General features: G+C 35.4%; 5 protein-coding genes across 10 annotated transcripts; 2 read left to right on the top strand and 3 right to left on the bottom strand.

Moving 5' to 3' along the window:
• Nucleotides 1–2223: 2223 nt before the first annotated feature.
• On the bottom strand, nucleotides 2224–4434 carry LOC145679019 (zinc finger MYM-type protein 1-like). Its single transcript, XM_081749620.1, has one exon. The coding sequence runs from the start codon at nucleotides 4432–4434 to the stop codon at nucleotides 2224–2226; it is 2211 nt and encodes a 736-aa protein (XP_081605746.1).
• A 46218-nt stretch (nucleotides 4435–50652) lies between these two features.
• On the bottom strand, nucleotides 50653–53114 carry LOC145679682 (uncharacterized). Its single transcript, XM_081750256.1, has 2 exons — nucleotides 50966–53114; nucleotides 50653–50866 (listed from the first exon to the last, which is right to left on the bottom strand). The coding sequence occupies exon 1, from the start codon at nucleotides 52883–52885 to the stop codon at nucleotides 51260–51262; it is 1626 nt and encodes a 541-aa protein (XP_081606382.1). The 5' UTR covers nucleotides 52886–53114; the 3' UTR covers nucleotides 50653–50866; nucleotides 50966–51259.
• Nucleotides 53115–104160: 51046 nt separating this feature from the next.
• LOC145672463 (fatty acid synthase-like) lies at nucleotides 104161–447155 on the bottom strand. Of its 6 annotated transcripts, none has more exons than XM_081741622.1 (34): nucleotides 447096–447155; nucleotides 374920–375070; nucleotides 372109–372167; nucleotides 280937–281053; nucleotides 256809–256999; nucleotides 253734–253886; nucleotides 245912–246085; nucleotides 242050–242250; nucleotides 239513–239751; nucleotides 235341–235571; nucleotides 231984–232175; nucleotides 226388–226516; nucleotides 221344–221574; nucleotides 220647–220836; nucleotides 218812–219041; nucleotides 218377–218681; nucleotides 217218–217362; nucleotides 213947–214060; nucleotides 208639–208747; nucleotides 207159–207413; nucleotides 202789–202965; nucleotides 195608–195924; nucleotides 191557–191850; nucleotides 188384–188580; nucleotides 183849–184079; nucleotides 174639–174762; nucleotides 174159–174335; nucleotides 171625–171804; nucleotides 145105–145303; nucleotides 144164–144344; nucleotides 140103–140248; nucleotides 115938–116185; nucleotides 108246–108726; nucleotides 104161–105817 (listed from the first exon to the last, which is right to left on the bottom strand). In XM_081741622.1, exons 5-34 carry the CDS (start codon nucleotides 256936–256938, stop codon nucleotides 105624–105626), a joined length of 6174 nt encoding a protein of 2057 aa, XP_081597748.1. In that variant the 5' UTR covers nucleotides 256939–256999; nucleotides 280937–281053; nucleotides 372109–372167; nucleotides 374920–375070; nucleotides 447096–447155; the 3' UTR covers nucleotides 104161–105623. The 6 variants fall into 6 exon arrangements, with proteins under 6 accessions (XP_081597748.1, XP_081597758.1, XP_081597761.1 ...); XM_081741632.1 differs by having other exon boundaries at nucleotides 213947–214057; XM_081741635.1 differs by lacking the exon at nucleotides 242050–242250.
• On the top strand, nucleotides 298444–298953 carry LOC145679018 (uncharacterized). Its single transcript, XM_081749619.1, has one exon. It carries the CDS (start codon nucleotides 298444–298446, stop codon nucleotides 298951–298953), a length of 510 nt encoding a protein of 169 aa, XP_081605745.1.
• On the top strand, nucleotides 357957–363845 carry LOC145679017 (uncharacterized). Its single transcript, XM_081749618.1, has 4 exons — nucleotides 357957–358094; nucleotides 359388–359498; nucleotides 361529–362106; nucleotides 363119–363845. The coding sequence occupies exons 1-4, from the start codon at nucleotides 357957–357959 to the stop codon at nucleotides 363843–363845; spliced, it is 1554 nt and encodes a 517-aa protein (XP_081605744.1).
• Nucleotides 447156–495407: the final 48252 nt, after the last annotated feature.

Below are 495407 nucleotides of genomic sequence, written 5' to 3'. Positions count from 1 at the left end.
CTCATGATATTTCTTTCACTCTTGAAAACAGCGTTAGAACTCCAATTTTGGAACTGGTCAAACTTTTTTTTCTGTTGTATTTTTAATCATATCCTCTCTGAATAAAATCGGGTTTCTTTCAGGGAATGTTCAACTTGAAGAAAAGCCATGCATCACATGAAGTCATGCCTCGGAAGTCGAAAGCCTGGCGAAGCACAGGTGTGCTATGTTTGGCCAGGAAAATCTGTATCAAATGTGAATGCTATACTATTCCTTTACCTGTGTGATGCTGGTGCTCACAGCTTCCACCACAAAGCCCTGTCGAAAGAAGCTGATTGTTTCCATTTAAGAATCTTCAATTTTCATACAAAAATTTATCAAGTATCAATTTTGCAAGTTTTTCAGTCATTTTGCCGAAAACAAAATTCCGATGCTGCTCACATAAATTCTTTTACTGATCGGCAATCCGCTGGCGACTAACAGCTTCTAAAGACTGAAAGGAAACAAGAATGCTGAATATGATCATTTATGTGTATGCATCAAATCTTCCTTCTCTATTTCGTTATCCCACAAACTTATTTTACAACAAACCTCACAAAATAATGACACTTATCTGTTAGAGTAAATAATATCCTTGAACCAATGAAGGAAAACAATATTGAGAAATTAGTGTATATTTTAAACTATCAAGAAAGCCATGTAACAATTTATAAGTATAAGAATGTTGATCAATATCAGCTATTGATGCATTTATAACGTAAATATAAATCGTTTATATCATTAACTGGGAAATAACTTTATTTATCCTTCAAATGTATGAATCTAATTACAACACGTAATACTGCATTTAGTAGTTTTTAAAATATATTTAAAGGTTAATATATTAAACGTTTCGAAATATATTTAAAGGTTAAAGAAATATTTTTAATGAATGTACTAATTATATTAACAACGATGAAATCGTTTTGTGTATGTTTGTGATACTTTACACTATATCCTATAGTTTAACCCTGTAGTAGTTATATAGGTACTTCGACTATTTTAAGAATTTATTTAGGTATTTATGGGACTTATAAACGTTATCATATAAATTATTTGTATTCTTAGGTATAAAGGATATTAATTTCCTAATTTACATTAATATTTGATTTTAGTCTTAGTAATAATTAATCATTAACAATACATTTTTCTTGAAATTATTAATCTGTTTTGCTTTTATAGCTATTTCATTTGTATCAGGGGAATAGTTTGGTTGTAATATAGTTGCTTAAAATAAAAGCTTCAAAAAAACTTAATTAATGGTATTTCATTAATAACCAAAATTTTCCATTCAATTATTTTTAGCGTAGATTCAGTCTCAGAGTCTCTGCGCATTTTCGGACACAAACTTAACCTTTTGGTTAAAGTTTCTCCAGTTTGTAAGTCGTGATTTTTCTGCACTGATGACCAAAGGCGCAAATGTGTCTTCAACATTGGGGGGGACGAGTAAGACCGTTCCCGTATTTTTTTTTTTTTTTTTAATGATGTTCAAAATATTTATGAAGTTGAAAAACAATGCTGTGGAGGATCAGCGGAGCAGAGTTATCTTCAACATTGGTAGGCGGGCAGATTTGAGGCTTATTCTGGAATGGAGGGGGAGATGAGACGCTTATTACGGTAGGTGAATCTGATTTCTGAGGTGAACATGTATATTATATATCAGGCGATGTAAGTGAAGTAGTGGTACATATCAATAATACAATCAGTGCCTTGAACACATTCTGAAATCTGAATACATGCATATTTATAATTGGTATGTTTCTACTTAAGCATCCACAATGATCCACATAAAAATTTTTGGACACTGGTTTTATAATAATATAAATAATGACTTCCTCAAATCTATGAAGAAAGAAAATCAATTATGTATGACGCAACAATACCCCTATCTGAGCAAAATGATTGTGATCTCGACAGCATTACAGTAAATGTTACAGGAATTAAACAAATAGTTGAAAATAGACTAACAATCATTAATGGCAAATTTAATGAAATTAAGTTTCAAACCTTTACATCATTAAAGAGAATACTTAACAGAAACTATGAAGCCTTAGACATAGATGCAGTCCTAAACTTAAAATGAAGTTTACTACAAATAAAGCAAAGAATAATATCACTACACAGTACAGTACTATTCATTCAAACAATAGAATTAGGTATATATATGTACCAAGGTATTAAGCTCATACAAAAGGAAAACTCCTATTAAATTATGCCAAAAGTATTTTTCCTTGTTTGGTTTTTTGTTATAAATGCTCTCATTACGTCTTTCAAGTTCAGTGCATCCAGGAGTGTTCTATGCACATTACACACTGCCAGGTTGTTCAGTCTCTTTTGTGTCATTGAAGACCGTAGATAGGTTTTCAATCTTCGAAAAGCACTGAAACTTCTTTCTGCTTCGCACGAAGACCCCGGTACAATTAACAGTAAACGTACAAGCATTTCAACCTGTGAGAACATTGCGCGAACTTCAGGAGGTATTGTCCTGAGCGTTTCAACAACTGCATTAACACTTTTGCAATTGTAAGTCTTTCTGAACATTTGTAACTCTATCTGTAGGTCATTTGAGCATCGTTCTGGGTACTTCTTAATTATGTCATTTATTTTAGTGCAATGCATAAGACAATCTTCCAATTTCCCTACTTCGTTCATTCCATCCTGATCAAACCGCAATGACAGCGCTGTAACTGCAGTATCAACTACTCTATAGAACTCTTGTCGATAATATTCCTCTGCTGTGGTACTAGTGTGTACAAAACCACCACCTAGGCGAGCAGGAATCTGTCTCCTTCTAGGTAACTGGAGAGGTGTCAGCCCATTCTGAGTAATTTCCTTCTCACAGTCTTTCCACAAGTCCTGAAATGCTTCTTCAGACCTGAGAGTCTGTAACTCACTTGTAACTATTGTAACAGCTTCTTTCATACCACTTATACTCTGCTGCCTACCTTGCAATGCCTGGTTTAATCTCTCCAGAATTTCAATTACCTTTTCAGCTATTAGCAGTCCAAGGAACACTTCTCCCTGCTCCAATTTTACAAGAAGCCCACATGCAGAATCACTGTTGAAGTCATTTGACTGGGTAACATTTTCTAATGTTTCCAAAATCTGTCCGTATTGTACAATAACAGCGTGAATTTGACGGCCACGCACAGTCCATCTAGTTGGACACAGGGGTCTTAACTTTCTTATGTTATTTTCTTCCATCTCTTGGTTGCAACACACATTCTGGAATTCTCTTTTCAGTTTAAGTGATTCTGAAAACATGACACCTACTTCATGGGCTGTTAATATTGCACTCTTCACCACAATACTGGATTCACATGCTTCTTTACTTACAAGATTTACACAGTGAGCCCCGCAGTGAACAAATGTAGCTAGAGGTTGGTTTTCCCTAATTATTGATTGAACACCTTTCACTTTACCACTCATATTGCTTGCACCATCATATGCTTGACCTCTAAGTAATGACAATGGTAAGTCCAGTCTTTTCAAAACATCCAACAGCAGAGATGATATTGCCTGTCCTGTTGTAGTATCTGTCTCATAAAATCCAATAAAGGCTTCCACAGGATGAAGATCTTGATCGACATAGCGTATGCATATACTTTCCTGCTCATTTCCAGATATATCTCTTGTACCATCACACACTAGTCCGAAGATTCCATTTCGTGACGTCTTAATTTTGTTAATGATTTCCCTTACAATGAAATTTGACAAAATTGTCAATATTTCATTCTGCGTGTCGAAATTCGTCCATGTTGTTGAATTATTGAACCATTCACGAACTTCCGGAATATCATTTCCCCTCAGTTTCAGCAACTCTTGAAAATTACCTTCATTATTCTTGTGTCCTCTTAATGGCATACCCTGTCTAGCTAGATAAACAATAGTGCTTATTATTACACTGAGACATTTCCTGGCCTTCTCCTGGAATGCTTTACACTGAGCAGAAAGCTGAATTTCAATGGGATTTTTCATCTGATGGAAGCTCATTACTGCCTGCTGATGAGAGTGTGATTTGCTGTGTGTTGAAAATTTCTCTCCTGCTTTTTTCCAGTTGAAAAAGCCGGTTTTTGAGAATGCATCTTCACACTTGGACATCATTTTCTTCTCAGCACAAGTGTCCACATACTTTGTGCAATAAAAGCACAGAACACCATCACTTTTACGTTCGTCTTGGTGAAGCCATGGGAAGTTCTTATACCACTGTATTTGAAACTGTAAAGTTCTTGATTGAAGGTGCTGTTTAGGATAGCTCATGGGACCTGGTTGGTTTGGTTCGTGATAATCCATATTAGACGCTGTTCCCTCACTGGATGAGCTGCTGACAGATCCAAAACATTCATCATCAACATGACTTCCAGTTGCCATATCCACGCTGGATGTACTAGGGTGTGATGTTCCTTGTGGTTCCATCTTGCTGGTTTCTTGACGAGCTTCTGGTGAATCCTGTAGGTGAGGGGGAAAACTCTTATTAAAATTTGAGCAACAGGAAATATGTATCACATTGACATTCTTCTTTCATCAGTTATGAAAATCAAGCACTGGAATCGTGATGTTTATAAATTTTTATGTCAGAAAATTACAAGAGTACAACAAGCACACGCCCAGAAATTTTTGTTTGGGAGGAGGTCTAAAGTCAAAAATGTCTTCCTCTCTTTGTTTAAGTTTCAAAACATTCACATACTTCCAATCAAGGGCGGATCCAGGAGGGGCAATCGGGGCAATTGCCCCACTCCAGAATAGGATACTTTTAAAAATAAAATAAAACAACCTAAAGTTGAAAATCTTGATTTCTTCAACTTTGTATTATAAATGTAAAATGAAACATGAAATAGGTACGCCTTACTTTTTTACGTTGCAGAAGGAAATTGAAGCAATACATCTCAAAAAATTACTTTCCTTGGCGTTCTTGATAAGAAAATGTCCACCTTTGAAAATTCGGGTGGTAATTTATGTTCATTCTTTTAAAGATACGATATTTTGCGCTCTCCCTCCACTCTTAAAACCAAATACTCCTTCTTGTTAACAATTAACATACAATAAGCTATAAATCGTATTTATCCGCAAGTGTTTGTCAATATTCCGATTTTAGAAATACCAGTTTGATAGGTACAGGAAGCAAATGGTTTTATTTGGGAGTTGTCGAATAGTGTTAAGGATCGAGATTGGACAAGTGAGGCATACAATTGAAAATAGCAAGGAAATGAACGAAATAATAAAATGTATCGTATGAATACGAATTAAAAGTTCTTTTTTCAAAAGGATTTCGCATTTTTATTATTCTTTTACATATTATTATTATTATTATTATTATTATTATTATTATTATTATTTTCCTCTACTCCTCTGTTGGAACAGGCGACATAGTAATATAAAGGTAATATCCAAATATATTACTGTTTCTCTGCGGTTTTTTTTTATTATTATTCTGGGGCTTGCAGGAAGTTTCTTGCAATTCTGCATGTGTCCAGTATTACGCTTTTCCGTATCTTCTTTATGTATTTTCTTCAATTCCAGTGGTTTCAAGTGTCTTTTTTAACGTCTTGTGAACCACCCCGGTACCTGATATAACTATTGGTATTATTATTATTATTATTATTATTATTATTATTATTATTATTATTATTATTATTATTATTATTATTATTATTATTTGTAACCTATCATTATCAATTTTTAAATAAATCAATTCTACAAAGGAGCAGAGTTTCGTTTTCTAAAGGAAATATATATATTTGCAATACACTCTTATCTTGTTTTCAGCTCTAACGACCGCCCCTCCCAAATATTCAGCCTAAATCCGCCCCTGATTTCAATACTTTCACATCAGTATCACACACACAACTTATTCATTACACTACTTAAAGTAAGATTAAAAAATGTATCTAACATGTGGATACACTACATACCCATATATGCATATAAGACAATATATCCTGATAGGTTATAAATCTTTTGCTTATTAAAACATTTTACTGTTGTGAACAAAATTATATATAAATATTTATATTGAGAGAACTTTTTCTTTTAGTATGAATTTCAGCAAAAATTGTAACATATTCGAATTTATAGAACAGACCCTAAGCGTCAAAACTAACGCATAGCACAGCAAAGCATTAAGGAAAATAATGTTCTTGGCTATTCAACTTTTTTTTTGTTTAACTTTTAGAAATTTTAACACAAGTTTCCTTAACAGAAATCGAGTGTATCAAGAATTGTCCTCAAGTAGGGCTATACAAAGCTCGGATTTGACTGGTAGCCGTTTTGGAGCAGAGATGATTTGCTGGACACTACTTGCATATAGCAATGAACTTGTGAACTTCCGTAAATGCACCCCTGGTGTAGACAACAAAAATATATTATTTAAAGAAGTTACAAAGTTCTGGTAAGGGGGGTCCGGTCCCGGTGAACCTGCGTGGGTGCGCCTCTGGAGTACAATATTATAATAGCCAAAAGAGAAACAAAAAATACTGTTAAACATGTGTACTCATTTCCATGTGACAGACATAGTTCTTGAAGTTCTACTTCATTTTTAAGACTATTGAGAACAATTGGACAAATACAATTTATAAGGCACTTGACCCTCGCAATTGTTATAGAAACATTTTGGGGGTAAATTTACGACATGAGGATTTCATAGTGTATTGATTGAAACCACCTGCGTGGCCTGGTCTGGGCACCATCTTTGCTCACACTCGCGGTGATGTGACTTCTCGCACGGCATCACAGATCACTGGTCTATCACTAATCACTAGTCCACTACGTATATAAAATTGTGTACTTGATCTCATCATGCCGCGACAATTATTTTCTGCTTGTGATTTGAATAAATCACTTTCTCTACAGTAGAGACTGTATTGTAAGATTGTAAATTGTATCATTTATCAATTACAAATATTTCTGATCATGAGTGAAACGATCCTGTATATCGATTAATTAGGGCTGTTTTACATCTGCATGAAGGTGGATGAAATGGCAGCCTAAATAATTTAAATATAATCAGACTATATAGGGCTATATTTCCGAGGCTAATAGTTATACTTAGTTTCAGCAAGCGTAATGCACGCGCGAACGTACACACACAATCACACAGAGACATTTCTCTGTTTTTCTCTATTTCCATAGTTATTGACATGTTTGCAGCCAATAATTAATGATATTCTCTTTAGTGTAATGGTAGACTATATAATACACGTTTGCACTTAAATAGATTTGAAGTTTTGAACAACAGAATACCGAAAACATTAGTTAAATTAAACTCACCTCTCTTGTTTTGTGCTCTTGGTCCAAAATGTTATCAGGAGATTTCTCAATCCTCCAGGAATCAAACGAAAATCTTGCTTTCTTCATTTTCACAATATAAAATGCTAGTGCGATCGGTTTAACCTTCACCACAAGAATGAGCTGTCACCCACACAAAATCACGTGATATCCCTATGTCTATTAGAGTTCCCCTCTTATCTCTGCCGATAATCAACAATGACAGATCAGCCATTTATTGCGTAATTCAGTTTTGCAATGAATGGTGACTATTTCTGTTGTGTTTGAGTTGCAACAAAAGTATATTAAAACGTCTATAAGTTTATGAAGTTTAATTATTAAAATGATATAATACACCTGATGAGACATGTTTCGCAATGAATTCAGTAGCGGATCTAGGCCAGGGTCGGGGAGCCTAGCCCCCCCCCCCCCAGTTTTTTGAGTGACAAAAATAATTGAAGCTATAATTTATATATTTTTGAAAGTTTATAGTAAACTCATGATATACCTATCATAGTCCGGATTCTGGATGCCCCCCCCCCCCAGTTTTTACCTTCTAGATCCCCCACTGAATGAATTATCCATTATGGATACCTGCATATTAGGTTGTTATGTATGGGAAAAGGCTAGAAATTTGAGAGCTTGGAATAGTCTTCTAACGTAGGCCTATATATAGCCAAGAGAAATCAATTTCATCCCACTTTCCTTTGTGGCAGTCGGACACAAGTCACCACACTTATCCCCTAAAAGCACTTCTCAAATCGGACTATTTGGTTAGTCCCCCAATTCCAATATTGGAGGGACATGTTCCTCCATTTTCCCGGGATTTGTGCCCGTATCTACAGCTGAGTCAATTTTCCAGCATGAGGAGAGGGACATATCCTGCTCTGCCACTTATTGCAATTTGTGTCCAAGTAGAGGGAGCGGAATTCATAAACATTGATGTGACCAAAATGCGCCAGGACACGAAGTTCAGTTTGAAATATTAAAGAATATGATTCATTTTAAAAACGAAACAAGCAAAGGGATATCAATTTCATCTCACTTTCCTTTGTGGCAGTCGGACAGAAATCATCATATTTCTCCCCCAAAAAATACATTTCAAATCGGATTATTGGGTGGGACAGTCCCCCCCAGTTCCAAGATTGGGGGGACATGTGCCCCTCGTCCCCCCGGGATTTGCGCCAGTGCTGATGACAATAGTTCGTAGATCATCATAAATGCATTTAGTTATATGAATACAATGGCTAAAAGGCAGTAATATCATATCTACACTAAGTGAAAAAAGAATGGTTTGTATGTTGTGACATTTTCTCAATTTATATTTAAGCCGGAAGCGGCAATACATTTCTACTACTTCCGGTTTTAGAAAAGAGATTAGAGTAGAGATGTAATATATTCTTCGGACGCTTAATTGATTGTGGAAACAATCCTCGCTATCTACTGCTGATTTTATTCTATGGTAATAAATGTTTAAACCGAAAGTGTTTCATTTTGGTAATTCGGTTTTAGCAGATGGTTAAGATAGAAGAAGGTAGATGTTATAGTGGATGACATAAGTGGTAATAATACATATTTTTCCCTTCTGGATTTAGTAGGAATTTAAAGATGACTATCAAATGTATTCTTGGAGCACCTAACCTATTAAAAGGAACTGCTCCTCACTATTTACAACCGATCTTTTCTTTAGTGTTCAACATTAAAACCCGAAATGGCTTATTAGCACCACTTACAGTTTGAATATCAATTCCAGAAAGGAACTGGATTTGTAACTTTTAACTATCTAAATCCTGACCAAATTTGTTAGTGATTCATCAAGTAGTTCCTGATTTTTTTATCTTCAAGATGGATAGATTAACACACGGACAGAATAAATATCTAAAGAAGTTTTAGTAAACGAAACTGTTTTAAAAATCAGCATATACATAGTGATTTTTTTTCTCTTTAAATGAATAAAACAAGTTTTGCCTGTGTACGTATGACCTACAGAAGTACAGCAAGCACAAGGTTGGGAGTGTTTTCATATAAGATGTTATTTTACTTCTTCCTCTTTAAATTGAATCTTTTTCCTGTCATCCAAACTTTTTATATCGAATACTGTGTATTCGAAGATAAGGAGTCGAGATGGCGTGATTATATTATACCCTATATTTTGTATAACACTTTGTGATTGTGATTATGCAATGAAAAATGCGAGTTTGGATATGATCTTACTTCGAACCAAACAAAGCTAATTCGTAAAATGCTCGGGAGATATCTACAAAGCGTTATTATTTGCTTAGAACAAAACTACCTAGATGTTTTGTGCATGACTTTATTGTTCCGCAATTATGTATTTTAGGATGAAAGTGACTCATGAATAATGATGTTTTATATAAATTCTATGAAATACACATTTACAAATTAGAGAGATGAAGAAAGTGGAGGAATACGGGAGAACTCGATAGGATGTATCGTTCTATATACTTGAAATCTATATACCAAACAAAATCTTATGCTTCTAGATGTAATAATCAGTGTTTCAAACTAAGGACGATACAATATCACAAATATCGCTAGACATCCCAATTTTGGAAGCTTCTACATCAATAAAAATACAAGTGAGGCGAAAATGTCAATGAGCATTCAAAGTGCTATAATATTAAATACTATGACCATAAAATAGCATGTAACTAGAAAGTACGAAGAAAGTTAAAGAGATTGGAAAATTCATTTTCTTCGGAAAAATATTTATTTCGAAAAAGTGAAGGACGACTATCACACCATAATGCCATTTAAAGTAATTTGATGGTTTAATCCTCATTTCTGTCTTGTTAGATGAAATCTTACAAACTTGTTTGCTTCCCGTAAAAGTTGTACAGAAATTAATGCCACTATCTGTTTCTATAATATTACAGTAACAATATTAAGTACTTGTAATTACAAAGAACTTCTGGCAATCACATAACTTTTCGCAGTGTTGCAAACCTTACAAATGTATATTTTATCTCGGGAACTGGTGTGGTATCAAATTGTAATAAATGACATTATAATCTTAATGTTTATTGTAAACCGTCTACGAAGTTTTTTGGGGCACATTTTGCCTAAGAACTTGTTTAAAATAAATTCTTTCGAAGAAATTCAAAATTTCAATTCCTTGTACCTCGGTTGCTACTTGTTAGAAATACAACGTTTAGCATGTATCTCTAGGAAATACAACGTGGTCATAGCCTGAATACTAAAGTATTTCGATACAGATTGACCTTTCATCTCACATATATTATTACTATTATCGATGCCTCTAAAATTTGTATATTTATAAGTGTCTGTGGGTTTGTAGCACTCGTAAGAAATGTTATAGAGTAAGTGTTCAGTTAACATGTAAATTTGAAATATGTAATAATTTAGCGCTATTTAAAAGAAATACAACTTTATGTCGAGTTCGAAATTATGGTAATCTGGTGGTACGATGGGATATGCTAAATAATGTTCCCTGTCCATATTTGCATGTGAGAGATTGCTATTGATTTTATCGATGAGTTTAACCTTTTTACTACCTTCGGGACACATGTGTCCCATGCGAATAATTCAAACATCGTTGTGAATTTGTTTTCATAAAACTAAAAAAATGCATGCTGTTCTCCCATCGGATGAGATGTGACCAGCAGACTGTGTTTAGTTTCCAACTGTGTACGGATGTCAGGAATATCCTACGTTAAAGGAGTCGTACATATAAAAGAATATTCCCATTAAACAAAATTGGTAGTCAAAGGGTTAAAAGGTACAAGGTTGTTTCAAGATACTTGTTACGTTATTTAAGTACGGATAAGCAGATTCAGCAATTGAGCAGTGTTTTACAAACTAGAGCACCTCCAGATCAACCTCAACTTTACAGCTAAGGAAATTATCCCGGAGTTACTGCATGTTGTAGTCGTTCCCGAGTCTTATCAGGCAGTTCCCAGGTATGGATATGAAGACGGAACTTGATCCGAAATTACAGCAAGGGAAGATACCAGTTCAGATCTCGAAGGTGAAAAGGAAGATGAAAAACCAAAATGGAATTGTTATAACGTAAAACCTAGAACAATAAAATCTGTAAAATCTAGCAAAACTAAAACTTTAAATATACAAGTAAAGTTTAGTGATAGCAAATCTTTAAGTAAATTTAAGGATCATGTAAACGACATTTCTTCAGGTACTTACATAGAGAAATTTGAGGATGTATGCAAACTGATAGGCATCAATAAGTCTAGTTTTCTTAAAATAGTTACCTCATGTTTTTATTGCCATTATGTTTTGTAGGGTTTAAAGCCATCAAAGGTGGTTTACGTAGTTCTGAGAACGTATTTTGCTTGATAACTTTCAAAATGACTTTATACTGGCAAATAGGGATGCACAAGTCAGAAAAATGAGATAGATCCTAAAGTAGATAAAAGTATTATGAATTATCTTATTACTACATACAAGGATCTAAAATTCTTGAACCCCTATAAACCAAATTAAAGGATTATTGCTTCAACTATATAAGTATTGACATGTCGAATGCAGATTTTTTAACAGTAGACGCTACTGGTTATCCTAGTTTAGATTGAAACTCAAGTTTTGGTCATAATAGCATGGAACTTACTCCTCCATTAGCAAATAGTTTTAATGTAAGATCGTTTTGTGCTTCTGTAAGTAATAATATAGTTAATCAATCATTGATGAACTCTCTTGATCTAGATAGAGCCAGTCGAATGGCTAATCCATCAAGTAGTCATATTGAGAGAAATGATCCTAGAGTGACTTTTTCGGAACCGCTTTTATGTAGGAACATTCCGAATACTTCTTCGGGTAGCAACTCAGGAGAACGAGTTGGTATTCAAAATAGATACCTTAACTTAGATAACTATTACAAGAGAGTTTCAAATGTTATAAGTTCGACTCCGAAGGTGGGTTTAAATAATCCTAGTCTTGGAATTCATAATCGAAATTCAATTATAGGAATCAGAAAATTTCTGAAGGTGATAGAGTTTACAACTTTCCTGTAAATAGACAAGATCATGTGTATTCAGATGTTAATTTAGAACACAAGCTGATGATTAAATATACCCATCAGAAATCTTTAACATATTTAGAGAATAAACTGACAGATTTTAGAAACATTAGTGGAAATAATAGCATTCAAACTTTTGATATGTTATTTAAAATAGAAGAAATATTAATGGATACTAGCTATTCATTTAATATGGTTCTTTCAGTACTTCTTTCTAAATGTGATGGTATAATATTAAAGGAAGTTACATCAGCCTTGAATAATAACTTTGACTGGGTTTATTTTAGGAATAATATTATGTCTAGATATATTACACCTACGGTTTTGCATTCACTAGTAAGTAATAAAGTCTATAGAAAACAGGAGTTGACAGAATTAATTAACGACTATGTTAAATCCGTAATGATATCTATGAATATTTTACAACTCGGTTTAAATGAAAGTCAACTAGTAGGTATATTAAATGGTATGAATCCGAATCAGCGATTTCGGATGTTAAATTATTATAGTTCAGCTAATAGACAGGAATTGCTAGATATATCCGAACAATATGTTTCGCATAACAGGGAACAATTTGAGTACTTTAAATTGTTGAGAAGTAATAAAAGCAAGGAAAAAATGTCTTGTTCGGATATAGGTTCCTCAATAGAAAAGAAAGAAAATTGTAATAGTAATCCGAATTCTAATTTAACTAATGTACAATCGAATCACATGAAGAATAGTTTTAGGGTTTCTGATGCTTCAGGATTTTCTGGGAAAAATAATAGGAATCGATTTGTTCCTCCGGTTAAAAGAGTAATAGCATCCCATCGGAAATGGACGGATTTGTGGCAACATTCGTAGTTGGTAAAATAAATTATGTATTAACAAATATTTGTGTCGATGGGGGCTCTAGCTTCAACTTAGTTAACAGAGACTTAGTGAAAAGATGGAAAGTGGAAGAACATGTTCGTAAGGTGGAAGAAAGAACTATCAATGCGCCTTCTGGTCTTAACTTTGTTACGGATGAAGAGGTGACGTTAGTGATAAACTTATCCGGATTTTTCCAATCTGTGATATTTAGAATAACTGATAAACTTCCTTGCGACTGTTTATTAGGAAGGCCATATCTGCGTTCAACGTCGGCGTTAGTTGATTACGATAAAAATCTTATGGTTCTCTGCAATGGAAAGAAACGTGTGCGACTGAATTATCGCAGGTATTTTGTAGAATCACTTCGAAAAGGATTTAGATCTGGTGAACAGGATAGTCAACTAGGATGGACTGGTGGAAAGTTCCGAAGAAAGAACTTAGCATCTAAATCAACTGAAATATCTTCTATGTTTATTAGGGCAGATTCGTATTCAATCCGACAAAAAAGGTGTACAATGTGATCTCGATCTTCAACATCAAGAAAAACATTTATTGTCTATAAATGCTCCTGATGCTTCGCAGCTTCTTGGGTTATGAAATTTAATCGAGGGAGAGTTGTCGAGAGATAGTAGTAGTGTGGACCAGCAAATTAGGAGGTTGGATACTGATCAAGTTTGTCCACAAACCTCTTGCATTACCCATAAGTCAGTGGATAGTGATCAAGATAGTTTCCATCGTAGATCTTCCGTTATCTCAGCGATGATTTCGACAAATGTGGGTGAAATAAAAGATAGGAACATTGCCAAGGATGATTTGAAGTGCGACACTAGTTATCACACTGTTCCAGATTTAAACCATACAGAGGTGGATCCCAATGTTAAAAAACAGAAAACTTAGAAGAAGAAGCCAAAGAAAAAAGACAAAGAAGAACATCATAGATGGTTATCAAAAAGATAGTCGTAAACCTGGTTCGTTTGCTGAGATAAAAATCCGAAGTGGTAGTATTTCTTTGCATGAAAATATTAGCTTCGATATTTAAATATCATTAATCTCACCTTTTTAATAAAAATGACAACGTCTATAAACGGTGCTAAACTGGTTTATTATTTGATATAACTTATAATATCCTTTTCTTAAAACTGTTAAGTACACAAACTCACTGACTAGGTAACCATAAAACATGTCCATAGCAACAACTATCCCATAATAATCACTTACATATATTAAAAACATTCTTCTTTTGTTAATATGAAATTAGCATTCTACTAAGTATAGTGCACATGTATGAGTACTTTCTGCCCAAGGTACAGGTAAATATTACACAAACCAAAGTATTTTGTTATATAAAAATGTCGCTCGACAAAGGGACTGAATATAAAAGTCATGAGTTGGCTTGTCTTTTATCTTCAAGAACCACTGGTCCGTTTACATTAGTGTTCATACATTACATATGTCCATCATATTTTGATCGCACCTTATATATCTATTCATTACATTTCACATATACATTAAACAAATCTTACATTTCATCAATATTTATCTTTAATTACATTAATTATATTTAATTCATGATTATCCATTATATTATTATTACATTTTCTTATTAAAAATATCGTCGCTCATTTAATTAGTCGTCGACGGGTGCGATTTCAAAAATCATAAAGGACAAACGTGGGTTACAAATAGTTCGAGCGCATTATATAATAAATAAGATGTTGCATTTAAAGGTATACATCGTAGCACTAAGATGTTATAATAAAGAAGAATCTCATTCAAGGTAGTCGTTGAATAATTAGTTTTATAGAATAGATCTTCTACTTAACATAATCTTTGACAATTAAGTTTTCAACATAAATCAATCTAATATAAATAATCTTTGCTTTTAATCATTTATGAATCGAATTATGATTCTTCACATTAACAAGAAAGAATAAAAATCATTTGAAAATCAATTTTCCAGTCTACTTAAAACTCTATTTAAGCATTTCAAGTATTTTTAAGAATCGTTTTCATTATTGATATTAACACATAAACTTTAAAATGAAAATTCACAAGAATCTATAACTAATATGGGTTTAACCTAATTTCATTGACGGTAATCATGTTACATTCGTACTTGCATATGAATCTAATAAAGTGCATTGTACCGCACAATCATGATTAGGTTTTACATTATGTTGTACATGTCTTTCATCGTGATTTTGATTTTGATATGAAGTGCCATCTCTTGATCTCCAATTACGTCTATCCACATAGTTCGCTGTATTCCTGGAATTTCGCCATACATTACGTCTATTTTTAAACCTATTTTGACTATATGGTCTAACATATGAATTGCTACGATTAATTAGGTTAGGCGAATTCCCTACATAACCTTGTCTATTTTGCTCATTTTGATTGCTAGAGTATACTCGGCTTAGGTTAGGTTTCATATCATTCACACTTCGGATATCTAAATTCCGAACTGGCACCAAATGATCTGAATTATTCTTATTTTTACCCATTCCTGATTGTGGATTCATGGCATGGTATTGAGTTTCGTAGCATTGGACAAGCATCAATAAATGGCTGAAACTCATACACTGTGTGGAAAATAAGATCTGTTGCAATTTAAATGGAAGCAAATTTCGAATCGATGCTATTATTCTCGATTCCGATTGTAATGGATTAACAACTTTTAATTCGTTGTAGACATTTACAACAAACTCTACAACAGATTTGTGCAATCGAGGATTGAAGTGTTGATTTCTAAGGGTGGCATCTCTATTTGCCAGCAAAAAGTCATTTTCATAATTTGCGATCAATGCCGCTTTGAATTCCTCATATGTACTAATGTGATCACGTATTGCTTTAAACCATAAGGAACAAGGTGGGAGTAATACATGGGGTATTAATTTCATATATTGTGATCGATCGATACACATTATATTGCATTCGTCTTGGAATTTCTCTAAGAAAGAAGTAGCATTCTCATTACACTTACCACTGAATTTGCTCATAGCTCGAATTTCACTCATTTTAACACTTAATTTTACCTTCTTTTTCTCATTCCTTGTTCTTGTTAAGTGATGGTTCCTATCCATGACGTGCTGTGTCGTCGCACCATCTACGTTTCGCTCATCAGTACTCTTCGGACAACTTTCTTCTAGTATAATATCCTCATCAGACCCCGGCGAAGGCGAGTTCATCTCTGGTGAGTGGGGCAACTCAAAGCGATCACTACCCAAGTTATTACGGTAAATGTTGTCTTTAGCCTGTAACGTTCTAATCTCTTCCTGAATAGTAGCTAACAACTGTGTATTTACACGTATGTTATTAGAATTGTTGCTGACCTGGATCTTTTGCTGTTTAATGGAAGATTCTATTACTTCTAAATCTTTTTTTACAGCACTAATTTCTTGGTTTTGGTGATTGTGCTTTTCTTGACAATCTTCGGATATCCTTTTTAACTTTTCCTCGAACTGTGAGGATATGTCGTTCACCACCTGGACAATCGTTTGTTTCGTTTCATCTGATTTCTGTTCTATCCGTTCTATCCGTCTACTTAATTCTTCATATTGCTTGTTAGCTTCGTCAAACTTCAGTTCTATCTTCTGTTCCATGGTCTTGTTAGATTCGTTGAACTTCTGTTCCATGGTCTTGTTAGCTTCGTCAAACTTCTGTTCCATTCGTCTACTTAATTCTTCATTTTGTTTGTTAGCTTCGTTGAACTTCTGTTCCATGGTCGTGTTAGATTCGTTGAACTTCTGTTCCATGGTCTGCTTTATCTCGGTAGACATCTGCATCATTTGTCGCTGTAAAGCTAACAAGATTCGATCCTCCGATGTCAATCCTGGTGTTACACTAGTTTCACCTTTGTCACTAGTATTTGATTCCTGCTGCATTGTTTCGTTGTCCATTTTTCTTATGATTACTTTACCACTTCGCAATATGGTTAAGTTCGTATTCATTAACTGTAGTATAAAAGTAAATTCAACCTTACTCTTCTTCGGGAATTGAATTTACAAAGTCCCGGGTTTCGGCACCAAAATTTTTATAACGACTTATCAAAAAGATAGTCGTAAACCTGGTTCGTTTGCTGAGATAAAAATCCGAAGTGGTAGTATTTCTTTGCATGAAAATATTAGCTTCGATATTTAAATATCATTAATCTCACCTTTTTAATAAAAATGACAACGTCTATAAACGGTGCTAAACTGGTTTATTATTTGATATAACTTATAATATCCTTTTCTTAAAACTGTTAAGTACACAAACTCACTGACTAGGTAACCATAAAACATGTCCATAGCAACAACTATCCCATAATAATCACTTACATATATTAAAAACATTCTTCTTTTGTTAATATGAAATTAGCATTCTACTAAGTATAGTGCACATGTATGAGTACTTTCTGCCCAAGGTACAGGTAAATATTACACAAACCAAAGTATTTTGTTATAAAATGAAAAACAGAATAAGAGTGATCATAGTGTTGTGATTGAAAAGCAAAGAATTACGTTGTTTCAGTTCCTTCAGCGACTTCTAAAGTTAAGAACAGTGATCCATCGAGTTCTTCGGAAGCTTCTGACGTGGACGTCGAGCAGTCAGAGAAATTCCACGCATTGATTAAGAAAAATAAGAAATATATTGGGGAGGAGATTAATCGAGATTCGGTTAACAAATATAATCGTTTCCCACAGGTGAAAAACCCAGAATACATACAGGTGAAAAACTCTAATCGAGATTCATTGAGTTTTCGGAATCCTGAAATAGATTCTTTCATAGGTTCGATTAAAGATCAATACTCAGATGTAATAACCAATAGAATCGTATGTATTAAGGGTTGTGTAGGCAGACTTTATTTAGCTGAAAACAAACCTTTTAAGCAAAATCCATTCACTGTTCCTAAGAATAAAGAGAAAGAATTTGATTATCAAATTTCAGAATTCGTTAGGCAGGGTATTCTAATTGAAGTTGACCATTCGAACTATGCCAGTAGTTGCTTCTTAGTGAAGAATAAAGATAATAGTTATCGAATTGTAGGGAACTTTGTAAAAGCTAACGAATTGATTGTAAATGATCCCTTTCCGTCTCCGAACATTGAAGAATGTTTAGCTGGCTTGTCTGGTAAGCAATTCTATACGAAAATAGATCTAAGGAAAGCATATTTCCAAATTCTTTTGGATCCTAGCTCATGTGACATCACAACAATTGTTACTCCAAAGGGTCTTTTTCAGTTTACGAGAGTCCCAGTAGGTATTAAAACTGGTAGTAACATTCTTCACCGTGTGATGCACAAAATACTCGGAGATTTGGAAGGGGAAGGAGTAAGATCATATTTTGACGATGTTCTTATATTTTCCGATACTATAGAACAGCATAAAGATACTATAATAAAGGTACTAAAAACATTCCGAGAATTTAATGTTACCATATCTTCGGATAAATGTTTATTTTTCAATCAAAGATTAATTATCTAGGTTATATTATTTCCGGAGATCAGATGGAAATCGACCCGGTTAGAGTTTCAGCAATTAAAAACATACCACCTCCATGGAATAGGAGAGGTCTCATGAAGATCTTGGGGCTTTTCAGCTACTACGCGAAATTTGCTCCTGAGTTCCAGGAACTAATGGGACCTCTTAGTGAATTGAAATCTCCTAATAATAAATTTGTCTGGAGTCGGTAACACCAATGGATTCTAGACAAATTAAAAGAAATATTAGTTGAAAACATTGTATTAAAGACCCCAGATCTAAATAAACGCTTTATCTTACATGTAGACGGATCAAGAAAAAGCATAGCTGCTTGTTTGTCTCAAGAGAATAGTAACGGGGAGATTCAACCTGTTTGCTTCTTTAGTAAGAAATTATCAGAAGCAGACAAACATAGAAGCATATATAAAATATAGTTTATAAGCCTAGTAAAAGCTATGTCCCGATTTAAGCACTATTTGGTTAGAGAATTTGATGTCCTGACCGATAATAAGGCCCTTACTTGGATTTTAAGCAACTCAAAGTATGGTCCTCTTGTTGAGACTTTGTGTCAGTTTTCGTTCAAGATTAAACACGTTAGATCAGCAGATAACGTTATAGCTAACACTCTCAGAAGAGTTTACTACCCTTTTGAGTTTAGCTTAGTAGACGGTCCTTTGGGATTAGCGGTCTTTGATAGCAACTTGAGATTAGCTCATAGATGGAAGTTGCCTCTCTGATACAGGAACCCATCGAAGATATTCAAAGATAAGACCCTGAATTGAAAGCAATAATAGATAGAATAGAAAATGGCGACAACATTCCAGGTTTTGTTTTGAATAAAAAGATCCTCATGAAAAGAACTAATTCAGTCCATAATCCTTTCAAGATCTTAATCCCTAAGGCTTTAAGAGGATAAGCTCGTAGGAGGTCATGCTGGTACATATCGGAATCTAAAGAAATTAATGAAACGCTTTACGTGGGGAAATATGAAAGAGGAAGTGACTGAATTTGTAAGACGTTGCCATAGGTGTCAGCTAAGAAAGAAAATAAAAGGAAAATGGTTTTACTGATATCAGAGTATAGTAAGAGAATCGGATCACACTGGTATTTTGATGTTATCGGTGTATTGCCTAATTCAAAAGGGTATAAGTACATCTTAATCGGGGTTGATAACGCTAACCGCTTTGTCGTGCTAGAGAAGTTAAGATCGTTATCTTCAGCCTCGAAAGTGGACAAAATGTCAGACATCTTCAGTCGACTAGGATATCCAGAAGCTATTTCTACCGATAACGCTTGTGTGTTTATATCAGAATTTTTAAGAAATTCTTGTTCGGACTGGGGATAAAGCACATTACTTTAAGTCCATACCACCCTGAAGCGAACGCTGCGAAGCGTTTTATCAAAACGCTAAAATCCTCCATTCGAGCTTACTTTTCAGACAAGCAACATCTTTGGTCGTCTCTGATACCGGACCTTCAATATACGCTCAATATTAGCGAGCATTCCAGCCTTAAGATGTGCCCAATCGAAGTATTCTTAGGACGTCCTTCTTACACCCCTCTGGAAAATCAATGGGACATTTCACATTCAGATATTGCCGGTATGTCAACAAAAACTTTGTGGTCGGAAGCCATGAAGAATATGGAGAAGAGCTGGGTCAGAAGAAAACGATTAATGTTAAAGAAAAGAAGAGAAGTAGTGTTCAAAGTAGGCGATAAAGTATTGATTCGATCGCATGTGAAATCTTCTTTGAGAGATAATGTTGCTAAATCACTCAGTGATAAATGGCAAGGCCCATTTATAGTCAGGAGGTTCTTGACACCAAATCTTTCTTAATATCGAACGAAAACGATACTCCTGAGTCCTACAAGCGGCGTCACGTCCCCGAGATAAAGATTTATCAGGTCCAAAGGAATTGAACTTCAAATGAAATGCTGGAAGTGAAAATGGAAAAAATGGTAAAAGAAAAATTGTATATATTAAAAGTTGTATATAATAAACGATTATAGAATAAGTGCTACTACTTAATTGTAAATATTTTTTAAATGTTAATCACGGCCGTGATTATCAAAAAACTTATAAATTGAGTATTTTAAATAAAATTAATTTTATCTTTTGTATATAATGTAGTTTAATGGTTTAATTTATATTCTTGTATATTCATGAAAATATTTAAATAATATATTTTTGTACACTAATGATATTTTTCATTATTTATAGATTTACATTAAAAAATTCTGGAGCAGATTTTTTGTAAAAAGGCTGGAGGATGTAACATGTCCTCTTCGTGCGGAATGATGCCGACGAATATGGACGCGTCACAAGAGTAATAAAACCAAAAAAGGAAGAAATCACTGTAAAAAATATTGATAAAATTCTAATAAGTTGTAAGAGTCACTATCCAATATGGTAAAATCATTGGTTTGGTTAGATATGTTCTTCTTTTAAAAAAAGAAAAAGTTAAAAAAGTAGGAAGAAAAAATTTTAATGTATGTGGAATATTGAGGTAATAGAAGTTGGAAAGACTGCTGGAGGAAATGATAGCAGTCGCGATAGGGGGCGTGGTTAACGGTCAACCGACAAAGCAAGCAAAAGAAGTTTCGTGGCTTCCTTACTTGTTGTTCGTATTGCTCAGTCGGGAGATTACTTAGCCGGGAGGATTTGCCTTTCGTTTCTGCAGGGCTTCTCTATTTTAGAGAATGGTTCACCGTTGTACTTTGTGTTAGTGTGGTGTGTGTGTTATGGACGAGTATCAATAAAGTCATATTGGTGAAATGTCAGTTATATATTATAAAGTGATCAGTAAGAAAAGGAATGTTTTATTCCTTGATTTTGTAATTCTCACAACCTAACCTAGTGGCAAGTCAAACAGGCTCTTTTTCTGTCCTCTTTTTGTGGCTACTAAGTTATGATAGTGAAACAGAGTGTGAAAGCTTTCTTTGAAAGTGTGTTAATTAGTTGTGAATTTCTGGCACAGATAGTGGTTTGCGTGATAACGTTATGTTCTCACTTTCTTTCAATTCTTTGCAGAGAAATAGTGCCATTAAAGGGCAGTTCAGTGAAGGGTCTTTTGTCCCAAGTGAAAGCCCGATTAGATCACGTGAAAAGTAATTCCTATTTGGCATTAGCTGGTTTGGTTTGCGTAAAAAAAATATCAGTCTTTCGTACTCAATTATTTTTTTAGGAAACTAGGGCACGGAAAGATTTTTGTGTGGAATTTCGTTATATAAGAATACTGACGTTTTTCTACCAATTTGATTTTATTCGAATACCAGAATAGCTCAGACTGAATCCATATTACCAATGGAGAGAGAGATTAACACAATTGAAGGTAAATTACGTATTTGAAACAAGTAAAGGTGAGTGAAATTTCCAACTTATTTTCAAGTAGTCATTGTGACTTGTCAAATTTACGTTTTGTCCGGTTGTCAAGCTCGTTATCCACTCCAGGTAGAATTGCTAATGCAATTTCAATGTTTTTTACCCTTGCGTTAATTACCAGAAATTTCTTCTTTTTGATATTTCGCGGAGTGCTAAGTAGTCAGGGGGACAATTAACGCCTTTTTGATAAAATCACTAAATTTCAAATATTTCCAGATTAAATTGTTTTTTCTTTGTTTATAGTTAATGTTAGTTATAGGTTGAGTTTTCAGAATGTTTTTATCATAAGAAGTCTAGGTTACAAATTGTTTTCCTCCAGCATTCTTATTCCATATTTACCAAAAGTTTATGAATGCAAAATAGTATATTATTGATTGAGAGTTGAAAGAAAAGTGATTATGATAAATTTAATTGATGATTTAAATATCCAACATTATCATTCTACTGTTCTGGATTAGAGACTGAGAGTTATAAACAAAAGTAATATTATTTATTACAGATTAAGAGATTTGACATATTATTATTTTCCTGAATCTTGAATTGAATCTTGAGAATCGTCTCATTAACTTGAATATTGTTTGTGTCTTCGTAAAGTGAAGTTGTAAAAAATTAGAAGAGCGCTAATAAATTTAAATGTTTTCTTTACTTTATGAAGTCAGATTTAAAGCAACGTTAATAGAAGTATTATATTGAGAATAATATTTGAAATTAGGAGGAAATTAAATTAAATTCTTCAAGTAATATTTGTTCAAGAAATAGAATCGCTTTTTGAGGAATAATATTTACCTTACATTTTGCATAGAATTCAAGAGAATTAAAGAGAATTTATTGCATATCAAAAGCATTCAGATTTTTTCATTAGTATTTTTTGTGTAAATACATATTTTCTTGTTATATTGTTTCGTTAGTTTATCTACATTATTCTAAAGTAATAGTGTAAATACACAACCTTAGTTTTGTTTAATAAAATTGTTATATAAAATTGAATTTCTGTTGGTGTTATTTATTTAATATATTATATTTATTTCCTGTATATGATTGATTTTTGTATTGCATTTGGAAATATTGGAAAACTATTTAAATGTTACACTGACGAATCGAACGATGGGGAATTGAATCTTCTGGTACAAGTTCCATCGACTAGGTGTCATCGGATTGCATCCGGATTAACAATTATTGTTATTCTTGTCATGATTATTATTATTATTATTATTATTATTATTATTATTATTATTATTATTATTATTATTATTATTACTTTGAATAATAGTGGTTCTCAAGCTGGAGGCTTTCTGTAGATACTAGGTGGAAGGGGCATTACAATAAGTAAATTTCACCGAAAAAGTATTGTTTTTACATGTTAAGTATGATGACGTGTTTATTCACAGTATACAGTATATAACGAGTCAGATTTCTCAAACGGCTAAATCATGGTGACTTAAGCATATTTTTTCGGAACTCGTTTATGAGGGTTTTTTTCTTTTGATTATTTGTACAAAATATATTTAACTGTTATATTGTGAGAAATAATAGTTGTATCTTTCAGAGAGTTTCTTGAATTTGTTGTTCTACCCCTATCATTTTGTTAATTTTCTCGTTATTATTAATCGCTTGCATTTATCGTCAATTGTAAATTCAATTCGGCTGTAGTATAGCTAAGATCCGCAAAGAAATTAACACCAATTTCCTTCTTAAAGTATTTTTTAATGAAGCTAATATTGCCTCTGTCTCATTACACCCTTTCCGGATCCCGGCTTTTTGGAATATTTTTAGACTTTCAGTCAAGCAGCTACTGCATCGTCACTATTTATCCTAGGATCATGGTTCATACCTCATTCTCTTCAGAATAGAGCTGGCTTTCAAATGGTATCACTTGCATTCTCATACCATATACCAAAGGCGGGAAAATGATGTCAAAGTGAAAATTTTGGAGGGAAAAAATTCTTTCTCGAACTTTGGCCCCCCTTCCCCCCGGTGTGAACGTAGTCATCAAAACAATCTGATAAATAGCACTTTGTATACTGAATGTGTGTGCCAAATTTCAAGTTTCTATCTTGAATAGTAAGGGCGAGAGAAATTTCATCAGGAATTTCCACCATGCCCTAAATTACCATAAAACACTATGATCTCAGGGAAAAAATTTCCTGAGACATCCCTAATTACCCTAGGGTCATGTGTTGGCCATATTCTCTTCCGAATAGAACTGCCTTTGAGGCGGTACCATCCATATGTCTCCATCATGTATCAAAGGCCGGAAATTCCAGAAAAAAGGATTTTTTGGTCTAAATTTCCCTTTTTTCAACTTTTAGCCCCTCTGGACCCCCCTGTTTTAACGCAGAAATGTAAAAAAAATCTGTTAAATACTACTCGGTGGACTGAATGTTTGTGCACAATTTCAGTCTTCTAGGTGCAAAACTAAGCCCTCCAAAAAATAAAATTCATGAAATGCCCTATGTTACCCTATACAGAAGTATATTTTGAAAAAATTGCACTGAGACGTCTCTAGTTACCCTAGAATAATGATTCGACCGTCATTCTCTTCAGAATGGAACTGCCTTTCAAACGGTATGACTCACGTGTCTCCGTCATGTATGTGAGGCGGGAAAATGACGAAAAACGGGATTTTTTGGTCTAAAAATCCCGTTTTTCAATTTTTTCCCCTCTGGACCCCCCTGTTTTAATGCAGAGATCTGAAAAAATCTGTTAAATACTACTCGGTGGGCTGAATGTTTGTGCACAATTTCAGTCTTCTAGGTGCAAAAGTAAGCCCGCCAAAAACAATATACCGACTATGTCCCATTTTCCCCTATATAGAAGTATATTTTTCAAAAAATCCCTGAGACGTCCCTAGTTACCCTAGGATAATGATTCGACCGTCATTCTCTTCAGAATGGAACTGCCGTTCAGATGGTATGACTGACCTGTCCCCATCATGTATGTGAGGCGGGAAAATGACGAAAAACGGGATTTTGGGAGTTAAAATATCCCTTTTCACCCATTTGCTCCTCTGGTTCCCCTGTGTTTTAGCACTGACATCGGAATAAAAAATTTTGTAAATACTACTCGATGGACTGAATGTTTGTGCAAAATTTCAATCTTCTACGTGGAAAAATAAGCCCGCCAAAAAATATTGAACATAGATTTAGTAAATGAGAAAATAAATTTTTGACTTATGACGTCATCACCTCCTATGTTTGGAAGCAGGAAGGTCTGAAACCATACGTAATGTCTTCTACAAGGCCTCTGGACTTGGAAAGCAAAAAAAAACGGACGAAAAAGCTCAAATAGAAGAGAAATAATGCAATGTACCATGAAAAATGCGTATGGTACAAATTGTACCATAGGATCCTCAAAGGGTTAGTATCTAAAAAATACCAAAAGGGAGATAATACCATTTCTATTACTTGTCACGTGTTTTTGTGAAGGTTATTAACTGAGATACAGCTTCTTGAATGATGGACGTATCTCAGAAATAACGAAACTGTCTCGCAAGAAAGAGGTATCTGGAGATACGCCTTTATGTCGCTTCATCTCACATTGGTAGTTCTTGAGATACGCAGAAGAGGACCAATTTGTTGGAATTAATGTTTTCCAAAGAACAATATCAGATGTTCTTCATGAACAAATTCTGGCAAGAATGTTTCTCAAAATCTATAAATAAAAATAATGAACTTTAAGATTCATGAAAAATTGTTTACTCTTCGTTTATTTATTTATTTATTTTTTATTGTTTATTTTTGTAAATAGAACTATATTTAGTTATATGTTTTGATGGTGTTTCTATTTCAACAAGAATAACGCTACAGAAAGCCGAACATGTTCAGTGACGTAAATAAGAAGTTACCAGAATGAGGGCTTCATTCTCGTCATGAAAAGAGGACCATGTCCAGTTTAGAAAATATTCAGCTATTATTATTATTATTATTATTATTATTATTATTATTATTATTATTATTATTATTATTATTATTATTATTATTAATTTTTGAGTTTGAGCTTTTCAGATTTGCATTCTTATCCAACACCGCGATCATTAAGATCCTCTAAATCAAGACCAAATCTTCAATCCAGTGCACTTGGCGGATGCACAAACCATCAGACAAGACCAACTCTTTCAGTATACGTTGTTTCCGACCACATTACATCGCCACCAAGAGAACTGAATTACAGGGCCACCATCGGCCCAGGTATTATTATCATTAAGTATTCTGCCTGTTGGCATGTCCTGGAACTAATGAGTTTATTTTTTTATTTAAGGTTTTTAGGCTCACCTTTTTTTAATCTTCAGCTTCCTCTTTTAACTGCCAATATTTTGTTTTATTTTACAAATCATCGATCAGTTGTCTATTGTTCTTCCTATTCCTCGCTTTCCTTCCATTTTTCCTTCTATAACATTATGAAGAAGACAATTTCTTCGTAAGGTTTATCCAATCCAATTGACCTTCCTAGGAAGGATGCTGCCTAAATGCGTTCTCTTCTCTCTTATCTGTTTTAAAACATCTTCGTTCTTACTCTTTCTGTCCATTTTATCTTCTCTATCTTCTTCCAACACCACATTTGGAAGTTCTCTAAATATTTCTTCTCTTAACTTCCGTAGTGTTCAAGTCTCTGAACCACACAATCCAATACTCTAGTCTATATATAGGGTTATTCAAAAAGAAAGAACAGATTTCAAACATATATTTCTTCCAAACTACAAAAAAGATAGAAACATAATTCGAACGTTACTTGATTAAGAAAACTTTACAATTTAAACAGCCCGCATAGAAGTTCCAATCACGGCCGCATTGACGCTGTTGTTTGTTATTGTTTGTCTGTAGTGAAATGGCGGCGTCACCACAGGAGAAGTCTTTTTGTGTGCTACAATTGGCAAAACTTGAGTCCATTGTTGCAGTTCAGCGAGCATTTCGCCGTCAATTTAATAAACAACCGCTGCATCATAAGCAAATTTACGAGTAGCATCGAAAATTCGTAGAAGATGGTTGCATCTGCAAAGGGAAAAGCACGGGACCTCCACGTACATCGACCGAGAATGTCGAGCGTATTCGTATACGTTACGAAAGGAGCCCAAAGAAATTCACATCACAAGCAAGCAAAGAATTTAACATTCCTCAACCAACGGTATGGCGAGTTCTAAAACTCTTGAAGATCTACGACATCCAATTGTTGAAGCTGTGAATTCGATAACTAGAGACCAGCAGATTCGTGTGTGGCAAGAAATGAGCCACCGTTTTGACATTTGTCGTATAACACACGGTGCTCATATTGAATGCACACCATAATTACTAACAATAAATTGTAAAATTTTCTTAATCAAGTAACTTTCGAATCATGTTTCTATTTATTATAGTTTGGAAGAAATAAATGTTTGAAATCTGAAATAATAATAATAATAATAATAATAATAATAATAATAATAATAATAATAATAATAATAATAATCATAATCATAAGCGAATGCGAAGATGGTAAGTAGTTAAGCCACTATCTCTTTCTTTTACTTTTCCCTGCGTTTGATCTTATATTCACAATATGGCCGTCCTTTGAATTTAATACATTAAGTAATATTTTACATAAAATATCCAGATACTGAAGCTAACGGGTGTGGAAGTCGATAGATTATCTCCTCAAATTCAGTTGTTTAGCACGTTATTACCAGAAGAATTATATCATGGAAAATTTCATCACGAAAATGGATGTTATTGTGAATTCAGTTATTATCAAGGAAACATGTTTTCGACAATCTCAGTTCCGTATGTTGCTGTTCAGCTAATTCGTTGCATTTGATGTATTTGGCGTTATTTATTTTTGATATATTTGATTTTAATGTTCTAATTTATTTACTTTGTGTGAGTTTTATTATTCCTGATACATGAGAGTACTCTGAAGGAATAAATCTCAGTTTATTAACAAAGGAACTTCTCTGCACCATTTTCACGAAATCTGTCTGTCACTCAACGAGAGTTGTTTCAAGTTTGCTTGGGGCAGAAGGGTGCAATGATTGTACTCCAATATAGGTAGGCCTAGTTTTTTTTCAATTGATGTATTAACACATTGATTAAACACTTAAACTGGGGAAAATTATTCTCCGCTAGTTGTTGTCAGCGATAAGATTTTGCATCAAGCAAAAATGTTCATCATCAAGCGATTAGATTTAGAAAACTACGTTTGATTGTTTGAAGGATGTTCCATTAGATCTTTCCAACACCATTAAGAGGTACAAGTCTCCCAGTCTATCTCAAACCTTTTTCAAGTGGGGACTTCTATTACTCGGAATGTTGTCGGAATGAATCTACTTTCGTCTTCTTATACTCAAAGTTCACAATTTTTTGTAACATTGAGGGCGCGGGGAGTAGGCGGTCAGTGGCAGAGTGTTCCCCTCTGGTGCACGAGTCTCTGGTTCGATCCCAGCTCGCGCTAAGTGGGCTTTGTTTTTGACAAACACCGTGTGCGTTCTCTGGGTTTTCCCGTTTCCTCTCACTTTATTCATTCCACCACTTCATTAATTTTTCATCATTACTATTTCCTTTATCCTAGTCGGCATAAATCGTGGGACGTAAAACTCAAAGGTTTCATTTCATTTCATTTTTTGTAACATTTTGAGCATGTACCAGTATACCTATATTTAAAGAAATAAGAATACCTATCATCGGTATTAACAGGATAAAATGTACAGATACTCATCAATTTAATGGAAACGCCTGAAAGAAAGTACACCAGCTTAAAATAACGTTTAACTACTTTTCGTTCTCACACGGGAGGGTCCCACAAGTTGTCGCTAAAATCTGATATACCACATGGCACATCTGATAGACCATCATGAGAAATGAAAATGAGCAAAATTTAAGGTGCTATGGACCAGAAAGATAGGGGCTACGGGGCTACAAAATTTGAATATCCAAAATTTATATAATGGAATTTTGTACGTTTAAAGAAATTATTTTTAAAACCGTTAAAGCAATCAAAACAAAAGTTGCACAATATAATGAGAACACAATACCCTATCGAAAACCATAAACAGTGTTGCCAATTCATCATAAAAATGTTTTGTTTGAAATATCAGTATATACAAGTGTGCACAGATTTGAAATGCACTATTATCACTAAACAAATCAGCGACGTGTAGTGGTACAGTGTTGCATACAATTTGAGCTACATGTGCTGAAAATGTACAATAGAGAAGTATCATATGTGGCAACAGATGGTAATAGAGGAATCTGGGTCTCATACTACGAATTTGGTTCAAATTTATAACACAGATAGTATAACATAGCAAAATGTCAGCAGTGTCACAAAATATTGATGCATTTGAAAAACCAAATTGAGTGATGCCATTTTTACATCCTGTGTCAGCTCCGAAGCTATGTAGGAGTGTAAAGTTGGATCCAAATCACTATGAAAGAGAAAGATTACAATGAAATGTAAGGTGAAAAGTACAACAAAAAATGTCCGAAGCGGAATTGGAACCAGCGATGACTAATATGTTGGTTGTCTCGCCTTCTAGACCACACGGCTATTCTGGCCGACTAGAAACGAAATGATGTAGTAATAAAATAATTATATTTCCAATGTGAATATGGTAATATTACAGTGTACGAACATAATCATATGGTATGTAGGAGAGGAAGTGAAAGAATATGTCACTTATCACGAAAGACAGACACCGAGAAAGTACTCTTCCAAATATTGATAAGATAATCGAGAATCAGTTTACAGAATTAGAAAACAAGTATTTCTTTCGTCGCGTGTATCATTTTGTTTTCGTGAGTTGTCTGCTTATTCATCGGGGATTTTGCAGAAGTATAATGCAAAATCCTCACTTGTTTCTAGTGCACTTCTTTATTACCCTCTGTTCCCACATATGGGACTTCTCTATTGTACATTTTCAGCATATGTAGCTCCGATAGTGTGCAACAATGTACCACTACATTTCACGGTTATGTTTGGTGATAATAGTGCATTTCAAATATGTGCACACTTGTATATGGTGCTATTTCAAACAAAATATTTTTATGCTGAGCTGGCAACACTGCTTCACCTATGGCAACACTGTTTGCGGTTTTCGATATGACATTGTGTTCTCATCATTTTGTGCATCTTTTGTATTGATTGCTTTAACGGTTTTCAAGATATTTACTTTAAACGTAAATAATTCCATGATATAAGTTTTTGGATATTCAAAATTTGAAGCCCCGTAGCTCCTATCCTTCTGGTCCATAGCACCTTAAATTTTGCTCATTTTCATTTCTCGTGATGGTCTGTCAGATGTGCAATATGACGATCAGATTTTAGAGACAACTTCGTGGGGCCCTCCTGTGTCAGTTCATCTTTAGTTCGACATGAGCAAGTGGAATATTTCATCATTTCCAGTGCAGTGTATAACTCGGTTCCGTGTGAAAAAAGATTAACATGAGAAGTTGCGCCACATTTGTGTCTCCAAAGTGAACCACAAATGTTCAATGGTCTGGAGATTGGGTAGGCCAGTGGGGATTGGGTAAGCCAGAGAAAGTGTTTAAGTTCAGCCCGAAGTTCTTCAAACTAAGCCGCCACAACTGCAGCTATGTGAATGGGCATTAGCATTCTGGAATATGGAGCCACTGGCCAGAAACAAAATCTGGACAATGGGATTAACATGGTCCCCTTAAATGTAGATGCAATTATGCATAATGACGCGACCGGTAAGTCAATACATAATCCACTGAAAACCATGATATTGCGGGCTACAGAATCACAGAGATACCACCATATTTCACAGTTGAGACACTGCGGATCATACTTCTTTGGATTTTCCCCACACTAACACGGCTAGTAATTTGAAATAAATTACCCATACGTTCATACTCCATACAACACGCTTTCAGTCATGGACAGTCCATGTTGCATGTTCGCGACATCATTGACGTAGTGCTAAAGCGTTACGGACCTATATCAGCAATTTTGTTCGAGCAACATGATCCCTATGTCCATGTCATATAGCTCGCGGCGGACTGTGATTGGCAACATATTCTGTGCGAGTTGCTGCTTGAGTTCCTCCGTCACTAGAACAACAGTCGCACGTCAGTTCTCAGTAACAATTTGCTTTAACGCTCGGCGGGACCTTTCACTGAGTGTTTCTTCCGATCACCGTTCCTCTTCGCCGATGTAGTTCTGTCGTGACTGCTGTAGATCGTCTTTACCTTGGACTGTATCTCGCGACATACTCTACACACTTACCAATTGCATCACGCTTACACCATATAATCGAGAGCCAACAATTAGCCCTCTTTGGGAATTAGAGTGATTGCTCATTTTAATTACCACTGTCTACTCAGTTCACAGCACACTGCTCTTCTACTGCTCGTAACGTAGTACGGAGTTTGATCTAACATATTACGACTAACAGTCCTGTGCCACAGTCGCCACCTAACCGTTGCTAACCCAGGCATGTGTTTCCAACTCCAGATGCTTCCATTACGTTTATAAGTATGTTAGTAGAGTTCGTCTTTTTTTAATAGCTGAAATTTACAGAATATTTTATAATAATATAGTACTTCTATTTAAACTATTAGATTTTTTTTATAATTTTTACTTTACTTCAGAGCTCTTGCAAGGCCACATCTTCAGTCTGGGAGACCTTGATTCGATTCCTCGTGAGAGTTGTCGTCCTAGTTAAGTTGCAGATACACATCTTATATACCGATGGCGCTAAGTGGAACACTAATCTTCCAATCAACCATCCATTTTCCTTATTAACTAATTGTACAGTATAACCTTTGTACGAACTACATCTTTTGATATTCACAATATTAATGTGTTATACTCAATTATGTTGATTTTTCTATCTTTTGGAATAATGTTTAATCTAAGAGCATGGGAAGTTAAGAAAATTAAATAGAGGGGGAGCTCAAGAATTTCTTGTGATCCACGCACTACAGTTTGAGGAGAAAAAAGAGCTAATTGGCTCGGAATAAATGAATTATTTTTAATTAAATTGATGCCCGGTTGCACCAACCGAGGATTAAGATCGGATAAGATAATCCGTTGATTATTTTTTATCGTTGGATAAGAATATTACATAGTTGCACCAACAGTTTATGAGAAAGGATTAACTTATCCACGAATAATCAATCGGAAGCTGTATAAAACTATGACGTTTATGACATGACGTCATGCAATATCATGCATGTGATTGGCTAAAACAGTACAGTAACAACTGAAAACTGATTCGCGTAGCATGTGGTAACTTTTCGTACTAGATGTGGGAAGAAAGCGGTCCAAGTTGACTCCTCGGAAAGGAAAAATATGTTTTAATGCTGGTGGACAAACATATCCTCTAACCAAAATAATAATAATAATAATAATAATAATAATAATAAAAATAAAATTCTGGAAAGGAAGTTCTTTCTGATAGGAGCGCATATTTTATTTTATTTTTTTTTTAATAAGCGGGATGACGTGGGAGATCCGCCGTTCAGATCTTACGTTAAGCTGTAGGACCGCGTCTCATATAGCTTCGCTGCTGAAAGGGATGCTAAACTCCAAATGAAATCAAATATGGATATCTTAGGTCCAAATATTAAAAGCAAATAATAAATAAATAAATAAATATAAATAAATAAAGAATAGCTTTGTTCTAACAGATCAGGCTCCTTTATCCGCCTGTTAAGCGACATTTTCAAGTAAGGGTGGGTAATCGTGTTTTCTTAAATACTGTCTGATTACAAATTACGGTAAGCTTCACACAAATACCGTCTTGTCTCAAATCCAACGTTCAATTTCTGAATTCAAATATAGGGTAAGATAGGCAAGAGTAGAGAATATTGCGGTCGTACGGTAGCGTAGCGTAGAGTATTGTAGGTAGTGCTCTCAAACGGGTCGGGTCGGGTCAGGTCAACTCGGGTCGGGTTGTCGGGTCGGGTCAGTCGGGTCAGCTCGGGTCGGTTTGTCGGGTCGGGTCAATCGGGTCAGCTCGGGTCGGGTTATCGGGTCGGGTTGTCGGGTCGGTTGTCGGGTCGGGTCAGTCGGGTCAGTTCACTTTGGTCAACTGAGTTTAGGTTGAGCTTAAACTCGGCTGGAGTCGAAAGCTGCTGTTTTTCACTAGCTGCCTAATTAAAAATAGCAATTTTCAATTGATTTTATAGAAGCCATAAATCTATTTTTAACACTTGCAGCTAGTGTTTTTATGGTAAATGTTTATTTTTGTACTTGTGTGTACTTTAATTTGTAAATGTGGAAGATTGATTTTACCAATCGACTGTAATATTAATATCTACACCAATATGGAGTCTGGATTTAGAACAAAACTAGAAGTTGTTTAAGCAAGGCTAAAAGAAAGATTGGATATGGACGACCAGGCCCAAGCAGGGACGCGGTGGCTCAGTGGTAGAGAATTCATTTCTGGTGCATAGTGTCCATGGTTCGATCCCAGCTTGTGCTAAGTAGGCTTTGTGGTGGAGAAACGCCGTGTAGAGGGTTTTCGCGGAGTTCTGTTTCCTCCCACTTTCTTCATTCCATCATTTCATTCATTTCTCATGGTCACCGTATCCCTTAGCCTCGGTGCAGAATCGAGGGACCTTAAACTGAATATTTCATTTTATTTCACCAAGCCCGAGGACATCGATACAAGAACAAGATAAAGATTTGATATGCAAGACGAATTGCATAGTAATCTTGCTCTTGGCCTTGCTTTGGTGATCACCAAGTAGCAATGAGCACATTTTCTTGCTTTCTGTATAGTATGAAAGACCATAATCAAAATCACACTTAGTCTTCATTTGTACCGATGAGGCGAGCATTCTTGGCTCTTGCATAGCATGAAAGACCACCAAAACTACGAAATGCAGGACCAAGACTTAACTGCAAGACAAAGAATAAGACGCAGTATTGATGACCAAGACCCAGGGAGCGAATTGTTTGAATTTCATTTGTTGGGTTGAAAGTGATGAAATAAAATTAGTACTTTGTAATTAAATATCATACTGTATTTTTAAATTTTAAATCACAAAATTCATATTATGTATCTTCTTACGTGCAACTATATATACTATAAAATACGTTTTAATTACCGAGAAAGAAAAATCAAAGTGGCACGGGTCCCGGAATCATAAGAACCTATTTTGGAATGAAAGTTGAAGGGTTGGAAAAAATCACAGGTGTTCTCCCGTTTCCTCAACCCTTATCATTGTAGTTAAACGATTTCCTTTTGTCTCCGCCAAGAGATTCTTGCTATTGCCTTCCGAGAAGACCCCGTGCCGTCCAAGCAGGTGAGAACACTGACCTGGAATAAAAATTTCGTCACATAAAACTAAAGCAAGAAAAAAAATAAACTTCTCCCACGTCGGACATTGGTATCAGTTATAAAAAGAAATAACCAAATCTCAAAAGTGTCATATATTCATTAAGATGCATATACAAATCCCCCGCTTGATCTAGCTAGTGGTTAACGTGTAAGACTTCGGTACACGTGGTCCGGGTTTAATTCCCAATGGGAGTGCATTTTGGCGTTCACCCAGTGTCGTGACCATAGTGCTCTCAAATGGATCGGGTTGACCCGACCCGACCCGACTCGGATCGGGTCAGCTCGGGTCGGGTTACGGGTCGGGTCGGGTCGGGTCAACTCGGGTCGGGTTGTTGGGTCAGGCTACTCGGGTCGGGTTGTCGGGTCGGGTCAGTCGGGTCAGCTCGGGTCGGGCTGTCGGGTCAGGTCAATGAGGTAGGATCACGGTTCGGGTCAGTCGTGTCGGGTCGGGTCAGTCAATTCGGGGCACGGGTCGGGTCGGGTCGGTCTTCAACCCGACCCGACCCGACCCGTTGAGAGCACTAATTGTAGGTTAAGTTAGATTGCGTTAGCTCAATGCTTTGTCATTATTTTCAAATGTAAGGAGAATAGCATAGGTTAGGTTACATTTAGCGCATTGTTTATCCATTATTTTCAAATATAGGGTAGAAAAACGAAATGAAATCTTTAAGTTTAACGTGCCACAATCATGTCCTTTAGGCTAAGGGAGACGATGATTGAAGTAAGTGAATGATGATGGAAGAATTGGTGGAATGATAATGTGGAAGGAAACGGCAGTACCCTGAGAAAAACCACGGACAAGATGTTGTCCAAAACAAATTTTCTCGACCGGCAACCGAAGCATGGACCCCACGCCCTAAGGGTAAATGCTTCAAATATAGGGTAAAGTAAATTATGTTACGTTACGTTAGGTTTCCTTACATTCAATATTTAACAATTATATTGAAATATAGGATAGACTAAGAAAAGGTTAGGTTAGGTTAGGTCACCGTATTGCCACGTCTCACCATGACACTTTATTTAACAGTTGTGTCAGCAAAAAATCCTTCCTCACGATCCTGTTCGGACAAGATTTTTAAAACTCAAATTTTGGCATAGATTTACATTTACATCGTCGCACCAATTAGACTCAAAAAAAAGCAAAGATTTAAGTTTACATTTGCGTCGGATGGTTGGATATGCTTCATTCCAGAAACTAGCACTGATGTACGTAAATAGGATCCTCTTAATTAAGCAAAGCAAAGTAATTCACTGTCGAGTTTACAGAATGTAACCAATTGGCGGTACGGACCTATACATTTTCTTCCTGAGATTTACAGTTTTCTTTTTTTTTTTTTTTTTCGAAAGTATTGACGTTACTATTAGATAAATTTAATCCTTACCCTGGCAAGAAAACAGGCTGCGCTTAGAAATGTTACAGCACAATAGATAATATTTAGGTGATGAGGAAACTGATAGAATGGACAAACAAGTGTGTGTGAATTATCCTTACGTGCTACGTTTACAAACTATAAAGAGAAGCTTTTGATTCCGTAAAATCCTCGCTGGTTATTCACACTTTTAAGGTAAGTGGTGTCGAAGAAGCTTATATAAAAGTTTTAGATTATATCTATCAACAACCTACAGCAGATATCCACTTTTTAGCTGTAGAAAGACTATAAATGAAAATATTAAATATACCGGTACGTCAGGATGATACTATTTCTTCCACGCTTTTAAATATTATCATGAAAATAAAGGCATTGAGGTGGCAATGGACTGAGCATATTCCATATGATTGTTGGAGGAAAGCAGTTCTTGGATAAACTAGGATAAATTATAAAGAATAAAGGATAAATGAGGAAACTTTTTCGTATAAAGTGGTATGACGAAATCAAAAAAAAAAAAAAACACCGGAAAGTAACATGAAAAAGTATTGTTCAAAATAAATGGTTCTGAAAAATGAGTTGGAAGATCTTCATCCAGCAATGGATTGACAATGGCTCTGTATGAATAAATGAGCATAAATGTGGTTCGAAAATGTTTCCTCTGATCTGGAGCCAGTATTCTGTACTAGCACCATAATAACACAAATTCAATCTAATACATAGACCAGAACATTTTGCCTTAAATTACCTCCGCGCCACAATCGTCATGATGATCTGGCGTTAGGACTTTTAAACCCTATACATATATAATATGTAATTTATTCTGCTTTAGATGTAAAATTTGTTTTCCTCACCTCAAGCCTATGTTCATCGTCCTGGTGATTCGACCCCCCCCCCCCAACGAACGTTCTGATTTCCTGTGTCTCTTACATGCTGTTTATGACTTCACTACAGCCATAATTTTTAATGTGCATGTTACATCGTCTCACATTATTTTATGTGAATTTGACATATGTTTCATCTAATTAAATACGAGTAAAACATATCAAAATGCTATTTTCTATATTATCTCCTATTTTAGTGCTGTCGAACGGTTTCAGAATAGGAGCAATAAGGGCTGAATTGGGGACTTCTTTTTTATAGTGTTCATGTAGTTTGTTGTCACCAATATGGGTACCCGAAGAAATTCGAGACACGTATTGCATCATTTTAACCCTTTCAAAACTGATTTTAATCTTTTTTTTAAAAAAATCGACATTTTAGGCAGTTAAAAGGAATGTAGATAACACAAAAATCAAGTTACCTTACTGACAGCACCATCTTGTGTTTATCTAGGGTGCCAGGTGTACTCAAATAATTACGAAACGTAACACGGTAAACTACACGTTCATTCAAAGGGACATCGATAAAGACTAAAAGCGTTAAGAGAAATTTTGACTAAGTGGATACCACCAGTGGCGGCACCAGTGGGTTGCGCTAGGGAATTCAAATATTATTATTATTATTGGCAGCGGTGGTCGAGAAATATTTCATTTGAAGGCTTAAGACAAGTTTCGAATCGCTGTGTGGAACTCATCAATAGAAGTCAAAGCTAGGATACTGTCACCCCTATAGGGGTAACTTGTAGTTATAGAAATTACGTAGACATTGGTGTAAAAAGATTTCCTTAGGGGGAATGATCTTTTATTTCTGAGAATTGAAACTATGTTTCAGAAGATCTTGTCATAATAAGGTTTATTCGCGATTTTAGGCATTTACATTCTGAATAGTGTTGTCCACAAGACGAGATTTAAAACTGTCTCGTCCCGAAAAACGTAACTATTTCTAATGAAAGAGGTGTGTCTCGTATGTGTCTTGTCACGAAAAATATGTCTCGTCTCGTCTCATGACCAGCACTAATTCCAATTGCCCTTGCACTTTGAAAGACGCAACTTGAAGGTCCACGTCCAACTGTCACAATATAGTAGCAACTTCATGACATTCAGGGTTCAAAGCCGTATACAGAAAACAAAATGGGCGGACTGTGGATCTCAGTAGAGTGAGCATTAAATATATAAAATGCAAAGGCAAATATAATCGCTGCAAAATTTAACATATTATTGTCATCTAATAAAACTTTTCGGTGTTTTAGGTGCTAACCTTCCTTTTCCCATCTAGTTACACAAATATGTACGAAAACTATGAGGCAGTCCTCAATTAGTTTTGACGACATTTCAAACAACGTTTCTTACGACTGGCCTTACACTGAGGGAGCAAACGGGCAGCAAGTAACAAGTGTTACAACTCAGTTTAGTCCGGAACAATTTACCTCTTTGTTCCCTCAACGTACGCAGTAGCTTCACATTCATGGTCCATTTTGAAGCAAATAAAGTAGAATATCGTCAGACGAGTTTGAGTGTTCATAATAAGTGTAGTTTTAAATATGACCGCCGAAGAAGCAGGCACGTAAAAGCAGGCAGTATTTCGTAAAGTGACATGAAATACTGTTGTTATCACACCAGGAGCTCGATCATTCTAAACAATTTTACTCGCAACAATAAAATGAGGATATATTAGTAAGTATTTTAATAACAAACTATGAAGAAATCTCGAGTAAAAGAATATTAAAAAATAAATATTGGAAAGGATTTTACAATATTACGTTCCGTCCTCTGTTCATTCAAAATTTTCCTTTCATTATGACCTCAACTATTATAAAGAGTATGTATCCACTATTATAAAAAGTACATATTCAATAATGTCTTGTAAAATATTTTATAATATCTGAGTTCCTTTCTTTGTTAAATCAAATCTTAAGAACTTCCTTTCCACATGACTTTTTTTGATATCGTTGTTCCGTCAACTATTTCAAATGACAGGTTAAAGGAGCAGTAGAAAACTGTTTCTCAAACAACATGTTTGATACTGCGGAAAAGCGATAACGAAACATTATGATAAAAAAACGTCCACACTGTTACAGAATGGCACTATGCTTTGGAAACCTTAAAATTTCCCTGAGTAGTACTAGAAAATCTGAGAATTTCGTAACTTTTCTAGAGATTTCAAATTCCCTAACTTTTCCAGGATATCCTGCTCATTCGCCACTATGTACTGCAAGTAATACAAATCTCCTCATAAGAAAGAATAACCAAAAGCTAGCTATAGCTTTTTATTTTTAAAGCTTATTCTTCTTTTTCTCGTTTCTTTTTGTTTCATTCTTTCTTATTTTTTCATTTCTGCTTTCGAAGGGGGATCCTGACTCCCCCTTGGCTATGTATCACGGAAGAAGTAAATGCAGCCGTATGTTTTTATCCTTTCAAGCATTTCAGAGATAGTTTCAATAAGAATTGAGTTTATCTACATCTACCAGTTCACCTGTGACACCTGTTAAACTTTCACTATTTACTGTGTCAAATTCTTCAGGCGTTTCCACAATTATATACGTATTGATGATTGTTTAATCTTTTCAGAACATCAATGGTAGACTCTTAGTAACAAGAAATTAAAGACAGGCTATAACTGTTGCAATACAGACACAACAGCGGTCTTGAGATTGCACAATTTTTAAAAGTTACCAGGTCATTTGTGCATAAAGTTCAGAAGGAGCTGCAAGCTTCCGGTGGGGAGGGAGATCTCATTCTAGCAAATTGTACACAGCGTGTGTACAGTATGAGAGCATTACAGTTCATATAGCATGTACAGAACATTATTGATGGAAGCCCCGAAGAATTCATGAGGGACATTGCAGCGATCTGAAGGTCCTCCAAGCACAATCCGTACTTTGGCGCATCGTTTGCCATGAGTTGTAACGATATTTGGAAGAAAGAACAAGAGAGAAAGATTATAAAAAAAGAACAGAACTCGAGACTTATGATAATATTTCAGTTTCGCAGCGCCGTGGTGCCAGAAAATAGAACTACGCTGTCTGCCGGTTGCTGTTTCGGATACGGGTTAATATAGCTACTTAAAGTATCAGGTGGAACACATCGAATTTTGGAAACCTTGTGCTGTTAGATAGAAGACGTAAAGGCATGGCTCGGAGGGACATTATCGTAATATGGGTTAACACCGTGAAAAGAAACCCTAGTATTGAGTGTGAAGTATATAATAATCTACATTAAATTATTATTGTGCTATGTTCATTCTACAAGGTTTCGTCATTAGACAATTTGTGAAGTGAAGTTGTATTCCGTATTGCTGAAATGGTTCTTTTCGAGTGATGTGATTCGTGGTTGGCCAGTTTGCCTTATGTATCTGGTCGTTAAATTGAAATTCTCGCAAGAGCATTCCGTTAAATTGAAAGACTTTTCTCTCTATTTCTCGCAAGAGCATTTTGTTCTATGAAAAAGTGTGAAAATATATTATATAGGGAGGATTATTGAAGCACCTATATAAGTTGTAAAGGGGACAAGCAGTTTTACTCATTGGTAAGTGACTCAATTATATGCTTTGATAATATATATAAAATAGCAATATATTAAATTATGTTGTAAGAATAGAGATTGTAATATATATATATATATATATATATATATATATATATATATATATATATATATATATATATATATTCAAGTTTGTCATATAAATATTTTCGATAATATACAGCTTTCTCTTTGCTATAAAACCAAAATCAATATATTCATCTGACTTATGAACCCGATAGGTAATGAGTTATTTCGATTCGTAGCTTGTTTTACCTTATTAAATCATGAAATTATTACTCTAATAATTTGAACTTGATTATAGTGAGTATTCTAGGGCAGTTTTAGTTGTCTCGGCTCACTTGCACCCAACGTCACTTCTATTCCATACTCTATGGGACGGGTTACGTTGCAGAGTAAAGGGAAGTTTGTTCCATTACGTACTAAAGAATACCTGGCTTCTTCTAGCAAAGGTCAAACATCGTGAAAAATTTGCATGATCTATTTTTGTTCCTTCGATGAAAAAAGTCGATCAAGATCAAAAGGTGAACAGGAGAAATGACGGATGCAAATCCTTTTGATGTTCCCCTATTATGCAAGTCATGTTTTCTGCGGTTATAATGATTTAAGCAGTAGTGAACAGCGAGGGACACATCATGAAACCACGGTTCTTTCCTTGGGGTCTTCGGGTGCATACTGATGGCTACAATGAAGTTTTGGGAAAAGTTGTCAAGCCCTGGATAAGCATCGTACGTATTTCATCACTACTCTGCACCTGTGCATAAAGCTGTGATGACCCAGGATTGGATAACAGTCAATCTGCATGGTACACCAAACTTGTGTCCACCTCACTTACCAAAGTTAAATTTTCTTCTAAATTATTACATGTAGGTTGTTGCTGAACAGACTCAAACAATATGACATTCTTTAAAAAACATTACCCAAATAATGTCCAACATCAATAAGGACCATCTGATTCAGTGTATAACCGCTTCCAATCTCGACTTGAAATCGTTATTGTGAATAAAACATTACTGCATCATTGTGTCAAATTTTGTATGAATACATTTAGTTATTCATTGTGGTTGTCTTTCTTAGTGTCAGCAATACGTCCTAACAATTATCTTACGAACCCTGTATATATAGGGTCACTCGGGGGAGAAATGTCCAGTCGGAGGATATGCCCACCCCTATGGATCTCCCCCACGATGTAAGACCTAGCAACGATGAAGGCGCCAAGTAAAGCGCCTTCAGTGTGAGAGTCGAAGTATATTGAGGCAGTGGTTACTACGAGTAACAGAAGGCAATGTTTGTGGATTATTTGAAATGAATTGAAAAATATTTTTTGAATGAAACTTTTTAGTAGTTTCAACATATTGCAAAATGACAAATTCTCGATAGGACTAAGAATATACAATAATTTTATCAACAATGACAGAAGCCCAGAGAATGTATTTCTGCATGTGCATTTCCCCAATGTGCACATAGTTGGAAGCTTAATTTTTTTCACTTCATAGGCAAGTTATGGGTAATGGGTATGAGTTTTGTGAGGCGGTGTTATATGCCCATGGCTAATTTCACCCCAAGATGTTTCCTCAAGACATCTCTTTTCTTCTGCATAAGTATTCATATTGATGTCCGTATCGATTTGTTATGTATCTTACTGGGACTGGGACTTTCCTTTGTAGTGAAAAACATTGTTTTTTGAGAATGCCTTTAAAATATGTATAGTGTTTTGTTTAAATCTTATTGAAACTTGAACTATTAATTAGGGGTGATTTTTTTAAAAGGGAGCATTTCCGTCAGTTTTTATATTCGGTAGATACTGTTGACACGAACTACACATTAATTTACATCTCCATTACAGTAATTTTCATGTATATTACTTATTTCTAGCATCTGTCAAATTGGATTCTCTATGTGCCAATTCAGAAGGAAAGTTTCTTCCTCCAGTGTCTATTTTTAAAGGCAAGAACAAAAAGACCAAATTTGGAGATCACATGCCTCCTGGTAGTGTAGTGTATATGTCCCTTAAATCAGCATATGTTATCAGTGAATTATATTTTATATGGCTCCGGGAACATTTTACTCCACGAAAGGAACAGGGTAATGTACTGCTAATCTTGGACACTCCGCTCATTTTAATAGCATTGAAATGCTTTATTATGCATCAGAAAACGACATTATTTTATTGTGTTTACCAAACCATACCACACATGTTTTGTAGCCCTTGGATCGCAGTTTTTCAAGACTTTAAAACCATACTTTTACACTGCCGCAGATAAGTGAATAAAATCTCACCTAAGCCGGAAACTAACACCTCTCCAGTTTGGTGAATTGTTGAATAAAGCTTGGTGTCAAGCAGCGACAGTGGGGGGTGAAGTTGCCGGGTTTCGGGAATTTGTCCCTTAAACGCAAATTGCATTGCATTTCCATCGATTAATTAATACGCAGCAGAAGGAAAGGGAGATAGTCCTACATAAGGAGATAGTACTCCTTCAACATCAAGTGCTAGTACACATAGTAGTATTGAGTTTTCCAAATCAGAAGTTAGTCTGAAACCTTTAACTAGTAAAAATCACATACAAGATAATTACAGCATCAGTGAGAATCAATCTTTGGCAGGATTTTGTCAGTACAGCGCGTACTGTTTCCACATTTTTCTTCCAAGCGGAAACAGCAGGCGCAGTTACTGACAGACGCAACATTTTTTTCAAGGAAAAGAAAACACAATGAAGCAGCAAAGAGCCAGAACAAATCTGAAAACACTGAGAAACATAATGACATCTGAGAATTGAGAACTACAAGATCAACAAAAAAAAAATCACTAGAAACTGCAACTAGTTCAGCAAAAACTGTCATAGGTGACTTGGTCTCTGATGTGTCGTCTGATACGAATGAAAACAATTACTGTGCAATTTGTAGTGGATAATTCTATGATCAGAAAGGTCCCAAATGTGACTAGATACAATGTGTTCGTTGTAAGACGTGGTTACATGAATATATATAGCTAAAATTAACTCAGCCGGAATTTCATCTACACCCGTAGATTTGAGTTTCTTTAATTTCTTTATAGCGGTTTCTACATCTATTCGATTGGGTTCTGGAATATACGGTTCTGCGGTGTGTATCTCCTTTTCTCCACGCACACTAGTTTTTGGCTGCGTGTTAAGCAAATCGTCAAAGAAATCTTTACATCTATTTAAGATGCTATGCGTATCAGTAAGAACTGTACCGTCAGATTTCTTTAATATATAAGCACGAGGTTGATAGAATTTCTTAAATTCATGATTCCCTTATACATGTCCCGGATGTTTTTATTTTTACTATTATCTTCAAGTTCCTTGATTTTAGCTTTCAGATAATCGCGTTTCTTTGTTCTAAAAGTTTTAGAAGTTTCCCGCCTGATATCTGCGAAATGTTGTGTAGTTATTTCATTTGGATTTTGTAGCCAGCGTAATTTTGCCTGTTTTCTCTTCTCTGCTAGTTTTATGCATTCCTGGTCGAACCATGGTTTGTTCCAACGTATTTCCGCGTGTCCCAATTTTTCTTTTGCTGAAATTTTAATGCTATCTCTAATTTCAATCCAGGTATCCTGAACACTAGTGCACTCCGAATCTTCTAAAGCCGAGAATCTATTCGAAACTTCAATCTGGTATTTCTCTCTTACCTGGCTCCCTTCTAATTTCTTTAAATTGAATCTCTCCGTTTTCGGACAATGAATATTACCTTTATTCAACGATAACCTCTCTCGTATTGTCGCTGCTACCAGGTAGTGATCAGTGTCACAATCAGCCCCTCTAAACGACCGGACATCAATTATGCTAGATTGCCTTCTTCTATCTACTAAAACGTGATCAATTTGATTATGTGTTTTTCCGTCTGGTGATGTCCAAGTGTATTTATGAACGTCGCGATGTGGGAATTTTGTACTCTTCACGATTAGGTTTTTGGATGTTGCAAAGTTCACGAGTCTAACACCGTTGTTATTACTTTCCTTATGCAGACTTTCGTTCCCTATAATCGGTTTGAAACTATCCTCTCGTCCTACCTTGGCATTGAAATTCCCTGATAGAAGTTTCATATGGTATCGCAGGAGTTGGTCAAATATCCGTTCCACTTCTTCGTTAAACGAAAACTATTTTTTTTAAATTCTGTTTTTCACATTAGACAGCTAGGGCGATTGCCTTGATTGGTCTCTTCGTTAATGGAGTCAATCGTTTAGCATTTCCACGGGTAGCTAACTTATTCTATGCCCTATGGAACCCAGAGGTTCGTGCCGTGTTCTCAAAAGCTCTCCATTGACCTCTGTCTTTAGCCAAGTTGAACCAATTTCTGCGAGATCCATCTTAATATTCTCCTCTCATTTGCGCCTTTTGGTCTTCCTAATAGTTTTTCCGATTGAATTTACAGTTAAAACGTTGGCATCATTCCTACTTCATTCCACCCTGGCTACATGATCTGCCCACCTGAGCCTCCTAGACTTGATGACTGTAATAATATTTGGTACACGATATAAATTATGCAGTTCCTCTTTATGAAGTTTTCGGTATTCCCCATTTCCGTTCCTCTTTTGTCTAAATAATTGTCTCAGTACTTTATTCTGAAATGCTTTCAGTCTGTGTTCTCTCACAGTAAGCATCCATGTTGCGCAACCATACCTAACAACGGACATGATTATCGTTTTATATATTTTAAGTTTCAAATTCCTCGGCAGATTTCGCGACGACAAAATATTTTACATTGAATAATAACATAAATTTCCTGCTTTCAGTCATTTAATTTCTTCGTGGATATGGTTCCGGTCTATTAACATTGATCCCACATATTTGAAAGTATCTACTTTTCGAAAATATTATTTGGTATTTTGACGCATCCATAATTTGCAGTATTATGATCCCAAAACACTTTCGTCTATTTGGTTTTCTCTGCATTTACTTGTAAACCCATTTCCCTGCAACCATCTAATAAAACCTCTGCATTTCTTTCTATTGTTCTCCCATCATGCCCTATTAGATATACATTACCAGTATACGCCATAACCTGGTGAATACCATTCAGCTCTAGGCCCTGCTTGCTGTCTTTGCTTTTCCTTATAGCGTACTCCAGGACAAAGTTGAGTATTAATGCGGACAATGTATCTCCTTATTTCAGGCCATTCACGATCTGAAAGCTTGTGGACAAGAATTTTTCTACTAGTGATGAGCGCAAGAGTCTTGGTCTTGCAATTTTTGCATGAGTCTAGCATGTAAGACCAAGACCAAGACCATACCTGCAAGATCAACTACTACTACTTGATTTTTTATATAGAATGTGGAAAGAAAGGGGAAAAATCACTATATCTTTGTAATGCCCCGGTATTCTCAATCTTTACCGTACATTACATATATTGTAATTCGTGCTTTTATAATTGTATTTTGTTTATTTTCATTTATGAAAACTTCAGTTAAGAATTTTATTTTTTTAATTTTTTATTTTTTTATATTTATTACCATTTTATGCAAATTTGGTAGAAAATCATAGTTTCTATAACATTAAATAAATGAAATGTACAACAATTAACAATTAAAATATCTCAAATGGATAATTTAACAATCTTCACGTACGGTAGATCATTCATGCCGTAATTTTTCATATAAACTTATGGACTGTGAGCTGTCTCTCCATACTCCTTGTTCGGTTGCTACATAAATTGATGCACCAATGATGTCTGTTTTTACTCCTAACCTCCCTTCTCCGCAATTACAGAAGAAAGACTTCTTTTAGCTCTTTACTAGTGGGTAACGTTCCCATTATAGCCAACACGTTCCCCCGTTGAATGGCTATGCTTATGCGTTGAATCAGGAAACTTTTTGCTAGATTATCTCCTGATTTCATTGATAGACGGTCGGCACTTTCTTTTATAAATTTTTTTATAAATTTTGTGTTTAGTGTTATATATTTAGAAGATGCGGGCGATGAGTTTTGTGGCCTGTAGCACCCGGATATTAAAACAGAGATTAATAGAAGAAGAAAAATGTATTAAAATTATTATCTGTCTTTTAAAAAAACTGAATAAATAGTTGAACGTGAAAAAGAAAATTGATACGCAAGTTAAGGAAGTTTTGAAGAATTTTGTTTATTTCCTTATAGATTTGTAAACATCATGAGCCATATTCATTTCAGCGAGGGAAAATTGCAACAAGTAACATTACAACTACTATAGAATTGATTTATTGTTTGTTATAAAGTGGAAAACATAATGACCATGGCTGCGAGCTGAAAGATATTTGCTGGGGAAGCTAATCTTCCCAAAAGTTCCTGTTCGGTAATTGTATACAACAGTTCCTCATCGTGTTCCGTACTCGAGGATAGTTCTTACTCTTGCACCACGTACAGAAATGGTGGTATGTCATGTACAAATGGTAATAGAACACAGAAGAAACCCAGATCATGTTGTACTCACACTGGAATATGCAGTATGAGTACAGCGTGATCTGCGTTTCTTGTGTGTGCTATTACAACTTCTACATGAAATATCATCACGTTTGTACGTAATGGAACAGTAAGAACTATCCACGAGCACGAGACATGCAATATGCGTTCAAGTCCTTCCCCCTTCCCCCCCCCCACACACATAGTGAAATATAAAGTACAAGGGCACTACAGAAGCGCACATAAAGTAACGGGTACGTACAGGTCTTCACGAAAGCCTGTACGGAATGACCCCCAAACCTTTCTTTCTGTCTGCAAACACCGCTAAGCAATCACGCCTGACCTGGTACTACTCCGTACACCTCAGACATTTGAACATCAGCAGTCGTGAAGAAAAACAACACGTAAGAACAACAATAAAGATGAATACAGGTTCGTTCTTTTTTATTTTTGTATCAGTCGATAAGTAAATGAAAGTCACTTTGTTACCCCATTTTCAAGTTCCTAGATCCTCAATGAATAATCCGTAAAAGACTGAACTTCGTGAGTCCTCGGGAAATGATGAGGAACTGTTGTAGGCCTATACTATATCCATGAAAACAATTCAAAATTGCTGGTTTTATTCAGTAAAACATTTAAACTGATTTTACATAAACTACTCTGATAACTAATTATGATAGTAGTAAATTCATATAATGAAGTTGATGTGTTTGTAAAAGCATTAATCGTTTGGTTATATATTCTCATCGGTTCTAGCACTTCAGATATTACTATATTTATCTGGTACGGTATTTATGTAGAGCTATGCAGCAACATCTTCAGTCACATATAAACGACAATTAATTTGGGCAGATAATTAAAGGTACGTAATTGACGATTTCGAATCCCTGTAAAGAGAATAATGTACGAGAAAATAAAATTGTGTTCTATTACCACTTCTACATAAAATACCATAAATTTTCTACGTCGTGCAATAGTAAGAAGTACCCATGTGCACAAGACATGCGATATGCGTTAAATCCCCCCCCCCCACACACATAGTCATAGATAAAGTACAAGGGCACTACACATGCAGATATAAAGTACAGGTACGTTCTTTTTTATTTTCGTATCAGTCGATAAGTAGATAAAAGTCGATTTGTTACCCCCTATGTAAGTTCGTACATACTCAATGAATAATCCCTAAAAGTATGAGCGTCCTGCTCCTTTGGGAACTGATGCAGCTTCATGTATACTATATCCTATGAAAATAAGATAATATAAAATTAGTACACTAATGAGGAGAATAGATAAAATAGGGTCTATATAATAATGAAGTGATGTAAGCCTATATATATAAAATAAATAATCGACGTTAATTAAATGTTCTTTGGATATGGAGAACGAGAATTAACATAATACCGTGATTGTTCTGTCCATGTTGATGTTTTCTGCGCCTTCTGATACATTAGATTGATTATTACATAAGACTAATAAATAAAAGGCTAGCTTTACTACGTACCTGATAAAAGACAAACAAAAATAAGTAGTACTTGGTGGAATATCGGACCAAAAAGGGGTGGAGGAGACAATGGGTAGAGAGTATAGTTGTATAGAAATACACTATCGTTTAAATGACATATGATGACAGGTAATGGTTGGTGTACTATTGTATGTATAGTAGTGACACAAAAGAGAATAATAAAAGAGAAACATTGGAAAATCATTGAACAATGGTAAATTGTTATAAAGAAATAATAGAACTATAGAATACTTTGCAGCTGCATGTTTTAAAATAATAAAAGAGAAACCTTGGAAACTTGTTGAACAAGGGTAGTTTGTTATAAAGAAATAATAGAACTATAGAATACTTTGTAGCTGTATGAAAAGAATAATAAAAGAAACCTTGCAGCTGTATGCGTTAAAGAATAATAATTTAGGTGATGAACAATAGCGGATTGTTATAAAGAAAAATAAAAGACTTTTAACCCGGCGGCGGAAACGCGGACCGGCGCGGGATGGCGTGGGGGCGCGAACGGAAAATACCCGCGTGCGCGGGCGCGAACGCGTGACGTCATTTGAAATTTTTATTTAAATATTGGTTTTAAAAAATAGGCATGTATAGTTTTGTTAGCGATTGAGAACCAACAGTTTGTAGAAGACGTTGATGTGAAGCATAAGTTAGACGCTGAGAATGAATATCCAGATTCTCCAGATTGTACAATTAATGAAAATGAATTAGAAAAATATGAAAACGACAATATAAAAGTTTATACAAGCGATATTGAAGAGGGAATAGATAATGAAGTGTATGAATTTTCGCAAGATAACTCAGATTTTGAGGAGGAATCAAATGACGAAGTGGTATCAAATGTGGATACGCCGCCATGTTCACCTGCTTTATCAGAATTAAGTTGGAACTGTGAATGTGGTGTTAACTATGTGGATGTGAACTGTGTTAGAGAATGCATTGTGAAATGGAAACCAAATGATTATTTGATATGTTATGCATGTTATTGCCATGATACATGTGAATGGTCTCATGAATATTTTTATTGTAATAGTAGTAGTGGTCGACGTATATTGAGCCGAGTCAGCAAAAATTTTCTCGATTCTGATTGGCTGAGAGAGGTCACGTGACGTTAGGCCCCGCCCACGCGGGAAATTCAAATTTTCAGGTCACGTGGTATGACGTCATGAGTCACCCTGCGGGGAAATCCCTCACTAATTTGTTCCCTTTTACGGGTAAAATGTGTGTTTCTGATTGGTTGATAGCTGTCACGTGATTTTAGACCCTGCGATATTTGAAATTCGTTCCCTTTTACGGGTAAGATGAGTGTTTATGATTGGCTGATAGAGGTCACGTGATCTTAGGCTCAGGGATTTTTTAAAATTCGTTGCCTTTTATGGGTAAGATGAGTGGTTTGGTACCTTGAATTTGATTGGTTGATAGCGGTCACATGATCTTAGACCCAGGGATATTTGAAAATTCGTTCCCTTTTACGGGTAAGATGAGTGTTTATGATTGGCTGATAGAGGTTACATGATCTTAGACCCGCTACACGGTGAACAGGTCACATGGTATGACGTCATGTTTTATCCTTGCGGGGAAATCCATCACTAATTCATTTCCTTTTACGGGTAAGATGAGTGCTTTGGTACCTTGATTCTGATTGGATGATAGAGATCACGTGATTTTAGGTCCTAGGATTTTTGAAATTAGGGTGTCCTTTCTGATGTATACTTTGGTATCTCGATTCTGATTGGTTGATAGAGGTCACATGATTTTAGACTCACCACACGGTGAACAGATTACATGGGAATACCCCTCACTCATTTGTTTCCTTTTACAGGTAAGATGAATGTTTTGGTACATCAATTTTGATTGGTTGATAGAAGTCACATGATCTTAGCACCCTCACAGCCCATGAGTGAAATATAGAGCGATATGTCGGTGATCCTGTATTTTAGAATTTTGTTCCCTTTTATGGTTATCCTTAAAGTTCCCATGGAGGGTTCAACCTCCTCCTTAAATAACCCTTTTTTGGTATCATGATATTGTACTGAAGTTTACATTAAATATTATCGTTCTCTTTGACAGATAAGATGATTCTTACCTTGATGGAGATCTTGTCCTTGAATTAGTAGCCTATGTCTCTGGAAGTAACAATGGTGAAAGAGGGGTGTCGCTTGTAGATTTCTTATAACACATTGTTGTGAGTTTAAGCGATTTATTGCTCAGTAAACGCTTCATTAATGGAAACAGTGTTGCCAGATTTTTCTTACCTAAACTGCTCCGATTCTTTTCGAAACGGTTCCGCAGAGTACAAGAAATTTTAAACTAAAAAATTTTTCGAACTAAAAAATTTCAAACAAAAATTTTCAAACAAAAAATTTTCGAACTAAAAAATTTTGAAACAAAAATTACAAAATATTTTCGAACTAAAAATTTAAATAATTTTTTTAACAAAAAATTTTAAACTAAAAACTTTCGAACTAAATTTTCAGATCAAAAATTTTCGAACAAAAAATTTTCGAACCAAAACAAATTTCAAAAAATTTCGAACCAATTTTTAAAAACAAGTTTCGAACTAAAGTTGTAAACCACATCTAAAAATTTTCAAATCCAATTTTTTTTCGAACTAAATTAAAAACCAAATTTTGGACACTAAAAATTCTTTAATTATTTTTTCGAACAAAATCATGTAAACCAAATCTTGGATATATTTTCCACCTTAAATTTTCAAGATTACCATTTATTTGAAAACAAGTGTTCAGGGTTTCAAGAAATAATAAAACATATTTTTTTTCAACTTGTTGTATTTTAACGAAAGGTATGTGCTCTTCTCATACAAGTTTATTAACATAATAAATACAGGATCTAGTTTAATGAATATGTTGGACGTGTCATCATCTTCGAATGTTGTAGACGTATCCTGTAAAGAAAAAGAAGAAACGACGGATTACTTTAAGAATTTCTTTTTTCTGAAACAATAAAAATGAGTCAATATTGATAAGAGAGAAATAAAACTTACTCGTAAATGATGGATCTGTTTAGGCTCATCTTCCTCCTCGGGTACGAGATAACACCATTTCATCCACTGATGGATGTTTACGAACTTTTTCTGGGTACTGCATTTTTTCTTGGTGTTGCTGCTTTATGGTTAAGGTTCCTCCTTCGGTACGAGATGACTACATTTCTTCCACTGATGGTGTTGGTGGTGGTTTATGAACTCTTGTGGGTACTTCATTTTCTTCTTCTTGGTGTTGCTGCTTTGTGGTTAAGGAAGGGAAAGAAGAAAAGGAAAAGGAAAAAAGAAATGGCGGTCTTATTGGGTGTTTACAGTTTTTTCTTCTTCATCTTCTTTTTCCAGTTCCATCTTCTGTTTTTTAACGTACCCGTACGGAACCGTATCATAAGAATTGAATTCTTTAAATCGACGTTTTGTGTACTGGATACTGTACATTTTTTCTTCTTTGCGTGTGACGATGGTATGGTCTTTGGTCCTGCATATCTTATGGGGGATAGTGATGGTGACTTGTCCACGGCATTGATTTGTAATCATTTCTTTTAGCGTATTGAAATTTAATTGTTGTCCTGCATTGTAATTTAATGTAAATCCTCTAATTTTGCATATGTAACTGGTGACGTTGGTATCCGGATTGTATATTTCTAGGCTGTAATTTTTTGGTCCTCCACTGACAAATGTTTTGATGTATGCTCGTGGTCCGTAAGACTCCATCTCATTCGATAAGCATCCCAAGTACGTTGAAGGTTCAATGGTTGGCTCCCCGGGCTTTTCTGTAAATATTACAGAATCCGTGTCGAAATATAAAACACGTTCCTGCAACATTTCCAGGTACTTGTACAGTTCCAGGCGTGCCTGACATGTTGTAAATGCACCTAACACGACATTGGTGTTTCGGTTTTGAACAGGCACATGTTCATTGTACTCCCAGAACGCATACAACATCGTATCATTGATGGGTACAATTTGATGGAGTTTAATGTCGGGGGAAGTGAGTTTTTCATAAAATTCTTCCGGCCGGTCAATAATTGTGGTCTGGCTAAAGTTTGATCTTTGGCAAAGCTTTCCCCATAATGAGTTAACACAAAGCTTAGATAAACTTCTTCGTGCAGGATTATTTTCAATTTTGGACGGATCCAATGCAATACCTTCACGCTCCAGGACGGTTTGTATGAATTTTGATTTGTCTTCTTCGGTCACACAGGAACTAGGCCAGCCAGACGCTTCCATTTTTGATTTTAAAAATGTATTGATATATTCCGTGAACAAGCCACCTGTTTTCGTGATGGGATCATATTGTTCAATGTCATAATCCCAAATTTCAAAAATTTCCACTGGTTGATATCCTAATTCTACTGCTTTCTGGATTTCATATGATACCCATGTTCCAGTGAGGCATCGCTCCTGATCGTTGTGTGTACACGTTGCTGTAGGGTCTGGGTTCATTTCTTCGGCACACGCAGCACACAGTGGAAAGAGTAGTTTCTTGTTGCATCGGTAAGGCAGGAGACCATGATAAAGATGGCGACTTGGTAATATCGTCATTTTGATTAGACCATTGACTTTATTTATTGGTGGTATATTTTCATCACCCTGTAGATAAATTCGTGGATGGCCTACAGGGTATTTAGCACACTTATTGATGTAAGGATAAAGCGAGACAATATCGAAATATTTTATTACTTCCCCCGCTTTTTCTTCGACTTGGTGGTACAATTTCACGCAATTGGTCCTTCCTCCAAAAAAACTATCTCTTGGATTTAATGGTCTGCGGTTCATGTACGGGTGATTCTTCAGATACGTCGCCATTGCAGGATTTTGTTTTAAGAACTGATTAAATTCGCACTCCCACATTTCATGTACAATGTACCCCAATTCACGCAGTCTTGCATTTTTGCGTTGCGTTCGTTCATAACGGAATTCCATGGTGTCTTCTGGATTGCTGTAGATGGGCTGATTACGGCCTGTAGTAAAACATACTTAACACACGTGATAAAAGCAGCCGGCATGCTCGTAGACGTGCTTCTCTAACGTCTCAGGATCTTGGTAGTAGCCATCAACATGGAATCCCGCAATAAACACTTCTTTTGGTCGGGCCGCATGTAAGATTTGTTTTCCTTCGCTTTTTTCAATGTAGGCCAGCCATTGCATTGCAGCGATCGATTGGGTACTTCTCCATCGATAGCCATGTGCCGGTAGAATTCCTATGGTATTGGGTTTAAGGAAATTCCGGCGAAATACTAAATTGGAAGCACTTGCAATCGTGATCGTCTCCAAGAAGGGATTCACTTTGGTTTCTGTTTCAAATGACGTCATAAACGAAACGCATGCTTGTCGCAGTACATTGACATCTTGAATACAATACTTGAGAATTTCTTTCTGGAAATCAAACGTGTCATTACGATGATCGTTGTACCACTGCATGAACTTGTTCCTGTCTTCGACGGCCATTTCATCTGCACCATAATACTTTGTTTCTGGAAGTGGTCCAATATATGATTGATTCTCCTTGGTGTTGAAGAAATGCGGGAAGTAGCCTTTGGTTGCGGGTAAATTGAACGCTTTTGACAATTTACTTAATGCCATAGGTAGGAAGTTCAACGAGTCAATGAACGTCAGATTATTCAACGTTAAACTCAGTATCTTGGTCCCATTTAATATGACGTCAGGTCTCCATTGGCATTGTTCTACCATGGTCTTTAGGATGAAATGTCCATCGTATCCCTTAGCGTTGTGCGCGACACAGAAAATCCTATTTATATTGGGACGACGTTCCCGCAAGTACTGGAGAAAATTATAAACTGGATCCTCTCCTTGGAAAATATGCTGGCGCTGACCACACGTACTGCAAGACTGCTGGATATTATCGTTTTCAACACATGCGTAACATACTTGTTGTGCAACCAATAAATTTGGAATGTGTACATATGTATTATCGCCAATATTCGTGTCCTGCATAGATTCTATATCATAGAATATCAACAAGGCTTTCTTTGCGTGCATGAGTGAAGGAACACCAGGTTTCAAGCATTGGCGATCAGGAAGCATAAAACATTGATGGGATCCTGGAACAATCTTCTTACAAACATTGCAAAAGATCTCATTGCAATCATGAAGTCGTTGTCCTGTATGCACAAAAGAATATACTCTGTAACATCTAGTACATTGCTTCACCATTTTGCATATAGGTTCCCCTTGATGATATACAATATTACGATGATTGTTAAAACATTCTTCGCCGTAAAATTGCCGATTGCAGTCGTTGCATAATATTGGCGTTTGATTCTTGTCGCATAGAGGTCTCTGTAAACATTTGGAGCATGTTACAGGACAATTTTTCACATGTCTGTTACGTTCACTGTATTTTTTATGGCACGCTTCACAGTAGAAATTGGTTGCAAAACAAGCAGTTAAAGATTGAATGATGTCAAAATGTCCAGCTAAACAAATCAAATTTATGGGAGTGCGATTTTCGTCGTTGGGCCCCTCGTACATGATGTCATGACCTGTGAAACTAGTATACACTGTAATTTTATATTCTTTGAGGTATGCCTGGAATTGTCGAATTTCATTTACACTGGCACCATGATCCAAATTCACTCCTGCATTTGCACATAATGCATTCACTTCATCGTCCACAACACATTTTGATTGATCTTGATATTGTCTATGTCGTTTCACATCTACATTGTTGTATTTTTTCAGGCCAATAGCAATAACAAGGGCGTACGCCAGGCACCTTGAATCTTGATTTTGTACACGTACAATCCCTCGCTTGATTCGTAATAATTCTTCATTTTGAAGTACTCCTTGCCGCAAACCACCATAGCCACGTGGAATATCCACACGATGAAAATGCACGGTGAATGGCTCGTGCAGGAGAAATGCATTGTTACTTTGTAACACTCTTTCGAACGAGGCCCACATCGTTTCCAGTGTCAAGTTTCGTGCTTGGCGAAAACTCACCCAAAATGGTTTATTGGTATTGCGTGGTGATATTACTGATAAACCAACCATCGCCTCATCGTCGACATTGGCTAACAAATGGTCCAGCATTGATTGGAAACTGTTATGTACATACTGTATGATATCGGTTCCTACGGGTGGTGCGTTGAATTGAATTTCGAGCATTCTGCCCTCAATGTTAAATCGTCTATAATGACGAGTGATTTCATTGCGAACAGTAAAACCCGATTCGGCCATGGTTAAAAACAGGAGAAAACAAACAGGTACGGTAAAACAAATGTGTAATGGAAAAAGGAATTGTGCAGCGTGAATTTACTACAAAAGAAAAGAAGAAAGAAAAATCTTAATCACCTGATAAACAGGAAATCATAACGTTTATGATAAATTCTTAACTAAACAATTCATGTAAAGGTCCTGAGTTTGATTCCCTGGCGGTGACGTTCAGAATCTCATTATGAAAGCACACGTACTAGAAATCAGTTTTTTTTTAAAAAATAATTATGTTACTGAAATGAGTGTTTTATTGCTGTCAAACTCGAGAGCACTACATCAGCATTTAACTGACCTATCATTCTATAGTGATAAAAAGAATGCATGAAATGAATGAATGTTTCATCAGTACTGAGATGTTAGAAAGTACGCGTAAGCATTTTTTCTACTCACAACGACCTTTAAATGATGCGCTTGCAAGTTGAAGAGATTCATCAAGCATTAACGATACACATACGTAATTGTCGAAACAAAATCTGTATAGCGTATTTTTTTTATTATTGTGACTAAGCGGTTAGCGTACATGGTTCGGACGTGGAAGGTCCTGGTTCAAGCCTCGGTGGGTTTGCTTTCCACGTCGGGGCATGTCAAGCCTTTTCTGAAATTTAATATTCTCACACGTTATCATACATTCTTTTCAAAACTAAGCTAAATAGTTGACGTGCACACCTCATAATACATAAACGTACATAAATCGTCTATAATGTCGAGTGATTTCATTACGAACAGTAAAACCCGATTCGGCCATGATTAAAAAATGAAAACAACAAACAGGTATGGTAAAACAAATATGTAATGGGAAAAAAGGAATTGAGCAGCGTGAATTTGAGTTGATTTTTTGATTTTTTAGTTTAGCGTCCCTTTCAGCAGTGAGGCTATATGAGACGTGGACCTACTGATTAACGTGGAATCCGAACCACATGAGCTCCCGCCGGGAATCGAACCCTGGTCTCCCACGCCAAAGGTACGTATGCTAACCGCTTAGTCCGGGAAATCATAACATTCATGATAAATTCTTAACTAAGCAATTCATGTAAAGGTCCTGAGTTTGATTCCTGGCGGTGACGTTCAGAATCTCATTATGAAAGCATATGTACTAGAAATCAAAGTTTTTTAAAAAAATAATTATGTTACTGAAATGAGTGTTTTATTGCTGTCAAACTCGAGAGCATTACATCAGCATGTAACTGACCTACCATTCTATAGTGATAAAAAGAATGCATGAAATGAATGAATGTTTCATCAGTACTGAGATGTGACAAAGTACGCGTAAGCATTTTTTTTCCCCACTCACAACGACCTTTAAATGATGCGTTTGCAAGTTGAAGAGACTCATCAAACATTAACGATACACATACGTAATTGTCGAAACAAAATCTGTATAGCGTATTTTTTTTATTATTATTGTGACTAAGCGGTTAGCGTACATGGTTCGGACGTGGAAGGCCCTGGTTCAAGCCTCGGTGGGTTTGCTTTCCACGTCGGGGCATGTCAAGCCTTTTCTGTAATTTAATATTCTCACGCGTTATCATACATTCTTTTCAAAACTAAGCTAAATGATTGACGTACACGCCTCTGGCCTTGGTTCAATCCCAGGTGATTGCTCGAATATCACGTTAAGCTGAAGGGGGGACGCTAATACTTTCAAAGGGTATCGAACCATATTATTCTCAGACATAGTTTCTGAAATTTTGTAATGTATTCTTTTCAAAACTAAGCGCACACATCTTTGGCCATGGCTCAATTCCCGACGGGTGCTCGCTGAAGGGGCGCTAAACCATATCATTTATCGTGCTTACTTCTAATGTGTGGGGGTTCCTGATTCGTACTCCCACTTTCCCATTCCACTAATTCCTTCATAGTCTAAATATTTCGTACTAAAAGTAAAACAGTGTATGAGTGATCCGCCCACAAATATAAAATAAAATGATTTTCGAATCTTGTGTGAAAAATAAAATCTCACTGAACTTACCTCAAATTCAATGAACAAAAAGTCGGTGCAGTAAAGCTTAAATGAAGACACTTCTAAAAAAGCAGATCTTCTTCACTTCACAGTTGAGAGCGATATAGGATTTGAAAAATGAAATTTAGATTTTTATTTAGGTCGTTGTGAAAACGACGTCACCGTCAGCCAATCAGAAACGAGGAAATTTATAAAATGACATCACAACGAACCAATCAAAACGCTCGCTGCTTTTGTCATGAATCACGAACGAAAACGATGTGTAACAATCGATCGTGACGTCATTCAAGTTTCTCAATAGTTACAACATCTAGTATCACAGTTCTGATCCCAAATGCTTTCTGCCAGGATCATGTCACTACTTGTCGTAACTGTGACGACATTTCATTTTCATCATATTCCATACGTGAATGTCAATGTTTGCTTTTTTCATGAATCATGCTGACACGTTCGTAGTAAAACAAAAGTAATGCGATCCGCTGACGTTTGCATTTTTTCAATCATATGTGCTTCTATGTCGTCACACAAAGAAGTCTATCAGCATTTTATTTTAATCCAAGTTACACTGTCAGATTTATTTTCTTAAAGTATATGCGTATCCTTTTCAAGGACCATGGTTCGAAACCCACCAAGCATAATTAAATCCGAATTCATTCATAGCTAAGCGGTTAGGATACACATCTTTAGTTTGAAAGACCTGAGTTCGATTCCTGGAGAAACATTTCTTAGGATTTTTCTAAACTTGGTTTAAATTTCTAGTTCGAAAATTTTAAAAGTTTAGTTCGATAAAAAGTTTGATTTGAGAAGCGTTACACTGTCAGATTTATTTTCTTAAAGTATATGTGTATCCTTTTCAAGGACCATGGTTCGAAACCCACCAAGATCGATTAAAACCGAATTCATTTAAGCGGTTAGCATACACATCTTTGGTTTGAAAGACCTGAGTTCGATTCCTGAAAAAACATTTCTTAGGATTTTTTCTTAAACTTGGTTTAAATTTCTAGTTCGAAAATTTTAAAAGTTTAGTTCGATAAAAAGTTTGATTTGAAAATTTTTAGATGTGATTTACATCTTTAGTTCGAAACTTTTGTTTTTAAAAATGTTTTAGTTCGACAAAATTTTGTTTCAATTTTTTTAGTTCGAAATTTTTTTTGGGTTCGAAAATTTTTTGTTTGAAACTTTTTTGTTTCAAAATTTTTTAGTTTGAAAATTTTTGTTTAAAATTTTTTAGTTTTGAAATTTTTTAGTTCGAAAAATTTTTAGTTTAAAATTTCTTGCACTCTGCGGAACCGTTTCGAAAAGAATCGGAGCAGTTTAAGTAAGAAAAATCTGGCAACACTGTTTCCATTAATGAAGCGTTTACTGAGCAATAAATCGCTTAAACTCACAACAATGTGTTATAAGAAATCTACAAGCGACACCCCTCTTTCACCATTGTTACTTCCAGAGACATAGGCTACTAATTCAAGGACAAGATCTCCATCAAGGTAAGAATCATCTTATCTGTCAAAGAGAACGATAATATTTAATGTAAACTTCAGTACAATATCATGATACCAAAAAAGGGTTATTTAAGGAGGAGGTTGAACCCTCCATGGGAACTTTAAGGATAACCATAAAAGGGAACAAAATTCTAAAATACAGGATCACCGACATATCGCTCTATATTTCACTCATGGGCTGTGAGGGTGCTAAGATCATGTGACTTCTATCAACCAATCAAAATTGATGTACCAAAACATTCATCTTACCTGTAAAAGGAAACAAATGAGTGAGGGGTATTCCCATGTAATCTGTTCACCGTGTGGTGAGTCTAAAATCATGTGACCTCTATCAACCAATCAGAATCGAGATACCAAAGTATACATCAGAAAGGACACCCTAATTTCAAAAATCCTAGGACCTAAAATCACGTGATCTCTATCATCCAATCAGAATCAAGGTACCAAAGCACTCATCTTACCCGTAAAAGGAAATGAATTAGTGATGGATTTCCCCGCAAGGATAAAACATGACGTCATACCATGTGACCTGTTCACCGTGTAGCGGGTCTAAGATCATGTAACCTCTATCAGCCAATCATAAACACTCATCTTACCCGTAAAAGGGAACGAATTTTCAAATATCCCTGGGTCTAAGATCATGTGACCGCTATCAACCAATCAAATTCAAGGTACCAAACCACTCATCTTACCCATAAAAGGCAACGAATTTTAAAAAATCCCTGAGCCTAAGATCACGTGACCTCTATCAGCCAATCATAAACACTCATCTTACCCGTAAAAGGGAACGAATTTCAAATATCGCAGGGTCTAAAATCACGTGACAGCTATCAACCAATCAGAAACACACATTTTACCCGTAAAAGGGAACAAATTAGTGAGGGATTTCCCCGCAGGGTGACTCATGACGTCATACCACGTGACCTGAAAATTTGAATTTCCCGCGTGGGCGGGGCCTAACGTCACGTGACCTCTCTCAGCCAATCAGAATCGAGAAAATTTTTGCTGACTCGGCTCAATATACGTCGACCACTACTACTGTAATGAAGACATTTTAGACATTCGTGTTTGGTCTGTGTTGGTGAACCCTCGTGTACACGAGGAATTGTTTGAGATTTATGCAGAAGCACATACAGTTATTATACCATTAACAAGAGATTATTTTAATATTACATTTGGTGAACTATCAGTGGATGTGAATGTACGAAAAGAACTTTTAAGTATTTTTCGTGAAAAAGACAGATTGAACGAGTATAGTGAGGTGTGTTAAGAAAACGTACTGTACATAATGTATTGCTAAAATAATTTTTGTGTATCATGTAGTGAAGAACATATTAGTGAAGTTTGTGTTTTAAAAACTATAAATGCATACTTACGCTTTAATAATATTTATTGTGAACAATGTTTGCTGCATCTTGAACATCAATGTTTATTTCTTCATGATATTGGAACTTTTGCTGTAGAACATTTATCCGACATAACTCTTATTGATTTATTTGAAGTGTTTGAAGAACATCATAGTGAAATTTCAAGTATAAACTTTATACGCAAAACGCGTAATTGTTTAAAGAACACTGAATTTGTTGGACAAATTATACCGTTTTTCTTAGAACGTAAACATAAAATTTCACCATGTGTTAATGAATACATTATTGACATACAAGCTTTTTAAGGTTTCAAATCATGAATTTATTATACGTGAATTTTGTTTAACTGCGTGTGATGATACAGTAAATTTGCATTGTTTAATAAAATCACCAGTAGAATACAATGTACTTCCGTTAGGTTGTCAAAAACAAATTGAATGGTTAACATTAAACTTACACGGATTAACTTGAAATGATAAATGCGGTTATACTGTATCACACATACGTAACCTTATATATCAACTTTGTAAACAAGATGCAACCTTTTATTGTAAAGGCGCAGAAAAACACTTTGTATTAAAAATATTTTGGCACTAGCTCATGTTATTGATTTGGAAAGTAAACAATGTCCACCATTAAACACATTGCATGCAAACGTATTTAATGATTATTGTACTTTTCATGAACAAAATATTAAACTTGACAAAAAATCAGGATGTGCATTTTGTAATGCACAACAATTATGTTATTGGTGGAAGTTTCAACGTACTATAACATTAACTAATGCATTTGCAAAGTTCTAAAAAGGTTATAATATATTCTTGTAAATAAAAATACAAGATTTTAAATTGTAAATAAAAAATTTTATTAAACTAATCTACTTTTTTTCATTATATTGGTTATATGATTGAATACAATTTTATTATTTTGTTTAAGATTATTTTTTGAATAAATTTAAACATTCTTGAAAGCTTTTCTTTCGTACTATATGATGCAAAAAGTACAACACAAATTGTCCACACAAGATTGAATTATCATCTTGATATGCGGAACTATTTGTAAAATATATTTTACAATTTTACAAATACAATTTTACAAATACAAATACAATTTTACAAAAGCTATCGAAATAGTACCCTCTTTGATTTTCATCAATGAATACACACACCCAATGTGTGCCACCTAAAGATGAATTGCTTAAATTTATAATAAGTCCAGCCGGTGGTTGTACAGTTTTTGGTATTCTATCAATAGGATAAATGCCATGCACATTTGCACCAGTAAGTATATCACGAAGTAACACTTTTATTAAATCATCCGTGTACATAACTTTTGTTTTTTTAAATTCACATCACTTCACTTCACTTTACATCACTTTATACGCGTATATGTTGGAAGACCTAGTGGAGTATATGGGATATTCTCATAAAACGAAATAACATGTTTAAAATATTAATGACAGATTTTTTATAACATTTCCAATAACGATGAATGGTGCTAACGCATAAAAAATACTTTTGACAAACTTCATAGTATGATATCTTGCAACTCTTTAAATAACCAAGTAAAAAATATTATAATATACAATGCTTAACACAGTTTGTTCCAGTAGGGCACATGTAATTGATATGCTTAGAAGTGAACAGTTATACTTCTTTTATTAAAATGATACTTTTAAAAAGTATTATCAGTATATATATTTCTATCTTTATGAATTTGAATTAAAGAATCAAACTGGGCGTATACATGTTATAGGTTCAGTTAAATTTTCAGAAAAGGAAACTTTAACATTTACAGGTGCATCACGCACAAGATCCCACGTACAATCATCTAATGTTGCTGTAGGTGATAGAATAAATGCATAAAGAGTATAGCCGTGTGGTTATTCTTCAGGAGTAATAGTATGTGCATCATCTTTATAATATAAACCAGTACCGGAAAACAGAGAATGGTAAATTAGAAGGTACAAATTATTTTTAAAATCGGGGGTGAGGGGACTGGGAGGAAAAGATTTTGATCCAACTTGTAGCTGCAGTTTGTTAATGTTAAAGTGTTGAAAATGAAATGGATTTAGTTCAGATTTTCCATTAAATGCCGAATTGGAAACAAATCCGATAACAACACCTTTAGATACGTTACCCAGGAAAATATTATCAAGATTGTATGAATTAACGTTTGCAGGAATAGTATACGATCTTGTTTGTACTCTTGTAAGTGGATATTTTATTGTTTCATGATTCATATTAGTATTGATTTCCATTGCCAAATGAGGTGCAACATCGATGCGACGTATATGCAGAGTAACATCTTCAAGTTTTACTTTATAAGAAGTATTTGCAGGAGATAATAAAAAGCATCTTTACTACGATGTAATTTTATACGAAGACCTACTTTATTTACAAGTGCTCTTGGTAATCCAGCAATATCTGTATACAGACGCCCATACATTTCAAACGATTTACTATTTTTAGTATAATTAGCACATTATTGAAAACCTACATTAGCATTACCAATGGTATCAAATTGTTTAGCAGTATCTTCATACCACATACCTAATTTCAAATGTGTATCAGAAGTATCACGGGAATAATTTAATAATGTTTCAAGGTACGCACGATAAGGATAATATCCTGATGAAGAAGTAATTAATTTATCATTTAATGAAATGTCATTTTGACTAAATAATGAATGTAGGAAATTATTTGTGGTGCTACAACATCAGTGTCAGCTAAAGGTGTGTCATCAGGTTTGTAATTTTACAACGTACGTAAAGATAAAGATATGCAGTATGAATAAATTTTCCTGTTTCACCGGGAATAAAAAAATCAATAGATCCATCAGAACTTAATGTTGAAATTTTACGGAATTCAGCATTAAAGCAAGATTCAATTGCAGTTTGTGTCATTGGAGTAGTAAATAAATCGAAATCGTTGGTACAGCATTCCACACTGCTTGAATTAAGTAGTGCCATAATGAAAATATATCTGTAAGACGACTTATTTTTCTTTTTACTTTTCTTTTGCTTTTGCTTTTGTTTGTACGCTTACGTTTAGTTGGAGGTCCAAAACGAACAATTGTCGGAGCTTTACGCTTGCGTGGCCGTCTCTTACCACTTCCAGTTAATAACTGACCAACTTTGTTAACAGCTTTTGTCTTTAATGTTTCACCAGCTTCTTTTACACGTGCACGAACAGATTTTTTAAATGGTTTATCTTCTAATACATCACCCGCTACTTGTATTCCCGTTTGTAATGCCTGTCGACCTAAAGTTTTTGCACCCTGTTTAAGAAATGGTAATGCAAAACGAAATAATCCCTGGAAGAAACTACCTATACCATGTCCCCGTTGATATACAGGTCCTGAAAAGTATGGGATACCATGTCCGTAATGTCGTTTAAATTTCATTTTTAAAATATAATTAATTAATTAATTTTTATTAGGAGAGCGCTTAAAATGAAGTGTAACACTTAGTGTCCCAGAACGAAATGGCAAATTTCGTCCTGCATGGTCTTTTAATAGTATTTCAATACTGTTAAATGAAAACTGTGCAAGTGGAAGATAATGAATATCTTGAAATGTTAATGTTTGCACTTTACCGTATTTTACATTGGATATTGTCGCAATACGTAATAAAGGTGCTTTTGTATCTCCTAAAAACTGATATTGTATGATATCAGTATAAATAAAAATTTGATGAGGATATCCAATATCAACATATAGCTGTTTAAATCCGCGTTTATACAAAACAAGATCTTTATGTTGACGAACTCCTAATTGCATTGCTAATGTTGGTGATAATAAGGCAGATTCAACACGATCACTACAATCTACTTGTACAACATTTGATACAGAAAATTTTATGTCTTTTGATATTTTATTTAATTCATCAATGATATGATGTGCGGAGTGATAATATCCACTTACAATTTTACCTTTTCGTGCTTCTTCATTTTTTATTTTATACCACATAACACTTTCTCCATCGTTAACATTATAAAATGTTAAAGGAACATGTAATTCACTTAATCCTACATGCCAATCGGTTTCTGATAATTGAATATTATTTTTTAGTTGATTAATAAAATGTGTTGGACTATTTGTAGGATATACATCAGTACTTGCGTTTGATACAAGAGTAATGTAAAAACTATCATCAATACTTTCAGAAATCATTTTCGTTTAAAGTGAAGTGTTAAGTTTGAAGTTCCAAATTAAAATGGCAATTTTAAACCGTGCTCATCTTTTAAGTTTACTTCAATCGTGTTAAAATAAGATTTTACAACTTTAACATATTGTGGTGTGTGAAATAGAAAACATTTTACATTTCCGTGCTCAATATTATATGCACTAACTTTACGAAGTAGTGGTCCAATATTTTCTTGTTGTTTTTCAATATCAACACAAACATTAAAAACGTTTGGTATCTTATATTCTAAATTGCATGAAAATTTAGTACGTGTTACGGTTGGAACATCTTCATTAACTGATTTTACAAAGACAGCATCTGTAAACTCTGTTGTATTTTCATTTATAAATCCAAGTAAATGTTGTAATCCGCGTGTCATTGCAATAACGCAAAAATCTTTCAATTTTATAGAATGTTTAATTCCAACTTGATTTTTATTTTTATAATATTTTAACATGCGTAATTCTTCAGGAATCTTTTCTAAAATGGATGGAATAGAAGTATAGTATCCTGGTGAAATATCAACATGTGCAATTTCAAGTTCATCATTAACGATGGTTTCAATTACAATTTTTTCATTTTTACCCACATTATAAAAACTAAAAGGAACATTAAGTTGTGTGAAGGCAACATACCATTCTCCTTCACATAAATGAATAAGTTGTGCTAACTTTACTATAAATGAAGAAGTTGTATTATTAGTAAAAATTTCACTACTAGCATTTGAAGGAAGAGTAACATAGAAATCATGTTCTATCATTAAACTCATTTTGCAGACTGAACAGAATTTGTTTTAATCCATGAATTCATACTTGATGGATATCCCAACCACTTTACATACATCATATCTTTTTTCGTTTTAGTACTTTTTCAATTAAAAATGTTTTGTTTGAATTTACATTTACTTTTTGTAATTCGTCTGTGTAAAACATTCCTTTAATTTCCTCATCATTCCAATCTTTTAATTTATATGTAATAGGATTAGTCGGAATACATTTATCAACAATAAAAATTTCTTGTGACCATTTTGGTAAATATATCTTTTCTAATTTATGTTTATATTTACTAACACGCACATATTCACCAGGATGAAATTTACATGTTAATTTCTTTTTATTCGTTTTATCACCATACAACGTATTCCAAACTTGATCAACATTAGAATGATTTACATCTACCGGTGACATTTTAATACAACTATGATACGCATGATTATTTTTTACAAATGGATCTAACACATCTATATAAAGATATGTATTTTTAGCAGTAAAATAACGATACAATTTTTCTTTTAATGTTCTTATAAACCGTTCAGCTAATACACATTTAATTTCTGAATGTACACTGTAATGATTAATTTCGTATTCTTTAAATAAACGTTTTACATAGCGATAATAAAATTCTGTACCTAAATCCGTTTCTACATTAAACACAGGAAGTTTAAATTTTTTAAAAATATTTTTGATTGCTTTTGTCATTCCAGGACCTGTTTTTGTTTTCAAGGGAACACAATATGCATACCGTGAAAAATATCGGTACAACATAATATATAGGTATAATTTTTGTTATACTTGGCAATATTTTGCATATCTGCTAAATCCATTTATAATGTTTCATTTGGTGCGCTAACATAATATTGTTTACGTTCAAGCACTTTACGTGCTGGTGCATGTAATGTATATGCATCTTGAGATGCTAACCAATTTTTAATTTTCTTTTTTGATAATTTTGTTTTTGCTTGTAATGTTTTAATACTTGATAAAGAAGCAGGATTCGTATAATCATAATATAATTTTGACAATTTTCCCATTTTATTTACATTTTATATTCTTTCCAATTTTTAAAAATATTTGTTACTAGTGTTGGACTTTGTGATTTTTTTAGCTTTGCTATGTGATTTCACCATAGGAGTAGAAATAAATTCACGTGGTACATTAAGATCATCCAATAAATTTTTAAATTCGTGAATGCCTATAGGCTACCTTGAATATTATCGTGTACGAACAACATCATTTATTAAATCAATAATATTAGAACCTGGCATTATTTTTCCTTGAATACGTACTGTTCCTGATTGATCCCAATCAATTTTATCAGAACTTGTTAACTGTTTTAATAATAGATCTGTTTTCTTTCGTTGCGTTTTTGGCACTGATTGTAAAATGTCCGACACAAAGGGTAAAATGGAATTATTTTTTTCTTCTTCAGATGATGATGATGATATTTCGCGAACATCTTTTTCAATAATAGGTAATGTAATTGGATTTTGTGAAACTGATGAAGTATAATTTAAATATTGTTGTAATGCTTGCTGATACAATTTCCATTTTTCATCAATACTAAGATTACGACGTTGTAAAATACTATTCATTTCTTCATCTAAACGCGATTGATGTGAATCTATTGATTTTATATTTGCATGCATTTGTTGCATTGCATTTTCAGGAACTAATATCATTTTAGGAGATTCCGACATACTTATCTTCCAAACAAACTACTTGCTTGTGCACCAAGTAATGGTCCTAAGATTAATGGTAAAAATGCACCACCTTTCTGCAATAAAATTTTCCTTTTCTTATTAAGTGCTGTACGTTGTGCAGCTAAAGCACGCAAGATCTTTTATGTCTACGTAAACGTTGCTTCTGACGCGAATTCAACGGAATGTTTCATTTTATTGTGTTTTTAGCAACTTGTGAAATAGTACGTATTAAATCACCAGATGCATGTTGTATAATTTGTTTTCGCTTTGCGCTTTTGCATTTGCACAAAGCACGGAGAGTATCAAAGTGTTGTTTCACCTTCAACATCTTGAACTAAACTAAACGTAAACGACTGAATTACTGTCTTTTACATTAGCATATACATGCAGTGTTTCATTAAGAAAAATATTTGTACGTAATCGTAATGCATCATTTGTTTTTGAGTTAAGTCAAATAACAATTAAGTGTGAGGTTCACGTGTTACATCTTCGAACACATTCACAACTTGTTTACTATATCGTGGCATAATTTGTCTTGTTAAATATTGTATTTCTAATTTATCTCGAGGGTTTTTAAATACTATAATAAAATGTACATTTAAACTTATATCACGAGCATGTTTTCCTTTTGGAAATAAATTTTGAATAATAAATATTACTGTTAATTTTTTATGATGTGCATATTTTGTAAATATGTTTGCAACATCACCATTGGTTTCAGACATTAAATCGTCTAATATTAATAATGAATTTTCGTGTATTTCAAAATTATTCATATCTGGAATTCCTTCTATAAAACGAATTTCTGAACTTGCATCTAAATTTGGTATGACTGAACCATAACACCAAATAATTTCGTTAAATTTCATAGTAAACATTTAATCACGTTCATTTAATAATCGATTTGCCTGCACGTGAAGGACCAGCAATTAAAATAGTTTAACATCTTGTATTAAACTGAATGCATACAATAGATACTTTATATACAATCATTCACACACTCACTCATACAATTAACAAAATAAATAAAAAATAAATTAAAAATAAATTAAGAATAAGTTAAAAAATAAATATTAAAACTTCAAATGACTAGAATCACAGCATAGCTGTTGTTGAGTATGCTTTAATCTACAATTTATGAATTTGCACAGCAAACGATGGAATAAATAAATAAATAAAATAGTGATACTCTACTAATGGTCTGTTAAAAATAAATAAATAAATAAAACCAATCACTTATAAGCCAAGCTAAAATTATTATTGTACATATCCATGAGGTAAACTTTTTGTCTTTGGTACTGGTTCGTCACTTTGTATATCGTCAATACGTTTACGTTTTTTGTTTACCTCTTGGTGTGTTTTTGTCTCCTTACGTGAAAAGATAGTGAAGCCCTGTTTCCGCACAATGCTATTTGGATTTTCTATAGTTGTACAATTAATATTTCCTGTCACTAATCCATAGAAACTCTCAAAGTTTATTCTTTGAGAGGTCCTATCATTTAGTGTAATTCCCCGAATTTTGAAAATATTCCGAAATTCCCCTGCGGCATTTTTAAGCCGCACACTATAATTTTTTGGCCCTAAGCCTATAAACGTTACAAACTCCCACCCTTCTTCAATTTCATCAGTGAGATCACCCAAATAGTTTCCAAGCTTCAACGGAGGTTCCCTATATTTTTTACACGTAAACATAATACTGTCCGTGTCACAATAAATTACGTCTTTCGGTCCTACAGTCACAAGTAAATCATATAATTGTAGCCTGGCCCATGAAGTAATAAAACCAGCAAGAACGACATTGGAAAATTGCAGACTTACATTTTCAGTTTCCAAGTCTTTATATGTGAGGATAAGATGTTCCTCACCAACTGGAATAACACTATGAACCTCATATCTCGGTGTAGCAAGGTACCTATGGAACTCTGCCCTACTATCAATAATTACACACTGGGTCATATCTGTACGTTGACCCCATTTTCCGTATAAGGAATTGAGGTACAACTTTGCTCATTGTCTAAGTCCAGGGTTCGACCTAATATTATCTTTATTTAATTTTATGCCTTCGTGAGCATAGTAATCGTCAATATATTTATCTTTGTCTTCTTCAGTTTTACACCAATCAGGATAGCCTAAAGCTTCCTGCTTCATCTGAAGAAACGTATTCACATAGTTCCGGAATAAACTAGGTGAATTCCGATCTTCAGAACCCATGAGTTCAAATTCCCATATTTCATAAATTTTGACGATCTTATAACCGTTTTCAAGAGCACGGTGAAGCTCTGGTGTACAAAAAGTTCCAGTTAATGCACGTTCAGTATCACTATGTGTGCACTTATCAATAGTTTCTCCTTTCATACATAGCCTACAAAGTCCAAATATTAATCGGCTTTGCGCTACATACGGCAAGATGGGAAAAAAGAGTTGTTTAGGAGCCAATACAGTACATTTTACAATTCCATGAATTTTTTCAACATCTGGGAAAACCGGCCCCTTATGCACCTTAGGTGCCCCCACCGGAAGAGGTTTCCTTGCCATTACGTAGGGGTATAACGATGTAAAATCATAATAAAGAATGGATTCATCGTCCGCACAATTCACATATGAAAGAAACACTTCAGTACGGCCTCCGTTGTAGCAACTCTTAGGAATAGGAAAGTCGGCAGTAGTATCACAATGTTCTTTAAGGAACTTTTGCAAATCTACATCTGTGCGTACTTTATTATCCCAAGAGCACTCCCATATATCATACAAATTCATTTCTCGAATTTCTGTGAAATATTTTCGTCGGATTTCCGTATGTTCGTACCTTTTTTCAAATGTGTTGTCCGAACCATGTGCATTATCTATTATGGCATCACGGTTATTCTGAAAACACGTTTTACAGGGGTCAACATTCTACCTTCAAAAGATTGTTCTCCGTTTCGTCCAGCATGCTGGATTTCTATACCCATTTGGTGTTGCATATATTTTAGCCATTTCATTGCTTTTTCACAAGTTTTAGTTTTATAATGGTACCCCAAAGGTGGTATAAAAGAAATACTCTCTTCTGGAAGATATGATGTACGATATGTTGGCAAGGCTAAACTTGCAATTAGACGAAATTAGAAAACATTGTAAACCACCCATTTTCTCTTCTATAATATTACTAAATTTAATAACAGCTTCTGTGAGAATTCTCACATCATTTTCACAATACTCCAGCATTTCCTTTTGCAAATTAAATTGCTCTCCCAATTGCACAAGTTTTTGGTGCCATCCCTCCAACCGCTTTCTTCAGCACATCGCGATTCAGGATCATAGTATTCTATTCCCGGATATGGTCCTACATAATTTTGGTGGTCTACTGTATTAAACAAATATGGGAAATCTCCCTTTTTTAAATTTTCTGAAAGGCCTAACGTTTTAGGTAATTTTGATAATTTTACACCAAGAAACAAATAACTATCTCTAAAAATGATTTTATTATGAATAGAAATACTAAAAATCTTTTGACCCTGAATTAAAGTTTTTGGAATGATATGCTGGGACTCAATGAGAGATCTCAAACAGAAACTGTTATCAAATCGGCTACCATTGTGACTTATGACACATACTAAACTAATTATAGGTCTATGTAATAAAATATGTGTAATAAATTCATCAATGGTTTTAAAAGAAAACGAGCGGTTACCGTTTCCATCACCACATGTACTGCAGGCTTCATCAATGCCTTTGTTCATACACTTATGGCATACATGTCTAATGCACACCAAGCAAACTACGTGTTCCCGCTCCCCACGCTCATTTTCCGGTTTGAGCATGGTTTCTACGTCATAGACAATATAAAGGAACCTCTAGATATGAGTAGGTTTTACTTTCTTCACATAACATGAGTGACCTTCCTGTACATGTTCACGACACGTACTGCAAAAGTATTCACCACATGTATGATCGGATTTTCGTGTTCTTAAATCATAGAGTGCATTACAGTTGATGCAAACTTTGACATATTCACACACATTCTTGCCAATTTTATTACCTTTTAAGTAATTGTCAAAACATTCACCCCTAGTAAGATATCTATTGCATGCATTGCATTTCATTTTATGCATCGTAACATATACTTTGTGCATATGTTCGCAAGATGAACACATTAACTCACACTTATGTAAACGATTGAGACCTTTAAAACCCTTTAAACAATGTAAGCAGTACTTTTTCTTTCTTAAAAACGATGTTATATTTCGAATAGGCCGGAAATGCCCAATACTTCCCCTTTGATCATAATAAATATAAATGGGTTTTGCATCCTGTAACTCTGGTCTTTGTACTTCTGTTTCCGGGTAACGAACTCTAAATTCACGTTTGCTTTCGGGGAATTTTTCATAAATAATAATTTGGTAATTTGAACTTAAATGTTTCTGAAGTAAATCCACGTCATTAAAATCGCAACCATTTTTTCCTTTAACGCTAACACCTGCATGAGTGCAAAGCTCAGTAGCTCTACCTTTTAATGTATTTCTAGTTGGATCTGTTAAATGACTCAAATTTCGTGTTGATTCAGTATGCTTTGCTATACCCCAAACAATACTTTTAGGCAAAGTTTCTCATTATCCTTTCCCGGAAGCTCAACCAAATGTTGTACTAAAATTCATTTAACGGTAAATATTTGTTTAGTGTGGAATTATTATCACGTGTTCTTCCAGCACCAAACATTGAATTTACTATATGAAATCGAAAGAGGACGTTATTATCTAAGAGGAAGTCTTCATTACTATTTAACACTCTAGTAATAGAAGCTAAAACCGACTTAGCAGAAATATCTTAGCGGCGTCTCCATGGAACATACACTGCTTTCTTATCCTTACTATTGGAGGAATCAATGTACATTCCAACAAAATCATTAGGTCTCGCATTGTTTAGTACATTATCCAATGCAAAGTTCATGAGGTTTTCAATATAAGCCGCAGGATTTTTAATTTCTTCATTTCCCATTGGCCTTACCGCAATTTCATGTCCCACCAAGTTAAACTTAGTGAAACTTTTTCTGCTTTCATGTACTACTTCGAAATTACCTTCCCCTGTATTTTGAACATCTGTATGTCCGCTACGTTCACTTGGAGGAACGTAACCGGAGGTACTAGGTTGTGGAGACCCCATTCCGTAACCACGAGTATCACGTGAACATTGTACACTTGATAGCTGTTCTTCATTATTTACAACATCCACACGATATTGTCCATTTTCACATAACTCGTTTAATAAAGCCTCCACATAATCAGATGTTCCAAACTCATCGGGATTTACTAAAACTGCGGAATTTTGAATTGTTTGTGTACTATCTGTTGGTTCATTTTCTAGTTGTTCATTAATAATTTCATCAATTAAATTAAAATCTTCTTCATGAAGTATATTTTCCAAGGGTTGACTTTCTTGGTGGGCCGAGGTTACGGAATTTTCAACAGATGGCAACACATTATTATCAACCAAAATAAAACGCGCTCCATAATTACAAAATTCGGCTACCTCTGCCGCATTTATCCTATCACCTTGTGCACAATTAAAATAATTATAATGTACGAATTTATCATGCGCCCACTGGTACATGACTTGTTCACGGAAAAATCCGTGTGTGAACAACTCAACAATGTCAGCACTAGACATTGTGTATTGCAATATAAGTGCTTGATTATCATGGTAAAATTAAAAAGAGATAATAGCAAGGTATCATACCTTTCACTGCCACGCAATCCTTGCCTCTGCTTATCCATAATTCACCACCAGGTCTCCAACACGCGTTCCTTCGTATTCAGTCCTTCAATTATTGCACCCAAGTAAATTTAATCGATTTAATTGAAATCTTCAACCATAGATGCACCAAAAAATTCCATCTGTAAGTATAAAAACAAAAATTAGTTTACATTAAAATAAATACAACAATATATAAAATATAGTGTTATTCAGTTAACAATATTATTTAGTTTACTTCTACGAAGCGCTACTTATTTTTCTGTTAATAGAACACTCACAGTGTGATCGTATTTAAATTCTGCAAGAACTTCATTGTTAAAATACACTGTGATTGTATTTAAATTCTGCAACAACTTTGTTGTTAAAATAAAGTATAATTCTATTAAGAAACACGTTTTGTGCATTGGTAAAACAAATTTTGTTTGTTTTAAAATGGATATTATTGTAAATATTTATCAATTTACAATTTAAAAAATAATACTTTATATACGTATATTTAATCAAAGTATAAAAACATTTCCATTCAAATATGTATAATATATAAATATACTTACGATGATCTTCTAAGTAAATCTGTTATGTATCGTAAGTTTGGTTAAAATCAGAATTCCTTCCTTCCTTCCTTCTTTTGTTTTCTTCTTATGTTGTTTTTCAATTTCAACAACTGTAACAATACAGTTAATATTAGTACTCTTCTCTAAATATAATACTTTACTATTTCTTTTAATATGTTTGTATAAATTTTTTCACTAAGTAAATATCGTGTTGAAGGCACGGTTACCAACAATCATATGATAATATTTCCTCAGCAATGGGGGTATATATACACAATCCGTAACAAAAAAACTAGTTTAAACCAGTTTAAACACCTGCAGCAAGGCAAACAAAAGAAATTCCTAACATTACTAAGGAAGGAATTTTTTAAAATCAGTAACACAAGTTCACAGCAATTATTAATATTTTGAAAATTAATTTTAACAAGGAGTTTGCACGGCAAACGAATCAATAAAAATAATACTATAATTACAAATTGTTGGAGTAAATTATAATACATTATGTAATATTAATGTTATTAATTTAAAAATATGCTAAAACACCTGCGTACAAGACTACAAACTAAATGCATTTGAGTACGAGATTACAAAACTAAATGCGTTTGGGTACGAGATTAAATTTCACGCAACAAACTGCGTCACAGCCTATACAACTAGTAGTGTTATACTTAGTGTTGATAATATAATTAATTTCGTTATATAATTACAATTATTGCAAAGTACACGTATACCTTTATTATTGTTTAAAGTTATATGTTACATTTACCAAACGTGTACAGGAACTGTTTATACATTCTTATGTTTATGTTCGGCAATTTTTGTAAAACTTCGTGAAAGTTCGCTTAAGTTCGGCAATTTTCGGAACCATTCGTGTGGTACATTAACCAACGTGTACAAAAATTCTGGATAAACTTTTATGTTCATCTTTGGTTAGGTTCGGCAATGTTGGGAAAACTTCGGGAAAGTTCGGTAAAGTTCGTGTGGAGTTTTTGAAATTTCCAATTATTGGTTGTTTATAATAATATAATGCAATATTTTAAAAATAACGTTTACTAGGTTAATTGTAAATATTTCAAAGTTATACATTCCAATTAATATTATGTCATATACTAATATTATAAATTTTATTACATATACTATATATCATTAATGCAAAGAAAACACATTAAAATTCATTATAATAACCGCCATGTTTGTTTCTTTAAACAATGCCACCTGTACACACAACATTAACATTAGTGTGTATAAGACTATGCGTGTGTGTACATGTACCATAGCAAGTTACCGAGTGTTCGTTTTTATAACCGGCAATACCCCGCGCAGTTTCCGTGCGGCAATATTTTACGCGTCCCGCATCGCGAAAACCTTTTTCCGGGCGCAAATATCTCGCGGCGCGCGCCGGTAGCGGTAAAAAACGCGAAAAAATGGTGTTTATTTTAGTAATATTCATTTTATCTATTCATATAAAAATATATCCTTTAATAAGCATATTTCCAAAGTTTCAAAAAAATCGACGTCATATTGTTTATGCAAATTCATCAAATTTTTATTTTAAAGTTACAATGTTCTAACCTATATAGTAGTGTTCGTTAGGTCGTAAGCTTCAAGAAAATATCTTTCTTTACTTTCTACGTCCATGTTGCCCCCGAAAAAATTGTTTAATTTTATCGTGTAAGGGGTCTTTCCATATAGTTTTTAACCTGACAAATCGATTTCTGTAGTCCATTTTGTTCTATGATCATTTAAAGTTATTATACGGAAAAATCTTACTTTTTTATCAGCGCCATCTATATAGTCATGATTATCAGTACTATACAGGCTTTTCTGCATTTAACATCAAAAGTTACCGGTCTAGTTTTATTTGTAGAAACGGCAATGCCTCATACGTTTACCGACAAAAATATTTTGTCGCTTCCCGTGTTTTTCCCGCCATATTTTAGTTGTTCCTATACAGTTTCCGTACATGCTTTAAGCATGCAAGAGGACATTTTATCTTAGGTAAGTAACAACGTTTTAAAATTTGTATAATTTACATATGCTTTGCAGTAGTAGCCATAACAGTATAATGTAGCATTACATAGGCGTATATTATACTCAAAACCTAATTTTTTCCCCTTTCAAATGGCTAAAAAATATCTATAAAGTAACGCTAAATAGCTAAAAAATATAATCGCTCAAAAGCATTTACATATTCACTTACAATTTCAATTTACTCTTAATAAGCCGCCCACATAATCATATTCTGCATACGCCACTGTTCTCAACAAACAAATTATTCCTTTTCGTTAATTCAACTCAATCATTTGCTATTCGTTTTTTAATATATATATATATGTATATATATATATATATATATATATATATATATATATATATATATATATATATATATATATATCTTAAAGTTTTCTCTTAGTTTACAAAACTTGTGCAGTTTTGGTCTCCAAAACAAGTTTTCTTCCTTCCTTTGGAATGCCTTAAATTCAATCCCATTCAGCAACCATTAAAGACCTCTTCAAGCGTGGGTAGCAACTCCCAGCCATTTACACCAACTTTCACTTCCCCCCAACTCTCTCACACACACCAACGCATTTATGCGTGCTTCGGTCATTCACACACACACACACCAACGCGTTTATGCATCCGTGCGGACATTCTCACACACACCAATACAAAAAAATACATTATCTTTCCCCCCGCCTCTCTCTCTCTTTCGCTCCCGCTTTTTCCTTCAAACTAGCAACAGAAATATGCCCTCCCCGCCCTTCTGTTCCGCGCCTATTCTAAGCTTCAGGCAAATCAAACTTTTTTCTTTTTTTCTTCCCTCTCTCTCGTTCTCTCGCTTTCGCTCTGTTAACTTCCATAGTTGTTTGCAAAGGTACGTTAGCTTATTTCTTTCTCGGTGTTTCAAATTGTAACTAAACCATTTGTTTTCCAACCCTCATAGCTTTCATTCATGCATTTTAAACGGCATCTCTTACACCTACCAAACAAGTGTTGCTATATATATATATATATATATATATATATATATATATATATATATATATATATATATATATATATATATATATATGTATATATATATATATATATATATATATATATATATTTGGAGCGCTTTTTCTCTGGTAACTCACACACAAGCGCTATAAAACTCTTCAGGAAATACACAGCATTTCCGCTTTGCGTATTTCAATCTTAAATTTGCCGTAAGGAAATCTCAATGTCTTTTTCGCTCATAACAACGTTTATATCATACATTTGTCCAATAAATAAAAGCAAAAACAATTCATTTTAATTCATGTAAATACATTTAAAATCACAGTTCAATATTTTTTATCATATTTGTTTATATAAATGTTAAATTTTAACTCACCTTTACTTCCAGTAATTCCAAATTTATTCTCCAAACAACACACTCACACAAAAATATACAAGCCAAGTTTCCACAACGCCAAAAGCACACTATTTAATTTAATCTCATTTCAAACTTACGTATATATATAGCTTAAGCTCTGTGCTTTCATGCACACACAAACACATCTGTTTTTCGCCCTTCCTTTTTCACAAAACAAATACAATAGCTATTCTTAAAAGTTAACAAGGATCTTTTCCACAAAAAGGGTTTTCTCTTTCTTTCTTTTTCCTAGTATCAGGGTAGGTAGCATGCTAAACGGAATATTTATCTGTCTAACAAGTCAAAAGATCTTTTTTTTCTAAAAAGGGTTACATGCATGTTAAAAATACAGGTGGACGGAACTAACATAACGTTCTTTCCACCCCCTACCAACAAATTCACATACGTTTTCTCATTTTATCTCTTCGCTATGTGGGTTTCGCTTTCCATTGCAATAACTTTCACAAACTCACATCTGCTTGCTAAATGTCACATTTATCTGTCTAACAAGTCAACAGATCTTTTTTTCAACTATTTCAATTCTTTCTTTTCTAAAAAAAAGGGGTCACAAATACAGGTGCTCGCAACTAACATAACGTTCTCTCCACCCCCTACCAACAAATATTTCGCTTTCCATTGCAGTAATTTTCACAAAGTGACATGTAACATTTCCAAGGTATTTCTAAAAATCTCTGTCCTTCACAATAATGAGTGCAATATCTTTTTTCCACATCTTTTCATTCTCCATAGGGTACAAGTCACAGCCCCAATTAAAAGAAGTTCTTTACTCAAAAGAGGATATTACACTTCACCTCTCCGACAACCTAAACCACCCAAAATACTAACAGCTGCCTATATTCCTTACTTTATTTGCCGTCAAAGGATTCTCTTACATTTCTTTAGTCTCTTAGCTATCATTCTCTATCTTTTAACGATTGTTCTTTATTTACATTTGTGCTGTTTCTAAATACATGTAACTAAGTTATGTGACATGTTCAAAATACTCTTTTCTGCCCCCTACAACTACAGCATTCACCAAAACCTATATGTCACTTTCAAGTGTCAGTATCTTCTATTGTAATAATCCTAGAAAGCTCCAATTTATGTGACAGTTACAAGAAGCTTCTCTGTTTCGAATACTAACGTTTTTTGTCTCTACCACCCCCTTTTTGGTCCGATATTCCACCAAGTACTACTAGAATAGCTAGAGCGAATACTCAAACAATTAAATACACAAATGTTTTCCAAGATATCTATATTTACTTATCTGGATCCATACGAAAGTTAACTTTTGGAAATGAACCTTATTTACCTGGAATCCATCTGGAACTACAATTACCTTCTGTTTATACCTACCGTTATAAACTGTAACGTAACCTAACAAAACAAAACTACTACTACTACGTTTTCAAGCCACACGGGTGTCATCATGCACAATGTGAACCTTTTTGGTGGGCAAACACCGTACGAGTGGATTTTTCCCCTCCTACGTTTTTCATATCACCATTTCAGTTATTTCTCATCATCACCGTCTCTCTTAGCATTGGTGCAAAACCGTGAGATGTTAAACTAGATATTTCATTTCATTTTAAAGCATTTAGTGGTGTCCTTCTTCCAAAACTAAAGAGAAATGTAGTATTGAACACCGGTAATTCCGTACACCATAGATGCTAACAGCATGGGTATGGCCTTGGCTCCGAGGCTGAAGCGTCTGTTGGAAATTTTTAATGTGTACTCATAAAATAAAAGTCGAAAGAACATTTTCATGACTTTGACAAAAATTTAGTGCATGTGATCACAAGCTTGATTTCATGGCGGATGCTTATACGTTGAATAATCGTTTATCAATATAACATTTAGCCTCCTTAGGTATACGGCACATCGAGGATTGAGCGATATAACATTATACAACAATAAATAATCCATATTCACAAGTGAGAGTGATTTTGTATAGTTATTTCAAATAACATGGAGTTTGACACCGTTATTCTGTATTTCTACTATAGGTCGAAAGTATTTATATAAATTGAGTTCACACAAAAGACATGGACGATTCAGTCGTTTTCAGTTTTCACTCAAATTATTCTAAAATCTTACGAGGTTTAATTATAATAATTATTATTTTAATTTCTCTCTCTCTCTCTTTCTCTGTCTCTCTCTTTGGCCAACATTGCGAAACATATCATCGTCATCATATTTATTCTGCCATTATTGGCAGATCATTTGCTGCAACTGAGAAGCTTCGATGTACGGTAGTTCTTAGCTAGTCTCTTCGTCTTGACGTAGCAATTTTCAGTTTCAATACCTCCCTTCAACTAGTCTCCTTCTTTCCCTTCCTCTCTTTCCTTCCACCACACTCTCTAGCACATTCCTCATAATGCAGTTACTTTTCAACCAACATCTTAACCAGTGCTTCTTCCTGCTATTAATAATATCTAAAATTCTCTTTTTCCTACTGCTACTATTCGTAACACCTTCTAATTCGTTTTCTGTTTAACCCAAAGAAGTTCATTCAATACAAAGATTAGCTAATCGTGGTAGAAAAGGAAAAGCAACCTGACGCCTTTAGGGTGTAAAAATAATTTTGTAATTCATGGCATTTCAATAATCTGTGCCGTCTGAATTTCCTTTCATGCGTCTAAGGGGTAACCTCCCTAGTTTGGGAACAAGTGGAGTGTTGGATCTGTTAAAAAATATAAGAAGATTACGATACTTTGTAATTTATCTTAGAAGTAGTAAAGCGTGGACACCATTTTTTTTTAAATAAAGGTCACCGCCTATGTTGTACACTATCATCATACTTACACGAAGGTATATTATATTACATGTAGAAACATACATTGTATTTCCGTTACTATTTGCGCATTGTAGAATTTATTATCTCTTATATCCAGAGTAAAATTTACCTATGAAAAGCAATACTCTTGCAAGCAAGACCAAGACCAAGACCAAGGGTTCCAGTGCAAGACCAATATCAAGACTGGAAGTGCAAGAGCAAGACCAAGACCACCTGGGTCTTGGTGTTGGTCTTGCTTTTGCTCATCACTATTTTGTACTCGAACTTTACTTTGGGATTCACTTAGACACAAACAAGTAATTTAACTAGCTTTTCCGCGGGTAGCAGTAACTTAAAGTATTGCTATCCATACCCTATTCATTCATAAAAATGTGCGTTTCACTTAACGCAAATAGACAAAAATGAAAACATATAAGAGTTAAGGTTGCATAAACACATAGGCGAAAATACCTAGGTATTCTTAACCTTTATTATAACAGGAAGGTCATTCATTCATAAATGTACTTAAGCGTGATCATCTTCACCATTTCTAACATACTTTATTAAAATGTATCATTATGTATGGTTTCCCTTAACACTAGTTCCTCTCACTCTACCTAGGTAATAGTCGAGGAAGCACACTTCTGGAAAAGTTTCCCTATTGAAAGATCCATCCCAACATCAGGAGAACTTTTAAGCTTACTAAACTGTTCTAATTTTAGTACCCCTTGGGAGGAATTATGGCGTTAACTAACTTGTAAGCTGTTTCTCGTGCATAATTATCGCACATTGCACAGCCTCATTACTTATAGAAAATATATTAAATGCTGTAGCGCGTGAGTAAGCAAATCTAGTGTATTTTGACAAGTATTTCGAAGAACCAAATCCTTTTCGAAAACCCAGAGGCCAATTGCCTCCTCTTAACCTCCATGTTTTGTACCAAATGAGTTTATCAAAACGTTAGAGAATTGCCCAGTGTTGCACTATTCAAACATTTGCTATGTATTATGTACTACAATGTATTTTTTTCTATGTGTATATGTACCAAGTTCAATATCAATAAATGATACACACTTGTCTCATTACTTCTAAAACATCGTATATCAGATCAAAACTTGTAATCAATTTTTCATCCAGAAATATGTATTTAGGATTTAGGTTTCTGGGCTTTCGACATCTAAAGCCTTTTAGCCCTTCACGATTTGAGAGATGACGTACATTGGCGAGCACGCAATCCGGGAAAAGGGTAGGTAGGAAGAAAGGATTGGGGAAGGAAGGAAGCGGCCTGGCCCCTATAATTTAGGTACCATCCGGGCATTTGCCTTTCTCCCCTCTCGTTTCCTTTCGGACACTAACCCCTCGAATTATCTCTTATCCTTTCTTTTTCTTTTCCTATCAACTTCTGTATTTTATTTACATCGGAATAGGACGTAATATTGAGGTCTTAAATTTTCAGTAATAATAATAATAATAATAATAATAATAATAATAATAATAATAATAATAATAATAATAATGTGGTGTCTGGTTCGGTGTTAATGATTTATGATCGTAATTAATCATTCGATGCTGACATTACCGTAATTCGGTCAATCTGGGTTCGATGATAGCGAACCAGACAACCAGCTAAATAAACACACTTAACATACAGTATATCATTAAATAATTTATTCTTGAATAATTAGACAACAATAACAATAACAATAACAATTAAATTAAAAGACGGCTTAGGGCTTTGCATGGGCAGTGTGGCTACTATCTATTTTCCTATTTCATTCGTAAAGTGTTGGGTTTATAGTTTAAGCTTAAGTTAATTTAATTGACTTTAGTTGAAGCTAACGATCGTTCGGTTTTGTTATTAATTGCTTAATTTAGACATCTCAAGAAAACTACTAACCTGATTGCCTTTGATGTACTTCGGTCTTGGTACGGAAGTGTCCAGATTATAATCACTAAGAATATACAAACTTGGATGTCAAATCGCGGGATCTTTCCGAAACGGGAGTTTAGTCGAGACTGTCCTCCTCGAGCTCTATCTGCAGGTCGAAAACTACCTTCCGTATTTCTTGCAATATTCTGAATTCCTATCGATGCAATTACCTCGTAGGTGACTTCCTTGTAGCAAGACTTCCTTATATCTGACTCTGAAGTTTTACCATATTTCCTGGTTGCGACGTCTATAGAGCAATGTGCGTATACACGGAAGTCTGGTTTTTAAGCAACTCAAGAGATTCTTAAGTCGATGCCCTTAACCACTTATACTATCTAACCTGCCAATTATTAATGTATCCACCACACTGCCTGCCCTTTAGAAAATAAATCGGATGGTAATCCGGTTTATTTACAAAACATAGAACTACAATTATGGATCACCCTGTAACAGAAATAGTTAATCACAACATAATAAAATATACAAAACAATACAAATGCAACGTGTATACGAAAACATAATAGTAAAGTTGATTATTGATCATGAATAGTTTTCAGTTCTTTATTAAAGTGTATCTAGTTTTATGTCTTTTTTTTTTTTTTTTTTTTTTTAATATATGGAAAAGTTACCATTGAAATCATAATGATGTAGGTAAGCCATGAAGACTACCTAAAATGTGTGTCAGTAAGAGCACAGAAAAAAAATCTACACAAAGCAGTATTACTTTTTTTTTTTTTTTTTTTTTTTTAACAGATGTCGGTCGCAACTGTAAACTTCTTACGTTTGCATATTTAGTAAGTACTGGGAACTCGTGTAGCGAGTAGATAACGATATATATGTATCGACTTTATTAAAACACAAAATGAAATTTATGCACCTCATCAGATTCACTCTTCACTGCTTACGTAACGATAACACGATGTAGAGAATCACTAAGGATGCACACATCCGTAATTGAACACTTTGAGAAAAAAAAACACACTGAATCAGCACTAACACAAACTAGCAGTCGTAACACTGAAAGATTTCTTCTCACAGTTTGATGAAGGATGGCTTCCGGGCGTCGTATCGAAAAGAATAATGAGGGGCGGTACTCCCTTGTTGAGCCCCCCTTGAATGCAATCACAAAAGAATGGATACAGTTTGTTTTATATATAGTTAAGTTCCATAACGTGATCGTGAAATAATTGATAAAACTCTGGGTAGATAGTCTAAATCCTATTGCCGTGTTGAAGTGTTCAAAAGGATGGTTAGGCGATTTTGAGTGATTAATGGATGGGCATCACAATAACAAATTGGCTTCTTCTTCTGGAAGGATATAATAGGTCTGTGCCATTGACGTAAAAACAATTATCCAAGATTAAGATGGTAAGTTTATATTATCGGGTAATAAATGTCACTATTATTATTTTATTATTTCTAGAAAGTCACTGGTTCGATAATTTTTAAATGTATTCACTAGGCATAGATTGCGTATTTACATTGTTCTTTAAAGTTGCACATTTGCATTGTTCAAAGTATTTCTGCAACTATGATTTTCGTCCGTATGGCACTGGCAACACAGGATCGAGAGTTGCTTGGACGTGAACAGTGATGGTGAATCATTGTGATTCGTGTTATTTGTGTGTTTTTGTTCTTGCAATGGTGTAGTGTTATTTAAAATTCATAGTGTTCAAAACGAAAAATAAAACGGTAATGTAGATAATTACTATTACTGTAGAGCCCAGACGACGATCACTGGTTAAAACTCTGCGTAGATATGCCAAGATGGCGTTGAATTCCGTATATGCAACTTGGTTCATTAATCACTGTAGAATACGCACTTCAAATACACTTATTTGATTTAGTTTCTTAGTATGTTTAATAATAAATATGATAGTAGTTCATTTGTAGAAATAAAACTAGTTCAAAATAATTGACACAAACACAGAACATCCACACACACTAACGGTTAGTATTAGTAGTCTATCTTGAAATGTCATAGACAAAACCATGATAATTAGCTTCAACTTTTAATAATTTAAAATACCATAGGAAAATAACAATAGTAAACTCAGTAAATTCAGTAATAACAATCAGTAAGTTTATTAAATATACGCTCTAAATCTATTAAATATATGAATAATATCGTACAAATCTAAAGTATAAAATACGCCGTGCATTATAAAATTTACCCTTGCACCCTTGTACTAAAAGTTAAATGTCGATTATAGTATATTTACTGAAGACGTTAATCTGATTTAATTAACATTACTAGTCGTACAATAAATACTAAAAGTTACTTTCTTTTTCATAAAAATGTTTTTAAATGACTCTTTACGACCTATTTTCATTTAGACTATACGTAAATCGAGACATATTTGTTCGCATGTATTGGTATCGTCGAGAAAATGCTTAGTATTATTCGTGCGAGCTTCAAATGAATGTTTTTCTCGCATGACGGATTTTGATACGCACTCGCGTTTGTTCCTTGCACTATCTTGGTGTATGCTAATGATGTTCGCATTCTTTACTGAGGAACTTGTCACTTGTGTATTTGAATTAATTTTGGAAACAGTCTGTGTACTTTTGTGAACTTTTTGGCCATTATTTGATATCGTTATTGCAGACAGTTCATATTCAGGTGTTTCGGCTGTAACTCGCTGATTATTACTGAGCTTGTTTTCCTCACTTTTCTTGCATGCCTTGTAAATAATATAAATAGACGTAATAAGAAGAATAAAAAGTAACGTAGTTATACAACTAATCACTGCTGTTTCGAAGTTGTTCATGATATCTGAAAAATAAATAAATCGCGTCTTAATATCTTCGCTTTGTACGTAAATATGTAAATAAATTTACAAAGCCATAAAAATGTCTTAGCAACTATTTTATTATAATCTCGTATAAAATTCAAGTGTATCCTGAATATTACAAGCTCTGCTCATAAATGATCAAGATGCATATAAGAATTCTTAAACACTTATGGTAGTCTTTGACTGCCGTGCGTAAAGTTTCAATGTTTTATATGGATCGTAATTCCATCAGAAAAACCGGCTTCCAACAGGTAAGTCTGCAATGGAATGACCCCATTAATAAATATGTACTTGGGATTTAATATGACATCTGTAATATAGGTCGCACCTATATCAGGTTGTCTATTGAATTCTAAATATATATTTTATTAAGGCTGGTTCCAAGGCCAAACTGAGATTTGAAGGAAAAAAAAATTGTTTACAACTTTTTCACTTTTAATCTCAGAATGCAGAGGACATTGCATTTTCTTCTAATTATTCATCTTCTATCTCTATTTGTTTCTTGTCTATGAAGTAAATAATTCATTGTTGTTTACATTTTTTTTTTTTTCACAATACTTAGTTCTTTAAACAAGGCATTAGAAGTATCATATACATATATATAAATATAAATTCTTTGAAATAGCTTAATGTATAAAGCTTATTTACTAACAGTTTCTGTCTTTCTATACTAACATAAGCCATTTATTAAGCCACAAAAGTACTAATAAAATGTATTCTTTTTCTTTTTCTCTTCTAGGTAAGTAACGTGATTGATCAAGTGACGTCTGTTTATGCTGTAAGATTTGTAGCACTGGGTAATATTGAGGCGTGTTAAGTATGTGTACGTTGTACTGTAAGTAACCAGTTTCTCGTTTAATTATAGACTTATTCCGATTATGTCGATTCCGTTCCTAGCTAAATTAGTATGAAATATAGTCAAGTAACCCAATGTTAGTTCTGCATTTACCTAAGGCATACTTTTGAAAAAAAATAGATCGGGTTTTAAGTCGACCTGTTTTAATACTGTTATATTATACAGCCGCAGTAAACTCGGCTGTTCAAAGTCTGCCTTATGTAAATACCCCTTCACCAATAGATATATCATTGTGGAAGGCCTCTCTAACCGTAGTCGAATAATAAATAATTTCAATAATTAAGTTATATAGTTACAAGGTTGTTAGTATAGGGCGTACATATATGAGCTTTAATAGGCATAGTAATTATATACTAAAGCCATGCTTTTTTTTTTTTTTTCAACTATCTTGTACGTCAGACGCTTGTGTAGTTTGTATCAGAGCAATTTGCTTAGAAAGTTTACGTATTTGATACCATGCGAATATCACTAAAAGTGTTAATATCAGTAGTATAGACACTAGTATCACTATTGCAATAACTGATGGTTTATGGGAAGAAATCATATGGTATACGTTGCTATCCTTAAGCTTCAAAACATCTAGTTGAGATACGTATTTATCCAATTCCTGGGTAAAATTATCTGGCATTGATTCTTTTAATATCGTAAAGTTAACGGTGAGTAACTTATAATTAATATTAAGGGTCTTTCTTGATTGTAATAGAACTGAATCCGTAATGATAGTCGTAAAGTCTTGATAAGCAATGAAATGTGAACGATTCATAGCGGGAGTAATCTTAGTTTTGCGTAATTTATTTTTCTCACCCTTTGATAAGATAGTTCCTGTTTGGAGTGAACTATATAATAAACCTGACTCAGTATATTCATAAATAAATTCATTTTTCGTTAAAGATATCAACATTTCGCAGCTATTAGTAGTTTTGTTAGATATTATGTCTGATAAACATCGGGATAATTTATAATCATTTTGCTTAGTATTATCACATAGAAATAGCATTGACTTCCATTGACATTTGGAATCCACTAGTTCGTAAATTTTGTCATTAAACCTAAACACTTGTTGTGGAATAGTATATTTAAGAATTTTGTTATTTGAAAGAAATCCTAAATTTGAAATAAAATATAACTTGTGCAAATTTTCAACAGAAAGAATTGGAATTTTCAAAATTACAGCCAATAAATCAAACTTAGCATTATATTGAATTATATGCGCTTCAGTAGTTGTAAATAGTAACCCAAGATCGTGTTTAAATGCTGATTCTTTTAGCTGATCAGTTTCTTGAATTAATTTCTCGGCATCTCCTATTGATAAAATGTGATTATTGATTTCGTTTCTAAATAGTGCGTGTAGCAATTCTCGTACTTGTAAGTTATGAACACTATGTACTATATCCATTGACATTGATATTAGTTCAGCTTTCATTTTACACATGTCTAGCGTTAATTTGTTCTTAAGTGTATGTAAAGCCGAAGAAACTTTCATAACAATACCCTTTGTTATTTGAATTTGTTGATTGAATTTTAAAACCATTTCGTGCGATAAATTAATTAAATGTCTCTGATTACTGGCTAAGTGATCAAGTACACCATTAATTTTATGAATTTCATAAGAATTATAAGCTGACCACGCAATTCCTCCTAGTGAAAATATAGCTGAAAGTATATTTCTCTTTGTTCGTGCCGGACAATGATTATTCTCTGCATTTATTATTAAATGGCAGGGAATTGACGCTTCTATTTCCGTTCTTAGTTGTCTATCCTGTTCGTACAGTCCTGAAGTTGCGTAATGGTCCGCATGGACTTCACATGCATTTGAATGAAGACTAGAATGAAAGTAATCAATATGTATTACCATTGGTTGGTACAAATATTCATTAGCCATAGCCACTAGTCCACGTTCCGACATCGAAATTCCTAGTTCTTCAAATATAAGATGAGGAACTTGTATGTCATCCTCGGCGTGTATTGCTGAGATCGAAATTAGTGTAATAATGTGGATCAATCGTGCCATAGTCTGAAACGAAATATAGGTCTATATCAGTGTACGAAGCTCGTATTCGTACGTTAATTTGCTAATCTTATCTATTGTAGTATACTATCTTATCTATTTAGTAATACTTAAATATCTGATAATTAATCCAGTTATGAGTTTTTTTTTTTTTTTTTCATGTTGAAATTTTACGTACTTTCGTACGGTCGCCAGCAATTATTTCACATCCATTGCCATAAGCAGCCTACATTTGGTTGGCGAAATCCAAGTCCACAGCCTCAAACAGCGGATAGAAATAATTGTAAAATTTCAAGCTTTTTTTTTTTTTTTTTTTTAAATTAATTAATTAGCATTGGGCATTACTTTGATTCGTCGAACGTCGATGCAGTCGGTTTTCCCTTTCTTTTGACCATCCAAAAATTCAACTTCAACAACGTTGGGATTCTTAAATGACAAGACTCTCGCCTTCTGATTGTACTTATGCGCAAAAACGTCGGGTTGATTGAACTTTCTATGAACGTCGAGTATTCTTACTATACTCCCAACTTTAATATGGTCATGTTGATCTTTCCCATGTTTAGCTTTACGTTTTTCAAAATCTCTCAATAATTGTCCCTTCACAAGATCTCTGATTATTTTCATATGCTCAATACGGCTTTCGTTTTCAAAATATTCAATTCGAGTGTGAAATTCGATATCCTGTGCTTGTTTAGGTTGGTATCCATGAAGAAGTTCAAAAGCTGAATACTTCGTTCGTGAATGTTTCGAACAATTTATAGCCATGGCAATGGTTGGAAGGATTTTAGTCCAATTAGAGCCTTCATCGTCCAAATAACATCGCATTATATCCTGAGCAGTTTTTGAAAATTTTTCTGCTAAACTTTGACTTTCGTGGTATGCTGTGGGGCCAAATACCAATTTGAACCCTAAACGATTTGACAATTCTTCTAGAATCTTGCTTGTATGGCCACGAAGGCGGTCTAGGTTAATCGTATCTGATATGCCGTATCTTAAAATTACATGCTGGTAAAGTGCTTCAGCAATTTCGTTACCCGTAATATTTTTAATAGGTATAAGAATAAGGAACCTCGTTGCAACATCTACTACAACTAACACATGGCGAAATTTATGGTCGGTCTTTAGTGGTCCGAACTCGTCTAGATGTATATGACTAAAAGGATTTGTAGATACTCTAACGCCTGGAATTAACTTAGGTTTTCTATGTACCTTCTTATTTAATGCACATTCCTCACAGTTTCCAATCATTTTAGCTAATATTTTCCGCATCTTGGGAAAATATATTTTTGCAACAACTCTTGGATAGATCTTGGTTAACGAGAAGTGCGCGCCAGATTCAGGGTTTACATGGTAGTATTGAAAAACTTTTGGATATAGTTTCTCTGGTATACATGTTAACAATTTCGTGATATTTGCATACTTCATTTGCCTATACAAAATTCCATTTTCAAGTTTATATGCTAAGCACTCCCTCGTAATTTCAACTTCTTCCGGATTGTCTTGATGGTCCTTAAGCTTCTTATATATGGGTCCACACCACGGATCTTCCTTTTGCAATGTTGCCAAATCTAATTCCGGTTCCAGTGAAAATAAACACATGTCATAATCGTCATCTTTCCCTACATTAAAATCTCCCTTGTGGGGTTTTGTTCTTGTTTCCCTGGATAGGTAATCACTTTCATTCTGATGACTTTTTACAAGAATAGGAGTAAACTCATATTCTGAAATATACATATTCCACCTGGCTAGTTTCGCTGTTAAATTTTTCGCTTGTTTAATGAAAAATAGCGCCCTGCTATCCAATTTTACATAAAAATGTCTACCCAAAAGATGATAACGAAAAGCTTTTAGACAAGAGATGAGACTAAGCGCTTCAATTTCCAAAATGGTAAGATTACGTTCGGCTTTTGTTAATGTTCTTGAAAAATATGACAATACACTAAGCTCCTTCAATGTCTCATCTTCTGCAATATAGAGAATTCCTCCTATTCCGGACATTGAACCGTCAGTCACTAATAACAATGGCTTTTCAGGGTTGTATGGTGCTAGTGTTGGTGAATTCGCTATTGCCCTTTTCAGGGTCTCAAAAGCCTGTTGTCTCTCATCATTCCAATAAAATTTCGCTCCTCTCTTAAGCAATGGCTGGAAAGGTTGCACAATTTTCGCGTAGTCTTTTACATATTTTCTACAATAGCTAGTCAATCCTAACCATGAGCGTAACTTTTTAATGGTGTTTGGAGGTGCACATTCTTCCACTGATTTCTTAATCCTGTCACAAATAGCGTAACCATGCTGGTCAATTTTATAGCCTAACGCTACTATGCTTCTTTGCAAGAAAGCACACTTGTCTAAAGATAACCTAATTCTCATGCGCTGTAAACGCTGGAAAATTTCACGTAGAACTTCCACCATTCTTTGTTGATCGTCAGTGTAAGCCAATATATCGTCCATATAATGAGTCATTACATCTTCTGACATACCCTGGAAGGTTATAAACATCAATCTAGCATATATTTGAGGACTGAGTCGATAGCCCTGTGGTATCTTGCAATACTGAAATGATCCTAAGTGTGGAATGTGGAATGCTGTACATGGCCTAGACTCTTTAGCAAGAGACACGTGGAAATAAGCAGATTTTACGTCACACTGTGAATAGAATTTATGACCGGATGCTTTTGCTACTATTTGAGGAATAGGTTGCAAATTTATAGATGAAAAAATAACGCGTTCATTCAATCGACGAAGATCCGTGACTAGTCGCCATTGATTACTGTCCTTCTTCTTCAAAAATAACGTTGGAGAGTTGTATAAACTCTGGGAAGGTTCCAGCACTCCCTGTCTTAATAATTGTTCAATCTGTTCAGTTACTTGTTGTTTCGCAGCCTCCGGAATAGCGTATTGACGTATACAAAAAGGTTCGTCTGACTGCAATGGTATTTTGTGTTCATAGTTCGGTATGGTCCCAATTCTGTCTGGATTCCAATTAAAAACATTGGCATATTCATAACAAAGATCCAAAATTTGTTTTCTAATCTCCTTTTTGGCTACACTTCCAATTTTAATTCTTTTTGGGTCAAATAATTTCCTGTCTTCTTCCAAATACTCCTTCGAGGGGTCTTCTTCTTCTTCTTCTTCTTTCTTCTCCTGTAGTAGGTGAATGGATTGCACAGCTCCAATCTTGAAATTTTTCTTTAATTTTACACTCTCAGGGGTTGGATTCACAATTTCCACACATGGATGCTTCCTAGACACTAAACACACTGGTATCTCTATACCCTTCTCTTTCAAAACATCATCTTCGGGTTCCAACAAGAGATCTTGATTTTCCCTGGTGTACATTGGTTTCAGTGGAATTAAAATCTTCGACCTTGGTGGGATCCAAATTCTTCTAGGTGTTAGTAGCTGTGGCTCCAACTTCATATTTAAATGTTCTCCTACCGTCGTAGATACTAAATGTAACGTTCGTTCTTGTTGTTGTGCCAATTTGATGGACCTCCTGGGTTGTACCATTAAGTGTACTATTTTATCTTGAAAATTTATATTCGCATTTGCCGCCATTAGAAAATCTACACCCAACAACATGTCAAAACCGACTCCTTCAACTACTCGAAAACAGTGATAAAACTCATTTGAACCAATTTTAAATTTTAAATTCACAGCATTAGATAGGTTAAGAACTGTATCTCCAATTCCTTTAATTTGAGTTTCCAAAGGCCTTAATACCACATTCTTCGGCAAAATTTTCTTATCAACTAAAGATAATGTTGACGCACTGTCTAAAATACTATTAGTATTTAAGGTATCAATCTGAACTTGTAATCTAACTATATTGCCTGTGATATATATAGGTACTTGAATTTGTTTTCGTTTGTTTAATTTATATCTATTTGTCGCCATTCTATTTTTATCTTTATTTTGTTGGACTAATCCTATCTTATTTACTTGGTTGTGTGCTTCTGGTATTGTCTCTGAACATGTAGGAACCTGTGTTCGTTTCCCATTAGTATGGCGGTTAACATATTGTCCACCTGGAAGATCACCGCCACGACATCCAGTATTATTCAGTTTAAATTTGGCTGTAAACAGTTCTCCGCCAAATGATTAGGCATAAAACATTTTGAACATACTTGCCCTACATTCGGAACAAAGTTAGGAGCATTGGGGTTAAGTAACGCCTGTTGTTGTTGTTGAGGGTAAAAGTTTGGTATGCGCTGCGTCTGTTGTTGTAATTGTCCTGTACCATATGCTTGCCTACCATTAAAATTATTCGGTCTTCTGTTCCAATTAGACGGTTGTCTTCCATTCCAGTTGCCATTGTAATTTCCTCTTCCGTTAAAATTTCTCATAGCGTTATTGCGTCCACCGAAATTTCCTCTTCCTCTCGGGGTCGAGTTCTGAAATTGTTGTTGACCATCAAATTTACTAGCATTACCACCACGACCTCTGAAATTTCCACCTCTTCCTCGAAAGGTAGATTTTTGCTGCTGTCCCCTCGCACTGAATGCTGGTTGGTTACCTTGATGAACTTGACGGGAAGTGTCCACTTTCGGCACCTGAGTATCATGTGACATACTCAACGTAAGTTGTTCTAGCTTCTTAGATAGGTCACGAAGTTCATCCCTCTTGTTCCTTTTCTTAGGGGTGTCCTCTTTCCCTGGCTTCATCGTTGTTCTGGTCATGGACTTTTCTCTTCCTGTCTGTTTCTTCTGTTTCTTCATTTTAAGTTTCCACCTCCTTTCAATTTCAGATGTCTCCGACTCAGAATCCGTAGTGGAACTGAATGTAGATTCGTTTCTATCAGTACTATCATCATCCTCAGAGCTGTCCTCTGACGAACTTGATGTTGAAGAATCCCTCATTATCTTCTTTCTATTGTTTTTCTTGCTATTCTTCACGGTTGACCTCTTCTTCTCCATTTTTCTCGCCATCTTCACCTTTACAAGCGCGTTCTCTATGTCTGTAACCGCATCAATAAGTTGTTCTGGGGACCTAAACTTCTTATTCCCTAACTTTTCTACTATTTTGGCCCTTAAGCCACATGCTAACATTGACACTGCCGTTTGGGGAGATATATGCCTAGCATATTTATCTATTAACGCTAATTTGTCATATAAGTAAAACTTCGCACTTTCGTGTTTCCCCTGTGTCCTATTAGTAATTTTGATAATAGGATCCGCACTCGTCTTAGGATCAAGAAAAAACTTTATAATTTCTCTCTTAAAGTTCTTATACGGTAGTGCATTTAAATTATTGCGCTTAATTAAATTCTTTACCCAACCTTGCGCTTTACCTACAAAACAGGCAGGTAACATGTGTTTAGCCTTGCGTTCCGAATAATCGTTTTCCCGTATAAAATCCTCGAATGTTACGAAAAACTTTTCAATACAATCGTGTTTTATGTCAAATTTAGGTGTATTATTGGTGTGTACATGAATTACCGTCGTCCTATTCTCCCTCCTTGGACTATGATCTCTTCCACGCTGCTGATTTTCTCCTGTTCCATCATTTTCGCCATCATTTTGTGCTCCTTGGTCCTGTCGTCTGTTTTCATTCTGCGGGTCATCCTGTCGTCTGTTCTCATTCTGCGGGTCATCCTGTCGTCTGTTCTCATTCTGCGGGTCATCCTGTCGTCTGTTTTCATTCTGTGGGTCACGTTGTCGCCTACTGCGCCGCCGCTCAAAATCTCTCTCTGGGCTGTCTTGGTCGGATGACGAACGTCCCTGATCGCTGCTAACGGACGGGTGGCGTCTACATCTCATCTGATCGTCGGTATCGTCTGTACTAAGAAAACTCATCTCTCCTCGTTGCGCTCTGGATCTTAGATTATAGGGGCTTCTATCAGAAGTTTGTGACCTCACGTGTTGTTGTTGACGCTGCTGTCGAACTAGAACCGGTGTTGCACGTCGCCCAATTTCGTCCAATAAATTACCCAATTCGTCCCCTAATTGCCTTAAATTCAGGCTGCTCATAGATTATAACTAATATATATATATATATTTTTGCTTTTTTTTTTTTTTTTTTTTTTAACGTACTGTGTAAATAATTTTGGCCTGGCTATACTTTAAGTCTTAATTACGCAAACATTTCTAAAATTCACACAACGTTATTCTTTTTTCTCCATTTTTTTCTTTTTTTTTTTTTCAAATAAGAGTAATGTCACAAACGGACGTTAACATTATGCAGCATTCGAACTGCAAGGTCATTTCATTTCCTGTTAACAAGCTGAACTACGCCAAAATGCTGACTTATAAATATGTCGCACAGACTAACCTGAGTAAAACATTGCGCTTTCATGTAAAATAATAATGATCAATGTCGCGTACCTTAACATTATGGTTATATTCTTTCCGTCAATAAAATTGCTTATAATTAAAAGAAAATAGAAAGTAGCTTTTGCCCAAATTAAATTGTATCTAGTTTTAACTTGTGTAATTACTTTCTTTTTTTTTTTTTCGTACTACAAAAATCCTTTAAAATTTATACTGGCCATTATATTATGTATCTCTGACAGAGAATCGAGCCCCGTTCTCTCACTTAACAAGCAGGGTTACTACCCACTATACTGTAATTAAACACATTCTGCCACCTTCAAAGAAAAGAACCTTACTGGCCATCATGTGGTCCTAAACCCGTTTAACAAAAACACTCACTGGCCACCATGTGGCTAAATCCGTTTAAAAAAAACACTCACTGGCCACCATGTGGTGTCTGGTTCGGTGTTAATGATTTATGATCGTAATTAATCATTCGATGCTGACATTACCGTAATTCGGTCAATCTGGGTTCGATGATAGCGAACCAGACAACCAGCTAAATAAACACACTTAACATACAGTATATCATTAAATAATTTATTCTTGAATAATTAGACAACAATAACAATAACAATAACAATTAAATTAAAAGACGGCTTAGGGCTTTGCATGGGCAGTGTGGCTACTATCTATTTTCCTATTTCATTCGTAAAGTGTTGGGTTTATAGTTTAAGCTTAAGTTAATTTAATTGACTTTAGTTGAAGCTAACGATCGTTCGGTTTTGTTATTAATTGCTTAATTTAGACATCTCAAGAAAACTACTAACCTGATTGCCTTTGATGTACTTCGGTCTTGGTACGGAAGTGTCCAGATTATAATCACTAAGAATATACAAACTTGGATGTCAAATCGCGGGATCTTTCCGAAACGGGAGTTTAGTCGAGACTGTCCTCCTCGAGCTCTATCTGCAGGTCGAAAACTACCTTCCGTATTTCTTGCAATATTCTGAATTCCTATCGATGCAATTACCTCGTAGGTGACTTCCTTGTAGCAAGACTTCCTTATATCTGACTCTGAAGTTTTACCATATTTCCTGGTTGCGACGTCTATAGAGCAATGTGCGTATACACGGAAGTCTGGTTTTTAAGCAACTCAAGAGATTCTTAAGTCGATGCCCTTAACCACTTATACTATCTAACCTGCCAATTATTAATGTATCCACCACATGTAATAATAATAAAAATAATGGTATTAAAATTTTGAAAGCTGTCCTAAATTTAGGCAAAACTTACAGATAAGTCGGATTTCGGGTTGTTGTCTGGACCTCCAGGACACTCCTTTGCAACTACCAAAATTTTAAACGAAAGCCTTCCACTTATGTTTAATGTACGTAGAAAGTATTCTACTGTACATTTTGAGGAAAATAACTGTAATAAAAATAACTGAATATCACTGAACAGTAAGGCATATAATAAACTAACTTTTAGGATATGCAGAAGTAATTATAAAAGCTTTGCTATAAAAATACCTACACAGACTATAAAAAAAATCTATAAGCTCCGAAATACAAAGTAACAAAATAGAGTATAAGATTCAGTCCACAAAGCAATTGTTACTTAAAGAATGGCCATTCACTATTTCGAGAATCGAGATAAAACGAGAAATGTTTACGATACTATTCGTCTAGTCTCGATTTCCATGTCCAACGCGAGAAGATAATTTGAGTGAGCCTTGTCCCTTTTGAATGTAAAATGTTAACTCTCGTCTCATTTTTGTTTGTTTTGTTTCAGAAACGAGATGTGAAATTCCACTTCTCGTGAACAACACTAAACAAAACCGAAATATTATTGCCAAATGTTACATTTCTGGTTGTAATGTTATGCCCTGAGTTTATTATTATTATTATTATTATTATTATTATTATTATTATTATTATTATTATTATTATTCCTGAAGGTTTGGTAGTCCAAGTATTGAAACATCCCAGTATTCAAATATCTGAAGATAATAAAACGTGTGTCATCGTCGATCAATCGCCACCAAAGATTCTAAAGTAAAAAAAAAAAAAAAAAAAAAAGTACTGGTCGTTCATGGATTCGATTCGATTCGACAACCTTCAGATCACTGGTCAGTAGTTAACGTTGTAGTTTTATAATCCGGCAATCATTGTTCGATTCTCACCTCCGCCGTTTACACTTTTTAAAATGTTTCATTTACAAGGCTAAGCTCCAGTTGGATGCTGCTAAATGAAAAATAATCTCCAGTGGAGAAATTCAGTAATGATGCAATCCTGAAAATAAAGGAAGAAAAATGAATGGAGAAAACGAGTTACAAGGTTAATTCTTTCAATGGTTTTATTTTTGATATTTAGGCCCTACGTTATTATTATTATTATTATTATTATTATTATTATTATTATTATTATTTTGTATTTTTAAATTGATGTTTATTGACACTATATTCTCCTGTTTTCTCCTTGTGTCTCAATGTGTAAATTTGAACAAATATTAAACAAATCACGAACCCTTAGTTACATTTGCAACTTAAGGGGAAATATGCTTGGTACGGATAAGTTCTCCAACTCGTTTATGTGTTATCGAATTTTGCCTTTTTAATATTTACAAATAAATTGCTGTACTGCTGTAAACCATATTTAGCATTTTCAAGAGTCATTTAACCAATCAAGTTTTTCAAATCAGACAAGTTTTTCTTTTTAAGTAACATTACGCATCAATCAGTTGCGCCGGAACCTGCGAGCTCAGGCCCTGTTAGACTCCAAAATTTTCATTAGGGGCTAGGTTCTTCCCCTGAATGATCAATCCATATTATAACTGATTTGCAGGTAGGACTACTGTTAATAGTTTTAAAACTCAGCGCAAGGCCTTGTGTTTACTTTAAAAAATAAACTAATACATATACCGCATGATTTATCCGTATATTATTTGATACGCATATATGTATAGTCATTTGAAGTAAGTTAACTTGTTTATATAATCCCTCATTTCAGTTAATTATAGGATTATTTAAGTCTCATCGGCGCCTCTTGTGTCCCTATATTTTTCCTGGTACTGTGCTGTGTACTGTGAGTACCAGTATGCAAAGACTCCCTTTTGTCATTTTGTCAACCAGCGTTTCACCTCACTCCTGCACAAAAACACTCTTTACGATTTGTTCTTTAACATGTGGATGCAACTTCATGCTGCTGTTCTAGGTGCTCTAACAGGTGCAATTAATCTTGGAGCGGGCGTCAGTTGGGTTGCCTAACTTACGGACTTTGTACCTGAAGAATTTCTGTGGCCCACTGTACATTGCGTTGGTATGCATTGGGCTGAAATATTCTATTCTAACCGCTGAAATTTTTAGCTATTTTATTGACCGAAGCCAGTTTCACTGCTACACAGATTAGAACCAATCCAAGGAAGCTTGTCCTTGGTCATGTGTTCCAGCTTCGTGGCCCCTTTGCGTATGTGACGCTCTAATCTTAGAGATTTTTATCTTAGTGTCTGGCGTCAACCGTCTGCAGATTCCGTCTGCGAACATATAGAGGCACGAAACGGCACGAAACATTCACTAGTCGATGCGAAAGAAAGGACCTCGAAATTCGGTAGTGGCGGAACTCTTGGTCATTTTCGGCCCATCTTGGAAGCCCATTTTGATCCACTTTCGGTGACGCACAAAACGTGAAAATATGCGCTCGAAACGGCAAGAAACTGGAACTAAACGATTGAAAAGAAGCGACCTCGAAATTCGTTGGTGGCGGAACAGTGGATCATTTTCGTTCCACCTTGGGTATTCATTTTAACTCACTTCCTATGACGCACAAAATGTGAAAATAGATGCACAAAACGATGTGACAAAAAACGACCTCGAAATTCATTCGTGGCGGAACAACAACTTGTTCCGCCATATTTGTAGGCCCATATTGAACCACTTCCGGTGACGCACAAAATGTGGGAATAGGCGCACTAAGCGGCACAAAAGATGCAAAACAAAGTACCTTGAAATTCGTTGGTGGCAGAACAAGTTAATGTTGCCGTGAGCACAAATATACGTACATACTGTAGTTTTTACCATCAAGGCTGAGAACTGCACGGTCCAATTTTTTTAGCCAAAGCAGAAGACCAACCGGGATAGCGATGTCAACAGGCTCGGCTCGGTTCAACTGAGTGAACAGCTTGAGCTGGCTAGGTTGGGATGAAGCATCGACTGGGCTCAATTGAGACGATGGCTTGAGCCGGCTCGGTAGGGACGAGTCATCGACTCTGGTTATTGGAGCCAATGGTTCGAACTAGCTCCGTTGAAACGAGTCTATAGGCTGGGTTCGAGTTAGCTCAACTGAGCCGTTGGCTCGAACCGGCTCGATTGGGGTAAGCAATCAGCTCGGTTCGGTTCGGCTCGTGTAGCCATCGGCTTTACCTGACTCGGTTGGATGAGCTGTTGGCTCGGCTCACTTCTCGGTTCGGCTCGATAAGTGAATGAGCTGTGAGCGAGCAGCTTGAGTCGTTGACAACCCTAAACCAGGGTCAAGCAGTATTGAACATGTTTGGGAGGAGTCCTATAACTTTTAACAATTTAACCCGAATACTTGCTCCTCCTGAACTCCAACCTAGAACCTATTGACCGATGTTCTTGCCTCCTGAAGATTTCTTGACGACCGAGATCGACAGTCAACTAAATTTTAGTATTCAGATAGAAACCGCCTATATAACATGCTTATACATTGTGTTATAATAATAATTAATTATAGTAGTAGTAGTAGTAGTAGTAGTATCATTGATAATTATATTGTCTATGTAGGATATTTGAAGAGAGTAGTACTTGGAACTACACAAAGAATTTAGCTCGAATTTGCTCGTTTTGGCACGACTCAACTCGAAACTCGATCCGAATTCGAGTCGAGTTGGTGAAAATTTTTCGAACTGAGTTCTCGAGTCGAGCTCAAAGATGTCTGCTTCGAGTCGACTCGAGTTTTAAAAAAAACTCGCTCGAACTCACTCGTGCTCATCCCTATTGTATGCATGAGGGCATATAGAGTTCTTTCGAGGGGGATAGAACCATAAACATAACACTGTATACTTTAAAAAATACTGAGTTTCACGGCTTTTTTCCCAGAGGGCGAAGGGATGGTAGTTATCCAGCATTTCTTATAAGTACCTTATTTGAAATATGTAAAACAGTAACAACTGGACAACACAATATACACACATCTTATCTTCAGTTTTAATTGCTGATTTCAGTTGCAATTAACAATTACAAGTTTCAATTGTCAATTGCAATTAACAATTAAATGTTTCAATTGCACCCTTTGGGATTGACAATTAACAATTAAATGTTTCAATTGCATGGTGACCAATTAACAATTAACAATTGACGAAAATTTAATTGCAAATTTTATGAGTGAATTCAGTTGCAATTGAAATTAATTGTCAATTACAAATTAAAATCAATTGCAATTGATTTCAATTGATTTTAACCAACACTGATATATATACATATACATATACTATATATATACATACTACTATATACTATATATACTATATACTATACTATATATACTATATACTATGTACTATATATAGTATATATATATATATACTACATGTACCAAATTTCACATAAGTAAATCCCCACGCTAAGCGGGTTTGCATATCCAGGCTCCTAACTATGAAAATATTTACGATCACTCCAACCCCAATCATTTCACAGATTCAACCTGTTGTATATAAGTTATTAGGACATAAAATTGAATGTAATTTATACGAAAAACCCTTTTATGCATTGCAAGACCTGTAACGTCCAAATATTCACCACAAACTTATAGTTGTATCGACATAAACAAACAAACAAAATAAAAAAAAGGGTGGAGCAGGAAACCACTTTACACAAAAGTCAAAAGAGGTCATTGAAGGCATACGAACTGGTCGAGCGGTTTGGGTGACTAGTCTGTCAATCAGAAGTTTGTGTGTTCAAACCCTGTAGAAAATATTCGTTTTGTTTTTTTTTTTCTTAAAAGTGTGTTCCTATTTTCATCAGAGGACTGAGAACATTTCTTTGAATAAATCTTTGGAAACTACTTTTCTCTCAAATTCGATTAGAAGCGAACATTATATGAATTGCAAATCTAACATCCACAGCTGAGAACAAAATATTAAGTATGTTCAATATGTCATTATTATCCTTTGATTTGTAGTGAAAAACTAATTATAAGCATTGACAATTTCAGAAGATTCTCCCCCGGTAATGGTCAAGATATGAATGAGAAAAAACTGATAAAACATTATTAGTCCATTTGAGCATGATCGAAGATAACTTATAGCCACGAAGGGGAAATTTATGTCGACAGGATCTCAAATTCTCCGACAGGTCATGCCCTGAAATCTTCACTGTTTGAAAGGTATCCTTAACAAATAGAATATTATATTTATTTCTCCTTCTACGTTTTGAAATGGAAAAATCATAATTTTAAATAGAATTATAATACGATAAGCATAAAGATTTATACAACTAATGAAGTAAATATCCTTGTGTAAGTTATCGATTTCTATTCGGATTAAAACTCGAATATTCGTTTGCATCACATTTTAAAGTAAATCCTCTCTACATATAGTTCCTACTGGAAAGCATGTTTAACTCCAATTACTTAATCAATATTTTTAATAATATATTTTTATTGTAATACTCTTACTATTCAATGTTGTATGCACTTAATTTCCCAAAGCAAAACCTCACAAATGTATAATTGACTAGTAAATATTATCAAATAAATTATCATTTAGTTTACGTAAACATTGCATCGCCTGATTTGAAACTTCGTATTTTAAATAATAATAATAATAATAATAATAATAATAATAGTAGTAGTAGTAGTAGTAGTAATAAAATCATAGCTATATCTTTATCAGAATTTCAGGCTTAGTCAATAAATGAATTCAACATAGTCTCTATTCGAAGCTCTATTTAATCGAATCAGATAGAAATACGAAGAGGAACTTCGAGAACAGATAAAAGAAAAATGTTACTTTTGTGGGTTTGGATGTAACTTTTAAGAGTTAGTTTTTTTTTTTTTTTTTTTTTTTTTTTTTGCAAATTACAGACAAATGCCTTGGACACTTTTTTCTTTTCTTTAAGTTAACTGATTCACCGAACGTATCTCACATATGAGTAACTTGTCTCTATATTCTACTCGGTTATACACGTTTTACAATCTTTTCCATTAACCTTGAACGACAATAACACGAACAGAAAAACATCCACATAGGTATGACAGTTAAAATTTCTAACTTCCCCCACGGGGAATCGAACCCGGGACCACATACACCTGAGGCACACGTGCTAGCCACTAGACCAGCGGGAAGAGCAAATAAAATGTATTTTGTAGTGTCTGAAGTTTATAGCTATTTCACCCTGTTGTAGTATGTTTATTGATTTTTTAATGTTTACCGTATTCGTTACTTTGAGGAATGATATATATTATTGATATAGGTTTTATTACATATTCGGCCATAAATATTATATAAATTATCAGAATTATTCATGATCTTCCATGGAAATTCACTGGTGCATGCGCAGTAGAAACAGAAGAACACAATTTTCTGATGTTGGTCAGAACGCAAATTTCTAACAGGCTGTCTGAATTCCTTGGTGGAAAGCAGTAGTTCCCAACCTAGGGATCTGCAGCTTCCTCCTGAGTAAGCATGAAGAGCGAGTAAGGTGGCGAAAGCTACTGGCATAAAAGAATTGTGCAATAAGTAAATAAAGCACTACTTATTATGACTTTCAAATTCAGCTTGACAATTTTATAATTGCCGTTTTACAAAAACATCATATTGCACTAGGAGGGTATGCAAAAGTTTTGCTGGAAATAAATATAAATTCCTGGGATGATGATGATGATGATTATTATTATTATTATTATTATTATTATTATTATTATTATTATTATTATTATTATTATTATTATTATTATTATTATTATTATTATTGGTCTCCTACTTCTTGGCCAAGATGTGAAATATTCACTACCTTCTTCATACCGCTAAATCAATTTCTTCACTGTTTTCTCGTCACAGCTCATACCCCTAGCTATCTGAATGGCAATTTGTCTAATTGTTGTTCGACCTATGATTTTCCCTCGCATAGTAACAGATAGTTTTCTACAGCTTTTAGAGCGAGGTATTTTGACAACCTGTAGAAATTTGCATTGTGATTCGTATTAGCAATGACAGTAAAGTGGATATTTCTGTTCCTACTGTGCATCATCAGTATCATTATATCAGAAGTATTCCGCCATTACCAGCGGGTCACTTACCGCAGCTGAGAAGCTGCCATGCTCCACGATCTTCTGTTAACCTCTCCATCTTCACATACGATTTTTCTGTTTTGATATCGCCAATAGCCTAATTCTGTTTCTATATAGTCTAATTCGTCCTCTCCCTCTCTTCCCTGCCACCATACCCTCTAGCACATCCCTCATGATACAGTTCCTTCTTAAGAGTTTCTACAGTTTCGTCCATGTTTATGTCCTATAAATACAGTAAAATACAGTAAACGAAGCATTTTATGAGTATTTTTCTTTACAACTCTATTCGTGGTCCCCTCAAAATACTATTTCCTCCATCCTAAAGGCTCTTTTCGCCATTTCTATCCTTGCTTTTATTTCACGTTCGCATGTCAAATCATCACTAGTAATAGTACTCAGATATCGAAAACTAATCACTTGTTGTTTTTTCCCGCTCCTACTTCTATATTTCACACCGATCGCTTCGTTTCAATCACCATGGATTTTGTCTTTCTAACATTTATTTTCATCCCATATTCTTCACAAGCCTTTCTCAAGTTTTCTACATCTTATTAATTTTCTTTTTAGATTCTACAACAACCATATCAACCCCAAACCGTATACACCTCACCATTCTATCTTCTACGGAAATTCCATCTTCATTATGTAGACTCGTTTTCGTTATCTCTTCTAAATAGTTATTAAATAAAATATAATCGGCGGAATATAGCCCTATAATCTCTGTTGAACTCATCTTCCAATTACACTGTCTGTCTACTGCGCATGCACCAGTGAATTTCCATGGAAGATCATGAATAATTCTGATAATTTATATAATATTTATGGCCGAATATGTAATAAAACCTATATCAATAATATATATCATTCCTCAAAGTAACGAATACGGTAAACATTAAAAAATCAATAAACATACTACAACAGGGTGAAATAGCTATAAACTTCAGACACTACAAAATACATTTTATTTGCTCTTCCCGCTGGTCTAGTGGCTAGCACGTGTGCCTCAGGTGTATGTGGTCCCGGGTTCGATTCCCCGTGGGGGAAGTTAGAAATTTTAACTGTCATACCTATGTGGATGTTTTTCTGTTCGTGTTATTGTCGTTCAAGGTTAATGGAAAAGATTGTAAAACGTGTATAACCGAGTAGAATATAGAGACAAGTTACTCATATGTGAGATACGTTCGGTGAATCAGTTAACTTAAAGGAAAGAAAAAAGTGTCCAAGGCATTTGTCTGTAATTTGCAAAAAAAAAAAAAAAAAAAAAACTAACTCTTAAAAGTTACATCCAAACCCACAAAAGTAACATTTTTCTTTTATCTGTTCTCGAAGTTCCTCTTCGTATTTCTATCTGATTCGATTAAATAGAGCTTCGAATAGAGACTATGTTGAATTCATTTATTGACTAAGCCTGAAATTCTGATAAAGATATAGCTATGATTTTATTACTACTACTACTACTACTATTATTATTATTATTATTATTATTATTATTTAAAATACGAAGTTTCAAATCAGGCGATGCAATGTTTACGTAAACTAAATGATAATTTATTTGATAATATTTACTAGTCAATTATACATTTGTGAGGTTTTGCTTTGGGAAATTAAGTGCATACAACATTGAATAGTAAGAGTATTACAATAAAAATATATTATTAAAAATATTGATTAAGTAATTGGAGTTAAACATGCTTTCCAGTAGGAACTATATATAGAGAGGATTTACTTTAAAATGTGATGCAAACGAATATTCGAGTTTTAATCCGAATAGAAATCGATAACTTACACAAGGATATTTACTTCATTAGTTGTATAAATCTTTATGCTTATCGTATTATAATTCTATTTAAAATTATGATTTTTCCATTTCAAAACGTAGAAGGAGAAATAAATATAATATTCTATTTGTTAAGGAAACCTTTCAAACAATGATAATTTCAGGTCATGACCCGTCGGAGAATTTGAGACCCTGTCGACATAAATTTCCCCTTCGTGGCTATAAGTTATTTTCGATCATGCTCAAAGTAGACTAATAATGTTTTATCAGTTTTTTCTCATTCATATCTTGACCATTACCGGGGAGAATCTTCTGAAATCGTCAATGCTTATAATTACTTTTTAATTACAAATCAAATGATAATAATGACATATTGAACATACTTAATATTTTGTTCTCAGCTGTGGATTTTAGATTAGCAATTCATATAATGTTCGCTTCTAATCGAATTTGAGAGAAAAGTAGTTTCCAAAGATTTATTCAAAGAAATGTTCTCAGTCCTCTGATGAAAATAGGAACACACTTTTAAGAAAAAAACAAAACGAATATTTTCTACAGGGTTTGAACACATAAACTTCTGATTGACAGACTAGTCACCCAAACCGCTCGACCAGTTCGTATGTCTTCAGTGACCTCTTTTGACTTTTGTGTTGTAAAGTGGTTTCCTGCTCCACACTCTTTTGTTTTGTTTATGTCGATACAACTATAAGTTTGTGGTGAATATTTGGACGTTACAGATCTTGCAATGCATAAAAGGGTTTTTCGTATAAATTACATTCAATTTTATGTCCTAATAACTTTTATACAACAGGTTGAATCTGTGAAATGATTGGGGTTGGAGTGATCGTAAATATTTTCATAGTTAGGAGCCTGGATATGCAAACCCGCTCAGCGTGGGGATTTACTTCTGTGAAATTTGGTACTATATATATATATATATATATATATATATATACTACATGTACTATATATATATATATATATATACATAATATATATTTCTTTCATTTTTGTAATTGTTGATTCTTAGGACTAAGTTGAAATAAATGTAAATACCAAAGAAAGAAGAAACATGTTTTTAAATTTGGAATTTTATTTTTTCATAAACTTTCGTTTAAATTACATCGTTTTTAGATATCTGAACAAAATAACAATTTTTGATGAGTCCATAGTAAATTAAAGAACGTAAGTACTCACCAATTACGCTTTAATTCTTTCCTTGGACACCAATTTCAATAATACTGCTGTGGCCTTCTGCAAGGTCTTTTGAGATGAGAACTAGTGTCCTGTTCCTTCTACTTATTTTTGAAAGCACCTAAGTTGTTTATTATATATATAATTTGTGTTCAATACAATAGATTCCAGTTTAATCATATTATTAGGCACAGATGAGGATTCCGGATAAGCTAAAATTATGATATACAGTATGTGCTATTTGTTCAAAAAGTATACAACCTGAATTTGTTTGGAGTAAATAAACATAATTTGATATACGTTGTAGATGATCATTATCCACAATCTGGGCTCTTTTCCAGTCTACAGAAGTGGTTGGGGGTAGACCACTGATGAGTGAGGAGGTGTAAGTTAACGGCGTCGAAATTTCGTTTTTGATAAAGTGATTGAAAACTTGAATAACGCTATTGCATTAAATTTTGTGTGATACTTGGAGAATTTCAGGTGGAAACGATCCGCAAAAGTCTATAGGCTATTGGGGACGAAGCAATAATCAGCACCAAAATGAGTATGATCGCTCATTGGTCACATTTGCTAGCCAGATAGCACACATATGCTTCGCCAGGGTCTATGCTGTCCCGGTATGGGTCCATGTGGTTCAGTCCAGAGAAAACAACATGCAAAATGTGACGAACCAGCTATTCGCAACCCTAAATGAATGCATATATTGGCACGCGTGCACACGAACATTATTTACAGAAGAGAATCCACCATATTTTATAATGTGTTCCTGAACGTCAATGTTACCAAATCTTATCTCTTTACTCATTGTAAATTTCTAGTTAGCATTTTTTTTAGTGATATCCATTGTATTCTTCAATTCAGGGGAAATAGAAAGAGCTTTCAGATCACTTTCAGTAGGCTATTTATAGATAAAATTATTAATTATTTGATTCCGTTATTTGTCTAAATTTAACGCTGGATCCGTCGTCGTAATGGTAATATTTTACACAGAAATATTCTGTAGTAGAAAGATATGACTATAAATTGTATTAGATTCTCACTAATCTAGCTTAATATTTCGTGTTAAATTAGTTCATTCGAAATCTTCATTTGTTTATAGCAACTTCTTTTAAACAGAAGAGCAATGCACCGAATACAAGATTGTAATATATAGCAAATAAGTATATCTACAGTAGTTCGCATCTAATAAGAATAAGGCTACAACAATGTGGTTGAAATTACTGTCCAATGAAAGTATGAAAGTACAGTTGGTGAACATTTAAATTATTTCATTGATTATGTGTTGAGCAAGAAATATACGATAAGCCTTTAAATTATTGTATGCCTCAGTAAATTATTCTTTCTCTTTTTCTCACAAAGAAAGAGATGGTGTAGCATTTTGCAGTTCAGCTAATTTAGAGAACGTAAGTGTTTTCATTTCTTCAGGTGTCAACAGTATTTCAAAGTCTCTTTCCAGTAACTGTTTTATCTCTACGCTAAGCAAAGAATCCATTCCAAGCTCTGGGAGTGGCACTTCAGGACTAACTTTCTTTACATCTTTTATTCCTGTAATGGAAAGAAGTAACATTAATAAGTTGAAAATAACAAGTATCATATTTTGAGCAGAAACAAGATTAAATATTGTATTAACACTTTGTTCCTGTGTAGAAATTGAGCATGATCTCTGTACATAATTCTGGCGTCAAGTGTACGTTATATACTATTTCTTTTTTAAAATTCTAGATAATAATCTGCTCCAAAATATAAATGCACTTTGTAACAAATACGATGTTCTGCGATTTCACAGATCTTTCAATTTAACTCGTCATATCTTTACTGTTTCTGAAAAAGTTCGAATTAAGAGTTTAACTATTACTTGACTTTTTGCTTTGAAAAGACTTTCATTTGACAAAGAAAAGCTGTGTTATTACTAATAGAAATTATTATATTAAAAACATTATATGAGGTTTTCGGTAATACAGGGTGGTCCAAAAATAGGTATACAGTCCAGTACTGATCAGCTAATGGCATTTTATGACATTTACTTATTATTATTCATACAGGTATTGACTTAGTTTCCTTGTTATTTGTTTCTAATATATTTTCACTTATACGTTAAACTCGGAACAGACTGAAACAACTAAATTCATTATTTAAATAAAGTAAAATTACGTACTTGAACAACACATGGCTGTATACCTACTTTTGGGACACTGTATATCGCAAATGAAACAAAATTAATTACTCCACCGATTACTAGTTAACACAAGGAATTGTTATGAGTCTTACATCTCCACAACCCAAAAAGCAAGTGCGTGTATATGCCATGATCGCCGTAAGTACAAGCTCAACTGTACCAAGAGGTAATGTGGCTATCGTACTTCTTAACACGGAGTCCACCATTCCATCAGTCTTTAGTCAGTTATTAGTCAGTGGCAGTGACGGTGAATGATCAACAACGTCTGATACCTGAACTGTTACTGTATGAGTTCAGCTCGAACATAATGCTGCGGCAGCAACCCAAAACATTTGTCATGTGGAAGGGGGAAGATGCAATGAACCACAACACAGAAACTCGTCGATTCCAGAAATTTCATGCGGGTTACAAGAATGTCGAAGTTCAAACAAGATCTGGCCGCCGTAACAGATTCTGAGGTCATACGACACGCCATTAAGGGAAATTCATCCACCAGCATACGACGATTTTCAAACCAACTCGACATGCCTCAGTCCGCAGTACTGCGTCAAATTCATGAATTCGGAAAAACCACCAGCAGCTGCTGCATTGTGCCACATGAGTTGACCCCAGATCAAACCAAAGGATGGTGGATATGCCGTAAACTACTACAAACTCAGCATGGTGTGCATTTCCTGAAAAGGGTTGTCACATGCAACGAAAAGTGGATGTTTTCCGAAATCTGAATGTGCAAAAACACTGGTTCAGTTTCCAAAACCAGTCATCAAACAGGACAGTTTCTAGCATAAATTCATACTCTGTGCTTAGTAGAACTATGATAAAGTAATATCCATTGGAGTTTGTTCCTAATTGTCTTACCATCAATGCCGATCTTTGTTCCGAACAGTTGGATCAGATGTATGCTGCACTATACGAAAAGTATCCTGCATTGGTGAACCTGAAAGCGCGATCTGATGTAAGAGGATACCGCAAAACCAAACTTGGCTCGAAAAATGCAGTAAAAATGCAAAAACTTGATGGCATCGGACTGATGTAACATAGTGCTAACCATTCCCCTTCGGACTAGTACCTGTTTCGGTTCATGGTGCACTTCCTGAAGTTACGATGTTTCACCAACCAGAAGGCGGTAGAAACGGAAACGATTTCCTTCTTTTCTTGTAAAAATAATACGTGGTATCGACGTGGAATGAGGATCAGGCAGAAAGGTCAAGGCAGTCCAACATGAAGACAGTACTGTAGACAGTCCAACATGAAGGTATTTACTTTGAATGTTAACCATCATTCATTACTGTAGTAAATACAGGTGTGTTGTGTATCAGAATATTTGTAAGACTTATGGCTCTTCCTTATACCTGACAATATATGTTTATTCTTTTTTTTTCTTTTTTGCTCACTTACGCATCATAAAAGAATGGGGTACTTAGTAGTACTATATTATGAATATACTATAAAACTAAATATATCAAAATATATAAATTTTGCTATTAAATTGATACGAAAATTAAATGTACAACATCTATTAATACCAACGTTCAGTAGAATTTGTGGTGGACAACATCGTGTACATGGGTTTTCTAGGGGTACCCCCGTTTTCTTCCACTTTCTCATTTCACCAATTCTTTCACCATCATTTATTTGCCTAAATTATCCGTCTCCTTTGGCCTAACAGGCATAACTGTGGGACGTTAAACTGATTGATTTTTTTCCATTTCCAGTAGAATTTACATTTGTTTATCCATTTTTATCTTCATACGTTTCAAGAACGATAAATTAAACTAAGAATCTAAAACAACTTACCTATAGTGGATGATACAGCATAAATTACACTATTATCTATTGTCTTAGTAGATGCAACTTTCTCTGAAACGATCATACTAGAAACAACCGGATAGGGCAGTTTAAGAAACCTGTCGAGAACTTGAAGGCACGAGGAGATACGTTGAGGTAAAGTTCCTCCGATTGCAATTTCCCTTTCTCCCTGCATCTCAGCGACCAACCCTACATCTCCTACAGCGCCCCACTGAATGGCAAGACCTGGAAATCCTTCCTGTCGACGCTGTTCACAGATTCTTTCTATCACAGAGTTTGCCATTCCATAGTTACTTTGACCAGCGTTTCCACGACCACAACTGACGCTAGAGAACACAACGAAATTTTCTAGTTTCGAACAAAGTTTCCTTGAAACCACATCGAGATTATTTGTAGCTGTAGCCTTTGGGAGGAATGTCGTTCTAAATTTCTCCTCAGTTTGGTTTTCCAGTATCAAATCATTTAGAACCTAAGTAGAAAAGTAGAAAGAACGGTGTATGAAATTTTACAATAAATAAAATTACCATTATAAAAAATGTAATTTGATTTATATTGTGTTGCATTTCTCTGCTATGTAAATATAGATTAAAAATATAGAATGCTAAATTGTAGGCTTCATTTTATTTATTTCCGGTCATCCTTTCTTGTAAATATAAACTCGTTTTGTGAACTAAAGCATTCCTTGAGAAACAGCTAGATCTCCATTACGACCAAAGAAACTGAAATAAAAGTTACTCAGAAATGATTAACAAAACTGTAAATAACATATATATTTCACTTTTAAAACGCCATTTCTAAAATATACTGATTATTTGGTAATTATTATTATATATGACAGAAACAGGGCCGACCCTAGGCAACTTGCCGCCAGTGCAATGACATCATTTGCCACCTCCTTCTTTTTCTAGAAATAACAAATCTTAAAAGCCACGATTTTAAGTATGCTACCCTCAAGAATATCAAAGGAGAGGAAAAGTGCATTCAAACTCATAAAGGTCTAAATACTACATCTCGTTGTGTCTGTTTTGCAGAAGAAAGATGGTAACCATTTTTTATAGAATTCAATAGAGCTTCAATCTTAATAACTTACCTGTATATCAGTTTGCAATTCCTGTGCTCTTATATCTTTATTTCTTGATTTTCCTTCTATATCTGTTATTTAAAAATACTCTTGTTTCCACTTCAATCAATAAGGAACTTGTATATGACAAAGACAAGACTAGTGTCCATATCAAAACTGTGATAACTTAATGGAACGGGTATTCGATACTGTTCGAGAATTGATTTCCTGTACTTGACAACAATCCAGCAATTCATGCTGCGATTTGTTTGTCGATTTGCATTAGCACTGTCCATGTGACCTTAAACTAATGTGACTTAAACAGGATTTATAAATATAGTATTCAAACAGAAGGTCACCTTAACAATTTAACTACCATAATCATGAAGTCTATTTCCAACAAAAAAATATTTATTTTAGATAATATAGTTATGACAGATTTTGCCACCCCGTGGCATATATGGTAGAACACATATATTGGGTAGAATATGGGATGAAAATAAATGTTAGAAAAACAAAGGGCATGGTGATTGGAACGAAGCGGTCGGTGTCAAATACAGAAGTAGGAGGGGAGAAAATAGAACAGGTGACTAGTTTTCGATACCTGGGTAGTATTGTTAGTGATATGAAATGTGAATGTGAAATAAAACAAGGATACGAATGACGAAAGAAGCCTCTAGAAGGAAGAAAATACTATTTTATGGGAATTTGAATTAAGAGTTGAGAGAAAGACCCATAAAATGCTTCGTGTGGAGTATTGTTCCGTATGCGTCAGTAACATGGACATTACGCAAAACTGATGAAAAAACTTTCGAAATGTGGGTGTGGAGAAGAATGGAGAGAATTATCTGAGTCGAGCTGAAGACGAATGGAAGGTTCTTAGAAATGATGGGGTGAAAAGAACAACTTTAGACATTATTAAGAAGATGAAGAGAAACTTGTTGGGACATTGGTTAAGAAGGAACTGTATCTTGAGGAATGTGTTAGAGGGTATGGTGGCAGGAAAAAGAGTGAGGGGGCGAATGATACTACAATTAATGGACGATATAAAAACAGAAAATCGTACATAAAAATGAAGAGGTTAGCAGAAGACATTGAATCATGGAAGCTTCTCAGTTGCGGCAAGTGACCTGTCAATACTGGCAGAAATACCTATGATGATGATGATGATACTTATATAAAATAATGTGTGTGTGTGTCGGTCTGTCATCAGATTTTTGCACAGAAAGAAATAATCTAAAGCCACTAAATTTTGTAGATAGATAGATTTCCCCTAATCTAATCGTGTAAGACTTTTTTTTTTTTATTTTCAACTCGAGAGTGGATTGGAAGAAGAGTCTCTCGTTCTAGATGTTAAAAAAAGTTTGTAGTATCTCAGACTCTTTATGTTAGGCAACCCAAACTATTCTACTATGTTTCATGTTGCATAATTTTCCATGTGCGAAGATCGTACACTCATTAAGTTCAATTTATCCCCCATAGACACGGGGCGCTGAAGGTAGGAGGTGTGACAAGTAAAATTTGCAAACGACTGATATTACTAGACAATTGATAGTTTTCGGGGTTGCTGAGATGAATAGTGACACACTAGATATCGTTTAAGTTCAAATCGGTCCCTCATCGAAATCATCTACGGAAGGTTGTGACGTAAAAATGATCTACGACGACTGATAGTAGTGTCCTATCTATAGTTTTTGGGGTCGCTGATATGAATGGGTGACACAATGCGGTGTAAATCCAAATTCAGTCTCATCGGCATGGGGGTGAGAAGCAGGGTTCCCAAATGTCCCGGAATTTAAAGAACAGTCCCTTATTTTACGATTTTGTCTTGCGTCCCGGGGAGCTTCGATATGGGACGGCAAAAGTCCCGTATTTTGCCCAAATGACAAATTTACCTCACATAGCGACTTCAAAGCCCGCAATTTTTGCTGAGTCTTCTGCTCGCCTGGCGCCCTGCCCAAGTCGCGTCCTTCTTCCTAATCACCCCACCGTCAAATTCATTTGTGGAAAGAATTTTCTCACATATAAATTTGAAATGGACTGACACAAGAAACATGTGTTCTGCCCAGTTGATGAAAGCTCAACTTACAATAGTAATCAACTCTTCGAATTGAAGCTGCAGTGAGTTTTTCCGACGGCCTCTAAAATATCAAACTTGAAAAAGATTATAAATGCAGTTAAGTCAAGCGTGAAGTAAGATTTTTGAAGAAAGTTAAATAACCTAAATCCAAGGTTTAGAAGTAAGATTTACATAATATTTCTTTTAATAATTCTTTGTATTATTCATACCAGTTTAAAATGATTACTCTTTTTATTTGATGCCTGTCTCATTTTTTAACACTAGATCATGTTTATCAAAACTCTTCCCATAATACTTATTGAAACTCGTCAACTCGTCCCTTATTTTGACTATTTTTATTTGGCAATCCTGGACTGAGAAGGAGTAAGGGACGAGGATTGGAACGGAAGACATTACGATTTCTTATTACACCTTCATTGAAAAGTTATCCAAAGGGAGGAAGGGGTTAAATTACTTTCAAAACCTTTTCTTCCGGTGCAAAGAATGGGTACTTCAGCTAGTATTCTCATAAAAAGAGAGAGAGAGAAAGAGAGAATTAGTTTTTACTTGTTGTGAGACATAGGAACTGACTATCATTCTATTACCAGCATGGCTACAAATGTTTTAAGGCTTTATAAGACTGTAAAGCTGAAGTGAAATGAAATATTTAGTTTAGAATTCACGCTTATAGATAAAAGGTTAAAGAAAGAACTCTTTCCAAATACGCATCCTCGCTTTTGAGGTCCATAAAATCTAGCGTACGCGTAGATGTATTTGACCGGTACATACGAGGGGGGAAGGAAGAGCTGAAAAGTTCCTTTGCTTTGTTACCTTTAAATTGAAGTAGACAAATAAAATTGTTGGCACATGAGTGCCTCGTAACTATTATTACCACAGTACTAAATATGCCCAAGCTTTCAGTGAAATGGGTGCCGAAACTTTTGAGTACGGATCAAAGGAAGAAACGTGGCAAAGCATCCAAAGTCATCTTGGTCTATTTTGAAAAGACGAAGGATTTTTTTTTTTACTAGACTAGTAACAGAGTATGAAACTTGGCTCCATATTTATGATCTGAAACCAAGGAACAATCAAACGAATAGCTCTATAATGGTCCCCCTGCCCTTAAAAGTTTCGCACCCAGAAATCGGTCCAAAACGTCATGGCGTCCGTTTTCTGGGACAAAGATGGCATTATAATGGTGGACTACCTGCAAATGGCGCCTCTATCACCAAAGAGTATTATGTCAATCTTCTAGAGCAGGTGAAAGAAACAATTAAGAGGAAACGCCGTTAAGAGCTCACGAAAGGGATCATGATATTGCACGATGAAGTCCAACATTGTTGCTGCCAACTTGGGATTCAAATTGGTCCACCACACATATTACATCCCAGACCTAGCGTCTTTTGACTATTTTATATTTCCTAACCTGAAAAAGACCTTGAAGGGTCATCGTTTTGTGGACATTTCTGATGTTACACAGGCTGCTTTAAAAAAAAAATGGGCTAGAAAAGCTTCAACAACCCTGTCAAAAGTACATTGATCTCAATGGGGAATACGTTGAATTAATATGTAATCTCGGACCTCTGACACTTGTTTTCTTGGCAAAGCCAGGAGCTTTTCAGTACTCCCTCATATGCGCTTTTTTTTCTGTTCGCTTTCCAGAAGGAAGACTCTTGCGTCCCGTAGATGATATGACTCTGGAAACATAATTACCTCAAGTGCATGCAGATACCATTTACATATACGAGACCGGTTCTACAGTATGTGCAACACGTGCATTTACACGGAACGAAAATACTAACTTAAAGTATGCAAAATTGAAAAATTTTAAAAGTATATTATTAAAAATATTTCTCATTGCGACCTGACTTCATGATAATGTTAACTAAATATACTAATTTGACCAGCTTATCTGTACATTATAATGCATTACTGATGTTGGTGTTTGTAACACTTGCAGGCGGCGAACATAGTTTTTTGTTCTACAATGACTGAAGGATTTGCCATGATTTCGTTCGAACATGATATCGGATTTTAAAAATCAATTTGTTACATCGGTGAGAACTTGAATCGGTACTTTGACATGGCAATATATTTATAACTTACGTAATTTCTGACAACACACAGTAACTTTATATGTTCTGTCGTATTCTGGCACCTTTACCTACTTTTTTGCGTATCATTTTTCTTTCATTTTGTTCTTTTTTCTTTTTCTTTCTTCACTTTCTCAGTGTTCTGTACATTATGTATAAATAGGTGAACTAATGTCAATACCTTTCATGACACATGCATCAGAGAATGTAATAAACTCATTAACTGATAAGGAAATGTCGCATCATTTCGGCGAGCAACAAACGGATTATTGAGAAGCAATGATACTAGATGTATGTATGACCAAGGGTATTGACCGATGCATGTGAAGACAGTGTGAAGTATTCAGAGATAAGAGGTGCAATGTTCTTAAATTTCATTGTTAAAAGTTATTGTAGAAAGATGGTAATGACATATATCATACACAGTAAAAAATAGTTGTGTTAATTCAACTCAAATTTAACACAGGGCACTGGTTCCAGCGTGACTACCACTATGCCGTGTTAATTCAACACAGACCCCTCGGTGTTAGCGTTTAACACAGGCGGTGTGTTACGTTTTATATGTTCTGTCGTATTTACATCAACACACAACTGGTGTTGAGCGGTGTTAAATTCGGATCTGTGTTAGTATTTTCGGTGTTGATTCGACACCATGTCAGAGTTGGTAGTGTGGGGAAAAGTGTTGAGTTACTTGTGGCGGTATTGCACCAACAAGAAGAAAGTAACACAGTGTGTAGTGTGTTAATTATTTTGTGTTAATATTACACCATATCAAGTATTAATATAACACAGTTCCTATGTTATTTCAGCATCATTTTCTTATTATTTCAACACACAATGTGTGTCATAATTCAAGGTGAAAGCCGTATAAGTAACACTATTTTGGCGTTAGTTCAACCCTCCCTATGTTAAAATTCAAGGTTAAACAACCAGATTAACACCATTTTGGTGTTAGTTCGACTCCAGTTCTGTGTTACTACGACACCTATTTAGGTGTTGAAATAACTCGGTGTATGGTGTTGATGAAACCATTTTTTTGTGTTGGAAAAGCTTGTGGTGTGCATGCTTACGATTACCGAAAATTTTAGTTGTAAAATAAGAATAGTAAACTACAGAATACTTCATTTAGAAAATCTTCATAAACTTTTTTGTCGTCCTCCCCAACACTTATTGTGAAGTATTTTTTGATGGTTCGAAACACAACCTTTACCAACAACTTGTTTAAGAATGATAGGAAACTCTTACCTATACCCTTACAGTATGTTTACCTCTTAATCGTGTCTCTACTGGTTTTCCACCATTTTTGAAACACAGTCCCCGATGTTTACTGGTGAGATCTAGTGTAGTGTAGAAGTGACACAGTAGTATGGTGTCGTTTCTCGCTGTTGACATATTTCTTCAGAAACATTATGCAAAACAATTGAGAACACATCGCGCGGTTTGCACGTTGAAATTTTGCGAATACCTGGATTTATTTAAGTATTTCTTTCTACTGTGTTTGACTGTACTTTCAATACATAAGGCTTTATAATTAGTTGGCCAGCATATTTGGCAATCACGCAGAAAACAACACCGAAGATTCTATACTTGTGTTAATTTAACACACAGGCTGTGAGTCATTTCAACTACCAGCATTTGACACACAACTCCAAATGGAGAGTGAGTTGTTGTAACTACGTGTTTGTGTTATATTTTAACACAATTGTCTTAACACATATTCAAGTCGTTGAAATAACACAACGATTTTTTTACAGTGTAATCATGTGATGTACGAACACCAGACCCTCACATGAGGCTTACGTCAATGATATCCAAAGTGGGAGAGTATAATACCCCCAGAAGGAACCACCTTCGTCATTCTCTTCACCCAGGTTCTCGGCACGTCAACTTCGCATTTTCACTCCTTAAGAAGTGGTCCGGTATGTCACCTGAAGTTGTGTCAAGTTGGACTTGTCTGTCAAACGTGATTATCATTCAACGTACAAACACCTCTCAGTGAGAATCTGCGTTCATTCAGCCTGTGTACTTTTCTGTGAATCTTTACTATCTGAACTGTACATCTTCTTCAACCAATAAATTCCGACTTCTATCAAGTTTATATCTACATTTCATTACTTTCGAACAATGCTGTAGTCCATCCCGGAGTCGAACTAAAGATCACCAGCGGACGTCAGAAGGTGAGAGGTTACAGTCATACTAAACGCCTGACTAGTGCAGGAAATATATATAAGTCGGACTCTTTAGTATTGCACTAATAACGCGTCAGAACGACTCTGCATAAGGCCCATAGCCTTTAAGATGTGTTCTTTCTATGGAATAAGGGGTGTTAAATGATGCTACTACACGGGGGATAAATTGCCTAGGGTCGGCTCTGTACATACAAATAAGATAACTTTTTCTTCTGAATATAGGATGCCGGGCTTCCTAGTATTTCCTAAGCCTATACAACTATTGAAAAGATTGCTTACCGCTGCCAAGTTAAATATAGATCCAACAGTTCCATGTCGATTACTTTCTGTTATCAACGTTGTTGCTCCTTCCAAAGTTGTAACATCATCTGTGGATATGACAACATTGACACCATCTTTACGCAGTCGTTGAATAGCATATGCTTGGTAGCCATTCCTTACACCTGTTCTAGAAGTCAGAACTATGTTTTTGGCGTTTCTTGTCGTCAGCCAGTCTGCTAATTCTAGACCAAAACCTCCCAAGCCACCTGACAAAATACATTTGCAGTTAGATCAGATTGCAAGATTGCTACTAATTGCAACTATGTTAGTATTGGAGTATTCTGTGCAGAAGAAATACAAATATTTGTATTTTCACGTATATATTCATTTAAAAAGTTATGTCATGTGCATGCAATTTTCATTCCTCTTAGGCATAAAGTTTATGAATTAAAAGAGAGAGTGTTGTTAAGGATTTGTAATTTAGAACTTTTTTTGTGGTATATACAGGAAGCCCCATAAAAATGTACCCAGACTTTAAATGGCTATTACACACACACACATTTAACTCTGATTAAGGTATTCATTGAAATATTTACAGATCTAATACCTAGGTAGAATACATTAACAAAATACAATGGGAGTATGGAGTAGATTAGCTTTTTCCGCAAATCGTTTACTCATTTTGTAAGGAAACAAAATGTATATGAGTGATAGATCGATAAAGACTGAGCACATTTTTTATGGGACACACTGTATATACAAATACAAAGTGAGCTTTTAACTTGAGTCAACTGTGTAACTTCTTGATCAATACACGTAAAGCGTTGAAATTTTGTACAAACCAAATGTTAACAAAGGGAAAACGCATGCCATAACACTCCAAAACCAAATGATAAATTTAACATAAAGCTTTTTTTCAAACGGCAATAAATCAGTTTATTCCATATTTCAAATCTACATATTATGAAAGAAAACTTACAATACCACATTTAGTATTCAACGTGGCCAACTAAGGACATTACAGTATCACAAACTTCCAAATTTTGGAAACCTCTATCGCACCAGCAGTACAACAGACGGACAGAGCAACGCACGTCCAAAGGACATTAATATTGGATACTATGAAAATTTGAATTTTGAATTGAAAATTTGAAATTTTTAAAAAAATTCTGTTTCGAAAAAAGTACTTAGATAAGTATCATGTATATATATATATATATATATATATATATATATATATATATATATATGGGATACAAATAACCACTCGGCCGGGCGAGTTTTTAAATCTGTCATTTATTTCAAACTAAAGACTGGGGTGTGGGCTACATATACGCGATATATATATATATATATATATATATATATATATATATATATATATATATATATATATATATATATATATATATATATATAGCGAGAGAGAGAGAGGGACAGACAGACAGACAGAGTGTGATTCAAAATGATGTGAACGATAAGGAAACGTTTTATAAGTAATAATACTCTATCAACAATGAAATCTCGATGAAAATACAGTAGAGCATCGATTATCCGAAGTAATTGGGGGACATGGGTGTTCGGAAAACTGGTTTGTTCGGATAATCGAACTATACATGTTTATTTGCCAAAAAGAAGTACTGTACAGTAAATTTATTCATAAAAAGAAGTGTGCTGATTGTTGAAACACAGCGACTGGCGGCTTGGCCGGTCAGCAGAGCCTTATGAAGGCCCCATTAGAAGCAATGTTCCGCCAGCGGTGGCTCAGTGCGGCGACTACTGTGGAAAACTTGGTTTGGGAGTGAGGGGGATGATGGACGGTAGGGTGGGAGAGTAACAGGTGCGAGCGAGTACACACTTCGGTTAAGCGGTCAGTAGAATGGGGGCACCTGACCCCTGGTAGCTGAAAAACGCCCTTTTTTCCAGGGTCTCCTGAGAGCAAGGACTCAATTTTCCACTGTCTCACGATACGCTATGACCCACGCACCGTCAACCCACGATCTTTTAAAACCCAATAACTCGAAAATGGATCCACATATTGAGGTGGTGTTTCAACATTTAGTAATTGGTCATCAGATACCACAAGTTACAAAATAATGACTATCGAGGTCAAAGGTCAAAATACTTAAAACATAATAACTCGAAAATGGATCCACATAAAGAGGTGGTGTTTCCACATTTAGTAATTGGTCATCAACTACTACAAGTTCCATAATAATGACCATCGAGGTCAAAGGTCAAAATACTTAAAACCTAATAACTCGAAAATGGATCCGCATAAAGAGGTGGTGTTTCCACATTTAGTAATTGGTCATCAGATACCACAAGTTCCAAAATAATGACTATCGAGGTCAAAGGTCAAAATACTTAAAACATAATAACTCGAAAATGGATCCACATAAAGAGGTGGTGTTTCCACATTTAGTAATTGGTCATCAACTACTACAAGTTCCATAATAATGACCATCGAGGTCAAAGGTCAAAATACTTAAAACCTAATAACTCGAAAATGGATCCACATAAAGAGGTGGTGTTTCCACATTTAGTAATTGGTCATCAGATACCACAAGTTCCAAAATAATGACTATCGAGGTCAAAGGTCAAAATACTTAAAACATAATAACTCGAAAATGGATCCACATAAAGAGGTGGTGTTTCCACATTTAGTAATTGGTCATCAACTACTACAAGTTCCAGAAACAATGACCATCGAGGTCAAAGGTCAACATACTTAAAACCTAATAACTCGAAAACGGATCCACATACTGAGATGGTGTTTCCAAATTTAGTAATAGTTCATCAACCACTGCAAGTTCCAAAATAATGACCATCGAGGTCAAAGGTCAAAATACTTAAAACCTAATAACTCGAAAACGGAGCCAAATATTGAGGTGGTGTTTCCACATTTAGTAATTGGTCATCAACTACTACAAGTTCCAAAATGATGACCATCGTGGTCAAAGGTCAAAATACTTGAAACCTAATGACTCGAAAATGGACTCACATATTGAGTTGCGGTTTCCAAATCTAGTAATAGGTCATCAGGTACTACGAGTTCCATAATAATGACCATCGAGGTCAAAGGTCAAAATACTTAAAACCTAATATCTCGAAAATGGATCCACATATTGAGGTGGTGTTTCCACATTTAGAAATTGGTCATCAGGTACCACATGTCCCAAAATAATGACCATCGAGGTCAAAGGTCAACATACTTAAAACCCAATAACTCGAAAATTGATCCACATATTGAGATGGTGTTTCCACATTTAGTAATTGGTCATCAACTACTACAAGTTCCAAAATAATGACCATCGAGGTCAAAGGTCAAAATACTTAAAACCCAATCACTCGAAAATGGATCCACATATTGAGATGGTGTTTCCACATTTAGTGATTGGTCACCAACTACTACAAGTTCCAAAATAATGACCATCGAGGTAAAAGGTCAAAATACTTAAAACCTAATAACTCGAAAACGGAGCCAAATATTGAGGTGGTGTTTCCACATTTAGTAATTGGTCATCAACTACTACAAGTTCCAAAATGATGACCATCGTGGTCAAAGGTCAAAATACTTGAAACCTAATGACTCGAAAATGGATTCACATATTGAGTTGCGGTTTCCAAATCTAGTAATAGGTCATCAACTAATACATGTTAAAAAAAGTACTGACTTTCGAGGTCAAAGGTCAAATATTTAAACCTTAATAACTCGTAAACGGAGCCAGCAAGAGATTTCTGTGACCTATTCAATTTTTTGTTCCAAGCAGAAAAAGTGAAGAATGAATAAATTTTAGTGACTTATTTGCTATTGTACTAACGAGAAAAAAGTCAAAACAACGCCAGTTTTAACTAGATCAGAATTTCTGTACATTTTTGGGTTATTCAAAATAAACGAAAAAAATAATTTGGGTGGACTAACGAAAAAGAAAGCAAAGATATTCCATTCTAGCTAGCTGAGAATTTAAAGAAACAAAGGGAACCTACTCAATTTTCTATCAACGAGAAATGCCATTTCAACTACCTCAGAATTTATGTGCCTTTTTGTGCTAAGGTCTGTTTTAACTCTTCTTGACTAATTAAATAAACGAAGGAATATTGTACCAATGGGAAATGCCATTTTTTCTAGACCATGTTCTAATATTTAAACAAACGAAGGGGTGAATTTGAGTGACCTATTCAATTTTGCACCAATGAGAAATAACTGCGTATTTTAAATCGTTTTGTACTATTTAAATAAACAAACAATCGCATAAATTTAACCGGCTCAGAAGTGTACTATTTAAACAAACGAAGGTCTCTTGAGTGAGATTTCCACTTTTGTAGCAAGAAGGACTATTTTCTAACTAACTTAGAATTTCATTTCATTTTGTAATACTCAAATTTGGTTGGAGTGTTTAGTTTTGTTCGAACCAGAAAAATTTGATTGGATTATTTCCTTATGTACCAACTGGAAAAAGTGAAGGGCCAATTATCAAATAAATGAAGGAATAAATTTGCGTAGAATATTTAGTTTTGTACCTAGCAAAATAAGAAAAAGAAGTGAAGAACGAATAAAATTTGGATGGACTATTTTCTTATGTAGCAACAAAAAATGGAGCACCAGCGACAAAAAAGAAACCGAAGGAGGAATAAATTTGGGTGACCTATTCAGTTTGTACTAAGCAGAAAAAAATGAAGAAGGATCAGCATTCTATACTTTTTTCTGCCATTTATTCGGGGTGTCCTATTTCTTTTTGTGCCAACGAGACCATTTTTAACCGACTTAGAATTTGTACCAAACAGAAAAGAGCTACACAAATAAACAAAGCAATCGATTTTTAACTAGCTCAGAACTTCTAGACCATGTTGTACTATTTAAACAAACGAAGAGATAAATGTGTGTGACCTATTCACTGTTGTACCAAGCAAAATAAGAAAAAGAAGTGAAGAACGAATAAAATTTGGATGGACTATTTTTTCATGTACCAACAAAAAATGAAGCACCAACGACAAAAAGGAAACCGAAGGAGAAATAAATTTGGGTGACCTAATCAGTTTTGAACTAAGCAGAAAAAAAGCAAAGAAGGTGCATAGCTCAGTATTTATGTACATTTTTGTACTACTAAAATAAACGAAGGAATAAATTTGGGTGTTCTACAGAAGAAAACGGGGAAGGGCCATTTTATTTACTTTTGTAGTACTCAAAATATACAAAGATATAAATTTGTGTGACCCATTCAGTTTTGTATTAAGCAGAAAATTTTTTGGCTTTTTAAGAAAGACCATTTTATCTTTTGTATTCAGATTTTCCGGCTACTTTTTGTGCTCTACAAATAAACGGAGGAAAAGCAAAGAGAGACCATTTTTAACTAGCTTAGAATTTATGTGCCTTTTGTACCAAAGAAACAATCCTGCTGCGAGTAGATCAATTAGTACATAGTAAAAAGAAATAAAACAATATGGCATTATTGCGACTTTCATTTTCGAATACATACGGATTAAGCCACTATGGCAAAAAAAATACTACTCTCTCCTTATGCTTATTTGGAGCAGACTTAAGAGGACCAAGCATTAGAAACCCGCTAGTAGGGCGTCGATTCAGTATACTCGTTGTGGTTTAGAAAACAAAATCCATATTGGAGTATACCTTTTATACAACAAATAAGCTTCTTAGCTCCACTTCAGAAATTAGAAAACAAATTCTTTCTTCTACGGTCTTCGGCATGCATTTTAGACCAAGGGCAGCAAGATTAATATTAAATAACACTTCTGCTGGATAGAAATTCGATTCTCTCGATCTTCTGCTTTATCCTGCAACTCCAATAAGCATCTGTAAATATTCTTTGATATGTAAAATTAGTTCTAAACAGTCTTGTATTGGATCCCCTCATCAGTATAGTAGTTAAACATAATTGCTTCCCATCTCGTAATACCCTGTAAACGCTTGTCTGAACAATGAAGAAAATCAATTAGATAGTTGTAAATTTTATTGGAAGAATTACCTGTTTTCTATCTAAGACAATCTACACCCACGGAATCATCGTTATTACAAATAGTGTTAATAGGCTTGTTTTTCCACCCCAAAATTAAAATAGAAGTTCTGAAATTTTTCTATTGGCACATCCTAGTACTTCTTAATCTTGCTGCCCTTGGTCTAAAATGCATGCCGAAAACCGTAGAAGAAAGAATTTGTTTTCTAATTTCTGGAGTGGGGCTAAGAAGCTTGTTTGTTGTATAAAAGGTATACTCCAATATGGATTTTGTTTTCTAAACCATAACGAGTTTACTGAATCGACGCCCTACTAGCGGGTTTCTAATGCTTGGTCCTCTTAAGTCTGCTCCAAATAAGTATAAAGAGAGAGTAGTATTTTTTGCCATAGTGGCTTAATCCGTATGTATTCGAAAATGAAAGTCGCAATAATGCGATATTGTTTTATTTCTTTTTATTATGTACTAATTGATCTACTCGCAGCAGGATTGTTTCTTCGGTACAAAAGGCACATAAATTCTAAGCTAGTTAAAAATGGTCTCTCTTTGCTTTTCCTCCGTTTATTTGTAGAGCACAAAAAGTAGCCGGAAAATCTGAATACAAAAGATAAAATGGTCTTTCTTAAAAAGCCAACAAATTTTCTGCTTAGTACAAAACTGAATGGGTCACACAAATTTATATCTTTGTATATTTTGAGTACTGCAAAATTAAATAAAATGGCCCTTCCCCGTTTTCTTCTGTAGAACACCCAAATTTATTCCTTCGTTTATTTTAGTAGTACAAAAATGTACATAAATACTGAGCTATGCACCTTCTTTGCTTTTTTTTCTGCTTAGTACAAAACTGATTAGGTCACCCAAATTTATTCCTCCTTCGGTTTCCTTTTTGTCGTTGGTGCTCCATTTTTTTGTTGGTACATGAAAAAATAGTCCATCCAAATTTTATTCGTTCTTCACTTCTTTTTCTTATTTTGCTTGGTACAACAGTGAATAGGTCACACACATTTATCTCTTCGTTTGTTTAAATAGTACAACATTGTCTAGAAATTCTGAGCTAGTTAAAAATTGATTGCTTTGTTTATTTGTGTAGCTCTTTTCTGTTTGGTACAAATTCTAAGTCGGTTAAAAATGGTCTCGTTGGCACAAAAAGAAATAGGACACCCCGAATAAATGGCAGAAAAAAGTATACAATGCTGATCCTTCTTCATTTTTTTCTGCTTAGTACAAACTGAATAGGTCACCCAAATTTATTCCTCCTTCGGTTTCTTTTTTGTCGCTGGTGCTCCATTTTTTTGTTGCTAAATAAGAAAATAGTCCATCTAAATTTTATTCGTTCTTCACTTCTTTTTCTTATTTTGCTTGGTACAACAGTGAATAGGTCACACACATTTATCTCTTCGTTTGTTTAAATATTAGAACATGGTCTAGAAAAAATGGCATTTCCCATTGGTACAACATTCCTTCGTTTATTTAATTAGTAGGTACAAAACTAAATATTCTACCCAAATTTATTCCTTCATTTATTTGATTAATGGCCCTTCACTTTTTCCAGTTGGTACATAAGGAAATAATCCAATCAAATTTTTCTGGTTCGAACAAAACTAAACACTCCAATCAAATTTGAGTATTACAAAATGAAATGAAATTCTGAGTTAGTTAGAAAATAGTCCTTCTTGCTACAAAAGTGGAAATCTCACTCAAGAGACCTTCGTTTGTTTAAATAGTACACTTCTGAGCCGGTTAAATTTATGCGATTGTTTGTTTATTTAAATAGTACAAAACGATTTAAAATACGCAGTTATTTCTCATTGGTGCAAAATTGAATAGGTCACTCAAATTCACCCCTTCGTTTGTTTAAATATTAGAACATGGTCTAGAAAAAATGGCATTTCCCATTGGTACAATATTCCTTCGTTTATTTAATTAGTCAAGAAGAGTTAAAACAGACCTTAGCACAAAAAGGCACATAAATTCTGAGGTAGTTGAAATGGCATTTCTCGTTGATAGAAAATTGAGTAGGTTCCCTTTGTTTCTTTAAATTCTCAGCTAGCTAGAATGGAATATCTTTGCTTTCTTTTTCGTTAGTCCACCCAAATTATTTTTTCGTTTATTTTGAATAACCCAAAAATGTACAGAAATTCTGATCTAGTTAAAACTGGCGTTGTTTTGACTTTTTTCTCGTTAGTACAATAGCAAATAAGTCACTAAAATTTATTCATTCTTCACTTTTTCTGCTTGGAACAAAAAATTGAATAGATCACAGAAATCTCTTGCTGGCTCCGTTTACGAGTTATTAAAGTTTAAATATTTGACCTTTTACCTCGAAAGTCAGTACTTTTTTTAACATGTACTAGTTGATGACCTATTACTAGATTTGGAAACCGCAACTCAATATGTGAATCCATTTTCGAGTCATTAAGTTTCAAGTATTTTGGGCTTTGACCACGATGGTCATCATTTTGGAACTTGTAGTAGTTGATGACCAATTACTAAATGTGGAAACACCACCTCAATATTTGGCTCCGTTTTCGAGTTATTAGGTTTTAAGTATTTTGACCTTTGACCACGATGGTCATTATTTTTGGAATTTGTAGTAGTTGATGACCAATTACTAAATGTGGAAAGAGCACCTGAGTATGTGGATCCATTTTCGAGTTATTAGGTTTTAAGTATTTTGACCTTTGACCTCGATGGCCATTATTTTGGAACTTGTGGTACCTGATGACCAATTTCTAAATGTGGAAACACCACCTCAATATGTGGATCCATTTTCGAGTTATTAGGTTTTAAGTATTTTGACCTTTGACGTCGATGGTCATTATTATGGAACTCGTAGTACCTGATGACCAATTACTAAATGTGGAAACACCACCTCAATATGTGGCACCGTTTTCGAGTTATTAGGTTTTAAGTATTTTGACCTTTGACCTCGATGGTTATTATTTTGAAACTTGCAGTGGTTGATGAATTTTTACTAAATTTGGAAACACCACCTCTTTATGTGGATCCATTTTCGAGTTATTAGATTTTAATTATGTTGACCTTTGACCTCGATGGTCATCGTTTCTGGAACTTGTAGTAGTTGATGACCAATTACTAAATGTGGAAACACCACCTCTTTATGTGGATCCATTTTCGAGTTATTAGGTTTTAAGTATTTTGATCTTTGACCTCGATAGTCATTATTTTGGAACTTGTGGTATCTGATGACCAATTACTAAATGTGGAAATTCCACCTGAGTATGTGGATCCGTTTTCGATTTATTAGGTTTTAAGTATTTTGACCTTTGACCTCGGTGGTCATTATTTTGGGACATATGGTACCTGATGACCAATTACTAAATTTGGAAACACCACTTCAATATGTGGCTCCGTTTTCAAGTTATTAGGTTTTACGTATGTTGACCTTTGACCTCGATGGTCATTATTTTGGAACTTGTGGTATCTGATGACCAATTACTAAATGTGGAAATTCCACCTGAGTATGTGGATCCGTTTTCGATTTATTAGGTTTTAAGTATTTTGACCTTTGACCTCGGTGGTCATTATTTTGGGACATATGGTACCTGATGACCAATTACTAAATTTGGAAACACCACCTCAATATGTGGCTCCGTTTTCAAGTTATTAGGTTTTACGTATGTTGACCTTTGACCTCGATGGTCATTATTTTGGAACTTGTAGTAGTTGATGACCAATTACTAAATGTGGAAACACCATCTCAATATGTGGATCAATTTTCGAGTTATTGGGTTTTAAGTATGTTGACCTTTGACCTCGATGGTCATTATTTTGGGACATGTGGTACCTGATGACCAATTACTAAATGTGGAAACACCACCTCAATATGTGGCTCCGTTTTCGAGTTATTAGGTTTTAAGTATTTTGACCTTTGACCTCGATAGTCATTATTTTGGAACTTGTGGTATCTGATGACCAATTACTAAATGTGGAAACACCACCTCTTTATGTGGATCCGTTTTCGAGTTATTAGGTTTTAAGTATTTTGACCTTTGACCTCGATGGTCATTATTATGGAACTTGTAGTACCTGATGACCAATTACTAAATGTTGAAACACCACCTCAATATGTGGATCCGTTTCCGAGTTATTAGGTTTTAAGTATTTTCACCTTTGACCTCGATGGTCATTATTTTTGGAACTTCTAGTAGTTGATGACCAATTGCTAAATATGGAAATACCACCTCAATATGTTGCTTCGTTTACGAGTGATTGGGTTTTAAGTGTCATACAAAGGACGTATCCCACATGAACTATAAGACCCAGGTAAAAATAGAAATGGTATTCGTAATCAGCATGTCCGAAAACTTCCATATACCTAGTTCTATCCAAATCGGTTCAAAGGGGCGTATCGAATCGGATTTGTAAATGTTTCTGCTTTGTGTTCGTAGTTTCTGCTATGTTAAAATAGGGGTTGGAAAATAAGCCATACTCTTTTACTAGTTCTGCTATGTTTAAATAGGGGTGGAATGAATACAGCCCTACTATGTGTGTTCGTAGTCTCATGTACACCCCCTTTGCTATGTTACATAAGTTTTCATTGTCTGCTAAAATAGGGGTTGAAAAAAAACGAATCTCATGTAATTTCTGCTATGGTAAAATAGGGGTTGGAAAAGTGATCATAAAAGAGAACGAGTACACCCCTTAAAAAGTGCTCATAAAAGGGAATGAATCTTATGTATTCTCTGCTGTGCTGTGTGTTCGTAATTTCTGCTATGGTAAAATAAGGGGTGGAAAGGAACGAATACACCCTTGCTATGTTACGTACTCTTATGTGTTATCTGCTCTTCTATGTGTTCGTAATCTTATGTATTATCTGCTATGCTATGTGTTCGTAATCTTATGTGTTATTTGCTATGTTCAAATAGGGGTTGGAAAATGTGCTCATAAAAGGGTACGAGTACACCCTTGCTATGTGTTCGTAATCTTATGTGTTACCTGCTATGTTAAAATAGTGCTATGTGTTATCTGCTCTTATATGTGCTCGTAATATTTTCTGCTATGTTAAAATAGGGTTGAAAAATATGCTCATAAAAGGGAACGAGTCTTATGTATTATCTGTTCTGCTGTGTGTTCATAGTCTCAGTGTAATTTCTGCTATGTTAAAATAGGGGTTGGAAAATATGCTCATAAAAGAGAACGAGTTCACCCCTTAAATTGTGCTCATAAAAGAGAACGAGTACACCCCCTAAAATGTGCTCATAAAAGAGAATGAATACACCCCTAACATGGAGGTCGTAGAAGATCGTGGGTTGACGGTGCGTGGGTCATAGCGTATCGTGAGACAGTGGAAAATTGAGTCCTTGCTCTCAGGAGACCCTGGAAAAAAGGGCGTTTTTCAGCTACCGGGGGTCAGGTGCCCCCACTCTACTGCGGTCGTTCGGTTGACCGACGTTCGGATAATCGACCCTCTACTGTACTTTCAATATTATCCTCAAGTTTTGTTTGGAACGAGCGTAGTAGTTTGAAACTTATCCGGTAGATGGCAGAGCGATTAGTTCCAAGATGGCTGCCTATGATGCAGAGAGAGCATTTTGCGTTTTACAGTTTCACGTTGTCGGTCTGTTGTTAGTGTTTAACGCGAGTTCCGCACAAAATTTCATAAAGATCCACCATTAAACAACTCCACACGTTAGTGGTAAGACAAATTCAACAGAACGGGATGCATTTGTAAAGAAAAATCGCCCGGTAGGCCGTCCACTTCTAAGGCAGATGTCAAAGGGTTCGAACCAGTTTTCAACGCAGCCCACAAAAGTCAACAAGGAGAGGTAGCAAAGAGCTTCAAATGCCTCAAACAACTCTTTGGCGTGTAGTGCGTAAACATTTATAGATGTATCTGTATCGAGTGCAGTTGTTACAACACTTAACACCTAATGATCACACGCGTCTCAAGACTTTTTGTGAGTCATTTCAAGAGTTGTGCAGTATTGATGATGTTCTTTTGGGGGCAAACTTTGTTTCAGTGATGAGGCTACGTTCCATGTGACAGGAAGAGTGAATAAACAAAATGTTCACATTTGGGGAACTGAGAAGCCCCACCAAATCTGTGAAATTGTACGTGATTCACCGAAGACGAAGGTGTTTTGTGCAATTTCATCTTCAAATGTTTACGGTCCGTACTTCTTTGATGAAGGAACTGTGACTGGACAAACATTTCTACAAATGCTTACTACGTGGCTTATGCCACAGCTCGAACATGACAGTGCAAACTTCATCTATCAATTGGATAGAGCTCGATGTCACTTTCATCACAATGTCAGAAATGTCCTCAACAACAAACTGCCACACCGCTAAAATTGGGCGGTCAGGTAAAAATGATCATCAGCTTCTACGTTGGTCATCAAGATCACTGCACTTAACCCCCTGCGATTTTTTTCTGTGGGGACATCTAAAAGACATTGTCTACAAACCCCCTCTACCCCAAGATGTGAATGAACTGAAAGAGCGCATCACTGCTGCAGTGCAAACTGTTGATGCAAACATGTTGAAACAGCTCTGGGCGGAATTGAAATACCGAATAGATGTATGCAGGGTAACAAAGGGGCCCACATAGAACATTTGTGATGTACTATTTTCATTATTTTATCACAAAAACTTGGAGAGTTTTAGCATTTCACTGTAAGATTTGAAGCTATTTGGATGATTAATAAAAAAGTTATAAGAAGGTGTAATCGTTCACATCATTTTGAATCACGTTGTGTATATATATATGTGTGGTATTCAATGGATGAACAAATCACTTTGCTTTTTTCAGCAATTTGATATCTCAAACCATTCCAGAAACGTGATAAGCACTGACAAAGTTTGCAACACTGTTTAAAATTGAGTAATTGCGAGAACTTATAATTACAACTACAAAAAGTACTGCTATGATGCTATAAAGTAAAGGGAAAAGACAAATATTTTAAACTTTATCCATCCAAGAACGCAATTTTAACAAGTGTTAGTAACTTTACCAGAGGACGGTTTTAGATATCAAATGGTAAAATGACTTGTTCATTTATTTTTATACTTTTCTAAGCACTTTTTTCGAAATAAAATATTTCGAAAAAGTCAAATTTTCAATCCCTTGTACCTTCATTTCCATTTATTCGAAATACGTTATATCATGACCACATATCCAACACTAAGGTGCTTTGAATGTTGTATTGCCCCTCTGTGTGAGTTATGCTATTGATGTGATAGAGGTTTCTAACATTTGGAAGTTTGTGGTATTGTAGCGTCCTTAGTTGGCAACACCCTTGTGGCTAAGCGGTTAGCATATTATGCCTTTGCTGTGCAGGAACCGGTTCGATTCCCGGCACGAGCTCATGAGGTTAGGATCATGGGTTGCTAAACTCAAATTTAGGTGAAAATCAGTTGGCAACACTGCATAATAATAGATGTGGTGGTGTCAGTTTTTATTTAATAGCTATATAGATTCGAAATACCAGTATGTAATAAACTGACTTCGTGCCGTTTGGGCTGGCAACACTGTTTATCAAAGCATGTCATCCTAATTTCTCTTGTCAGTACTTGCTTTGTGCTATATTTTATGGGTTAGTTTAGAAGTTACACAGTTGTCTCAAGTTAGAAAAAAACTCTCTCTCTCTACTTCACACACACACACACACACACACACACAATATGTCCTCCCTACAGTGTATATCCTGCAGTTAGGATTGCCATATGTCGGTATTTTGTATGGACTGTTTGTATTTTTGGGTCCATGTCCGTGTCCGTATCGTACAAAGCATGAAATAGGAAAATGTCCGTATTTGACAGTTTTTGGAGCTCCCTGAAAATTTACAAGTCAGGAATCGCTAAAATCTCGGGCGAAAAATTTGTGTTTTCATCATCTCACTTATATTTTAGTTACTATTAATAAAATTAGTTATGTTTTTAAAAATGTCTTATTTTTTCATTCCAGGGTTCTTTTGGTTGTAATTTAATGGCATGATTTATTATATTTGTGTTAATGAAAAAAAATATAAAACATGTTAGTTTCCAATAGCGTTTTAAGTATTACAGTAAACAATTGTATGGTAACTAAAAAAGGTGATTTTTCGGTAAGAAATTTCAAAATATTTGTTCTGTGTTTGGGCACCGTATCTTTGATAGGTCGTCATTTTAAAGCTTCTCCGTATTTTTGATCAAAAAATTATGGAAACACTACCTACAGTGTCATCCCATCTCGCCTAACAGCTTATCAGCCAGTGTTTCCTCAAGTGAAAAAAGTGACACTTTAAGCGAGATGAGAATTCCTATCTCGCCTAAAATTGTGACTAGGGAATTTCTGAACTAAAGAGGGAATTTCTGTACCAGATTATTAACCATTCTATACCTTTTTCTTTTGTTGCTGGTGTTGCAGTATTGCATACAGACCATGAGTAAATACTCCAAACAAAAAGCGTAATCATTTAGGGAGCTAGCCTTCGTGCTAGCAATAATTAAAAGCAAGTAAATGCGATGATATTTAGAACCCACATGATGCAACATTTGGATATCACCAGAAGAAACATTCTTCAGATCACAGTTAAAGATCAGTTACAATTGCAGGAACTAATTAGAGTCTGATAGATTAATAAAATTTCTTTAACTGAATAATAACAGCTTACGCTATGAAGACCTTATTGACTGGGATTGAAATCGGTCAAAGATAAACGGGTACAAAGGGATAAGTTCCTCCAAAATTTAAAGTTTCCTTATTTTAATAATATAAGAAAATGATTTTCCTCTGTAACTTTCACCGAAATTATTTTATTTTAATGCAATATGTTGTAAATTTTCTCTGTAGCTTATCAATAACCCTTACTACTTCGGGTACCCCTACCCTTACAAGAATGACAGAGTAAATATATATATATCTTGCTCTCCGCTATTTAACAATATCATGCATCATGCATTTTCGTGTAAAAAAAAATAATAATTGATTTAGGAACAATATTTCCTTCAGGGCTTCTCAATGATCTCCACTGCATGAAGTTAAAATTAATGGAAAATAATAAAAGGTGGATTCATTCTCCCTCCAATTACAGAATATGTTCCACTATAACTTTCGTCAATGAAATATTCGATTTAAAAAAAAAAAAATATGGCGTATATTTTTCTGAGGCTCCCCAATCTTCCTTGGTTTTAAAATCGGTCGAGAGGGAGAGAGTAAACTTACTTCTTGCCCGCCTCTCCCCCCCCCCCTCCGCCGCCACAAACACGATCTACGAAATATTTCCTCGATAGCTTTCGAAAAAATATTGGATTTCGACAGAATATGGTGTATATGTTTTATGGCGCTTTCCTGCTGTTTGATGTTAAATTCAGTCAATAATCGGGGAGTGAATTTACCCTCTTTCATATATGTTGACACATATCTATACGAACATCATTTATTGAAGAGAATTCGCTATATTTTATATTGTGTTCCTAAACGTCAATGTTACCTAAATCTTATCTCCATTGTAGGGAGCCGAGTGCCCTCAGCTCTCCATCTGTATATCAAAATGCAGATGAGTGCACATTTGCATATCAAAATTTAAATTTTGTCTGATGTAATTAATTTATGTTGATCAATACTTAATTTCATAATTAGGTATCACAGAGCAAAATGCGACAGTATTCATAGAACAAAATGTAGATTGTATATTTTGGTATTGAAGAAGTGAAATTAAATTACTAATAGCATTTCATGAGACATCTCTACTTAGAAGCATAGTTATTAACATATCAATTACAGTGGTAATACTGGGAGTTATCTGCATGAAAAAAAACTTATATTTCTGTATTCAATATCATGCAAAACTTGGATAAGCAGAAGAGAATGAACGGAGAGTGCTTTTTTCTAAATTTGAATCCCACACCTCTACCTCCTTTACTATTAGCTTCCAGATCTAATAACTAGAGTTGTTCTTCTCAGAATAAGTGGATAAACCCTGAGATTAGCATAGGTATTCTATGCTACAACATTGTGGTACAGTGGTAATGGCGATTCCAGAGGGAAGACTGGTGCAAGACTTCTAAATCAGTATAAATAAATTCTTTGTATATTAATTGTAGATTATCATCTCTAGGTGACCCAACCACTTTTATCATATCATCACACCACTCGCACCACACACCATGCCCATTGTATATTTCTGGTTAGTTTTTGTCAGTGATATACATTGTATACAAGGTCTAACCGGAAAACTTGTAAAAAATACAAGACTTCGACTAATTTTTTGCTTCTTTGTTATTTTGTGGTGGTGTCCTAGTACCCTTATCAGATGGGCCTGGCACGCCTACCTCGCGAACGAGATTATGGGAATCAGTGAAACAAGATTGCGGCACCTTTGCAGGTTTGCACCAACGTGAAGGAGGGGAGTGTCATAAGATTTGTGTTAGCTGAAGAATTGAAACCAATCGAAAATCACCGTCAGATGTCAGTGAAATATGCTGAAAGTTGTTTAAGTCGAACGCAAGTATACGAGTAGCAAAGAAGTTCTAACGGAGTGCTACAAGTGTTGAAAATTCGCCACACACAGGGCGCTCTGTTTGTGATATCATGGAGAACAATTGCGAGATTTGATGAGTTGATACGGTGAGCGATATCGCGGCAAATATTAACATTAGTGTCGGACCAACCCACCATATTGTTCATGACGTACCAGCGTTGAAGAAAGTGTGTGCGAGGTGGGTGAAAAGCTCTTACTGGCTCAAGATTCACTGATGATGTGGAAGTCCAGACAGCAGTGCGTACACAGAGAAAAATCCGTTCTCCGGACAGCGGTATATTGTATAAATATATGGTATCCTCTTGCTTACTATAGAAATCAGTACGGAGCATACATTATCCGTATGCTACATAGGCACTGCCCTTAGATGTTACATCATGCCGTTGCGGGATGTCTGACTTATAACACTTTTCCGTATACCACATGCATATACTTGTGTTACCTTCGTCAGCTATATGTTATATACGTTCATTTGTATGTGAGATTCTGACCGCCTACATTGTTTCATACGGAAAGTACGTATAGATGGCGTACTTATACAGAAAGTATTATAACACGCGTTTTCAGTTATATGTCTGCTGTACGTTAAGTCCAAAAACTACAGGAATTACGCGTGTAATCTATTTTTTTAAGTACGTCACCTACAATTTTTTTCCTCAGTGTAACTGGTTGCGCAAAAGCCTCCTAGAATTATTTTCACGTGGAATTGAGAAGCTTTTCCAGCACTGGCATAAGTCAATAGAACTTGAGGCTGATTACGTTGAAAAATGAATGTGTTGTATTCCATTCTCGTAATAGCTTCTTTAAAATAATGGCTCTTTTATTGAATGAACCTTGTATATTCCTCTACATTTCAATATACCGTATTCTCGCGTGTATAAGCCGCACATTTTTTCACGAAAAAGCAAACGAAAATGTAGGGTGCGGCTTATAAACGCGTATGATTTAAAATGACAAAGATAATTACGGTATTAATTTTTTACGTTTGTTGTACGGTATTTACCGTACATCATAAGAAACACGTATAGAAAACAAACCCACAAGGCCACAATCAGACGAAACTACAATTCAACACAGGAACAAACAAGTTAACTCAAACACCGCTATTGTTGATTAAAATGAACAATTACCGGTAAACGAACAAAAGATTCCTCTGCGATAACAATCGGGCACTCAAGAGTTTTTCTACGAGAAGGCAGTCTGTCTCGTGCGCTGCACCTATACGTTACGAAGAGCGTGCCTTGTGGATTTCTTCTAAAGAAAATGTCCAAACGACTGCACATTTTAAATTGCAAGTTATCCGATTCTCTGAGGAAAACGGGAACCGAGCTGCTGCACATCATTTTCACGTGGATGAATCCAATGTGCGACGTTGGAAAAAGCAGAAGAATGAACTTCAAGCAACAAGGGGCAAGAGGAATGCGTTTCGTGGAAAAGCAGCTAAGTATCCACAATTGGAAGAAAATGTTTTATCTTACGTTAATGAGAAAAGAAGTTCAGGTTATGCTGTTACAGTTGATATGATTCAACCTCTTGTAGAGGGTCGTCGGTTGGGAGTAAGCCACGATTTTCGAGTAAGTGCTGGATGGTGTGCACGTTTTATGCGTCGGAATGGCTTGTCACTGCGTCGTAGGACAACAGTTGCTCAAGGTTTTCCAGCAGACTTGGACGATGAAATTTTGAAGTTTGAGAGATTCATTATCCGTAAGCGACAAGCCAATGGGTATGCGCTCTCCCAAATCGGTAATGCTGATCAAACACTCATTTACTGGGACATGCCTATGTCTACTACAATTGCGCCAAGAAGCTCGCGCACAGTAAGAATAAAGACTACAGGTGGTGAGAAGCAGCGATGTACCGTTATGATGGCTGTTCTGGCAGATGGAGAAAAACTACCACCCTACGTTGTCTTGAAGCGAAAGACTGTACCAACAGACATACCGCCGGGTATTTTTGTGTGTGCTCAGGAAAAAGGATGGATGGAAGAGAATCTGGTGTTGGACTGGCTACGAATGGTGTGGAACAGAAGACCTGGTGGTTTGCTGAAACCTCAAAGCTTGTTAGTTTGGGATAGTTTCCGAGCTCACGTGACTCCTTGTGTGAAGCAAACATTAAATGAGTGTAAAACTGACATAGCTGTTGTTCCTGGGGGCCTTACTTCCATGCTTCAGCCCCTTGATATTACTGTTAATCGCTCCTTTAAAAGTTCATTCAGGAGACTTTACAATGATTGGATGATTGCAGGAAACAATGACCGTACACCCAAAGGTAAGATCAAACGTCCGACTGTGCGGCTTGTGTGTGAATGGGTTCTGGCAGTCTGGGAAAGTATTAAACCTGAAACGATCGTCAAAGGATTTTTGAAGTGTGGAATATCGAATGCTCTGGACGGCTCCCAGGATGATGTGCTATGGGATATCAGCGATAGTGATCTGATGCCAGTGATGCCTCTAATGCAGGTACTGATAGTGCAAGCAACCTCTCTACTGGTAGTGACAGTGAATAAAATTACAACTGTACATTTTGAGCAACCTCTCTAGTGGTAATGACAGTGTGATTTTATTTTAGAATAAAAAAGTCTTAGTGTATGATAAGTACGTACACATGACTTTATTTTAACTGTAGCTTGATAGACATTCTACCCGCGGTTTATCCTTCAGATTTTTTAAAACGGATGTAAAGATAAATTTTAAGTGTGCGGCTTATACACGCGAGAATACGGTATATGTTCCGCGAGATATTTGTAAGTAATATTTGATTTTTATGAAACAGTGAAATCAATAAAGAGTATTACGATGGATAATAATAATAATAATAATAATAATAATAATAATAATAATAATAATAATAATAATAATAATAATAATAATAATAATAATAATAAAACCATCGCTTGCTTCTATAACACGTTGCATCACTAATGGTGAAACGAACATCAAAATTTCACAAAATATAAGAAAATGACTACAGAGTTGGTCAGTCCCAAAAGGCAGAAAAAATTGCCTTGAACGGTTTGTCAGTTGTCTCTGTTATGAGTTGCAATCATAAAGTTTTACGTTCCACGTAGTGATGAGCAAATGCAAGACCAAGACCAAGACCCGGGTGGTCTTCATCTTGCGCACCTGGTCTCGGTCTTGGTCTTGTACTGGAACCCTTGGTCTTGGTCTTGGTCCTGGTCTTGCACACCAGGTTTTGGTCTTGGTCTTGCCTACAAGAGCCTTGCAAGTCTTGCTTTTAAGAAATAATATGCTTTCCATAAGTAAATTTTACTCAGGATATAGGGGATTATAAATTCTTCTATGCGCCAATACTAACGTAAACACAATGTATGCTTCTAAATGTAATAGTTTATCTTCGTGTATGATGATAGTGTACAACATAGGTGAGGACCTTTATTATTTTTTTTCAATGGATGGACACGCTTCACTACTTATAAATCACAACGTTTCGTAATCTTTTTTATATTTTTTAACAGATTTAATACTCCACTGGTTCACAAACTGGTTCACAAACAAACTACCCCTGAGACGCATGAAAGTAAATCAAGACGGCACAGATTACTGAAATATCATGAATTTCAAAATTACTTTTACACTCTAAAGGTGTCGGATTTTTTCTTCAACCACGACTACCTAATCTTTGTATTGAACAAACTTCCAATTATATATTGAGATTTTGCTTTACAGATTCGAATGCGTTCTCTACGGGACAGAAACATGGACGTTACGCAAAACGGTGAAAAAATGGAGGCTTTGGAAACGTGGCCATGGAGATAAAAGAAGAGAATTAGCTCGGTTGAACGGAAAACGAATGAGAAATTATTAGAAATAGTAGCAGTATGGGAGAAAACAAGAATTTTAGGTGTAATTAAGAGGAGGAAGAGGAACTTGTTAGGATATTGGCTGAGGAGGAACTATATTATGAGGGACGTGCTAGAGAGTATGGTGGAAGAAAAGAGAGGGAGGGGGTGAAGGAGACTGTAGTTGAAGGAAGATATTAAAACAGAAAATTGCTATATCAAGACGAAGAGACTAGCTGAGGACAAGTGTACATCGAAGCTTCTTAGTTGCAGCAAGTCAACTGCCGATAATGGCAGAATAGCTATGATGATGATGATATGTTCAGCAATACTTGTCAAAAAAAAAAAAAAAAGAGAGAGATAAAATAAAAATAATAATGATTAAAATCAAACCTCTTAATATTTTAGAATAATTTGAATGAAAATTGAAAATGACTCGCTTGTCTATGTATTTTGTTTAAACTCAATTTATATAAATAATTACTTTTGGCCTATATTATAGAAATACAAAATAATGCCAACAAACTGCAAGATATTGAAAATAGCTGTACAAAATCACTCTCGTTTGTGAATATGGCTTATTTATTGTTGTATAATGTTATATCGCTCAATCCTCGATGTGCCGTATACCTAAGGAGGCTAAAAGTTAAATTAATAAACAATTTTTCAACGGATAAGCATCTACCCATGAAATCAAACTTGCGGTTACATGTATTAAGTTTTTGTCAATGTCAAGAAAATGTTATTTCGATATTAATTTTATGAGCACACATTAAAAATCTCCAACGGATGCTTGAGCCTCGGAGCCAAGGCCATTCCAATGAAATCAACATTTATGGTGTACGGAATTACGGATGTTCAGTACTATATTTCTCTATAGTTTTGGAAGAACACGACTAATATGTTTTCAAATGAAATAAAATATCTAGTTTAACGTCCCACGATTATGCACCGCAGCTAAGGGAGACAGTGATGATGAGAAATCAATGAAATGGTAGAATACAGAAAGTAGGATGTTATGGGAAAATCCCGAAAAAACTCACGCACACGGTGTTTGTACAACAAAAGCTCACACATGGCGCAAGCAGGGATCGAACCAGGAACCAAATGCACTAAAGGTGAACGCTCTACCACTCAGCCACCACGCATGAAGCAACTGTAGGGTGAAAAACAAATCCCTCTTTTGCTATATTTATCGCTGGACGAGAAGACAAACTTTACCAGCTCGAAGGTCAAAGGTTTAAATTTACTCCAGATAACACACATCTGTAGAATAATGTCTGATTTTCTGAAAAGTAATCTTTATTGTTTACAAATACACGAATTCATTGTAACCCAGCACGGATGACACATTTCTCTGTATGCAACAAGATTTGATTAGAAATGAAAATGAAATGAAATTTTTGAGTTTTACGTCCCACGGTTATGCCGTTTAGGCTAAAGGAGACGGTGATGATGAGAGATGAATGAAATGGTGGAATTAAGAAAGTGGGAGGAAACGGGAGAACCCCGAGAAAACCCACGCACACGGTGTTTGCCCACCACAAAGTTCACTTGGCGGGAGCAGGATTTCAACCCGAGACCCCTAGCACCAGAGGTGAACGCTCTACCACTGAGCCACCGCGGCCCCAAGATTTGATTAGAATGATACCTGCGTGTCTTGAAAACGAGTATTATCATAACTACAGAAAACGCAAATAACCGATTCAGAAAGCGACATACTGTAGTTATATGCTACAAGGGCATATAGAGTCATACGATTTCTATAAAATATTAGGAACATATTCACTCCAGCGATATTTTTACTGAAGCCAAGAAATTCAAATGAAAGATGTAATGATTTTTCCGCTTTTTACATTCTATAAACAATCAAGTAATACCTGTACTTGTGCAAGACTCTTGCGCAAGAATCTTGGTCTTGGTCTTGCATCGGGATTCCTGGTCTTGGTCTTGGTCTTGCATGCAAGACTCTTGCACAACTGCAAGACCAAGACTCTTGCGCTCATCACTAGACGTTATGCTGACTAGACTAAAGGAGACGGCGATGATGGGAAATGAAGGAAATGGCGGAATGAAGAAACTGTTAGGAAACGGGAAAACCTCTAGAAAATCAACGCACACGGTGTTTGTCCACCAAAAAAGCTCATTTGGCCCGAGCTGGAATCGAACCAAGGACACCATGCACCAATGTTGAACTATCTAGGACTGAACTGTTATGACTTGCAAGATCTATTAGATTCAATCAACTCATTACAAATTTACCACTTGTTTCTTCTAAGCGGAACTAGGAAAGATGACAACGGACAAAATCGAATTCGGTGTTTCAACCGATTTTCATGTTCGTTTCTTAAAAATGTTATTTCTGATGTATATCTATCTGTTCGTCAGTCATCTACTTTTCCGTTCATTCATTGGTATGTAAACATGCCTAGGTAAGTGCCAAATTCGAAGATCTTGATGAGACTCTACGGTGTTTTTTTTTTTTTTTTTTTTTTTTTTTTTTTTTTTTTTACTTCCAGCTCTTTCTCTAAGAATAACGATAATATATGTGAAGTGCAAACCAAAATACGATATTCTCGAAAACAACTGCAAACAATTTTATTTATGTTTTAGAACTCAGTCTTTCATATTGATAGTGTAGCTGATAGAAAGCACCAATGTTGCAATTACGTTATTGATTTTCATTAGGGATGGACAAAACCAGTTTTTATAAAACCGGAATCCGGTTTCTTAAAAACCGAAACACGGACATTTCGGTTTTCACCGAAACTGGTTTCGGTGAAACTTTTGGAAAACACATAAAACTATTTCTGTGGAAACGGATTCGGTTTCTGGAGAACAACGAAACACTATTCTGGTCAGAAATAGAACAAATTTGGGAAAAAACGGAACCGGTTTTGAAGAAAACCAAAACCTGTTTTTTGAAAATTTTCAAACGCCGGTTTCGGTTTTTCTAAAAACCGAAAACCGAAAAACCGGTTTTTGTGCCAACCACTAATTTTTTTATGTACAATCTTCAATTCAGATTACTAAATCTAGCGTAATCTTGTTTTGCAAATGTGTGTATGATTTCATAGTTTCACAGTGTTTCGTTGCTTTAAAATTAGTATCGTTTGTTGCTTAAATAAATACATTAAGTAGATTGTACTCCTGGTATGAAATGACGAAACAAGGAAAGTTACGTTTTTGATTGACCTTTACTGAGAATATCTACAGTTAAGTTTTATCCCTAGTATAGAGATATTTTTGTGATTTTGAAGCATCTTTAATCTAGCTAGTATAAAGAAATGATTAAAGATTATACATTCTGGATAGATATTAGTATTTATATAAACAATACAAGATTAACCTAAAGCTTATGGAGCTAAAATTAATTAAGATATATGAGACTGTCTACAGAAGAGCTCCGCTAACATGACCAATGTTTATTTTGAAGGCAGCTTACATAGTTTTCAATTTACGTTTTCACCTGTATGTCTTCCTGCTTTCATTTTCTATATTTTTTTAAGGAAGTGAGTTTGATTATTTTTTTTAGAAACTAATAATTTCTTTTGCTAAAATATCACAAATTTATAAAATTTAACATACATAATTTTAGGCAAGATGCTATTACGAGAGATGGGAATTCTCATCTTGCCTAAAATGGTGGAAATTCTTATCTTGGAGAAATTAGCATCTGGTAAACCGTTAGGCAAAATGGGCTTGAATTACGCCTACAATCTATCAAACTATTTCGTTTCTTTATTTTTAAAATTCATTTATTTTCTTCTCTGTAGTGTAAGATACCTATGGTTATGTGTTACAAGTTATCTAAATTTGGAGCACTAGATTTGAAGATTAGTAAGTCATATTCAGTAAGTTAGGTTTTTAAATTTAAAATGTATATCTACCTAGATATATTGAAATTTAATTAGAGAAACCTACCAATAATAATGTGCGTTTGAGCAGGATCACAGAAGAATTTGGGCACTGCTTTGACAGTTGTAGGAATTGCAGGGCAAATCTTAATTGGTTCATCTTCTCGTATCTTCAGTATTACTTTTCCAATATGCTTTCCTGAAGCCATGAATCTAATAAAGAAAAATAATAACAATAGCTTAGTTATTACACCAGCATTGGTTAGCTTTAAATATTTCCAAAGTAGTTTGCAAATAGCATTTAAAATGCATTTCATCTATATCAGCTCACAGAAGAACACAAATAGGCCCCTGCTTGGCCTACTGGCTAGCACGCTTGCCTTTGGTGTGCGTGGTCCCGAGTTCGATTCCCGGTGGGGATACATTTGATCGAAAAAGTGGTTCGCATTCCACTATAATCAGCAGGTCCACTATAATCGTGAGATGTTAACCTCAAACCAAAGTAAGAACATATATGTTCGACAGCATTATATCTACAATGCTTCATGCAATTGTTTTGACCCTTTCTTGACTATATTCTGATTTGAAAGGTAGTCTTGAATTTTAATTAAATCACAGATCTCGGTCTGGGAGATACTGTCAACAGTATTTTCCTTGCAATTTAATGACGTCCTACGTGTTAATGCAATTTAATGGTGAAAGAACTCAAACACATTTCTATGTACTGATATTATGACTACTATTTGTAATTAAAATGATATCGGGTAATATTATAGAATATATCATGTAGTTATTCTACTTTCTGTTAGTCTCCATATTAGATTATCGGTCAATAATTAGAACATGACATAGATTACATGAAGAAGGATAAAACATCCGAGAAGAACGAGTGAAGACAATAAGAACAACATATATATGAAGGTAAGAAAATAACTAGAGGATAACAGATTTAGTGAAGGCAGAGAATACGCTTTTTTAAAAACATCTTTACGTATACCATCGTACATTACTTTGTATTTGTATTTAATTTAACTATTTATTCTCAATGTGAACTTTCGACGATTCATCATTTTATTACAATAATAATATTTTTTGTCATCATTATTTACATAAATAGACAATTGTTCATCTTATTCAGCATAGCAAACTTCAAATCAATCTTATCTTCGTTCTTTGATATGCTTTAGCATCAATTATGAATGACAGCCCTCTTCAAATGCTTGTAAAGAACTGTCTCTCTATTGTTCTAATAAACGTGAAATACAATTTGTACACTGATGTGCATCATTATAGAAGGAAAGCATTGTTTATCCTCCATAGGAAATACTACATTTTATAGGGATTACCTTGAGAAAATGAGCACAACATATTAACGTACGTACATCAGCACAGGCACGCAGCTAGGATTTCGTAAAGGGAGGGTTCCGTGACATGAAATACTGCGGTCATTACACCAGGGGCTCGATCATTCTAAACTATTTTACTGGCAACATATATTGGTTCATTTAGCCAGGATTTCGTAATGGGAAGGGGGGCGTGAGATCACTTATCTCACTGTGGTTATTACACCAGGAGCTCGATCAATCTAAACTATTTTACTGGCAACATATATTGGTTTGTTAGGACAATAAAATGAGGATATGTTAGTAAGTATTTAAATAACAAAGTATGAAGAAATCTCGAGTAAAGAAATATACAAAGTATTGAAAAAGATTTTACAATATTTACGTTTCTCCCTTTGTTCATTCAAATATAACAATTTTCCCTTCATTATGACCTCAACTATTACAAAAAGTACATACTACATATCCAACCTTGTAAAATATTTTACAATATCTGTGTTCCTTTCTTTGTTGAATCAAATGTTAAAGAGAACTTTCTTTCCACATACCGGTAGTTTTTATTTTCATTATTCCGTCAACTACTGTCTGTTCAATGACAGGTTAAAGGAACAGTAAAAAACTCTTTCTCAAATAACATGTTTGATATTGCGGAGAAACAATGACGAAAAATATTATAAAAAATATCCACACTGTTCCAGAACGGCATTATGCTTTTGAAAGCTTGAAATTTCCCTCACTAGTAGCAGAAATTCTGAGAATTCCGTAACTTTTCTAGAAATTTCAAATTCCCTGACTTTTCCAGGATATCCCGCTTATTCGCCACAATGTATTGCAAGTAATACAAATCTCCTCATAAGAAAGAGTAACAAAAGGCTTGCTGTGGCTTTTTATTTTTAACGTTGATTTTTCTTTTTCTCATTTCTTTTTGTTTAACCTTTCCTTAATTTTTCATTTCTGGTTTCGAAGGGAGAAAGGTCCGGACCCTCCTTAGCTACGTGCCTGATTAGCACACTCAGAAACCAAGAATTAATAGAATTCAAATATTAAAAATACAAACTATTGGTATCAAGATTGTATCTTTTAATTTTCACCTGATTTTTTGCACAATTTTAATGATGCTTCTAATTTTTAAAATATGATGCTATTATATTTCTTGTCTTGATCTAACCTGATTTTAGTTGAGCATATGCTGAAACTATTACCAACACAATTATAATTTATAACGAACTTACTGATGTAGAATTGGCCTAAGTTTCTGCTTCAATGCAATTAGGCCTATAACGCAGCGTTTTCCACCCTTTTTTAACTTGTGGCACACTTCAGGTGTAACTAGAATTTTCGCGGCACATTCATAGATATTATTTAACATTGCATTTAATAAAACAACAAGAAGAGCTGCTTGTGCGGTAGACAAAAGTGTGAAAATTGTTATTATAATTGTTATATTTTATTCAATCATTCTATTCAAATATGTGCATAAATCAACACTGTAGACCAGTGGCGTAAGCAGTGGTGCCCACCCCCCTTATGAACATGACGCACCCCCCAATTGTCTATCCGTAGGTGTTCTTCCATGAAAAAATCATCTTTTCGATTAATTTTTACACCCCCTCAAACATATTTATATAGATTTTTAACCCCCCAAATATTTCAATGACGCACTTTGCGTCATAGCCCCCCTCGGTGGGCACCCCTGGCGTAAGCAAGAGGCTGATGTGCTCCAAACTCACTTTCTTAGTATAGTGATATTAAAACTTCATGTCATGTTAGTGTATTCCATTTGTGATCCCTGATAATATTTTTCTTATAATTTATTACAAGTATTGTACAGTCACTTTAAGAAACTTATTTTCCAGAAGCTCCCTTTAATCCTACATAAGATTTCAACAAATTGGTTATGTGCTGTATTCTTCATCTTTTGAGGAGAAAATACAGCACGTAAACAATTTGTTGAAATCTTATATATTATTAAAGGGAGCTTCTGGAAAGTAAGTTTCTTAAAGTGACTGTACAATACTTGTGATAAATTATAAGAAAAGTATTATAATCTTTTGGAGGGAGGGGCTCTTTCTCATCAGTGTATGCATCTCAATTTACTGTTTGCGGGTGCGAATACAGAGCATTCATTAAAAATAGAAACAAGATGTTAAAGTTTATTTTAAAATTTTATTGAGTTTCTGTTTAGTCGAATTGTTAGCGCGCGCGACTTAATCGTAATGCGTGGTTCCTGGTTCTACTCCCAATTGGATCATTGATGTTTTTCGGTGTTGAGCTATTAACTTGAAGGGCTCCAGTAATGCACTGACCACACATCACCCAGTGGAGTTGAAGCTAGCCCAGGCCTTACTAGCATTACCCAAAACGAACATTTCAGCCGGTAGCACATGGTCAGTGCATTAGCTTTATATATATATATATATATATATACGTACGTACTCATATACGTACTCATATATATATATATATACGTACTCAGCTCAAAACGACTTAAAGTACATGCACGACTGCTTTCATTTGACGTGAATTACTTCAGCTTATCCTTTTTTTAAAAAAAAAATGCATATGAAAGAAATCCCAAGTAAAATTAGTACCACTGGCAAGCCTACCATGTACTTGACGTCATTTATAAAGAAGAAAATTAGTTCGCAACTTCGACGCCTGCACAGATTAACCAAACGAATTAAAACACTAAACAAAAATAGAACTATCATTAATATAAATTCAGAAAATGTGGAATTACTAAAAGGGTAAACTTTTAACATTGCAAGATAGCTAATTATGTTACCTGAAAGCGTCTTCTGCTTGTTCGGCAGGGAAGACTGTTGTATTCAGAGGTTTGACACCACCAGATTTAATTCCCTCTAAAACCAGGGAATGTACTTGCTTCTTCGTTGATGTTGTTTCTGTCATTATAACGTCCAACATAATACCATGGAATGAGCAGTCCCTTCCAAAGAAATTCATTCCTAACATACACAAAAAGTAACATAATTAAAAGGAACATTCACTAATGGAATATCAGCACCATAAATCTCACGTCAATTACACAACAAACATAGTATTATTTACTGAATTTCCACACACAATTTTAGGATAGAACCCAATAAACAGGAGAGAACAGAAGTCAAAATATTGAAATTATAAAATTGATTACTTACGCTTTAAAGTTCGTTTTTACTACTACCATTTACATTCTTGAGACGGTTGCATTTATATTTGTTTGAATTTATTTCATCAAGGATTTGGGAAACAAACATGCTATGTTTAACAGTTTTACATCTCTTTTAAAATAAATATACATTAACGCCTGCACTTCAATTTCCAGCAATAATACGTTTTTATTCCGATGATTTGACATACAAACATAAGAATCATTTCTTGCTAAGCATAATTGCAAGAGAAAAATTAAAGATTTATCAGTGTGCTTAACCTAAAAATGAAAAAAAAATATTAATTATCGTGTTTTCCCTCGAACCCTTTATGTAATAATAATAACAAACTAAAATGGAAAATAGATAAAAATAGTAAGTTATTTTTATATTTATAATCTACATTGAGTTATCCGATGACACGAATATAAGCGTATATGATAATACAAATTTAATATAATAGTATTAATGTTATAGGTTTTAAAGTACAGAAGCACAACTCTCTCTCTTTATTTCAGAAAGTCGATATTACTATTTCGTATTTAGAGAGGAAGTATAAGAGTTAGATTGTACTTACCTAGCGCATTATTGTTTAATATATCGAATTTTCCAATTTCCAAGAATCGTCCATGTTTTGCCAGGCATCTTACTGATGCTTGAAGCTTTTCCTCAGCCAAAGAATTTAAAACCAAATTTATACCTTGGTAGTTTGTGGCTGCTAATACTTGGTATTCAAAATTAGTGTCTCTTGAATTTAAAATGTTGGTGTCTGTTAACTAAACAGATGCAAAAAAAAAAAAAAAAAGTCTGTTTGTAGAGCACAGAAAAATTTTCACATATTGCATTTATTGCATACATACTACAGATAAGTTAATGATTGTAAGACTCGGATTTTTTTTCCACCACGCTTTACATGATTTCAAATCCACTCTGATTATTATTCGAATAAACTATACCTGTTTTCGTCATCGTAGTTGTTTTAATTATTAAAAGTATAAAAAAAAGTTGCGATTACTGACAAGAATAAAGTTTTAAAATCGAAATATTTCATTTTAGTGTCCCCCTTTAGGCTAAGGGGGATGGATGACTAAAGCAAGTGAATGATTATGGAAGAAGTAATAAAATGAGAATGTGGGGAAAAACAGGAGTTTCCCAAGAAAACTCACAATTGGCTGTTGGAGGACCATCTGCTGCTTGTACAGAAAATATTGTTTTATTTACCATAGACGCTGATTGATAATAAGTGAATCGAGCTGTGTTGAAATTTTTATTTAAACTGCACTAAATTACAAGTATCTTCACTACTTCTACAAATACATATAAGACACTTCTGCCTTTGAAAGAGTCACACAATAAATATACCACAACACTGGCGTATTAGCATGAATATTATAGTTTGATGTATCTTGAAATGTGTATTAAACACTACTGTTTAATGAGTAAAAAAAGCACACGGAAGGAACTACATCAGGTAGTTCATGTTCGACATGGCCAACAACACTGCCATCTATCTGACAAACATAAATTCTGACGTAAGCAAAAAACAAAAGAAGATAATAATGCAACAAAAATGTAATATACAAACATTAAATGATTATCAAACATACTCCCCCCTCCGTTGGAATACAAAGTATCCAACCAAACATGAATTATAAAAGAAAATTAACTGTTTACAGTGTCTTCATTCGGAAGAGGAACTAACTTTGATAATGACCTCTTATAAGTCCCAGTCTTTGTACGAACTGATACTACACGCACTAATCCATCCTTGCCTGGAAATACTTCTTCAACAATTCCTAACTTCCAAGAAAGTGGAGGTAAGTTGTCTTCTTTCAACAGGACGAGCGTTCCAGGTTTAATATTGGGTTGAACTGATGTCCATTTTTGACGCTGCTGTAAACTATGAAGATAATCTTGTGACCATTTCTTCCAAATATGCTGTTGGTACCTCTGGATTTGTTGCCAATGACTCAAGCGATTTTCAACAGTACTAGTTAAATCTGGTTCAGGAAAAGATGTAATAGGGCCACCAACTAAAAAATGGCCTGGAGTAAGATAACTGAAAGTCTCGTACGAATCTGGTAAAGCTATGAGAGGGCGAGAATTAAGACAAGCTTCTATCTGACAGAGAAGCGTTTAGAATTCTTCGTATGTTAAAACGGCATTGCCAGCTACTCTTCGAAGATGGTACTTCATAGACTTGACAGCACTCTCCCATACTCCACCAAATGAAGGACTGCACGGAGGTGAAAACTTCCATTCGAAATTTTCCTCTGCTGCAAAAGCCTGAATCCTGTCGCTGAATTCCTTTCCTTGGAATAGAAGATATAATTCTTTGAGCTCATTTTTCGCTCCCTGAAATGTAGTGGCATTATCACTGGTGATTGTCACGCATTTTCCTCTTCTGGATGTGAATCGACGAAGAGCTGCTATGAAAGCCTCTGATGTGAGATCAGTAACTAATTCCAAGTGAATGGCTCTTGTAGACAAACATGTGAAAACTGCGACGTAGCATTTTCTTGTGTTCTTGTTTCTTGAACAGCCCAATTTAATGTGGAAAGGTCCGGCATAGTCAACGCCAATATGAGTAAATGCCTTACTTGGACGCACTCTTGTGGATGGTAATTGTCCCATTAATTGTTGTGCTACTGAGACCTTAAAACGGTAGCATGTATTGCAATGATGTATTACATGCTTTATAGTTTGTCGGATTTTAGGTATCCAATATCTTTCTCGAATTGAAGACATAAGCAATTGAGGACCGGCGTGCATTAATCTTCTGTGCTCGTGTTCAATTAAAAGACGAGTGAAATGGCTTTTCGGATGTAAAATTATTTGATGCTTATTATTAAATTCAAGATCACTATTTTCTAATCTACCACTTACTCGAACAATATTTTCCTTATCTAAAAAAGGATGCAATGTTCGCAACGAACTCTGCTTAGAAACTTGCTTCTCACGTTGAAGATCCTTGATATCTTGTGAAAAGTATGACTGCTGTGTCATCCTAACACAGGTCTGTGTAGCATCTTGAATATCAGACGCTAAGAGTGATCCACAGTGTTTGTTTTTGGGATTTCTTGCGTTGGGAATAAATCTTTTACATAATGCTATGACTCTCAACAGTCGAGTGAGTTTTGAAAATCTTAAGAGAATTTCTTCAGTTTTAACTTGAGAGAGTAATGTATTAGTAAATGATTTTTGACATTCTTCTGGAATATCTTCAAAATCCTGAGTGTCGTCTGGCAACGAAGAAGGCCAATAAGTAGCTTCTTGCTGCAACCAAACTGGTCCATGCCACCAAAGTTGATTCTGCTGAATGACTTTAGAGTCAATTCCTCTTGAAATGAGATCTGCGGGATTATCTCGCGATAGAACATGTTTCCAATCGCTTACATGTGTTAATTCCTGAATCTGTGATACACGGTTTGCTACAAACGGTTTCCAACGATGGGCTGGCGATGCTAACCAAGCTAAAACTATTTGAGAATCTGTCCACAGATGAATGCTAGATACTGTTAGTCTCAATGTTGCTAAAGTTTTGTTTATAAGTTTCGCAAGAAGAACTGCAGCACATAGCTCTAATCTTGGCAAAGTAGTCCTTTTAATAGGTGCAACCTTTGACTTTGAACATAACAAATGACTGACAGTGGATCCGTTGGTATTAGTAGATCTAACATACACACAACAACCATAAGCCTTTTCTGAGGAATCTGCAAAACCATGGATTTGAATTTCTTTAACGTTTCCTGGCACTAATACAAATCTTAGAATTTGCACATCACTGAGCAATGGCAGTTGCAAATAAAGTTTGTTCCACTGATAAGTTAATTCCATGGGAAGAAGGTCGTCCCATGCTATGTTTACTAACCATAACTGCTGAAGAAATAATTTATACTTAATAACTACTGGAGACAACCATCCAGCAGGGTCAAATATTTTTGCAATGATACTGGCAACGCTGCGTTTCGTAGTTTGATGGGATGAAGGATTCTCACTCGTGTTAACTAAGCTAACATTAATGAAAAATGTGTCAAAGGTGGGATTCCATGAAATTCCTAACGTCTTGATACCTTCCGTGTGAAAGTGAATAAGTCTCTGAGTTTCTTTTAACATTTCAGGAATGGAGTTTAACACTGTGACGTCATTGGAACACCATTTCCTCAAAACGAATCCTCCCCTTTGTAGTAACCTTGTCAAGTCACTATACATCTGAAGTGCACCTTGAACACTATCAGATCCCCCTACATAATCGTCAATATAGAAATCACGTTCTAGTGCTTCACAAGCACTGGGAAAGTTAACTGCTTCATCTTGTGCTAACTGCCGCAAGCACCTTGTAGCAAGAAACGAACTTGAAGATAATCCATACGTTACTGTATCAAGACTGTAAACGAATATGGGATCATGATTAGATTTCCTCCATAAAATGGATTGAAGAGGTTGATCATTTGGATGCATAGCTACAGCCCGATACATTTTAGCAATATCAGCAACAAGAGCCACTTGATGAGTACGAAATCAAAGTACAATTGAAACCAAATCTTCTTGTACTGTAGGACCTACCATTTGTATGCTATTCAGTGATTCTCTACTTGTAGAGGGGCAAGATCCATCAAATACAACACGTAATTTGGTTGTGCTTGAATCCTTAAATACACAATGATGAGGTATGAAGTATCTAACTACACTGTCCTTAGCCACTTCACTTAACGTACCAATAGGATGCATATGGCCTAATTGTTCATACTCATCCATAAAGGCTATGTAGTCTTGTTTCAGTTGAGGTTCACGATTCAATTTGCGTTCAAGTTGAAACCGTGTGAGAGCTATCTGTAATGAATCACCAAGCGTGGCCTTGTCCTTCTTTAACGGGAGACGAACCACATAACGTCCGCCTGAGTCACGAGTAGTGTTATTCTTAAAATGCTGTTCACAAGCTACTTCTTCAGGGGACAATAACTTCGCATGGAATTCCTCCAATTCCCAAAAACGCTGAAGTTGTTGGCTGAGATTGTCTTCGGATCTGATGAAGAACGTTAACGCTGAGTTACTGGCTTGTGTACTGGGAATTTTCCCTGCTATCACCCATCCTAGTTCAGTGTTTTGAAGTACTGGATAAGAGCCAGGTCTAGTCCTTCTTTCTGGTTTTAGAATGGTAAAAAATACATCACACCCTAACAAAATATCTATTTTTGAAGGTGTATTAAAACTTGGGTCTGCTAGATTGATGTCTGCAGGGATGCCCCATGTCTTGCAATCAATCTTCTCCGTTGGCATCAAATTAGTTATGTTTGGAAGAACCGAACACGTAACTTGAATGCTGAAGTCATTTATTGTTGACTTCATTTGAATGTTAACACAAAAGTTTGCTGCTGATGTTGAGTTATTTACTCCTTGAATTGGCACGTGATGTTTGATTTTCTTCAAACGATGACGCTGAACAAAATCTTCAGTAATAAAACTCGTTTGGGAAGCTGCATCTAAAAGTGCCCGACAGTTGACCCAATTTCCCTCACTGTCCTTGACTTTCACAATTGCCGTAGCAAGTAAAGTCTGTGACGAACTCTGTTGCTTGACCGAACAATACGATGCTTGAGGTGTACCGTTACTGTTGCTAGGGGATGAAATTCCGGTATCTGGAGACACCATACCACTGCTGGTACTATTTGAATGCTGAGTATGTACTGACGCTTCGTCACCCTTCGATACAGTTCTGTCTGTATGAAGCAAAGTATTATGTTTAGCATTGCAATGTCTACATGTTCCAGACTTGCACTGAGATGAATTATGATTTTCACTACGCAAACAGTTAAAACAAATGTTTTCTTTACGCAAGTATTTATACTTCTGATTAATTGGAGCACCTTTGAATAACCCACAAGTAAACAGAGGATGTTTTCCAGCTTTACAAAATTTACAATCAGTCTTAACGGTGGCTAAATAAGATTTGAATACAGGTGAATGCTTGTCACTATGCTTTTTAACACTAACAGATAATTTGGTCTGTTTATTACTTTCACTTGTATAACGAAATACTTTAGTTTGTATAATATTTACCTGTACCGTGGGCAAAAAGTGCTCATAAATATGTAATATACTTAGTAGAATGTTCATTTTAAATTAACAGAAAAGAAGAATTTTTTTAATATATGTAAGAGATTATTATGGGATAGTTGTGGCTATGTACATGTTATGTGTTGACCTAGTCAAGTAAATTTATGTATTTTACGGTCTTAAAAGGAATATTTAAGACATATCAAGCAATAAAGGTGAGACTAATGATCTTTGAATATCTGAGTTGATTCTTGCATAAAGAAAAGTTATTATCGCTTCGTAACTTATATTTTACCAGACGGACCAGGTTGACGACGCTTTTCTATAGAGTCGTTATAAAAATTTGGTTTACCAAACCCGGGACTTTTAAAAATTCAGTTCCCGAAGAAGGAAAGTAGGGCTGAATTTACTTGGATATTACCATTTATGAATACGAATTTAACCGTATTACGAAGCGGTAAGGTCATCAAAAGAAAAATGGATAGTGAAATTGTGCAACAGGAATCAAATACCAGTAATCAAGGTGAAAGTAGTGCAACACCAAGTTTGTCTTCTGAGGATCGACTTTTGTTAGCTGTGCAGCGACAACTTATGCAAATGACGACCGAGATAAAACAAACCATAGAACAGAAGTTCAACGAATATAACCAGACCATGGAACGGAAGTTCTATGAAGCTAACCAGGCCATGAAACAAAAGATAGAATTGAAATTCAATGAAGCTAACAAGACCATGGAACAGACGTTAAACGAATCTAACCAGACCATGGAACAGAAGTTAAACGAATCTAACCAGACCATGGAAAAGAAGATAGAACTGAAATTTAACGAAGTTAGCCAGACTATGGAACAGAACGAAGCTAGCAAGCAGTATGAGGAATTTAAAGCGGCATTGATCGCGAATTACGAAAATGACTTTTTGCTGGCAAACAGAGATGCCACTCTTAGAAATCAACATTTCAATCCTCGATTGCACAAATCTATTGTAGAGTTTGTTGTAAATGTCTATAACGAATTAAAAGTTGTTAATCCCTTGCAATCGGAATCAAGAATAATTGCATCGATTCGCAATTTGCTTCCATTTAAATTACAGCAGATCTTATTTTCCACCCAGTGTATGAGTTTCAGTCATTTATTAATGCTTGTGCAATGCTACGAAACTCAATATCATGCTATGAATCTAACACAACCAGGAATGGGTAAAAATAAAAATACTTCAGATCATTTGGTCCCTGTTCGGAATTTGGATATCCGAAGTGTGAATAATAATGAACCGAACCTAAGACGAGTATACTCTAGCAATCAAAATGAACAAAATAGACAAGGTTATGTAGGGAATCCGCCTAACCTAATTAATCGTAATAATTCCTATGTTAGACCATATAGTCAAAATAGGTTTAAAAATAGACGAAATGTATGGAGAAATTCCACCAACGCAGCGAACTACGTGGATAGAAGTAATGGAAGGATAAGAGATGGCACTTCACATCAAGATCCAGGTATTGAAGTAATTTCTGTACAAAACAATAATACAGGACATAATCATGATTGTGCTGTACAGTGTACCCTATTGGAACCCTACTCGAGTATGAATTTAAACTAATTGCGGCTGATATGGTAGGGGTTAAACCCATGTCAGCTGTAGGTTCTCATGAGCATTTGTCTAAAAATTTAAGCGATAATTTCTATGAACATTTATCTTCCAATTTACCGGTTCATGCTAATTATGAAAATGATCTTTCCTATGACGTTTCTGTGAATAACTATTCGGAAATAGCAATTAACAGGTGTCAATATCAATTTATACCTGTTGTAAATCGTTGTTGGTTTGAAGATGATACTGTCAATGATGGTTTTAATATCGAAGAAAATTTTGTATTTTTAAAATCATATAGTACTGCTAAAATACCTATTAAAGTCAATGGATTAAGTACCGAAGCTTTACTCGATACGGGAGCAAACGCCTCTCTATTATCGTATTCATGGTGGAAAGTAATCACTAGTAATTATTCGAATCCTAAGCTACAAAAGGCTGAGAACCTTATTATAGTTGATTTTACCGGTAAACATAAAAAGAGAGTAGCAGGAATTACCCGTGTGTCAATATCTATTCAAGATTTCGAAATATCAATCCCTATTCTGGTTATAAAAGATCTTAACGAGAACTTAATTATGGGCTTAGATTTACTATCCCAATTACGAGTCATGCTTGATTTTAAAAACCAAACTTTGATGATACCGGGTATACCTCAGAAAATTGTTCAGAAACTGCTTCCAAAATTAGATAATAGTGCTTGCCAATATAATGATCTGTCTCCTATAGTGAATAATGTTGCTATTAGTGAAAAAGGTGATAAATTAAATGATCAACGATTGGAAAAGACACAAAATTTGATGTATGTAAAGCATGATGTAGTATTTTCTGAACATGTTAAATCTCTCGAAAGCAGCCTTGATTTTGCTGATAATACCGTAATAGCAGACTTTAAGAACATTTTATATAAACATAGAAAGGTCTTTTCAGAACGTCCTGGATGCTGCAAGGATTTTGTTTATTCTTTTAAAGTTAAAACTGATAAACCTATAGTAACCAAGCCCTATATAATTCCATATAGATACAGAGAGAATGTACGTCAACAAATAGCAGATATGTTAAGAGATGGGATCATTAGGCCTTCAAGGAGCGTCCACCTTAATCCATTACATGTTGTTCCAAAGAAAAATGGTTCTCTACGTGTGGTATTAGATTTGAGGCGAACTAACGGTCACATTGATCTGGAACAAGTGAGGTATCCTCCAGTAGAAGAAATACTAGCTTCTTTACAAGGGAACACCGTATTCGGAAATTTAGATCTAGTAATGGCGTATAATCAGGTCGAGTTACACGAAGATTCAAAACCAATTACAGCATTTAGTTTTGAAGGTCACTTGTATGAATACAATCGTGTAGTCTTTGGGCTTATCAATGGTAGTGCAGCATTAGCATCCTGCTTGAACAAAGTTCTAGGTCAAGACTTGCGTAGCAACGTGATAACGTATGCTGATGATATCTTAATCATGGGGAAAAATCCACATGAATACCTGAAGTATTTAGATATAGTTTTAGACAGATTGGAAAGTTCAGGCCTTACTATCAATTTACAGAAATCCAAGTTTTTGCAGAATTCTATAGAATTTCTTGGGTACCAAATTGATGCCTCTGGTTTGCAATTCAGTCAATCTAAAGTTCAAGCCATAGAAGATCTGCCTGCTCCAGTAAATGTGAAACAGACACGACAAATATTAGGACTCTTCAATTGGTTTCGCAAAGCCATCCCGCGATTTGCTGAGATAGCCCAGCCTTTATTTATGATCATCAAGAAGGGTATACCATGGCAATGGGGTCCGATCCAGGAACACAGTTTTAATAAATTGAAGGAGTGCGTAAAACGAAATATCCATTTGAATCACCCCAGATACGACGTTCCTTTTTACGTACAATGTGATGGTTCCCAACTTGGAATCTCTGCAGTACTCTGGCAGCCTAACCCAACTATGCAGGAACCAGCTGTTATACATTGCGCTAGCCGTACTTTAAAGAAAGCTGAAAAGGGATACACTACAACAGAAATTGAACTTTTGGCTGTACGTTTTGCTATACAAAAATTCGCTCCCTATCTGAGCGGATGTCATTTCATAGTACTTACCGACCATAATTCATTGCGATATCTTAATAGCGTACAGGGGTATAATAACAGATTACTTCGCTGGTCGTTAGATCTGCAAGCTTATGATTTCGAAGTGCAACACATTAAAGGAGTAGATAATGGACCCGTAGATACTTTATCACGCCTGTTTCCTGGAGAAGAGCAACATATTTTGTCTATTAATGAATTTAAGATCTTACAAGATGAAATAGCTACCATTTCAATAGAAGATTTAAGAGAACATCAAATGAAGTATCATGAATACCAACAAATCATGGAACATTTATCTTCATGTGGCGATGGATGTAGTTGTCCCAAGCACTGGAATTCCAGATTTAAATTAAATAACGGAATCTTACTCATTAAGGATTTTAAGTTCAAATCTAGGAACAAAATTTGTATTCCACCTACGTTAACAGCACGCATCTTAAAGGCCTACCATGACGATTTTGGACATTTTGGGTATGTAAAGGTATGTGCCTTGATTAATAAATCTTTTTATTGGAAAGGAATGCGAGCTCAGGTCAAAAATTATATCAATGACTGTATCGAGTGTATGCAAATTAAGCATAATTATCAGGCTATACAAAAACCAATGCTTTCAATAACACCGGAGAGACCACATTCATTTCTATCGATTGATTTATATGGACCGTTACCCAAAGCAGCTACTGGAGAAGTTTATTTGTTAACAACAATGGATATCTTTTCACGATATGTGGTAGCTTACCCCTTGCGCAAAGCAACCTCCGCTGCTATAGTGAATAAAATTCTAAATGTATACATTCCACACTGTGGCCCTATCGAGCATATATTATGCGATAACGGCTCACAATTCAAAAGTGATGTGTTTCTCAAAGCCATGAATAAGGCCAACATTAAAATTCATTTTGTGACTCCGTACCACCCAAGTAGCTCCGTAGTAGAAAATGTACATCGCAATTTCGGTATGTTGTTTCGGCACTTTTGTAAGGATAAACATGCTGAATGGATTAAGCATGTCAACCAAATTACGTACCTTTTGAACCATTCTATATCAGACACTTTAGGTGTGTCTCCTGCTAAGGTGCATAATGGCTCTGATGTAATTTTCCCTGTGGAACAACATTTTGATGTCAAATTAGAAGATTCGACAATTATAGACTCATCCAATTTAGTGAACATGGTTAAGATCCGAAGACACAACAAGTTTTTGAAACGTAATTCGCAAGTAGAGTCTTTACAAGAAGGGAAATATCGGATCAAGGTCAACGATTTAGTTTTCGTTAAACAACATCCGCAGAGTAATATGTTGTTAAAGAAAATCTATAAATTTTGTGACATTTTTTCAGGCCCTTATTTATGTTTTAAGGAGATAAATCCTAAAGTCTTCGAACTGTTAAACGCTAAAACGGGGAGGTCAATTGGACTTCGCAACATAGATGAGTTAAAGGTTTGGAAGCCTACTCCGTATACAAAGGAAAAATGGATGCATCTAGTTAAAGAGTTAGTAGCACCCAACATTCTTGATCAAATAAATAAGAATGAAAAATAACCATAGTAATGAAAAATGTGTTTATTTAATAACAAAAAAGGTGTCTTTTGTTTCTGTAAAATAAATTTATTTACTTCCATTTGATTATTCAAACGTAGGTTATGTTTAATTTTTATTCTTTCTTATTAATGTGAAGAATCATAATTCAATTTATAATTAGTTAAAGGCAAAAAATTACTTTATATCAGATTGATTTGTGTTTAATTGTCAAAGATTATGTTAAGAATAAGATCCATTCTATAAAATCCATTATTCAATAACTACCTTGAATGAAATTCTTCTTTATTTATGACATCTTAGTGCTACTATGTATACATTACAATTGCAACATCTAACTTATTTGTTATACAATGCGCCCGAAAAGAATAAATATTATTTGTCACATCATCGTTTGTAATAATGATCGAAACTAGTAATCTTGATAATTTGTGTTTCACTCTCGTTAATTATATTTCTAAGCGACGATGTTTTTAATGATAAAGAATAAATAATAATGTAATAAAAGAGAAATATTAATGAAATCAAAGATTTATTGTAAATGTATTTATGTGAATGATAATAACTAATATTTTATATATATATGAGGGTTAACAAAAAAGTAATGAAGATATATACGAGGTGTGATCAAAATAAAAAGAACATATGTAATGTACGAACATTAATCTAATCAGACCAGTGGTTCTTGAATATAAAAGCCAAGCCTACTCATGACTTTTATATTCAGTCCCTTTGGCGGGCGACATTTTCTATAACGAAATACTTTAGTTTGTATAATATTTACCTGTACCGTGGGCAAAAAGTGCTCATAAATATGTAATATACTTAGTAGAATGTTCATTTTAAATTAACAGAAAAGAAGAATTTTTTTAATATATGTAAGAGATTATTATGGGATAGTTGTGGCTATGTACATGTTATGTGTTGACCTAGTCAAGTAAATTTATGTATTTTACGGTCTTAAAAGGAATATTTAAGACATATCAAGCAATAAAGGTGAGACTAATGATCTTTGAATATCTGAGTTGATTCTTGCATAAAGAAAAGTTATTATCGCTTCGTAACTTATATTTTACCAGACGGACCAGGTTGACGACGCTTTTCTATAGAGTCGTTATACTTGGTAACGGTTTAGCTTTCTCGAGCGCTTGAAGCCTATGTTCTAGAAAATTAAATAACTCACTAACAGTACTAAAATCTGAACCCTTGCACTGTAACTCAAATGCTCTCCTAGTTTCCTGATCAAGATTACCTAAGAAATGTTGTACTAATATTACGTCACTCAGATTAACATTTTCAACAAGTGCATTAAGCGCTGACACTGACGTCATAGCTGTATTCAAGAAATTACGCAACTCGTGAGCATTTTCTTTCGTTACTGAACGAATGTGAAGAATTTCATTAACATGAGATGCAGCTAATAACCTTTTATTATCATACCTTTCATTTAATTGTTCCCAAGCTATAGAGTAATTAGCTTCAGTAATTGGTAAGCTTTGGATAAGGTTTAATGCTTCATTACGAAGTGAAGCACGTAAGTATTGATATTTTTGAATAGCTGATATATCAGAATTATTGTGAATCAATGAAAGAAAGGTGTCCCTAAATGATATCCACTTTGTATAATCACCGTGAAATACTGGTAAATCAATAGTCGGTAACTTTACACTGGATGTGATACGTGAATTACATTTTGGATCTTTGGGTTCGGTAGTATTATGTGCATTAATGATAGCTTGCATGCGAGATTTTACATCGAAATAAGTTTCTTCAATAGCTGCACGCGCATCTTCCTGTTCACTATCACCTGATAGTAACTCAATGTCATTTAAAATAATTTCTAATTTAGACCATACAGTTTGCAGCTGTTCTAGACAAGTGTTAATTGTTTCAATACTATGTTTCTGACTGTCAAATTGATTGACAAACGAACATATTCGTGTTAATTGACCTTTGTAAACTGCTCTTTGTTTTACAAGCTGAGATAATTCAGCCATGATGCCAACTACTTACAACTAAAATAAACAAAATAATAGAAGCAAATGAAACCAAATAAAGTTACACACACAGTAAATTTTAACTTGGTGTTGGCAACCCTGTTACTTTGCTATGACGAATGCAAGCATGACATTCATGCATTGATATCAAAGTATAAATTTTGAGCTTCTTGCTAGGCCCAAATGCATTAACTTCAACACGTCGTCCAGCTGGACTTGAAACGCATAAACATTGTACAGCGGTGGACACTTCTAAATGGTACACCTTAGCCGTAAATCTCCAAATGGCTGTACCATTTAGAAGTGTCCACCGCTGTACATTGCACCCAAAGCACTTTAAAAAAGAAAAAAAATACGTATAAAACAAATCAGCTGATGCACGTACTGCTGAGTGGCACGATTGTTGAAATGAGGAGCAGGAGGGTGAACAATAGCTGCTTTCTAACTCACACAACACAACTGCTGCACAGGTCGAATGAAGGGGGAGGGGAAAATGTTCCTGGTTCCCTTGCTTGCCTCACTTACACAATAGGAATGTTTGTAGCTACTGCCTATTTCTGCGTAAATGTAGTAAGAATAACCTTTTTTCTTTCTTTTTAGAATGCTGTGCAAGAAAATAACATTTTAACGAGTGTTTTACTTTGAAACCTTGATCGGGTCACAATACACTTCCACTACTAAGTTGCACTATGGGTAAGAGCTGACACCAACATGTCTGACTTGAGACTTAAATTGAGCCTATAACACAGTTTTTCTTTCACTAAATTATCCCGGCCTGGTGGACCAATATGTTGGAGGACCATCTGCTGCTTGTACAGAAAATATTGTTTTATTTACCATAGACGCTGATTGATAATAAGTGAATCGAGCTGTGTTGAAATTTGTATTTAAACTGCACTAAATTACAAGTATCTTCACTACTTCTACAAATACACATAAGACACTTCTGCCTTTGAAAGAGTCACACAATAAATATACCACAACACTGGCGTATTAGCATGAATATTATAGTTTGATGTATCTTGAAATGTGTATTAAACACTACTGTTTAATGAGTAAAAAAAGCACACGGAAGGAACTACATCAGGTAGTTCATGTTCGACATGGCCAACAACACTGCCATCTATCTGACAAACATAAATTCTGACGTAAGCAAAAAACAAAAGAAGATAATAATGCAACAAAAATGAAATATACAAACATTAAATGATTATCAAACATGGCTTAGGATCAAAGTAGGGATCCCATGCTCCAGAATTAACCACTTGAACACGGTTTTAAAAAGCTGTTAAATTCAAATACATAATGTTTCTAGATCATCAGAAAAAAATCTATCCTAAATGCTACTTAATTTCAACCGTTCTACTTCGTTCATTGCTTTAACACTCAAACAATAAATGAAGAAGAATAAAAAATTAAGGAACATCAAGAATAGGATTAGCGTAGATAGTTGAAACATCACCAGGATGGTTTGCAATTTTCAGTGCTTGATTGTAATCCAGAATGTTTGATATGTTTATTTTATAGCAATTTCTAGTGCATTTTGTTTTACATTTTTTTTTACTTTGTTACCCACTTAATTATTGAAACAAGAAGAAACACTAAAACAAATAATAGAAAACACAATCGTGTGAGATAAGTATTTTTGAAAGCGCAGTGTGGAACTTTACTATCATTACAATAATTAAAATAATATTACGCAGTACATTTTAAACGAATTACACATTAGAACTAATTCAGATTTATAACTGCAAGATAACTTATGCATCTAAAATACAATTGTACATAGGGGTGTTCGATAAGGCTGAAGACCTATCGAACTTCGGGAGTGAAAATTTATCGAGTTGTCATCGGTTACTCGAAACCGTTCGAGTATTTGACATTATCGAAGTTTCGGGTATTATCGAAGTTTCGGGTATTATCGAAATTTCGAGTATTATCGAAGTTTCGGGTATTATCGAAGTTTCGGGTATTATCAACATTTCGAGTATTATCGAAGTTTCGGATATTATCAACATTTCGAGTATTATCGAAGTTTCGGGTATTATCGACATTTCGAGTATTATCGAAGTTTCGGGTATTATTGACATTTCGAGTATGTCACCGTCGCATTTACGCTCGAGCAAATGTGAGGGTGCATATTCCTTAGTTGCGCAGATGGCGCGTGGAGTGGTGAGGTGGTATCCAATATTATTTTTAAATAAGAATCAGAGTTTAAATATTTCCTATATATTTTATAAAAATATTTATGAGTATCGGATACAGACTGTGCAGGTATAATAAGGTAGATAGGATACTTATAATGACACCCAGCTGTCCATTTCACTTCACAAAAAAGAACTGAGTCTATAATTCTCGTTGCACACGTGTTTCACTCCATGCATTTCATCTTCGCAGAGCCTGATCTCCGGTGCCCCTCGGTACGGGTTCCGACCCTTCCGCTGCTGCCACTGTTGATGTTCTCCTCTCGGGTCCCACGTGAAGAAGAACGCTCTCCTCCTCTCTCTGATGTATAAAGCCCTCTTGGCCGGATCCTGCGCTGCCACCTGCCGGGAAATCTAGGAACCATCCAAAGACGTTTCAGAAAGCATGGGACGATGTGGTGGCGTTGACTACCACAAGATTGTGCTTGTTCGAGTGCGGTTCAATTTTTTCTGTCGTGCTAGTGCTACGAGTGCTGAACTTTTGACTTTGTGTATTATATACCTTGGTGTATTTTGTAACTGTGCCTTGTGTTCCCTTGTCAGTTTTTTGTGTAGTGTTCTTATCTATTCTTTATATCCTTGTTTTCCGCCTTGATGGCGGCAACATCCGACGGTTCTGAGCCTAACTAGGACACTTTGACGACGACAACTTCTACTTCTTTTAATGCTATGGTGATCGATTCTACAGAAACTCATTCAACCTCTGCACCTACTGTTTCTAATAATGTTTATGCTGCTCATCATTTGGGCCCTTATATTGTTCATGTTACGGATTCCGGCAGTATTGGTAGACAGCATCCTATGAAATTGGGTCGCTTATTACATACACATGGTGTTGCAGATGTCTTGGATTTAAAACAAGTAGGTCGTAGCTTACTTAAAGTTTATTTTCGTACTGGTTCTGCAGCGAACCAATTCCTTACCAATCCGTTATTACAGGCAAACAACTGGAAAGCCTATGTGCCTAACTATCAAGTTTCCCGCAAGGGAGTTATCCGCAATGTGGACCCGTCTCTTAGTGAAGCCGATCTTCTGTCCCATATCAAAAGTTCCGCTACAATCACGCATGTGAGGCGTATATTTCGTACCACTTCTTCTGTTCCGAGTTCTCACCCTCCCTCTACAGCGGTCGAGGACGCTCCATCCCCCACGCTTCCTCCCCGTCCCCCGTCAACACACCCTTCTTCCTCTCCGAAAACGCCTACTGGTACAGTTGTTTTAACCTTCAATACCAATATTCTGCCCGACTCTTGTACTCTTTTTTACATGCGTCTTCCCGTGGCCACTTATATACCCCAACTGAAACAATGTTACAAATGCTTCTATTTTGCTCATTATTCACAAAATTGTAAAGGGCGCCCCCATTGCGCCAATTGTGGCTTAGAAGGGCATGCCTCATCTGTCTGCAAGGCACAACCTCACTGTCTCCATTGTTCTGGTGCGCATGTTGCCACATCCCGTACCTGTCCCGAACGGACCTTCCAAACCCAAATCAATCAGTTAATGGCCCTGGAAAACCTCTCTTTTCACGAAACCAAACGTCGCGTGCATACTACCTCACCCTCTTCTGTTCCTTCGCCTCAACCCCCTACACATTCCTCAACTTCTCCTCCCCCTCCTTCTCGCCGCCCGTTATCCTTTGCAGATACTGCCAAACTACCTCCTCCCGTATTTACTGTTGGATCTACTTCTCCTGATACACCCCGAAAGAAACGCTCTTTTGCTCATGTCCCTTCTAATCCTTCTAAGGATCGGGTCCAACCTGTTTCACGGCCTTCGTCGCCCGCGCACACTTCTTTTAAATCAGATGTTACTCTACATTCACCTTTTCGAGTCTCCTCTTTTTCTTCTTCTTTTTCTACCAAATTGAGTGGTATTCAAATCCATTTCTCTAGTGCTCTTAAGACTATCCTTCAAGTTCTGGAAACACGTCCGACACAGTTTACTTCCCATGAATTGAATACCTGTTTACAAGTCCTAAAATCCCTACCTTCACTTTCATTATGCAACCCTTAACTGTATCCTTTCCCTCCCTACTCCAATGGAACTTGCGTAGTTGTACTCACAAGATTTATGCTCTCCAAAAACTCTGTTCCTACTTTCACCCTGATATTATATTCCTACAGGAAACATGGCTCAAAACTCCTTCTCCCCGTCTCCTTTCTAATTATCATTGGCTTCATGAAATTCGTGCTGATGGCTACGGCGGTAGTTCCATCGGAATCCGTAAATCGCTTCCGTATTTTCTTCTTCCCTCTCCCTTTAAACACTCCGAGATACATTGTCAGGCCATTCGAGTTGGCTCTGTCACCATTAATATGTATGTACCTCCTCATCTTCACATGTTAGCTTCTGATTGGACCTCTCTTTTTCAATCTTTACCCTCTCCGTGGTACCTTGGTGGAGACCTTAATTGTAATCATCCCCTCTGGGGGGCTACATTCGCTAATACGGCTGGTAATGAATTTTATGATGCTTACTTTCATTCCTCTTGTTATCTTCTAAATGATGGCACCCCTAATCGTATTCCCCGTCCTACTGAATCTCCTTCTGCTCCTGATTTGTCTGTTTGCTCTCCTTCTCTCAGTCGACTCCTCCGTTGGGAAGTCTTCGCTGACGCTTTCGGCAGTGATCATTTCCCACTTTTTATCCATGCCTCCTCCCCCCACCCTCCTTCTTCGTTTTTGTCATCGGCTTTCCCTCCCTCTCCTCCCTCTTTTACTCGCCTATCTACCTCTTTAGACTGGTCCTACTATCAATCCATCCTCCAACATTTACCATCTACACCGCCTTCTACTTCTTCCCACGATCAAGCAATCCATTTTCGCCATAAAATTGCTATAAGCACCCGTACATCATGTCTACACCCTTCTGTTACTCCTTCTCCTACTCGCCGTTCCGCTCCCCCGTGGTGGACCCCTGAATGTCAAAAATGGATAAATCACCGTTTCCATGCTCAGCAAACCTATCTCCGCACCCGTTCCACAGCTAATTTTCTTCTTTACCAACGTGCCCAAGCTCTTGCGAAACGTCATCTCCGCCTCTCTCGTCGATTAGCCTGGGGACGCTTCTGTTCTAGTCTTACTTCAGGTACTAAACCCTCTAAACTTTGGTCCTTTTACCGTTCCCTTAATCGTCCGATTCGTTCTCTTACATCTGGGATACATATTTCTTCCTCATGGGTTTTCCAATTTCATGCCCAATTAGCCCCGGCTACGACTATGTTACCTCCCATTTGGTTTTCTCCTTTCTTTCAAGATCCTACTGTTACGCCACTGAATTCGCCCTTTTCTCTACGTGAATTAACCATAGCCCTTTTAAAACCTAAATCTACCGCTCCCGGTAAAGATGGCGTCACGTTTAGTCACTTTCAACATCTGCCTCCTCCCCTTCTATCCGAGCTTTTACATCTATATTATACCGTCTGGACCACTGAACATATTCCTCCCCACTGGAAGGAATATGTCGTTCTTCCCATCTTAAAGCCAAATAAAACCCCTGGGATAGCTAATCATTACCGTCCTATAGCTCTTTCTTCCTGTTTTTTAAAAGTTTTTGAGCATCTCAAAAATCGACTGCAATGGTTTGTGGAACATCATAATCTACTGTCCCAATATCAGTTTGGATTTCGTGTGGGGCTCTGTACTTACGACTGTCTCACTACTTTGGTTTCTGATATCTGGTTGGCTTTCACTCAACGTAAATCCCTATTCGCAGTGTTTTTAGATCTTGAACGTGCCTACGATACTGTTTCCTTTTATTCTCTTTTAGACGAACTCTGACAACTAGGTCTTCCTCCTAAATTTATACGTGTCATACATAATTTACTCATCAATCGTACTATTTACATCGCATTGGTCATCAGTTTATTTCCTCCAGACTTACTTCCCAAGGCCTTCCTCAAGGTTCTGTTTTAGCCCCCCTTTTATTCAATTTATATATCGCTTGGAACGGTTTTGAAATTTTATCGAATTGTTATCGATTACTCGATTATCGGAACATCCCTAATTGTACAGCGTAGCTCAGAAGACGCTTGACGCTTAACAATTAATTGCTTTTGAGTTAACTAATCAACAGTATAGTTGATAAATAATTAATTTCAAATGCATGTTTATCAAGTGCCTATATTGTATATTTAAAAAATCAATTATTCTGAAATACACTTGAGAACTTATAATCAATACCATTGCCTCATACGAGGCGCATGTAAAAAAAGAAAAAGTCGATAATTCCTTTTCGTGGGTTGGCACCAATGATGAAGTTGAGCATGCGCGGAGCATGTCTTAATATTTTGTGCTTGCAACAGAGATAGAATGTTCCTTTAGAGTTGTGTACATGCGACTAGTAATAAGATGAAATTATTGCCGTAATACGAACTCCTGCCAAATGTGAAGTGAGATCTGTTATAGATTTCTGAACGCTAAAGAACAGGATGCAGCTTACATCTATTGAGAAGTGTGTGTCATTTACGGACTGACAGTAATAAGTGAAGGGATGATCAGGCAATGATGCAGAGAATTTTGGGAAAGGCGCTCATTTGTTCATGATGATGAGCGTAGCGGAAGGTCTAGTGTTTAGACCAACGAATGCGTTGACGAGAAAGTGTGATTCAGTGGCGTAGGGAAGGGAGGGGCCCTGGGCACCTCCCTAAAGAGGTCCGACAATGTACTTTGATGTTTGTATTTTTTTAAATATATTTTTATGTTTATATATTTTTTGTTTGTAATTTCTCTATATGTACGTATAACAGCACTTGCCCCCCCCCCAAACACATCCTGGCTACGCTACTGGTGTGATTCAATCACCGATAATAACTAAACTCGCCAAAGAGTTTCTAGAAGTGTCTGATAAAATAGTGTGTCCAATTGTGACTGATATGGTTGAGTTATTACGAACTGTGTGCATGGTGGATGCCAAAAATAATGACAGACGCCAAGAATGACAGCTGCACGTGATAGTTTGACCCTCTTTTTCCTATTTTTTTTAAATATATCGCCTCGTTTTTTTTGTTTTTTTTTTGTTTTTTTTTTTTTTTTACATGCGCCTCGTAACTTTATACTAATACAGGGTGTCCAATATACAACGCAACCCGGAGTTTAGAATAGTACAACTTTTGAACCTGAAATGATACACAAATAATGGTTATACCAAAATGAAGCCTTGTTCATGTATATATTTTTAAACTAGGAAGCAGCGATTGAAGTTTACTAGGAACCACACAGTGTTGCCAGATGTAACCGAAGGTGTAAATCAATTTTTCAAAACACGTAAATTGACTCATAACTCATACGTATGGATATTCTCTCGTTAATATTCAGTTTGTTTAGTTGGAGGAGCTTGTAAACTATGGAGCAGAAAAAAGAATTTTTCATTTCCACCGATAACTAATCGGATGAGGCCTCTGTAAGAGGGAACTAGGAGAATCGTGGTTTTCATAAATTAACACTCTGAATTGACAACATTGCTGATGTTTCAGTGCATCAAAGGGTGTGTTAAAGACCTGTCTACATTATGCAATTCCTGAAAAGAACGAAAACAAACTTCGAAATTATCATGATAAAACTTTTACTTACGTGCACCCGGCAACGCTGCAATTATCACGAAATGAGTTATCAGCTCTGTAAGATGCTTTGAGTGCCCCCTGTTTTGATTCAAACACTGGTTCACACGTTTCATCATGTTGGTAGCAACTTTACGAAGAGCAGAAGTGTTAATGTTGTCAATGGCACTGTGAATGTTTGTTTCCAGGTCTTGTGTAGTTCGAGGATTGTTCTTGTTTACTTCTTGCTTTAAGTAGCCCCATTGAAATGAAAAGCAGTGTTGCCGGGTGCATGTAAGTAAAAGTTTCATCATGGTAATTTCAAAGTTTCTTTCTTGTTGTTTTCAGGAATTGCATAATGTAGACATATTCTTAACACACCTTTTGATGCACTGAAATATCAGCAATGTTGCCAATTCAGAGGGTTAATTTATGAAAACCACGATTTCCTCAGTTCCTCCTATAGAGAGGCCTCATCCGATTAGTTATCGGTGGAAATGAAAAATTATTTTTTTCTGATTCATAGTTTCCAAGCTACTCCAACTAAGCAAACTGAAAATTACGACAGAACATCCATATATCCATACATCCATACATCCATACATCCATACATCCATACATCCATCCATCAAATTATATATAATCATTTAGTCAATGAACAATAATATACAGGGTGTTTCAAAACAACACCGACAATGTTTGGGAGGTGATTCCTGGTACCAAGATAAAACAAAAAATATAGACCTACGTGGGTGCACAAATGCTTCCTTTTTGAGTTATAGACTGCCGAAAACATTAAAAAAATTAAATGTAAAGGTCCATAGCTTCAAAACTAGGGACCTATTGTAACCGGGTCAAGACTTCACTTAGGAACTAGCATGTGCCCTATCCGAAAATACATGTTTCAGAATCCTAAGTTAGTCACGCAACAATTTTTATAGAGGGAGTTTGGCTACGGGCATATAAGTTGAAGTACTCACCAACTACCTCTATAATAATTGTTGCGGAAGTACCGCAGGATTCTGAAATATGAATATTTGGAAAGGGCACATACTAGTTCCTAAAGTGAAGTGTTGACCCGACTACGGTAGGTTCCATAGTTTTGGAACTATGTAACTTTACATTTCATTTTTTTTTTATATATGTTTTCGGAGTCTATAACTCCGAAAGGAAGCATTTGTACACCCGGGTTGGTCTATATTTTCTTGTTTCATCTTGATGTCAGGAATCATCTTAGACAAAGTGTCGGTGTTGTTTTGAAACACGCTGTATAATGACAATCCCTGAAATTTGAATATGTTAGACAAAGGGATAGTAATTCTTTTAATTATTAAATATATGCAATGATTTTATTAGTACAATAACAAAGAATAGGTGAAACATAAAAATCTAGCTTTATAATGAACCTCAGATCAGGATCACTGAATTCAGATAGTGATTCTTGATTAAGATAGAATATCTTATAACATGTAAAGGTTATAACGTCTTTCTTAAAATTATTGAGCTGTAATTACTTTAATTAAATTTAAGTGTTATGACAACGAAAACATTCACTATTAAAACTTAAGAGTACTGAATTTAAAATCAAACAAAACACGGTTGAAACACCAAATATCATCACATTGTTTTACAAGTTTATCTATCTTGACAACTTTGCGAAATATATAAATTAATGGCTATTTGTTTAAAATAGTATTAAAAATATAATTTATTCATATTGTGGATTCTCAGTGTTGCAAGCCAGTAACATTATATACAGAATGCACAATTTAATATGCAGTTTAATATCACAATAAGAAAAAAATATACTGAAACAAATCTAAAGTGACAGAGGAGAAATTACAATGAAGTAACGCCAAACAATAAAACTTTTGTTATAACAAAACATTGACACATAATCAGGCCCGCATATATATTGTGCGCTTCTACGCTTTAAATAATTTCCCGTCCCTCCCTCCACGAACTTACGCTATGTGATCAAAAGTATCCGGACACCTGGCTGAAAATTACTTACAAGTTCGTGGCGCCCTTCATCGGTACTGGTGGAATTCAATATGATGTTGGCCCACACTTAGCCTTGATGACAGTTTCCACTCTTGCAGGCATACTTTCAATCAGGTGCTGGAAGGTTTCTTGTGGAATGGCAGCCCATTCTTCACGGAGTGCTGAACTGAGGAGAGGTATCGATGTAGGTCGGTGAGGCCTAACACTAAGTCGGCGTTCCAAAACATCCCAAAGGTGTTCTATAGGATATCAAGTCAGGACTCTGTGCAGGCTAGTCCATTACAGGGATGTTATGGTCGTGTAACCACTCCACCACAGGCCATGCAGTACGAATAGGTGCTCGATCGTGTTGAAAGATGCATATTGCCATCCCCGAATTGCTCTTCAACAGTGGGAAGCAAGAAGGTGCTTAAAACATCAATGTAGGCCTGCGTTGTGAGAGTGCCACGCAACCCCAATCGTCCAATGTTTACGCTCCTTACACCAAGCGAGGCGTCGTTTGACATTTACCTGCGTGATGTGTGGCTTATGAGCAGCCGCTCGACCATGAAATCCAAGTTTTCTCACCTCATGCCTAACTGTCATAGTACTTGGAGTGGATTCTGATGCAGTTTGGAATTCCTGTGTGATGGTCTGGATAGACGTCTGCCTATTATACTTTACGACCCTCTTCAACTGTCGGCGGTCTCTGTCAGTCAAAAGACGACGTTGGCCTGTACGCTTTTGTGTTGTACGTGTCCCTTCATGTTTCCACTTCACTATCACACCAGATACAGTGGACCTAGGGATATTTAGGAGAGTGAAAATCTCGCGTGCAGACTTCTGACACAAGTGACACCCAATCACCTGACCACGTTCGAAGTCCGTGAGTTCCGCGGAGTGTCTCATTCTGCTTTCTCACGATGTCTAATGACTACTGAGGTCGCTGATAATGAGTACCTGACAGTAGGTGGCAGCACAATGCACCTAATATGAAAAACGTGTTTTGGGGAGTGTCCGGATACTTTTGATCACATACTGTATGTCTCAAACAAGGAAACAAGCTGTAAGTTTGTAAACATACTAGCTCTTGTTGAGTAGGTATTACAAGTTACAACGTAATTTAATCCCGGCGGGAGCTCATGTGGTTCGGATTCCACGTTAATCAGTAGGTCCACGTCTCATATAGCCTCGCTGCTGAAAAGGAACGTTAAACCCAAAATCAACTCAACTCAACGTAATTTTAAATGGCCTAATTCTTTCAATGATGATTATTATATGGTATTAGATAAATGCACCACAATAGATATAAATATAAAATTTTAATGTTTTAAAGCTCTCAGAGAAATGATCCAAATGACTTGTTCCAGGTCAATAGGTCACACCTGAGCTGAGTTATGGGAGTGCAAAGTCTCCATAAGAAAAACATGGGGGCATTTTAAAAATAATCGAAAACGACCAATATTAGAGTTGAATTCATAGTTTTTGGGGTGGCTGAGATGAATAGTGACAGTTTTAATCTAATTCAACTTCAAGGTCATACTCCACTCCCCAGGGAGGGGGCGAAATTTTAAAAGTATTCGAAAACGACAAATATGAATGTTGAATTCATAGTTTTCGAAGTCGTAGAGTTTAACGGTATCAGTTTTCATGATGTTCAAGTTCATCCTCCCCCCTTGGGGTGGAAGTGGGAGAGAATGACTTTTTAAAAATAATCAGGTAAGTTAGCTAATTAGTAACTACTGTAATTAGAGCGAATTAAACACATAACATATTTTCTCGCGTTTGCGCGGAACTCTGCGAATTGCTACTTTTAAATATTGCTTTACTGTGAGTCTTTTAAAAAATCCAAAATTTTGCAGCCCCCTAAATTATGCCGCCCTGTGCTCGAGTACAGAATAACACTTACCTAAATACGGGCCTCAGATCTACCAACTCTCCCACATTTCGACATTCACTCCCGCTCTCCCACAACGAAGTAGCAAACTCCCGCATAGACGAAATGGGGAATGGGGGGAGTAATTTTCTTAAAAAAAAAAATACCGTTGAAATTTCACCTAATTTATTTTTTGGCTGAAATAAAGTATACATTAAACTACAATAATAGTGGGTACCTGTTTCCCAGCCATAGGCACCTGTTCCCCATCATTAGACAATTTTGTGTTGGTCACTCACAGTAAAAACAAACGGATCGAATTTAGGGCGGAGCTGTGTTTACACGTGTGCGTGTGGATGTATATATATATATATATATATATATATATATATATATATATATATATCAGTGGCGGCTAATGTTAGCGTTGCAGCGTTGCGCAACGACCAAAGTATTTCAAGAAAAAAAATATTATTATCAATAGTAGTAAAGAACAGAAAAATACTTTTTAATACTCGCATATATACACTTTAAATAACATATTTTTTACTTATGTAGTTTTAAAAAGCGAAAAATAATCCGTCACAGAGTCTCTAATATATATTGTGTTGCAGCGAGCATACAACGACCAGATTCCTTCAGCGCGGCAATTGGAGCACATGTTAAGTCTCCTTTCCCCTATCTCAGAAGTTAAAGGGACTGGTCGTTGCAGTGCTCCTGCAACACAGCACGGCTTGCAGTGAACGAGTAGGTTTTTCACGCTAAATAAGATTTTTGAATTTTTTAAAACTAGCGATTAACAAATGGGATTTGTTTTTATGCATTCATATTTTTAAATTACATTGCCATACTGAAGCAAATCAATATAATGACAATCAAAAAAAGTGATTGCAGAATTACAAAATAAGAAAGAAAATATCTAGTAGAGGAGAAAACAAATGAAAGTAGACCCTTATTTACAAGTTAATTCTTAGCTTATATTGATAATGAAGGCTTCTTCTACAGTAATTTGTGAATCAAATATTAATAAGTCAGTATGTAGAATTGCCCCCCCCCCCCCCTCTGTGGATAGTATTTTAGTATAAACATATTTCTTTTATAAAATAAATATATTTTATACTCTTGATAATTTCCACATAAAACTGTATGATGGGGAACGCCACATTGAATTTGGGACTAGTTAGCAATGCTCAGGGGCGTATCCACGAGGGGGTCAACCGGGTCCGGACCTCCCAAAAATTTCGAAACTTGACTAACATTTGTAGACTTTCTTAACGAACTATACTTGTTTAACAGAGAAACGATTAGTGTAGGCTAAATATTTCATTTTACGCCTCATTATGTACTATTTCTTTTCTTCTAGAAATAATCGTTCTATCATTTTTTTTTCTAAAAATATAGGTGACAGTAAGTAAGAATTACTTATCGTCTTTTCGGGTGCAGAATAAGACAGGTTCCATATTATGTAGACGTATTGGACCTCCCTCAAATACTTTGGACCCCTCCCAGTTAACATTTCTGGGTGTAGAACTGCTGTTTGTTTTGATGTTCTTTGATTTTTGGCTTCTATTACATGCTGATCCTTCATCTGGCGAGTTTCGAGGTTTCCTTTCCAGACCATATCACATTGATAAGCGTTGTTTCGCCTCATGTATGTATTAGGCAGATTTGCTTCAATCAAAGAGAGGAGAATGAACTTACTAATTAATTAAGGTGATTAATCGGATAAAATGTTCTGCATTTTTTATTTTTTTAAAAACAGAATTTTATTTAATTTAACATGTCATATAGCATTTGCATCTAAAGTTATGCTGATTAGTCATTGAGTCCACTTTATATGTTCTATCTCTTATCGTTCGTACTGCAACACCCGAAAACACAATCCACCGGCCGCCACTGATATATATATATATATATATATATATGTGTGTGTGTGTGTGTGTGTGTGTGTGTGTGTGTGTGTGTGTGTGTGAGAGAGAGAGAGAGAGAGAGACAGACAGACAGACAGATAGTCTATCCATTCTCTGACTGCTGCTACTATTATAGTTTATATTTCGAGGAAGTCTCCCGCCTAAAATTCCTCCCAGGTTGGCAGGTCTGGGGCCTGCACATAATACATCATGATAGCAAGCAGTCTATAATGAAAATCTCAAATAAAATATAGAAATAATATCATCCACAGCTCGATTAGTAATTAACAATTTTATTATTCATGTATGTCTTACCTGTGGAAACGTCCTCTTCAAAAACTCTCGTTTTTCGTGAGTTCCTACTGTAGTGAAAACTGTGCAGCCCATGTGTAGAGCAACAGATATAGCAGCTTGTCCAACTCCCCCACTGCCAGCATGAATTAGAATAGATTCACCTGATTGCATGTTGCCTCTCATTATAAGGGCGAAGTATACCTTTAACAAGAAACATGGTTAAATTTTTAGATAGTTCGCACTTTGTAAGCTATTTTGAAGCTAACTCCCATTTTTAAAACAAAGTTAAATTAGTTAGGAGTATTAATAACCATAGATCTTCTGATCATATCTTGCAGAATTAAAAGAGTGTGAAGAAAAGACTCTCAGGTGGAAAGCATTTTAACAAACATATTTAGGAAATAGCAAAGCAGTTATTCTCTGTAACTGGGTAATAACAAGCCAAGTTTGGGAACATACAGGGATAAGAAATCCATAATTGGAAGTTTTCAGAGGGTACAAGATCACTTAGTGCCAATATCGACTATAGTACTCTAAAAACTAAATACATACGTACTTCTTTTACTAAGTTTCAAAGACAAGCTTTAATTACACCTTCAAAGCACAAAAGTGACTAAACATTGAAATATACAATAAAAACTATTGACACGATCTCATTGAAACTCTTAAGAATAACCAAAAGACATAGCTACTTGCTTTCTTCAAAAGAATTATGTTATTTCTTATTTCTTAGTATTTAGGTTTAAATAAAAGCGTTAGACCTTTTCTACAGACAGTTCCAAAAAAGTTCAATTAACGTTTAATGGCAGGGAAAAGTTGAAAAATTTGGTTTTGTAGAAAAACTTAAGGAATCATTTCAAATGAATATTTTTACCTATTTCCTTTGGCATTCAGATTTACATGAAACCATACATCTATATAACTTATGCGTGCATTGTAGAAACTAGCGCTTTTTCAAAGTTGTAGATTTTGCATATCTTACCCTTAGAAACTTTCGCCATCAACAAATAAGAATAGTTCTTAAGCTTTCAAAGATGCTCATATTAATTTCATGAAGTCTTGTTTTGTTTTTAAAGAAAGTTCACGTGAGAAGTTAACGTTAACATGAGTTAGTCCACCCTTTAAAGTTCGAGGTGGACTAAACCTTGCCACTGACTGACATCAACCCGAGCAATATATCATATTTGGAAGCATCAAAGAAATAACATGCTAAGTTCCATATAAATGTGATGAGTTCTACAAAAGATATTTGATAAACATGTTTCCATTATCTGGTTCATCTCGTAATTGCGAAATTATGAAAGAAATTTTAGTGACAAAAACAAATTTAGTGGCTGGAACACCACCTATTAAATATTTTTTTCTAATTTTCTATCTATTTAAAGGACACAGTCGCTTAGTGATAGAGTAATCACCTCTATTGTGAGATGTCACTGATTCAATCCCAGAGAAGGATTATGGGTTCACTAGTTTCTTTCTACATCTCATTTTAAGTCATTCCTAATTATTCACTTTCATAATCGTACGCCTTCTTTTCTTACCACGGTCGAGGGGACGCATTCCCCCCAGATTTTAGTCAAAAATATTTAAAGAACCTCTCTACTACTACTCTAGAGTAAAGAACCTCTTTACTACTTTGTATATGTAACTTTTGTCGGAAAGAGGATTTTGATTTTGATTCATCTGACCCCTAGATTTAAAAGGCTAACGACGCCAGTGTTTCTTACAGAATATAATCGTGAAACGTAAAACTAGAGATTTCATTTTATTTAACCACTCCGGCAGCCTAAACCTTTGGTACAGTCATTGTCGAGTTTGAACGAGTTGTGACATGTTAGTTGCCTTCCAAAGGCAGAAGAGTGAGGACGTGTTAAAGAGTGTCTGTCGCGCTCCAACATTAAGTTTTGTTTTAAGCTACAAAAAAAAGTGCCAAAGAAGCTCACGAAATGTCAAAATTAGTTTACGGTGATGAATCAGTGCCATTGAAGACTGTTTACAAGTGGTATAAGCGATTCAAAAGCGGCGGAGTCACTTAAAAACGAGCTAGATCGAGACGTCCTTCAACAACAAAAGAAACGTGCAAAAAGTGTCACAAATGATTTGTTCAAACAGGCGAATGAATATTCGAGAGGTTTCCGAAGAACTACACATCTCGTATTGGTCCGTGAAAAGCATTTTAACAGCCGGTTAAATGAGCAAATGGCTTTCTATTTCGCCACGAAAACGCACTGTGGCAACCTTGCTTTCGATCCGCGAGTTTTTGGCCGAAAAATATCCCTGTCTGTCCACATTCGCTGTACTTTCCAGATATAGCACCATGAGACTTCTGGTTCTTCACAAAAATTAAAATTGTGCTTAAAATATAACATTTTGACACTATTCCTGACATTGAGAGGGCTTCGACACAGCAGTTGAACGCTCTTCCAAAGAAGCCTTCCAGAAATACTTCTAATAAAATTATTCACCGTATTTTTGATCACACCTCGTATAAACTAATACCGGAATATTCCAAAAGCAACTAAGTATAAGATACAGCTGCCAAAGGAGTTACTTACTGTTGCATAAACACATGGTACTGACGCAGCATCTTCCATTGTCCAAGAGTCAGGAATATTCCATAAGAAGTCTTGATCTGCAATCACTTTGGTCGCAAGACCACGGGAAGGTACAAGTCCCATTACACGCTCACCTTTCGCATTTCTTCCTGAAAACTCCATTCCTAGTACACACTCCTATAAAGTTAAAAGGAGAAAGGATTACAAGCGTATGTTTCTATCAGTTGGTTATTACTGAAAGAACACTTTCACAACTAAATTTAAAGAATAGAAAGAAAACCATGTAGACATGTTGTACCGTTATTATAATGTCATTAGTACACAAATTAGCATTTAGCTATGAAAAAGAACTTTTGAAAATATCTTAGAAACTATAAAGACCACAAGTATAAATACATTTTTATTCTAGCTATATAAACAATAATACTAAAAACATATTGAGATAAACAAAACACAATAAATAAAAAGTCATCTTCCTACCTGTTCCATCCTATCCTTAACGATATCTTCTGCAGCCAATCTTCCAGTCGCAAACATTATATCTCTGAAGTTAAGAGATGCGAAGTAAACGTCACAGATTTCTTTACTGGCACTAGTTGAAACACTGAAATGAAAATAAGATATTTCAGTGGCGTTATGCAGCTTTTTGTTGTCCGAAGGACCGGTATATAAGTCATTCTCCAGAAATGAGGCATTTTGTAATACGAATCAAATATAGTTTTTTTTGAATGATTCCTTTTTTCTTTTCTTTTTTTATTGAACTTCATGAAATTAGAAAGATCATCGGTGGAAGGTATTTGGACAATACAATTTAGAATCTAAATATTATGATCATCATCATCATGGGTATTCTACCATTATTAGCAGGTCATTGCTGCAACTGAGAAGCTCCCATGCTCCACGGTCTTCAACTACCTTCTTTGTCTTCACGTACGATTTTTCTGTTTTGATATCATCCATCAATTATAGAATGCTTATTCCCTTCCTTCTCTTTCCCACCATCATATCTTATAGCACTTTCCTCTATGGGATGTAACTGACAACATTTGCAAATGCATTGGTACAGTATATAGTGTTTTAATATTACTGATTTTGAATGTTATATATACCTAGGTATACATATATAATCATATTCTACATACTGTGAGAAATAGTTAAATAGAATTTAATATGTATACGATTATAAAGTATATAAATTATTACAAAACAGTTACTTAAAAATCTTTTTTTTAATCAATCAGGAGGAGACTTGGCTTCTGCTCTTTATGGCTCACCCTTTCAGAGATTTTTACATATAATATGGCAGGAAAATTCTTAATACAGCGTGTTTCAAAACAGAGATATTTGCTGAGTACTTCAAATTGTATTCCTGTAGCCAAATTACCTCTATAAAAACTGTTGCGTGAGTACCGCAGGATTCTGAAACATGTATTTTTGGATAGCACGCATACAAGTTCCCAAGTGAAGTCTTGACCCGACTACGGCAGATCCCATAGTTATAGAGCTATGGGGTCTTTGAAGTTCATTTTTTCATGTTTTCGATAGCCTATAACTCCGAAAGGAAGCATTTGTGCACTTAGGTTGGTCTATCTTTTGTCTTATCTTGATGTCAGGAATCACCTCTTAAATGTTGTCGGTGTGATTTTGCAACACCCTGTATATACAGGGAGGCCAAAAAGTAGTTATACGCCAATGCATTGATCAAGTATAGCTTTCTAGCTTATGGGTTTATTTGCTTCGGCTATTCCAGGCTTAAGGTATAAGTAAAAACTCATTAACTCCTTCAGTGTGGGTGGCGAGGTAACTCGTATCTTCAAAACGTACCTGCTGTGCGGATGGCGTATATATACGCTTTCATTTTGCTTTGGCTATTTTGTATTGCGTATGGCGAATATACTTGCCCATAGTAATGTTATCCCGACAATATTTAGCGAGTTTGCGCTCAGCTGGTTTCAATTGTTGCTTAATTAAAAGAAGAAAAGGAAAAAGAAAGATATTAAAATAGAGTTTGGGCTTCGTCAAATACAGTTTTTATTCTTTGTTTTGTTTGAGAGCAGAGAGCACAGTAATGGGTTCACAAAACGATATTTCAACGATGCTGACATCGAGGAAAAGTTATTAATTAGTGATTCTGATGTAAGTGATTAGTGATTTTGAAACAGATTTAGAATCAATATCCAAAGTTCTAAAAAAAAAAAAAAAAAAAAAAAAAAAAAAAAACTACACTTTTTACAGCGGTTCGCATCTGAAAATTACGCACTAAAGGGGTTAAGAATAAGTAATAAAGAAGCTAGGTGTATCTGTTTCATAACAATAAGAAATTATATGAGAAACAGTGAGCAAATACGGGTCTGTATACTTACTTTTGGGCCACCCTGTATATATAGCTAACACAAAATTATATAAGGTTATAACTACTTAATAAGTTAATAATAATAATGACGTACTATGGAGGTTTCTCAATTTTCAAATACTTTTTCAGCTGATTTTCAAATTTTCTAAGAAAGCTTATAGTTCTCTGACACTCAGTGGTAGGGCTTTTCAGAGCTTGATACCATAGAAACCTATTAATTTTGATACAACAATTTAATTGTGGTTTTGATTGTTGAAGTTTCTTGTTGGTCTTTGCACGTATACTACCCGTGCCTTACTTTAACAAATTGTGATAATAGTCGTGAGGCAGAATCTGGAAAAGTCTTCAAAATAAGAAGTTGGATCAACCAGAGAGAGTAAAAGCAACTGGTTGTCCTAAATCATCAAGTCCAATATCCTGATCATTTCTAGACCGCCGGTCGCTTGATACGAGCGGAAGATGCCCCCGTACACCCCCTACCCCCTCTACTGAAGCTAAAAAAGGAGCGTTTCAAATAAAAGGCCATATCTCCGAAACTAATCAAGATATTAATGAATTTCTTTTTCCGATTTTATCTCTAAGATGTGCGTTATGCTTTTGTCTATTCATACTTTGGATAGACCCCACTTGTTTTCGGAAAATTTAACTTAAACATTAAAAACTGACATATTTTGTCCTTAAGATTTTCTTCTTTGCTCTGTATCTCCCCAATGAGTTGAGATATGAAAAAAAAACATCCCTAATTAAGTTTGTAGAGCATTAAATTATCTCTGCAACGGTATCAATATTGCTAGGTTTATTTCCAAAAATAACCGTACAGCGAGGTAAGTTTGAAGGAAAGTGCACTTTGATTCGAATGCTGATGCGCCGAATGGCACCACTGAATTTTAGCTCACGTCAGTCAATAAAGATTTTGTTTCCGAGATAAAAGCTGATTTTTCCCCAATATTTGAAGAACAGTTCTCACCCTTCTCCCTTGAGCTCTCCTGCACTGTCATGATCATTTCTAGATCTCTGGTCACTTGATACGACCGTGCGTTAAGGATTACAAAATGTTGAGATAAGTAGAGATCAGAGATGGAGTGGGTCAGTGGGTCAAGTTTTCTGAGTGGGTCACTGGGTCGTGGGTCAACAGCATGTGACCCACTGTGACCCCACCACCCACCATGATCCACTGCGACCCACCGACTCAGTATGATATACCGACGCACTCTGCTCACTGCATTGTAGACAGTATCTTCTGAAGACTGGTAAATTTGTCTTCGTTTTACTTTCAAGACCTTCATTTCCTTTCCTTTTCCGTTTGTTTCTGTCTACTCACCTGAGGTGAGTATATCTAACCAAGTGAAAAAAAAAGAACTTTTGGATATTGATATTTGTAATTGTAATAATAGCAATAGGACTTATACTACTACTTCGCTTATGAGACCTGCGAGTTTTTGGAGGAGCTAACTACTGGAAACATTACATTTTTGAATCACTGTAATATATAAATTATTATATAAAAAAATCAATGTAACTATGTGTGCCTGATCATCACGGTCGAATTGCAAAGTCAAATGAAATTACTTTTGGTATATAGTTAGGCCTTAATCCAAACTGGGATGTTATATTGCTTTCATTATAATGTATAATATCCTAAGGAGGTAGTGAGGATCCGAATTTTTGCGAGAAAAAAAAATAGTATCTCGCACGCCGTTAAACTTACGGAGCTGAAATTCAGTGTATTAACTCTTTATTGAAAATAAATAGAATGTGTCCTAGCATTTTTAAAAAATTCTCCTATATGGGGGGAGGGCCACTTTCTATATATGGAAAATTGTAGTGAGTTGGTTTGTAAAAATGATCGAAAACGATCGATGTTATTTAAGAAAAAAATCAAAAACAAAAAATACAGTGCTTGGTGTCATATACCCATTGCTTTCTACTATAATAATTGCTGAAGCTTATGTTTATTATATGGAGCGCTTACAGCATAGGGCAATCAACCCATAAACTTGTGAGAAAAATAGGCATAAAATTTGTACTATAAGCTTAATTACACGGAAATTTTAAGTTTGGATTGTACGCATAATTATATGGAAAATTTTACACTTTTTTCCCTTTACGTTGGTCTACTTACCTTAATTTGGAACTTTCAATTTCATCCTTTTTTTTCCACTGAAAAGTATTGATAATTCAACAAGGAAATAATTATACTATGATAATTTAATTGAAATTCGTCGTAATTTGGCACATGGCAAACATCAGTGTGGTAATTGAAGGGGAAAGAGGGAAATTCCCATTCACCTCTGAACACTTTCCAGAAACCTCGTTCCCTTTCGATTTCTAGACGGGAGAGGGAACTTGGTAATGGCATCAAACCTTCATGTGTAATTACAAAAATTAAATTTATAAGCAAATTAGAAATCATCAGTTTATCAGGCTTTAATTGATAATTTATTCATAAGATTCCCTACCGAAGGCGTGGTAGATGAAGTTTCTGTTCTCCATGAGTCGAGATTGCCAACTTACATGGTCGATATGGAAAAGATGTTGTATGGTGATAGAGAGATAATACTTCTTGCTGAGTATTTCAAAACTGACCAAAAAGAATCGTTATCAGACTTAAGTCTAACAAGCAGATTGTCGATGAGGAGTTGCAGAAATCGGGTAAAAGTATTATCAATTTCCACGACAGAGTGCGAACGGGGATTTCCTCTTATAAATTTACAGATGACTGAAATTAGAAATAGACTAAGTGCTCAAACATTGTCTAACTTGTTGTTTATCAATGTTAATGGCCTACCGCTAGATAAGCTCAAAGTACACGAGCTACTTATTTCTTGGCTGAAGGATGGACATCATTCCGTTGCGGATGATTTACCACGAAAAAGTTACCAACAGGAAATAAACCCGATTTCAGATTTGTTTTAAGGTGGAAAATTACGAGTTATGGAAAATGTATACTTGTATTACTAATGGCTTATTTGTGTTATGCAACTTTATACCTAATTTTTAGTAAGTTTCTTCTTTGCTTTAGGTAAACTACTTTGAATAAATATTCATAATAATTGCAATTATGCATATTTGTAACTTAAATTTAACGTGGTGTTTTAGTGATTACACAAATTACAATTATGAGCATACTTTATGGAAATGCTCCCACATAGGGTACCCGAGCACCTTTATACACTATGAACAACTGATTTTTCAAGTCTTTTGTGAGAAAAATACTGTGAACTGATAAACCATAACCTTTTCCATATTGTACAGGGATATTTTGCTGCGAATAGAAGTTTATTTTGGAATGCGTTCAGAAATTAACATTTGCAAGAATACTCTCTTAGTACAAGTATATTTTAGGCACACACTAATTTTCCCCCACCTCGGACTGTTTCAATTTCCTCACTGACAAACACTTTATCATATTATATCGTCAAGGCCAGATCAACCGTTATTGTAACAAAGTGGTGCTTGAGCAATTGACTAGAAATTCAAACTCCGATTAGTGACAATTTCACAGTCTTGTTTTATTACAAGTGTAAACTCTTTAGTCAGTACAGAAGAGGCCGTGGATCATGTTCAAAGTTGATGACGGTGGATTTTGGTGAGTCAGAGTAGTTCATAGTGGATGATAGTGGTTCATGGTGGGTAGTGGGTCACGGTGGGTCATGGTGGGTCGTGGGTCACGGTGGGTGGTGGGTCAGTGGGTCGTGGGTCAAATTTTCATTGACCCACGCCAACTCTGGTAGAGATATATTTTATAGTGTTAAAATCCATTTTCAGTTCATATTCAGGTTGATTCAAATTTTCCAACTCTATTTGTGTGCATTATTTTCACCGGTCGTTGAAAATAATCCCTTATTTCTTTAACAAAATTGTTTATCTTACCATAATGAAAAAGTAGAAAATATAAATAAGGTAAGAACATACTGACACACAATCATAGTCATGGTCTTGCGAATAAAATCAGAAAAATAAACACACTGCTGAACAAGATTGCACTTATTTAATATAAAAAAACACATTTACACGTGACGTTTCGACCTTCTAGCCAAGATCCTCATCAGACGTACACTCAGAGAAAATATAGACTATTCTTGATTTTAGAAATACCCTTTAGGTGTACAACAATGTTATCAATCACCATATATATCAGCTGTAAATGATGTTTGCCCTCACTTAAGAAATCTTTACATACAGTATGTTCTTATCCTATTTATATTTTCTGCTTTTTCATTATGGTAAGATAAACAATTTTGGTAAAGAAATAAGGAATTATTTTCAACGACCGGTGGAAATACTGCACACAAATAGAGTAGAAAAATCTGAATTAACCTGAATATGAACTGAAAATGGATTTTAACACTATAAAAGATATCTCTACTTATCCCAAAATTTTGTGATCCTTAACGCACGGTCGTATCAAGTGACCGGAGATCGAAGAAATGATCATGACAGTGCAGGAGAGCTCAAGGGAGAAGGGTGAGAACTGTTCTTCAAATATTGGGGGAAAAATCAGCTTTTATCTCGGAAACAAAACCTTTATTGACTGACGTGAGCTGAAATTCAGTGGTGTCATTCGGAGCATCAGCATTCGAATCAAAGTGCACTTTCCTTCAAACTTACCTCGCTGTACGGTTATTTTTGGTAATAAACCTAACAATATTGATACCGTTACAGAGATAATTTAATGCTCTACAAACTTAATTAGGGATTTTTTTTATATATCAACTCATTGGGGAGATACAGAGCAAAAAAGAAAATATTAAGGACAAAATATGTCAGTTTTTAATGTTTATGTTAAATTTTCCGAAAACCCGTGGAGTCTATCCAAAGTATGAATAGACAAAAGCATAAAGTACACCTTAGAGATAAAACCGGAAAAAGAAATTCATTAATATCTTGATTAGTTTTGGAGATATGGTCCCTTTATTTGAAACGCTCCCTTTTTAGCTTCAGTAGAGGGAACAGGGGGTGTACAGGGGCACCTTCCGGTCGCATCAAGCGACCGGCGGTCTAGAAATGATCAGGATAGTGGACTTGATGATTTAGGACAACCGGTTGCTTTTACTCTCTCGGGTTGAACGAAACTTAATAATCACGTGTTCTGCGTCCCGATTATGTAAATATAATTGCATTTTTCTTGAATATTTTGCACATTAGACAATTTATCCTGTAAAAATAAAGTTTATATAATTTTAATTATTGCAGTTCATGAAATAGTGATTGTTTGTGCACAAGAAAATGTTCATTTTTTATTACTATTATTATAACTTTATTTCGAAGAACGAGGAGCTTATGTTTAAGCTGTGCACTTACGTTTTCATACCAGCTTCGATTCCGTATAAAAGATATGGGTGAATGAAGGCATAGTAATACGTTCTTGTTATCGATTTCTGAACTTAAAATAACATTTCTGATATTTTAAACATTAACCTAGTGTGTAATTACACTTCTTTTTCTGATTTCAGAGCAGTGTTCCTCCTATGAGAAATGTTAATCAAACACTACACCTAGGTATTTTATGTTTTTGATAACTGTTATTTTTTGAGGGCTTATAATAATAGAATATTTATTAATGTTTTGCATTTTATGTCTGTTTCCAAAGAATACGCACTTAGTTTTATCAACGTTTCAGGTTAATTTATTAATTCGAAACCACTGTGATAATCTGTCTAATTCAAAATTAATTGATTTCTATATTGTTTTAAACTCTTATCCTTTCATGAATATAACTATATCGTCCACCAACAAACAACACTGGGAATCTTTCAATTCACATGGCAGATCGTTAATATATAAATGGAATAGTAATGCCTCTAAAATGGAACCTTGAGGAATTCCACAGTTTTTGGGTGATGTGATTGGTGTATGCCTATTCGCACTAGTGTATTACATCCGATTTTTTAAAAGTATCTACACTATCCTGTCTTTCAAAAAAGATTTTAATTTTAGGATAAATTTACTGTAAATTCTTGTAGCTAGCTTTAATGTTAGCTCCATTGGAAAAAATAAAAGTAAGGTATATCTTACTACTTTAACTGAATACTTTAATTTAATTTAATTAAAACTTTTAAAATGAAAAATGAAAACTAATTAAATAATATATATTTGATAAATACAGTATTATTACACACTCTGGGGCTACAAGACAAATTTATATACTACGTAGGAATGTTCCTGTAATATATATACTACGTAGGAATGTTCCTGTAATATATATTACTTTATCATGGTATACTATATGTTTCTTACCATTACTAGTTTACAAAAAGAAAAAAAGGCTATTTTTCTTACAAATTGTAATGAATAAATATGAAAATGCACTCTACATTTCCTAACTCATGGTCATACTAGGAAATAAATAATAATTTATGTATTGATACTGTGTACTCGCTCAATACGATAAATTCTTTCCTTCATGCCTGTTCGGAAAGCATTTTTTAAGTGTATTAAATATACATTATTTAAATACTTCTTCAAAAATGTTAAATTGTTAATAAAAATACCATTTCTATAAAACTACATGTAAAAAGTTGTTATAAATTATATATAGTTGTTTTATATACGATATATATATAAAACAGATCAAAATATATCAAGCAGTTTTATAGAAATAGTATATTTTTCTTTAAGTGTATATTTTCACAGGAAATATGCGTTTTCTGAACGTTTTCTAAACTATTTTAATGACGGGAAAATGAATAAATTGAAAATTGTTCGATTAATTTGCATTTTGTTTTATTATGTAGTTTATAATTATTACTTTAACAATTGCCACCTAGTATATTGCAACAAGAACATCTCCTATAGTAAAATGTGTTTTCTTAATTTTTGGTTTCTGTGTGTCTTTCTAACCTGTAAGTAATAACTTATTTATTTGAGATAATTCTGTATGATTCTTGTGGTGACACGTTAGTCTTACGTGGCCCCAGATAGACCATAGTCCAGCGTAGGCTTAGTAACCACGTGAGACCAACATATCACCACACAAATTTTAGCCGATGGTGCCCAGACGTTGGACTCACAATTCCACAGGTAAGCCTGTTTCTTGTACTACCAGGTCGACTACTATACACTTCCATAGCTTTTAATGTAAAAAGTGAGATCAGTGGGTCAGCACAGAACATCAGCTAACAAGAAGGTGTGTGAGACCAACCCGGCACCACGTGGCCGTAAGGAAGTATTTTGTGTGAGACCAATGTGGTCTCAGGCGGCACTTAACGTGTTACAGATATTATTAATATGATTTTGTTTATCTGTTAAGGTATTTAAAAAAGAAAGGAAAAAGAATAAAGTGCGATGCTCGAAGAAGGAAGAAACAATGCTTTATATTTTTTAGTCTTTCTTACCTTAAGGGAGACTCAATCCATTGAAGACTTGATAGGTCGCCTCTCCTCAGAGTATTCAAGTAGGCATACTCTGTCTGAATGGTAGATGTTTCATTCAATAGTAAGTGACGGAAACTACCCCATGTGCCTTGTTCATAGACGTTCATTACAAGATCTTTGTTTAATTGATCGTTGTAGAAAGAGTCTGAAGGTGAGAATTTCGGTGCTTTAGGGTCACGAATAAATACGCATCTGAAAAAGAATATTTTATTGGTGTTATATTTCTAAACAATTATTTATAAGATATAGTAGTTTATTAAATCTTAAACATAAACTATTTTAATATGAAGCAATTTTGAAATTGGAAACTATTTGAAATTTGAAGCAAATATTTCTTTTATCATATTTAAATGGACGATATAGGATACAAATCACGTAAGACCTTCCGCTTGGCTTAGGCCTACCGCTCACTGGCGACAAAACAGTTGCGCAACTATCTCGTCGCTGTCGCCTGCAGTCAGCAACTTCACGGCGACGAAACAGTTTTGTTGCCATACCCTCGCTCACTGGCGACGGCAACAGAAAAGTTGCCGAGCATTTGATATCACAATTTACATAATCGGCAACCGGAACAGTTCACATAATCGCTGGTTTCGGACATGAAAAAAACTACCGCCCATTCCAATGGTTAAATAAATAAATTTAAATAAACTTGCGAAGGTAGCGTCAACAGGGGCGTTATTTCAGACTTCACTTGAGGAGGGCAAGAGCACCACCAACATAAGACTTTCACGTTTTGTACTAGTATATTAGTAGACAATTGATTAAAGTACATGTATTCCTCAAGCTCTTGGGGAGCAATTGCACCTCCTGCCCCCCTAAATGACGTCCCTGAACGTCAATAAGTGACAAAAATAACAGCATTGTGTAAGCTAATACGAACAGGAATAATTATTCGAATCAAAAGATAACAGGAATAACGAAAATATAAAACGACTGGAAATAACTAACAGAACGAAACTAACAAAAGCGGCAATCCGACAACACTGTATAGTAACTGTACTCTCAATGTTCTACGTATAGCCATAAAATAAAAATTTGCTTTCTTCGTTCTTCCCGCGTATTCTTCACGTTTTAAAATCGGCCATTTTTATACACTACAGTTTTTTTCTTCTTTATAGCTATTTGAAATGGAAAGAAACTTGAAAATGATAATTTTATCTGTATTTTTTTCTAGTTGTGGGAAATTAATGAAAGTAGTAGTGTGTAGTATGACAGCGATATGTCATTATCGAAAAATGCACCTGCCTATGTTGTTTTTTTCTTAGCTGGAAAGCTCATTCTAGTTTCTTATAACAGCGAAACACACTTCCTTCCATAATTTCTTCTTTATACATATTTCTTCTTTAACGCTGAGCGTTTCTCTATATCCTCAATTAATTTTTCATATTCTTTATCACTAAAGACATGCTAGTCACTAATCAAAGAATGTGTTAGTTTCCATTGCGAACACTTCTTTTCACGCGCTACACACGGAACGAACTGTCACGTGAAAAAACTTGTAGAAAACATTTATTTTTTACCTTTCTATTTGGAGGTACCTCGGCAACTTTTTTGTCGCCGTCGCCTCAGTGAGCGGACTCCCATAAGACTCAATGCATTTTTAGATGTTGCGCAACTGTTCCGTCGCCGAGCTGTTGCCCTGCTGTCGCCCTGCTTGGCGACACCTCGGCAACTTTTCTGTTGCTGTCGCCTCAGTGAGCGGACTCCCATAAGACTCAATGCATTTAGCCAGAGCAACAAGATAGTTGCCCGACAAAATGTTGCCAGTGAGCGGTAGGCCTTAGTGGCTAACACGCTTGGCATTGGTGTGGGTGGTCCCGGGTTCCATTCCCGGTAAGGTTACAGTTGAACAAAAAAAAGTGGTTCGAATTCCACTATAATCAGTAGGTCCACATCTCCTTTAGCCACCCAGGCATAATAGTGCGACGTTAAACTCAAACAAACCAAACCAACAAAAGAAAAAAAGGAAAACAAATCACATAAATAAAGGACAGGTAGGATTATCACCTATTTAATAGATATGTATCCCATAGGTCTATTAGTAAATATTCGGATTCATTGCAAGCCAAAGCAATTCTGCTTAAGTTCGAAACGTTTAAAAGTTCGATTCGTTTAAAATCAAAGGATATATAATTTATTGAAAATTTGTAAGAATTTTGTCAGGGGATAAAGAAATGGGTTTATAATTTATTTATCTATTTATAATTTTTCTTTTATATCAGATAGAACAGTTTTTTGTATAACTTATTCCAAAAAGAAGAGCGCAATCATTATGGATATTTTGAGGTAAAAATATTTTTAAGTCCAACTTCAAGTATCTTCGGAAACAATAAACCAAAGATACCAGGTTCGAGCTCCAAGTCAACCTTCGCAATCAGGAAAAATTGTGCAGATGTGTTTTTCTCCTTTTAAGTATAATAAGACATGTTGAAATTTTGTTAAAGTTAGGATATACATGTCATCACATGCTGATTTTGTCGCCTACATTTCCATACGTAAAAGAACAGTTCCAATGAAAGGAAAGAGAGTGAACATAGTTCTTACATCTACAATAGTAGCCTGAGACGAATATTCCGACCCAAGGGGAATGGGAATGGGGAATGGCGGAAACTTCATAACTAGGAACTACATAATTTATACGGTTTACTAAACATTGTTAGGGTCATCAAATGTAGGAGGCTCAGGTGGGCAAGTCGGGTAGCCAGGATGGAAGACGCTTTCAACGTCTTAACTGGAAGACCAATCGGAAAACGGCCATTAGAAAGACCTAGACGCAGAGGGGAGGACAATATTAAGATGGATTACGCAGAAATGGGAATACAAAGTAGAAACTGGATCCAGTTGGCTAAGGATAGAAGTCAGTGGAGAGCTTTTGTGAATACGACATTGAACATTTGGGTTCTATAAAGTTTTTTTTTTCTTTTTTTGGTTTTATAGTAGAACGAAAAAGACAAAGAAGAAAGAGACAATAACATTTGCAATGGTTTTCAATGTCATTGTCTTTCAAATTTAGTTATATTCTTCAAAAGGACCTCCGCAGGAGTGTTCATATTAGCTCAGTGAAACCCGGTGGCTATACCCCAGTGGTCTCGGGCCTTCGTCTTTGGATCATGAGGCACAATCCACTGGGGGTTCGAGTTCCTCTGAAGAGCATGGTCGGGATTTTTCACTGTTCTCCATATTTCTGTGTTCATGTCCCTTGTTGTGTTTGTATTTGCAGCTGATTGGAACATTCAGGTGAGTGTAAAAGCTCACCTATCACTAATAGATCGCAGCATATTATTTCTACCTTCGCAGTGTATTTTGTATGGAGTTATATCATTTAAAATCATTCAATTAAATTAAAGAGATTAATACTCAAACTTTTCCGCAGAACAAATTGAGTCGTTAATCATAAGATAATTCATGCACTTTTTTCTATTATTATTACTGTTCATTGAAGAGTACACTTGATTTTCTTTTTTCCGTCGTCCCGTTTAAAGGGTTGTGCCCTTTCTTCGGGTAAGTGCTGTTATTTTGATTTATTGAGTTGACAAAAATGTAGGTGTTCTAAGAGCTTTCCATATTTATTATTTATTTATTCACTATATTAATATTGAATATAGATTAATTGAAATGATTCCAGGAAAATAAAATCATAATCAGTAATATTTTAATTGCTGTAAGTGAACACAAACACTATTACAAACAATATTGCCAGGTGTTACATGAACACAAACACTAGAAAGGAAGGTAAACCTGTATAAAATAAAGGATCAAATGTAGTTAAAGTACTGAATAAATGAAATGCAGTTTTCTGGACTTCACATCACAAGGTTATGTTAGTTCAGACGAATGAAGTTATCTTCTGTTCCTTGGGAGATTCAGGAACTGATGAAGACAGAGAAGATCCTTGTTAATATGTATTTACGGTGCATATGGTGGATAGATATGAGATGAAAAGTCATACGGTCGATGATTGTAAAGATTTCAGGGTCCAATATATCGTTAGTTAACTGTAAATGATATGTCGTGAAATACTGAAGGGGAGTATCAATGTAATTTGGCGGTGCGTCGTTATCACGGTCATAGCGGAGGATTTTAAGCATCAGCGGTTTTAGGATGGTGCTCAGTGAATCGTTTGCAAATTTGATTTTAATCATAAGAAACATACTCCCAATAATGATGCATTCTCAACAAGGAAAATAAACAAAATATTAGAAAAGTGCATAGGTTATTCTCTGATTAATGATTCAATTTGTTTTTGGCCAAATGATTCAGTTTTGCTGTTGGACAAAGATTGAACATGTATCTCTTGTATTGATTAAATTATTTTTTAATATTGTAACTTCATACAAAATACATTTGGAAAATAGGAAACAGTGCTGCCATCTATTGTTATTAGTCCTCATTTAAACTCTCCTTCAAGAAAGGTTTTCAATAAGGAAGTTTGAATGGATGAGAGAGTTTATAACTTTTGAGCATGAATTTACATTTATTTTTGAAGCACTTGCCTTATATTTTTCCCATTAGGCTCTTTTCTGATGCAGTTAACCAAGCCCAATATTCCATTCAGGGATTCTTGTTCTGCTACAACAAGAATTTTCTTATTATTCTCCTCACTTTCCTTCATTGCACGTTTTAGGCCATCCAACCAATCAAATGTCTTCTCTGTGATTTTTACTATCATTGGCTCTGGCGATGGAGTTACCTAAAAGAAATCATACTGATGGTTCAGAGATTTTATTTCAAGTTTTATCGCTTCTTCATCTAAGTTTTAGTCTATATGCTAAACAACGGACATAATATACTTGAAACTTATATTCCCAAAATATCTGAAACGATTATTAACTCTGATTACTTTCACATGTAAGCTCTAACTGTACAGGATAACATTAATATAATACGATGAGTAGTTCACTTTTTCTTTGAACGAACAAGTATCTTCATACTTCTATAACAATTTCTATTTTATAAATCCCTTTTCTTCTTTTACGTTTTACGATAAATAAGTTTAAATGCTAGTTCTTTGCAGGGAGAGATTTGGTTTATCGAAAATATTACAATCCCATTTCCCTTTAGCTTACGCTATTTCAGTAAAAGTGTAATAATAAAATGATTCATAAAAGTCCTTTCACATACGTTTTGAAACACCTTAGAATAAGCTCTTTAATCAAAGTAGCATGATAAAAGCGCAACTTGATGTGAGCACTTTATTCCAAAAGTCATTAGAAACTGGTCAACCGTTTTCCCATGACTCGGCAGTAGCCTCAATATTTTTTCTCCACGTCTCTTCCAATCCCGATATGGGCTAAACTTGGACTTAAACGATATCGAGAAAAGCATCATTGTTCATATCTGTGATCCCGAAAACTGTGGTTTCGACACTAATATCGATCATTTTAGATTATTTTTACATGTCACTTCCTTTCCACCTCCAGCCTTAGGGATGCTAGAGGTGTCTTACCACTCATTGTGAGCTTATCTTGAAATCGGGATTGAAACGGTATCTGAATTGTCACTATTCACCTAGCGAACCCGAAAACTATTAATTCGACTCTATTATTTGTCGTTTTCAATTATTTTTACACGTCAACCCTTCCCGGGCCCCTACGGGGGTTAGAGATGTCTTACCCTTTAGGTAGTTTCCAGCTTGTTGGTCATACACAGAAAATGCTCCTTTCTTAAAACGGATATTTTAAAAAATGCTGGAACACATGTTCCCTTATTTTTAATGAGTTCATACACCAAATTTCGTATTTATATAACTTGACGAACTCGTTTGATACTCAATTATACTATGACCCCCCTTCGTCTAATAAGATAATCAAAATTGGTGCAGTGATCTAGGAAAAGTTCAAGGACAAATTCGTTACATTTATATAGATAGATAGATAGATAGATAATTTCCACCCTCAACATTCATAATTGGAAATATTTTTGAAATGATAATATATTTAAATCACCTGTATGTGCTCAGTGTAAAGTCATGAAGCACAACGACTACAGCATGAAAAGAACTAAGCAGAAAATTGAAATATATTTAACAATCAGTGTACATTTGAGCTATGATAACGAGGATGACACCAGTTTTCAAGCATAAGAGACTGGCTCTGACACATGACCGGACCTTTCTTTCTATCTGTAGTGTTCTTTTCTTTCCCCTTAATTGATTCTGTCAACGAGCGAATTGAGTATCGAAAGCTAGATACCCATATTTAGTGAGTGCAATGTATTTGATTTCCTATGACGTACCAGTAGTTTATGCGTGCTTTGACTATTTTTATATCAAATTAAGCAAGAGAAAATCTTATTTATGGAGCCACTAAAGCTTATGAAGAAAAATTTTCAAATTAGAAATTTTATTAAGTAAAAACTTTTAAAGAAACAATATCAGAAAATATAATATTCCTGTTCATATCAATCTCAAACTGAAAGATGTATTTATGTGTGTAAGTGTGTGTATGGGTAAGTAAGACCTCATATTAAGAGATACATATAAGTGACATAAGCCTGTATTAACGAAAATAATATCAGCAACAAGTTCTTTAACAATTATCAGCATAGCTTCTATGTACTTACTTTATTTTATTTTGTTTATTGAAAAAATTCCCAGATACAGCACAACTTGCCATTTTACACAGAGAAATGTTAAGAAACAGGAGAAAAACAGTGTCAACAAAGAGTGCTAAAATAATATTATTTGGCCAAAACACGTTTAATTGCTCTGTCAAACACCAGGTAATATTCAAAGTGCGGTAATACGAAAGTGTACTATAGCAGTAAAAATAATTGAGAATAGAATCGAGTCTAGAAAGATATGTGGGTATTGCCATGGCCAATATGGGAGAGTAGTATTCGATCTTGGGCGCTATTAGAGTTTTATAGGATGTTGCTAACTATGCCACAGTGCGTAGTTCAGTAAATCGATAAAGAAGCCAGAGCATACGCATTGAATTCTTAAATATTAAGAAGATGTGATCAGATAATGTGAGTTTCGAATCAAAGATGACACCAAGATCATTATGACTAGCAAAATGTGTAATATGAGAATTGGTGGTATAGTATGTGGAGAGAACAGAAGACTTTTTCAGAGTAATGCTAATACTGTCACATTCCTTGCTGTTAAATTTCAAATGCCACATTTCACACCAACCTATAAGGTAATTTATGTCTTTCTGTATTGCAATCGTGTCATAGAGACCCGACGTGGTGGATGTATGGATAATTTTTGAATTATGTATTGAGATTTTTACTCTATCATACACAGAAAAAAATAAATAACTCCTCATCTTCTTATAGCAGTCGATTTGTTTAATTTCAATGATCTTCATTCCTTCACGTTTTAAATTAGTAACACAGAACTTTTCCAAAACGTTAAAATCTTGCTTCAACATTTGATGGGTATGCAATAAATAATATATTGCTCTCTAAATTTCAGATCAAGAATTTATAGTCGACTGACCATACTTTTGTCTTATTCTTATTCGTAATATTATGGTTAAAGTATAGGCGGCTACGTGAATCGTGTCAAAACTATATCAAAAAGATGAAATTTTTCAAAAACTTACTTTACTTATACGTTCCAGAAAGAAAATACCTTGTTGATAAAAGATCAAGTACATTTATAAATTGTACTCTATAAATTCGTATTAAATTTAAATGACTTACAATATATGATACTTACTTTTCGAAGAAGATACACTGTTCTATTTTGCATTTTTTGCTGAACAATAATCTCTAATCTAAATCCATTTACTTTTCTACTAATGACATGACCTTGATTATCTGGGATGAGAAGAAAGCTTCCTTCTTTCATGATTTTCAAAGAAGTTTCAAATGTATTTGAATATTCTGTAATAATAGTAAGATCAGCATCCAGTGTTGTTTCAGGCAGTTTCTTGGTAATTCTGACGTTCTCTCTTGGCAAATTTGTCTTCAAATCATTTTCTGATGAAGCTGTGAAGATGCTTATGTCAGTCTGGAAAATTAATAATAACTTTTCGCTTTTGATAATAATCTGATGCTAAGTTAAACAGAATTTAAAGCATTTAATGAAATTTAGAAATAACAAACAATATATCAATTCAGTAAATTTTAATTTTCACTTTATGTATTATCTTTTCTTCAAATAATATTAGGATTTGACAAAAGACTATATTGAATTAATTCTAATTTTATATAAAATAACTAGGCTTTGTCTAGCTGGGGCCTCTGCCGCCCGACCCCCAATTTTGTTCAGCCTACGGTCGCACATCTTTTACGTATTAGCGTTTGAATCAAGAGTAAATTTCGTGCATTTGCTCTTAATATTTCCTAAATTTGGCTAGCTGGAGGCTATGCTCTCAGACCTCTGCTTTTGCTCGGCCTTCGGCCTTGCACCTCTTAAACCCAAGATTCTACCAAATTTCAAGTTTCTTTTCGTATTTCAACCATCTAAAAGATAAGATTTTGTATCCCTAGAAAACACCCATTTAAATAATATGGGATTTTCTATCTCTCCTTTAGACCCCTTAGAAACTAAAATATTCACTTTTGGCAATTTTCCTGTGGGTCAGTCCCGGAAGACTACATACAATCATGTCAAGTTTCCTGTTCTAATCCTGCCCGAAATGCCTAAACATTTTGGGGTGTAAAAGATGTCCCACATAAATAAAATGGGAAAGATTTTTCAGTTCTCCATAAAACCATTCTACAGTTGGAAAGTTTTATTTTTGGAGGTTCACTGAGGTAATGCTAACGAAAACGTACAAGTATGTCGAATTTCAAGTTTTTACTCCAATTCCAAGTATCTAAAATATGAGATTATAAGTCAAACAAAAAAATCCATTTAAATAACATGGAACATTTCTTCATCCCCTTATTATACCCCCTAAAAATTGAAAAACATTCACTTTGGCAATTTTCCTGTAGGTTAGTCCCGGAAGGCTACAATCATGTCAAGTTTCATGTTCTAATCCTGCCCGAAGTGCCTAAACATTTTGTAGTGTAAAAGATGTTCCACATAAATAAAATGGGAAAAATTTTTCAGTTCTCCATAAAACCACTCTACAGTTGGAAAGTTTCATTTTTGGCAATTCATTTAGGTAACACTAATGAAAACATACAAGGATGTCGAATCTCAAGTTTTTATTCCCATTCCAAGTTCCTACAATATGAGATTATAAGTCCCCCCCAAAAAAGAGGCCCATTTAAATAACGTGGAAAATTTCTCCATCTCCTCATTAAACCCCCTAAAAGTTTAAAAATATTCATTTTTGGCAATTTTCATGTCGGTTAGTCCCGGAAAGCTACAATCATACCAAATTTTGGCTTTCCACGTCAATCGGAAGTACCCCTTTACTTTATGTTAGTTCATGTAGTTCTATATACCCTGTATGTATAATTAGGTTTAGGATTAGGATGATGATATATTGTATAAACTAATCTAAGAACACTAGTATACCAAGAAAATAAAGTACATTAAGTTAATGAAACAATCATAAAATAATATTTTGCTTTAACTCGTTCGCTGCCACTTGACGCTATATGGCGTCATTCATACCTATTGCTGTGTGGTATTTGACGCCATTTGACTTCAAGAGGTAGTTCTCATTGTAGACATTCTCTGTAGAGTAGCACGCAGGTATAGAGCTTTTATACTCTGGTGGCACACAGTCTTGACCTGGTCACTTTCCGTAGTGCGCATTTTTGAACAAGTACTGTGAAATTCAGTTGAACTATAGAAACAACAATTAAGATACTGGTGTTGCATATGCTCACTTTCTGATGTTAGTTTTCCAGCGTAGCATATACGTAGGCGAGTCAAAAATTATCTACACTTTTGTCATAACTTTTCTTACATTGCGCACTTTGTCTTCTGTTCTCGCATATTTTATTGTTACACAGTTGTGGTAATGCTGTGAAAGTGTGATCTTAATTCCTCCATTTTTCTTCCTTCTGTTGCAGATATATCATGGCTGCTCCATTAGAAGTTTGCACCAAAGAGGAACAACGAGCAGGGGTCCGATTCCTCTGGTCGCAGGGTGTCAAAGGGTCAGAAATTCATCGCAGATTATCATCGCAATATGGTAGAAGTGTACTATCACGTAAAACTGTGTTTTTGTGGCTCGAGAAATTTAAAAGTGGTCAAACAAGTGTAACGCATGAAGAGGGAGCAGGACGACCATCAACCTCCACTACAGATAACAACATTCAGTAAGCTCGAGAGATGGTTCTGGCGAATAGGCGAATCACTATCGATTATGTAGCAGCTGCTTTAAACATCAGTCATGGCTCTATCATTCACGATGAGCTCGGTTTTCATAAAGTCTGTGCACGGTGGGTACCAAGAAAGCTTACTGCAGAACACAAACTCACTCGTGTTAGGGTCTGTCAACGCTTACTCACTCGCTTCAACAACGAAGGTGATGCATTTTTAAGCAGAATAGTCACCGTCGATAAAATATGGGTTCATCACTATCAGCCAGAATCAAAGCGCCAGAGTATGCAATGGAAACAGCCTGTATCTCCGACGAAGAAAAAATTCAAGACTGAGCCAACCACAGGAGAGGTTATGTTAACTGTGTTTTGGGAGTCACAGGGACTCATAATTGCAAAGTTCATGGAAAAGTGAAAGACGATCAACAGTGCGAGTTATAGTGAAATGTTGGAAAAGAACCTGAAGCCGGTAATTCGCAACAAACGCCGAGGTTTGTTGTCGAAGAAATTTTTGTTGTTGCATGACAATGCACGACCACACACAGCTCATCACACTATCTGAAATTTGAGTTATTAGAACACCCTCCCTACAGCCCAGACCTAGCTCCATCTGACTTTCACTTGTTTGGACCACTCAAGGATGCTTTGTGTGGTCGCCGATTTGTCTCAGATTTAGACGTGTAAAATGCGGTTCAAAAGTGGCTTCACAACAAACCGAAAACCTTTTATTTGGAAGGAATAAAAGGTTTGACCGTTGGGCTAAGTGCACTAATAAGAAGGGAGATTACGTAGAAAAAATTATGTGCATAGTATAATCCTAGCTTCATAAACTGTAGAATGAGAAGTGTAGATAATTTTTGACTTGCCCTCGTAGTATACTAGTAGGTTAGCGCATTATCAGATTAAATTTGCACAGCCAGATTAGGTTAGTTTACTATATTCTAAATAAAGGAAGTTAACAATTGCTTCTCAACATGAAGAGAAAAGGGAACATGGGCACGAGGTGGACACATGCTACTTCGACATCCGCAAAGGTAAAATAGAGCGCTGACTCTCCTCTATTAGGTTAGGTTGGGTTAGGTTAGGAGCAGAGTGAAAGCACAGTGATTAGAAAGTCACAACCTATCACGTCGCGATATCAGTGTTAAATAAATAAATAAATAAATAAATAAATGAAATACATAAAATATATAAGAAATAAATATAAAAGTACTAGTAAACAATACGTGCTCATGTCACAATTTGGCGTCAAGTAGCATATCATACTCCAAAGACTGTGTCGTGTGCAACTGGCGCCAAATGGCGTCATTTCCCGCCATTTTTTCATTTGGCAAAGCAGCCTTTAAAATGCACATCATATTATTAGGGGTAATAAAAAAAAAGGATGAATGCTTCAAAAGTGTAGGTGGCACATTGGGTTGGGTACTGAAATCAAGATGGCAGCGAACGAGTTAATATTACTATAATAATATATTATTATTTTTATAAATCTTAAATAGACCTCGTATTTACATTTCAAGCAAGAAAAAGTTTACTACCTGTACCAATGGTAATTCTTTTACAATATCTAAAACGATAGTGGACAATATTTCTGTTTCTCCATCATAAACTTCGGCTATTTTTAGATTGTTTGATGTTATATTTTCCAAGACAATATGTGTGCAAACTTGGACGATATCCACGAGGTTCATGTGGTTTTCTGTAAAAGGAGCCACGTATGGAAGGAACTGAAACTTTTCCAGTACAGGATTGATTTGTTCAGTTTTTCTTGTTATAAAGTTTAACTTCAATCCTCGCATTTCAACGCCTCCACATTTGATGAGATTCAGTCCTTTATTCATGTGTATTCGAATGCCTGAAAAAAAATTTAGTAAATTAAATTTGAAGTGCAAATACATTTGACTAAAGACTAAATATATTAAAAACACTTGTGTGACGAATTTAGTAGTGTTTACTGCCCTCATCAGACACAAGAGATAAGACGTCTGTTGAAGGCGATGATGCACTTCCAAAAGTGTTACAGAAATATTTAGTGCTTTGATCAGGGTCTGTTTTGTTAACACAAGCAAAATATATCCTGAACTATAATGAACAATGTACAAATTGTGATTGCTTTTTTCCATTTAAAATTTGCCCAAGTTCTGAGTCATACATTAAACGAGGTGTGTTTAAAAAGTATTGAATCTTTTTTTTTTTTCTGTGTAAACCAAAGAAGCGCGGGAGATTTTCTTCAGTGTAGATGTAGAGGGGACACTCATGCGCAGTCGTGAATTTTTTCCCATCAGCAGAAAGTATCAGTCGCTGGCAGTCGGCCAACGAGTGAACACGGGTAGTGAGAGGTTGTCAGATTACAGTTGTTAATAAAATGACAGAAAAACTTGAGCAGCAATATTGATCAAATTTTGCCAAAAGGTTGGCGATACCCAATCGGATAGGTTCATTTAACTTTGAACGAGAATTTGGGTATGAGGACAGAGTCCGCGAAATTTGATCCAAGATTTCATCGCCTAACACAACATTCCTGTATGTCGTCAGGCTCCTAACTCATCCGACATGGCTCCGTGTCATTTTTGGTTATTGCCCGAGCTGAAAATGTCACTAAAAGAGATCCGATTTCAGTCAAGAGAAGATATCATGCGGAACGCGATGGCACGCTTGCTCATCAGACTGCGTTTCAGAAGAGTTTCCAACAATGGCGGGAGCGCTGGGAGAAGTGTGTGCATCACCAAGAAGATTACTTTGAAGGAGATTAGTATTTCGGATTTTCAAATCAATAAATGTATTTTTGCCAACCAAAGGTTCGATACTTTTTGAACACACCTCGTATATGTTGAAATATAAGCTTCAAGCATTTTAAAAGCATTGAAACTTCAAATTCAAAGTACTTGATGCTTATATTTTGACGAATATAATGTATGACTCACAACTTGCGCAAGTTTTAATTGAAAGAAAGCAATAACAATTTGTACATTGTTGATTATAGTTTAAGATTTATATATTTTGCATGTACCGGTGTTAATAAAACAGGCATTGATTAAACCAGTAAACATTTAAAATACTTGTGTAGCAGCTTTGGTAGTGTATCATTGCTTTCAACAGACACGTTATCTCTTGTTTCTTATGAGGGCAGTAAACACTGTCAAAACCGTTACACAAGTATTTTTAACATATTTAGTATTTTGGTCAGTGATATTTTATTAATACATGCAATAACAATCATAGGAAATTCTTATTTTCATACAACAAATATACAAAATTAAAGACGAGATATTAGGAGACGCTGCAAGTAATTAAGATATTTCTTGCAACAAAAATATTTTAACGAGAAAAACATTAATGTTATCCTTCTTGATTTCTTCTATAAAGGTAACCAAGAAATTTCTGTTGCTTTTTGTAGAGGTCTGTGTTCAACTTCCTCACACCATGAGCTCAATGCGAATGGAAATAAGGCGAAGGTCAGTTGTTGGTGTGGATATATCCAACATACTACTAGTTCTGGAAGTTCAGTTACACCGTACACTTACGTAAGGACAGAGTGAACATGGAACCTCCACAGAGCGTTATAAGGGCATGTATGCTGTACGAGTTCAACTGAGGTCAAACACCACTGAAGCGGGGCGGAAGATATGCTAGGCCTTTGGTGAGGGTGTCGTGACTACGCGGACAGTGCAGCGGTGGTTTAACAAGTTTAAGGACGATGATGAAACACTCGAAGATGCACCACGTGCCGGAAAACAAACACATGTACAAAATGAAGATCTTCAGGCAGAAATTCAGGCGAACAGTGGCTAGGCATGTGAGGAACTGGACCACAATTCAGTATGAGTGGAGAAACCATGAGATGGCAGCACTCCATCAACTTGGGAAGGTACTACAAGGTGGGTCGATGGTCTCACATGATTTGGCTCCGGGCCAGAGGGCGAACAGACCCTGCATTTCTTTGCTGTTTTGTCTGAGGAAAAAGCCATTTCTCAACAGAGTGTTGACATGTGATGAGAAGTGGGTCCTGTACGAAACTCCACGTCGTCGTCATTGGTTAACATCCCACGAACCTGTTCCAAAACAGCCGAAACCGGCACTGCACCAGAAGAAGGTCCTCCTGTGTGTTTGGTGGACTGCTCGAGGCATCGTGCATCGGGAACTACCATCAGCTGATCAGAGCATCAATGGATCTGTGTACTGTCAGAAGTTGAGTCATGTTCAAGAAAAACTCAAAACTCTGGAGACAGCACCTTGAATCTCAAAGGGGTGCTTCTGTTATAGGACAACACTAAGCCCCATGTGGTTAGGATGACCCAGGACACTATTGGGATGGAAAACACTATTGCATCCGCCATACTAATCGGACATTGCACCGTCCGATTATCACCTGTTCTATTAACACTGGTCAACAAATTTTCACTTTTTATTTTTTACAGAAACGAAAGTAGCCAATCTTTATAGATTCCGAGACGTTGAACACGAATATCACACTTAAAATTAGCTGGTAGCTCAGGGTCAAGGGCGTTATTTAGGAAGGAGCAGGGAGGGGCATTTGCCCTCTCCTGAGTTTGACATTTATATAGATTTTATCAATAGAATAGTAGTAAGTCAGTGAAAAACGCGAAATTTTACTTATATCAAGGGGTCTTGCCCCCCCCAAGTCAAATCTGAAATGACGCTACTGCTCAGGGTTGCCAGTAAATGTGGAATTTACCTTAAAAATTCATGTTTTTCACATTTATTTTGTTAGGTTTTACTCAGGAACGTATAATTACGTCCTTATTTATCGTTGCGGAATGTGTTATACTTCTTTCTATTCGTCGATGACCGTACTTTCTGAAAATTTAACAATCGTTCCGGTAACCGGTACCGTTGTGAAATTATATACCCATATATTTGAAAATATCCTCTTTTTTATAGGAAAATCCGATTTTTTATTTTCTTACTGGCAATCATGCAATAGTAAAATTATAATTTATATTTGAAAAGTAACATGTCAATATTGGGAATGTTTTCTGCAAATGTCGTCATGATCGAAGCGAGCCGAACTGTGAAAAAAATATTATCCCTTCTACCGAAATGCCGAAATTTTACATACCTTTACAACATGTACATTAAAAATGTAATATTGACTTCTGTATGCCGAACAGAACTATAGGACAATACATTCAGACAATGTAACTATCATTTCAGTAGTCTGTACTGGGGTGGGGGATTTTATGTACTGAAATATTGCACGAAAAATTCCCTTTCTGCAAAATTCCGACTTTTTTCTGCCTATAGCTGGCAATCCTGCAATAAATAACTGCACTGGCAATCCTCGGATAAATATAATCATAAAATATACGTTGACACCAACAATTTATATTCTATTCACATTCACACAAAAGAATGTTTTTCCCATTGGATGACCGTATTGTCAAGAAATTTCGAAGGGGTAAATGTCACACGTACTTAGGGAACAAATGAATTGCGTTGTTGTTATTATAGCAATATACAAAGAAGTGTAACAACGGTTTTGCTGCCGTCGTTAAGGAAGTTGTATGTGCCCACGATCCAATCACCTGATCATTCGACAGGCTGAAACTTGTTGGCGGCGTGCGTATGTGTGTCCGCGCTCTCTTTTACTGTACTGCAATGTGTCCTGGTTGAGAGGTGGTTGGTGGTGAATGTATATACAGTAAAGTATTTGAATTAAACTGTGAGTGTTTGTGTTATTTGAACGAGTGTCGGTTTTCATGAAAATGCCCCGCACCTGCAAGAACAATCCTGATAACTTTTGTTATATTTGTGCAGACGTTATTTGTGGTAATAGAAGGCGACCACTTACTGATTCAGTAAGGAAAGCCTATTCATTGTATTTCGGTTGTTGAGTGGGAGACCAAGACAAATCTTGAGCTCCACACGTGTGTTGTACGTCGTGTTCTTCCGTATAAATGCTTGGATGCATGGGAAAAACGTCTCCATGAAGTTTGGCGTGCCTGCTATTTGGCGTGAACCCACAAATCATGTGTCTGATTGCTATTTTTGTATGACATCGCCCTTGAAGAAAGGAATCAATACCAAAAGGAAGAGAAATATCAAATACCCTGACATCCCATCTGTAATTCGCCCTGTGCCTCATGGACAAGGACTGCCAGTTCCTGTTCCCCCAAACGCAACAACATCAAGCAGTGATAGCGAGAATGCTGATCCTACACATCCAGCCGAAGAAGTGCATCCATCCACCAGTGTTGTTGATCCTTCATTTACGCCATCCTTATCCAGCGAAACACACAAAATCACACAACGCGAACTCAGTGATCTGATTAGGGATTTAGACCTCCCGAAGTGTAAAGCTGAAGTGTTAGCCTCACGACTGCAGCAGTGGAACCTTCTAGCTGAAACAGTGCGAGTGTCAGTTTTTCGAGATCGTCAGAAAGAACTTGAGAACCATTTCAGTACTGAAGGTGACATTACATTCTGCAGTGATGTTGAAGGTTTGCTTCATGACCTACATATTTCATACAAACCGGACGAGTGGTGACTATTCATAGATGGTTCCAAAACAAGCCTGAAGGGTGTACTGTTACATAATAATAACGAAAGACCGTCCATCCCTGTCGCATATGCTGCTTTAGCGAAAGAAACGTACACTACGTTGAAATCTGTTCTACGCGTCATTAGTTACAATCAGCATGAATGGCTAGTATGTGGAGATTTCAAAGTAATTTCGATTTTGTTGGGTTTGCAAGGAGGTTATACTAAGTATTGTTGTTATATATGTGAGTGGGACAGTCGCGCAAGAGATAAACACTATACACAAAAGGAGTGGCCTTTAAGAACAGCTCTGATTCCTGGCTCAAAAAAAAAATTGACAATTAACCTCTAGTGAACCCTCAGAAAATTGTTCTCCCACCACTGTATATTAAGCTGGGACTTATGACAGCGTTTGTAAAGGCAGTGAACACGAATGAAGCAGCATTCGGATATTTGTGCATGAAGTTTCCACGATTAAGTACAGAGAAGATCAAACAGGGAATATTCATTGGTCCACAGATACGCCAGCTCCTAAATAACCCTGACTTTGAGACCACTCTAACCCCTGATCAGCTGCATGCGTGGCGTTGTTTCCGTAATTTGACCACGTTGTTCTTGGGAAACAAGAGAGCCGACAATTACAAGGACCTTGTGGATGAATTAATTCATGCTTATCAAAACATTGGCTGCAACATGACACTGAAAATGCACTTTTTTCACTCACACCTCGATGTCTTCCCAGAGAACTGTGGTGCTTTCAGTGATGAACACGGCGAGAGATTTCACAGGGATATTTCTCTCATGGAACATCGATACACGGGTCGGTGGACAGCTGCAATGTTGGCTGACTTCTGCTGGACGTTACAGAGGGATGCTCCAGACACAACCTACAAGAGGAAGGCAAAGAAACGGCGCATTCATTGAAGGTGAGTTCATTCATTTATCCTAGGCAATAAATTTGTGTACAATTTACTGTTGTGCAGTAATAACGAAGATCCGAGGACCAATTTATTTTTTTGGCCAAAAATGTGGTAGACAGGAGAAATTTGCAGTATTTCAGTTCAAAGGATAATATTTATTCTCAGTTCGGTCTTCTTGATGGCACATAATGTTACCAGTCTTAGAATAACTTTTCCAGCATTCTTTCCAGTTATTTATTGCAGGATTGCCAGCTGTAGGCAGAAAAAATCGGAATTTTGCAGAAAGGGAATTTTTCGTGCAATATTTCAGTACATAAAATCCCCCACCCCAGTACAGACTACTGAAATGATAGTTACATTGTCTGAATGTATTGTCCTATAGTTCTGTTCGGCATACAGAAGTCAATATTACATTTTTAATGTACATGTTGTAAAGGTATGTAAAATTTCGGCATTTTGGTAGAAAGGATAATATTTTTTTTCACAGCTCGGCTCGCTTCGATCATGACGACATTTGCAGAAAACATTCCCAATATTGACATGTTACTTTTCAAATATAAATTATAATTTTATATTGCATGGTTGCCAGTAAAAAAATTAAAAAATCGGATTTTCCTCTTTAAAAAAGGATATTTTCGAATATATGGGTATATAATTTCCCAACGGTACCGGTTACCGGAACGATTGTTAAGTTTTCAGAAAGTACGATCATCGACGAATAGGAGGAGGTATAACACATTCCGTAACGATAAATAGGGACGTAATTATACGTTCCTGAGTAAAACCTAACAAAATAAATGTGAAAAACATGAATTTTTTAAGGTAAATTCCACATTTACTAGCAACTCTGAGCTACCAGCTAATTTTAAGTGTGATATTCGTGTTCAGTGCCTCGAAATCTATAAAGATTGGCTACTTTCGTTTCTGTAAAAAAATCCACTGTAGACCAGTGTAATTGGACAATCACCTTAGAGGACGCCAGTTCAAATCCCTAGTAGAGGTGCGAAGTGCACTCGATACCTTCTTCGCTCACGATCTACCAAGTTCTACCGCGATGGAATCCATGGTCTTCTAGAACGTTGGCAATGCTGATGAGGATTATCTTTGATCTTCCAGGTACGTCTTAGGTGACATATGAATGTTCGAAGTTGGTGGGTGAGAAAGCGACAGAACTTTTTTGTTACCTTTATATAAATGAAAGAAATTACATTCTTACTACTTTGCAAAGTTTTAAAGAAGAAGACAATAATAATTTTTAAGAGTAACTGAGTACAAATTATTCTCTAAACCCTGCATACCTTCGTTTTCCTTCAAGTTCTCAACAATTTGCAGATGCTCTTTTGGATTAATAACAAGATGATCAACTGTTGTTGGAACAAGAAGTGCTCGATGATGTTCTTGTATTAGACTGAATTGAATCATTGTATCTAAAAATGTCACCCAATTATCCTCCCATCTTAAAAATCCACAACATCCTGTAAGAAAATTATCTTCAATTACTTAATTAAATTTATTATTTTGTTACATCAATTTACCATGAACTATTTATAAGGCAAATTAAATGTTATCTCTTTTCACGGTTCCAGTTCTAAAATTTATATGAAAGATGTTTTCAAAATTCTTGGAATTTCTAAATAAGCCAGTTGATTCAAAGGTGTGTTTCTCAGGTGTTGGAATTGCCTCTATAGAAGGTACTGTACAATTTCGATTATTCATAATTTTCCTTTTGTGGGAATAGAGCGTAAAAACATCAGAACACTTATCTGCGTCTTTTGAAATCCCTGAAGAACAAAAAAGTAGAGTGAACCACTGAGTCAATCGTTTTACAGCTGGTAGATCGAGTATAGAAGGTAAGTTACGCAGCGGACGATCTAATATTGCAATAAATGACACGAACATTATTGCTGTAGACACTCTTGATGAACAACAAACGAGTAATCATTCGTGAGATTAGTGCAAGTGTAGACATTGGCACATGGAAAGTGTATGGGATTTTGTGCAATCATTTAGGTATGATCAAGATTTCTTTTTCTTGGGAACTTCAATTATTCAGGCCAGAACAAAAACTGAACAAAGAGAAAATTTGTTGTCAACTTCGAGATTTTCTTGCAATTTTATAGCGAGCAATTTCGGCATGATAAAAACAGATGATATCTGGAACACATACTTCAACCCACGAACACACACATACAAATTTCTCTTAAAACCTCGTGCAATTTCCTCTTCGAGCAAAGTAATGGTTACTATTTTCTAGGATTGTGACGGGATAATCTTAGTGGATTGATTTGGTATACTACTCGAAGTTTTGTCAAGCCCATTCTGACACGTAGCCAGAATTTCGTAAAGGGGAGGGGGGTTCCGTGACATGAAATACTGTGGTCATCACAGCAGGGGCTCGATCATTCTAAGATATTTTACTGGCAACATATATTTGTTTGTTAGAACAATAAAATGAGGATATGTTAGTAAGTATTCTAACAACAATCTATGAAGAAATCTCGAGTAAAATAACATTAAAAAAAAGTGTTGAAAAAGATTTTACAACATTTACATTCCTTTTTCTGTTCATCCAAATATAACAATTTTCCCATCATTATGACCTCAACTATTATAAAAAGTACATATTCACCATTATAAAAAGTACATATCCAATAATGTCTTGTAAAATATTTTACAATATCTGCATTCCTTTCTCTGTTGAATCAAATGTTAACAGAACCTTCTTTACACATAACTTTTTTGTTTTCATTGTTCCGTCAACTACTGTCTGTTCCAAAGGACAGGCTAAAGGAGCTGTAGAAAACTGCTTCAGAAATAACATGTTTGATATTGCAGAGAAGAAGAACGTGTTTGATACTGCATGACGAAATATTATGATAAAAAATGTCATACTGTTATAGAACGGCACTATGCTTTAGAAAGCTTGAATTTTTTCTGACTAGTAACAGAAATTCTGAGAATTCCCTAACTTTTCTAGAAATTTCAAATTCCTTGACTTTTCCAAGATATCCCTCTCATTCATCACCATGTGTTGCAAGTAATTCAATAATACCGTTACAATAATAACCCCGTTACAATAATATCCCTTTTTAACTTGATCCCCGTTTCCTCTACGCAAAGCTCCTTATAAGAAACAGTAACAAAATGCTTGCTGTAGCTTTTTACTTTTAACGCTGATTCTTCTTTTCTCATTTCTTTTTGTTTCATCCTTCCTTAATTTTTCTCATTTCTGGTTTCGAAGGGGGGTCCGGACCCCTCGGACAACCCTGGCTACGTGCCTGGCCCATTACAATGAGCACTTATAAAAAATTGTTCTGCAAAGCTGGAAGTCCGATCATTACTGCAACAAGAGTTTACACAGCCGGCCAAACAAAGAATGTTTTAAATGATTTGCATTAGGTATAACTTTCATATCGTCTCTACTTGCCTGATTTGGTACTAGTAATTACTGTTTCTCGAGTTAAAGAAACTTAACGTGGTGCATTTCTAGAATTTAAATAATGTAAAACTTTGGAAACAAGAGCATAAAAGACGCTTCGAAAGTTTTTTTTTCTTTTGAAGAAGGCTTTAAGAAGCTAATTTTATGGTGAGAAAAGTATATACATTATAATTAAATAGACATTATATTGAAAAACTAAAATGTAGTATAGATAAAAACTAGTGTATAATAATAAAATAAGTAAATAAGTAAATAAATCAAAATCCCTAGAACTTTAGAAATATTTCTCATATATACCTAATCCTGTTGAAGGTGGAATATGACTGTCTCAAAATTTTGTTTCATGTTGATCAGAACTAGTTAAATTAACACTAGCAAAAGTTTAAACACGTTCTTATTATACGACATAACTTACTGTTGCTAGAAAGTACATATCTTTACACGATGATGATTACGTTTATCCGACATTCACTATAAGGCAATTTGGGTGAACTGTGTTGCTTTTCAACAACATTACCTCAACAAATCTGTATATACATCTATCTATCTATCTATCTATCTATATATATATATATATAAAACTAACTAACTAACTCTATGGCCTATGGAACCCGGAGGTTCAATGCCGCGTTCACAAAAGCTCTCCACTGACTTCTATCCTTAGCTAACTGCATCCAGTTTCTACTTTGTATTCCAATCTCTGCGAGATCCATCTTAATATTGTCCTCCCATCTGCGCCTAGGTCTTCCTAATGGTCGTTTTCCGATTGGTCTTCCTGTCAAGACTTTGAAAGCGTTTCTACTTTCTTCCATTCTAGGTACATGACCCGCCTACCTAAGCCTCCTAGACTTGACGACCCTAACAATGTTGGGTAAACCATATAAATTATGTAGTTCCTCGTTATGAAGTTTCCGCCATTCCCCATTCCCGTTCCTCTTGGGTCCGAATATTCGTCTCAGGATCTTGTTCTCAAATACTTTCAGTCTATGTTCTTCCCTCAGAGTAAGTGACCATGTTTCGCAGCCATACAAAACAACAGGCATGATTACCGTTTTGTATATTTTAAGCTTCAAATTTCTCGACAGAATTCGCGACGATAAGAGATTTTGAACCGAATAGTAACACGAATTCCCTGCTTTTAGTCGACATTTAATTTCTCCGTGAATATGATTTTCCTCTGTTAATATTGATCCTAGGTATTTGAAAGTATCCACTTTATCAAAAGTATTATTTAATATTTTAACGCATCCATAATTTGCTGTATTCCGGTCCCGACGCACTTCCATGTATTTAGTTTTCTCTGCATTTACTTCTAAACCCATGTCTCTGCAAGCGTTTAATAAGATCTCTGCATTTCTTTCTATTGTTCTCCTATCATCACCTATTAAATTTACGTCATCAGCATATGCCATAACCTGGTGAATACTGTTCAATTCTAGACCCTGGTTGCTATCTTTGACTTTCCTTATAGCGTATTCCAGAACGAAGTTAAATAATAATGGCGACAACGCATCTCCTTGTTTCAGGCCATTTTCGACGTGAAAGCTCGTGGACAAAAATTTTCCTACCCGGACTTTACTTTGGGATTCATTTAAACATATCTTAATTAATCTAATTAGCTTTCTCGGTATTCCAAGTTCTGTAAGAACGTTGTATAACGTTTCTCTCCTAACCGAGTCGTACGCCTTTCTAAAATCAATAAATAGTGTGTATATATATAATGAATATATTCAATGAGGAAGCAGGGAAGTCATTCACAATTATTTCTATAGAAACGACTTCCTCAGCAACAAAAGTTAAAAGTGATAATAACTGAAAACACAAGTAAAAAGTCCAAGTGTGTGTGTGTGTGTGGCATATATCAGCAAAACTTGACACCTATTTATACTGTATATGCAAAGCCGCGTACACTATTTTGCTCAACAGTGTACTTAGATTGTGTGGGTTATATTATTATAATTAAGTATTCTGCCTCTTGGCAGGTCCTGGGACTAATGAAGGTTTTTGTTTTCAATTTTTGATTTAGGTCTGGAAATGTTTCTTTCATGTTTAATGACCTTCAGGTTCTTCTAGCTTACTCAGAAGGGATATCGAAGCACTTTTGAGTTGTGTTAAGAATCGACTTAATTACAATAATGCTGTTTTCTAATAACGTAACTAACCAGAGCTACCTGTTATTATACAATACAGAAATTAGTATGTAATGTTTATATCGGATAAGTGGATTACCTGACAAATCAGATCTCAAGACACCCTTAAACTTTCCGCTATATTTATAGCCTCGAACGCGAGTTTCTTTGTAAAAATCGTCCATGTGCATTGTAGTTTCAGCTTCTTCCATTGAATGCTGTGGTGGTAAATCTCTCATCTCCTTCTCGACATTGGCTGGAGAATAGATTCTTCCTGTTACTACAGTTGAACCACTTTCAGTAATTTCAAATTGTCCAGTACCACGCATTAAAGTAACAGTAAATTTCACTGGACCTATACGAAAAGGAAAAATCAAAGGTCTTATAAAAAAAAGATGTGAAAAACATTTATAAAAATATGTTCTGATGTTTGCAGTAGAATATTATATGCAATCACTGGGAAGAGAATAGTCTATTCCGTACAATGAAAATAAGTAATCATAACGGAAGTTCAAATTAATGCACATTTCCCAATCTCTTATTTACTCTATGAAACGTAATATTTCAGGGTTGGTTTCAATATATTTTATATTATATTTATAAAACTCTTAAGTTTTCAATAATCTTATTCTAGCGCAAGAATGTATTGATTAGATTGGACTAAATCACACACCAAAATCCTTCGGTAATATAGGCTGGGTTATCATGTAGAATTAAGTTTCACTGACTTAACGGTACATATATTGGCTCAGTATACATGACTTGATAACTAAACGGTGATTGTGTCATCTGGCCACACATTTATGCAGGGTGTTTCAAAACAATACCGACAACGTTTGAAATATGATCTCTGCCACCAAGATAAGACAAAAAAAATATAGACCAACCTGGGTGCAGAAATCCGTCATTTCGGAGTTATATGCTGCCGGAAACATGAAAAAAAAAAAGAACTTTAAAGGTCCATAATTCCGAAACTGTGGGACCTGGTGTAGTCGGGTCAAGACTTCACTTGGGAACCAGTATGTGTCCTATCCAAATATCCATGCTTCAGAATCCTGTGATACTTCCGCAACAATTTTTATAGAGGTAGATGGTAAATACTTCAGGTTATATGCCCGTAGCCAAACTCCCTCCAAAAAAATTGTTGTGTAAGTACCACAAGATTCTAAAACATGTAATTTTGGATAGCACACTATTAGTTCCTCAGTAAAGTCTTGACCCGACTACGGTAGGTCTCATAGTATTGGAGCTATGGACCTTTGAAGTTCATTTTTTCATGTTCTCGGCAGCCTATAACTCCAAAATGAAGGATTCCTGCACCGAGGTTGGTTTATACTTTCTGTCTTATCTTAGTGTGAAGAATCACTTCCCAACCGTCGTTGGTATTGTTTCGAAACACCCTGTATATGGTGCGAAACAGGGAAAGAGAGAGAGTGAAAAGGAAGTTAAATACATATACAGTTTATCCTCATATACCATCTAAAGGAACGATAGACGAATATTGATTGGGATAGATTTCTCTTTATGGAAATTACTACTGTATTACGTAAATACTTTCATTACAGCTTTAGATGTCTTACCTTCAGGAGGAAGAATAGTTGCACGCAGAAATCTTACGTTCTGAAAGACCACTGGCAGTTCACTTCTTGGTTTCGCAAGGACTCTGGCAAATGTATCCCATGCAAGTTTCTACAATAAGATAAATAAATAAATAAATAAAAATAAATTTATAATACTTATCAATTGAGGATAGTCCTCTGCAAAAGTAATGCTTAACAATATTAAAGATATGTGCTCAGACCTGGGCATGCACCCTGTTCCTAAATGTTACTTCAATATTTTGAAAATAGGGGTAAAATAAAATGCCTTTTTCTCCATTTTCTTATTTACTGATTTTTTTTTATATAAAAAAGGATCAAATATTCTTCCTGTGTGGTGTGTCTTGTTCACTATTATTACTATAACATTCAGTTACAATTCATTTTCGAACATGGTGAACAATTACTGCTTAACTTATAAGAGATCTTTAAGTTCTACGTCCCACGATTATATCGACTAGGCTAAAGGAGACGGTGATTATGTGAAATGAAGGAAATGGTGGAATGAAGAAAGTGGGAGGAAACTGGAGAACCCGAAGAAACCTACATACACTGTATTTCTTCGCCAGAAAGCTCACTTGGTGCGAGCTGGAATCGAATCAAGGACCCCATGCACCAGTGGCGAATGCTCTACCACTGAGCCACCGCAGTCCTTTCTCAATGTAAGTTTAAAAGTTAATTCTATACAAAACTTCTAGATCGATCTTGTTCAACAGTAGCTACATGAAATTTAGTATTTACTGAACACGAAATATAATTTAATAATTACGTTAGCATGTTATTTTCGAAATTAGAAGTGTATTCTTCAGACCCATTCGCAATAAAATAAGACAATGCACAGTACTTTACTTTGTACAGCTAAGTTAAAAACAAGTTCTCGGACAATTTTACATAACACTCCCTCTATTCTCGTGTAAATAATTCGAATTCAAGCATATGTGCTACTATTGCTTGCGTATTTTTCATTTCATGAAGCGCGTGTGTTATTCTTTTTTTTTTTTTCTAAGTTGCTTAAACACAAATGTTTCGCCATCTCTTGCCTATAAGAAATACTTGAGTTCAGTTCGTGAATTCGTAACTATTATGAAAGTAGACTGATGGTTGTCAACAATACGAAAACATGGAAGCAATGTAGCTATAAAAGTAATCTTTTCTATTTTAAGAAATAAAATTTTCCTATCATGCGTTCATTATTAGTGGATACAGTTGCAGCACTCACGCAGTCATAAAATGAGAATTAATTTTGACTTACCTTGAAAACCATTTTTCTTTTCCCCTCAAACTAATTCTTGAAAAATATTCTTTTTAGGTTAAAAGTACATGGTTGCATAATCATGTGACCTTAAGTAGCAACCATTTCTGTAACTTACTACGTGTAATAAAAATGACAAATTACTAACTGTTTAAACAAGAATATTGTTTCAAGAAGCCCTTAATCTCAGAAAAATTATACATAATCACTATCATATCTTTGTTTTTCATCCCTTACTATTACATCTAATATCCTTCCCAAAATTTACTTTGTATTTTGTACACAAATTTGTTTTCCTGGTCATGGTATTACAGAATTCCTAGTTTTACACACATAAAGAAATCTAAATGTCTGTAGAAATTTAACTAACTAATTAACTCTATGGCCCATGGAACCCGGAGGTTCAATGCCGCGTTCACAAACGCTCTCCACTAACTTCTATCCTTAACTAATTGGATCCAGTTTCTACTTTGTATTCCTATCTCTAAAAGATCCATCTTAATATTGTCCTCCCATCTGCGCCTAGATCTTCCTAATGGTCGTTTTCCGATGGGTCTTCCAGTCAAGACTTGGAAAGCGTTTCTACTTTCTTCCATTCTAGCTACATGACCTGCCTACCTAAGCCTCCTAGACTTGACGACCCTAACAATGTTGGGTAAACCGTATAAATCATGTAGTTCCTCGTTATGAAGTTTCCGCCATTCCCCATTTCCGTTCCTCTTGGGTCCGAATATTCTTCTCAGGATCTTGTTCTCAAATACTTTCAGTCTATGTTCTTCCCTCAGAGTAAGCGACCATGTTTCGCAACCATACAGAACAACAGGCATGATTATCGTTTTATATATTTTAAGCTTCAAATTCTTCGACAGAATTCGCGACGACAAGATATTTTGAACCAAATAGTAACACGAATTCCCTGCTTTTAGTCGACATTTAATTTCTTCGTCAATATGATTTTCGTCTGTTAATATCGATCCTAAATATTTGAAAGTATCCACTTTATCAAAAGTATTATTTAATATTTTAACGCATCCACAATTTGTGGTATTCCGGTCCCGACGCACTTCCATGTATTTAGTTTTCTCTGCATTTACTTCTAAACCCATGCCCCTGCAAGCGTTTAATAAGATCTCTGTATTTCTTTCTATTATTCTCCTATCATCCCCTATTAAATTTACATCATCAGCATATGCCATAACCTGGTGAATACCGTTCAACTCTAGGCCCTGGTTGCTATCTTTGATTTTCCTTATGACGTATTCCAGCACAAAGTTAAATAATAATGGCGACAACGTATCTCCTTGTTTCAGGCCATTTTCGACGTGAAAGCTCGTGGACAAAAATTTTCCTACCCGGACTTTACTTTGGGATTCATTTAAACATATCTTAATTAATCTAATTAGCTTTCTCGGTATTCCCAATTCTGTAAGAACGTTGTATAATGTTTCTCTCCTAACCGAGTCGTACGCTTTTCTAAAATCAATAAATAGTTGATGTACCGGGGCATTGTATTCCCACTTTTTTTCGAGTATTTGGCGAATGGTAAATATTTGGTCGATAGTTGATCGATTTCGTATAAATCCTCACTGATAATCTCCAATAATTCATCTGTGTATGAGGTCAATCTTGCTAATAGAATGTTTGAAATGATTTTATAGGATGTTGACAGAAGAGAAATGCCTCGATAATTCTGTAGAAGTTTAGTTTAACAATATCCAATATTTCGGATACTTTATCGAGTATCTATTATCAAGGACCGTAGAGACGTAAAACATATTCAGCACAAGGATCTGTAATGCTTAAAACGTCAACTTTAGCAGAAATATTTCATTTTTTTAAGATAACGTATAGTGACTAACTTGCGTGCTTTTAAAGCACGTAAGTATACTTTGCACAAACAGAATTTTACGTCATCGTTTCAGTGACTCTATTCCTATTATGTATTCAAGGGGTAACCCTAAACTAGATACCTGCAACATATTGTGGTTTGTATACTGCGAGTTTTGTTAGTAGTTTTAATATTTAAATGACTTTTACATTTTAAACATGAACGATGGGAAAAGGAATCAAATCAAGTTTGCTACTAATATGAAACTTTGCAATACAAATAACAGAGTAATTTAGATATTCAGTAATATGTAATATGAGCTTCAAACAGTGATTGCGGGGCATGCACAGCTCCCTTCCTCCGGGAGCGAAGGGGCGTTGCACCGCTTGCGTCGCCGATTGTTTTTATTAAACATTCGGTTAAAAATATGCTCTGAACATATTTTTAGTACCGCCTAATACTTACTTCTGATTATTCAGAATGAACAGAAGGAAACACAAAGTGGGTAGATATTTCTTCTTTCAGCACGTTATTACTACTGGGAATCGAACGCAGGTCCGTGCATACCGAAGGACACAAGATTATTAGTTATTCATTTGCTGTATATTTTATGTAATGCAAATATGTTTACGCATAACATGTACAAAAACCATTAATACATTAGAAGACAGTAAAACGGCCATTAAAATTTTGAGAGGTTATTCGTGTTTACTGCGTTTTGCTAAATAAAGAAAAACAATCCACACACTAATTATATATTGAACAGCCTTCGTTCTGCTGGTACCTAATTGACTTATCATTAGAGTTTTCAGGTAAAGTGACAGACTTCTATTATATTCCTAGATAAATTTTCAATGAATGTTCTAAAACTCGCGCCCGTGTTCAAACCTAGAAGTAAAAAGAAGACGAAAATATGATATATTTAACCACCGAGACCTTGTTTCGGCTGTATATTCCAGTAAAAATATATGACGATGTGGCAATATCGCACGACAGATAGACAAAACAAATGTGTAACAGCAAGGGATTGCCATTGCTTGGTGCGAAGTGGGAGTAAATATGTGACTATCAGGCAATCCATATTCAAACCAGATTTCTGAACACAGTTTTGTTTTCATATTCTGACAATTTTTCGTACAAGTACAATATCACGTGTCGTGATGTACAGGCTGTTTGGCATCTGCAGTTACTATATTATAATTTACCGAACTCAGGACGGAGGTGAGCTTCCTAACCGTTTTTTATGCTAGGAAAGCGTATACCGTGCATATGTATGCAACTTGTTTGTGTGGTGTAGAACATTACTACCGTATTAACAAAAAATTGGCTACTTACCAATGAATCCTTCCTTGAAAATTTTTTTAAAGATTTTTGACGTTTCGGAACTCTCACCTGGTTCCTTCCTCAGTGGCAAGGTAAAAAGGATTAAAACGAAAAGGAGATAAAAGGAGTAAAGCCAGGAATACATACCACTATATAAAGTAACGTACAAAAAAGATCCTGAGATGAACAGAGCAGAGTGAAAAAAAAAAAAAAAGAATGAACTGAATAAAAAAGAACGCAGTGTTTATGTTAGGCCACTAGCCCACTTTGTAGCACAAAATAAACACATGCAGACATGCGAACGTGCTATTTCTGCTTCTGTACATTATTCCCATTTCGTTTCATTGTTTTCGTTCATATTCACCTTAAATAGAGTTTGCACAGTGAAGAAAGAGAACCACAAATTGGATTTTGATTTCTGAAACCGAAACCATAAATCGACTTGGGAAACTGAAAATCGATTTTGAAAATTAAAAACCAAAAATCGATTTTGAGAACCGATACTGAAAATCAGTTTTAAAAACCGAGAGCCAAAAATCGGTTTTGAAAATCGATAACGAACTTCAGTTTGGAAACTGAAAATTGAAAATTGACTTGTTGAAATTTCATTTTTTTCAAACCTCGACTTTACGTTCTCCAAAAATCGACTTGAACAGCATTAGGACGTACTTAACTATTTTAATACAGTGTTATGAAAATGTATATAACCTCTTGACCTCGTCAGAGAATTTATACATACATAAAAAAGAGAGAATTTTGAGTATTGAGTATTATTAGCCTTCTTGTTATATAATTATAATTATAAATGATTGAAAGATGTACTACTGTGCTGTATTCTACATTAAGAAATTTTAACATTTCATTCTACTATAAGAAAAACTTATTACCAAATATCCTGTAGCGGGGAATAGAGTTCGACCGTCAATTACATGTCCCTCGTAGAATTTTTGATCCTTATTTCTTAGATTAATTTCATAGTCACATCCAGCACTTGATGTCTGCTAATGGGAGGAAAACAAACATATTAGTAGATTACAGCAGGTACTATATTTAAATTATGACACATATACAAACAAACAAATACATACACACACACACACATATGCACAGTTTAATTCAAATGACATTCGTATTACAGAACGTACAAGGCATCCTTAAAGATCCAAACACACTGGCCATCACAGTAGGGGCAAGTTGACGTTTCTAAAGGGCATGCTACTAATAGTTTGAAGATCTTTCGGACAACTAAGAGTGTAGTTATCTGGAATGGAAGGAGACGCCAACAGGAATGAAGCATAATGAAAATCGCAAACAAAATCCATTGTTTACAATCTAGAAGTGACAATGAACTAGTTTTAATTGTAAAATTAAATGAGTTCAGGTTCGTCCTATAGATGGGTTGCGTCACGCCAAGTCATTGTTTCGCAGAATTGTCCGTCACGTTGATCATGACGTATCAGAGATTTATCAGTAGTATGTATATACAATAGGAGACAAGGTTCTCACAAAGATATACCCCAGCAGTGCACCATAAACTCCTGTACCGAAGAATTATTCAGGCTACCATAACCGACAGCACAGTGAACGTTAGTACAAGCAGAGTAACCGTGTTCCTTACAAGAACACTTAACAATTATTGTTGGAGGTAGGTTTAAGTTGCCAAGTTCCTCTTGCATTGCTTCCCCAGATCGCTGAGAATGTCTTCGACAGACAGGACGATGGTATTCAGTTTTAATATAACATTACAGAGGTCAAAGTTACGATGGATGGAGTTTATTAGGGACTCCAAGAGGGGATCAAAAGACTTGAGCCAGATGCCAACTATGTACATTGTGCCACCCATAATCTCAATTTACTTCTGAGAGACTACAAGTAACATACTTTAACAACTGGCTTGGAAAACTACAATTCTTTTTCAGTTTCACTATTAAAAGACGGCAAATTCTAGATAAAACGAATAGTTACAATGAAATTCTAAATTGAAAACTATATCGAACAAGATAGTTTTCAACATACAATGTTTCATTATCTAATCGTTTCTGTTGATATTTTAAGGGCTTTAAAGAATATAATACTATTCTCTGAAGATTACGCTTAACATAACGAAGCAACTTTCTTAACAAAGAATGGAAAATCATGATTTCGTAATTTCAACTGGTAGAACAACATACGTTACGAACTAGTAATTTATAGCATTGAAAAAATGTGGTCATATAATAGAGTCAGATATAGATGTCACAAAATTGTACTGAGTGATACTGACTTCACATCAAGAACTTAGATAGTCTTTTAGATAAGAGCAAGAAAAAAAAGAGAGAAAAAAGAAGAGACGAAAGTAAAAATGTATGGGGAATCAAATGTTGTAACGCAAGAAAATGTATAATTAAAACTTCTTAAATTATATATTTGAGAATGAAAGACTAAGTGATTCCGAGTAATATTTCAAAAGAACAGCTTAGTTCTATTTATAGTTATTTGGTTATGCATTACCTCAACTAAGAATCAAGTTTTAGAACATAATAAAAATCACCAAAAGAATCCATTGTTTACAAATCTATAAGTGATATTTAATTCCTTTCAATTGTATAGAAGCTGGTAGTAACCTACGGGAATATTTCGACAAAATTCTCTTATCAATTAGTCATCGTCACTAATAATAATAATAATAATAATAATAATAATAATAATAATAATAATAATAATAATAATAATAATAATAATAATAATAATAATAATAATAATAAACTTTATTTTTTTGAGAACAACTGAAATGCAGCACTTTGTCAAATTCTACAATATTATTTTAACATTATAATATAGTAAAAAAGTTAAAAAATGATTAACTTTTTAACATGAATTGATAATAAAATAAAATCTGATAGTGTAGTTTATATCAATTTCTAAAACACTGAGACTTCAAAAATTAAAAGTAAATGTAAAAAGAACTACTAAGTTATATTAAAAATTCTAGAATAAAATTACATTTTAAATATATGCATCTATTATAGTTTGTTAAAAGTCTAAATATTAAAACATGTTTCCTATCATGCGGTTGCAATAACATTTTTACCCTTGCACCTTTTAGAATTTTAAAATTCAAATTTTTTAAAATATAGTCCGAGTTACATCGGTTCTCAAGTATCTTTTCTACAAATACAGACTGAATTAAATTTCTCCTGTCAGCTAGTAGTTCCAATGTAAAATACATTTTTCAATATTCTTACGTGCTAGAGTAATAATCCAGCCCTAACTTAAAACAAAGTATTGTAAGAAAACACTTTTGCACCATTTCAAGTTTGTTCATGAGAGTATTCGTTATGCTGTTCCAAATCAGCAATGCACATTCTAGTTTTGGTCTTACCAGTAATTTATATAAGAATACGTAAGTACCTGGCTGTCAAACGGCAGGCCATTGATTAAACAGATAACCAATTATTTTTCTTACTTCATTATATATGTTCTGCATATGATCACTAAAGCGTAGTAATCTGTGAAATGTTACACCTAAATCCTTCATTGTATCAATTTTCTGTATTATAGTAGCAGTACCTTATATTTGGTATTGCAATTTGTTACTGTAGGTCATACACTTAGTTTCTAAATAATTGATACTCATATTCATAGTAATTTTACATTAAGATTAATATCATTATTATTATTAATAATAATAATAATAATAATAATAATAATAATAAATCAGAAAAGATTTAGCTGACTTAACCTTAATAATATATATACATAATTATTTCGTATCTATGTCGTTTTATGAATTTAAGACTTTTCTCAAAACCAAAGTTGAGAACGAAGTTGAAAATTGAGATCAATGATGCAAGAGTGTTTGTCGTTTCATCATATAAATATTACTGAAACAGGAAGACCACACTAACTTTTATTGAATAGTAGAAAACTTCGCTCGCAAGAATGTTAAAGAAAAACGTGATTGAACATTCAAGATTAATATTAACTGTGAGTTACAAATCTGTTTAATAATATGGGTTATTTCTACTGTTATTATTGTCATTAATATTGAGTACAAATACCTCTTCTCTTGATTTACGGAAAGATTTGCTGAAATCTGTTAAATTAGAACTTATCCTTAATGAGAATGCAGTTACTTACGGACAACAGCATAACCAATCAACGAAAAAGAAAATTTACCTTAAAGTCTACGCTTGGAACGTAATAATTTTGAACATGATCCCATTCAATAATGGGAGCTATCATAGGTGTTCCTCTACCTACTGGGAACGTCACATGATTATATAATTTTGAAGTTTGAGGCTGAAGACCTGCAATGTACAGCCTGAATGGGTAAATAAGAGAGAAAACTAATGTTAAATATTGAAGATACAGAAATACCTACTTTCCGTTAATGTCTTGATTTTCTATTTTACAAGAAAATACCAAAATTTCGCTTCTAATCTAGTTTAAACTAACTACTGCTCTGTTAACATTTCTAGTGATATCTTTATCATTTTTAGCTTCACAAATCGTCGATCCAATGTCAAAACCGCGAATGTGCTAACTTTGACTTTGAGTTACAAGGATTTTAATATTCAAGTTACCCCGAAAAATCAGTACATACACTTAGGTACATGTTTTGGGAATTGATGATAACTTCTAATATACTCATATTTCACAAATTGGACTTTGGTGTTGAAATTTGTGTGCCCTAAATTACATGAAACTGCACTTAGGTGAAAATAGCAAAATTTGCACATTCGCGATATTGGCATTGGACCGACCAAATTAAGACAAATGAATCTTCCAAATTCTACCTGACATCTCATTTCTTGATCTATTATATTAAATTCACCAACGTACGAATCTCATTTAAAAGAAACATTCTTAAGCATTCTGATACTTTTATATGTAAAATTAAAATATTTTTCCCACTTTTGCCACTTTTCAAAATCATTTTTTTCCTTTGATATTTTGTAAAAATATTTTTGTATTACTATACTATATTTTATAATTTAGTTACACTATCTCTAAATTTACACATATATATTTCTGTACATCTGGAATTTGCAATGTACTATTGTAAGTTGTACTTTGTTTATCGTGCTTTATTTCTTTTCTCTTTCAATAAAACTTTCAATTTCAATAAAAGATTATATTTAGTAGTACTAGTAATTAATATTTGAAATCAAAATCTCAGCACAAATTCTCATGAGTAAATAACACAGTACATATATATATATATATATTTAATCGAATAAATCTCTAAAATAGAACATGAATTTGAATTTCATTCTATATTATAAACAAAAATTATATAATCTAAATACTAATTATCAAGTACTATAATACTTACTTTCCAACGCTTGACAGAAAGTATTCTACATTATTTGGATGTTGACGCACACAGAGGCTTATTTTTAAACAATCTTGTGAAAGTGATCTTTTGAGAATAGCTTGCATGAGGCCATGTGGGGCTACTTCAATTGTAATAGCGTTAGGAGGAATATACTTTGTAGCCTCGTAGAAGAGCACAGGAGAGCGTGCATTATTGGCAAAGTAATCAGCGGAGCACAGCTGTGCATGTGGGGAATCCCATTGACCTTCAGGTACCGAAGAACTTATCCATTTAGACGATCTTTGTCGAGGTGTCTTTATTACCTATTATAGAGATAACGAGAAAAATCATGTGAAATGAAAATACCAAATGAATATGTTAATAATCAGATTGATATAAAATAAAGATTTTTAAAGATGTTTTTGAAGATATCAGTTACGGACTTGTTCTTACCTCATTTAAAAATGATCTCCATAGTTCTGTTGAATGTGCTATGTAACGACTATGATGTGCCATTTGATTTGAATTCACTATCCTGGCAAAAATTCCTTGTTCACGCAGATTGTTAACAAAGGTATCAATACTATTTTCTGGGCCTGAGATTGTACAGTTATCAGGCCCATTGTGACAAGCTATATCAAGATCCGGAGGACATAGATCCTTCAATTCCTCAAAAGACAAACCTAAAAACCAATAGACGATTAATTTTATTGCATTAAGTTTTAGGACATTAATTGATGTGTATGATAAAAATGAAATCATGGTTTTTGATTACAGTACGTTTGAAAAAATGAAATGACTGTCCAGCCTAATATGCTGAAGGGCAGGCTGGATAACAAAAATAAGCCGGTTTTTATCCAGAAGTTCTATAACTATTTACTTCCTACTCCACCTATACCATTAAGAACACGTTTCTTATACCAAGACCCATTGTTATTCATATTTTATGACGCCAGTGCTTTATAAATGTACTGTATCACATGTTTAAGGAATTAATCAAAGTAAAAGGAAGTACAAGAATAAAAGTGTTCTTTAGCAGAAAACATAAAATGATATACACTGTACAGGTACAGTATGGATACGTTAAATTTTAAAATAAACAAAACACTAACGTAAAATATAGGCCTGTTAATGAAAACAAAATATTTAAAATTATTTTACAGTGCACTAATGGATGATTATACAAGTGTGAAAGATTAAGCCTAAGTGAGAAAAAAAACTTAGCTTTTAGGGCTTTGAAGATGTCCTTGATAGATGAACGTTTTTCCATTGCAAAGTCACAGTATTATGAAGTCATTAGAAATCAAACAGATTGTCCAAAAATTTTCTTAATTTTATTATGGAGTTACATTTAAACTAGACTATAGTACAGAGGCGGATAGTCGAGAACCTATTTTATATTAAAAATCAAACATAAAAACATATTTTTATAAAACATTCTATTTCTTTAGAAATCAAACAAACAAACCTGCATTCGATTGCATAAATACCTCCTTAGATGATGGACCGAACTTTTCCACAGTCATTGAGGGAGGTCCATAATTCGTCTATTGTCACAACAAATTCCAAGCTGTGACTAGCTAGGTGGTGCTCGTTCTGCGATATGCCGTGGTGTTAACGCCTGCACACAGGCCTTACGGACAATCTTTAGCCTCAATTTGTGATGGATTGCACGATTCACCATTGATTGCGCCACATGTAATTGTTGGCCGTAACATGCTGCGGGTAAATATTCTCACAAGCCGCTATATCTCGGATCTTCTTTAGCACAGGACCACTCTTTGGATGCGATTTCGTTGGTGATGTGGGGGTATGGAAGAAGCTATTGTGCATATACATAACGTCCAATTATAACAAAACAGTGGTCTGAACTACTACAAAGACCTACTTCCGTTATTGTTCTACTATGAGCGAAATGCTAAAGTTTGGATTTGATAAAGTCATGACGTACTCTTAATGTAAGCGATCTTTTTGGCGGCATTTTGATTATACAACTGCTGAGAGACTGATACACTATGCATATTGTTTTGTAGGTTTATCAAACCTAGTTTGATAAATACAGTATTACTGTTTACCAATTATTCATATGGAAATGAAAGCCTCTATTAAAATGAAATTTTGATCAGAAAATCTGTAGTAATTTTGGTTAAAAGTTTCAGTTCTTAAGATTTAATCAATATCAACCGAAAAATTATAATTCACCAGACTGAAAGAAGATATAAATTTTCTAACACAATAATTTATATCTTTGGCAAGCACCATTAGTAAGGAAGATGTTTATAACTTACCTACAGATGCCATTGCACCTTTGAAAGAGTTGACACCTAAGCCAACGCAACCCCTGTGGTATGCTGCTAACATTAGTTCCTCAATAGTAAGGCACCCATCAGCGTATGCACATCCAAGTTCTCCAGCGGAATGACCTATCATACCATCTGGCTGAATTCCAAGGTATCTCAGTAGATCTATTAATCCTGCCTACAAATCACGAATAGAAATATCACATGAAGATATATATATGTACAATATATAGTGTAGTTTCAAGAGACCAGTATAAAAAAGAAACAAAAAAATCTTCTAATAAATATGGATCAAAGAAAGCATCGTTTTAGAGCTTTAAGTTGCCAGAGATGCGTAAATAAAGCTTTTTGAAGCATACAGATAGAAAACTATAAATTTTTGCTCAAATAGTTAACAAACACTAATAGATACGTCTCTAATGTACTTGTATCAGTATTTTGCGCTTCTGAACAAGAAAGTTTCGGAGATAAGTTTGGGTATTGGCAGGATATCCAGTGCTATCTCAATTTACTTCTACAAAATTAGCTACGTAAGTATCGTAAAGTTTACTATATTATAATCCCACTTTATGGACGAGATTCCATTATTTTCGAACTGATTTATACAATATTTATAAACGGTGTCAGAACATAAAAACATTGCATAATATTTAAAACAATGAAATAAGTGGGAAAATACTCTTACTTCAACTGCAAGAATTCCTATAAAGACGTTCATAAAATTGTCGTATATCGATTCATCCTTGGTTGATAAGATGTGATAAATATCCAAACCTTTGGACTTCAATACTTCGTCACATTTCTTTATTGTATTCGCAAACGCTTCAAACTTCAAGAGATCACTTCCCATTCCAGGCCATTGGCTTCCTATTCCAGAGAAAATAAACCAAACTGGTCTTGATTTTCCTGAAAAATACTGAAGAAAATGTATATTTCAGAATTACATAAAAACATACATTGTCTTAGTAAATTTCGTTATGATTGACAATTGTACCATACAACGACTTATCAAAATGATAGTCGTAAACCTGGTTCGTTTGCTAAAATAAAAATTCGAAGTGGTAGTATCTCTTCTTCATGTAAAAATTAGCTTCGATATGTAAACACCATTAATCTCACCTTTTTAATAAATATGACAACGTCCATAAACGATGTTAAACTGGTTTATTATTTGATATAACTTATAATATCCTTCTCTTAAAACTGTTAAGTACACAAACTCACTGACTAGGTAACCATAAAACATGTCCATATCAACAACTATCCCATAATAATAATCTTACATATATTAAAAACATTCTTCTTTTGTTAATATGAAATGAACATTCTACTAAGTATAGTGCATATGTATGAGTACTTTCTGCCCAAGGTACAGGTAAATATTACACAAACCAAAGTATTTTGTTATATAAAATGTCGCTCGACAAAGGGACTGAATATAAAAGTCATGAGTAGGCTTGGCTTTTATCTTCAAGAACCACTGGTCCGTTTACATTAGTGTTGTTTACATTACATATGTCCATCATATTTTGATCGCACCTTATATATCTATTTATTACATTTCACATATACATATATATATATAAATACATTCATAACAATTCTTTCATTTCATCAATATTTATCTTTAATTACATTAATTATATTTATTTCATTATTATCCACTATATTATTAATATATCTTCTTATTAAAATATCGTCGCTTATTTAATTCGTCGCCGAAGAGTGCGATTTCAAAAAATGTAAAGGACAAACGTGGGTTACAAATAATATTAATCTTTACGGGCGCATTAAATAACAAATAAATCAGATGTTGCATTTAAAGGTATACATAGTAGCACTAAGATGTTATAATAAAGAAGAATTTCCTTCAAGGTAGTCGTTGGATAATTGATGTTATAGAATAGATCTTCTTTTTAACATAATCTTTGACAATTAAGTTTTCAACACAAATCAATCTAATATAAATAATCTTTGCTTTTAATTAATTATAAATCGAATTATAATTCCTCATATATTAAAAACATTTGAAAATTATCATTGATTAATGAGAATTAAAGAGAATTAAATTGAATAAAAATCATTTGAAAATCAATTTTCCAGTCTACTTAAAACTCTATTTAAGCATTTCAAGTATTTTTAAGAATCGTTTTCATTATTGACATTAACACATAAACTTAAAAATGAAAATTTACAAGAATCTACAACTAACATGAATTTAACCTAATTTCAGTAACGGTAATCAGGTTACGTTCGTACTTGCATACGGTTCTAATAGAGTACACTGTACTGCGCTATCATGATTAGGTTCTATATGATGTTGTACATGTCCTTCATCGTGATTTTGATGTTGATATGAAGTCCCATCTCTTGATCTCCAATTACGTCTATCCACGTAGTTCGCTGTATTTCTGGAATTTCGCTCATTACTTCGATTATTTTTATGTCTACTGCTGTTGAGTGATCTGACATCATAATTACCATGATTAGTTAGGTTAGGCGAATTCCCTACATAACCTTGTCTATTTTGTTCATTTTGATTGCTAGAGTATACTCGGGTTAGGTTAGGTTTCGTATTATTCACACTCCGAATATTTAAATTCCGAATAGGCACCAAATGATCTGAATTATTCTTATTTTTACCCATTCCTGATTGTGGATTCATGGCATGGTATTGAGTTTCGTAGCATTGGACAAGCATCAATAAATGGCTGAAACTCATACACTGTGTGGAAAATAAGATCTGTTGCAATTTAAATGGAAGCAAATTTCGAATCGATGCTATTATTCTCGATTCCGATTGCAAAGGATTAACGACCTTTAATTCGTTGTAGACATTTACAACAAATTCTACAACAGATTTGTGCAATCGAGGATTGAAGTGTTGATTTCTAAGGGTGGCATCTCTATTTGCCAGCAAAAAGTCATTTTCATAATTTGCGATCAATGCCGCTTTGAATTCCTCATATGAACTAATGTGATCACGTATTGCTTTAAACCATAAGGAACAAGGTGGGAGTAATACATGGGGTATTAATTTCATATATTGTGATCGATCGATACACATTATATTGCATTCGTCTTGGAATTTCTCTAAGAAAGAAGTAGCATTCTCATTACACTTACCACTGAATTTGCTCATAGCTCGAATTTCACTCATTTTAACACTTAATTTTACCTTCCCTTTCTCATTCCTTGTTCTTGTTGAGTGATAGTTCCTATCCGTGACGTGCTGTGTCGTGACACCATCTATGTTTCGCTCATCAGTACTCTTCGGACAACTTTCTTCTAGTATAATATCTTCATCAGACCCCGGCGAAGGCGAGTTCATCTCTGGGGAGTGGGGCAACTCAAAGCGATCACTACCCAAGTTATTACGGTAAATGTTGTCTTTAGCCTGTAACGTTCTAATCTCTTCCTGAATAGTAGCTAACAACTGTGTATTTACACGTATGTTATTAGAGTTGTTGCTGACCTGGATCTTTTGCTGTTTAATGGAAGATTCTATTACTTCTAAATCTTTTTTTACAGCACAGATTTCCTGATTTTGGTGATTGTGCTTTTCTTGACACTCATCGGATATCCTTTTTAACTTTTCCTCGAACTGTGAGGATATGTCGTTCACCACCTGGACAATTGTCTGTTTCGTTTCATCTGATTTCTGTTCTATCCGTCTACTTAATTCTTCATATTGCTTATTAGATTCGTCGAACTTCTGGTCCATTCGTCTACTTAATTCTTCATTTTGCTTGTTAGCTTGGTCAAACTTCTGTTCCATTTCGTCAAACTTCTGTTCCAATCGTCTGCTTAATTCTTCATTTTGCTTGTTAGCTTCGTCAAACTTCAGTTCTATCTTCTGTTCCATGGTCTGCTTTAATTCTTCATTTTGCTTCTTTATCTCGGTAGACATCTGCATTAATTGTCGCTGTAAAGCTAACAAGATATCTTCCGATGTCAATCCTGGTGTTACACTAGTCTCATCACTGTCACTAGTATTTGATTCCTGCTGCATTGTTTCGTTGTCCATTTTTCTTATGATTACTTTACCACTTCGCAATATGGTTAAGTTCGTATTCATAAAAGTAAATTCAACCTTACTCTTCTTCTTCGGGAACTGAATTTACAAAGTCCCGGGTGAGGTAAACCAAATTTTTACAAGGACTTATCAAAATGATAGTCGTAAACCTGGTTCGTTTGCTAAAATAAAAATTCGAAGTGGTAGTATCTCTTCTTCATGTAAAAATTAGCTTCGATATGTAAACACCATTAATCTCACCTTTTTAATAAATATGACAACGTCCATAAACGATGTTAAACTGGTTTATTATTTGATATAACTTATAATATCCTTCTCTTAAAACTGTTAAGTACACAAACTCACTGACTAGGTAACCATAAAACATGTCCATATCAACAACTATCCCATAATAATAATCTTACATATATTAAAAACATTCTTCTTTTGTTAATATGAAATGAACATTCTACTAAGTATAGTGCATATGTATGAGTACTTTCTGCCCAAGGTACAGGTAAATATTACACAAACCAAAGTATTTTGTTATAACCAATTATTAAGAAAGTGAATTATGGGGCAAATAACTGTGATTTTTAGTATCTAGACATGAGATTATTTTAAAATCAAACTGATTTTTATTAGAACGGTTTATGATGTTTTATCCGTTTTTATTATCTTTTATATCCATTTCACCCACGTTTCGGAAAAGTAAGAACTACACCAACGTTCAAACGACGATAGCTTTCATTGTTTTTCGAAAATTAAGTGAAATGAATGTCATTATCATCATTATAGTTATTCTTCCATTACTGGCAGGTCACTTGCTGCAACTGAGAAGCTTCCATACCCCACGGTCTTCCGCTAACTTCTTCGTCTTCACGTACGATTTTTTCCTTTTGATATCATCCATTAATTGTACTCTCCTTTCCCTCCCTCTCTTTCCTGAAACCATAGTCCTGAAACCTGTAGTCTCCTTCTTCCCTCTAAAACGTCCCTCATGATACAGTTCCTTCTTAGCCAATGTCCCAACAAGTTTCTCTTCCCCTTCTTAGAAATATTTGAAATTGTTCTTTTTTCTCCATCATTTCTAACACCTTCTCATTCATTTTCAGCTCGACCCAGCTAATTCTCTCCATTGTTCTTCACATTCACATTTCGAAAGCTTTCAGTTGTTTTTCATCACTTTTACGTAATGTCAAAGTTTCTGACCGATACAGCATAATACTTTACACAAAGCATTGTATGAGTCTTTTTCTCAACTCAAATGAATGTAATAAAAAATACCAAGATCAATTTTAATTTACTCAAACTTATTAACAGAAATCTTTATAAAGTATATGTTGTTTCTATTGTATAAATTATCTATAAATAAAGTTCAAATTAAAATATTGTTACTTGAATGTTTTTCAAAATTCTTAATCTCACTAATTAAAATCAAGCTAAAGACAGTTATTAATGTATTTAAAGAAAGTACAATAAAAAGTGTAGTCCATTTTTCAGCCTTATTGCAGGCATATCTTTCAGACTTACTACATATACATTTAGCTGACAAAATGTCAATCGTGTTACACATTCGTTATTTCACATGTTTACATACAAGTATACAAAGTATACACTAGTTAGTAGATGTGTTATCATATTTTACTCACATATTTCATGCCTTTATTATTTTCTGTATAAAGCTGACAAAAAAAGGATACTTGGAAGTTACCTGTACATCTCTTAGAGACTTTTCTCCTCCGAGTACTGTATATGCTCTATACAAATGACCTGGAATATTTTCAGCATAAACTTCACTTAACAGTTTGTTGAATTCATCGTCTAAAGGCATATCTTCGACCTGACAGAAGAAAATATAAGAATATATAAGATAAATTGCTTACCAGTTAATTTTTGTAAACAAATTAGTAAGTTTGTCGTTGAGGGAACGCATACGTCTGCTACTAATTAGACTAATTTGGTTTAGATTATCAGTTTGTTTTTGTAGAAAACACCTCTTTCTGTGTCAAAATAGAAACTATAACAGTTTTGAAAGAAGTTCCTTTATGGGTATATGCATCTTTCTTAATCTTCGCTTTAACAAGAGTTAGTGTATACTACTTCTTACTAAGGATGGTATCTTTTCAGGAAAAACATATGATAATGGAACTTTCTGTCAAAATGTATCATGTTTCCTGTATTCATTTTCATTAATGACAAATATAAAATCATTATAGTTATGAGCAGGACTGAATTGGACACCCTTCACTTTTATTGTATTGTAAATTTTACACATTTTCAATAATTTTAACTATCATCATAACTATTATTCTAATACTTTTTTCTTGTTTTCATCCGGTAGATACACTTATTACAGTGCTTTTCTGACTCTGTGTATGTAATCCGTAATAAGGGTAGTATCCATGATATAAGAAATTATCGCCCAGTCTCCATTCTCTCCACATTTTCAAAAAATTTTGAATATGTGATGAAGTCATGACTGCAACTTTATTGAATTTAAAAAAAAGTATGTGTGTTGTTGGTCTATTCATTGACCCATCCAAAGCTTTTGATACTATTGACATTGATCACGGTATTCTTTTAAATTGCATGTTTATGGTATTAGAGGGAAGCTCACAATTGGTTTCTCTGTTATTTATCCAGTAAACAGCAAGTGATACAAATATCAAAATTAGTTACTCATCCGATTTAAACAATTTGTTCATCTTTATCAATTGTAATCAGAGGTGTTTCCCAAGGTTCCATTTTGGTCCTATTCTCTTCCTGATATATATAAATGACTTGTTAGAATATATGTATCCAGCAAAATGTATTCTATACGCTGATGACCTCAGTATGATTATATCATGAAAATCAATGGAAGAAGTTGAGAGAAAATCTGACATTTTTACCGGCAAATTAATAAAGTGTCAATAAACAGATTAATTATAAATCATGATAATTCGATTCTCTTCCATTTTCATTTTTAAGGAAAACACCGTATATCATCTATAATAAAAATATATTCTCACTTACTCCAACATTTTTGCATGACAAGACTTTTAGGTGTAATCATAAGTAACGATCTTTCATGGTCTGCTTATGTCTCCATTTTAAACAAGAAGCTAAATAACGTGTGTTTTGCCTTATACCAACTTCAAGGAACCGTGCCGAGAAAAGAACTTCTTAGCTTTTACTACGCCAGGCTTAATTTACTAATTAGCTTCTTAATAATTTACTAATTAGCTTCGTAATATTTTACTAATTACTAATACACGGGGAACTGTTGCAACCAGTTTAAGTAGTTTCTGATGGCAAAACAAAGCGATTAGAATAATTTTTGCACTACCCACAAAATTGGTAAAAAGGTTTTATAGAAGCAAACATTTCTAACACTTTTCAGCTTATACCTTTATAGGTTTGTTCCTTTTATTGTGAAAAACAGGCATCTTTTTACCTGTAAAAAAATGTTCATTATTATAATTCAAGACAAGGTAGTGGCATATTTGTGATGCACCATAAATACGCTAATATAGGCAAACCTGTGTATACGAATTGTGTTAGGTTGTATAATAAAATTCCTATATATTTGAAAAATATATTAAGGAATATTTAAAAATGTTGGATAATAAAATTCCTATGTATTTGAAGAATATATTAAGGAATATTTAAACGAGGTTGTATAATAAAATTCCTATGTATTTGAAGAATATATTAAGGAATATTTAAAAGAAGTTGTATAATAAAATTCCTGTATTTGAAGAATATATTAAGGAATATTTAAACGAGGTTGTATAATAAAATTCCTATGTATTTGAAGAATATATTAAGGAACATTTAAACGAGGTTGTATAATAAAATTCCTAAGTATTTGAAGAATATATTAAGGAATATTTAAATGATTTATTAAATGAAGAGTTAGTAACAAATACCTAATTATGATGTAAGTGATCATGTTTACATAATTGATATCTCTTATTTTATGGTTTTGCATTTTAGAAAAGATGCAGGTACATTATTATGTATACCTTCTTTACGTTATAGTAATTGTATGTATTTTGTTGACAACTGTAATGCTGTCCCACAAAAAATCAGGAAATTCAAAGGTATTTGTATGAAACGTATTTTATTTTTTATTTTTGCCAAGATACAGAAGAAAGAAGAAAACAGTAAACCAGGATTTGTATAGAGATAAAATGTGCACGCAAATGTTCCACGACGTAAACAGAGTAATCGACCAAGATAAATGGGCATGGCAACAGGACAGAGCAAATGCCCATACAGCTAGGGAAACTGTGGGATATGACAGAATCAATACTTTTGACTTTATTGACCCTAAAGACTGGCCATCAAAAATTCAGATATTAACATAACAGATTTTTGCTTATGAGGTCTACTGTTACATCAAGTTCAAGTACAAAGTAGAGAAATCAGATACATTGACTCCTTAAAAACTATGTTGATAGAAGCTTGGAAACATATTCCTTTTGAAATTATCCAGAAAGCCACTGCAAGTTGGTTACGACCTCTACATCGTTCTGTAGCAGCCCATGGAAAGTATTTTGGCTGAATTGAATATGGGACAGTGTAATACATGTGAGTGAGCTTAAACTTTTTTTTTTTTTTTTTTTTTTTTTTTTTTTTTTTTTTTTTGTAGGTGCATTCTATAGAACGAACTCCAAATTCTACATTAGACATCTAATTCAAAATGTTAAATAACAACTAATGATGCTGTTCACTGTACTTCCATTCCATTTTTTCTTTTTCTCTCGTACTATCAAAAGGTATTGTTCCCAGGTCTTAGTGGTCTCACATATATATTTGAAATCACTAACTGAATGACTACCATATTTTTTGTATTCCGTTCTCTTCTTTTTGACTTGAAAGTGTTGCCAAGTCTTAATATTTTCTAATGTTAAATTAAGAAAAAATTACTAACTCAACAACTCACACTGACACAGGGGCGGATCCAGAGGGGGGCGATCGCCCCGATCGCTTCCCCCCAGAAGAGGAAACTTTCTTATTTTATATACATAAATAAAACCCATCCCAAAGTTTGGAGCCCTTAAAAGTAGCAGTATGACAACCCACCGCCCCCCCCCCCCAGAAATCGGTCCTGGATCCGCCCCTGCACTGACATAATTTGTGTTTATTGACTATTTATGGGTCTTTGTATTGAAATTTTTGTTTATATTCTTTTATAAACTCATATGTCCCTATGTCCCACTTAGGTTATCGTTAATTATGTTAAAAGACAATTTACAAGACAATGTATGTAGTATGATTTGTGAGTAAAATGAAATTAAATTTCTCTTTTTAAGTCTCACCGTATACTAAAGTAGACAATCCTTTAGGATAAAAAAGACGGATGACTAACGAAGGTAAATGATTATAAAAGAATTGGTGGAATTAGAATAAAGGTGAATGATTATGAAAGAATTGGTGGAATTAGAACAAACGTGAATGATTATGAAAGAATTGGTGGAATTAGAATAAAGGTGAATGATTATGAAATAATTCTTGGAATTAGAATAAAGGTGAATGATTATGAAAGAATTGGTGGGGTTAGAATAAGGGTGAATGATTATGAAAGAATTGGTGGAATTAGAATAAAGGTGAATGATTATGAAAGAATTCTTGTAATTAGAATAAGGATGAATGATTATGAAAGAATTCTTGGAATTAAAATAAAGGTGAATGATTATGAAATAATTGGTGGAATTAGAATAAAGGTGAATGATTATGAAAGAATTCTTGTAATTAGAATAAGGATGAATGATTATGAAAGAATTGGTGGAATTAGAATAAAGGTGAATGATTATGAAAGAATTGGTGGAATTAGAATAAAAATGAATGATTATGAAATAATTGGTGGAATTAGAATAAAGGTAAATGATTATGAAAGAATTGGTGGAATTAGAATAAAAATGAACTATTATGAAAGAATTGGTGGAATTAGAATAAAAATGAATGATTATGAAATAATTGGTGGAATTAGAATAAAGGTAAATGATTATGAAAGAATTGGTGGAATTAGAATGTAGGACGAAAGACTGGAATCTCCACCCAATACGAGTCGTCCACCCAAACTCGCATAATCTGGCATTTTACTAGGGTTCCCATGAACCAGACGTGAACAATCTACTACTGAGCCATCGTCCTCCATGATTCGAAAATTAAAATGAAATGAAATCTTTAAGTTTTACGTCCCACCGTTATGCCGGTTAGACTAAAGAAGGCAGTGATGATGAGAAATGAATAAAATGGTGGAATAAAGAAAGTGAGAGGAAACGGGAGAACCCCGAGAAAACCCACGAGCACGGTGTTTGTATACCACAAAGTCCACACGGCGCGAGCTGGAATCGAACCAACGACCCCAAGCACCGGAGGTGCACGCTCTACTACTGAGCCACCGCGCCCCCAGAATGTATCTTTCAGTGTGTGATATCGGGTTGGCAAGATTTCTATTTCTTTAATGTTATGTAGTTTCCTCCTAAATGTTTTGAGAAGTTATATACAGAGATATCTCTTTTATTGAACTTTCTAATATGTTCTATAACCTTTATTTGTATATTCTTTTTCGTAATTGCTTTCTAGTCTTTTTCATGTACATAGCTTGATACATTCCAGATAGCTTCTCTTTCTCTGAAAAAAATAATTGTGGCAATGGCGTTTTATACGTTTATAGGTGGGTTTAAAATTATACTTTTGAAAGATGCGTGTGTATCTTCGCGAGATTTTTTTTTTTTTTTTTTTTTTTTTTTTTTTTTTTTTGAAATTGCGAAGAGTTATCCCTCAGTTACTCAGGAGTTTCGGATACCACTTAATTATTGCTACTCATAACCCTTGCCTGTTCTTCACATTTTTGTAAAGTGTCTTTATTTACACATATTGGCTTTTCCTGTTATGTACATATACTAAGCTCTAAGATCTTCTAATAGTGTTAATCTGTACCCTAATGAAAAGTTGATCCAAATGATTACTGTATCCTCATAAGAAAAGCTGAGTTTTTATGTAAGTATTGTATACTGATAGTATAGTTGTGGTAAATATTTTGAATACGGTACTTTCTCTACAATTAAGAGCATGTTGTTTTCGTAACTAATCTGAAACTTACCAAATTCTAATCCATTTCTAGGCAGAAAGCTGGAAAGAAAGCATCAATCCTGAACGGTGAAAATTCAACAATTGCACACCAATAAAATAAGTAAAACAGTCTAAAGAGAATATTTCTTAAGCTGATATTGTACACACAGAACTTTGAATATTTCAATCTGAAATTAAACTACTCATTATACTTATATTTTGATATAGTTAGATTTTTCTACCTTCTGTAAAGTGTTTTCGATTCCTTCTTCTGTTCTTCCGGACATTACAATAAGTCTAGGCAATCCATTGGTAATTGCGGGAGTCTTTTCCTTAAAATGTTTACGAAATAATCCATGCATGTTAGTTCCGCCAAATCCAAAAGTGCTTACGGCTGCCAATTCTCCACAGAAATCTCTTTTATCTGTCACTACCTTGAAAATATGTACTAGATAATTAATAATACCTGTAGAACTGTATATATATATATATATATATATATATATATATATATATATATATATATATATATATATATATATATATATATATATATATATATATATATATATATATATATAAGGAGTTAATGAACTATACCGACAAACTGTAAGAGATAATTCCTCACATCAAAATAAGAAAATAAGTTCATATGGACCTATTGTGAAAAGTGCATAATTTCAGAGCAAGGCTGTTCAAAGTCCCGATAAAGCTAAATTTCAATAGATCCTATTTTCAATTCCAGAAATTATGGATGGTGGTTCTTATCAACGTAAAGGAAGTCATGCATACACAATCCAAAATTGCATATTTCATCAATTGTCAACACGTGTAGAGGGTATTCCCTACAAGGTGTGATTCTCAGATGTTTTCAATAGAATTTTCAGATCTACCCTGATTTCAATAAGGATCCAAAGTAGGCTGGTGGTAAACCTTGACAACAATGGACATCCAATGCTTCAGAGGAAAGACGGAAGTGTTAGGAACCGGCAGCTCCATGTTTTGTGTGTGTGTGTGTGTTCGGAATAACGTGTGATGCGATGTATTTCGTTACGGTATATTTCACGTTTTCTTCACTTATAAGCGTGAAAGAAAACATCGCAGAATGCTTTTTTCCGAGTACGAGAAACCGTGCTGTTGACGATCCGTAACACTTCCTCATCGCGCCAATGAATTCCATGTTCACTGCTGTCAAGGCTTGTCATTTGCGTACTTTGGACCAATCATAAAGTCAGAGCATATCTCAAAATTCGGTTGATGGCATGTCTGGGAATTTCACCCTGCAGGGAATACTCTGCATACTCATTGAACATTAATGAAATATGCATTTTTGGATTGTGTATGTGTCTTTACGCTGATAAGGACCACCACTGCACGATTTCTCGAATTCGAAATAGGGCCTCTTGAAATTTGTTTTTTCTTTTTTTTTGTGATTTTGGACAGGCCTAGTTCTGAAACTGAACTTTTCCCCACATGTCAATAGGAACTTTTTGACTTATTTTGATGTAAGGAACACCTCTTACAGTTTGTCGGTATAGTTCATTAACACCCTGTGTGTGTGTATATATATAGCAATGAAAATTAATAATTCAGCTAATTATTTCGTTTAAAAATATAGTATAAAAGCTACTGTTCAAATTCTCTGTTAGAAGTGTTTTATAAAAGTAGATTATCATGAAACAATATCAACTTATAGTCTTTAACTCATAGACCTATGGAAACAGGAAATAATTATGGACTTTAGAATTATGCTTGATATGTCCATTTGTACAAAAAAATATTAAACTACTGTATTATGGAGACATTACTGAGAACACAAGTCTTGAATAATTAGATATCTGATTATCGAGTGGCGTTCTATAGAGATTACTCATGGCATGACACTAAAAGCACTCGCTTCTACTACTGTAATTCTCAGCTTTTCAGGATATGTATGTATCATCAAAGTTTCATGACTATATTTATGATTTTAAGTATTTAACCTCGTCATTCAGCATGTTTTCGATTATTCACAATTGTTGCCATGTCTAACTCTAAAAATATACGTTTTTTATGTATTAATACTTTTAAACAAAATACGTTCACGTGATGTGCCTTCCTTTTTTTCTTACGTGCTTACCCATCTCCAAGAATTCTGATCTGCTTTGTTTCCCTCCACTACATTCCTATCATTATCATCATTCTTTTAAATGACAAAATTTTCGTTTCTTTAATCTTATGCCTACTCCCTATATATTAATAGAGACCCCATTGGAAATTGAATTTTGATTCACGTGAATCAATGACACGTCTGAAAATCTAATTCTGTAGTGGTTGTATCTAGAATTTTGTCAATAACCAACTAAATAATACATTCGGATGAGTTCGTAAAATATACACAATCTGATCATGATTGTCCCTCATAAATCAGAATATAATGAAGAAGTTAGATCTTTAGATCAATTAAAGTGCAAGATTTTAATACTGGTCCATTTTTACTTAGGACTTAGGAAACTACATTGTCATGTAGGAAGAATAAGATTAGTAGTTATGGATCTCTATACCTAGGTGCAAAGAAACAGTATGTTATTATTACGAAAATGTATTACAAATGTCGGAAAACGTTTTTGTGGAAACAGCTCACAAATGATGTGTCGATCAAAATTATCAACAGAGATCTCTGGCGTTTTTCTCGTTATAAAGTCTCGAGTGTAGACGAATCCAACAACGATTATTCAGTTCAAGGAGATTTGACGTGTCACTGCACCGCCTAGGACAACGGCATAAGTCCTAAATATGTGAAACTTTAATTTATAATTTTGTCTCAACAGCGAGAGTGTCCTACCAAAGCTATGGGCTGTTTGTCAAATTTTGTGTTCTACAATTAATTGCAAGATAAAGTAGGTGACAAGAAAAATAACGCTTCTATAACTTCTTGTTATTGAATTCAAACTGTTTGTATGTCTCTTAGAGACTAGCCCAGCTTTCAATATTCGTCATTAATTATTCAATCTTCGATATATTTCACAATTTTCTTAATGTACGAAGTTCGACGATAGTTTAATAAACTAAATATTTTTCTTACATACATCTTTTATAGTACACACTCAAATGTTACTCTAAAAACTTTTATGAACATTTATCATGGTAAAAGTTTGTAAATGCACGTTTAATATGAGAAACGTTTTGGATCGTTTGGAATAAATCATTTCATATATATAAGAAAAATGTCCTTTCATCGAGATATCTTTTTAATGCGTTATAAACAAACAGAATACAACAAAGGTTCAGGAATTTGTTTCCAGATTTTAGTTAACCATTTAAGTCTGAAAATATTGTTGATTGTTGAAAATCATTTCATTACCATAGATAGAAACATTTCAAAGCAGTTGTTCTTTACAATTTCAAGAATTATATATTCTAAAGAAGGTATGGCTGATAGTTTTTGCAGTAAATTAGTGAGACTAAATTTTAGCTAATTTTAATTTGGGAGACATACAATTGATGACACCTAAACTATTTCTATCGATGACTTTAAATCCTTTCTAGATATTAGAAATTTAATAGATGTTTATAACAATCTCTAAAAGAGTAATGTTGTAATAAGTATTTTGTGTTACTTGTAGTTTGGTTCCAATGAGATGTGCTATTTCTGCTCTTGGAGTTTTAAAATTTACAGTTGGTGGGATTATTCCACTCTCCATAGCAATTATAACCTTAGCAATTGAACATATAGCAGATGCAGCTTCTGTGTGGCCCATGTTAGGTTTTATGGTTCCAATGGGTAAGACAGACTTTCTATTCTTACTAAAAAATTCAGCCAATGCTATTGCTTCTTCTATGTCACCCATCTGAAACAAACAATTTGCCTTGTGAAATTTATATTATCAACAGAAATAAATTGAACAACCTTTTATTAAATAGTTGTTATTTCCAACAGATATATACACAGTTATCAATTATAGGATATTTACATAACATAAATAAGATCTTTTTTGTAGAAATTACAAAAAACTTCAAGTGATATTCGTCATGTCTCAAGAATACAGCACTAGAATATTAAAACTTACACTAGTTCTGTATTATGATCACTACTGATTCTTATAATATAGAAGGATGTTCGGATTATACCCAACTGATTTGATAATGCTGCTAACATCTGTGTAGTTGCTCCAGAAACATAAAATCAATGTCGTTATCAGTGTGCTATCTCAGGTTCCAGGTGCCGTAGGTTCTATTAGTGTTAATGAAATGTAGCTGAAAACGAACCGTTATTGTGAAGAGCACATCACTGCTTTTTTCCACGCACACTTTCCTCATAATGAAATAGTGAAATTGTGTCGGAAAAATATTTTACTATCAGGATGACCATAGTTTAAAAGACATTGTGGCCAGGCAAACCCAAATTGTGCTATATAGAAGTATTTGACAACGGAACTCTGCTTTTTCTCTTTCGTGACATTCTTGTCGAAAGTTCTGACGCTATCCTAATTAATTTATACGTATCTGGACTGCTATACCAACGACTACAATATAAATAAGACAGAGAGATTTTCCTCATTGCGTATGGAAAACCTGCAGGAAGGAATGACAGGATGGTGGAATTCACATGTCTATGCTCGAACGTAGTTTGTTGCAATGAAAATTGTAATGTCGGGCGATAGTCAACAATGCTGGCTGTCCGATAGAAGATAACCGGTGGTGATGCAATGGCGTTTCATAGGATAAATACACTTTGTAAATTTGTCGGATATTAACCGAACAACCTTATGTAGTAGCGGCAATAGAGCCTTTTTCGAAAATAACATCCAAAAAATATAATCTGCAAAGGAACAAATCAAACGATAATAATCTTTGAGCATGCGCACCATTGTCATTTATATAAAGATATGGAGGCAATTCACAACATTAAGTTCAACGAGACTAAGAAAAGAAGACTAACATGTAATTTCTTAATAGGTTGTCGAAGATATGAAATATATTGATTCTGGAAAGATATTGGAATAACTTAAATAACGCAAATGCACATTTTATCTGATTATAACTATGCTGACGGGAGTGGATATACAACCTTCACTTGAATATCCAATTGAACCGTAAGAAAAGTAAGGAAGTAACAAATTGGTTACTGAAAAATTGAGAAATGAAGAAGTAAGAAATCGATTCATACGAAAATTCGAAAAAAAAATTATTAGTTATGAGGAAATGTATAAGAAGACAAATCTATGGAAATTTAAAGGGAATAAGATAATGGAAAATAAAAATGAGCAGGTAATTAGCGAGAAGAGTAAACTCTTAGGAAGATCGAAAGGATATGTTGATGATTTGTATTTCATAGATAGCATGGCCTAGAAGTTAATTTAGAAAATGTTATAGGCGAGGACAGTAAAAGGATTATGATATTAAGAACGAGTTCAGAAAAACATCCGAGATGAAGAATAGAAAGCAAACGGCATAAATAATACATACATCAATTGAATTCATTAAGAGTTAATGGGAAAAGAGTAAGATAGAATTGTTCTGACTGTGTAGTGTAATGAAGTATATGAAACAGGAGAATGACCAAAAGATTTCTTGAAGATGATAATAAAGCTCAAAAAAATGTGACTTGGACGGAAGTATTGGAACCACATCATATATAGGAAAAAGTTTTGCTTCAAATACTGAACAGATAACAGAATAGAAGAACAAATGAGAAAGTTGAGGACGAGCAGTTTGTGTTTAGGAGAGATAAGAGCACAAGAGATGATATGGGTAATTAGTAAAAGACTTTTTAAAAAAGCAAAGAGATATGTGTTGTATTTATTTATCTAAAAATGGCTTCTGAATATATGAACTGGAAATTGTTGATGGGAGTTGTAAAGGTTGATTAGCTGGAATAGAAGTATCGAAGAATCATAAGAAACATATATTTTATATATGAGTTAACAAGTAAGTGTAAGAATAGAGGAGAAAGTGGCGGAAAAGAGAACAATTGAAAGGAGGGTTCAACAGAGACGTTGTCTTTCATCAACATTATTCAGTATTTATCTAGCAGAAAGAGTAAAGAAGGGGCTTCATACGGAAGACAGTATTTCAGCAGGAGATAGAAGATTAAGGTGTATACGGTTTAGATGATATAGCGCTCGGTATAAAATCTGAAAGATAAATAATAATATACAAGTCAAATAAATTTGTTAATAACTATTATACGAGCATATATTCTATGAAGTTAAATATATTCATGCGAAATATTTCCTACATTCAAACAAAAAAAAGAAAAGAAAAAAAGAAAAAGAAAAACTCATACATAAAATTTTCCAGTGTTTTCTACAAGTGTTATAGAACTACAATCGTAAATGTTACTTGTAAATATTATTGCTGTTACCTCCAGTTTTTCATGTACAGATATAATTTCATCATGTATACTATAACGATAACATTTATAAATATGTAAATGTTGATATGACAATTGTCCGTGTTGTATGACATTTTTCTTTATGGCCAGATCTAAACATTTAACTTGTTAACTTTTGTAGCCAGACATGTATAAACATGTTCTTCTAGACAGTTCTGATATTACGTAAAGAAACCATTAATAGTGGATATATTCTCAATTATAAAGAAGGGATTTTGTGAAAATAAAAAAGTAAATGCAGAAAATCTTCGAAAGATATATCTGTTTAAATAGATTTTTATCTTGAGTGTTATCATTGAACATTTAGTAAGTAAACTATGTTTTAATTAGTTCCAGAAATTATAATATAACGAACTTTGTGCTAATATATGGATGTTAAACAACTAAAAGGAAAATGTCCTTTATCAGTTTTACTTTAGTATTATAAGACTATGCCTCATAGAGAAGGGTCTCTATTTAAAAAACAAAACTATAGAAAATAAGATGTATATTTCTATTCTGGTATTGATATTTGAAACTACTCTACTATTCTTTTTCTTTTTGCAATAATAAGATAAAACGGGCAAATTAAGGAGTGCTAGTTTACTTTTGGCGCACCACATTTTGGAAAAGTTCCAGGTAAAATTCAATACTTTGTACGAAAAGACATATTTATAAAGAACAAATTTCTACAGGCGATAGAATTAAATACAAAGTAATACACCAGTATTTTAGGTTTACAAGTGTATGGTTACTAGTGTCAAATCATTACAAGTGTTTCACGACAGATAAAATGATTGAGTGCAATTTAAGATGACTATATTAGATATTATTTTCCACCGGCAGTGCATTTCTGCACAATGCATAGAGGCTGTATTTTATGTATACAAGTGGAGCGCTACTAGTATGAAACCATTACAAGTGCCATTGAAACTTGTATTATTGCCAAAACATATTGGTTTTCACCACCCTTGCTTACGCATATATCCACCGTTGCTGACGCGCCTTCTTCCTTCGAACGCGTCCCTCGCTGACGCTCGGGCTCCAGCTTCTCCCTGCCCCGAGTCGGTCAGATAGCATTCGTGCTTCTTAGTAGAAAGCTAGCATAGGTTGGTCCGTGTTTTGCACTACAGTTTTTATGCCATACATCTGGACGCCATATTTATACGTAAATGGTAAAATAATTTTAATTTTTCAACAATTACATTCTGGTAGCTCCCTTGAATTTTATCTGTGCCAAGTTAGATATTTTCATGTCGTCCAGCGCAATTTATTTAGGAGGCAATAAGAAGGAAATTAGTGAAAGAATTTTAATTTTTGAACAATTATTTCGAGTGTTGCGCCAAAAGTAAACCTGTACGAGTTAAAGTGCCCGTGATAAGAAAGTAGTGTGACATTAGACTGCGATTTTATTACCTTTGTTCCTGTTCCATGTGCTTCAACATAACTAACTGACGATGGGTCTACACCACATTGCGAATAAAATTCTTCTAATAGATTCTTCTGTTGAGCACTGGAAGGAGAATTGTTTCCTCCTTCCTTATAGCCATCGCTATTAACACCGGTGTGGATGATTTCAGTGTATACCCGTCTGGCATTTTGCATTTTTTGCACAAAAGCAACGACGCATGCTTCGCTTCTAACATAGCCTTTCCCTAATAGCAAAGATAAATTACTATTGTTAAAACAACAAATGTACAAATGTTTTGTGAAAAGCATGCCAAAACTCATCACAGAAATTAAAAAGTATAAACTAAAGTTAAATATCAAAGTAAATGAAGGAAGTCGGAAATGGATTATTTCCAACGAAGGTAATAATAATAAAATATTTTAATTTTAAATTTAATTTTTTTAAGTAAAAGCACTCTTTCTTTGGAAATAAAGCAAATCATAGTAAAAAGTACAAAATAATTGTGTTTTCAAGAAAATTACTTTTAAAACATCTATTTGAGCATAAATAAAGAGGGTTCCCATCCTTGTCTTTTTTAGTCATGCTTAAATATATTTTTTAAAAGTAATTAGCTATGAACAACGGTTACCGATGAAAGTTTAGTATATTGGAGCATACAGTAAGTTTTCTTTGTCGCTGATACTACCATTTTGCATTTCAGCGTCGCTAGTGAGGAATTTCGGGAATAGTGAGTTCTTCAGTTTTGCGAAATGGAATTTGGAAATGAAAATAGAATATCTCATATTACAAAGATATTTCAACAATAAATTTATTACGGTGGTCATAGAAACAAGGCACATTCTTGTTCAGTATCTTTACTATCCGTTGCGAAATAATTTAATTGAAGCAATGGAGTTTAAGTTGCAACTATATATATTAATGCAAGCGTCCCAATATATTAGTGCTCAAATGCAAATATGGTTACAGATCTTACCCTATTTTGACACAATTAAATTGAAATAATGAAGTTTTCAATTTGCAATTAAATCGTCACAATTGTTTGAAATCTACAAATTGCTTGCATGTTAGCGACATCTATTAGCGTAAGACAGGCAACACATGTAGCGATATTTGTTAGCGGATGACACATTGACACGTTCGTCTTTTATAAATAGAATAATGAACTTTAATTATTTTTTTTCCTTTTGTCACTTATTTCCCTTTTTCCTTTGTACTTTTCTATTTCTTCTAATGTCGACAATTATATAATTTTAAGAAAATTCTTGTGAGTCTATATGAAAAGAACTATGAGGATACATTGTACTTCAATTTTAACCTCATTTTCTATAAAATTTGCTTAAAGTCGTTCTTACAACGGAGAAAAGTTTACATCTTAACAACCTCTGCTCCTAAAGAGAAACTTTTCATTTAGTTTTTTCACTTTCAATACTTTCCCTTGCAAAATGCTGCAATTTGTCGGTAAACTTCAAAGCTTCCGTCTGATAACCAAAACTGTATCAGGATAACGTGCTATGCTGCCCTGTTTATTTGTGAGTTTTTGAGATAGGTGGACAATGTACTTCGTCGTTACACAGATATATGCAGTTTTACTGAATTAAATATTTCTTTATAATGTGTTAATAATACAAATGTTCAGTGTTTATGTACCAATAATAATGATTTATATTTTAATAGTATTTATGATATAAAACATTCAGTTTCAACCAAAAAGAAAAAAGTCATAATCAATCATTCAATATCAAACCAAAATTTAAAAAAAAAATATCAGAATTAACTACAAGAATGTGCAATGTCACCTATGTTAAATTATAAGTGGGACACCAAATAGTATAAGTGAAAAATAATATAAGCAAACTAGTAGCGTGCTCAGAATCCCTCTTTGTATAATGGATTTGACAACTGAAGGGTGGACCTAAGCGTAAATTGCATAACATGTATTGGTTGAGTTAGCTGTATATTCCTTTGAATTTTGTGGTCTTCTTTAATTCAAAACATATTGTCTATCTAATTTGCTTTTCACTTGCTGTCTGTGACAAACTTATCCTCTATTGAACTCATAAGTGGAAATGGTAATTAACACTCAAGCTTCAGTACACACCGAAATATATATGTAAATTTCGAATATATATATATATATATATATATATATATATATATATATATATATATATTGTACAGTCGCCTGCAAAACTTGCACTCTGTCTGATACTTGTTCCTTAAACTAAAGTTGAAATGAATGAGCCAAGGTAAGTTTGATTTCCAGCAACTTCTAGTTCTTTGGATAAGAAAGAATATTATACGTAGATAAGTTTACGAGTGTTGCAGTTATGAAGCACATGGAGACTGCACATGGATATATCTACCTTAACTTTGATTGTTAAACAATATATGTGTGGCAGTACGACGAAAAGTTTTGACTTTCTCTTCAGTTCTGTTACGATTGTTTCATATAAATGTTATCGAGAATATTTTATATGAAATAATACATTTAATTATTGTTCATATCACAAATGTTACATACATGCATTAACAGTAAGTTTACCTTCTATATCAAATGTTCTACAAACACCTTCCTGACTGAGAAGTCCTGCATTGTTTAGGATTTGACTTGCTTGGGGAACGAGGATATGATTACATCCTACGACAATCGCGTCATCACATTCACCATCTATGATTGATTTATTTGCTAAATGAAGTGCTACACCACTCGAAGAACAAGCTGTATCTACAGTTAAACTTGGACCTGAAAAGTGAGGGAAACCTTGAAATATATTGAAGCAAACAAACATACATACAATAACTTCTTCGTTTATAGTTGAATGAACTTCGTATCTCCGACCTTGATTTTTCGGAAGTACAATTAATTAATGTTTCAGATGTATTATGTTTTATTTTATTGTGTTGTTATAACAAGAGTTATACTGCGGAATAAGATCTTAACATTGATAGCGTAAACCGGAAAACTCAGATATTATTGAGAAAATTGTCTCTTATTCTGTGATGATAACCAAGTTTGCGGAACTTTTAACGGACAGCTACAAAATCATTTCTTCAAATACCATCTTTCTGATTTTCATTTAATGTGTTCAAAATGACTTAATTGTTCTATTTTTTTCTTAATTTATTATGTTAATTTTGATGTAAATGTTTTATTTATTGTTCTTGTTGATATTAATTTAAGGATATTCGAAAGCATAGCGCAGGATTTGGGAGAAAACAATCGAAATTATTTAGTTCTGAAATGTTTTATCTTTTATGGAATTTTCTTCGTTTTCTTTTAGAAATATTTTAATCGATACACTGAACTTTATGAAATCTAAATATTCATAATAATTTAAAAACTTTATATGATCTCATTTTATGAAAAGTTAAAATTCTGTCAGTTTGTTGAGACTGAAGGATAAATTCTGCCTTTGGGGGACCAGAGTTTTTCTAGAAATTGATACTTTTCTGTTAAATGTAGCCTAATTTTGGCTAGTTTATGTTAGTTTTATTTATGTTAGGTTAGGTTATGTGTTTCACGGGAAGTTTAACTTTGTATTTACCTTCAAGGTTTATATAGATAGGCAACAGCTTCTGTTTTTCACTTAGTCCCCCATCCCCGGCAACATTTCTTTTTACTCCATTACACGCATTGCATTTCTATTCTATTCACTTCACAGATTACTCACACATTAAGTACCCTTCCGTAATTACAACGTGTTTCTTCTGTAAATATTCTGTTTTTCTTGCAGTTTTACTATAAGGATCCATAGTAGTAGTAGTAGTATGAAAGGGTTAGAAGCCCCGCAGTGGTTGGTTTGGTTCTGTTCTCGACATGGAATGGGCAAATTAAAGACTTGCCCAATGAATCCGTACAATGTATGAATCCGTATAGTAAAACTGCACCCTGTTTTTTTTTTTTTTTCACCTAGCTTTGCTCCTCCCCCTGAATACAGAATTAGCTCACACAAAACAGTAATTCTGTTTTACGATAATCTACTGTAACGTGTGGAATAGTTTTTGGATAGGATTTTCTAGGAAATTAAGGAACAAATAACCATGCAGGAGTAATCGTAAAACCATTCTTTTTCACGTCTTTTAGCATGGTTTGATCCAACCCTTAATTTAAAAATAGAAGCTGATTGTTTTTCATAGCAGCTTTTCAACCTTTTCCGAGTATATGCAATCGGAAAGTATACGGTTTTGGAAATGGTGGCTATTGATTTTATGTTCATACCCGCAAAATGCAGACGTAATATTCATAGTAATCGAACCCTGAGATTTATTTAAGTATATTGTTTACAAGAATCTATTCGTCGTTACAAAGAATATGGAATATTGATTGAGAAGTTTAAGATACACAAAGCGAAGTAGCTGTCGTGTATATGCTAATGATTCTATTTCGATGTTGTAGTAGCGTATATGTCGTCTTGAAGTTACGTCAAGGCTGTTTCAGAATGTTCGTTGTCCAGGTTTATGACTATCTCGTACCAAAGAATGTTTATGTGTTTGCCACCTCACTTTCTGTTATAATTGTGCGTTTTTATATCCAGTGATAATGCAGTATTGTTTGATGTTTGTGCAAATATGTACGTATATGTTATATTAACATTTCCTTTTCCAACATTTAGATAAAGGCTAGTATCAGTACTATGAAGTTGTTCGTTTACTTGTAACTGCAGAGTTCGCGCTTCCACATATACGAGAACATATCTTTTTCTCACGCCGAATTCGCGATTTTTGAAGCGAAGCCTAAAGTTTAATTAACATTTACAGTTAAAATTGTACCACCGGATCGTGCTCAAGTAGCTCGATAGTATTATGATGACAGTGAGAGGTCACAAACTTTATCCGAAATTTTGATATGTAACGAACATTACGTTCTTTCAACCATTCTGATTTGTTTGTGCCTACTCTGTCAAACAGCCTTAAATTCAAACACTTTATAGGAATACTTTCTTATGTTCAGAATAATATAGTACACAACAGCTTCACATATCAATTCTTGCATAAAGGTGCCAATATGGAAAATAAATTAATTATGTGCAACTGTGCGTTGATAAGGAGGATCTTGTGACCTAATGAGACAACGTTTTATGTAAAACAAAAGGTATCTTAATTGAACATTTAGGTACAGTAATTTACAAAGTAGGTAAATATTTACCAATAATATTTTTATAAGAATATCATTTCATTAACCTGTGTAGAAACATGGAGGTAGAGGAAGTACTTCTTGAGCAGTCTTTCAAGTTTAATCAAGTTATGTGGGTTTTCGGGTGGACAATGACCATGTCCAAGAATTTTCTTGGATTGTTCCCGCTTCATTCCATTTCGTCAATATTACTGTTATTTCACCATTATTAATTAGCCTTTCTATCTTCTCTCTTAGCCTAAAGTATACAATAACAGGATTTAAAATTAAAATTATGTTATTTCCTTAAGTAAGAGGTTGCAGAAATAGCAACTAAAGTATCTTGGGCATTTAAAGCGAAGAAGGGACACTGACAAGTATGTGAAAATAAGATCGGAAAACGCTATAAGTAGCAGGAAGAAGGAAAAGGATAGACCCAAAACAATATGGAAGGATAAGTGCAAGCCAACTTGAAAGCGAGGATGGAAAATGGAAGACTACAGAACAGAAGAAAATGAAGGCAAAATATTAAAAATCGAAACGGAACCCCATTTTATCACGAGAAATGGCGACTACAACGAAGAAGATGCATATTTCATTAAACAGTGTATGTATATAACTGCTGCCACTGTGCAAAAACAAGATAGAAGGCCCGTCACTGTCTTCACAAGTTCTCTATCGTGTGGTGTTTCCTTCATAAAATATGAAAGTGAATATTACTTTCAGTGAGAAAGTACTGAAAGAGCTGCATTTCTAATATTTAGCCTTTAGAATATACTTAATATTAGACCATTACTTAAATCTTCTAAATAGGCTTTAAAATGTGAGATTTAACTTCTATGCTACCTGGCAAATACTGATTATAACAGAAATTATGGCCATGTAGAATTTTCTTTCTCAAATTGTTCTGACAAGGAGTCAAGAATTTTATCTTAAAAGGTTGGAAAGAATAAACATCAGAACATTTTAGGAATGATCCAGAAAAAAATGATCAAAAGATTTTAATCTGGGTCAATTAGTTTTGGATCAAGGGCCACAAAATTTTTGAACGGCCCCTAAATCGAGTTTTTGTATATTCTACGGAATAAGCACATCATACTGAGTTAAGTAAGTTATCTTTTGATCCAAAAATATTTTCACAGTTTAAATTTATACTTCGTAATACATATTACTTTAAAGAGATTTAAATGATTGCTGCTGCTATCTTATTTAGGTCTGAGGGTATAGAGTTGAGAAAAGAGAGGAAGTAGCCATTTTTTTAATAGGAGATATAACATGATGAAATACATACCAGTAAATCCAAATTTAAATGAAATTTTGTTGGATAACATAGTATTAAAATATTCAATATCTTTGCTTGTGGGTTCAAACTTTCCTTCCTTTAGTCTGCTGCACAATGCTTCTGAAAACCAAGATCCTACAAACACACCTGTTTTTGAACCTCTTAACGTCGTCGGATTGAAACCTGAAAGTCAAAATATTTAATTTCAATAAACTACACATTCTCATCATTTAACAGTATCCATGTCAAACAAATACGAGTATATGTTTTTAAAATAGCAATGAGTTAGTTGCTGCATAAAGGCAGTTACAAAAATAAATAATAAAATTTAAAAATGTAGTAACAACTACAGGCATTAGAAGTTCAATAAGATTTTGAAATAAAAATATCAACAGCTTTGTAACTCATATTCTTAAAAAATGTGTAGTTTATTAACAATATTTAGTTACATACAGTAAAAGTAAGTTATCTTTGTTTACTCTACGATTGCTCCTTCGCCTTACCTTTTACATAAATATAAAGCAAATGTGGGAAGTATTTATACAAATGATATTTTCAATATTACTTTGAATTATGCCATATAACATTTATTTTCATTAATATATATTAAATTATGCTCTTAATACATATATTTGAAGGGCCTGGGGCAGGATAGTGTTATACCACATTTGAATAATTTCGAGATAAATGAAAATTAAGTTTCTTTTTTTTTTCAGAAGAAAAATCCTTAAGTATCAATTTTCTTCGCGGAAAATTATATTAGAAAGGAAGGTTCCACATTTCTCTACCAATATAGTTCCAGTTTTAATGAATTTTAACATTAGGTAATGAATAAATAAAAGAAAGTATAATTGTGGTATAGCATTATATTGCTCCTAGTTTTTATTTATAAAAAATAGACTAAGAGTTGTTAAACATACTGTATAAGCAGTGTAATGATGTTGTACAAGCTTTCATGTGTTTCCAGTGAGTTTCGGGAGTCTTTGGTTCCGATACGACCCGAACTCATTCCTGTTCTCTCGTGGTGTTGAATAAAAGGCGCCATTTCTTAGTATGCAGTTAGCAATTATAGTTATTTTGTGGTTGTGGTTGAAAAACTGGATTTATGTTGGAAGAGATAATCGGGTAGAAGACATGTGTGTGAAAATACAATAAAGCCTGTGCACAGGACTTCATCTTTTCAAAATAACTCACGTGTTAACGAACTTCTCAAGAAGAAAGAAGATCGGTACAAATCACATCTACATCGGGGCTGGTTCTTTATATATATATATATATATATATATATATATATATATATATATATATATATATATATATATATATATATATATATATATATATATATATATACAATACAATACTCTAGTAGTAGTGCAGGTGATTATGCAGATAAAATTCACAAATTCAGTGCTTGAAGTATAAGCAAGGTAAGAAACTGTTTTTCCTAATCATCACTTGAACATGTTGGTACCGGTAAGCGTGTTGTATAACACCGACAATCTTTGCTAATGAAAGATAGACAGCATTGAACAGCCGTGAATGGACACGTACAGTTTGTCAGGAAAGTAAATGTATACTTTTTTTTTTTTTTTGAATGTGGCATTCCTGCGCTCCAGCCATGGAGAATATGAGAATTAAATCAATCAAATGCTTACTGAGGGGCAAGAAGAAAAGTCTAATCTGAATAAGACATTAAAGAGGGTACAAGCTGTGAATACGAATAGTGCATAGTATAAATAAAGGACGACACCGAAGAGAAAGCCAGAAACAGCTGCTAAACAGAGAAAAAGAGAGTAAAACTTGTCGAAGTGGAAACATAAAATACAAATACCAGCAAATACGCCGACAAGTAAACGTTTACCAAGCAATGATCTTGGTGTAGTAGCTAAGTGCTGGCTTACAAATGCAAAGGACGTCGGTTCGAATCTCCTACAAGAAGCTCTTTTTTAATTTGTGTCAATAATGCATACAGCTCATGAGAGTGGTGAAAGAGACCGTATTTAGTCTTTCGTAGCAATTATTATTGGTAATGTTTAATACTGATAATACTTTTTGTTTTGGCGTATTGCTTTTATTCTTCTCTTCATTATGAAAGAGAAAAATATTCGAACAAACGCCACCAAAATTCCTCTTATTTTGAATGTAAACGCCATTTGCAATTAGTAAAGAATAAAAATTGAACGTTCCAATGTAGCTTCATTAAGTAAAAAAAAAGGAGGTAGAGGGGTTCGAACCCATACTCATTGTCATTAAAAATACAATCTCTAGATGCATTTAACCTCTCAACGACGATTTCTAGGTTGAGTACCGGGAGGCTTGTGTTTAGGTTAAGCTGGTGAATACGTTTTGCAAACAGACCCGGTTAGGTCTGACGCAGCACGGGTGCGAGGCTCTTTTGCCAATCATCACCCTCTGAGTCAAGAAACACTTTCAGATCGAAAGTTTCTCTCTGTGTGTGTTTCTATCTATCTATCTGCATATACACAACGCTTTTTGTGAATGCAATAACCACCGTAATTTTCGGCGGATTGAGTCCAAACTTGGCACAAACATTCATTGAGTTCATTAGCCACAATAATCAGATGAAAATGTTCAAAATGGCGACCCTTCAAACTCTTATAAAGTTCCAAGAGAACCAAATTTCGCCCATAAATCAGTATTCACAAGGTTTAATTGACTCTTTCTCTTTAACTGAAATATTTGTGTGCAAGGACTTACCCTCTTTTATTGAAATATTGGACCCGATTAATCACCTAAAGAAGAAAGTTCATGCCCTTTCGCTAAGGCCAGGCTTTATTTTTTTTTATTTTTTTTATTTTTTTAAATATTTTTTTTTTTTGCAGGGGGAGGATATTTTCCTATCGGAACGAGATGATTGTTTGTGATGATATGAAGTTACACATTGAAAGTGAAGTAACTTGTAATAGGAAAATATCCTCCCCGGATAGGAAAAAAATATTAATATAAAATGTGATAGGAAAAAGTATTATTTAAAAGAATAATATGATAAATGTGCTTTCCCATAACACACAGAACTGTAAATCATGTATTTCCAGTTCGGGAGCGTGAATGGCGAGGAGTGTTATTTGATTTGCTTTTTAGTAACACATTGCATTGCAAATAGTGGTAAGTAACATTAGTGGTAAGTAATAATAATAATAATAATAATAATAATAATAATAATAATAATAATAATAATAATAATAATGGTATTAAATGTTTTAAAGCTGCCCTAAAATTTGGCAAAACTTACTTAAAGCTAGAGATTTCGGGGAAGGAGTTCCGTTCCTTCAAGACACACCTCCGCAACTACCAAAATTTTAAACTGAAACATTCCACTAAAGTTTCAAGCAGAAAGTATTCTACTGTATGTTTTAAGGAAAATAACTGTAATAAAAATAACTGAATATCACGCAACAGTAAGGTATATAATAAACAAATTTTTAGGATATGCAGAGGTAATTATATAAGCTTTGCTACAAAAAATACCTACACAGACCATAATTCAATAAGCTTTGAAATACAAAGTAACAAAATAGCCTATCAGATTCAGTCTACAAAGCAATTGTTACTTAAATAATGGGCATACAGTATTTCGAGAATCGAGACAAGACGAGAAATGTTTACGATACTTTTCGTCTCGTCTCGATTCTCATCTCCAAAACGGGACGAAAATTTGAGTTAGCCTTGTCCTGTCTCGAATGTAAAATGTTAATTCTCATGTTATTTTGTTTGTTTTAGAATCGAGTTGAGAAATTTCTCTTCTCGTGGGCAACATTAAACAAAACGCAAATATTATTTCCAAATATCACGTTTCTGCTTGTAATGGTATGGCCTGAGCTATAATAAGCTCCTAGCGTTAATCTTCTACGAGATAATAATAATTGTTATTATTACTATTATTATTCCCGAAGATTTGATAGTTCAAATGTTGAAACATCCAAGTATGCAAATATCTGAATATAATAAAACGTATGTCATCGCAGATCAATCGCCATCAAAAATCCTAAAGTAAAAAAGAAAATTGCCCGACGTGGATTCGAAAGAACAACCTGTAAATTACTGGCCAAGCGCCTTGACCACTGAACCGCGATCACTACGCAGTAAACGATTCGTCTTTAGTCTGGTTTCGTTAGGTTTCTTTGCCTCCGTTTGCAAAGTTGTATGTTATATTTCTTCGATTTAAAACGTCTTTCGTATTTCTTTTGTGATGATATAAGTGAATAATCTTCGACAAAGTTTATATTAATAACTTGAGTTGCTCTGAAACCTTTGGTTCACAAGTTTGTTTCTTCTCCACACGAAACTACAAATATGACAGATTTAATTCTCCCACTCTGCATTTGTTTCAAAGCAGTCGCCATTACCTGGTCAAAGTCTTATGTCCACTATGATACATATTAACCGAGAGAAATTCATTTCACGGAAGCTGAAATTTCAGTTTCCGGATTTCGGAAAATCGTAGAATTCGCTAAAATTTCGGCATTAAGAAAAATCCCGGAATTCGGAAAGAATCTGGAATTCCGAAATGTTTACGAAATCAAAAAATTCTATAGTCCGGATTTTTCCGAATTTCGGATTTTTTCCAAAATCGGATTTTTCCGAATTCCGGAATTTTCCAAAATCGGATTTTTCCGACTTCCGGAATGTTGCGAATTCCAGAATTTATCCGGTTTTACTTTCGGAAGTCCGGATAGTAAAAAAATCCGGAATTGGCCATCCCTAGTTTACACACAACCTTTCAGAACACTAAACTAATAGCTGTCTACAAACAAACTGCAAAGCATTTGTATCCTGCAATACGTCATGTATTAAAATCCGACAGCAGTTTCATTATCTAACCAGAAATTGCATGTATCTAGCTACTGGAAGCTGAGGTATGAAGAATTGTATTGTGTATTATCGTTTAGTGAATATACAACCCTGCAAACCACTGAATGTCTAAACGGTTTTCGTTAAATCCAAGTTGTAGTACTCACAGTTACATCCATTTGTGTCTATATGATCGGGTTAGTAAAGCTTTCTATATGATAGGGTTAGTAAGTCTTTCTCTGCTCTCCCGTAAAGTTGTGATATAATCTATTACAGGATACAGAACGAATTATCAATTTAACAAAAGTTGTTGTATTACTACACATCTGTTTCCGCCTCTGTCATCTCTGGTCGACCTCGTTGACTCGACATGTTTGCTTTCTATATCCCTTTCTTCCTTTAGTGAACTAAACAGTAACTATTCTGAATTATGTTACTGCGCATGCCTCGTAGATAAATATTTCTTCTGATCCCAATAGTTTCCGTTTTGTCCAAGCAATGTTCGGTTTCTTATTCCCAGGATGACCCTTTTATTACATTATATGGAGAGCATGTAGGTCTAAATACCTTATGTATTACATAGCCGTTTAACTACTACATGTAAGAACATTGTCGACTTCCAGCAAAGAAGGAACACGTGATCATAGTATACAACCCACGGAAGTGATAGCTATTAATGCAGCGGTTATAATCCGTAACGACACAGTGGGTGAGTGGACAAAGCACTGGCTTTTCCCACCGGCCACCCGAGTTTGAATCTGTCTTGGCTAGATTTTTTTATCCATTTGGGAGAAAGTATTGTTTTTTTCACTACAGATAGTCACTCTTTTCGCATTTTTTGTCGTCCTTCACAGTTAAAATAACTGTCTATCCTTATTCCCTCTATGAATGATGGATCTTCTCTTTGGTTTCATGTCAAACACGCATAAGAAATGAAAAGACGCTGTTGGTAATAACAATAATAATATTAAATATTACTAGCTAAGTCGTGCGTATATTTCGCACAATATAATTTTATATTATCATGTAGAAATAAGTAAGGCTTAAGGCTGGCTAGCGCCCCCTCATATTTTTTTCGATGCAGCTTATGGGTTCACGGTGTCCAACGTTGGTCCCATCCCACTATCACCTCCTGTTCTCTCGATATAAGTTATCGACATTTTGCCTAAAGAGGGCTCTGCCGTGACTCTATGACTCCCCATGACAATGCCTCTTCGTTCATTTTCCATTGAAATCGTTTATTTTTCTGAGTATTATGAGTTCATACTGTCCAACGTTACTCCCATCACTCTACCATTTCCCGTTCTCTCGATATAATTCTTAATATTTTGTCTGTAAGGGAGATATTGCGTTTCAATCATTATGTTTGATGAAGAATTGAGGAAGATATTGCGTTGCCACAAACAACACTTCTCGTAATATATACTACTACTACTACTACTACTACTACTACTACTACTACTACTACTACTACTAAATAATAATAATAATAATAATAATAATAATAATAATAATAATAATTATTATTATTATTATTATTATTATTATTATTATTATTATTATTTTACTTACCACTAATGTTCCCTACCACAATTTCCAATGCAATGTGTTACTAAAAAGCAAATCAAATAACACTCCTCGCCATTCACGCTCCCGAACTCGAAATACATGATTTACAGTTCTCTGTGTTAGGGGAAAGCACCTTTATTATATTATTCTTTGAAATAACACGTTTCACAAGTTACTTCACTTTCAATGTGTAACTTCATATCATCACTAACAATCGTCTTGTTCCGATAGGAAAATATCTCTCCCCCTGCAAAAAATGACGTGAACCGTAGAGAAAGGGGGTGAACCTTCTTTAGGTGATTAATCGGGTTCAATATTTCCTTGCACACAAATATTTCAGTTAAAGATAAAAAGTCAATCAAACCTTGTGAATACCAATTTATGGGCAAAATTTGGTTCCCTTGAAACTTTTTAAGAGCTGGAAGGGCCGCCATTTTGAACATTTTTTATCTGATTATTCTGGCTAACGAGCCCATTCAAGATATTTCAACAATTAATGTTTGTGCTAAGTTTGGTCTGAATCCGCCAAAAAGTTACGGTGGTCATGGTATTCACAAAAAGCAGGTGTACATTTACTTTCCTGACAGACTATACTTCCAATAGAACACAAAGGTTAACTTCTCCTCTACTTTGTACAACCAACGACTTTCCCATTAAATTAAGACAAAAGCTCGTATGAAAATGATGTATATACCACGCTAGTGAAAACGTTATCTGACACCATATGATCCAAATGTTTTTTTTTTCCTTGATTGACTGATCAACGGCCAGGCTAAATCGCTTAACCTAGAAACTTTAAATTTTGACAGTGCATAGGAATTGTGGCGTAAGGTACTACCAAGGAAAGATTTTTTGAAACTCGACGTGAAAGGATGGAAATTGGAATTTTTTCTTCCCGCAGTTTTCCTCTCCAAGGGAAATATTAGAAAAAAACTGTGAGACATATCTCTAATTATTTTAAATGGGAAGTCCATATACCGAATTTCATGTCTCTACCCTTTCGAGACTCGGAGATATGGACATCTTATTCATATATAAAAGAAAAAGTTCTGAGTAAGTGACTGATTGATCAACGTTGAAGCCAAACCACTTAGGGTACAAACTTTTAAGTTTTGACAGTGTACAGGATTTGTGACGTAAGGTATCACTAACGAAATATTTTGGAAATCTGGTAGGCAATTATTGTAGTAAAATGTCCATATCTCCGAATCTCTGAAGGGTAGGGAAGTGAAATTTGGTATATCGACTCCCCATTTAAATTAACATATACGTGCGTCAACAATGTTTATATTTTCCATGGAAGGGAAGAAATAGGTGGGAAAAAAGGGTAGGGTTACAAAATTGTTTTAGAAAATTCTTATAAAATATTTTGAATTTATAAATGTTAATGCATATCTTTCATAACAAATATGTATACAATTCAAACCTGGAATAATATATAACCTACCTGCGTCAACAATAGCTTCGAAAGTAAGTTCCAGTATTTGTCGCAACGTGGGACTATAATGGTCTGCATGAGATTCTGGTACACCAAAAAATGATGCGTCAAACTTTTCCATATTATTGAGTTTTCCTCTCCTTTCAGGCAATTCTTGATAATCTACGAAATGCAAATATTTACATCAGACCATATGTATTATATAACAGTATAATCCTTTCTCAATTCAATAAGCTTTTCATAATCCTACCTGTCTTTTTGCTACTAACCCATTTTCCAGGTTCTTTGATTTTAACAGGTTATTAAAATATGCAGTACATTACTTTGTACTATTGCAAGTAGTTATTTACTTTGTATTATATGCACAGAGTTTGATCAGCTTGCAGAATTAATAATGTATGATAATAATAACACAATCACAATATTTGTTTCTATCTTCATAGATAAACGTTAAATTAACCAAACGATCAAATAACGTTTTTCAGTTTTATTGTTTTATCTATCAGGAATATCAAAACAATGCCTATACGAAATAGACCTAAACACCTCAATGTTTAACAGATCATCTAGTTATGAGGTCAGTTAGTTACACTAAAATTTAAGCTTTAATATAAGCGTTTCTGACAATCACTTATCTTTCGCATTTACACGAATGATGTCTGATTCCTGTAAAATATCATTTATGTTAAAAGACACGAACTTTACGAAAAGGGGTTCGGAAAACACTCAAATTTAGACACTTGAGTGTTATAGTACAGCTTTTTAAAATACTTAATTGCTAACATATGTAGATATTACATTGTAATTCAACTAAAATCTAAGTAAAGATAACTTTTTTTGTTTAATATGCATAGTAACTTGAGGTAAAGAACCACAAAATTGTCACTTTCATCACGAATATTCAGTTATGCAAAAAATTATATACTTTTCATTATAGTATTATTTTTACATAAAATATATTTCGTAGCATATTTTGCTATTTTTTACATATATGTTCCTATAGAAATCCTGCAATTACTACAGGTTAGAAGGCGGACAAAATCCACGAAGTACTAACATTGTCATAAAAGTGATCACAGAACTACGACAAGTTTAATAGATCTATAATTAAAATAACTCTGGAGGACGTTTGTAAAAGATTGAAACTATTCATAATCACTAAGACTAGGATTGATATGACATGCCATATTTTTGTACTGGCATCTTTTTATATGTCTAATTCAATATAAACAGGCATGTCCACGAAAACAGGGACAAACATTCATGAAAGAAATATAGTTATAATTTTTAGTCAAGTTGTTCTTTTGATAAAAATATAGTTGTATGTAGCTGGCATCATTAATTGTTTTTCAGAGAATAACTATTTTCTTATTTTTTCCGTAGGTTACCTTTAATCTACTAAGTTTTAATGTTGATTATGCTATACAAGCTTTATTTATTATTACATAGGTCTTATTTTTTCTGTCGGTATCCCAAGTAAAATTTCATATAACTGATGAAACCTTTTCTTAAAGTAAAGTTCAATGTTCAACTTAATTAAACTATGCTTATTTCAAGTTATTATAAATGATGTTGCTTATACTTAATAATAAAAGATCGTTGACAAATGTAACGTGAGTTACCCGACTCAGTGCATATTCCACTAAAATAGTCATAAAATGTAAATAAAAATTTAATATTTTTGCCATAATTAAATTGTGTGTGTCCCTATCTTACATAGTAATTTCATGCACATAGCTATGCCAGCACAAAAGAAAATGTACTGAAAAATCTCTGGTTCTGAATGTAGGGAAAAAAATTTGTAACGTGCGTTACTATAGTATTTTCTTTTCTCCTAGGTTTGCTATATCATATAAAATGGCGATATTTGGTAATTATCTGTATAAATATGACAGTTTTCCTTTTTTTTAAAAAAAAAAAAGCTGTACTTTTATGTTTATTTGTGGTTAGTATTCTTCAAAATATACGTCATTACGTAACGTGAGTTACCATGGACATACCCAAACACATTTCGGACTCCTGTGAACTTTAAACTAAGGTTGTTATTGGTCATATAAATGGATATTTTTGCTTTAGTTATATTTAGGCTTGAAGTGATATAAAGTAATATTTTGGTCATATTCTAGGCGAATTTCACTTATCGCTTGGAAATATATTTGCCAGAATTGGCTACTTCAATATTTAGAAGTTCTTTCTTAAAATTATTTGAAGAGGATTTGAAAGAATGCTGTACACTGCAAGGGGATCAAAGTGGTTAGTCTGCTGTAGCGTCAATCACTTTAAAAACAGAATACACCATCTCAGCTTCGGTCTCTCTTTCTTCTCGTCTGCAAAAATATTTCAAAGCCAGTTTGTTTGTTACGTATTGGTGGAAAATATTTTCATCCACTTCGAAGCATACTTTAAACGCTTCTTTAGATAAACATATACCGCAAAACAGTCTTTAATATATCACGGAGGCACTTCCTTGCCCCCACCCCTGCAGCTTCAAAGACTCCTTTGTTTCTCGATTATATTTTGTCTTATTTCGCCATTTTTAGGACATAAACGCATTTATACTATTTTCAAAGTTTTTAGGTCATACAAACCCGAACCCTAATAATCAGTGGCGTAGAAATGCTAATCGTTCACTTACGCTCATTACTGATATGTATAGCTCAAGGTCTTAATCACTCAAGTAGCTCAAATAAGTCTAAATTATTTCCGAAAATCCCATGTGCCTCTAGTTTCATGGTTTCTTTTCAAAGATACTATTTGAAAAGAACTATAGTATAGTTGCAGTCCACAATAGAACAGACAACTTTCCGAAGGTTCTGCAATATTAAGTGAAAGTAAATTGGCGAGAGAACTTAATGTCATTGACGTAATCCACAAGTTCATGCTCCCGTGTATAGTTAACGTGTGTAACAATACACGTTCACAGATTTGGAGGCTTGTAAATGAACAGTTTTTGAGTAGGAAATATGTGATAACACTATGAGCTATCGTACTCATGACATGAACCTTAGTAATATCACTGCTGCCAATTACTTGTAAATAGTTAAATACGTAGTAAAAATAAAGGATTAAAATGTATATACTTACATTTTGGCCATGTATCATCTGCTGTTGTGAGATCTTCTTTGTTCAGAAGTTTTTCTCTAAGTTCATTCATGTTATTGCAGTTTGGAAATCTCCCTGAGATACCAGATATAACGACTTTCTCTCTTGTCATTGTTGCCTCTAATATTTAACATCAACTATGTCCGAATTATTGTTGGTCTCTTGGAGAAGTTCTATCACAAAAAAAAGAAAAGAAAAGAAATAGATAATTCTGTGATGAAGTAAAAAAAAAAAATCTTTAAGATCTCATAGTTTAGTCATTTAGGCTAACACAGACGATGAATAATGAAAGTGAATGATGGTAAAATTAACTTTATGTACTTTCTTAGAGGAAATCGAACCCGGGACTACATGCGCCAAAGGCTCATGCGCCAGCCACGTTTTTCATAGTTGTTATAGAAATATCGTAAACTTGTTAGTAAGAAGTACAAGCTTAATACAGCAAGCAGAAAAGGGTAAAAAGTTAAGAATATAACATCATAAAAGTTCAAGGAACAATAACAATGCTGACATATGCACGCAAACATTCTTAGGGGTCTAAATGTCTAACAATATCAGTAAAAACTGAGCAAGCAAACGCTGCTCTGCTAGAGCGGTAAATTGCTTTTCACGCACACGGTTTAAGTATGCTATGTAGAGACATTGGTCACAAAATCTCGGTAAGCTAAGTACAGTAGAGAAGTGAAATCTCGGTCTAATGTGGACCGAAGGGAGGCTGAGTTTGTGAAAATGTTGGGTTATCGGGAATGGGGTTAAAAGAGAATAAGTACGAGTGTTTCCTCAGAAAATACAGTACTGTACTTGTATGTATCGGTTGCTTCAGAACACAACAGAGAATCAAGTGCCCAATTATCCTTAAACAAGGAAAAGTACGTACTTTACGAAGGCCTTTACTATGTATGAAATGAAAATTAATGAAACACACTGTACAGTAATTTACCTCACAAGACAAACCTCAGAAATATACTTGAGCAGGTCTGCATGTGGGGATTTTTCGCCCTGTTAGGGTGTGATCGCGTCCAGACTGCCGACTTTTAGGGACTCTACTGTGTTCATAAACTTTATGGTGATCTTTAGCAGCGGCGTAGCGTAAGGGAACGCCTGTATGCCCGGCATCCCCTGTTAATAAGAAAAAAAGTACGTATTTCATTATATTTATAAATTGCTTATAATTATCACAATTATTTCCACTGCAATCTTGTGGATGCGCTCTCTCGCTTTACTTTGGCAAACGGAACCTACGCATGCGCATCACTCAGATGCACATTTTCTGTCTTTCCTCTTGTTGTATGCTATGTTTCTCGGGCATCCAGGCCTACTGCAAGCATCGGGGTTTTCGTCTGCTTTCTGTCGAATGCGCATGCCCAACTACTCCCCGCCATCCCTTTGCAACCCAACATTTGCTTTAGATATAAGCTGGCGTATGCTCAAGTACTGCCAACTCTACATATTTTGAACTAAGCTATGGTTTCTGTATAGAACGTACGACCGCTGTCAAGGAAATAGAACAAAACATAAATAGTTCAACGCCATTATGAAGCATGTCGTTTATGTAAGTGATAGTATAAAAATAGTTATGCTTTAATCGTAATTAAATGCATCGTAATTAAAGGCAAACTAATAATATACATCATAAATACATATCATGTCCCAGAATGTGGCCAGATATTCTTGGAGAGGACTCACATACACAAGCATAACTATAATGCATTCTGTAGAATCACGGTCACCGATCCGGTAGGCCACCCTCTGCCCTTCACAAAATTTACTTGTGCTCTTCCGTATCTGGATATCTGACAATGAAGTAGATACACAGAAATAGGCCCCCAGAGTTGCTTTAAGTGCTTTCTATTTGTATCTTCAAATGATATAAACACTCAGGCCCATATTCACGAACGGGCACCTGAAGTCCGGACCCAAGATGACAAATTTCTAGGGGTGACATTAAAAAAAAAAAAACAAGGTTGAAGTATGGTATGCGGAGAAAGAAGCTGCCCACGAGAAAAAAATAAAGGGAATTATACTGAAAACAATATTTATACAAAAGTGGAGCCGGTATTTCTCGTCACAATGCTAGTGGCAGAAAAGGAGCTGAGACAATTGCTTATTGGCGTCTAACGTAATCTACGCATTTGCTACTGTATGCCCCACCAGGCGTGCAATTACGGGAGCCTGGGCCCCTAAATGGTTTGGCCTCCTAATTATTAAGAGTAGTTATTGATAAAAGAGATCCAGAATTGTGACGATTGGATCCCCTAGCATATTTGTGACTCTCTCCTGAACTTTAATGGCTGGTTGCGGGCCTTAGTGAGCAGACTCATCCTGTCCCAGATATCAAAAATGACTTGCAACAAACTCGCAGCAGATTTGCAATTTAAGTCTGGCAAACTTGTAGCAGGCTTGTGATGCAACTCTGCAAGTTTGATGCAAGTTTAATGCAAACTTCCTAGTTGACGCTCTTCGAACTTGCAGCACGCCTGCAGTGCAAGTGTATGGTAAGTTTGCAAAGCAAGTTTCTGCAAGAGATTTACTTGCACAGCAAGCCTACTGCAAGTTTCCACTTGGACTGCAAGTGCACAGCAAGTCGGCAGCAAGTTAGTGCAGGTTTAACGCAAGTCTCTGCAAGCATATCACCTGCACTGCAAGTGCACAACAAATTGGCAGCAAGTTTGTGTATGTTGAAATCAAGTCTCTGCAAGGATACCACTTGCACTGCAAGTCCCTAGCAAGTCTACAGCAAGTTTGTATGTCCGACCGAACATTTACTGTATACGAACATACAGTATATTTTTCTCAACAACTTTATCAAACAATAAACGTTTAAAATATAAATTATCTCTACATACTGGATACTTACGTAATTATCTTAATTATCCACTTGTTTTAATGCTTCACACACTTCGGGCGGCCTGGCGGGAAGATTTCTGATTAGACTTTTGTGCCACCTGTTGGTAGAAACTAGAACTGACACACTTGCTACAAAGTTGCAGCAAGCCTCCGAGGCAAGTAAATCTAGCAAGTGAAAATCAAATTACATTTGCGGGTAACTCTTTCAAAAAGCCTGCGGCAGGTGTACAGTGGACGGAAAGCCTAGCAAGTTAAAATCAGATATGGTGAAAGACTAGCTGCAAACCAACATGCTATTAGGGGTTAATCTTCTATTTGTGTTGTGTAATCGTATGGGATGGTTGCAAATTATGCCGTGCTAAATATAAAGCTTCTGCAAGTTGTTTAATGAACATGGCTTTACACTCCTTTCTTGTGATAAATTACTGGCTCACCTCTCCCTGGCTATGCCCTTGCGTTCTGTACTAGATTTATGCTTTTGATTAGCAACATTGGTCGTTGGTGGTCAAGAAAAAATGTCAGTATATATATGCCCAATAAAAATACAGAAGGTGTTCCACAAGTTTTACAGCTTGTGTACTGATATTCAAGATTGTCTTCTTGGGGACAGCAATCACAAATATAGAAGAAGTTCTGATCAATGCTTCAAAACCGGTATTTGTGACTGTTAAATTACAAATTAAATATCATGCTTTTGTTCTATGATCTGTCAAGAAACATTATTTAATAAATGCTCTCGAGTACTCGAATATATAACTTGTAAATTTGACTGGTACTGCTTATCTCCTTCTGTGAATAAAATTGCCAGATTATTCAAATTCTCATGTGTTCACCACGTGGTCGGTTATTAACCCAATTTATTTTCTTCCAAATGAAGCTTTCCTTCTCACAATTTTCGAGGGACGTATTGGTCTATCACTTAAATTTAGGGATTGTCAAAAAACAAAAATAGGTAAATGTTCCTTAGAACCCACATAGGCTACATATTCCTGTAAATTTGGGTGGCCCTACTTATTCCCTTTTAATGGGTAAAAATGGTCAAAAATTAAAAAAAAAATAGTTTTTAATCTCTTATATCCTCTTTGATGAGGCTTTATAGTATTATATTCTTACATAAATGCAGTGGCGAATTTAGGGGGAACTTCCGGGCTTAAGCCCCCCCCCCCCGAATTCGTACTTACTATAGTAAAGCATATGAAAGATCTTGCAGAATTTTCACATTTTCAGGCAAAGCCCCCCCGCCACGAAAGTTAGCTAAGCCCTCCCCGAAAAAAAATCGCAAATACGCCACTGCATGAATGAGTACATGGGTTAATTCTCTTTCATATGACATGGATATATTGATACTCTCCTTTTATAATTTGGGAAGGGCACATTGGCTAACTTTTAAATTCGGGAATTGGGAACTGTAAATATATATATATATATATATATATATATATATATATATATATATATATATATATATATATATATATATTGGTAAATACTTTCTTGGGTATATATTTCCGTAAATTTGGTCGATTTGTCTTGTTCATTTCTATAGGTACAAAACTGTCAAAAATATATTGTCAAAACTAAAAAATTGTTTGGCGTCAATTTTAATTTTTGGCGAAAATTGAATTAGGATGGGCGGGAATTTTGAATGTTGAGCTTAATGTTCACTAACAAGGGACGTGTGCGAACCGTGACAGCTAGATATTTATGAAAACTGATACCCTGTGGATAGCTAATTATCGTGGTGATATTCACTCAGTGCGAAAATACCATGTTTACCCGCTATTAATATATATATATACGAAGCAGTGGCCGGGTGAGATTGCTGAATTATACCCCAATAACGCCGAAAAATGCCGAAAATAAAAAATGTGTGTAGATAACCTGATACCTACGGGAGGGGAACACGGCAGTAGTGTCACACAAGCAGTGTTGTCATCCCAACATCAACTTATAGTTTTTTTTTTTTTTTAAATAGAACGTATATCATTTTATGGCATTGAAACAATTGGCATGAAATGTGGAAGAAGATAAGCAAAAGTTGGGTTATCAGTGTTGCCAAGTAAGGGATATATATGAGGCTGTAAACTTGAGAAATTATGGGATCCGTACAGAGAAACGAACAGATGTACAACAACACGACTGTAGAAGGAACAAATGTATAGTAGGGAGGAAACTACAGATTGCACAGCATCCAGTGACTAACGGGCTTGATAAAGGATTCACTCAAAAAGGACACATGTTAGAGTAGCAGTAGAGAGAAGAAGTCCAATGTGACATAACGCGGAAATGTAAACAGTAAGTCTTTCTGTAGCGCTGCAACTCCAATGGCGTTTGTGTGGAATCGATAGTTTGAACCGTTCCTGAGAGCTATAAAACGAACAATCTTGAGCTGCAAAACTGAATAAAATCCTGAATGCAAACCACAGAAACGATGGCATAGCGCCTGAAAAGAGCACAGAAAAGCTGTGGCACGAAAGGTGATCAGAAAGTACGTTAGAATCGATTCGCAAATATACAGTGGGGCGAATTCATTGATTGGGGGCTCTCCAAATACCATTTTTCACCACGGCCCCGAAGATATTTATCACGGCACTGGAGAAGTAGGAAGAAATAAAAGGACGAAAAATGTAATGAAATATTTCAGTATGTTCGAGTATTAATTATTTCGCTATATACTGTATATGAGAAGAAAGGGAAAAGACTGATCATATATGAATTAGAAAATGTTCAAATAAACTGAAAATATCAAATCTGGAACAATTGAAGGAAATAAGTTTCTAATAAATGCTTCCATTCATGGTGATACTGCAATTCTCCGTTATTTCAAAATCTCTTTCCACAGAAGAAGATCTTGCGTATCACATTGAAGATCGATTGAAATTTATCCATATTAAAAAAAATATATATATCGGTCCTTCTAGGACTTGAATCCCGATCTCCTGCTTGAAAATCCAACATGGTAACAACTTACCTACGCTAATCAGTACTTTGAAATTGCACCAAAAATGTTAGCTAGTTAAAATACTTTCATGTAAGTTTCGATGAGCCACTAAAGTCTTATGAAGAGACAATCGTTGGCTGAGTTAGTTTTCTTCATCAGATTTTTATTGTTTAGGTAATTGTTATTGCTTTCTTATTATTAACGATCACTCCAACCTCCATCATTTCATAGATTCTATGTTTTAGTTATCATACCTTAAAAGTAAATGTGACTTGTGCGAAAAATATGTGTATATATTGTAAGAGACGTCGTAACTTCCAATTAATTTCCGCAAAATCACACGTATCTAATTTTAAACGAAACCAAGTGTGGAACAGAGAACCACTATACACAAAGCATATTCGAGGCAGCGTAAGAAGTAGTCGAAAATTTAGGGTGAGTAGTATGTTAATCATGTTCGTGTGTTTAAATCCTGAAAGAGGCCGAGTTTATATTTTTGTATTTAATTGCGTACTTCTAACCTAACCCAAAAACTAAGAACATTTCTTTTAATAACTCTTTATTAACATCTTCATATTGAATTTGGAGCCTCCCAAAAAATTTATAGCCCTCCCAAAATAAATTCCTGTGTAATTGCTTGGAGTTACAGAACTGATGAGGTATGACACCGTTAGTCAAAATTAAATTCGTTGCAGCAACTTTTTTTTTCTTATGCAGAAAATTGCTTTGGCAGGAACTTAGGAAGGGATTAATTTGTCTTTCGGCTGCTAACATTTACGTGCTTTATGTCTGTTCGGTTGTAAATATTTATTTACGGCTATTTAGCAGTGAATAGATTCTGCTCCTACATTCATCATCTTTCTTTATACTTCTAGACATGTAACTATTTTTTTGCAGAATGAATTGAAATATCACATTTTCATTTTCATTACTGAGTATTGAACCGCACAGCGTATTAATTCTAAGTAAACTACTTAATTATCTGCAAGCATGTCGTGCGATAGTCCAGACTGTAACGTAAGGTAGGTTAAAACAAACAAAAGGAAAGAAAGAAAGAAAATTAGCATAAAAACAATAGTAGAGAAAAATATATGAAAACTGCTGGGAAAGTTCCTGCAAACTATTATTAACAGTGGCGCCAATGTTCTGCTATTGTAAAATAGTGTTTATCTTTGTTTAAGTCTATTCCTTTATTTTAGAAGCAATTTGAAGTAGCTATGTATGAGATATGGAAAATTTTCGGGAACACTTTCAGGCAATATATATGACATCATTGTAATTATTCTTACATTATAATTTAGAAGTTATTGTACGCAGTAAAGAATAAAACATATTCTGCTTTAATGCAGAGTCTATTTTAGGTACGATTAGTGTTATACTAAAGGCCTGACTACTGTAGGAAACGTGGTAGTCAAAATCTTTATTATAGCTCTAATCAAGCGTCAAAACGACTCTGCAAAAGGCTCTTTGAGTCGTCCATTTCCAAACGGCATCTTGTCCAAGAAAATTCGATTTCCAGATATTGGCACCACTGGGGCTATGGTATTGATAGCTTTCGTATGATATATGGTTTATAGTACCAAAAAAATCCGATAAGCGGTGCAAATTACATTCAAATGTGAGAAATGTCATACAGTTACAAACTGGCTCTTGTCCATGTCCAACAAATCAAAATGGCGGAGGAAAAATCTTAATATTTACAGACACAAACGACTTATTATTTAGACATGTGCAGTGTGTAAATACAAACAATTTCAAAGAAACTCTCTTCCACAAGTCAGATTAGTTAATACCGTAGGTTCTAAGGACAGTATCTTACATCGTAACCGGCTAAGAACAGGTGATATCAGACTATTGCTTCAACTACATTTTGGAACGGATTGGTAGAATGTTCCTTCCCTTGAAATTCTATATGGATATCAAATGCGACGATTCCCTTAGAGAGGAAAAAGCAGGAAATTATTACGACGGAAGAAGAATGGAAGAATTTTGATATACAGCATATGTACAACGAGATGATGGTTCACACACATAATCATGTATAGGAACTGTTTTATCATGCAAACACGCTTTGATCAGGCGGTATTTTTTTTTTTTAGTTTACTTTCGTGAAGTTTTAAGAGGAGTTCTCATTTGCTGTTCATAATAGTATCTCCTGTTTTGAAGAATGTTTAAACCAGTCATTGTTTATACATAAGTCGTTCTATTTCAGATATTACAACAATAATTTCTTTTGTAGCTATCACTTTTATCCTGTGTCCATTATAATAAACAAATAATTAGATTACAACATTACATCACTTTTGTTTCCGAAACGCCTTATCACCATGCCAAAATGGCTTCGTACAGTTCCAAAAGGTATCTTATCATTCAAACAATTCCAAAATGACTCTTGTCCAAATTACTTTTTAATATTTCCTTCTAACTATTGCATAGCATTTGTTCAAATTTTTAACAAACATTTATTTGCCCCTGATCAATAATTCTGTAAAACATTGCACATATTAGTGAAAATTTGACGCTCTAGAACTTTTTTTTTATTTCTGGTAAAATTTGTTTGGTGGGCAAGATGCCGTTTAGAAATTCTTGTATTTTCTTGTATTCTTTCATTTCTTATATTTTTGAAAGAAAAAAGATGTTTTGCTACTGATGTTGAATAATGTTCATATGTTAATAAAGAACATTATAATAAAAGAATAATGAGCATTGACCGTGAATTGTACTTCAATAATATTAATTAAAGTAAGATTGAAATTCCGGGTTCGATTCCCGGCGGGAACTCATATGGTTCGGATTCCAAGTTAATCAGTAGGTCCACGTCGCATATAGCCTCGCTGCTGAAAGGGACGCTAAATTAAAATTAACTCTTTGTTTAATTCATAAAATTTAGCGAAACAATAAACCAGGGCCTTCCGTTTAGAATTTAGGCCTATTATTAATTTGTGAAATATTTTTCAGTTTTGTAAATACCTTTTTTTTTAAAAAAAAAAATAAAGTTTAAATTTAATTTTATAATATAGCGGAATTTCAGTAAGGATAGCGGAACGAGGCGGAATTTTGACGGCACAGTAGCGACTGTTCGAGCTAAGGACCTGGCAACACTGGTTGAAACAAAACTAGCTTTTCTTCTAAAAAAAGGGGGGGGGGAATTTGTGTTTGCTCGTATGACAAGAATGCAGTCTATGACAAAGAAAATATCAGATTTTATAACAAATACTTAAATAATAATGAGTTAAACGAAACAGGTAGGATACTCTGGAATTATAGAACTAAGGTATTGATAAAGTCAATTAACTCATGTTCAGCGTTGCCAATATGTGTGTAATTACACAAAATGAGTGCAATTTTGTCCTGTGTGTGCATTTCGTGTGTAATGGCAATCTATGTGCATTTTGTGTGTAGTTTGGCACAATTCAAAATTATGATCATTAATGATTTTTGCAAAGTTCCTTTCATTCAAATATTCATTATTTCATTTTTTTTCTGAAAATTACCTTCTATAAACTACGAGCGTCAACGCCGGACTGCAGGGCGGCGCAATAAAACCTATCTTGCTTCCTTGGTACTTCACTTCTTGCTTTTCAGAAGAGGGTGTCATGACCATTAGCACCCGCAAGCAAAGCCGCTTTGTTCAAGCAAAGCAATATGAATGAATTTTGACCCTCGATGCTGGCCAAATCATGATGCGGAGGGGGTAAGAAGTCTTTTTTGTCTTTTCGCCACTTGTCAAGAAAATGACATTTTGCAAACAGATGAGCGACAGAGTGAATAGAGGGATATGAGATCTTTTATTGAACGAGAAGAAGGTGACGATTTTACTATAATAATAATAATAATAATAATAATAATAATAATAATAATAATAATAATAATAATAATAATAATAATAATAATAATAATACTTTGAATCTTTGAACAATGGGTGGTCGATGTACGTATAGGTGTGTATATTATCAGGCATAATCTACATATGGATAGATAGTTATGTATTGTGCAATTTTATGTTCACTGTCTTCCAGTTTGTGTGTAAAATTGTGCAATTTGGACGGAAGGTGTGTGTAATTTTCCTTGCCGTGTCTGGCAACACTGCTCATGTTGGAGTTTGGACCTGTCCGGCCATTTGTTCATTTGCTGGACACGGGATGCTATGTTTTCTTACGAAAGAGACTTCATTTACTCTACATATAAAATCAAAACTAAATGCATTTCCTTTTTCATAAATCAAAACTAGTATTTGCCATAATGCATTATCTACGGTGATGTTACAGGATTTGATCCTGTCATAATAAAAACATTCGTGTTTGTTCACGTCCTTTTCGTCACTTGTAAACATTGCTTCATTGCTGACTTCGTTCACTATGTCCTATAATTTCTTCAGAATTATTTAAGGAGAATCAGGCTTGAACAAAGTGGGGCAACAACAAACTTACCCCCACATTCAAAATTTAAAAATTATAAACTACCAATAAAGGTTACGATTTGTTCCAATTCATTTACTAAGTTATGTCTCAAAATTTGTTCACACTTATTTAAGGAGGGAAAGACTAAAACAAGGAGGGGCAACTTCATACTTAAATACTCGATGTTATAGAATCAGTTCAAACCAACTCCAATATTTAGGTCACAATTTGTTCTTTAGCCTTATGTCACTTTTGTGTCCAGCTTTTAGTCGAACCATCCGGTTTTAAAGGAGACAAAACTGGTGTCGTTTATAAGCTAGGCGAGTTTTGTCCTCCTTCTATAACTTAAAAATGAGGAGATTATGTGATACATGGACCCAGTGGCGTATTTACGATTTTGTTTCGGGAGGGGCTTTGCTAACTTTCGGGATGGGGCTTTGTCTGAAAATGTGAAAATTCTGCAAGATATTTCATATACTTTACTATAGTAAGTAAGATTTCGAGGAGAGCTTAAGCCCGGAAGCCGCCCCCCCCTAAGTACGCCACTGCGTGGACCTATAGTCAGTGTTTGAAGTGGAAAAAAGGCGGTATGTTTTATTACCATTTTAACTTGACATACTGGCTTCCTAAATGTTGAAATGCAATAAGGGTATTTTGCGTAAAAGATTGCATTTCCATTTACATAATGACTGAAAACCAATGGAGAGCTTCTTTGTAGTAACACGGGGGGTGGGGTGCATGGAAAGACTTTGATCCCCTTTCAATTTTTGAAAACATCTTTGATCCCCTTATATTGTATTGTAGAAAATTATATACGAAAATGTTCAAAAACTGAATAAGCATATTAATAATTTCCTGTGGGAAAACTCCCGGTCCCCCACTCGACTGTGGGGCATTCCAAACACCCGAAAGGTCTGCTCCCACAGCAGACAACTCCTAAACCCGCCCATACTCAAAGCACGGCATTTATATACACACTTACAAGAGCACACAAGACACACACTTACAAACATACATAAAAAAGAAACAATTTAATATAGCACATCAATATGTAAATTATGTGACTTTCTTTGCAGACACGTCATTCTTTTTTTAAAAAAAGGTAAGAAAAATGTCGGTTTTGTAACTTAGAAATAATTTCTACATAAGAAATAAAACCTTTTACGTGCAGAGCTATTCGTCAAGCACTGTGTATAAAAATGTATTTATTAAAGATATTTAGCATCTACTTTCCAGTGAGGGTATGTTTTAATCATTGGAAAACCAAAGACGGTATGCCTTCATCACTGAAAAACCAGAGGCATACCACCGCATACCGAGTCACTTCTACCGCTGCCTATAGTTTTAAGTGAAATCCGAACCTAATGAGCTCTGCCCGGGAATGGAAAGGGGGTCTCCTGCGTCAAAGACGCGTACGTTGTCTATATAGCCACGGGAGAACTCTTAAAAATAATTTGGATTTGCTTTCGCAGATAAGATAGAAAGAAATGGCGATCTTAATATGGATGAATTCTAATATATATATATATATATTATTTGGAAGGAAATAGTGTAATATAAAACGCTAAATAGACCACTCAAATTTATTCCCTCTATTATTTGAATAGCACAAAAAGGTATAAAATGCTGAGTTAGTTAAAATAAGCCTTCTTCGCCTTCTCTGGTAAGTAAAAAATGTATTTCTTAGTTTATTTGAATAATACATAAGCTATAATGGCCCTTCACTTTTTCCAGTTGGTACATAAGGAAATAGTCCACTAAAATGTTATTCATTCTTCACTTTTTTCTTGTTTGGACAAAACTAAATACTCCATCCAAATTTATTTCTTGGTTTATTTGAGTATTACAAAATGATAAAAAATTCTGAGTTAGTTAAAAAATGGTCCTTCTTCGCTTTTTTCTTGCTACAAAATTGAAAAGCTCACTCCAAAGTTATCCCTTTATTTGTTGAAATAGTACAACATGGTCTAGAAATTCTGAGCTAGTTAAAAATGGCAATTTTCGTTGGTACAAAATTGAATATATTCCTTGGTTTATTTAAATAGTACAAGAAGATATAAAATTCTCAGCTAGTTAAAATGACATATCTTTGCTTTCTTTCTCGTTAGTACAGAAATAAACACTCCATCCAAATTCATTTTTTCGTTTATTTGAATAACCCGAAAAGGTACAGAAATTCTGAGGAAGTTGAAATGGCGTTTCTTTGATTAGTTAATACAAAAGTAATTAAGCCACTCAAATTTATCCCTTCTTCACTTTTTTCTGCTTTGGTACAAAATTTATTATGTCACAAATTTATCCGTTGCTCCGTTTACGAGATATTCGGGTTTAAATATTTGACCTTTTTACTTCGATAGTCATTACCCCTGCCATATGTGGTATTTAATGACCTATTACTAAATGAGGAAACATCATCTCAATATGCAGCTTCGTTTACGAGTTATTCCAGTTTAAATATTTGACCTTTGACCTGGATGGTCATCACTTTTGAGACATGTAGTAGTTGATGACTTATTACTAAAAGTGGAAACTGCACTTCAATATGTTGCTTTCTTTATGAGTTATTGGGGTTTAAATATTTGAACTTTCACCTTGGTGGTCAATACTTTTGGAACATGTAGTAGTTGATGACCTATTACTTAATGTGGAAACATAACCTCAATATATTGCTTTCTTTACAAGTTACTCGGGTTTCAATATTTGACCTTTAACGTCGATAGTTAGGGCTTTCGGAACATGTAGTAGTTGATGACCTATTACTACATGTGGAAACAGCACCTCTATACGTTGCTCCGTTTACGAGTTATTCAGGTTTAAATTTTTGACCTCTGACCTTGATGGTGAGTACTTATGGAGCGTGTAGTACTTACTGACCTATTTTTAAAATTGGAAAGACCACCTCAACTTGTGGTCCCGTTTACGAGTTATTCAGGTTTAATTTTTTTACCTTTGACCTCTATGGTTAGTGCTTATGGAACGTGTGGCATTTGCTGACCTATTACTAAATGTGAAAACCACCTCAATATGTGACTCCGTTTACGAGTTATTCGGTTTTATGTATTTGACCTTTGACCTCTAGTCTGTGCTTTTGGAACATGCGTTATTTGATGACCTGTTACTAAATGTGAAACACCACCTCAATATGTGGCTCCGTTTACGAGTTATTCGGGTTTAAGTATTTGAACTTTTGACCTCGATGATTAGTACAGGGTGCGGCATCGTTCATAGCGTAATTTGACTTGCGTAGTACAATGACGTACTGCATGAATGCGCGGCAGCTCGTGCCGCATTCGTGTACTAATGAGCTGCCATTTTGAGTGTGGCAGTGATATGGAGCGGTGGATTGCACAGCATCGTTCCTTTACTGTTGAAAGTTATTTCAAGAATAACGACTCTGTTGTTGCTACCCAGCGTCTATTTCGGCAAAATTTCAACTTGGGACGTCATGGGAAAGTTCCAGATGGACGGACCATTGTGAGGTGGATACGTGCATTTGGAACAACAGGTTCTGTTTGAAATGGCAAACCGGGAAGAAGTGAAAGAACTGTGCGGACACCAGAAGCCGTAGAAAATGTTCATGCTGCAATATTGCGTAGCCCAAAAAGATCTGCTCGTTGTCATTCGCAAACTGTGCATATGTCCGATCGCACATTCAGGAGAATATTGCACGAAGATCTCCATTTTCACCCATATGAGCTGCAGATTGTTCAGAAAATTAGGCCTCGCGATTGGGTTTCAGGAGAAACATTCTGTTTAACCATGCGTGATCTCCTTCACCAAAATCCACAAATGTTGCACACCATCCTGATGTCAGATGAAACTCATTTCGAGTTATGTGGTTCAGTGAATAAACAGAATATGCGTTATTGGAGTAATGTAATCCCGCATGAACTGCACATCAAGCCCTTGCACAATTTTCGTGTCACAGTGTGGTGTGGAGTTGCTACATTTGGGATTATTGGCCCTTACTTCTTTTAGGATGAGAACGGTGTGGCTGTAACTGTCACCAGTGAACCGTACCTAAAGATGCTGCAAGACTTTGTTCTTCTCCAATTAGGTATGGTCGATGTGGATGTGAAACAATTATGGTTTCAACAAGACGGAGCGACCTCGCATGTAGCCAGAATTTGCATGGATTTCTTGCGACAGACATTTCCAGGCAGAGTAATTTCCCGTTTTGGTGACATTTCCTGGCCGCTTCGCTCACCTGATCTTTTATGTACAGACTTTTTCCTTTGGGGCTACCTGAAGCAAGAAGCGTTCCGAACACGTTGTGCCACCATTCCTGAGTTGAAGGATCGCATCAGAATTGCCATCGGCAATGTCCCAGGGAATACCTTACGCCGAGTTATGGAAAGCTTCCAACACAGCGTAGATGAATGTGTTATGCAGAAGGGGCATTATTTTACAGGAGTCATATTCAAAAAGTAATCCACGCTATGGACAATGACTTACACATTAGTAAATGGCATTAATTGACATAAGAGGTAATAATTAAATTACAGTTAGTGCCTGATGGTGTGTTTTTAATATCCTACAATGAACGCTGCCGCACCCTGTACTTTTGGAATTTGCAGTAGATGATGACCTGTTACTAAACACCACCTCAATATGTGGCTCCGTTTACGAGTTATTCGCGTTTAAATATTTGACTTTTGACCTCGATGGTTAGTACTTTTGGAACGTGCAGTATTAGATGCATGCATAGGGGTTGATAAAAGGTACCCCTCCTATTGGTTCATATTCTCTGCTGTTCAAATAGAGGGTTGAAAAGTGCCCATAAAAGGGAACGAGTACACCCCTGCTGCTGGTTCATATTCTCTGCTGTATTAAATAGAGGTGTAACCTGTGCTATGTTAAATAGTGGTTAGAAAATAGCCCATACTCTTTTATCAGCTTTGCTATGTTCGTAGTCTCTGTGTAATATCTGATTGGATTATGTGTACATTATATTAACCCTTTCACTGTGGAAGGCGACGGAAAAAAATTTCCCTAACCTGCGAATGTCGATTATAGTCGACGTGTTAAAATTTGTCTGTATCTTGGTTTTGTCGATTGTAGTCGCCAAAGGTTTTCTGTGTGATTTCTATTGTTTATCGAAAACAATAGAACACAAACAAAAATGAACGGTACAACTTTGGCGACTACTCTCGACAAAGCCAAGATACGGACAAACACATTTTAACACGTCGACTATAGTCGACATTCGCATGTTAAGGAAATTTGGTTCTGTCGTAAAAGTCGACTTCCTCTGTGAAAGGGTTAAGTAATTTCTGTTATGTTAAAATAGGGGTTGAAAAAAGTGGTCATAAAAGAGAACGAATACGCTCCCATTATTGTCTGTTATGCTAGTAGCCTTTGCTATGTTAAATAGGGTTGGAAAATGGGCTCATAATCTTATGTAATTTCTGCTATGTTAAAATAGGGGTTGGAAAATGGACTCATAATCTTATGTAATTTCTGCTATGTTAAAATAGGGTTTGAAAAAGTGCTCATAAAAGGAACAAGTACACCGCCTAAAAAGTGGTCGTAAAAAGGAACAAGTACACCCTCATGAAAGAAAAACAGTTTTCAGGGTGTTCGATTTTCATGGTTGGACGGTACGTGGGTCATGGCGTATCGTGCGACACTGGACTATCGGATGAGGTGCGACCTGGATTGGCCTAGGATAAGCCAGATCGGTAAATTTTCCTCTACTTATAATATTTCATATTCAACTAAAATCAGGATAAAAGTGAGGAAGAACGCGGGAGGACTGAAACTCTATATTTTAAAAAAAAACTCTGGAACACGCCTTTAATCATTTTAAAGGAAAAGTCTAAATACCAAAAATACCAAATTTCATCTTTCTAACCTAAAAGAATTTCGAAATATGCCCGTCTATTATAACAATTAAAATCCCACCCTCATTTCTTCCCTTCTAGAAGAATTATTAAAAAAAAAAAAAAAAAGAACTGTGAATCATGTATCTAATTATTTTAAATGGAAAGTTCATATAGCAAATTTTACGTTTCTACACTTCAGAAATTCGGAGATATGGGTATTTTACTATAACAATTACCATCCTATCCCCCTCCTCGTCGAATTTTCAAGGGCGCTGCGGCTGCTCAGTGATAGAGACCTTTGATGTTTGAGGTCCCAAGTTCAATCCAAGTGAATTTTGTGATGGACAAACGCTGTGTGCGTGAGTTTCACGGGGTTCTCCCGTTTAATCCCACTTGATTCATTCCACCATTTCATTCATTTCTCAACATCATTGTCTTCCTTAGCCTACAGGACATAATCGTTGTACCTAAAACTGAAAGATTTCAATTCGTTTCAATTTCGTATTTCTAAAAATTCTTCCTTAGTGGTACTTTACGTCACAAATCCTATGCATTGTAAAAATTTCAAGTTTCCATCTAAAGCGGTCTGGCCTGAGGCTTGATCAGTCACTCACTCACTCGGGCCTTCTTTTATAAACAGAGTCAGTCCATACGAAGTGATCCAGGGTAGATTGCTCGACCATTTCCGAAAATTATAGAAATTGTGATGAACGTTGTGTATGAGAAGGTCAATAACATCATTCACGTTGCTGTAGTGTGCAAGTGTTCCTGAATGGCGGCCATCTTTGTTGTCAGTGGAGTGTCACCTTTTGCATTTGCACGCATTTACGAAAACTACAGTTGCACAGGATGTACGTATCAGACGAACACATAACAATAACGAATATTTAAAAGAAAGACTGGAGTACACAGAGAATATAAACTGTTACTTCTAAATATGCAGGATTGCAAGCCAATACAGAAATTACCAGAAAAACTACAGAAAATTACACTTTTAAAGGGACTGTATTTTGGAATGGCATAAAGTGGGAGGTTCATAAGTTTTGTACTGAACACTATTACATGTAAAGAGTTTGCAGAAATATCCACAGCTATGATACTACTGCCACCATAGATTTATGAGGGGCCGAAAATTGAAGAGTGTGATTTTGATGCCATTTTTGGGGTGTAATATTTCAGGAGGGCGAAGTGCGGAAAAAATGCTGCTTAGATCACAAAGGAATTCTTTGTGTGGATGAACTATTGGAAAAAATAAGAAAAACTCATGACATATTACGTGGAGAAAAAAGTGAGGATATGGCGAAAACGCGAAAAAAGAACGTGCATGACGATGGTCATAGCCCGGAAAATTGTAAATGTTTGGATATGTTTCATGCTAGATCTGAAAAACTACGCATGGTGCAGCAATTAGGACGCTTTGGTTATGTTTAGTTGTGCAAAAGCTTGCGAATGGTGTTTGTTCCATCTTTCTAGCTCCATGATCATTGCCACGTCTATATGGTAAGGGGGTTAGCTCCCCCTAGCACCCACGTATCTGCAAAGAATCATTGAAATCCAATTGCAGTTACAGAAGTTAATATGTTCACAAGGTTGCGTTATATAGGATAAACTAGCCTTTGGTTAGCTGGGGGGATCCGCCCCAGATCACTGCGTTTGCTCGGCGTACAGCCTCGAACCTCTAAAACCTACAATTCTTCCAAATTTCAAGTTTCTATTTGTATTTCAACTATCGAAAAGATAAGATTTTGTATAATAAAGAACCACCCATTTAGGGATGCGCACGAGACGAGTCGAGACAGGATTTTCCTGACAAAATTCGAGTCGAGACATGGCTCTTCCAATAGAGAAATATACATTTTTCGAGTCGAGACATCAATTTTACAGCACATTTTCGAGACGAGACAGCCTCAAATCTTGTCTCGTGCGCATCCCTACACCCATTTAAATAACATGGGAATTACTTCATTCCCCCTTTAGACCTCTTAAAAACCAAACATATTCACTTTTGGCAATTTTCCTTTGGGTTAGTCCCGGAAGTCTACAATCATGCCAAATTTCATCATTCTAATCATGCCGAAAGTGCCCATACATTTTGGGGTGTAGAAGACGTCCCATATAAATAACATTAGGAACATTTTTCAGTTCCCCATAAAATCTCTATACGGTTGAATTTTTTATTTTTAATGAATTACTTAGGTAACGCTAACGGAAATGTTCAAACAGATCGAATTTCAAGTTTTTATTCCAATTCCAAGTACCTAAAATATGAGGTTATAAGTCCAAAAGAGGGCCTATTTAAATAATCTACAAAATTTCATTATCCCCCTTTAGATCCCTTAAGCAATTTTCCTGCGGATTAGTACTTGAAAGCTACAACCATGCTAAATTTCAACTCTCCACGTCAGCTAGAAGTACTCCTTTATTTTATGTCACTTCATGTAGTTTTATATATAGTTAGGATAGATGTAATGTAACTTGGTGAACGTATTAACTTTCATAACTGGGATGAGATTTCAATAACACTTTGCTGATACATTTAGTGACTTAAACACTCGCAAGCTTTCGCACAACTGAACATAGGGGAGAGTCGGGTAGTATCGTCATAGATAGCTTTGTTACAATTATTTGGTAAGTGTTTGGCGGAATATAAATTGGTAATACATTTCTGAAATCTTTATTCCTTGCTGAACAATTACATCATACCACGAACTTACAACATACAATAACTGAGTAATAATGTACATTTTTCTGAAACATTAAATTTGCACTACATGAAACATTGGAGCCCTATATCGGACACCATGACACACTCACATTTTCATGAGAACTTCACCTTACTTATATGTTTTACCTTCCTTACACACATCATACTTGTAAAATAAAGAATCTCCTCCAAGATCGGCACAATTTTCGTGGGCCCATCGATAGCAAAAGTTGCATTGAATCCAGTCTTCCTGGAAATTTTCTCCACAGACCAAACATACACTATTTTCTTCATTTTTAGGATTTAAAAATAATAATTTATTTGCCGATGAAAAAGACTCACTATTCTCCATGTCAGGTTTTCCTTTTAAGTCTGCTTTTCTCGCCGCCACATTTAGCTGTTGTAGCCATGCGTCTCCTTCTTTCTTCTAGTGTGTTTTTATAGGGACTTGAAGTGAGAATTTCTCTATGTTCTCCACGTCGTTTCCTCACGTTCAATATTTCTTTTTTGTCACATGGAAGTGAAGATATTTCTTCCACACAAGATCTAGAGATTTGACGAGATGTACTAGGCCCAAACGTTGAAGGGATATCTGAGACATCTACATCGGCCTGTGTTGCTTCAGTATGATGATGTCTTGGCAGTGTGCTGGCGGATTGGGATTGGCGTGGATGATCATTTTCTGCTTCTGTCATATCACGATCAAAATGTAAGTCCACTCTTGACGACATCTATGGCTAACTTCATATTCTCTTCCGTCCATTTTCCTCTTGTTTTCCCCATGTTTAGTTGAAAAATAAAAAACACCATAAGCATTGGCGCCAAAATTCTCTCATCGGTGTGTCCGGTACTGGCCACCAATGCCTTGTCCGATACTACCCGACTGACATAGACCAAGAAAATATCTTGCCAAGTCAAATGAAGTAAAATTACACGAACATTACTTCATGTACATATTCGCAAGATGACATCGCGTTGTTAAAATATGTTTATGCGATTATCTACTTATCAAGCTGAACGCTACAGTTTCACAAATTTAACTTCGGCACTGGAAAATCACAGCGAAAACACATACGATGTTGCTGCTTCCAAACGACGCACTCAACTTATCCACAATGGCGTCAAATACTTTATCTGGTTTGAGGCAACGAACACGTCATAGGCAGTGTTGACAGTTATAGCCCAATTATCAGAAACTAATATCGTCCGATACTAGCCGACGTCCGATACTATACGACTCTCCCGAGCCTAATTGCTGCACTATATGTAGTTTTCGAGATCTAGCATGCAACAAATCCAAACATGTAAATTTTTCCGGGCTACGACCACCGTCACTCACGTGTTTTCTTCGCGTTTTCGCCATGTCCTCACTTTTTTCTCAAAGTAATATCAGTCACGATTTTTTTGCAATAGTTTATTCACATGCAGAATTCCTCTGTGGCCTAAGCAGCAATTTTTTTTAGCACTTTGCCCTCCTGAGATATTATGTCCCAAAAATGGCATCAAAATCACAAACTTCTATTTTCAGACCCCCATAAATCTACGGTGCCAGTAGTATCATAGCTGTGGATATTTCTGCAGACTCTTTGCATAAAATAGAATTCAGCACAAACTTATAAACTTCCCCATTTTATGCCATTCTAAAATACAGTCCCTTTAAAAGTGTAATTTTCTGTAGTTTTTCTGGTGATTTCATGCATTGGTTTTGCAACCCTGCGTATTTATTTAGAAGCAAAAGTTTATATTCCCCGTGTACCTTTGTCTTTCTTTTAAATATTGGTTTCTGTTTGGTGTTTGTCTGGTTCCTACGTCCTGCGCAACTGTAGTTTTCGTAAACGCTTGCTAATGCAAAAATTAGCACTTCACCGACAACAAAGATGGCCGCCATTCAGGATGGCCCGCATCCAGGGGTGGTCTAAGGAGGCCCCCCCCTAAATTTTTGGTGGCCCCTAAAAGTTTTATAGTAGGCTTGCAAAAGAACTATAATATAGTGATGAACTATCATATAGTTGGATCGGGCCCCCCTAACTTCAGCCGGGCCCTCCCTAAGTTTTTGGGCTGGCTATGGGCCTGGTACATACCACAACATGAATGACGTTATTGACCTTCTCATACACACGGTTCGTCACACTCAAATTTTTATAATTTTCGGAGATGGTCGAGCAACCATTTTCACCATCTTTGGACCACTTCAGATGGATTGATCAAACAGAGATGGATGACATAAATTTAATTTTTAGTGACCGCTAAGCTACCGTGAAAAAGAGGATATTTAAAGAATCTTTCTCTCTCTCTCTATCTCTCTCTCTTCGTACAATCAATCGGTTTTTAATCTATGGAAATTACTATGACAGAATTTGATGTTGAAATTACTCTCTGAATATTTATCCTTTATTCGCGTTAGAAGCATATTTCCAGGTAGCAGAGAAACTTCTTAATCGAAACTAGAGCAGTCGGAGCAATCATCATAACATTCACAGATTAGGTATATCTTTGAAATGTACTATGATACGGCTATTTTTTCTGGTGCCGCCCAGGCAATGCGCTAAATTATAAACAACAACAAAAACAACAAAAAGAAAAAATGAAACCAAATATTTTTGTCGGAAATTCTGTAAAATTTTTCTGTTATTTCCCACTTTTGGAAGTTTTTAACTAGTCTTTTACCTACAGAAAAGCTACTTAATTACAATGTAAATAAAGTTAACTCGTTCTACTACTATAATTAGAGACTGAGTTACATTCGTTTGCGATTTTGCGATTTTGGCAAATATTTTATAAAGGATGATATGGGTTTTCTTCCAAATCAATTGTGGTCAAGTTGCAAAAATTTACATGAGCATTTCTGCCATCCAAATGAGAAGACCGCATCTTCAGATTGCGTTGAAATTAATTTATTAGCAGGAAAATCATATGATTATGGGGCGTTGACTGATCAAGACAAAAAGTCGTATCTACAGTTGTGTAACGTTATCATATGTATAAGTTTTACCGTATCCATAAGTTTACCTCTTTTACCAAGAGCTCCAGAAAAAAGTTTTCTTGAGGGGAGCCCATCTCCATGGTTGTTCTGGTATTTCTGTTATTTAATATACGTTCTTTGCTATATTACGTATAAATTTTCGTGAGCCAGAGTGAGGGACCCCCGTGCTCCCCCCTTCGGGCACCCATCGGCCTTTTAGCTAAACAGAAAATTTAACTAACAATGATTTTCTCAAAACTACTTTTTGAGTAGATATGGTCTGTTTTGTCTTTGCACACCAAAAATTTCTAGTAGCTGAACAATTCAACAGACTTGTGTTTGATATGGAAACGCTGAATTCTGTTTTTGATGTGCGTGCGGTACATGTAATTTAACTATACCCATACATTAAGCTGTAGATACCAGTGTCTTATGAATTTATCGTATGGTATCTGAATTCTTATAAAAATTATAAAAACAAAGTATTTACACTTACATGCAAACGCGTCTGGACTCGTAAAGCACATAGTTACGCTACTATTATAACTTGCTGCAGTTTCCTGCACACACCTTGGCATTCCCGAAACAGGTAGCTCTGCTATTATAATATAACTTCATGCACTTTTAAAAAACATATTGAGACTTTTTAAAATATATAGTTACGCTGTTATATCACAGTTGTAAGGCAAATTTTTCTCACCTTTGTTTAATAGAACAAGCTTCAAATACATTATTAAAAAGGCTGTGAACTATTTAATTAAAAATAATGAAGTTTTAAATTCATGTTTCTAAGTAAATCCTAGCTCTTCGGGTAAAATTGTTATATAATTTTCAAGGTTATAGCAAAATAACAGGATTCATTCCCACGGAGTAAATAAAAAGGTCACACTGAAAGTTGTGATCTAGAATTAATTCCCAGAAAATGCAAATATGAAACGTACAGAGCAAACAAACAATGCCATAAAAATTAAAAAGTAACTTGGTAGCCGCAGTCAAATATGGGTAAATTGATCACGAGGGACCACCAACTGAATCCCACTTATAGAGGTATCTCACTAATTAAGTTTCTTACATAGCAGATTGAAATAGGCGATGTGATTAGTTTAATATCTCTCTCAGCAACAAGACTAATATAGGACGTCGATCTACAGTTTAACGTCTGATCCGAACAGCATGAGTTCTTGTCGGAAATCGAACCTGAGTTTCCAACGTCTCGGTAGCCACTTAGCCACAAGAGAACTCTTGAAATAGTAGATGTCTCTCTTGTAGAGGTAATGTTGAACCACAAAATTCCCAGTAACAGAGGTTTCTCAGTTACCCAGGTCCTACTTATCAAGGTTTGATTGATCATAGGTTGAAAACAAAAAGAATGTTCGTACTAGTGAAAACAAAAAGATCCATTTTCACCGATATGGAACAGTATTTTTTCCTCGGAAAGATTCGAAATATATATATATATATATATATATATATATATATATATATATATATATATATATATATATATTTCAGTTAGTGTAGCAGTAGAATCTCGAAATTTTGCAGAAAAAAACTTCTTGTATCTTAGTTAGATTGCAGATAAAATGGAAGTTTCTAACTGTAGGAGCACAAGTTTGAAATATTTTACTCTAGATCCTTGTACCCTAGACTGCAGATAAGTCAGAATTTGCTACATGTAATCCCTAATAAGGGTCTTGACAATTTGTTTACCCTTTAGCTCTCCAAAACTACTAGGCATATAACTTTGAATTTTGTATAAATATTACGAGAATGCTCGTTCTTCGCACGAGAAGAATAAAGTTTATTAAAACTATTTGAAAGCTGTATACAACATTTTTCTGGTTTCAAATATGAGTCAATGCAAGTTTGATTTCGCTGAAATGAATGTTCTAGTTATAACAAAGATTTGATAAAATTAATAAAGTAAAATTTTCTCGTACTCGGGATATAATTACTAGAGCAATCCACATTATGCTTTATTTTTTGTTTAATCATGCTTTATTTTTTTCCTAATTATGCTTTATTATGCTGTATTGCTAATTTCAATCACTGTTTTACATTAATCGTATATAGTGTATAATATTTAATAGGGCTACACATTAAATATTCTAAATATCTTGATCTATTTATTAATATTTTATGCAATCAGTTTCTTTCATTTTTAATGGACTTTCTACTTAATGCACTGTAAAGAGATATCTTTACTCTTTTTTTTTTTTTTTTTTTTTGTCACTTGTGTGCACCTTAGAGGTGCATATATACAGAAAGGAAGAGTAAAAGATGCCAGGAAAAAGTACTGAAAGTGTTTAAGTTCAAGAGATACAGTACACATAACAATATAGTGTGAAGTTCTTGTGCACTTTTTATACATTTCAAATCTACAATTCTCTAATTCAGGGCGCGTATTAACTATAAAATTTTTAAACGTTACCTCAACTTTTCTCACAGAACTCCCGTTACACTTCGAAGAAAACTATTGTTTATTCATTGTTGGCGGAACGTTTTGTTTTCTTTCCCTTTTTCTTTTCTCCACTCCAAAGGATTATACCTAAAAATTTACAGAAATAAAAATAAGCTTTTCATTGTTGCATTGTTATGTTCTCAAAGATTTTGCATTGTAAATATTGTTTTTTATACATTTCCAATCTACACTTCTACCTCAACTTTTCTCACAGAACTCCCGTTACACTTAGAAGAAAACTATTGTTTATTCATTGTTGGCGGAACGTTTTTTCTTCTTTCCCTTTTTTCTTTTCTCCACTCCAAAGGATTATACCTAAAAATTTACAGAAATAAAAATAAGCTTTTCATTGTTGCGTTGTTATGTTCTCAAAGATTTTGCATTGTAAATATTGTTTATATATATATATATATATATATATATATATATATATATATATATATATATATATATATATATATATATATATATATATTAATACAGTGTGTCAAACTTCCAGTTAAACAGAATTTTCCAAGAATTGTGTTAGGTATTTCAAGTTATGCTATATTTTTTTTTTTAATTATGCTTTATTATGCTTTTAAACTTACTTGCTTCTGGACCCTTAGACAACCACAACCATGTTCTAGGTACCAACCATATGTGTAAATTGCTGTTATGCTTTGTATGCTTTGGGTTGCCCTCCTAATTACCAATTATTAAAGACTAAAGGAAACGATCTATTCACTGCACACAAGCTATTGGTTAGGTCATGCACTTGTTCGATACGGAATAAATTGTGTACAGTTTCCAGCTAGAGAGTTTCACTATAGTTTGATGTTTACATCCATACTTGAAAGAAAATAATCAATCTATGGTTATTATTCGTAGTTTAAACTTTGTCTGATAAGTTATTTTCTGTACGTAACATATATCAGAGTCGGCTCTGTAATATAGTTACGAAGACATGCATTTCCACTTAATCCAAATATACTACGTACAGTATATATATATATATATATATATATATATATATATATATATATATATATATATATATATATATATATATGGTGCCTTCCATTTCAACTCAGGCAAAAAAAATAAAAATAAAATTGTACCATCACCATCTCAGATATTGTTGAAACTTTTTTATAGCAACTAGACATGTTTTTAAGAGACCCATATTTTTTTGTTTTGTCGAAAAAAATTTCCCGCCAAGTAATGGGCCATCAAAGACGGGGAGTACAATTTATGAATTGTAAAAGACATGAAAAATGGTCAACTTCGGAGCCTCACCATTCAGCTATGGAGACAGGTAGAGTTATAATTCTTGTTGTAGTATGTACATAGGGATATAAATAAACTATATTTTATTGTAGTTCGGTTTGCGCATGCGTACCTTTTTGTACATAAATTAACAAATGAACGTAAATTTATCTGAAAAATCGAAGTTTGCGAATTTTTTTCGAGCACTTCCGTTTCGAATTTTAAAATTCTGTTTGCACGGTTGGTAAGACCTAGTTACCCGCTTTCCGAAAAAAAAAATTTGTATTGCTTCTGTGTCCAACCGTTTTGTCGCAAAAAATTCGAGAAATTGTAAAATTCTCAAAAATCGCCATTTTTGGGCGCCATTTTCTCAAAAACACCATCTTTTAAAATTCTGAAATTTTGTCAGATGATTTAGCTTTACATGAATAATAAACACACTAAATACCATTCTCGACCAATGCTTCATGAATTAACTACAGCCTTTTGGAGTTAGCGAAGTTTCGTTAACTTTTTTGATGTCACAGTTAGCAACACTGGAAACAATAAAAATGCAATGATTTGATGATGTCTGTGGTTCACATTAATTAAATGAAAAATAAAAGGTTTTCCTGGCTGGTTTTTTTATTATTTTGATCAAAAAAGCGCTCTAAAATAGTATAATAAGCCTCCCCCCTTCTCCTCCGTTTTTTTAAAAACGAAGTAGTCTGAGATGGAAATTACGATTACGAAACACACAAATTTTAAGTTCACTTACTTAAAATGTTCTTCGGAAGCAAAATTTCACTGATTTTTTCTTTCACATGGACCAATCATTTGCTTGCTTGGTGTCTTCTTCGCTAATAGCAGTAGTACACTCACAACTCGTCCAGAGGTGGATCCAAGGAGTCGATCGCCCTCCCAGAAGAAACGTTCTTATTTTATATGTAAATAAAACCCATTCCAGTGTTTCGAGCTCTTAAAAGTAGCTCTAAGTAGCAGTATTACACCCCCCCAGAAGTCCGTCCTGGATCCGCCCCTGCGTAGCACATTGTCGATAATCACAAAACACTTATTTTCACTTCCCTGATATTCTTCTGGAAACCTGTACCCTGCTCAAAGTCCATGTGGAAGCATAAACAGCACTTCAGCTGTACATAATTCATGAGTTATTCATAATTCTGCTACGCACCACTGGTTATCATAAGTATATGCAAGGACGCCGATCCTGGGGGGGGACCGGACCCCCCAAAGCTGATGTGGGGCCCCCTATTGTATTTATGAATATACAGTATTTGGCATAATTTGAATGCAATTTGTCTTAAAATCCTCATATATATACCTTCTGCATCTGAATCCCCCCCCCCCAATCTACAGAGAAATCGGCGCCTTTGCGCATATGTATGTAACAAAAGTTCTTTTTTGCTGACTTCTTAAATCTACACTTTGAATTGCAGAAGCTCGATTATGGGGGAAGCATGAAGTTAGTTTATGGTGACCCGTTACTGCCATAAAAACTTCACCATTTTCCGAAAGCCAAAGGTGACATCGTTGAATACCAGTTACCGGTCGCATACTTTCCTTTTTTTTTTTTTTAAGTTGTTGAATTTAGTTCCAGGCAACAAAACGAGAGTAATACCCGCAGTTTGTACTTGCACTATACTCACGAATTCTTCTGCGGTTTTAATATACTGTGTATCTGTTTTTGCCTAAGGTTATGCCGCGTTGCCACATTCTTTAACCCCCCCCCCCCAATACTGTCGCAGAGACCCTAGCATGGCCGGTTTCACTGCACAACCACTGCTTTATCTGACCTGTCTGCATCTCGAACATCTGAAAGCGATTTTTAAAGTGGGATGCAGCACCATCATAAATCACTGACAAGGTTTGGGAAATTGTAGACACTTATTTCCACGTATTCGAACCTTTTTCTATAACCTATATTTTCGCTTTTCTTCGAGTATTTTTAGAATCTTGTCTATGGCTATGAGTTCATGAGCCGAATCGTGTGTCTTGTCGTCGCTTATTACAACAAAACTGTCAGTTGTTCCATATTCCGGTGATAACTCTGAATTTCACTTTGCAGAATAACAGTCCAGTTTTCAACGAAGTCCACATGAAGTAAAATAGAATTTGCATCTTGAAATTTTATACGATGCTTTTCGGTAGCAATTAATTCTCTTTGGATTTTCTTGATATAGTCATGAATTACAATTCTTACAGTTAAACCAGCAATGTACGATACGAAAACGGAAAGTGGCACTTTTTTTTTTTTTTTTTTTTTTTTTAACGAGATCATTTGTTTTCCCATACGGCGTACGTAACACTTTCATTTTCAGCAGGATCAAAGACTCCACACTTATTCCTTTCATTCCAGGACATTCACCACATTCTTGAAGAAGACAGCTGTCATTTTCAGCGGATCATACTACTAAAGGAAATAGGTCACTCATGACAGCTTCAATACAGGTTGCACCTTTGATTTGTTGCAACGCAGTAGCAGATAACTTAAAATTTGCACAATACACACACACACACTTCCCTCGCAGGTTGGGTACTGACCCACTTTAGTCGAATACTATAAAATTCCGAGTGACCCATTCTTATGCTGAGATTGTTCTGTTTAAAAGAAAGTCCGTAAATTTCTTTGATGGAACGCGTAAGAAAATGTTTCGATTAAAAAAAAAAAAAACTTTTTGTCCTTTTTCGATCACTGTAATGACATCGCACTTAATTGAGACTTTGGATCATTCCAAGTCATCACTGAGGTAATAGTTCAGGCTTTTTATAGATCATCAGAATTTATTGGATGGCCATTTTAAGTAAACTTAAAATTTGTGTGTTTCGTAATCGTAATTTCCACTTCAGATTACTTCGGTTTAAGAAAACGGACGAGTAAGAGGGAGGCTCATTTTACTATTCCAGAGAGCTTTTTTGATCAAAATAATAAAAAACCAGTCAGGAAGACCTTTTATTCTTCATTTAATTAATGTGAACCACAAACATCATCAAATCATTACACTTTTATTGTTTCCAGTGTTGCTAACTGTGACATCAAAGTTAACGAAACTTCGCTAACTTCAAAAGGCTGTAGTTAATTCATAAAACATTGGTCGAGAATGGTATTTGGTGTGTTTATTATTCATGTAAAGCTAAACCATCTGATAAAATTTCAGAATTTTAAAAGATGGTGTTTTTGAGAAAATGGCGCCCAAAAATGGCGATTTTTGAGAATTTTACAATTTCTCGAATTTTTTGCGACAAAACGGTTGGACACAGAAGCAATACATTTTTTTTTTTTTAGGAAAGCGGGTAACTAGGTCTTACCAACCGTGAAAACAGAATTTTAAAATTCGAACGGGAAGTGCTCGAAAAAAATTCGCAAACTTCGACTTTTCAGATAAATTAACGTTTATTTGTTAATTTATGTACAAAAAGATACGCATGCGCAAACCGAACTACAATAAAATATAGTTTATTTACATCCCTACGTACATACCACAACAAGAATTATAACTCTACCTGTCTCCATAGCCGAATGGTGAGGCTCCGAAATTGACCATTTTTCATGTCTTCTACAGTTCATAAATTGTACTCCCCGTCTTTGATGGCCCATTACTTGGCGGGAAAATTTTTTTCGACAAAACAAAAAAATATGGGTCTCTTAAAAACATGTCTAGTTGCTATAAAAAAAGTTTCAACAATATCTGAGATGGTGATGGTACATGCTCTGCCTGAATTGAGATGGAAGGCACCATATATATCGTGGTGGCTCAGTGAAATGCTGCCAAGGGCGCCGATTTCTCTGTAACTTTTTTGGGGGGGCATTCATAAAAAAATACATAACAATACATATAACAATAAAACATACATATAAAAATATATGTTCATAAAAATACATTGGAGCCCACATGAGCTTTGAGGGGCCCGGCGCCCTTGGATGCTGTCGGCCCTCGTAGCCGAGTAGGATTCGCTTACTGGCTGTTACCGGGAGTAGATGTTGACAGTTAAGCTCTGGGAATAGTGATTCTTTTTTTTTCTTTACTTTTTTTTTGAGAGCTTCGACTTTTATTCGACATACTGTAACTGAACAGGGTTTCAAGTTTTGGTAGTGTTTGTGGCTCCAGTGTTGGTGGTACCACGCAAGAACTTCGCAAGAATAGCGTAAAATTTGGTTTTGACAAAACCACACGCACGATACGCCCTATCCCGGCTGAATTACATGCATGGTTATGTGTACATTTTCCCAACATATTTGAGGATATCCAAGCTTTACAGCTCCGTAACGAAGAGTATTGCATGTTTGTTCAATTTAAAAATAGTGATAGTAACGAAATGTTTATGTCTAAGGCTCCAGACAAATTACCTTTTACTGTACCCATTTTGGTCAATCTGTCAGTGATGTGTAAATTATGGACGCACAAGTTAATCTCACGAGAGTTAAAATTATGGATTTGCCATTTGATTTTCCTAATGAACAAGTGTCTCAGGTATTATGTAATTATGGTGAAATTAAAAGTTTTGACTATGAAGTCTGGAAAACTGTGTTCCCTACACGCGTTTTTTTCGATGATGTTAAAAAAAACATATCTCTACTCGATTACATTTTCACACTATTAACCCTTTCGGGATCTTGGGTTTTTGGGGTATTTTTTAGACTTTCAGTCAAGCAGCTACTGCATCGTTACTATTTGTCCTAGAATCATGGTTCATACCTCATTCTCTTCAGAGTGGAGCTGGCTTTCAAATGGTATCACTTGCATGCCTATACCGTATACGAGAAGAGGGAAAAGTGATGTCAAAGGGAAAATTTTGGGGGGAAATTTTTTAACACTTTGGGCCCCTCTGAAACGGCCCTGTGTGAAGATAGAGATCTCAAAAAAAATCTTATAAATAGTACTTGGTAGACTGAATGTGTGTCCCAAATTTTAAGTTTATATCTTGAATACTAAGGGCGGAAGAAATTTTATCAAGTATCCCCACAATACCCCAAATTACCGCAAAAGACCATGATCTCAGGTAAAAAATTTTCTGAGACATATCTATTTACCCTAGGACTATAATCCGCCAATCATTCTCTTCAGAATAGAACTGCCTTTCAGGTGGTACCATTCACATGTCTCCATCATGTACCTAAGGCGGGAAAATCCCGAAAAAGGGGATTTTTGGTCAAAATACCCCTTTTTATAACTTTTTGCCCTCTGGACCCCCCTGTTTTAACACAGAAATCTGAAAAAATCTGGTAAATACTACTCGGTGGACTGAATGTTTGTGCAAAATTTCAATCTTCTACGTGCAAAAGTAAGCCCGCCTAAAAATAATGAACATAGGCTTAATAAAAGAAAATATATATTTTAAAATTATGACGACATCACCTCCTATGTCTCGACGCAGGAAAGTGTGAAACCATATGTAAGGTCTTCTACAATGCGTCTGGAATTGAAAAACATAAAAAACCCGGATGAAAAAGCTCAAATAGGAGAGTTATAACGCGATGTACCATGAAACACCCGTATGCTAAAATTATACCATAGGATCCTCAACACCTACAAGGTGTAAGGTTGCACCCAAAAGTGTTAACTAACACTTGTAAGGTGCAACATAACACTTTATAAGTGTAACGAACCTGCAAATTTTGCCGCCATCTATCACCCCTTGCAGGGAGGGGTGTTCACAATAAAAGGGGGGGGGTGCTCTCAGACTAGTGATATACATTTTTAAACAAACTCAAAGAAACCAGTATATATAGTTGCGCAGCTATTGCAATACTTCTTCTTCTTCTTCTTCTTGTACTACTACTGCTACTACTACTACTACTACTACTACTACTACTACTAATAATAATAATAATAATAATAATAATAATAATAATAATAATATCATCTCTTCGCAGTGATAGGTTCAATAAAGGAAATTCACACATTTGAGTATTTATTATTATTATTATTATTATTATTATTATTATTATTATTATTATTATTATTATTATAACTAAGTAATCCAGTAAAACCTCTCAAAACGGGTATCAGTGAAACACGAATATTTGTCCGTAAATGAGAGATGTCTCTAAAAGGAAGGGCTCTCTCTCATAACACCACACCACACATATTTATGGCATGGAAGAATAAAAGTTTGTCCTCTTATGAAGGTGTCCACTACTGAGAGATGCCCGTTAAGAGAGGTTTCACTGTATTAGGAATTAACCACCACTATTTTACCCAGTAATTACATATGAATTGGTAACATACGAATTATGTAATTATTTTGCAAAATTCTGCCATTATTTCAATTTATTCGCCGCAGCAAGTTTTAGTGGGTGATTTTTTTTAAAAAATATTAATTGGGAAATATTCCCTCGTCCCATGCTGATTTCACATTCGTTTAGTAATTAATATTGTACATACAGTAGTTGCAATTTCATCATTTTAATATTCTAACCCTGTTGTTAACGTTAATTGTTGTAATATTATTTACTCCCTTAATCTCCGCTCCTGCCCCTTCCTGGCTACGTTATTGGCTCTGAATATCTTTATAAGAAAATTATTCATTGATTTAATTGTTTTCCAGAAATCCAGTTTTTAATTTACAAATATTTTGTATCTTTCGGTTTTGTCTTTTTAATGTAGCCTAATTTTAATAATCCGCTCAATGTATTTACGTGAATAAAAATATGCTTTACAAAAAAATTAAGCTAGCGACAAATGCGTTCCTGCATAACACTAGACTCAGTCTAAAATATATATAATTCTTATTTCGATCGATCTCTTCATTTCTAAAAACGTTTTGACTACACTAGGGTGACCAACCGTCCCGTAAAAACGGGATTGTCCCGTTTTTTCATTACCATTCCCGGTGTCCCGAAAAAATTCTCTCGGGACGCCAAAATGTCCCGTATTTTCGTACATTGGGCACAAAAAATCTTTCGAATCTCTAAAATTTCCTAATGTATATTATTATTTTCTAAGCTATGTGATTATATTGGTATATGTCTAATTACTGAGTAACGTCATTACGACGTTTGCGGTATTGGATGTGGTGGCTGCACTGTTTTCCCTCAGGCCTCCCCACTCCGCAGACAACAGTGTAAGGGGCTGAAAGTTTTATGAAGAACAAATGTAATCTGTTTTTACTCTCTGTTTCGGGCGATGGAAGATTGAGGCACTGTCATCAGTACCGTTGCGTGTTACTTGCCACGGTGTTACTTGCCACTATTGGAAATTCGTGTTACTTGCCACGGTTACCTTATCGCATATTTATCTATCTATGACAGCGTGTCCGTTGCCACGCACCTGCATCTAGATTTGGCCTTGAGGGGGTGGGAGTAATTTCCCTCTGTTGTTTTATCTTGGCTGGAAAGCTCATTCTAGTTTCTTATAACAGCGAAACACACTTCCTTCCACAATTTCTTCTTTATACATATTTCTTCTTTAATGCTGGGCGTTTCTCTATTTCCTCAATTAATTTTTCATAGTCTTTATCACTAATTAAATACATGCTAGTCACTAATCAAAGTATGTATTAGTTTCCATTGCAAACACTTCTTTTCACACAGAACGAACTGTTACGTGAAAAAACTTGTAGAAGACATTTATTTTTTACCTTTCTACTTGGAGATATTTCGGCAACTTTTCTGTTGCCGTCGCCTCAGTGAGCGGACTCCCATAAGATTCAATTCATTTTTAGATGTTGCGCAACTGTTCCGTCGCCGAGCTGTAGCCCTGCTGTTGCCCTGCTTAGCGACACCTCGGCAACTTTTCTGTCGACGTCGTCTCAGTGAGCGGACTCCCATAAGACTCAATGCATTTAGCCAGAGCAACAAGATAGTTGCCCGACAAAATGTTGCCAGTGAGCGGTAAGCCTAAGGCAACAGCTTGGCGACGGAACAGTTGGGCAACATCTGAAAATGCATTGAGTCTTATGAGAGTCAGCTCACTGCGGCGATGGCGACAGAAAACTTGCCGAGGTACATCCAAGCAGAGAGATAAAAAAAAATAGATGTTTTCTACAAGTTTTTTTCACATAACAGTTCGCTCCGTGTGTAGAGTATGAAAAGAAGTGTTCGCAATGGAAGCTAATACATATATATCTCTAATTAGTGATAAAGACAATGAAAAATTGAGGAAATAGAGAAACACCCAGAGTTATATAAAAAAAGGTTGAAAAAATAATCAGATATAAATTGAAAGAAGAAATTGTGGGAAGAAGTGTGTTTCGCTATTGTAAGAAACTGGAATGAGCTTCCCAGCCAAGAAAAAAATAACACAGGTATTTACACAGGAGTCTATTACATTTTGAAATGAAAATGAAGTGAAACCTTGGAGTTTTATTCCACGGTTATGCCGGGTAGGCTAAAGGAGACAGCGATGATAAGAATGAATGAAATGGCAAGATGAAGAAAGTGGGAGGAAATAGGAAAACCCATCCACACGGTGTTTGTCCACCACAAACCCCACTTAGCGCGAGCTGTGATCGAACCAGGGATCCTATGCACCAGAAGTGAACGCTTTACCACCGAAACCTATTAGATTTTGAATCTAATATCAGAGTAAAACTAAATGGACTAATGTATTTAGGCAGTCTAATTATTATTAACGCTTATATTACAGGTAAATCATTCTAATACACACATAGCACATGTTTACCTTAATGTCACTATTAGCCTTTCTTCAGGTGGTACCTACAGCTAGTCTGAAGTTTGTGTTTATCTTTGTTATTGCTGGTGCTACTAGAGACAACAGTTCCTCAAAGGTAATTACATTCATTTTACAGTAGCTAAAGAACTTCGAGGGTTAATTGCGTAAATCACAATATAGCGTGTAAACGTTTTCCTTCAGCAATCTCTCACTGTATATATAGGATGTACCCAATATTTCTTTTTATCTTCTTTTCTTCCTTCTTAAATTCAACATTAGCGCACAAACAATAGCACATTCTTCGAAGTCCATCGTACTGTGTCAAATCCCGCTAAATTGTGATATCAAATGCCCGGCAACTTTTCTGTTGCCGTCGCCAGTGAGCGAGGGTGTGGCAACAAAAATGTTTTGTCGCCGTGAAGTTGCTGACTGTAGGCGACAGCGATAAGATAGTTGCGCAACTGTTTTGTCGCCATTGAGCGGTAGGCCTAAAAGCCAAGGTTTGTGCTGAAATGTAACATTAGTTTTCTGATTACCTAGTGTGGATTAATGTCTTCTGAGCGTAATGGAGTTTTCAACTACGTCAAAGGGCAAACCCCTTTTACTGCACGAAGGATTTCAGTATGACTTGCAGAGAAATAACATTGAATCGACAACATGGGTATGCATATATAATATTTTAGTGTGTTTTCTCTGTACAGTTCACCGTCTTTCACTTCTTGCATGCCGGCCTTTTTCGACTCCTGGGCGTCAGTTTGTCAGGTTGTGTTTTATATACATGCTCTGCGAATCGCACTTATAGTTGCCGAATACTTCGATTACTTTAGACAATTAAATTGGCTGTTTTAGTATTGTTCGCATTTTCTCGGCTATTTTAAACAAGTTCAAATTTAGTAGCAGAAGAACTTTATATTAATTGTTCGTTGTTTTTTTTTTTTAATTATGGCAGAGTCTATTGAGTTGCTTTTTTGATCGTTTGAACTTCTTATTGATGCTTACTAAATGTATCTGATACTTTGATACACTTGATTAAATTCGCCTGTAGGCTTGGCCGAAAGGTATTTTTATCATTGTCGCCATAACCATAGACTTTACAACCAAGGTCCCTTCTCTTTACTTTGCGGGGGGGTCTCGCTACACCACTGTAATCAGAAGTGAAATATATTATCAAATAAAAATTAGTACACAACGCGCACAAAAATCTGCAAATGTACATTGTAACTCCAGTTGCGTTTTTTTTTTCCTTTATTACTGGTATGCAACCTCCGCAGACTCTTTCTACTGTTATCGCTTTTAAATGTTACGTTTAAATGTAAATTTAAATGTTTTTAAAGGTCAGTATTTCCGTGCTTCTTATTGTGGTCTCATTTTTCAGCTGTGTTTGAACAGAAATAAATCTACGTGTCCGGGTTCAGTTAGGACAGTAGGTGAAATTGCTACAGTGCAGCATGACCACACATTAGGGATGGCCAATTCCGGAATTTTTACTTTCCGGAATCCGGAAAGTAAAATCGGAAAATTCCGGAATTCGGAAAAATTCCGGAATTCAGAAAAAATCCGGAAATCGGAAAAATTCCGGAATTCAGAAAAATTCCGGAATTCAAAAAATCCGGAAATCAGAAAAATTCCGGATTTCAGAAAAATTCCGGATTTCGGAAAAAATCCGGAATTCAGAAAAATTCCGGAATTCGGAAAAATTCCGGAATTCAGAAAAAATCCGGATTTCGGAAAAATTCCGGAATTCAGAAAAAATCCGGATTTCGGAAAAATTCCGGAATTCAGAAAAATTCCGGATTTCGGAAAAATTCCGGAATTCAGAAAAATTCCGGATTTCGGAAAAAATCCGGAATTCGGAAAAATTATTTTTTCTTTTTGTAATCCTAAGAATTTTGTTCAAATGCAAACGAACAAATTTCCTTTTTGTAATCCTAAGAATGTATGATACAAGTTAAGCTGAAACTTACATCCTAAAGTATACACTACTCAATCTTCCCATGGTTAATGAGATGTAGTCCAAAAGTACGATGTACTCCTAATATTTAATTTTTGTTTTACTATGATGTTGTCCAGAGGTAAGACATATATCACACTGAGATAAACAACTTGACATAATGAAGGTGTTATCATACGTAGTTTTCCAGAAAATCGTGAGAAACGAATTTTTATGAAGTTAAAATATGCGTCGCTTGTTGCCAGTGTGATGCAATGGATAACTTTTATGCTGGAATAGTCTTATTATTATTATTATTATTATTATTATTATTATTATTATTATTATTATTATTATTAATCGTTTATGTACTGTAAAAGAAAAATATGAACCGTTAAGTAGTAGATTTTATCTATTGTTTTTTGATATCTAACAGTAATAACAAACTGCTTGAAAATACGCAATGATTATCAAGGACAATGGCATATTAATGTAAGGACTACTCAGCAGACTAGCAATAAACAATAAACAATAGTTGCAAAAAAAAAGTAACTAACTTGGGCATGTCAGAATGTTCGAGAGAATATAGGGACGCATTGAGACTCTAGCAAAGAGCGTTGTGTTATTATTACTCAAAGGGTCGTACGATGGAGGCATTAACGATAATGTTAATGGCACTAATGAGCACTTACTTGCTCTAACGGTTAACCTCATTTTTGAGATGATTCTTAGAAGTGGGCGTGTTGGCATGCAGTTAGAAGACTTATATCCATTATTAAAAAAGAACACGTTATCTCTGGAGTACTAACGATTTGCGACACTATCGAACACTAACATAGCACTAGCGACGTTTAAAGTCGAAATTGGAGTCTGATATAAGTGGCTTGTCAACTTCACGGACATTATATTTTCCTTGAATGCGAGAATTTTGCGCCCGGGAAATTTGCGCCCTACCACAAAAATAGGAAAAAATGCGCTCGCGATATATTTGCACTGGGATATTTGCGCCCTACCGCAAAAAGAGGGGAAAATGCGCCGGCTATATATTTGCACTGGGATGTTAGAGCCCTACAATTCAACTTATTTTTGTATTGTGTAAAGTAACTTCCACTCACACTTGAACTAGGCTTGCCTCTCATCGTCTCAGTGAGTTACTCGATCCGTTATAATATTCCGAACAAAGGAAAAAAATACAATTTTAGTTCACTAAAGGGCAATCCATACAAATACAATTTTTCATTATACTACAAAATTTACAATAAAAGTATAAATGACTGATATATAATTATTTATTAATATAATCAAAGAGTATAATTTAATCTACAAAAGGCTGTTTGGCTCTACCCAGATATCTCTGTTCACAATCCTTGCGAGTTGTTTGGCTTTTTAGGACACAAAATATAGAAAAGAAAATGTAAAGTGAATGTAAAATCAGTTCAGTAATATTATCAAGAAAACTATGTACAGTGTGTTTGCTTGCTGGAATTACACTTCAAACGCACAATTGCGTTCAGTCGTCCTTTCAGAAAAAATGTTCCGGGGGGCACACTTAGTATTCCGGAGGGGGTCACTGCTGGTACTATTCTATTTATTATTATATTATAGACGTATTATTTTGGTCTCTTCCGAGGGGGCACTCTGAGAGCTCTGGGGAGGCCAGTGTTCTCCCAAAATCATCTCTGGAAGAAGCAGTGATTGCGTTGATCCGTTGTGTTCTTTTGGCTTATATTGAAGTTTATTCTCTCCTTATATAGCCACAATGAAAATAAATCACAAATGGCATGGTTGTGGGGGGATGATTGTTTATGCTGTAATGTCAGCCCCTCCGAGCAATGCGTAAGCTCCAATAGGTTCTTTTATTTCGCAGGGCTCAAACTTCCCGGTAGAGGTACATCGCAGGCGCAATTTTCCCTGTTCTTGAGGTAGGGCGCAAATTTCCCAGACGCAAAATTCTCGACACCGTTCGAATGACCTCGGAAGACTATATCTTTTTCAATACTTTTTTATATTTTTTTACTCGAGATTTCTTCATAGCTTCTTATTAAAATACTTACTCATTTTATTGTCCTAACCAATCAATATGGGTATGTTGTCAGTAAAATATTTAGATTGATCGAGCCTCTGGTGTGTAACCACAGTATTTCATATCATCCCTCCATTAGAAATCTTGGCTAAATGAACCAATATATGTTGCCAATAAAATAGTTTAGAATGATTGAACCCCTGGTAAATAACCACAGTATTTCGTAACAGACCCCCCCCCTTCCTATTACCTTCCTTATTCTAACTACGTGACTGACTCAGCTAATTCTCTACATTCTTTACCAAGCACACATTTTCTAAAGCGGAAAATGCTCTCTAAATACCTAAGCTCATTATTTTCAGCAGATGCACAAATTGGGTAACATTCTATCTACATGAATGTTATATATGTCGATTACTGGAAACCGCTTCTCGCTATCTATTACCATATTTACTAATGATTAACGTTAAAACCGGAAATGGTTGATTTGTACCGCTTCCGGTTTGAATATTACATTCATCAGGGAACTCGATTCTTAACTATTGACTCTATACATCGTGGCCAAAATTGATGGTAATCCATCAGATAGTTCTTGAGACTGTTTGTTTCACTGACGGACAGAATGAATAAATGGCTATAGAGTTTTGATAAACTAAATTCGTTAATGAGTGATGATGGAACAAATATAAGAAAGGGAACCAAGAGTAGGCCTACCACCGGAAAAATTTTCGAACACAAAATTAGCCATCGAAAACCCACATGTCCTGGGTTAGAATACCATAGATGAAAACTCTACCACTGAGTTATCAATCACCCGCTTATTAGTTTTATTAATTATTATATTAATATAAATTAATGAATGCCTGCTTATGTTAATTATTGAACAATTACTTCGTAAAGTCGAAAATTATAAATTTGTATTTACTGTACATATAGTGAGCGCAGAAAGTGTTCGTACACCTATGCTATTGAAACGAGAATGCCTGCGAAAAAGAAACAGAAAATTTAAGAAGTGTAATAACACACACAATATGAATAATGAAAACTAAGCTTTATGAATATATCAATAAAAAACCACAAAGACAAGTTTAATGGTCAGAAAGTAAATAAATTCCGTAGAAAGTGTATAGAGTAGGCGCAAAAAGAGATCGTACACCTGACGTACGAATACGAAACAAAGATACCACAACTGGGGTTCACTAGTATTCACCTGAGTATACACCTCTGTATAGCATGACGAATAACAGAATGAGTTTAGTTGTGAATAGGAGTGAAAAAAGTGCACGGTGGGCTGTCAAAATGGGAAGCAACCGAACAGAAACAAATGAGGAGACAAGAAAAGTAATTATTAAATTGCATAAGAAAGGTAAGTCTTTGAGAAAGATAGCAAACCTTGCAGACAGGCCTCGTTCAACAGTACAAACAATAATTGCGATGTATAATGTTTCTATCACTGTGGAAAAAAAAAGGAAGACCAAGAGTGTTGAGTGAACAAGATAAACGTTACATTATTAGGGAAAGAAAAAAGGTTCCGAAAAGTAGTGCTGTGCAATTGGCAACGGATCTGGAAACACGCGGTGTTAAAGTATCAGCCAGTACAGTGCGGAATATTTGCAGGGTATCATGGTCGGATAGCCAGGAAAATGTTCTGGGTGAACAAGACAAATCGTATAAAGAGACTAAAGTTTGAAAAAGAGTATAAAGATAAGGGATCAGGCTTCTTTCTGGAATAGGGTCATATTTTCGGACGAAAGTAAATTTAATTTTATCGAGTCCAGTGGGAGGCGTATGGTATGGCGCAAGGTGAATACAGGGATGAATCCTCAAAATCTCGTCCTTAAAGTAAGACACGGAGGAGGGTCCGTGCTCGTCTGGAGTTGTATGAGTGCCTCAAGAGTGGGTCGTCTCCACTTTATTGATGGAGTGATGATCCACAAAGTGTATATTAACATATTAAAGGAAAATCTCCATACTAGTGCGCAGAAAACAATTTATTGTTCAGCAAGGCAACAACTCCAAACATACAGCGGAAAATACTCGATTGTGGCTACTCTATAATACCTTGAAACAGCTTCGCACACCTCCCCAATCCCCAGACATGAACCCCATAGAACATCTATGGTCTGTTCTGGAGACAAGAATCAGAAGGCACAGCTTCTCTACTAAAGAAGGCCTAAGAAAAGCTATTCAAGAAGAATGGGACATAATCAGTCCCGAAGCTACAGAACTACGAACTACTACAGGTGAAATCAATGCCACGAAGACTACAGACAATCTTTAACGCACAGGGTAATCCCACAAAATATTAAATAACGTAATATACTTTATAAGCATTAATTCAAGCATAAGTGTACGATGACTTTTTGCGTTTACAAAAAAGGAATTCTCTCTTTTCTTCTGAACAAAACAGTGATTCTGTTTGTTTGGCCTTTCTCTTGTATATAGAAATAAAATGTATGAATGTGTAGTCATAATTCTGGTTATATATATATTTTCCACCTCCCGTTCTCATGCTAGCTGTTTTCAATATAAAGTATGCACGGTGTACGAACACTTTCTGCGCTCACTGTAGGTATGTTGACAATAAGCGAATGTTATTAGAATATTTGTTGAGATTTCTTTTCCTTCACTGCCTTTCGCCTGGTTAAAAAGTAGTTTGCAGTGCTTTGGAGCAGCTGCAGGTGGGAACGCGATAATGTTTGAGACATACCGGCGACATTTTTGTGTGTGAAAATAAGACCTTCCTCATAAAGCAGTAAATAACTGCAGTAGCAATTGTCTACGTAAGTGATAAAGACATATCCAACTCCAAGAAACTAATACAGTATATATATTCATTATTGTGTTTCTCTTTTAACAGCTACTAGCTAGGGATGGCCAATTCCAGAATTTTTACTTTCCTGAATCCGGAAAGTAAAATCGGAAAAATTCCGAATTTTTTTTTAAATTCCGGATTTTTTCCGAATGTCGGAATTTATCTGAATTCCGGAATTTTTCCGAATTCCGGATTTTTTCTGAATTCCGGATTTTTTTCGAATTCCGGAATTTTTCCGAAATCCGGAATTTTTCCGAATTCGGGAAAGTAAATTTTCCGATTCCGGAAAACAAAATTTCCGGAATCCGGATTCCGGAAAATTTTGGCCATCCCTACCACACATTCATTCCGGACGTGGCGGCTTGCAAGATACGAAAGAGCCTTGCAAACTGCAAAAAGAGGGCACGGGAAGAAATCCTAACGCCTGTGTGTATGATCTTCCAAGAGAAAATGGCTGTACTGATAAATCAGGGATTGGATCTGGTCACTGCAATTCCTTTGTACAGCAATAGAAAAGGTAATCTGAACAAAACGAGAAGGGAATCTTTGCGTATCAATCAGGGCACACCTACACTAAGCAATATATGTTTTCCAGATTATTTTCTCCTGTTTGAAGATGGCACTTAGTTTTTGAAGTATGACAAGTTGGAAGACGGGCAACGAATTCTTTGTTTTGCATACGAGGGTCTCCGGGAAGCACTGGGAAACAGTGAACAGTGGTTTTTCGATAGAACTTTTAAGAGTTGACCCAAACACTTTGCACAGCTGTACACGGTACATGCAGACATCGGGAGCGTACATGAGACTACGTCAGTTGTACCTGTTCTGTATGCTTTGCTGCCAGATAAAATGGAGGTCACCTACAATCAACTGTTCTCTTTTCTTAAAGTTTGGATTGGAGAGAAGTACCCAAAAGTGTGCAAATTAGATTTTGAAAGTGCAGCAATGAATGCACTTTACGCTACATTCCCACACGCTGAAATATCAGGTTGTAACTTCCACTTCGCCCAGAGCATATGGAGAAAAGTGCAAAGTCTTGGCCTTGTAGAAGACTACACTAACAACGAGGAGGTGCGTCGACATATCCGGATGTGTGCTGCATTGGCCCTAATACCCCTAGAGTATATTGATGATAGCTGGCTACTTATTGTGGGGGACTGCCCACCTGGGACCAAGGTTGAAGCGTTTAATGATTATTTTGTCGGACAGTGGCTAGAAAATTCTGCCATTAAAAGAAGTACTTGGAACTGCAGTGCTGAGAGACACAGGACCAACAATGTAGTGGAAGGATGGAGCCACAAATTGAACGCTACAATATCTACATGTAAACGTTCGCCGTACATACTTACTTTGGTATAGGTGCTGAAGGAAGACGCTAAATTTAGTTTCTATGCCTTTATGAGGCACGAAGTGCAAGGTATACCCCAAAAGAGAAGGAAAGTATCTTCCATAAAGCTTGACGAGAGAATAGAACAAATTCTCGAGAATCTGAGAAGAGGCTGTGATTAAAAAAAAAAAATGTATCAGAAGTTTGAGTTACGTACAAAAGTTGGAATAGTTGGTTAAGAAGAAAAGGGACATGCTGTTAGCTTTTGTAAATAAGTAATGTTTATAATCATAATCATTATGACGTGCGACGCGTAAGTGACAAGGTTCCTATTGGAACCACCTACGAGTATGGATCAAATGTGATGTAATGTAAGCCTATAAGTCATTGCGTTTCTTCCATGCTTTCAGGGGCAAAATGAGCGCTCGAATTACTGAAGAACTCCAATTGTTTGTGTAGATTTGCAAGAATACTCCTTTCATCAGAATCTTGTATTTCGTGCGAGTTTTGTGAGTTTAGTGACACGCATAAATGTAACAAGGTTCCTATTTCTTAAATCAGAAATTTGCTTTGTTTCTTGTGTTTCAGGTGATTTCCTTGCTTTGAAAATTGCTTGGGAAATTACTCCCACCCCCTCAAGGTCAAATCTAGATGCAGGTGCGTGGCAACGGACACGCTGTCATAGACAGATAAATATGCGATAAGGTAACCGTGGCAAGTAACACGAAATTCCAATAGTGGCAAGTAACACCGTGGCAAGTAACACGCAAACGTTTGAAGTCCTCTGGACAATAAAATGACAGCTCAGACCTCAAGAATGTGATTTTTCATTTTGTAAAGTTGTTTAATTCTTCCTTTACAATTCTGCACATGGAATGAATTTCCTATTTTTTGACTCTAAAGCAAATTAGTCCACGTGAGTGTGAAGTGAGTGCGGGCTCCCACTCAACTGAGCTCGCACTCACTCGGGCTCGCGCTCACCTCTCTGGACTGGGCTCGCACTCACTCGCGCTCACCAGTCTCAACTGGACTCGCGATCACTAGCGCTCGCGATCACTTCTCCCAACTGGGCTCGCGCTAACTCGTGCTCGCACTCACTAATCTTATCTGGGCTCGCACTCACTCGGGCTCGCGCTCATCTCTCTCGACTGAGCTCGCACTCACTCGGGCTCGCGATCACTTCTCCCAACTGGGCTCGCACTCACTCGCGCTCGCGATCACTTCTCCCAACTGGGCTCGCGATCACTTCTCTGAACTGGGCTCGCGCTCATTCGCAATCGCGCTCATTTCTCTTAACTGGGCTCGCGATCACTCGGGCTCGCGATCACTTCTGTTAACTGAGCTCGCGCTCACTCGGGCTCGCACTCACTTCTCTCGATTGGGTTCGCGCTCACTAATCTTAAGTGGGCTCGGGCTCACTCGGGCTCGCGCTCACTTATTTCATTGAGGCTCGGGCTCACTCGGGCTCGCGCTCAATTATTGAGCCCGAGTCCGGTTGAGCGTGAGTGCCGAGCTCACGAGCGTCGGGCTCGAGAGTTTGGACACCTATGCTCGTGACACATCGGTTCATAACCACTGTTCTAACCTATAATAGTGTCATGTGTTTTAAGTTGGATCACTAGGTGTTCTCAGTGCTATGCTAAACGTTGCTTAAATAGTGTGGTGTTGCCAGATAGTGTCGAGTGTTTACTGATGCCACATAATAAAGGAAGTAATCATGGAATTCTGCTTGGATACTTACTAGAGAAATTAGTTTTCGACCCTTACCGCAATTGTGCTTCTCGAACTGCAACACTATAATCCAGAAATTTCCTTATTGTTACTAGTACAGTAAACGTACAAATTTGGCAACAACGCATTATGGAGTTCTGCGCGTGTCGTCTCAAAATCTATTTCTATAATTGTAAATTAATATTTAAATAAAATATGAAACACACCACGAAAAACGGTCAACAAATATATCTATTTCGTAATAAGATCGTTACTTTAAAATACTTTACACACATACAAATAAACATTTCGTAAAACTGAGCACTTCTTTAAGACCTTACAGCAAGTGCCATCTTGTGTGCTCATTGTAAAACGAATCAAATATTTTCTTTTATTTGCTACATTTTTCGATATCAGGAGACACAACCAAATGAGTAAATGTCTTGTGCTGTAGCTGAAACATTACTCTATCTTATAGTACAATATTTATAATATGTAACGTTTCATTGCGCAGTAGTTAAAGCAATGAGCTAAAATATGTACTGACTTCCGGGTGGTGATCCACCTTAATATAAAAGAAGAAGATTAATTATAACAGCTTGCATAAAGTAAAAACATTTTCATAATAATGCACATTGTGTGTAATTGGCATTGTAAACACATACAACACTGGAATTGGTGCTTTTATTTATTATGTATTGATTTTTAATTTTTAAACACTAGATTTTCACATAAAAAAGATTAGTTTTATTAGTACACATTTTGACGAAGTAAAACCTAATCTAAACTCAACTGACTCAGGTTTGAAACAATAATAACTAATTAAAACAGTAATAGTTTAAGTTTCTTTCTTCATCAACCAGATCCTATTTCAAATAGATTAAAATTATACCCAATCAAACCCAATATTAACACATTTATGTCTACTTACCAGAAAGTTGGAGTAGGAATTAGATTTCTGGCTTGTCGGTATCTATGGCCACTTAGCCTGTCACGTATATGAGGGATATGACGTTCCTCAGCGATCACACTATCCGATGAAAGGGAAGGAAGAAAGGATTGGGGAAAACAGGAAGCGGCCTAGGGCCATTATCTTAGGTACCATTACGGCATTTGCTTGGTGTGAATGAGGGAATCCCAGGAAAAATCTTACTCAAAATGTCTGGCCTGAAAAAGCTGTTACGCTTTTTTTTTCGAGTGTCCGCACCGGGAATCGAACCCGGGATGTCTACTTATCGGTTAGAACATTCTGACTACCTACTAAATATATGGGATGTATACATTTGGCTCAAAGGACAGTAAAGCATGGTAGCAATGAATCTTGCTAGGTGGAGGTATGTGGCGCCAGACCTGTATCTAAGGGGGGACTATGGGGGACGGTTCCTCCTAAATTTTTACTGGCCCCCAAAATATTTTCACGGCAGGCTTGCAAATGAACTATAATATGGTTGGATCGGGCCCCCATACATTTTTGGGCTGGTTACCGGCCCGTATGGCGCACCACAACTTCACACAAAAGTCACTTAATTGATGTAAATTCTGCTGAGATAGTCGATGAGTTCCGATGTGACATTCAATAATATCCCAAAGGCGTTGAACTGACTAAGATCTAGTAAGGGGACCTTGCAGCAATTAAAACTCACTATTGTGCTCCTCGAACCGCTGCAGTACAACTTTGGCCTTGTAACAAGGAGCGCTATCCTGCCGAAAGATGTCATTGCCAGTTAATCGTCTCCTGGCTTTGGAGCTTTCAGTGATGTTTTACTTTGAAGGCATTCCTTAAATTCTGATAGTAGGCTCAAATATTAGAGAAAAAATTTGCCATTGAATAATCAGGTATCTAATATACAAGTCTTACAGAATTATTTAACGTAATTTACATACTTTACTCAGCACAAAGAACTCAAGTTATTCACTATTGATAAACAATTGATATTGACAGAAGTAGTCAAACTTCTTCTTCAACTGAAGTTTCTCAGTCAGTTCTATAACTGAAATGAAATTTCCAGTTGTATGTCTCATGGTAGTGTCCTTTAAAGTAAAGGAAACAGATAAATTACTTTCAATTTCTACGAATGACCTAATAGTGCAATCCTTAAGATTCAAAGTTGATATTGCGAATCAAAGGCAGGGATCAACCAATCAGATTGCACCAATGACCTTAGACTATCAGTTATCCCTCAATTTCAAAGCGTTAAGATGAAATATTACGTCAAAATTTGAATTTTGGCAATTTTTACCCATGAAAGGACACACATTAGAGCACAAAAAACATACAAAATGTATATACAATCCTAGAGAACAATTACATATTTGTATTTTTCGACAATTCTTAAATTTGCGGGTGGGCCAAATATACTCTTCCCCAAATTTAAGAAGATGTATCAATATGCTCTTGTCCAATGAAAGATAAGACAAAATTGATAAATAATATGTCAGTTATAATACCGTGCCATCTTAACTCTTTCCATTTCATATGGATAGAACAACGCATTTATTCATATGATTATAATATGTTACAATAAAACATTATCTGGTGAACATTAAGCATAATATTCAAAATTTTCGCCTCATGCTGATTCAATTTTCCAGCCAAAATTTAAAATTCCCGCCAAGCATAATGTGACACTTTTGACAATATATTTTGATAATTCTGTAGTCATAGATGGGGACAAGACAGTCAACAGAGCCAATACTAGGGGAGGGGGAGAGAATGAGCGGGGCAGTCGGCCCTGGCGCTGATACCATCGCCGAATGAGCAAGAAGAAAGAAAGCGTCACAGTGGTCCGAATAGCAAAAAAGGTGGACAAAAGTCATTGTGCGAAATGCAAGTTACAGACACGAAAGAGTTGTAACAGTCATCTTCGATAACCAGTTCATGAGAATGACATGAACTTGACTAAATTATGTCTTAGTGTCGGTAACTGCAGATGTCCCAAAATGGCGGAAGTTTCGTTGCAGGAAATTAGCAAATGTGTGACTTGAGTTTGGGAAATTGTTTTCCAAGCAACGATGAGAAGGAAGGACCATATTGTAATTATTATGCACTTGGTATAGTATTATATACGTGTCACAGAATGAACAATGTGAATTGCATCGTAGTAGTTATAATAAATACACATATTAGTACTCGTGTGTATGGAATACTACAGACTACTTGTAGAGTTTCAAAAAAATGGATACACATGTACACCACGAAATTTAAACATGGATGACAATTGATAGTTGTCAATATGCTGTGTAAGTTTAATTGTCTACTTCCGTCTATAACAGGAAATATGACCTTGGAATCATGCCACTGAAGGTGGCTGTCTGAGATGGCGAGACGACCAGGAGATAAGCATGTAAAGCAATTGTGTTTATTTGACAGTGGAAGCACACGGGGTGAGATGGAAACGACAGAGCCACAAAATTTATCCTATTTGAAGTTCAAACACTCCATCCTTCATGCACACATTCGATTTTTTTTTTTTATGTGTGTGTGTGTGTGTGTCTTTCATATCTTCTATAGATTAGATTTTCAGAAATGGAAAGCGAGAGCGAAAGATAGAACCCGTCAAATATTCGAAAACAAGGCACAAATTATCCAAGAGAGGTTCAGAAGTATACTACGCCTCAGTGTGAATATATCCAAGAATGGTTATGGAACTGCCAAATGATGATAATAAAGCCCGCAGATTCTTTGCAGCATCTCAAATAGCTTCGGAGATAACAGGAGTGAATCAGCAGTTAACGTCACGTTTCGGAACTGTCTTGACAACAATTTCCTGTGGACATGACATAGATATTGCAAAATTCAGCACGTACTGCACCGAAACTGCTCAGTTATTTGTGCGACTATACCCATGGTACTACATGCCACCCACCGTGCACAAAGCTCTTATTCACGGGTAAGTAATTGTGCATGCAGATATTTTACCAATTGGGAAGATTTCAGAGGCCTTTGAATCTAGACACAAGGATGTGCGGAAATATAGAGAACACTCGAAAAACATCAAGAGTAGCCAGTCATTCGGATCTTTCAAAGACTGATGTTGAGTTTGGATCCAGTATAGGAAAGGGGGCAAGAGTACGCAAATTTCAATTAAACTTATATATTTTGGTAAAAAATAGTTACAACGGAAAACTTTTACATGGAACACAAAACTTGAACTCTCCTTTACGAAATGTGAACTCAACTTTTATATACCTCTGTCCTTGGAGAAACTATAATGCATAAAATGAAAACATTCAAATTCGTACTCTTGCCCCTATATGTGGGGCAAGAGTACGAAATCAAAGAGGCAAGAGTACGCACCCAAAAAAGTATTAACAATTATCACAGATGAAGGTGCCTACTCCTTCATGTGCTGTGCATTGTTCATGCCACCATTCATGGCATCTTGCGCACTTGATCCAGTCTTCTATTGGCGGATCACTGTAGATGATATTGCATAATGAACACTCGTACACTACTTCCTCACTGACCTGAGGAGTTACCTTCGGTTGTAGCTTTCTTGGAGCAAGTTGATGTTTGTCTTTGCTCTTTGGAGGGCGTCGTTTCAGAAGTAAGTTCTGCTTGAAAAGAGAGGATGTCAGAATCTTTGATTGACCTCGAGAAGATCAAGATTTTTGGTTGTGAGCTTGGTGGCAGTCGGAGGAGGACTGACAACCACCAAAGGAGTGCATGATGTGGACGGTCTACATGGGCCCCTGCTTACCTCCAGTGAAGATCCAGGTTTACTGGTTGGAGGTTTGGTAACAGATGAATGAGAACGAGCAACCGGCAAAAGAGTGTTTGAAGTGGACAGTCTGCACTAGCTCTTGCTTATTTCTAGTGAGGATCTAGCGTTACTGATTGAAGGTTTGGTAGCAGATGGAGGAGGACGAGCAACTGGCAAAGGAGTGCTTGATCTGGATGCGCCGCATGGGCCCCTTTACACTTCCAGTGAATTATCCGATGAACGATTATGGGCTCTATTCAGGTCTGATGCTTGATTTGTTGCTTCAGAAATGCTTCCATCTTCAGAGCTGGCTTCTACATTTAAGTCTACCACATCCACAATAGGGGGAAGAAAATCTTCTTCGGTGAACACATCTGGATTCAGTGGGACAACTCCAGATTCTTGAAGGCCGGATACCAATGGTTACAGCTTTGTAGTAAGCCTCAGTATACAAACTCGCAACTTGGAATTAGGCGGGATGGATGATTCATCATCTATTTATCACACACTGTTGAATACCAGGATTTCAGCGGGTCAAAAACAGGAGCGATCTAATGGTTTCAAATTATAGCTGGTATGCGGTGGAAAACTCAACATCACCATCCCATTTTGCCTGCAGAAATCAATCGCCTCGATTGAAATGTGAGAGGTCTGATTGTCAACAAGTAACAATACCTTTTTCGTAACCGAATTTGATCGCACATGTTGGTGTAAGTAATATAACCATTCTATAAAAAGTTGTGATTTGATGAACCAGAATCAGATATCATTCCCACAGAACCCGGCGGCGAGCCATCGAATAATTCTTGTTTCATTCGTTTTCTGGGAAATATCTGGGGAATAAAGGAACCAAATACACTCACCAGGAAACAGCTGTTATATTAACTCCAAAATCACTAGATACAGTTTTATTCACAACTAATTTTTGGTCGACTTTTCGAACTTTATGAGGAACCGTATTTATGCCAGTTTCGTACATATTGTAGATATCCCGTAGAGAAAAGCCGTTTTCTCTTACAAGATCTTTTAGACGATTAAAAAAAAACATTCAACTTGTGGCTTGATAAACCCACGAGCTCTCCCCAGACCAGTCTTTGAAGGCTGTCGCAAAGCAATAGTTAAATGTCTACGACGGAAAGACTCTGTGCAACCTCTTCCTGCCATTCGATTCGCATGGCTAAAGGATATGGGGCAACTAGCTACGTTCAGCAAAATTGTATGCCATTCTTCTTAGATCTTTTAAAGTTAAGTCATAGAAGAATTGATCCAGTAATGTGATATATTCCACTAATTCTTTCTCCATTTCTTCAGTAAATAGGCCTATTGGCTTTATTGTGCATAAAGACGTTGCAGATTCTCATTTAAAAAAGGAAAAGAAAAATCCTTAATTCTCCTTATATCAGTAATGGAAATGCATAGGATACATAAAAATCAGATATTATTTAGACCCTTTATAAAAATATATTTCCAAATTCGGCTTATTCCATCAGTTACAGAATGCTTGTCACCTGCGAGTGTAACTTGAAAACTTCTCGATCTATCTTTGATGAAGCTACATATTGTTTAATGTTAGGTTAGGTTAGCTTCATATATCTTTATAGGATCCCATACCAATCATTGGACTGATACCGCCTTATGCAAAGTAATTTTAACGTATGATTACTAAAGGACTAACTACTACAGGAAACATATGGTAGTCGAACTTTTTAGTATGGCACTACTCACGCGTCAGAACGACTCTGCATAAGGCCCATTGAAATTTATTACTAAAGAGTACTGACATTTAAGATAAAAGAGGACAAAGCGTAGTATATCTGAAACCTGAATAAAATAAACAAGCGTAATGTTATTCAATAACTGCAGATTTAACTATCTCACACGTTTATCTGTTTCGAAAACTCAAACATCACCTTAGATATTTTATGTAAGGAGTGGTATTTAAAATAAAAATTTATCCCTCGTACATAAGAAAATATCAGGATTCCTAAAAATTCTTAACGTTAGAGGCTACATATGGGAACCAGTATTCGTAAAGTTTGCCGTCACTCTCTATTACAACGGAATCTACATTCTTTTTTGATTGTTAGATCTAAATCAAATTGGATTCTTTTTCATAGAGCGGCGTACCCTTGCCCCGTCCGTATCTGCGTACCCTTGCCCCCACATTACACAATTGACTTTCCCGTGATGTTGTACAGCCAACTGTTGGAAAAAAGGCAATTTACTCCATCCTGTCAAACAATGGATATGTTAGAAACTAACGCTTTATAGTACTTTGAAATCGTTAAAAAATTGTGTAAGTTATTCATTAACTACTTATGCCCCAATATTATATCATACTATTAGAAAAACATAAATAATTACCTAGAAAGCATGTAGTTTGCCGCAGCACACTCAAACTTGTTTAGGTTCTAGACGCCATTAGCATCAAACTCCACGTGACGCATTATTGCCATACGCGAATATATTCACCTGATTTTAGGGAATCGTATCCTTACCCCCCACGTACTCTTGCCCCCCTCTACTCTAATTTCCACCCTGGTAGGACCCCCGAAGAAGAAAACCCAGAAACTGCATCAGGATGTGACTGCGCTACTGAAAATAACCATACAAGATGATGAAACTGCAATTACTGCGTCTTAAGATGAATTAGGCCTGTAACCAGGACGTTTATTGTGTGCTTATTAGATAAACAACTACTTCTACTTTTGCTCCATGAAATTAGTACGTGTCTCATACCGAATTCAGCTCCGTAACATCCATTTTATACATTTTTCCGCCATATTTGATCCGCTATTTTGAAGTTTACAATGTTATTATCAAATTTGTAATCTGTGACCTTGCAAACCTCTCTGTACCCAATTTCACATCCATAATATGAATGTGTCATTTTTCGGTCTCCCATGTTGGATGCGACATTTCGATTTTTTTCATTTTTGATACCGAATTCGTAATCACCAACCTTGAAGACCATCATATACACAGTTTCAGAATCCTTCAGGAACTCCTCCCTATTTTGTCCGCCTTTTTCGCTATTCGGGCCACTGGTAACGCGTCGTCGCCCCGAAAACGTATTGGCGCCCTATTAAATGAATGGTGTTGTCAGTTTTCGAAAACAAAAAAAAAGTTTGTTAAAACTTCTTGCTCGCTTCGCTAGCAACCCAATTGTTTCAATAAGCGTCATAACAAGTTTTTACTTATTACCTTAAAAAGTTATTATATTGATATGTGATTTGTTAATGATCATGTGATATATAAAGTGCCGAGTTATGACTTATAGTCTACGCAGGAGCGTTTCCAAAATCAGATACGGTCAAAGTCTGAAATACGTGTTCGTCGTTTTTATGGAGATTAGTTTGCTTAGATAATCATGCTTTTCTACCCAATTGGATTAATCATGACGGTGAGAATGAAGACTTTGAGAAATTCGCAAAGAAGGTTTCTTTTGGATTTCCATTACATTTCACAAAATATTTTTAACCGTCAAAGAATCGAAATTAAATTGCTATTTCTGTGAGCACATACAGAAAAAGAAATTACAAAAATTTACAATTATTACTGGAAATTAATGCTGTCACCCATTTTGAACTTTTTAAAAACACATTGTTTCTAATATATAAAAATTTCATTTCTTATGGATATTATCAAATTATAATTAATTGTAAATTTCCATAACTGTTCTCCAATTGGATTTGTAACAAACGATCAAAGGTAGTTTTGTCAAGTTTAACAAAAAGTTCAAAATAAGCCTATTGAAAACAGCTCTTATTTGAAAAAAAGAATACATAATTATCATTTTTGGTTATTATGATAGTCTATCCAAGCTGCTACTTAAAAAATTATCAGCATAATAACAAAAGCTGCTTTTCTTATCCGTAAAGTATACAAATAAAATAAAATAAAAAAGAAAAGGTTGCTAAGGTGAATGTAGGGGGCACTGAACCTACTTCGCCCCGGGCGCCGATATATATATATCGACAATTTCCAAATTTAAGAGGTGGGCCAATGTACTTCTCTCAAAATATAAAAGGAAAGGATGAATGTATATACCTATATCCTATGAAAGAGAATTGATCCTTGTATTCATTCATATAGCCGTATAATATAATAAAACATTGGACAGGATATAATAGGTTAAAAACTTCTACATTTGGAATTTTGGCAATTTTTTACTCACAAAAGTGGAAAAGGACCATTCATATATATATATATATATATATATATATATATATATATATATATATAAGGTGTCTCAAAAGTCCCCTGACATAGGGCAACTCTGTTATTATCAAAGTTACGACAAAATGTAAGAGGGAAAACCATCTGCAACATTAAAGTGGAGAATTTTTTTTTCAATCGGACCAGCCGTTTTAGACGCCCAATTTTAAATGAAAATGCAATATTGCCATTTACCTGGACTCATAATATAAATGAAGAAGTTACTGCTTGAAATGGGAGATGACGAACGATATGTTAGCGTAAAAAACAGTAATTTCATTCATTTATGTTGTGGTAAATGACAACGTTGCATTTTTTAACTTTGTAGTGTACAGTCCAAATGGCTCTTCCGGTTTAAAAAAAAAATCCTTCACTTTAGATCAAAAACATCATATTTAGAGACGGTTTTAGCTCTTATATTTTGTTGTAACTCTGATAATAACAGAGTTTTCCTCTCAGGGGACTTTTGATACACCCTGTATATATATCCGAGTCCTAAAGAATATTTACCAAATTTTGTTGTTTAATATTTCCAAATTTAAGGGTGGTCTTACGTACCATTTCTGAAATTTAAGTCCCGGGTTTGATTCCTTTTGCAAGATCATGTGATTCGGATCTCACGTTAAGCTGTAGGCCCTGGACTTATTTAGTCTCGCTGCTGAAGAATTATATATATATATAATTATATAATATAATTATATAATATAATTATATTATATATATTAGCTAGATTGATCCCATACGCAGATGAAATTAGAGCTCCTCCGTGGCTAAGCGGTTAGCGTACGCGCCTTTGGCGTGGGAGACCCGGGTTCGAATCCCGGCGGGAGCTCATGTGGTTCGGATTCCACGTTAATCAGTAGGTCCACGTCTCCTATAGCCTCGCTGCTGAAAGGGACGCTAAACTAAAATCAACTCAACAACGCAGATGAAATTACTGGAGATTATCAGTGTGGATTTAGACTAAATCGATCAACTATCGACCAAATATTTACCATTCGACAAATACTCGAAAAGAAGTGGGAATACCATATCCCGATTATCAACTATTTATTGATTTTAGAAAGGGTTACGACTCGATTAGGAGAGAAACATTTACATATGTAGACTGAAAATAAAAACCGTGCTAAGTGCCAAAATGAAGATGTTAAGTAAAAAGGCCAGATTTTACTTTAGAAGTGGTGGCAGGCAGGCCCACGCGTATTTATCTGGAGATTATTTGAACTACTTCCACAGTGAATAAGAGATAGTTCGTTTTCCACTGAGCAGTGTTAGGCTCATAGGCCACATTTTGATATTAAACCCAAATTTTCCATTGTTGACACTTACCATGAGTTTCAGTTTCAGTCTACATCAATCTTGTCATGTTTTCCACATTATTTGTTGTAGGCATAATGGTGATTGACTGCTTGATTTTTGGGTTTAACATCTCTATCAACAGAGAGAGCCTATATGAGACGTGGGCCTACTGAGTAACTTTGATTCCCAACCACATGAGCTCGGAGTCGAACTCGAGTCTCTCACGTCAAAGGCGCGTACGATAACCGCTTAGCCAGAAAGGAGCTCGCAAAATGGTGACTTCGGCATTATGCTGATCCGAGCTTTTTTTCCAATAGAAGACACCTGTATTACTAGTTCTAGTTTTAACTGAAGAAATATGGAACTTGAATGGGTTGATATAAAATTTGAGCAACTGAATTTTTTTTTAAAGAAATACCAGATCGGCAATATTGCACCATTGTTCTAATGACTAAATTTTAAAGTGCTCTACCAATGTGCAATGGTTTTCAAGTAAGGAACGAATTTCAGTTACTTTGTGTACTAAAAAGTAAGTACTACCTATCTGACGAGTTGGTACATTTGTTTTATGGAGTCGCTGCCATGTGCTTATATGCTGTTACTAGTTGAAAGAGTTGTCTGGAGGGGAGGTATAAGTAAGTGCTTTTCTGCAATACTTCACAGGGAAGTAGAACACAAGAGCACTAAAAGTTAATACACACAGCACATTCTTGCTTTGTTTGGCTTTGTATTGTTAAAGTGAATTTTGTGATTTCAAGTAGAAAATGAAAACACACACACACACACACACACACACACACATATATATATATATATATATATATATATATATATATATATATATATATATATATATATATATATATATAGGGTGGGCCGAAAAAAAATTATTTTTTTTAAGTCGCTATAGCGCGGAAAAGTTGCCTTTGGTACTGATTCAAAAAAATTAAGAAAAAATTTGAAATCGGTTAGCATCTTACGTTGGCGCATTGCAGTTAAAAATTACCAAAAATGACGAAAATCTTGTGATTTTTAATTTCTTTTGTCTTATAAATAAATAATATTCAATCGATTCCATGATTTATTTTCGTTCATATAAATTGTAGTAAAGTATAAAAATAGTTACAGTGTGTTGTTTTCCAATTGCACAACTTTACTGAGAACTTTTTTTTTTTTTTTTTTTTTTTTTTTTACAAAAAAAGGCTTCTTCATACTTTATACCTGGGATAATTTTGTACATATGAGTTAAATGATTGGTTTAAAAAACAAGCAGATTGACAGGGAAATATTTCACTGCAGTCCGACAATTTACTGCATTTAATCCCACTTCCCCTACCCTTCTGCAAGATAGCTTGACTGTGAGAGTGTTCGAGCATTGTTGCTGAATGCTGAACGCTGCAAGTTTTGACACGCATTCCGTGTCCGTCACGTCCTCATCATTTCCTCACTTAGTGATTATGTGTGGCATTGTGCAGAAGTCCTCTTCAGTGTTAGCTGTGTTATTACATTTGTATTAGTTGCTCTTTTAATCTTGAATTATAGTGCTTAGTATTTTTTTGCATTCCGTGCGGTGATCTTTTGTAGCGCTACTTTGGCACCTTCGAAGATGATTACGAGGCAAAATTTTGAGTGTCCTCTTTTTGGTCATCCCAGAGATTTGCCACTAACTAAACTGCCTACATATGAAGATGTACTTCGGTGTTGTTTTCACTAAAGACTACAATTGTACCCACAGACAAACAATGCAAAAGTAAGCTTTTCAAAAGTTGCTGGGATAATAGCAAGAAAAATAAAAAAAAAAAAATTACGATAGAGCACCCATTCCTACCGTTACTGAGTACAGGATCGTTGCGTATCATGACGGCTTGTTGCGTATCATGACAGTTACTATAAACTGAGAAAGTCGTATGATCGTGGTTTGAACAAGCCAACATTTGCAAAGAAGATTGCATAAGCAAAAATCATTGTCGTTATTTGACGTGGCAGCATGCACATGTCCTATCATTTTGAACTGTACGTGTGATAAGTAGACTTCGGATTTTTGCATATTTGCATGTTTTTTTCCTGATGTGATATTGATATGCTCTTTAAACAGAAATTCATTTCAGGTGTTTTGGGGTAAAATACCAGAGTTTTATAGTGCATATATGTGCATATTTCGGAGGTTAATGCATGTTTATGTCGTTACTGCATATAAATGCATATCTAAAGGAACGATCAAATTGATAGTTTTTAACGTCCAACAACTTTCCTCACAAATGGAATTTCAAGTTTCCAATATAAATTAGAGTCAAGATCTTAAAATGGTTGATTGTTCTCGGTTTAGAATATCTTCCAAGGTCATGTGAAAGGAGAATAACAAAAGGGTGAGTAATACATCCTCCCTGCAATGATGCGTGACTGTCACCTTTTTGGAAGAAGATATAAATAACGGTGTCAAATCACCTACAACAAAATTTCCACGTCATACATCTCAGAAGTTAAAGTTGCTACTGTTGTTTGTGTGTGTGTAGAGGGGGAGGGGGGGTGAAATTGTGTGGTGTTGTGGCAATATAAGAATGCCAAAAGAAAAATCTGTGTCCATTTAGTTGTAGTGCGATATTTTCAAATTCGAATTTTAACCAGCTCAGAATTTTGTCCAATTTTTGTTCACCCAAGAAAGAAATTTGTACCATTCAAATAAACGAGGGAGGGCCATTTCAAAATTTGTACTCATCGATCACCTGTAGTCCGGCATCTTAAAACTTGAATTTTAAATACCTCAGAATTTTCTCAAATTTTTTGTCCACCCAAGAAAAAAAAATTGTACCATTCAAATAAACGACGGATGACCATTTCAAAATTTCGGCCACTTCAATCACCTGTAGTGCATCTTAAAATTTGAATTTTAATTAGCTCAGAATTGTGTCGAATTTTAAAACATTTTTGTGTCACCAAGAATAAATTCTGAACCATTGAAATAAACCAGGAACGGTCATTTAAAATTTTCCCGCACATATTCGAATTTCAGCTATCTTGATGCACTGGCGGATCCAAGGGGGGGGCGAAGGGGGCGACCGCCCCCCCCCAAATGTCTGGTTTTTCTTTCAGCATTTATCGTTGGAAAATACAAATATGGTCTTTTCCCGACAGATTCACTCTGTGTGACATGCCTAGCAGAGTCTAATCAAAATGTGTGGTACTTAATAGTACTTAATACAGACATATTTGAAGTGTGAATACTTCTGTCCCTAGTACCTTGAGGCGGTCACTATAAGCCTCAAACGAGCGAGAATATGATTCATTCATTGGACGAACAGCTGTAGGAAGGACGGTAACGGCTCACTCTTTGAGCTAAAAAGCTATATTTTAAAATTGTGTCCTAGAAAAGGGATATGTAAATGGAATTCGGGTCCTGAAACTTCAAGTATCTTTACCTTGAATAAAGAGAAATATAGAATCTTCAGCGCTCCTTACCGGAAAGCTCTCTGAATCTGAGACTTTTCGGTTGGTTGATTGATTGATATGTATTTACGTTGTTTGTCAAATGCGATGCTTTACAGAACGAGAACTAGAGTTTAAAGTTGGATCTTAGCCATTGTAGTACTTTCGATGCTTACTCACCGGGAATCAAACCACACAACCTCATGCATCAAACATCAAAGATACGTTCGCTAGCTACTAGATCAACAAAGAGGGCCGTGACTTTTGAGGTTCAACATGAAAACATTAGGAAAGAACCAGGGATTCATTGTGACTTTTAATGTCATTTCTTCTTTCCTTGGGAAATAACACAAACTGTTATATAAAAGACGAAGTCCTGAATGAATAACTGGTCGCACAGGCCAAACCGCTCAAGCTAGAAACTTGAAATTCGGGCAGTAGATAAGATTTGTGATGTAGGATATTATTAAAGAAGGATTTCTTGGAAATTCGGAGAAAGGAAGGGAGTGGCCATCTCTCCAAATCCCTTAAGGATGGAGACTTGAACTTTGATACTTGACTCGCTTTTCAACGTTTTTTGATACTTTAGTAAAATTGGAGAAAAAGAGTTGAAAAGAAAAGGTTACGGGATTGCAATTATTATAATAATATATCAATATCTAAGAATCTTTAAAGGTTAGAAACATGAAATTTGGTGTATGGACTTCTCACTCAAAATAATTCAATACGTATTTCAGCGTCTTTAAAATTTTACCTCGAACAAAAGAAAAGGAAAAGAAAATTATTATTATTATTATTATTATTATTATTATTATTATTATTATTATTATTATTAAATGCCCATATCTCGGGATCCCTGACAGTTAGAGACATGAAAGTGGGTAGTTTAATTTTTCATTTAAAAGTATTAAACATGTATTTGAGCGTTTTTGCCACTTAACGTAGAAGGGGAGAAAAAGAGGTGCGGGTGATTCACTAAAATGCCTTTCGAGGTGTTTGGATTTCGTAACAGAGTTTTAGCTCAATCCAATTCTATATGATTGAAATGATAGCTCAATTCTATGTTCTATATGATAGCTCAATCCTATATTCTACATGATAGCTCAATCCTATATTCTATATGATAGCTCAATTCCATATTCTATATGATAGCTCAATTCTATATTCTAAACGAGACGAAAGGAAGATATAGCGCGTGTCACAATAGCGCGTAGGGGCATTTGCTATACATATCGTGCGAGGCCGTATGTAGAGCAAATTGGCGGTCTGGGAGCGAAGCTCTACCTAGGCCGAAGGTTAGTATAATATAATTTTATTGTTGTTGTAAGTATGGCTATAATTATACTATGTTTCTAAGAACTGCATTTAAGAAATTACCTAATAGAGCCAATTTCGCAGTCCTAGTCTGGTCTAATGCTTTTTTCTTTACATACTCAATTATACCACTGCAATAGAGGTGTATTCGGACAAAATACCGTATACAGAGCATCATCCGAAAGAACATTTTCAACACTAAAAAGGTTAAAGACATGGCTACGATCCTGGATGGGTGCAGATCGACTTAACAGCCTGGCACTACTATATACGTACCGAGACAAACGTAGATTACGATCATGTCATCGACAGATTTGCTAGGAACAAGAAAGGACGTAGATTTGAGTTTGTGTTGTAACTTTCACAGAGATAGACTGCAAGGTGACTAAGGCCATGGTGTGGTTTTGACCCGTCGTGGTTTTTGCCCGTAATTATTTTCAATTCGTGGGCAATCCCCAAAAATCATGGGTATGAGTCTAACGTTGAACTCCTTCTATGTATCTACTGTATCTGAATCGCAAACAAAAGCAAGATTTTTAAATATTTAACTGAAACAAAAGGGCACAACAACAATCTAAAAAATGTGTACCGGTATATAGACTATATTATATTTTTAATAAACAATACATATGGTATTTGTTTGTTTAACGACCCACGGTTGTGCCAGGAGGGCTAAAGGAGACATGGACCTACTGATTATAGTGGAATCCGAACCACATTTTCGCTCAACTGTACCCCTACCGGGAATCAAACCCAGGATCACTCGCACCAAAGGCAAGCATGTTAGCCATTAGATCAAACCTTATTATATCTGAGATTAAAGAAAAACAACAAGCTTGTTTCTGTACTTTATTCTGCATTGGTGATTTCATTTAAAGGTGAGAATTTTTCAAAATAAAATTTGAATTTTTTTCAAATATCTGATATTGTCAAATAATATCGCCAGTCGAAATGTTAAAGGAAATATAGTTTGTGTGCAGTAATGAACGGAAACTTCACTTTGGTTTTACATTTCAGATCTTGTTTCCTTCATTTTGTTTTTTACTATTTATCATTATAATGGCTTATATTGTGATTCTATATAATTGTAATTCATATTTTAATTCATGTAAAATTTATACACATTTCGTGCTAGATCATCAGACAAAATTTCTGTTGAGTTTGTGTAAGAGAAAGTTTAGTATTGATATTTTTGTTATTACATTATTTGCAAGTGCGCAGGCTAGTTCTTTTAAGGGAAAAACCATAACATTCTTATTTACGGGGAAAGCCACGAAATTCATGTTTCGGCAATCACTATTATGGGTAATAATCACGGAACCACTAAGCATCCTTGGAGTTCAGTTTGATTTTTTTTTTTTTTTCAATTTTCAGTTTGCTTAATTATTTCTGATATAAACAGAAATGAAAGCAATATGTAAAGATTGCTCCCCTATTTTTTGGCCCAGTTGGAACAATGTGTGCCATACACTATTAAACATTACTTTATAATTAATTATTGTATTATTTTATTACACCAAGAAGTTGACATAGAAATGTCGTGTCTTTTGTTGTTTGTTGACATTTTGTATTATTCTTTATTCATGTATATTTTTCTTATCTATTTTTGCGTAGACCGAGTCTGTCTTTTTTTCATCTGTTTTCCTGCAATTGTTATTCAAAATATAAATAATTAGAGCAAATTTTATGTTCTTTCGTTAAAATGAATGCCATCGTCAATACAGTATTTTCTTTTGTGCAAGTACTGTGCAAGACAGCGCATTGATACAAAGCAGTGATTAGTGAATCATGACACCTCCATACCTCCGAAACGAAAGTGCGTATTTAATTTAAGTCTACAGAATGAATATACTTTCATTTAAAAAACTTACAAATTCGGGTACGAAAATAGAATCTGGGAATCAAGTTTGCACCCCCCCCCCTCCAGTCCCGCATTCATAAGCGTCCGAGTCTTGCAAAAGAAAAATTCTGATCACTATGAGGGTACGATCATCTTTCAGGAAGCGAACCGCCCCCCCCAAACGGTCCTTCTGGATCCGCTAGTGTCTTGATGGTACAAAAATCTACAAAAAAAAGGAAAATTCTAAACTAGTTAGAATTCGAATTTAAAGATGCCACACTACTGGTGGTTGAAGTGGCCAAAGTTTTGAAATGGCCCTCTATTGTTAATTTGAAGGTACAATATTTATGTTACAAAATGTAAGGAAATTGGGCAAAATACTGAGCTAATTAAAATTAAAATTTGAAAATGTCGCACTACGGGTGATCAAAGTGGCTGAAATTTTGAAATGGACCTTCCTCGTTTATTTGAATGGTACAATTTTTGTTCTTGGGTGGACAAATATGGAAAAAAATTCTGAGCTAGTTAAAATTCAAATTTGAGGATGCACTACAGGTGATCAAAGTGGCCGAAAATTTAAATGGCCCTTTCTCGTTTATTTGAATTGTACAATTTTTTCTTGGGTGGACGAAATTCTGAGGTTAAAATTAAAAACTGAAAATGTCGCACTGCATGTGATCGAAGTATACAAGTATAACAATACACACTTCTCCCTCAAACCTACTCTGTATATCAATATAAAACTTGGTATACACATTTTGTATCTCCTATACTATTTTTTGAGATATATTTAGATTGTCTACTTTTACCCGGGGCCACTCCAAAGGGGCCCAAAGTTGATGGGAAGGATTTCTGGAGGGAATTTTCCCAACATTCTCTCACCTGTTCAAATGCAACATGGGCCCCAATACATAGCACCACTTGAAAGCTTGTTTTATGCTGAAGAGAATGAACTATAATCTACGGTTTTCCAATGATTAGTGTTGATGCAATAGCTGTTTCACTGCCATTTTCTTTATACCAACAGGGTTAGTGGGCCACAAGGACTTACTCCGTTGTCCATGGCATCTAATTTCTGTACATGAACATATCTTTATGTTTATCGAATAGACTAGGTTTGATTCGGAAGTCCGGATGGCACGTTCATGTCCGTTCTTTTTTTAGCTAAAGCCTGTGGCAAACATCTTGGCATTTCAGCTAAACGAATAAAACGCAAGCTCTGACGCGACTTTGCCGAGTGCTAAGGGGTGTGACTATGGCTAAGCAGACAAACTATAGTGCGATCAGATGGCACAGGATAGACGTGGATGTGTACAAAATAAACGTGGCAATACCGCTGGCCTCTCGTTTGCTAGCAGCGTTTAAAGGGAACTTGGAGCGCCGCCTTCAAATGCCAAGATGTTTTTCACACCGTTTAGTTAAAATTCAATTTTGAAGATGTCTCACTACAGGTGATCGAAGTGGTCGAAACTTTCAAATGGCCTTCCTTTGTTAATTTAAATGGTACAATTGTTTTCTTGGGTGGACAAAATTCCTGAGCTAGTAAAAATTCAAATTTGATGATGTCGAACTACAAGTGATGGAAGTGGTCGAAATTTGTAAATGGCCTTCCTTTAATAATTTGAATGGTATATTTTTTCTTGGGTGGACAAGAATTGACAAAAAATGGACAAAGGTGTCGCACTACAACTAAATGGGCCCGAAAAATCTAGAAGTTATCTTCTGAAACAATGAATTGAAGTTAACAGACGTTAACAATTCAAGATGAAAATATATTTTGCAAAGTGTATGCTAAACAAGTAATACTTTCAAAGTAAGTTCGTTTTCAGAAATGGACATTTCTATTTTGTTCGACAGCAAAAGCTCAAATTTTAGCAACACTTTTTTTTTTTTTTTTTTTTTTTGCCGCATTATATTTTCAGTTTCAAGTCTGGTAAGAAGTTTATGCAACTATGAAACAGCCTAGATGTAGTTTTCTTTTTGCATACTTGACAGAGTTCATCCCAAAGAAACCGTTGAACAATGTATTTCGGGAAGAAATGAACCTTTTAAAAAATGAGCTCTAAATATGAGAGTATTTAAATGTAAGCTTGTGTTGCTTTCATACACACCTCCGTCTCTCGAAACGTAAATTCCCTACTATATTCTGTTATGTTTTCGATAACTTCACCTTCTTCCCATTTATTCCTTGCTCAAATCACTTTATTCTATTGAAGGTATCAATATTATACATAGTAAATTATTGCTGTTTGAGACGGACAATGTTACGGTAGAAGAAAATTGGATACAAAAAGTAATTTCAAGTGGATTTATTTTCTTTTAAACAAGATCATAAGGGTTTTTAATATAGGCTTTTAATACGGTAAAAAATTGTCTCAAATAGACCCCTTATTAAACGGAAATTTATTTTAAACGGAAATACTTCACGATCCCACGAATTTAAAGGTAAAATAAAATGTGTTAAATTCTCTTGATTAGGCGAAACCTGTGTTGCGAACAATGGACGTTAAAATACACTTTTTAACGGAAATGTTCAAGTTCCGTAATGCAGTGTTTAAATTTTTTTATTTAGACATTCTGTGAGAGGTTAGGTATATGAACTATGTTGTCTGTAAAGGTCTTCGTTTACTTGTTACCCTACACATTTACTCTTTAGTCCACCACCATGTAAGGCCCTAGCATGGCCGTAACTTGTGGGGGGAGCAACTATCCCTCCAGTAAAGTTCCCCGCCGTTCGAGGGGGCCCATTTTGAGACAAAATTTTCTTACTTTGTAAACGATACGAACATGAAATTATAAATGAATCATGAAGCATGTTCACTACATTACACAAACAAAATTAAACGTGGATGAGACTCTCGACACCAGTAGACACAATTCGAGTCGTCTCATTGTGTGCTAAACGAGCCTTCTAGTGGGAGACTGGAAGTCATGGAATTCATCGAGTCAATGCAGAATGCTGTTTTTCCCTGATATTGTGACTGTTTGAGACCGTCGCCAAACAGTGTAGCAAACCGCGCAAAGGAAAAGAAACATGCGTAAAGAAATGTAAGCTAGAACATGGCTTTGCTTTCTCATCCGCACACACTGTTTCAGATAATGTTGTTTAAACAAACGGGGGCCGAAATGTCCTTTGTTTACACGAAACAGCAAGAAACTTGAACAAGAAACGTACAAAACGTTGTCCAGGAGTGGGCTTCAATCCCAGGTAGGTCGTGCTTTTGATTACCAATCCAAGATGATACCTCCTACACTCCGGAGCGATTTGCCGAATTGCTGTTCCATAAAAGATAGCCCTTTGTAGTTTATGTAGTCTCCAAACGAGCGCTCATATCGCGGGCTGCAACTGTGGTTTTCACTGTTCCAAACGGAGTCCTAATATCCTCGAAAGGCATAATCTGTCAAGGCAGATGCACTTTTATGCACAGACACTGTTGCAGTTAATTGTCTCGTACCATTGTCTTGGGGTCTTGCTCTATTATTCTGCCCTTCGAATACACGTTTGTTTTGCCCAAGTCTTCCACACTTCGTCTTGTCCACACCATTACACATATGCTTTTCGCGGTTACATCATGGTTTTAATTTTGCATTTTACCTTACATTGATATATCACACACCCCGCTTCTCATTTCAATACCTTACGCTATATCCAAGATCGCGGCTTTCAAGATGGCCGCCAAGTCAGTGTTACAGCATATCAAATATCTTCATATCATTCTGGTGCTGCCCATCCTTTCCGTTTTCGACATAAATGGGTATCTAGCGATGTTCGTTCACCTTATATCATATTGTCGCGTGGTGCGTTATGTTGCGGAGTATATCTCCAGTGTTTATAATATGTCCTCTGGGCGAAGTTTGAGTTGGATCTGATCTTGCATTGTTCTGTACGTTGCTTGTAAGAAGATGCCTTCCCTTGAATTACGATTCATCTATTTTCAAAGGAAGTGTTGTTTGGGCAAAATTGGATCAATAGGTCTTCAAGAAACGAAAAGGCTTACTTCAAAACTGCGAAGAAGGAACTACAAACATAAACGTGTTTTTAATGATACGCCTTCGAGTTAATCAACCATTTTTGAAAACGACCCTACAGATTGTTTCAGTTCAAGACTTCAAGAAGACGGTTTGGGCTCTTCCGAGTTCTGTGAAAGTGAAAATGATGAGTTCGTCCTAGATATCCCCACCAAAACTCCGTCAGAATGGCAAATGAGAATAAAACTAAAGTCAACGGCACTAAATAGTGATAGGTTTGGTGTATCTGACCGTGCTACTGCTGCAATAGCTTCCAGCGTTCTACAAGATATTGGAATGGTGACAGACATGGACTATTCTCAAGTGTGGATAAAAATAAAATACGGAGAGAGAAAAGTCATATCAGGAGATCTTTGCAGTGTAAACCTGATACTTCGCTTCGTGGTCTATATTTTGATGGGCGCAAAGATGATACCTTAGTAGTTGAAGAACGTGATTCTAAGTTATTTCGTAGACTTCAAAAAGAGGAGCATTACACTATCATTCAAGAACCTGGGTCGACATATATTGGCCACGTTTCTCCATCATCGGGATCTTCTGCTGATATCGCTTCCAGCATAATTTCCTACTTGACTGAAGTTGACATTTCTTTGGACGAATTAGATGTTGTTGGCTGTGATGGTACTGTTACCAATACAGGATGGAGGAATGGTGTAATTCAGCAAATTGAACTTCATATAGGTAGACCGTTGCAGTGGGCTGTACGTCTTCTCCATTTTAATGAGTTGCCTCTCCGCCGCTTATTTCAACGCGTTGATATGGAAACAACAGGTCCTAAAACCTTTAGTGTGCCGATCAGTCAACTACTTAATGGCTGTAAAAGATTACCTGTAATTGAATTTGAAAGAGTTGACTGCATAATCCCTGAAGTAGACCGTCAAATTCTCAGCAAAGACCGGCAGTACATTTTGGATATTTCAAGATCAGTAAATGCAGGGGAATGTCCAAAAGACTTGTCCTATCGAGATCCTGGCTCTATGTCGCACTAAAGATGGCTGACAACCGCAAACAGAATTCTTAGGTTGTACATCAGTACTGAAAATCCCTCAGAAGGTCTTAAAGAATTGGTACTTTTTATATTGCGTTCGTACGTGTCTTTGTGGTTTAAAATCAAAACAAGCCATTCTTTTTCAGATGGTTCGAAACATCTTTTTGAAGCAATTGCTACAACAAGATACCTCCCTGAAACTCTTCGGCAAGTGGTAGAGGCTGTAATTTAGAGAAACACATTTTTTGCCCATCCAGAAATCGTGCTCTCGGCTATGATAACGGACGAAAGAAAATATATTAGAGAACTTGCTCTTAGACGAATAATAAAGGCAAGACAGGCAAAAACTAAAGGAAAGACAATTAGGAACTTCATATCACCCAAACTCAATTTTGGTGCTAAAGATTATACTGAAATGATTGATTGATCGACCTGCAAAGTATCTTCTCCTCCATTGTTCCGTCGAATCAATGATGATGAAATCAGACTCCTTATGCAGAGTGGCATGGTACCCGATTGGGAAATTGTAAGAGGATTCCCTTGCCACACACAAGCTGTCGAGAGACATGTAAAACTGGTAAGAGAAGCAGCTGGCAAAGTATGTGGTACTCAGTCAAGAGATGGATATATCAGGGCAACTCTGCAATCCAGAGCTATTATTCCACACTTCAGCCAAAAATCTCATTTCAAAGTGAATTCTCATTGCTAAAACAAGTGAAAAAATCCACAAAAATCAAGGATTAACTAAAAATATGTAAAACACACCTGCATTGGATGGTTGGTTGGGAAGGGTGTGGGTGGAACTCGAACTGCAGCCACCTCTTCATGGTAAGTTCTGGGTCATTCCTGTTTACGAATGGGCGAAGAGCTGCAGATGAAATTATTTTAATTTTAAGTGCAATTTTAAAAAAATAAAAAAAAAGTTGTATGAACGGTTTTACAATGTTCATTTTGCTTTTAAAACCAGTAATTTAACTGAAATAATCCAAACTATGATATACAAATGAAAAATGTTATTTTTTGGAAAATAATTTTCAGTTATGTTGTGAATTTAAAAAATACAATAACTATTTTTGTACAGTTTAATACAATTTATATTACAGAAAATAAATCATGGAATCGATTAATTATTTATTTATAAGACGCAAGAAATTAAAAATCACAAGATTTTCGTCATTTTTGGTAAACTTTAACTGCGATGCGCGAACGCAAGATGTTAACCGATTTCATTTATTTTTTTCTTAATTTTCTAATCGGTACCAAAGGCAACTTTTCCGCGCTATAGCGACTTAAAAAAATAAAAAGTTTTTTCGGCCCACCCTAATATATATATATATATATATATATATATATATATATATATATATATATATATAGATAGATAGATAGATAGATAGATAGATAGATGGATAGATAGATAGATAAATGTATACAGTATGGCGCTAAATTCGTTGTACAAAAGCAGAGGAGTCATTCCTGAGAGTAAAACAAACAAAAAGTTCCAACAAACATAGGGCGAAAACCCCATCGTTTACGTGTTATAATCTGCCGAAATCATGAAAGAAACGAATTTTAAAGGTTCATAGCTCCAAAACTATGGGGTCTACCTTGGTCGGGTCAAGACTTCACTTAGGAACTAGTATGTGCCCTACCCAAAAATGCGTGTTTCACACTCCTGAGGTGCTTCCACAACAATTTTTGTAGAGGGAGTTTGACTACGGGCCTATGATATAAAGTACTCTCCAACTACCACCTTTAGAATTCATTTTTTCATGTTTCCGGCAGATTATAACACGTAAACGATGGGGTTTTCGCCCTATGTTTCCTCGAAATGTTTATTATCTGCAAATAAATAAAAAGATTTGCATGTTTGAGTTACATCTCTTTCAGCAACGAGACTATAAAAAATATATTGACCTACGGTGTAGCGACAATTGCTGCCTACGATAACTTGCGATTAACAAGGAAGTAGTCGATCTTAATCTGGAGAGGTTAACGACAATTACAATCAACAAGGAAATTGTCGACCTTAATCTGGAGAGGCTAACGACAATTACAATCAACAAGGAAGTAGTCGACCTTAATCTGGAGAGGCTAACGACAATTACGATCAACAAGGAAGTAGTCAATCTTAATCTGAAGAGGCAAACGACGATTACAATCAACAAGGAAGTAGTCGATTTTAATCTGGAGAGGCTAACGACAATTACAACCAACAACAAAGTAATCGATTTTAATCTGGAAAGGCTAACGACAATTACGATCAACAAGAAAGTAATCGATTTTAATATGGAAAGGCTAACGACAATTACGATCAACAAGAAAGTAATCGATTTTAATATGGAAAGGCTAACGATAGTTACGATCAACAAGAAAGTAGTCGATCTTAATCTGGAAAGACTAACGACATTTACAATCAACAAGAAAGTAATTGGTTTTAATCTGGAGAGGCTAACGACAATTACGATCAACAAGAAAGTAGTCGATTTTAATCTGAAGAGGCAAACGACAATTACAATCAACAAGGAAGTAGTCGATTTTAATCTGGAGAGGCTAACGACAATTACAACCAACAAGAAAGTGATCGATTTTAATCTGGAAGGGCTAACGATAATTACAGTCAACAATGAAGTAGACGATTTTAATCTGGAGAGGCTAACGACAATTACAATCAACAAGGAAGTAGTCGATCTTAATCTGAAGAGGCAAACGACGATTACAATCAACAAGGAAGTAGTCGACCTTAATCTGAAAAGGCAAACGACAATTACAGTCAACAACGAAGTAGTCGATTTTAATCTTAAAGGGCTAACAACAGTTACAATCAAAAAAGAAGTAGTTGATTTTAATCTGAAGAGGCTAACGACAATTACAATCAACAAGGAAGTAGTCGATTTTAATCTGGAAAGGCAAACGACAATTACAATCAACAAGAAAGTAATTGGTTTTAATCTGGAGAGGCTAACGACAATTACGATCAACAAGAAAGTAATCGATTTTAATCTGGAAAGGTTAATGACAATTACGATCAACAAGAAAGTAATCGATTTTAATATGGAAAGGTTAACGATAGTTACGATCAACAAGAAAGTAATCGATCTAAACCTGGAGAGGCTAACGACAATTAGAATCAACTGAAAGTGTCAAAATATTAGTTATTAAGGTTCCGTTAATTATGAAAGAATAATATTATTGTTATTACTATATAATCACACCAACATTAATGATAGAGCACCGGTTTCTTTTACACTTTACAGGCTTAAGACTGGGAAAATAGCCGGAACTTCGATTCTAATGCGCTACTATTTTGACGTGTTTAAAATCAGTTAAAGTTCAATGATTAAAATAAGATATATTTTTTTCTACCAATCGACTGGTCACATCGAAGTGAACAAATCGACATTTTCGAAAATAAAATGAGGAGTTTGATGTAATAAGGGCGTAAGCGAGGTTTCGGCCTTTCTTGCATCAAACGCATAAGTGGCTTTTACCATGCTTGTTTAGCCTCCTGTAAAAAATTTCAACTCATTATCGGAATAAAAGCTGCATACTACATTGTTTTAGTAAGAAAAAAAAACACTACTTAAATTTTCAACATCGTTTTCCTCTAAATGTCTATTTCAGACTTACGCCCTTATTGCATCAAACTCCTAAATTCCCATGCGTAGTTTTCGAGTTTGCCAATCTAATATAACTGATAGTTTTTATTTTGCTCGAATAGATCACTTACTTACTTATTTATGCACTGTACATGAGAAATATGCAATATTGAGTATAGCAGAATGCATCTATTGTAGTTTTATATCTGCTAACTAGACTTGGCTAGCTGGAGGATTCGCATCCAGACCAACGCGTTTGCTCGACATACGGCCTCGCATCTCTTATGTATCAGTCTTCGCATCAACAATAAATTTCGTGCATTTGCTTCTTAATATTTCCTGAATTTGCCCAGGTGTGGGCTTCGTCCCCCCACACTCCCGCCTTTGCTCGACCTACGGCCTCAGACCTCTTAAATCCACAATTCTACCGAATTTCAAGTTTATTTTCCTATTTCACCTATCTAAAAGATAAGATTTTGTATCCCAAGAAAATGCATATTTAAATAACATGGGAATTTCTTCATCCCCTTTTAGACCCCTTAAAAATTTTTAAAAAAAATTCACTTTTGGCAATTTTCCTGTGGGTTAGTCCCGGAAAGCTACAATCATACCAAATTTCAACTTTCCACGTCAACTTTCCACCCCTTTAATTTATGTCAGTTCATGTAGTTTTATATATATATCTGCTAATAGTGACACACACACTTCTTGTAAATAAAGTAAATGAATTAATTAAAACAAAGTTTGTACGACAAGGATCTAGTTACTGAATAGATCGTTCGGAACTCAACTTAAGATGTAATTGTACTCTTGTTAATACTACCACACTGTTTTGAATTTAAAAATAATAATAATAAAAAGCTCACGAGGGAATTATCTTCGTAATATTATAGAAACTAGTAACTACATCAGAAACAAAATGAAGCCTACCTACCTCGACTTTCCCACTAGCAAAAATATATGAAAATAATGTCGTAAATTTGAGCTTCACAGTACTAGAGAGAGAGAGAATATCTTGTATTGTAATAAGCCAAGCATATGTATATACATCTGGTCAATCCAGGAGGTGGACTACTGTAGCATTGGGTTGAGAATCACTGCGGTTTGTAGACAAGGATTAATAAATAGTTGGGTACCGATTAAACTTAACCAATCATATTTAGTAATTTGGTTTTGTAAGCAAAACACGCAACAAATGTTGTGGTATCGCAATCCTCTTAGCTACGTGTTTACTCGTACATCAATTTGCCATATACCATTATGTAATATAGAAGTAATTTTCTCACTCGAAAGTCTTAGGATAGCTTTTAACCTCGATATAAAATATTAATCCAAACTTTGATATAAACTTACAACATAATTGAAAACGTGGTTTCAATTGTTGCAATTCAGATTTTCTAAATGACCTTCAAAACAAAGATCGCAATGGTCACGGTTTTTCACCTAATCGCAATTGTTGCTGTTTGCAATTGTTGTATATTCGGACCTGCAAGCTTAACGTAGGGGCCCGAATCACATGAACTCCCGCCGAGAATTAAACGCCGTTCTCCCGTGCCAAAGACGCCTACGGTGCAGAGGTCTGTACGGGCCGAAATTTTTAGTGCGGTCCCGCTCTGCCCCGTGAATTTATAATGTGAGGCCCGACCCGAGTCCGAAATATGTTTTCGTCTTTAGTCCAGAATCCGACCCGAGCCCATGTGATAATCAAATTAGTCCGAAATGAGCCCGAATTACAGACACTTAATAATTAACGCAAAATTGTATTTCTATTTACAGCAATTACACGTTTAATTTTGCAGTTGTGCTTCTTCAAAAGTTCTCCAGAAAGAACAGTCCGATAAATATTTACAAAGTTAGGCCCGAAAATTTTAGAGCCCGAGCCCGAAGTGATATATGAGGCGTTGGATGGCAAAGTGGCGTAATTCATTTTGTTTAAATGAGATTAAGTCATTTCCGTGAATTTGAAACCATAAGTGGCGCAATTCATTAAAAAAATGAGATTAAGTCATTACCGTGAATTTGAAACCATGACCTATTGAATGGTGAAGTTGCGTATTTCAGAATGGCAGCACAAAGAACCGATTTCGTGCTCTTTTTCAATATCGATTCTAAGAAAAGTCTTAAAATCTCACAATATCTCAAAACTGAGTTACGCCACTTTGCCATCCAATGGCTCATATAATGTTTTGTACGCCCGAATCCGGCTTGAACCCGTGCAGCCTTCTACTACGGTATGCACATCACTACGAAAAAAGTTCTTTAAAAAACTGTATGAATCGTGTGAGATTTACCGTATTACAATGATGATGACCAAGATCTTGTAGCAGGTTGATAATAGCAATATGATAATTATTCAAGTCTATTAGATCATCTTTCTTAAATATTCTGTGTACAGAGCTCCTTCGTGGCGAAGCGGAGACCCGGGTTCGATTCCCGGCGGGAGCTCATGTGGTTCGGATTCCACTTTAATCAGTAGGTTCACGTCTCATATAGCCTCGCTGCTGAAAGGATCGTTAAAATCAACTCAACTCAATATTCTGTGTACAGAATATTATTACCAATTTCTCCTGCTTCTTAGGAATTTCCTTTTCTGTCATACTAACTATATTAGTCGGTCGGTATCTTTGGTTAAAGTAGTTCCTCTTCCTGTGATGAGTAGTTTGGTTGGAATACAAACACGTTCCGGAGATTTGTAGTTCTTTAACCTTTAACCCCTTACCGCATGCCGTGCCATATATGCCACATACCTTTTTTTCACTTTAGCTTTTTTGTGATTTATCAAAAGCACCAAATGACTGTTTTGTCTGCTGTCTGAGATATTAACGTGTATGAATAAGAGATTTTGGTGTCATGTTCTTTGTGAGTTGTAAGTGTGTCATACATGGCACTTACTTATTTCTCGTCGGAATTAAGTGAAAAATCTGAAATTCAAGTTTTAATTCATTTTTCAAGTTCCCATATGAAGATTTCGAATACTGATATTTTTTTTCGCTAAAACAAAAAAAACAAAAAAATCATGCAGAAAGGGGTTAAAGCATGACTTTTCTCTTCAGAGACGGTAAATAAAGAAAGTCCTAAAAGCCGCCCAAGAATATAATTAGATATTAAATAGTTTAATTTACAAATTGGACGTTAATAAGGGTTTATAAATCACACTTGTCCTCTCCGCTTATGTGTTCTTTATATACCACACTTGCTCTCAATGGAATAATCTGTTGTGTGTTTGCCATGCTCGTCTTTGAAGGATTAAATACAGTTATTGCCTGCTCTGTCACATCACAGTGTGCCGCTCACTTTCTCAGAAACCCACACAGAAAGGGGAAAGAGAAGGCTAGAAACCTGACGTTAATAAAAGAATATAGTTAGAGGCAAACAAGGGCATGGATAACCGTGAATGGTTTTGCAGGCATGTTCGTCATGAACCCATGACAACACGTACACTGTCAACAACTGTTTGTTTCAATTTCTACAGTATTCTTTCCCCTGCTTTGTTTCAACATACTTTTTTTTTTTAACCATATTCGTACGTATAGCTGATTCAACCTCCAAGGGGGCAGATCCTCAGAACATGGTTCCGTGTTCTGTAGATAATTTTTTACCTCACTTTCCACATGTGTACTTACTCTGTTCGTGAAATGTCATTTTCACCTATGAGATACGGTACAAATGAAATGTCCATTTTGACCTCTAGTGCGAAATTCATCTCAACAACATTACATAGGGATGGGATGAGAGCCACACGTCTAACATCTCGAACTTAGTATACTTCCCGCTAACAAGCTAGGGTACTCACGAAGTCAGAAGTTGAGTATTCCTTAGGATTAGGATTAGCAAATTAGATTTGTGGGTATTCGCCAGCTATGGTCTTGTTAGCCTGTCAGGTATCAGCAGTGGTGCTATTCAGCCGGTTCGCACCGGTTCGGGCGAACCGGTTGTTAAAATATTTCGAGTTCGCAGAACCGTTTGTTAAACCGAGATAAACCTACAAATCTACACACACACACACACACACACACACATATATATATATATATATATATATATATATATATATATATATATATATATATATATATATATATATATATATATATATATATATATATATATATATATATATATATATACAGACTGTTTCATAATTCGTGTTATTTTCTACAGCGCTGGGAGAAGATGAAGTTTATACACTATTAATGTAAAATTTGGCACTCTTATTGAGAAATATCTGAATTTTTTGAATTTCTAAAGAAAATAAGAAAAAGTTGCTGTTTAGCCCCCCTTTTAGGGGTGTAAACACGAAAGTTCATTTTCCTTATGGGAGATTCAATGTTAAATTTTAGAAGCAGTTTTCTCCAATAATTATTCGTAAAGATTTTGAAGCAAATGAGTTGTATTTGTTACAAAATGCAAAAACACTTATTCACAAAGCTAGTAAAGTCGTCTCAAACTTTATTTTACGAAGGTCCCTCTTTTGGGGGCAAGGGGCGTAAAAGGTGGTAAATAATATGTTACCAAAATCCCAAAATTTATTTTCGGAATGTCAGTAAGCATGAGATTAATCACAGATGTCACAGAATTAATGCTCCAATGTCCTTATATGTAAGAGTGACTGATAATGGGGCTACAGCCCTTTTCAAAAATAAAAAAAATCACCATAAATATCCTTAGTAGGGACATACGAGAAGAAGGTATTTTTTTTAAAATTAATGTGAAATTTGGCGTCATTGTATCAAAAGAGTATGCGTTTTTCAAATCTGGAATGTTATTTTGATAACGCACCGCCTTAGGGGGGCACAGGGGGCGAAGCACTCGATGATGGATCTTTATAAAAATTCAAAATTTTGTTCCGGAAATGCCAGTGAGCGTCAGATTTTTCACCACTGTCACAGAATTAATATTCCGATGCTCCTTGCATGTGCCAGTGACTTATATGGGGATAGCTCCCTTTCAAAAATAAAAAAAAAATCACCATAAATATCCTTAGTAGGGACATACGAGAAGAAGGTATTTTTTTTTAATTAATGTAAAATTAGGCGTCATTGTATCAATAGAGTATGCGTTTTTCAAATCTGGAATGTTATTTTGATAACGCACCGCCTTAGGGGGCACAGGGGGCGAAACATAAAATGATGGATGTTTAGAAAAATTCCAGATTTTATTCTGAAAGTGTGAATGAGTATTAGATTAATCACAAATGACACAGAATTAATATTCCGATGCTCCTTGCATGTGCCAGTGATTGATGTGGTGCTACAGCCACCTTCCACAAATTACCAAAAATCACGATAAATATCCTTAACAGGGACATACCAGAAGAAGCCTTTTTTCTGTTGGTCGATTAATGTGAAATTTGATGTTATTGCAATAAAGAGTTATGTATTTTCCAAATCTGAAATGTTATTTTGGTAACAGGAGACAAAGGGCGCTGTTGGTAATTTTTGGCTTTGGAGAGCACAGGGGCCGAAGTATAAAAATTCCAAATTTTATTGTGGTAGTGCCAATGAGCATGAAATTAATTGCAAGGCGCACAGAATTAATGCTCCTATGCTATTTCCATGTACAATCTGCAGCAAAGAACCTGCAACATGAGCATGTAAGTTTATTGTGAAACTACGACTAACAGCACAGGGTATCAACATAACGTCTAAGTGGCATGAATCACGCCAGGAGAAACCTCGGCGTCCTCCCCTGCACACTTATTTTGGAGCAAAAGACTTCGTCGTTTCACAATAAACATATATGCTCATGTTGCAGGTTTTTTGCTGAGGACTGTACCAGTGACTGATATTAGGCTACAATCCCCTTTCATAAAACAATAGAAATTCATGATGAATGTCCTTATACGCAAGGACCTACTGACAGAAGGTAAATATTTTTCATTATTAAAGTGAAATTTGGCATTATTGTCAAAAAATGTTTGTTTAGAAAAAGAGCTAAAGCGACAATATGATAATGGTCATGTGTTGATCTCTTTTAGTGGCGTCAACTCAAAATTTGATTGGCCTAACTGGAGTTTCAATGTAAAATGCGGAAAGCAGTTTGCTCTACATTTATACGAATTTTGCTGTAAATTAGCAGTTTTAGGTAGAAAATACGATACCATTCCTCTTCTTTCTCCCCTTTCATCTATGATGGTACATGCGTTTCTAGTTTTATTACGCCAAACCTCCAAATTGGGGAAGATAGGCAGTAAGAAAAAATCAAACTTTTCGTTATTTCCCGTGAGCGTCAAAATATTTGGAAATATACCAAAATTAATGCTTAGAAGCTACCTCCATGTGCCAGCGACCACTTTAGTGATTCAATTCCCCCTTCCCGGTCGCAAAATCATTTAAAGAACATTTTATTATCTTCCATGCTTCTCTCTGGCCTATTCAGATTTCAGAATGCATGCTAAGAGATGTGTGTTTAAGAAGCACTGGAACACGTCCGAATCATTTGTTGGCGTCCCACTGTAAGCTGATTTTAAGCAATGTCAACAAACTTTTGTTTATAAAACACCCTCTAATTCCTGACTCAACTTCTTGTTCATGTGTGCTGACAACAGTTTCAGACCTTTTCTTATCGCAATACACCAACGATTTACGAGTTAACGTGTTGACAATTCAATAAGATTTCGTGTCTGTAATCAACTCCTGGGTTAGATTGACTTCTTCGGAAATGGACATTGCATAGGAGGTGAATCTCGGGGATAGATTGACTCAATCATTTGATAATTACTTGTCGTTTCCAGTATACTTTAAGAGTGCATTCATACTGTAGTGTCCTTCGATCATGCAGTCTTTAACTCAGGATCAGCGTGCTGGTACAGTCCGCAGCAAAAAACCTGCAACATGAGCATGTAAGTTTATTGGAAAAATGACGAAGTTTTTGCTCCAAAATAAGTGTGCAAGGGAGGACGCCGATATTTCTTCTGGCGTGATTTGTGGTATTTATATATTATGTTGATTCCCCGGGCTGTTAGACGTAGCCACAATAAAATTTCATGCTCATGTTGCAGGTTTTTTCCTGCAGACTGTACATTTTATCAGAAAAATCTGCAAGAGCAACAAGATCCCGTATAGTTAAAGAACTCGGATTAAAAGTACACGATATGCAAATTCACCGTTTGTACAAACAGTTCCGCAGCAATTGTTTTCACACTGCCCATCTTGCATCTAGAAAAAGTGCAGGAAGATCTCCAAGTGTATCTACAGAAGAAACAAAAAGACAAGTGTTGTTATCTGTTACTAGTTCACCGCGGAAATCCCTTGCTCGTCGAAGCTTAGGTTTAAATATTAAGAAAATTACGCTACAAAGAATTTTAAGAAAGTTGAAGGTAAAACCACACAAGGTCTGAATGGTTTCTGAATTGTGTGTAAGTGATTATGGTGATCGTGTTTATTTCTGTAACTGGTTCATCGAGAAGTTAAATGAAAACCCTATGTTCTTATTTCAAGTGATGTTTTCCGATGAAGCAAAATTCTTCTTAAATGGTTCTGTGTCCTCATCACATGCAGGATATTGGTCATCGATACAGCCGAACGTGAGATCAGAAGTGTCAATGGACAAACGAGGAATAAAGGTTTGGTGTGGTATAACTGCGACTGAGGTGATAGGACCTTTCTTTTTTGATGAAAATGTAACAACGTCATCATACCAAAAGCTACTAAGAGAAAAAAGTATTTGCTGAACTTGATCGTTTAAATTTAAGTCAAAGTGATGAATTATGGTTTATGCAAGGTGGAGCGCCAGCGCATCGCTCAAATACGACTATAAATCTTTTGAGAGAGAAATTTGGGGAACGGATTATTTCTATGGGGTCAGTGTCGAATGGCCACCAAAAAGTCCGGATCTTACATCATGCGATTTTTTCTTGTGGGGATTCCTAAAACAAATTGTCTACCAAAATCCATGTAACAGTGTAGAGGACTTGAAACAGAGGATTGTCCACAGTATAGAGATGATCACTCCAGATATGTTGGAGAAGGTGTTCACAGTTTCTTTAGTAAATCGCATTAATTTATGTCTTGCTCGTTCAGGAGGACATACCGAATAAAAGTAAGTTGATTTTATGGGTTTTACACTTAGGTTAATGATCTTTTTAAACAATTAGTGATAGTAGAGCCAAAAAGAGTTGTTTTCAACAAAGAATAATTTCCGGCAACTGATTCTTATTCCTCGGGAAACATTTGTTTCTATTACAACCGTGTGTCCGTGTGTATTACGTCTGCAGTACATACGAGTAAGTTGTTACATGGGAAGTTGGATAATACGGTTATTGTGTAAGAAGTAATGAAAATACATGTTTTTTTCTTTTTACGAATAAAGCAAACAATATTGAAACTTAAAGCTCACTTTTAATTTTTAAGATCTTACTTTTCATTAAGATTTTTTTTTTTTTTTGTTTCTGTACGTTTTCCATTGTCATTTTGTGTTCTATTTCGAGATGGTTCTGCTTAAGTGTGTAGAAAATACGTAGGTGATTTGTGTGTGAGATTTTCTGCTATAAAAAGAGCCCTAATTGATTTTTAAAAATATAAAATTCTTTGATTATATTCCAGTGACACCATAACAACAAAGCTCTATGCATAATCAGTTACACTGACAGAAGTTATTCATTTACAGTAATTTCCAGGTTTATTGTATATTTTTTTTTTTTTTGTTTTGCAATAATGACAACTTACATATTAATTATGACATATTTATTGTGAATTTTTGTGATTTTTGGAAGGGGGCTGTAGCCCATATAAGTCTCTGGGACATGCAAAGAGCATCGGAATATTAATTATGTGACATTTGTGACTAATCTCACGCTCATTAGCATTTTCAAAATAAAATTTGGAATTTTCATAAAGATCCACAATCTTATGCTTGGCCCCCTTTGCCGCTAAAGGTGGTGCATTATCAAAATTATACCGAATTAAAAAAAAACGCCAGGGCCAAATTTCACATTACTTGATTTAAAAAAAAATAGCTTCTTCCGGTGTGTCTTTGTTAAGGATATTTATCGTGATTTGTGGAAGGGGCAGTAGCCCCACATCAATCACTGGCACATGCAAGGAGCATTGGAATCTTAATTTTGTGTCATTTGTGATTAATCTGATACTCATTCACACTTCCAGAATAAAATGTGGATTTTTTTTTTATAAAGATTCAAATGCTTATGCTGCGCGCCCTTTGCCCTCCTAATCCGGTGTCACCAAAATAACATTCTATATTTCAAAAACGCGTACCTTTTTACTAAGATAAATTATTTTACATTAATTTGACAAGAAATAATGGTTTCTCGGATGTTCCTGCTAAAATATTTATGGCTAATTTTTTATGTGATTTTTTGGAAGGGGCTGTATCCCCATATCAATCACTGGTACATGCAAAAAACATCGGAATATTAATTCTGTGAAATTTATGACTAATCTGATGCTCTGGCATTTCCAGAATAAAATTTGGAATTTTTATAAACATCCATCATTTTATGTTTCGCCCCCTGTGCCCCCTAAGGCGGTGCGGTACCGAAGTAACATCCCATATTAAAAGACACATACCTTTTTAGCACAATAACACCAAATTTAACTTAATTGATTCAAAAAAATAGTTTCTTGGTATGTTCCTGCTAAGGATATTTATGGTGAATTTTTAATATGATTTTTGGAAGGGAGGCTGTAGCCCCATATCAGTCACTGACACATGCAAGGAGCATCGGAATATTAATTCTGTGTCATTTGTGATTAATCAATACTCATTCACACTTAGAGAATAAAATTTGGAATTTTTATAAACATCCATCATTTTATGTTTCGCCCCCTGTGCCCCCCTAAGGCAGTGCGTTATCAAAATAGCATTCCAGATTTGAAAAACGCATACTCTTTTGATACAATGACGCCAAATTTCACATTAATTAAAAAAAATACCTTCTTCTCGTATGTCCCTACTAAGTATATTTATGGTGATTTTTTTATTTTTGAAAGGGGGCTGTAGCCCCATTATTAGTCAATCTTACATATAAGGACATTGGAGCATTAATTCTGTGACATTAGTGATTAATCTCACGCTTACTGGCACTCCGGAAATAAATTTTGGGATTTTGGTAACATATTATTTACCACCTTTTACGCCCCTTGCCCCCCAAAAGAGGGACCTTCGTAAAATAATGTTTGAGACGGCTTTACTAGCTTTGTGAATGAGTGTTTTTGCATTTTGTAAGAAATACAACTCATTTGCTCCAAAATCTTTACGAATAATTATTGGAGAAAACTGCTTCTAAAATTTAACATTGAATCTCCCATAAGGAAAATGAACTTTCGTGTTTACACCCCTAAAAGGGGGCTAAACAGCAATTTTCTCTTATTTTCTTTAGAAATTCGAAAAACTCAGATATTTCTCAATAAGAGTGCCAAATTTTACATTAATAGTGTATAAACTTCATCTTCTCCCAGCGCTGTAGAAAGTAACACGAATTATGGAACAGTCTGTATATATATATATATATATATATATATATATATATATATATATATATATATATATATATATAGGATGGTCAAAATTTTCCGGAATCCGGATTCCGGAAATTTTGTTTTAAGGAATCGGAAAATTTACTTTCCGGAATTCGGAAAAATCCGGATTTCAGAAAAATTCCGGAATTCCGAAAAATTCCGGAATTCAGAAAAATCCGAAATTCGGACAAATTCCGGATTTTGGAAAAATCCGGATTTTTGAAAAAATTTCCGGAATTCAGAAAAATCCGGATTTCAGAAAAATTCCGGAATTCGGAAAAAATCCGGAATTCGGAAAAATTCCAGATTTCGAAAAATTCCGGAATTCGGAAAAATTCCGGAATTAAGAAAAAATCCGAAATTCGGACAAATTCCGGATTTCGGAAAAATCCGGATTTTGGAAAAATTTCCGTAATTCAGAAAAATCCGAAATTCAGAAAAAATCCGGAATTCGGACAAATCCGGATTCTGGAAAAATTCCGGAATTCAGAAAAATTCCGACATTCGGAAAAAATACGGAATTTAGAAAAAATCGGAATTTTTCCGAAATCCGGAATTTTTCCGATTTTACCTTCCGAATTCCGGAAAGTAAAAATTCTGGAATTGGCCTTCCCTAGCTAGTAGCTGTTAAAAGAAAAACACAATAATGAATATATACACTGTATTAGTTTCTTGTAGTTGGATATGTCTTTATCACTTACGTAGACAATTGCTACTGCAGTTATTTACTACTTTCTGAAGAAGGTCTTATTTTCACACACAAAAAAGTCGCCGGTATTTCTCAAACATTATCGCGTTCCCACCTGCAGCTGCCCCAAAGCACTGCAAACTACTTTTTAACCAGACGAAAGGCAGTGAAGGAAAAGAAATCTCAACAAATATTCTAATAATATTCGCTTATTGTCAACATACCTATGTACTGTAAATACAAATTTATAATTTTTGACTTTACGAAGTATACAATGTAATTGTTCAATAATTAACATAAGCAGGCATTCATTAATTTATATTAATATAACAATTAATAAAACTAATAAGCGGGTGATTGATGACTCAGTGGTAGAGTTTTCATCTATGGTATTCTAACCCAGGACATGTGGGTTTTCGATGGCTAATTTTGTGTTCGAAAATTTTCCCGGTGGTACTCTTGGTTCCCTTTCTTATATTTGTTCCATCATCACTCATTAACGAATTTAGTTTATCAAAACTCTATAGCCATATATTCATTCTGTCCGTTAGTGAAAAAAACAGTCTCAAGAACTATCTGATGGATTACCATCAATTTTGGCCATGATGTACAGAGTCAATAGTTAAGAATCGAGTTCCCTGATGAATGTAATATTCAAACCGGAAGCGGTACAAATCAACCATTTCCGGTTTTAACGTTAATCATTATATAGTAAATATGGTAATAGATAGCGAGAAGCGGTTTCCAGTAATCGACATATATAACATTCATGTAGATAGTAGAATGTTACCCAATTTAGAGATCATTTTCCGCTTTAGAAAATGTATGCTTGGTAAAGAATTTAGAGAATTAGCTGAGTCAGGCACGTAGCTAGAATATGGTAATAGGAAGGGGGGGGGTCTGTCACGAAATACTGTGGTTATTTACCAGGGGCTCAATCATTCTAAACTATTTTATTGGCAACATATATTGGTTCGTTTAGCCAAGATTTCTAATGGGGGGGATGATATGAAATACTGTGGTTACACACCAGGGGCTCGATCAATCTAAATATTTTACTGACAACATACCCATATTGATTGGTTAGGACAATAAAATGAGGATATGTTAGTAAGTATTTTAATAAGAAGCTATGAAGAAATCTCGAGTAAAAGAATATAAAAAAAAAGTATTGAAAAAGTTATAGTCTTCCGAGGTAATTCGAACGGTGTCGAGAATTTTGCGCCTGGGAAATTTGCGCCCTACCTCAAGAACAGAGAAAATTGCTCCTGCGGTGTACCCCCATCGGGAAGTTTGAGCCCTGCGAAATAAAAGAACCTATTCGAGTTTACGCATTTGCTCGGAGGAGCTGACATTACAGCATAAACCATCCTTCCCCCACAGCCATGCCATTTGTGATTTATTTTCATTGTGGCTATATAAGGGGAGAATAAACTTCAATATAAGCCAAAAGAACACAACGGATCAACGCAATCACTGCTTCTTCCAGAGATGATTTTGGGGGAACACTGGCCTCCCCAGAGCTCTCAGAGTGCCCCCTCGGAGGAGACCAAAATAATACGTCTATAATATAATAATAAATAGAATAGTACCACCAGTAACTCACCTCCGGAATACTAAATGTGCCCCCCGGAACATTGTTCCTGAAAGAACGACTGAACGCAATTGTGTGTTTGAAGTGTAATTCCAGCAAGTAAACACACTGTACATAATTTTCTTGATAATATTACTGACCTGATTTTACATTCACTTTACATTTTCTTTTCTATATTTTGTGTCCTAAAAAGCCAAACAACTCGCAAGGATTGTGAACAGAGATATCTGGGTAGAGCCAAACAGCCTTTTGTAGATTAAATTATACTCTTTGATTATATTAATAAATAATTATATATCAGTCATTTATACTTTTATTGTAAATTTTGTAGTATAATGAAAAATTGTATTTGTATGGATTGCCCTTTAGTGAACTATAATTGTATTTTTTCATTTGTTCGGAATATTATAACGGATGGAGTAACTCACTGAGACGGTGAGAGGCAAGCCTAGTTCAAATGTGAGTGGAAGTTACTTTACACAATACAAAAATAAGTTGAATTGTAGGGCTCTAACATCCCAGTGCAAATATATATTCGGCGCATTTTCCCCTCTTTTTAGGGTAGGGCGCAAACATCCCAGTGCAAATATATTGCGAGAGCATTTCTCCCTATTTTTGTGGTAGGGCGCAAATTTCCCGGGCGCAAAATTCTCTCATTCAAGGAAAATATAATGTCCGTGAAGTTGACAAGCCACTTATGTCAGACCCCAATTTCGACTTTAAACGTCGCTAGTTTTACGTTAGTGTTCGATAGTGACGCAAATCGTTAGTACTCCACAGATAACGTGTGCTTTTTAAATAATAGATATAAGTCTTCTAACTGCATGCCAACACGCCCACTTCTAAGAATCATCTCAGAAATGAGGTTAACCGTTAGAGCAAGTAAGGGATCATTAGTGCCATTAACATTAACGTTAATGCCTCCATCGTACGGCCCTTTGAGTAATAATAACACCACGTTCTTTGCTAGAGTCTCAATGCATCCCTATATTCTCGCGAACATAATGCGCAATGTGGATGTCCCCTGACGTGCCCAAGTTAGTTACTTTTTTTTGCAACTATTGTTTATCTGTTATTGTTTATTGTTTATTGCTAGTCTGTAGAGTAGTCCTTACATTAATATGCCATTGTCCTTGATAACCATTGCGTATTTACAAGCAGTTTGTTATTACTGTTAGAAGATATCAAAAAAACAACAGATAAAATCTACTACTTAACGGTTCATATTTCTTTACAGTATATAAACAATTAATAATAATAATAACAATAATAATAATAATAATAATAATAATAATAATAATACTATTCCAGCATAAAAGTTATCCATTGCATCACACTGGCAACAAGCGACGCATATTTTAACTTCATAATAAATTCGTTTCTCACGATTTTCTGGAAAACTACGTATGATAACATCTTCATTCTGTCAAGTTGTTTATCTCAGTGTGATATATGTCTTACCTCTGGACAATATCACAGTAAAACAAAAATTAAATATTAGGAGTACATCGTACTTTTGGACTACATCTGATTAACCATGGAAAGATTGAGTAGTGTATACTTTAGAATGTAAGTTTCAGCTTAACTTGCATCATACATTCTTAGGATTACAAAAAGGAAATTTGTTCGTTTGCATTTGAACAAAATTCTTAGAATTACAAAAAGAAAAAATATTTTTTCCGAAATCCGGATTTTTTCAAATTCCGGAATTTTTCCGAATTCCGGAATTTTCCGATTTTACTTCCCGGGTTGCGGGAAGTAAAAATTCCGGAATTGGCCATCCCTAATATATATATATTATATATATATATATATATATATCACCAAGCCAAGCGTGAAAGAAAGAAACCAAACAAAGTATGTGTTTTAAACCTGGCAGAACCTATTTTCAGAATTCGAATACATGCAGATCGTTTCTTCATGACTGTTCTCAAATTTTTCATTTGTTCAGGATTTATAAACAATTTATATCAAAAACAAAATGAGCAGTGGTAACTTCACGTAGCAGAACCCATTTTCGGCAATCAAAAATAAATCATGCAGATAAGACTTCTATATCTTTTGTATTTCTATTACCATAGCAAGTGTGTGCATTGCAAATTTCAGCTGGAAAGGAGAGCTTGTAGAATGCAAATTTTTCACAGCCAAAAACAATTGACCCATTTGAAGAACATTACTTTGCTCTATCCATATGAGAAGATTAATGGAGGGCGGGGGAAAGGTAAATTTTATTTTAAGTTTCTTTGTTCTTAGAAATTCTTACACGGTTAAACGTAAATTTCTCAGAAGAAGGTATAGACGTTTATTCCTTATCTCAAATGCTGAGATATCAAGAATGAGAACTGGGATTATATGAGTGAAGTAGTGAGAGTTATTTATATTTGAAACTCATACAGACCATTATTAACAATTGTCGATCCAATGCTGGATGAATGACTTTTAAATATTTTTGACAACCATTTATCTTGGATAATTCGTTTTCAAGATATTCGAAGTGCAATATAATTTCGTCACACCATTTGTATGCTGTGTAGATCGCTACATGTCACAAGAGAATTATATCTATCTACCTAACTGTCTACTATACCTTTCAGATACATATATATCTGGGGAGGGGGAGGAGGAAAGGAAGCGGCCTAGGTTCATTATAGGTACTATACCAACATTAGCCTGGTGTGAATGAAGAAAACTCAGGAAAACGACATTCCCAGAATGGGTGGGCTGAAAAAGTTGTTACATTTTTCGACTGAAATTTTCCACCAGGGGCGGATCCAGGACCGACTCATGGGGGGGGCGGTGGGTCGTCATACTGCTACTTAGAGCTACTTTTAATAGCTTCAAACTCTGGGATGGGTTTTATTTATACGGTATATATAAAATAAGAAAGTTTCCTCTTCTGGGGGGGGGTTAATCGGCCCGACCGCCCCCTGGATCCGCCACTGATTTCCACTCAGAATTGAACCCGGAACCACTCGCGCCAAAGATAAGAGATTTACCGACTGCACTTTGCGGGGCCACGGTTGAGTATTCCTTTCTTTGCTCATTCCCAATGCTTTTTCTATTGTACTTTATTAATCCTCCGTAGCAAAAAATAGTACTCTTTTTTCTTTAAAAAAAACAAGAAAGTAAGTCTGTTTACGTTAAAATTATAGAATTGCGTAGAATATAATCTTGTATAATATTAATTCTGTATTTGTCCTGCGCAATTTGTATTTGTATTTGTAATATAACATATAAGCACATAGCGCACTTATATAACCAAGGTCATGATCATGTCGAAAAGTATTTTTTTTATTTAAAAACACAACCTATTATTAGTACTACTTACTTATGTTTGCCCTGAGAATGTATATATATATATATATATATATATATATATATATATATATATATATATATATATATATATATATATATATATATATATATATATATATATATATATATATATAATTTCATTATAATTTCTTCCCGCACTATAATTTTGTTACAATTATGGGGCACGGTGAATTAGTTTTTTCATACTTTTTTCTTCCTTTGTTTCTCACAGTGCTGTTGAATTACAAAATTAGAATCTTTTCTCTTGAAATATACATATAGTGCTATAATAAATACAGACACAAATGTACTTTACCAAGAGGAAATTAAAGACGTGAGAATCTTTAACAAAACTCAACTCCTCCTACCAGTAACGCTATTCTCATGCCGATTTTTCCTCCTTATATATATATATATATATATATATATATATATATATATATATATATATATATATATATATATATCAGTCTGGTAATAAAACTCAGACAGAAAGGCAACAAGAGATTGTTCAGAGTGAAAAGAGACACACACCACCCACAATCATAGACTAGCTTAATATACTGCAATGAAACCATGAACAAAGAATTTTTAAAAAATAAAATTTTTATTCATAAAAATTATGGATGCGCACGAGTCGAGACATGTTTCGAATCTCGACTCGACTCGACTCGAATTCGAATCGAGATTCGAGTCGAGACACTTTGTAAAATTTGAGACGAGTCGAGACAAACGTATTTCTCTACTCGAATTTTCGAGTCGAGACACGAGCCGAGTCGAGAGAACTCGTAGAAATCTCGACTCGACTCGAATGTCTCGAAAATCTCGAATGACTCGAAAATCTTTCGAAAATCTTTAGTGCGATTTTTCTAATTTTTACTATTATTTTGAAGAAAGTACTCACTCAGAAACACTCGGCACGAGAAGTTCGGAAACTGCAGGACTTGTCAAGTGTTCGAGGAGTGCTGTGGTGAGTGTCTTCAACAAGTTGCGAAACCAAGGAGAGACGATGTCCAAACGTCGAGGGTTGGTCGCCCTTCAACTTATTACATATGTCGGACGTCGTAGGCTGACAGACTGGTAAAACAGAACAGGCAGCGAACTGCGTCGGAACTAACATCAGCGTTTAATGCTGGACAAAGTACAAGTGTGTCTGAACTAGTGCTGTAAAATTTCCGGAAATTTTGAACCTGTTGGTTAAAAAAAAAACGTTTTTTTTCGATTTTTTTACGGGAAAAATTGGAAACATTGAAATATGTTTGTATTAGGTTAATTTTACTAGTAATGATATCCTTTTTTTTTCAAACGCGTGAAAAATATAAGTTCAAAAATTTCAATATTGCGAATATTAAAAAATAGCACTCGAAAATAAAACTATTCCAATTATTATATGTATTAAAATACTAGATTTACGGATGTATATTTGTTTGTCTCCACAGAAAAGTTGATATGTTTGTCTCCAGTCCTTTTGACAATGGGATCTTGAACCCACAAGTGCTAGAAACGTGCCGTTTTCATTGATCGATTCCAAATTTTGTGTAAATTTTCCAGTTGTAATGAATATTAAAAAAAAAACAAAAAAAAAACATGGTCATTAGTTCTTTATTAAACTTTTAGGGTACACTGGAAGTACTGAAATTTTTGAAAAAGTAAAGCACCATACCGTGCGAGTTATATATTCGAACATCACATAGTTGTATATAGGGGTTGTATATCTCTAAGGTGTTTGGTCATGGCCAAATAATAAGAAAACGAAGGATAACCATTTCTCCAGTCTAAGATGGATCTTTTGGAGAGTTTTCCTCCCAACGAACACCGTATATCACTGATATAATTGTGTGTGTAATTTATTTACTTATTACATAATGTATGCAAAAAGAAAGCAAACACTGATCATGTATGACTTAGAAGTTCCAACCACAAATGGGCTCAAATCTTGCAAACAGTGCGAGATATTAAAAAAAAAAATCATCGATAAAATTTCCCCTTTATGATACCGCTTGCCGATTTTATGAAGACGTCCTTTACTTCTATCTGTAAAGGGACATGTACAAATATAAGGAATGTCAAGGAGATTCATGCTCATATGTGAATGATGCGCTTCTTAGGGAGCGCAGGTTCAACTAATTGAAAATTAATAGTCTGCACTTATTTCTGTTATGTCCTTTATTCGTGGATGTGCATTAATTACAGAACTTACAGTTACAGTTACATACAATTAAATACATTAATTACAGATACATACAAGCCTACCAACATAAAGTATTCTGTTGCAAGAAATAGGTCTCTTGAATGAAACTGAGTTCTGAACATGCTCTCTGGTCTGGTGAAGTTTTGTTAATTTTAACCAAATTACCTCTTAAGAGAAAGAGCAGTAGGCAAATCTCACTAATACTCATGCACTAAAACATATAATTACTATTATTTAATATTTTAATATAGACACATATAAATTTTATGCACAAAATCCTGTATGTAAACAAATACATGTTTTCTAGTGCGACAGATTATCTATTATATATATATTACATATCCATTACAAAATGAAAGTGACTATGTTTGTATCTTAACTCTTGAATCATCAGACCGACCTCAATAAAATTTTCAATAGGTGAGGTTCGAGATGGTTTTTATCATTTCACTTTGAAGGTGCAACTTGAGGGAAGGGGAGAGGGGGAAATGACAGATAATGGTGTCGAATCTCTAATTTTCGGGGTCGCTGAAATGAACAATGACAATATCCCATGTCGTATAAATGAAAATTCAGCTCCGAAATTTGGCAGAAGGGAGAGGATATATATATTTTTGGGCGGTATGCAACCGTATGGCATACCGGCACCTCTTAACAGTAGCGGAATATTTCCTTTTATGTCTTAAAATGGGTTGACAAGAAACTTGAAAAAATACCAAATAGTAAATGTATAGGGTTATAGAAAATCAGAGTTTTTTTCGTTTTCGTCTTTTCTTTCTGGAGAAAGATCTGCGAATCTTTGTTCCTTCTTGAAACCAGTTAATAATATTCAGGGATTTTCCAGCGCTGGTATGTCCTCGCGCTTCCGTTTCTTCATTCGTTTTTCGCACGGTAATATAAACCATAAAGGCTCTGAACCGATACCGACCAGATTTTTTTCTGAAAAGACTGACGTCTCACAACAAATTTGTCTGTCGCTAATTCAATGGCCATTAGAGATGAAAAGTTGAGGGTTGAATTCCTGAGATAAATAAAGCAATAAGGCAAAAGTGGACGGTGAGCAAAAGTCCCTCTCTCTCTCTCTCTCTCTCTCTCACACACACACACACACACACATATATATATATATATATATATATATATATATATATATATATATATATATAGATAGATAGATAGATAGATAGATAGATAGATAGATATAGATATAGATAGATAGATAGATAGATAGATAGATAGATAGATAGATAGATAGATAGATAGATAGATAGATAGATAGATAGATAGATAGATAGATAGATAGATAGATAGATAGATATATGCATACACGACATGGGCATTCATTAAATGGAAATGTGTATTCAAGATGCAGAAATACTTTATACAAGCCGGCTACGAGTCTTTTGTTTTGGCCATGGGGGCAGTCCAAACTACCCTTTCCACCTACCAATTTTACAATTTAGGATTAGCCTACCGAAGGACCACACAGATGTTATCGAAACTATTGTGTCATTGTTTCTTTGTATACTTTGGCAGAAACTTCTTTAGATATCGAAGCCCGCTCACTTTTGTTATTTGCGGAGACGTTGAAAAAAGCAATTTAGTTAACCAAGCTGCCTAAAATGTTTTTTTCGCATGGAGAAGCAACTTAACTCTACGCGCTCTCAAGTTTGTGCTCAATTACAGATGGAAAAGATTGAAGTTCCGACCACAGCGGCTCAAGAGATCCTGTGAATCTTAACATTTTGCAAACGGCTTCGGTTTCGGAGACACTAAAACGTCGTAGGATGGATTTTCAACAATGAAGTATCTTTCATTTAGTTGGTCGTGTAATTTGTTGTGTGGTGTGGGAGACAAGAAAGCTGTAAATATTTTCGAGTTATGAAGATTTTAATTGAAACTTAAACGTACGTTTAAAAGTGCAATGTGTAGAGGAACGTCGAGTAGTTATCTCGATATGACAAAAAATATAGTCGCTTTTTTTAAATTGCCAAGGACCATGTGAGTACATTTCTTATCCTATAAACCATTTTTAAAATATTATGCTGTCTTTTCGTAATTTACGTTGCTGTCTGGAATAGGCTATAAAACGTAAATATTTCAACAGGGACGTACTCAGAGGGTGGAATTTGGGGATCCGGAGCCCCCGAAATCCTGATTTTTGTGCAAATTTAGTCTAACTCTAGGGGCAAGTTTACAAATTTTAATATAATTTATTCTCAAATTGAACTTGAACCTCCCCGAATACATTGACCCTTCCGCAATAAATAGGGGGCGCGGTGGCTCAGTGGTAGAGCGTTCACCTCCGCTGCTTGGGGTCCCTGGTTCAATCCCAGCTCGCGCCGTGTGAGCTTTGTGGTGAACAAACACAGCGCTCGTGGGTTTTCTCGGGGTTCTCCAGTTTCCTTCCACTTTATTCATTCCACCATTTCATTCATTTTTCATTATCTCCGTCTCCTTTATCCTTTATCATACGAATTATAGATCTACTTGTTAATACGAATCGAATGATACCCATTTCGTTCCTGTTGAAAACTGGTCCCCATTGCTCAAATTCTCGAATTTTTATTATTTTCCCGGGTAAATATTGAATTTTCGGGAAAATGGCATACCAATTATTGATCAACTTGTTAATACGAATCGAGTGATACCCATCGCGTCCCTGTCGACAACTGGTCCCCATTTCCCAAGTCGTCCCAAGAAATACATTACAGGTTAAGTATAGCATATTATAATGTTAGTTTCATTGGGATTAACATTTTTATTGTATTTAAGATTGTAACCAGTTAGGAAACGCCATAAATGAAGCAAGCGTACAGGTTTACTTTTCGCACAGCACTCGAAATAATTCTTGAAAAATTGTAATTTTTTCACTAATTTCCTTTCTATTGTCTTCTAAAAGATTTGCGTTGCGCGATATGAAAATATCTCACTTGGCATAGATAATACGTGTAGGTTTACTTTTGGCGCACCACTCCAAATAATTGTTGAAAAATTATAATTCTTTCATTCATTTCCTTCTTATTGTTTCCTAAAAGATTTGGGCTGGATGACATGAAAATATATCAGTTGGCATAGATAAAATTCAAGGGGCCACCAGAGATAATTGTTGAAAAATTACAATTATTTTTCGATTTGCGTATAAATACGGTTTCCGGGTGTATGGCATAAGAAGTACAGTGCAAAAGCACAAGCCAACCTGTACTAGATGACCACTAAAAAGCACGAATGCTATCTAACCAAGTCAGGGAAGAGAGAAGCTGATGGGCCCGCCTGTCGTTGCATCGAAAGGAGCAGGCGCGTCAGCGGTGGTGGGTATACGGTAAACGAGGATAGTGAAAATGAAGTGAAATTTGGCAAATATATGAGTTTCAATAGCACTTGTCATGGTTCCATACTAGTAACATTCCACTTGTAAATATGAAAGACAGCTTCTGTACACTATGCAGAAATGCACCGCCGGTGGAAAATAACATATAATAAAGTAATCTTTTATATGCACTCACTTATTTTATCCACAGTAAAGCACTTGTAATGATTCTACACTAGTAACCCTACACCTGTAAACCCAAAATACAGTTGTATTCCTTTGTATAAAATTTTGTCGCCTGCAGGTTTCTTATAAATATATCTTTTCATATGAAGTATTGAATTTTAGCTGCATATTTTCCAAAACGTTGTGCACCTAAACTACACCAGCACCTTAAATTAAGTAGATTTTGTAAAAAAAAAAAAAAAAAAAAAAGTTTTATTCGACTTCATTATAAAACAGGAGCAACCTGTAAAGCACAGCAATGATGATGTCGATGACTAAAAGATTACTTTAGGGTTGATAACTCAGACTTACACAATCCCCTGTAAATGTAAGTTGAATTCAAGCTAAGGTTAACGATGCTTGTGTTTGTCTTAAGTATACGATTATCGTTTGAGAAATTATTTTCTCTTGTTTTAGCCAGGGAAGAATTCCGACATGTTTCCACTCGAGAACTGTGGAAGCCCTCTCCGTTGGTCTATCGGCTAGCGCATGTGCCTTAGCTATACGTGGTTCTGGCAGTACCGGCGGAAGGGCGCCAAATTTTAGGGGGGTTTGGGGGGCGCCAAAATCCTTGCTAAATTTATATTATTGTAAACGGTGAACTAAAAATTAACTTTTTCATAAATTGTGTAGCAACATTGGTTACTACCTCATGCCATAGGCCTCACTCTTTATAACAACCCTGGTTTCTTCTTGAATTCCTATAAAGGAAATCCCTTCATCCCTTCACCTTATTTGTCTATAAAAAAAATCTCCGCTGACAAAGCTAAAGGCTATTCTTGAGAGTTGGGAGTTTTGAGCAACAATAACACGCTCTGACACTTACAACCGCCGCGGTGCCGACAATTGCACTCCTTGCGACAAAGCTATGTCGGCCGCTCTAACAATACACACAAACAGTATTGAGTTATCGGCAACCAAAAAGAAATTAGTCCTGTTTGTACTGTCAAATGTCTCGTGAAAGAAAATTATAAATCAGAAGTCATGTATGATCTGTCAGGAAAGTAAATGTACACCTGTTTTTCGAGTCTGGCATTCCTGCTCTCCATCCGTGGAGAGTATGAGAATTAAATCAATCAAATGTTTACTGAGGGGCAAAAAGAAAAGTTTAATCTGAATAAGACATTGCAGAGGGACACAAGCTGTGAATACGAATAGTGCATAATGTAAATAAAGGACGACACCGAAAGAGAAAGCCAGAAACAGCTGTTAAACTTAGATAAAAGAGTAAAAATTGTTGAAGTGGGAACATAAAACACAAATACAACAAATACGCCGAAAACTAAACGTTCACCATGCTATGATGTTGGTGTAGTGGCTAAGGTGCTGGCTTACAAATGCAAAGGTCGCCAGTTCGAATCTTCGGTGAGGACATTTTTAAAAATTTTTGTTTATAATACATGCAGCTCATGAGAGATGGTAAAAGAGATCGTATTTAGTCTTTTGTAGCAATTATTATTGGTAAGGTTTAGTACTGATAATACTTTTTGTCTTTGCGTATTGCTTTTATTCTTTTCTTCATTTCAAAAGAGAAAAATATCCGAACAAATGCCACCAAAATTCCTCATATTTTGAATGTAAACGCTATTTGCAATTAGTAAAGAATAAAAATTGAACGTTCCGATGTAGCTGCAAAAAGTAAAAAGAAAAACATGGAAGTAAACCATACTCATGGTTATTAAAAATACAATTTCTACATGCCTTACACCTCCCGACCACGTTTCTACGTTAGCAAGTAAGAGGTTTGTGTTTAGGTCAGGCTGGTCAATACGTTTTGCAAAGGGGCCCGGTTTAGCTCTGACGCACCACAGGTGCGAGAAGGGAGCAAAACACTTTTTCTCTCTCCCTCTGTGTGTCTGTTTATCTATCTGTATATATATAACGCTATTTGTGAATGCCGTAACCACCCTAATTTTCAGCGGATTGAGATGAAACTTGGCACAAACATTAATTGTTGAAATATCTTCAGTTCGTTAACCAGAATAATCACACGAAAATGTTCAAAATGGCGGCCCTTTAAACTCTTAAAAACTTCGAAGGGAACCAAATTTCCCCCATAAATGGGTATTCAGAAAGTTTGAATAACTTTTCCTCTTTTACTGAAATATTTGTGTGCAGAGACTTATTGAAATATTGGACCCGATTAATCGCATAAAGAATGTTCACGCCCTTTCGCTACGGTCAGGCTTTTTTTTTTTTTTGCAGGAGGGGGTTATTTTCGTATCGGAACAAGATGATTGCTAGTGATGATAGGAAATTACACATTGAAAGTGAAGTAACTTGTGAAACGTGTTATTTGAAAGAATAATATAATAAATGTGCTTTCCTCTAACACAGAGAGAGCGTGAATGGCGAGGAGTGTTATTTGGTTTGCTTTTTAGTAACACATTGCATTGCAAATAAAGGTAGGCAACATTAGTAGTAAGTAAAATAATAATAATAATAATAATAATAATAATAATAATAATAATAATAATAATAATAATAATAATAATAATAATAATAATAATAATAATAATAATAGGTGTTGTTTGCGCCAAGGCAATATCTTCCTCAATTCTTCTTCAAACGTAATGATTGTAACGCCATATCTCCCTTACAAACAAAATATTAGCAATTTATATCGAGAGAACGGGAAACTGTTGAGTGATGGGACCAACTTTGGACAGTATGCACTCATAGTACTCAGAAAAATAAGCGACTTCAACGAAAAATGAACGAAGAGTCATTGCCGTGGGTAGTCATGGAGCCAAGCAGAGCCCTCTTTAGGCAAAATGACGATAACTTATATCGAGAGAACAGGAGGTGATAGTGAGATGGGACCAACGTTGGACATCGTGGACCCATAAGGCGCATTGAAAAAATTAGGGGGGCGGGCGCCAGCCAGCCTTACTTATTTCCACATAATAATATAAAATTATATTGTCGAAATACACACACGAGTTAGCTAGTAATATTTCATATTATTATTATTATTATTATTATTATTATTATTATTATTATTATTATTATTATTATTATTATTATTATTATCGACAGCGTCTTTTCATTACGTGTGCATGTTTGACATGAAGCCAAAGAGAAGATCCATCATTCGTAGAAAGAATAAGAATAGCCAGTTACTTTAATTGTGAACGACGGCGAAAAATACGAAAAGAGAAAACCTTAGCGAAAAGAAACAATACTTTCTCTCAAATGGATAAAAAAATCAAGCCGAGATAGATTCGAACTTGCATGGACGGCGCGAACAGCCAGTTCATTGTCCACTTTTTTTTTTTTTTAACTGACTCACCGAATGTGTTTTAGTAACTTACTTATTGCTAATTTTACTTGCTTCACTCGTTTAACTTGCTTTTTCTAATAATTTATAACGACAGGGACACGAACACAGAAACATCGAGGACAGTTAAAATTCATAAATGCTCTCCCACCGGGAATCGAACCCGGGACACCATGCACCAAAGGCGCACGTGCTAGCCACTAGACCAGCGGGCAGTGTTGTTAGGGATTACGACCACTGTATTGCAAGCTATCACTTCTGTGGGTTGTATACTATGATCACATGTTTCTTCTTTGCTGGAAGAGTTAAACCTACATTCTATGTAATACATGAGGTATTTAGACCTACATGCTCTTCATATAATGTAATAAAAGTGTCATGCTGGGAATAAGAAAAAGAACATTCCTTGGACAAAACGGAAACTATTGGCATCAGAAATATTTATCTACGAGGCATACGCAGTAGTATATTTCAGAATAGTTACTGTTTAGTTCAGTAAACGAAGAAAGGGGTATAAAAAAGCAAATATGTCGAGTCAACGAGATCGACCAGAGTTGACAGAGGCGGAGTAGTAATACAACAACTTCGTTAAATTGATAATTGGTTCTTTATTCTGTAGTAGATCGTATCACAACTTTACGGGAGAGCAGAGAAAGACTTACTAACGCTGTCCTATAGTATGCATTAGTAACACGATCATACAGACACAAATGGATGTAACTGTGAGTACTACAACTTGGATTTAACGAAAGCCGTTTAGATATTCAGTGGTTTGCAGGGTTGTATAAGACACAAAAAGTTAAGACACAATACAATTCTTCATACCTCAGCTTCCAGTAACTAGATACATGCAATTTCAGGATAGATACTGAAACTGCTGTCGGATTTTAATACATGACGTATTGCAGGATACAAAATGCTTTGCATTACTTGTTTGTTTGTAGACAGCTACTAGCTTAGTGTTCTGAACGGTTGTGTATAAACTAGAGATAGCCAATTCCGGAATATGACTTTCCGGACTCCCGAAAGTAAAACCGGAAAAATTCCGGAATTCGGAAAATTCCGATTTTGGAATAATTCCGGAATTCGGAAAATTCCGATTTTGGAATAATTCCGGAATTCGGAAAAATCCCGAATTTAGAAATTTCTGATTTCGTTTACATTCCGGAATTCGGAACAATCCGGTTTTTTTTCGAAATCCGGAATTTTTCTAAATTTCGGAATTATCTAAATTCCGGATTCTTCCCAAGTTCCGGAATGCTTCTGAATTATGGAGTTTAACTGAATTCCATAATTTTCCGAAATCCGGAAAGTGAAAGTTCCGCTTCCAAAAAATGAATTTATTTTGGTTAATATGAATCATGGTGGAAATAAGTCTTTGACCAGGTAATGGCGACTGCTTTGAAAGAAATAGAGAGTATGAGAATTCAATCTGTCATATTTGTAGTTTCGTGTGGAGAAAATACAAACTTGTGAACCAACGGTTTAAGGAAAACTCAAATTATTAATGTAAACTTTTCGGACATCATAAAAGAAATACGAAAGACATTTTGAATCGAAGAAATATAACATACAAGTTTGCAAGCGGAGACAAAGAAACCTAACGTAGCCAGACTAAAGACGAATCGTTTACCGCGTAGCGATCAAGGTCGAGCTGTTTTCCAGGGCGAGTTTCGAGTTGAGTCGAGTTTGATAATGGCTCGCTCGCTCGTTCAGCTCGTTTTAACTTTTTTAAATAATGGCCTGATTAGACTGGAAAGCGAAAGCCATGAGAAATGTAAGCACTAATATGGAATACTTTTTAGTGCTGCTCACGATAGGGGTGCGTCTCGTCTCGTAATTTTAGTGCATCTCGTGGGGCAATTTTTGTGTATCTTGTCTCGTCTAGATAACGAGAAGACAAGGGTTTCTTTTTATTATTACGAGACAGCCTCAAATGTCGTAATCACCAATATAAGTATACTGTTGTTCTTAAAATAAAGGCTGAGACCTGCACTGTCGAATTTTTGAGCCCAAGCAGAAGACCAACTCGGGTAGCGATATCAACCGGCTCTGCTCGTATCAACTGAGCGAACATCTCGAGTCGGCTCGGTTGGGATGAGCCGATGACCCGATCCGGCTCAGTTGGAACGAGCCATCGACTCAGCTCAATTGAGCCGGTGGCTCGAGCTTTCTCGGTTGGGATGGGTACCCTACTCGGCTCATGTGAACCGGTTCAAGCCAGCTAAGTTGAAATTAGTCCATCGGCACGTTTCGATTCAGCTCAACTAAGCCGATGGCTGAAATCGGCTCGGTTGGGTGAGCTGTTGGCTCGGCTCACTTCTTGGTTCGGTTCGATAGTGAATGAGCTGTAAGCCGAGCCGCTCGAGCCGTTGAGAAGCCTAAACCCGGTCCCAGCTGTTTTGAACATGTTTGGCTGAAGCCTATAACTCTTAACAATTTTTGGCTCGAGCCCGAAAACTTGCCCCTTCGGAACTCAAACCCAGAACGTGACCGATGTCCTTCCCTCCTGAAGACTTCTCGACGACCGAGATCGACAGTCAATTAGCTTTTACTATTCAGATACAAACCGTATATCTTTTAAAGATTATACACGGTGTTGATATAATAATAATAATAATAATAATAATAATAATAATAATAATAATAATAATAATAATAATAATAATAATAATAATAATAATTATTATTATTATTATTATTATTATTATTATTATTATTATTATTATTATTATTATTATTATTATTATTCCTGAAGATTTGGTAGTTCAAATATTGCATCCGAGTATTCAAATATCTGAATATAATAAAACATATGTTATCGCTGATCAATCGCCATCAAAATCCTAAAGTAAAAAAAAAAAAACATTACAATGTGCATTCGCACAAGCACCTTGACCATTCAACCGCGATCGCTATGCGGTAAAAGATTCGTTTTTAGTTTGATTACGTAAGGTTTCTTTGTCTCCGCTTGCAAACTTGTATGTTATATTTCTTCGATTCAAAATTTCTTTCGTATTTTTTTTTTTATGAAGTCGGAAAAGTTTACATTAATAACTTGAGTTGTTCTTAAACCGCTGGTTCACAAGTTTGTTTTTTCTCCACACGAAACTATAAATATGACAGATTGAATTCTCATACACCCCATTTCTTTCAAAAAAGTCGCCATTACCTGGTCAAAGACTTATTTCCGCCACGATTCATATTAACCAAAATAATTTCATTTTTCGGAAGCGGAACTTTCACTTTCCGGATTTCGGAAAATTATGAAATTCAGTTAAACATCGGAATTCAGAATAATTTCGGAACTCGGAAACAATCCGGAATTTAGAAAATTCCGGAATTGAGAAAGACTCCGGATTTCGAAAAAAAACGGATGTTTCCGAATCCCGGAATATTAAAGAAATCAGAAATTTCTAAATTCCGGAATCATTCCAAAATCGGAATTTTCCGAATTCCGGAATTTTTCCGGTTTTACTTTCGGGAGTCCGGAAAGTAATAATTCCGGAATTGACTATCCCTAGTTTATACACAACCTTTCAGAACACTAAGCTAGTAGCTGTCTACAAACAAACAAGTAATGCAAAGCATTTTGTATCCTGCAATACGTCATGTATTAAAATCCGACAGCAGTTTCAGTATCTATCCTGAAATTGCATGTATCTAGTTACTGGAAGCTGAGGTATGAAGAATTGTATTGTGTCTTAACTTTTTGTGTCTTATACAACCCTGCAAACCACTGAATATCTAAACGGCTTTCGTTAAATCCAAGTTGTAGTACTCACAGTTACATCCATTTGTGTCTCTATGATCGTGTTACTAATGCATACTATAGGACAGCGTTAGTAAGTCTTTCTCTGCTCTCCCGTAAAGTTGTGATACGATCTACTACAGAATAAAGAACCAATTATCAATTTAACGAAGTTGTTGTATTACTACTCCGCCTCTGTCAACTCTGGTCGATCTCGTTGACTCGACATATTTGCTTTTTTATACCCCTTTCTTCGTTTACTGAACTAAACAGTAACTATTCTGAAATATACTACTGCGCATGCCTCGTAGATAAATATTTCTGATGCCAATAGTTTCCGTTTTGTCCAAGGAATGTTCTTTTTCTTATTCCCAGCATGACACTTTTATTACATTATATGAAGAGCATGTAGGTCTAAATACCTCATGTATTACATAGAATGTAGGTTTAACTCTTCCAGCAAAGAAGAAACATGTGATCATAGTATACAACCCACAGAAGTGATAGCTGGCAATACAGTGGTCGTAATCCCTAACAACACTGCCCGCTGGTCTAGTGGCTAGCACGTGCGCCTTTGGTGCATGGTGTCCCGGGTTCGATTCCCGGTGGGAGAGCATTTATGATTTTTAACTGTCCTCGATGTTTCTGTGTTCGTGTCCCTATCGTTATAAGTTATTAGAAAAAGCAAGTTAAACGAGTGAAGCAAGTAAAATTAGCAATAAGTAAGTTACTAAAACACATTCGGTGAGTCAGTTAAAAAAAAAAAAAAAAGTGGACAATGAACTGGCTGTTCACGCCGTCCATGCAAGTTCGAATCTATCTCGGCTTGATTTTTTTATCCATTTGAGAGAAAGTATTGTTTCTTTTCGCTAAGGTTGTCTCTTTTCGTATTTTTCGCCGTCGTTCACAATTAAAGTAACTGGCTATTCTTATTCTTTCTACGAATGATGGATCTTCTCTTTGGCTTCATGTCAAACATGCACACGTAATGAAAAGACGCTGTCGATAATAATAATAATAATAATAATAATAATAATAATAATAATATGAAATATTACTAGCTAACTCGTGTGTGTATTTCGACAATATAATTTTATATTATTATGTGGAAATAAGTAAGGCTGGCTGGCGCCCGCCCCCCTGATTTTTTCGATGCGCCTTATGGGTCCACGGTGTCCAACGTTGGTCCCATCTCACTATCACCTCCTGTTCTCTCGATATAAGTTATCGTCATTTTGCCTAAAGAGGGCTCTGCTTGGCTCCATGACTACCCACGGCAATGACTCTTCGTTCATTTTTCGTTGAAGTCGCTTATTTTTCTGAGTACTATGAGTGCATACTGTCCAAAGTTGCTCCCATCACTCAACAGTTTCCCGTTCTCTCGATATAAATTGCTAATATTTTGTTTGTAAGGGAGATATGGCGTTACAATCATTACGTTTGAAGAAGAATTGAGGAAGATATTGCCTTGCCACAAACAACACCTATTATTATTATTATTATTATTATTATTATTATTATTATTATTATTATTATTTTACTTACTACTAATGTTGCCTACCTTTATTTGCAATGCAATGTGTTACTAAAAAGCAAACCAAATAACACTCCTCGCCATTCACGCTCTCTCTGTGTTAGAGGAAAGCACATTTATTATATTATTCTTTCAAATAACACGTTTCACAAGTTACTTCACTTTCAATGTGTAATTTCCTATCATCACTAGCAATCATCTTGTTCCGATACGAAAATAACCCCCTCCTGCAAAAAAAAAAAAAAGCCTGACCGTAGCGAAAGGGCGTGAACATTCTTTATGCGATTAATCGGGTCCAATATTTCAATAAGTCTCTGCACACAAATATTTCAGTAAAAGAGGAAAAGTTATTCAAACTTTCTGAATACCCATTTATGGGGGAAATTTGGTTCCCTTCGAAGTTTTTAAGAGTTTAAAGGGCCGCCATTTTGAACATTTTCGTGTGATTATTCTGGTTAACGAACTGAAGATATTTCAACAATTAATGTTTGTGCCAAGTTTCATCTCAATCCGCTGAAAATTAGGGTGGTTACGGCATTCACAAATAGCGTTATATATATACAGATAGATAAACAGACACACAGAGGGAGAGAGAAAAAGTGTTTTGCTCCCTTCTCGCACCTGTGGTGCGTCAGAGCTAAACCGGGCCCCTTTGCAAAACGTATTGACCAGCCTGACCTAAACACAAACCTCTTACTTGCTAACGTAGAAACGTGGTCGGGAGGTGTAAGGCATGTAGAAATTGTATTTTTAATAACCATGAGTATGGTTTACTTCCATGTTTTTCTTTTTACTTTTTGCAGCTACATCGGAACGTTCAATTTTTATTCTTTACTAATTGCAAATAGCGTTTACATTCAAAATATGAGGAATTTTGGTGGCATTTGTTCGGATATTTTTCTCTTTTGAAATGAAGAAAAGAATAAAAGCAATACGCAAAGACAAAAAGTATTATCAGTACTAAACCTTACCAATAATAATTGCTACAAAAGACTAAATACGATCTCTTTTACCATCTCTCATGAGCTGCATGTATTATAAACAAAAATTTTTAAAAATGTCCTCACCGAAGATTCGAACTGGCGACCTTTGCATTTGTAAGCCAGCACCTTAGCCACTACACCAACATCATAGCATGGTGAACGTTTAGTTTTCGGCGTATTTGTTGTATTTGTGTTTTATGTTCCCACTTCAACAATTTTTACTCTTTTATCTAAGTTTAACAGCTGTTTCTGGCTTTCTCTTTCGGTGTCGTCCTTTATTTACATTATGCACTATTCGTATTCACAGCTTGTGTCCCTCTGCAATGTCTTATTCAGATTAAACTTTTCTTTTTGCCCCTCAGTAAACATTTGATTGATTTAATTCTCATACTCTCCACGGATGGAGAGCAGGAATGCCAGACTCGAAAAACAGGTGTACATTTACTTTCCTGACAGATCATACATGTAGTGCAGGCTTCATGGTGTGCGTGTTCTTCTTTTGTCTCCTGAATTTCGACTCTTAGTAGAAGAATCGTTGCGTTAATGTGTTCTTTATCAACATGTCGGAAAAAAAGAAGCCTTCTGGAAATGTATACAGAAAAAGAAGAGCACAATTAGCGGCTGAAAATGAGAAACAGGCAGCAGCATTAAAGAAATTCTTTCGTACTCCTGAAACAGACAATAATGGAAATGAAAACGTAGAACCAAAAATGAGGAAACCAACAAGAAATCAACAAATATTCCAGAAGATAACAACATAGTACAGGTAAGTAGGCTTACATTACGTAACGCATTTTCGTTTTATTACGTTTAATAGAGAAGAGGTGTTTACAAACGTAGCGTCTTAGGCTGGGGTGGGTAGGGTGGCGGCCTCTCAGATAGGCGGCGAACTTCAGGCTCAAAGAAATTTCTTTCCCCATTGATATAAGGAGCAATAATTACATTCTATACCAACACTGATGCTTGATACATGTACCAAAGCGAAAACACTTTTACTCGTTAGATATGTATTAACCAACTTTAGCTGTATTTCAAGCATTCATCTATTAATTAAGTAGAGGGCCTCCATAGTCTAGAGGTTAAAGCGTTGGACTCATATCTACGTGCTCCTGGGTTCAATCCCCGGACTTTCCGCTTTTCAACGGCAGGAAAACTGGGGAGTCACATAAATAAAGATATGACGGTCACTTGGCCTGCAAAGCTCCTAATACGCCTGTTGGCGGGTAGTGACACGACCGGCTGACTCGCGTTCTGTTACCCAGGTGGATGAATTTTTACCACTCGCTATCAGATGGCGTTGGAGCAGGCCCAGGATCTATTGGTCTGCCGTGCCAATGATTATTATTATTACTACTATTATTATTATTATTAGTAGTAGTAGTAGTAGTAGTAGCATTGTAGTATTATTGTAGTAGTACTAGTAGTAGTATCGTCTACTAACTAGACTTCTGAAGAGTTAAAATGTATGATTGTTACCGTTAACAGATCCCCGTGGAGTTTCGCTATCACAAATTTTGCAATAGACCCATTATTTCATAAACATATCGTAAATAAGTAACATGTATCAGTGTAAGACTATATAGATTATGTTTCTACCCAATACGATTAACGTGACTTAAAAAAAAAAGTGTTCGGGCTTCGGCAGCTAATTTGAATGCATTCGCATCTATTTTATGAATGCGCTGATTTTTGATGATTTTCACAACACAAAGTTGTTAATGAATACGGAGAGAATTTAATTTTTATGTACAGTTAGCAAAAGAAAAAATGAGGCCATTCTTACCTAGATTCTGTAAGAATCGCCCCATTTTTTGTTTTCCTAACTGTACATTTTCACAATGAACACGGAATTTGTAGATTCAATATTTATACGCAGTTATTTTATCATTTATGAATTTTCTTCACCTTTAGAATACAAATTAAATATATATTTTTTTCTTTTAAGAAAAGAAACTTTATTTGTAACGTATTAGTTCTTTTCCTTTTCACAGGTGGATCGATCGATTACGAGCATTTCGCAGGAGGAAGAACAATTGAAATCTGGAACAATTGATATACGAAACGAAGATGGATCAGCATTTCCACAGGAAATTGTAGTAGACGTAAGTTAAACATTTTGCTATTTGAATAAACATACAATTGCATGTTGGTTGAATATCACGCAATTACAGCATTGTGTAAAATATAAGAGGAAATGCAGTGAAACATAATTACTTTTATTATTAGAGTACATTGCAATTCGACAAGCATAAATTATAAATTCGACAGACCGACGATTGTTTCTAAATATCTTGTACCAATATGTTCATGACGGCCTAGCTTATATATATATATATATATATATATATATATATATATATATATATATATATATATATATATATATATATATATATATATATATAGTTAGCTAGTGGGATTAAATTAACTATGTTTCACTTACTTTCCATGAAGCATATAAAATATTATTGATTTTCTTTGGTTTAATTTGACGGGTGTTGTAGATGAATGGGTCATTTCGACCTGAACTCAGGATATAAATTGAATTATTATTTTTATAACAAATAAGCAAGCAGTAGAACTGATTAGAGACTTTTCACTGACATTAAAAAAAAAAAAAAAAACTTTTAACAGACTATAGTTTGGCCACATACATTTTACTGTAATTATTTTTTCTTAATCTGTTGGAAAAATGAAAATACTGAGGTTCAAACTGTATATGCTTTTGTACTGTAATATAAGAAATCTCATAATTTGCCTGCTATTAGTAATTAATTTATGATGATGATTGGTGTTTTTCCCGGAGGCATGTGTTTGACCCCGAAGGTCACTCAGCAAGGTGAAACCATGGTGGCTTTGCATTGCTTTCCATGGGATGATGATGACGTTCTAAGGGCGAGATCCGAACCACTTGTGTCCTCACCGAGAATCGAACCCTAGCTCCCTTAGTTATAAGGCGATGAGCTTAACCAGTCGTTCTGCGGAGACACCAACTAAATTATAACATACCAAATATATAAACAATCAATCAAAAACATCTTTAGGGCCACACTTACTCAATTTTTGGAATTCATTTCTTGTGTCTAGGTGCATAATATCACTGTATTCCGTTCAAGTTGCTTTGACGGAAGACATATGAGATAACTTTTTTTTTTTAATAATAATATGTAATATTTATTGCCTTAGTGGTTGAATGACTAGCAGATTCACATTTGATGCAAAAGTTAGCGAATTCTATCCCCCAAGGCTTTTTATATTGAGCATCGCAAGGAAATCGGAAAGCTTTTCAAATAATATAAAGTACCAAAAGCCGCAAAACATTACGATGCAAGTCAACTAACTTATCACATACCAACCCACCACATTTAAAGAGAAAGAAAAAAAGGACACAGTCAGTGGTGTTTCGGAGCTTAAAAAACAGAGTTTAGTTTTAATTAGTGTATAATAATGTGCACATTTTAAAGAAAATACAGATAGTAAGAAATACAAACTTGCCAAGAATAATGTTCAAAGAAATATTGTTTTCAAAGTTGCATATTTCTTAGCTTAAGTCAGCCACGAACATGTTTGTATCCCGATTGATCTGGTCGTTCATTACTGATTCAACTTCGTAAGAGGCATTTATGGAGCCAATCAGGGTCAAGGCATTTAACCACATTACATCACTTCAATGCTGAAACCGAGAATCCTGGATAGGGCTTCAGAAATCCTGGGCAGATTCTCCTATATATACAAAAGAACATGACGTGGACTTCTTATATTCGCACGAAACCTGTATTTATTTATTTATTTATTTATTTACTTCAATTATTATTAAACTTTTCCTCTGCCCCTCTTTATTTATTTATATCTCACATCTATCGGAGGCTTATTGGTCATGCGCCATTCTAAGTTTTGTGTTTATCCCCGGATGATCTAGCTGCTTGAATATCCCCCACCCCCACCCCACCCATCTTCGGTGCAAGCCTACCATCTTTAAAAATTATGAACACAATTTTAAAAATTCCATTCAAGTTTTAGTCACTTATTCTTTGTTAGAAGACAATGTTTAAAATAAATTTAACATTATTTTCTACTGACTTTTTTTTCTTTTTCTTTTTTTTCTTTTTTTTTTTTTTTTTTTTTTTTGCAGGTGTTGGAATCACAATCAATCGATCTTGATGATCCAGGAAATTGGCCAGAACATATTACGGACAGAATGCGTCAGATACTTGTTAGACGAGGTCCAGTTCAAGTCTCCAAACGAGAGTTCCCATTAAACAGCGAGAGTCGGCGATTTACTACAAGTAACTACAAAAGACGTCTGCACAATGGAGAAGAAGTTGCTCGTAGTTGGCTTATTTATTCAGTGACTAAGGATGCAATATTTTGTTTCTGTTGCCGTCTTTTCGGTGGTACTACAATGTCACTCTCTTCTCGTGAAGGTTTTTCGGATTGGAAGCATATGTCCGGACTGTTATCAGACCATGATAGATCTTTGACTCACATGAAGGTTTCCAATCGTGGTTTGAACTTGCAAACCGATTACAGTCAGGTAAAACAGTTGACGCTGAAAACCGCAATGAAACAGCGTTGGAAAGAGGTTCTCAAACGACTGCTGTGTATAATTCAGTTTCTTGCTTCCCAGAACTTGGCATTTCGTGGTCAAAATGATACTATTTACTCAAGAAACAACGGCAATTTTCTCAAACTAGTTGAGTGTATTGCACAGTTTGATGTTACTATGGCTGAGCATTTGCGACGAATAACATGTAAAGAGACACATGTACACTCATGTCCAAAATTATTGTCGCATGTCTATATGTTGTAGGAATATGATTTGATAACGAATTCGCCCGGTATTTCTTACAATGTTAGTACGTGTATAATTGGCAAAGACATATATGTGACAAATTTCATGTCAAAAGACCAGTAATTAAGAACAATAAAACAAAAATAAAACTTTCTTGTCTATTTAGCAACATTTTGTTTTACTCGCTCTAATTTTTGTATTTATAATTCTATTCCTGTGAAATTTGCCACAAGTATACATTTCCCGATTATACACATAGTATCAGTATTAAAAGTATCCTGCAAAATCATTATTTAATTATATTCTTACAAGAAGACAGTTATAGATATGCGACATTCATTTTGGACATGAGTGTACATTATTTGAGCAAGGACATTCAAAATGAAATAATTGAACTCCTTGGGTCAAAAATAAAGGATAAAATTTTGACTGATCTAATGAAAGCGACATATTATTCCGTAATATTACATTGTACACCAGACGTAAGTCATACAGAGCAAATGACACTAATTGTTCGTTTCGTGAAGGTAGAACTGGGTAAGGAACCATCCATTGAAGAACATTTTTGGGGATTTTTGTGCATAAATGATTCTTCAGGAGAAGGACTAACTACCACTATTTTGGAAACTGAAAATTCCTCTCTCAAACATAGGTGGCCAAGGGTATGATAACGGTGCCAATATGAAAGGAAAGCACTCAAGCGTTCAAAAAAGAATATTAGATCTAAATAGCCGAGCATTTTTTGTCCCTTGTAGCTCCCATTCATTGAATTTGGTTGTGAATGATTCTGCAATGTGCTGTAGTGAGACTGTAATTTTTTTTTGCTTTATTGCAAGAAGTTTACAATTATTTTTCTGGTTCCACATATCGTTGGTCCGTTCTGCAAAAACATATATCCAATTCCACTTTGAAACCTCTTATTGATACTAGATGGGAGAGTTGTATTGATGCTGTCAAATCGTTTCGCTACCAGTTAGGAGAAATTTACGATGCTCTTTTCGAAGCATCAAAAGACTCAAAGATAGACGTTATGGGCAAAAATAAGGCTTGTTCCCTGGCTAGGAAGCTCCTGAATTTTAAGTTCGTTTGTGTTGTGGTGTTTTGGTATGAAGTTCTTTCTTGTGTTAATGTGGTTAGCCATGTTTTCCAACAAGAATCAGTGAAGATTCAGCAAGCAGTTGATCAGCTTAAGAAAACCAAGTGTCGTCTTGAGAACATGCGAAGTGATGAAGGTTTCCAGAATATTTTGGTTGATGTCAAAGTAATTGCTGAAGAGTTCGACATTCAACCACAATTTGAGAATGAACCAAAACTCCGACCTAGAAAAGTCAAACGACAATTTTTGTATGAATCTGAAGACGAACCGATTAATGATCCATACAGTGCGTTTAAATGTGACTTCTATTTTTGCACATTAGACACAATTATCTGTTCCCTGAATGAAAGATTTCAACAACTGAAGCAGCACAGCGAAATATTTGGGTTTTTGTATGACATTCATCCAATAACGGACAAAGAGTATTTACTAAAGTGTTGCAAGGACTTACAACTATCTTTAACAGACAAAGATCACTGTGATATTGACGGATTTCAGTTATATCAAGAGCTCTTACTTTTACCTTCATTTCTCTGTTCTCAAAGTGGGAGCAAACCGTAGCAAGTACTTACATATATTTGCAAGAACTACCTTATTGGGTTATTTCCAAATGCAACTATTGCTCTAAGAATCTTACTAACTATTCCTGTAAGTGTAGCTTCAGCAGAAAGAAGTTTCTCCAAGTTGAAACTTATAAAGAACTACCTACGATCAACGATGACGCAAGAGCGTCTTGTAGGCCTTTCTATGATGTCTATTGAATGTGATGTTCTGTGTGAGCTTGACACTGATACTTTAATTAAAGACTTTGCAGAGAAAAAGGCACGAAAAGTTAACTTTACTTAGCATTGTAAACAAGTCAAAGGACAATTTGCATTAAAACTGTATAAAGTTATAAAATTATATTACTGGTTGTATTATTTGTATTACGAAATCTTTGTACAATGCTGTTATAAAATATATTTGTATGTTCTTTTGTTCATATATGTGTTCTCTTTCGCAGTTAACAAGGTTGTTTATGTATATATGTGTAAATAAATGCTGTATCGCATCATCAATCTTAATTTTATATAAATCGTTGTTTCTTGAATCGTTCTGTAAATTTCTAATCAGTGGCGTAGAATATTTTGCATGCTCATGTGTAAATAATTGTTTCATATATCGTTAACCAAAACTTACTCTGTGTATTTAACTGACAAAAGTTAAGATCTTACTTAGTTTGATAATTGATTCTTATAGTTATAGTTATAGATTTCAAGGAGTTATCCTTTTAAAGCAGCTATCTGTAAGGTATCATAGCAAATTTAAACTCAGTAATACCAATGGGTTGTAGGGGGCGCCATATGGATTCTTTGCCCGGGTGATATTTTCCCCTTCCGCCGGCCCTGGTCGTTAGCACTAATTTAAGTATATACTTTAGTTCTTACCATCAAGGCTGAGACCTGCACGGTCGAATTTTTGAGCCCAAACAGAAGCTCAACCCGGATAGTGATGTAAACTTGCTCGGTTCAGTTCAACGGAGCGAAATGCTCGAGCCGGCATGGTTGGGATGAGCCATCGATTCACCCCAACTGAGCTATCAGCTCTGTTCGTCTCGGTTTGGGTGATCCATCGGCTTAGATCGGCTCACCCAGGCCGACAACCCTAAGCCCGAGCCGAACAGTTGGATGTTTGGCCAGCGCCCAAACAAATTTACTTTTAACAATATTTGGCCTTAGCCAAATCCTTGCTTCTCCGGAACTAAAATCCAGAATCTCGCGAACGATGGCCATGCTTCCTAGACTTCACGACTACCGAGACCGGCAGTCAATTAGTTTTTAGTATTCAGATAGAAACCACCTATCTTTCATGTTTATACACGGTGTTGTTATAATAATAATAATAGTAATAATAATAATAATAATAATAATAATAATAATAATAATAATAATAATAATAATAATAATAATAATAATAAGTTGTAGTAACAGTAGTATCATTGATAATAATTACACTGTCTATGTAGGATAGTTGAAGAGAGTACATGAAACTACATAAAATTTAGCTCCATTTGGCTCGTTCTGGCTCGACTCGACTCGAAACTCGACCTGAATTCGAGTCGAGTTGGAGGAAATTTTTCGAGCCGAGTTCTTGAGTAGAGCTTAAATGTGTCTGTTTCGAGTCGAGTCGAGTTTCAAAGAAAACTCGCTCGAAGTCGCTCATGGCCATCCGTACAGCCTTCTTATTCGATAGAAAAGGCGGTTTTCAGCCTGGTGTTGAATAGAGCACTGAAGCTTCAACCAATACTCTGGCAACACTGATCTGACAAGTGAAGATCAATGCAGTGTGAATTTTACACCGGAATAGCGGATCGAGATTTGGGGGGAAGGGGGCCTTCATCAAGCAGTTAATTGAAAACGGTTGAATACGATGATGATATATTTATTCATTGCTTGGACCCCCCAATATTTTCTTCAAGTCAGCGCCTATGAGCTGAAGTACATACTTAGCACATGAATATCATATGTGCCAAGTGTCAGATACCTAAAAAGTAGCTAGGATACCTGAATGGCACATGCCTAGCAAATCTTGTGCTGTTAGGAGCACTTGCTGGGTGGTTACCGATACATCTAAAAGTATTTTTTTAACAAAAGGGACACTGACCAAAGCTTAAAACCCACTTTATTTTAAATTATATATTTTATTATTTTTTAAATTTATTTATATATATAATATAAATATAAAAATAAAATATATAATTTAAAAGTGAGGGCACCAATTACTCCTATGAAAACAGTAAGCACCACTCTCACTTACTATTTCGCCATAGGAAATGAGGGTGTTTCACCCAGTATTACGATTGACACCACTGTCTTGCCATGGTATTCCCAACAGAAAGCATATTATCCCCGTTTTCTCCTGAAATCTGGACTTGGCCTTTTTTCAGTGTATATGCAATTACTCAAAAACTTACAGTTAGTAATACGCATTGTGTTGATTTTTGAGTGGGTTTGTTTTAGTTTAACGTTCCACGGTTATGCTAGGGCGGCTAAAGAAGACGTGGACCTACTGATTACAGTGAAACCACTTCGGTCGTTCAACTGTACCCACACTGGGAATCGAACTTGAGACCACGCGTATTGTAGTCAAGCGTGCTGCTTACGGCTTTGCTATAGTCAAGCGTGCTGTAGTCTGTTTACGTCTCTGCGTGACATCATTGAAATTCTATGGTTAATCAGAGCAAAAAATAAATAATATAAAATAAAAATAAATAAATAATTTTTAAAACTTGTTTATACTTCACATAAGCTACTGCGAAAAGTAGTACGAAGAGTAAAACTAGATATTTCCAAAAGGAAACAAATTATTGTTTTGTCCTACTTAGATGAGTAACAATAACTCTGTGGGCCCCCAAAGCTGACTTCGTCGCCATCGAGGGGCGACATTTTTCCTAGCGTACAAAGAGATAGATGTGCAGTATCCATGACAATTTATTTAAATTATAGCACTATTTTTTTTTTAATTTCTTAGGTATTATCCTTTCTTTAGTTCTCAGAGTAGAAATTTTGTAAGCCTGACTGGGTTTTTGGACGCCCTTATGGGTAAAGACTCCGGGACACTGTCCCAGTCGTTCCTGCCTAGTTACGGCTCTGGATATATGTTTATGTAATGCATTACGACCTTATGAACTTGTATAAGAAACAGAATGTACTTAAATTGAGACGCGAACTATGCGAAATATCGGACTTTGAATCTAACTTGTTTGATGATCCAACCCAAGACCACACATAGCAAAGGTGAGTGCCTTAGCTCCCACCACAAGGTTCAAGAAGTTCGTGTTATAAAATGTAAATTAAACACGGAGATGCGAAACGCTAATAAAGCATTTGATCAATTAGAAACAAAATATATTGTAGTAATAATTTACCCTATTTGTTAAGATCATGAATGTTATATTTTGTTTTTAAAATAGAATATATTGTACCAAAGCAGAATGTATTGGATAATAAATGAGATATTATAAAATTTCAATTTCGGTCCGATTTAATACATTCGTGCTGCTGGTTGCGTTATCCGTTAGGAGGTATTGATCAATTCTGATTCAAAGGAAGGGAATAAACTACTGTATAGTACTGGAGTTAATTTAATAGAGTTTAATTGTATAGGCAGTAGTGAGGCTATATGAGACAAAGTCTATTGTTAAAAAGTGAAATATGGGTTACTATTAGGGTTTCTCCCAGATGTAATATACTCACTGATGTTTGAACCTGGAACACACGCATGGAAATCATTAGCGCTAGCAAATTAGCTATGAAGAGGTACAGCGTACCATAACTGTCAAGAATGACGTCAAAAAATAAGAAGCGAAAACGACAGACTGTACGATAATAATACTTTTACAATTTTAATTTCACACTATTTATTTCGAGATTTTCGAGACGAGACCGAGATTTGGTCCTCGAGACCGAGACCGAGATCGAGACAAGCTTCTTTTGACCGAGACGAGACCGAGACCGAGACATGGATTTTTGACTCGAGACGAGACCGAGACCGAGATCGCTATTTTTCAACCGAGACGAGACCGAGACTGTACAAAGTCTCGTCTCGTCTCGTCTCGATACCATCTCTAGTCTATTGCTGAAAGTGAAATATGGGTTACTATTAGCGTTTTATCCCAGGTATCTTATACCCACTGATGATTGCACCCGGAACACACGCATGGAAAGCATTTGTGCTAGCAAATTAGCTACGAAGATGTACATACTTCATACCATCATTCTGTCAAGAATGAAGACAAAAAGAAGAACCGGAAACGACAGACTGTACGATAATAATACTTTCACAATTTTAATTTCATACTATTTATTTCGAGACTTTCGAGACGACACCCGAGACGAGACCGAGACTTGGCTTTCGAGACCGAGACCGGGACAAGTATCTGCTGACTGAGACGAGACCGAGACGGCAATTTTTGACTCGAGACGAGATCGAGACCGAGACCGCTACTTATCAACCGAGACGAGACCGAGATTGTACAAAGTCTCATCTCGATACCATCCCTACCTGCGAGAGTTTTAATAACAATTTTTATAGAGATAGATGGTGAATACTTCAAATTATATACTCGTAAAGAAAACACCTACAGAAATTGTTGCATGAGTATCTTAGGATTCAGAAACATGGATTTTTGGATAGCGCACATATTAATTCTTAAGTAAAGTCTTGACCCGACTACGATAGATCGCATAGTTTTGGAGCTGTGGGCCTTTGAAGTTCATTTTTTCATGTTTTCGTCAGCCTATAACACCGAAAGGAAGCATTTGTGTACCCTGGTTGGTCTATACTTTTTGTCTTATCTTGGTGTCAGGAATCACCTCCCAAACGTGGTCGGTGTTATTTTGAAATACCCTGTAAATATATGAGAAAGGCGTTTCACAAATGGCTCACTTAAAAGAAACAAGAGTGCTCTCCTTAAAGCTTAGAGTGAAAAATAACAAGGGTTTTACGAAATACGAGCCTCCAAGGGCAAATGATGGCTTTAACCTTTTTCCATTGTTTTAAAACATTTCGAAACAGTTTGGCGAAGAAAGTTAATATTTTGTTCAAATACTATCGTTACTCAAAAACACTGACTACATTAGTACTTCACATTTCAAAAACCCATTGGAAACTCTTAACTGGTGTTCAGAACTCATTGAATATTTCCATTTGAATTATATTTGAAATAACATTTTCAAACAGTGAAAAGAAAATATAACATGCACTGATATATAGGGCTACGTATAAACCTATACTTCTGACACCGGAGATCGTAAAATCCGACCACCTTCGACTTAAGTAGAGATATAAGACTTGTTTTCTAGACGCTGAATCCATATCGAAGAGTAATTTCACGATATCTCTTGCCCTTTTGGCTCTCTGGAGATCAATATCGTAAGCAGTAATAGATGTTCACCACTTCCGGTTTCAGCAGAGCGATAAGCATGGAAATCCAATCAATTGTTGGGGCTCAGAATCAATTACAAAAATTTAGTTCTTCTTATCTATTAGGCTACTGTTTTTACTTATTTTTAAAAAAATATTTTATCGTCCCACGATCATGAACCGACATTAAGAAGATTATAATACTGGGATCAAATATAATGGTGGAATGACGAAAGTGGAATGAAACGAGGGAACCCCAAGAAAATCCATTCACACGGTGTTGGTCCAACTTAAAATTCACTTGCCACGAGCTGGGAACTGGGATCGAACCAGGCATTTATATATTAGAAGCGAGCTCTCTACAACTAAGCCACCGAGGCTCCTCCGTTTACCGTATGGTAATCAAGTTGAAACAGAAAATGGTTTATTTTCACCACTTTTGGTTTCAATACAACGTTAAGGAAGGAGAACGGAATCTGTTCTTCGGACGTTGAATCGATTCAGAAAACAGCGTCTTGCTATCTCTATGTCTTCTGGTCTGATAGCTGTCGGGAGACTCACAGATGAATGAACGGACATAACCGTCTTATAAGATTTCTCATACTTATCCATAGGATAGTTTGGAAGTCTAAAAATCGAGATTCTACAACAAACGATCTCAGATATCTGGTAACGAAGGAGTGATGATACTTACTTTATATAAATTTTGACGTACGTCTGTTAAGATCGTTTACAAGTTAAACAGTTAATACGGCTACACAATAAGGAACTTAGGAAAGAAGTCGACTAGAACATATCTGAAAAATATCTCCCAACCTGTTTCCAACAAATAGAGCAACAACCCTGAACAACCTCAGTTAAAGTTTCCAGCAGAGTTGGATTCGAGCGCGAAATCTCCTGATTTAAACTGTAAGCGCTTGCTATTCATTTATCCTCGCTTGTGGATCTTTAAAGCAGGAATCCCAGTGTGAAAAAGAATCTTGTTTAGTAATCGAGATGACAGAAATATGTTATGCATTACAGGAACCAGAAGAATTCTCCATTTCATTTAAGATCCCTCGAAGTTCTACACTTTACCGTTCTTGTATTTGGTCTTTGGAACCGTGGTTAATGTATATGTAGTCAGCTGTAGTACAGCTTAAGCTAAGGTATCTATGTCATCTAGACTCCGTTCTGAAACTGTAGAAGCTTCATCAATCACAATTCATGCTTTTAAGTTATTATTATTATAAAGAGAACAAAGATGAACTTATTATGGATGAAATTGTTGGAAATTATTAGTTCGGATTTAGGCGAAGTCGATCAACTAGCGACCAGATGTTTACCATTCAACAAATACTCGAAGAGAAATGGAAATACAATATCCCGGTACATCATTTGTACAACATTCTTACAGAATTTGGAATACCGGAAAGGCTAGTTATATTAAGATGTGTTTAAATGAATCCCAAAGTAAAGTTTCAGTAGGAAAATTCTTGTTCACGAACTTTCACCCGAGAATGGCCATAAAACAAAGAGGTTCGTTGTCGTCATTATTACCGTATTTATTCGCGTAATTTTCGCACTTTTTTAGACGAAAAAAATTGTTTTGAAACAAGGGTGTGTAAATTATGCGGGGAAAAAATTAGCCACATCAGTGATCATCATCTAATTTTTCCCCCAGTCAAAATAACACGAAAATACCGGTACACATTTTCTTTGTAGCAAGAATTGACAACAAACAACTAATTCTTAATTTGTAGAAAAATAACATTAAAAAATTGATTAAGAAGTCGTGTGGTTTCTTATCTTACAACAATGGCTTTGCTGCGTTGCCAATTGTTCATTGGCTACCGTAATTGATTCCTGAAAAAATGCTGTTTCACAAAAAGTTTCCGCGTGCGCAAATTACGCGAGGAAAATAAAATATACAGAAAATGCCCTTCAAAATTGGGATGCGAAAATTATGCGAGGGCGAAAATTACGCACGTATTTACGGTATTTAATTTTGTTCTAGAATACTCTATAAGGAAAATCGAAGACAGCAACCAGGCGCAGAGGTGAATGGTATTCACCAGATTATAACGTATGCTGATGATGTAAATATAATAAGATAATAATAGAAAGAAAATGCAGAGATCTTGTTAAACACATGCAGTAATATGGGTTTGGAAGTAATTGCAGAGAATACTAAATACATGGAAGTTCGCCGGGATCGTAATGTTGCAACAAATGATGGATGCATGAAAATACCAAATAATACTTTCGACAAAGTAAGTACTTTTAAATATCTAGGGTCAATGTTAATAGACCAAAACCATATATACGAAGATATCAAATGTCGACTGAAAGCAGGATATTCATGTTATTATTCATTTCAAGTTTTTTGTCATCGCGAATTTTGTCGGATAATTTCAGTTTAATATACATAAAATGATTATCATGCTTGTTGTGCTGCATGGTTGTGATACATGGTTGCTTACACTGAGAGAAGAACACTAGCTGTTAGTACCGTATTTAATAATAAAATCCTGAGGCAAATATTCAGACCGAAGGAGAACGGAAAATGGGAGTGATGAAATTCCGTAACGAGAAACTGCATAGTTTATACCGTTTATCAAACATTGTTAGGGTAATCAAGTCTAGGAGGCTCAGATGAGCAGGTCATGTAGCCAGAATGGAAGAAAGTAGGGACGCTTTCTAAGCTTTAATTGAAAACTCAATCGGAAAACTACCATTGGGAAGACCTACCTAAGCACAGATGAGAATACTATATTAACATTGATCTCGCAGAAATAGGAGTACAAAGTAGAAACTGATCTAGTTGGGTAAGGACAGAAGTCAATCGTGAGCTCTTGTGAACGCGCTATTGAACTTCAGGGTTCTGTAGACCTTAGAGTTAGTTAGTTAGTTAGTTAAAGATGAACTTACTTCCACTTACCTTGTAATTTCACTGAAACAGGTAGCTGTGCTTTTCCTTTTATAATAAACAGCTCTTTTCTACAAAAAAAAAAAAAAATAAAAAATAAAAAAAAATATGAGAATACTTAAGAAAATTCATTACTGCTATTCGAATTAATAATTCTATATTTCAAGGCTGTACAAAAGTGAGATAACATATAGATACATATTTTGTGAGCAAATAATGAACACAGAGTATTAAGCAATAGCAATTAAAATTGGCAACAAAAAACAATGTTACGGAAGTGGTGTTGAAATTTTTCATTCTCGTGCATGATAAAACGTGAAAACTTATACTGAAATGCAAAGTAATTCAGGGCCGCAGTGACTCAGTGGTAGAGCGTTCACCTCTTTGGTCCCTAGTTTGATCCCAGCTCGTGCCAAGTGAACTTTCCGGAGGACAAACACCGTATGTGTGGGTTTCCTCGGGGTTCTCCCATTTCCTCTCATTTTCTTCGTTCCACTATTTCACTAATTTTTCATCACCGTCTCCTTTAGCGTATCTGGCATAATCGTGGGAAGTAAAACTCAAAGATTGCAAAGTAATTCAATTCTTTCTCATTTGAGTAGCTTCTCTATTTGTTAATGACTGTTTCCACCCATAACACGTACCACATCAAATTTTCAAGTATCCTTAATGTATCCAACTGATAGGTAATAGCATTGTTTCTAACGAGAGATTACATTAATACCACTCGGACGGTTTGATTCAACATCCGTACTATCAGCATTATTTTCGTTAATTATAAGTAGAGCAACCCAAAAGCATAAAAAGCATAATAGCAATTTAGACATAGCATACATAGTTGGTACCTTGAACATGGTTTGTGTTTATTTAAGGGCCCAGAAGAAAATAATTTTAAAAGCATAATAAAGCATAATTTGAGAAAATAAAGCATAAAGCATAATTTAAAATATATAGCACAGTTCTTGGAAAATTCTGTATAACTGCAAGTTTAACATACTACAGTATATTAATGTTTTTAAAAAACCAGTATTTACAAAGCAAAATCATTGAGAACAAAACAATGCAACAATGAAAAGCTTATTTTTATTTCTGTAAACGTTTTGGTGTAATCCTTTGATGTGGAGAAAAAGAAGGAAATGAAGAAAACTTTCCGCCAACAATGAGTACACAAGAACTCCACACTATATTGTTATGTGTACCATTGAACTTGAGCACTTTCTGTATTTTTTTTTTTTTTTTTTTTTTTTTGTGATATCTTTTACTTTCCATTTCTGTATACCTGTAAGGCGCACACAAGTGAAACAAAAACTGACTCGAGTAAAGCATATCTCTTTACAATGAATTAAGTAGAAATTTTATTAAATATGAAAGAAACTGGTTGCATAAAATATTAATAAATAGATCAAGATATTTAGAATATTTAATGTATAGCAAACATTTTACATTATACACGATTAATATAAAACAATGACTGAAATTAACAATAAAGTATAATTTGGGAAGAAAGCATAATTACACAAAACAAATAAAGCGTAATGTGGGTTGCTCTAATTATAAGAAATTATACATAAGTAATCGAGATAGTTAGAATTTGACGTTCTCTGCAGTTTCATATCATTCATATAGGATTTGAGGTTCTTTACGAGAGGTTGAGGACCAGAAGTAGAAGAAAATATCCATAATAATAATTTTATTTCTTTAAAAGATGTTGACAGTGAAAATTGCACACGGGCCCCGCAACACCCAATTTTAATCGGTGAATCGTTCAATCGGTGAACCTCTCCTAGCAATCTCCTAAGCTACCCTCACCGTAGGATTAGCGTATTCGTCGAGATCAGTTGTATCGTATCACCATTTTTGTCTACAAAAACAGGTTAACACTGCAATACAGAGACAGTTTCTGTAACTTTTAATAGAAAGATGGAGGCTGGAGAACCCTAATTGCTTACTTCATATTTTATGGTTAAATTTAGTTGAGATATTTTTATTTCAATTCTAATATGACGTTTGACGAACACTGAGATTGTTAGTCAAACTCAATTGCTGACAATCGTAAAGTAAGTCAAGGTCTATATATTGGATATATGCAGTGGCGGCGGTTGGACGTTGAAAGTGGGGGGGCAAGACATGATCTGAATATTTGATATCAATGTTAGTTTTCCTGGTTGCTTGTAACACTTCGTTTGACGAAAGGTTGTATAACTATTAGGATACTGTCTTTTTCAGTTAAAATACCGTATATCTTGTTTCATATTTATTAAGTAAATTGACAAGAGCAACGGAAGTAGATACTAGCCTCTTGTACTCTGAAACAGCGAAGGTGTAAGAAGAGATTTGATTCCTTACTCATGAATTGGAAAATTGTGTGATCAGATTAGTGGCCTATTAAATAACAAATTTGCAAAACAAATAAACAGAAAGGATAATACTAATCAAACAATCATAGTAATGAATATGAGGCTTGTTTTGCAAAAGTTATATTGAAACTGGAAATTAATGAACAAGTTATATTTTTAATTCCACGCATGCTATTATATGTGTTATTACTCTTAGAATGACAGTGAATACTACAAGCATATGCAACGACATTTAAAGAAATACTTTTGCAGATTCCCGAAACATGTTCGTTGCTATTAAGTACAGTTATCACTTTCTTGGAATATATCAAAATTCAGCAATACTTAGTCACTCCACAGTTCAATTATACAAAATAATCCTAAAACCTAGAATTATGCTGAATTTACTAAATTTAATTGTATATACAAAACTGTATATGTACACCCCTAAACTCGTATATTACAATGCAAAATTAATATTCCTTACTGAGCTCCTTTGTGGCAAGCGGTTAGCGTACACGCCTTTGACGTGGGAGACCCGGCCTCGATTCCCGGGGGGGGAGCTCAAGTGGTTTGGACTCCACGTTGATCATTAAGTCCACGTCTCATGTAACTTCGCTGCTGAACAGGATGTTAAACTGAAAAAAATCAAATCAAAATATTCCTTATTCTTAGAAAGAAGAAAATACATTTTAGGAACTGTCGATTTTTGTGCAATTAAAGAATAACTTGTGAAACTTGTGAAGGATTTCTTTTCTTGCAAAATGTTATCTCAATTAGTCCCACAGCGGCTGACTAACATATCGTGCCCTTGCAAGAAGAAATTAAAAGTACGCTCGAATTGTGGCGCTCCAATAGGTTAATTTTTGGGCCATTTTTAGTGGCAGTTCAAACGCAATTCCTGTAGCTTTCTTAATTCCACGGGAAGACAACCAATACGTATTCATGGAACGACAAATATTTTATGGCACCATTTTTATTCTATGAACCAATAATACATACAAAACTTTATATTTCCAAATGAAACTATATACATTAATGAGTAATTTTTAAAAAGTGGCGGGGGCAACTGCCCCCCTTTGCCACCCAATCGCCGAACATGAATATATGAAGGTTGTGTATCAGACGAAAAATTAGGCTGAGAAAAATGCAATGAGAAAAATTAGCTTAATTATGTAATATTTAGTGGTGTCTCAAGCGACCTCAAGTTTACAATGCACTTACAATATACAATATCAGATAAATGTCTTTTCAGGGCCGGCCCTAGGCAATTTGCCACCCCATGCGATGGAATCATTTGCTCCCCCCACCTTTCTCCAGAATGAACCATTCTTAAAAGCCACGAATTTAAGTATCCTACCTCATCATAAACAACGAAAGGGAGGGAAAGTACACTCGCAATCGGAAATACCTTAACACTTCAAACACAATCACATTGTGTTTGTTTTAAAAAAAAGAAAGAAATAATAATAATCTATTAATTAGTGAAAAATAAAGTAAACACACCTGCATAGGATAGATGGTAATCTTTTTTATAGAATTCAATCTCAATATATCAGTTTGCAATTCCTGTGCATCTAATTTTTTTTATCTCTATTTCTTGATTTTCCTTTTGTATCTGTTAAAAAGTTTTTTTTTTAACACTTCTTTCTACCTTCAATGATATGGAACTTGTTTGTGGCAAAGACAAGATTAGTTTTCATATCAAATCTGTGATAAGTAACTAAACGAAATACGTGTTCGCTACTGTTCGAGAATTGAGATCTTGTATACAAAACAACATGGGCGGCGATTAGGGGAGCAATGGGGGGCAGTTGCCCCCGCACTTTTTTTGAAGTAACACATTAATGTATATAGTTTCATTTGGAAATGTAAAGTTTTTGTTTGTATTACTGTTTTATAGAAAAAATTGTGCCATATAGTATTTGTCGTTCCGTGAGTGCGTGTTGGTTGTCTTCCCGTAGAGTTTAGAAAGCTACAAGAATTGCAGTTTAATTGCCACGGAAAATAACCGAAAAATAACCTATTGGAACACAATTCCAGCATCTTTAACCGAAGGTGTAATTATTATTATTATTATTATTATTATTATTATTATTATTAGTAGTAGTAGTAGTAGTAGTAGTAGTAGTAGTAGTAGTAGTAGTAGTAGTAGTAGTAGTAGTAGTAGTAGTAAAACACGTAAATTGACTCGTAACTCATACGTGTGGATGTTCTGTCCTTAATTTTCAGTTTGTTTAGTTAGAATAGCTTGGAAACTATGGAGCAGAAAAAAGAATTTTTCATTTCCACCCATAACTAATTGGATGAGGCCTCTGTAACGGGAAACTAGGGAAATCGTAGTCTTCATAAAGTAACACTCTGAATTGGCAACATTACTGATGTTTCAGTGCATCAAAAGGTATGTTAAGGATCTGTCTACATTATGCAATTCCTGAAAACAATGAAAAAGAAACTTTGAAATTATCATGATAAAACTTTTACTTACATGCACCCGCCAACACTGCTACTATCACAAAACGAGTTATCAGCTCTACAGCGATGCTGGGAGTGCCTTCTGTTTTTATTCGAACACTGGTTGGGCCGCAGTGGTTCAGTGGTAGAGCGTTCAGCTCTGTTGCGGGGGTCCTGGTTTGCAGCCTGAGCCAAGTGAACTTTGTGGAGGACAAACACCGTGTGCGTGGGTTTCTTTCGGGGTTCTCCTGTTTCCTCCACTTTATACATTCCACCATTTCATTCATTTCTCAACATCACCGTCTCCTTTAGCCTAGCCGGCATAATCGTTGGACGTAAAAATCAAAGATATTTTTTTTTTTTTTTTTTTTGGTTCACACGTTTCATCATGTAGGCAACAACTTTACGAAGAATAGAAGTGTTAATGTTCTCAATGGCACTGCGAATGTTCTTTTGCAGGTCTTGTAGGATTCCAGAATTATTCTTGTATATCTCTTGCTTTAAGTATCCCCATAGAAATGAATAGCAGTGTTGCCGGTTGCATGTAAGTAAAAGTTTTATCATGATAATTTCAAAGTTTCTCTTCCGTTGTTTTCCGGAATTGCATAATGTAGACAGATCGTTAACACACCTTTTAATGCACTGAAACATCAGCAATGTTGCCAATACAGAGTGTTAATTTATGCAAACTACAATTTCTCTAGTTTCCTCTTACAGAGGACTCATCCGATTAGTTATGGGTGGAAATGAAAAATTCTTTTTTCTGCTCCATAGTTTTCAAGCTACTTCAACTAAACAAACTGAAAAATAATGATAGAACACCCATACGTATGAGTTACGAGTCAATTTACGTGTTTTACAAAAAAAAAATGTACTCCTTCGGTTACATCTGGCAACACTCTCCGGTTCCTAGTGTACTTCAATCATTGGTTCCTAGTTTACAAATATATGCATGAACAAAGCTTCAGTTTGGTATAACCATTATTTGTGTATCGCTTCAGATTCAAAAGTTCTACTCTCATAAACTCCGGATTGCATTGTATATTGGACACCCTGTAGTATTGAACGAGTATTATTCTACACTCGAAAAGACGAGAAGTAATTCTAAAAATTTTCAGCTATATTGTTCTTTTAAGAGCAAATTTCAACTGGATTGTTTTTTACAAGAAAAAGAGTAGAGATGAAGTCTAAGATCAAGTTTTCATGTTACATCAATCATTTTTCCGTTAAACTAGGGTGACCAACCGTCCCGTAAAAACGGAATTGTCCCGTTTTTTCACTACCACTCCCGGTGTCCCGAAAAATTTTCCGTCCCGTATTTACGTACAGTAGGTGCAAAAAAAGCTTTCCATCTAAAATTTCCTGATTTATAGCTATTATCATTTTCTAATCACATAGCTTAGAAAACAATAATATTACTATTTTCTAAGCTATGTAATTATATTGGAATATGTCTAATTACTGAGCAATGTCATTACGACGTTTGCGATATTGGATGTGGTGGCTGCACTGTTTTCCCTCCTAGGCATCCCCCTCCAAGACTCCCACTCCGCAGACGACAGTGCAAGGGGCTGAAAGTCTTTTGAAAAACAAATTGTTTTTACTCTTTGTTTCGGGCGGTGGAAGACTGAGGCACTGTCATCAGTACAGTACAGTGTTTCCGTGATTTGACTAAGGTGTAACATACTGTTATCTACGAAAGGGGAAGAAAAGTATAGAACTATAAAAGTGAAAATAAAAAGAAAACTAGTTGTAAGTGAAATAATGTTTAAAAGTAAGAAAAAGCAAATAAAGGGAGTTGGAATCCGATGCTGAGAGTAGTTTGTTATAAATTCTGACGGTGACAGATTATGTTGATTGACAGATATTGATGAATGTTTTATATATTTTAGTAATGTGTTCAAAATTTCATTTTTTGTTAGTTGCTTATAGTTATTTGTTATTTAATTAATTCCATAACCTTTTCAATAGGTTTTAAAATGAAAAAGTGTAAATTTGCCCTTTGTGTGTGTGTGTGTGAGAGAGAGAGAGAGAGAGAGAACGAAGAGGCAAAAATATATATTTGGGGAAGCAACTTATCCAAAACTAAAAATTTGTCCCGTTTTTTCTAGTTGATGATTTGGTCACCCTACGTTAAACAAGTTTGGTTTTATAGACAAAGTGTAAAAATGTATGTTGAGTTAGGAAGTTTTGGTGGGTTCGACCCGGTGGATCCACGTGGGTTCGCCCCTGGTCCCGCTTCCCCCTCCCTTTAGAATATACATTTTAATGAAAGTATTATGAAAAAACTCAGTTCAAGGTACAGTAGTTGATAATCATTTCATTTCAAACAGCTCTGCTGTTTTCCAAGTGATTTGATCACACACAAGATCAGTTTCATGTTTATGTATTAAATGATGTTATAGACTTTGCTTAAGAAACTAGACTGAAAATATCTTGGTTTGAGATTTCATAATATTATAAATAGGAAAAAGTCAAAGAAATTGTGTCGTAAAATGTTATTACTTCCGCGAAAAATGTTGAAATATGTTGTGAACTATTGCAAGCATCTTCTCAAAAGATCTACTTAGTTCACCTTCTTAAAAGCATTTGAAAAGACACAACTAACGTAGCGATCTACTTTTTACAGGACCAAATACCATAAAATGATTCAGGATAGATTTACTTTCCCAGATAATTATACTTTCAATGATAGATTCGTTTTTATTACAATGTAAACATTCCATCGAAAGTATTAATAATCTACTCATCTTGTCAAAGATTATTTACTTCTAACAGAAAGATTGATAACTATGTGGGAAAATGAAGGTTTTAAGGTTTTCGCGCATGTCGCAACATATACTCTCACGGCAGGAATATGTACCTATCCGCTAGCAGTGTAACCATCCACTTAAAGAATTCACTAAGATAAGTAGTTACTCCATAATGTAAACTAGCTACAAATATCGGCAGTGAAAATGAAATGAAATTTCTGAGTTTTACGTCCGATGGTTATGCCGGTTAGGCTAAAGGAGACGGTGATTATGAGAAATAAATAAAATGGTGGAGTGAAGAGTGGGAGGAAACGGGAGAACCCCGAGGAAACCCACGCTCACGGTGTTTGTCCACCACAAAGTTCACTTGGCGGAAGCAGGGTTTGAACCCGAAACCCGACGCATCAGAGGTGAACCGCTCTACCACTGAGCCACCGCAACCCCCAAATATCGGCAGTGTATCTATATAATACCTCGAGGTAAATCATACTTCCCATGAAATTCAAATTGAGAAAGTAGTCCTAATTTTGAAATTTTTTATCTTCATTCCATTATTTCAATCAAAAGTCATACTTAATCTTGTGATTTTAAATTTTGATTTGTAAGAAGCGTCGTTCTTAACTATTTTGTTATAAAAACAAATGGTAGGGGAAGTTGTTTAACGTCTCTTTCAATAGCGAGGCTATGTGAGACGCGACCTATTATTAACGTGGAATCCGAACTACAGGAGCTCCCACCGGGCATTTGGGGTTCAGAACCCCCCCCCCCCCAGGGAGGTCAGGGAGTTCACCAGAGGCAGTCCAAAGGTGAATGTTTGGTGCGCGTTATTGCACGATCGAATTATCGGGCCATTCTTCTTCGCTGAGGATACAATCACATCTGCAGTGTACCTGGATATGTTGCAGTGTATGCTGTTCCTCAGCTGATTCAGTATCGCCCCGATGTTGATTTTCAGCAAGACCGTGCACCACCTCATTGGGGTTTGGACGTCCGTGCCTATCTCGATAGGACATTTCCTGGGCGATGGATTGGTCGTGATGGACCAACAGCTTGGCCTCCACGCTCTCCTGACATAACCCCATTAGACTTCTTTTTATGGGGTTATGTCAAGGATGAGGTCTACCGAACACGTGTACCAGATCTTGAAACCCTGCAGCAACGAATAACCACAGTCGTTGCATCGTTCCCTCCAGTGATGTTGGCTAATGTGTGGCTGGAAATTGAATATCGCCTAGATGTGCTACGTGCTACCAAGGGTGCTCATGTGGAAGTGTACTGATGTTACCAAAACTTTTATAGTTTGTAAACAATTCAACACCAGTTTCATATTTCTATCTTATTTCTAGCCTGAGTTATCAATTTCTGTAATCAGGGAAGGACTTCTCGGACACCCTGTACATTATATACGTTTAATGTAAAACAGTGATTGAAATTAACAATACAGCATAATAAAGCATAATTAGGAAAAAAATAAAGCATGATTAAACAAAAAATAAAGCATAATGTGGATTGCTCTAGTAATTATATCCCGAGTACGAGAAAATTTTACTTTATTAATTTTATCAAATCTTTGTTATAAGTAGAACATTCATTTCAGCGAAATCAAACTTGCATTGACTCATATTTGAAACCAGAAAAATGTTTTATACAGCTTTCAAATAGTTTTAATAAACTTTATTCTTCTCGTGCGAAGAACGAGCATTCTCGTAATATTTATACAAAATTCAAAGTTATACGCCTAGTAGTTTTGGAGAGCTAAAGGGTAAACAAATTGTCAAGACCCTTATTAGGGATTAGTAGCAAATTCTGACTTATCTGCAGTCTAGGGTACAAGGATCTAGAGTAAAAAATTTCAAACTTGTGCTCCTACAGTTAGAAACTTCCATTTTATCTGCAATCTAACTAAGATACAAGAAATTTTTTTTCTGCAAAATTTCGAGATTCTACTGCTACACAAACTGAAATATATATATATATATATATATATATATATATATATATATATATATATATATATATATATATATATATATATATATATATATATATATATATATATATTTTCGAATCTTTCCGAGGAAAAAATACTGTTCTTTATCGGTGAAAATGGATCTTTTTGTTTTCACTAGTACGAACATTCTTTTCGTTTTCAACCTATGATCAATCAAACCTTGATAAGTAGGACCTGGGTAACTGAGAAACCTCTGTTACTGGGAATTTTGTGGTTCAACATTACCTCTACAAGAGAGAGATCTACTATTTCAAGAGTTCTCTTGTGGCTAAGTGGTTACCGTGACGTTGGAAACTCAGGTTCGATTTCCGACAAGAACTCATGCGGTTCGGATCAGACGTTAAACTGTAGATCGACGTCCTATATTAGTCTTGTTGCTGAGAGGGATATTAAACTAATCACATCGCCTATTTCAATCTGCTATGTAAGAAACTTAATTAGTGAGATACCTCTATAAGTGGGATTCAGTTGGTGGTCCCTCGTGATCCAATTTACCCATATTTGACTGCGGCTACCAAGTTACTTTTTAATTTTTATGGCATTGTTTGTTTGCTCTGTACGTTTCGTATTTGCATTTCCTGGGAATTAATTCTAGATCACAACTTTCAGTGTGATCTTTTTATTTACTCCGTGGGAATGAATCCTGTTACTTTGCTATAACCTTGAAAATTATATAACGATTTTACCCGAAGAGCAAGGATTTACTTAGAAACATGAATTTAAAACTTCATTATTTTTAATTAAATAGTTCACCGCCTTTTTAATAATGTATTTTGAAGCTTGTTCTATTAAACAAAGGTGAGAAAAATTTGCCTTACAACTGTGATATAACAGCGTAACTATATATTTTGAAAAGCCTCAACATGTTTTTTAAAAGTGCATGAAGTTATATTATAATAGCAGAGCTACCTGTTTCGGGAATGCCAAGGTGTGTGCAGGAAACTGCAGCAAGTTATAATAGTAGCGTAACTATGTGCTTTACGAGTCCAGACGCGTTTGCATGTAAGTGTAAATACTTTGTTTTTATAATTTTTATAAGAATTCAGATACCATACGATAAATTCATAAGACACTGGTATCTACAGCTTAATGTATGGGTATAGTTAAATTACATGTACCGCACGCACATCAAAAACAGAATTCAGCGTTTCCATTATCAAACACAAGTCTGTTGAATTGTTCAGCTACTAGAAATTTTTGGTGTGCAAAAACAAAACAGACCATATCTCCTCAAAAAGTAGTTTTGAGAAAATCATTGTTAGTTAAATTTTCTGTTTAGCTGAAAGGCCGATGGGTGCCCGAAGGGAAGAACACGGCTGTCCCTCCCTCTGGCTCACGAAAATTTATACGTAATATAGCAAAGAACGTATATTAAATAACAGAAATACCAGAACAACCATGGAGATGGGCTCCCCTCAAGAAAACTTTCTTCTGGAGCTCTTGGTAAAAGCCGTAAACTTATGGATACGGTAAAACTTATACATATGATAACGTTGCACAACTGTAGATACGACTTTTTGTCTTGATCAGTCAACGCCCCATAATCATATGATTTTCCTGCTAATAAATTAATTTCAGCGCAATCTGAAGATGCGGTCTTCTCATTTGGATGGCAGAAATGCTCATGTAAATTTTCGCAACTTGACCACAATTGATTTGGAAGAAAACCCATATCATCCTTTATAAAATTTTTGCCAAATCCGCAAAATCGCAAACGAATGTAACTCAGTCTCTAATTATAGTAGTGGAACGAGTTAACTTTATTTACATTGTAATTGAGTAGCTTTTCTGTAGGTAAAAGACTAGTTAAAAACTTCCAAAAGTGGGAAATAACAGAAAAAATTTACAGAATTTCCGACAAAAATATTTGGTTTCATTTTTTCTTTTTGTTGTTTTTGTTGTTTTTGTTGTTGTTGTTTATAATTTAGCGCATTGTCTGGGCGGCACCAGAAAAAATAGCCGTATCATAGTACATTTCAAAGATATACCTAATCTGTGAATGTTATGATGATTGCTCCGATTGCTCTAGTTTCGATTAAGAAGTTTCTCTGCTACCTGGAAATATGCTTCTAACGCGAATAAAGGATAAAGTATTCAGAGAGTAATTTCAACATCAAATTCTGTCATAGTAATTTCCATTGATTAAAAACCGATTGATTGTACGAAGAGAGAGAGAGAGAGAGAGAGAGAGAGAGAAAGATTCTTTAAATATCCTCTTTTTCACGGTAGCGTAGCGGTCACTAAAAATTAAATTTATGTTATCCATCTCTATTTGGTCAATCCATCTGAAGTGGTCCAAGATGGTAAAAATGGTCGCTCGACCATCTCCGAAAATTATAAAAATTTGAGTGTGACGAACCCTGTGTATGAGAAGGTCAATAACGCCATTCATGTTGTGGTATGTACCAGGCCCGTAGCCAGCCCAAAATCTTAGGGAGGGCCCGGCTGAAGTTAGGGGGGCCCGATCCAACTATATGATAGTTCATCACTATATTATAGTTCTTTTGCAAGAATACTGTAAAACTTTTAGAGGCCAGCAAAAATTTAGGGGGGGGCGGGGCTCCCTTAGACACCCCTGGATACGGCCCTGGTATGTACTAGTGTTCCTGAATGGCGGCCATCTTTGTTGTCGGTGAAGTGCTAATTTTTGCGTTAGCAAGCGTTTACGAAAACTACAGTTGCGCAGGACGTAGGAACCAGACGAACACAAAACAGAAACTAATATTAAAAAGAAAGACGAAGGCATACGGGGAATAGAAACTTTTGCTTCTAAATAAATACGCAGGGTTGCAAAACCAATGCGTGAAATCACCAGAAAAACTACAGAAAATTACACTTTTAAAGGGACTGTATTTGGGATCGAACCCGGGACCCCAAGCACCAGAGGTGAACGCTCTACCACTGAGCCACCGCTGCCCCTATATCAATGTAAGTTAAAATGCAAAAGGAAAACCAATGATGTAACCGCGAAAAACATATGTATGATGGTATGGATGGGACGAAGTGTAGCAGACTCGGGCAAAACAAACGTGTATTCGAAGGGCAGAATAATAGGGCAAGACACCACGATAAATGGTAGACGACAAGTAACTGCAACAGTGTCTATGCATGGAAGTGCATCTGCCTTGACAGTTTATACCTTCCGAGGATATTGGGATTCTGTTTGGAACAGTGAAAACCACAATTGCAACCCGCGATACGATCACTCGTTTGGAGACTACATAATCTACAAAGGACTACTTCTTATGGAACAGCAATTCCGCACCTCACTCCGGAGTGTAGGACATATAATCTTGGATTGGTGATCAAAAGCGCGACCTACCTGTGATTGAAGCCCACTCCTGGACACCGTTTTGTACGTTTCTTGTTCAATTTTCTTGTTGTTTCGTGTGAACAAGAGACATTTCGGCCCACGTTTGTTTAAACAACACTATCTGAAACAAAGTGCGTACGGATGGGAAAGGCCAGCCCTGTTCTAGTTTACATTTCTTTACGAATATATCTTTTCCTTTGCTCGGTTTGCTACACTGTTTCAGGACGGTCCCAAACAGTCACAATATCAGAGAAAAGCATCAATATCCTCGGAAGGCATAATTTGTCAAGGCGGATGTACTTCCATGCACAGACACTGTTGCAGTTACTTGTCGCGTACCATTTATCGCGGGGTCTTGCCCTATTATTCTGCCCTTCGAATACACGTTTGTTTTGCCCGAGTTTTCTACACTTCGTCCCGTCCATACCGTTACACATATGTTTTTCGCGGTTACATCATTGGTTTTCCTTTTGCATTTTACCTTACATAAATATATCATACACCCCGCTTCTCATTTCAATACCTTACGCTATATCCAAGATGGTGGCTTTGAAGATGGCCGCCAAGTCAGTGTTATAGCATATCAAATATCTTGATATCCTGGTGCTGCCCATCTTTTCCGTTTCCAACATAAACTGGTATCTTGCGATGTTTACCTTAGTAGTAATGGCGTTACTTTACCGCACTCTTAATAATCCAATTTGGGTCCCCATGCACCATAGTGAATGAATTAGGGATGCTTTGGCCCGGGATTACGTCACCTATTGAAATTTTGCTTATGCTTATTCAGGGGCCATGCACGCTGGTACGAATGAATCAGAGGTACCTTGGCCAGGCTATGACGTCATTGAATTGGGAATATTGGATCAGAGGTCATGATGATTCTTTAAAATTACTAAAAATATGATCTTGATGATTCATTATGTTATGAAATAATACAGGTTTACGAATGCTTTCGTTCCCTTTTATGGCATAAAATTTGGAGATTGTTATATCTTTGATGAGATGGACTAACACGGGTGCAAATGAAATCTTTAGTTTTACGTCCCACGATTATGCCGGTTAGGCTAAAGGCCCATACAGCAGAGGTGAACGCTCTACCACTGAGCCACCGCACCTCTACTGGTATGAATGAATTAGAGGTAGTTGGTTCGAGCTAATATGTTCGTTTGACGTCACTGAACTGTGATTTTTAGCTTGGAGCTTATGATGGCTTGTTTCGTTCCCTTTTATGGGTATAAAATTACCAAAACAAGGTTTGATTTCTTTCTTGATGACCTATTACATTATGAATTAGTAGACCCCAGTAATAGTATAAATTAGTATTAATATGAAACTCGAAAACTTTGGGGTTCCTTTGTGGCTAACCGGTTAGCGTATGCGCCTTTAACGTGGGAGACCAGGGTTCGATTCCCGGAAGAAGCTCATGCGGTTCGGATTGTTATCCCTTTGATGAGATGGACTAACACTGGTGCAAATGGAAATCTTTAGTTTTACGTCCCACGATTAGGCTAAAGGAGACGGTGACGATGAGAAAGGAATGAAAGTGTGGGAGAAAATTGGAGCATAATGTTGTCCACCACAAAACTATTTTTCGCGGGGTTTGAACCAGGGACCCCATACAGCAGAGGCGAACGCTCTACCACTGAGCCACCACGTCCCTTATTAGTGCGAATGAAGTAGAGGTATTTGGATTGAGGTAATGTGATTGTTTGATGTCGGGGTGACCTTATTTCACTTTTGGGACCCCCCACATGGACCATAGTGAATGAGTTAGAGATATTTTGGCCCGGGATTGCATTACCTATTGAAATTTTTGCTTATGTTTACTCAGGGGGCAGAGATCACTCAGGACATATAAGATCACATTGATTTACATCAGGAGTTGGAGGGGGGGAATGGAGGGGAGTATCGCACCTCGTACTCTTTGATGAGTATAAAAATATTAAAATTTGGACGTTTTTAACTTATCCTATTATCTTTCACGAGACATTTTTCGTTATATAATAGAGTACAATGATTTACTTTTTGGGAGTTATCGTTCCCTTTGGAGCCTTATTACGTTATATGGAGACATATTTAAAATTATTCCATTAAATTTGATAAGTACTTTGTGATCCATTTTGTTCCGCTTCAGGGGTGAACATGGATACCTTGCAATCGTCCCGAGTTCAATTCTTGGTGCTAGTTTAGGAAATGTTGAATTTAATGTCCCCGCCGATGATGAGAAATGATGAAATGAGAAAACATCATAAACTTACTTGCTTGCGGATTGAAGCAGAGACCTCACACATCAGGAAAAAAAAACGCTGAGCCACCATGCCAACTTCAGTGCGAGTAGTTTTGCGTATGAAAAAGAACATGATCAGATTATGTTACATTACACATTTCTCCTCGTTGTTAAGCATAGAAGTTTGTTATTGTGAAATTGCAGCATGTGCTTTTACGAAGAGTACTACATCAGCATTTTTCTCAGCTGACGGACTTTTAAAGCTCAACTTTACATTTATGTCAAAGACAGTTTAATAACATATCGATGAGTGTTACATTTTTCAATCAAGTTTAAGGAAAATGAATCAGATTTTTAGATGTGTTAATTTGAATGTCGTAATAAACTAACGAGTCAACGGTATGATGTCATGATCAGAATCGCGATACTAGATGTCGTAACGATTGATGAGTAAGGAGAAAAGACGTTACGATCGATTGTTACATCACGTTTCGGCTCATGATACATGATGAATTCTGTGTTTTCATTTGTTCTTCGTGATGTCATTTATTAGTTTCCTTGTTTTTGATTGGCTGATAGTGATGTCACTTTATAGTTGAACACGTTTCTGGCCTAAATAAAAATCCATTTTCATTTTCAAGTCCTACTTCCACGAAGATCGTGAATGAACGAAGGTGTACCTCTAGTGACAGCGTGACTTTACTTCGTTCCTTGAATTTGAGGTAAGTATCAACCGCGTTTTCTTAATATCAATGGAGTGCTTTTGAAATGTGGATAACATTGTTATCACTGTTTTTATTTTAGCATGAAATATTTAGCAAATGGAAGAATAATCCTCACTTACTTGACCGGGAATCCCACACATTAGAAGTAAGCACAAGAAATTTATTGATTTTGGTTTAGCGTCCCTTCAGTAGTGGGGGCTAGGAATACAGCTTAATGTTGAATTTGAGCGCATACTGGGTGTTGAACCCGGGCCACATCCCACACATTAGAAGTAAGCACGAGAAAATGATATCATTTGTTGATTTTGATTTTAGCGTCCCTTCAGTAGTGGGGCTAGGAATACAGCTTAATGTTGAATCTGAGCGCATACTGGGTGTTGAACCCAGGCCAGAGGTGCGTAACGCTAACCACTTAGCTCAGTTTCTGAAAGTTACCATTAACGTAAACAAAGAAACTACGCACGAATTTGTTCCCTACAACGTGAGACGTGGACTTGCAGTTTAATGTGGGATCTGATCTCCCGCCGAGAAACGAATTCGAGTCTTTATTGCCTTAGCTCGAGAAGAGCAAGCGCAAGAGATTTTGTTTTCGTTTCATGTTCGTTATACGTTTTAAAGTTCAGTGTCAGGGGGAAATGCTTACTACAATGATTCTCTCAGCTGAGTTGGAAAACAATTTCATTCATTCTTTTTATCACTACAGAAAGTTAGGTCAGTTACATATTGGTCCCAGGTTTGATTTCCAGTATGACAATAAAAATTTTTAACAGTAGAACTATTTGAGATATGATAATTCTTTTTAGGATTGATCGTGTAGTCATTTTGATAACATTAAACGTGTTAGTGATCTCTGAATTCAATTTTAATTCGTGCTTTTTTTTTCGTTTTAGATATTTGTTTTCTTTGCCTATTCCTTTTTTTGCTTACCTTACCTTTTTACTATTTGAATATGGCTACTTCTGGCTTTACTGTCTTGCGAGAAATCAATAGACATTATCGGCGTTTTAATCTCGAAGGACGAATGCTGGAAATTCAAATTAATGCTCCGACTAGTGACACAGATATTGTTGAATGGGTTCAGGCCTCTTTTCAACAGATGTTGGATTACTTATTGGAAAATGTCGACGAATTATCGATGGTTGGATTATCGATTTTATCTCATGATGAGAAGAACAAACCGTTTTATTTATCTTTTCGGCGTGCAAGTAATCTGACACTGGAAACTTTATGGGCTTCCTTTGATCGCATCCTTCAAAGTAACGATAGTTTTCTCATGAACGAACCTTTCATTGTACATTTTCATCATGTGGATGTGCCCCGTGGATTTGGATTGGTGCGTCGAGGTCTTTTATCAAACGACGAATTATTAAAGTGCAAGAAAGGCATTCTACGTGTAAAAAACACGGACAAGAAATGTTTGGCTTATGCGATTGTGATTGCTATTGGTTTAAAGAAATATAAGGATACGAACAAGAAACTGTACAGGCAATATCAGGACCAAAGAAAGTGTGTTGTTCTCCCTGGTGTACATGAACTTTTGTCCAGATCATCAGTGAATTTAGAGCATGGGGGATCTGTGGAAGAATTGCGACAATTGCAACGTTACTTGACAAATTATAAACTTACCGTATACACTAGCTTTTCCGGAGAAGATATTCTGTATGAAGGGCCTGGTGGCGAAGACAAGATTCCAATCAATTTAATGTGCATCAATTCTCATTATGACATCATCACGTCATTAACGGCCGTTTTTTCTACTGTGTATTATTGTGTAGCATGCCACAAAAAATATGATCATCTTAATAGACACGTTAAGAACTGTTCGGCCATGTGTGAGAAATGTTTGCAAAAACCGCCATGCAGTAAGACCAATACGGAGAAGCAGTGCCTAGAATGCAATCGTGAATTTTATGGTGAAACATGCTATACAAATCATCTAACTGTACCATACCATAAAGGTCAACCAATATGCAAGATGGTGAAACAGTGTGCCAAATGTCTACGCATTTATTCGTTTGTCCATACAGGGGAAAGAAAACATGATTGTACAGATTATTTTTGTAATGTGTGCCATAAACACGTTACGTCTACCCACCAATGCTACATGAAGCCTGATACGACTCAATTAAAACCTGGAGTTCCATCAGTGTTACATGCCAAGAAGGCTATGATTGTCTTCTATGATATCGAAGCCACACAGGATACTTTCTTTGATGAAGACACGTTCATTCATAAGCCCAATTTACTGGTGGCCTAACAAGTATGTTACAACTGTGTTCAAGATGAAGATATACATCATCCGTGTGAAGTTTGTGGACAGCGGGAACATATTTTTCAAGATGATCCGATCAATGCCTTTCTTGCGTATTTACGTCAACCACGACCCAACATCAAACTTATTGTATCTTTGGCACATAACTCTAAGGGATATGATGGTCATTTTATTCTTAAATCCTTAGTGGAAGAACATGAATTGAAACCTACTTTGATCTTGAACGGAGCAAAAATTTTAAGCATGAAAGTGAATCACTTATCGTTTATTGACTCCTTAAATTTCATGCCAATGGCTTTAAGTAAATTATCCAAGGCATTTCATTTACCAGCGACCAAAGGATATTTTCCACACTTTTTTAATACTGCTGCAAATCAAACGTATGTGGGAAAATTACCGGACATCCATTATTATGGTGCAGATGAAATGAAAGTGGATGAACGAGAAAAATTCATGACATGGTACAACGAACACCAGAACGATACGTTTATTTTCCAAGAAGAATTGATGAACTATTGTGTCCAGGACGTCAACGTACTTCGAATGGCTTGTATATCTTTCATGACCACTTTTGAACAAGAAACTCACGTCAATCCTTTCCTGGAGACTATCACTTTGGCGAGTGCGTGCAATTTAGTATTTCGACGAAATTTCTTAAAACCCAATACTATTAGCATTCTCCCTGCACGAGGATATCGTCACAGAAACAATCAGTCACGGATTGCTTTGCAGTGGCTTGCCTACATGGAGGAAAAACAGGGTCATCAAATTCTGCATGCTGCGAGAGGAAAAGAAGTTTATGTTGCTGGTTTTCATCTGGACGGCTACTACAAAGATCCTGACACTAAAGAGGAACACGTGTGTGAATTTCAAGGTTGCAGAATTCACGGCTGTCCTCTATGTGTCCCTACAGGCCGTGATCAGCCCATTTATGAGAACTCCGAAGAAACGATGAACTATCGCTACGAGAGAACACAGCGTAAAATCAAATTATTACGATCCATGGGATATAAAGTACATGAAATGTGGGAATGTGAATTTCGTCAAGTGTTAAAATCCAATCCAGCATTGGCCTCTTCTTTAAGCACACATCCTTATACTAATAAGACACCATTAAATCCAAGAGACAGTTTCTATGGTGGCCGTGTTAATGCCATTAAATTGTACCACGTCGCAAATGAAAATGAAGGCGAAGAAATAAAATTCTTGGATATCGTTTCCCTGTATCCTTATGTGAATAAATGTGGACGGTATCCAATAGGACATCCACGAATATATCTACAGGGAAATCCAGAAATGCCCGACATTCAAGATGTCAACGGATTGGTCAAGTTGAAGATTTTGCCTAGCAGAAATGTGTTTCATCCAGTGCTGCCATTTCGCTCAAATAAGAAGTTGTTGTTTCCACTTTGGGCTGCCTGTGCCACAGCATTAAATCAAGATTCTGAATGTACACATACCGACACTGAACGAAGTCTAACAGGAACGTGGGTGTCCTATGAAATTCAAAAAGCCATTGAACTTGGGTATCAAGTCATTGAAATTTACGAAATTTGGGATTACGACATCACCGTATATGATCCAGAAACCAAGACTGGCGGATTATTCAGCGAATACATTAACACATTTTTGAAATCGAAGCTGGAAGCTTCTGGATGGCCTGCCAATTGCGTCACCGAAGAAGAAAAGCAGCAGTATATTCAAGTGGTACAACAACGTGAAGGCATAACTTTGGATGCAGCAAATATAATTTCAAATTCAGCACGTCGTAGTCTTGCAAAACTCTGTTTGAATGCCTTCTGGGGACGACTCGCTATAAGAGACAATTTCAGCCAAACGACCATCATTAACGACCCTAAAGAACTGTATCAGAAATTAACTGCTCCAGATATAAAAGTCAACCAAATTTTACTTGTTAACGATTCGTTGTTATACCTTTATTGGCAGTATGAAGATGATGTTCCAGTACAAAATCACAATGCTAATGTTGTCCTTGGAGCATTTACAACGTGTCAAGCTCGTCTGGAACTCTACAAATATTTAGAATTGCTGCAAGAAAGAGTACTATATTTCGATACAGATTCCGTGATATTCACGCAGCGACCATCACAGCCCACAATAGAACCAGAAGTATTTCTTGGTTCAATGTCAAATGAACTGGAATCAATTGGACCAAAAGCATACATTAAAAAATTCGTGTCTGGTGGCCCAAAACAATACGCCTTGGAAATCTACGACCCCGACACGAAATCAACCAGTTACATGCAAAATTCGTGGATTCACACTCAATTATACTGCAAGTCAAAAGTTAAATTTCAATAGTCTGGAGCAAATGATCATAAATCAATCGAGTGAAAAAATCTCCATTAGCACGCCGCACAAAATTTACAGAACCCACGATCATCATCTTGTCACAAAACCTGAAGAAAAGAAGTACAGTTTCAACTATAAAAAACGCCGATTACTACCAGACACATACGAGACATTGCCCTATGGGTATAAAAAAGCCAGAACAGAATAACAGCCATATTTTTCCCTAATTCCACCAACATCACTTCCCAAAGACGGGGCAAAGAATCAACCGCAACACGGGGCATGCTTCAACGAGGCCACAGCGGAAACAAAACTCAGATGACATCACCTTGCAGAAACCAGTGGAGAAAAAAAAAGGAATTCAGGTACGTCACATTTGCGTTTCTTTTCTCACCTCACTCTCTCTTGATCAGTTAGTTCGATGTTAATAATCTGTTTTTCTTCTTTCACAGGAAACAAAATAAATATTATCATGTATATTCATATGTTTTATTTTCTCTTTACAGAATTTGTACCCGTCACGGACACGTCTTCCTTTGAAGAAAAAGAAATTCTGTATTCTATGTCACTTGCTAAAAATAAATGTACAGAAACATGATTCTGTGTTTTATTTCACATTCTAAAATCAAATTCTTTTCCTGTACTGCGATTTCAATTTCTTTTTTCTGAATCAGTTTACCGGTAAAATAAATCAATGTTTTACGAAAAAAAAACCAAACTAAATTTTTGTTTCAGAACTTTTTTTTCATGTACGAAATAAAAAAAAATTGTGTACAAAATAAAATTCTGTTTCAGAAAATTTTTTTGTGTACGAAAAAAAAACTGATTCAGAAAATTTTTGTGTACGAAAAAAAAATGTTTTCAGAAAAAAATTTTTGTACGAAAACAAAATTCTGTTTCAGAATTTTTTTTGTGTACAAAACAAAAACTGTTTCAGAAAAAAAATTTATGTACAAACAAAATTCTGTTTCAGAAAAAAAATTTGTGTGCAAAACAAAAATCAGTTTTCGTCACGAAACTGCTCCGACTAAATGAATCGATTCATTCTGATAGTGTTGACAACACTGGAAAATTTCGGTAAGTATCGCTCAAACACTGAGTTACAGCGAACACAACTAGATTCGAACCAGCAACCTTAAATGTCTGATTCATCTCTAAATACAGCCAACTAAACAATAAGATTATGTGTATGCGTCAATGCTTTGCACTGAGTCAGCAAGGTTTTCTTCAAGGTCAAAGTCGCACACGAAGTAAAAAGATGACAACACAGATCTTCTATCTTTCTATATGAAACATAAACCTAGTGTGAAAATTGCTCGCACTGAAATGTATAATGTAACATAACCTGTACATGTTCTTTTCATACGCGAAACTGTTCGCACTGAATGAAGTACGGTGACTCAGGGCTTGTCTCTAACGTATGAGGTTCCTGCTTCAATCCACAACGAAGTAAGTTCATGTTTCCTCCTATCATTTTTCATCATCGTTTCAAGGGGACGTTAAACTCAACATTTCCTGAAACTAACACAAAAAATCGCACTCGGGACCATTACATAGTAATCAACAAACTGAACTTCTCAATGGAGTATGGTGGCTCAGCGTTTTGTTTTCCTGATGTGTGAGGTCTCTGCTTCAATCCGCAAGCAAGTAAGTTTATGATGCTTTCTCATTTCATCATTTCTCATCATCGGCGGGGACATTAAATTCAACATTTCCTAAACTAGCACCAAGAATTGAACTCGGGACGATTGCAAGGTATCCATGTTCACCCCTGAAGCGGAACAAAATGGATCACAAAGTACTTATCAAATTTAATGGAATAATTTTAAATATGTCTCCATATAACGTAATAAGGCTCCAAAGGGAACGATGACTCCCAAAAAGTAAATCATTGTACTCTATTATATAACGAAAAATGTCTCGTGAAAGATAATAGGATAAGTTAAAAACGTCCAAATTTTAATATTTTTATACTCATCAAAGAGTACGAGGTGCGATACTCCCCTCCATTCCCCCCCCCAACTCCTGATGTAAATCAATGTGATCTTATGTGTCCTGAGTGATCTCTGCCCCCTGAGTAAACATAAGCAAAAATTTCAATAGGTAATGCAATCCCGGGCCAAAATATCTCTAACTCATTCACTATGGTCCATGTGGGGGGTCCCAAAAGTGAAATAAGGTCACCCCGACATCAAACAATCACATTACCTCAATCCAAATACCTCTACTTCATTCGCACTAATAATGGACGTGGTGGCTCAGTGGTAGAGCGTTCACCTCTGCTGTATGGGGTCCCTGGTTCAAACCCCGCGAAAAATAGTTTTGTGGTGGACAACATTATGCTCCAATTTTCTCCCACACTTTCATTCCTTTCTCATCGTCACCGTCTCCTTTAGCCTAATCGTGGGACGTAAAACTAAAGATTTCCATTTGCACCAGTGTTAGTCCATCTCATCAAAGGGATAACAATCCGAACCGCACGAGCTCCTTCCGGGAATCGAACCCTGGTCTCCCACGTTAAAGGCGCATACGCTAACCGGTTAGCCACAAAGGAACCCCAAAGTTTTCGAGTTTCATATTAATACTAATTTATACTATTACTGGGGTCTACTAATTCATAATGTAATAGGTCATCAAGAAAGAGATCAAACCTTGTTTTGGTAATTTTATACCCATAAAAGGGAACGAAACAAGCCATCATAAGCTCCAAGCTAAAAATCACAGCTCAGTGACGTCAAACGAACATATTAGCTCGAACCAACTACCTCTAATTCATTCATACCAGTAGAGGTGCGGTGGCTCAGTGGTAGAGCGTTCACCTCTGCTGTATGGGCCTTTAGCCTAACCGGCATAATCGTGGGACGTAAAACTAAAGATTTCATTTGCACCCGTGTTAGTCCATCTCATCAAAGATATAACAATCTCCAAATTTTATGCCATAAAAGGGAACGAAAGCATTCGTAAACCTGTATTATTTCATAACATAATGAATCATCAAGATCATATTTTTAGTAATTTTAAAGAATCATCATGACCTCTGATCCAATATTCCCAATTCAATGACGTCATAGCCTGGCCAAGGTACCTCTGATTCATTCGTACCAGCGTGCATGGCCCCTGAATAAGCATAAGCAAAATTTCAATAGGTGACGTAATCCCGGGCCAAAGCATCCCTAATTCATTCACTATGGTGCATGGGGACCCAAATTGGATTATTAAGAGTGCGGTAAAGTAACGCCATTACTACTACCTTATATCATTTGTCGCGTGGTGCGTTATGTTGCGGAGCATATCTCCGGTGTTTCTGGATCGGGGCAGCTCCAATTTGGCATTTTTTCTTCTTTTCTATTATGTGTTCTCTGGACGAAGTTTGAGTCGGATCTGATCGTGCCTTGTTCTGTACATTGCTTGTTAGGCCACAAAGGAATTCTGTACGTGAATAAACTATTGCAAAAAAATCGTGACTGATATTACTTGGAGAAAAAGTGAGGACATGACAAAAAAGCGAAGAAAGCACGTGCGTGACGGTGGTCGTAGCCCGGAAAAATTTACATGTTTGGATTTGTTGCATGCTAGATCTCGAAAACTACATATGGTGCAGTAATTAGGATGCTTTGATTCTGTTAGTTGTGCAAAAGCTTGCGAGTGTTAAGTCACTAAATGTATCAGCAAAGTGTCATTGAAATCTCATCCCAGTTATGAAAGTTAATACGTTCACAAAGTTACATTACATCTATCCTAACTATATATAAAACTACATGAAGTGACATAAAATAAAGGAGTACTTCTAGCTGACGTGGAGAGTTGAAATTTAGCATGGTTGTAGCTTTCAAGTACCAATCCACAGGAAAATTTCTTATGGGATCTAAAGGGGGATAATGAAATTTTGCAGATTATTTAAATAGGCCCTCTTTTGGACTTATAATCTCATATTTTAGGTACTTGTAATAAAAACTTGAAATTCGATCTGTTTGAACATTTCCGTTAGCGTTACCTAATTAATTTACCAAAAATAAAAATTTTCAACCGTAGAGAGATTTTATGGGGAACTGAAAAATCTTTCCAATGTTATATATATGGGATGTCTTTTACACCCCAAAATGTTTAGGCACTTTCGGCATGATTAGAATGATGAAATTTGGCATGATTGTAGGCTTCCGGGACTGGCCCAAAGGAAAATTGCCAAAGTGAATATGTTTAGTTTTTAAGAGGTCTAAAGGGGGAATGAAGTAATTTACATGTTATTTAAATCGGTGTTTTTTTATTAGACAAAATCTTATCTTTTCGTTAGTTGAAATGCAAAAAGAAACTTGTAATTTGGAAGAATTGTAGATTTTAGATGTTCGAGGCTGTACGCCGAGCAAACGCAGTAATCTGGGGCGGATCCCCCCAGCAAACCAAAGGCTAGTTTATCCTATATAACGCAACCTTGTGAACATATTAACTTCTGTAACTGCAATTGGATTTCAATGATTCTTTGCTGATACATTAAGTGCTTTAATACCGCGGTCCAGTTCGACGATGGGTGTCGTGGGTGCTAGGGAGAGCTAACCCCCTTACCATATAGACGTGGCAATGATCATGGAGCTAGGAAATGGAACAAACGTCACTCACAAGCTTTTGCACAACTGAACATAATCAAAGCATCCTAATTACTGCACCATACGTAGTTTTTGAGATCTATCATGAAACATATCCAAACATTTAAAATTTTCCGGGCTATGACCATCGCCATGCACGTGCTTTTTTGCGTCTTCGCCATATCCTCACTTTTTTCTCCACGTAATATATCATGAGGTTTTCTTCTTTTTTGCAATAGTTCATTCACACAAAGAATTCCTTTGTGATCTAAGCAGCAATTTTTAGCACTTTGCCCTCCTGAAACATTACGCCCCAAAAATGGCATCATAATCACAAACTTCAATTTTCGGACCCTCATAAATCTGTGGTGGCAGTAGTATCATAGCTGTGGATCTTTACTTGTAATAGTATTCAGTACAAAACTTATGAACCTCCCACGTGTAATTTTCTGTAGTTTTTCTGGTGATTTCTGTATTGGTTTGCAATCCTGCATATTTAGAAGTAAAAGTTTATATTATCTGTGTACCCCAGTCTTTCTTTTAAATATTCGTTATTGTTATGTGTTCGTCTGATACGTACATCCTGTGGAACTGTAGTTTTCGTAAACGCGTGCAAATGCAAAAGGTGATTCTCCACTGACAACAAATATGGCCGCCGTTCAGGAACACTTGTACACTACGGCAACGTGAATGATATTATTGACCTTCTCATACACAAAGTTCATCACAATTTCTATAATTTTCGGAAATGGTCGAGCAATCTACTCTGGACCACTTTGCATGGATTGACCCTGTTTATAAAAGAAGGCCCGAGTGAGTGAGTGACTACTCAAGCCTCAGGCCAGACCGCTTAAGATGGAAACTTGAAATTTTTACAATGCATAGGATTTGTAACGTAAAGTACCACAAAGGAAGAATTTTTAGAAATACGAAATTGAAACGAATTGAAACCTTTCAATTTTAGGTACAACGGTTATGCCCTGTATTCTAAGGAAGACAATGATGATGAGAAATGAATGAAATGGTGGAATGAATCAAGTGGAATTAAACGGGAGAACCCCGAAAGACTCACTCCATCACAAAATTAATTGGCGCGAGCTGGGATTGAACTTGGGGCCTCAGACATCAAAGGTCCCTATCACTGAGCAGCCGTGGCGCCCTTGAAAATTCGACGAGGAGGGGGATAGGATGGTAATTGTTATAGTAAAATACCCATATCTCCGAATTTCTGAAGTGTAGAATCGGAAAATTTGGGATATGGACTTTCTATTTAAAATAACTAGATACATGATTCATAGTTCTTTTTTTTTTCAAATAATAATAATAATAATAATAATAATAATAATAATAATAATAATAATAATAATAATAATAATAATAATAATAATAATAATAATAATAATTCCTCTAGAAGGGAAGAAAAGAGGGTGAGATTTTAATTGTTATAATAGATGGGCATATTTCGAATTTCTTTTAGGTTAGAAAGATGAAATTTGGTATTTAGACTTTTCCTTTAAAATGATTAAAGGCGTGTTCCAGAGTTTTTAAAAATATAGAGTTTCACTTCTCCCGCGTTCTTCCTCACTTTTACCCTGATTTTAGTTGAATATGAAATATTGTAAGTAGACGGAAAATTACCGATCTGGCTCATACTAGGCCAATCCAGGTCCCACCTGATCCGAAGTACTCGATAGTCCAGTGTCGCACGATACGCCATGACCCACGTACCGTCCAACCATGGAAAATCGAACACCCCGAAAACTCTTTTTCTTTCATGAGGGTGTACTCGTTCCCTTTTACGACCACTTTTTAGGAATGTACTCGTTCCCTTTTATGAGCACTTTTTCAACCTCTATTTTATCATAGCAGAAATTACATACGACTATGAGCCCATTTTCCAACCCTATTTAATATAGCAAAGGCTACTAGCGTAACAGACAATAATGGGAGTGTATTCGTTCTCTTTCATGACCACTTTTTTCAACCCCTATTTTGACATAACAGAAATTACTTATTATAATGAACACATAATCCAATCAGATATTACACAGAGACTACGAACATAGCAAAGCTGATAAAAGAGTATGGGCTATTTTCTGACCACTATTTAACATAGCACAGATTACACCCCTATTTAATACAACAGAGAATATGAACCAGTAACAGGGGTGTACTCGTTCCCTTTTATGAGCACTTTTTCAACCCCCTCTTTTAACATACCAGAAAATATGAACCAATAGGAGGGGCACGTTCCAAACCCTATGCAACGTACCCCTATGCAGGGGTGCCCATCCCCCCCAAAGCCGATGGCGCACTCCCCCCAAAACTAATAATCTCTTCCCTCCTCAAAACTCAAGTCCTCTAAAAACAATTGCCCAGTGTAGCAGTAGTTTTTATAGTACTAGTAATTGTTATTTTTGTTGTTGTTTTTATTTCCTGTAGTAGTATTATAGAATGCTTGTAGTAGTAGTAGGGGCAGTAGTAATTATAAAAATGGCATTACTTTTATTAGTAGTCTTGGTAGTGTACAATACTAAATATGTTCTATAAGGATGTTGAAGGGTATAAAAACTTCTACACACTGTGTATGGCACAGATATTCTTTTTTTACAATTAGTAGGATTATTTTTTTCTTTACAAAATATTGATATAATTCCCTTGTACATGAAAAGTAAGACGCAAGTTACAAGTTATTGAGTTTGATACCAAAAGAAAATGTTATCCTCGAAATTAGCCTACAAAAAGAAGTGATATCCAACAAAAAACATTCCTGTAAAAGAGCCAAGTACGAGTGGCCTTAAAAAGAATTGAAATCACAAAAATGGGCGCCAAGTTCTGGTGGACAACAGTTACAAACACTCACTGGCTCACTTCAAATTTAGATTCGAAACTTGGCTGTTGTCTGTACCACTAGCTCACAATTATGTCAAACTACTTTATAATTTTCAACAGACAACATAGGCAAGTTTCAAATCTAAATTTGAAAGTGATTCCTTGAGTGTTTGTAACTGTTGTTCACCAGAACTTGGCGCCATCCTTTCATATAGCAACTTGCGCGGTACTTCATTCATAGAGTTTCTAAGCAGGGAGTAGGGGGATTCATTCTCGAGATTTGAAAAAAAAAAATCGCATCGTGTTCCAATGTTATTCTGACGACAGTAAAATTACTTATTCGACATTAGAGTAAAATTCTTCCCCATTTTTTTTATTCCCCCCAATTTTTTTCTCGATGGCACAACTTGCGCCATTCATCCCTCCTGTGGGCGGCCTTCTCTCTTAAAACGAACCAATCTTTCCTTTCATACGGCTACTTGCGCGGTACTTCATTCATCGAGTATCGAAACAGGGGGTACGGGGTTCACTCCGGAAAATTTTTGAAAATTAGCTTCTCAAAATCGTATTTTAATGCTATTCCGACAGTAAAATTGCTAGTTCGAAAGTAAAATCCCCCCCAAAATTTTTCTCAATGGCGCAGCTTGCGCCATAGGGATGCGCACGAGTCGAGACATGTCTCGAATCTCGACTCGAATTCGAGTCGAGATTCGAGTCGAGACACACTTTGTAAAATTCGAGACGAGTCGAGACAAACGTGTTTCTCGACTCGAATTTTCGAGTCGAGACACGAGTCGAGTCGAGACAGCTCATAAAAATCTCGACTCGACTCGAATGTCTCGAAAATTTTTCTAAAACTTTTAATATTATTATGAAGAAATTATTCACTCAGGAACAGCCTTGAAACCAATTCCAGCATTTATTACTTTAGAAAGGTACAGAACGCATAAATTTAATAGTTAATCTTCCGAGATCAAGATTTAATTTTCAGCTCAATTCAGTTAATTAAAACTAGTAATTAATGTCGTGATATTTGATTGTACTTCAAATATAATAATAATAATAATAATAATAATAATAATAATAATAATAATAATAATAATAATAATAATAATAATAATAATAATAATAATAATTGATTATCTAGTTTGTATAAAACTATTATCTGTAGCCTATATCTAGTCTGTATAAGAACATTGCAATAAAGTGAACATCATAAATTCTCTGAATGAGCAATTGGCAGTCTATAGTAATTTAGCATAGTTATAACTATTGTGTTTTTATTTCCATGAACGCCATAGGGCTACATAACTTCTGGACAGGGCCGGATTTAGGGGGTGCAAAGGTGCACGCTACCCCTTCCCCCCCTTTGTTGTAAATATACCTATCTAAAATGAGAAGCTAGCAGTAAAAATACAGCGACACTGGTGTGTCGTGAATGGGCCACTGGTGTACCGCGAGGATATCAAAACAAAATTATTAATTCTATAGCAATCAAATTGCAAAACGTAGGGGAAAATGTATATTTGTATTGCACATTACTATCAACCTCTACTATGAATATACAATTTTAAGTTTCATGCCGTGTTACTTTTCTGTACATTTCTAATGTTGAAAAAAGTATTTGTTATTGTTATGACCATTATTGCTTCTTTATCGTTACAGACTATTTCGTAACTTGAAAATTTAAAATATTATTCAATCCTTTCGATAAATTATTTACATTTGTCTTTTAAAAGTAAAGTAGATTTATTTGTTCGTTCGTTATTTAATGATCTTCATTCTTAGTAAAAGGTTGGATACAGTTTTCGAAAAAGGAAGCGTATTTTTAATAACTTGAGTCCAACATTTCATTGCAGTTGTTTTCTCCTTTTAAATTAGAATGAAAAATAAGCATAGTGATTTACCACGAGGAAAACCCAGTGATCGAGCTTTCTTCTCTGTGCGAAGGAGATAAGTAATCAAAGAAAAAATACCAGTGTGTTTTATATTTACAAATAATAATATCTATAAGTGTGCCGCGAGAATTCATGTTACACCCGTAGTGTGCTGCAAGTTGAAAAAGGTTGGGAAACGCTGGTTTAGAGGAAAGAATAATTGGAACCATCGCCTCATATCAAATATCGCATATTCATAAGTACAATGCGGGGGGCCGGGGCCCCCGCTCCCAGGATCGCACCCTTGCTTATAGCATCGGAGTTCCTTCACACGAGAGCTTAAAATTATATATATTCTATTTAGGCCAACATATGATTGTGCGTATTCTTTCATTTTTGTGCCTCAGCCGTAACATCAACAAATGTGTTTCTATTTGAACATTGTTTTTTGTACTTCTTCTCTTCAATGACTACCATATATTATATCTACGCAAACCATTTAGATTTCTTTACATTCTTTCTATTAACATGTATTGTATACGTACAAACAGGGCCTAAAATTGAGTGGAGTACTCCACACTTTGTGGAACTGTAGGAAAAGAATGTGGAACTATAATTCTTAAAGTGTGGAGTGGTATTAATGTGACTTCCTTACTTTTTTCGGATTATGCATTTAAACGCGTTTAGTGTGTCAAACTAAGTCTTACTGTTTCAATACATTCATTATGCAATGGGTTACTCAATTCCATATAACTGCCAGTATATGACATTAAGCCAGAGTTAATACGTATAGGTGTCTCCTAGATGGCAGGGAAAACCATTGTCAATTTTGAGGTGAAGAAACTTTTTAACTATATTTCGTTTTCAAAGTTTTCGGTGCATTCATATAGTTTTAAAATATGCAACTAACTGCACGTTTATCTGTTGTTACAATAGGACATTACATTTTTCCGATATAATGAAATGTGTTGTTTTGTAGATAAAAATTACACGATCGTTTGAATCCGCTATAGAAATGTGTACTACCAGAGATAACATACATCAATAACTGCCAAATATTTAGCCGAAGCACCGTAGACTCTCAACAACCAATCATAACCCAGGAAATATAATCCGTTCGTAAGTTTCATGGGGAAAAAATCTCGCTAGCCGGCCCGGGTTAATTCTTTTATCTATAGATCAGTGTTTGCTGTTTGGTGACGATGCATTGTTGTCTTTGGTAAAGTAATTTCATTACTTTTATTACTTTAGAAACATTAACGAAAATGGAACAGAGGAAGGAAATAAAGAAATAAAAGGTAAGCCAATGTTCCTTTAGTTCGTCTTTATGCCTGCAGACACGACACCTGACACATGGTTCTCATCTACTGATTTACCGGTATTTTGTGCCTACAAGCAGCATAGGGTATTCAATTTTCCATGTTGCTGGGCGTTGGACATTAGGTCTATTTATTTTTATATGGAACATTGGAATTCAAAGCCTCAGTAAAATTATACGGAGATCCCTCCAGGAATTTCTTAGCGTGGGCACCCACCATGGGCGGCGATTAGGGGGGGGGAAGAGGGGGCAGTTTCCCCCCACTTTTTGAAGTGAGCCCCTAATTTACATAGTTTCATTTGGAATTGTAAACAGGGTGTCCACACAATTTAGAGAAAAAATCTCTGACTTTTCCCTGACTTTCCATGACGAAAATTTCATATTTCTCTGACCCCTGAATACCTTAAAAATATAGAAAAAAGAAAGAAACCCCAGCCTCCACACTCCCCACAATAGTTGGCCTTGTTCTCTTCCGCTTCTGTTTCTTTCTTTTTCCAATTTTCTTTCCAAAGGAATGTAAATTTACAAGCATGTGCATTAGGCCGATGTTGATTAGGCCTACATATTTAAATGTTACACAAAATGTAAAGTTACAAACGAAAGTGTGCAGTATACCCAGTACTTAAGATAGGGGCCGCGGTGGCTCAGGGGTAGAGCGTTCACCTCTGGTGCTTGGGGTCCCGGGTTCGATCTCAGCCCCCGCCAAGTGAACTTTGTGGTGGACAAACACCGTGGGCGTGGGTTTTCTCGGGGTTCTCCCGTTTCCTCCCACTTTCTTCATTCCACCATTTCATTCATTTCTCATAATCACCGCCTCCTTTAGCCTAACCGGCATAAGCGTGGGACGTAAAACTCAAAGATTTCATTTCATTTCACAGTACTTAAGATATGGAAAAAATTACACATTATATGCTTACACATTATAATACCAATTACACAGCATTATAATATTGCCTATAATAATAAACAGTTCATACGTGATTTTACTGTTTATTAAAAAAAACAAACACACACACACACATTATGTAACACATACTTTTGCTGGTGCAGTTGTTAAATACAACCCATTTAGAAACTTTTTTCCATCCTTTCTCGCATAGTTTTCTTCTCATTGATCTGAATATCCTTCTTGTGGTCTCCGCAGTTTAATTTTCATCTTTTCTTCCTCCAGCTCCTTTAGTTTTTGCTGAATCTTCCGTTTCTCTCTCCTCTTCTCGTCTCCAGCATTTATTTCTCTTTTCTTTTTCAAATACACCTGATATTGTCTCATTGAACTTCTCACTGAATTTATCATACCTCATGTAATTATTAATCCTGATGATCCACATATTCTCATCACAGAATCATATATGATCCGTTGAGACACCAGAGATTCTTCTTGTAAGTTGTCAACAATGAGAATTTTATTTATTGAGAAACCACTTTCAAAAAATGCGTTTCCGTGAAAGAAGATAAAACGCATTTGATAACTGACCATTCCTAAGACTAAGTAAAAAACTCATCAAATCCAATACCATCTCTGTCATTGGCTATGAATTCATTCGAGTGTTCCTTAAATTCTTCAGTGTGAGCTTTCACTGTGAGCTGGAGATAATATTTCTTCGCGTCCTCAGCCACTTGTCCAGATATCCTCTTGGCACCATGCAATTCTTCTAGAACAGCATCTACCCTTTTGAGCAAATATGCCAGGGTGCAGTTGGACGTGTTTCTCGCAAAAAAAAAAAAAAAAAAAAAAAAAAAAAAAAAAAAAAAAAAAATAGTTTCAACAACTATACCAGAGAACACTGACTCCCTCAATATCATCATTGAGAACACCACATTTTGCATCCAGTAACAGTAAAGAAATCAACCCTTTTTTTTAAATCCAGTAATTGAACAATGGATCTAAATCGATTTTTCCCTGACTTTCCCTAACCAATCTGCCATCTCCCTCACTTCACCTGATACATTTTTAGTTCTTGATCTTTCCCTGACTTTCACTTATTTTCCAGAATGTGGACACCCTGGTAAAGGTTTTGTATGTATTACTGTTTCATAGAAAAAATGGTGGCATATGATGTTTGCCGTTGCATGAGTACGTATTGGTTATTTGTCTTCCCGTGGAGTTAAGAAAGCTACAGGAATTGCGTTTTAATTATAATTCAAAGCAATTAATATTGCAATCGCATATTTCTTTATATGTCATAGCATATGTTTGCACTACTTCATGGCATGTGTGAAATTAAAAGTATAAGTTGTTCATTAATTCAAATGTTTCAATATAACTTCTGCAAAACAAGCGTCATTATTCATTACTATGATTAATACACCGTATTATCCCTTCTATTCATTTGTTTTGCAAATTTATTAAACAATCTGATCACACACTTTTCCAGACAGAATTTTAAGATGTTCATGAGCAAGAACTCAAATCTCTTCTTACACTTTCGTTGTTTTAGAGGATAAATGACTAGTACCTACCTGTATTGCTCTTATGTATTTACTTAATAAAATAGAAATACGATATACGGTACTTTAAGTGAAAAAAGATAGTATCCTATTAGTTATACAACCTTTCATCAAACAGTGTTAGAAACAACCAGGAAATCTAACATTGATATACTTAGGTACAATTGTTCACATCATGTCTTGCCCCCCCCCCCTTTCAACGTCCAACCGCCGCCACTGGCACCCACTACTGACTAAATATTACCCGGTTTTGAGAAATCGCGCTCACAGTCAGCAGTACACTAGGCAGTAGCCTATAACGCAGTAAATTTGAGCCAAGTTGGGCATGTTGGCGCAAAGAGTACATGGTTTTGTCAGTGGAGAAGTACTTCACTAACTCGGAGTATTTTTTAAAATTCTTTTCACGTATTTACGCGGCAATTTTAAGTGCGGGTAAGGTGCGGGGCTGCGTCCCGGCGATGTTAAGTGCGGAAAACGACGCCTCACGTGAATAGGGATGCGCTCGAGTCGAGACATGTCTCGAATCTCGACTCGACTCGACTCGAATTCGAGTCGAGATTCGAGTCGAGACACACTTTGTAAAATTCGAGACGAGTCGAGACAAACGTATTTCTCGACTCGAATTTTCGAGTCGAGACACGAGTCGAGTCGAGACGGCTCTTAAAAATCTCGACTCGACTCGAATGTCTCGAAAATCTTTCTATAATTTTTAATATTATTTTGAAGAAAGTATTCACTCAGAAACAGCCTTGAAACCAATTCCAGCTTTTATTCCTTCAGAAAGGTACAGAACGCATAAAATTAATAGTTAATCTTTAAAGATCAAGATTTAATTTTCAGCTCAATTCAGTTAATTAGAACTAATAGTTAATGTCGTTGTATTTGGTTGTACTGCAAATATAATGATAATAATAATAATAATTGATTATCTAGTTTGTATAAAACTATTATCCGTAGTCTAAATCTAGTTTGTATAAAACTATTGCGATAAAGTGAACTTCATAAATTCTCTGAATGAGCAGTTGGTAGTCTATAGTAATTTAGCATAGTTATAATTATTGTGTTTTCGTTCCCATGAACGCAATAGGGTTACATAACTTCTGGATTATTCGCTTGCCCAACTATTCTGAGGCTTTAATATGTTGCAGCATATCACGAGCTACGGATAATATATAATGTAACATTTGTTGTAAATCACATATTATGATACGAGACTATTTTACATAGTATATCTTATCTAATATAAATAAAATAAAGAGTTTGTTTGTGTGTTTGTCTGTCTGTCTGTGTGCGACCTGGGGACCAGACGAGTGGACCGAGAGTTCCCAAAATTTGGTCACGGGTACCTTAGTCCAGGTCCCAGATCAAGACGAAACGTTTTTTTAAATTTCGAACCAGGGGGGTCTCGGGGGGGACGTTTACTGGGACCGACCTGGGGACCAGACAAGTTGACCGAGAGTTACCAAATTTTGGTCACGGATACCTTGGTCCAGGTCCCAGTTTAAGGCGAAGCGTTTTTGTCAAAATTGGAACCATGGGGTCTCAGGGGGGCGTTTACTGGGACCGACCTGGGGACCAGACAAGTTGACCGAGAGTTACCAAATTTTGGTCACGGATACCTTGGTCCAGGTCCCAGTCTAAGGCGAAGCGTTTTTATCAAAATTGGAACCAGGGGGTCTCAGGGGGGCGTTTAGCGAGACATGTAGTAAAAGTAATCCAAATTGATCGACATTAGTGTCAAATCCATAGTTTTCACGGTCGCTGAGATCAATGGTGACACTTCCATCAGCGATGACTGTATGCGGGCCGGGTGTCAGCGGGTGAGGAATACCGAGACATGTATAAATAGCCCATATTGATTGATACTAGTGTCAAATCCATAGTTTTCGCGGTCACTGAAATGAATGGTGATATTTCCACAGGTGTTGACTTCCAAATACAGCCCCCATGCGAAGAATGGGTATATGAAGCTAGTATTACAATAAATGGACTACTTGGATGCCAAGAACTAGTACAGATAAGTACCATTCACTTCTATGAATAGGTATTTTTTAAAAGGATTTTTGTAAACACTAAGTTATAAAGCAATGAACTACATACAGTAGTTAGGGTTTTGGTTCCCAACATAAAAGAAATATGGATTGTTCATGAGATATTGAACTTCAACTTTCACTCCTGGAAAATTTCAATTTTGGAGTTAGGCCACTTGGCATCAAAGCAGTTCACTGTAAGATAAATACATTCCGCACATTAGTAACATAGTTGTTCAGGGGCCTTCGATTTCCATGCTCTCAAATGAAAGCTGAACGATTGCTTGATACATGCTGACTATATAGGAGAAATAGTGTATTAAGTTTTCGAGCTTTGGTGCGTATCCGTATTTACACTCTGATATAACTTTAAGTTCACACTCAAATCGAGCTAATTGTTTAATGCATTTCGAAAGCTTTTGTTTTTATGCAGCTCATTAAGGAAAATCTATTTCATAATCGTAACATTTATGTACTAAGAAACTATGAACGTAAAGTGGACTCGACCTAGCCCCGTGGCCGCTGTGACTCAGTGGCACAGCTCTCACCCTTGGTGTGTGAGGACTCTGATTCTGTGTGTGTGTGTGAACTCCGCGGCTAGTGTACGCGTCTTTGCCGTGGAAGACTCGGGTTCAATTCCCGGCGCGAGCTCATGTAGTTCGGATTCCACGTTAATCAGTAAGTCTACATTTCATATATCCTCGCTGCTGAAAGAGACGGTAAAGTCAAAATCAACTCAACAATATATATGTGTGTGTGCTTATGTGAATTTCCTCGTGGCTGTATGGTTAACACATACGCCTTGATCACGGGAGACTCTGGTTCGATTTACGGTGGAAGCTCATGAAGTTGTTACCGGTATCCCACTTTAAACTAAAGATCCATGCCTCATATAACCATAGATATAATATATATGCCTTTGATACACTTATTTTCCGACTTGGAAGCCATCGAAAATTTCCGGACAAAGAGTCCCGTAGACCGAAAATGAGAAACATGGGTACAGAGTAAAACAGCCATAGAAATTTAAGCTTTTTAGGCTAACTTAATCCTTACATATAATGCAACTAGCTTGGCCAAGTTATAATGGAGGAAATGCTATCATTGCAACACACTGAGAATAGAAAATGTTCGTCAGGTATTACTATCCCCCCTCTCCTGCAGAATGAAAACCCTGACTAAAACTCTCTCTCTCTCTCTCTCTCTCTCTCTCTATATATATATATATATATATATATATATATATATATATATATATATATATATATATATATATATATATGTATATATATATATAACTATTTTGTGTAATGTAACAAACAGTGGCGGATAGTATTCATGTTTCCTTGCAGAGGTCCTTACGAGGGTTCGCTTCCATCTTCCTCTCCCCAAGAACTAAAATAAATTAAAAAATTGCTATTACTTGTTAATCTTGTACAAATGACGCAATTAAAGTCCCAGTGTAACACCCCTTCACATTTAGATTTTTCCCCTGGAAGAAAACCAGTTATTATTGTTTCTTGATTTCTCAGTCTCACCTACATAAACATACGAATAGAATTACAGGATAGGACATGTTTAGATTGCTTGCACGTGACATCTAACTATATTTCTCATCAAATGTGTCACAGATAAAAATTTCCGTTTGTACTTCCTCTATTTTCTGGTACATATGTTTCATTTATGTTATGTTGCTAAAATTCGTTAGGAAACAAGTACAGACTACGCCTGTGTGCCTGACAAAACGTAAATGTACTGGATAATTATTTCTTCACTTTCTTCCAGAAAAAAAAGTAACCCATCTCATGTCGGCTAACAAAAGGAGGTAGCGGACCAAAGATAACCGTTGATTACCTAAGGTCGTTACACAGCAGGGGTTTCATTCAGTCAGAGGGAAAAGAAAAAATAATTTAAGGTTTACCCAAAGTACGTACTAGATCACTAGTTCAATAGTAAAATCACTAAATCTAGTACGAAATCATAAATGTGGCATCCCTGGGTTGGAGCGAAAGTAATGGTTGGAGTAAAAACTAGTCCGTATTTTTACTGCGTTCTGTTGTTGAATTCACAGAAATGTTCAAAAACAAATTCAAGAAGTAAAACACGATCCTACAAAAGACTGTTTACTTGCTCACTGGTTTTCGTATTGTGAACTGAAACTCAAGTGCGCAGTCATGTTGAATACTTCTGTCCCTTTCTACTTTACAACTTGAGGTGGGATGAGGGTCAGGATAGATCTAGTGATATGCCGCTAAAGAAAGTCCTTCAGTACAGAGTCGAAAGCGGTATGTATTGTTTATACTACTTACAAAGTTACCTTCCACATAAAATATAAATTCACCCTTTCTCCCTTCCCTTTTTCGAATACAATGAACCGACTATTTTACTGAAGAAAGCTGCTAAAAGAAAATTGAAACATCTGTGTCTAAACTTTCTTTGAAGCGCAGTCTTTTGTATTTGTAAGGTTTTGCGAGTGTTTTCGAGATAGCCAAATCTTTTACCATGGACTCCTGCTGCGAACTGACCGTGAGTAAACACCCGATCTTGCTGTGCTCAATTTCTCTCGCACACGTGAAATGGGTTTGTTGTTTCCAAAACAAATAGGAAGTTACCTTGTGCTTTTGCATTTCTGCACGCACACAGGTACCATTGTTGTTTTAATGATCAGAAGAAATATCAAAACCATCCGATATATATAATACGAAACAGCTAACAGAGGGAGGCAAAGATAAAAGTAGGCCTATACCAAGTTTTCCGCGTGGTACCATTACGGAGAATAAATATTTGATAAAGTCACGTAGATGCGCTTAAACCTATTCCATCTGTCCTTATAACTTTTCTGGTCTCATCAATTTCTCAGGAGAATACGTACAACATATGTCCAAATTCCATATATACTCTTTCTAAACTAATGAGTAAACTCATTAAGAACACCAACTGATATCAATAAACAGAAAAGAAAACAATACTTTACACTTCTATCATTTGGTACACATCTCTATGAAGCACAGCTTGTTTCTTTTCGAAATAGCTCCTTCGTGTCACAGCTGTGGTTAGTTTTGTTTTGTGTTAGGATGAAAGAGAGAAATGCAACATTTGCTTCGCGGTGAAGTTATATATATTATTAAGATGAGCGGTGATAAGCGAGGTTTAACAAAGAGTGCCTTTCGGATGCACAATTTAACGGGTAGTTGCAGTCCGTGTTGAGAATCGAACCAAAGCTATGTAAGACATGTTATGACAAATCCAAAAGGTGTGTTGTATCGGTGCAGTACCAGTTTTTCACGTTTTTGAAAATGTTCCAAAACCCAAAGAATAATCTTTAATTTCTGATATTTTAGTCGTCACAAATTAAAATTTTATAATGTAGTCAATGTTTATAATTACTAGGCAGTTGGGCGTTTAAACTAATGACATCATAATAAAGTCAAAACCATAATTTTGAGTTGAATTGATTCTGAGTTTAACGTCCCGTTCAGCAGCGAGGCTATGTGAGACGTGGACCTACTGATTAACGTGGAATCCGAACCACATGAACTCCCACCGGGAATCGAGCCCAAGTTTCCCACGCCAAAGGCAAGTATGCTAATCGTTAGCCACGAGGGAGCTCCACCATAATTTTAGTGGGCGTTAAGAAATATCTCGCCAGTGCTTTTACAATAAATAAAATTTTATAAGTATTAAAGAATAGTGGTAAGAGATTTTATAATAGCTCTTTTATTTATGAGATATGAGTATTTTGAAAAAAAAAACAACTAAAGAATAGGTTGGCGGAACCACAAAAGACTCGTAAAATAAACTTTCTTATAAATACATACGCACCTTACTCACCTTTTATAATTGCCATGCTTACGTTCTCCATAAAAACAGAAATTCTCTTTTAGTGATACTTTACACAAGATCATGAAGTGGGTTCAAATTTAATTAAAGGCAAAATACAATACAATAATCCACAAATATTGCCTCAAGTGAGTTTAAAGATTTCTAAACACTAGTGCAAAACCGGGCTCTGCCGTTGCGATCGATTTACAGGTCTTGAGACGAAAGTAAGAAGGGATTTACGCACAGAGTAAGTAAAAACAATTAATATGCCTGTAACTTTCCCCCAAATGGGTGTATCTTAAAACTAACCTCACCATTATTTTTCTAATTAAATTCTAGCCCGAAATTATGTATCATATTACCTTATTCCCATTTTGAAAACTTGACCTTAATTCAAAATGGTGGATTTCAAGATGGCTGCCATCAAGGTCATATCTACCATACGACTTCCCCCCAGGATTTATATGTATCCACATGGTTTTTCTTCATTAACGCTCCGTTTACAAAGGGTAGTAAGGGACTTCTGTAGTAATCTCTAATAACCACATCACAACTCTTAAAATTATTTAAAAAAATAGAAAACTTGCACCATGGCAAAAATTTGTCATCACAAGTAATGATGCATACATGCCTTCTATCAGCAAAAAAAGTTTCATTGAAATTGGAGCCGGACATTTGAGTGATGTCCCTTGTGGGATGTGATTGAACGTGACGTCAGAGCACATCGCCCCCCTTCCCGGAATTTACGGGAATTAGGTGACCTGAGTGAGCACATGTGGTGCCAGCTCTCTCCAGCGACCTATCAAGGATCATTGCGTGTATGCCAAGACGTGTCGCCGTTTTTATCCATGCCAAAAGTCGACATACTGGCAATTAGGTAGGTAGTCATGATGGTCTGGCTGATGTGTGCGTATATTTTAACTCGTACATTTTGTCTCGACTCGAATTTCGAGACGTCTCGACTCGAATTCGAGTCGAGTCGAGACAGAGACTGTCGAGTCGAGACACGAGTCGAGACACGAGTCGAGACAGAAACATATTTTCGAGTCGAGACACGAGTCGAGACAACATTTTCTCGAGACGAGTCGAGACAGGCTTAAATCTCGACTCGACTCGACTCGAATGTATCCCTACACGTGAAGGGATCCCTGAAAATAGGTACGCCTACTAATATAAGAAACGTAACATCTGTTTCTGTTTCTTCGTCATTACTTTCCATCGTTTTGTGTATGCTGTAGTGATAATGGGGAGTAAGTAGAATGCTGTAGACTAGTACCCCGCATCGCTTTTATGAACCTATAATACATACATACACACAAACACACACAGATATATATATATATATATATATATATATATATATATATATATATATATATATATATATATATATATATATATCATTTCTTTTTTCAAAATTATAGCCCTATGTTGAGTTTACAAGTGTTGTTAAATATTGTTACATGTTTTTTAATGGTTTTACTTCAAGAAATGCCACTTACTGTGTTTTTATAGGCTGAAAACAACATATGTCAATGTGAGTGCAAAAACACAATAAGTATCTGAATTTTTAACTGTATAACATACAATCCCAAACAGTATAATACCTGTCAAATCTGAAAACCCATTCCTAAGTCGTCAAACAGAAAATTACATTTCCCCCTTTTAAAAAAAGCAAGAAATAAATACTTTTTGACTATGTGCACGTCACGGGAACTGTGCGAGGGCTTTGCCAGCATTGGCAGGGCTTAACTTTTGAATCAGTTTTACGTCTTTAATACGGTGACCATAATATGGTAATTGGTAAATCACAATAAGTTCATCAGGTTGAACAGTATTTGTCAGTTCCCAATCCTATATCAATGATAGTATTATGCGGAATTTACAATGTTTATAGTGAAATACATATACCTGATTGCGCCAAACGTCAGCTACGTCTAGTTTATTTTACCCAGAGTTTAAGATTTAATCAGCGATGTTCAACACACATACAAGTATTTTAATTTCCATGGTACTTAAGTCATAAAGTTAAACATTTGAACTGGGAACAGTCTCCACAGGGTTTTGGCCTGACTTGTTTAGAAAAATATAATTAGGGATAATTTATATTTGAAATACCAGTCAGCTGTTATTAATTATCTTTGAAAATTGCCATACCATTTTCGCTATGCATTTTCGCGTTGTCACGGTGATCCTGAGAATTTGAAAGTATCACCACAAAAGGAGGGGAGTGGAAACCAAGATGGGAGAGTTATTAATGTAATTTATAGATAAATAATGAAAGCTGCTAAATCCGATAGTAATAGTAGTACCAGTTGTTAAATTCATGTTCAGATTCGACACTGACGAACCTGTACGGCATATGTATGGCAGTCGGGAGTACGCCCAGCACTGATATACAACAGTTCAACCTTAACCAGACCGCCATATCAGTCTCAATTTAAAATTATTATTTATCTTAGTTCAGAATAAAGATGCGAAGATTATTCATTTTGCTATATGTGAAGAAGAATATAAAGGTTCATAATAGCAGTCATTCCTGGTCCAAAACTCCTCTGGAAATAAATCCTTTAAATTCTGTTTATTTCACTGAGTTCGTCCCAAAAATAAGAGCGATAATTTTGCTACATTAATACTCGATAAAGCTGGGGCTACATGCACTTTAAGCAGATGAAAATAACTTTTTATGTAACATATAAACACAAAGTAACTGCTAACAGATAATTTGCAATCGTGAGTATATTGTCTGTTTTTTGTGTGTGTGTGGGGGGGGGATGTGATTTTGGTGATGATGCGAGACTTCTTGTTACGTTTTTTTTTTCCTGCAAGAAAACAGATAAGCAGAATAAAACGTACTTTCAGAGATACATAACAAATAAAGTTTGCTATTAGTTCTCATTGTTAGAATTAAATAAAATTAAATATGTAATTATTTTTTATTTAATTCTAACAATACCAGCCTATATAGTAAAATTGATTTGGTATACGTGGATGAAGATGATAATAATAATAATAATAATAATAATAATAATAATAATAATAATAATAATAATAATAATAATAATAATAATAATAATAATATTTTGGTCGAAGGTAAACATAATGTACTGGACAGAACACTGATTATATGTCAAAACAAATGCTGATTAAACTAGTTTTTCTATACTATATAAAATTTTTACCAGTGTGGAGCTGTGATTTCGTTGAATTTTAGGCCCTGTCTTGTCTCGTAAAAATATAGCAGCATACCATGGGAACGAAAGTAAAATGTAGCAGGCTGCGCCATGCTAATCAAGATACAACTAACAAGGGAAGAGAGGGAGATTATATATCGAAGTGGAAGATGGTTTATATACCAATCGAAAGCACTAATGACGCCTATTACAAAACTGTAATAAAAATTTTCCGAGTGCATATACTGTGCGAGTTATATGAATATACAGGGTGTCCAGAAAATCCATTTCCACCCCTTGAAATCGCAAACGATGAGACAGATGCCAAAACTCGAAAACACGTTTTTGATCATCATAAAAGTACAATGTATCAAAGCAAACATTGTTGTCCCAGGGCCACCCGCAGAGTCCCAGGCGGGATCCAACTCAAAAATTGCAAAAGGTAAGGGGGTCAAGTAGTATATCGTTCGAAACTTCTTGGGAAATGAAAGAAGACGAACAAGTCCCAACTCTCTAAAATTACTCTGTGCAAAATGGCGGCCGGTTAAACTGTCAGCAAAAACGTCATTGTGGAGTCTATGACCACCCTCCAAAGAAAGAAAAAAAAACTGAAACGGTAAGACAGATGTCAAAAAAGAAAAAGATGTGTGTCATCTTTTAAAAAGTACAATGATTGAAAGTAAAAATGTTTGTCCCAGGGTCCTCCACAAGGTTCCAGACGGGGTCCTACTCAAAATTTTCAAATGGCAAATATGGTCAAATAAAGCTGTTGAGAAATAAAAGAACACGGAACAAGTCTCGATCCTCTAAAATTACCCTGTGTAAAATGGCGGCCGGTCAAAATGTACATCTTCATTTCGATTTTCTGAGCACGTTCACTTTCCATTTTGCAATCGGCACTTGTTTTCATTTTGAGACATTTGTACGTATTTACTCTTCCTGGTGCAAGGAATTCTTACGTTTGAATCATTTTATAATCGATAAACCAGATAACGAGCATAAGTACCACTGTTGTGCAGTCATAAACATAAATAAGTAGAGGTAAGAGTCTTTACTTCTGATGGCTCCAACCTCTACTTATTTATGTTCGTGGAAATACATTATATGTTAACTAGTCAGTTCTATACTCAAAGATGTCAAATGTCGTTTCATTTCTTTATGTCTTAATTTGCTTTTATTTTATTATTTTTTTTCTTTATTTAGATATTATTGGGCTCAAAGAGCAGAATCTCACAGTAGGGGCATTTCCTTTCTTTCCGTTGAGTACAAGAATTAAAGTGAAAATAAACTAAAACCCGGTTACAGAAAGAACAACTAAAATGCAAGATGTTTGCACAGTATTATCGTAGAGCGTCCATACTTGTTCTTTCTGCCTTCATTTAATAACAGCTTTAAACGATGTGCTACTTGACCTCCCTTGCCATTTGAACAATATGAACATGACCCCGCCTGGGGCATTGTGGAGGACCCTGAGACAAATATTTTTACTTCCAATCATTGTACTTTTGAAATGATGACACACATGCTTTCCTGTTTTGACATCTGCCTCACCGTTTCAGGATTTTTTGGGGGGTGGCCATCGACTTTACAATGACGTTTTTGCTGACAGTTTGACCGGCCGTCATTTTGCACAAGGTAATTTTAGAGTATTGAGACTTGTTCCGTCTTCTTTCATTTCCCAAGAAGTTTCGAACGATATGCTACTTGACCCCCTTACCTTTTGTAATTTTTGAGTTGGACCCCGCCCAGTACACTGCGGGTGGCCTTGTGACAAGAATTTTTGCTTTGATACGTTGTACTTTTAAAATGATCAAACACATGTTTTCGAGTTTTGGCATCTGTCTTATCGTTTGCGATTTCAAGGGGTGGTAACGGATTATCTGGACACTCTATATATCCATATAACTCGCATAGTATATGCATTCGGAAAATTTTTATTACAGTTTTGTAATAGGCGTCATTAGTGCTTTCGATTGGTATATAAACCATCTTCCACTTCGATATATAATCTCCCTCTCTTTCCTTGTAAGTTACAAGTATTACCCAGAACACACAAGACAAGAAATGTCACGATAGCTACACCGTGAAGCCTTCGCCTCTGGTGTATGTGGTAGTCGGTTCGACCTCGGTTAGTGCCATGTGAGCTTTGTGGTGGACAAACACCGTGTGCGTGGGTTTTCTCGTGGTTCTCCCGTTTCCTCCCACTTTCTTCATTCCACCATTTCATTCATTACTCATCATCACTGTCTCCTTTAGCCTAACCGGCATAACCGTGGGACGTAAAACTCAAAGATTTCATTTCATTCCTTTTCATTTTTCGAATGTGTGTGTTTTCTCGAAGTTGTCTAGTATCCTACCACTATCTTCATTCCACTAATTTTCTCATCATCATCCATTCGCCCAAAGTTGCCTAAAGGTCTTAAAAATAAATTGAAATAAGCTCACAAGGCAAGGACAAATAGTTTACAAGATAATATATCTCTGCTGTTAGTTGTCTGAGGCTTCTCGACCCTGGCTTCTTTTTTTTTTTTTTTTCATTCTAAAACCTTGAAATTTGTTTCACCAGTTTCAATACACGAATATACAATAAATTGCTCATAGGTACGTCGAAGATTAAGACACTAATGTTAAATAATGTTTACTCGACAAGCAAAGTTCAATGTAAAGGTGTCATCATCCCAGACACTATCGTATGCTATCAGCCCACTTGCTTTATAGTGACTGTATATATATATATATATATATATATATATATATATATATATATATATATAGAGAGAGAGAGAGAGAGAGAGAGAGAGAGAGAGAGAGAGAGATGGAAAGATATATAGATAAATAGAGAGATAGATATGTGTGTACACTTTGATTTCATATATTCCAGCCTTTAGGTTACACAGTGTTAACCCATAACAATCCAAAAACTACTTTCCATTTTAGCATATATAGATTTGTTGCAATTATTTTTTAAAAAAAGCTCGGAACCAAATAATTTTATTGAGTAATGGAAAGTATTTGATTGAAATTTTATATGTTACTGCACACTAAGCTCTACTTAAAGTGCCATAGTAATGGGAGCTGAACGACACATCGGACGAAAGAATGCTTGGGGCCAGTCTTCATCTCCATGGTTCAAATCTGTTCCCATAACCGCGGGGTGTGTGCTACTATGTGGTGCTTGCCCGTTTGTGTAACAAACTCATGACTGTACACCCAGATTAGCTAATGGCAAAAAAAAAAGTTGATTTTTGGGTGACCATTTTGGATTAAAGTTCCTTATATTGGATCTATTCGCAATCATACAACGTACATCTTCATACCAAGCCGAGCGGTCTGCGGCGATAGACCATCGGCTTGAAGGCCCCGGGTTGAGTCCCGGAAGGGTCATGTGTATGGATTTTAACAACATTTGTTTTTCGTACTGTGTCAGGGGGGGGAATCGTACGGGATAAAAGGATTTCAGTCTGAAAAAAATGGAGAGAATATCCTCCCCAGGATACTTTCATGGGAGTAAGGAATTAGTAAAAATATAGGATATACATTTTATAGCAGGTTTAAAAACATGGTTTGGGTATCCTATTTCTTTTCTGTTAATTATATTCTTCAATGTTCGAATTTTGATCATTCTCATGATATTTTCTGCTTTCAACGGAGTTCCATGAATATTATACCAAATGTTCTTTACACTTATCAAGTTCTAGAGGTTTAGTGCGCCTGTAAGAAACAATTTCTGAAGATAATTCAGGTCCTAATGAATATTATTCACTAGGAAAGGGAAGTATTCCTCTCCTCTCGAAGCAGAGGGCAATTTCGCACTCTGGTCAGATCAAACATTTCCGCGTAACAAAACGAAGGTCCCCCTGTAAAATTTCTTTACCTAAAGTGTTATTAGTATCATAAATTTGCTGAAAGCAAACAATTTGAAGGGTTCGTCGATAATATCTTTGCTTCTTTTGTCGTCCGCCCGCCTTCCAAACGAAGAGGTGAATTTTACAACATGACTGCTGTATAATAAGCGAGCGATTGGTAAAATGGTAAAAGTGTGTTTTTATGTGTGTGTGTATGTGTGTGTGTGAGAGAGAGAGGGGGAGAGAGAGAGAAAACAAAATTTTAGTTGCAAGATGACATACTTCAATTGCCGTTTTCGGTTCATATAGCAAAAAGAATACCGCCACCAGAGAATAAAGACAAGTGTAGACCTTACCCAGTTTTCAAATTGAATAGATAGTGGTAGTTCGGTTTCTTGACCTTGTAAAAATCTTCCCTGTCTTTGATTTTGTTTGTCATCATTCCAGCCAGAAATAAAAAAATGAGAATTCCTCAGTTTACAGCAAGGGAAATTGGGGACAAGACATTAAGGATGATATTCCTGGAAGCTCATGTATCACGATTGTTTCATTCAATAGACAGAGGATACTTTTCTATGAAGGCTTTTCAACATGTTTTCTCACAAAGGGGATTTTCCTTTTGCAATCTATATGATCACTGGCAATTTCAATCTTGGTCATTCCCGCCAGCGTTTTCATTTTCGAGACACGAGACGAGACGAGACATTTCACGAGACGTCCCGTCTCGTCTCGTGTCTCGTCTCGTTTTCGAGACGGGACAAGTAGTCTGTCTCGTTTCGTGTCTCGTCTAAGAGGGTTCTGTCCCGTCTCGTGTCTCGTCTCGTTTACGAGACGAGACGAGACGAGACACGAGAAATGTCTCGTCTCGTGGCAACACTAATACCGTAGTAGAAGGCTGCACGGGTTCAGGCCGGATTCGGGCCTACAAAACATTATATGAGCCATTGGATGGCAAAATGGCGTAACTCAGTTTTGAGATATTGTGAGATTTTGAGACTTTTCTTTGAATCGATATTGAATAAGAGCACGAAATCGGTTCTTTGTGCTGCCATTCTGAAATACGCAACTTCGCCATTCAATAGGTCATGGTTTCAAATTCACGGTAATGACTTAATCTCGTTTTTTTTTTTTTTTTTAATGAATTGCGCCACTTATGGTTTCAAATTCACAGAAATGACTTAATCTCATTTAAACAAAATGAATTACGCCACTTTGCCATCCAACGCCTCATATATCACTTCGGGCTCGGGCTCTAAAATTTTCGGGCCTAACTTTGTAAATATTTATCGAACTGTTCTTTCTGCAGAACTTTTGAAGAAGCACAACTGCAAAATTAAACGTGTAATTGCTGTAAATAGAAATACAATTTTGCGTTAATTATTAAGTGTCTGTAGTTCGGGCTCATTTCGGACTAATTTGATTATCACATGGGCTCGGGTCGGATTCTGGCCTAAAGACGAAAACATATTTCGGACTCAGGTCGGACCTCACATTATAAATTCACGGGGCAGAGCGGGACCGCACTAAAAATTTCGGCCCGTACAGACTTCTATACCGTAGGCGTCTTTGGCACGGGAGAACGGCGTTTAATTCTCGGCGGGAGTTCATGTGATTCGGGCCCCCACGTTAAGCTTGTAGGTCCGAATATACAACAACTGCGACCAGCGACAATTGCGATTAGGTGAAAAACCGTGACCATTGCGATCTTTGTTTTGAAGGTCATTTAGAAAATCTGAGTTGCAACAATTGAAACCACGTTTTCAATTATGTTGTAAGTTTATATCAAATTTTGGATTAATATTTTATATCGAGGTTAAAAGCTATCCTAAGACTTTCGAGTGAGAAAATTACTTCTATATTACATAATGGTATATGGCAAATTGATGTACGAGTAAACACGTAGCTAAGAGGATTGCGATACCACAACATTTGTTGCGTGTTTTGCTTACAAAACCAAATTACTAAATATGATTGGTTAGGTTTAATCGGTACCCAACTATTTATTAATCCTTGTCTACAAACCGCAATGATTCTCAACCCAATGCTACAGTAGTCTACCTCCTGGATTGACCAGATGTACATATACTTGGCTTATTACAATACAAGATATTATCTCTCTCTCTCGTACTGTGAAGCTCAAATTTACGACATTATTTTCATATATTTTTGCTAGTGGGAAAGTCGAGGTAGGTAGGCTTCATTTTGTTTCTGATGTAGTTACTAGTTTCTGTAATATTACAAAGATAATTCCCTCGTGAGTTTTTTATTATTATTATTTTTAAATTCAAAACAGTGTGCTAGTATTAACAAGAGTACAATTACGTCTTAAGTTGAGTTCCCAACGATCTATTCAGTAAGTAGATCCTTGTCGTACAAACTTTGTTTTAATTAATTCATTTACTTTATTTACAAGAAGTGTATGTGTCACTATTAGCAGATATATATATAAAACTACATGAACGGACATAAATTAAAGGGGTACTTCTCGTTGACGTGGAAAGTTGAAACTTGGCATGATTGTAGCTTTCCGGGACTAGGAAAATTGCCAAAAGTGATTTTTTTTTTAATTTTTAAGGGGTCTAAAAGGGGATGAAGAAATTCCCATGTTATTTAAATATACATTTTCTTGGGATACAAAATCTTATCTTTTAGATAGATGAATTTGGAAAATAAACTTGAAATTCGGTAGAATTGTGGGTTTAAGAGGTGTGAGGCCGTAGGTCGAGCAAAGGCAGGAGTGTGGGGGGACGAAGCCCCCAGCTGGGCAAATTCAGGAAATATTAAGAAGCAAATGCACGAAATTCATTCTTGATGCAAAGACTGATACATAAGAGATGCGAGACCGTATGTCGAGCAAACGCGATGGTCTGGATGCGGATCCCACAGCTAGCCAACTCTTGTTAGCAGATATAAAACTACAACAGATGCATTCTGCTATACTCAACATTGCATATTTCTCATGTACAGTGCATAAATAAGTAAGTAAGTGATCTATTCGAGCAAAATAAAAACTACCAGTTATATTAGATTGGCAAAGTCAAAAACTACGCATGGGAATTTAGGAGTTTGATGCAATAAGGGCGTAAGTCTGAAACATGCAGTTGGAGAAAAACAATGTTGAAAATTTAAGTAGTGTGCTTTTCTTACATAAAACAATGTAATATGCAGCATTTTATTCCGATATTGAATTGAAATGTTACCAGGAGGCTAAACAAGCATGGCAAAAGCCACAAATGCGTTTGATGCAAGAAAGGCCGAAACCTCGCTTACGCCCTTATTACATAAAACTCCTCATTTTATTTTCGAAAATGTCGATTTGTTCACTTCGATGTGACCAGTCGATTGGTAGAAAAAAATATATCTTATTTTAATCATTGAACTTAAACTGATTTTAAACACGTCAAAATAGTTGCGCATTAGAATCGAAGTTCCGGCTATTTTCCCAGTCTTAAGCCTGTAAACTGTAAAAGAAATCGGTGCTTTATCATTAATGTTGGTGTGATTATACAGTAAAACAATAATATTATTCTTTCATAATTTATGGAACCTCAATAACTAATATTTTGACACTTTCAGTTGATTCTAATTGTCATTAGCCTCTCCAGGTTTAGATCGATTACTTTCTTGTTGATCGTAACTATCGTTAGCCTTTCCATATTAAAATCGATTACTTTCTTGTTGATCGTAATTGTCATTAGCCTTTCCAGATTAAAATCGATTACTTTCTTGTTGATCGTAATTGTCGTTAGCCTCTCCAGATTAAAACCAATTACTTTCTTGTTGATTGTAATTGTCGTTTGCCTTTCCAGATTAAGATCGACTACTTCCTTGTTGATTGTAATTGTCGTTAGCCTCTTCAGATTAAAATCAACTACTTCTTTGTTGATTGTAACTGTTGTTAGCCCTTTCAGATTAAAATTGACTACTTCGTTGTTGACTGTAATTGTCGTTTGCCTTTCCAGATTAAGATCGACTACTTCCTTGTTGATTGTAATTGTCGTTAGCCTCTCCAGATTAAGGTCGACTACTTCCTTGTTGATTGTAATCGTCGTTTGCCTCTTCAGATTAGGATCGACTAGTTCCTTGTTGATTGTAATTGTCATTAGCCTCTCCAGATTAAAATCGTCTACTTCATTGTTCACTGTAATTATCGTTAGCCCTTCCAGATTAAAATCGATTACTTTCTTATTGATTGTAATTGTCGTTAGCCTCTCCAGATTAAAATCGACTACTTCCTTGTTGATTGTAATTGTCGTTTGCCTCTTCAGATTAAGATTGACTACTTCCTTGTTGATCGTAATTGTCGTTAGCCTCTCCAGATTAAAACCAGTTACTTTCTTGTTGATTGTAATTGTCGTTTGCCTTTCCAGATTAAGATCGACTACTTTCTTGTTGATCGTAACTATCGTTAGCCTTTCCAGATTAAAATCGACTACTTACTTATTGATCGTAATTGTCGTTAGCCTCTCCAGATTAAGATCGACTACTTCCTTGTTGATTGTAATTGTCGTTAACCTCTCCAGATTAAGGTCGACTACTTCCTTGTTGATTGTAATTGTCGTTAACCTCTCCAGATTAAGATCGACTACTTCCTTGTTAATCGCAATTACCGTAGGCAGTAATTGTCGCTACACCGTAGGTCAATATATTTTTTATAGCCTCGTTGCTAAAAGAGATGTAACTCAAACATGCAAATCTTTTTATTTATTTGCAGATAATAAACAATTCGAGGAAATATTTCTGATTAACTTCCAATAGAAATTATTTTCTTTGAACAGAAAGGAAATCAAAAGTGAGGGAATGTAAAGAATAAAATTACTACCACGAATTACAATTTGTAATCTATATATATACTTGTTATCCCTTAAGCTTCTGGTTCGCTGTACACTGTAGGTTAAAATCATCTTTAATTAGAAGTTCTAATTATCTATATTTAACATTTTGTTTAAAGCTTAGCTACCAACTAATTTGTAATTATTAAATATATAAATATTACTCGCCTTTGGATAGCTGGGGGCTCCGCACCCAGACCCTCGCGTTTGCTCGGCATACGGCTTCACATCTGTTATGTATCAGGCTTTGCATTATGAGTGAATTTCATGCATTTGCTTCTTCATATTTCCTGAATTTGCCCAGCTGGGGATTTCGCCCCACACCCTCGCCTTTGCTCGGCCTACGGTCTCACACCTCTTAAACCCACAATTCTACCTAATTTCAAGTTTCTTTTCCTATTCCAACCATCTAAAAGATAAGATTTTGTATCCTAAGAAAACTCCTATTTAATTAACATTGGAATTTCTTCATCTCTCTTTAAACTCCTTAGAAATTTAAAAAAAAAAATATTCACTTTTGGCAATTTTCCTGTCGGTTACTCCCGGAAGGCTACCATCATGCCAAATTTCCTCATTCTAATCCTGCCGGAAGTGCCTAAGCATTTTGAGCTGTAGAAGATGTCCCATATATGTAAATAACATGGGAAAGATTTTTCAGTTCCCCATAAAAACACATTAAACTTGGAATTTTTTATTTTTACTGATTTACTTAGGTAACGCTAACGAAAACGTACAAGCATACCGAGTTTCAAGTTTGTATGCCAATTCCAAGTACCTAAAATATGAAATTATAGGTCCAAAAAGAGAGCCATTTGAATAACATGGCGAATTTCTTCATCTTGTAAAAATTAAAATTATTCACTTTTGGCAATTTTTCTGTCAATTCGTCATGAAAAGCTACAATCATGTCAAATGTAATCATTCTAGCCATACAGGAAGTGCCCAATAATTTTGGGATGTAAAAGGTGTCCCATATAAATAACATGGGAAAGATAATTCAGTTCCCTATAAAACCTATCTAAAGTTGGAAATTTTCCTTTTTGCTGATTTACTTAGATAATGCTAACGAAAACGTACAAGCATATCGAGTTTCAATTTTTTATTCCAATTCCTACACTGTAAATCATATGGTGTAATGAAACACCCCAATATACCCTTTTCAGTTGTGATGTACCACCTATGAGGTGCTTTTGTGAACGAAACACCCTTAGGTGTCACATATACACCATTTCGGTGTTAACGTTCCACATGCAGGTGTAGGGAAGGATTAAGGTGTGATTTTAGACCCTTTGAAAAGGGTGTAAAGTTAGTAGGCTAGGGAGTAAACGATTACGCAGAGGTGTAAACTGCTCAATCAGGAAGATCACACTGGTTGTTTTATTACTCTGGTAAGCATATATTATTGCCAGGTATGCAAATATAGTATTCTTTTTAAATGTAAATATTTTTAACGTTGGTCTTTAAATGAAATATACGACAAGTGTAAATAATAGAGGGGATTTTAGAAGTTAATATGACTAGTTGATCCACGTAGTTGTGGAAACTGATGTAACAACTTGAATTACTTAAATGGTTTAGTATAATATGCGCTTTTGGAAAGAAATAGAGACGACTTGGACAATGGGGACCATTTGTTGACAGGGCCGAGATGGATATCATTCGACTCGTATTAACAAGTAGATCAATAATTGGTATGTCATTTTCCCGACAATTTAATTTTGAATCGGCAAATTAACAAAAATTTGGGATTTTGGGCAATGGGGACCTGTTGTCGACAGAGACGAGATGGGTATCATTCGATTTGTATTGACAAGTAGATCAATAATTGGTATGTCATTTTCCCGACAATTTAATTTTGAACCGGCAAATTAACAAAAATTCGGGATTTTGGGCAATGGAGACCTGTTGTCGACAGAGACGAGATGGGTATCATTCGATTTGTATTGACAAGTAGATCAATAATTGGTATGTCATTTTCCCGACAATTTAATTTTGAACCGGCAAATTAACAAAAATTCGGGATTTTGGGCAATGGAGACCTGTTGTCGACAGGGACGAGATGAGTACCGGTATCATTCGATTTCTATAAACAATAATTGGTATGCCGTTTCCCCGAAGATTCAATTTTAACACGGGAAATTAATAAAAATTTGGAATTTTGGGCAAACTAATCGAATAATACCCATTTCGTCCTTCTGTACAACTGATTCCTATTGCCCAAATTTCTTTCCCGGGTAAAAATTGATTCTTCGGGAAAATATCATACGAATTATAGATTTACTTGTTAATACGAATCGAATGATACCCATTTCGTACCTGTCGACGACTGGTCCCCATTGCCCAAATTCCCGAATTTTTATTATTTTTCCGGGTAAAAATTGAATTTTCGGGAAAATGGCATACCAATTATTGATCTGCTTGTTAATACGAATCGAATGATACCCATCTCGTCCCTGTCGACAACTGGTCCCCATTGCCCAAGTCATCCTTATGGTACATATCTTTATTCTCTTTCTTTAAGAATAAAGTAGTGTATTGTTCCTCCAAAGTCTAGATATCTGGAATGATACCTCATTAAATAGAAACGTGAGATATTACTTTCCCACACCCTCTTTACGAATGGTCATAGAAGTCACGTATGTAAATAGCTATATATATATATACAGTATGGAGCTAAATTCGTTGTACAAAAGCAGAGGAGTGATTCCTGAAAGTAAAACAAACAAAAAGTTCCAATAAACATAGGGCGAAAACCCCATCGTTTACGTGTTATAGGCTGCCGGAAACATGAAAAAATGAATTCTAAAGGTCCATAGCTCCAAAACTATGGGACCTACTGTAGTCGGATCAAGACTTCACTTAGGAACAAGTATGTGCTCTATCCAAAAATACATGTTTTAGAATCCTAAGGTACTCACGCATCAACTTTTATGGTGGTAGTTGGAGAGTACTTTATATCATAGGCCCGTAGTCAAACTCTCTCTACAAAAATTGTTGTGGAAGCACCTCAGGAGTGTGAAACACGCATTTTTGGGTAGGGCACATACTAGTTCCTAAGTGAAGTCTTGACCCGACCAAGGTAGGCCCCATAGTTTTGGAGCTATGAACCTTTAAAATTCATTTTTTTCATGATTTCGGCAGACTATAACACGTAAACAATGGGGTTTTCGCCCTATGTTTGTTGGAACTTTTTTGTTTGTTTTACTCTCAGGAATGACTCCTCTGCTTTTGTACAACGAATTTAGCGCCATACTGTATACATCTCTCTCTCTCTCTCTCTCTCTCTATATATATATATATATATTAGGGTGGGCCGAGAAAACTTTTTATTTTTTTTTAAGTCGCTATAGCGCGGAAAAGTTGCCTTTGGTACCGATTAGAAAAATTAAGAAAAAAAATTAAATCGGTTAACATCTTGCGTTTGCCCATCGCAGTTAAAGTTTACCAAAAATGACGAAAATCTTGTGATTTTTAATTTCTTGCGTCTTATAAATAAATAATAGTTAATCGATTCCATGATTTATTTTCTGTAATATAAATTGTATTAAACTGTAAAAAATAGTTATTGTATTTTTTAAATTCACAACATAACTGAAAATTATTTTCCAAAAAATAACATTTTTCATTTGTATATCATAGTTTGGATTATTTCAGTTAAATGACTGGTTTAAAAAGCAAAATGAACATTGTAAAATCGTTCATGCAAATTTTTTTATATATATATATATTTTTTAATTGCACTTAAAATTAAAATAATTACATCTGCAGCTCTTCGCCCATTCGTAAACAGGAATGACCCAGAACTTATCACGAGGAGGTGGCTGCAGTTCGAGTTCCACCCACACCCTTCCCAACCAACTATCCAATGCAGATGTGTTTTACATAATTTTAGTTAATCCTTGATTTTTGTGGATTTTTTCACTTGTTTTAGCAATGAGAATTCACTTTGAAATGAGATTTTTGGCTGAAGTGTGGAATAATAGCTCTGGATTGCAGAGTTGCCCTGATATATCCATCTCTTGACTGAGTACCACATACTTTGCCAGCTGCTTCTCTTACGTGCTTTATCTCGTGGTATTCTGTCTAGAATTGTTTTTGTTCATCAATCATAATTTCTTGCAATATGTCCAGTATATTTTCTAGTCCATGTTAAAAATCATTTCATTAGTACCAGTCAATAGTTGCCAAATAATTCATTTCTACTGTACATATTTGGCCTACAAATAGTTCAAATTCACTACTTTTGAAGCACAGACACGCTAGTTTTGGATCTTCGAATTTGACAACACTGACTCAATGATTTAAATCAACACAATGTGAGGACCTCCATTTGGTCTAGTGGCTAGCACGCTTGACTTCGGTTCGCGTGGTCCCGAATTCGGTTTCAGGTGGGGGTACAGTTGAACGACCGAAGTGGTTTGGATTCCATTATAATCATTAGCTCCACCTCTCCTTTAGACGCCCTAGCATAATCATGGGACTTAAAACTAAAACAAACCAAACCAAAAATCAACACAATGAGTATTACTAACTGTAAGTCCTTGAATAATTGCATATAGCTATATGGTATGGATCGAGTTTGAGGTGGTTCGTGGTCAAACTAAAACAAGTGAAATGTAACTAGGGTGTAATTAGAACTTTTAATTAACCCTGGTTTTGTGTACATCAGGATTTAAGAGATCCATTAACTTGAAACGCCACCATCCCAAAATTCATTCTTTTATATGTCATCATTTTGCACCGATTTTACACCGTTTTGCACCTTGATTGAAACATTTTGTACCCTCACCATTACTGAGAAATTCGAAATTCAAAATGGTGTTCCAAGTTAATGGTATTTCAACCACTAACTCGTTTAAAGATTTAACAGTACCATCATCAGTTCCTAGTTTTGCACCGTTTTGCACCCTCTTTCAAAAATTTTGTACCATCACCCAAACCGCAAAAATAACAATTGAAAAATCAAAATTCAAAATTCAAAAATTGCCTCAAAAGCGAAATTTAAGTTTTAACCTGTCATAAGGTATTTCAACCACTAACTCGCACGTTTTGCACCCTCAGAAAATACCAATATTTCATTTTGTACTCTCACAGTTACCAAGAAATTTAAAATTCAAAATGTCGAATTACCATTAACTTGGAAGGCCACCAACTCGTTTCGAAGAATTAACAATATCAGCGTCATCTACGAGTTTTACACCCTCAAAAAATGTCGATATTTCATTTTGAACCCTCCCAGTTAATGAGAAAATTAAAATTCAAAATATCGAATTACCATTAACTTGGAACGCCACCAATTTGTATTGAAGAATAAAGAACACCAGTGTCTTCTACGAGTTTTGCACCCGCAAAAAATGTCGATATGTAGTTTTGTACCTGACAGTTAATGAGAAATTCCGAATTCCAAATGCCGAATTACGATTAACTTGGAATGCCACCAATTCGTATTAAAGAATTAAGAACAACAGCGTCCTCTACGAGTTTTTCACCCTCAGAAAATGTCGATATTTCGTTTTGTATCCCGACAGTTAATGAGAAATTCCGTATTCAAAATGCCGAATTACCATTATTTTGGAACGCCATTAAGTTGTACTGAAGAATTAAAAACATCAGCGTCTTCCACAAGTTTTGCACCCTTAAAAAATGTCGATAATTTATTTTGTACTCTCACAGTTAATGAGAAATTCAAAATTCAAAATGCCGAATTACCATTAACTTGGAACGCCACCAACTCATTTTGAAGAATTAAGAACACCAGCTTATTCTACGAGTTTTGCACATCATAATAACTTCCAGCAAACAATCGGGTGTAAAAGTGAGGGGGAACGCAAATGGACGCCTTTACCCCGCTTCCAAAAAAATATCTATGGCGTTAAAAGTTAATGACAATATCTATGGCATTCTCTACTTCCTAAAAAAAAAAAAAAAAAAAAAAAAGCAAGTGACAAAGATAGACACAGGGAACAGCGAGACCTCATGTGTCCTCTTCCTTTTCAGATCCACTTTTACCTATGCTAATAATAAAATAATGTACTTTATCAGTATACTTAGTCATATTTTAACGTAATTAATTGAACTATCTTGTAACATAATATCTGCGTATTAGTAGAGTTTAATTAATTATTCATTACTAAACTATCCTTTTGATAAAATATGTTGTTTTACTGTAGACAAAACTGTTTGTGACATGTTGAATTTGAATTCCTCGTTAACTGACAAGACACAAAACGAATTATCGGCATTTTCTGACGGAGCAGACTCATAGGAAACGCTTATCTTATTTCTTCAAAATGAGTTCGTGCTGTTTCAAGTTAATGATAAATAGGCACTTTAAATTGAAAATTTCTCATTAACTGTAAGGGTACAAAATGAAATATCGACAGTTTCAGAGAATATAAAACTCGTAGAAGACGCCAGTGTTCTTAGTTCTGCAATACGAATTGCTGGTATTCCAAATTAATGATTATTAGGCATTTTGAACTTTAAATTTCTCATTATCCATATTTTCTAAAAATGCTAAAACGGTAGAAGACTCTAATGTTGTTATTTCTTCGAAGTGTGTTGCTGATTTTCCTGGTTAATGTTATTTCGGCATTTTGAATTTGGAATTTCTCATTAATTGTGAGGTTACAAAACGAAATATCAACATTTTCTGTGCGTGCAAAACTTGTAGAAAACGCTGGTATTCTTGGTTCTTCAATACGAATATGTAGCGTTCCAAGCTAATGGAAATTCGGCATTTTGAATTAGGAATTTCTCATTAACGGCGAGGGTACATAATGAAATATCGACATTTTCGGAGGGCGCAAAACTCGTAGAAGACGCTGGTGTCCTTAATTCTTCAGTACAAAATAGTGGCGTTCCAAGTTAATGGTAATTCGGCATTTTGAATTAGAAATTTATCATTAGCAGTGAGGGTATGAAATGAAATAGCGACATTTTCTGAGGGTGCAAAACTCGTAGAAGACGCTGGTGTTCTTAATTTTTCAGTATTAAATAGTGGCGTTCCAAGTTAATGGTAATTTGGAATTTTGAATTAGGAATTTCTCATTAACGGCGAAGGTACAAAATGAAAATCGACATTTTCGGAGGGTGCAAAACTCGTAGTAGATGCTGGTGTTCTCAATTCTTCAGTACAAAATAGTGGCGCTCCAAGCTAATGGTAATTCGGCATTTTGAATTAGGAATTTCTCATTAACGGCGAGGGTATAAAATAAAATATCGTTATTTTCTGAGGGTGCAAAACTCGTAGAAGACGCTGTTGTTCTTAATTCTTTAATACGAATTGGTGGCATTCCAAGTTAATGGTAATTCAGCATTTTGAATTCGAAATTTGAAGATGGTCACACTACAGGTGTTCTAATTGGCCAAATTTGAAATGACTCTTTCTCGTTTATTTGAATTTTACAAAAGTTTTGTTGATAGTAAAAATTCACTAAGTTCTGAGCTACATAAAATTTGAATATGATAGTGTTGTCAACGGCTTGAGTGTTTTGGTTCACGGCTAAGTCACTACCGAGCTGAATCGAGAATTGAGCCGAGGCAACAGATCTCAAAACCGAGCCGGTCCGAGCCAATGTCTCACATGAGCTGAGCCGAGCCGAGAAAAAGAGAGCTGATGGCTCACCTGAGTCGAGCCGAACTGAGCCAGGGGCTCGTCGCAACCGAGCCGGTTCGAGCTGATGACTCAATTCCGCCGAACGAAACCGAGCCCATGGTTCACGTGAGCCAAACCGAACCGAGCCGTGGCTAACCTGAGTGGAGCCAATCGGTCACCTGAGCTGGGCCGATGGCTTATCGCAACTCATCACTATGAAGATGTCGCACTACAGGTGTTCGAATAGACCAAACTTTGAAATGACCCCTTGATTTTTATCTAAATTATAGAAAATCTTTTACTGGTGATAGAAGAAAGTACAAAATTTAGACAAAATTCTAAGATTGTTAAAAGCTGGAATTTAAAGATATTGCACTACAAATAATCGATGTGGCTAAAATTTTAAAATGTCCCTAATTCATTCTTTTAAATATTACAAAATTATTTTTGGTATTTTTAAATATTACAAAATTATTATTATTTTTACAAAATGTTCCTAATTCGGACAAAATTATGAGTTAATTAAAATTAGGACTTAAATATTGCCGCACTACAGGAGATCGAATTGGCCAAATTTTGAAATGACCCTCCATCGTTTATTTGAATGGTACAAAGTTCTTCGTGGTAAAAGAAATGTACTTAGTTCTTAGTTAGTCAAAATTCGAATAAAAAGATATCGCACTACAGGTGATCAAACTGGCAACTATTTGTAATTGCCCCCCATTGTTAAATTGAATGGTACAAATTTTTTTTCATGGTGTTACAAAAATGAACAAAAGCTAGACTAAATTTTGAATAATTAAAATTAGAATTTGAACTTTATCACTACAAGTGATGCAAGTGGAAAAAATTTGAAACGGCACTAAAGCTTTTATATGAGTGAGGAAAAAAATTCGACAAAATTCGTAAAACTGGAGCTAGTTAAAATTCGAATGGAAACAACATACTTCAGGTAGTCAAAGTGGACAAATTTTGAAGTTACGCCACCCTCCTTTATTTAAAAGGTTCAAAATTTCTCCTTGGGTGGCCAAAAAAGAACAAAAAATGGACTAAATTTTGAACTAGTAAAAATTCAAATTTGAAGATGTCGCACTGCAGGTGATTGAAGTGCCCCAAATTTTAAAATGGTCCTCCCTCGCTTATTTTAATGGTACAAAGTTTTTTCTTGGGTGGACAAAAATTGGACAAAATTCTGAGCTAGTTAAAATTCGAATTTGAAAATGTCGCACAAGAGGTGATCGAAGTGCCCCAAATTTTGAAATGGCCCTCCCTCGTTTATTTTAATGGTAAAAAAATTTTTCTTGGGTGGACAAAAATGTACAAAAATTGAACAAAATTCTGAGCTAGTTAAAATTCGAATTTGAAGATGTCGCACTACAACTAAATGGACCTATACGAATGTAATAACACAGCTAACACTGAAGAGGACTTCTGCACAATTGTATTTCTAGAAAAAAATCAAAATAAATTAAATTGCTCAAATTTTATGTCAACGCATTCAAGTTCCACATTCCTTCCACGTCTCATATAAGACCTCTCTGTTGAAAGAGATGTTAAACCCAAAAATCGAGCAATCAATTACCATTATGCCTACAACAAATAATGTGGAAAACATGATAAGATAGATTTTTGTAGACTGAAATTGAAACCCGTGGTAAGTGCCAACAATGGAAAATTTGGGTTTAATATCAAAATGTGGCCTATTAGCCTAACACTGCTCAGTGAAAAACGAACTATCTCTTATTCACTGTGGAAGTAGTTCAAATAATCCCCAGAAGAATGCCTGTGTGTCTATGTTCCACCATTTCTGAAGTAAAATCTGGTCTTTTTACTTAACATTTTCACTTTCGCACGGATTTTAGAGTCAGTCTACATATGTAAATGTTTCTCTCCTAATCGAGTCGTAACCCTTTCTAAAATCAATAAATAGTTGATAACCGGGATATGGTATTCCCACTTCTTTTCGAGTATTTATCGAATGGTAAATATTTGGTCGATAGTTGATCGATTTCGTCTAAATCCACACTGATAATCTCCAGTAATTTCATCTGCGTATGGGATCAATCTAGCTAATATATATATATATATATATATATATATATATATATATATATATATATATATATATATATAATCCTTCAGCAGCGAGGCTAAATAAGACCATGACCTACAGCTTAACGTTAGATCCGAATCACATGAGCTTGCAAAAGGAATCGAACCCGGGACTTAAATTTCAGAAAGGGTACGGAAGACCACCCTTAAATTTGGAAATATTAAACAACAAAATGTGGTAAATATTCTCTAGGACTCGGATATATATACAGGGTGTATCAAAAGTCCCCTGAGAAGGTAACTCTGTTATTATCAGAGTTACAACAAAATATAAGAGCTAAAACCGTCTCTAAATATGATGTTTTTGATCTAAAGTGAAGGATTTTTTTTTAAAACCGGAAGAGCCATTTGGACTGTACACTCCAAAGTTAAAAAATGCAACGTTGTCATTTACCACAACATAAGAGAATGAAATTACTGTTTTTTACGCTAACATATCGTTGGTCATCCCCCATTTCAAGCAGTAACTTCTTCATTTATATTGTGAGTCCAGGTAAATGGCAATATTGCATTTTCATTTAAAATTGAGCGTCTAAAACGGCTGGTCCGATTGAAAAAAATTCTCCACTTTAGATTAAAAACATCAATGTTGGAGATGGTTTTCCCTCTTACATTTGGTTGTAACTTTGATAATAACAGAGTTACCCTATGTCAGGGGACTTTTGAGACTCCTTATATATATATATATATATATATATATATATATATATATATATATATATATATATATATATATATATATATATATATATATATATATATATATATATATATATATATATATATATATGGTTGGTCCTGCTTATTTTCCCCTTTTGTGAGTAAAAATTGTCAAGAATTCAAATTGCAGAAGTTTTTAACCTATTATATCCTCTTCAATGTTTTATTATATTATACGCCTATATGAATGAATACAAAGATCAATTCTCTTTCATAGGATATAGGTATATACATTCATCCTTTCCTTTTATAATTTGGGAGGAGTACATTGGCCCACCTCTTAAATTTGGGAATTGTCGATATATATATATCGGCGCCCGGGGCGAAGTAGAGTTCAGAGCCCCCTACATTTACCTTAGCAACCTTTTCTTTTTTATTTTATTTTATTTGTATGCTTTACGGATAAGAAAAGCAGCTTTTGTTATTATGCTACGCTAATTTTTTAAGTAGTAGCTTGGACAGACTATCATAATAACCAAAAATGATAATTATGTATTCTTTTTTTCAAATAAGAGCTGTTTTCAATAGGCTTATTTTGAACTTTTTGTTAAACTTGACAAAACTACCTTTGGTCGTTTGTTACAAATCCACTTGGAGAAAAGTTATGGAAATTTACTATTATTTATAATTTGAAATAAAATATATATAAGAAATAAAATTTTTATATATTAGAAACAATGTGCTTTTAGAATGTTCAAAATGGGTGACAGCATTAATTTCCAGTAATAATTGTAAATTTCTGTAATTTTTTTTTTCTGTATGTGCTCACACAAATAGCAATTTAATTTCGATTCTTTTACGCTTAAAAATATTTTGTGAAATGTAGTGCAAATTCAAAAGAAATCTTTTCGAATTTCTCAGTCTTCATTCTCACCGTCATGATTAATCCAATTGGGTAGAAAAGCGTGATTATCTAAGCAAACTAATCTCCACCAAAACGATGAACACGTATTTCAGACTTTGAAGGTATCTGATTTTGGAAACGCTCCTGCGTAGCCTATAAGTCATAACTCGGCACTTTATATATCACATGATCATTAACAAATCACATATCAATATAATAACTTTTTAAGGTAATAAGTAAAAACTTGTTATGACGCTTATTGAAACAATTGGGTTGCGAGCGAAGCGAGCAAGAAGTTTTAACAAACCTATTTTATTTTATTTTATTTTATTTTTTAACTGACAACACCATTCATTTAATAGGGCGCCAATACGTTTTCGGGGCGACGACGCGTCACCAGTGGTCCGAATAGCGAAAAAGGCGGACAAAATAGGGAGGAGTTCCTGAAGGGTTCTGAAACTGTGTATATGATGGTCTTCAAAGTTGGTGATTACGAATTCGGTATCAAAAATGAAAAATTCGAAATGGCGCATCCAATATGGCGGACCGAAAAATGACAAATTCATATTATGGATGTGAAATTGGGTACAGAGAGGTTTGCGAGGTCACAGATAACAAATTTGATAATAACATTGTAAATTTCAAAATAGCGGATCAAATATGGCGGAAAAATGTATAAAATGGATGTTACGGAGCTGAAATCGATATAAGACACGTACTAATTTCATGGAGCAAAAGTGGAAGTAGTTGTTTATTTAATAAGCACACAATAAACGTCCTTGTTACAGGCCTAATTCATCTTAAGACGCAGTATTTGCGGATTCATCATCTTGTGTGGTTATTTTCAGTAGCGCAGTCACATCCTGATGCAGTTTCTGGGTTTTCTTCTTCGGGGGATCTACCAAGGTGGAAATTACTGGATCTGAACTCAACATAAGTCTTTGAAAGATCCGAATGACTGCCTACTCTTGATGTTTTTCGAGTGTTCTCTGTATTTCCGCACATCCTTGTGTTTAGATTCAAAGGCCTCTGAAATCTTCCCAATTGGTAAAAGACCTGCATGCACAATTACTTACCCGTGAATAAGAGCTTTGTGCACGGTGGGTGGCATGTAGTACCATGGGTATAATCGCACAAATAACTGAGCAGTTTCGGTGCAGTACGTGCTGAATTTTGCAATATCTATATCATGTCCACAGGAAATTGTTGTCAAGACAGTTCCGAAACGTGACGTTAACTGCTGATTCACCCCTGTTATCTCCGAAGCTATTTGAGATGCTACAAAAAACCTGTGGGCTTTATTATCATCATTTGGTGGTTCCATAACCATTCTTGGGTATATTCACACTGAGGCGTAGTATACTTCTGAACTTCTCTTGGATAATTTGTGTCCTGCTTTCGAACATTTGACGGGTTCCATCTTTCGCTCTCGCTTTCCATTTCTGAAAATCTAATCTATAGAAGATATGAAAGATACACTCAAAAGAAAAAAATCAAATGTGTGCATGGAGAATGGAGTGTTCGAACTCCAAATGGGATAAATTTTGTGGCTCTGTCGTTTCCATCTCACCCTGTGTGCTTCCACTGTCAAATAAACACGATTGCTTTACATGCTTATCTCCTGCTCGTCTCGCCATCCCAGCCAGCCACCTTCAGTGGCATGATTCCAAGGTCATATTTCCTGTTATAGACGGAAGTAGACAATTAAACTTACACAGCATATTGACAACTATCGATTATCATCCATGTTTAAATTTCGTGGTGTACATGTGTATCCATTTTTTTAAAATTCTACAAGTAGTCTGTAGTACTCCAATACACACGAGTACTAATATGTGTGTTTATTATAACTACTACGATGCAATTCACATTGCTCATTCTAACTGTGACACGTACATAATACTATACCAAGTGCATAATAATTACAATATGGTCCTTCCTTCTCACCGTTCCTTGGAAAACAATTTCCCAAATTTAAGTCACACATTTGCTAATTTCCTGCAACGAAACTTCCGCCATTTTTGGGACATCTGCAGTTACCGACACTAAGAGATAATTCAGTCAATATCATGTAATTCTCATGAACTGGTTCTCGAAGATGGCTATTAGAACTTTTTCGTGTCTGTAACTTGCATTTCGCACAATGACTTTTGTCCACCTTTTTTGCTATTCGGAAAACTGTGACACTTTCTTTCTTCTTGCTCATTCGGCGATGGTATCAGCGCCAGGGTCGACTGCCCCGCTCATTCCTCCCCCCCCCCCTTCCCTAGCTATGGCTCTGTTGACTGTCTTGTCCCCATCTATGACTACAGAATTATCCAAAATATATTGTCAAAAGTGTCACATTATGTTTGGCGGGAATTTTAAATTTTGGCTGGAAAATTGAATCAGCATGAGGCGGGAATTTTGAATATTGTGCTTAATGTTTACCAGATAATGTTTTATTGTAACATATTATAATCATATGAATGAATGCGATGTTCTATCCATATGAAATGGAAAGACTTAAGATGGTACGGTATTATAACTGACATATTATTTATTAATTTTGCCTTATCTTTCATTGGACAAGAGCATCTTGATACATCTTAAATTTGGAGAAGAGTATATTTGGCCCACCCGCAAATTTTAGAATTGTCGAAAAATACAAATATGTAATTGTTCTCTAGGATTGTATATACTTTTTGTATGTTTGGGTGATCTAACGTGTGTCCTTTCATGGGTAAAAAATTGCCAAAATTCAAATTTTGACGTAATATTTCATCTTAACACTTTGAAATTGAGGGACAACTGATAGTCTAAGGTCATTGGTGCAATCTGCAGGGACGGCGCTAAGGGTGGGCGGGGGTGGGCAACCGCCCACCCGATGGATGGCCTCGCCCACCCATCCGCCCACCCCAACAGAACAGGGGTGTCATTAAAGGGGGACAGGAGGGGACAATTGCCCCCCGCAAGATTTTGAGGAATACATATACATTATCGATTGTCTACTAATATACTAGTGCAAACTGTGAAAGTCTTATGTTGTTGCTGTTCTTGCCTCCTCAAGCGAAGTCTGAAATGACACCCCTGCAACAGAAGAAGAATAATAAAGGTGACCAGTACCGGATTTTGGTTTGATGGGGCCCTAAGCTATTGAAGATAATGGGGCCAATTTATTTCTAGCATTCTTTTTCAGCGACAAAATTTCGCCTTTTCTGTTTGAATATATGCTATATGGTAATTTATGGACCTAATACATATCTATTAAGTAAATACGTTTTCGTGTATATTTCGTTAACTTAACTTACTGTTTTGAATACATTACAGAAAAACTGTAAAATTTGTAAAATTAGCAGTAGTTTAATTTGGTACCAATAAAGTCCCTTGCCGTTCTTTTTGCACCAACTATGATCCACGCTCCACGCCATGCTTCTACAATATGTGGAGACCGCATCATTTCTCATTTCAAGTTGTTTCTATTCAGTTTGGTAAAGTTTGAAACGTTTCCAGGGATCCGTGTAAGTAAATACAGTCTAAATATCATCCAGGGTTGGTAATTACTGCCTGAAGCTCAACTAATCGTGTGACCTTTTTCCAGGTCAGGTTACTGGAGTAACTCAAAATGGAATGCAACCCTCGAAGATTACACAAGGTGTAATACGACACAAATTCGCTGGAACCAGAGGCGAACTTAGAAGGTTAAAACTGGAGAAGGGGCAACTAAAACCCAGATTATGATAGATATATCGTGAGTTTACTCTAAACTTTCAAAAATATGTAAGTAATGGCTTCAATTATTTTTGTCACTCAAAAAACTGGGATCGTAGACCTCTCCGCCCCTGGATCCGCCCCTGCCTTTAGTGATCTATTATCGCACTCTATAGATCACTATATGAGCTCCTCCGTGACTAAGCGGTTAGCGTACGCACCTTTGGCGTGGGAGACCCGGGTTCGATTCCCGGTGGGAGCTCATGTGGTTTGGATTCCACGTTAATCAGTAGGTCCCGTCTCATGTAGCCTCGCTGCTGAAAGGGACGTTAAACTCAAAATCAACTCAACTCTATAGATCACTATGAAAATCAGTGCCAAGTTCTGAAAGTTATGAAAATACTTCTGCAAACTACTTTTCATACTTACGTACAACGAAATAAAATAGCTATAATTTCGCGATGTAAAGATTATTGCCGCTTAGGGCTGTAATTCCTTTATATTTTACTATTATTTCGCGAGCTTGTCGTTTCATGCCTTCTTCTTAAGCATCCACTGTTACCAGATTCAATTTCTTGTCGAATTCCAAATAGTACAAAAAAGGGTAGCACTAGAGTTCTATCCGCATACAAGATACTGTATCACTTATGCTGTGAAATCTTATTAAAGTAGCTAAGTGTAATGGCTGGAAAACAGGGTCCCGATTACAAATGGGGCTCTGAAACAAAATCCCCATTACAAGCGGAGCTGGGAAACGAGGGTTCCATTATAAGCGGGACTGGGCAACAGAAGTCCCATTGCAGGCGCGTTGGAAAACAGGGCCCTATTACTTGCTTCATGAGACCTTAATACATAACAGTACAGAACATCGTTGTTGTATGTGCGTTTTATCTTATTTGCTTTTTCTTATTATTTGGAAATGACATTAAAGCCACTTTTTCTTTAAAATTTTCGGGGGCCCCCAGGAGAGCTATAGCTTGTTTAGCTTATACGCAAATCCGGCACTGAAGGGGACATCCTGTACTTCACAAGCAATAGGTATTACTTTCGATTGTAATGTAATAGGTTCTATGACTCTGTTTAACTCTGCAATGGACAATGATTTTAAGACAGATACTTGTAGTAATATAATGATGCCAAAAGTCGTGATTAATGAATTGAAGTTTAACACACACGCACAATCGTGCTATTGAAACGCCAGTGTTTGTATGTGCTGCACCGAAAAAAAAATTGCTTTCTAAAAAGCCAACTAAATAATGGACAGAGCTGGCCAGTATTATCTATTGTCTCATTTTGAGAAAGAGAGGGAGGATTAAACAGATTTGTAAAAACCCTTATTATAGCATTGTTGAGTTGGTCTCTGTTGCGTTCAGAAGTCTTGGCAGTCGGTGCTTGTTCAGGTAATATGTCGAAAAAATTTAGCGATTTCTTCTCAGGCTCGGTGTCTTTCTCGTGTTCAAAGAAGCGCGAGTTTCAATCCGTTGATGTTAGTGATAATAATTCTTCTTCGATGGGGAAAAAGACAAAAATTACAAATACATGTGACAAACTGGATTCGCAATTTGAAGTGTTCGATTTCGAGGAAAGTGAAAATGAACTAGATGTTGGAGAGAGCAAAGACGACAGCATTGCTTCTGAAGTTACTCATTTATATTTTTTGCCTCTTGCTTTCTTGTAATAAATACTTCAAAGATAAAAATGTTTGCAGCAGCCTATTTTATCCTTGTTTTACTTTACCTACTTATTGTGTATTTTATGTTATTAACGAAAAGTAGAGTATTATCTGTTAGTCTGCGTTGTTTGGACCTTCTTGTATTTCTATGCATTCATGTGTATTCTTGGAGGGAGAGGACTTAAAGCAGTCTTGAACTTCTTCAACTACACAGAACACACTGTTATTATTATTTAAAAAGCTGAAAGTAGAGGTAATGTGTGTGCCACGCGGAATTCGATAGGTCGAGCATATTGCCACGAACTCCCGCAGCCCATCCTAAGTCCTGCATTTCTTCAGTCTTACCAGGTGAATGCTGGAATGGCACCTTCTATAAGGCCAACACAGCTGTTTTCCACATCCTTGTTTCTCCCCTATTTCGGTCTCAGCCTTAGCTAACTAAAGAGTATAAAAATTGAAATTTAATTATTGTCAAAAAATGTCTACATTGCCCAGTTCTCATTTTCGTTGTCCGCCCACCCAGAAACTAGGTCCGCCTCTTTCCGCCCACCCCATCAAGCGTTCCTGGCGCCGTCCCTGGCAATCTGATTGGTTGATCCCTGCCTCTGATTCGCAATATCAACTTTGAATCTTAACGATTGCACTATAAGGTCATTCGTAGAAATTGAAAGTAATTTATCTGTTTCCTTTACTTTAAAGGACAGTACCATGAGACATAAAACTGGAAATTTCATTTCAGTTATAGAATTGATTGAGAAACTTCAGTTGAAGAAGAACTTTGACTACTTCTGTCAATATCAATTGTTTATCAATAGTGAATAACTTGAGTTCTTTGTGCTGAGTAAAGTACGTAAATTACGTTAAATAATTCTGTAAGACTTGTATATTAGAAACGTGATTATTCAATGGCAAATTTTTTCTCTAATATTTGTGCCTATCAGAATTTAAGGAATGCCTTAAAAGTAAAACATCACTGAAAGCTCCAAAGCCAGGAGACCATTAGCTGGCAATGACATCTTTCAGCAGGATAACGCTCCTTGTTACAAGGCCAAAGTTGTACTGCAGCGGTTCGAGGAGCACAATAGTGAATTTTAATTGCTGCAAGGTCCACTTACTCGATCTTAGTCAGTTGAACGCCTTTAGGATGTTATTGAATGTCACATCGAAGCTCATCGACTATCTCAGCAGAATTTACATTAATTAAGTGACTTGGTGTGAAGTTGTGGTGCGCCACACAGGCCGGTAGCCAGCTCAAAAATGTAGGGGGCCCGATCCAACCATATTATAGTTCATTTGCAAGCCTGCCGTAAAAATATTTTGGGGGCCAGTAAAAATTTAGGAGGAACCGTCCCCCATAGACCCCTCTTAGATACAGGTCTGCCGCCACATACCTCCACCTAGCAAGATTCATTGCTACCATGCCTTACTGTCCTTTGAGCCAAATTTATACATGGCAGATATTTAGTAGATGGTCATAATGTTCTAACCGATAAGTAGACATCCCGGGTTCGATTCCCGGTGGGGACACTCGGAAGAAAAAGTGTAACAGCTTTTTCAGGCCAGACATTTTGAGTAAGATTTTTCCTGAGATTCCCTCATTCGCACCAAGCAAATGCCGTAATGGTACCTAATATAATGGCCCTAGGCCGCTTCCATCCTTCCCCAATCCTTTCTTCCTTCCCTTTCATCGGAGCGTGCGTGGGTTTTCTCGGGGTTCTCCCGTTTCCTCCCACTTTCTTCATTCCACCATTTCATTCATTACTCATCATCACCGTCTCCTTTAGCCTAACCGGCATAACCGTGGGACGTAAAACTCAAAGATTTCATTTCATTTCCTTTCATCGGATAGTGTGTTCGCTGAGGAACGTCATCTCTCATATACGTGACAGGCTAAGTTGCCATAGATACCGACAAGCCAGAAATCTAATTCCTACTCCAACTCTCTGGTAAGTAGACATAAATCTGTTAATATTGGGTTAGATTTTTCGTATACATAATTTTAATCTATTTGAAATAGGATCTGGTTGATGAAGAAAGAAACCTCAACTATTACTGTTTGAATTAGTTATTATTGTTTCAAACCTGAGTCCGTTGAGTTTAGATTAGGTTTTACTTCGTCAAAATGTGTACTAATAAAACTAATCTTTTTTATGTGAAAATCTAGTGTTTAAAAATTAAAAATCATTACATAAATAAATAAAATCAACAATTCCAGTGTTGTATGTGTTTACAATGCCAATTACACACAATGTGCATTATTATGAAAATGTTTTTACTTTATGCAAGCTGTTACAATTAATCTTCTTCTTTTATATTAAGGTGGATCACCATCCGGAAGTCAGTACATATTTTAGCTCATTGCCTTAACTACTGCGCAATGAAACGTTACATATTATAAATATTGTACTATAAGATAGAGTAATGTTTCAGCTACAGCACAAGACACTGACTCATTTGGTTGTCTCTCCTGATATCGAAAAATATAACAAATAAGAGAAAATATTTGATTTGTTTTACAATGAGCACACAAGATGGCACTTGCTGTAAGATCTTACTAGAAGTGCTCAGTTTTACGGAATGTTTATTTGTATGTGTGTAAAGTATTTTAAAGTAACGATATTATTACGAAATAGATATATTGTTTGACCATTTTTCATGGTATGTTTCATATTTTATTTAAATATTAATTTACAATTATGGAAATAGATTTTGAGACGAAACGCGCAGAACGCCATAATGCGTTGTTGCCAAATTTGTACGTTTACTGCTGTTGTCAAAATAAGGAAATTTCTGGATTCTAGCGTTGCAGTTCGAGAAGCACAATTGCGGTAAGGGTCGAAAACTAATTTCTCTAGTAAGTGTCCAAGCAGAATTCCATGATTACTTCCTTTATTATCTGGCATCAGTAAACACTGGACACTATCTGGCAACGCCACACTATTTAAGCAGCGTTTAGCATAGCACTCCCAACACCTAGTGATCCACCTTAAAACACATGACACTATTATAAGTTAGAACAGTGGTTCTCAACCGATGTGTCACGAGACACTGGTGTGTAAGGTAGTCCCCTAAAGTGGGTCGCGAAAGCGTAGAATTTAAATATCATGAATAGAGCAACCCACATTATGCTTTATTTTTTGTTTAATTATGCTTTATTTTTATCCAAATTATGCTTTATTATGCTTTATTGTTAATTTTAATCATTGTTTTACATTGTATAATGTATAACATTTACTATACATTAAATAATCTAAATATCTTGATCTATTTATTAATATTTTATGAAGCAATTTCTTTCATATTTAATGAACTTTCTACTTAATGCACTGTAAAGAGATATGCTTTGCTCGAATCAGTTTTTTTCTATCACTTGTGTGCACCTTAGAGATGCATATATACAGAAAGTATACAGAAAGGTGCACAAAAAGTACAGAAAGTGCTCAAGTTCGAGAGATATACATAACAATATAGTGTGGAGTTCTTGTGTACTATTCATTGTTGGCGGAAAGTTTTCTTTTTTTCTTTTCTCCACATCAAAGGATTACACCGACAAATTTACAGAAATAAAAATAAGCTTTTCATTGTTGCATTGTTATGTGCTCAATGATTTTGCATTGTAAATAGTTTTTTAAAATAAAAATATTAATATAGTATATGTTAAACTTGCAGTTAAATAGAATTTCCAAGAATTATGCTATTTTTTTAAATTATGCCTTATGTTTTATTTTTAAAATTATGCTTTATTATGCTTTTAAAATTAGTTTCTTCTGGACCCTTAGACAACCACAACCATATTCAAGATACCAACCATATGTGTAAATTGCTATTATGCTTTTTATGCTTTTCGGTTGCTCTAATCATGAATAATTTAATAATAAATAGTTAAAATCGAGACGGACTGTACCAGTAAACGTGATATTTTGACGTAAATTTCATCTTAACACTTTGAAACTTAGGGACAATTGATAGTCTAAGGTCATTGGTGCGATCTGATTGGTTGATCCCTGCCTCTGATTCGCAATATCAACTTTGAATCTTAAGGATTGTACTCTAAGGTCATTCGTAGAAATTGAAAGTACTTTATCTGTTTCCTTTACTTTAAAGGACAGTACTAAGAGACACAACTAGAAATTTCCAGCAGTAGCAATAAAGCTCAGTGCTATATAGAGTCATTATAAAAACTAATTGGTTTCACTATTATAATAGATATTATTAATCAGTAGAGCAACCCAAAAGCATAAAAAGCATAATAGGAATTTAGACATATGGATGTGGTGGTCTAAGGGCCCAGAAGAAACTAATTTTAAAAGTATAATTTTAGAAAATAAAGCATAAAGCATAATTTAAAATATATAGCATAATTCTTGGAAATTCTATTTAACTGCAAGTTTAACATATACTATTTTAATATTTTTTATTTACAATGCAAAATCATTGAGAACATAACAATGCAACAATGAAAAGCTTATTTTTATTTCTGTAAATTTTTCGGTGTAATTCTTTGGCGTGGAGAAAAAAAAAGGAAAAGAAAACTTTCCACCAACAATGAATAGCACACAAGAACTCCACACTATATTGTTATGTGCACCTCTCGAATTTGAGCACTTTCTGTACTTTTTGTGCACCTTTCTGTATACTTTCCCTTTCTGTATATATGCACCTCTAAGGTGCACACAAGTGATAGAAAAAACTGATTCGAGCAAAGCATATCTCTTTACAGTGCATTAAATAGAATGTTCATTAAATATGAAAGTAATTGCTTCATAAAATATTAATAAATAGATCAAGATATTTAGATTATTTAATGTATAGTAAATATTCTTCATTATACATGATTAATGTAAAACAATGATTGAAATTACCAATAAAGCATAATAAAACATAATTTGGAAAAATAAAGCATAATGTGGGTTGTTCTATTAATAAGCTATTATTATTATTTATAATAAAAATATGAAATAAATGTATCGGGATGGCCTGAACGTTCTGTAAATTGAAAAAGGTTGAGAACCACTACGTTAGAACTTAAACTAATATTTGATAAAGTATATAAACAATGTCCGCATGTATTCACCATTGATAGGCATAGGCCTAACAGTCCCTAATGATAATATTATCAGATTTTTCCTTGAATATTAGAACATTATTTAAAAAAAAAACAAAGAAAAGAATAGAGAAAAAGAGGTGTGAATCCCGTAAAATACCTTGAAAGTTGAACACATGTATAATTTAACGTTTTGTTAACGTTCAACTTCCTGTTTATAACGATGTTTTCATTAAACGTTCTAATAACCTTCGCAAAAAAAAAAAAAAAAGTCAAGGGAAAGGTACATGAAGACATGCCAGTAAATATAGATAAGAAAACAAGTTTTAATTTGTTGTTGAGAAGTGGACGTTAACACCAGTTTGTAGAAGCATAGTTTGTTTGAAAGAAAAAGGAAAATAAAGTAGAGAAAAATTCCCATCAAATTTTTTTTAATAGGTAGAATTAGGGACGTAAGCAGAGGGTGGGTCCGGAATTCCCGAAATTTCGACTTTTCTGTAAATTAAGTATGTTTTTATGAATGATTTTACAAATTTTAATATAATTTATGCTCGTAGTGAATTTGGAGCCTCCTAACCCATTTTCCGCTGATGTTGTGTTTTCGCAAGACTTCGTTTTTTTTTTTTTTTCTTATGTGCAACGTATTCAAAATAAACAAGTTACTTTAATATTGCCCACAAACTGAAAGATATAATTGTCAATTTTTTTATTGTTAGTTTATATAAGTTCATGTTTTATAACACAGTTTCAGTTTTCTCTAAATGTGTGATTTTAAAGCCTGACAAGAGCATTAGTTTATTTGTTGATCTGGCATCGCGTCTTGGCCTGCTCCGGTGTCAGAGTATCACAAAGTAGTTACTAGAAGACATGTGCACAAAGTTTATTTTCCATTGTTTCTTGGGTGTTTATGTCCATTGATTGTTTAGTATTGCGTTTCCGAAACGTCAGCGGAAAGGAAGTACAGAAGTTCATAAAAATGACCGCCACTGACATTTTTATATTTATGGATTACGGTTTGCCAGTGGTTATTTTCCTTATTGTGCTGATACAAGCAAACTGTGACAATGGCTTCACGTCATACTTTTCTTACACTCGAGGAAGCAGTGGATTATCTTTTCTCAGACTCAGATAATGATGAAGAAGAAATTGTAATATTACCTCCTGAACCTGCAGAAGTAAGCGATGAAGAAGAAGGGGACGATTGTGATATGAACGATGATAATCTCCCGCGTGACCTGTCAGGTCAGCTTGAGATAACCGAGTTGTAGACGGAATGGATGACCTTCTACGTCAAATGGTAACTCCAAACTTCGTTCATCTTGTGGTAACAAGAGGAAGAGAACAACTCGTGCAGCACCAATTTCCAAGTGGGTGAAAAAGGACGCTCATTATTCGATTCACTCTGTAAATCGAGAGAAGCAGTGTGTCTCAAATGTGCAAGAACAACTAATTGACAAAAATAGCCTCGAACTTTTCAGCTTGTTTTTTCATAAAGAAGTCTATGATCTTTTGGTAGAACAAAGCAATTTATATGCAACTCAAAACAAGGTTACTCGAGATAGGAAAAAATCACTTTTATAATGTATATATAGGAGCTTGATAACCCATAATATGCAAAATCTTCAAATTCTTTACATTGAAAATAATAGCGGCGAAAAATGGGCTAAGAGGTTTAGACCCCTCCCGAAATAAATTCCTATGTACGTGCCTGGCTAGAATTACTGTATCGATTTACAGATGAGTTGTGTAATTATTTACTGATACAGATGCATAGAAAATAATCATCTTAGTCGGTAGTATCTTATATCGCTATCATCTTAATTGGTAGTATAGTGGTTTTCTATTTAGATTATTAATTTAGGTTTCAAATGTCTTGAAATGAAATTCAGTTTGATGTAAGTTTATTAGATAACAAATCAGATTATTAACAAAACATCTTACAAATATTGCAGACATGTTCAAAGTAAATAATTCTAATAATTGATAATTTAGTGCACTAAAGATGTCTGCTATCTTCAAGACAAGTTAAGATTTACTGTACCAAGATCTGAAGGATGTGGTAATTTCATAGGCCTATCAGGAGACCTCCATGAGAACAATTTAAATACATTCTCAATGCAAGACAAAATTCAACAAATTAAAAAAGGTTAACTTACATGAAATTATTCTTATGAAATACATGAATATAGTCCTTCCCGTCTTCTTTCTTATTGCCAGTAAAATTTTGGGAAGTATTTATATAAATTGTGAAGTACTTTCACTGGCTTATAATACAAAAACAACTAGGACGTCATACATCCTTGTAGACTATTTTAAAGTTGTTTTTGTATTTGAAAGTTTCTCTATATTCCAACAATAACTATATGTGTAGTTCCTGTACATGCTTAATCAAAAGTTTTTGATACTTTAGTTTTAATACAATAAACATTTTAATATTTCACAGATTGTTAAAAGATGTTAACAATAGTCAACACATAGCCCTCTCTTCGTTTTGAAGTTCTCTTATTTGTACAAGTCATGTATCAAATTACGAAGAGAACGACTGTTTAATATTTCATAGATTACATGCACTATGGTCGGTGTCTATGTAATGAGGTGTTACTGTATAATAATGTAGTAAGAATAGAGAAAGCACTAAAATCACTTTCACTGAAAGAAACACCAACACAAGTGTTTGTAAACAAAGGGGTGTGATCAATACGTAGAGGTATTGAAGATCGTTCGTTGAACTGGAGAAAGGCTTGTTGACAACCAGATGACGTCATGTCGGCAACGGTAGCTGGATCTCGTAACGGCGAGAGTTGGAGACTAAAGAATAGCTGGTACCTGACCATCTTTGAGGATGAAGATGATGATGATGATGATGACGCATCTAAGCATTGATTGTAGAACGTTGCAGTGAATCTCAGAACGTCTGATCCTATGGAACGTTTCCCACGAATCACGTTGAGAAGTCTCTGGCCAGGGATGTCGACTTGCAGAACGATGGACAGTAAGCTCTTAAGATGGCCAGTCTCGAAGATGACTGCGAGGATCGATGTGTGGTAAGATGGTTGGACATCGACATGATGCGAAGAATCGAAGTCTGGACTCTTGCTGCTGGAAACTTGTCCTTGGCTGGAAAACCAACGATGATGATAGGACTGGGTTGGAAACACTGCTACAGTTTATGTGGTTGTCCTTAGATCTCGTCAAGAACAGAGATGCTGAGCTGTTAAAGATGCGTAGAATCACGGTGAGCGATAGATGACCAATCGGAAGCTTGACGTGGTTCGAAGCGGATGATGAAGTTACTGCTTTGATCTTGGGCTGGAGATGATGCTGGAAGCAGTAACCTGAACACTGGAACAACGTCTGGAAGAAACATCTTCTTCTTACTGGAACGGGTAGTTAATCCTTGGAGCGGAGTGACTATTGAGAAGAACATTTTCTTCTTCCTGAGACCATCGGAATCAATCTTGGAAGCAGATTGTTGACGTCTGTGGCTGTGTAGCGCTCTGGGATCTGCTACTGGAACTGTCAAGGAGTTGGCTGAACCCTGGAACTGGAACTGGAACTACCATGCTCTGGACTGTATTGTCGGCATCTGGCGTCTGACTGCGAGGACTTTTCGTCTTTAGAAGTGGTCGTCTGAGGTCGAGTCGTTGTCCCCAGGAAGGCTAGTTTGTAGCTTCGTATTGTGACACTCATATTGAGGTTGAGCGTGTAGAGAATGAGAAATGACAATTAAACTTTGGTATAAATATAAAAAAATAAAAAAGGAAAAAGGAAAAGATTAGGAATGGGTTTGTAACGCGATAATCTAACTAGGATGGGATAATGGGATATGTATTTTCCAACATCCTTATACATGTAGTAACACAATTTATTTATCTGTTATGTTATTTATTTACATCATATATCACACAGACAACACATCCTGTTTAATGGGACCTTAAAATTATATATATGAAAAATAAAAAAAATGAATTGCATAAAAGAAAATCAAAATAAATATAGATATATTACACTAAAAGATCTATATATTAAAGAATATAGTTGAAAAAAGTTATTGTGTTGCTTACAGACTCAAAATTAGAAATATAGGATTATTGAAACTTAATACTGCATTAAGAAAATCATAAGTGAAAGGATGGTTTTAAAAAAATGAAATTTAATGAATCGAATTGTAGTAAACCTTTTCTAAAGAATATTAAAAACAAAATTTTCGTATAATTTTTCGTAAAACTTTTGCTGTGTATAAATAGAAATAAGGTATTTAAACAAAATTAATTGTTTTTTTTTTTTTTTTTTTTTTGAACTTATTAAACTAATGAACTATGGAAAATGAAACGAAAAGAAAAGTACAAATAATATTGCCGAAAGTGAAAACTGTATGCACGGACTGAATGAATGCACGTGACCTACTGAAGGCGTAGAACGTTCGATCCGTTATAACTGTATAGTATGCGATAAACATAACTTATTGAAAGTGAAAAGGCTATTGAAAGGGAAAGTGTCTGAAAACTGAAAGGAAAATGCTAAATTGAAAAAAATAAGATAATCCAATACCATAATGAAATATGTTACCAAAACCTTTTTTTTTTTTTTTGAAAAATATATATAAATGAATAATTATAGTAATACTAAAATAATCTCATCTCATCTGAAAGGAAATAACTATGTATTTCTATATATATAAGAATGGTATTTCATGAAAATATTATGTCCAAATTATTTGGTAGAAAAATGTGTTTAACAGGAAACACTAAAAGAAACTCAATAAAAGAGTTTTGCTTCTATATGGTTATTTCAAGGCTTTATTCGCCATAAATTTGCGATATTTCGCCTGAAAACAAAAATTGCATTTAAGGCCAAAAGATGGGCAGTAAGATCAACAAACGCTAAATTAAAGGTAATGTATACGTTCCCTATACTACTTAGTGACCTTTAAACTACGTGTAGACAGGTATAGCAATGAATGTATTTACAACATTTTGAACTCTAATAAAAAGAACATAAATAATAATAAAATAGTATGTACAACATATTTTTAAAATATAAAGAAAGCAAACAACAACTACTTTTATCAAGATGTTAGGGTGCAAAAATTTTTTACCACTTATTCCTCTTGCTCATTCTCCTACGCCATACTTTACCTCTCCTATATTCTTCTCTCCTCCACATTTTGTATGGTTTCTTTTTTATTGGATAGATTATTTTCGTCAATTGAAGATGAAATTTGGGACATTTTGAGACAGGTACAAAAATTTTTTAGATACTAGATAACAGTACAAAACGTTCCGGATATAATGAGAGTATTTTCAGTGCAATTGGTGTGTGTGGGACTGAAATTTGTTTATGCGTTCCAAATTAGAAGTTTGAATTTGGGACATTTTCAGACTGGTACAAAACTTTTTTATTGTTGGTGCAAAACAGTAAAAAAGTTTCTCTATCTAATGACACCACTTTGATGCAAATCGCCACGTGTAGAACTCAGAGGTCAAGTTGGAGTTTCACAGTAAAATTTAAGATTCGGGACATTTTGGGTCAAGTACAAAACTTTTTATTGTTGGTACAAACCAGTACAAAACTATTACAAAACTTTAGTATTTTTTTTTTTTTTTGTAAATTGTTACATAGAAAGCTGAGATGACAGTTGGCGATCTACATTAAAAGATGCAATTTGGGACATTTTGGGAGAGGTACAAAACTTTATTGTTGGTACAAAACAGTACAAAACTCTGATACTACCTTTATTGTAAATTCTTGTTTGGAAAACTGAGATGGCTGTTGGTGTTTCACATTAAAAGTAGAAATTTGAAATTTGGGACATGTTGGGACAGGTACAAAACATTTTTAGATACTAGATAGAAGTACAAAACGTTCCTGATATAATGAGAGTATTTTCAGTGAAATTGGTGTGTGTGGGACTTAGATTTGTTTATGCGTTCCAAATTAGAAGTTTGAATTTGGGGCATTTTGGGACAGATACAAAATGTTTTATTGTTATTACAAAACAGTAAAAAAATCTCTCTCTATCTAATGACACTACTTTGATGCAAATTGGCACATGTAGAACTCAGAGGTCAAGTTGGAGTTCCACACTAAAATCTAAAATTTGGGACGTTTTGGGACAGGTACAAAACTTTTTATTGTTGGTACAAAACAGTACAAAACTAGTACAAAACTCTGGTACAACTTTTATTTGTAAATTCTTATTTGGAAAACTGTGATGGCTGTTGGCGTTTCACATTAGAAGATGAAATTTGAGACATTTTGGGACTGGTACAAAACTTTCTATTGTTGGTACAAAACAGCACAAAACTTCCTTTATCTAATGAGACGATTTTGAAAGAAATCAGGCTACGTGGAAATCCAACTTGACCTTAGTGTTCCACAATAAAATCTAAAGTTTAGGACGTTTTGGGACAGGTACAAAACTTTTTATTGTTGGTACAAAACAGTAGAAAACTTTCTTTATCTAATGAGACCATTATCATTGATATATGTGATTATGGGACTGAGATTTGTTTGTGTGTTCCAAATTGGAAGTTTGAATTTGGGACATTTTGGGACTAGTACAAAACTTTTTATTGTTGGTACAAAACAGTACAAAACTAGTACAAACTCTAGTATAAATTATTTTTGCAAATGGTGATGTGGAACTCCATCTGGACCGACCTGTTTAAAAATCAATTTAAATGAAAGAGGTATGATATGAAACTAATGAGAACTGCATACCAGAGAAATACAAATGCTACAAAACCTACAATTAAAATTGGAAGCTAATGAGACAATGAGCATGGTGTAATTTCACTAGTGATTTTTTCAGCGCTTTGATGTTGAGGTAATCACAGAGCGAAAACACTAATCTGCAATAGCTGTATTGCAATTATTGATAAATCAACAATGGATAAATTATTCTTTCGGCAATAAAAGGGATTACTTTTGTTTAGGATCCTTTGTTGTTCTTTGCAGAATTTAACACGTACACCTGTATGTGTGTGAGCGAATAGTCTTTTCCAGTAAACTGTCCACAATGAAGGTAGACTTTTAGTATGGAATTGTATTTGTTTCCTAAATTTTAATTGGAAACAAGCTTTTAGCAGTTTTGATGATACTGAACACATACACAACAATGTACCAAATTCATAACAATATGAAGTAACTCAAAGTGGCTGCCTCTCGAAAATTAAATGATTCAATAACTTTTTTTTAACAACTGTTCAAGTTTTTTAAAATCAAAATTAGAAATTACTTTATTTTTTCTCATATGACCCAAAATTAAGAGAGTCATGAAGTTTTAAAATTTTCAAACGGCCTCCATTTTGAAACAGTATGACGGATCAGATTCGATAGTTGTAATATGAATGAACTGACCAAATTTGGTTTTAATCCATTCGCGTTTAGGGAAGTTACTGTCTTCAGTGTATATATAAGAAATGGATTCTACTATTATTGAAATAGATGGATATCATGAGATCTCCGCAATAGGTTTATTAAAAATCCCACACAAGCTTATTACAAACCGGAAATTATAAGAGGGTCCCTGGCAAGATGATGTGATAAAATGGGGGTCGTGATAGGAATTAGGTTGAGAACCACTGTCCTAGGTAATAGCTTGTGCTGATAGCAGAATGCTGTTCTTCAATATTTATATGTCCGATATTAAGAAACGATAATAAATTATCAACACAATCTACTAACAAAATCGGTTTTAAAAAGTTAAAAGGCTTGAAAATTGAGTGTTTGGACCCCCCCCCTTCCAAAGCACAGAAATAGCATCTTCACATTCACTTTTAAAAATGGAAAAAGTCGATCCCCGCCGAATGAAATTTCTGGCTGCGGCCCTGGATGATGCCCCTCGTCGATCATATTGCCCGGAAAATGGTGGAGGAAGGATCCAGCCTAGGATCATTATGTTAGGTAGTATCCCGTATATGTCTGATGTAAATGAGGAAAATTCAGAAAGACCTCACTCAGGATGACTGGCCTGAAAAAGTTGTTACATTTCTCCGATCAAGTGTCTTCACCGGAAATCGAACCCGCGACCGCTAGCACGAAAGGCGAGAGCGTGAGCGACTACACTGCATGCTATTGATGGAGCCTAAATGCCCATTTTATCCTATCACATGTAAAATAATATTTTCACTATGAATCTTGAAATAATTTCCTATCTCATTCATAAGTCCTAGTGTTTTGCACTTTTATTTTGCTGTTTGGTCTACGTGGTGAGTAACACGTAGTAAACAGTCACAATACCAAGATATTGCACTGTTTCCGTTCCAAATCTAATCTTTCCATTTATAAAGAAAATCTGCAAGTTATGTCTGGTGAAGATAATTAGTTTCTGTATCTTATGTTAATTTAAAGTTTATTTAATTAGCATCAATTTTGAGTGTTAATTAAATTGCTGCAGCAAATTCAGTCTATCACCGAAATTATCTCTTTATATACCTTGAAGTCACCTTCATAAAGTAATTTGTGAGATCATTGATAAACAAATGAAACAGTAAGGACCCATTATTAGATACTTGAAGAATTCCAGAGGGCATGTCAGCTATTGAGATGCATTCTTGGTATACAAATGACTGCTTGAATCATCATCGTCATCATAGATATTCTGCAATTATTGGCAGATCACTTCCCGCAGCCGAAAACCTTCGAAGCTCCACGGTCTTCCGCTACCCTCTTCGTCCTAATGTACGATTTTTGTGCTTTGATATCGTCCACTAATTGTAGTCTCTTCGCCCCTCCTTCTCTTTCCTTCTACCATACCCTCTAGCACGTCTCTCATGATACAATTCCTTCTTAGCCAATGTCCCAACCAGTTTCTCTTCCTCTTCTTAATAATACCTAAAATTGTTATTTTCTCTTCCACTATTTCTAACACCCTCTCATTTGTTTCCCGCTCTACCCAGCAAAGTCTCTCCATTCTTCTCCACACTTACATTACGAAAACTTCCAGTCGCTCTTCATTATTTTTGCTTAATGTCCATATTTCTGACCAATACAGTACAATAGCTATAGAAAAATGGAATGACTGAAGTTTTGTGTATTAAAATATTGTGATCAGCAGTGTCAAACGCTTTGCTAAAATCAGTATAAGTAGTATCACTCGACTTCCCCCCATCAAGTTTATTCGTTATAAATTCAGCTACTATTGACAAATTAGTGCTTGTTGAACGCCAAGGTATATATCCGTGTTAGAATTATCATATATCCTATAGAATGTGTTTAATAGTATGAGTATACATTACTTGTTCATAAACTTGACAACAGAACAAAAGCTAACAGAACAACAGTGGACTCATAATTCCGGATATCATGTTCGGTCCCTGGCTTAAGGATAGGATAAGTGGCGGATTTGAAAGGTAAAAACTGGGGGACTAGCCATAATTCAAACTATGATAGGTATATCACGACTTTATTGTGACCTTTCAAAAATATATATATAATAGCTTAAATTATTTTTGTCACTCAAAAAACTGGGGACCTATGCCCCCTTGGCCCCGGGCTAAATCCGCCACTGGATTGGACAAACTAAAAACTTTTTCAATTTATCAGTTAACACAGTGGGGCTAAAACTCTGAAAAATAAAATTATCGGCACCCAATCCTCAAAACAGATTAATAATTCAGGGGTATATAAGCAAAATCTGTTAAATCCAATTTTCAATTTTGTCAGGGAACGATGAAAAAGTGACGTCCTTATGTTTCAGAATTGTTGAACTTTTGTTTGTGGTCAGTACTTAAGATCCTGCCTTACTAAAAAATAATACAAAATTTACCATTTTTCTTTTGCTTGTTTTACATAATTGAACGGAGGTAATGGAATGGAACTTGCCACAATTTTAGATAATGTTATTCTACAACAGAAAATATGAACCTGAAGAATTTTCAGTGTTGCCATCCATAGGAATTACAGTGTTGCCAGCATAACTACGTCCTTAAAATCTAAGTTAAGGCAGCGACTAGAGAAACAAACTCAACTGCATTTGGTTACGAATCATGTTTTGGTTTTCTGTGAACTACTTTTTAAATAATAGTTGTATTTAGTTTGTAATAAACAAATTAGTTTTGTTATTAAAACTAAAAATAATGTTATTTTTAAAAAAATAGTTCACAGGAAACCAAAACAACATGATAAATAACCAAATGCAGTTGAAATTGTTTCTTTAGTCGCTGCCTTAATTTAGATTTTAGGGGTGTTGTTATTCTGGCAACACTGTAATTTCTATGCATGGCAACACTGAAAATTATTTAGGTTCATATTTTCTGTTGTAAAATAACATTTTCTATGATTGTGGTAAGTTGCATTTTATTATCTCCTTTCACTATGAATAAACAAGCAAAAAAATATATAAATTTTGTGTAAGTTTAAGTGTCAGACTCTTAATGAAGTGAGTAAAATCTACCATTAAACCAAGAAAGTTGTTCAATAGTTCTGAAACACAAGGACATCACTTTTTCTTCGTTCCCTGACTAAATTGAAAAATAGATTTAGCAGGTTTTGCTTCTATACCCCTGAATTACATTTTAAGATTTAGAATAAATATAGCTGAGCTAGACAAAATTACAGGTAAAATATCGGTCAACTGGCAATAGGGATGCGCCGAGACAAGATTTGTGGCTGTCTCGTCTCGAAAATGTGCTGTAAAAGTGATGTCTCGACTCAAAAAATGTATATTTCTCTATTAGAAGAGGCGCATATCGACTCGAATTTTGTCAGGAAAATCCTGTCTCGACTCGTCTCGTGCGCATCCCTAACTGGCAACGTTAATTTCATGTAAGTTGATAGCACCTACGCAGGAAGAGTGTAGCTGCCCGTGTCGTTTTACGTTCAGTTGAGTTTAGGTAATTTCTTTTTAAATTTTAAGTGTTTCGTACATAGAGTAAAAGTACAAAGCAAAGGTATATCGATGTTATTAGTAAGCATATTTATGTGCATATTGAATGTAGTAAGAAGAACTATAATGCTTCAAATCCGGTATTGTTATTAGAACCTCCGATTCTTAAATGTATTATAATTTACTGTTATTTAATTTATGTAACGTGTCCTAGCGCACAAACTTATTTTCCATACATGTGTAACGTATACTATATTCTTCCGCGTTCCCAAGGTCTTCCATTAAATTTCCGTGTAAGATATTGCACTGCATATCAGCGATACTTGTTTTAACCAACGTCTGCAAATGTAAAAAGTAATTCAGAAGTTCGACAACAGCGGTGAAGAGGCAAGACTCCGTTAAATAAGGTAAGTGTTTCTTGTTTTTTCTTTTTCTTCTCAGGATTCCTTTTAAAGCAATAGTAATTGCAATTACAAAAATCAGCAAAAGTAATGACATAATCATGTTTTCTCTCTTTTGTTTGCTTTTCTTAAAATTCAGATATCAGTGAAGTAAGGACACGTCAACTACTGTAAAAACTGTACGAAGTGAAACCTGTGTTCAGGAAAAACTTGTACTATGGGATAAATCGTCAGGTTTAAGAAGGAAAATAAAATGAAATTTTTGAGTTTTACATCCCACGATTATGCCGGTTAGGCTAAAGGAGACGGTGATGATGATTAATGAATGAAATGGTGGGATCAAGAAAGTGGGAGGAAACGGGAGAACCCCGAGGAAACCCACGCACACGGTGTTTGTCCATCACTTGACGGGGACTGGGATCGAATCCGGGACCCCAAGCACCAGAGGTGAACGCTCTACCACTGAGCCACCGCGGCCCCAGATTTAAGAAGGAATAAGCCCAGAAACCAACATGTTGAAAAATCGAACAAAGAAATGTATAATTAATAGAGCTTTTATACAAGAACCATAAAGTTTGTACTGAAACTTGATAACTATACACTATACCAGAGTTTCTCAATATCTATGTCGCGAGACTTTTAATGTCTTCTAAGATCTTTCACAAAGAAATTATCTTTAGAGGAAAACATTATCGCCAATCGACTTGATTTTGAGATTTGTCTTCCAAGTTTAAAACTGGAAAGTTTGCTTTTAATTCTGTTCATTTTTCTTTGGAAAGAAACACTGGACATGAGAGGGTGTCTGTCAACATTCGTCCAAGCATAGATATGCTTTGCGAAAATCGCCAGAGACAAAAATCTCACTGCTTTAAGTTTGATATCTTCTTATATTTCTGATGGTAATATTTCTTTCTCAATTTCCTGCTTAAGAGTTGTAAGTTTCTTTTATCTTAATATGTTTTTATTCAAGAGTCTTATGTAATTTGCTTGTGAGATTTGTATCTCATAGACGTTCCTTAATTTTTAAAAAAATATTGTATGTATTTTTGTGTGTGTGCTTTTTTGCATCCTGGAAAAAATCATATCCAGGGAGTGTCGCGAAAGTTTAAAGCGTACTTAGGCGCGCCCCGAAGAAAAAAGGGTTGACAAACGCTGCGCAATACCATTCACATGTAGAGCGAAGTTGGAAAATGATGTAGAAGATAATTCAAAGTAAGAAAAGTCATTTTGTCATTTTTAGTTTCTATTTGGTAAAACTGACGGCTCAATTACAATCACATCAATTTTCGTGTATATATCCTACGAGGTATTTTACAGATTATGTATTGAGGTGATTTTGTGGATAGTTGTAAGTGATTATTAGGGATAGAACGGAGGAATTACCAAAATATCAAGTGATTCCAATTTTAATTTTGTGCTGAGATCTACAGTTGTTATGACTTTGCAGTTGTTATGTTGTTTTTTGCAGTTGTTATGAGTATGCAGTCTCAATAACGGTTCCTTCCTGTTCTGCCTTATGACCCTCTAGCACTTTGTAGCACAATTTTCATTTAATCTTATCTTTAATCAGAATAGGAATTCCTGTTCTGCCTAATTCCTGTTCTGCCTAACACTCGCAAGAGGAATATTTAAATTTGAGGGAAATTTATTATAAATATACCACATTGACTTGATCCCTAGTCCACCGTTGCAAGCGCTGCTATCGACTGAAAGAACTCCACTCGCTTTCTCTCGCTTAGCAACAGCAGAACCCTTCTTGGCTCAACGCGTGGGTGTGTGAGGGTGTGAGCTTTAGTTCGCAATTTTGCCACGGCTAGATATTTTGGCAGCACAATAGTACTTATTTTCCTTTGATTTTCAAATATAATTCCAGAACCCTTTAAACTAAATGCTCTGAAATGGGAATATATATATACTGTAATTCATTAAGAAAAATCAAAAATTTTACTTCCCATAAACACTATCTTTAACTCTACACAATATTTCAACAAATTGATTGTATATTCTACCGTATTCCATATATTTTTCAACTTTTTAGCTTGAAGGACGCAAGTGGCAAGTAAAACTGTAAATTACTTCCTTTCAACTCGTTTTCGTTAGGATATGCATCGATTTTACTCTGAGGGTGCAAATAGAGACCATGAAAAAGAAAGTGGATGTTCAGGATTTTGTTTAGCTTCATTTCTGAGCTTTAGTTTAACTGAATAGTTAGCTAACGTGTCTTTGTTGTGAGTGGTCCCTGATTCTAATCTCGTTAGAATCATTAAATTTTTTTAGTATTGACCCAGCACAATGACGCGATTTGGAAGCTACCTGCGTCACATCAAGATGTATCTTGGAGTTATTATTTTGAAGAAATAAAAAATGTAAACGAAGTTAGAATTTAGATTAAGAAGTTGGTTGGCAAGATGTATCTTGGAGTTATTATTTTGAAGAAATAAAAAAAAAATGTAAACGAAGTTAGAATTTAGATTAAGAAGTTGGTTGGCACTAATTGTGCTGTATTGCCAAAGAAAGTAACACCTATTCTTTTTTATGTGAATAGATTTTCAATTTTCTGCTTCATTTATCACAAGTGCATGGCACACTAGGAACACATGCGAATAAGCTATTCTACGTTGCACTGTATCCCTATTCGGAAACAGAAGGGAACTATTCCGTCTGATCGAGACACACAAAGAAAATGACGGTCATTGTTTTGAACTCATGAGTAAGGGGCACAAATTGAACGTCGAGTTTTGTTAGATTGAACTTATGAGCGGAACGAAATGTTTTATGTGATCAAACAGCCCTCAAGTCATTTTTAGTATAACGAATCTACTGGAAGTGTCCAGTATGATGTAATGCGTCTATCTAAAAGAGCTTTTGGACACAACCATCAATAACCCCATCTGATGCACTTAAAATCGGTTTTTCTCCATGGCAGCAAATTACACTCAACAATACACTAAGTAAGACGGTAAATGGTAAACTAAACAAAAAAATTACAAAGAAAAAGTGGTAAACGGAAAATATGGCAAAATCGAAACGTAGACTGGAAAATAGATTATGGCTATTAAAATTAACTTTGAAAGAAACAAAAAAAAAAAAAAAAATCACTATTAAAATAGACATTGAACATAGATCTTGAACTGAAGTAGACTCTGAAGAAAGGATGTCATTCATCACGTAGTGATGTCAATCATACTCAATAATTTGGAGTGGGATACTGCTATTTTGGTGTAGGGCTTTTTGATGTAAGGATATTTAGGTGTGAGGCTGGTTCGGTATAAAATCTCCAATCTTTACATCGAAACGTCCAATCTTCTTAACAACATTTAGAAGCTGGAAATTTGACTTTAAACTTTATACAAGTATCTGTACGTATAACATATATTACTGGAAGTGTCAAATCAGAAGAAAAAAATCAAGACTTTGTTGACATTTGGGAGGGAAAGACGGCAAAACCCAAGGTACGTACCAGCATCGGAAATGCGAGTCGAATGTACAGTAGATACTGGACACCTCTCATTATGAAAGTTCTTAAATGCTATTCTAAGAGAGGAATCTCTACTTGCGATTCAAATGGAACGAATCAGTGGCGGACATGAAGTCAGAACAAACAAAAAATATGCCGAAGTTACAAAGGGGCTAAGCACTAGGCCTATTTGTACAAAAACAAACTTTATGATATAATTACTTTGTTAAAGGAAGTTGCATACAATTTTAAATTCCAAATTTGGTGATTCTGTGGAAACTGAAGTTGTTCAGATTTTCTTCAACAGAATTCCTATGAGGCAGCACATATGCAGGAATTTATTTCGGAGAGTCCAAATTTAGTATGAGGATAAATTATATTAAAATTTGTAAAATCGCCCCTAAAATTAGCCTAAAGTTACAGAATAGTTAGGATTTACCTTACTGTACCTATAGTAATAATTATTTAGGCTACGGAGAGAGATAGGTAAATTAACCATACAGTAAAAATAATGGTTGTCTGTAATTGCTTCTTTAATATGTAACCTAATCTGTTAAGTCTATTGTTTTCCAATATATATATATATATATATATATATATATATATATATATATATATATATATATATATATATATATACAGTAGAGCGTCGATTATCCGAACGTCGGTCAACCGAACGACCGCTTAACCGAACTGTGTACTCGCTCGCACCTGTTACTCTCCCATCCTACCGTCCATCATCCCCCTCACTCCCAAACCAAGTTTCCCACAGTAGTCGTCGCACTGAGCCAAGGTTGCTTGAAATGACCCGGGACATTGACAAGGTCATTTCAAGCAACCTTGGCACTGAGCCACCGCTGGCGGAACATTGCTTCTAATGGGGCCTTCATAAGGCGCTGTTGACCGGCCAAGCCGCCAGTCGCTGTGTTTCAACAATCAGCACACTTCTGTCGGTTTGGCACTGGCTGTAGAAGTACAGTACAGTACAGTTCGATTATCCGAACAAACCAGTTTTCCAAACACCCATGTCCCCCAATTACTTCGGATAATCGAATTACCTGTACGAGGCAATGTTGACTGAATTACCTTAATATTAAAAATCTTTTTTTAAAATACAAATTTTCCTATTATTAGTTTAAAGAATTTCCCATACCATGAGAGAGAATGATATAAGAAAATCAAGACGCAACTGCAACTGTCGGTATAACAATTAGTATTAAATTTCCCTTAAATCTAAATATCCCTTTTTGCGAAGATGAGGTAGAAAGCGAATTAGGCAGAACAGAATTCCTAAGATTAGATAAAAATGTGATTCAAAGTGTTGGAGGGTTATTAAGCAGAACAGGAAGACACTTCAATAACTGACCAATATCGTCAACCTATATCGGTTCTCTCGCAGGCACATTGTTTTTCTTTCTCTTAGTGTTGTCATACGTATTATACCCAGAGGAAAAAATGAGGGAGAACGCAAAGTAGGCCGTCCCCCCACTTCCAGAAAATATGTGTGGTATCTCCCCACTTTCTAAAAAAAAAAAAAAATACAATGGGCAAAGACAGGCACGGGGAAGGAGTGGGAATGCGGCGTAGGATCGAAACTGCGTAGCATCGAAACTGCGTACGATCGAAAAATTCAGCTCAAAACCTGTTTCGATCCTACGCAGTTTCGATCGTACGCAGTTTCGACGCTACGCAGTTTCGACCGTACGCAGTTTCGATCCTACGCAGTTGCCCTGAAATAATTTAAGTTTTAATCATGCGCTCAAAAAATATATTTTTTTCTCTCTCTCTTTAATTTGTTTAACCTGTGCAGCTATAAATTAGGGTTATATTCATGGACTCCACACGACCTAAACTGCGTAGGATCGAAACTGCGTACGGTCGAAACTGCGTAGCGTCGAAACTGCGTACGATCGAAACTGCGTACGGTCGAAACTGCGTAGCGTCGAAACTGCGTAGGATCCACACTGCAGGTAGGATGGACAAGTTACAGGCGTATGGATTGAGAATCAATTATGATTTGTAATGATGACTATGTCAGAAGTGTAATACTAACTTTGAAACAGCTTCGACGGAATATAATGTAAAATAGTTATGTAATATGAAGAATTTAAAGTAATGAAGAATATGATGTATAATGAATATTGAAGGATAATAATAATAATAATGTTTAACGAATATTTCGATTGTAAAGATGTTATTTCTAAAGGCTATCAGAAAGTTAGAGAAACAAAAGTCAGATAAAGATTCATATGCTGTTCTGTGTGTACTTGTCTGCGTAATATGAATGAAAATTTATATGATTTTATGTACAGCTTAACGACCTAATCACCAGTTATTCATATGTATGTCAACAACGTTACAATATTGTACTTCGCTTTGGGAGTTTCTCATTTGTACGCTGAACCTCAAATCGATTTATAATTGGAACACGTACCCGTGGGGGTAGGAGCATTTCAATGTATTCCGTTACATTTCACAAAAATATTTTTAACCGTAAAAGATTCGAAATTAAACTACTATTCAAATAGAGAATAAAATTACGAAAGTTTACAACTATTACTGGAAATCAATGCTGTCATCCATTTTGAACATTTTAAAAGAACATAGTTTCTAATGTATTGAAATTTCATTTCTTATGAATAGTTTGAAACATTGTAAATAGTTGTAAAGAACCTGCAGAAAATTCGTCAAAATCCTCCTACAATGGGGAAGCCGTGTTAGACATGGAGTTAGTGGATGCAGATGGTGGCATTGGAAAAGTCCGGGTCTCCCGAGCACAGTGGTGATATCAGAAACCGGGCCCCAGCCATGAGGCTCCAGAAAAATGGGGTCCCGAAGTTTTGGGCGCGGGTTCTTTCTATACGCCTATTAAACATGGAATTGTATGTGGGTGGGTGGTGAAGTTTTTAAATGTTCGGGTCGTCTGAGCACAGTGTTAACGTCAGAAATTGGGCCCTTGTCTCAAAGGTCCAAAAATGGTGTCCCGAAATTTTGAGCTTGGCTTCATTATATTTTTCTTTTAAGCATGGAGTTATTGGATACATATTGTGGTGTTGGAAAGCTCCGGGACCTGAGACTCCAGAAATGAGATCCCAAAAGTTTGGGTTCAGGTCTCTTTTATTTGCCTATTTAACATGGTGTTGTACTATAGTGTTAGCGTTTGAAAGGTCGGGGTCGATTAACGAAAGCGGTAATATCAGAAATTGGGCCCTGGCCTCGAAGCTCCAGAAAATGTGGTTCCGAAATGTTGGGCTTGAGTCCACTCTATTTCTCGTTTCAGCATGGAGTTGTTGCATACAGATGGTGACGTTGGAAAGATCCGATTCCCCTCAGCACAGTGGTGGTCAGGAACCGGGCCCCCAACATGGGGCCCCAGAAATGGAGTCCCAATGTTTTGGGCATGAGCCCCTTCTATACGCCTATTAAACATGAATTGTTGTACGAAGGTGAAAAACTTGTATCTTCGTAAAAAAAAAAAAAAAAAAAAAAAAAAACTTGTATCTTCCTTATAATTATTAGATAATAATCTCAGCTCCTAAACACGTATAAAAGATACCGAAGTTATATTTCAGCAAAAAACAATTACCATAAAACATCTCTTTGCATGTGTAATGACTGAAATGTATTATACTTTGCTTCCCTCCCAAATAAATAAATAAATAAATAAACGATTACAGTCGATAAGCGTAAATCTGGCAGAACCTATTTTCCGAAATCTAAAACAAATCACGCAGATTGTTTATTGCTTGTTCGCGATTGTCCACATCACATTTTCGGTTTTTCATTGTATGTAATTAACTATATCATAACAGAAATTCCCGCTACGAACAAATTACACGTTAGGTATACGCCTATGTGTCTCGTCTCGAGGACTTCCGGGCCGCAGTGGCTTAGTGGCAGAGGGTTCACACATGCTGCGGGGCCCTGGTTCTATACCAACTTGCGCAAAGTGGGGTTTGTGGTGAACAAACACCGTGTGTGAGGGTTTTCTTGGAGTTTCCCTTTCCCACAACTCTTTCATTTCACCATTCCATTTATTCTCATCATCTGCGTCTCCTTTAGTCTACCCAGGATGACAGTCGGACATAAAACTTAAAGATTGCATTTTCATTTTCACATTTGGAGACCCTGTATCTGTGTTCCTTGAGTGCCCCAAATGCTAAATAATAATGGGTTGGAAGGCCCATGAAGTTTAGTACCTGGTACACTCATTATCTCAACTTGCCCAAGAAGTTAAGGGCTCACGTTAAGTTAACGCCCCAAAACTTTGATTTTCACACCTTATTAACTATATTGGCCCAAAAGATGAAATTTGTTAGCCCATCGATCTTTATCTCGACTAGCCCAGAAAGTTGGGAGGCTCTGGTGAAGTTAGCCCCCAAATTTTCGGCGCCTATATCACATTAACTATGGGAGAACGAAAGCTGAAATTTGGTAGCCTATCCAGCCCGTAGACAGTACTATGTAGGCCATTCATTCTCTGGACCAGCCCAGAAACTTTGGGGGGGGGGATCACGTTAAATTAGAGCCCGAAATCTTTGGCGCGCATATCTCATTAACCCTTTCGGGACAAAATCGATTTTGGGGTTTTTGGTAGACTTTCAGTTAATGATTTATTGCCCAAACACTGTTATCCCGATTGATATCGTTTACGTCTTGTATTTTAGAAGAGGGACATGGCTATTTTTTGGTGTAAGTTAGATTGCAGTGTTGCTAACGGGAGGGATTATTGAAAAAATGTAGGAGTGAAATTTAAAAAAAAATCCATAGCCGAATTTCATGATTTTTTCTAGCTGGGAACACCGAAGCCACAGGGGTTCAAGTCACCTAAAAAGAATTTTCTGGTATGTTGACAAGGTACAGTAAAAACCTGAAGTTGCTGGCTGCCATACAAAGAGAGAAAGAAAAAAACCCTCTCATAATACACATCAAATTTTGGCACTTCTTACGCGTCAGAAGCAAAAATCAGCATACATGGTGGTTCACCGTCTTCCCTAATTATTCAATCGTGCTCCTCTATGGTGCGTTTTGTAGGCCAAGAATGATTCCAGACAGTTGTACGTTGGTTTGAATATAGCCAAGGACACTGAAATAATAGGGGGGAAAGGATAAACTTCCCAAATTTTTTACAAACAATTACAATTAACATTTTCTGTAGCTGGCAACATTGCTACCACTCAGAAGCAAACAATTTTAAAGTAATCTTTGGCCCACCAATAATATATTCAGCTAGTATCATGATGATATCTCTCAAATTAAGCATGTAATTTTAAAAAGTATATCATTTTTCCTAGAAAGTCACTATTATCCTTAAAATTATGTAATATGGTATACTGTAAGACCGGAATTGTAGTGTCCCCAATTATCCAAGTGAAACTTTTTATAGTGCGTTGTGTAAGTCAAGGATGAGGCTTCCAGAATCTGGTATGTTCGTTCCAATGTAGCCAATAGAAGAGAAGGAAATAAGAGGCAAATTTTAGAAGGGAAAAAAGGAAATTTTTACCAAAAAAAAAGTCTGGAAATAAATAGTTCTATGGCTGGAAATACTGCTAAGAGACAGATGCAACTATCTTCAAATAAACCTTAGCCCACCACTAATATATCCTGAAAGTATCATGTCGATATTGAATAAACGAAGCTAGTAATTAAAAATTAATAGATTATGGTAAATATAAAAGTGAGAAAAATCAAGGATTAGAACCTTAATACGAAAATGAAATGAAATGAAATCTTTTAGTTTCACGTCCTACGGTTATGCCGGTTAGGCTAAAGTAGACGCTGATGATGAGAAATGAATGAAATGGTGGAATGAAAAAAGTGGAAGGAAACGGGAGAACCCCGATAAAACCCACACACACGATGTTTAGAACCTAAATACGAATTTATGGTGCGCCTCCTAATTACGCAATTGCAACGATCTGTGCCCAAGTTTGTTCAGTAAGGACCGATGTTTGACTGACGTAGTTCACTTGCGCTCGGACGTATAGGTACGGAATTATAAACATAAACTTCGAAAATTGACAAATCTGAAAATACTTTATCTTCGCATTGAATTTGGACCCCTCCTCCAAAGTAAGTTCATGCGTATGGTACGTACCACCATACTACGATTTTTAATTTCAGTAAAAATCCCTTTGTTTTCTTGCCCCCAGGATAACTATATACTCTGCCAGTTAATATGTTTAAAACATTTGGAGTGATGTATCATGTGTATAGATTAACCTCTTGCACACAGAGAATGTTTCTTTTCCAAGATTTAAATAAAACTGAAATGTTTTCCATTTCCATACAGAATTCAATTCACCTAAGATGTCCAAAGTTCACCTAAGATGTCCAAAATTCAATTCACCTAAGATGTCCACAACAATTTTTATGGAGGTAGTTGGAGAATACTTTATATCATAGGCCCGTAGTTAAACTCCCTCTATAAAAATTGTTGTGGAAGCACCTCAGGATTCTGACATACGCATTTTTGGATAGGGCACATACTAGTTCCTAAGTTAAGTCTTGACCCGACTGCGGTAGGTCCCATAGTTTTGGAGCTATGGACCTTTAAAATTCCTTTTTTCATGTTTTTGGCAGCCTATAACACGTAAACCGTCGCTTGTAGAGGGATAAATTCTTAAGGTCTTTTGAATTTGGCTAATCAGAGTGCTCCTTTAACCCGCGTATATTCGACGATAACCGTTCGGGATAAAATCTGCTCGCCATGTAGACCTAATTTTATTACAAAATGACGACTGTCTATTTACTTTATTTTGTAGTTCTTCCATATTCACTTTCAAATGATCGGCGCCAGTTGCTATCTAATAAAGTTGATGCGTTTGTTGCTTCTAGTACACAACCGCTTTGAAAAAGAAGCAATAAATGCATCAAATGTGGGAGATGAATTTAGAACACCAAAATGGTACATGCCTAGCACATCCTGTGCTGTTAGGGTTTCTTCAGAAACATTTTGTAAAACAATTGAAAACACATCGCGCGGTTTGTATTTTGAAATTTTGCGTATACTTGGATTTGTTTAAGTATTTCTTTCTACTGTGTTTGCCTGTAGCTTCAGTTCATAAGCCTTTATAATTAGATACCCAACATATATGGCAATCACGCAGAAAACAACACCGAAGATTCTACACTTGTGTTAACACACAGGCTGTGTGTCATTTCAACTAGCGGCATTTGACACACAACTCCAAACGGAGAGTGAGTTGTTCTAACCACTTGTTTGTGTTATATTTTAACACAATCGCTAACACATAGGCATGTCGTTGAAATAATACAACGATTTTTTACAGTATAGGCACTTCCAGTAGAACTACAAGGATTAAATTTGGCAAAGTTTTTAGCCTCCTGGGACTATATAGAAAATTTCCAAAAGTGAATATTTTCCATTTTTAGCAGCTTTAAAGAGACAAAAAACTGTGTAATTTAAATAGACTTTTTGGATGTACAAAATCTCATATTTTAGGTACCGTAATTGAAATCGGAATAAAAACTAGGAATTTTGGTATGTTAGTAGGTTTATGAGGCGCGAGGCCGTAGGATGAGAAATTTTGTATCTGGCGACAAATTCCCACCTACTTAAAACTAAACTGATTATATAAACATTCAATTTTGCCAATTGCCAAGTTCATAAAGAAATTGAAAATCACAGCAACTGGGTAAGTAAGAAAATGCTAATCCAAATGTCAATTGAAAGAAACGGAAGTCTTTTAAGTAAATATTGGCAGCAACGCATTCTAATTTTCCAACTTGGTCAAAAGTTAGCACACTGAGAAAAATCCATTATCCGGACAGCGGTATATTGTACAAATACAAGGATTCGTTATGTTTACTAAGGAAATCTGTACGGAGCGTACTTTATCCATATACTACATAGGTACTGCCTTTTACCCGCTTAGATATTACATCATGTCTCTGCAGGATGTCTGATATCTAACAATCTTCTGTATTTTACATACGTATACGTATGTTAAATACTTCAGCTATACGTTATATACGTCCATCTGTGTGTAAGATCCAGACCGCCTATAGACACTCTTTCTTTCGCCATGGCTGACGTCATTGAACTACCGTCTTTTGCTTGCGAAACGAGGTTGTTTACAAACGGAACAGAAGAGAGGAAGGAAACCTGGGAAGCCTGGGTAAGTACAATAGTTAACTATTACTTTAGTTAAATATTCCCATTAATTATATATTCTTTTAGTGTAACTTGCTTTAATATAGTACTAAGTAAGTAATGTAGTTTATGACTACAATTCTTACTATTGTAACTCGTAAATGATTGAGGAGAATGGAATGGGTGAATCTGAATTTTGAAAAAACTTTGAATATTAATGTTTTGAAACATATTATGTTTCAAGGTAGCAAAATGAATGTTATGTGTTTATTCATTCCATTTTATATGTGACGATTTATTACTTGGTGCAGATTTACTACAGGACTGCTTAACATAATTGCTAATAAACCGTTTTCAGCGCGGAAATTTCCTTGTGTAGTGAAGATTTAGGATTTAGATTTCTGGGCTTTCGGCATCAATGGCCTTGTTACCCCATATGAGGGATGACTTTCCTCGGCGAGTACACTATCCGGGGAAAGGAAGGGAAGAAAGGATTGGGGAAGGAAGAAAACGGCCTGGGACCTATATGTTAGGTACCACTCCGGCATTTGCCTGCTGTGAATGAGGAAAACCCAAGGAAACCTCATTCAGGATGGCTGGACTTAAAATCTTTTGATACTTTTTCGACCGAGTTCTCCCCCGGGATCGAACCCGGAACCGTTCGCACCGAAGGCGAGAGCGCTAGCGACTACCCTACGCGGGGCCACTTGTGTAGTCTAGAAAACTCATTTTTACTAGGATATTTGCAAAAAATTTTTTTGTTTTTTGTTTTTTTTTTTTTTTTTTTTTTTGCTTTTAGTTTAACGCCCCATGATTGTACATCAATGTAAGAGAGAAGGTGACAATGAGATACATGATAATGGTGGAATCAAGAAAATGTAAGGAAACTGGAAAGTCTTAAGAATAACCACACCTACAGTGTTCACCAAAAGGCTATTTGTCGGGAGCAGGAATCGAACCAGGGACCTAACGCGTCAGAGGTAAGCGCTCTACTACAAAGCTTTCTTTTGTTTAAAGAACTTGTTTACATTGAAATATATATATTTTACGAAGATACTAACATATTTTACAGCCTCACTGAAATTAAAAAAAAAAAAAGTAGTCAGGGAGAGTTTACTTGTCAGATTTTTATTTTTTAATTTAATTTATTTTTATTTTTATTTATTTTTGCTTTGTTATGTTCCCTAGTTAATTAATGTTTGGGTTACTGAAAATTAAAACCTTTTTAGTATTATTGTTATGTCATCACTTTGGAACCAAAAAAGTTAGATTTTTTTTCTTGTGTTTTCATATAGGAAGTTGGTAAGTTTGTGCCTTAGCATTGGTTTGGTTTCTAGAACGTAATTGAAGGTCATGTTGAGTTGAGTCTTGGCGGGTTTAGAGTTCGTGAAGTGTCAGGCACTGCTTGTGCCCCTGTCTTCTGTCTGTGATGTTTCCTGGCTTTGGGCTGTGAGGTATTTATGTTGAGGAGTACCAACGCAGGCCGCGTGATATACAGGTAGCTTCAACAGCTACGAGTGCCAGATGTTCATCTTTCGTTACGGCGTGACTAATGCAGTATAGTACTAGGTTCAAATTCTATGGGTGGTAAAAATGGTCGTGGTGTGGTAAGAAATACAACGTAATTGTTATTAGTTTATTAGTGTTTCTTCATAGTATAGTTTCACTATTTCTAGAAGGAATTAAGTATTAACGAAGTAATAAATAAGCAAAAGCACACTTTGATTGGCGTTAACTATTTCTCATACTCCATTGAGAATGTTTTGATCCTCAGTTGCGCAAACATCCAGTGTGCGTTTTTTTGTTTGCTTACACTGCCTTATAGATGAGCTCCCTCGTGGCTAAGTGGTTAGTGAACACGCCTTTGGCGTGGGACACCCGGGTTCGATTCCCGGCCGGGGGCCGCGGTGGCTCAGTGGTAGAAGGTTCACCTCTGGTGCTTGGGGTCCCGGGTTCGATCCCAGCCCCGCCAAGTGAACCTTGTGGTGGACAAACACCGTGTGCGTGGGTTTTCTCGGGGTTCTCCCGTTTCCTCCCACTTTCTTCATTCCACTATTTAATTCATTACTCATCACCGTCTCCATTAGCCTAACCATCATAACCGTAGGACATAAAACTCAAAGATTTCATTTCATTTTTTCGATTCCCGGCCGGAGCTTATGTGGTTCGGATTCCACGTTAATCTGTAGGTCCACGTCTCATACAGCCTTGCTGCTGAAAGGAACGTTAAAATCAAATCAGCACTGTTTTACAGATGCAATTGTTCGATTCCGAGTTCGAATGAAGCTTTTTACGGGCAGGGGGCGACTTTTATATATACAATCCAAGGATTTTAGTTATTAGTCAGTGATGCAATATATAGACCTATATATATTACAAAATTGAAAGTGACTATGTTTGTGACTCTTAATCTCTTAAGAGCTGCGGTGGCTCAGTGGTAGAGCGTTCACCTCCGGTACTTGGGGTCCCGGGTTCGATCCCAGCCCCCGTCAAATGAACTTTGTGATGGACAAACACCTTGTGCGTGGGTTTCCTCGGGGTTCTCCCGTTTCCTTCCACTTTCTTCATTCCACCTTTCATTCATTGCTTATCATCAGCGTCTCCTTTAGCCTAACCGGCATAACTGTGGGACGTAAAACTCAAAGGTTTCATTTCATTTTTTCTTAATCTCTTTGGAATCTTGTACTTAGGTTCACAGCGGAAGCGACGAAATAACTCGACTCATCCATTGTAGCTCTCTTCGCAACCAGTTTCCAAAATGTTGGCAATAAGTTTGCGAAACGGGATATGACGACTCCAATTTTGGGTGAAAAGTCGCTATAAAAAATAATAGAGAAATTCATTGTCTATAAGCATTGTTTTAAAGTTGTAGATGTAAACTAAACAATATGTTCTACTCACTGGCGCAAATCCGTGGGGGGGGGGATGACGGATACATGTCCCCTCCAATCTTGGAACTGAGGGGGACTTCTCCCCAATAATCCGATTTGAAATGTGTTTTTTGGGAGAAATTTGATTATTTTTGTCCGATTGCTACAAAGGAACGTGAGATAAAATAGATGTCCCCCAGAATAAGCCTCAAATCTGCAGCCTCCCAACGCTGAAAACAACTCTGATCCTCCACAACATTGTTTTTCAACTTCATAAGTATTTTGGACATCGTCAAAAAAAAGTATGGTAACGGTCTTACCCCCCCCCCTCCCAATGTTGAAGACAGATTTGCGCCGCTGGTTCTACTCACATCTTTGTAAATAGGGCGCAACCAATCCTTTAATTCAGGGATCATTTTTTTGTAAAAGAAAAAGTGCAGAATAATTAAAAGACCCCAAAGGACAAATATAACAAACATCTTCTTCGCCTTTATTCACGCAATCTATAGCTAATCTTGTTGCTATCGGTAATGATGTATTACGTGTGTTTCTCAACGGAAACTCTGCGAACTAAAGGACATCAAGTTTGTAGTTGTTCTTCGTTAGAGGGCAAGGGTAACATAACAATGCAGGATTGTGGGGCAGTGAGTATGCTATATTTCCAAACTCTTCATCAGTTGCGCTGATTAAAACAAACAAACAGAAAAAAAGAACGTAAAAACTGTTTTGAACTAATAATGCTTCTCTACAGATGAACATTTTGTTTGGAGCAGAAAGTCGCTAAATGTGTAAGTAGGTAAATCGTCATTTAAAAATCACCCAAAAAAGTCTCCAATCGGAAAAAAATATTTTTTGTCGCTATCGTAGGGCGACCATACGTCCCGTTTTGACCGGGACAGTCCCGTTTTAGTGGCGTGTCCCGGCCGTCCCGTCAGTAGATGGAAAAAGTAGTATTCGTCCCGTTCTATGTAAATGAAAGAAGTAAATAACAAACCCAGTATCTTTACTCCTTTTAAAAGTATTAATAATTAATAATAACAAAGAGGCAAAAATTGAACTGAAATTCCCTATATTAAACATACTCTATAGTTCGCAGTACTGCTCGAAAGGCAGCAGAGGTTTTAGCAGTTGGTTGTGTGTTGAACAAATTTCAACGTGTCTTTCCTTTTTCATAAGTACCCGTTCTGTAACAAAGAGAGAGAGGAGGAAATCTGATATCAAGGCACTGATAAGAACAAAGGTAGATCTAAAAGTCTAGGGTTGCAAGAACCTGTCCCGTTTTTAACTGAAAATTTTATGGTCAACCTACGCTATCGTTGAGGTCGAATTCCCCTTATTTAGCGACTTTACCCAAAATTGGCAACATTGACCCCCACCGAACAACCAGGGTTGAATTCAGGGGGTAGCCCGGGGGGAATCTCCCCCCCGAAGAAAATTCATTCCCCCCCGGAGAAACTCCCAAAATTTCAGTCACAAAATGTAGAAATTACTTCACCCAATTATTTGCTTTTCTGTCCGTGTACGTGCAGACGAAATCCGATCTCTCAATATACATATAAATGACGCAGACCCATTCTATATAAATGTTAACATGTAACATCTAAGATAGAATACCAAATAGTGAATAAAACTTGTATTTCTTAACGCTATGACTGAGTTTGGCAGAACATGAAATTGTTAACTGTTGAAGAAAGGTTTGTATTTTAGTAGGTACTATACTCTCGCCCTATATTATATATTAGTAGGTAGCACTAGCACAGGTTGAGATACGAAAGGAAAGATAGGGAAGATCTTTCGATCATTCCATATAATCTCTCATGTCAGCAGACTTCAGTTCTTGAAAATATACAGTTCCTACATTATTTGAAATAGGGCGCCTAAATCCCATTTCTCGCATCGGAAGTAACAGACGTAAATGTGTTTTACGATTGTTAAAGTAAACACATCTTTCTTTAATTAAAAATAATTCAGTTAAAGGGTGAGATTCAGTGGGCGTCATTTAGAGGGATCAGGGAGGAACAGTTATCCCTCCTTGATTAGAGACTTATATAGAATTTATCAATATGATAATAGTATATAAGTGAAAGATTGCTATTGAAGGTGGCCAAGATCCTGCTCAGTGCCGTTCCATGGGGGAGGGGCAAGCGGGGCGACGGCCCCGGGCGCCGAAGTAAGGGGTGAAAAATTCGGGAGGGAAAAAGAAAAAAGAAGGAAAGAAAAACAGAGGAATGAAATACATGTGGACATATATAAAATGAAAGGAAAAAAGTAATGAAAAGTGCTCAAAATCAAGGAAAAGCAGGGTTTACTTTTTAAAATTTTCCCACCTTTGGCGGCTGGTCTGTCGACCTCACTCATATATACGGGGATGCCGTCGTATACTCTCGCGCCAAGCGCTGATTTTCCACGACACGGCACTAATCCTACTGAAGATTTCGTCAACTAAACTATTGATGTATATGCAGTGAAGAAACCAAGGCTAATATGTTTGATTTAGAATCAGAAGTGTGAGAAAGAATGATAACTTTTTATTAAGATATTCCTAAGTATGTTTGTTTTAGGAGAAAAAATATTTCAGTTAATTTAAATCTTTTTAAAAATTTTTACATTAGTAACAAACAGTAATTACTGAATATAGGAAATAATAAAAATAGTTACTGTAAATAGCAGTTAAAGTTTAGTCTAAACTATTTTTGCCAGTCTTTATTTAATGTTTTAGATGAAATCAAACGATTGTTTTCTTAAAATTATAATCTCATTGAATATTTATCAGCAATTAGTCTCAATATTAGGTAAGATGTGTATGTGAATGGAATTGTTAAATATGCTGCTTTCTTGAAAAAAATACAGAAAAATAACCCTCCCCCGAGCAGTTGACATTCCCCCCCGGGTGTAAATGTCTGAATTCAACACTGCGAACAACACCCCGTTATCTTTAGCCTAGCCAGCATAATAGTGGGACGTAAAACTTAAAGATTTCATTTCGAACAACACTCCCAGAAACCTATTGTTATACCATTCCCAAAACACCCTTTTGTACAGTTCTCCCTATTCGAAAAAGAAATTGTAAATAGCAGTGTTCATATATAAATATGGAACTCAATTTCCCTGAATTTTCCAGGTTTTCCAGGTATTAATTTTTCAATTTCCAGGTCTAGTGGAAGAAACTAATAGTACGAGAACACATAAATTTTAAGAATACTATATTTATATATTTGAGAATGGCCACCCTTCTCCCCAATGAACGATTGCAATTAAATATTGAGTCACAAGAAAATAAATAATTAAAATAAATAAAATTTAAGTTGAAAAATATGAAGTTGAGAAACCTACTAAGGGAATTATATAATACTTTTGTTCCATACTTGAATACATTCAAAATATACAAAAATATTGGCTTGGGGAAGAAAAAAGGGCCCGCGAGATTTTAACTGATTCTTATAGTACTCGACAACAGAAATAAATTACTGAAAGAATTTTCAAAATCGGCGCAGGTAAACATGCAGAAAATCGCATTTTCATGTACCGGTTCAAAATGGGGAAGAAAAGACGACCGCGAGATTTTAATTGATTCTTGTAGTACTCGTCGAGAGAAATCGATTAGTGAAGGAATTTTCAAAATCGGCGCAGGCAAACATAGAGAAAATCTCATTTTCATTTTCCGGTTCAAAGTGGGGAAGAAAAAAGGGCCGCAAGATTTTAACTGATTCTTGTAATACTCGACGAGAGAAATCGATTAGTGAAGGAATTTTCAAAATCGGCGCAGGCAAACATGGAGAAAATGGCATTTTCATGTACCCGTTCAAAATGGGGAAGGAAAAAGGTTCCGCGAGATTTTAACTGATTCTTGTAGTACTCGTCGAGAGAAATCGATTAGTGAAGGAATTTTCAAAATCGGCGCAGGCAAACATAGAGAAAATCTCATTTTCATTTTCCGGTTCAAAGTGGGGAAGAAAAAAGGGCCGCAAGATTTTAACTGATTCTTGTAATACTCGACGAGAGAAATCGACTAGTGAAGGAATTGTCAAAATCGGCGCAGGCAAGCATGAAGAAAATGGCATTTTCATGTATCAGTTCAAAATGGGGAAGAAAAAAGGGCCCGCGAGATTTTAACTGTTTCTTGTAGTACTCGACGAGAGAAATCGATTAGTGAAGGAATTTTCAAAATCGGCGCAGGCAAACATGGAGAAAATGGCATTTTCATGTACCGGTTCAAAATGGGGAAGGAAAAAGGTTCCGCGAGTTTGAACCGCTACGATGTATGTTCACGAATGTCCCCGTCTTCTCAAATTTAGTTAATTACTGTGACACTGAAACATGTGACACAGAGTCACATTGTGGATGACTGCAATCGGCAACCACTGCACATATACTCCTCCCGCCCCACAGTTTGATTATTTCGATCCATTCCTCACGTGCTAACGGCATGGTTCAACATCTGCAATAAAGAGGTAAATGTAACGTTCAATTGGCAATAGCTTTTCACCAAATTAAGCTGCATGAAATCTGATTGCATATTTGACATACTGAGAAAATTCTAGTCCGTGGCCATATGTATCACATATCCCATCAATTCATAAAAATTTTGAACACAAAATTACGGTCGTCCGTGTGACGTACTCCCAAAAGGCCTAATGTGTATCACCCACCTCACATTCAATGAAACCACATCCGTGTAGAATTTAGAAAGGAACTTCTTATGATGTATACAGGATGTCTCAAACGTTCCCTGACATAGGATAACTCTGTTATTATCAGAGTTACAACAAAATGTAAGAGGAAAAACATCTCGAAATATGACGTTTTCAATCTAAAGTGAACACTTTTTAAAAAAAATCGGACGAGATGTTTGTGCTGTATACTCTTTATGCACCCAATTTTAAATGAAAATGCAACGTTGTCATTTACCTGGACCCACAACATAAGTGAATGAAGTTACTGTTTGAAACGGGGGTTGGCCATCGACATGTTAGCGTAAAAGACAGTAACTTCACTCACTTACGTTGTGGGTCCAGGTAAATGGCAATGTTGCATTTTCATTTCACATTGGACGCATAGCGAGTGTACAGCGCAAACGGGTCATCCGATTTTAAAAATTCCTTCACTTTAGAATGAAAACATTATATTTGGAGACGCTTTCCAAAGTAGTATAATTTAGTTTGTTTAAATTTACAATTTAATACAAGTAGATTCGGATTTATATGCGTAGGATTTTGTATGCATCTAACTAATGAATTCTTTATTTTCATGCTTAACTTAGTGACTTGGCTTTGGACTGCAACTGATTATTGTAACCCATTATTGCTTGAGAAGAAACAAGATATCCGAATCTTCATTTGGAGAAATCAAACGTCTATTGGAAAGCTGGGGATTACAATCATTAATTTCTACATTTCAAGGTGCGTAAATTATATATTCTGTGTTTGTTGTTAAATTACTATTACTATTATTGGGTTTAGAATCAATCAAGCACTTCATGATATTTTATGGGGATCAAGATGGGTGCCGGATAGATAAGTATTTGAGCGTCAGGCTCTTATTTCTTTTCAATTTAATATTTAATCAATGATTATTTTTCTCCCTCATTATTCCACCAAATCGTATTCCAAGATCATATATCCATTTTTGATCGATATATCCATATTTTTGATCTCTTTCATATTTCTATATTTTCGATTTTTGATATTGTTTATATTTCGATATTGCTGTATTTTTCGATATTTCGAACAAGTTTCGATAGTTTGTCAATATCGATTATCTATATCTAAATTCGGATATCCCAAAGCCCTATCGAACCCCCTCCGAAATGAAGTTTTTGGCTATGGACCTGATTAGGGATGCGCACGAGACAAGACGAGACAGAATTTTTGTTACGAAATTCGAGACGAGATAGAGCTCTTCCAATAGAAACGGATCCAGTTTTCGAGACGAGACATAACTTTCGCGGCACCTTTTCGAGAGGAGACAATCTCAAATCTTTTCTCTTGCGCATCCCTACACTTGATCATGAGGTATCAAAAAAAAAAAAAAAAAAAAGTTAATGAGAAATACCGGTAACATGTAAATACAATATAGGTAGCTAAAACATTTTTGTTTTCATTCTTCAGTAATGCATTATTATTAATCTCAGGGGTGCGCGGTGGCTCAGTGGTAGAGTGTTAACCTCCGGTGTTTGGGGTCCCTGGTTCGATCCCAACTCGCGCCGTGTGGACTTTGTAGTGGACAAACACCGTGCTCGTGGGTTTTCTCGGGGTTCTCCCGTTTCCTCCCACTTTCTTCATTCCACCATTTCACTCATTTCTCATTATCTCCGTCTCCTGTAGCCTAACCGGCATAATCGTGGGACGTTAAACTTAAAGATTTCATTTTTTATTAATCTCTGTATTTTATAGTGTATTCTCAAGCTTAAGGTGATGTATAATTAAATTTTGAATTCAGTTAACTTATTTTGTTTCTCAGATTGTTTTTAAAATGTATGTACAAACGTTTATTTTCATTCTTGAGAGTTTAAAGTGACGTATAGTTATTAAACATAGTATTTAATATTGTACTCTTAACGTGGAAGTGATATACAGTTAACTTTTGAATTCAGTTAACATTTTTCTCTCTGAAATTGCTTTAAAAAGTATGTAAAAACGTTTTTATTTTATTTCTTGAGTGCTAAAAGTGATGCAAAGTTATTAAGCTTACTACTTTATATTGTATTCTTAACCCTAAACTGATACACAGTGCGTTTTTGAATAAATTATGTCAAGTTATTTGAGTGACGAACACTGGTAGAAAATCCTGACTACTACTGGAACATTTTGATTTTAAGGTGACGACTACTGGTGCAAGGATTTTAAAATATTGTTTTTCCTCCAACGGCTACTCCTTTTTTAATTCTAACTACATGGTCATTATAGGAAGGATCAGTGAGTCTTTCCAACTATGGTACAGCTCCGACAGATTCACGATGCTCAGAGAAGAGACAAAATAGTATGTTTTCAACCTTAAAGTGAGAACCACTGGCGTTTTTACCCTGCTATGCAAAAGTAAGTGAGTACTCCAATGGAGTTCCAATGCGGTACTTAATTTCTGCGTTTTAGATATATGGAAATACATGTCTCTAAAATGTAAAGAACTGATTTTTTTTTTTTTTAACTGAAAACTGCAACTCGGTAAGCCTTATGGATACCGAGGTATGGGAAAATAAACTATAGGTATGTGGGGCTTGCATACTTGACGCTACAATTCGGAAATTGAATTAAAATATGACTAACGGCTATCAAGATGTTGTCAAATAAAGGGAGGACCAACACAGTTAAGGGGTTTTCGTGTTAGATGCTAAAATTTCCGAAATCGGTCATGGAAAGTTAATAAACACCAGTAGCAATTTCATCTTAAAGTAATTAGATATCTTCATGGGGTGTTAGAACATCATGGAGTCTACCAAAATTAAATTTTAAAAGCTTTTGAAAATATAATCTGACATTTGTAAACAGTATTTGAAATATGTATTTACCCAAAACTTCCAGCTAGTACATCTAACATCTGGAGAAACACTGTGAAATAAAAGCTTGAAATTTCGGAAACAATTATTGGTCGCAACAAAATTAAATAAGATGGTACTTCTATGGGTTAAATCAGTACCTCAGTACAATTTCGATCGAAAGATTAGTTCAGTCCTAGGTTTTCTTCAGGCAATTCCAAGGGTTCATCGAGCTGTGCAAAAGAATGAAAATTCGCTGTCAATATCTAAGATAGTAAATAAGATATAAGGAATTATATATTTTATGACGTGAAAATAGAGATCTTTATGGATTTGTACTTTTGGGTCTTTCCTAAAAGAAAAAAATTCAGAAAACTACTGTATATACCTTAATAGACAATTCAGTGGGCGGGGACACAGTAGCTTAGTGGTAGGGTATTTAACTAATCTTTTTTTTTTTTTGCAGAAACTATTGGAGTATTCACTTAACCCATAGAAATACGATCATACTTAACTCCCTATTTAATTTTAAAATTAAATAAAAGGAAATATTTCAGTGTAGCGACCCACGATTATGCATTTTAGTCTCAGGGAGATTATGATTAAAGCAAGTGAATGTTGTTGACAGAATTGATGGAATGCAAAGGTGGGAGGAGAGTACCCCGAGAAAACCCACGAATACGATGTCCACTACAAACTGACTTGGCCGTGGATCGAACCAAGAACCCAATACACCAGAGGTAAGCACTCTACCACTAAGCCACTGTGCCCCCGCCCATTTAATTGTCTATTAAGGTATATACGGTTGTTTTCTGAAATTTCTTCTTCTTACAGCAAATACTCAAAAGTACAAATCCATGTGGGTCTCTATTTTTACGACGTCATAAAATACATAATTCCTTATATCTCGCTTGCTATATTAGATATTGACAAAAAATGTTCACTTTATTTCAGAGCCCGATGAACGCTTGGAATTGTCCAAAGAAAATTTAGAGCTGAATTAATCTTTCGATCGAAATTGTACTGACGAGTCTGAGGTTCTCACTTAACCCATATAAGTACCATCTTATTTAACTTTTGTTAGGATCAATAATTGTTTTCTGAAATTTCAAGATCTAATACGCTTTTATTGTATGGTGTCTCTCTAGCTGCTAGATGTACTAGCTGGAACTTTTAGGTAAATACATATTTCTAATACTCTTTACAAATGTCAAAATATATTTTACAAAACTTTTAAAATTTAATCTTGGTAGACCCCATGATGTTCTTAAACTCCATGGAAATACCTAATTATTTTAAGATGAAATTGCTACTGATGCTTATTAACTTTACATGATCGGTTTCGGAAATTTTACCACCTAACACGAAAACCCCATAACTATATGGATCCTCCCTTTATTTGACAATATCTTGATAGTCATATTTTAATTAATTTTCTAAATTGTACTGTCTAATATGCAAGCTCCACGTACCTATGGTGTCGCTTTTTATTTCACCATATTTCGGTAACTGTTAGGCGTACCGACTTGCGGTTTCGGTAAACACACACCTCTAACGTTCTTTAAAACGTTATTAAGACATATTTTAGAATATTTAGAAATGAGAGTTCTGGGAATATCATGGTACCCGAAAACCCCCATCAGGGCGTGTGTGTAGTGTATTTAATTGAAACTACTTTTGAGGTTGTTGTAAGCCCTCGTAATTACGTTTCCGAAACTGCACCATCTAGTACGCAAACTCCACAGTTCTGTAGTGTCGCTCTTTATTTTCCCATATCTCGATATCCATAAGGCTTACCGAGTTGAGGTTTTCGGTAAACAGATGTCAGTTCCTTACATTTTAGAGACATATATTTTCATATATCTAAAAAATACAGACATTAGGTACCCCATGGTAGCCCGAACACCATTGAGGTACCCACTTACTTTTGAATGGTAATACATTTTGAGTTGTTGTTCAGCATCAATAAACACTTCATAGTTTTTCTACGTGCAACCCAAAAGTCCATACCTGACCTAACAGATTTTGTCCATTTAATCTCAAAAATGTTAAGATACTTTGTATTGTTAAGTACAACCAAATTAAGCACACTGAATATAACATTTTAAATATTTTCTGATTTTTGTTGCAGGTATTTCGTGCATCAAACCAGGATTCTGCTTGAAAGACAGTCAAAAGAAGCAGTGTAGGTTGTGGCTAAAAGTACGCCCTTTCTGAAGACAGACTCAGTTGTACTTACATTATTTTGTACGAATATATAACCCTAATAAAGATACTGTACTACAAATTATTTCTTTCTTCCATAAATTATAATAAAATATTATCTCTGTTTAAAGAAAATGATTGTTAATGTTAAGTCATTTTAATTCTTTTTCTCTGTAATAAGAACATTATCCCTAGCAATATTTTTTATCTTTGTGCTATTGCGATTGGATGAAGTAAAATTCTATACGAAGCACTATTATTTCAGACATGCATTAATAACTAATGTATTGTTCTGTATGTAAGACAATGTGTATACTGAACATGTCTAGCGAAGGTGTTGTTTTAATACAGAATCTATAACTCAGCTTTTCAGTAGTCAACTTTATTGGGAATCCGAAGAAAGAAGTTAAAAAAAAAAAAAAATTGTTGGACTTACCAGCGTGTGTGTGTTCGAATTCTGGACTAATCCAAATTATCCAGAGAAATCATTATATATTTCTTTGTTGCTATTTCAGATGTATCCTTTATCCAAGTCGTATGAAACGGAGACTTCATACATCGCTATACTTTGTATGAACTATGTTCCGTATTTACTTAATCACTTTGTAACTTTCTCTAGTGTTGACAAGGCCGCAGGTGTCAATCGAATAGTTTAGTGTTTCACTCATGTCACCTTGTGACTAAGGTACGTCCTGTCGGTATATATATGGTACTGGGTTCAATTAGCGATAAAATACATTTTTAGCGTTAAACAAATGCAAAAATCTATACGAAATGAGATACCGTGATCTCTGACTTACGGATAACACCAAGCAACTAATGGTACTGAGTGTGATTGAGTTTACTAATTACTATTTGGCTAAAATCAGTGTTCCTTTATCTATAGTTCTTTTCGTGCTTTGAATTGCAAAGTTTTAAATAACCGTTTTAAATTATTGTGTATATATATCTTCCGAGTAATTCTGAGAATCATTGCTCTTTCTTTAAGCAATGTATGAGACTGTTAAATTGCTCTTTCCTTAAAATGTTGCACTAAGAAGGATGCATCCAGGAAAGTCCAAATTTGCAGAATGTCTATAGCAGGGAAGAATAAATATGTTTAGTCGATGGCTGCACAACGCCTCCGCTGTCACCACGTTGTCACACAGCGAATACAGCGAACGTTTAAGAGTATTCTGCACTTACTATTAGGTATCGGCCTGGGAACTTTGGCGCATCTACCCAGTCTCCTTCTTGGTGTTTCATTTTTAATGGCGAGTACTGAGTAGGAATAATATTGTAAGCGAATGCGTTTCCGGCTGACACCACACTTTTAATTATTGCGACATTTAAAAAAAAAAAAAAAAAAAAAACCTGTTAATTAAAATGTACAGAGAAGTTATTTCTGGAAAATTCTATTCAGGCCTCTTGTGGTAACAACTGCACTTTAGTAGAAGATACTATTAAGGAAAAGAATGAGGTAAAATAATCTTTATATCGTACAAGCAATGGATGATAACAGCTTAATAAATGATTGTACGTAAATCTTGTTTGAGTTTGAATATAGGATTGTATAAGGCTGTGCATTTTGCATTATTATTGAGGTGCTGCAACTAACTAACTGCAAACCATATGATAAATTCTTACAGTAATATATCACATATTGATTTACTCTGTATGGAAACGAAAATAGTTTAATATATGGTTAACCTCCTTTGTGCCAGGGGCGGATCCAGAGGGGGGCGATCGGGGCGATCGCCCCCCCCCACAAGAGGAAACTTTCTTATTTTATATATAAATAAACCCATCCATAACAAGTTTGGAGCTCTTAAAAGTAGCAGTATTACCGCCGACCGCCCCCCCCCCCAGAAGTCCGTCCTGGATCCGCCCCTGCTTTGTGCCCATAATTTTAAAATTAACGCTTGTGTCACTTTTCAACACTTGACTTTGCAGTAGCTTTCCAACGAATTAGCAGGAAGCCCAAACTTATAGGACACCCTGCAGGTAAATACATTTCTTTGGACAGTTTCACTGCTCCAAACTAAGATTTGAAAAGTGTAGTATTGTTAATTTTATTATTATTGGCACAAAGGAGATCAACCATATTTTAAGCTATTTTTGTTTTCATACAGAGTAAAACAATATTTGACAACATTACAGTAAGAATGTATCATGCACTTTGCAGTATGTTGCAGCACTTTAATAATGGTGCACTATACGTACACTCTAGATCCTGCATATGTCCGATCCATACATTACAAGAAGGCAATACGTATTCGATACAGGTAAAATCTGTATATTTCATATGGACAACCTATTAGCTATATACATCCAATCTATACATTACATATGGCCAACCTGTACGCGACATACGTATAATCTATATGCTGCATGCAGACAGTCTGTAAGCTACATATATGCACTCTGTATGGTGCATACGGATATTCTGTATGCTGTATCTGGACAAGCTGTGTGCGACATAAGGAAAATCTGTATAATACATACGTACAATACGTATACTGTATCTAGTCGTACGTATGGGGCACAAGTACAATATAGATGCTGTCTCGGGGTTGAACGCAAGAAACATACGTACAGAACGTATATTGCATACTTCTTGAAATCATGCTCCGTCCTGATAGTCAGTGTATGTCGTCATTATTAACCCACATGCTACATACGACCCTGACGTCACAAAGCTAGATATTACCTCCGTATATACTTGTTACTGCAGATAACGTCACACGAATGACGTCATTGCACTTGTGCAGACAGTACGTATAATACATACTTTTTCAGCTATACGTTTGCTGCAGGATGTTATATACGGTTGTACGTTAAGTCCAGAAACTACAGGAATTACGAATGTAACCTACGTTTTTAAGTATGCCACCTACATTTTTTTTCTCAGTGCAGGGTTGGAAAAAATACAGTTTTTTTTAAAAAAAAAAAAGAACAAAACGCGTGTTTAAAACATGAAAAAAGTGTTTAAAATGTTTTAAAGATGTTTTAAAAAACACAAAAAAAGTAAAAGTACATGTTTTAAACATTTTGAACAGTTTAAAATATTATTTTAAACATATTTCAAAATCGTGTAATCACGTATTTATTAAGACTTTTTGCTCTTTCAACCGATCTTTCCATTTATTTTATTCTCTTTAAGACTACACAGTGTTGGGTACAGAACATTTCCGTATAGATTAGTAATTTTCAACTTATTTCATATAACGACCCCTTTTATTACACCCTCTTGCCAGTGACTCTCATGCAGTAAGTATTTTCTTGGATATAGTAAGCTTTTAAGGTAGATTTTAAAATTTACCAACTATAGAGGTTTCACACAATCTATCAATATACATGGCAAAACAAAAGTCCTCACCATCCTTGTGCGTTGACAACGGGTTGAGGGAGAATGATGAATCTTGGAAGTGGTCTGACACATCAGATGGTGCTATCAAGCATCATGGCGAACATCTGTGCTTAGTATTCGAAATTTCAAATGCAAATGGTGTCATGTTACATGAGGGCTAGAATTTTACCAGAAATGCTGTTGTGCGGTTATTTTAACCATAAAGAAAATCATTTCGAGTTACCGCTTCTAAAAGTTTTGTAGTTATGCCTTTAGGGGCTAAGCTAGCGTTTCGTGGAGGCGGGTGAGATTTTTGTTGCAAAATTTGATTACTACTTCATAACACTGGTGCTAATAAAATTATTTTATAATAATAGGGCTACGTTTTCGAAAAGTAATGTTTGAAGCACACTTCATATTGTGCTAACTTTATATTTTCTGCAAGTCTATGTAATTGGTTGTTTTTTGAGTCAAAAATTTATTGACGAAAGGTAATATTTGGGGCGTTCAGAGTACAATAGATCCAAATCCATTTTCAATAAACTTCAGTTTTCCTCAGCAAATGAATTCTATTTCAAAAAATAATACTTCGCAGTCAAGAATCCAAAACAAATGTAACTAAAACCATGCGAAAAGGCGTGGGATAGTTTCATATGACAGCCGCTAGTAAGGGCGTCAGTGGAACAGGAGGGCAACCACCCTCATCCGCACCCTGCATTTCAGATTTTGGGGACGGTAAGACAGTTTTAGAAATCTTTTGATAAGCAAAGTCCAACAGAATAAGCCTGAGGTAATTACACCGAATAAATACGAAGAACATACAGATGATTAAAACTGGGAAGTTGCTTAGGTCCAATTTCCTGAATTTTAAGCAGGCCCGAAACTCGAAAGTAGAGCCACCTTTGAAATACTTGGGTAAAAAAATTATACAAGAAAGCAATATAGGCCTATAGGTCCTTACGGCCAATGATCAAAATCCGTATTTATTCGGTGCAAGGACTTCAATTTTTAAATGTTGGACTTTGCTAAGCAAAATGTTTCTAAATCTGCATTACTGCCCCAAAAATCTGAAATTCAGGGTAGAAGACGGATGATTTCTAAACGAACGCCCCTATCTAGCGGCAATCATACAAAATTCTAGATTCCCTTTTTTCAGGTAGTTTTTCTTTCTTTCATCTCGGATTCGTGGTTGTGAAAATATGACATTTTACGTCGATGTATTCTTTTGGACACATTCTGCATTTATGTAACGTAATTATGCATCATTGACTATGACATTCGGAGCTTGACTTGTTAATCATTCCAACGCTGCAACATACACAATACAAGTATAATGTTAATATCTTAAATGTATGAGCAAGGAGGGGGAAGGGAAAATTAGCTCTCCTCCCCATTCCGTCAACGCCCTTGTCTAGCGGTTGTCCTATGAAACTCTAGTCCACACGCTTTCCCGTGGTTTTTGTTTCATTTATTTCATACCCTATGCTACGAAGATATTACGTTTGCTGAGCAAAAGTGAACCTTTCTGAAAATGAACTTGGGTCCCTTGTGCTCTAAATGTTGAGTTGAAGCCAAATTTATCCTGCAACCCAAGTTTGTTCGAAACATATAAAATTAGTTTGTTTAGTTTGATTGATTACATCTTGCATCAGTAGCAAGGCTATATTAGACAGGGCTTTTTGTTTAAAGTGGGATCTGACCCACTAATTTTGAAATTTTACGTGGAATCGCAGTCAAAATCTATACAGCAAATTCCGACGCCTCGTGTCTCTATCCTCAAAAATTAATGTTAAAAGACTGAATATTGCACCCTGTAGCGTGGTACATACATACAAACAAACAAATTGAGATCAAATTGTCCCAGACCTTGACGTTCAGCACTAACGTTATAATAAGTATCACACTTGGTTAGTTACGTGATCGACTGCCATACCTTGCGTTTCTCACCTGGTCTCTTCATACAAGCTATGCCAAGTTGTAAAGTTTCAAAGAAAATTTAGAACTGTGGTGGGGAAGAGGTACGAAATAAAATTTTCATTATATAATGAAAAAGATATTGTTGATACAAAATTAGTTGTTACCTGAAGTTTCCAGTTGCATCTCAGCCACACCACTGACGTTAGATTCATCAGAAGCAATTTTCGGATCAACATTTTTACCATTTGTTTGGGTTTCCATTTTTACCAAGCATTGCATTTTTTATAATGATTTTCGTTCTTGGAACTAAACCACCCATTTCTTTCTTACACGTTTTGTGACAAACTCGTTTGATCGTTTACTTACCTGATTGAGTTTGAGTTACTCTAATAAATTTGTATCAAATCATGTCCTTCTTTTCTTCACGCATAATCCATGTTAAACGATTCCATGTTGTACGGAGACAGAACTAACATGCACTGTACAAACGAATGCTTGCGATATTTTAATTTCAGAACCTCAACGTCGCAATGAATACAACACAACAGTTTGTTTCCGTGATAATTATTTTATTTATTTTTTAATATCAGTTCTATAAGTAGTCCAACCTTCGACTACGACACTTTCTCGCAAGTTAACTGAGAAGCATTTAAACAATACAATATACGTTAAAAATAAGGGGGAAAAGAGACAAAATAAGTTGTAGATCACCACATTGACCTGCTGTAGCCACGAGAAATCAAACCATTCACATGGGAAGAAAATAGTCTTCTGATTGGGGAGCACTTTTGGACAGTTCTCTTGCTCTGGAAGATTTCTTTTTTTTTACGAACATAAAATAAAATGCAAATAAACATATGTTTAAGACAAGTCTTCAAAATAAACGTGTTTAAAACAAAATGTTTAAAACATAAACAAAATTTGTTTTAAACAAAATCAATTGTTAAAAAAAAGTTTTAATCATTTGTTTTAAATATTTTGTTTTAAACAAAACAACCCTGGAAGTTAGTAAATTTGGGACGAAGCCCAAACTAGCAAAAACTTGAACTAATTACATGAACCTTCGATTGTGCCACCTGCAAAGTCTATAAAAGAAGTGACAATTCACAGCAACTAGGTAACTAAGAAAATGTTAAGCTAAGTCAATTGAACTTAACGGCAATCTTCTGAACAAGGAATTTGCCAACTTGATCAGAAGTAGTGGCTTTTGGGGGGAGGATTCTCCTTTCTCCCTGCTGAGACAAGACTTAGCTTTTTTGGTCCTCCTGAATAAGTCATAGTCCCCCAAGAAAAACTTCCTGGGTACACCCCTGTATGATTATTTAATTATATTTGTCACTATTTTATTTCTCAGTTTCGTATCTATGCACTTTCGATCGTACGCAGTTTCGACCGTACGCAGTTTCGATCGTACGCAGTTTCGATCGTACGCAGTTTCGACGCTACGCAGTTTCGACCGTACGCAGTTTCGATCCTACGCAGTTTCGACGCTACGCAGTTTCGGTCGTATACAGTTTTGATCCTACTCCGATTTTTCCCTATATAACTTCAAAAAAATACTATTACTTAATATTCTGTGATTATAAAATAATTGTTTTTTTATTGTTCGATCATAAGACCTTATCTGTTTTCGATCCTACGCCGGTTTTAGTTTCGATCGTACGCAGTTTCGATCTTACGCAGTTTCGATCGTACGCAGTTTCGGTCGTACGCAGTTTCGGTCGTACGCAGTTTCGATCGTACGCAGTTTCGATGCTACGCAGTTTCGATCCTACGCATGTAACCCGAAGGAGTGACACCATTCATCTCCCTACTTTTTCTGATCCACTTTTACCCCTGATTATACCAGCAGCAAAATCAGATTCCAACATGAAAACGAAGGATAGGAAAACTTAAAGTATAAATGAAGTTAATATGCCTATAATAGACTTAAAGTGTATGACACTTCTTCCAACCCTTCCAAATTAAAAAAAAAAAAAATATGTCCTCTTGTCATTATTTTTCACTGCATACAAGTAATTTTTATTCTATAAATAGTTTAGGAAATAATTTGTGATAATGAAAGAATCACATTGGCATTTTAATGACAATTTTACCGCGCACAAAAACACACTTCTTATGTTAAATATGTCTAATTTATGTTTTTATTACATTCACTGATTTAAGAAACCGTTACAATATAGTACTGAAATGAAGAAGATTCAATAGTCACCAAATAAACATTGACAATAGCAGAAATACCTAATACTGGACACTAGTTGAATACCACTCACATTTACAGTCATTCGATTTTCTAAAGCTGATTGCCAGATGTCCGGTACAATTGTGTAGTGGAAATGGAAAAGGCTGAAAGTGCCAAAAAATAAAAAATCGCTTTTTTGCATGGAATGTGTTGTAAACGACATCGCCAATAACCTAGAGAAGGTCCAAAGTGCCAGAAAAATTCCTACTAGTTTCTAGAGCACTCGCAAGGAGCAGCACCTTAAAGGATAAAGTACAGTTTTAGGAAGTTTTTATTGAATACTGGAAATTTTACTTTGTGGCACTTTCAGCCTTTTCCATTTCCATTACACAGTTGGAGAAACAAGCAATCATTTGCTTGGAAGCACTTTTTGAACGAACAACTTTTGTTGGTTTTGGCTCAGTCTGATACACTCAAATAGTGTGTTGCTGTTTAGTTTCGGGTTCGTATGAATAGATTCAAGTTCCGCCCCTGTAAGGATTCCGCCCCTATAATAAATTTGGCTCACTGCGGTTGAATTTTTAGGGACTTCTTCAAGCAGCACTTTTAGGCACCAATTGACACGTGTATATTTTTTAGCTTCGGTTACGTTTGTGGGACGCGGCCGTATCCAGGGGGGTCTAGGGGGCCGGCCCCCCTAAATTTTTGCTGACCCCATAAACTTTTCACGGTAGGCTTGCAAATGAACTATAGTATGGTGATGAACTATAATATGGTTGGATCGCCCCCCCCCTAACATCAGCCGGCCCCGCCCTACATTGGAATTCGGAAAACCAATTTTATACAGTCCTATTGGATTGTGCTTCATCCCCAAAAGCAAAATGAAATCGCTTGATACATTGTTTCGGTGTTTAAACTACGTTTGAAAGCGTTAAAAAAATTAATACCTGTAAGTACTCAAGAAACTTTTCCACTTTTTACAGATAACTACTTTTAACTGATTTTAAAATAAACGAATAGGCTTAAATAAACAAAGTTGATTTAAACATAGAAAAGATAATTCTTCCGAACCATAACACTGGTGCCATTGTCAAAATTGTCTTATGTCTTATATTTCTTTCTGTTTATTATTATTATTATTATTATTATTATTATTATTATTATTATTATTATTATTATTATTATTATTATTATTATTATTATTATTATTATTATTATTTGTTAAGCCTACATTACGCTACGGCCTGTACTATCGCGCGACATACTTCCAGATAATTAGTTAAACCAGTTTACTTATAATTAATACACCGTGCAGTTCAATACTCACTGTCAGTAGTGAAAATGCAAAGGCGATATTTCAATTCATTCTGTGAAAGAATAGTTATGAGTGTAGGGACTATGTAAATGAAGAATATGCATAGTTTCATTTACTGCTAAATAGCCGTGAATAGGAGGTGTTAAAGCCGTGAACAGTGTTGCCAACAACCTCTGAACAAAATAGGCTAGATGACCTTCAGAAATAAGTTTTTTAACACAAAAAATGGCTAGATTTTGAACTATTAACCTATAACCCATATTGTAGATTTTAAACGTCTTTTTTATGTGTAGGATTGATTATAAGTGAGTTATAGTACAATTTGGAATGTTGAATTGTATTCGCTGAAGACTAACAAGCAACATACATGACTTTAAATTACAATAGAATCCATCAACAACTCATCTGATTTGTGAAAGTCAACAGCCATATTATCAGTTGAATTGAAATAAGTCATCATCGATGACGTCACAGCTTGCCGAGGCGCTGGATCTGGATACACAATCGTTGGATTGTGGATTGATTGTATAGATTGCCATTGTCCCAATTTTCAGTAGTACTTCTGGCTATCCGTACATCTACACGAATCGTCATGATTACATTGAGTGTTTTCAAGCTAATTAGATATCCTATTTGTTTCCTTTAATAGACTCAAGCAATCTCCGTGCCTTTAAAAACCAATCTGTTACTAAATTTGTATTAGAATACTCTCATTCTTGGAACGAAATGCGAAAATTAAAATAATTAAAAAGTAGCAAATGGGCCGTTACGGGAGCAACATTAAAATTTTTCCTGACTTGTATTGTTAAGTACCTGTAAATCTGTAGTTGCAGATAGAAGAAGAAAAAGAAACACATGTTTGTTGCGTAATAAAACACCCTCAGTCAAGAGAAACCAATTAATACGAGTATGTGTAATGACAAACAGACTTGTTTTTTTTAAAAGCATTTACACTTGATTTCCAAAGAAAAAAGTAATTTTAGAGATAATTTAACGGCTAATAAAAAGGTCAAAGTGGCAGAAGAGTTTCATAAAATAAGCTATATTCAAGGCTATAAGCATTTCTTAGATTTGTATGGCCAGATGCCTTTCCAGATAGGGTAATTTAGCCAAAAAAAAAAAAAAAAAAAAAAAAAAAACTAAATTGGCATCACTGACCATGGATAAATATTTACAGTCGAACAGATATAAAGTAAATGTTAACAGCCGAAAGAAAAATTAATCCCTTCTTACGTTCCTACCAAAGCAATTTTTAGCATAAGAAGAAACTGCAACGAATTTAATTTTGATTTATGGTGTCATACATCACCATTTCTATAACTCCAAGTACACACACACACACACAGGAATTTAATTCGGGAGGGGTCTAAACAGGCTTTTGGGAGGCTCCAAATTAAATATAAGGATAAATTAAATTACAATTCATTATAACTCGTTCTGTGTATAATTTATTAATTACTTCACTACATATTACATATGAGAAAAAAGAACAACACACTGATCATACATGAGTTAAACAATGATTGAAATAAACTGAAAAATGTAAACTCTAGAACAAAGGATATAAGTTTCTAAACCTATGATTCCATTCACGGTGATCTCCAACTTTCCATCATTTCAATGTATCTTTCCTTCTCCACAGGAGATCTTGCTTATCACATTGAGGATCAATTGAAATTGAAGCATATTAAACAATTCGGTTGTGTTAGGATTCGAACCACGATCACCTACTTGGAAATCCAATACGGTGACAACTCTCCTACACTAATCAGTACCTTGAGGCTGCTTAACAACTGTTAGCTAATTAAAATCCTTTCATAAGCCTCGATGAGCCACTAAGATCCTAATTAACCTAAGAGACATCATTAATTGAGTAATTTTCATCAAATTTTATTGTTTAGGTAATTTATTAACAATCACTCCAACCCCCAATCATAATTTCACAGATTCAACTTGTCAGATATTGTGCCCAAAAAGAAAATGTGACTTGTGTGAAAAATACGTTTACATATTGCAAGAGATGTAACTTCAGTTATTTGCCGCAAATTCATTCGTATCTGATTGTAAACAAAACCCAGTGTGGAACAAAACACCGCTTTACACAAAGCATAATCGAGGTAGCGTAAGAAGCAGTCGATCGTTTTGGACGGATAGTAATGTTAACCCACAAACGCTCCTTGTGCCACCAGTGACCCACTTTATTTTTCATTACGTTACATGCGCTATATCATTCATTTAGCCAAACCCCCGTTGTTCCACTTCAGGCACACTACCCGTTCTCTTGTTGTACGAATTTCGTTCAGTTTTCTTCTCAGGTTTTCGATGTAACACGGTATTGTCCAGGCAGTTGCTAACGAATAAAACTGGTCTTGGGTGTTTGTGGGTTAATCATGTGTTCATGTGTTTACATTCTGAAGGAGGTCAAGTTTTTATTTTATTTTATTTTATTGCGTGTTTCTAACACGGACACTGAGAACGTTTCTTTCAATAACTCTTTATCAACCCCTTTAATTTCAAATTCGATTAGGAAACAATATTATACGAATTGTAAATGTGAAATGCTATAGCGGAAAACAGGGAATCCTCTCGAGCGTAAGAGTCCAGGTTTCGATTTTCGGTAGAAGCTCATGGATTTTGAGCTATGGGTCCACGCTAGTGACGTGTACGGACCGGGCTTGAATGATCCAACTTATCTTTGGCTGGGCCGGAGTTAGACGAGCCGACACTCTTTCTCTTTAGGTCGGGCCAACTGATTACAGTTCTTTAATATAACTATTGACTTTCGTTAAACGATAATTGGAATAATGCCAAACACTGAAGTATGTGTGCACGCAAGTGGAGTGATAAGTGTTACAAACAATGCAATATTTACAGTTGTGTTGCTTATTAGATAGGGCAAAGCTCAGACTAAGAATTTTTAAAACTTATTGGGGCGGGCCGGACTCGGGTTGCTGAAAGAGACGCTGAACTCTAATTAACTAATCATCCTATTAGCAATGACGATGCTAGAGGGGCAAGAGAGATAGGCTTTGCCTAGTGGCATCGTCAGTCCCACAACTGCTACTAGACATGTTTCATTATATAGGATGTCATAAGTCCTTTACTACCTTTTATGAAATGAAAGTGAGTGTAGATAGCTGGAGTTCGTAATTGTAGGGACACGTTAGGTCGAGGGGAACCTTTATGGTACGTGTCAGGTGAACGGCCGCCATCATGCTGTCCGCCATTTTGCATCTCGATCAAAAGGTTTATATGAGAAGGGATTATATGATGCTCTTCCGTATAGTTCCGACGTAGGCGAGTTTTCGTTCCTTCAATTTACGTGCAAGAGAAAGACTTGTAAAGAAGTTATCCCCTGTAATATTTCTACCACTTCCAGCAATTTCTTCTGTCAGTTGTAGAACGACTCTTTCCCCTTGATTGACTTATCTTCCCTGTTCTGGAGTTTTTCCGCTATATATTTGCATCTTCCACACATAGCACGTGGTGCTATCACAAATAACCCAGAACTTTATTACATATTTACCCGGTTTACTTGGTATGTATTGCCGAAAGGGACAAGGTCCACGAAGTCTCAAGCTGTTCGTCCACCGTCATGTTTTCTCCGGGAATATAAACGTCCTGTAGAGTTTTAACCCAGTCTTCAAACACTGCACGAATTGGAGATAGTTTATCATCAGGTCTTCTCTGGCGCCTGAGCTCTGCATCATCAAAACGTAGAGCGGAATTGATTTGTTGAAAACGATTCCTGCTCATAATGGAATTGAAGATAGTTCGACCGTTTTCCTTACTCCAGAGCTGCCTAGTTTCTTCATTCTTTGATTTGTATACCCCAATATGTATTAGCACATCAATATATTTCTGAAGTTCCTCAACACTAACAGGTTTCCACTCACGAGAAAATTTTATCCTACCTTCCTTATTAGTCCACTTGCAAATTGTTTCCAGAATGTTCCTACTAAAAAATAGACAAAAAGCAGATTTATCATCATCAACTTCCCTGTTAGCACACCGTGTAGGACCACGGTCCTTTCTAGTTACATTGGAAGCACCAGTACGCCCGCGACTGATAGTGAAGGGTGCTAAATTCCAATGTTCTAAGCCGATTTTAGAGCGGAAAATTGCTTCATCTTGCACGTCGCTGTCACTGTCATCAGAAAAATCACTCTCACTTGTAGATAACTCTAACAGTTCACAGACCACTTCTCCATCATCTGTTGAATCACCAGAAAAATCCTCCTCTTCTGCCAACAGACATTGGCGTATGTCGTTATCGGAAAGTCCGCCACGTGCCATTATCCTCACACACTAAATCTAATGACTAAAGTGAAACGTGCACTGGCTGGTTTAGAATATATTATAGGTAGAAATTTATAATATGTCCCTGAGAAATGGTCAGGGAGAAAACAACATAAACCACTAGACATTACGTACCAAAGGAATAATTAGTTAGGAAAACTTACTAAAACTGCATTAAACTCCTTTATAAGTAAAACATTTTAAACATAATACTGATAACAAAGAATAAAGAACACGCTGACGTTAATTCTGCCATCTATGATCCACAATGTAAATCAAAACCAAACTTGAAACAGTATTCCTATTTAAAGTATACAGTGGGTCCACTGGACCCACTTGGCACACAATGCTATAATTTTTATATATACCAACTGACTTAAAGTGACAAAGTATTTCTGACATAACACGGGAGAGGAGCACCATAAAGAAAAAGTCACGGAATATTAGCGACCACTAACGAAAACTTACTCTGTAATTAATAAACGAAAAGTCATATGGGTCCAATGGAACCGTTTGGGACTCCCAGGGTTAATCCTAATAATTAAAACCCAAAACAGCTGATACAAAATAGGTACTGGTATATGAATTCCGTGCGTAAAAGAAAAAAACTACATTCCAAATCATCCGTCATGGTTGTTACGTCATGCACCATGAACACAATATACTTCCACATGAGGCGAAACAATGCTTATCAATGTCATATGTTCTGGAAAGGAAACCTCGAAACGCGCCAGATGTAGGATCAGCATGTAACAGAAGCCAAAAACCAAAGAACATCAAAACAAACAGCACTGCCAGTTCTACACCCAGAAATGTTAACTGGGAGGGGTCCAAAGTATTTGAGGAAGGTTCAATACGTCTACATAATATGGAACCTGTCTTATACTGCACCCGAAAAGACGATAAGTAATTCTTACTTACTGTCACCTATATTTTTTAGAAAAAATGATAGAACGATTATTTTTATAAGAAAAGAAGAGTAGATGATGAGGCGTAAAATAAAATATTTAGCCTACATCAATCGTTTCTCTGTTAAACAAGTATAGTTCGTTAAGAAAGTCTATAAATGTTAGTCGAGTTTCGAAATTTTTGGGAGGTCCGGACCCGGTGGACCCCCTCGTGGCTACGCCCCTGAGCATTGCTAACTAGTCCCAAATTCAATGTGGCCTTCCCCATCATACAGTTTTATGTGGAAATTATTAAGAGTATAAAATATACTTATATTATAAAAGAAATATGTTTATACTAAAATACTATCCACAGAAGGGGGGAGCGATTCTACATAATGACTTATTAATATTTGATTCACAAATTACTGTATAAGATACCTTCATTATCAATATAAGCTAAGAATTAACTTGTAAATGCGGGTCTACTTTCATTTGTTTTCTCCTCTACTAGATATCTTCTTTCTTATTTTGTAAGTCTGCAATCACTTTTTTTTTAATTGTCATTATATTGATTTGCTTCAGTATGGTCCCGTAATTTAAAAATATGAATGCATAAAAACAAATTCCATTTCTTAATTGCTAGTGAAAGAAAATTCAGAAATCTTATTTAGCATGAAAAACCTTCTCGTTCACTGGAAACCGTGTTGTGTTGCAGAAGCCCTGCAACAACCATTCCCTTAAACTTCTGAGATAGGGGAAAGAAGACTTAACATTTGCTCCAATTGCCGAGCTGAAGGAATCTGGTCGTTGTATGCTCACTGCAACAAAATATAAATTAGAGACTCTCTGAGGGATTATTTTTCGCTTTTTAAAACGGATTAACGGAATAGACAATTACAGAAGTAAAAAATATGTTATTTAAAGTGTATATATGCAAGTATTAAAAAGTATTTTTTCTGTTCTTTACTACTATTGATAATAATAATTTTTTCTTGAAATACTTTGGTCGTTGCGCTACTCTGCAACACTAACATTAGCCACCACTGCTTAGTTTACATTTTGTGACCATCGTCTCTACATCACATATTTAAACCATGCGCGGAAAAAGCAGCTTGCCGCTTTAGTAGAGCAGCGTTTGTTCGCTCAGTTTTTACACGTATTGATATACATTTAACAATATTCCCAG

Source organism: Thermobia domestica, chromosome 2, assembly GCF_964235325.1.
Source record: "Thermobia domestica chromosome 2, izTheDome1.hap1.1, whole genome shotgun sequence".
NCBI lineage: Eukaryota > Metazoa > Arthropoda > Insecta > Zygentoma > Lepismatidae > Thermobia > Thermobia domestica.
The sequence above is the reverse complement of the archived record's forward strand: the minus strand, read 5'-3'. Positions and strand labels throughout refer to the sequence as shown.

What these genes read in the sequence shown, in the direction of transcription:
- LOC145679019 (XM_081749620.1), bottom strand. Translation starts at nt 4,434, where the DNA reads ATGGAACCACAAGGAACATCACACCCTAGTACATCCAGCGTGGATATG.
- LOC145679682 (XM_081750256.1), bottom strand. Translation starts at nt 52,885, where the DNA reads ATGGAATTCCGTTATGAACGAACGCAACGCAAAAATGCAAGACTGCGT.
- LOC145672463 (XM_081741622.1), bottom strand. Translation starts at nt 256,938, where the DNA reads ATGACAAGAGAGAAAGTCGTTATATCTGGTATCTCAGGGAGATTTCCA. An exon ending in GGAGATCATTTTTAAATGAG is followed by an intron (nt 218,682 to 218,811) that starts GTAAGAACAAGT and finishes TCTCTATAATAG; the next exon opens with GTAATAAAGACACCTCGACA. An exon ending in TTTCTGTCAAGCGTTGGAAA is followed by an intron (nt 217,363 to 218,376) that starts GTAAGTATTATA and finishes TTACCCATTCAG; the next exon opens with GCTGTACATTGCAGGTCTTC.
- LOC145679018 (XM_081749619.1), top strand. Translation starts at nt 298,444, where the DNA reads ATGGAGGTCACCTACAATCAACTGTTCTCTTTTCTTAAAGTTTGGATT.
- LOC145679017 (XM_081749618.1), top strand. Translation starts at nt 357,957, where the DNA reads ATGTCGGAAAAAAAGAAGCCTTCTGGAAATGTATACAGAAAAAGAAGA. An exon ending in ACAATAATGGAAATGAAAAC is followed by an intron (nt 358,095 to 359,387) that starts GTAGAACCAAAA and finishes TCCTTTTCACAG; the next exon opens with GTGGATCGATCGATTACGAG. An exon ending in CACAGGAAATTGTAGTAGAC is followed by an intron (nt 359,499 to 361,528) that starts GTAAGTTAAACA and finishes TTTTTTTTGCAG; the next exon opens with GTGTTGGAATCACAATCAAT.